Source organism: Sus scrofa, chromosome 16 (assembly GCF_000003025.6).
Source record: "Sus scrofa isolate TJ Tabasco breed Duroc chromosome 16, Sscrofa11.1, whole genome shotgun sequence".
Classification (NCBI taxonomy): domain Eukaryota; kingdom Metazoa; phylum Chordata; class Mammalia; order Artiodactyla; family Suidae; genus Sus; species Sus scrofa.
In genome coordinates, this window is record NC_010458.4 from 23829423 (window position 1) to 24328438 (window position 499016).

General features: G+C 40.0%; 3 protein-coding genes and 2 long non-coding RNA genes across 15 annotated transcripts; 1 reads left to right on the top strand and 4 right to left on the bottom strand.

Annotated features, from left to right (window-relative positions):
* Positions 7923–213496, bottom strand: LOC106506470. 3 transcript variants are annotated; one of them, XR_002339806.1, is made up of 6 exons: positions 211943–212045; positions 209764–209952; positions 208728–208794; positions 100552–100673; positions 16350–16664; positions 7923–8592 (listed from the first exon to the last, which is right to left on the bottom strand). It is a non-coding gene; the product is annotated as an uncharacterized LOC106506470 (long non-coding RNA). The 3 variants fall into 3 exon arrangements; XR_002339807.1 differs by lacking the exons at positions 7923–8592; positions 211943–212045 and adding an exon at positions 212751–213496 and having other exon boundaries at positions 16128–16664; XR_002339805.1 differs by lacking the exon at positions 7923–8592 and having other exon boundaries at positions 16128–16664.
* OSMR (oncostatin M receptor) lies at positions 211890–272420 on the top strand. Of its 5 annotated transcripts, none has more exons than XM_021077088.1 (18): positions 211890–212239; positions 229290–229375; positions 238174–238346; positions 244708–244879; positions 245967–246239; positions 247460–247589; positions 248381–248532; positions 251436–251578; positions 251938–252070; positions 254710–254786; positions 256940–257162; positions 260426–260605; positions 262269–262373; positions 264641–264820; positions 265418–265585; positions 268917–268998; positions 269787–269859; positions 270198–272223. In XM_021077088.1, the coding sequence occupies exons 2-18, from the start codon at positions 229303–229305 to the stop codon at positions 270771–270773; spliced, it is 2913 nt and encodes a 970-aa protein (XP_020932747.1). In that variant the 5' UTR covers positions 211890–212239; positions 229290–229302; the 3' UTR covers positions 270774–272223. The 5 variants fall into 5 exon arrangements, with proteins under 5 accessions (XP_020932747.1, XP_003133952.3, XP_013840202.2 ...); XM_003133904.5 differs by having other exon boundaries at positions 211891–212239; positions 251917–252070; positions 270198–272420; XM_013984748.2 differs by having other exon boundaries at positions 211923–212520; positions 251917–252070; positions 270198–272420.
* On the bottom strand, positions 264398–273432 carry LOC110257329. Its single transcript, XR_002339804.1, has 2 exons — positions 268162–273432; positions 264398–265726 (listed from the first exon to the last, which is right to left on the bottom strand). It is a non-coding gene; the product is annotated as an uncharacterized LOC110257329 (long non-coding RNA).
* RICTOR (RPTOR independent companion of MTOR complex 2) lies at positions 280512–420597 on the bottom strand. Of its 5 annotated transcripts, XM_005672429.3 has the most exons (39): positions 420489–420597; positions 420271–420318; positions 384278–384375; positions 364912–364976; positions 363688–363819; positions 356895–356958; positions 350042–350168; positions 346245–346414; positions 340232–340299; positions 339090–339157; positions 335696–335778; positions 334540–334627; positions 332242–332332; positions 332062–332128; positions 331834–331914; positions 329356–329456; positions 326507–326672; positions 326114–326215; positions 325954–326000; positions 323754–323889; positions 323151–323350; positions 322473–322599; positions 321340–321504; positions 321096–321172; positions 320569–320647; positions 318481–318590; positions 317662–317749; positions 316300–316392; positions 315610–315716; positions 314624–314853; positions 311780–312788; positions 311418–311489; positions 307861–308038; positions 307002–307086; positions 306010–306243; positions 287324–287479; positions 286733–286856; positions 285107–285245; positions 280512–284990 (listed from the first exon to the last, which is right to left on the bottom strand). In XM_005672429.3, the coding sequence occupies exons 1-39, from the start codon at positions 420535–420537 to the stop codon at positions 284916–284918; spliced, it is 5199 nt and encodes a 1732-aa protein (XP_005672486.2). In that variant the 5' UTR covers positions 420538–420597; the 3' UTR covers positions 280512–284915. The 5 variants fall into 5 exon arrangements, with proteins under 5 accessions (XP_005672486.2, XP_020932588.1, XP_020932586.1 ...); XM_021076929.1 differs by lacking the exon at positions 356895–356958 and having other exon boundaries at positions 420489–420559; XM_021076927.1 differs by lacking the exons at positions 420271–420318; positions 420489–420597 and adding an exon at positions 411819–411842.
* LOC110257248 (collagen alpha-2(I) chain-like) lies at positions 477414–481770 on the bottom strand. Its single transcript, XM_021076810.1, has 2 exons — positions 481662–481770; positions 477414–481490 (listed from the first exon to the last, which is right to left on the bottom strand). The coding sequence occupies exons 1-2, from the start codon at positions 481708–481710 to the stop codon at positions 481060–481062; spliced, it is 480 nt and encodes a 159-aa protein (XP_020932469.1). The 5' UTR covers positions 481711–481770; the 3' UTR covers positions 477414–481059.

Here is a 499016-nt window from a genome sequence, read left to right on the forward strand (position 1 = left end):
ACCCACATCCTCACAGTCACTATGTCAGGTTCTTAACCTGCTGAGCCATAAAGGGAGCTCTGTCTGTACTTCATTTTGGATCACTTCTCTTGCTCTGTCTTCATGTTTATTAATCTTTTCTTCTAAAATGTTCAAACATCTATTAATACAATCCAGTGCATTTTTCATCTCAGACATTGTGCTTTTCATCTTTAAAATTCCAATTTGGGCCTTTATTATATCTTCCACATCTCTAGTTAGCTTTTCAAACATATGAAATAGAGTTATATTAACTGTTTTAATGTCCCCTTGCTGACGATTCTAACACCTGTGTCAATTCTGGGTCAGTTTCAACTGGTTGCTTTTTCTCCTCATAGTTTGCTGCTTCTTGGTACTTCTTTACTAGATGCTACACGTTGTGACTTTTAACTTGTTGGATGTTGGATATTTTTGTATTTCTATAAACCTTTTTAGCTTGTTTAGGGACAGAGCTAAGGTACTTGGAAAGAGTTTGAGCCTTTTGGAGTGCTTTTCAGATTTGTTAGGTGGGGAGTTCCTGCTGTGGTTCAGTGGGTTAAGAATCTGACTGCAGCAGCTTGAATCACTGTGGGAGGTGCGGGTTCAATCACCAGTCTGGTGCACTGGGTTAAAGGATCAGGCATTGCTGCAGCTACAGCTCAGATTCACTCCCTGGCCCAGGAACTTCCATATGCTACAGGTGTGGCCATTAAAAAAAAAAAAAAAGATTTGTTAAGTGGGAATGGAAGTGTTCAGTGTTCAATAAATAAGGCTAACTACTGAGACAAGACCCCTCTGTGTACCCCATGCCATTCCCCATGAATCACGATGGTGTTCAGTCTATAACGTAAGAATAGGCATTATTGCTGGCTCTTATGGGAGCTGAACATTGTCATCCTTTACCCTTTTGGATGGTTCTCCTGGTCTCCAGTAGTTCCTCACATGCCTGAGCTTATCAGCTACACACTTATGCAAAGGAGCATCTTTCTCTGTGGATCTCTCTCTCCTTTCTCGTGTGCTGCCCTGAGAACTCCAGCTGCCATGGTTCCTCCATCTCACCACTATCTCCTCAACTCAGGATCTTCTCTGGGTTTCTCTTCCCTGCCCTGTGCCCTGTAAATGATCTCAAAGCAGTGAGTTGGAACAATTATAGGGATCACTTTGTTTTTTTCCTGTCTTGCATAGATCATTACCCTTTGTGGCCTGATAGTCAGTATCTTGAACACTATTGTTTCACAATCTTTTAAGGGTTTTGGTTGTTTCAAGAGAGAGAGTCATTTTGGTCACTGTTCCTCCATCTTGGCTGGAAGCAGAAGTCTGGCCTCCAGGCAAAATTCTTCGAGTGTTGCTGGTGTTCGAGGCATGCTGGTGTCTATCCTTTCATTCTTTATAATGGCTAGGGATAAAGGAGAAACCCTTGTGTGTATGGAGATAGGTGAGGGAGAAGGAAAGAGGATTAATGTCCCCCCCATATTTAGAAGCTGCTTTTCACCACCCCCACCCACATATCATTTCTATAAAACTTATCTTTCATGCTGTCATTGGATTTTTGTGTGTGTGTGTGTGTCTTTTTAGGGCTGCACTCAAGGCATATGGAGGTTCCCAGGGTAGGGGTCTAATCGGAGCTGTAGCTGCCGTCCTACACCACAGCCACAGCAACACCAGATCTGAGTCACATCTACAAACTACAGCACAGCTCACAGCAACGCCAGATCCTTAACTCACTGAGTGAGGCCAGGGTTTGAACCTGCATCCTCATGGATACTAGCCAGGTTCATTAACTGCTGAGCCAAGACACGAACTCCTGTCACTGCATTTTCATCATAGGTTATCCATCCATGGTTTTGAGGCCCACAGATGTTCAAACCTTTGGCCCACAACCTGGCACTATGTTAAGGCCAGACTCTGGCTAAAGATGTCTTAGAAGATAATCTTTCCTGGTTCATGTCCATGCAGCTAAATTAAGCAGCTGATTCATCTCTGGTAGTTACACCAAACCATTTGGTGCTGTTCACCACTGGCCATTAATATGTCAGCAGCATCTCTGTATAAATCCTATCTTCTGCCTGTGTAAAGAATACTGATTAGTTTGACTATACCAGAATCCAATTAGCATTCCCTCTTCTCATCTAATTTTTTAAATGTAATTTTGTTAATGTGAATTTTAACGGTGATTTATGGTAACTGCATCCCTTTACCTTCTCATGTAACTAGAACGAGATCCCTTCTTCTTTTTTTGAGGTCAAAGTCCAGCAAGAGCTGCCTTGCTCATAATTCTCATTCTTTTCCATTTCCGGCTATAATATTTTTGTGGTATTTTTAATCCTCTACTTTTAATCATTCTTCACTGCACCCCATCCTCAAGCTGACTTAGTCTGCTCTTAATGACAGACTTCGCAAAGCAATGTTTCCTGGAAAGGCTGCTCTTCATTAGCCGGGAAGGACAGGAAATATTCATGTCAATGCTCTGAGAACCATCGCCTCCTACGACCAGAGGAAGAGAGTTCGCACCAAGTTACGTAACCCAGAGGGTCTGGTGAATGCCCTTGTCAGGACAGGGGGACAGTATCAGCTTAAAAGCAGCTTGGACATTTCTGAAGGGGGAAAGAGAGCCTTGATAAGCCTATCTGATTAAATATTGTTTCTGCCCTGGAATTTGTTATGAATCTGACATTTGTCTCAGTAATACACTGACTTCCACAATCTGCAGAGATAAGTACCAAATAATTACCAGAAAAATCATGCTGCAGTGTGGGAAATGGCACCCTCCCAATCTGAAGGAGCCAATGTGCATTCCCAAGCTTTTACTGGAGAATCACCAAAGCACGTAGGAGAAACAGATGTGACAGCCTTGAGGCGAGAGGAAGCTTTTTGGAGCTCCAAAAATTTGAGGCAATCGAGATTGTTGTGGTTAAGAGCACAAGTTCTAGGGCATGACTCTCTGGTTCAAACCTCAAATCTACTACTTTATAGCCGTGTAAACTTGGGAACATCACACCGCATCTCTGCCCATCAATTTTGCCTCCTGTGAGATGGAGATGTAACGGTATCTGTGTCACAAAGTTGTCCGTGACAACTCAATTACAGTAAGTTCATACATGAAAACACTTAGACCAGTACCTGATATGCACCAGTGTTAGCCACTATTTTTCTTTTTTTAATTAATTGAAGTATGTTGATATATAACATTGTGTAAATTTAAAGTGTACAGCGTGTTGACTGATACATTTATATACTGTACAAGCAGACCTCAGAGATATTGCTGAGCTGGTTCCAGACCAAGGAGATAAAATGAGTCACAAGAATTTTGTGGTTTCCCAGTGCATTTCAAAGTTATCTTTACACAAAAAGTTTGCAATGGAATTATGTCTAAAAACAAAACTACATACGTTAATTAAAAAATACTTTGTTGCTAAAAAATGCTAACCATCATCTGAGCCTTCAATGAGCTGTCATTTTTTTTTTTTTGCTGGTGGGAGGATCATGCCTCAATGTTGATGGCTGCTGATTGATCAGGGCAGTGGTTGCTGAAGGTTGGCGTGGCTGTGGTGATTTCTTAAAATAAGACAAAAATGAAGTTTACTGCATTGATTGACTCTCTCTTTTTTTTTTTTTGGTCTTTTCTAGGGCTGCACCCACAGTATATGGAGGTTCCCAAGCTAGGGGTCTAATCGGAGCTGTAGCCACAAGCCTACGCCAGAGCCACAGCAATGTGGGATCTGAGCTGCGTCTGCGACCTACACCACAGCTCACGGCAGCACCGGATCGTTAACCCGCTGAGCAAGGGCAGGGATGGAACCCGAAACCTCATGGTTCCTAGTCGGATTCGTTAACCACCGAGCCATGATGGGAACTCCTGCATTGATTGACTCTTCATTTGACAAACGATTTCTTGGTAGCAAGGGCTGCTTGAAAGCATTTTACCTACAGTAGAACTTCTTTCAAATTAAAGCCAATCCTCTGAAACTCTGCTTTATCCACCAGGCTTGTGTAATATTCTAAATCCTCTGTTGCCATCTGCAACAATTTTCACAGCATCTTCATCGGGAGAAGATTCCATCTCAAAAACCCACTTGCTTTGTTCACCCAATGAAGCAATTCTTCATCCATTAGAGTTTCCTCGTGAGATGGTGGCAATGCAGCCACATCTTCAGGGTTCACTTCCAATTCCTGTTCTTTTGTTGCTTCCACCACGTCTGTAGTCACTTCCTCCACTGAAGTCTTGAACTCCTCAAAGTCATCTGTGAGGGGTGGAACCAACTTCTCCCAAACTCCTGTGACTGTTGATATTTTGATGTCTTGTCTCCCTTATTTGTATTTGTATGACTCATGAAGGTTCATGATGGCATCTAGAATGGTGACTCCTTCCAGAAGGTTTTCAATTTCCTTTACTCGGATCCATTAGAGGAATCACTCTCTATGGCAGCTATAGCCTCATGAACTGTATTTCTTTTTAAAAAAAAATTTGAAAATCAAAATTAATCCTTGATCCATGGGCTGCAGAATGTATGCTGTGTTAGCGGGCATGAAAACAACATGAACCTCCTTGTCCATCTCCAGCAGAGCTCCTGGGTCACCAGGTGCATTGTCAATAAGCAGTAATATTTTGAAAGGAATTTTTTTTTTCCCTGGGTAGTAGGTCTCAACAATGGGCTTAAAATATTCGGTAAACCATGTTGAAAACAAATGTGCTGTCATCCAGGCTTTGTGGTTCTGTTTATAGAACACAGGCAGGGTACATTTAGGATACTTCTTAAGGGCCCTAGGATTTTCAGAACGGTAAAAAAGTACTGGCATCACCTTCAAGTCACTGGCTGCATTAACCCCTAACAAGAGAGTCAGCCAGTCCTTTGAACCTTTGAAGCCAGGCCTTGATGTCTCCTCTCCAGCTATTTAAGTCCTAGAGGACTTCTTCCCCAATAGAAAGCTTTTAAAAAAATCTACATTGAATATCTGTTGTTTACTATAACCAACTTCATAAATGATCTTAGCTAGAGCTTCTGGATAACCTGCTGCAGCTTCTACATCAGCACAGCTTCACCTTGCACTTTGAAGTTATGGAGACGGTTTTTTCCTTCAACTTCATGAACCAGCCTCTGCTAGCTTCAAACTTTTCTTCTGCAGCTTCCTCACCTCTCTCAACCTTCACAGAACTGAAGAGAGTTAAGGCCTTTCTCGAGATTAGGTTTTGGCTCGAGGCTATGTTGTGGCTGGTTTGATCCTCTCTCCCGACCACTGAAACTTTCTCTGTATCAGCAATAAGGCTGTTTCACTTTCTCATTTGGGTGTTCACTGGAGTAGCACTTTTAATTTCCTTCAAGAACTTTGCCTTTGCCTTCAGAACTTGGCTACCTGTTTGGCCCAAAAGGTCTAGCTTTTGGCTTATCTCGGCTTTTGAGGTGCCTTCCTCACTAAGCCTAATCATTTCTTGCTTTTGGTTTAAAGTGAGAGCTGTGTGACCCTTTGCTTCATTTGAACACTTAGAGCCATTGTAGGGTTACTGACTGGCTTACTTTCAATATCATATCTCAGGAAATTGAGGGTGAAAGAGATGGGAGAATGGCTGGTTTGTGGAGGAGTCGGAACACACAACGTTTATTGTTTAAGTTCACCATCCTATTTGGGCAGAGTTTGCGCCCCCCTCCGCAAGAAATTACAATAGTGACATCAAAGACCACCGATCACAGACTACCATAACAAATATGATAATAATGAAATACTAAAAGAAATAGAATTACAATTGAAATATTGTCAGAATTACCAAAATGTGACAGAGAAATAAGTGAACAGATGTTGTTTGAAAAGTCATGCTGATAGACTTGCTTGATGTGAGGTTACCACAAATCTTCAACTATATACAAAAAAGCAAAAGCTTCAAGCACAGTAAAACGAAGCATAATAAAATGAGATATGCCTGTAACATGACAGCTGTTGTAGCAACACTCAGCACCCCATCTCATGGCGAAATTATCCTTTATTTTGTGTGGTGGGAATTGTTAAAAATCTAGTCTTTTAGCAAGTTTGATGACTCTAAGGCAATCTCGTTGTCTATATTTACTACACGCTGCATTAGATCTCCAGAACTTGTCTGTTCCTTAGAAGTTTGTACCCTTAAACATCTCTATTTCCTCACCCTCAGCCCCCGGTAACCACTATTTTACCCTGTTTTTATAAGTTTGATCTTTTGATATTTCGCATGTAAATGATATATAGTATTTGTCTTTCTGCGTCTGACTTCTCTCTCTTAGCATACTGTCCTCAAGGTCTTGTGGAGAGATTAACCTGGGGTTGGATCAGTGCAGTTCAATATGGAAGCCACACAGAACCACTAAGTGGTTCAAGTGGGCCTGATGTGACAGAATAACTGAATATCAAATTTCGTGTTTTTTTAACTGAAGTATGGTTGATTTACAATATTTGTGTTAGTTTCAAGCGTACAGCAAAGTGATTCAGTTATATAGAAAGAATACACTTTTTCAGATTCTTTTGCATTACAAGATACTGAATCTAGTTCCTTGTGCTATACAGTAAGTCCTTGTTGGTTATCTATTTTATACATAGTAGTGTGTATCTGTTAATCCCAAACTCCTAATTAACCCCTCCCCCCCCCCCCCTTTTTTTTTTGCTATTTCTTTGGGCCGCTCCCGCGGCATATGGAGGTTCCCAGGCTAGGGGTCGATCGGAGCTGTAGCCACCAGCCTACACCAGAGCCACAGCAACGCGGGATCCGAGCCACGTCTGCAACCTACACCGCAGCTCACGGCAACGCCGGATCGTTAACCCACTGAGCAAGGGCAGGGACTGAACCCGCAACCTCATGGTTCCTAGTCGGATTCGTTAACCACTGCGCCACGACGGGAACTCCCCCTTTCCCCTTTAGTAACCATAAGTTTGTTTTCCATGTCTGTGACTCTATTTCTGTTTTGTAAAGAAGTTCATTTGTGCCATTTTTTAAGATTTCACATAAAAGTGACATCATATAATATGTCTTTCTCTAAATTACTTCTCTCTGTATGATAATCTCTAGGTCTATCCATGTTGCTGCACATGGCATTATATCATTCCTTTTTATGGCTGAGTAGTATTCCATCTATATATGTATCACATCTTCTTTATCCATTCATCTGTCAATGGGCATTTTGGTTGCTTCCATGTCTTGGCTATTGGAAATAGTGCTGCTATGAACACTGAGGTGCATATATCTCTTTAAACTAGAATTTCACCTTTTCCAGAAATATGCCCTAAGCGGGATTGCTGGATCATATGGCAACTCTATTGTTAGTATTGTAAGGAACCTCTGTACTATTCTCTATAGTTGAAGTGCCAATTTACATTCCCACCAACAGTGTAGGAAGCTTCCCTTTTCTCCACACCCTCTCTAGGATTTATTATTTGTAAATTTTTGATGATGGCAGTTCTGATTGGTGTGAAGTGGTACCTCACTGTGGTTTTTATTTGCATTTCTCTAATAATTAGTGATGTTGAGCATGTTTTCAAATGCCTGTTGGCCATCTGTATGTCTTCTTGGAGAAATGTCTATTTAGGTCTTCTTCCTAAGTTTTGATTGGGTTGTTTGTTTTTGATATTGAGCTGTATTAATTGTTTGTATATTCTGGAAATTTTTTAAATTAATTTAATTTAAGCTAATATTTGATTCAGTTACTAGAATAATTTAAAATATTTTTAAAACAATTTGGGAGTTCCCGTCATGGTGCAGCAGAAACAAATCCGACTAGGAACCATGAGGTTGCGGGTTTGATCCCTGGCCTTACTCAGTGGTTAAGGATCTGGTGTTGCCATGAGCTGTGGTGTAGGTTGCAGATGCAGCTTGGATCTGGCATTGCCGTGGCTGTGGTGTAGGCCAGCAGCTGTAGCTCTAATTAGACTCCAGGCCTGGGAACCTCCATATGCCATGGGTGTGGCCCTAAAAAGAAAAAAAAAAAAAAAATTCAGGTATATGAATGTACCCTTTAAAGGGTAAATTTTATGAACTCTAAACACAAATAAAGTATTTCTGATAAAAATTTGATGTCCAGATTTTGAAGATAAGGTATAAGAAAAAAGATGGCAAAAATATTGATATTTTCAAAATAATGATTGCATATTAAAATGATAATGTTTGGATATATTGGGTTAAATAAAATACATTAAAATTATTTTCCCTTGTTTCTTTTTACTTTTTAAATATAGCTACTAGAACATTTAAAATTATATAAGTGGCTCACGTCATATTGAACAGGCTGGGCTAGATTATGATGGAGCTTATTTGCCCTGCTAAAATGTTTGGGTTTGTCCAAAAAGCAATCGGAAGAAACAGGATCAAATAAACAGATTCTATATTTACATATCAGAAAATTTACCCTGGCTGCTGTGTGGGGAATGGATTTGATGGAAATAAGTCCAGAGTTATGGAGATCACTTAGTTGAAGAAATGTAGGCAGGAGAGAATGGTGGCGTGAACCGGGCACGGCAATGTGGATGGAAGAAGCGGGCACGTTGACGAGGTCAATGTCCTCCGTAAGACTGAGTGAGGGGTGTCCAGGTTGACTCCAGGGTATGTGGGGTGGCCAACCACATGATTCTCTGGGGAAGAGCCTGGAGGATAAGGAATGGAACTTAAATTTAAGTGGCAGACTAAGTGCCTTTAACAAAACCACCCCTGATTCCTTCAGTTCATTTACTTAATCAGGTTGCACAGGCTCCCACAGCCAAAATATTGCTTTTAGGAACTACTGGCTCTCCTATTCTTTCCCATATGCTCCTAAAGCACAAAATTAAGTCCTAAAATGATCTCCCTCTATCTCTCCTTTAAAAACAACAACAACCAAATCAAGTATCTTCCGATATCATCACTGCCATTTAGTGAACATAGTGAGTGTTCCTCACTTTGTCCTCAAGGAGCTTCCAGATGCAAAGGGATTTTTTTTTTTTTTTTTTTTTTTTTTTTTTTTTTTTTGTCTTTTTGCGTTTTTCTTGAGCCACTCCCGCCGCATATGGAGGTTCCCAGGCTAGGAGTCAAATCGGAGCTGTAGCTGCCACCTACACCACAGCTACAGCCACGTGGGGTCCGAGCCGTGTCTGCGACCCACACCATAGCTCACGGCACATCGGATCCTTAACCCACTGAGCAAGGCCAGGGATCGAACCCGCAACCTCATGGTTCCTAGTCGGATTCGTTAACCACTGTGCAACGATGGAACTCCAAAGGGAATATATTTATTTATTTATTTATTTATTTTTTGTCTTTTTGCCATTTCTTGGGCCGCTCCTGCAGCATATGGAGGTTCCCAGGCTAGGGGTCCAATCGGAGCTGTAGCCACCAGCCTATGCCAGAGCCACAGCAACGCTGGATCCGAGCCGCGTCTGCAACCTACAACACAGTTCATGGCAACGCCGGATCCTTTAAACCATTGAACAAGGCCAGGGACCGAACCCGCAACCTCATGGTTCCTAGTCGGATTCGTTAACCACTGCGCCACGACGGGAACTCCGGGAATATTTTTACAATGAAGATGAAAGGGAAGGCCTTCTGGAGCCATTCCTTCCCCAGGGAAGAAACAGTTCCACGGAAAGAACAGAGGCTTGGGATCCAGACACACCTGCCCTTGGATCCTAGTCCTGCTCCTTTCTGATTCTATGCCCTGGCACATGAAAGACTCACAATCAATATTTGTTGAACAGATGAGCTTGACTTAACTCCTCTGAGCCTCAGTTTCCTGGTCTGTATAAATGGGGCAGTTATTTTTGCTCTGAAGAGTTGTTTTGCGCATGAGATCACCCTGTACATAAAGAGTCTGGCACTTAACACTCATCAAATGATAGCATTTTGGTTATATCTTGGAATAAAACTAAAAGAAGGCAAAACTCTTTGTGGCATATTTCAAATGCTGTACATGGTCCACTTTGCCTTCAGACTACCATTTTGTGTATTTCCAGGGCACTATGGACATGCTGGCACGTATCTCTTAAATCTTGAGATGATCCTCAACCCCAGAGTCTTGTGAGCAGCAACCTTCAGCCTTCTCTGCATCAGGTCTCCCGGCAGGGCTGTGGGACCACTGACTGCCATGGCTTTTGTGAATGGTCTTCTTTCCCTTATCTTTCTTCCCTACCTCCACGCCCCCTGGGGAAGAAATCTTAGAAAGTCAAAGTGCTGAAAAGAGGACAAGAGAGCTCTGAGCCAGAACATGAGTCACACCCCTCATGCTCCCCCCCCAACTGATTAACTAAAGTCAGCTTTTCCTGAAATGGCAGCGGACACTTGTGTATTAGCTGAAAGGCTCACCGTCCAGCAACCTGCCCTCCTTTCCCCACTGAGTGTGTAGCAGCCATTTCCAAGTCTTGCCTTTTATCACAGCTTAACAAATATTTATGCATAAAGTACAAAAAGCAGGCCCATCATTCTTCACTGTCATTTAAGAATAGTACCACCCTTCTTCTCCAACATTTTGCAAGGAAATAACCCACGCTCACCCGCTGGGCTGGAAAGGGGACACCTAAAAGCCATTAAGAAGTACTGAGGCAGGCTATGTGGCCAAGGAAATGGCCAAGAAATGGAAAACTTGTCCAGACATTGGCGTGATAAGGTTCCCAGAGAAACAGGGTCCTGAACCATTCATCCATCAAACCAGTGTTTGCAAAGTGGCTCCACTCTATCCTTCTATGTCTGACCCCACTGGAAGACAGGACCCTGGTCCTTGAGAATCTTATCATTTATTGAGGCCAACAAAACACACATTTGAAAGAAACATAATTTGCTGACTAAGCGCTTAATGGATGACATTGACTCCTAAGTGGAAGAAGAGTTTCCAGAAAAGGGAATCAATGCAGGCTGCGGATGCAGAAAAGGTCTATGTGAAGAAGACAGAGGTTAAGCTAGACTCTGAAGGGTGGGTAAGATTTCAGTAAACGAAGGAATGGAGGAAAGATGGTGGAAAGTTCTGATGTGCTGGGAGGGATGGGGAGGGAGAGGCAAAGGCAAGAGATGCTGGTAAGTACATGCTACCCACAAAATCCTCACCCCTACACTATATTCCACTCTATCCTCTCCTCAGTTTCCCTCCTTTCTTGAGCCTCACCTCACACTATTCTTTTTTTCATTTTAGGGCTGCACCTGCAGCACATACAAGTTCTCAGGCTAAGCATCAAATCTGAGCTGCAGGTGCCAGCCTATGCCACAGCCACAGCAACGTGGGATCTGAGCCAAGTCTGCAACCTACACCACAGCTCATGGCAACACCAGATCCTTAACTCACTGAGTGAGGCCAGGGGTTGAACCTGCATCTCGTGGATACCGGTAGGGTTCTTAATCGGCTGAGCCACCGCAGGAACACTTGCCTCACATATTTCTTTGGCCAACTTTGATTTCCCTCTTTTCTTTATCTGTCTCCACCACCCTTACTGATAAATGGACCTAAAATCCTTTCTAATGTTTTGCATATGGAATTCTTAGCTTCCAAACAAAAGCAAAGACTCCTATGAATTATTACCCAGGGGCTGAAATTGAAATTATTTCTCTCCACCTCAGGCCCCTGAGAAGACCAAAGAGTTCCATGACGGCTGTCCTGGCATTCTGAAGAGACAATGTGGGGGGACCAAAATGTTGCTAAAAACTGCAAAAGAATCCTTGGGGGAGACGAAAGCTCTGAAATTGTAGGGTCATTTGATAGCTAGCATGGAAAGCACTCATTTGCTCTGCCTCTCTCTGTTTCTCTTTCTTCCTTTTCTTCTATTTATTTTATTTTATTTTTTCCAGAGTTTTCCACAAGTGGGTTCATTCGCAAAGAGAAAGCCAGGTTTGGGCTACAACACCTTCACAAAACAGAAGCCTTTGAAAACGCGGGCCCAGATCAAGGCACAGACCCCTTCCCCTTTTCCTGACCCCATCCCTACATTCGTCCCTGTAATTTGTTCGGCTTGATGCTACCCTGAGTGTCCAGGCGGTTGGGACCCACAGCCCCTTTGGGATGAGAAGGGAAGGCATCCTTCCTCTCTCCTCCTCTCAGAGGCTCTGAGGTGGCTGGCCCTCTGCCTGGCTCTGCCAGAAAGTGGCATGACCACCAGGGCGACTGTGGTCAGCACAGGAAGAAAATCTCGGGTATTCACAGCTAAACGATGGTTTGAGCAATGCTGGCGACTGAGGGCTGGCTGGGCAAAGGAGCCAGAATAGCAGCAGAAATGCACTCTTTGACTCTGCTTCCCCCCTGAAACTGCCTCTAAAAGAACCAGAGAAAGAAACCTAACGTTCATGGCTGGGCTTGGCACCGTGGCAGCCCTGTGGTGAGTGCCAGGGCAGGCTCAGCAGGGGTTTCCTTTAGGGTCTAGAGTGTAACATGAGGATGCTCAAGGCCCTCTCCACAACATGGGAGGAGCCTTCTTTGACCCTAAGAAAGATCCCTGGAGCTCAAGATTTTCCAGTCCAGTTCAAAATCCCAGATGCCTTTTCCATCGGAGACACGGTTCCCATTATTTCTGAGCTCTGGTCATATCAGCTTGTGCTGCAGAGACCCTGAGATCTTCATTACCAAGCTGAGTAAGGAATCTGCCTGCATTCATTGGAGTTGTTTTTCCCCAATTGCTTCTTTTCACAGTGGAACAGAGGTAGGGCTTGTGTCTGCCATGGTACAGGTGTCTGGCCTCTGCATAACTAAACTTCTTCCATCCTAAATCACTGCCTTACATCGGCCCCAAAGATCTGGGAAATGGATGGGAAGTTCCCCCTTTCTGTTCCATCCTTTCTTTAAAACAAAGAGGCCCGGACATGGACATATCTGTAGCAGAAGCTTGCACACTGGGATAGGGTCATATTCTCCATGCTCCTAAGTTATTTTTATTCACTTAAGAGAATCAGAAAAAGCACAGGAGGCCCTCAGGACATGCAGATAAAACGTGACAGCTGAAACTGGCATCTTCGGGAGCAGCTCAAGGAGGCTGGCACCCGCTAGGCAGAGCATTTCAAAGGAGCTGGGAGGCTGCTGTCGCCAAACTGAGGACCATCTGGGGAGGGTGGTTTGAAAGAAACAAGCCCTCTCTCCTTAGAACCAAGTTTTGCACACTGTCCTCCAGCGGAAGAGAAGAAGCGGGAATTCACTTATTCAAAGGGCCTTCGGTGTGATGCTCATTTTGTTTTTTCTTCTGTAAAGACCAATGTTTAAAGAGAATCCTTTGGCAGGCTGATTGCAGTCTTGTTTGTACCAGAGCAAAAGAACTCTTGGTTATAAATATGCAAAGCATAATGAAAAGATTACGGCTCAGTGGCCGGGGTGCAAATTGGCCTGGGTTGTTTACTGCTTGAGGAATGCCTTCCCTCCCAGTGCAATCCCACACACAGAGGAGAATCCACGGAGACAAATAACTTTTTATGTCCCACGTCTCTGCCTCCCAGAGCTTGTGACACTGTGCCCTGACCACGTGGAAGTGAGGATGCACACCTGGGCAGGATGGGCATGGTGCCGGGGGGGCAGTGAAGGAAGTGGGCTCCCTGATCCAGGACCGGCCAGTCTGTTGGGGGCCTCGTCCAGTTCTGAGCAATTCTGGGTTATACCCAGACGGTTGGTATTGGACTAAGCATGAACGTCAGTCAGCTTCAGTGATCTCTGAGAGATAAGAGGAGGTCATGCTGAATCTTCCCAGGGTCCATGCCCACTGGATGTGCATCCTTAAGTCCAGGCTAAATCTCTCCTAGGAGAGGGTGATTAAGTCTTGGGTTAGGGGAGTTCCCCTTGTGGCTCAGCAGGTTTAAGAACCCAATTAGTATCCATGAGGATGTAGGTTCCACCCCTGTCCCCGCTCAGTGGGCTAAGGATCTGGTGTTTCCGTGGCTGTGGTGTAGGCCTCAGCTGCAGTTCCAATTTGACCCTGGCCCAGGAATTTCCATATGCAGCAGGTGCAGCCTTCAAAAAAGAAAAAGAAAAAAAAAAAAAATCCCAGGCTTGGAATCCTGGCTTTGCCATTTCTGAGCTCTGGGTCCTTGGGCAAGTGACTTAGCCTCTTTCCCCACACCAGCTTTCTCTGTCCTGTGATGCCGAAATGAGCCAAGGCACACAAAGCTTCATGCCTGGGCCATGGCAGGTGCTTAGTCCACGGAGGCCATTGCTAGAGAGATATGAATGGCTGTTCACTGCTCCATCTGTCGGTCCATGGCTTCCCAGGCACCTGAGTTAACTTAAAATCTCTTTCCTGCCTTTGCTCTGCCAAAGCCACTGGTTTCAATCTCTCATTGGCCTGGGCCTGCTATTACCTGCTGCCATTCTTATGCCAAATCTTAGTGTTCACCACCCTGTCTTCATGGGGAGCTTAGTATGTTAATCCTTCTCCTGCCTTGTCACTTTCAAGAAAATAACATCATATGCACTGAAATGAAGCAGAAGAGTTTCAATTCAGAGTTATGTTTTAAACCTTTGCACACCAGCTCCCAGGTGTTTCCTCATCCACATCAATGAAACAATTTGCACATGGATGCTTAGCTTGTTTCTATAAAAACCAGGTTGAGAATTGAGTCTCCTAACCAGGAAAGCGATAAAGTGAAAATCATTCTCTCAGGGCACTGGCAGTAAACAGTGGCACACCACTTGAGCTGAATAACACAAAGGCTTGATGGAGGAATTATTGACTACCAAGATCTGAGCAGAGTGTAGGGATCCTGCAAGGGATAATGTGATCCCCCAGAGCAAGGAACAGTGGGGATGGTTAGCACCCCTAAGCCAAATGGGGCCAGGAGAGGGCGCTGTTACTAGGATGTGGAGTCACAGAGCTATGCAGAGGGGGCTGTCGGACAGGAGCTGTGACCCCCCCCACACACTGAGGGATGCACCCAGCCTTGGCCGCCTCACCAGAAGCGAGAAGGCACAGCCGTGACCCGGGCTTCAGGCTCTGGTGGCTTCAAATTTCCTGCCCACGCACAGCTTACCTCTGGCTGACTCCACCCAGCAGCTGGAAGGAATGAGCCTCATGTGTAATTCCTGCTGGTCAGCTTCCCCCCCACCCTCCCCCCCTGCCCCCCAGGGGGCAGAGAGCAGGGTGGAGAAGAGTGCATTAGGCAAACAGAAGACAAGAACCTTGGCGAGGTGGGAGGAGTCAGAATACACAAAAGAATTGTACTGATCTCGGGAAGCATAAAAGCTGGATAACCTTATCCTCACCCTCTCCTGCTGCAGCTGCATTGTGCAGCTACCTACAAGCGACCAACTCCTACGAATTTCTTTTTCTCTCTCTCTCTAGCAAAACATCCAATTCCCATGGAACCATTTCTTTTTTTTAAAGAGGCTACAAGTTGTTTAGTAATATATTATGAAATGTACAATGATAAATAATTAACTAGAGTAATCACAACAAATGAAACATTGTATGGCAATCATAGCACTAAGATTTGCAGCAAGAGCCTTACTAGAATGTTTTTCCATGTTGTTCATCTCCCTCTAGAAAGCCAAGGCATGTAAAGTACTTCTCCCCCCACTGCCTTACTCTTCTCAGTGCCTAACCAGGAAGGAAGGAGACTCCATGCTTTCAGCCTCTTAGTGATTTCAGGACATCTCAGTTACTTTCTCCTTGTGGTCAGCATCAAAGTCAATCAGCCTCACTCTCACTGACACTGGCATTTTCCTCCTTCTTGCCCCCATTAAAACATTTGTCTTATGTCCCATGCCTTAAAGACCACCTTCTTCTTCTTCTTCTTTTTTTTTTTGTTGTTGTCTTTTTGCCTTTTCTAAGGCCGCTCCAGCGGTATAAGGAGGTTCCCAGGCTAGGGGTCTAATTGGAGCTGTAGCCGCTGGCCTACACCAGAGCCACAGCAACTCGGGATCCAAGCCTCGTCTGTGACCTACACCACAGCTCACGGCAACACCGGATCCTTAACCCACTGAGCAAGGCCAGGGATTGAACCTGCAACCTCATGGTTCCTAGTCGGATTCGTTAACCACTGAGCCACGACGGGAACTCCAAATAACACCTTCTTCTAGAAAACTACTAATCTAACTTGTACACAAGATTTTAGGTCCAACAGGGCTTTCTGTAATTTTTTTTTTTTTTTTTTTTTTTACAGCTGGCACTTGAGGTGTATGGAAATTCCTGGGCTACGGATTGAATTGGAGCTGCAGCTGCTGGCCAACACTGGATCAGAGCTGCACCTGTGAGCTAAACCGGCTTGGGGCAACGCCAGATCCTTAACCCACTAAGCCAGGCCAAGGATCGAACCTACATCCTTACAGAGGCAGTGCTGGTTCTTAACACCCTGAGCCACAAGAGGAACTCCTGCAATATCTTCTTTATTCAAACTTTCCCCCATCTTCCTACCTCAGAGCTTGTCATTTTTAGTTGTCTTGTCTCTGGGGTTAACATGAAGAGCAGGGACTTACCTCTGGTTTCATTTTTTCACTGTGTTGACTGAAGACTGAAATCCTTATATGGAAGATTTTCTTAGGTTTGGTTCCCTGGAGACAGATCCTGAGACAGAGTTGCATGCAGCAAGTTTATTGGGGAAGTGTCTTGGGAGATGCACCTATAAGGACCTGGGGAAGGCAGGAGTGGGGGAGGCAGTAGTTGGGCTATGATGCAGCTGCAGCAGAAGCTTCAGCCATTCCCTTGGAAGCTCTGGAGCTGGGACGGTCCTTGAGAGATGTCGGGACTACTTTGCATCCTTACATTGGCCCATCATTGGTTGCTAGCTGTCCCTGGGAGAGAAGATAACCTTAGCTGAAGTGGTTCTCTGTAGCCAAAGACAATTCCTTGGTGAGACATGAAGCTCTGACCCGTCAGCAGCTAACAGTCCTAACACCTGGGGCATGAGTACACCATTCCAGAAGACAGGACCTTAACAGAGCCCCTCAGCATCCTCTCTGGTTCGCTCAGATCCGCTGGGATCTAAGAGTCATTTTGTCTTATCTGGAAATAGCGTCTCCAGGGTTCTGGATGGTCTTATTTCTTGTGAAAGCTTAGAAGCACCAATGGGATGCATAATAGCCCGACAGTTGCAGTTGAACTTAAATGTTCATAATTGACACTTGTGGTCCTTATCCTCTACCACGCACCCTAGGTGTCTCTCACCCTCAGCCATCATGTATACTTGTCCAGGGAGATTACCTGGTGGGGATTTTAGACTCTCTTTGCTGAGCTACCAGTCCTTCCCAAGCTGTGGCTGCTATGCCTGTTTATAAACCACTAAATCCTGGCATGGTAGCACCAAAACCATCCATCCAGGGCCCTGCAGGCAAGAAAGGCAAACCTATACTTGGAATGTGTGTCCATTCTAGTCAAGATAAACTGCTCCTCCTTTTAGAGTGGAAAAGATTCAAAAGAATTGACTCGATACCAAACTACTGATTGGTCTACTCAAGGGAGGTTGCCATTTTGGAGACCCACCATTACTCTGCTACCCACAGGTTGGATGGACATTCAACAGCATCATTAGCTAAAACAGATTTTGGAAGCATGTTGTTGGGCCCATGCTTAAGCCTTTATCTCTGCCATCATGGTAGCTCTATTCACAAATCCACTGTATGGGCACTAGGTTGAAGAGAACAGACTATTACCTGAGTCACTTGGTTATTTAGTGCCTCTTCTGCAATATATGCTATCTGGTAGTGCCCACTACCACAGGCCCATCCAAGGGCCTTCTCCACAGACATCTTAGTCCTCAGTCTTTCCATACCAACCAGGCCATCTGCCACATGCTCTGCTTCCAAGGACCATTCTAGATACCAACTGTTTTAGGTGGGGTGCTCTGGAAACCAGACGCTGAGATTGACTGCAGAAGATTTATTTTGGGATGCACTCAGGAGATTTATCTTTAAAGACATGAGCATGCAGCACTGGGGAGATGGGCAAATTTAAGCAAGGGAGGCAGTAATTTTTATCCTCATACCAGTAAGTCATTGGCTATAGGCTGTCCCACTGAGGGAGTCATAGTCTTGGATGAGACATATCTTCAGCTGAGGGCAATTTCTAGTGAGGGGTATAACTATGTGTTGTTAAGACAGTATTTCCAGAAGCTGGGAGATGGTTATGTCAGTCCTGAAGGAGCAATCTAGTCAGTGAATCATAGTAGCCACTACAGTGTTAGACCATCTATTTGTCTAATTCAGGTTCAAGTTTTATCTATTTCTGGATAAGAAATTATCCAAAACTTAGTGGCTGAAAACAATGATAAACCTTTATTATCACAAAATTCTGTGGATCAGGAATTTAGGAGCAGTTTAATGGTTTGGTCCTGGATCAGGGTCTCTTGAAAAGGTGTAAAGATGTTGGCTGAGGCTGCGGTCATATGAAAGCTTGACTGGGGCTGGAGAATCCACTTTCAGGATGGGTCACTAATATTGCTAGTGCATTGGTGGTGGCTGTGGGCAAGAAGCCTCAATCCCTGGCCACATGAACCTTTCCATGAGCCGCTGATTGATCCTTGGGAAAATGATCCAAGAGAAAGCAAGGCAGAAGCTGTCTTTGATGACCCAAACTAGAAAGTGACATATTGTCACTTCTACAAATCCTTTTGGCAATGCACATTGTCCCTAGTGACTGCAGAAAGTGACTATACAAAGGCATGAATACCAGAAGGCGAAGACCATTGGGGTTATCTTGGAGACAAGTTACTACAATGAGGTTTCACAGATCTAGAAGACTTGAGCCAAAGCTCCTTCTATCAAATGCTCATGTCATTTTAATATTTAACTCAGTGTCTAAGGGGGTGGAGTGGGGTGGAGGACTAAGGGGCTATAAATATCCAGAACTTGAAAGCGCTTGGAATCCATCCTACTCGAGGATCAGCACTTCCCTCTCTGCTGCACTGTTTAATAACTATATTTCCAGAAAGCAATCTATCATTGCAATAATCTTCTCTTGCTGCAGATTATGCCAAAGATTAAAATACATTATTTATTGTTCTAGAAATACGTTGGAAAATCATGTCTTTGTGCTCAGAGAACGTGCTAAAAATTGCATCCATTCTGATTGGGGTCTTCTCATATTTTCCAGGATTCTGTAGAAAAGCCTATATATCATCATCCTGGAGATCTGAGTACTAAATGGTGGGTTTTTGACTATTTTACACTTTTATTCAAGACAAAGTATCTAAGTTGACAATCAGTGATTATACCCATATACAATTATCCAGGCCAGTTAGCCAGTGCTCTAAGGTAAACAGCTAAACTTGGCTTGAGGGATACTGCCACGAAAGAAAAATACATGGTTCCTCCTCTCAAAGACATGGGTATCATGTGAGAGAAACAGCACAAACCCATAATGAGCGCATGAGAACTAAACACACTGGAAACTTGCATGGGAATAAACCTTTGGCAGAGCTCTCTCTGGCCTCCCTCGATCAGCAAACACTTTGCTAACCTAGAAACGAACCCAATTTGAAAAGAGAATAGCAAATCCCTTTGCTAGATTTATATCAGGGATGGCATGGGATAGAGGAGAGGAAGGGTCAGTAGACTTTTCTGCCCAGAGGAGTCAACGCCAGCTATAAATGGAATGCTGCCTCCAAGACACCCTCTCTACCCACCCGATCACACCACATCCCCTTGACTGAGGGATGCCCTTTTACCCAAGGCTGTAATTCATTTCCATGACTACCAGGAAGACCAGAACAAACACCTTCCTTCCAACTGGAACTGCATTTATTTCGTAGGTATAAAATCAATATCTTTTACTTTGTGGAGATGTGTACAATCGGTTTAGAAGCATTATACGCAGGTCTGATGGAAAAGTCTGTTATCTGAACTGCGTTTACACGCTGGGCTTGGAATCAAAGGGACTGAGAGCCTTCATTTACTTACGCATCCATTCAACGAATGTATAGCTCATGCAGGTGCCATGCTAGGCAAGGAGCACAAGGAGCTTAGAAGAATAAATAAATAAAAGAATCCCTATTTTAAGATCCACAAACTCTAAAGGGAAAATAGACAACTATGATATAAATTGATAAACCCTATGCTAGAAATGGGCAATGAGCTTTGGGAGAAAAATCTTACAATTTGTTAGGTAAAGAGAGGGAAGAAAATGTGCTCTAAGGAAAGGAAGCCATATTTTCCAAGACTCAGAAACCAGAACGAACATGATTTGTGCAGTCAACTGCTAACTTTGGCTGGAGTTTAAAAAACTAGGGGGGAGCTGGTAAGAGATGAAGCTGAAGACCACAAGTCTGATCAGGACAGATTTGGTGAGCCCTATCTTGGAGCTAGGGTTTATTCTGAAGGTGGCTGAGAGCTTCTAAAAGACATTAAAGGGAGGAACATGATTATATGTGCTTAAAAAAGTCACTCTGGGAACAGCAAGGAAGAAGGATAAGAATGGATCAGAACAGATCCCCAGGGAACTCCCGCATTTACCAGGGAGAACAGAGCCAAGAGGAAAACTGCAAAGGAGTGGCCAAAGAATTAAGAGGAAACCCGGGAGAGAGCAGTTCTGTGGATTCGAAGAAGAGTGTCTCAAGACACAGGGAGAGGAGTTTCCATCTTGGCTCAGCGGTAACAACCCTGACTAGTATCTGTGAGGACGTGGGTTCAATCCCTGACCTCGCTCAGTGGGATAAGGATCGGTGTTGCTGTGAGGTGTGGTATAGGCTGCAGTCGTGGCCGCATCTGGCATTGTTGTGGCTGTGGTGTAGGCTGGCTGATGCAGCTCTGATTCCACCCCTGGCCTGGGAATTTCCATATGCCATGGGTGTGGCCCTAAAAAGCTACAAAAAAAAAAAAAAAAAAAAAAAAAAAAAAAAAAAAAGACCCAGGGAGAGACAAGAGCATCCAAAGCCACAGCGAGAACAAGGAAGGAGAGGATGGAAATGTCCATTAGAGCAGCACCCAGGGAGGCATCTGAGACTTTAGGGAGAGAGAGGGAGGTAGACTTTGGGTAAAGAGAAAAGGGGAGCGAGACCGAAGAGACAGGGAGGACCACCTTTTAAAAAATCCTGGCTCTGAAGGGATGAAGGTCCCTCATTAGAGGTAACTTATGCAATGAAGGGATTTTATTTTACTTTTTTTAAGATCCGGGAGACTTAAGCACATTCTTATGTTAGTGAAAGATGCAGGAAAGAGGGTGGGTGACTAAAGGGGCAAATTCCTGCAGGTGTGGGAGGGAGCAGGGCGTGTAGGACAAAGTTGGAGGGCTTTGCCCGAGAGGAAGACTCCTCTTCCACCTTCTCAGGAGAGCCAGAGGGAAAGAAGGCGATGCTGAAGTGGAGGCGTGTCCCTCTGATGCTTCTAGAGGGCAAAGTCTCTGCTGAGACTGCAGGGGCAGGTTTGGTGGCTTGGAGACTCGGAGGCAGGTAGAACAGCTGGAAAGAGGCCCTATGGAGAGAGGAGCAGAGGGAGCCTGTCCAGGGAGACTTGGAAGAATTCTTGTGTTAAGATGGGCTTTCTCTCCTGGTATGGGAGAAAAGAGAAAGTCTGATGCTGTGAGAGTCTGTGATGTGGGACAATTCAGGTCCTTCCCCAGGCTTCTTTCTTCCTTGTATGAATTCTCTCTGAGGTTTCTGCCATTTTAGCTTTCAATTCTGTTTCTTTTCTTACTCCTTAAAAAAAAAAAAAGGTAACTATACATCACTAACTGGCAGTGTGTCATAACTGAGGGGAGATGGCACTTCCTCTCTAGGTGCCTGAAAAAACAAAGTGATTCAGCTTCTGGTGTATTAATTAGAGTCTGGTTTACTTCCATGAAAATAGAATCTATTGTACCATCTTTATATATTTAAACCTCTAGTGACAACAACTGCTGGAATGCATCCAGAGCAAAGCCTTGGTGAGGCCCTTGATCTGCCACAATACTTGTTTCCTGAATGCGTTAGCTAGTCCCACTCAATTCAGTAAGCATTTATGAAGCACCATCTGTGCACCTACAACAATCTTGTAAAATCGCAATTAAAATTCTCCTGTTTTGTTTGGGGCACACATAACAAGTCTAGGTCATTGCGTATCTCATTTATGGAAAATTTTATAACCACAGTAATGAAATAACACTTAAAAGTTTATTTCCGACCATTTCTTCCTTCCCAAATTCTTCCATGATTTAAAAACGAAACAAGAACACGGCGCGTGCGCACACACACACACCACACACACACACACACACACACACACAATCCAAGCCCTCCTTTAGCTGATGACTGTTCAGACACCTCAAGGACTGAAATGAGGGGAGGGGCTTGAAGATGAGATCAGGGCAAAGGACTGGAGAAGACAATGATACACTCGAATTCCCCAATCAATTGTTTCTCAGAAACAAAACTCGTGTCTCTGCAGCCTTGCTTTTGAGTTGGGAAACTCAGAATCCCTAGGCAGGAACTGACTTCCTTTGACTTGAGGCTTGGGCCATTCCCACCGAGCGAGTGCTCAGGGAACCCCATCCCAGCCCCTCCTGGAGCGAAGTTATTACTCTTCAATTTGGAGAGCCTGCATGGTGGGAAGAGTTGTGACAGTCACTTGATTGTGCAGCCAGCACGCACTCACTTTGGTAAAATTAAGGGAAGAAGCATGCAGCTTGCAGCCCAAGGAGCAGCTGTGGTGCTGCTTTCAAATCAAGGGTTAGGGCTGGAGGATGGGCTCTTCTGCTTTTCTCTTTCTTTCTTTCTTTTTTTTTTTTTTTTTTTTTTTTTGTCTTTTTGCCATTTCTTGGGCCGCTCTTGCGGCATATGGAGGTTCCGGGGCTAGGGGTCGAATCAGAACTGTAGCTGCCAGCCTACGCCAGAGCCACAGCAATGCAGGATCCGAGCCGCGTCTGCGACCTACACCACAGCTCACGGCAACGCCGAAACCTTGACCCACTGAGCAAGGGCAGGGATCGAACCTGCAACCTCATGGTTCCTAGTCGGATTCGTTAACCACTGCGCCACGACGGGAACTCCTGCTTTTCTCTTTCTGATGACCCAGGTTCTGCTGTTCAAGGCCCTCATTCCTTCAAAACATTTTACATTAGCGCCCACACTCTGTATCATTCATCTGTCAGTGTCAGTCTTCTTATGAAACGTACACATGGAGAAGATGGAGTTGGGTCTTTCCTTTATTCCTATTTCCCCAGTACCTAGAACACTGCCCAGCAGAAGGAGGTGCTCACTATTTGTTGAATTAATTAAACAGAAATTAAACTTAAAGATCTCATATTGATTCTCTTTCCACCATCATATATTCCCAGAGATGGCCAGAAGGTGACAGGCGTGAGGACATTGATTCCTGAGCATCTGGAAACTGTGACGATCCCAGCTTGGATGGTGGCATAAAGTTTTCTCTCCCTTGAGACCCATGGCTAAGAGTAAGGAGCTTTGGTCTCACTCCTGCCTCTTCCAAATGAGGCAGAAGAGACCGGTGAGTGGTTGTCCCTGTCACTCACATGGATGAATAACTGGTGTTTTGGGTAAGGCCAGTAGCATCACAGAATCATATATTCTAGGGCTAAAATGATCATCTATTTTGGCCAATTTCTCTGATCATAGAGTTGCAGTTTAGAACAACCTTTTTTTTCCCCTTTCTTCCTCCCTTGAGCTAAATAATTCCAAGGCCTTTATATCAGCTTCCTTCTTACGTTATTTTTCCAATCTCTTAATCAGATTTCCTGGTCTCCTCTGTGCCTTTCCCAAGGTCCTCTGTGGGCCCACTTGCACCTGATGCCCAGAATGGAGCCTGGTAGTGCTGGAAGGATCTGGTTGAAGGGATTTCCAGCTGCATCGTAGCTGGGAAAACTATCTTGCAGCGAGAGTGCAACTTCTGCTACAGGCCAACATCCATCTCGGGACACTCCTTTAAGAACTTAAAGCCCATCAGGGCTACTTATCAGGCCTCTACCATGCTGTCACCGTCCAGACAGCACCCGCTTGCTCAGAAATAATCTTTTAGTAATGAGCTTCCACAAAGACCTTCAGCTTATCTTGTCTAAATATCAGATACGAACGACTTGGCTAAATTAGCGATTGTCGAGCAGTCTTTGACAGGCATTTTGCGCAGGAGAAAGTAGTTAGCAGGCAACTCGAATGCCACAAACAGTGCAGAGACTGTAGGAACTGCTTCATGCCACTGGAACTGTCAGCGCCCAGGAGGCTTGGCGGGATCAAACCACCGGTTGAATGCTTGCATTGTGTGGTCCTTGATTCTCACTTGGCTGACCCAGGCGCACAGACTCTGAGACTGACAGGGCCTGAAGGGCCCCTCTGGATGGGCTAACGCAACCCCCTCACCTCTGAATGACAGGACTAGACCTAGGCAGCATCTTCCTGTCAAGACAGGTCTTAAGAGACCATGGAACAATGTGTCTTTAAACATCGTTTGGGGTTTCAGCAAAGCCTATGCCTCTTTCATCTGATATGATTCCTTCCAAAAAGCAAGAACTGTTCCTATCTTCTGGATCTCTTTCGACACAATCACTTTAATAAGGCACTAAAGAAAAGTGAGTTTAACGTCTCTTTAAGCTGAAGTCGTCTTTAAGGAGGCAGATGAAGCAAGCACTCCGCATTTTTATTCAAGCTTCAACAAGCTGCTAAACACTGCATCTTACCTCCAGCTCCTTTTACAAAAGAGCTGGGTTCTGGAAAAGTCTGGGAAGTTGAACTATCTCCCAAGACCAAGGGGGGTTTGTTCTTGAAATGATCCCTGCAGAAATCTTTTTGCCAAAGAAAGAATTCCTCATTCCGCCCCCTTTTCTTCCTTTCTTTGATGTTTTGTTAATTATCTTTTCAGATATGGTGGTGCAAAGTGAAGGTTCTTCATACTGTGTCCAAGGCTGGAGTTTATACTAAAAAAGAACAGGTGTCTGGCGAGAGGATGTGGAAGCATTTCTTTCTTCTACACAGACTCTCCTTCTGAAGAGGTTTATCTTCTTCCCCGCCTGCCGCCCCCTCCCACACTCAGTTCAAATCCAAGCTTGACTTTCTCAGATGGCGAGATGATTATTCCAAAATCAGTGCAGTCATGACCATCGCCTTCCCTCTCGTTCTGAGCTTCCGTGAGCAAATGTTCTGAAAACGGGGCTTTGCTTGGTCAATCACACACACTGAAAGTACATTTTTGTCCTGTCATCAACCGATAGCTTATTCCTGACAACAAGAATGCCCCAGATCTTGTCAGAAATAGAAGCACAGAAATTGAAATCATGTGGCCTCCCCCTGCAGAGGTTTTAAATGGGGCCAAGAAGGAACAGGCTTCATACTTGAGGGGAGTGTCACCTCCAGGAACCCAGTCTTTCACTCAAAAATATCTGGTGTTCCTCTAGCAGAGAAGTAGCAAGGAAGCCCAGCAAATGACGTTGACTCTTCCGTTTACATTCTCAATGCTGTGTTCTGACAGACCTGGCCCAGGAAGTCTCCCCAAGCCTGGGTGAACCAGAGTCATGGGGATTTGTTTAAGCCTCTAAGCTAAAGTACATTGCTTCCCTCCCTATCTCCTTCCTTTTCTTCCTCCCTTTTTTTTCTCCCTCTCTTCCTTCCTTCTCTCCCTCCCTCCCTCCACTGCAGTGATGAAGAGTGAATAGGAGGGAACTACAGTCCCGGGAAAACCCTGTTAGTGATGTGGTAACAAGAGAATTTATCAAAGTCTCTGGCGGCCAGCTGATGCCAATGTTATGCATTGATTCCTTTTATTTTCTCTAGAAAAAAATGCCTGGAAGGCAGAGAACAGATCCTTTCTATATGAGATGAGATATTAGCAGACGGTGGGAGGTTGATAAACAAAGTCAGCGGAAGTTGTATAGCATTTGTTGGTAGCCTTCCAAGTTCCCATACACTAACTTGACCTTCCCAATTTCCATGTGGGGATTCATATCATCTCAGGAGGCTAATCTAGGCTAATCTGTGTATCCATACTCCTTTCTACGCAGGGGTGAGCATGCAGCTTAAGCTAGTCCAACAGATTCTTAGCACTTCTGTTGGGAACCCTGGGACTCAGATGCCCTCTCCTCTGCATGTGAATAAGGATGCACATATTATATACACCAGGAGCTGCGAGCTGCGGTCCTGAGATGAAAAGAATCACAGGGCAAAGTCAAGTTCATGGAAGGCAAAGCAGACAGAAAGGAATCAGGTCTGTTTTGACATCCTTAAACCACTGGGTTGAACCTTACTTGAAACCAAAACTAAATTTTTCAGTCATGTTGAGCCAATAAACCACTCTTTTTGTTTAAGCTGAGGTGAGTTGAAGTTTCTTAAATACACAACCCAAATATTAATAATTTAGAAAATCCACATCTTTGACTAAAGAAAACAATGTAGGGCAGTAGGCGTGCACATGCACACTCATACACACACACACACACACACACACACACAGCGAGCCCTTGGCCTCTGCACAATGCATTAGAATTCTTTAGAGGATACGCATTGTGTAAGACACATCCTTAATGTGGTAGTCTAAATGTAAAATAAAATCAATGCATATGTAAGTGTTAGAAAATAATATGTAAATGGCATGCGGTGGTGCAAAATGTCGTGGTTTCAGAGAAGCGAGACGGTCAAGGAAAGAGGACAGGGGCTGCATGGAGGAGGTGAGGTGGAGGCAAGAACATGCAGGAGGCAGTTGGATGAAAAAGAGATAAATGAAGGAAGAAGCTTGAGCTAAGAGACCCTGAGCTCCAAGGCATCTTTAAGGGACTGTGACCCTCAAAGCCACAACCTTCGCCAGTTTGCTTTATGTAGCAGTATTTAGCACAGCTTCTGGTGGGGCAATAATAACAAACTGAAACTGACCTTTACTAAGAAAACCAATCCAGGCTCTCTCTGGGCACACTCCGTCACTTACTTTCCCATTTGCAAAAGTCTGGGTGAAATTCAGCTGTCTAGTCTCTTCCTTTTTAGGTCCCTGCATAATTTCTGCCTCTGAGTTACAGGAAATTTCTTTCTGAAAAGCCATTTGGAGACAGATTGTAATATAATGCTCTGGAACATTCCACTCTAACAATCGATAAAGGCAGCACTCACTGCCGAAATCATCAAACACAGGATGGAATCTAATATGCACAGAGCTGATATTTTAACTAGACTCAAGAAGCTCACTTATTCTTTGCTCGAAGCTGTGGCTCGGTTTGTTTTCCTGCCTTTGTCTTATATTTTTATATACTCTTAAGGTCAAGCTTTTTGAAGTAGCTTATAGTTATTTTATTCTATTTTAGTTGTTCAAGGCTGCAACCGAGGTCAAATCTACATAAAAATAAGCAGGCTGGCAACCAGCAAAGAGTATGTTATTCTAGGAAGAAATAATGTGGCCATCATGACCCTGGATCTCCTTGCGCCCTCCTCACACTCTCCTTTTGACTCTTTAAGGAAGAGGCTGAATGTTCACGGTCAGTGTGTGCCAAGCAAACCAGAACTGCTTTCTTAGAGAAGATAAGCTTTTCTAGTAAAAAGACATCCTGTCCATAATGAATCACCATGGGGTGGGGGATGGGGATCAAATGGAGACATCATTTTCATTCTATTAACTGGAGTAGGAGCAAGATGGAAATGTAGCGTTTCTCAGGGAATTCCCTGGCAGCTCAGGGGGTTAAGGATCTGGCATTGTCACTGCTGTGGCTCTGGTTATAGCTGTGGTGCAGTTTTGACCCCGGCCAGGGAACTTCAGCCAGCAAAACAAACAAAAGCAAAAAACAAACAACCCCCCATCCCCGGTGTTTCTCGTTCTTCCTCTTGTCACCATGATTATGCTCACCTCCCCTTCCTTGAACTGTTCTCTGTGGTTGTGCGCCACGATCCTTGGACCAACCTTCTGAGCTTGTGCCTAAAAATCACTTTCGGAGGATGCTTAGTATGTCTTAAATGATAATGAGTCATAAACAATAACATCCTCTGCATAAAGTTTAAAAAAGTCATTCTCGCTACGATGATTGTTTTTAATCTTCAGAAAATATGAAGGAACTTACTGCAACTCAAAGAAATAGGGTCCTTCAAATAGTCCATGTAGCATTCAGAGCTTTGATAAAGGGCTTCGGGTGTTGCCTTTAAGTGAAAACTGGTGTCACTACGATGCAGCAAATGGATGTTACTCTTCCCACAATCCCACCCAAGCCCTCCCATGCCTGCGCCTACCATCGCCACCTACATACTCATAACTACAGAATTCGAGGAGGACAGTGACTTCAGATCCTTATGACAGAACCAGGACCAGGGATGTTCAAAAATGTGATGATAGAGGAGTTTCCGTCGTGGCTCAGTGGTTAACGAAGCCGACTAGGAACCACGAGGTTGTGGGTTCGATCCCTGGCCTTGCTCAGTGGGTTAAGGATCTGGCATTGTCATGACCTATGGTGTAGGTCGCAGATGCGGCTCGGATCCTGTGTTGCTGTGGCTGTGGTGTAGGCCGGCGGCTACAGCTCCGATTCGATCCCTAGCCTGGAACCTCCATATGCCGCGGGAGCAGCCCAAGAAATGGCAAAAAGACAAAAAAAAAAAAAAAAAAAAAGTGATGATGGAGCAAGGATTTATTCTCATGGGAGTAGGTATATTAAGAAAGTGTCATTGCCCCAGGCCATTGAAAGACCAGTATGTCTCCAAAAATACTGAGGACACTAAAGACCCAAGAGTGGTCCAGATAAGGGCACTCCCTCTAAATCCTTACCATCATTAATTAGGAATAGAATACAATGGGTTACTACTTAGAAATAAAAAAGGAATAAAGTAAATAAAATAAAAAGGAATGAGCTACTGATATGCAGTACAACATTGATGCATCTCAAAATGATTATGCTCAATGAAAGTAGCCAGGTTCCCTTTATACAAATTTCTGGGAAAATGTAAACTAATCAGATCTGTAGAGCAGATCAGTGGGTGTCTGCAGCAGGGAGGAAATGAAGTTGGGGCACCAGAAAACTTTTTAGGCTGGATCATAAAATCATTATATTCCTTGTGGTGGTGTTTTCACAAGTGTATTCATGCCTCAAAAATGCATCAAATTGTACACATAAAAAATGCACTTTATTGTTTGGTGCCTCAACACACCTGCTTTTAAAACCCAGTGATGGAACAACGGGGGAGTTGACAAAGAGAGAAAAAAAGTCAACTGAGGGACGATTTCTCCTAGGGCAGCCCAGACACTTTATTGAAGTGCACCTCCTTAGAGTTCCAACCTAGTGTCTCAAAAATGAGATCTTGTTCTGCTACTTTACTTTATATCTCTAGAAAAGAACCATACCTAAACCACGGTGCACAAGACAACCCTTCTTACTAACCTATTTCAACATCTAAGGAAATCCTCTCTTACTTTTTGGGTGGGTCCCATAGCCTACCAACCATGTACACATTAATAATATCTTTCTTCTGGTTACTTAATGCTCTTTACTGGTTGCTATATGAGTTTTGATAGGAGAGGTTTTACAACTCTCAGTCCTCAAATAACGCATGTGATTGTGGGAAGATAAGTGAGCATATGGACAACTGGTTTGGCTCTTTCCAAAAAATCTACGACAGGAAAGAAAAAGATAAAAACAAATGGAAGATGGAATTCCCATCATGGCGCAGTGGAAACAAATCCGACTAGGAGCCATGAGGTTGCAGGTTTGATCCCTTGCCTCTCTCAATGGGTTAAGGATCCAGTGTTGCCATGAGCTGTGGTGTAGGTCACAGACACAGCTTGGATCTGGCATTGCTGTGGCTGTGGCTGTGGCCGGCAGCTGTAGCTCCGATTAGATCCCTAGCCTGGGAGCCTCCATATGCCACAAATGCCGCCCTAAACAGCAAAAAAAAAAAAAAAAAAAAGAAAAAACACAAACAGATGGAAGATAATGTAACAAAGAAATGCAATGAGAGGCCCTTGGTGGGATCACTGATCAATCAAATCAATTGTAAATAGACTTCTTTAAGACAGCTGGGAGCTTTGAGGTATAAGTGGATGGAAAAAGACATCAAGGAATTTCTTGAGTGGGAAAATGGCATAGCTAGACATGAAAATATCTACAATGCTTGGAGATGTGTAAAGAAGTATGAGAGGGAGATATGATTGAGGCCTGGGATTTGTTTTAAAATTCTTAGCAGAGAAAAGGGGGGATGGCATGGAGCAACTGAGGCAAAACTCTTAATAATTGTTGAATCTGGGTGATGGCATTGGGGGATTCGGTAAACGATTTTCTTTACTTTTACATAAATTTAATTTTTCAAAGACTTTTAATTTTAAAGACTTTGTTAAAGTACTTGTCATACTTTAGAAAGCGGAGAAGGGTATGAATCATGGTGATGACCAAAGAAGAAAGGAAAGAACTGAGCTGCAAATGAGCAAATGGGTTGAGGGGGTGGGGCTGGGTGTGTGGATGAGGGTGGGGGTACGGAGCTGCCTCAGATCTATTTCTAGAATTGACTGAACTCGCCTGAGTGACCTTGGAACAGTTGGAGAAAGTGCCTGGCCTCCCAGGTGTGTGAGGATTAACAGCCCCAGTGGGGGCACTGAGCTATTCAACGGCCTCATTTTCCCGAGTGTCCTTATGACCTATGATGGTTCTACCCTTTCCAAACTGCTCCTGGATCAAATGACAGGTGGCCGGCCCCCATGTTCTGCTCCTGTCCCCAATGAGGTTGACTTTCCAGGAGCCACTTAATCTCAAAAACACGGCCATTTTCTTTTCATTCATTTGAACTTGGAAATCCAGCTCTCTGTGTTGGGGCTCTTTATTCCCTGCGCTCCCCCTATTAGTGGCACCACAGACAAGGACAAGGCGACAAGAAAGAGTGAAATGACCCCAAATAGGCTTTCCCTCTACATTTACAGGACAAACCATGACTTTTCTCAAGGCCCACAAATTATAGGGAGGGAAAGGGTGGAAAAATCCAGAAAAAAAAAAAAAAAATACCCAACTATACCACCCATAAAAACATGCCAGATGGGAGGGGAAGATGCCTATAATTCTGCTGGTTTTCAGATGTATTTATTTAGGTCAGTCATTTATGAAACAAAACCCAGAAATTCCAGGCATCTCTCCTAAACAAAAGAACCACTAATGTTTGCTTCTGGTCAGCATGTAAAACTTGGTTAAAACCCAAACGTTAGACATAGGTTCCTAAGGAAGGGCCCTTACAGGCAGACGCCAGATATGGAGGGCCTGCCACGTACTTTCTTATCTGGCTGGCAGGGTTCAACCCAGAGTCACCAACAAGAGGGAGAACATTCAGGAGACGGTCTTCCTACCTATGGCAAGGCGAAACGTCCTCCAGAACCATCTCCAAAAAAGAGGTAAAGGTAATTATTCAAACCACAGCACCGCTAAAGTTTTCTCACTGCCCAGAGCCCCCCAAAGAAATCTTGATTCCCACTATCTAGATTTTACAATGTTATCAGTCGTCAACAGATTTCAACCTTCCTTGAAAGTGCTTCCAATTGTTTCAGTGGCTAAAGCAACCTAAATCAACACTGGATATAGCAAAGGAAACAAACCACTTATAAACGTTCCCATACCTGCCAAAACTGGAAAGCTATAAATAGGGAGTGGCAAACATGGTTCAAAAATATTTCTCAGGGAGAAAACAGGCGGAAAAGAGTGAATAATTGTCAAAGAAGGTTTTTTTTTTTTAAGTTAGTTCACTTTTCAACTTGGAATTTCTGTGGCCAAAAGGAAGTGAGGAATACATAACTCAGCCATGATAATATGTTTCCTACACCCATCGGATGTTAAAATGCTGTCAGTTTGATTGAAGCAATTACACTGAATACAACATTGATAGAGTATTTCATTCAGTTTGTCATTTCTCCTATTGCTTCTGAGAGAAAGTAGGGTCTTCTCTATATAATTATTAGCCCTTTTGTACTTTTAAATACTTCTCCCCCAGAAAAAGCTTGGTTTGTCAAGGTCTTTTAAACCAGAACCAAAGTTCAAATCTATAGTGATTTCACATATTGAATTGCCCAGCTATGCCTTTAATCCTGCAATCTGTTGGAATTTGTTTTTCAAGCATTTAGCTGTTGTTAAGTGTTCACTATTATTGTTCTAAGGAAGAGCAATCTTTTGGAGTTTAATAGTTTTGAGGTAGAATCTTGCTTCTGCCATTACTAGCTATGTAACCCAAGGTGAGTTCTTAAAGCCTACCTGTTTTGGTTATTACAAAGGTGTCCCATGTGGTTTGCTTCTTAGAACATTGTGATCTGGCTACTGGTTCAATGAATGAAAAAATCTATTTAGGGAAAAAGGCTGAGGGGATAAAATCATGTCTTTTGTGTGCAGAATCCTACCACACACTGGCACCTAAAAATGGGCGCTTGCCATCTACCTCTACAAGGATTAACTCATGAGCTGCTGCAGCCACTGACCTTCAGCACCCCCTGGAAGGAGCTCAGGGTGGAGATCAGGAGCGAGGCACTCTGGGCTCTGGGAAAACTGACAAAACAGGCCTTCAGGGAGTTAGATATTTTCAGGAGAAGATTTTATGAGCTGAATTCTGGCATCCCCTCCTATCAAGAAAAGCACTAAAACCATGAACAGTGACACCTGCTCCTCCTGACTGTAGCAAGGCTCTGCCAAGTGGGTGCTTGACCTCATGTGTTTTGTCACTAAAATCACAGAGATATTGACCCTCCCCTCATCTTTCTGGAGTGGCTTCTCAGCTCTATTGGAAATGCTGTCTCCCAGACTATAGTCCACGTTTTGCCCCAAATAAAATTTAACTCACAACTCTCATGTTGTGCTTTTTTTTTTTTTTTTTTTTTTTTGGTCAACATCACTAATTCTCTCTTCTGTAAAGTGAAAATTAAGTGAAACAGTGTACGTGAAGTGCTTAACATAATGTGTGGCAATACAAGTATTCAATAAGTGCTGTAGTTTGTTTGTTTGTTTTTTGCTTTTTAGGGCTATACCTAGGGCATATGGAGATTTCCAGGCTAGGGGTTGAATCGGAGCTACAGCTGCCGGCCTATGCCACAGCCACAGCAACGCCAGGTCAGAGCCATGTCTGCGACCTACACCACAGCTCATGGCAACGCCAGATCCTTAACCCACTGAACAAGGCCAGGGATTGAACCCGCATCCTCATGGATACTAGTGGGGCTCATTACTGCTGAGCCACAAGAAGAACTTACTGTAGTTATTTTTAATAATAAATACTTTCTGATTAGAATTACAAATCTATTATTTTCTAGCTTAAAAGGACTTAATTTTTATGCATATATATTAATATAAAATGACAATAAATGTCATATACATGTAAATAAGACCATTTTTCCCCCAAGGGATGGTTTGATCCCAAAACACTGCTGAAGCCATGAACTTCAACTTCCTCTTCTATAGCACAGCCTTGGCAACCCCACTTTGTTCATTCTCTCACTAGTTTCCTCCCTTCTGTTTAGAATATGAGATATTCTCTTTTGGTTTCTAACCCTACAAAAGGGAAGAGCCGCAAGATCAAGAGTGTTCAGAGCGTGGGATGAAATGCTGAGGTGGCCCTGCCTTCATATGCAGAACTTTGTTAGAAACTGAAGGACTTGGCACTCTAGGAAATGTTTCTCAAGGTCAAGAAGAAATTCAGCAGGACTAAGGACTGTCCATGGGCCCCAGCATGTTGAGCTGTTTCATTCTTTTTGAGAGGCATTCTTAGGGCACACCATTTTTTTTTTTTCCTGTAGAACTTCTTGTCCTTTATTTTCTTTTTTCTTTTTTGTTATTATTATTTTTTAATAGTTATTTCCCCAATACAATTTTTTTCTACTGTACAGCATGGTGCCAGTTATACATACATGTACACATTCTATTTTTGCACATTATCATGCACCATCATAAGTGACTAGACAGAGTTCCCAGTGCTACACAGCAGGATCTCACTGCTAATCCATTCCAAAGGCAATAGTTTGTATCTATTAACCCCAAGCTCTCTAAGCACCCCACTCTCTCCTCTTCCCCCTTGGCAACCACAAGTCTATTCTCCAAGTCCATGATTTTCTTTTCTGTGGAAAGGTTCATTTGCGCTGTATATTAGATTCCAGATATAAGTGATATCATATGGTATGTGTCTTTATCTTTCTGACTTACTTCACTCAGTATGAGATTCTCTAGTTCCATCCATGTTGCTGCAAATGGCATTATTTTGTTCTTTTTTATGGCTGAGTAGTATTCCATTGTGTATATACCATATCTTCCTAATCCAATCTTCTGTCGATGGACATTTGGGTTGTTTCCATGTCATGGCTATTGTGAATAGAGCTGCAATGAACATGCGGGTGCATGTGAGGACACACCATTTTTATGTAAGAAATACTACTATATATGGTCCTCCTTTATACTTACACAGTTTTTAATGTTGCATGTGCAGTGTTTTGGTTTTTTTTTTCTGTCTTTTTAGGGCTGCACCTGCAGCATATGAAAGTTCCTGGGCTAGGGACTGAACCAGAGCTGCAGCTGCCAGCCTGCGCCACAGCCACGGCAATGCCGGATCTGAGCCGCATCTGTGACCTACATTGCAGCTCATAGCAATGCTGGACCCTTAACCCACTGAGTGGGGCCAGGGATCAAATCCGCATCTTCAAAGATCCTAGTCAGGTTTGTTAGCCACAGTGGGAACGCCAGCATGTGCAGTTTTTAATGTTGTTTTTCACCCTTCTTATCTCAAGATCTATATGTCCTAGAAAAGCATGATTGGAAGGCTTTGTTGTTACTGAGCATGCTGCTCTTCCAGAGAATCTGCATAAAAAGATCGTCTGGGTCTTCCAAGAAGCAGCGGCTAAGGGGCAGATTAAACATGCCAGGACTTAATAGGGGAATTGCCAGTGACAAGCCATGTGTAGGCAGCTGGCGTGGCTGGGAGTGTCAATGTGAGAGGGACCCCAAACAGAGCGAAGAGGAAAGAAGTTTGGGCAGATGTATCCTAGGGGGCCCTGCAGGATACAGAGCTTGACGCAGGTGGTCAGGGAGTCCTGGAGTGAAAGTCAGCTGTCAGAGGCGTTCTATGGCACCCAGGAGCAGGCCTGCCTTGGAGCTGCGGCTGTGGACAGTCAACGGTCAGGCCCAGCCTAAAGACCATGTGCACCAGGAGCCGGATCTCTGATCACAGCAGCTGGGGTAGTTTCGCTCCCTGTAGTTGGAGGTCTTTGAGGTGCATTTTCATGGGCACCCCAGGAGAAATGGTCACTAACTGCTGCAGGATCTCCTGCAGAGACCTCTGGCAGCTGGAGAGGGGAGAGAGGCTGCCTGTGGAAACCTGGGGCTGACCCCGCCCCAACAACTCCCTCAGATGTAAACATGCACTATGAACGCACATTTCCTGTGGGAGACCTATGGATTCTGAAAGGCACAAATAGATACTTCTCTGCAAAACAGTGCACATCAGAGAAAATCCCTCAAGTTCTGTGTGCTTGGGCTGCTGGCATGGGGCCCCCTCTGTCACGTTGACCTGGTTCCTCACAGCCAGCTCCTAAGCAGAGGGGATGGCTAGTAATTCCTTTGGAGAGGAAAAACGTCTTATAGGCAGGGGTGGTTGAAGAGTTGAGGAGGAGAAAGAAGAGGAAGGAAGAAAAGGCAAGAAGGGCAGAGAGAGAGAGAAAGTCAAGAGTTTCTGATTCACATTCAGTCCTCTGTTCTGTGCTCTTCCTAAAGCAGAGAAAAATCCAGGAGAGCCCAGTTAGCTCAGTCAAATTCCCCCAGAGGGAGGTGACATTGGCAGCTGGAGGCAGGAACCCTCCCCACGAGGTTAGAGTCAAGTAGAGGCAATGGCTCTGGCGAGGTCAGTGGGGGCTTCGCAGAGCAGCTGCAGAGACGGTCCTTCAGCACAGGAACCCACGCTCCATGGGAGGCGTAGAGCCGAGGGGAGGACGGGCCTTCCACAGGGTGGAAACTGGATAAGGCTGCGATGGAGGGGAAGAACCCAGAGCCAGAGCGGGAGCAGCTGCCCCCAGACAGTGCCCTGCTCAGTAGGGGCTCGGCGAGGACCTTGCAATTCATTCAACACAGAGTTATGGGCCCTCTGTTCATCCTTATGGCTGACACAGGGGACCCAATTCAGCGAGAGCAAAAATAGAAGTCCTTCTTGCCCATGTGGGGCTACGTTTTAGTTGGGGAGACACACGAATGAAATAATCCTCGAATAAGTGTCAGATAGTGACCATGGTAAGTGCTCTGAAGGGGGATGGGCATTGGTGCCATGGAAAAATACAACAGAGAGATTTGGTTTATTCCAGAAAGTCAGAAAATTTCCCCTGAGGAAGTGACTGCCAGCTGAGATCTGAAGCGTCAGACAGCCTTAAACTTGCACAAAGAAGGCAAAGTAGTGCAAGCAAAGAAAGCACATACCTACGCATTGGCCCTTTGCTGGGAGGAGAAACGGTGCCTGAGAGACTGAAATAGAGAGGGCAGCTGGGGTGGGAGGCACAGCCAGACCAGAGGGTGGAGGTGCAGCAAGGGCAAGGTTAAGGTCTAGCAGGTCATTTTAGGGTCTTCGTTTTTGTCCCAGGAACAGGAGGAAGCAATTGAAAGGCCTTAAAGTGGAGAAGTAATAGGATGAGATTGGCATTCTGAAAAAGAAAAAAATGCTAGTTGCAATGTGGAGCTGAAGTGGAGAAGGCGAGAGAAAATGCATGCAGAAGAACTGGTGCAAGAGATGCCTGTGACCCTGACGGGAGGGTAGTGAAGGGGATTCAAGAGATGATCAGAGGAAAACATCGCAATGAGTTGGCAATGACTTAGACATGGGCTGAGAGAACAGGAGTGGACCTGGGTTCCCTGCTTACACATGGAATGGGTGGGGAAGCCTTTGCTGAGAGGGGGGCACTGCAGAAGGCCCAGGCTTGGGATGGAGGTGGGAGATGTTCCTGTGAGACATCCAGGAAGAAATAGCAAGCAGGCAACTGCATCCACATCCCTCGTTTCTGACAAGTCAGCATGATGAGTTAGCTTCTGTTGCATTCTGTTGCACTAGCCTTGGGATGAGCTTATGGGGAGGGAGAGGCACTGGGGAAGGGAGTCAGTGGGGTGGGTGTGTGGGTGTTTGCAACTCCTTGCCCCTCCCTCCAGAGCAACAGGGGCAGCTCTTTACCCTGGGTACTTGAGCCAGGCTGTGGAAGAATTTCTGACACTACCTGAACAAGGCTTCAAAGAACCCATAGCAAAGGATCAGAGAAGACCCAGGAGGGGGCTCTTAAGTCTCCTACAGAAGGAAGTTCTGGGGCCTCATGTTTGTCCTTCATGCTCCGAATGTGAGCTACCCGTAGTCGAACAGCACTGTTGAACTTCGCTGGGATTTGGTTTCCTGGGAACCCAGAAAAGCACAGCATGTTCCTGTGCGTGGAAGCAGTGTTATCTTTGGCTTGGCCTGAGGTGGCCCCGGCGAGAAGAGTCCAGATGGTGCTCCTGCCACCTGGAGGACAAAAGCGGGGACGTAGCCTGGCCCTCCTGTTTTTTCCCCCACAGTCTGGGGATACAGATAGATGCTCCATGGGGGAAACAACGAACTGGCTTCCCCACGAAGTCATACCAATCAGTATCAACAGGTTCAACAAGCGTTTCCAGGAAGTTGGGCATGGGCACCAATGTATTCCTGAGAGCCTGGGGGAAACTGGACCCCCTTCTGCCATAAAACACCCCTGGTGCTACTATCAGAAAGGGAATAATGGGTGGGTGAGCCCAGGGTCTGTCTGATTGGTCGGTTTTTATACTTCCTTAGATGTTGTTGGAACTCTTCCCACCAGGCAACAGGGGCAGACTTAATCCCCTGAATTTGGTGGAAGGAATTAAGGATGATGCCTCAGCTCCTGCATCTCCTTTTCTGGGGTCCAGTTATTTGCATGAAGCATGAATTGAGCATCTGCTCAAGAGTTTAGCAGGAAAGACTCTGCCTCTGTGGGCAAGACTGCCTTGCCTCGGTGGGTTGGGTATTAAATTCTGCAGCAAAGGAGTTCTCCCTGTGGCACAGCAGAAGCGAATCCGACTAGGATCCATGAGGTTGAGGGTTCGATCCCTGGCCTCTCTCAGTTGGTTAAGGATCCAGCATTGCCATGAGCTGTGGTGTAGGTTGCAGATGAGGCTCAGATCTGGTGTTGCTGGCCTCTGGCATAGGCCGGCAGCTACAGCCCTGATTAGACCGCTAGCCTGGGAACCTCCATATGCCGCGGGTGTGGCCCTAAAAAGACAAAAAGTCAAAAAAAAAAAATTCTATAGCACAGTTTTAGGAAACCCATCTGGTCTTCCTACTACTAAACTTTGCTTTCTTTATCAGCTTTATCAATACTAAAGGTAACTTTAAGAAAATCTCCATCTGCCCACTTTTCATGTCTATGTTGAGCAAAGAACAGGGGTGTCACTACTGGGCCCCTTAAAACTCCAGCATATTCAGAAGACTCTTGAGAATATCAACCCTACGGGATCTTTCTAGGCTTAAAATGAAGCATCCTTCCAGCTTCACCCTCCTGAGAGACGTGAGTTTACCCTTCCAGCTGCTGTATCTACTATGAACTGGTACAAATATATAATGGATATCTTTTTTTCATCAATAAGTGTGAATTAGCTATATAGCTATCACAGTGCAGGGACAACTGAGGAAATAATGATTTTGTGCCCTTCCCTGCACTCACAGCCTGGCCAGACAGAGCTATTTTCCATTTGCTCCTCCAAATCCATTTCTCCCTTTCTTCATACTGCCAGACACCCACCGCAGGAGGCTGGCCCATAGGGATTGCATCCATGGACTCCAGTTGAGTTCAGTCAATGGAAGTCACTGGAAAGAGGTGAGAGGGTGACAAAGAGGTGAGAATATTTTTGACCTCAGTCTCTGCTGTTCTGGTCCTGTTCCCCTACTGATGGTCAGACCATCAGAGGGCTCCTCTCCCACGTTACAGCTCTCACTAACTTCCAGAAACTCCACGTCCTCTTCTGCCCCTTCAGGCTGAGGGGCAGTAATGACTGCTCACTATCCTTAGATCCTTGGTGCTTCACCATCCCTTCTTTTTTCTTCCTTCTAGAAAGCCTCAAACACCTCCCCCCACTCAATTCGGACATGAAAAAAAGCTATTCATGTGATTATAAATTTCACAATGTCTTATATGATTAGAAACTCTTTGCTGTATGCAAAATTAAATAAATTGCTGGGAGAGATATAAAAGTTACAAGTCTTAGTTCATGGGACACCCAATTTGTTTTCGTAATACTTGGCAAGTATCTCTACAGTGAGGCAGGAGCGAGAACTTAAGGATGATTGTCTTTATTGGATGGTTTTCTGCTGGTCCCCAAAGTGTAGGAGTTGGGTTTTACTGACTCTGAATAATAGAGATTAATGCACTTAACTAACATTTGTTGAGCATATATTATGAAGTAGACACTAAACCAGACTCTACATGTAAAAGCTCCCAATTTCCACAACAATGGTGCAAAAAGTTATTATCATTTCATTTTACAAAGGAAGAAAATGAGGTCCACAGAGGTGAAATGATTTTCCTAATGAGAAAGGGCTTAAGAGTCTTGTTCAGGATTTGGACCTGGGTTAAAAATTTCTAAAATACTTATTTCAGTCTGCCATTTTGGTTCCTTGTTTCTGGGCAAACATATATCGTTTGGACTTTGTCACTAACCAGTTATGTGATGTTGGACAATTCTCTTTACCTCTCTGGGTTTCAGTTTCCTTATCTAGAAAATGAAAAGGCAGAGCAAAAAGAAATTTAAGCTCCAAAATTACTTGATACTAATGTTTATGTAAACATATTCCCTAATAATGGGGTGTTTCCATCAGGATTCAGAAGTCCCTCTAATTATTTAAGTAGGAAGAAATTTAATCAGAAATTTAGGTGCTTACAAAGGTTTCTAGAGTAGCAGGAACTGGGGTGGTCTTCCAGGAGTGAAAAACCTGGGGTGGTCTCCCAGAAACACCCTGCTGATTAGCAGGTTAGGATGTGGGACCCTTAGACTAGAGGCAGGTGTTAAACCAAAATGATTATGGGCTTGACGTCAAATAGCTCAATTCCAGATTTCCCACTTATAAGTGGAGCAATGTATATAGCCTTTCTGAGCCCTAAGTTCTGCAACTATAAAATCAGATAACAAATGTGAAAATACCTAGCACACAGAAGGCAATCATTTAAGATGTGTCCTCTTCCTTCCTCCAGAGGTAGAAATATATTCATTTGGAAACAGGGGGAGATATGCAAACTTGAGCAATGGGAAATAATGATAAAGAGATAAGACGGAACCAGCGAATAGGTTTTCCTTAAAAAAAAAAAAAGGTAAACAAATTCTAATTCTTTTCTAATTATATAAGCAATAGGGGCTGATGGCAGTTTTAGACAAATGATTAGAGAAATCTGGTGCTTTAGCAAAATAAATATGACAGCCATATGCAAGAAGTAAGTTATTTTCTCACAATGGTTAATGAGAGATGCATTCCTTTGTCAGTCTCTTCAAAAGAATGTTCCTTCCAGTTTCATGGAAAATGCCCCTTGGGAAGCCACAGCATGGACTATAATCCTTATTTAGTAGGAAATATTTAATTGAAACAATGCCTCTCTTTGTTAACCATAGAAGGAGACTGTATCCTCCCAAATAGGTGTGGTACTGTGAGCCTGGGATTGATGCCCCTGAGTCCCAGGCAGAAGGGCTGAGAAACAGAGCCGTCACCGTAAGAAAAAGCAGACCTAACTCCAGTAACAATCATGTCCCCTAAAAGGCACACATGCGGAAGCCACAGAACAAGAAGACACATCAACAAGGAAGGCTAAATACACCACACCCCACAACTATGTGGGAATTGCACAGATGAGAAAACAGCAGAGATCCTCCAGTCTGTCCAGGCATGAATTTTCACCTCGTAGTAACACAGCATCTGTAAAATCACTTAGGATCTTGAATGATTACAACTCAAGAGATCTCAGGCTTAGAAAAAAGTTTGTAATTCCTTCCAATGTCAAGACATTTTAGAACTAAAATTTGCCTTGGAGTGTATCTACTAATTGCTTAAAGTAGATGTTTAATAAATTTTGAGTGAACAAATGATTTACCAAAAAACCCTTGTGATTCTCTTCAGTTCTATTGAGATATAACTGACCTAGAATATTGTATTAGTTCAAAGTATAAAACATAATGATTTGATATATGCATATATATTGATAAGTGGTCATCAATAGGTTTAGTTAATATTCATCACCTCATACAATTACATTTTTTTTTTCATTTGATGAGAACTTTAAAGATCTACTTTCTTAGCAACTTTCAAATAGGAGATACAGTATTGCTAAGTATAGTCACTGTGTTGGGCATTACACCCCCAGGACTTATTTATCCTATAACTGGAAGTTTGTACACATTGACCACTTTCACCCATTTCCCCTCACCTCACTCCTATTCTTGGCCTCTGGCAACCACCAATCTGTTCTCTATTTCTGTGAGTTTGGTTTTTATAAGTGTCATATATAATTGAAGTCATATAGTATTTGTCATTCTCTGCCTGACTTACATCGTTCATGAGCGTAACGCCTTCAAGGTCCATCCATATTGTAAATGGCAAGATTGCCTCTCTTTTTTTATGGCTGAGTAATATATATACTATATTTTCTTTATCCATTCATCCATTGATGGACACCCCAATTGTTTCCATGTCTTGGCTATTATAAATAATACTGCAGCAAACATAGGGATGAAGATAGCTTTTCAAGACAGTGATTTCATTTCCTTAGGATATATACCCAGAAGTGGAATTGCTGGAACCTATGGTAGTTCTATTTTTAACATTTTGAGGACTCTCTACTGTTTTCCATAGTGGCTGCACCAATGGACTTTACAACAACAGTACACAGAGATTCCTTTTTCTCCACATCCTCGCCAGCACTTGTTATCTTTTTGGTAATAGCTATTTAACGAGGGTGAGGTGATATCTTGTGTTGATTTGCATTTCCCTGATGATTAGTGATGTTGAACACCTTTTCATGTAACTGTTGGCCATTTGCACGTTTTCTTTGGGAAAATGTCTATTTAGTTCTTCCACCCATTTTTACTGAGTTTTTTTTGTTTTTGGGGGGTTTTGTTTGTTTTGCTATTGACTTATATAATTTCTTTATGTATTTTGGATATAAACCTTCTATATATACATGATTTGCAAATACTTTCCTCATTTGATAGGTTGCCTTTTGACTTTGTTGTTTTTTGTTGTTGTTGTGGAGAGGCTTTTTAATTTTAGTTCAATTTTTTTAATTTTTGCTTTTGTTACTTTTGCTTTTTGTGTCAAATTAAAAAAAATTTTTTTCCAAGACTGATATCAAGGAGATTACCACATTTGTTTTTTCCTATGAGTTTTACGCTTTTAGGTCTTACATTCAAATCTTAATCCAGTTTGAGTTTAATCCAGATTTTTTTTGTATGGTGTAAGATGGGTCCACTCTCAATTCTTTGTATACTGCTGGCTAGTTTTCTCAACACCATTTACTAAAGAGAATATCATTTCTTCATTGTATATACTTGGCTCCTTTGTTGTAAATTAATAGACCATATGGGCATGGGTTTATTTTGGGGGCTCTATATTCTATTTCATTGATCTATGTGCCTGTTTTTATGCCAATACCATACTGATTTGATTACTATAGGTTTATAATACAGTTTGAAATCAGGAAGCATGATTCTTCCAGCTTTGTTCCTCTTTCTCAAGAGTCTTTCATAGTTCCTTACAAGTTTTAGGGTTATTTTTTCTATTTTTCCAAAAAGATGCCATTGAAATTTTTGATAGGGATAGCACTGAATCTGTAGACCACTTTAGGTAGTAAAACATTTTAACAATTTTAATTCTTCCAATCCATGAGCACAGAATACTTTTCTATTTATTTGTGTCATCTTTAATTTCTTTCATCCGATTTCTTATAGTTTTTAATGTACAGATCTTTCACTTCCTTGGTCAAATTTATTCCTAGGTATTTTATTTTTTGATGCAATTATAAATGGGATTGATCTTTTTAATATTTTTAAATTTTTATTTATTTATTTATATTGACATATAGTTGACTTGCAAGTTTCAGGTGTATTGCACAGCAATACACACACACACACACACACACACACACACACACACACATATAGTCTTCAGTTATAGGGTATATATTCTCTTCCATTATAGGTTATTCCAAGTATAGTTCCCTGTGCTATACAGTAGGTCCTGTTGGTTATCTATTTTACATATAGTAGTGCATGTGTCATGAACTGTTTTTCTAAATTTATCTTTCTGATAGTTTGTATTAGTGAAACAAACAAATCAATGAAAGTGATTTTTGTATTTTAGGGTTTTATAAATATAATATCATGTGATCTGCACATAGAGACAGTTTTACTTCCTCTTTTTAAATAAGATAAAATAAGTTTGGAGGTATTCCCTCCTCTTCTGTTTTTTGGAATAGTTTGAGAAGGATTGGTATTAATTCCTCTTTAAATGTTTGGTAGAATTCACCAGTGAAGCCATCTGGTCCTGGACTTCTGTCTATTGAGAGATTTTTTTTTATTATTATATATGCATCCTCCTTACTAGTAATTGGTCTATTCATATTTTCTATTTCCTCAACACTCAAGGCTGGTAGGTTATGTGTCTAGAAATTTATACTAAGTTTTCCAGTAGACGAAGAAAGAGAACAAAAGAATTACAAAACAGCCAGAAAATAATTAATAAAATGGCAATAGTAAATCCATACCTATCAATAATTGCTTTAAATGTAAATGTAAATTTCTCCAAGCAAAAGACATAGAGGGACTAAATGGATTAAAAAAAAAAAAAAAAAAGACCCAACTATATGCTGTCTACAAGAGACCCACTTCAACTTTAAGGACACATATAGACTGAAATAAAGGGATGGAAAAAGGATATGTGCAAATGGAAGCAGGAAGGAAGGAAGGAAGGAAGGAACGAAGGAAGGAAGGAAGAGTGAGAAAGAACGAACTAAGATAGCTATACTTAGACAAAATAGACTTTAAAATAAAGTCTGTGATAAGAGAAAAGGAAGATCATTATATAATGATAAAGAGATCTATCCAACAAGAGGATATAACATTTGTAAATATTTACACATCCAACATAGGAACACTAAATATATAAAGAAATATTAACACACTTGAAGGAGAAATATATGGCAATACAATAATAGCAAGAGAATTTAATACCCTACTTTCAACAATGGGTAGATCATCTAGAAAGAAAAATCAGTAAAGAAAATCAATAAAGAAAAGACTTAAGGTACATGTTAGACCAGATGGACTTAACATTCATAGACTATTCCATCCCAAAGTAACAGAATACGCATTCTTCTCAATAACACACCAACATTCTCCAGGATAGATCATATGATCTGCCAGAACAGAAGTCTTTAACTTAACTTTACATCTCAAGGAACTAGAAAAAGAAGAACAAACTAAGCCCAAAGTTAGTAGAAAGAGGGAAATAACAAAGACCAGAACATAAATAAGTAAAACTGACTAAAAAGACTCACCAAGAGAAAGAGAGAGAAAACTCAAATAAAATTAGAAATGAAAGAGGAAACTACAACTCATACTATAGAAATACAAAGGATCATATGAGACTACTATGACCAATTATATGCCAACAAAAGCCCTCATTTTAAAAACGAAGTAACTAACACCTGAAGTGTTAAATAATTGGCCCAAGGTCACCAACTAGATAGTGGCAGAGCCAGGACTAAAACTCAAATCTCCTGACTTTCAATTGAATGTTTCCTCACTTCATGTTGCTTTAGCTCTTGTGACTGAGGGATTTGGAGGTATATACATGATGGTATTGCATATGAGAAATGTTTAGCTGATTTCTGTGTCTAGGATAAAAAAACAAAACAAACAAAAAAAAAAACAGATCAGTATAGCCATCTTCCTGGGCCTCTATGAGGTTCTTGTGACTCAGAGGTCTCCATGGAGGGGAAGCACCACTTCTACAATGCAGTCGAGAGCCATCCCAAGAATATGGCTTGTTCAGCCAAGTCAAAGGACAAGTTATGGGGCAGGAACTGCCTCAATATGCATGGATTTCTTCTGAATCCTCAACTTTTTACCAAAGTACTAAACTTCTCTGCCTTCCTTTGTTGAAAACATGAATATCACAGAGGCAAAGTGAGGTCTTGAAATATTATTGACAAATCTAACATGTATACAATGGAGGAAGAGAGATGAAAAAAAGAAAGGAAGGAAGGAAGGAAGGAAAGAGACAGAGACAGACATCGATGCAGACACAGACACTGAGAAACAGACAGAAAGAAGACAGAGAGAGTGAAAGAGCAAAATAAGGACTAGAGGAGGGAGACAGTAAATAGATGCATATGCCATGAAGCCATTTTTTCCTGGACCACACCCTCCATCAGAATTTGAAGACTGGGCTCTAATTCAGGATCTCTGAAGCTGTTTTGAGTTTCTTTCCATAGTTTCTAGGCGACTGATTTTTACCAAGGATCCCTATGGAGAAATTGTCATTTTCTCAACTAAGTGAGGGCTATTGACAAAGACTAACTCTCACTATGCTTCCCTGGAAGTAAAGAGTGATTTATGTGAGGCTGTGGGAGAATGTCCAACATCTCTGAGTTAAGACCCTCCAGCTTAATAATTTGTCACAGCTGCCACTCCTGCTAGTAGAAGCATCTTGCCAGTTGCCTCAGTGACAACAGATGCTTCACAGAGGGTGGCCCATGGCAATAGTAACAAGGAGCACTGGCTCTGCTCACAAATAGGAGCTCCTCGATTGAACCATGGAGATAACTGTCAGCATTTACTTATATCAGTGCCTTTTCCAGGGATGCTCAACTCTGAGGAAGGAGGAAGACTACATATCACTTTCTCAGTCCCACTTCTGTAGGTCTTTCTTTTTCCCGTTCCTCTTTTGTTCTCTTCTCTAGTGATTTGGTGACTATCTTTAGTGTTGTCTTTGGATTCATTTTTTTTCTTTTTGTGTGTGTGTACTATCATAGATTTGTTACTTGTGGTTACCATAAGGTTTTAATATGGTATATATGTAATATATATACACACACACACACATATATACACACACAGATTATTTTATGTTGCTTGTCTCTTAATTTTATTTAATTGATTGATTGATTGATTTGATTTTAGGGCTGCTCATTTAGCACATAGAAATTTCCAGGCTAGGGGTTGAATTGGAGCTGTAGTTGCTGGCCTATGCCACAGCCACAGCAACACAGGATGCAAGCCACATCTGTGACCTACACCACAGCTCATGGCAATACCAGATACTTACCCCACTGAGTGAGGCCAGGGATCAAACCCACATCCTCATGGGTACTAGTTGGATTCATTACCACTGAGCCACAATGGGACTTCCTTAATTTTAAATGCATTTCCAATATCCTGCATTTATACTCTCCTCACAATTTCTGGGTTTGATATCATATTTGTATACAGATAATTTCCTACCTTACTGTATATGTGCCTTTACTAGTGAGTTTTCCCATTCATAATTTCTTGTTTCTAGCTGTGGTCTTTTCTTTATCACCTAGAGAAGTTCTTTTAGCATTTGCTGTAAATCTGATTTGGTGGTGCTGAATTATCTTAGCTTTTTCTTGTCTATAAGACTTTCAATTTCTCTATTGAGTCTGAATGAGAGCCTTTCTATGCAGAGTATTTTTGGTTGTAGGTTTTTCCCTTTCATCACTTTAAATATATCCTGTCACTCCCTTCTGGCCTGCAGAGTTTCTGCTGAAAAATCAGCTGATAATCTTATGGGGATTTCCTTGAACATTATTTTTGCTTTTCCCTTGTTGCTTTGAATATTTTCTCTTTGTATTTAAGTTTTGCCAATTTGATTAATATGTGTATAGGACTCTACATGTATCCTGTATGGGACTCTCTATGTTTCCTGGACTTGAGTATTTCCTTTCCCATTTTAGGGAAAATTTCAGCTTTTATCTCTTCAAATATTTTTTCAGGCACTTTTTCTCTTCTCCCCATGGGGTACCTATAATGTGAATGTTGGTGTGTTTAATGTTGTCCCAGAGGCCTCTTAGACTGTCCTCATTTCTTTTCTTTCTTTCTTTCTTTTGTTCCACAGCAGTGATTTCCACTCATCTGTCTTTCAGCATATTTATTCATTCTTCTGACTCATGTATTCTGCTATTGATTCCTGTGAGTATTTTTCACTAGAGTTATTATACTATTCATCTCTGTTTGTTCTTTAACTCTTCTAGCTCTTTGTTAAACTTTATTTTTTGGCCACACCCACAGCATGTGGAAACTCCCAGGCCAGGGATAATATCTGAGCCACATTTGCAGCTTACACCACAGCTGCAGCAATGCCAGATCCTTAACCCACTACACTGGGCCAGGGATCAAACCTGTGCTTCAGCAGTGACCTGAGCCACTACAGAGACAACATTGGATCCTTAACCCACTGCATAACAGTAGGAACTCCTAAACATTTCTTGTATCTTATCTGTGCCTCCATTCTTTTTCCTAGATCTTGGATCATCTTAACATCATAACTTTGACTTCTTTTTCAGGTAGATTGCCTTTAACCACTTCACTTAGTTGTTCTTCTGGCATTTTATCTGTTTCTTCATCTGAAACACATTTCTCTGCTGTCTCGTTTTGTCTAACTTTCTATATTTGTGATCTCTCTTCCTCAGGCTGGAGAATTATACTCCCACTTACTTCTGTGGCTTCCCCAGGTGGATGAGATTGGTTCAGGGGCTTGTGCAGGCTTTCTGATGGGAGGGACTGGTGTCTGCCCACTGGTGGGGAGTTAGGTCTTGTCCCTCTGGGGGGCAGGGATCTGTGAAGGGGTGTGTTTCGAAGAGGCTCTGGGCTCAGGGCAACTTTAGGCAGCCTGTCCACTGATGGGTGGGGCTATGTTTCCACTTTGTTGGTTGTCTGACCTGAGGTGTCTCAGCACTGGAATCTGTAGGCTGTTGAGTGGGGCCAGGTTTCAGTGCCAAAATGGCAACCTCCAGCGGAGCTCATGCTGATGATTATTCCCTGGGGCCTCTATCACCAGTGTCCTTGCCCCCACAATAAGCCAAAGATAACCTGTGCCTCCAAAGAAGACCCTTTGAAACCCACAGGTAGGTCTGACCTAGGCTCCTATGCAGTCACTGCTTTGCCCTCGGTCCTAGTGCACATGAGACTTTGTGTGTGCCCTCCAAGAGTGGAGTCTGTTTCTTCCAGTCCTGTGGAGCTCCTGCACTCAAGCCCTGCTGGCCTTCAAAGCCAAATACCATGGGGACTCCTCCTCCTGATGTCAGACCCCAGACTGGAAGGCCTGATGGGAGGTTCAGAATTCTTACTTCTACGGGAGAAACTCTGCAATGTAGGTTTTTTCCAGTTTGTGGGTTGTATACCCAGTGGATATGCAATATAATTCTATCATGAAAGCACTCCTCCTACCATCTCACTGTGGCTTCTTCTTTTTTTAGGGGGGGGGGTCTTTTGTCCTTTTTAGGGCTGCATCCATGGCATGTGGAGGTTCCCAGGCTGGGGTCCAATCGGAGCTGTTGCTGCTGGCCTATGCCAGAGCCACAGCGACACCAGATCCAAGCCACATCTGCAACCTACACCACAGCTCCAGGCAATGCCGGATCCTTAACCCACTGAGCAAGAGCAGGGATCGAACCCACAACCTCATGGTTCCTAGTCAGATTCACTTCTGCTGTGCCATGATGGGAACTCAGGCTTTTTCTTTATCTTTGGGTATAGAATACCTTTTGGTAGTTTCAGTCATTCTACTAATATTTGTTCTACAGTTAATTGTAACTTTGGCATTTTTTGTGAGAGGAGGCAAGCTCAAGTCTTTTTACTCTCCCATCTTACTTTGGCAACCTCAGCCCCACCTCTGGAGGCTAACTCTCAGCAAGCTCCTGGTATCCTTTGGCCAACAATTCCAAATTTTTATGTATACCCTAGAAAAAAGTCTCATACATGTTCACAAGGAGACATGACAAAGTGATTCACTAAAGCATTCTTTGTAGTGAAAAAATCCTGGAAACTACTTAAACATTTATCTACAGAACATGATATAAATATATTACTGCTTTCATAGAATGGAATAGAGTAGATAAAATAAATGAAACAGAGCTAAATGTAGCAACCAGGATGAATTTCAAAAATAAAATAAAAAAGAAGAAAAACTATATGTAGCAAGATACCTTCTATATAAAGTTTGAAAACATGAAAAATCATGCTTCCTACTATATATCAAGGAAGTGAGCAGAAATATGAAGAAAGTGAGAAAAAAATCATGGCAATATTTGAGGGGAGAGGTTCGAGGTAGAGAAAAAAAGCAAGGGCCTAAGGTCTGAGGTAAAAATATGTTTGAGAGTTTGGATAAATGGTGTGGCTGGAACAGAATATTTAGGGAAAGGGAGAATATATGAAATAAGGCCAGAGAGGTAGCCAATTGTCAGGCCATGAAGGGCCCTGCAGTTTCCATTGGAAAGTTTTGGCCCAGAAACCTGTGGTGTAAGGCCTAAAATTAAGGTCCTTCCCTGACACGTAGGGGAAAGTAGGAAGGTCTCCAATGGCATACCCACAAGTGCATCTCCCCACTTTGCTTCTGCAGAAAAGATCCCCTGGCCAAACAACCCTCTTATCAAGTGGAGCAGGTAGATTTCCTGCTTACCCCCGAATAACTCAAAAAGCCAATCACATCCTCCTGTGAGAATCAGTAGACACCATACTCCCTTGATACTACAAAGCCTCCCTCCCACCACCCCTGGTAGTTCTGTTTCTGAGTGCAACCCTCATGAAGTCAGGTGTGGCATGCAGTGCACTCCTCCCCCAGACTGCGAGTGTGTGTGAGTATGCTATTGTCAGTCTCATCTGTCCAATGCCCAGGAAGATGGCTACGGTGGTCTGTTTGTTTTTTTTTTTGTTTTTTTTTTTTTTCTTTTTGCCATTTCTTGGGCTGCTCCCGCGGCATATGGAGGTTCCCAGGCTAGGGGTCCAATCGGAACTGTAGCCGCTGGCCTACACCAGAGCCACAGCAACAAGGGATCCCTGCCGCATCTGCAACCTACACCACAGCTCACGGCAACACCAGATCCATAACCCACTGAGCAAGGCCAGGGATCAAACCTGCAACCTCATGGTTCCTAGTCAGATTCGTTAACTGCTGAGCCACGACGGGAACTCCAACAGTGGTCTGTTTTTGATCCCAGACACTCACTGTGATCGTGTAGTGGTTAATACTCTGCATTGTGATCCCAGACACAGAATCCCTTCCTCACCGATGGGGTGAATGGGAGACAATGATAGTAGAGTCACATAATTTGACTTATGGTTTGAATGCATACTGGTTATGATTGAGAATGAACTATAAGGAGGTGAAAACAAAACCAAGAGCTTCATATACAGGGTGATGGCATCTTCCAGACATGACCCTCATCTCACATAGGGGTGAGTGGCAGTGGTGGTGGGGAGATGGGCTAGACTTGGGATGTACTATAAAGCGCCAGAATGATTTGCTCCAAAATCGAATGTGGGTGTGAAAGAAATAGAGGAATCAGTGCTTTATTCTAATAACGGCCTACTGTTTTTTTGTGTGTGAAAACTGGAAGAAGGGCTGTTATACAGTGAATCTCCCTGTTTTATACAAGGTGCCACACAAATCAGAAAAAAGGGAAAAAGTCAAACTCATTTGGTTTGAGTACCAAATACAGTACAAGGAAACAAAACTGTCTGCAGATCAGTTTCCCTTATGAACATGTACATGAAGATCCTAATTAAAACATCAACTGTCAGAATTTAATAATGAATTTAAAATAGAAAGCATGATCAAATTGGGCTCATTTAAGAAATATGGTTTAAGAAAATAAAATATAAAACTATTAAAAAAATTCATCACATTAATAGACTAAAGGAGCCAAATTATATGAGTATATCAACAAATGCAGAAAAAACATTGGGTGAAATTTAACATCTAGGTTTTTAATATAAACTTTTAGAAAACTAGGAATACAGGAGAAGCTTCTTTAGCCCAACAAAGGCATTCTTCCAATGATCCACTGCCATTGTCAAATTTAGAATTTTTTTTTTTGGTCTTTTCTAGGGCTGCACCCACAGCATATGGAGGTTCCCAGGCTAATCGGAGCTGTAGCCACCAGCCTACGCCAGAGCCACAGCAACACGGGATCCAAGCTGCATCTGCGACCTACATCATAGCCCCTGGCAATGCCGGATCCTTCACCCACTGAGCCAGGCCAGGGATCAAACCCACAGCCTCGTGGTTCCTAGTCAGATTCGTGAACCCTTGAGACACGATGGGAACACCTGTCAAATTTAATGTAAGAGTTTAGATGCAATTTCTTTGAGAGTTAAGAATAAGACATGAATGACTTGGTATCATCAACCCTCTTTAACAGAGTATAGGAAGTCCTGATCACTGCATTAAGACCAGAAGAAAGGAGACCAAACTGTTATTATTTCCAATTATAATATCATGATCAAATACACAGAAAACCTAAGAAATCAGTAAACTACTAAAATTAAAAGGGAGCTGAGCAAGTATTTTAGGTGTAAAAACAATGTATAAAACTCCAAAGTGTTCCTATGAATAAGCATTAACCCAATAGAAAATATAATAGAATATAAGATGCCATTAATAGTAGCAACAAAAACTATAAGTGTATAGACATCAACCAAAGAAACAATTTATGTTCTATACAAATAATAAATTTTAAAGTATTAAAGGTCAAACCAGAAGACCTAAACAAACGAAACATTAAACAATATAGATGAACACATTGCTCTAATATCACAGAGTACTAAGATTTCTTTGATTAATCTCTAATTCAATGTAATTACAGTAAAAGTCCCAGAGTGAAAATTTTTTAACAGAAAAAATAAATCCTAAAAGTTATGTAGAAAAATAAGAATTTTCAATGAATGAAGGCAAAATCAAAAAAGAAGATAAATCAGATACTGGAACATATGACAAACAAAGGAAACCTTTACTGATAAAGCCACCAGAAATGGCAGACTGGGAGGAAATATTGACAAGAGCTAACACCCACAAATAATTACATTTTAAAATATGTGGAGAGGAGTTCCCTTGTGGCTCAGCGGTAATGAACCCAACTAGGATCCAGGAGGACACAGGTTCGATCCCTGGCCTCTCTCAGTGAATTAAGTGTTTCCATGAGCTGTGGTGTAGGTCACAGATGTGGCTCAGATTTGGCATTGCTATGGCTGTGGCACAGGCTGGCAGCTACAGCTCCAAATTTGACCCCTAGCCTGGCAACCTCCATATGCTACAGACGCAGTCATAAAAAGACACACACACAAAAAATATGTGGAAAAAAATTTTAAATTTAGCTAAGTTATTATTGAAATTGAAATTCAAAACAGAGTGTGGGGAGAACAGCCTACCCTATCAGATAATATGACAAATTATAATCCACAATTATAAAAGCCAGCAAAGTTGGAAACACAGTAAGAGAAAAATGGGCAAAGTTATATAAATGGGCAAATCACACAAGGAAAACCTAAAAGGCTAATAATTAATGAAGAACATTCTACCTCGCCAGTTATCAGATGAATGTAAATTAAAACCACTTAATAGAGAATAGCACAAAGTAGAAAGCCAGAAAATAACAAGTGCTAGTGAGGGTATGGGGACAGTGTTATCCTCATACACCACTGGAGAAAGTACAGAGCAAGGCAGCCTTTCTAGAAAGCAACCTAGCAATGCTTAGTGGAATTAAGAATGCAAACATGCAATGACCAGAAAGTCTTACTCCTGAGTATATATTGCAAAGAAACTCTCCTCTAAGTGGGTACAAAGCCACATTACAGGATGTTTGTGACAGGTTGTGGAAGCAAGGCTATGGAGGAAAATGTCCACTGATAAGAGAGATCAATAAAGGAAATGTAGAATATGATGGAATCGAATGTGACTATCAGACATAGTGAACAAGATTTGCACACAGCAACATGGATGGATCTCAAAGCATTCAGTAAAAATGATAAAAAAAAAAAAGGGGAGTTCCCGTCGTGGCGCAGTGGTTAACGAATCCGACTAGGAACCATGAGGTTGCGGGTTCGGTCCCTGCCCTTGCTCAGTGGGTTAACGATCCGGCGTTGCCGTGAGCTGTGGTGTAGGTTGCAGACGCGGCTCGGATCCCAAGTTGCTGTGGCTCTGGCGTAGGCCGGTGGCTACAGCTCCGATTCAACCCCTAGCCTGGGAACCTCCATATGCCACGGGAGTGGCCCAAGAAATAGCAACAACAAAAGACAAAAAGACAAAAGACCAAAAAACAAAACAAAACAAAACAAAACAAAACAAAAAAAAAAGGTGAGATTTAAAGCTTGATGACATTTATGTAAAAAAATACTGATATAAAATGATTATTTTTCAGAAATATATTGTCTAAATAAAGAGAAGATAAATTCCAAAGACATAAAGTACATTATAGTAAACACACATAGGAGAAAAGGGGTGATATGGGGGACAATGGGGGAAAATATAAAAATAAAAAGAAGGGAGGCATATGGAATGATTGGCCAATGGGGACCTGCTGTATAGAACAGAGAAAATTAAGGTATTGACCTATATTAAACTTGAAAGTTTGTTTTCTCTTAGAGGAAAACATAGGCCAAACACTCTCTGACATAAACGACAGCAACATCTTCTCAGATCCACCTCCTAGAGTAATGACAATAAAAACAAAAATAAACAAATGGGACTTAATTCAACTTAAGAGTTTATGCACAGCAAAGGAAACCCTGAACAAAATGAAAAGACAACCCACAGAATGGGAGAAAATCTTTGCAAATGAAGTGACTGACAAGGGATCAATCTCCAAAATTTATAAACACCTTCTGCAGTTCAATACCAAAAAAAACAACCCCATCCAAGAAATGGGCAGAAAATCTAAACAGACAATTCTCCAAGGAAGACATACAGAATGCAAAAAACACATGAAAAGATGTTCAGCATCACTCATTATTAGAGAAATGCAAATCAAAACCATTACGAGGTATCACCTTACATTGGCCAGAATGGCTATCATCAAAAAATCTACAAACAATAAGCACTGGAGAGGGTGTGGAAAAAAGGAACCCTTATACACTGTTGGTAGGAATGTAAATTAGTGCAACCATTGTGGAAAACAATATGGAGATTCCTCAGAAAACTAAAAATAGAATTACCATTTGATCCAGCAATCCCACTCCTGGGCATCTATCCAGAGAAAACCATGACTCAAAAAGACACATGTATTCCAATGTTCACTGAAGCACTATATACAAGAGCCAAGACATGGAAACAACTTAAATGTCCATCAACAGAGGACAATGTATACATATGCATAATGGAATATTACCCAGCTATTAAAAGGAATGACATAACGGCATTTGCAGCAACATGGATGGACCTAGAAATTACCATGCTAAGTGAAGTCAGTCAGACAGCAAGATGCCAAAATCACATGCTATCACTTAGCTGTGGAATCTAAAAAAAAAAGGACACAATGAACTTCTTTGCAGAACAGATAGTGACTCACAGACTTTGAAAAACTTATGGATGGAAATGCTATAAAATTTGGTTGTGATGATCATTGTACAACTATAAATACAATAAAATTCACTAAGTAATGAAAAAAAGTTTGTTGTCAAAAAAAAAAAGAAGGGTCTTATATGGACTGATGTTGATAATGGGTCACAAAGAAAAGAGTTGTAATAACTCAGTTTTCTAGATAAAGAAGATGTGGTATGATATACAATGGAATGCTATTCAGCTATAAAAAAAGAAGGAAATAATGCCATTTGTAGCAATATGGATGGACCTAGAGATTATCATACCAAGTGATGTAAGTCAGAGAAAGACAAATATATGATATCACTAATATTTGAAATCTAATATATGATACTCCATATCTGTGAGTCTGTTTCTGTTGAACCTATTTACACAATAGAAACAGACTCACAGATATGGAAAACAAATAAATGGTTACCAGAGGGGAAAGAGAGTAGGGGAAGTATAAATTAGGAGTTTGGGATTAGCAGATACAAACTACTATATATAAATACATAAACAGGGGATTAAGATGGCCAAATAGAAGGACTGGAGCTCAACTTCTCTCATAAAAACAACAAAATTACAACCAAATGCTGAGCAACTTTCAACCAAATGGACTGGAAACTTTCAAAAAGATATCCTACTCCAGAAGACAGAGGAAGCCACATCAAGAGGTAGGAGGGGTGATTACGTGATATAAACAACCCCATACCTCCCGGGTGGGAAGCCCCACAGACTGGAAACTAACTGGTTCAGAGACTCACCTACAGGAGTGAGAGTTCTGAGCCCCACATCAAACCCCCACGCATGGGGATCTGGCACTGGGAGAAAGAGTCCCTAGAGCATCTGCCATTGAAGGCCAGTGGGGCTTGTGTGCGGGAGCTCCACAGGACTGGGGGAAACGGAGACCCCACTCTTGAAAGGTGCACACAGACTTTCACATGCATGGGGTCCCAGGACAAAGCAAAGTCTCCATAGAATCTGGGTCGGACCAGACTGCAGATCTGGAGATCTTGGAGGATCTCCTGGGAAAACAGGGAGTGACTGCGGCTTGTTTTGGGGGAAGGGCATTGGAGGCAAAGCTCTCAGGAATATTCAGCAGCTGCCTTTCTCTATAGGTGGCCATTTTAGGAAAATCTGGCCCCACCCATCAGTCAGGCTGAGAAGCCCCAGGGCAAACAACAACCCAGGTGGGATCACAGCCCCACCCATCAGTACAGAGGCTGCCTAAAGACCCCCCAGGCACACAGCCCCCTCTATTCTCAGCCAGAGACAAAGTCCCACCCACCAGAAGGATAGGAATCAGCCCCACCTACCAGTAGGCAGGCATCAGTCCCTCCCAAGGGGAAGCCTACAGTAAGCCCCAGTACCAATTTCAGCCACAAGGGGAGTAGACACCAGAAGTAAGAGAAGCTACAACTCTATTTTCTGCAAAAAGGACACCACACCAAAAACCTATAAAAATGAAAAGACAGAGAACTATGACTCAGATAAGGGAGGAAGAAAAAACCCCAGAAAAACAGCTAAGTGATCAGGAGATTATCAGCCTCCTGGAAAAGCCTTTAGATTGTTGATGCTGAAGATGATGCAAGACATTGGAAATAAACTGGAGGCAAAGATTGATAATTTACAGGAAACACTGAGCAAAGAAACGCAAGATATAAAACTTAAGCAAGCAAAGATGCAAAATACAATAACTGAAATAAACAACATGTACCTACTATATAGAACAGGGGGCTGTATTCAATATCCTTTAATGAACCATAATAGAAAATAAAATAAAGACTAAATAAACAAAAATAACTGAATTCTCTTCATCTGAGACCTATGAAAGGCAAAGAAAGGAAAAGAAATAAAAAGTGCTGAAAAACCCACTAGTTGATCTTTTTCTCTTAGTGTTTTAAACCATCTATCTCACTTTCTGAAGAGAAATGAATTAACCCATTACCTAGGACCCAGTCAAAGAAAAAATTTCTTCCCCAGGATAGTCACTTCACTTATTTTCTTTACCTACAAATAAGACTGTCCATCCACCAGCTTTGATGGGGAGATTAAAAGAGCTGACCCATGCACATCTCTGCACAGTGTCTAGTCCAGAGTAAGTGTTCAGTACCCAGTGGCCACTATAACTTGGAGACATAGGATATTAGACCTTGACACAATCTGAGAGATGAGGGAGTCAACTCATTCCACGAACATGGGACTGCACGACCAGAGGAATTACATGACTTTCCCACAGTCCAAAGATAAAAGGGAGAACAGAAATGAGAGGCCAGCTCAAATCATTCTTTCTACAGTGGTTTTGTTTGTTTGTTTGTTTTTAGGGATGCACCCAGAGCACATGGAAGTTCCCAGGCTAGGGGTTGAATCAGAGCTGTAGTTGCTGGCCTACGCCAGAGCCACAGCAACGGGGATCCCAGCCACATCTGCAACCTATGCAACAGCTCACAGCAACGCCAGATCCTTAACCCACTGAGCCAGGCCAAGGATTGAACTGGCATCCTCATGGATACTAGTCAGATTCGTTTTCAGTGAGTCACAATGGGGACTCCTATCCAGTTTTGCCCATTACCACTCACTGCCTCCTCAGGCTTCCTTGAGAAGATCTATGCAGACTCATTTTTTCCTGGCATGATGAGGAATTTTTATTCATGATATGTTTAAATCCATGTGGCTATCAATATTTCTGTGGCTATCAGTGGATTACTGTGAAAGGGATGAAAAATACAGAAAACAGAAAAGGCTATCTACCCACATCAACTCTTTTTTTTTTTTTTTTTTTTTTTTTGTCTTTTTGCTATTTCTTTGGGCCGCTCCTGCGGCATATGGAGGTTCCCAGGCTAGGGGTCGAATCGGAGCTGCAGCCACCGGCCTACACCAGAGCAACAGCAATGCGTGATCCGAGCCGCGTCTGCAACCTACACCACAGCTCACGGCAACGCCGGATCGTTAACCCACTGAGCAAGGGCAGGGACTGAACCCGAAACCTCATGGTTCCTAGTCGGATTCGTTAACCACTGCGCCACGATGGGAACTCCCATCAACTCTTTTTAAAAAAGACAAGCAGTTTCCAAATCATGCCAGTGATTGTCCAAAATCAGGAGGAAAAGTGCCTGTAGAATTAGGAGGAGGAAATTACAAAGCAGGTTATCAGGTATCAGGGGTACTAAGCCAGGTCAGCAGACCGTGGACAGTACCTTGAAGGCTATCATTTTGAGACCCTGCAAAGTAGAAAAGGGAGAGAAATTTAAAACCAGGGCTCTCCACCCAGGCTTCAGAACAATGCTTTAATTTCTATGTCTCCAAAATCAAATGTGGAGGCTAGCAAGCTGCTCCAACAGCAGGAAGCCTGCCATTTTGATGGAATGCTGCTATCCTGTGAAGGCATCACTATCATGCACTACTGTGAACACACCAGAAAAGCCACCAAGGCTGTACAAAATCTGGGGACTCAGCCAGGGTTAGAACATCAACTTCGGGAGTTCCCGTCGTGGCGCAGTGGTTAACGAATCCGACTAGGAACCATGCGGTTGCGGGTTCGATCCCTGCCCTTGCTCAGTGGGTTAACGATCTGGCGTTGCCGTGAGCTGTGGTGTAGGTTGCAGAGGCGGCTCGGATCCTGCGTTGCTGTGGCTCTGGCGTAGGCCGGCAGCTACAGCTCCGATTAGACCCTAGCCTGGAACCTCCATATGCCGCGGAGCAGCCCAAAGAAATAGAAAAAAGAAAAAAAAAAAAAAAGACAAAAAAAAAAAAAAAAGAACATCAACTTCGGCTACAATGTTAAATACAGTGAGAGTTGAAACGGAGGTTGGTGTCAAAACAGAATGGTTTCTAAGAACCCACTGCTTGAAAGCCCAAAGACAGAAGTTTGAGGATGTCCTGGTATAAATGGAATTATTATTTAACTAAATAGACCCCTGCCTCTCTTGCTTATTTTCCTCCTCCCTCTCTTCTCAGCTATTTTATTTTATTTTATTTTATTTTTGTCTTTTTGCCTTTTCTAGGGCTGCTCCCGCGACATATGGAGGTTCCCAGGCTAGGGGTCAAACTGGAGCTGTTGTTGCTGGCCTACACCACAGCCACAGCAATGTGGGATCCGAGCTGTGTCTGAGACCCACACCACAGCTCATGGCAACACCGGATCCTTAACCCACTGAGCAAGGCCAGGGATCGAACCTGCAACCTCATGGTTCCTAGTCGGATTCGTTAACCACTGCACCACAACAGGAACTCCTTCTCAGCTATTTTCTATTATTTTTTCATGCATAAAAAAATAGAGCTTTTTGTACTTGTTTTGTAATCTAGCACACCCATTCCTATCTCTAGGGGAAAACAATGTATGCTGTTTTTCCCCTACTGCATGCCAAAAGAAAATCAAATGTCTTCTATATGTTGTCCATTATAATGCCTTTCTATCAAATTTCTTCTTGTAAACTCTGACTTTCTGCTGGTAATCTATTTTCACCATTTTAATAGCAATGACATGTTCAATCTCTGAGGGGTAACAGAGAGAGATGATACACTCAAATGCCAAGTATGTTCTCCCTAAAATCACTCCTTGGGAAAAAAAAGAGGGAATCATTTTTTATTTAGAGTTTCTTACTATAGGGTGTTTTCACCATTATTTTATTTCTAATAGCACTGTTCTTTTCAGAGAAGACACATTATCGCTCATAATCAATGCAAGATTCTGATGTTTATTAGTGGAGTTAGTAAACTTTAATACATATTTAATTATTCTTTCACTTGGGTGAACGGCCTCATATCTGCAAGAGTGCACGTTGATGTGAATGAAACTTTTGATTATCACTTTTTAAAACATTACAGTAAGTGGTTACATAGTGGATATTGAAAATATGCAACTGCAGGATGAAAGAAAACAACTGTCATAGTGCTATGCCATGGCTCAGAACAAAATTGAAACATGACAGTGGACAAAAATGACTATAGTAACATTTCTTTATATGAAGTATAAAATAATATATAAAGTGATACATATCAGTTTTGTTAGAGTATAAAATGAGTATAAATATAATGGAACTAAATTAATAAAGCAAGTATTCATAAGGAGATGATTGGTGATTTTTGGCTAAATCTAAAAAACTTTTGGCAAGGGGAAACAGAGAACTTATGTGGAGAACTGAAGAGGGTCTCATATTTACAATGCCTTATACTAGGGCATATACGGTAGATATACAGCCAGTAGCTGAATCCAAACCCTGGTTCCTAAGGGAGAACCACCACCAACTTCACAGCAGGTTCTTTCCTTTCCTCAGTGTTATTGAGAAAGTGTGTTTGCCTAACAGTCTTTATCTCAGTTCCGGATCCTTAGTAAATGATGGCTCGTTTCTACGAATGACCACGGTAGTTTGTGAAAAAAAGCACTCTGGGTCTTATACAAGGACATGAGTGTTTGAAGTACAACTTCAAAAGTAGCCACTTTAGGAGGCTCTATACATTTCTTCAAAGAATGCCAGTCACAAGCCAGAGCTGCCTGGGAAGCCGTTTTGAGGATTGCCTTCAAAGAGTCAGTTCACAGGCCAGATGACAGCCAGGCCCTGCACTTTACAGACAGCCTTTTTATTTTATTTTTTAACCCCAAATGGTTACACTCACGCCATTTACCAGATTGGCCTCTGGATGACTTTCGGATCTTTCCAGAAATCATTAAATCCACTCCCTTCCACTGGCTCCCATCCCCCACTCCACCCCAAAGGAAGAAGACTTGGCACAGAGCAGGACTCTCAGAAAAATGCTTTGCAGGCTCTGGAGACAATTCCACGAGAGGAGTTCCAAATGTTTAGAGGAAAAACAACACAATTAGAGTAAGTATATGACCTCCCAATGAGGAGGAGCTGAAAAGAGACAACATTCCTTCGGATTCTGAGTACTGGGAGATTTGTTTTTAAAAATCATTTTATAGTCCTACCTTGTATTTGAAATTTACAAGCCTTGCCTTTCCTACCAGGTAGGCAGGTATAGCAAATACTTTTATCTGCTTGCTATTTAATCAAAACAGAACACCTTAAGCTTTTTTTTTTTTTAAGAGACTAAGCCTATAAAACTGAGGCACAATTTACACACCTGCTGTGCACTTTACCAAGAATCAGTGAAGTGAAATATTGAAACTTGAATTCTTGAGCAAAACAGTGAAACCATCATCCCAAGTAACGGTGCTAAACATGGAACTGTAGGCAAGCGTGAAGCAGCGTAAGAGTAATGAGTCATCGTCTTTGTTATTCACTTAGACAGGATCTGAAAGTTAAAGTTATATGGACTTGTCTCATTTGTGCAGGCCTGGTTAACACATCTTTCCTCTTGCATTTTGGCTCCACATATTACGTTCTCTTCATATATCATATTACGGTTTTATCTTTACCGGGCGGTTACTTTGTTATGAATCCATTACTGCTCGTTTTTCAACAGTCTCTCAGCACATAACCTATTCCCTGTTTTAGAAACTTATTTTTACTCTTTCAAGCCACTGGGGTATTTTTTTTAGTAAGTTCATTGAGGCAGTAATTTCCCAAGTAGGAGCAGCTGGCCCTTTAAATGTTGTCAAATAGCCAACTTATGAGTTGATAGGAAGATCCAATAAATGCAGACATAATGCAACCCAAACCAGTTAAGAAATACTACTTTGGGGATTTAAAAAGAGAAAATCAGTCCAGGGAAATTTGCTAAATTCTTTTGGAGAGGACTTTAGCATTAGAGAATGAAGGAAAACAAATTAGACTTTACATATTTGGATATCAGAAGAGCATTTGATTCAGAAAAGTAATTTTATGGTTAGATTAATTCAAGCTGAATAGACTATATGAAGACAAAGATGCATAAATCTAATATGGCACTGGTTAGACTCACATTTCTCATTACCTCTAGAGAGATCGTGGCGCCAAACACGGACCATTAAGATAAGTCCTTTCACTGTGCAAAAGTTTTAGGAAACTTTTTCCAGGAACTTAACCCGGAGGAAAACCCAACAGAAACAAAAATAATTTGCATTTGTCCATGCCATAGCATTTCTCTGCATTCTGCCACCCATCTTTTGGATCTTCTCAAATCAATTCCCCATTGGCATCTCCCTTCAACAATACCAGACATTGAGAGAGTGTTTGCAATTGTCAAATGCCTTCTTCATAAATGATCAGGTCAGATCCACACAAGCATTTTGTGGGTTTAGGTTTGTTTCTCCATTTGAATGTAAGCTGCAGGAGGGAGGAGTTTTGTCCTCCTCATCTAGTGTTATATCCCCAGAACCCAGAAAAGTGAGTGGTACACGGAAGGCAGCAGCAACCATTTGTTGAATTTTAGGGGTGAGGAGACTCAGGAACCTCCAGAGAAGTAATAATGACACATTTGTTAAGCTCCCCAAAGGTTCAGATAGCTGTTCTATCTACTCCATCTTTGCAGACACCCATATTTTATGAGAGCACTACCCCCTTTTTTGGTCATAATTACATGTTACACACACACACACACAACACAAACACACACACTCATACGTATATATTTGCTATTGTTTCTTGTTTTTCACTTAAGCCTCTTCCCGAGCAATTATTTCTAAGAAATCATGAGTTTGGTGTGTTAGCTATATAATAATTATTTTCTAGTTCACATAAAAATAAATACTAAGCTTTCAGTCTGCATATGTCTTTAGATCTGAAGTGAGTCTCTTGCAGGAGGCACTATATGGGCCTTGGTTTTTTAATACATTCAGCCACTCTATGTCTTTTGATTGGAACATCTAGTTCATTTACATTTCAAGTAATTATTGGTAGGTATGTACTTACTGCCATTTTGTTAATTGTTTTCTAATTGTTGTAATTCTTTTTTATTCCTTCCTTTTGTTCTCTTCCTTTGTGATTTGATGACTATCTTTAGTGTTTTGTTTGGATCTTTCTCTGTGTGTGTATCTACTATAGAATTATGGTTGTGGTTACTCTGAGGTTCATATGTAACTATATAAATTATACATATATATATGGTTAAGTTGATGACCTCTTAAATTCTTTCTTTTTTTGTGTGTGTTTTTGCTATTTCTTTGGGCCGCTCCCACGGCATATGGAGGTTCCCAGGCTAGGGGTCGAATCGGAGCTGTAGCCACCGGCCTACGCCAGAGCCACAGCAATGCGGGATCCGAGCCGTGTCTGCAACCTACACCACAGCTCATGGCAACGCCGGATCATTAACCCACTGAGCAAGGGCAGGGACTGAACCCGCAACCTCATGGTTCCTAGTCGGATTCGTTAACCACTGCGCCACGACGGGAACTCCGACCTCTTAAATTCTAATGCATTCTAACAGTCCTGCCATTTTACTCCCCTCCTCCTCCCACATTTAATGTTTTTGACATCATATTTTACAGCTTTTTGTTTCGTGTATCCTTTAACTATTTATTATGGATATAGATGATTTTACTACTTTGTCTTTTAACATTCCTACTAACTTTATAAGTGGTTGATCTACTACCTTTACTGTAGTTTGCCTTTACCAGTGAGATATTTCATAATTTTCATATTTCTAGTTGTGGTCTTTTCTTTTCCACTAAGAGAAGTCCTTTTAACACTTCTTGTAATGTCAGATTAATGGTAGTGAACTCTTTTAGCTTTATCTCTTACCAAATCTGAATGATAGCCTTACCAGACAGAGCATTCTTGTTTCTAGGTCTTTTCCTTTCATCACTTTGAGTATATCATGCCACTCCCTCTGGCCTGCAAACTTTTTGCTGAAAAAGTCAGCTGATGGTCCTATGGAATCTCCCTTGTACAAAACTTGCGGCTTATCTCTTGCTAATTTTAAGATTTCTTTCTTGACCTTCAACTTTTGTCATTTTAATTATGTGTCTTGGTGTAAACCTCTTTAGGTACATCTTGTTTGGGACTCTCTGTGCTTTCTGGACCTGAATGTCTGTTTCCTTCCTGAGGCTAGGGAAGTTTTCAGCTATTATTTATTCAAATAAGGTATCTGCTCCCTTATCCTTCTTAGACCCCTATAACATAAGTGTTATTAAGCTGATGTTTTCCCAGAGGTCTCTTAAACTAACCTCATTTTTACATTTTTTTTCTTCTTTCTTTTCTGCTTGAATGATTTCCACTATTCTGTCTTTCAGTTCACTAATTAATTCCTTTATACCATTTAATCTATTAAATCATTCTAACGTATTTTTTTTTTTTTATTTTTTGCTTTTTAGGGCCACATTCATGGCATATGGAGATTCCCAGGCTAGGGGTCTAAACAGACCTACAGCTACCAGCCTACATCGCAGCCACAGCAACACCAGATCCAAGCCATGTCTGCGACCTACACCACAGCTCACGGCAACGCTGGATCCTTAACCCACTGAGCGAGGCCAGGGATCAAACAAGCAACTTCATGGTTCCTAGTCGGATTTGTTTCCACTGTGCCATGACAGGAACTCCTGTTTTTTATTTTAGTAATTGCATTTCTCAGCTCTGTTTTTTTTTTTTTTTTTTTTTTATTTTCTAGCCATTTGTTAAACTGTGCTCATCTGTTCTTCTAAGTTCATTGAGCATCTTTATGATCATTACCTTGAACTCTTTGTTGGGTAGATTGCTTACCTCTACTTTGCTTAGTTCTTTTTCTGGGATCTTGACTTCTTCCTTTGTTTGTCTCCTTATTTTGCCTAATTCTTTCTGTTTATTTCTATGCATTAGGTAGGTTGGTTACATTTCCCAAACTTCAAGAAGTTGCCTTATATATGAGAAGTCCATTGGGATCTTTTGGGGCGAGTGTGAGCAGCACACTCCCTTCTGGCCACCAGATCTATATGTTTTAGGGGTGCCTTCTACAAACCACAAGATCCTACTGTACAATACAAGGAACCATATTCAATATCTTATAATAATCTATAATGGAAAATAATCTGAAAAATAATATACATATATATATAGTTTATAGTCTAGTATATACAATTTTAACTAAAATATATATATTATATATATATATCACTTTGCTGGACACCTGAAACTAACACAACATTGTAAATTAACTATACTTAAATTAAAAAAAAATGAAGCCCATTCAGTTCTACTTCCATACATGAAAATGAGGCCCTCATCATAACTATCTGGATAACCATAATTACTTACAAGGTTGCTTTTCCTGATTTCAGTCCCATCCCGGTTAATTCATTTCTCAGCTCTTACCCATTTTCCTCCTTAAGAGTCCACTACTCCCCAATTCTGATATGACCCTTAGTAGGAGAGGCATCCAGAAAGTTGGGACTGTTGTATTGCACATATAAATGGTGCAGAGGCAGAAAAATGGTTGAAAAACACTAGCCTATAAAATAAAACCAGGATTCAGGAGTTCCCATCATGGCATCGTTCCCATCTGACTAGGAACCATGAGGCTGAAGGTTCGATCCCTGGCCTCACTCAGTGGGTTAAGGATCTGGTATTGCCATGAGCTGTGGTGTAGGTTGCACATGCGGCTTGGATCTGGTGTTGCTGTGGCTGTGGCATAGGCCAGCAGCTATAGCTCTAATTTGACCCCTAGCCGGAGAACCTCCATATGCTGTGGGTGCAGCCCCAAAAAGCAAAAATAAATAAATAAATAAATAAATAAATAAACAAATAAATAAATAAAACAATTCCATGTGATTTAGTTTCTCTTCTAAATTCCAAACAGCTTTGGATCCTGTCATTCTAGACCTTCACTCCCTGGGCTCTCCAGCATTGGTTTTTGCTAAGAAGCCATACTATGAAGTCTTGAGTTTCTTTTAGACAACCTTCATCCTTCCAAGATCCATCTGAAATGCCACCGCCTTTGTGAAACCTTCCTTGACTCTGTGTCCTCCAGTATGTTATAAATCCAGTCACTGCCCCACTTAAGGTCTAAACTCCTAATTTAATGACTGCATTTTATATTTATGCCACTTGGCATCATGTAATAGGTCAGGAGTTGATATCACTCTCCCTCACTAGGGTATAAAATCCTTAATGAAGATGGAAGGTGTTTATTATACTCATTTTGTAACATCACCCCTGCCCTCTCCCTCCTCCAGCCCAGAGCACCCAGCACAGTTCTTGACTCAGTATTTGCAGATCTGACTTGCATTTTTCTTAGTGTCTCTTCTCCTACAGCCCAGTTACTGGAACTCAATAGTCCCTCCCTCTGTGAACACTAATTTCCAAAGTCTTGTTTTTTTCTCCCCACAGTGGGCCTTTGGCCTTATCTCACCTTGAATCGCCAAATTCTTCACATCTCCTTCTGCCAGAACTTTGCTGGGGAAAAACATTCTAATCTCTTTAAGAAATATTATCATTTTAGCATGCTCAAGATTTCTTTCATCTCATTCTCCTATATGCTCCAGACCCCACATCTGCTTCCTTTATGAGAACAATAATTCCCTGAATCCCCTGCTTTCATATTTTGAGCTGTTATGCTTCCCACCCCAATGGAACATTTTTATCATCTCTTTTTATATCCTGACTCTTTAAAATCTCTTATTCTCCATCCATTCCTATGTTATCGTCCCAACACAAGAATGTGAAACAGATTCCTCTTCCTTGATAAAAAAGAAACCTTGCTCAGATAAAGCCCAGGCTTCAGCATCCCAGGTCTTCCACCAGAGCTCAAGTGTCACTGCTGTCTTTAATCTCATTTATTTTATTGCGTTCATAAAGTAATAAAATATTTCAATCCACATGCTCTGCAAACAGCTGGCTGCAGACAGTTATAACTTAGGAAGAGAAAAACTCATGCCCAAGCTATTTCATGAGGTGGGTTTAGGTTGTAGAGGACAGTCCTCTTGTGTTTTGCTTTTCCTCTCCCCTTCTTCCTAAGGGTATCTCGGTTGTCTCTGCTTTTCCCAATTTGCTTTTGCATTGTGCCTTTTCTCCATATGGAGTCTAATTGGGCCTTCCTCTCCCTTTCATTCTCTTTGAATTGCTTCTGCCTTGCACACCTCAGTCTGCACTGATGTGATTTATTTATCTCATCTCTGCATATTCGCTGTAGACTGTAGACCGTGTGGTCCATTTCCTGCCATATGTCTGCAGAGGAAGTACAGCATGGAAATCAATGTCCTAGCCAGAGCATCAAACTGCATTTGCTCTGCTCAGCCCTCTTCTCGTTGTATAACCATGGGCAAATAGTTTAACATCTCTGAGCTCTGACTTCCTCCTCTGTGAAGCAGGGATAACAAGAGTCCTTGGCTCATGATGAAGATTAACATTAGCACTCCTCATCATTGGCTCTTTGGCTCCAACTAGATTATAGAACATGGGTCTTTCTTCCAGCATTTACATAACCATAAAGATTCTCATTTACCACCCCCACCATCTTTTTTTTTTTTTTTTTTTGTCTTTTTGCCTTTTCTAGGGCTGCTCCCATGGCATATGGAGGTTCCCAGGCTAGGGGTCAAATCAGAGCTGTAGCCGCTGGCCTACGCCAGAGCCACAGCAACATGGGATCCAAGCGGCGTCTGTGACCTCCACCACAGCTCATGGCAATGCCGGATCCTTAAACCACTGAGCAAGGCAGGGATGGAACCCGCAACCTCATGGTTCCAGTCGGATGCGTTAACCACTGAGCCACGACGGGACCTCCAGCCCACTATCATTTTTAAAACCAGTGTGTGTGTTCAGTAGGGGGATGTTTCTGCCAAAGAAAAGAGTAGACTGTACATCACCCCTGTCTTAAACCATCTGACCCAGGGAACTCAGGGGTCTGTGAGGTTTATGGGCCTACCCATAAGCTTTAAATCCACACAGGATGCCTTTGGAATGGGTGTCTGGTTTGCTAGAGAGATAGTGGGCCACCTTAGTACTCATGAGCAGCAGGACTTGGGGGTGCGTGTGGAAAGTTCCAGAACTCTTCTCCCTCTGTGAGGTGTCACCAGTCCTCCAGAAATAAACAGAGCTCTAACATCCAGGGGAACCCCATCATCCATTCAAGCTTTCAGATCTGGGTCCAAAATAAGCACAAAGCTGGGACAAGCACCCTCAGCCAGTTTCCCACGGACCAGAGCACTAAGTCTTCAATTCGGACAGGAAAAAAGAGCAATTCACAAGGTTGGCTGACCTGGGCATGTGATCTGTGTGACTCTAGGCAAGTTGATTGCCCTCTCTGGACCTTGGTTTCCTGATCTCTGGAAGAGAGGGCTGGATCTATGAGGAGTCAGAATTAGTTGATAAGATGGCTTCCATCATGAGCACTGATAATTCTACAAGGCAGCTCTTCCTCAGCCAGGCCGGTCAGGTGCCTGCATACACAGGCATCCATGCCCATCCTGGATTATCTGGTACAGCCAGGACTTCAAATATTTCCTCTAATTCTCAAAGCACGAGTACAGTTTTTACCTCTGAAAATACTGCCAATTTGAAAGTGGCTCCTGGAGTTTCCATTGTGGCACAGTGGAAACGAATCTGACTAGGAATCGTGAGGTTATGGGTTCAATCCCTGGCCTCGTTCAGTGGATTAAGGATCTGGTGTTGCCATGAGCTGTGGTGTAGGTCACAGATGCAACTCAGATCTGGCATTGCTGTGGCTGTGGCTGTGGCTTAGGCTGGCAGCTGTAGCTCCGATTAGACCCCTAGCCTGAGAACCTCCATATGTCACTGGTGTGGCCCTAAAAAGCAAAAAAAAAAAAAAAAAAAAAGAAGAAGAAAGTGGTGGCTCCTGCTCGTTGACAGTGTTGGCTGATTTGCTTGCATGTGTTCATGCTTGATAGAACATATGACCCCACTCATACCCTCATCCCCAGCAATTAGCCAAGCCCAGCTTGACAGCAAAGATTTTTTTTTTTTTTAACTTAACCAGCACTTCCCTGGCACCTACAGTATTCAAGGCACTGCTCCTAGACTATGATATCCACTCATTTAATGTTCATAACCGTATGAATTGAGAATTTTGATTATTCACATTTTGCCTCTGGGAAATGGAAGCACAGAGAGGTTAAATAAGTGGCCTAAGTCACACAGCCAGTGAGTAGCCAGGCCAGCTCTTGACCCTACATTAAGCTGCTGCTGTCAGCTCCAGGCACATGGAGCAGCGGGTATTGCTGGACCCTCCGTTCTGCCTCATGGTCTATGTCTCTTCCCGACTTTACTGTTTCCAATTTCCAAGGGCCGGTCACAGTGAAACTCTGAGCAGATCTTCAGGCTTTGAGCTCCAATTTGACTGTGGTGCAGTGGGAGATGCTCTAGTGTCACTGTCAAAACACATGGGGCACATCCCCACGCTACCTTTGACTGTAATTTCAGATGCCCATCGCCTGCCTCCAATAGCGCATTTGAAAATGAGGCTATTAGTATCTGCTCTTCATCAGAGGGGAAATCAACTGAGACCACATGTGGAAAGTACCTCAAAAGTCACAAAGTGAAATACAAATTGAGGGATAATTGTCAGCATCTGGCATCTTACAGGTAGTCATTTATTAACACTTGTTGAAGTGAACATAGACAAGAAGAAACACAAAAATTAGAGCACTGGGGGGTGGAGGGATGTGCTGGGGATTTGGGATGGAAATGCTATAAAATTGGGTTGTGATGATCATTGTACAACTCTAAATATAATAAAACTCATTAAAAAATAAAGCATTAAGTAAAACAAGTTTCTTTTTAGAATGAGGATTTTATTTAAGCTTTTCCTATCTATCTTCACTTGCGATGTGTGCCTATAACTTTCTTTTTGTATGTTTTATCATCAGATTTTAGGAAAGAGACCTTGCCTGCCTAATGGACATAAATGTACTCTTATCTTTTTTTGCACTCTAGATGTTTTATCCAACATCAAAATCACCCCTTTCTTGAAACTATGAAAATTGTTCTGGTGGAAACACTGGGACAAGCCGCATTTTTTTGGTTGTTATCAAATAATTTCCTCCTTGGTTATTATTATATTTAGATTTATATTTCTTGAGTTATTTTTAGTAATCTCCATCTTTCTAAAAATTATTCATTTTATTGAAGATTTCAGTTTATTAGCCTACAAACGTGCATAACATTCTCTTTGGATTTGGAGGGGAAAAAAAAAATCTATTTCCTGTATTTTGTCCTGTCTCCTTTCTCATTTCTAATTAAAAATACCCCCTTAAAAAAAATTAGGAGAGCATACTGATGCGGGAACACATCTAGCAGACAGTGGTAGCCCTAGCTAGGCTCACAATAGAGGGAACTCAAATCATTATTTACCCAAGCCCGTGTAAATAATGATCTACTCTAAACAAGCACATTTCCCTCAAGAAGCTCAGAAGCCAGAGGCGCTAGATCCCACATGTGTATCCTTCAAAGCCAGGTGATGCGCTGGGCCAAACCACAGGCCTGGGCTGGGGCAGAGGGGGTTGGGGTCGGTGGTGAAGGAAGCCGCCCAGGAAGGTCTGTGTCTACTGAGGTCTCCTGTTCCCTCAAGGTTGCCCCATGAACTTGATGACAAGAACCAAAATGGGTGCCAACCAGAGCCAAGTTTCAGCTAAATCTAAACAAGAGCCTAAAAATACCTACCTTTTCGATCCCTAAAAATAGAAGCTTGAAATCAGCAACCCCTGATTCCACCCTGAGTCTGAGGCGGGTCCTGCTGGTCCCAACTGATGACAATGGCGAACGCTCCAGCCGCAGCGGGCACTGGCCGGGCGCCTATGGCTTTAGACCCTTCACGTTTCAAGCCCTGCTCAAACTCTCCTGCCTGAAGGAATTAGGGAGGCCTCTGAATGTTGGCAGTGTCCCCTTTTCAATGAAAAAAAAAATTTTTTTTTTAATAATCAAATAAACAGGTCCTGCTGGCTTAGAGGAATCTCTGTGAGCTTCCAGGAAGCAACATTCCCACTCCAGCTCATTTTCAAGGGGGAGGCATAGCCTGCGGGCAGAGTGGTCACTTGTGAGACACCAACTGCTCTGTGTACAGTCAGAGGAGTGGGACCACTGGGGCAACCAGGACCACTGAGACACTGCTGTGCCCACTGCCACACATATATTCAGGGAAGAGAAAGTGTGGGCTTGAGGTAAGAAATGCAGAGTCAGCACCATTGAGTCCCCAAATATTTTTACAGGGGGGATTTGAAAGTTAAAAAAAATAAAAGAAATTACACAAAAGTCCCCGCAAGCCCAAACAAAGCCTCAGTGTGTTCCCATTTACGGCCAACCTGATAATCACACCCTTCGTGTCCTCTGCAGTTAGGCTGGGACTCAGCGAGTGGCAGGCGCTTCCTATAAACAAAGGCCAGCAGAGATCACCCTGTCTTCCTCCTGCGCCCTGGCCTCCTCCACTGTCCCCTCTGCAGAACAGGCAGGTCAAACAACGGCTTAACCTTTTGTGTTAATTAAAATTTTGGCTCCCTCTGACAAACTAAGAGCCAGAGACAAAGGAGAAACAAATTGGTGGTTGGAACTCATGAAGGAAGCTTGCATTGCAGGCTGCAGGCTGCTCTGGGCACACACACCCCCCCCCCGCCCCCAGCCCCAAACTGGATCTGTGCAAACTGAGCCTGGTCCGACATCCTCTCCAGGGCTGCAGGGCTGTGCTGCCGAGGACACAGCATCACTCTGCCCACCCGAGCCCCAAGCAGGAGCTGCAGTTCTCGGAAGATGGTTTTCAGTAGTAAGATGGTCTGGAACCTCAGAATTCTAATCCATAGCCAAACTGTGCTCGCCTGTTCCAGACCCTTGTCCCTCTCCTAGCCTTTGCTCCCTCAAAAGGAGACCGCTCACTCCCTTCTCCTGTTTTATTTTATGTACCTTCCTCTTAAGCCCCAAAGTTAAGCTCAGTTTCCCCAGCCTTCACCCACATTCTCACCATCCCTTCGAGCCCCTCGTGCTGAGCTTAGAATTCTGGGTGCTGTGACTCTTGTTTGACTTATAGATCACCACTTGGCTTCTCTGCTGTCTCCTCTGTTGTTTACATCTTCCTGTGTTCATCATGCTCTGCCCTCCTTCCCCTCAACAACGAGTGTGTTAAGGTCCATGAAGGCAGCAGCACAACAGAATGTCTGATTCATATGTCTGCTGCCACCTGTAAAATCTGGAGTTCCTGTTGTGGCTCAGCAGGTTAAGAACCTGACACAAGGTCTGTGAGGATGTGAGTTCAATCCCTGGCAGGCTCAGTGGGTAAGGATCCATTGTTGCTCTGAGCTGTGGTGCAGGTCAGATCTGGTGTTGCTGTGGCTGTGGCGGAGGACGGCAGGTGCAGCTCCGATTTGATCCTTAGCCTGGGAACTTCCATATGCTGCAGGAGTGGCCTTAAAAGGACCAAAAAGAAAAAAAAAGACACCAAAAATCTTTAAAAAACTGGAATACTTCTTTAGTCAAATGTTAGCTGTCCACAGCCTCTCCCTCACTCAAGCTCAAGCTTGGGTTCTGTTGCACCCATAAGTTTCCCTGCCACAATCCAACCCACCTCTCATTTCCTGTCTGCCTTATTCTTTGCCTCTTTGATGCATGTTGTCTCATAAGTTCTAGCAGGTTTAGGGCGCCTACAAGGTCTTCTGTCTGCCTTTGCAACAACCGTGGACTCTACAGAACCTGGTCTCTAGCTGCTGCTTTGCTATTTGCGACTCCAGAAGGCATGGGATTTTGTCGTGATAACTGCTTTCTGTTTTCCATACATAAATTTTACTTCTTTCAAAAGACTGTAGCAGAGGCTGTCAGTCTACAACACGTAGAAGTATCGCCTGGACACTTATTAAAACATAGAGTCCATCCTCCAGCCACAAAGAATTTTAGGAGATCATTGGTCTAGAGTCAGGCCTAGGAACCCATCCATGGGGTGGAACAGAGGAGAGTTTGGCCAAGGTTTGCTCCATGGATGGGGTCAATGAGGTAGAATTCTCATCTAAGCTGGTCTTCTGAGCCAGCCTATCCTCCACTGCGGGGTTAAAAACTTTCACCTAGGTCCTCCTCTCTCCCCCCAGATTAAATGACCTCCACAAAACACATCAGGAAAACCCCTCAAATTCCAAGCTAATTGACAGAGATTCCGGGGATAGTTAGCAAATACTTCTCCCTTCTCTATTGACAATCAGCAAGAACAATAGTTGGCCCTCAGCCCACCCGGCAAAGATCATTCCATCAGGGTTCCCTGCAGCTTTCGGTCTCTTATTATCACATCTATGAGAACAGAGTTTCTTTAAAATAAAATTCCAAGCCTAAAAGAGGAAATTTCCTAAAAGAGGAAATTTTATGATACCTGGAAGCAGACCATTCAGATGTTTTGAGTTAATTTGGCATGACTGAAAGAATTTTCACATTTGCAAAAATATCCAAGTTCATTTGGGGCCTCCAAAGAGCTGAAACATAGCTCTGTTTTCAAACTCTAATGAATTTGGCATGAACACTGCTTCTCAAAATCAGTGTGATTTTTGGAAGGCTAAAAAAAAAAAAAAAAAAAAAAAAGAGTAAAGTGTCAACTAATGAAATAACAGATTTCAGGAACACAGACGCTGGAGCTAAAACAATGCTAGACTTTACCAAGTCCAGACCCAATTTTTAGAGTTGAGGGAAAGCTCTGTCTTATATTCCTAAGGAACAAAACAACAATAAAAACCCCTGTTCTCAAAGGCTACTTTATCCCCAGTGGGGAGTTTGAGGAAAATAGAAAGGAGGAAAACTGAAAGTAGTTTTTAAGGAACAAGATGTTCTGTGAATGCAAGGTGTCCTTTGAGGCTGTGACACAGAGAAAGAACAACAGACCAGGAGACAGAAGACACAGGTTCAGTGCCCTATCTTGGCCACATAGAAACCTTAAGCCCCTGAACAAGTCATGACTGAGCTTGAGTGTCTTCATCTGTAAAATCAGGTGGTAACAGGATTATTTTATTGATGAAGTGAAGCGAAGTGTGTGAAAGTACATTGCAAACTTTCCAATTCTGTTATCTCAGCAATGCAACACACGTGGGGTTGCATCCAGGTGTCTGCCTAGCTTTCAGCCTCTGTGCCCCCTTACTTTCAATCCTTTAGCCTAACGCCAAAGTCTAAGTCCAGTTTTTGATCCTGTTTCTTTATGGCTTTTTTGCCTGCTCTGATCTCCCTCTGCCCCCCAAAAGGGCACCCCTTGGCTCAGGGATGCCTATTTCCAGTCTGCATCCAGCAGAGCAGAAGCACAGGCCAGTTTCTTTCATCTCTGTCTCCCAGGACTCATATAGCTGCCTGACCCACAACAGTTCCTCAGTGTTTAGCCACCTGTACACATTAGCAAAGGAACCAGAGGATCTCGAACAGAATGAGAAAGAGTGGAAGTGAATTCTTGGAAGGGAATTCAAGCCCATCCCTCTGCAAACTCTGGTGTCCCTTATAGAGAAGACCTAACTAAGAAGGTCTTATGAGATACAGACTTTCTAAGAGGGGAGTTCAACCTGTTGCAAGAAAGTTCTCACTTTTTTTTTTTTTTAAAGATTTTTTCTAAAAAAAACCCAAAACAACCTGTACTTTTCTTGGGTCTACCACTTTTCCCAGTAGAAAATGATCCTCTTTCTTCCAGGAGGAAGTGTATAGGTTTTCTGTGTGGGAGGATGGTGCTGATTTGCCACAAGACTTTATTTGCAAACTCTCATTATGGGCAAAATTATTATTATTTCTCCTTGGCAGCTCTGAGGTTTTTCTAAGAACGGTAATGAAGAGACTCCTAGAAAGGAAGACAGTAATTCGAGTCTCATTTTCCTGGTCTGCTTTTACGGTCCAGTCTAGAAACTGTTGCTCTTGCCACATTCCTATCTGTGGGTCCGGCTGACTCTCCCCGAAAGAAGGTCCTCACCAAAAGGGCACCTTGAAACAAGCATAACTCAGCAAAACCTCCAACAGGCGGTACAGGACACTGATTATGTCTGAATCAAAGATGTTACAAAATGTATAAATGCCACAAAGTTCTATCAGCTTTGGGGGTTAGACTGTGTTTATCACAGCAAGGGCCAAGTAGCAGGGGGGTGGTCTCTCTTTGAAGATCTCAAGTCTTGGCCTATGGGGTGAACTCCTCCACATTTTGGAATACACAGAATGTTCTGGAATGTCACGGGATGCCCTCCATGCTGGCAGTCCTCCTGGCTTCTTTGCGATGAAGGCTTCCTTCTGTCCCAAAGGTGCAGCCCCAGCACTTTCACCTAACCTCTCCCCTTCTCCACTCGCAAGAGAACATGGCCCCATTAGGAAAAGAAAACTAAGCCACAATCTGAAAACACATTAGCAAACAATTTAATTTTACCCAAGAGACAATCAGGAGTCACTAGAAGAGAGGAGAAAACACCTGAAGATGTTTGGGCTACTCTGTGTAATGACTGGAGCCATTATATGTCTAATGGTACTGGTCATTTGTACAGTTTACAAAATTTTTTTCACAGCCCTGATCTCACCTCATTGTGACATCCTGTGACATAAGGGCACTGCTGCCCTCATTTTGGAGATCAGGAAACCAAAGCTTAGAGGGTCTTCAGATCCAGTGCGCTTCACCCAGCCCCCAGCTGATACATCAGGTCAGCTGATTGGCTGTCTCTCAGCAACACTGTGAAGGCAGGAAACAAACCCTGAGCATGAGGCAGGAGCGATGTAGTTTCTCCATATTTTCTCACTGAATTCCCCCAACTCAGACTTCCTGGGTTCAAATCCCAGCTCCAACACTTGTTAGAAGTTGCCTTCTAGGCAAGTTGTATACTCAGGCCGTGCCTGGGTCTCCTCACATGTAACATGGAGATATGATATGCCTTCCTTACAATGTTGTTGTGGGGGTTAAATGAAGCAACCCGCTAAAACACAGAGCTCTGTGCTAAGAACTCATCACTTATTACCTATTACGACCATTGCTATTTCTTCTCTCTTTGTGCATGAAGGAAGTATGCTCATGAAGATTAAGTGGGAGAGTTGCTGAGATCGGAAACTAGTTTGACTCTTAAAGACCTTACCTTTTTTTTTTTTAACTGCCTTCTGCTACCCTCTACTTCCTCACTCTCTGCTGTTTTCTCCTTCAAGCCCCTTCCTCCTTGGCAAGCAGCCGGTTGCCCTTCCAATTGTTTCTGATCTTGGGCGGCCCGCATCAGAATGATCCGAGACCCTCCCCATAAGAACAGAACCAGAATTTCTGGAGCTGAGGCCCAGGAATCCGCTTTTTTCACAAGCAGCTCAGGTTATCCTCCTGCACCTTGACAGAGGTCAAGAGCCACTGACCCAGAGGGGCCACTGCAGGAGCTGTCGCTGCCCAGCCCTCCCACCTCCCCCTTCTCCCAGGAGGTACTCGAAGCTCTGCTGCTGTCTGCCTTTCCTGCCCTGCATGTCCCCTACCCCCTCTTTCATGAAGAGCAATGATCTGCTGTACAAGGCTGACACTGCTTGCTCTGTGGTGGCTGGTCACTCCAATCTACTTTGAATAATGGCTTATGGACATAATGCCTTATTTTGCCTCTTCATCAGAGCGGGTAGCAGGTAGAGAGTGGGGAGGAGAGGCAGGGGCTGAGCTACATCCTTCCGTGCGCAAGACCCACCATGCACAAAGATGCAACAACTACCCACCTAGGAAACCTCAGACTGTACTGAGGTCAAGCCTATAAAAATGAGATAACTTAGCAGAGCAAGCAAGTGCAAAAGAGGAGAAACTAAATCAATATTTGTATTAGAGCTTTATCTTATCTCACAAGTGCAGCAGATCCTTTCCAGAGAGGAGGCTGGGTGTCATTCACTATTTGCTTTCATTTATTCCAGTTGTGCAGATAATAGTCAACCGTCCCCACCCCCAATCCACAACTCCACTGAGAAGCTTTTATGAGATGCTCCTCTGCAGCTGCTAAGACTAAACCTCAGATTGGAACCCCAAGGCAAACAACCTTTCTGGTTTTCTTATCATGATGGGTTTTGTTTTTGTTTTTTCCGTTGCCCAAATTTCTTCTTAAAGTGGACTTAATCTCTGGTTATATAAACAGCTGAAGATATGCTAATTCCTGAGAGGATATTAGAGTGGGGCGAGGAGTTGAGGGAGTGGGGAAGAATGGAAGGAAAAAAATATTAATTATTAAACACTTACAAGATTTTAAAAATCACATAGCATCTGGCACTTTTTCTTTCCAAGTGCTCCATCGCCACTAAAGGCAAGGAAAGGCAGGCTTCTGACCATGGCGATTTGCCTAATTATGCTTTCTCTCCGCTAAAGTGGGAAAGGTTTCTACGGTCGGGTTGAAAAACACAGGTCCCACGAGGGGCCACCTTTGCTCCAAATGGAAATGCAGTTGCCCTCTCTGCCTTGATTTGATGCAGTCTCATTTTACAAACCAGGCTTGGAACCACTTAACAAAAGCAGTATGCAAATATATGTGAATAACATGCAAATCGGCTCCACAGCCCAGGAGCCTGGGTATGTTTCTACAACAGGAGAGAAACACTGTTCTCATTTTGCTTGCTGGAACTTGGGGCAGAGGAACTGGGTGTGGAAAGAACTTCAGGGTCTGGGTGTGGAAGGAGAGGTGGGTGATAGAAATAGTTGCTGATGCCTCAGCTTCTTTCGAGGGTACACCTGAATTTACCTACCCTATTTTCCATATATTTGGATTTCTGGAGCAGGTTTAATTTTACTATTACAACTTAGTGTCACCCAATAGTTTGGATAATGGGTGTTTGGAATTGGGGCTTAGAAATCCAATCATCATAACACAGGTGCTGTCCCCCCAGCCCTTGGGGACAGTCCGTGGGAGTCATGCCCCATGGACTCTCTTAGACCCTGGGGAGTCACCCAATGTCAGAGGCCGAATCATCCTCAGATAACATCTAGTCCACTCCCTCACGTTACAGATGGACAAACTGAGGCCCAATGGTCCAGTGTCACTATGATACACTGAGTTGGTGGCTATACTGAAGAAAGACTTCGGGCCTCATGAGCCTTGGTTCAGGAACTGCCTGGTTGCTCTCTCAGAGTTTACAAAGACTAGACAAGATATGAACACACTCTCTGAAATTTTCATCCATCTTAAAAAGGAGAGAGACAAATGGACAAAGGTAAAGAAGGAAGCTACATCTAATAGTGGGGTGGGGAGCAGAGTGGTCTGAGCTCAAGCATTGAAAGGAGATACAACGCGGACCAGCCACTTAGCTGATGTGTGGACTTAGAACTTGACCTAACTTTGCTGAGCCTTAGTCCTCATCTTTAAAACAGAAATAATAGTACCTACTTCCTGGGGTTGTCTAAGGATTAAAAGAGATAATGCACGGATCCTGGCACATACAAAATGCTTAATAAATACTGGCTCTTGTTATAACTCCAGTGCAGACATCCAAGGACTTGAATGGACTGCCAATGCATCAGTCCTGGGGGGCCTGTCCCTAAGCCAAACTTCCTCCCTGCCAGCTCCACTCTTCCGGCCTGGGATTCTAGCAGCCCAAACCCGCCCCTCCATCCCTCTCAACAAAGACAATCATGACAGTTTTAGTACTCAGATCCATGGATCTTTCCAGAAGGGTGGCAGGGCACTGACTAGAAATGAAGTTGCAAAAGGACCTGGGTTAAAGGATACTGGCGAGGAATTGAGAAGAAGAAGACAAGAAGAGCTACGAAGGGTGTTCCTTACATCTGTCATCCCAGTGCTGGATGATCTAAGAACGCCTTTATAAAGGATGGGGAACGTGAGATACAATCACCAGTCCTCCACAGAAGTTACATGGGTAGCAAAATACATACCCATCACTTTACTCCTACTTTGCATAAGTTGTAAACACCTGGGGATAGTACAAAAGGTTGTCCGCCCCTCCCCCAAGACCATTAAACCCCTATCCTGTAAAAGCTGGTTAAAGTAACATTTTACTCACGGACCACTCAGTCGCTATACTATGATGATTGATATTTATAAAGACCCTGATTCGACAAAGAAAGATAAAATAACACTCAGTATAGTTTGCATGAGAAATACCCTTGATCTCGTTCAGCGTCTGAAAATCAGCCACTCATCTTTCATGCCCTTTAAGCAGAGTACCCTGTTTTCGAGCTGTGTCAGAAAGTATAATCCACTCTCTTTCTTAAGTCCAGATCTACAGTTTTCCTCTCGAGTCCCCATTTATCTTCTTGCGAAACATATGCCCTAGAGAAACACAGGATAAAATTTTCTCAAGACTGTATTTGTTTTGCAGAGTGTGTCCCCGAGACTGGACACCACCCAGCTGTTGGAGATCCTGAGGCCGAGAGACGAGGTTCCGACGTTGCACATCAAACCCCAAAGCACAAAGCACAGTGGATCTCTCGCATTATCTTTTTTACCTTTTTTCTTTTTTTTTTTTTTTGGACACTGGACCTGACCCCCTAGAGATAAGACAAACAGAATGTCTTCCCCAAGACTGCTGCATCAGCATATATTTTCCACTTAAAGCTTTTAAGTATTTGACATATACATTTACGAACACCCCCAGTGGACTGTTAGGGTTTGGTTTAATCTCCAAGAAAACTGGCATTAAAATAGACCTTTTCCCAGCAATAATAATCTCATTTACGATAAATTATTCTATTCTCAGTAGCTTTGAGACACATGAGAGCTTTTATGTAATAAAGAAGCCATTTATTTCCGAATATGTTGGTGCATGTTTCCATATTTTTCTCATTTTTAATGCAAAGGCCGTTGACAGTATTGTAAGAGACAGTCTTTTAAAAGCAAATTTATGGCAAACGTTGCAGTGAAATGGATGGCAGCATGCATCAAGGCAGAGGTATACTGCTGAAAGGAGCAGGGCAGAGATGTTCTAATTCTCATTTATGTGCATAAAAGAGTAACCTCGACAGAGAAAGACAAGGTTACTGGGTAAACTGATAAGCTATGGGAGACCTCCCTTTAATTTAGGCACCATTCCTTGATTTGCCGTGTGTACTTAGCTCCTGCTCTGTCTCAGATGCCACCTCTGAGATACAGGGGAGAAGGACAGACGTTGGAGGAAGCCAAGATGACCACTGAGGAAAAAAGTCTGGGCTCTTATGAGTTAACTGGGAAGAGAAGCCGTTTTGAAAGGATAGAATACCCAGGAGCAGACAGCAAGAAGTCTCCTTCTTTGCTAGAAGTTTTGACTCTTTTGATTTTCCCTTTCAGAGCTGCTCATCTAGGTGTCACCTATCTGAAAAGCTGCCATGCTTGTGGTTCTTGATGGGGAAGGTGGGAACAGGGCCTGGAAGGGGAAATTGTGCCAGAATCAAAATATACATATTTGTGCGTCTGTGATTTTAATTTATGCTGGACTCTTGGGGGAGAAAAACCCTTTGAGAAATCTCCTCAGGTATATAATTCAGATACACATCCTAATTAAGAACCACTGCATTAGTGTAAGTATGAGATTTAACCTCAATCTTATGTACTGACAAGAAAATGCATTCTTGACATGAGCGATGCAGCACTTCTAGGATAAGAAGCCAACTTCCATGGATAGCTTATGATGTTCTTTTGGTAAAATGCTCAGTGCATTTTCTGGATGTTAATACTGTCCATCAGTAAGAGTAAGCCATTTTCTGTGGGTCAAGCTAATTCAAAGTCACTCTCTGGATAGAAGAGTTCTCTTCTGGGTCAAGAGTCTAATTTTAGTTCTGGCCATGTGAGCTATTTTGGTCTTGGGGTTGTTGCCTAATACCACTCTAAATATTGCATCTAGCTCTCAGTTCCCTTCCAAGCACCTTGAAAAATGAGAACAAATATAATAAAAGGGAATGGATAAGTCAGAGTGAGGGTGATTTAATAAAAGCAAAACTAGAAGGAAAGAGAAACGCCTGCACTGCCCACCTACTCTGTGCCAGGCACTGTGCTACATGCGCCCACTGTTAGAATGGAGATGTAGAATAGGAAATGTTTAAGGATTCTAGACCCAGGGGACTAATGGCTCAGGTCCTCTGTCTAATATGGTAGCCAGTAATCATGAGTAGCTATTGAGTAGCTGAAATGAGCCAGTGCAAGTTAAGATGTGCTGTAAGTGTCAACTACCTATCAGATTTTAAAGATTTGGTTCAAATAAAAGGAAGGTAAATTATCTCACTAATAATTTTTATATCGAATAAATGATGATCTGATAATATTGCGGATATTGGGTTAAATAAAAAGTATTATTAAAATTATTTCACCTCTTTTGTTTTACCGTGTTTAAATGTATGACTACTAGAAAACAAATGACATATGTGAGGCTTGTGTTAGTGGCTCTTGTTATACTTCTACGGGTAGCACTGGTGCAAGACTGTTCATGAAACTCAGTTCTGTCATCTAGAAGAGGAAATCTCTATGTAAGGTGATAACCCATTGTTATCCAGGGTCAAAGGTTCCAAATCCTTCATAAGGACTAAGCCTCTGAGCTGCTGAATGTAAGTGGAGGCACTTTGACTCCATTAGGGACACACTGATGGCACAGGCTTTGACTAGGGGCTGCAGGAAAGAGCTCAGACTCATTCCCAGATGGATAGAAAAGCTGAGTCGCTGTGGAACACAGAAAGTGGTGAGAGAAAAGTGTGAGCACTCAAAAGCCATGTGAAATGACTGGGGGTAAGGAGTGGTGCTGAAATGGGGAAAGGGTGAGAGGACTTGGAAAATCAGGAATCACAAGAAAATTCACTAGCTCTTTCCAAGGTCAAGATTTCAAAAAACTGATTAGGAATTTCACGAGCAGTAAAAACTGATATTCACTGCATCTCACAGAATGTCTGTTACTGTATTAAATGTTCTATGTATCAACTCCTCCAATCCTGTGAAAAACTCTATTAGGCAGGCATTACTATTATTTCATTGAAGTGACGCAGAAACCAAGGCTGGCAAGTTTAATAACTTGCTGTTTTCACATCTGCTAAGTGATGAAGCTGGGATTGAGGCTGAAGAGTCTAAGTCAAGCCATGGCTTAGCCATGAGCTCATGCTCTGCACCACTGCAGAGCTCAAAACCCACGTCCTCCCATCTCAGGAGGACGTAAGAGCCCTGGGGAAAAGACAAGGGGTGGGGATGGGTCCCAGTCAACTTTCTTTGAGTCATTTTCAGGACAGTCCTGGGAGCTGGGGCCACAAAGAAGGAAGACTAATATATAGCTGGGAGTTGAGAACCAGCATTTGGGTGATTGAGCAAGAAATCCTGGTAGCAGGAGGTATTTACTGAGGGTGTGGGCTCTAGGAGCCAGCTGCCTGGGTTTGAATCCCAGCTTGACCACTTTCTAACAGAATCCAAAGACACCATTTTCTTAGCTATAAAGGTGACTAATTCCTCAAAGAGTTGTAGAATTAAATAATATGCATGGAAAGGGCTTAGTAAGTACACATAGTAAGTCCAGCAATAAAATTGGCTGTTACGGCAGTAGAGAAGTTGTAAGATCAAGCTCTAAAATCTGGCTTCCCATCACCATCATCGCTGCTTCCCTCCCCACCCCCCAGATGAATCAGTATGTTTGGAGTCAATGAAATGTAGAAGTACCCGTGAGCAAGCCAGCTTTGCCTTAAGGCAGAGAAAAGAGGTGCAAAAGAAAAATGCTACAACTTTGGGTCTCCCTCCTCAGGAGATGAGAGGTGTTGAGATATTCAAGGAAAATCCTGGATGCTCATCAGTGCAAGAAGTTAGGGTTAGTTTGACCTCCCTTCACCCATAGTGAAGTCCTTTGCCTTGAATGGTGAAGCATCCCTCTAGGGAAGAGAACTCCCCTCCAGCCTCCTTAAGAGGCCCAGCAACAATGGACCAGCATAGCAGGCTAGACTAGAAGTGTCCCCAGGAACTGCCCATATCAGACAGCAGCCAGGTGGGCTGGGCCAGTACAAAGGGTTGAGGCAAGACTAGAGAATTTCTGCTCATAGTGGTCAAGGAGTGGAATGACCACAGCAGACTACAGAAAAGGAGGAACAAAACAAGCTTCTGGAGGCTTCTTGACAAGAAACTTCTATTTACAACTCATCCAACCCCACCTCCTTGTCTTTGGGAGAGATGCTTAGAAGCTGAATATACTTAAGTCTGCTAGACTTGGTGTGTCTCCTAGGAGGTGTTCCTCTGAAGCTCAGGCCAAGAGGACCACAGAGAAGGAAATTTTATTGTGGCCAGTGGAAACCAAGGGAGCATTTCAGAGTGAGGGCAATTGGCTCTTTCACTGCATTATGGAGGAGTCAGGTGGAAGTTAATCTTGGACTAGAACTAAGGGGAAAGGGTTTGGGGCCAGACCTTGAAGGGTAGGCTCACCTTCCTCTCCGTTTCTCTATCAAAGATTACATATTAACAGGCAACCTAGTCTCTGAGCACAAAAAAAGCAGGCCTCTGGATATTACTGGCAAAAATTATAACATCCCTTCGAGGAAGACATTCTCTATCACAACAGGGAGTCTCAAATCAGTCAAAGACTTGGAATGGTTTCTTGATAGATGAAATTAATCAATTACAGTGACTTCTTTGGGGGATATTACATGTCTTGTTCCTTTCTCTTTGTTTACTTTGGATTGCCACTGAGGTCAAGTGCACAGTTGTTGGGCTCAACCCAACAGCTCGGAATACTTGAGCACATCTGCAGCCCAGGACACAGCACTAAAACGACCAGATGTAAAATGTGGTGCTAAGTGGACCAGACAGTTGAGGAGACACAATCTGGCAACAATCTCCAGCCATTAGAAAGCTATATGTATATACATATATTTTTATAGTAACATTTTAAAAAGAGATAGGACAACAAAAAATGTTGTCATTGCTAGTGGGAATGTAAGTAAAATAAACACCTTAGAAAACTGGATTGCACATGTAAATATCTTATGCTCCAACAATTCCACTCCTATGAACATACCCAACAGAAATGTGTACATATGTGCACCGAGGCACATGAACAAGAATGCTCACAGCCATGCTATTCAAAATAGCCAGTATAGAGACACTTCTTTTGCACAACTTCAAAATCTCCTTGGCCCCATCTTTGCTGTTGTAATTGATCTCCTGCAAGCTTTGGCTTCTGCAGGTACAATCAGTAATGCTTTGCCTAGGGGTCTGCACCATATATACCTGATTTCCTGCAATGCAGCTTCTCTTACTTGGTATTCCCATGGAAAACTCATGCACGCATGACCTAGAAGAATAAGAGGATTTTTACTAGTGGGACCATCCTTGGACAATGGGAAACAGGAGCCAAAAGACACTGGATAAATGTTTCTACTTCCGTTCTTCCTGGTAAGCAGTTCTGAAACGCATTTCAAAAGGCCCCTTAGAAAACGCTGGGAGGATTGAACAGTAGCTAATTGTGGAAATAGTTAACTGAATAAAATATTCTTATATTGGTCTCCTCTCTTTTCTCATTTCACTCTCCCAGGGAGAACATTCCCAAATAAAGTGTTCACAGGCAAACCTCTGTCGTGGGGTCTCCTTTTGGGGGAATCCAGGCTAAGAGAGCTCAATTTGGAAACTGAGTAGTAGAGTGAATAAATAAATTGTGGGATATTCATAAAGAATAGTTGAAGTCCATTATAAAAAAATGAATGGAACTCACAACTATAGTAGCAAATCCAGAAGCTAGCTAGAAAAGAATATAAGCTCTAGATTTCACTTATATGAAGTTCAAAAGCAGGCAAAAGGAAATCATGGTGTTGGAAGTTGGGAAAATGGTTTACCTTTGACAAGGAGGAAGAGGCAGTAATTGGGAAAGGTTATGAGGGGCTTCTGGGTATACTGTCAACGTTCTCTTTCTCAACTGGATATTCTCATGTGGTGCTCACTTTATGAAACTTCTTGAGCTGAGACTTTAGATTTTGCACATTTGTGTTATAATATGTGAATAAACACTTTGTTAAAAGAGCTTAAAATCAAGAGATGGTGATGATTGACCCTTTGCTCAGCAATGTACAAACTGGTTTTAGGAATACCACCATTTATGTCCAGAGTCTACTGTAGGAGATGCCAATTCTGGTCGCTCCCCTAGCTTGGAGGGTAACATAAATAAGTGAAGACGGCCCAGTGGGACCATGATTTTCTGAACAGGGTGGGTTCTCTTTAGTTCCAGCCAGTGTTGTGGTAGGAAACTGGCAGTCCAAAAAGAAAAGAAAGGAAAAGAGAAAAGCACAAGTAATCGAGCAAGTGGTGTGGTGGAGATGGAAGGATCAAAAAGGGGGGAAGGAAGGAAGGGAAGGAGGAAGGAAGGGAGAAAGGGAAAAAAGGAGAGAAGGGCAGGGCAGGGAAGGGAAGGAGAAATAAAAGCCCTAATTTGTAGTTTGGCCAATGCCTGAGATATAAATCTCTCTATAGCTGAATTCAAGCTCCCAGCTATGGAACACTCGCGCACAACATTTCTGAGCACTTTATCATTGGCTCTTAGGAGCTGGTCTGAGCTCGCTCCAGCACACCATCAGCTCTAGCCATTAGTTACCATGTGTGAAAATGGTTCCAGTGTGTCCTGATTCTGAATTTTTTCAAAAGAAGTCAGAAATCTGGATTCGTGTGTGAAAAGTCTTGATTTTTAAATGATAGCAACTTGTTCACATTTCTCAAAAACACTTTAAAAACCAAGGAAAAAAACCACACCTGCAAATTAGATTTAGCCCTTAAAATGCCAGTTTTTGACCTCCAGTCTACAGACAAGACCTGTTTTTCTTTTGGCCGCCCTGTGGCATATGGAGTTCCTGCAGCTAAACTGGATCCCAGGGATTGAACCTGTGTCCTGGCACTGCAGAGATGCCGTGATCCCACTGCACCACAGCAGGAACTCCAGGCTAAACCCTTTAAGAGAAGCGCTCAGCCTCACTGACAATGTATAATCTTTAGGACACAAAGAATGGAGGACCAACTCTGAGCAACTGTACTGTGCTGTGAATAGACTCCCACCCGGGGATTGGAATATTGGGTTCTAGTCCCACTTTTACTATTGAAATTGCTTTGCTTACCAGGGCCTATTCCCCCATCTATATTAGGTCTTCTGAAGAAATTCTCTTCATATTAGAACTTCTAGATTTATGTAGCAAGCATCAAAGCATGTGAAGCTATCCTTTGGGACCAGCCAAACTTCACCACATGGTGAGGACAATTTAGGGGTGCCAGGCCATTGACAGACATTCCAGGTTGGAAGGTTGCTGCTTTCTCTCCTTCCACTCCTGTCACTCATCAATAGGAAGGTGAGATTTCCCCAGCCCAACAACATCCACTGGCCTGCTGGGGCAGCCCAACCCTGAGGCTCTGTTGTCCTTGGAGTTCTAGATTTCTGGGGAGAACAGACTCACTTTTTCGAAAGGAAACCAACTAGAGCAAGGAGACTTCACCTAGGCTTGTATTGTGGCTCTACCACTTGATGTTCAGGACTTCGACCTCACTTTGCTCCTCTGAGTTCCTACCTCACAGGATTGTGCCAAGGAGAGGCAGTTACTTAACGTGTCTATAGCACTGAGTCTTTAGAACAGGGTGTCAAGTAAGCGTTAATCACCATGATTGTCATTATGCTTTATCAAGACATCTCTTTAGAGGTGCTGAACAGCCAATAGCTCAGATCCTCATTAAAATTTAATCTTATGTCTCCTTGTGTTTCATTTGGTTCTTTACTCTGTTGTGTTAGAGATTCAGCCAGAGCTAATATTTCTGCAAGACCCAGACAGGTCTGGACATGGATATTCTGATCTAATCCAAATTTACAGGTTCAGGAATGCTCACAGAGAGATGCTGCTATGTCTTCTGCCAGAGAAAATTCACATGCCAGGAGGAAAAAAGCTTCAATATTTGAATATCTGAGAAGGCAATTAAGTAAACTGTATAAGTTCCCTAAAGACAGGATTGGTAACTATATCAGAGCTTGGGATAAAGGGAAAAATAGGTCATACTGATTCTGGTTTTATTTGAAATTGTGATATTTTGTTCAATGATTTTTGAAAATTAATTTTTATTTTTAAAATTTATATTAATTAAATATGATATGTATTTACTATTATGTAAAATTAAAATTTTAAATTGAAATGAACATTTAAAAATTTTCATTTTAAGGTGAAATTTAAAGGTGTTAATATTTGTTAAAATTAATAGAATATATTAATTTTTATTTTTTAATATTGCACTAAAGTCTTACATATCTTGATCACTGAATTTTTGGCACCCCTTTAAATTCTGCACTGGAGGCAACTGTGCTACACTTGCCCCACCCTAGTCCCAGCCTTGCTCAGAGTCCTGTTGGTGCCTGAGGCAGAGCCACTTAATGGAAGATTTGAATTCAATCAAAAATATGACTTAGTATCCTTCTATGATGCGGCAGATTTTCATGGAGAAAGTGCTGAACCAGGAGTCAGCAAGCTTAGTTCTAGTTTTAATCCGGGTGTACTAAATTGCTTGAGTACAATACTAGACTTCTCTGAAATTCTGTTTCTTTGACTTAAAAATAAATGTAAGCAAGGCATACTTTTTTTGCAAGGCTTAAATGCTTTAATGTATTTAAATGCTTAGAATATTAGGTTAAAATATTCATTTTGATTACTGAGCTTGGGGGCATCCCTTATATGTGCAGGGAGTATTGGTAAGAGTTCTTGATTGCAAACAACAGAATTCACTGCAACTACCTCAATCGTATTCATTGGACTATATTGGTTATTTCACCAAATATCACTGAGGGCTAGAGAATTAGACTTGGAGACTACTCGGCTATGACCAACACTCTAATTATTACTCCTGGAGAGACATGGGGGATTGCCACTGGGACCATCAATGACCTCTGCCTCTGCAGTCCAAATGTCTCTCTGCCACCCCCATCAGAAGTCTTCCACTCAGCCCTCCTGACTCGCCTCCAAGTCAGTCTTGTATGGGTGCATCTGAGGAGAATGGTCCCATGTCTCTATCTAGCTGCAAAAGAATTTGGGAAAATGAGTTTCTGGCTCCTTCCAGGGGAAGTGGGATCATAAATCTAGAACATTTCAAACCAAGATAGGGCACTGGGTAAGTTCTGGGCAGCCAGATGACATGATGGATTATCCATTGCAAAAAACTGGATTTTGCAGGCTTGGGCAGCGTTTGTGAGTGTATGGAACTAGATGTTCACATGGGAAATCAACCCCCTCTTCCCTGAAGTCACATTCACACTTGAAGCTACCCCCTCTTGCTGCCTCTCCTGGAAGCAAAAGTGTTTATGAGAATCAGGCTGAGACACTCACTCCTGGTGTCCCCACCATTCACTAAAACCCTTAGATCCCCCCATTTCCTTATCGTAATCTGGTAATAAGTGACTGACCTGCCCCACGGGATGTTCTCTGGACTCATTAAATCCGAAAATGTTTGGGAAATGCATCTGCTAAGGCCTACAGCCAACTGTCATCATGGTCAGTTCACAGACACTCTCTCAGGCAGCAAAATATTTTGAAGTTCTAAAATGCTGGCCCTAGTCCATCCCTTTATTTCCATCTTACCTAGTCTGGCTAGATGCTCTGTATAGGACACAAAAATTCAAAGTGAGTCCTGTCTATCTCCCCTTTTTGTAGATTTTCAGGGGCCCAGGGCTCCAACACCAGGAGATGTGCTCTGAAATGAAACAGTGAAGTTCCCCAGGAATGCCCCCTCCTCTGAGCTGATCTAACTTAAGCTCTCTGCAGCTTTTCTCTTCCTTCAGCTTCCGAGAATGGTGTGCTGGACTGGGAGGCAAGGACTTTTCATTGACCTAGCCATTTATCTTATTAATACAGACATCTTGTGTCCTGCTCCATTTGAAATTTGTGGCTACCTAAGTGTGTAGGGGGGTGCTTTGCTTCTTCTTTTATATTGTGAATTGATTGACAATAGGGAGCAAAACTCATCTCCACCTTCCCCTCAACAATGCCTCAAGGAAAAAACAAAAAGAATAAACAAAGACTGTTCATGAAAATTTTTTTGAAATAACTTCATTATTTTTTTTTTTTTTTGTCTTTTTGCCATTTCTTGGGCCATTCCCGCAGCATATGGAGGTTCCCAGACTAGGGGTCTAATCGGAGCTGTAGCTGCTGGCCTACACCACAGCCACAGCAATGCCAGATCCTTAACCCACTGAGCAAGGCCAGGGATGGAACCTGCAACCTCATGGTTCCCAGTCGGATTCGTTAACTACTGTGCCACGACAGGAACTCCCACTTCTATTTTTATGAAGTAAATTTCCTTTGCTCCTTTCTTCCTTTCAGCATAAATTAGTTGGTTTTTCCACAGAAGTCATATAATAAGTATGTTTACATCCTAAGAGTACCATCACAGATGCCTATTTAATCATTAATATTGTTGAAAATTTTTCTTACAAAGAAAGAAGAAAACTCCCCTTTTTCTATACTACTACTTAAAGCATAAAAACCATAACCCCAATTAAGAAATTATTTTGCAAAGATTCTATAACTTGAAGGGGGCTAGAACTCAAAGACTAGCAGGCTGCCTTGAGGAGAAGGAGGCAAAGGAAGCATCTATGGGAATGCTTACGGGACTCTGCAGACATGAAGTTCTGACAGACCAGAAGATGCCAACCCTGGTTCTCAGATCGATCTAACTTCACTCTCTATATAACTGTTCTTAGATTTATTAGGCTTAATACAGCTTGTCTTTTGGCTCGCAAATGGTACCAATAAAGAAGAAGATAGAACGTTTCAGTGTAATAGGCAAGAGTTGAACGAAAGTGGGAAGACGATGAAAGTGCATGTCTCACCACGTGTGAGAAAGAAATTCCCTGGCAAGGAATTAATGGAAGTGTGTGTGCTCTCCTCATAAAGGATGTAGGGGCCAGAGCATGGAAGGCCCTAGAGAATGTGGGGAATGGGAAGAGCACAGGTTGTGACAGGCTGTGATTTATATTCTTTAAGAGATCCTTCTTGTTGCTATGTTTGTTGGGGACCAAGAGAGGGAAGTGAGCAATGGACTGGGCAGTAGCAGGGAAGGTGGTGAGAAGTAGTCATGTTCCGGGGATATGTTGAAGGTAGAGTCATCAAGATCAGTGGAAGGTTGGGAGTGACTCCAGCCCAGTGGACTCGTTAACTACAGAGAATATTAGGTAAAGTAAGGAGGAAGCTCTTTGTCTGGGGTGTATGGAAAATGCAGAATTTCAAAGGTTGATTGTCCTATGTTGAGTCCTCATGGCACAGCTGCAGCAGCGTCAGGGGAGGGACCATGTGGGCTCTGGACCAGACTTATCCATTGGCATAATGGAAGAAAATGCTCATCACTCTAGTCTTTGATTCAACAAATATATTTATATATCTGAGTGGAGGTTGCGTGTGCCAGGGGCTTCCAACATGTGTGTTCTCCAGGAAGACTTTTCTACCACTACCCTCCAGCTTCAGAATTTGTTTCCCAAAGGGAACCCTTCTACACTGTTGGTGGGAATGTAAGCTGGTGCAATCACTATGGAAAATAGTATGGAGGTTCCTCAGAAAACTAAAAATAGAATTACCATATGATCCAGCAATCTCACTCCTGGGCATATATTTGGGAAAAAACTACAATTCAAAAAGATAGGGGGAGTTCCCTTCATGACTCAGTGGTTAACGAACCTGACTAGGCTCCATGAGGATGCAGGTTTGATCCCTAGCCTTGCTCAGTGGGTTAAGGATCTGGCATTGCCATGAGCTGTGGTGTAGGTCATAGACACAGCACAGATCCCATGTTGCTGTTGGCTGTGGCGTAGGCTGGCAGTTTTAGCTCCAATTTGACACCTAGCCTGGGAACTTCCATATGCTGCAAGTGCAGCCCTAAAAGAGAAAAAAAAAAAAGATACATACACCACTATGTTCATGGCAGCACTATTCACAATAGCCAAGACATGGAAACAACCTAAATGTCCATTGACAGATGAATGGATTAAGAAGATGTGGTATGTATATACAATGGAATACTACTCAGCCATAAAAAGCATGAAACAATGCCATTTGCAGCAACATGGATGCAACTAGAGATTATCATACTAAATGAAGTCAGAAAAAAAAATTATATGATATTGCCTATATGTGGAATCTAAAATATGACACAAATGAACCAATCTACAAAAAGAAACAGACTCACAGACAAAGAGAACAGGCTTGTGGTTGCCAAGGGGTTAGAGGTCAGGGGAGGGATGAGGTGGGAGGCTGGGGTTAGCAGATATAAGCTATTATATATAGAATGGATAAACAGCAAGATCCTACTGTAGAGCACAGGGAACTATTCAAAATCCTATGGCAAAGAGTGTATACATATGTATAACTATGTATATACATGTATATATGTATAACTGAATGACTCTGATGTACAGCAGAAATTAACACAACATTGTAAATCAACTATACTTCAATTAAAAAAAAAATCACTACAGGAGTTCCCATTGTGGCTCAGTAGGTTAAGAACCCAACACAGTGTCCATAAGGATGTGGGTTCAACCTGCCCCCCTGGCCTCACTCAGTGGGTTAAGGATCCAGTGTTGCCACAAGCTGTGGTGTAGACCACAACTTCAGCTCCAATTTGACTCCTGGCCTGGGACTTTCCACATGCTGTAGGTGTGGTCCTGAAAAGAAAAAAAGAACCCACTACAATGTGTACTGTAATTATCTTATAATTTTATATGTCAACTATACCTTAATAAAGCTGAAATTCTTAAAATTGAAAATAATAAACAAACGAACAAATAAATAAATAAATAAGGAGTCTATTTCTCCTGCTCTTGAATCTGGCTGAGGCTGTGATGCTTCGGCCAGTATGATGCAGCGAAGTGACCACTCTGAGCCTAAGCCTCAAGAGGCCTTGCACACTCCTGTGCATTAACTTGGAACATCTGCTCACACCAGCGGGCTGGAGGATGAGAGTCTTTTGACCCACCTCTCCAACCAGCATGCAGCCAAGCCCCAGAGGCAGAGCTACCCAGCTGGGTAGGAGCTAACACAGATGCTTAAAGGAAAACAGAACTGCCCAGTCTTAACCGCCAACGGCCAAAGCATGAGTTAAATAAATGGCTGTGATTCTAAGCCAAAAAAAAAAAAAAAAAAAAAAAAGTTTATGCCTCCCTCCTGTGTAATTTCACACAGATCTTTATTATTTTTTCTTAGACTATCAGTTACACACTCCTGTGTTTTAATGTTAATTGGGTCTATGCGATTTTTCCTCAAATTATTTTTTCTTAGACTATCAGTTACACTCTCCTGTGCTTTAATGTTAATTGGGTCTATGCGGTTTTTCCTCACCAGATGACACATTTCCCAAAACATGAAGGCTTCCGTCTTAGTCTGTTCAGGCTGCTGTGACAAAAATATCGTAAACTGGATGGCTTATAAATAACTGAAATGAATCTCTCACAGTTCTGGAGGCTCGAGAGCCCAAGATGATAATACTGGCAGATTCCGTTTCTGGAGAGTTAGCTTCCCCACTGGCCACTGTGTCCTCACACAGAGAAAGGGAGGAGAGAGCTCCTGGAGTCTCTTTTCCAAGGGCACTAATTCCATTTGTGAGGGCTCTGCCCTCATGATCTAATCATCTCCTAATAACCCCACCTCCCAGCACCATCACCTTGGGAGTTAAGTGTCAGTATATGAAGCTGGGAGGGTCACAAACACTCAGGCCACAGCAGCTTGGAATAGAGTCAAAGTCACAGAAAGTGCTCTATTATCATTGCTATTGTCTCGATTTATCTAAATCCCAGCAGTTCTGTGGATGCTCAATCTTGGCTTGTTGATTAATGAGTAGATTCTTAATGTTCTGTCTTTATAAACAGTAACTTCTTTACCCAACATACCCCCTGCACACGCTTGCCAATCCTCTCTCTTTCTCTAAGATTTCCCTCACATCATTCAGCCTATCGCTGGGTCTCAGATATATGTGAGAAAATAAAACAGAGCACCACTTGGCCGAAGAGTGAGGATATCTATTTTAATGAAATACGATGCTTAGTGTTCCCGAGGTAACCAAAAGTTATCAGGCGGTGTTGTCTCCTGGCAGTGACTGACCCAAAGTCTCTGGGGCTTGACTCGTTAGTAGGATTTGCACCCACAGAGTGAATGCTCCCTCTGCATTGGGGGGAATATAGCTGAAAACGAATGATGGGTTTGTTGAGAGCAACATCCACTCCCTTGTCCGATGCAAAATCTTGGCGTGGCTGCCAGGATTTCTCAAATGAGTTTATGCCTGAGTTGCAATAATATACTTTTTTTAAAAGCTGAGGTGCTGTAAATCCTGTATATTGAAAACTATATGAAAACTTTATTCTCCGAATGAAGTGCAATTATACTTGGCAGACCGCTTTTCTCTGACTTCATGTGTGGTGGCCTGAGACAGTCTTTCCCGCAGTGAGGCAGGCCCACAGGGCTTGGGAGAGCAGGAGTCAGCCCTCCTGTTGAGTAACTGGGTTTGATGCCAGGACCTTTGCACAGCTGCTCTTCCTACCGAAGCAGACTGTTGTTTTGTGCATTGAAGGGTGTTTTCTTTGTGTTAGAGGACACACCAAGCATCCCCGTGCAGCTGAATTGGGAGGCAAAGCCCAGACAATTTGATTACGATCTTCTCTGACCCAGGTGTCCGATTTGCTGGTGGACAAATTTCCTTCCAGCGAGACGTGGGCATCTGCTGCATTTGAGGGTCTCTTGACAGACAGCTCATTCCTCTGAATGAGGAGCAACAAGCCTAGGTCAAAGGTGCGTCCAGGGAGAGGGGCCGCTTACAAAGCAGTTTAGTCATAAAGAAAGAGACTGTCTGTCTCCACCGGCAGGCAGGGGTGAGGCCCAGCAGGCACATGGGATTCCCTGCCTCGCCCCTGCCCCTTGGCAGCGCCCCTGCTTCCCACGGCACAATGCAGACGCCTGAGAGGGAGTCAGCTGGCCTCGTCGCCTCTGCTTGTCTCCGCTGTATTTGGAGGCTCCTCCAGGGCCTCTGCGAGGAAGACACTCATCCCCTGGGCTGAAAGGAGCATGGCTCCATGGGAGCTCATGGGGTCAGGGCCAAGGATGCCAAGGAGGAGAGAAGACAGAGAAGGGCTCTGCCTTTGAGAAGTGTCTCCTGGCAACTCACCAGGATGTCCCTGCTCTGAGCCCTACCGTTGCTTTGAATTATTCATCAGCTTTTACAGAGGCACAACAGGCAGGGTCATGTCACCTCTCCAGAACTGACTGTCCTCAGGGAAACTTAAAATTCACCACGAGCATCCTGAACACTCCCGCGCACTTTGGGAAGGGACAGCAAAGCGCCCCATCACTGCCCACCTCTCCAGACTGGCTGAGTCCTGCTCAGTGGGTGCTCTGGCTGCTTGGTCCTTCCTGCTGCGCTTTGTTCCTCTGCTCACTGATCATTAGGACAGGCATGTATTCCAGGTCTCCTGCTGGATGGCACCGGGGTGGCACAGACACCCTGGCTCAACATTAGGACCACACTCAGCCTCCCCAGGCTTCCCTCCTGGTCCTGGACAGCCCTGCTTCATGTAAGAACAGAAGTGGGAGAAACAAAAGGGCCTTTATTGTCCCTCGCCAGGGATCCCAGCCCCTTCCCTTTCAACCCAAGTCTTTGATTCCTAGTTTACCAAGGACATACAATCTGCCAGGAAGAATCTGCATACCTCCCTCTGTCTCTAAACTTACTCAAAGAGGCACCACTGTCTTTACACCACTGTCTTCTCCCTTCCTGACTCCAAGGAATCTTTCCTCTTAAACATTATAGCCTCTTGCTGCGTGCTTTGCCTAGAAACTCTGCCCCTCTGCTATTAGCCAATGCACATATGTTCAGTCTCCTCTTACAGAGCGGCCGTGTGGCTCTCTCCAGGCGGATTAGGGAGCCACAGGCCTGGGGTGATCGCTGGGGCTGTCCTTACCAGCTAGGCAACTGGGGGCAGCTGCAGGCTTCCCCCAGCAATGGGGTAGTTCGGCAATTGCCAGGGTTCTGGCAGGTAACAGTAACCCCTGGTGATCAAAGGTAGAGCAGTCCCCAGCAAGCTCACTAACAGGCACATGTCACCGTGGTGGTGAATCTGAGATCAAACTCTGCAAAAAGTGCAAATAGCTATTGGCAAGCAGGCTCAAAACCAACATCCCAGTTCTGTTTTTGTACGCTTGATTTGGTCCTGCCCCACACTCAAGCACGCCAACAGGTACCTTGCAGAAAAGAGTTTCAGGGCATCGAAAGGGGAACCCACCTACTCTGCTGGTAAGAATGCACATTGGCATTTTGGTTGGTACAGCCACTACGGAGTACATTATGGAGGTCCCTTAAAAAACCAAAAATAAAGTTGCCATATGATCCAGAAATCCCACTCCTGGGCATATATATGAACAATACTATAATTCATACAGATACATGGACTGCAATGTTCACTGTGGCACTATTTACAGCAGCCAAGACATGGAAGCAACCTAAATGTCCATCAACATAGGAACAGATAAAGAAGATGTGGTACATATATACAATGGAATATTACTCAGCCATAAAAAGAATGAAATAATGCCATTTGTAGCAATATGGATGGACCTAGAGATTACCATACTAAGTGAAGTAAGTCAGAGACAAACACCATATATCTTTTATATGTGTAATCTAAAATATGATATAAATGAGCTTACAAAACAGAAACAGACTCAGATATAGAAAATAAACTTATGGTTATCAAAAGGGAAAGGAAATGGGAGAAGGATAAATTAGGAGTTTGGGATTAACATATATACACTACTATACATAAAACAGATAAACAATAAGCTCCCACTATAGCACAGGGAACTATATTCAACAACTTATAGTAAACCATAATGGAAAAGAATATATATGTATATAATATATACCTAATATATACATAGCTGAATCACTTTGCTGTATACCAGAAACTAACACAACATTGTAAAGCGACTATACATCAATAAGAAAAAAGAATCACTTCTAGTTAGACAGAACAATACTCTATAGCACGACCAGCCTGCAAAACTAGGAAGAGGGGGCAAGAATTCCTGGCTAGGAGATTCAGTTGCTACTTACCTACACCAAGCCTAAGGTTAAGTTATACATGCGAATATCATACTGAAGTTTATGTTGAGATATCTGTGTGTGTATGTACGTGAGTGTGGTGTGTGTGTGTGTGTGTGTGTCTTTTTAGGGCTGCACCCATGGCATATGGAGGTTCCCAGGCTAGGGGTCGAATCAGAGCTGTATCTGCCAGCCTCCACCACAGTCACAGAAATGTGGGATCTAAGATGCCTCTGTGATGTACACCACAGCTCATGGCAACACCAGACCCCTAACCCCCTGAGCGAGGCCAGGGATCAAACCTGCGTCCTCATGGATGCTAGTCAGATTTGTTAAGCACTGAGCCATGACAGGAACTCCTATGCTGAGCTATCTTAAATTACCACGCATGCAGTATAACAATAAATGACTTAACCTCCCTGTGCCTCAGTGTCCTCTCCTTGAAAATGGTGGTAATAATGATATCCACCGCACAGGGGTATTGAGCACCAAATGAGTTAGTTGAGACACAGAAAAACATTTAAGACAGAGCCTGGCACATAGTAAGCACTCAATAAATTTGGGTATTATTACTTTTCTCTAAACTCACTCATTCCATCCATCAGTAGTATTCTTCCTTACACCTTAACTTCCCATCCATTTATACCCACTTTGCTTTCAAACATCTTCAAGGACAAACCTTTATCTCTCCACTCAATCAGCTTGTCATCAGTTTTTCACCTAATTCTACCATTTCGTCACAGTTTCTTAGTCCTCAAACATTTGTTAATCTCCTAAAACATGCATTGAGTATCCTGTGCTAGGTGTGGGGAAGGATTTCAAGAGGTATATTTGACAAAACGTAACCTTTTAAGAAGCTCATGATAGAACTAGAGAAAAGAATGCACAATTCTAAATGCCTTGAAGGCCAGGGCCTCAGCCTAAAATGTGATTTTAAAGTAGAAGAGGGACTGTTCATATGGCATGTGTGGAAATGACTCGCTGCCCTCAGCAGAACACCCGTCAATGTCTTAATATTCCTAAGACTTGTGTGGTTCTAAAAATAGACGAGATCAAACAGTACAAGAGTCTCTCATTTCCAGGGTATTGACACAAATACTTTTAAGATGTCTGAAGATCTCCTCACCCAAAAGAGAAAAATCCAATCAAGTGACAAGTTTTAGTGGAAGTCGAAAGAGTTACTGTTTAACTTGAATGTAACATCCATGCCTGGGGACACCACTTTGAGTATTCTTGATGTCAGGGCAGCAGATAAGGGTTTGGCCAGTATCTGGAACAAAGTGGCTGATAAATGTGTGAGCTGAGAAAGCAATCCTCAAAACTCCTTAACAAGGTAACTCCTAGAATATGGCAGGGTGATCTAAATTATTCCCTAGCTTGTTTCAGAAAAAGTTAAAATTGGTATAAGAATATTAAAGAGTATCAAGCAATAGTATTAATATGTTGTGTCAGGAACGTGTACAATTTAGGTACCTTAGAAATATGAACACTGAGGATAAGTTGGCTTATTTGGGTTATAAATAGGTCAGTGTTGGAATTTCAATTTAAAATGTTGACTGTGTAATAATTTAGACTTTTGATTTTAAGTAGAAATTTCACTGTTCTCTATGCATTGAAACACTCAAGAAAACTTAACCTTCACCACATTTATAAGATTGTGACTTGACAATTCTTTGTGAGCTTATTTGGGTACTCAGGATGTTGTGTGAGGTCAGGCAACTGAATTACTTACTAAAAAGGAAATCAGATGTATTAAATTTGTACATGCAGCTGAAAATGTTCAAAGCAGTTCAACTGAATGTGTAAGTTTTACAACACATTTTTCAAATTTGGTGGATTGAAAAATGAATTTATTTATAAGCAGAATTTGAGAGAACTCGAGTTTTAAATGTGTAGTTTGATAAATTAAACCTTAAAGAAATAACAGACAAGAAACTAACCCCCGAATGATTTTTCTTCACATAAACTGCCCTCAAGTAATTAAAGTAATTGGACAGTTACTTTATGAACAAAGTAGCCTACATAGTTTTTGCCCTCGAAATCCTTATAATACTGTCTTGGGCATGTGTCTCAACTCTCCAACAAGCTCATTTGTGGCACAGGTGAAATCCCTCTATCCACTGTATCTCCCAGGGTCCAGGCACACAGAAGATTCTCAGAAAATTCATTCCTCCCCTAGCTGTGTGATTTTGACAAGTCACTTCACCTCTCTGAGCCTCTGGCATCTGAAAAGGAGAACCTGGACCATCCTGCTAGAGGGTGGTCTCCACGAGAGAAGGGCCCGTATCTGGCTGGTCCCTGCTATACCCCCAGAACCCACCTGTGTGAGCCACGTGGCAGGCAGTCAACAAACACCGTTGAGTGATGGGCAGATGCACTAGATAATTCTAAGGCTCTCACTGCTATGCCCTATGGTGTCTGAAAGGGCCTGGAGAACAGCACATTGACAGAAAGAAGATAACCTTAGTCACCACAGATTAGGATCACAGGGTTGGAATCCAAGGTATGAGACAAAATAGACCTTGGCTGTTTCCTTCCGGTCACCTTTCAGTCTAGACGGGTTCTGCTGCAGACCAGTCCACCCTGCTCCCTGCTCCAATCTCCCTGCTCTGTTCCAGACTGACTTACTCCTGGATGTGTGCAGAGAAACCTGACATCCTCCAGAAGGGAGCACAGATGAACCCTACGTTGCCGATTTTGTTAGCATCAGAGACTCCTCTAGTGTGGTTTTGTTGAGACCCTCTCCTCCCAAGGTGGTGGGGAGGGAGACAGGAGGCAAAAGGATGCCCCACATCCTTGGAGGGAGGTAAGTTTATGTGAGGCTCACTGCTGTGGCCAATAGCAACATAGTGACCTGGGCCCCGTGGTGTGTACAGAAGTCCCTTCCCAGCTCTGCCTCAAGTTCAGTGTCATCTTAAGCAGATGATCTCCTCTCTTTGGGAAACTTGTTCTCCAAACTACAAAACAAGTGCTGAGATAGATAATCTAAGAGGGCAATTCTTAAATTCATTCAGTCTCAGGACTTTTTAGCATTCTGTAAAATACCGGAAACTCCAAGGCTTTTGCGATACCTATTGGGTTACAGCTGTTGATATTGACTCCAGTAGAAACTAAAACTGGGAAACCTTTACACCGTGAGAACACAAAAGCACACACGCTATTTGTCATCAAAGCAAAGATGTTGTTGTATGTCACAGAGCCTCTGGAAAATTCCATGATACACCTGAAGGAAACCAGAGTGTGTTGCTCAAAATCTGCCTCTTTGACATAAAATTTATTTTGAGCTGAAGGCAATTAAGAAGCAGTAAAAATAAATCTTTCCACAGAAAAGAAACTTGTGGACTTGGAAAACAGACTTGTGGTCACCAAGGGAGTGGGATGGACTGGGAATTGGGGTTAATAGATGCAAACGATTGCCTTTGGAATGGATAAGCAATGAGATCCTGCTACATAGCACTGGGAACTATATCTAGTCACTTAGGATGGAGCATGGTGGAGGGTAATGTGAGAAAAAGAATGTATATATGTGTGTGTGTGTGTGTGTGTGTGTGTGACTGGGTCACTTTGCTGTGCAGTAGAAAACTGATAGAATACTGTAAAACGACTATAATAGAAAAAATCATTATAAAAATAAAATTTAAAAAAGAGGCAGTAAAAAATAAAAAAAAAAAAAGCTCTCCCTTATCTGCCTAAAGGCAGGAAATAATCTCTTCTTTTACTGGAGGTAAACTCTTATCAGTCCAGTGATGACACTGGAGGAATCTGCAAATAAACCTTATTAAACTATATCGCTTATTTTTCGAGTTATTTCTTTACCATTCCTATGTTTAGCCCAGACTTCTTTGCCTTGTCAGTCCTCCCCAGATTTATTGTTTCTTTGTCTTAAAGGTATAAAAGCTTCCTTCTGTGGGCACTTCTTCAGGTCTTCATCCTCTCGGGAAGGCTCTCGTGTACATGCAAACATTTAAGAAAACGTACATGCCTTTCTCCTATTAATCATTCTTGGTCAGCTTTTCAGACCCAGTCAGGGACCCTAAAAGGGTCGAGGAGAATGTTTTCCTCTCCTACATACTTATGAGAGAATGAACATTTAAACATTTTTTTTTCTTTTTTCTTTTCTTTTTTTTTTTTTTAGGGCTGCAAATGTGGCTTATGGAAGTTCCCAGGCTAGGGGTGGAATCAGAGCTGCAGCTGCCGGCCTGCACTACAGCCACAGCAATGCCTGCTATGCCATACCTCGTGGCACTGACTGAGGCCATGGATCAAACCCTTCACAGACACTACGTTGGGTTCTTAACCTGGTGAGCCACAACGGGAATTCCTTAAATAATCTTAATATCATTATGGGGATAGGTTTGACCTCATGGATGTCACAGTCCACCCTAAGGACCACTGATCTACAGGTCACTGGGCAGTGAGACCCTCCCATCATAAAAGTGACTTTGGGGTTTATTAAGGAAAGGGCATACTGGGAAGATTACTATTTTAACTTCAAACTGGAGATGCCACTTCATACCACCTGCTTTGTCTTTGGTCGTCAGAGCTGTGGGGACCACACAGCTGTGGTTACCTGAGGACCCCCTTTGTTTCCGAGTGTCTTATCTGTTGCTGCCAAGAGGGTGTCTCCGCTGGCCTCAGATCATCCCTCCCAGCTGCCCTGTTCCTGCCAGGCCAGCCCTGGGGCCACCATTCCCAGACACAGTCTGTCCTTGTGAGAAGTGGGCACCCCCTAGAAAGGCACTTCTGGAGATGATGGGAAACTGACTTCCCTGGACCCAGAGAACCCAGTGCACCTTCTGTCCAAACAGCACTTGCTGGCAAACGTCCTAAGCAGATGGTGAGACTCCAGGGAACCACAGGAGAGGAGGATGAAACACACCAGCAGAGGGTAATGAGGCCAGGAGGGGGTGAGCCATCACCACTGACAGGGCTGCTGAGGGACCATCTCTGCCTGAGCTTGGAGAAGCGTAGATCCTCCAGTCAGAGTCACCCAGGGCTCTTGGCATGAAGGCTGATAGGATAATCTGCGTTCTCCTACCCTTTCCATCTCGCTTTTTTTTTTTTTTTTTTTTAAATGCTTTTTTAGGGCCATACCAGCGGCATATGGAGGTTCCCAGTCTAGGGGTCTAATTGGAGCTGCAGCCTTCAGCCTATAGCACAGCCACAGCAACAGGGATCCGAGCCACACCTGTGACCTACACCACAGTTTCCGGAAACGCCAGATCCTTAGCCCGTGATTGAGGCCAGGGATCAAACCTGCATCGTCATTGACCAGTCAGATTCATTTCCTCGGCGCCACAACGGGAACTCTCCATCACGCATTTTTAACACCATTCTTTTCACTTAACCAGCAGCTCTACTAAGACGTTAGCATTCCAGGGAGTTTAATTCGCTCCCCCACTAGCACATCGCACTGCCATGCTCTTGTAGGACTGTGAGGGCTACAGGATGGGCTGCAAGGCAAACTCACGGGCAGCATCCACCGGTGGACTCCATCGTCATGCCTGTTCACGTCTGAGCTCTCTGGAGACAGCGGTGTTCTGACTCAGGTCGGTTTGCTTCACGTCCTCTCCGAAAGCCAGACAAGACATCCTGACAGCAAAGCAGAGGCAGCTCAGAAATGACATGGGGCACAAACCCACCTCGCAGCAAAATGGCAGCCGGGGCTGGCACTTTCCCTGCCACCCCCTTTCGTATTCACGTCCCACCTCTTAGGGCAGAGACCTATGGCATAGATTGTTCTGGGAACCCTTAACACTCTTGGAAAAACTATATATCCTCACACATTTCTAATTTTAACATATAAAAATTTTATTGCAAGTTTAAATAATTGAGAAATATATAACTTATGGCACATTGGCTTTTAAAAATATGAAATCACTCAATTAAATGTATAAAATACCTTACCTTCATCTATTCGAAAAATACATGAACAAGCTCTTTTTTTAACAGCCAGACACTTTCCATTATTTTTTATTCCTCCTTGCACTCATATTTCCATCTACGTTACCCACAGAATTTTATTTTAGTACAACATACTTTTAAACTTGAAAATCTTTGATTGATCACCATATCATAATTCTCGGCAACAAAATATTCACATAAGTTCAAGTTTTACATATTAAATTTTTCTAGATTTAATACTTACAATGATTATTATTACTTCAAAATTGAAAAAGTTGGAGTTCCCTTGTGGCAGAGCAGGTTAAGGATCCAGTGTTGTCACTGCAGTGACTTGGGTCACTATTGTGCTGTGGTTTCAGTCCCTGGCCTGGGAACTTTTACATGTTGCAGGAACAGCCAAAGAAAAAAAAATTGAAAAAGTTAAAATTTCCTGTCACTATAAGACTGCACTTGTTAACCAATCTTCTAGATGGATTTTTCATTATAATTTATATTGGTATACAATTGCGTGAAATAAAATAATTACAATATAAAATTTTAAAATAATCATTAAACATAAAAAGGAAACTAGCCTTTTTTTTTTTGGCTTTTTGTCTTTTCTAGGGCTGCTCCCGCGGCATATGGAGGTTCCCAGGCTAGGGGTTGAATCAGAGCTATAGCCGCTGGCCTATGCCAGAGCCACAGCAACGCGGGATCTGAGCCATGTCTGCGGCCTACACCACAGCTCACGGCAACGCCGGATCGTTAGCCCACTGAGCAAGGCCAGGGATCGAACCGGAAACCTCATGGTTCCTAGTCGGATTCGTTAACCACTGAGCCACGACAGGAACTCTGAAACTAGCCTTTTTAAAGGTCAATTTATGTATTATAAATATTGCTCACTGCTAGAATAAGACAATATTTTGCGGAAATTACAGGAAAAAAAAAGAACAGACGCTAATGGGTCAGTAAAGGTGAAAAAAAGTTGAAGCAAACAGAAAAATTGTACCCAAATTAAAAAACCAAATACAGATTTATGATACACAATATTTTGGCAAAAGCTAAAGGAAATTGTTCCCCCATGAGTTTGAGCAAATATTTAAGAAATTACCCCTTTAACTTACTTTAATTTGAAACTATAATCATAATCTTTCACCTCCTATTTGAAATCAATGCAAAATATGTACTTGAGACGCAGACACCCATGTTCTAAGTTAACTCTTCATTTGCCCCCCCCCCGGGGGGGGGGGATTTTCCTCTGTGGAGCAGTGCACTGTAGTAAGACACTGCCTGCAGGACAGGTGGAGCTTCCTTTGGCAAAGTGCCCCAGGGCCATTGTCAATGGTGAGGTAGGGAATAAGAACTACCAGGCCATCCAGGATCTGTCCTCCGGGGGATCAGTTTTGGAAAATAACACACAGGGACACAGGATTCTGGAAATTGATTCTCTTCAAATTTCCCATGTTTGTATACACTTTGATGGGACTTTGAGTGCCCCTAGTGGTGGGTTGTTCTGGAACATCCCTGTCCATCATTCACCCCCAGACTGCATCTAGCCCAACGTCTACTTCCTTCAAGCCAAAGTTCTCAAGCCCCCATTTCCACAGGCCAGCCAGAGCCAACTTCCTCCAAGTTCCAGCTGCTCATTTCCTTGTCTTCTTCCTCTCTCCCCACTCTCAGTCTTCCAGGTACGGTTCTCATTCCCAGGGACTTGCTTTCTGAGTGTCACATAGTAAGGCGCGTGTGCTGAAGAGCCGAGACAGATACATCAATTGTAAAAAGGTAGATCATTGCTGAAGGACTTGCTCTGGTTGGTGAAGTAGGTGTGGACGCTCCCGTCTTCTCACCTCCTGCCTTCTGTCTGCATTCTTTCCCACTCCCAGGGCCCCTTCAGCAACTCAGGGTTTCTAGACACTCTATGCTGCCAATGCCAGACTTGCCAACCAGAAGTGCCTCCTGAACCTGCTTGCTGGGCAGAGTTTCCCGTGCGCCCCCAGCTCAAAAGGCTCTTCAGGAGTTCCCGTCCTGGTGCAGCAGAAATGAATCCGACTAGGAACCATGAGGCTGCAGTTTCGATCCCTGGCCTGACTCGGTGGGTTACAGATCCGATGTTGCGGTGAGCTGTGGTGTAGGTTGCAGACTCGGCTTGGATCCTGCGTTGCTGTGGCTTTGGTATAGGCTAGGCGGGAAGCTGTAGCTCCGATTTGACCCCTAGCCTGGGAACCTCCATATGCCGCGGGTGTGGTCCTAAAAAGCCAAAAAAAAAGGCTATCCAGAGCCCAGCTTCTGGAGGGTGTGTCATAGGAAGGGGGGTGTCACTCAGTAAAACAAGTTTTCCTTGGCATCCTCTCACCTTCTCTCCCAAAAGCCTCCTGCACTGCTTCCTCCTCTCCCACACCCCAGCTCCCTCCCAGGGAGGTAGTTTTAGGTGGAGGGGCCTCCCTAACTGGCAAACAGAGAAGAGGACCACCGCCAAGCACCTGGATCCCCTGCTGTGTCTTTAACTCAGACATCTGGGGGTTCCTCCTCCTTCAAGCCTCAGCCAGACAACTCAAGAAGTGTCAAGAAGTTTCTGGAAGTGGAGCCATTAGATCTGGATGAGTGATCTGTTTTATAATTTTGCAGCTATAAAAGAATTAATTCATTTACAATTTTACTAAGTTGTAGTTTATAGCCTGCTTAGTAAGGCCATTAGTCATATGACAGCATATTACGCTGCACAAAATGTTTAACGACTTTTGTGGGGCAATGAGAGATTGAGTATGGACTGTGATGTCAGTATCATTATCCTCATTACGTGTAAGAAGTGTGTAGTTGGCCAAATTCACACAGTAAATATCTGATAAAGAGAAAATGTGAACTTGAGTGTTTCTTTTACCTGATTCCAGGACCATACTTGGCCATGGCTCCCCACTGCCTCTCAGCTTCCCAGCCTGGCATTTGGGGCCCTCGATCATCTGGCTCTCTCCTGCCTTTCACACCTGCTTTTCTTTATACCCCTTCCTATACCTGGGGTGTAGCTGGGGTAAGAGGCAAGATCCATAATCATCAATGTGGCAGGTATCGCCAAACAATAGACGCAGTTGCAAAGGCCCAAATTTCAGCCTTGCACTTGCCCATGCAAATGCCAGACCCTGACGATGTCTGCCAGCCTACCTGGATTCACACTGTCCTCTTGACTTTGACTTTCATCTCTACCTCCCTTCCTGTTCACTTTAAGTCAAGGGCTGTTTTGAGCCACTCTTATGTTGCCTGTTTGTGCTCAGTTAACACATAGCAAGGTTCTCTTTCTGCTAACTGGGTTTCTTCCACTCTCCAACAGCTAAAGGGACAGTTAAAGTGTTACATACTGACCTTTCTCTGTGTGTTTCTCATCTACAAAGCTAAAACTTCTTGACAGCCACATCCTGGTCTGATTCTTTTTGTGTTTTTCTTTTTACAGCTCTATCTGTGGCACTTGGAGGTTCCCAGGTGAGGGGTCAAATCGGAGCTGCAACTGCCAGCCTACGCCACAGCCACGGCAACACCAGATCCAAGCCTGCAGCTTGCAGCAACATCAGATCCTTAACCCACTGAGCAAGGCCAGGGATTGAACCTGCAACCTCATGGATACTAGTCACATTCTTAACCTGCTGAGCCACAGTGAGAACTCCCTCATGTGATTCATCTTGAATCTTCCAGAGTATCAGACCCAGCATTGTGACTGGTAGGTAGCAGGCACTCAATACATATGACCTGTTTGTGAATAAATGGGCAAATATTCCTTTTTTTTTATGAGACAGATTATTAACATCCTAATTATCAGGCAACATCCTCCAATTTGTCATATACTTAATGTACCCCTGATATACAGTTTCAAGCCACATGTACAATTTTGAGGAGTATTTTCTTTGATACTTCTGAGTTATCTATAAAGCAGATCTAAGGAAAGCAAAACAAAATGACAAAACAAAAAGATATTACTAAGTCCCAAATGTTCTTATCCCGGCTCCATACTGTCTGTTTATTGACGAGATAAGAACCTAAAAGCTGCTGGTGTAATATAACTCGATGTCTTCTTAAGCAAATCACATTCACTGGATTTTTGTAGCATTGGATTTTCCAAAACAGGGTATTTGGGTGTAGGCAGGGATTCCTGAATTGACGCAGGAGAATATGAAAGGGTGATGTCCTCGATGTAATGTATTCTGCCGCTTTCCATAGATTCGTAATCTCTCTGGGTCACCTACACATACGGGAATGAGAGCTTGACAAGACCTACCTCAGGCTCTAGGTTCAAATAAGCAGTAAGTGCTTGGGCTGGTAAGGGAAGGCTGCAGAAGGAGCTGAGGTCTGAGCTGGGTTCTTGGAAAATATTGAAGATCTGGGGAGGAGACAGAAGGTCTCTTAGAGCAGGCCAGGGGTTAAGCACCAGCAGGAGTGCAGGATCCGACAGAACCTGATTTCCACAGGCGAGGTTTTCCCACCAGCACACATCCGTCTCTGCCAGCCTGAGCCTTGGCGCTCTTCTGCTCACTCCCCATTGAATTGCACCATCCTTTCCTCCCACTGCCACTTCTTTCTCATCCCTAATGGGAGCTGGAACTTGGCTTTGTGGGGCAGAGACTGCTCGTCAAAGTGCTCTATGTCCTCCCTTTTTTTCTAGAAATAAAACTTAGTGCTGGCCAAGGGGATATAAACAGAAGTGGCCTGCACCTTCTGGAAAATGTCCTTAAAGGGAAAAGGCTTATCCCACCCCCACCCCCTCATCTCCTGCCTGCCAACTGGAGCGCAGAAGCTGTTGCTGAGGATAAAAGAGCAGGAACATTTACGGAGCCCGGGTCCCTGACAACTTGGAGCGCCTGGCAGCACTGGACTGTCCCCAGACTTCTTTTTATGTGAGAAAGAAAAAAGCCACAGTTAGACTTTTTTGGCCTTTGGATTTTCTTGTTTTGGTCATTTGCAGCTGAACCTAACGTTAATTTTATACTTATACTCTGCAAGTGGCACAGACTCCACACAAGAAAAATGACTCTGGGCAATTTAACAAAAGGAAAAAATCATTGCTCTACTTAGACATTAAAGAAACAGATATGAAAACCATGAGATGCCATTTTGTCTGTTACATTTTTGTTACATTTAAAAAAAAAAGAATAATGATGGAACTCAATGATGATAAATCTTCAGGGAACTAGGTAGGCTGATGACAGTGTTATAAATTGCTACAACTCTTCTAGAAAACCCTGGGCACTTGGCTCTCTTGCCTCAAGTATGTTTCTATGCGATTAACCAGTGACCCAGTTCTTAAAAGATTGGAAAATATATTAATCAACAAGCTCAAAAGTAAAAATGTATTGAGATGATGACAGCAGAGTTATTTTAATAGCAGAAAATCCAAACTGCCTAAATAAGGGACTGGGGCGGGGGGGGGGTGGTAGATGATGACATTAATTTGATGAGAACCATTTAAAACAATACATGACCAACACCATAAAATGACTTGTAAATGTATAGGTAAATAATGTTGAATTAAAAAAAAATACCTCAGGAAACGGAATATATCTTGGGACGGCAGCTGTCCAATTATGGCTGCTTGCCCAGTCCTGTGCTTTTAATTGGGTTCAACCCATCCATACAACATCCAGGAAGAACTCAGTGTCCAAGGTCTGGGCCTTGCAAATTCCCGCCCTCTCTCTATGTTGCTACCTTCCTGTTCTTACAGAAATGATTCCTTCCTCCTCTTCTTCTTCTCCTTCCTCCTACTTCTCCTTTTCCTCCTCCTCCTCTTCTTCTCCTTCTTCTCCTTCTTCTTTTGAAACTTACTTCGTCTTGAATCTGGGGTTTTGGGTTTTACAAGGGGGTTTCCAGGGGAACCTCTTAGGTAGACAAAAGAGCTTTGAAGAATCTTAAGGGTATTATTCCATGGCAGCCAAACATGTCCAAAGGCGAGAGACATGAGTCTCAAAAAGAATTACAGATGTGGTTTGGAGCATGTAGTAGACATGAGTGACAATAAGAGAACACCTAGGACATTTTAATGAGATTTGCATTAAAAACAACAACAACAGCAAAAAAAATCACAACAATTCTAGAAAAGGCAAAACTACGAAGACAGCAAAGAGAGTGGTTGCTAGGGTTTGGCAGGGATGAACAGGCAGAGCACAGAGGATTTTTAGAGCAGGGAAAATACTCTGTATGATGTTGGAATGAAGGATATGTATCATTATTAATTTGTCTAAAACTGTAGAGCCCAAACACCCTGAGTAAACCCTATGTAAACTATGGACTTTGGGTGATTACGATGTGACAGTGTAGGTTCATTGATAGTAACAAATGCACCACTCTGGTGGGAGATGATAATGGGGGCTATGCATGTGTGGGGGCAGGGGATAGATGGGAACTCTCTGACCCTCTCCCTCAATTTTGCAGTGAACTGAAAACTGCCTTAATAAGATAAACTCTTCATTAAAAACAAACAAACAAACAAACAAAAAAACCATAGCCAGCTTGGAATAAAAGAGTCTGAGATTTCACAAACGGCAAAATGGCCTTTGGACACCCCCTGCCCCCCCCCTTTTTGAGTAAGAAATAGGCTTGAAAGGAGATAACACAGGTTACTTCTATGGAAAAGAAAGTTGTCTCAGAAGGCAATGCCAAGAGCTGGACAGAGGCGCCAAGAGCAAAGGAGAACAATGGACTGGGAACAAAACTGGGTCCTGCTGCTGTCAGAACAGGGAACTTGGCAGCGTGTACCTGGCGAGATTCCAGAATTCTGGAGTCAGTGTCACTCTGTGTTTTCCTTTAATTCCCTTTTTGAATGGAAGTATTCACTGCAATTGTCCTGGCCCTGTCTTTCATGTTTGTTTTGTGTGTGCACAGCATATAATTTTGTCTCTTTCACTTACAGGTTTCTAGACCTAAAAAAGGCAGAGCCAAGAAATTGACTCATCCTCATTTGAACTTGATAGAAATCATAAGTTTCTAGACCCTGAGCCTAAGGCTACAGTTAAATGAGCTTCGTAGGGGGTCTCGGAGGAAGTGAGTACATTTTGCACATGAAACGTACATAAATAGTTAGAATTTGAGCAAAGGCTGTAGTCTACTTTTGCAGTACTGGGCACCGCACTGATTCGTGCGGGCAGGTGGCCCCTTCCCACACCGATTTGTGGCTTGGCCAAGTGACTTAACTTTGGTCAATGGGACATAGGCAAAGGCAGTGCAAACAGAGATGTGAATAAACCCTTGCTTATTGAGGTTTGTGCTCTCTTGCAGCTTCCAAAAGCCCTTCCATCACCATTTGAAGATGCCCAGGCTGACCAGCTAAAGGATGAGGAATCACTTGGAGAGAGGCCTCCAGCTGTCTCCGTCATCACAGCTGAGATCCCAAAGATGTGAGTCCCCACGTCCAGCCCAGCTGGTCCAGACTAGAGGAAACATCTAGTTATCCCACAGAATCATATTTGCTGGGTTGAGCCATACAGTTCTTTTTTCTTCTCTTTTCAGGGCCACACATTCGGCATATGGAAGTTCCAAGGCTAGGGATCTAATTAATTGGAGCCACAGCTGCCAGCCTATGCCACAGCTGCAGAAACATGGGGTCCAAGCCAGGTCTGTGACCAACACTGCAGCTCCTGGCAATGCCGGATCCTTAACCCACTGAGCGGGGCCAGGGATCAAACCCCCATCCTCATGGATACTACTTGGGTTCATCACCGCTGAGCCACAATAGGAACTCCAGGCCATGCAGTTTTATTGTCTTTTGTCTTTTTTGTTGTTGTTGTTGTTATTGTTGCTATTTCTTGGGCCGCTCCCGCAGCATATGCAGGTTCCCAGGCTAGGGGTCTAATCGGAGCTGTAGCCACCGGCTTACGCCAGAGCCACAGCAATGTGGGATCAGAGCCGTGCCTGCGACCTACACCACAGCTCACGGCAACGCCGGATCGTTAACCCACTGAGCAAGGGCAGGGACCGAACCCGCAACCTCATGGTTCCTAGTCGGATTTGTTAACCACTGCGCCACGACAGGAACTCCCGGCCATGCAGTTTTAAAGTGGCTTTTCAATTAACTAATACAGGGAGGCTCAAACTGGGATAACCCCAACATATGGAAGATGGAGGAGGAGAATGCGAATGGGAGAAATTCTGGGAAGAATGGAACTGGTGTGTGGGCAGTTTCCTAAAACAAGCTAAATAAAACAGGTTCATAAGGAAAATCATACTACACTGAATGAGGAGCCAGGAAGAAGAAAATGCCAGAAGTTAAGCCCAATGGGAAAGTGGAAGATGGAAAAGAAGATGAGCAATAAATGTGGATGTTTGCGGATTAAGAAGAGGCAAAATGGTGGGAAGAATGAATGAATCAGGACAAGTGGTTCAGAACTAAAGCTTTGAATGACAGTGAGCTGCAGGTCTTCCTTCTATGAAGTGGTTAGCAGGTAATTAGCATAGTGTGCAGTAGAAATACTGAATCAGAATCTATGAAGATGTGACCCTGGACTCTGCATGCTTAATATGCTCCCCAGGAATTTTTAATCTATAATTTCTTCTCAGTGACCCACCCTACATATCAAGGGATACTGGAAGGGGTAAACTTTGTCAAGTTCCTGGTATACCCTGTGCCCAAGACAATGGGTGCTTCATCCCCTCAAATATCACCAGGGAAGATCAGTGATTCTCCTTCAATCCTGGTGCACATTAGAATCATCTGGGAAACCTAAAAGTAAAATACATGTATGCTTAGCTCTACTGCTGAGGAATTTAATTCAAATCTCTGAGAGTAGTATCTAGGCATCAATATTTAAAAATCTTCCTATTTTGGGGAGACACCATCAAAATCCTAGAAGAGAACATAGGCAAAACACCTCTGACATAAACCCTACAAATGTTTTTTTAGGTCAGTCTCCCAAAGCAACAGAAATAAAAGCCAAAATAAACCAATGATACCTAATCAAACTGACAAGATTTTGCACAACAAAGGAAACCATTTAAAAAAAAAAAGACAACTTACAGAACGGGAGAAAATAGTTGCAAATGATGCAACTGACAAGGGTTTAATCTCTAAAATATACAAACAACTTATACAACTCAACAGCAAAAAAGGCAACAATCCAATGGAAAAATGGGCAAAAGACCTGAAAAGACATTTCTCCAAAAAAGATATACAGATAGCCAACAAGCACATGAAAAAATGTTCAACATCCCTGATTATTAGAGAAATGCAAATCAAACCTACTATGAGGTACCACCTCACACCAGTCAGAATGGCCATCATTAGTAAGTCCACAAATAACAAATGCTGGAGAGGGTGTGGAGAAAAGGGAACCTTCCTGCACTGTTGGAGGGAATGTAAACTGGTACAACCACTATGGAAAACAGTATGGAGGTACCTTAGAAAACTACATATAGAACTACCGTATGACCCAGCAATTCCACTTTTGGGCATATATGCAGACAAAACTTTCCTTGAAAAAGACACATGTACCTGGACATTCATTGCAGTGCTATTCACAATGGCCAAGACATGGAAACAACCTAAATGTCCATTGACAGATGAATGGATTAAGATGTGGTATATATATATACAATGGAATACTACTCAGCCATAAAAAAGAAAAAATAATGCCATTTGCAGCAACATGGATGGCACTAGAGACCTCATACTAAGTGAAGTAAGTCAGAAAGAGAAAGACAAATACCATATGATATCACTTATATCTGGAATCTAATATAAGGTACAAATGAAACTTTCCACAGAAAAGAAAATTATGGACTTGGAGAACAGACCTGTGGTTGCCAGGGTGGAAGGGGGAAGGAGTGGGATGGACTGGGAATTTGGGGTTAATTGATGCAAACTATTGCCTTTGAAATGGATAAGCAATGAGATCCTGCTGTATAGCACTGTGAACTATATCTAGTCACTTGGGATGGAGCATGATAATGCAGAAAAAAGAATGTATATATGTATGTGTGACTGGGTCACCTTGCTGTACAGTAGAAGATTGACAGAACACTGTAAACCAGCTATAATGGAAAAAAATAAAAATCATTTAAAAAGAAAGAAAGACAAAAAAAAAAGAAAGAAAAGAAAAATAAATAAATAAATAAATAAATAAATAAATAAATATCTCCCTATTTTGGGGAGTTCCTGTCATGGCTCAGTGGTAACAAACCCGACTAGTATCCATGAGGACTTGGGTTCAATCCCTGGTCCCTCACAGTGGGTTGGGATCCGGTGTTGCTGTCAGTTGTGGTATAGCCCAGCAGCTGCAGCTCTGATTTGACCCCTAGCCTGGGAACTTCCATATGTCAGGGGTTTGGCCCTAAAAAGACCAAAAAAAAAAAAAATTAAAATTTTTAAAAAAGCTTCCCAGGTGATTAGAGGAGGGGGTGGAGGAAGACTCTGGAAGAGATGATGTAATCCCTAAACCAAGAGCCCCTCAGGTTTCTGAGAAATGAGTAATAAGTGCAGAATCTCTCTGAATCTCATTTTCATACATTTTGTGATTGATCTAAAATCAAAGAGCAGTGTTGGGAATTTGGTGACTAATGGCTATTTCTGAGTCAAAAATGAAATGGCACTTATTTTCATGATGTAATAAAAGTCAAGTGAGCATTTACTCAGGCCCAATGAATCAGTAAATGTGATTATTTAAACAGAGAATAAAGTCAAGTTATCTAGGCAAACATATTTTGCTTAATTTGTTACACAAGATTTCAAGATTTGGGTAGAAATGTTTAATCTACTAAAAAAAAAACTTTGGTATTATAAATGAGTAAAGCTAGCTTGATATTGCAGACAACAAAGACTAGTTTGGAGCTGTGACAAATCCAATTTGTGGGGATGGGGAAACCTTTGTGCCAGCCAAACATAAAAGAGATTGAAGGTCAGTTAGCCTACAGGCTGCCAGTCTATGGACTTCTGAGTCATAACAGAAACTATTACAATATAGAAGTAAACATAAGTATGGAATTACAATAATTAAGGAGTCAGGAACTTTTTAAAGAAGGAGTAACCATGAAAACATTTTAAAGGATGAGTATTTTTTTTCATATTTTAAAATTTAATTTAAAAAAATGTTAAAACTTTTCATCTTGGCATGATTTCACTTGCAAGCACCTTCCAAACAGTACAAAGACTTTCTGTGTATTCTTTTCTGTGTGAGTCTTTTTGGGGGGGGCACCTGCAGCATATGTTGGTTACTAGGCAAGGGGTCAAATTGAGCAGTAGCCGCTGGCCTATGCCATAGCCACAGCAACAGCAATGCAGCATCTGAGCTGTGTCTGTGACATATACCACAGCTCAGGGCAACGCCAGATCCTTAACCCACTAAGTGAGGCCAGGGATTGAACCTGCGTCCTCATGCATGCTAGTCAGATTCGTTTCCGTTGAGCCACAACAGGTACTCCTTCCTGTGTATTCCTTACTCAGATTCTCTGAAAGTTGATATCTAACACAACCTCTGCACAAAGATCAAAATCAGGAAATTTTCTCTAACAGGATACTGTCATCTAATCTACTTACCTTATTCAAATATCACCAATTGTTCCACTAATGTCCTTTTTTTTTTTTTTTTTTTTTTTTTTGGTTCAAGACCTAATAGAGGATCACACTTTGTATTTGGTGGTTATGTCATCTTAGTTTCATATAATCTGGAATACATTTTCTTTGTCTTTCATTATATTTTTGAAGAGTGCTGGTCTGTTATTTTGTAGAATGGCCCTCAATTTGGGTTTGCCTGGTGTTTGCTCAAAATTTAAATTCAGGTCACACATTTTGGAATAAATGCTGCCCAATGACGCTGTATCCATCTGAGTGCATCATAAACGAAGTGCACCATAAACAAAGACATATGATGATGACTTGGAGCATTACAGTGATGAAAACTTTGCTCATTAAATTAAGGTGATGCCTGCCATCTTTCTCTATAATAATGTTACTATTTTCCCTTTGTGATTAATAAGAGACTTTGTGGGGGGGATACTTTGAGATTATGTAAATATCCTGTTTGTCTTGATCCTTTTATCCACTATTTTAACATTTATTGATGAATCTTGCCTGAAACCACTGTGGTGTTTGACAAATGTTTGATGTTGTTTCTTCTATATTTATTCATTGGAATTCTACTTTACTTTTTCTCTTCTCCCACTTATTTGTTTGTGTCAGTACAGTTTGTGGATTCTTTCTATTTTCCTTGTGACACTGTGGATTCTTTTTTTGTTTCTTGTGACATTTCCTTTTTTGTTGAATTTTTAAATTGTAGTTGATTTACAATGTGGTGCCAGTTTCTGCTGTACAGTAAAGTGACCCCATCATACATACATATACATTCCCTTCCTTATATCAACTTCCATCATGGTCTACATTTCTTTTTTAATACTTCTTTATTTCTATCATCACAAGACATTTCCTGCCCATTTTATACTTTCTCTGCCTAGAATCAGCCATTCTCCAAGGAACCATAGTAACTTTTATTGGAGACTAGTGTTCAGAAAGCAAGATCTGGACAGTTATTGTGTTCATTGTTACTAGCATTGCTTCTCGGCTCTCTCTGCAGATGGAGCTAGGAGATAAATGTGTAAACACACGGGCATATATTTATGTTCATTTCTCTATGCATCTACAAATTAAAAACCATGAGCCCTTGTTTTATAACTCCAATGTTAATCCAACACTTCATTCACTCTAGTCTTTCCTCTTTCCTTATTTACAACTCCTTTGCCCGACCGTTATAAATCTGGCTCCTACTTTCCATAATATATGAACTTACTTGCTCAATCCTAGGATACATATGAAGTGGTTTTAGACGGTCCACCCCTTTGACTATGCAACATCTACATACACCCATCTTCCCACATATGCATTTTTTAAATGTTCATTCTTACCTACATAAAGTAGCCTCATTCTGTCCCCCAAAACAGCATCATCTGAAGCATCATCCACTTGCCCCATTTAGTTTCAAGTCCAGACCTCCTGGCTGATAGAAAATCTTTTCCTTTCAGGCTGGGTTTAGCTTTTCATGCTTAGTTAAAGCAAATTTCTCAATGACCAACACATCCAATGTATGATAATAGAGAGAGAGTAGAGATCATTTCAGTCAAAGAAATCTCAATTATAAAAGAGGAGAACTGGGAACACACACACATGAACACAGACATACACTGGGAAATAATGCATAAAAGACATAATTCCCTCAGGGTGGGTATGTGACTTGCAGATGAGAACACCGCTTAACCAGCCTAATCAGGGAGAATCTGAGGACTCTGGCTTGGAAATGCTGGTACTAAGGATTTTCTTTTTCTTCTCAGTATCATGGGCTGATAATGCTTTATCAGTGGAGGAGTAGCTTAGTCAATCAATCTGGCAGCCTCTGTTTATCTTCTCTTGGAGGCTCTTCTTGGTTTATGGAGAAGCTTCCCTTTATAGGAGCTGCATGATTTTAGCATTCCCTATTCTGTGTGTGTGACTTCAAAGAGCCTGAGATTGCCATAGCGTTTGAGCAGTTATAGACTGGGGCTGTCCAGGATTAGGACCTCTTTGGTAATATACCTCCTTTATAGACTTACTTATCATCAAGATATTTGACTAGTTATTTCCAGAGCCAAAGAGCCTTTCTCTGGTCATTGCATTTGAGTCTAAGAATTGCTCTTGTCTAACAGCAGACCTCTGTTGTATCATCATTGCCTTAGATCCTAATGTAATGGCTGTAACTTTTATCTTGGCTTCTGCTTCTGGACGATAACTTGGACTGGAATAATTTGTTCCCTGCCCTGGGTTCCATCACAGCTGCTCTTGTTTGCTTTGTCAGGTGGGGACTGTTAAATAGGAAGTATTTAGGGGATAGGCTTGTCTTTTGCCCCAGTCTTAGCTCCTGTCTTTACTTGTATGAAGCTTAACTTGGAGTAGAGTATTTCGTCTTTGCAACACTGCTAGATTCCAGTAATTTTTATTGTAGTCCATACCCAGAGAGGGCTTTCTAAGGAAACCATACTTCCTTCTCTCTCTTTCAGATGGGTCACTTCATCGTAAGATTGTTTCTTTATTGTAGGACCTTCTTGTAGTCCCAAATCCTAGATTTCTCCTGCCGTTTTCCCTGTTGTGCCTTGTAGGAACAGGCCACTGCCTTCACCTCATCACCTCTGTTCAGACAAGTCCATATTTTAGCTTTATATTTTACCACACCCCACTCCTGGAACCAAATACTGTATCAGTTTTGAACTCTCTGGTCCAAGACACAGAAAAGCTGTTCAAATTAGCTAAAGCAATGCAGGAATTTATTCACTTTTATAACTTGAAGTTCAGAGGTAAGGCAAGCCTCAGAGTCAGCTTACTTCCGAGTGGGTCCTCCCCCTGCATCCTTCTCTTCTTGTCTTTCATCCTTAAGTTCTTTCCATTTCAGTGGCTCCAACAGTCCTTGTCTTTATATATTCATCCTCTGATTCTGGGCAGGAAAGGAGTAAAAACAATTCTGGTACCAGGATTGCATGTCAGAGTCCTAAGATTAACTCTGATTGGACAGTTTAGGTTATGAAGCTCCCCTAAACCAATGGGGAGTTGAACATATTTGCTGAAGTCAACCAGTACCCATCCCATGGATGGTGTGTGGCAAGAGTAGACATCAAATTGAAAAAGCATACCATTAGGAAGAGGAAGGTTGATTCTGGCTAGGCAACTGATAATAGTCTATTATCAACTCTCTGAAAATAAACTTGCTACCCTCTAATGGTGCAGTGGGTTAAGGATCTGGCATTGTCACTGCAGTGGCTTGGGTCACTGCTGTGGTGCAGGCTCAGTCCCTGGCCTGGGAACTTCCACATCCTGCGGGTGTGACCAAAAAGAAAAAGAAAAAAGAAAAAAAAAAAAACAACAAACAAACTTCAAGTTATCTTTTTTTTTAAGACAGCATTAATCTGTATTTGAAATTATCTTATTTATAATGTATCTCTCTCCGAAGAATCTCAGGCTCCATGAGAACAGTGACCTTATCGGTCTTACCAACTTCACTTATAATTCAATCCCTGGCATTCAATAAATATTTGCTTAATGAATGAATGAATGCATTGTGTTTATCTTGCATCTCTGAGACCTTGCAGCACAACGTCCCAAACCTCTAGGGCACGCATTCTTTATTTGAGATGCTTGGGCTTAAAGCTTCGCAGCTGGTAAGTGCATGGCCAGAACCTGAACTCGGGCTTGTTGACCCTGTATATCGTGCATTTCCCACTAGTCCAAGCCGCTGTCATGCACTAAAATAAACCCTCAGAATTTTAGCCCAGCTGTGTTCAGAATACATGTAGGAAATACATAAAGTACACTGACAGCTAGTGTCTAAATAATAATTGGGAAGATTAACGGGAGTCTAAAACTGGCATGAACTGATATTTGTTTTTCTGATCTGGAACAATCAACATGCTGAGTTAAAATCATATCCTGCCTCATGGTAAATGGAAGAATGGGATTGATTTGTTGCTAGTTCACGTTCTCATTTTCCTATGGCAATGATATAGGGCACATTATAATTTTGTTTACTGCATGTTACCTCTGTGGAAGATAAATCCTTTTATCTCTGATGGTGTTAGTAGAAGGCCTGATCAACAGAGGAAAGAACTAATATTAACTGATTGTTTACCATGAGCAGGGTACTTCATTCCTTCATTCATTCACTCATTCATTCATGTCTTTTCATTCTTATTCATTCATTAAGTATGTATTGAATGGTTTCCTTGTGAAAGCAGCATGCTAGGGGCCAGGGATACAATATTTAGCACAGTCTGAGGAAACATTATAGTGCATCCATTAAGGTAGGGAACTCTGGGAGTTCCTTTTGCGGCTTGGTAGTTAATGAACCCGACTAGTATCCATGAAGACACAGGTTCAATCCCTGGCCTCGTTCAGTGGGTTAAGGATCTGGTGTTGCCATGAGCTGTGGTGTAGGTCTCAGACATGGCTTGGATCTGGCATTGCTGTGGCTGTAGTGTAGGCCAGCAGCTACAGCTCCAATTCAACCCCTAGCCTGGGAACCTCCGTATGCCATGAGTGCGGCCCTAAAAAGACAAAAAGAAAAAGAAAAAAGGAACTCTGCAGCCAGAAAGATCTGAGTTCAACCCCTGGCTTCATTGTGGCCTGTGAGATCCTGAGCATATGATTAACTTATCTGTGTCTTAGATGCTTCATTTCATGAAATTGTTCTTTGACTCACATGGAGTTGTTTTGTGAAGCTTACATGAGATTATACGTATTGTATTTTCTGTGTCTGACACATAATAACTACTCAATTAAATGTTATTTTTATTACCAGATGATCCCTATCTTCAAGATGCATACAATGAATGGAGAAAACAGACATAAGTCTTTACACTTAATTTTTCCCCAAATGCTCTGACATAAGGGTTATCTTCCCACTGTGTAAGCAAGAAAATTGAGAATTTCAATAGTTCATTCAAGGCCCCAATTAATAAGTAAATGAAATTCAAAAATGTGTGAGTCTGCACTGAGGTATATGGAATGATCAGCCAATGGGGACCTGCTGTATAGCACAGAGAACTTGATAATCTCTATGGGAGAAGAACCTGAGAGAGAATGGATATGTGTGTATGTATGACTGGGTCAGTTTGCTGTACAGCAGAAATGATCACAACCTTGTAAATTAACTATACTTCAATAAAACTTAATAATAATAAAAAGACGTGTGAGTCTAAAGCCATGTTCTCTCTAGTTTCTGGATAGGATATTGAGAGAGATTTAAGTCCAGTGGTTCTCAACCCTAAAGAGCTTTTTTAAAGCATCACATAGCAGGACTCTGTTGCAATTCAATTAAATCAGAATATCAGGATCTAGGATGACTAGGCATTGAGTCTTTTTAACATCTCCTTGGGAGATTCTAATGGGCAGCCAGAGTTGAGACCCACTCAACTCTCCAATGACTCTTTCAGCCTTAACAGTCAGATCCTCCTATATATGGCAGCAATTGTCAGGATGACGTCAGCCTGGTAGAAGTAGGGACATTCCAGGATCTCCCTCCATGGGGGCTGCATGGTCACCACCATGTACTTTAAGTGGAAGGCCAGTGTCAGTAGACTTCCCTTTGCCCCAGGCTATTGCTCTGGGGTTATAAGACACAGCAGAGCATCTACATGGCATATCCCGCAGCCACCTGAGTGCTGGTGAAGGACAGTGCTGAGAACTCACTCTCCCTCTTCAATGTTGGGTTGACAGATCAACAGCATCCTTCACACATGGAGGAAGGAGCAGCCTGGGAAATGTCCCAAACAAATGCAGCTGTTCTTTGTTTCTGGAGAGGATTCCAATAACATTTTGTTCCTTGGGGTTCTCAAGAATAATAATGTGTGTATAACTATAACAACAAACAAACCCATAAGGATAATGATCACACTAACCAATATGTCATATAGACAATTATTTAAGTTAATGCATCAGAACAGGTATTTTGTCTATATTCTACCAAACTTTATATTGACATATTCAATGAAGGGAAGAAGAGTCTATTAACCATTGGGTGCCCTCTGGGATATTTTAGTCACTCAAAGTCAAAGCTTTTGCAGCTCCTTAAATTAGGTCATTTCAGGAACTCATCCCAGAGTCTTGTTCACGAAAATCTAACTGCCCCATTCTCTGATTTGTTCCTGATAGCAATTCTGTGGGATACCTGGTCAGATGTCACTAAAGTCATTTCACAGGGTTGGAAATTGACACTTTAAAAGGTTAAGTGACTCACTCAATGACTAGAAAACACACAGCCTCCATTCAAGCATACATCTCTGAATTCTCAATTCTCAAGTCATTCCGTGGAGTCAGAAGGAAATCACGCTACCCAGGCACGCCATAGATGAAAAGCCAACCAACCAAACATATGGAAGCAGAGACATTTCCATAAAGATACTGTTATTGGATTCTAATTATTTGTTACTGACATTTTAGGGCTTTAACTACTTCACTCCCTCTTGGGAACCAAGAAGAACAGGTATAAAGCTGGCAGGTAGGACCTAGACTCTGATTGGGTGGGATCTTCCTCCTCATTACCCCACCCCAGTTTCAGGTAGCAAGCAATGCTAAGCCTTCATGTGTTCAGTCTCTGGCACAGGACAACTGTACCAAAAACATTCAGTACGAAGTTCAATAAGAAAACTACCACCAAGAAGTAAGTCAGAAAGAGAAAGACAAATATCATATGATATCACTTATATCTGGAATCTAATATATGGCACAAATAAACCTTTCCACAGAAAAGAAACTCATGGACTTGGAGAACAGACTTGTGGTTGTCAAGGGGGAGGGGGAGTGGGATGGACTGGGAGTCTGGGGTTAAAAGCTGCAAACTATTACATTTGGAATGGATAAGAAATGAGATCTTGCTGTATAGCACAGGGAACTGTATCTAGTCACCTATGATGGAACATGATGGAGGATAATGTGAGAAAAAAAATGTATCACTTTGCTGTACAGTATAAATTGACAGAACACTGTAAACCAACTACAATGGAAAAAAACTAAAATCACTAAAAAAAAAATTATGACCATGAAAGAGAGATGAGAAAGAGCAATCATACCTAGAGATGGGTATGACCACTCAATAGGCCTACTCTGCCCAATAGAAATATAACACGAACCATGTGCATAATTTAAATTTTCTAGCAGCCATGTTAAAAAGAGTAAAAAGAAACAGATGAGGTTAATTTTGGTAATATATTTTACCTAACACAAAATATCCAAAATATTTCAACATGTGATTTACAAAAAAAAAAAAATTAGTAATGAAATGGCTCCCATTTCTTTTTTTTCCCTTTTTTTACACTAAATCTTTAGATTCTGATGCGCATTGTACATTGACAGCACATTTCAATTCACATCAGCTGCATTTCCTATGCTCAGTAGCCAGACGACGCTAGTGGCTTCTGTACTAAGAGTATACCCTCTTCACACAATTATTAGGCCTACTATATAAAATCTGCTTTCTGATGCTTTCTTATTACTTGGGGCTTAATTTGTATCAAGTTACAGTCTGATTTAACATGAAGGACAGGGTTTTGGTTGGTGAGTCAGTAGCATTCCATTGAGTACCATGATGCCAGATACTGTGTTTGACTCTTAGAGCACAGGAATGAGCAAAACCAGAGCCCTGGAACCCTTTGAGTGGAGGTACTTAAGAAAAAGATAACTATCCATCCATCTGAAATTCTGGGAATGCAGTTTTAATTCAAAGCCCACGGGAATTCAGGCAGAGATGCTGAATCAGAAAGATGATCTAAGATTAAAAAGTAAACAAGTATTTGAGCTCCTATTGTGAGCTCTGCAATTCCCAAGGGTCTGTGGGTGATATGAAAAACATGTAAGATAGCCTTTTTAAGCATTTAGAAGATTTACATATAAAAGAGCTGTCTTGGTTTTGGCTTTCCCAATGCCCCCCCCCCGTTAAGATAAGGATTTATGTTTAAGTCATTTATTTGGGAGGTGATCTTAGGCCACATGAGAGGGGAGTGGGGAAGCGAGAGAGAAGAGAGGCAAGACAATACAGGATGCCAGGGGTTACTGCCATGGACAAGTGGGACTTGATCGCACTGGGGATTCTCAGAGAGCTTGTGAGGAACATGTCTCAGAATCTACCCCCTGAGCTGCAAGGGAGCTGGGGTATTTAACCTCCAACCCCAGTGCTCATTGATTAAGAGTTCCTTCTGGGGTGTGAACTCCTGGCACTTCTGACCTGCCGTGCACTTGGGCTGAGCTCACTCCTGCTGCCAGAGGACATCCTCAGGAAGAGAAGGAGACAAGGACAGGAAGCTATGGGTGTGCATGAGAACTGTCACTGGCAAGTGCAGGGTAGCCAAGAAGATATGACTTGAGCTCCGACCAAGTCTGCAACTATGATTAGCATTTTGAGTTGCTTCCCATGGCACCAGACCCTGCTCTAAGCTCTTCACTCATATTAGTTCACTTAATCCTTAAAACTCCATGAAATAGGTGCCTATTACTATCTCCATTTGTAAAGGGAGAATATTAAAGAATAGAGAGGTTATATACTTTGCTCAAGGTCACACAATTAGGAAGAGACAGAGCCAGGCTCTGAGTTTAGTGTCTTAATGGATTGTGCTCTTAGTTATCAAATACTAGGATTCTACTAAAAGCTAGATCTTCCTTTCGGAGGAAGACTTCCCAGTCATGCTTTAAAAATACTATATCTTCTTTTTCAGCAGAAAATTTGGTTTTTGAGGTGTCAGTTTTATATTCTGGACAATCTAAACAGCTCTGAAGATGAAAATCTCTGTGGTGTATGTAGAGGAGAGAAGCTCTTCAAATCCAGAATTAGACTGGATCAGATTATCAAAGGTAACAGTCTGCCAAGGTGCGTGTTGAAGAAATGAAGGCAGTATTTTCATAAATCAAGTACGGAGACTGCACGTCTCCAAAGTATTCACAAATCAATGGTGTGCAAAGACACCTCTTTGTGGAATCCTTGCTCAGATAACTGAAATATTGAGGGGCTGGACCCTCATGGAACAAATTCGTTTTTCCCTCACCCACTGACATCCAACCTTCTCTGTTGGGTCTCTCTTCCTCACGCCTTGGTGGTAACTCAAGCTGACCCTCTATCTTTTCTAGTCAGTCAAGTTTCAAGGATGTCTTATCTGCAGGTAAAAAATCCAGTTCATCTAAACCCAAACTTCAATATCTCATGTATATCGAAGTTCCTCTCCTGCGCTATTACAGGCCTGACCTGGGGTCAACTACTTGCATTAAAGAAAGAAGGAGGGCATTGATCAGTTTCTTATTTGCCCTATAACACTCTCTCCCCAGCTTATTCTGCTGCTTCTAACCCTTCTAGAACCATGCTAAGGGGAGGGAGAAGAAGGAAAGTGGCCAAGCCTTATGGACCAGCACTGTAGCGATGTGGTTGTGTGTCTTCTACCTGGCAAGTCTTGGCTTTTCCTTTCATCCATCCTTTTTGTTGGTCCTTTGGAGACCTCCTTGCTGGGGATATCTTGCTGAGGAGATTAATATCTCCTGGCTGACCACTCATGACCTCCTCAGCCCCCACTTGACAGCTGACCCTTCAGTCTCCTTCTGCTGGGTTGTCATGCAGACCCTTTGAATGGGGTCCTTTCAAGGCACCAGAGCCTGGCTTTCACCTGAGGTGACCCCCTGTTCCACAGAGGACAGGATGGCATCTGCCTTGCCCACCACAGAAGGCGCTGTTATTAGCTGTCCCACCAGCCCTCTATCTTCACCCAACCACAGGGGACAATTCCATCCATAGTTCCCCTTCGGACTTTTGTAGGCCTTGTGATCTGCCAACTCTGGAGAATACTCATCAGACTTTCCTGAAAATTCTTTTTAAATCCATGGCAGCCTTGGATTTCTTTAGTGATGCAAACCTCTGGTTTGGGGGTAAATGGGCAAGATTTCCCATTGGTCCCCTCCCAGCCAACATCCAGTACCTCTACCCTTTCTCACTCATTGAATTTGAGTAGGGGGAGGAGAGGAAATATTCTGGGCCCAGAGAGAGCCTCTCTTACTAACCTTCTCTCAGCATCATTGTTGCCTTTTATACATGCAGGTGAAGGTGGGGATGTACTCGAGGTCGAAAAACTGTTTCCAACCTCTTAGCAACTCCTGCTGATGGTCTGGCACCCACTGCCCGCAGCACTGGAACCTGGGTAACAGGACCCATCCTATTTCACATCCTGCTAGAGAAGGGAGCACACTCGCCATGTCCCTAGGTTGTGCAAAGACAGTTTAGTCACACTGAGTGTAATCAAATTACCTCAAGAAGCCTTCCAACATTCAGGTTTCTTTCTTTCTTTCTTCCTTTCTTTCTTTCTTTCTTTCTTTCTTTCTTTCTTTCTTTCTTTCTTTCTTTCTTTCTTCTTCCTTCCTTCCTTCCTTCCTTCCTTCCTTTCTTTCTTTCTCTCTCTTTCTTTCTTTCTCTTTTTTTCTCTCTCTCTCTCTTTCTCGCTTTCTTTCTCTCTTTCTTTCTTTCTTTCTCTTTTTTTCTCTCTTTCTCGCTTTCTTTCTCTCTTTCTTTCTTTCTCTTTCTTTCTCTCTCTCTTTCTTTCTCTCTTTCTTTCTTTCTTTCTTTCTCTCTCTCTTTCTCTCTCTCTCTCTCTTTCTCTCTCTCTCTCTCTCTCTCTCTCTCTCTTTCTCTCTTTCTTTCTTTCTTGGCCACACCTGCGGCATATGGAGGTTCCTAGGCTAGGGGTCAAATTGGAGCTGTAGCTAGCAGCCTATGCCACAGCCACAGCAATGTCAGTTCCAAGCTGCATCTGCAACCTACACCACAACTCACAGCAACCCCGGATCCCTGACCCCACTAAGCAAGGCCAGAGATTGAACCCACATCCTCATGGATGCTAGTCAGATTTGTTTCTGCTGAGCCACAATAGGAACTCCCCAACATTCAGTTTTAATATTAATAATCTTCAGCTTTGCTTCCTGTTTTTTCTAACCATAGGACAACTCCTAAAATTGCCTGGCAAGTGGGGAAAATACTTTTTTTTTTCTTTGAGGCAGATGGAAAAATCAGCCAGGTGTAAGACAGAAAAGTAATTCAAGAACCCTTCATTCTACCAATATACCAATCATGTTACAATAAAGAGATCTTAACAAAAGCATAATCAGAATACAAGCTTTTGAAAGCAGCCCCACCCCCTCCACTGGTGCTTAGCCACAGAAGAGCTTGAATTAAGTGGAATGCCTAGAATAAATAAATTCCATGTCCACTCTTGGGATGGGAGAGAGAGAGGAAGAGAATGATCATGAGAATATATTATTAAATGCCTAGTGAAACTTGAAATTCAAAGAAATATAAATAAATATAAATCTCCCTCTATTACACATTATAGAGAGATTGATCGATAAAGTCTCTTCTGTTTGAACAGGTTGATCTATAAGCTCTTCCTTCCATGTCATTTTTTTTCTTCTTTCAGAGACTCTGTGAATCATCACAGCCATAAAACTAGATGACTGAACACTGATAGTTAGTGACTTTTTACTAGAAGAGAACAGTGGCTTTAGCTCCCTGATGGAGCCGCCTTACCCAGTCATAGATTTTCTGTCAACTGCGCAGCCAAGAGGTGTGCTTTGCTGGTCAGAGGGTCTGATTGTCTGTCTTTGTAAATGATTCAGGCTCGGTGACTAACGAGACTCGAGGGCAGCATCTGCAACCTTCTCAGAATCCTTGTCCCCAGCAGGTTTCTTCCCAACCAAGGGGAGCAGCCCTTTCCCAGAGCTGGCCACACCCCAGCCCCTACCCGCCTGCCAGCTCTGCCTCACAGGGCCAGATCCCTGGGCCTGAGCCTGGATGGTGGCAGGAAGCCAACGTGTATAAGGACAAACTTTCTCCCCTTGCACTCTCACATGACATCAGTCAGCACAAGAAGTGCCAAAGTATAGGAGACTGACTTAATAACTGATTTAGTCTCTTCCCTCGAGATAAAAATAATGTGCCTTGAAATGACAGCATGTTCCCTTCATAATATTGAATAGGATATTTGTGGAACATCAGTTCTAGCTGTGGTACCCAACTTAGTACTTTCCTTCCAAGTGCTCTCACAGGCCTATGCTTGTGGGGGACAGACGCCCTCAGGGGGAGATGGCACTAGAATTATGACCCCTCTCTGAAGCCATGGAAATGGATGGCTTCACTGGATGTGACTTGGCTCCAGTCAACAGCTAATTACTTTTAGGGTCACAACTAAAGCCAGGTTTCCTCATCCTCAGAGTTCTGAGGATCTAGTTGAGGAGAGGAATATTACATAGCATTTGTGTGTGTGTGTCTTTTTTAGGGCCGCACCCATGGCATATGGGGGTTCCCCGGCTAGGGGTCCATTTGGAGCTGTAGCCGCCAGCCTACACCACAGCTACAGCCACTCGGGATCTGAGCCATGTCTGCGACCTACACCACAGCTCACGGCAATACCAGATCCTTAACCCACTGTGCGAGGCCAGGGATCAAACCCACATCCTCATGGATGCTAGTCAGGTTTGTAAATTGCTGAGCCACAAGAGGAACTCCTTACATAGCATTTTTTGAAAGAATGTTTGATTTTTTTCTGATTGCAGAAGTAATATGTGGGAGTTACTGTAATAGCTCAGTGGTTAACAAACTCGACTAGTAACCATGAGGTTTCGGGTTTGATCCCTGGCCTCGCTCAGTGGGTTAAGGATCCAGCATTGCTGTGAGCTGGGGTGTAGGTCGCAGACGTGGCTCAGACCCCGCGTGGCTGTGGCTGTGGTATAGGCTGGTGGCTACAACTCCAATTAGATCCATAGCCTGGGAACCTCCATGTGCCATGGATGCGGCCCTAAAAAAGACAAAAAGACAAAGAAAAAAAAAAGAAGTAATTTGTATTCATTTAGAAAACTGGAAAAACGCTAGGAAGCACTAGGAAGCCAAGAAAAATCACCCATATCCCCATCATGTCTACGATGATTGCTATTAACATATGGATGTGTAATCTCACGTCTGTTTTCCTTTAAAAATGGTTTCTTACATACATTCCTGCAAGCTTCAAACCTGAGTACAGGTTTTTTAGAAAGATTCTTTTATTTTCTTTCCAGTTATCAAGGTAATACCCGCTGATCATAGAGAAACCAGAAATCACAGACAATCACATCAAAACCATCCCATAATCCCACCCACCTAGAAGTAACCATTAACAAGCAGTTTCACTGAACCGCGCATTTAGAAAGCCCACAAACTTGCTACATGTCCCTTAGGTAAGTGTAAGATATTTTAGGGGAAATTAAGAAACCAATACGCAGCCATTGTCTTTAATCTAAGCTGATTTGTCTAGAGTGAATGTCTCTTTATCTTAGCTTCCCTATTTATAAATATAGGCAAGAGTTCCCAGTGAGCTTACTAGAATATTTTCAGGATCAATAATAAAACACTGGTTGTGAATCCTGAATGTTCTGAAAGACGTGTGCACTCTCCAGGCCACGAACCACACTCGTTCAGTTGGAGTTCCTCCTCACCAGGCCAGGCCACACGGAATCGGAGCCGCATGGAAACAGTAGAAGGTGGGCTGGCTGGAGGTGTGCACTCTGGCTTTATCTGGGCCAAAGAATAGAAGCAGCTGACAGAGCAGAGGAGGAGGTGGAAGATCACCGTACAGTCAGAGCCATCTGAACCACATCCATGAGCAGGCGCTGAAGGCTTTGGGAAGTCGGCTCCCCTTGCCAGAGTGTGGATATTGATTTTCTCTGAAGCTTTTGCATTTTGTTGCTCTGTCTCTAAGTTGCCTTGAAAATAGTAGTCAGCATGGGGAAGGGTCCACCATCTGACTTCGTGACTATCTTAGCGACATGGCTGTACCTACAAATATTGAGTAGACCCGATGGCTTCACCATCCAAATGGCAGCACTAAGATGGGAAGATGAAAGGGTTCTGATGCTACTGAACAGAATATCTCAATGGTAACTTATAAGATAGGTGGAGTTTTTTAAATTCTGGCTGCATGGAGACCCCTAGAAGTAGGCCCTCAGGTCAGTGCTATCTTGCTTAAAAGAGGACAGAACCAACCAAACTGATGAAAACCTCCATCACACACCGATGTGTACCAGGCCACCCCTGCCTCCTGTTATCCTCATGCCACGTGCTTCCCAAGGCTGCCCCTCCTCCCGCACGTCCTGAATGTATATGCAAAAAATGGCTATCTACCCAGCCATCTAAAAAAAGCCACTATCTACCCAGTTGCCCGCAAGTCAAATTCCTCAGCATTGTTCTTGACTCCTCTCTCTGTCTCATTCCGCACACCTAATAAACGACCAAGTCTTGCTGATTCTGCTTCCTAAATATGTTTCAGTCTCTGCTTCTGTCCATCCCCACTTTGTCCAAACTTCTGTCACCTGTTACCTGGTCCCCTGCTATTGACCCCCTATTGGGGTCCTACTTCCATTCTTGCTGTCCCCCAACTCCAACATTGTAACTCTTTCACTGAAAACTCTCGAAAGATTTCCGATAGTTCTTATAATCAAAGAGTAATTTCCATGCAGTTAAAAAAATCACTCTTTTGAGTATACAATTATACAGATTTTCACCAACACTCGGGGGGAAAACCACCACGGCATTCTGAATGTAGAACAGTTCTTCTTGGTAATTAAAAATAAAGCTGTTAAAGGAATTCCCCTTGTGGCTCAGAGGGTTAAGAACCTGACTAGGAACCATGAGGATGCGGGTTCAATCCCTGGCCTCACTCAGTGGGTTAAGGATCCAGCGTTCCAGGAGCTGTGGTGCAGGTCACAGATGTGGCTCAGATCCCACATTGCTGTGGCTGTGGCGTAGGCCAGCAGCTGCAGCTCTGATTTGACCCCTAGCCTGGGAACCCCCATATGTCACTGGTGCGGCCCTAAAAAGACCAAAATAAATAAATAAATAAATAAATAACCTGTTATAGAAACTCACATAGACTTTTTCTTTCACTTGGGTAAATACCTAGGAGTGGTATTCCTGGATTACATGGTGAAAGTATATTTAACCTTATACATAACTGCCAAGCTGTTTTCCAAAGTGGCTGTAGCATTTTGCATCCCCAGGTTGGAAGGATAAAGTCTGGACTGTAGGTCTTCAGACCCCTCCACACCTGCCTCCTGCCTGTCCTTCCAGCCACAGCTCTCTCCACTGGCCCACTCTTTCCACACCTCATCATCCCATCACACTCACCTTCTTTCCCTTTGGTGACAAACTCTCACTCATCTCCAGCACATCTCGCAAGCGGCATCTTCTGCCAAACACTTGTGCTTCTCCCTTCTTTCTCAGAACAACTTATTTATCTGACCAACTTACTGGCTTAAACATCCCCTCTGCCAGGAAGCTTACCCTGAACCTCAGTTAGGATCCCCCACATATTCCCCTCATTCACTCAACAGAGGCTTGATGAATAACATCCACGGTCTAAACTCTGTTCCAGGCACGGCGGGGTGGATAGCAGTGAATGAAACAGAGAAAAGTCCAGACTCCCGTGGAGCTGACAGACGCTGAACAATAACAATAAAACAAATACATACTAGAACGCCAGGTGGTAGCCAGTGCTATAAAAAACGAGAGCAGAACACGTGGGACTGCTATTTTAGAGAGGACCTTGGGACACCTCTGAGTAGAGGACATCCCTCGGAAGAGAGGTGTGAGTGAAATAAGGGAGCAGCTCTGCACATGTCTGAGGGAAGATAAGTCCAGGCAGAGTGGATGGCGAGGACAGAGATACGGAGACAGAAAAGACACTAGCAGAAGAGGCTGGTGCAGCTTGAAGAGGCGGGAGCAGCTTGGAGACCTGTGGTGGCAATGCAAGAAGCCAGGGAAGAGGCGAGGAAGATAAAGCCAGATCTTGGGGTGCTTCCATAGCACCCCCCACCTCACCATAATGTTTGTCACAGGCTTTGTTATTGCTTCCGAAGTCACCTGTCTTTCCCTCTCAACTGTGCGCTCTTGGAGGCCCAGGACGTGTTTGATCTGCTTACTACAGGTTGCAAGCACATAGCTGCAAGGGAGGTTCTTATGAATATTCAAATGGATGAATGAGTGGCTGGATACCTCAAGATCACAAAGTTTCTGGATTAAATCACAAGTCCCTGAGGGGATGGCATGAGCCCCTATTACCAGCAGAGAAAAGAAGGCTCAGGCTGCTTAAAAGACTTTGCCAGAGGGTGAGGTCTGCAAGGAGGCTGGCTTTCAGCTTCCTCATGATCATAGCTCCCTCTCACAATATCTGCACTGTCTTTCCTGAACCAAGAAGTAACAGATTCTCAGATCTCAACATCATTCTCTACATCTGCTGACCTGGAATTTTAAAGAATATCTCTAGACCATCCTTAGGGCATAAGTTAAAAAAAAAAAAAAAAAAGAAAGAAAGAAAAACCAGCTCAGAAGTTCTGTGCGCAGCGGGTTAAGGATCTGGATTGTCACTGCAGTGCTTTTGGTTGCTGCTCGACACTGTTTCAATCCCTGGCCCAGAACTTCCACACGGCGTGAGCAGGCAAAAACAAACAAACAAACAGACCAAAAAAAAAAAAAAAAACAGCCCAGGAGCCTACAAATATATTTTTATTTGATCCTCAGAATGATTTTACAACACTGGGAAATATCATATTAAAAAAAAGAATTTTCAGAGTTCCTGTCATGGCACAATGGAACCAAATCCTATTAGGAACCATGAGGTTGCAGGTTTGATCCCTGGCCTCGCTCAGTGGGTTAAGGATCCAGCATTGCTGTGAGCTGGGGTGTAAGTCGCACATGTGGCTTGGATCTGGCATTGCTGTGGCTGTGCTTAGGCTGGCAGCTGTAGCTCCAATTGGACCCCTAGCCTGGGAACCTCCATATGCCATGGATATGGCCCTAAAGACCAAAAGAAAAAAAAAAAAAAAAGAATTTTCCAGCTTTTTTGGAAAAATTCTGAAGCTGTGGCAATGCTGCATTTGTAATCTTCATGGAAAAACCCACCAGACTGAGGAGAGACTGTCCTGTTATGCAGGACATGCCCTCTTCAATTTGCCACAGCCCTGGATACTCTCTGGTGCCTTGAACCTGGTCCACTTCTCCAGGTTAGGTTACTGGCCTGGCGGGTGATAAAGTTACCTGGCGGGTGTTTAATACCCCACAGCACATGCAGTTGGGGCCCGTGGTTTAGGGGGTTTGAGGACGAGGGCTAACCCCCTGGTTAGTCCATTTCTCTTTCCAGCCCGTGTACATGGTTGAATTCAGAATGGAAAGACCTTGTAGAACAGCCTGAAAATCAGGAAGTCGGGAAACAAAGGTGATGCCCCCAAAGAGCTGTGAGCAGCAGAGGAGATTCTAAGAGGAGTGCAGGGGAGGCTGCGTCCTTCTGCCCAGCTCAGGTGTTGGCCTTGGACTCTCACCTGCATGTGAGCCCCTGGGGTTTGCAATACCAGCTGACAGAAGCCCTGGTCCCTGGATTATTTAACTCAGCACTGCAGCTGCTGTACACTGTCTGGATTCTCTTGAAGACATTAATACATATCTGGCAGTACCGACTCAAGTCATATTCTGGCTTGGGAGGATTCTGGAAGAGCGCTAGAAGGAATTTTCCATGCCAAGTTATGTAATCCAGGGTCTACCACAAATCCTGGCCCACGATCGCTGAATAAATACTCGTTGAAGATGAATGAACCTTGTGCGAGTTACTTTTCCTCCTACTTCTATAAAGCGAGGGGTTTTCGCTGAGCTGCTCTTTAAGACCTCGTGCAGCTCAGACATTCTATAGTTCTATGGATTTCTAAGTATTTCCAGGCAAAGTCGAGGTCAGCAACCAGGGGTCTCATCCATTTCCTGGGCAGAGTAAAGCAGATTTTAATGATGTCAGAAAAAAGAAGCACGAAGGCTCTGATTTTCCACCGCTGAGCTGAGATAATGCCATTAGTCATAGCTGTGTTTCTCAGCATTGGTGTTGGAGCGGGTCGATCAAGAGCGTTTACATTTTGCATATGAGTGGAATTTATTTGCCAGAAATGAATTCATCAGCAATTTGCCTCCAGGACTCGAGAAACGTGGCTGTAATGGGTATGATATACAGGTGAGGCCAGCCTGCACAGGCCAGCCAGGTGGCTGGGGCTGCCCAGCTGCCATAAATGAAAGAGCACTCCCGGGCCCCTTGCCCGGTGACTTTCTCCTGTTAGCCTGCTTCACTGCCTAATATCCCCACGATTAGTCACACCTTTGAGTTAAGGCCTTGAGAGTTGGTCTCCAGATGCTCCAGCATGCGAAGAGGGATTTTAAATCAAAACATTTGTATTCATTACCATTGGAAGAGTCATTGTCTCAAACAATAATGCTGATATTTGCAAATCTACTATTGAGCACCCATCCTGTACCAAGCACCCTATACAGCACCAAATGCTTTTTCATTTCATCCATGCAACTCCCTCCGTGACAAGTAGTATATTTATCCCTGTTTATAGGCCTGGCAAGAGCCAGAGGTCATACAACTCAAAGTGGATTCCAACCCAGATTCTATATTTTCTCTCTCTCTCAGGTTACTACTCACAGTGCAGTGCACAATCAAATGCACAGCTGGATGGATATTTACATACATATCATTATCCAACCATCACTCAGACCAAGACAAAGAATACTGCCAGCACCCCAGGGGGCTCCCTGTGTCCGCTCCCAATTAGTCCCTCAGCACCCCTCCCCTACAAAGGGTACAGAGGCCTACTATCTACCTGTTAGGCCACTTGAAGGGAGGTGCTAGCCCAGGCAAGCTCAGGGGAAAAATGGTCCAAGAAAAAGAATATTAGTGAATGGATTAAGAAGATATGGTATATATACCCAACGGAATACTACTCAGCCAATAAAAAAGAACACAATAATGCCATTTGCAGCAATATTGATGGAACCAGAGACTCTCATACTAAGTGAAGTAAGTCAAAAAAAGAAAAACACCATATGATATCACTTACATCTGGAATCTAATATAGGGCACAAATGAAACTTTCCACAGAAAAGAAAATGATGGACTTGGAGAATAGACTCGTGGTTGCCAAGGGGGAGGGGGAGGGAGTGGGATGGACTGGGAGTCTGGGGTTAATAGATGCAAATTACTGCCTTTGGAGTGGATAAGCAATGAGATCCTGCTGTATAGCACAGGGAATTATATCTACTCACTTGTGACAGAACATGATAGAAGATAATGTGAGAGAAAGTACATATATATATATATATATGTACGTATATATGTATGACTGGGTCACTGCTGTACAGTAGAAATTGACAGAACACTGTAAACCAACTATATAATGGAAAAAATAAAAATCATTTAAAAAAAAAAGAACATTGGGAGAGGGCAGGGTAGGAAGACCACAGGACAGAGCTGTCTCTGGGGAGAGAAGAGGGCTTGTCTTTAGGCGGCAGTGGCCCCTGCAACATGCCCAGCTACTGCCCAGGTGGCTGGGACATCCCACAGCGTCTCCAAAGCATGAGGACCTAAGCGTGCAGAGATCATTGCAGGAGTGCAGGTCCTGCATATTAAGTGATGTTGGTCTCTTCCACTGCCGGGAACCCCAGTGGCTAACAAGAAACAGAATGCTGACAAATGAAAAGGAGATGTGTTTGCTGGCACATAGTCCATGGAGTGGGAAGACAGGCCAGCGCAGGGCTCCCACAGGAAGTTCCGAACCCACTTTCTAATTCTTAGTTTAGCTATCATCAACTCTTCCCAGATCCAAGGTTGTGTTTTCACTTTGCCGTGTTTAAATGGAGCTTCTCCTCTTGTCTTTTGTCTGCCCTACAGTTCACACTGCTCGTTTGGAATTTTATAACCTCCTCGGGTTCCTGCTCAGCATTAATTGCATTCTCTTTAAGAAAGCTCTTCTGCCAGCTGTCAAGTGTTGACTGGCAGCTTATATTTGATTATTTTTATCAGTTCTTCTTTGAGGATGCATCACCCTATCTCCAGATCTGAAGACCTAAATAGTTGGCAGGCATAGGAGACACACCTCAGGGGAACCCTGTGCCTAAACTGCAGGGCAACTGCAGGTAAAGATTAAGAGCTGCATGTGTAGGTTTTTGCTGATGGGGAAAGAGGAGTGAAGTGTCACAAAGGCAGGGAAGAAAGATGGAAGACAGATGGGGGAAAGGAGAATGAAGAATAGAAGGAGAGAAGGAGAAGGGAAAGGGGGAAGAAAAAAGAAATAAAAAAAGAAGAGTGGGAGAAGGATGAAGGAGATAGTGAGAAGACATGGAGGGAGGAGACAGGAAGGGAAATTTTGCAAATAAGTGGAGGATGGAGTGAGCAGATTAGTTCAGACTTTCAGAGGCGACTGGAACAAGAGAGGAGACTGGAACAAGCAAAATGGATTTTAGAGGCTTAATTATTTTTTCTAGTTGTCCACAATAACCAAATCGCTAAACACTGCCAGAGCTTTATGTCAATGGATGCCTATAGAAAACTGGACACCAGATCTTGCAAAAATTAAATATTCTGCCCTGTGATGTCCATAAATGCACTCACACTTAGCAGGTATGAGGTTACTAAATAGATAGAGCTGGAAATATGTTTGGCCCTTATCAGTCATGTCCCTCTTTACACAGCTGAGAAATTATAAAAGACAGGAGAGAGAAGGACTGGAGCTCAACTTCTCTCATAAAAACAACAAAATTCACAACTAAAGACTGAGCAATCTCCACCCAAATGGACTGGAAACCTTAAAAAAGATACCCTACTCCAGAAGAAAAAGAGGATGCCACATCAAGAGGTAGGAAACACTGACCAAAGAGATACAAGATATAAAACTTAAACAAGAAGAGATGCAAAATACAATAACCAAAATAAAAAATTCACTAGAAGCAGCTAACAGCAGAATACAGGAGGCAGAAGAACAAATAAGCGAGGTGGAGGACAGAGTAGTAGAAATTATGGATGCAGAACAGAAAAGAGAAAAAAGATTGAAAACAAATGAAGAGAGTCTCAGAGAACTCTGGGACAATGTTAAACGCACCAACATCCGTATTATAGGGGTGCCAGAAGGAGAAGAGAGAGAGAAGGGGACAGAAAAAATATTCCAAGAGATAATAGCCGAAAACTTCCCTCACATGGGAAGGAACCACTCACTCAAATCCAGGAAGCACAACGAGTATCATATAAAATAAACCTAAGGAGGAATACACCAAGACACATATTAATCAAACTAACCAAAATTAAAGACAAAGAGAAAATCTTGAAAGCAGCTAGGAAAAAGAAACAAATAACATACAAGGGAAACCCAATAAGGTTATAGGCAGATTTTTCAGCAGCAACTCTGCAGGCCAGAAAGGAGTGGCATGATATACATAACATGATGAAAGGAAAAAACCTCCAACCAAGATTACTCTACCCAGCAAGGCTCTCATTCAGATTTGAAGGAGAAATCAAAACCTTCACAGATAAGCAAAAGCTAAGAGAATTCAGCAACACTAAACCAGCCTTATGACAAATACTAAAGGAACTTCTCTAGGCAGAAAAGACAAGACAGCAACAGGAAACAAAAATTCCACAAATGACAGGCTCACCAGTAAAGGTATATATACAGTAAAGATACAAAATCATCCATGCACAATTATACCACCAAAATCAGAAATCATGAGAAGAGGTGGGTACAAATAGAGGACACTGGAGATGAACTTGCAATTAAGAGAACAACAACTTAAAACAATCTCATATACATATAGACTCTTACATCAAAACTTCAGAATAACTGCAAACCAAAAATCTACAGTTGATACCAAACGAGGAATCTCTGGAGAAGAAATATATCGCATAGTAAATAAGTGCATAATCCACCATGAAGGGGGTCATTTGACATCATTCTTGGAATGCTGATGTCTTCTTAGATCTGATTCTGATTTCCTCTCCATCAAAGAAATTATTGTAATTATAATTAAATAATGCAACTGTACAATTAAATAATACAGTTCTATGATTGTATTATTAATAACCATTTCTCTCCATGGTACAATGTAAGGTCTACAATGTCTTGTTTATCACATCACCTAGAATGGTGTAATCTCTATACTGAAGAATCAATAAGATGTAACAGAGGACATATTTATATACTTATGCTGTTTCTTAACCAATTTATGCATTTTATATTTTACTTATTTTCAGAGAGTGTATTATTTTTGTTATTCTTACCAGTTAAGTTTCTTATGCTGATTCTTAACCAATTTATGCATTTTATATTTTACTTATTTTCAGAGAGTGTATTATTTTTGTTATTCTTACCAGTTAAGTTTTTCTCTTTATTATGCTATCTAAAATATTTAATGGTATATAAGGCTTTCTTCTTTATAAATTTTAGTTGCACAATATACACAATTTTAATATAATGCTAATTTTTAAAGAAAAATTGAAATGTAATAGATAATACTAAATAGTAAAGATGAAAGCCATACAAAATGGGATAAAGTATAGAATAAATTTCCTATTTGTCTCAGCATATTTTCCATTCCACTTCTCCAGAGGGAGTCATTCTGTTTCTTAAGATCCATGATATAATAATCTGTGTGAATGTAATTGTGTTTAAATATATGTATTTTATTCTGTAAAAAAAATAAGATAAAATTTCAAAAAAAAAAAAAAAAAAAAGACAGGAGAAATAGGAGAAACAGAAAGAGTGGTGCTGCCCACTCTCTTCTTTACAGCTTCAACTGGAGAGCTGTCTTTAGCTGGGACCCAACCACGCTACAACGGGACACGCTGCATTTTCAGAAGATTCCATCCAAGAAGTCAAGGAAGCAAGTAATGCATCTTGAAAAATATTCTAACTAAACTGTTTTTAAAAATTGTGTGTCATGTCTGCAGGAGGTAAACCCTCAGTTAAAACTGAGCTCCCCAGCATGGGGAACCTGGGCCCCTTTTCCTGCAGGGGTTCTGGAAGGCCCAAGTTTTCCTGCATGTGTTTGTCATCAAAGTTAGTGAAGGCCTCAGAGATCTGCTAAATGGTGGGTTTGTTTGGTAAGATTTAGGGACCAATAAAACAATTCACTTTTTAGCTTTTATTTGCCACTTGATAACATTCCTGGTCAGTCGAAAGATTCCCGCAGTTCAAAAACTTAAAACCCTACTAGTAAAGATACTCATTTTGAAGCACATGAAAATAGCAGTTCAAATGTGTGATATTCTGTTTGCATGTGTCCTAAATTTATAAACCTAGTGGTGATAGTCATCACATAAAAGTAAAAATTCTGAATCTAGTAACCTAAGTTCAAATCTAAGAAAACATCTTTAAAGAAGCCATTTCAGGAGTTCCCGTCGTGGCGCAGTGGTTAACGAATCCGACTAGGAACCATGAGGTTGCGGGTTCGCTCCCTGCCCTTGCTCAGTGGGTTAACAATCCGGCGTTGCCGTGAGCTGTGGTGTAGGTTGCAGACATGGCTCAGATCCCGCATTGCTGTGGCTCTGGCATAGGCTGGTAGCTACAGCTCTGATTAGACCCCTAGCCTGGGAACCTCCATATGCTGCGGGAGCGGCCCAAGAAATGCCAAAAAGACAAAAAAAAAAAAAAAAAAAGGAGCCATTTCAGGAGTTCCCTTGTGGTGAAGTGGGTTAAGTAGCTGGCATTGTCACTGCTGTGGCACAGGTTTGATCCCTGGCCTGGGAACTTCCACATGCCGTGTGACCAAAAAAATTAAAAATAAATAAATAAATAAACGAGAAGGCATCTTAGTGAACTAGAAAAACTAGAAATTACATGACTTTAGTTTTAGTACTTTCTCATCCACTAAATGAGTAAGTTATTTATTAATGTATTCACTGACTCTAGAAATACCTGTTGAGCACTTAGTATATGCCAGAGTCTACTAATCTCTGAGGTAATGGAAAGGCAAGGCTCATTCCTGCCACCCTGTACTTCAGAATGTAACTAACTCGACCTAATTATTCCAAACTTACTTATATATCTGTCTCCTCACATTAGACCATTCACTTTACAAGAAAAGGGACTTTTTCTTTGTTCACCTCTCTATATCACTTAGCACATGATATTTACCCAGCAAATATTCATCAAACGAATGCGTTTATCATCAGTTAACATTTATATAGTGTTTGTATCCATTATCTCATTTAATCTTGACAACAACCCTATGAGGTGGGTTCTATCTCCCCATTTTACAGTTGGGAAAACTGAGAACGAGGGATGTGACGAAACTTCCCAAAGGTCACACAACATAACTGGAATTCACATCCAGCTGTCTGGTGCCAGAATCTGTTCTCACCACCATCCTCTACTGCCTATGAAGTGTCAATGAATAAATGCCTTAATGAATGAGTGAGTGAATGAATGAATGGATTTAAGTAGTTTATAGGCTCTGGGCTTTAGGATCATTAATTGCAATATGAGGATGTTGGACAGTGCTCCTAAACTTTTCCATCAAAGTTTAGCACACATTCTTTTAACAAATGACTTTACCAGATTATCGTCAAGTGCTCCCCATTTGTCATTTAAAATGTACAAATGTTTCAAAGTGCTGTCTGATGTCCAGGCATGGCTGAGACTAGTGGCCCTTATACTCTCACTATGCTCTTGCATTTCTGTTCCCTCCACTTGAATTGTATCATTCCCAAACCTGTTTGTGCCTTTTGTACTCATTCTAACAATGTTTAATTTAATTAAATAGCATTTAAATGCATAGAACATAATTGCAAAAAAGAAGTAAAGTTGTCGTTTCTACAAAAACTAGACTGATGAGGTGGTAGACATGCAAGGGTGAGTTCCTGTCTGTATGTTTGAAATCTTTTTTTTTTTTATTTTTTTTTTAATGGCTGCATCCATCCCATATGGAAGTTTCTGGGCCAGGGATTGAATCCAAGATCCTTTAACTTACTGGGGATGGAACCTGTGCTTCTGCAGTGAACTGGAGCTGCTGCGATTGGATTCTTCAGTGGGAACTCCTCGTTGAAAATCTTCTCAAATAAATAGTGAATGCTGAAAAGGTAATGTTTAAAAGCTTTGGACATTTTTTAATGCAAGCACTTGCACATGAAAGTTGCTTCCAAATAATGTGTGGAAGAGACAATGGTGAAAAAAATGGGAAAACATCTTGAAGGACTTTTCACTCAGATGCCTTTGCCTGTGGCTTTAAATTCTCACATAAAGCACTTAGAGATATGAGACAATAACGAATCCCAATCAAGAAACTCATGTCCATAGATATCCACTCAGACTGACATCAAAAGATAAGGGAATGAATATACATTTATATATTTTAAAATACAGTGAAGCACTTTAAAACAGTGCCCCCTAGGGTTAACAAGCTGGGACCTTAACAGAAGTCCTTGAGTGTGTTTTACAGAACAGCAGGTAGGAGAACAACTTATCAAAAACCTTTTGCTTGTAACCTGCCTTTACTAATCAAGCCTGCTTTAGCTGTTTTTCTTTTTCTTTTTCCTTTCTTTAATTGCACACCCCCCAAGCTTCACGCAGCCTAGGTAATATATCACCAGACTTCTTAACCACCCCTACAAATAATGTCTCTGACACAGGGTCTCTATAGTAAGGAGGGTGGGGGTGTGTAAGGGCTTAAGTTGTTTTCTAGGAACCTGAAGTCAGCTCCTGCCCAGTTCCAGCAGGCCAAGTCTGTTTGGGACCACTGACCCCAAAACGAGGCCTGTGCAGGTGTTTGAGGAGCAACGCCTTTGATATCATGGGGCCAAAAACTCCACCCTCAGACCATGGGAAGTGCCTCCATTTTTGAACATGTATCCCATGGATAACCATGTAACTCAGATCCTCCTGCCCAGAGCACTGACTACCTCACATTTTCCCCACCTCCAGTCCCCTTTCCTCATGTCAAAGACCACCTGACTTCTTTATTCCATAAGTATCTGAAACCTTTCACCTTCGGGGAGGCAGGTCTGAGACGTGTTCTCCTGTCTCCTTGTTTGGCTGCCTCATGAACAAACTCTTGGCTATAGACCAGAGGATCTCAGCATTTGGCTTGCTGTGCATCCAGCACACAAGCCTGGTTCAGTAACAACTTCAGGCAAGTATGTATCATTTCCCAGGATTCCTCTATTTAATCAGCATTTGAGCAGATGCACATGGATTGCAAGAAACTTCTTCCAGGTCTTGTGTTTCATCCTAAAGTCTTCATGAAATTTGCATCCCATTTTGCAGGTAGGTAATAATACGACTCACGAAGTATTTCTAGTTCTTCTTGGCACATACTAGGATTGCACTTCTCTGCCCCTCTCTGAAGATACGTGGGTCTTTATGACATGCTTTGGCCAATGAAGTATGTGTGGACCTGACAGGTACCACTTTGGATGGATGTATTAAGCTTCATGATGCACTGTGCAAAAGTTTTTAAGTTTAATTAGGTCCAATTTATTTTTATTTTTATTTTCATTACTCTAGGAGGTGGATCAAAAAAGATATTGCTACAGTATATGTCAAAGACTGTTCTGCCTAGGTTTTCCTCCAGCAGTTTTATAGTGTCTGGCCTTATGTTTAGGTCTTTAATCTATTTTGAGCTTGTTTTTGTGTGTGGTGTTAGAGAATTTTCTAATTTCATTTTTTTCCATGTAGTTGTACAGTTTTCCTAGCATCACTTATTGAAGATACTGTTTTTTCTCCATTGCATATTCTCGCCTCCTTTTGTCATAGATTAATTGACCATAGGTATGTGGGCTTATCTCTAGACTTTCTGGCCTGTTCCACTGACTTAAAGTTCTGTTTTTGTGCCACTACCATATTGTTTTGGTTAATGTAGCTTTGTACTACAGTCAGAAGTATGGGAGCTTGATTCCTCCAGTTCTGTTTTTCTTTTTCAAGACTGTTTTGACTATTGAGGTGTTTTGTGGTTCCATACAAACTTTAAAATATTTTGTTCTGGTTCTGTGAAAAATGCCATTGGTAATTTGATAAGGATGCACTGAATCTGTAGACTGGCTTGCATAGTACAGTCCTTTTGACAATATTGATTCTTCCAATCCAAGAGCATGGTATATCTTTCCATCTGTATGTATCATCTTTGATTTCTCTCATCAGCATCTTAGAGTTTTCAGAGAACAGGTCTTTTGCCTCTTTAGGTAGGTTTATTCCTAGGTATTTTATTCTTTTTGGTGTGATGGTAAAGGGATTGTTTCTTTAATTTCACTCTCTGCTTTTTCACAGTTAGTGTATTTTTAAAGAATGAAAAGACAACTCATAGAATGGGAAAAAAATCTTTGCAAACAAACAAGGGATTAATCTCCAAAATATACAAACATCTCACACAGCTTTATATCAAAAAACCAAACAGCCCAATCAAAAAATGGTCAGAAGATCTAAATATAATTTCTCCAAAGCAGACAGACAGATGGCCAAAAAGCACATGAAAAGATGCTTGACATCATTAATTATTAGAGAAATATGAATCAAAACTAAGGTGAGATATCACCTCACACCAGTCAGAAGGGCCATCGTCAAAAAGTCTATAAATAATAAATGCTCAGGAGGGTGTGAAGAAAAGGGAACCATTCTGTACTTTTGGTGGGAATGTAAGCTGGTGCAACCACTATGGAAAACAGTATGGAGGTTCCTTCAAAAACTAAATAGAGAACTACTGTATGATTCAGAAATCCCACTCCTGGGCATATATATAGACTATAATTCGAAAAGATACATGCATCCCAATGTTCACTGCAGCATTATTTACAACAGCCAAGACATGGCAACAACCTAAATGTCCACTGACAGAGGAATGGATAAAGAAAATGTGGTACATATATACAATGGAATATTACTCAGCCATAAAAGGGAATGAAATAACACTATTTACAGCAACAAGGATGGACATAGAGATTATGATAGTAAGTGAAGTAAGCCCGAGACAAATATCATATGATATCATTTGTATGTGGAATCTAATAAAAAGTAAAACAACTTATATACAAAACAGAAACAGGGAGTTCTCATCGTGGCTCAGTGGAAAAGAATCTGACTAGCATCCATGAGGATGCAGGTTCGATCCCTGGCCTTGCTCAGGGGGTTAAGGATCCAGCATTGCCATGAGCTGGGGGGTAGATCGCAGATGCAGCTCAGATCTGACATGGCTGTGGCTGTGACATAGGCCAGCAGCTACAGCTCCAATTCAGCCCCTGGCCTGGGAACCTCCATATGCCATGGGTGCAGCCATAAAAAGACAATAATAAAAAATAAATTTTAAAAAAAGAAGCAAATTTAAAGATTTTGAAATCAAACTTAGGGTACCAAAGGGGAAACCGTGGAGGGAAGGGATAAATTGGGAGGATTGGATTAACACATACAGACTACTATCTATAAAATAAACAACTAACAAGGGCCTACTGTATAGAACAAGGAGGTCTACTCAATATTCTGTAATAAGCTATATGGGGAAAAAAGAACAGGTATATGTATATGCATCACGGATTCACTTTGCTATAAACCTGAAGCTAATACAACATTATAAATCAACTCTGGCCCAGTAAAATTTTAATCCATAATTCACTCTAGTTTTCTTTTCCTCCACTAAGAAAATAGGCAAAGTTCTACCGAAAGGCTGCTCCTTCAATCTGGATCCTATGATGAGGACAATGAAACACAGGCCACAGCTGACCTTCTTGGTTGTGTGCAAGAGGGAAAAATATGTGTCTTTTTTTTTTTTTTTAAGTCACTGAGAGTGGGCTTTTTTTTGTCATCGGAGCATATTCTTTTTTTTTTTTTTTTTTTTTGTTGTTATTGTTACTATTCCTTGGGCCGCTCCGCGGCATATGGAGGTTCCCAGGCTAGGGGTTGAATCGGAGCTGCAGCCACCGGCCTACGCCAGAGCCACAGCAACGCGGGATCCGAGCCGCGTCTGCAGCCTACACCACAGCTCATGGCAACACCGGATTGTTAACCCACTGAGCAAGGGAAGGGATGGAACCCGCAACCTCATGGTTCCTAGTCGGATTCGTTAACCACTGCGCCACGACGGGAACTCCTCGGAGCATATTCTAATTGATCTTAACATATGTTCTGGGATGTATTCGTATTCCTTTAAATATGTAAATATATTCCCCTCCAAATGTGAAGAAACCTTTAGCACCTCAGAGACACCCCATAATGACCCCTTGACTTTGTGTGCTGCCTACACTTTTTTCCCATGTGAGAAGCACAGGATGAGAAGTCTTCAAATGCTAATATTAGGTCATGCTGTGTATGAGGAAAGAACAGGCACCCATGAAGATTGTGCCTATGTCACTTAACTAAACCCAATAAAATTAAATTAATTTGATTGGAGAGCTGTTATATCTGATTGTGGAGCAATTGATTAGATTTCCATAGAGTCAATCTGATTTCGTTGTTATTGTTTCAGTTGTCTTAATGAGGGAATTGGATTGCACAGTGATCCAACTGATTGTTTTGGCAATTGGCCTGCCAACTGTTGGCTGTTTAGCCAGCACCACAGTTTGACCCTAGGACAGGATGTGAAATTAACTCACTTGAATGTTGAATTCAAGCATTTTTTCCTACAAGCTGCTATGTGTCAAGTACTGTCATATAATGAAAAATATTTATCAGTTGTAAATATTTAAAATATATAATCTCCCCTGTATACATGCCACACCAAGAGATCTAAATATTTTATGATGCTATAAACTTTGACTGGGTCAAGTTTCAATTTTAAATTCTGTGCAGACCTCTACTTCCCTGTAGGGTTTCATTCCAACATTGCTTAGGATCAAAAAATTGATTGTCCCTGCCCCTTAAAAACAATTGATTCTGATTCCCTGGATTCGAAATGAAACTGCTTGTGCAATGCTGGAAGAACAGATTCTAGGCTCCAGGAGACCAGTGACTTGTCTATTCATTTCTGTGTGCACTCAAACAATGCCTGAGATTGTTGCAGGTACTGAAAGATATTGGATAAATAAATGAATAATTAACTAAGGATTGTGAAGCCCCCATATTCCTTTATTTCAGCTATTTTTCACAAGTGAAAGAAGTGTGCTTCTGAACATATAAAGCCATGTAACTTCACGGGTAAGGGCTTTGGCTTTGCAGTTTGTTGTGTCTGAATTTCATTTCTGATTTTGCCATTATTGTAAATTGCATTTTCCAGAGATGATCACAAGGACAGCTGCCATTCCCCACACTCTTTTGCAATGTGAACTTGCCACTCCCCCTCAATGAGGGAGCTAATTTCTCCACTCTATTGAATCTGGGTGAAGCTTATGACTGACTTGAGCAATATAATTTAGCAGAAGTGATGATGCACCAGTTACGGACAGAGCCCTTAACTGCCCTAGCAGTTTCTACTTCCTGCCTCTTGGACGCCAGCCACCAGGTAAAAAGCACAATCCTTAGAAACATTAAGGTTCTGATTGGACTCCTGCGTGGATGATGACAACACAGAAAAGGGACACATTTTGAGAGAAACCTGGATGGATTCATTAATGGGCATGTTGAATTTGCCTTGCTTTTGGGACATACACAATTTTTTTTTTTTTTTTTTTTTTTTTTTTTTTTTTTTTTTGTCTTTTGTCTTTTGTTGTTGTTGTTGTTGCTATTTCTTGGGCCGCTCCCGCGGCATATGGAGGTTCCCAGGCTAGGGGTTGAATCGGAGCTGTAGCCACCGGCCTACGCCAGAGCCACAGCAATGCGGGATCCAAGCCGCGTCTGCAGCCTACACCACAGCTCACGGCAACGCCGGATCGTTAACCCACTGAGCAAGGGCAGGGATGGAACCCGCAACCTCATGGTTCCTAGTCGGATTCGTTAACCACTGCGCCACGACGGGAACTCCTGGGACATACACAATTTTAGTAGGGAGTTGACTATACAAATTTGAAACTCAAAAGAGGGAGGTACATTGAAGATAAAAATTTGGGAGTCAACAGCAAATAGATGATAACTTTAAACATGGACACAAATCTTTTTTTGGGGGGGCCATGCCCGCAGCATATGGAGGTTCCCAGGCTAGGGGTCGAATCAGACCTGTAGTCGCCAGTCTACGCCACAGCCACAGCAACACAAGATCCAAGCCATGTCTGCAACCTGCACCACAGCTCATGGCAATGCGAGATCCTTAACCCACTGAGCAAGGCCAGGGATCAAACCCGTGTCCTTATAGACACTGGTCAGGTTTTTAACCACTGAGCCATGACGGGAACTCCAAACATAGGCCCAAACCTTAAAAGAAAAAAAAAAGCATATAGGATGAGAAAAGTAAGTGGGTCTGGGGCAAAAATATGAGGAACATCATTATTTAAGGAAAGGGCAGAAAAGGTACAACCGCAAAAGAGATTGAGAACCGAGGTCCACACGGGAAGATGGAAACCCAGGAGAGTTCTGAATCACAGACACAAAGGAAGAGGCTTCAAGAAAGAGAGTGTTGGAGTTCCCGCCACGATGCCGTGCCTTAAGAATCCGACTGCAACAGTTTGTGTTGCTGTGGAGGCGCAGGGTGGGTTTGATCCCTGGCCCAGAGCAGTGGGTTAAAGGATTGGGCATTGCTGCAGCTGTGGTGTAGGACGTAGCTGTGGCTTGGAGCCAAGCCCTGGCCCAGGGAATTTCCATATGCCGAGGATGTGGCCACAAAAATTAAATAAATAAAAATGAAATCTAAATTTAAAAATTTTTAAAAAGACATTGTCAATTGAGTCAAATGCTGCTGAGATGTCGAAAACTGCGGGAAGGTCAATTTGGAAAGGTTAAAAAGCTGAAGTCTCCATCTGCCAGCCGGCCTTGCAGCAAGGGTTTTAGCCCTGAATGAGGTTTCACCAGTGAGATGCACTTGGCTTGAGATTCAGACAGTGGAACGGAGCAATCTTTATGGAGCTTTTGGCTGTTTCCATGCCCGTTGATGATATATTCATGAAAACTGTAACTCAGGTCTGCCTCTAGAGAACATAACAGGCCAATAATATCCTGATTATCAAGGCCATCAAAGCCAAACCAAATTGGCTACAGTGCTTTTTAAAAGACAGTATGGCTTTAATGTAACAACAAATGCTGCCACATTGAAGGTCCACAGGGCGATCCTCCTTTGGGCTGTCAGATCTGGACATGCCATGTGAAGAGACCCTGGAGCATCATCAGAATTCAATTCAAATAACAAGACTCTGTTACGTTGTGAGACTTAGCCTGCTCTTTCTGCAAGGAGAGCTGATTACGGAGAAGCAAGGTGGGGAGAAGGGATGTTGAAAGGGTGGACATGCAGAAGCCCAGCTCCAGGGATGCATCAGGGCCTTGGGCGGTGACGATGCTAAAGCAGCAGACAGCAGACAGATTTGTGAGAGAACAGCAGACAGACTCAGGTTGGCTTCTGCTGTGCCTCAAAGAATTCCCACAGACATTGAGAAGGTACCAAGTTCAGCAGATGGTGGCCAGTGGTGGAGCTAAAGGATTATGCTTACTTCTAAGGGTATAAGTGACTTCTGACTAATACCAGACTTTTCAGCTGCGGAACCTGGCAATGATTCCCAAAAGAAATCTAGGATTTGCAGTCTTCCCCTTTACTCTTTCTCTTCTACAACTTTCTTCTGAGAGAGAGAGAAAGAGAGAGAAGAAAAGGAATTAATAATCTCATTTCTTCTTGGCCTAAATCATAGCAAGGCGAGGTTAAAGAATTTTCCAAGGTCCTTAGCAGAAGCAATCTGAAGACTTACATGAGTTGCTAAATACTTCTGCGGAGACCTCCCCAATACATGGTTGTTTTAAACAATGCTCTCATGTCATGCTCATCACAACTCTGTAGAAAACCAGGCAAGTCTTTGCTCTCCTTTCCGTTTTACAGAGGAGGAAACAGAGATCCTAGGGAGGTGGACTTGGCCAGCTCATATCACTAAAAGCAGCAGAGCAAAAGTAGAACCTTGGTTTTCCCTCTCCCAGTCTTTTGGTAAATTCTGTCACTTGAGATGACACATAATGCAACTTGATCTTTAAAGCTGGGGCTTGGGCAGTTACTGAGCCTCCACACTGTTCATGGAAAATAACCAAGAAACACATTCTGGGATAGCCTGGGACGTCAAGGTCAAGAGAAACATCCAGCGCTGGTCTAACCAATCTGTGTAAGTAACAGCTAATTTGACTTGCTGAGAAAACAGTAACATGCAAATATAAGACTGTGGTTAATGGTTCAGCATTAATTACCCAATGTCATCAAAACCACCAGGTTTGCCCAGTCGGGTGTGGGGATGGCCTGGAAGCTCAAGAGAGTCACAAGTGTTCGTAAGAAAATGGCCAATACCCTCATGTGTTTCCTCTCTGGGGTCCTGCCACCTCCTCCTTGAAACTGAAATATAGTGCAGCCCAGATACAAAGTCCAGGCGACCATTTTTCACAACTTTTTCTCTTTGCCTTTACCAGGGACAGAGTTTTGGCATCTTTATTATGTCATTAATTTTAGTTATGTTCTGAACATGGAGCAAGGAGGTCTTTGAGGCTACGGGTGACTGACAGTGTTTAGACAAGTCCAATTAAGTTTCTTCTGTTTGGAGAATCTTGGGAAGATAAATAAATCACTGAAACTTTCATCATGAAAATCACCATTGAGCCAAGGCAATGCTTCTCCTGGGAAAGCATGAAGATTCATGTCAGGAGGAAGGGGACAGCCAGCAGAGCAGCCGCTGCCAGGAACAGATCCCATCATGAACTGAACTGACCCAAGCATCCAGCTCAGCTCTGCGTATGCCCTGTACTCTGTCTCCTCAGAGCCCCTTTGCAAGATGCTTCCTTCACTCATGTCGCCGTAGAGGCTTGTGGTGGTGAGGAGACAGTGTCCAAAGGTGACTGATAATGCTTTGGCCAACAAACACATCCCAATCCTGCTATTTGAATCCCAGGGCCTCCCTCTACCCCGTGTCTGCCCTTAGAGCTCCTGTCTTCTCTCAGGACTCCCTTCTATACCGGGTAGAGCCCTAAGATGCATGAAAATGAAAGTGATGTCAAGTTCTTTAGGACTTCTCACCTACAGCGGCACCCCCCTCCCATGTCCCATGTTCCTGCTCCCTCCCTTCATCTCAAGGGCCCCTGCGAATGATGCCTGATGAAGATCTCAGATGCCACGGGGACGATTAAAGAAATTTGTCTACAAACGAATCATTAAATGGCACTGAAGAATTACTGTTAACTTGAAGTCTGTTCATGCCATGGTGGTTATATAATTTTTTTAGATGCTTATAAGTTGGATGTACATCCTGAAGCATTTACAGATGAAATGGCATAATGTCTGAATTTGCTTTTTTTCTTTCCTTTTTCCTTTTTTGGCTGCGAGGAAGTTCCCAGGCCAGGATCAAACCCTTACCACGGCAGCGGCAGCGACCCAAGCAGCTTCGGCGATAACAATGGGTCCTCACTCACTGAGCCACAGCAGCAACTCCTGAATTTGCTTTGAAAGTAAAGGCGGGGGAAGATGATGTCGGTTAGGCTCTTGTCAGGAGACAGAATCCACGCCACTTATTGTAACAGAGAATTTAACAGAAAGAACTATTAACCAGGACACTGAAAGCCGAAACGAGAAACGAAGGTACCTCAAAAGTAGCAACTGCGGGAAGTAGTTACTGCCCCAGGGTCGGGACATAAAGGGAAGAAGTTGGTTGCACTTATCAAAACCTTGGAGAAGGGGCCCCCCTCAGCCAGAACACAGACCGCTGAGGAGATGGCTAGTTCTCAGCTGGAGGAGGGGCGCTGAAGGCCCCCCGGAACTCAGGCAGTGCTCTAGCCAACTGGGGCTGGTGCCCTTGAGGAGGGCAATCAGGCTGGTTGTGTGAATGTTGGAGAAACTATTAGTCTGGAAAGCGACTGCTGCCTCAGGAAAGGGTGGTAACGTTAATAGGAAGCCAAGAGGAAGAGACAAGTCCTTCCTCCTGCAGCTCAGTCTCCCTCCAGCACCGCCACTGGCGGAGTCCAGCAGGGAGCCAGCTAGCAGCATAGAAATGAGGTTTGAAGAGCCCCAGTCCCCAGCATCTCAAGAGATACAGCAGGTGGGCCTGGAGCTGAGATATTAGCTTAACAGTTGGCCTGAGGGGGCTACACCAAAGACAGGCAAATAGAGATTAATTGGTGAAACTGAGTGGGGCATTCATGAGGGTTGACATACCATTCTCTCTATATTTGTATAAATCAAAATTTTTCTAAATAAAAGTTAAGATTAAAAAGGAGTTGACAGGTTCACTTGAAAGAACAAAAACTTTTAAAACAGACTCACAGACATAGAGAACACATTTGTGATTGCCAAGGGTGAGAGATGGATTGGGAGTTTGGGATTAACAGATGCAAGTTATTATATATATATATATATATATATATATATATATATATACACATATATATATATATATACACATAGTGATATACAATATTACATTATAATATATAATACGTTATAATGACATTACAATATATAACATGTAGTAGTGATATATATATATGTCTCATTTTTCTGCACACCAGAAACTAACACAACATTGTAAATCAACTATATTTCAAAAAAATTTTTTTTAAACTTCTCTTAAAGTATTGGTGTTATTATTACCAGTATATCAAAAATATAAAAATAATTTCAATGGAAATCAAAAAAAGTGTTTTGAAGATCTATCTACAATTATGCCGTTTGAAAAAAACCAAATCTGGGAGTTCCCTGGTGGCCTTGTAGTTAGAGATACAGTATTGTCACTGCTATGGTGCAGATTCTATCCCTGGCCTGGGAACTTCTGCATGCTATGGGTGTGGCAAAAAAAAAAAAAAATTCTTTTTTTTTTAAACAGCATTTCTTAATAAAGATTTGCTTTATTAAGAATCTCAGATCCCATGGGTAACTGGCCCACTCAGTACACTGAGATTGGTTTTAACCATCCCCACGCTTTCTCTATCTATAGTCACTTTTTGTTTCTTTTCTTTTCTTTTGTTTTGTCTTTTTGCCATTTCTTGGGCCTGGACTAGGGGTTGAATTGGAGCTGTAGCCACAGGCCTATGCCAGAGCCACAGCAACGCAGGATCCGAGCTGCATCTGCGACATACACCACAGCTCACGGCAACGCCGGATCCTCAACCCACTGAGCAAGGCCAGGAACCAAACCTGCAACCTCATGGTTCCTAGTCTGATTCGCTAACCACTGAGCCTCGATGGGAACTCCTGTAGTCACTTTTCTACTCTCAGCCTCCATCTCCATTTAAGGATATGACCTAAAGATAGACAGACAGACAGACAGACAGATAGATATAGAGATAGGTAGGTAGGTAGGTAGATAGATAGATAGATAGATAGATAGATAGATAGATAGATAGATAGAGATAATCCCTTTAATTTTTCTCAATATATCTTTTCTTTTCTTCCATTCCTCTTGTCACTCCTGCTGTCTTTTTGAGCTCCCTCCAGTTAGTCCATGGACACAGTGTAATCCACTGGGTTCAGTGGAATCATGAAGAAAGGCCATTACTAGACATGACCAGTTATCCCAGTGCTCCTGGCAGCTGGAGAAATGAGTGCCTTGATCCTGAAGGGGGTACCTGGGAGGCCCACCACACAACACCCAAGACACACGCTTCATGTACATGTCTGAAACTTGCTTTTATTGTTTTGTTTTGTTTTTTGCTTTTTAGGGCCACACCTGCAGCATACGCAGGTTCCAGGCTAGGGATCTAATCAGAGCTACAGCTGCTGGTCTACACCACAGCCACAGCAATGCCAGATCCAAGCTGCATCTAAACCACAGCTCACGGCAACGTCAGATCCTTAACCCACCGAGCGAGGCCAGGGGTCAAATCCACAACCTCACGGTTCCTAGTCGGATTCTTTCCCACTGCGCCACGACAAGAACTCCTGAAACTTGCTTTTAAACCTAAAAGTATTTCCTAGTGAGTTCACCTTTTTAGCAGTCAGGTTAATCTTACTCCTTTAATGGCTACATAGTGTTCCAGAGGATGATGTACCCTAGTCTCTTTAATCATTCTCTGTTGATGAGCATTCAAGTTGTTTTCACCTCTTAATTGTTAGAGAAAATCCTGCAGGTCCAGTGGATTTCCAGCTTCCAGTAGTGATGGAATAAGTCCTTCCAGAGGATGCCCTTCCCCTACTCGAAACAATGATAACACCTGGATGTAATACAAAAGCAACTACCTGAAGTCACTGGAGAGAGAAGGGAAGCAGAAATTCTCTTGTGGGGAGTGAACGCTTGAAGGAGAGGAGAGCTATGATGTAAGTTTCCCATTTCTGCAGCTTTGAGCCTGGGATTGATGTGATCCATTCAGCATTTGGCAACCTAGTGGGAAGGGCACTGATGGAAATACCCACAGGCTTTCTGGCTGGGAGAATCAGAAAAGTGAAGTTGGGAAATGTTTACCGAACTGAATGGAAGAATCTTGGAAAAGAAGAGAAAGGAGACCGAGAAAGCATCCCTAAATTCTGTCTCTCCACTTTTCAGGCTGACCTCTGACCCATGCAGACATGGGACAGAACAAAACAGCTCAGCTCTAGCAAGTGATCTGCATCAAAACCAGAGCTGCTGCCCAAAGAAACAGAATTTGGCATTCAAGCCTAACCAAGAAAATTGCTTGTAAAAAGCAAAGGCAAAAACACACATTAGAGGAAAACAACAAAAACTAGAAACTCCAAAACTTCACATTCATAATATATGTGATACACTCACAAATAAGTTGACATATAAAGAATCAAGAAAATGAAGTAGACTCTCAAGAGAGAGTGAATAACATCTGACCCTGAGATGAAGCAGATGATGAAACTAACAGATAAGAATGTTAAAGCAGCTATTTTAACTATTCTTGACAAAGTAAAGCAAAGCAAGCTCTTGATGAGTGAAAACATAGGAAAACTCAGCAGATACATAAAAAGTGAAAATTCTGGGACTAAAAAAAAATCTGAAATTTTAAAATTATTGAATGAACTTAATAACCAAATGGAGATGTAAAAAAAAAAAAAAAGACTAAGTGAACTTGGAAATAGTTCAATGAAATTATCTAAGTAGATGAACGGAAAGAAAAAAAAAAGTGAAAAAAATTAACAAGGGACGTCTCAGATAATACCAAATGGCTCAACCTAACAGGCAGTTTTCAGAAGAAAAGAGAAAGAATAGGGCAGGAAAAAATATTTGAAGTAACAAAGGCCAAAAATTTCCCAAGTTTGTTGAAAAACAAAATTTACAGATTTGAGAGGCTTTGTCAACACCAATTAAAACAGACATGAACACTGAAGTACATCATAGTTAAACTATTGAGCCCAAAATAAACAACAAACCTCAAAAGCAGAAAAAGAAAAATGATACATTACAATATAGGGGATCAGAATCCAATTAAGAAATGAATTCTCATCAGAAACCATGGAGGCCAGAAGAGAACAGAACTGCATCAAAGTGCTGAAAAGAAAAAAAAAAAAAAAAAGAAAAACCTATCAGAGCTCCTGTGCAAAGTAGAAAAGAATCCAACTAGGAACCATGAGGTTGCAGGTTTGATCCCTGGCCTTGCTCAGTGGGTTAAGAGTCTGGTTTTGCCGTGAGCTGTGATGTAGGTCGTAGATGTGGCTCAGATCCTGCACTGGTATAGACTGGCAGTTGTAGCTCTAATTAGACCTCTAGCCTAGGAACCTCTGTGTGCCGTGGGTGCAGCCCTAAAAAGCAAAAAACAAAACAAAACAAAACAAAACAAAAAAACCACAACACAACAAAACAAATGAAAAACCTATCAGTTCAGAATATCTTATCCAACAAAAATACCCTTCAAAGATAACGGCAAAATAAAAACTATTTCAGATAAATGAGAACTAAGAATTCATTGCTAGCAGATCCACAGCATAAGAATACTAAGGGGAAGTTCCTTAAGCTGATGGGAAAAGATTCTACATGGAAATCTGGATCCTCAGAAAAGGATGAAGAGCATCAGAAATGGTTGGAGGAAAAAAAGCTGGAGAAATGTAAGAGATTTTTTTTCCTTTTTTCTCTTAATTTTAAAAATAAATCTGTTTAAAAATAAATCTGCCTTGTGGGATTTATAATATAGGTATATGTAATGTATATAATGACTATAACAAAAAGGATAGAGCAGGAGTGGATATGGCTTTATATATTTGTAAGTTTTCAATATTTTATACAGGCTTTATATATTTGCAAGTTTTCAGCATTTTACACTGTAAAAAGTTAAGAATATATATTGCAGTCACTAGTCAACCATGAAGGGGAAAAAATGCAAAGTACAGCTAAAAAGCAAACAAGAAAATTTAAATGAAATGTAAAATATTCAAATAATTTTAAAGCAATAAATGAAAAGCATAGGCTAAAAAAAAATAGGTAAAAAACAAAAAATAAAATGGCTAACCTACCCAAACACATCAATAATCACGTTAAATATTAATGGATTTAATCAGATTAAAATAAAGTTAATCTGAGGTTGTAAGAAGGAATTTAAAAACTACTGTCTACAAGAGACACATCAAATTTGAAGAAACAAAGAGCTTAAAGTAAATGAATGGAAAAAATATATATATATATGACGCAAATAGAAAGCATAAGAAGGCTGCAGTGGTTATATGGTTATCAGACAAAAACAGATTCCAAGATGTTGTAGGTTGAATTGCGTTTTCCAAAAAGGATATGGTGAGGTCCTAATCCCTGATGAATATGATCTTATTTGGAACCAGGGTCTTTGTCAATGTAATCAGGTTTGAATGAGGTCAGTCATAATGGATTAGGGTGGACTCTTGTCCAATGACCAGTATCCTTTAAGAAGAGGGAAATTTGGATGCAGAGATATGGAGACACACAGGGTGAAGAAGGCTATGGGCTGATAGAGTCAGGGATTGGACTGACACATCTACAAGCCAAGGAACACCAAGGATTGTAGGCAACCACCAGCAGCTGGAAGAGGTAAGAGGGAGAATGGCCAGGCTGGTACCTTGATTTTGGAGTTCTAACATCCAGAACTGAGAAAGTATAATTTCCGTTGTTTAAAACCACCCAATTTGTGGTCCTTTTTTATGGTAACCCCAGGAAACTGACAAGACAAAAAGTATTATCATAGATGAAGAGGGATATTTCATTATAATAACAGGGTAAATTCAAGAGGAAGGCATTGGCCCCATAAATGTGTATATAACTGAAAAGAGAATTGCAAAATACATGAGGTAAAAGCAGAATTAAAGGGAGAAATTGAAAATTCCACAATCTTAGAGATTTTAGCAATCTTCTCTCAGCAAGTACTAGAATAACTAGACAAAAAAATCAGCACATAGAAGATCTGAAAAAACAGTACCAACCACATAAATATATAAAGGAAAGGAGACTTGTTAGCCTTGGAACATTCTTTCCTGCTTTCTGCAATTTTTCTGATGTCCTCAATTATAGTTTTGGTCTTTCTTCTGATATGCAACATATTTACCCTATTTCCCCCTTAAATTTGTGGTTGCAAATGTTTTTAATTTGCTTTTTTTAAAAAAAAAATCTTTCATCTCACATCATTTATGTAGCATTTCTTTTTACTCTTCCTTTTGGTCCATCATTTTAAAAGTGCTCTCATCAACATTTATCTTCCATACATTTCTCTGTTTTGTTCTGTTTTTGTTTTTTAGGGCTGCACCCATGGCATATGGAAGTTTCCAGGCTAGGGGTTGAATCTGAGCTACAGATGCCAGGGTATGTCACAGCCACAGCAATGCCAGATCTGAGCCGCATCTGCAACTTATACTACAGTTCATGGCAATACTGGATCCTTTAACCCACTGAGTGAGGCCAGGGATCAATCTCACATCCTCACAGATTCTAGTTGGGTTTGTTATCTCTGAGCCACAACGGGAACAACTCCTGTTCTGTTTTAAATTTAAACTTCCTTTTATAGATTTCGGGTTTCCTTAAAATAATAACTGCAAACACTTCCAAATGCTCTAGATATATTGTCTTTTAATCATTTACCCCACCCTTATGAAGTAAGTACTATTGTTATTACCATTTTATAGATGAGGACATTGGGGCACAGGGAAGTTAGGTAAGTTATCCCAGGTCACACAGCCAGTAAATGACAGAGCCAGATTCTAATCAGGCAGTTGAGTCCCAGCATCTGTGCTCTTAACTATTGGGCTATGAAGTCTGCTTCCCTAGATTGACAAATTAAATATTTTGGTTCCTATTTTATAATAACTTTTATTTCCTCTTTATCAAATTCCTCATTTTCAAAGGTTTTGCTCATTTTATGACATATTATTCTTCATCAAATTACTTCTTGTTAACTCTTTCACCATCATGAAAAAAATGTTCTTCCTAAGCCTCCTGCAGTAGACTGAAGAATGGCCCCTTAAAGACAGCCACATCCTGATACCTGGAGCTTGTGAATATTATTTTATATGATAAAGTCTTTGTAGATGTGATAAAGGATCTTCAGATGGAAGGTGATCCTTGATGATCTAAATGGGCCCTAAGTGTAATCACATGTATCCTGACAAGAGAAGCAGGGGCAGATCTGACACACACAGGGAGGGGGAAGCAATGTGAAGACAGAGCAGACGGAGATTTGGAGATGCTGGCCTTGAAGATGGCAGTGATGCAGCCACAAGCCAAAGAATATTGGCAACCACCAAAAGCTGAGAAAAGCAAGGAACAGATTCTTCTCTAGAGCTTCAAAAGGAAGCACAGCCCTGCTGATACCTTGACTTCTGCCTGTGATCCTGATTTCAGACTTCTAGGCTCCAGAATTGTGAGAAAATAAATTCCTGTAGTTTTTTGGTTTGTTTCTGGCTGTGCCTATGGCACATGGAACTTTCTGGGCCACTGCAGTGACAGCACTGGATTCTTAACCTGCTGCACCACAAGAGAATGCCTGCTGTTTTAAACCACCTAGTTTGCTACAGCAGCCACAAGAAACCAACACAACCTTTCTCTCGAATCCATTGTTAAAATCTTTTCCTTGCTGCCTCTTTAAGAGATAGGGAATTTTTTCTATCATTTTTTAAAATATTGAATATACACCAGCTATGTGCTAGGCTCTAGGAGTAAATACGTAAAAAAAGATTGTCTTTATTCTGAAAGTGTTGGGTAGGGTAATTTCAAACAAAATACAATAAAGTGTGTATTTTGAGACTGAGAAAGGCTATGAGATCACAGAGGAGCTGTATGAACTTGAGAAGTCCAAGGCCGGCTTCTTCAAGAAGGTGACATCTGGAGTTCCCATTGTGGCTCAGTGGTTAGCGAATCCGACTAAGAACCATGAGGTTGTGGGTTCGATCCCTGTCCTTGCTCATGGGGTTAAGGATCGGGCATTGCCGTGAGCTGTGGCGTAGGTTGCAGACGCAGCTCGGATCCTGTGTTGCTGTGGCTGTGGCGTAGGCTGGCGGCTACAGCTCCAAATGAATCCCTAGCCTGGGAACATCCATATGCCACAGGAGCAGCCCTAGAAAAGGCAAGAAGACCAAAAAAAAAAAAAAAAAAAAAAAAAAGAGGGTGACATCAAAGCTAAGTCTTGCACAGGAGGTAAGAGTGAGCCAGGCAAAGAGTGGTGTTCCAGGCAAAGGGAACAGTATGTGCAAAGACAATGGTTAGTTCACCTTTCAGGTCCTTTGCATCTGAAGACACTCTTTGCTCCCTTCTATTAACTCATGAGGCCCATAAAATGTTATCTCTTCTGTACCATGGGCTTGGAAGTGCTCTACACATGTTTACTGATAATTCAAAGGAGAAAGCATAATTTTAACGTAACCAATCTCTTTGATTTCTCTCCTCACAACTTTCCTCAGTTAAGTGTTGGAGATGGGAGTCCTAGTTCTCATTTCTGTTTCTCACATGCCCATTTTCATAAAATAGTGTCCCTCCAGTGCAAAAGACTCATGATAGAACGCACAGGACATACTAAACATGCGCATGTTTCCAGAAGTATAAAGTGTGGCCAAAACAGACGTCATTCTTACACTCAAAGTCTAAACATGCCTTCAGAAATTGGCTTTTAATTTGCAATATTCCCAAAGACCCAGGAAAGCCATGGGGTGATTTTTCTGCCTCTAATTAACCATCTCTAACATGGGCATGACCTCGCCATCCTGCTAGATCATTAACTCATTATGGGCACAAATTGATTCCCCCATCTCACTGCCATCTGCCCCCGGGTCTCTGGCCAGAAACTGCACGTAGAAAGTGAAGGAAAAAAAATGTGTATCAACAGCTGTGTTTTCTTTTTCTTTTTGTCTTGCATTTGTTGAGAGAGAGAGAGACTCATGTTCACATCCAGGTCTTGCATGGCTCTTAGCTCATGAGAGTCCTTTATTGATGTCCACTAAGTTATTTAAGGCATCTGGAGTTCCCACTGTGGCTCAGGGGTAATGAATCCAACTAGTATCCATGAGACTCAGGTCTGGTGTTGTAGGCCAGCAGCTGTGGCTCCAATTCGACCCCTGGCCTAAGAACGTCATAAGCCACAGGTATGCCCTAAAAATTAAAAAAAAAAAAAAAGAAAGAAAGGAAGAAATATTTAAGGCATTTGTTCACTGTCTTCATTCATATTGTTAAAATAATGTGATTTGTGTTGTATTTAAAATAGTAAGAATAATAAAAAAAAAATTGGACAATGTGCCTTGTGTGAGCTTTGAACTCACCAAATGACTGTGAAGGTCAGAGGAAGCAGGTTGATAATAATGAGATCAGGAATTAGAACATATTTTTAAACTTTCTTTCAGATTTGGCAGTCGGGGCAGGATACGGAAGTTCAGGAAATGGATGACTGTGCAGAGAAAATGGTGTCGTTTCAGAGTACAGCTGCATGTAGAGAGCTCACCCTCCTTTTCCTCCTCATTTTAACAAACATTTGGTTGGCTGAGTTCTCCAGCTTCCAGCTCTGCTTCAGAAGGTCTTTGTTGATCTTTGCAAGGACAATTAAGTGGCAGGAATGTGTAATATAGTGAAGCGCTGCCAAAACCAACAGCCCTCTTCAAACGTTATGTTGAAGTGGCCATTGTTGCTGGGGTTTCTGCAGGAGTCAGAAACCACTTGCTAATAGCTTAATTCCATTTCTCTGCAGACAAGATGATCCTATTGCAGAAGAGGGACCCTGTGGTCTGCTGGTTAGAGAAAAGTCCTGGGAGCCTGAACGGGCCCACAGTTTACAGCATAGCTGAGCAACTGACTCACTTTGGAGCCCAGGGTTCCATCCCTTAACCTCACGGGGCTTGTTGTCCATCCAGCTGGAAAATTCAGTAAGATGTGAGGCTGGACTGAAAATCATTTGTGGTGCAGCTGATTTGCTGGACCACAGGGCACAGTTTGAGACTGCTGGGCCTGAGTAACAGCCCTGTGAGCAGTGATTGGTAAAGGTATACCTCGCAAGAAGCAACCCAAGAGCAGACTGGTGAGAATATCCTATAAAAGAGAGTGAGGCCCTCTCTGCAGAATCAGAGGATGAATGTTTCTAGTCTCTGTCCCCATCTGGCCTCAGTCAATAATCAGATTTCTCTAAAATGGATTTTTTTTCTTGCTTTTTTTTTAGGGCCACACCTTTGGCATATGGGAGGCTCCCAGGCTAGAGGTCCAACCAGAGCTACAGCTGCCGGCCTACACCACAGCCACAGCAATGCAGGATCCAAGCCGCATCTGCGACCTACACCACAACAGCTCATGGCAACGCCAGACCCTTAACCCCCTGAGCAAGGCCAGGGATCGAACCCGCAACCTCATGGTTCCTAGTCAGATTTGTTTCCACTGAGCCACAACGGGAACTCCTAAAATGGATTTAAAAAGATCTTAGCTGTATCTAGATCCCCGACTCACTGGCACAGGGTGACTGTGCCTAGCAGGGCAAGCATTCTGTAAGGCCCCTTGTGTTCCCTGCTCCAGGGATCTGCAGAGTCTGTGGGGACTTAGATCAGCTATGCTGGATGGGAATGAACCGGAGGGAGCTGGGGAGCAAGCCCTTCCCCGGGTCTCCAAAGGAGAGAGAGTTTACATGAAATATATGCACTTGACTGGAAAGATAATTGATTGAAAATTGGCAAGTTAAGCTAACAGGGAAAACAATTGGAGGAAAGGAATGTTTATCTCAGGAAATTGACATTTGGTATTGCCTTTGGGTTTCTGAAAGGCATGAAACGTATCCCAGGAACGATGGCTTCGGATCTGAGAACTGACAAAATTTGGGGAGTGCAGGACTGGCCACACTCCCCAAATCAGGTGAGACTTCTGATAAAACCTACAAAAGTCTAGATTGGAAATAGGTAGTTTATGCTCAACCACAAGGGAGTTTCCAAACTGCCTGAGAACCTGATAAACTGTGCTTGAATTGACCCTTTTATTCCCAAGGCTCATAATAGTTGGTTTGTGTTGAAAACACCTTTTAGCTAGGCCAGTCCTAAGCAAGTCAAAGGTGAATTGCTTTGGCTAAACCATTAGGAGAGGAGCAGAAGTAACAAGACATACTTGGCGGTTGTCTGAACTCACTGTTCACACATCCACGTACAGCCGCTGATAGAGTTGAACAGATTTATCCCTTCATCCTATCGTGGATCAAAACTGTCTTCTCTACAAAAGTGGCTGAAAAGACACTGAGATCCCATGTAAAGTCTGTCCTCTGCTTTGTGATTCTGGATGTGACTTTCAGGGCTTGGCTCAATGCTTGAGGCCTGTGCTGTCCTGTACAGGAGAAGTACTTGGTTCTGCCATTAACTCCCAAAAAGAACCAAGAGGAAAACACTGTTCTCACTGTGGGGTGACTGAGAAGAAGATAAATTCAGAGGGCAGAAGTGCTGACTCATAGTGTTTGGAGCCTAACTCACCTGAGTAGAGAGATTGGGGTGACAGAGGACTTCCTACGAAACAAGAAATGAAGATGCCTTCAGAACACTTGAGACAGAAACAAAAGTACATGTGAACAAACAGAAGACACTTCTTGTTTCGGAGAGAACAATTCAGCCCATAAAAATGTTATTTTCCCCCAATGTGTAAATTAAATGCATTCCCAGCACCAATACCAAAGAGTTGTTTTCAAAAGGAGCTACGCAAGTTGATGGGAAAATGAGAGAAACACAAAATAAGAAAAGTTACAAGGGAGGATTAAGGATATAAAAACATTATATAAAACAGTAAGGTACTGGCGTTTGAATAGACAGACAAGAATAGGATTGAAAAAAACTAGACCCAAGCACCTGTGGAAAATTAGTGTCTGAAAGGGCAGTATTTCAAATCACTGAAACAAAGATAAGTGTTTTAAGAAAGGTGCTGAAACTAGTTGGATAGTCGTTTGGAAAAAGATAAAATTAGATTTATATCTCATACCACAGATAAGAATAACGGATCAGAGAGAAAAAGGTAAACAGTGAAATAATATAGATGCAATTAGTTTACACAGGTGAATTCCTCTATAACTTTGGTGTAAGGAAAGAATTTTGACTATAACTCAAAATTCAGAGGCAATAAAAGATTTAAAATTTTAACCATAATAAAAGATTGCATAGCCAAAAACACCATAAACAAAAATGACAAACTAGATGATTCTTGCAACACATACCATAGATAAAGGGCTAGTATCTCTACTACATTAATAATTTTTTTTTTTTTTGCTTTTTTTAGGGCTGCAAGTGGCATATGGAGGTTCCCAAGATAGGGGTCTAATCAGAACTACAGCTGCTGGCCTACCCCACAGCCACAGCAACACAGGATCTGAACCATGTCTGCCACCTACACCACAGCTCACAGCAACACCAGATCCGTAACCCACTGAGTGAGGCCAGGGATTGAACTGGCAACCTCATGGATGCTAGTTGGGTTCATTAACCACTGAGTCACAATGGAAATGCCAAGAATTCTTAATATATAAAAAATTCATTTAAAAGTCACAGAAAGAGACCTGACAGGCTTGATTAAAAGGTAAAAATAAAAGCTAGCTCCCCTAGAGCCTCCAAAAAAAGGAATGCAATTATGATAGCTTGATTTTAGCCCAGTGAGACTCTTGATATAATAAATGTATGTTGTTTTAAATAAAAAGAAAAGTAGCAAAGAACATGAACAGACCAAACACACACATACACAGGCACACACACACACCTTTGAACACCACTTAACATAAAAGAAATAAAGGTTCAGCTAATCTGAGGTACCATTTCTCAGCTATGTGACTGGCAAAAATGTTACAGTTTCATTTTTTGGTGAGGCTTTGTGGAAACAGGAGCCCTTTGACCTTGCTGGTGGAAATGAAAATTGGTATAATCTTGAAGTTGCTGTTGTGGCTCAGCAGGTTAAGAACCCAACTTGTATCCATGAGGAGGCAGGTTCAATCCCTGGCCTTACTCAGTGGGTTAAGGATCCAACATTGCTGTGAGCTATGGTGTAGGTCACTGATGTGGCTCAGATCTGGCACTGCTGTGGCTGTGGTGTAGGCTGGCAGCTACAGCTCTAATTCGACCCTCTGCCTGGGAACTACCATATGCTGCAGTTACAGCCCTAAAAAGAAAGAAAACATATACAACTTCTGAGGAGTTGAATTTGACAATTTTAACAAAACTACATATGTGTTTACCTTTTGACTTAGCAATCTCATGTCTAGGAACTTACTTTGAAGATACACCTCTAAAAGTATAAGAAATATATATATGCAAAAGGTTACTCAACACAGCATGGCTTGTGATTGTACACTTTGGAAATGTAAAAAGTCATTAAATAAAGTATTTTCTTTTCCATGTAATGGAGCACTACGCAGTCAGAAAAATATTTGATGCTTATGAACTACAGTTGTTAAAATGAAAAAAGCAAAGTACAAAAGAACTTGTGCTTGTAATGCAATACTACGCTGCCAATAAAGGGACGGATTGACATCACACACCTACTGATGTGATGAAGTAAGGAGGATGCCGTGTGATGTCTATATTGTGTCACCTTTTCTGTTAAAAAAAAAAGTGAAGAGAATAAAAAAAAAATCATGTATCTCCTTAATCTCACAAAAACAAAAAATACATCAGAAATATAAGAGAAGGTGAGAATGAGGTAGAAGGAACAAGAGGTGAGGGAGTGACCCATCTCTGAATATTTTTGAATAGTTTCAACTTTTGGAATTATGTTTATATACTTGAAACAATTATACAATAATAAAATTTATTTATTTATTTATTTATTTATTTATTTATCTATTTATTTATCTTTTCAGGGCCACATACAGAAGTCCCCAGGCTAGGGGTCAAATTGGAGCTGCAGCTGCTGGCCTACGCCACAGCCACAGCAACACAGGATCCGAGCTGCTTCTGTGACCTACACCACAGCTCACAGCAATACCAGATCCCAGCACATGGAGCAAGGCCAGGGATCAAACCCACGTCCTCATGGATACTAGTCAGGTTTGTTTCCACTGAGCCATGACAGGAACTCCTATAGATTACCTACTGAGTAAAACAGAAATCCATAAGTTCATAGTGATATGAATGAATGAATGAATGAAGTAACTGAAAGAGGAGGAAAAACGATTCCCTATTATATATTGCCACAAGATAAATATAGAAGGAATAAAAGAGGTTTCCTTCCTTTCTTCCTTTCTGTCTTTGTAGGGTGGCACCTACGGCATACGGAAGTTCCCAGGCTAGGGGTTGAATCAGAGCTATAGCCACTGGCGTATGCCACAGTCACAGCAACACAAGATCTGAGCCACATCTGTGACCTACACCACAGCCCGTGGCAACACCTGAGTGAGGCCAGGGATCAAACCTGCGGTGGTCTCATGGGTGCTAGTCAGATTTGTTTCCGCTGAGCCACAACGGGAACTCCTGTTTTTCTTTTTTCTTTCTTTATCAAACGCACCTGTGGCATATGGAAATTCCCAGGCCAGGGATGGAATCTGAGCCTCAGTGTGACCTGCACCACAGCTGCGGAAACACCTGATCCCAATGCACCACATTGGGAACTCCAAAAGAGTCTTAAAAATCATTTTGCAAACATCCTTACAAGAAGCAATTCAGCAAGAAATAGCAATAGATGCTAAAACTGGTAGGTAAAAGTTTGATAATGGTATATTTAGAATCTCAAATTATCTTACCACAAAATGGTTATCAATGACAAAGGGAAATGCTGATTTTATTTTATTTTATTTTTGTCTTTTTGCCTCTTCTTGAGCTGCTCCCACGGCATATGGAGGTTTCCAGGCCAAGGGTCTAATTGGAGCTGTACCCACCGGCCTACACCAGAGCCACAGCAACGTGGGATCCGAGTCGCATCTGCAACCCACACCCAGCTCACAGCTACGCCAGATCCTCAACCAACTGAGCAAGGCCAGGGATCGAACCCTCAACCTCATGGTTCCCATTCGGATTCGTTAACCACTGCGCCACGATGGGAACTGGGAAATGCTGATTTTAATGAGAACATGCCAAACACCTCCTGAACCTTGTAATCCAACTTAACATTGCCAGTAATGGGACAAACTGACATTATGCACCTACTGATGTGATGTGCTAAGAACACGAAGTGACATCTGCAGTGCTCCTGCTGAAAACACAGAATCTCACTGTTATCATGAGCAAACATTACGGACACCTTTTTCCAGTCAGATTTCCTCTTTGATATGCTTATTCTTTTCCATGAATACTTCTAGCATTGAATTGCCTTTATCACATGCACCGTAAATACACATTGATGAGTCTACTTCTCCTGGACTGTGATTCTTAGGGTTGGGGAAGGATATTATTTCCCTTTTTATACTTCTAAGAATAGTGCCTTCCATGCATAACTCCATCTTCATATATATTATACTGTATTTCAAATACTTCTTTTGTTTTTTGTGCTTTTTTTTTTTCTTGGTCTTTTTGCCATTTCTTGAGCAACTCCAGCGCATATGGAGGTTCCCAGGCTAGGGGTCTAATCAGAGCTCTAGTCGCCAGCCTACGCCAGAGCCACAGCAAAGGATCTGAGCCGTCTGCGACCTACACCACAGCTCACGGCAATGCCGGATCCTTAACCCACTGAGCAAGGCCAGGGATCGAACCCACAACCTCATGGTTCCTAGTTGGATTTGTTAACCACTGAGCCACGACAAGGACTTCTCAAATACTTCTTTGCATGGCTTTCTCCCTTGTTTTAGTTGGAAAACCCAACTAATAATGACTTAAGAAAGGCACTTGATTACTTTAGAGAAAATTAAGTCTAGACATACACAGTTCCAAAGTTGGATCAGGAGTCCAACGATGTTATGTCAGTGTGTTTGCACTATGTGCATCTCTCTGACGCAACTGGCATTTCCCTCAATTTCAAGATGGCCACTGCTCTACCCAGCATGATCTTATAAAACAGGACCTCAAGAACAAAGGAAGTAGGCAATTGACCCATGCCCTTTTCCAGGAAGAAAATTCTTCCCTAAGTCCCCAGTAGACCTCCCATTAAGTCTCATTCACATGTTCACTTCTAGACAAATTACACATCATCCCCTCTGGCCAGATATATGACTGTCTGAACAAAATTGGGGTCCTGTTAAGAAAAAAGAACAGGAGTTGTCTACTGAGTGGGCAGCATTAGTGCCTGTCATACTCCCCCACTAGGCTGTAAATTCCCTGATGGCAGACACTCCAGGGTACAGCATCGAATCTGACAACAGATGCTCAATAACATTTGTTGACTGAATGAAAGTGACTGAGCATTGGATAACATAAAAAATAAATAACAAGCATGGGAAATAACAAAGTTACAGAATTGTACAGACTCTTATCATCTTGGACCCTGGCCCTTAATTCTCAATTCCCTTCCTGGAAGGCACCTTGAAGAGAAAATGAGGCCGTAAAGGATTCTGTGTTTTAGAGGGGTTAATCTAGCATGAGTAAGATGGGAACTGGAAGACTTACAGGCAGAGAGGCTGGTGTATCTGTTGAGATGCTTTGAAATTTTAAAACTTAGACAACTGAAACTGTACATCCCTAGAAATGCCTAGGAATGGGTGCTGGAGATTCTGTTACCATATCCGGATGCTGCACATCCAAAAGAGACAAAGCAACTGACGCTTCTAATTTTAGGAAATCTTTCCTAAAAGGTGCATAGTAGATGTCCCCTCACACTTGGAACAGAATCAGGCCACACGCCCATTCTGGAGCCAGTCACCAGATAGTTGTTAAATAACCATCAGGGGTGGGGGGATGGGGGAAATGGATGTTGGTGAGAAAATCTGCATAGTGACTGGTCCAGCTTAGGAGTTAATGCCACACAGTAGGTGAACATGTTTCAGAAGCCTGAACTTATTTTATTTACTGCGGTAAAAATAATTATGCGAGTAGGGTGTAAGAAGATATTTTGAAGAGAGAACAGCCATTAGCTGAATGTGGGGGAGGGGGAAGCAAGTGAGAGGAAGGAATCAAAGAGGTTTTGAGGTTGGATTTCCCCTCGAAATTGATCTATAGCAACAACAGAGAGACAGGGAGCCACTTACTATTTCCAGAAACTTGGACCCGATTCCCAGACTTAAAGTTCAGTTGTGGTTAACAATGAACACACAAAACCCAAAGTGACTGGCTCAGGCAGGACTCACAGCAGTTTACGATGTGGCAAGACAGGGGTAAGGTCAGCTAAGAACAACAGAACGTAGAAAATTCTTGTGGCTTACAACCACTTCTTCCCCAGAAGGTTGAAAAAGTGATAAAGGAGAACCATTATTCTGTCCTGAATTTTGATCCGTTGGGAAAAACGAGTTACGATGAAAAGAGCAAGGAGGCGGAAAGGAGCAGCTTAAACTTTGGAGAAAATGCGGAGGAAGAGCAGCAGCTCAGTCAGACACGGACTTCAGCACTAGTGGAGTGGATTCCTAGAGATCAGAGAAAACACAGAAGGTGAGAGACTCCCAGGAAGCCAGTCTGACTACAGTTCCACTGACACGGATGGCACAGGAGTGAGAAGGGTGGCCGCAAGAAGTTACGTGGCTGCCCAAGGTCATCTCTGATGAGCTTGACTTTAAAAGAATATCCATTAAAAATGGAGTCATCAGCACAAAGTGGATAAACATTGGCTGTGCGGAAATGCATCTGACTGGCATCCCTGAGGACGCAGGTTCGATCCCTGGCCTTGCTCAGGGGGTTGAGGATCTGGCATTGCCGTGGGCTGCGGTGTAGGTCGTAGACCTGGCTCGGATCCCGCGTTGCTGTGGCTGTGGCTGGCATCTGCAGCTCTGATTGGACCCCCAGCCTGGGAACCTCCATATGCTGCTAATGCAGCCCTAAAAGACCAAAAAAAAAAAAAAAAAATGGCTATGGAATTTGATAGAACTGAAGGTGGGGAGGGAAATCCTGGCACTGACTGTTGGTAGCTGTGTGGCCTTAGACAAGTTGCATAACTGCTCTGTGCCTTCATTTCCTCATCTTTAAAACTGTAAGAAGTCCTCCCCTGCTTGGTGGTTGTAGGGCAAAGAAAATAATAAATGTAGATAGAGCACATGCCTTATCATGGCGTCGGACACAAAGTGCTCCATATATATATTTGTCACTGTTGTAAAAACAACCAAAAACGTGGTTATTTTACCTTTCAAATATTTTAATAAAAAGAGAGAAATTAGGAAGAAAACTGGAAACATGTTCTGTAATTTCATTTTCTAGATGAGTCTCCCTGGCATGCCCAGAGAATTCAGTCAGTGGAGAAAAACGTCAAAGGAAAAACGGCCCCCAACCAGCTTACCCCAGTTCTCCTCTCCAAGTGGAACCACTGTTAACAGTTTCTTTCTTCTTCTTCTTTTTTTCTTTTTTGATTTTTTAAAGTTTTATTGAAGGATAGGTGATTTACAATGTCATAATAATTTCTGCTGTACAACAAGGTGAGTTGTCATACATGTACACATATCCATTCTCTTTCAGATTTTTTTCCCTACACAGATTACCACAGAATATTGGGTAGAGTTTTCCGTGCTCTTTCTTAAGATCATCTCCAGAAAAACGGTCCCCTAAAAGTTTTATATTTATTTAAACGCTAAATAAGATGCACACAAAAAATTTAAAAGTGGTGCAAGTGTAAATTGATGACAGAACCAGAAGAGCCAACACTTAATTCTCCTCCTTTTCCTCCCTCCAACCCCTTTCTTTTCTTTCCTCCCTTCTTCTCATCTCTTTCTGACTTTCATGATCTTTATCCCACATCAAGTAGGAAGACTGGAGCTCACTGGCCTGAGAACCTAAGATCCAGCCAAGAGACGAGCTCATCTGAGCACCTGGCAGATCTAAATGAGATGGGCAGGTGGGTCGTGGTGAGATTTCTCTCAGGGACCTGGGAGGACCTAGGGATGGAATGATGGAAACACGGCTCATTGCATTTAAGGAACTTTGATGGTGGAAGGGGAACTGGACCCAGATTTCAAAAAGGGCATATGGATGCCCCCAAAGAATAGACTACCAACTTCAGTATGGGCCACCTTCTAGGATGGCTCTTAAAGGAGATGTGAGTGCCTGAAAAAAAAGATCTGAGGAGCCAAACTGTACTGAACCTGCCTCACTCTCTTCTCTGACAGGTTTACTAGACCAAGAGTCAATCAGGAATTTGAAGACATTGTGAATCTGGGTGTCATGAGGCAGCTGACAGTGTTAGGATATCCTTATGGAGAAATACAGGATGTGGTCTAGGAGCAAAGAGATTCATCTGGCATCCTAATTAGCCAGACAACCCGACGCGAAGGATGCTGGGGAATGGTCCATATAAACCACCTGGCTGGGGACCTGGAGGATGGAGTTCAAGGAAACATCATCCATATCATCCTGCTCTACAAGGACTTGGTCAGGGTATAGCCTTATCTGATATTTTTGATATTCTCTTTTTTAAAGGAGAATGTGGGTTTTTTTGTTTTTTTTGTTTTTGCCAAGCCTGCAGCATGCAGAAGTTCCAGGGGCCAGGGATCAAACCCACATCACAGCAGCGACCCCATGCTGCAGCAGTGACAACGTCAGATCCTCAACCTGCTGAGCCACCAGGGAGCTCTGAGAATGCGCTTTAATGTAACGTGTAAATAAAAGTTAACTTTTTAAAATTTTTATGGTTTCCATAGAATATTTTAATATAATTTATAATACAATGCAATTACTAAAAATAATGTAATTTTTTAAATGAAACCTTTTTTTTTTTTTTTGTCTTTTTTTAGGACCACACCTACAGCATGTGGAGGTTCCCAGACTAGGGGTTAAATCGGAGCTGTAGCCCCCGGCCTATACCAGAGCCATAGCAACATCAGATCCGAGCCACATCTGCGACATAACCACAGCTCACGGCAACGCTGGATCCTTAACCCACTGAGCAAGGCCAGGGATCGAACCCACAACCTCATGGTTCTTAGTTGGATTCATTTCCACTGCACCATGACGGGAACTCCAAAATGAAACATTTCTTAATAAATATCCTTTTGGTGTTTCCCCATCTTTGTCAAGAGAAATTCCAGTCATCTAAGCTCCTTGTGGTGGATTGACTTCAAAACTGGTTATTCACTGATTCCTATGTATATCTCCTTTGCCACAAGACCTTGCTGTACCTCCCATCAATAGATGTCCCTGTCCCTTGAGTGAAGTTGTCTCGTGACTTGTTGCGGCCAATAAAATGGGGCAGAAGTATTGGTATTCCAGGTCCACACCTAGGTTTTAAGTGGCCGTGAGTTTCCACTTTGTTTCTGCCACCCCTGTGTGAACAAGCCCAGGCTACAGCCGCTAAATGATGAGAAGCTTTTCACCTTGACACCCAGCTGACAGCCAGCAAACTGCCAGCATGTGAGTGAGGCCATCCAAAACCAGTCAGTCCCCATCTGCCACCTGACCGCTGACTCACGAGCAAGCCCAGTCGAGATCAGACGGGCCTGGGCCACTTGAGTAGAACTTGCCAGCTGATTTGTTGACTCGTGAGCAATAATAAAAGCTTACTGGCTTCAGTCACTACGTTTTTGAGGTGGTTGGTCACAGAGCAAGAGCCAACAGTTACAGCCCATACAGACCTTCCTCTTTTGCTACTCTGGTGCTCATATTTCTTTGTTTCAGCCACACTCTGTTCAAACCATTATGTTAACTTCCCCACAGCTTTGCAAATGCAAAACCCGTGCCTGGCTTACCCTGCTCCTACCTCACCCATCCTCCCCTGCCAGCAGACTCCTCTGGCTGTCCTCCTCCTCCTTGGAGACTCATCTCAGGCCCCACCTTCACCAGGGAGCATTCCCAGAACCCCTTTCTCCACCCCTCTTCCCACCTCCTGCTGAGAGCCTCTCCTCCTGCTTGCTGCTGACAGTCCTTATCTATCCCTTTGTCACAGCACTTATCCTAAGTTAAAATCATCTGTTTACCCAGCTATCCATTCTTGCTGCACTGTGAACTCTGTGGAAGTAGAAATCTTATCCTTTATCTGTTATTCCAGCAAATGGTACAATTCTTCCCCAGTAGCTGGTGTTCCCTAAATGTTTTTTATATGATATGAATTAAGTGTAAAAAGAGACGGGGGTTGGAATGTGTGTATTTAGCCTTGAAAAGAGAAGATACGAAGGGGCTGACAAATTTAATAAAGATGTTATTAACTTGGGAATAGCTGCAGGTTACCAGTTAGGTCTGCACTGGTCCAGACTAACCATTCGATAAATTTCAGCTCTTTAGCCATTCACCTCTAGCAGGTAACAGGTGTTCCTCAAAGCAGGAGATGTCACCTCTGATGAAAACTGTTTTCTCTGTAAAGCATGGCTGAAAAAACACGTGAAGTCTCTCTCTTAGGTGGGAACCAAATCATGACATCCAACATCCAGGAGGCCTATCTTCCATCCACAGTGAAGTCACTGATTCTGTCATTTTCAGGAATCAGAACAAAGCAATCCTAGACACAATGTAATGACTGCACAGACAGCATTTACTCATCACTCCAAGGAAAAGACTTCAAAGTGACATGATCAAGTCCTTCAAAGAGTTTCTTTAAAGGCTGGGATATGGAAAAGAAATTTGCTCTCTCTGGTTCCAAAAAGGTGAGCCAGGAGCAATGGAGGTTGAAGTCAGACCGATAATTAATAATTAGATTTGTTTAGAAAAAAATGGAAGGAACAACTGAGAAAGAGTGCCTTCTCTGGCCTTGGAGATGTTCAAAGAGAGAGAAGCCAGCAACATATCAGCAAAGTTGCAGAAAGTTTCATGCTATGAGAGCAGATGAAGTCCTCTCTCGTTAGCCATTCACCAAAAGACGGTTCTAGGTGGAAATTACCCCGTACCACTTCCCACAGGCTCTCAGCACCAAAGACAACTACCTGCCCAGGTGTTGTAAAGGCGTGTGAAGTTGTCTGCATCACTCCAAGGAGACTGCCTTTCATGCAAAAGCATCTCTGCCCCAATCATATTTGCTGGAAAATCCCATCCCCCGGCTGGAGTTGCCCAACCAGGAATGGATCCTTGACACCAGCCTGAATTTCAGAGATGGAAATTGTGGCACTGAGGGGTAACCGCCTCGGACCTTCTGACCACACCCTCAGAGGAACACAGGAAGCCGCCCTGCAGGGAAAAGCGGTAACATGTGCTGACAGACAACCGCTATATGCCAGGCACTGTTCAAGGCACAGGTAAGCCTGCAGGAAACAAACCAGACAAAATCCCTGCTTTCCTGAAATGCTTAGTAGAGGCCAGGAAACAAAGACGAGAGGCAGAGGGAGAGAAGAGAGCATGCCCTGAACTTCCTGACAGACCCCTGAGACTAGCCTGTGGGTGCTGTGAGAAACCTCAATGATTCTCCAATAAATGTCCAGCTCTGCTTCACCAACTGGATTTGGTTTCTGTGATCTGCAAACCTCAAGACTTCACATGAAATGCAATTGATTCTGTATCCTTTCTCTTCACAACCACGCTGGGGCAGGGGGAGGTGGGGAGCTTTTTAAAGATCGATAGGTCAGAAGCCAGTGGAAGAGAAGAGAACGTTTTCCTTGCCATCCTTCCATAGATTAGTTCTCAAATTTAGAGTCTCCGGGTTTCTCATTTCCAGAACAAGGAAGACGAAGAGAAGCTGCTTCCCCAGATATTCAGGATGGCAGAGCAAAGGTTATATGAGAGGCAAAGTATTATGATCTCTACTGCATCCAGGTATTATTATTATTATTTAAGATTTCTGCATAACTGTGAGATAAGCAAGGAAGTACATTCTCCACCCAGGCTTACAATAATAAATAAATTCATTCCATAACAGGGGAAAAAAAATCTCTTTTCCCCCCAAGAGCTTACAGGCGAGAGGCAAGTCAAACAACACAGGACAGAGATAATGGCCTGAGATGAGTCCAGGAAGTTTTCAATAGACCGTGTCACCCTGTAGCTGGGTTTCCAGGGGCTTTTGAGAGCACGAAGGGAAAGCTATCTGCATGGCCCTCGGGCTGGTGTCCTCAGCTGGGAGACAGGTCTTAGGACAGTGCATACCCCGCCCTCCAAGGAGCCTCTGTTCCTCAGGCTTTGTTTTTCAATCTTCAACTTATTAAGTAAGAAATAGAAGGGAGATTAAAAAAAAAAAAAAAAAGCTTGCCATTTTGCCAAATCTGCTTTTATTTTAATGACTCCTGCAGTGAGATGCAGATCTTCTTTCAATTTTCTACTTGCTGATTAATTTCCTGTTGACTCTGAAGGTAACTGAAAACCTTCTGGATGAAGCAGAAATAGCCATAATGCAAGTGATTCTTGGTAATGGGATGCAGTCACTGGGGGCCAGTCTTTAGGGGCATCCTCTGCTCTGAGGAGGTGGGTGGTTTGGGCACGTGTTAATTTGAAATGTGTTCACGGTCAACACAGAGTCATTCTTCTCCCTCTCCTAGTGTCCTGAGTTGTTGGCAGGGGCAGGGGAGGGGGGCACCCAAGTCGTGTTCAACTCTGGAGATCCAGTGCTGGTCTAAGTCGTGAGATCAGCTCTGTCTGCCCTCATCCTCCTACTCAGGTCCCTTTCTTTGACTTTTCTCATCAGTCTTGACTTTCCTCTCTCTTTCAGTTTTCAGGTCTCTAAGTTTTATGCATCCCACCCAGTTATAACCAGCTGGGAAGAAAATACTTTTATATTAGTCATGTACACTTGGATATGAATTTAAGCCCAAATACTTTCCCTGAGAGTACCACAGTAATGGACTGGTTGTTCAAAGACCCCACTCTCATCTTGGCACTATGCCAAGTGGCTGTGTTTCCTGGACCAGACACTTCATTTCTTTTTTTTTTTTTTTTTTTTTAAGGGCTGCACCCGAGGCATATGGAGGTTCCCAGGCTAGGGGTCTAATTGGATCTGTAGCCACCAGCCCACACCACAGCCACAGCAATGCCAGATCCGAGCCGCATCTGCAACCTACACCACAATTCACGGCAACGTCAGATCCTTGAACCACCAAGTGAGGTCAGGGATCGAACCTCCAACCTCATGGTTCCTAGTCAGATTCATTTCCACTGTGCTACAATAGGAATTCCTCAATTTTGATTTTTAAAAAAATTCCAGGGAGTTCCCATCATGGCACAGTGGAAATGAATCTGACTAGGAACCATGAGACTGTGGGTTCAATCCCTGGCCTCGCTTAGTGGGTTAAGGATCTGGCGTTGACACGAGCTGTGGTGAAGTCGAAGACACAGCTAGGATCCTGCATTGCTATGGCTCTGGTGTAGGCTGGCAGCTGTAGCTCTGATTTGCCCCCTAGCCTGGGAACCTCCATATGCCATGGGTGTGGCCCTAAAAAGCAAATCAATCAATCAATCCAAAATGTCAGAGGGTTAACCAAGTAATTTCTAAGTTTCCTTCCCATGAGTTTTAAAGCTGTGGATTTTTATTCCCAGTATCAGAAGGAGATATTTGAGGAGAGCTGGAGCCTCCCAGGTCTGTGAGCCAACCACACTGTGTTCTGCCACCTTGATCTGGATGCCAGGGGATCTGAGACACCTTCCAGCAACTGAGATCCTCTGTCTGCAGATTTTCTCTCTGAGAAAGCCCCTGCATGATTTTATGCACAGAAAGTCGCATTTGTCTTTCCGGGCATTTGCTCACACCTGAAGTTCTCCATATCAGCTTCCTAAAGCTCATCTCATCCAATGTGACCATCCAATGTGACGTTAAGCTTCAACCAAACCCCTCTCTTTAGGACTGCCGGTCCTCTCCTGTCCCAGGGGTACGCTGCCCACGTAGCTCTTCAGACAGGACCATGGCTGCAACCTGGGCTGCACATTAAATCCTTGGGGAGCTTTTAAAAGCCCTGTTCCCAGGTCACCTCCTACGTCATCCTTTCTCCCTGCAGTGGACCAGACAGCAATTTTCTGAAAACCTCCTAATTTCAATTTTCCTCAGAACTGAGGACAATTTTGAAGACATAAGCAGGACCCAAGGAACATCTGAGGTGGAGCTGTGTCTTCTAACCCCTACCTGGGTGAAGGAATTACTCTCCCTTACCTTGCTTCTTCTCAAAATCTTTGTAGTTTGAGTCGTCTTTTTTCTTACTCTGTGTTTCACTGGGGAAGTCACACTTTGTACTGCCTTTTATCTCCACCTCTTGTTTTACCTTGAACAACCTACATGTCAGCCTCCTGGGTACCCTAGTCCTTCAGACTGTAGCATCTTTTTGTTCTTCACTATGTGAAAGTTCTTTAAGCCTACTGATCACCTAATATATCTGAGCATTCCTAGGGGGCCCTAAGTTTCCACTGATCCCGCTTCTTGCTTCCCCTAAATGTTTCCTCTCTACTCTCTGTCCCATCTCCTGCTACCATCATCATCTTCCTCATTATCTTTCTCTGTGATGAGCACCAGCGCTCTTCCTTCATGCCCTCAAAGCACAACTAACAAAAGACTCTAAGTGTCACTTTATGAAGAGTTTGGTGCTAACGAAGGGCATTCCCATGCAGACCAGCAGGCTTTAGCTCAGAGAACATCCCACTGCACCATCATCAAAACCAGCAGCCATGGAAAATTCCAGCCACATAGACTTATTTTTTATTTTGGGGGCCACATCCACTCAAAAGCCCTTTCACCCTTTCTCTTATTGTTATTCTCCATTCCCCTAAATTACTTATAATTTTTTTTTTATGCAGGGAAATTTACCTCTCAACATCTTCAGCTAAACTAGCCTCTGTTGACTTGAGCACATCCCTATCCTCATTCGCTTGCTGAAAAAGAGGCCCAGGATGCAGACAGATGCACTGTGATTAACGTAAGATGATCCTTTCAGCCAGGTCACTTTTTTGAGAGACGGTCCACGTGTCTGCCCTCTTTGTTCTGCTGCCCCCATTCTGGTCTGAACTCACTTCTTTGATTTAATAATCGATCCATGGCTGGGGAGTGCCAGACCAACCACTACATGACATTTCTACCAGGTGCTGCTGGGGACAGCAGAACATCAGAGCTTGGGGGGACCTAAGGAGGGTCCAACCGCTCCACTTAAGGATGTGAGACCAGTCCTATAGTTAGCCCCATTCAACAGATGTAGAAACTAAGGGTTGGAGAGATGAAGTCATCTAAGCAAGGTAACACAGATGGACCTGGGACCCCGACCAGAGGCCTCGCAACCAGACCCTAATTCCACCTCCTTGCTCTGCCCCCCGAAACATCCTTTTTCAGAAATCCTTCTCTCACCTGCCACTCACAATCTGAGGGCAGAAACTCTCCCCCAACTTCTCATCACCCCTTCCACCTTCTCTAGCACCATGACCCAGACCCCAATGCCAGTCATTTTTGTAAAATATAGCTTTTTTGCCTCTGCTTCCATCCCCTGACCCTAAAAGAGATTGCCTGTCCCCTTTCTCTGTCACAAATATTGATACAGTCTTTTTTTTTGCTAATTCCCACTTTTAGTTTCCTTTCTGGCTCCAGCTGTTTTTGGACCTGAACCACTGAATTTCCAGCCTACTTTGTAGCCATCTGGACTCCTCCTACTCAAAAATATTTAGCATAGTATAAGGCAAACCTCTGTCCTTATCTGCTCTGTTCTCATCCCCAGTCTTCCAGAGTATAATCAATCATCTTATTATCTTGCTCAGAAAAGTCTTCATCAAAGGACTTTGCATGTTCTTTTCCTTCTTTAGACCAAACTCCATATATATATAACAACAAAGGATTTAGATTATTATAGAAGCTTAATGGGTAAAGCAGTAACAGAGTTTGAGAGGACTGACTCTGATTTGGAAAGAAGTTCTACTATGGGTGACATGCTATCAAACAGCATTGCACGCTACATATAAATCATTCATGAAAGACAGAGTCAATCAAGGTGGCAAACTAAATTGTCATCTATGTTAAGAAATTGCCAGAACTACCCCAACCTTCAGCAAACACCATCCTGATCAGTCAGTAGCCATCAACCCTGAGGCAAGATCCTCCACCAACCAAAAGACGACGACTTGCTGAAGGCTCAGATGATGGTGAGCATTTTTTAGCAATAAAGTACTTTTTAATTGTATGTATGTTGTGTTTTTAGGCGTAACCATATTGCACACTTCATAGACTAGAGTATAGTGTAAACATAACTTTTATATGCACTGGGGAACCAAAAAAATCCTTGTGACTCGCTCTGTTGCAATATTCACTTTACTGCTGTGGTCTGGAACTGAACCCGTAATATCTCTGAGGTCTGACTGTAGTACAATTTAGCAATGGAACCCAGGGCAAAAAGGGGCCAAATCCTCCCCTTATAATAAAAGGCCGGCAACACTACTTTGCATGAAATAGAGTCAAATGTTTGTGGAGAGGAAGAACACGCCTTTTTTTGTGCTAATCAAATATTTACACATGAAAGGAAGTTAACCCTCGTTAAAATGAAGTGGGTTTAATTTTGAACAAAGAGAAAGAGTAAGTCATAAGCCAGAGTGGAAGCCCTTTCTGTCTTTCCTGTTGGTCAAAGTTCACCTCTGTATACACCGACCACCCCCTTAGCCAGTCATCTCAGAGCTGAAATTGACCCGATTTGCTGCTGAACCAGCAAAAGTCAGACCAAAGAGAAAGGCCATTACAGAGAATGCAAAACACAAGAAAGTACCAAATGATATAAGACTTGTTATTTTTCTAGGGTTTTTATCTTGGCAAAAGGTTAGAAGCAGGGATATGAGAGTGTAAATCAGGATTAACTTCAGCTATACAAAACAGAAATTTCCCAAATAAGAATGACTTCAAGAAGAAAGAAGAATGTCTCTGTCATGATTAAGAAGTCTGGAGGTCACCAGAGACTGTTGGTAAGTAATCCATAGATGCAGGGAAGTGGATCCTTCTCCGTGCTACTCTGCCATGCGCAGTCTCCATTTCCAAAGCAGCATCCCCATCCGAGTGGTTGCTGGAGCCCCACTCATTGCATCTGTCTTCCAGTCAGTAGAAAGGAAAAAGGAGAGAAGAAAAGCACCCGCTCCTTCATTTAAGGGCACACTGTGGAAGCTGCACACACATACATCTGCTAATGTCCACTGGCCGAAAGAGAAACGTAGAGCCAAACCTGGCTGCCAGACAGTCTTTATTCTGGGCAGCTTAGTGTCCAGATAAAACCAGGCACTTAAAAGGGGACGGGGGTCCTACTGGTGGACAAGTAGCCTTTTGCACAGGTGCAGTGACCTGCCTGCCCCTTCAAGAGAGAACTCACTGCCCCAGCTCTTGGGAGTGCCATCAGCAGACACTTTCAGCTCAGCCCTGCAGGTCAGCCTGTACCCACATGGAGCTGCCTGGCCTAGGGGCTTACCCACGTTCAGTGACCGATTGAGATGGACACATGGAGGCTGGCCTTTCAGCCCAGTGTGGGACAACCCTGACAGGCTGTTTTCACTCCAGACCCCTCATGGAGTTGGCTAAGGCTGTTACTAGGGAACTTTGAAGTTCAATTTCTCCTTCATCCCCATCCCAGCCCGGCTCCTGCTCCTCTTCCACAGCTGTTAATCCTAAGCACACTGCCTAGTCAACATCCTGTGCTCCAAATCTGTTTCCCAGGGAGCCCGACTGCAATGACAGGGAGATGAGAACTTCAAGAGAAAAGAATACAGGAAGTAAAGAGAGGGAGTCAGGAGTTAGGGAAGTGCATGTGGGGCCCCACGAAGCAGCTGTCCTCTCCAGAGAAACCAAATCTACAGGGTGTGCGTGCGGGCGTGCATGCGTGCATGCATGTTAATATAAAGAGGCTTATTATAAGGAACTGACTCACACAATCTCCAGCGGCTGGTGAGACCTGAGTCTACACGATGGGCAGGCAGGCTTGAGACCCAGGGGAATCGATGGTACAGATGAGGTCCAGAGGCAATCTGTTGGAAAATTCCCTCTCGCTTGGGAAGGCTGGTCTTTGTGTTCTACTTAGGCCTTCAACTTATTGGATAAGACCCATCCATGTTATAGAGAGCAGTCTGCTTGCTCGAGTTTACAGATCTAAATGCTAGTCTCATCCAATATGCCCTCCAAGCCAACACATAAAATTAACCATCAGAGATGCCCTCTCAAGGCCCAGCAAGCTCCCTTCTGGAACCTCCATAGATCTCCTCCCTTCACCCCCCACCCCATCCCATACACACAAACACATAGATACAGACACACACATACACACATGTACTCACATACATGCATATACACAGGCCTAGCCAGTGGACCTTTGCACCTAAAAGAGGTACAAGTGAGCAAACGCCTGATTTCAGCATCCTCCCACAAGCCCTATAAAGTGATACAACTTACAGAATCTTGGGTAAATGATCATTCCAGGCATTAAATATGAACTTCAGGAAAGGTGAGGGAAGTTGGGACCCAAAAATACAAAAAGAAGAGTGTCTCCCTACATCGAGGACAGAGATGGCAGCAGCTGTTTAGTGGATTAGTAGGTCCTGGCCCATGCATGTGCAAACAATAGCCAAGCCAGAGAAGGTCTTTCTTCTCTGCTTTCCATTCTCAGGTGAGAACAGAGAAGAAAAGGCCATCCCTGGGGCTTTCGGAGGAAAGGGCTGAGCCACTGCCCAGCACAACGTCCTAGCTCAAGGCCAATCTAATTCCATCCATTCTTCAACTATCTTTACCCTTATTTGACCTCATATGACTTCCTTTTGTTCTGTATCTATCTAAGTTCAGTGCGTATTACAAGTTGTTTTTGTCTTCTCTGTTAGGTTACTGGCAACCCAACCAGGAAAGTTTAATATTTACCTAAGAGGGTCAAGGATGGGTTTACTTCTCACGTGCACCCAAAAAAATCAAGACCAAGATCCTATCATCGGAAATACAGATTATACCAGGAAGGATGTTGGTTATGTGTTACCATGACTTTCCTGTCCAAAATATGTATTTTTTTCCATAAATGATAGTGGGAGATTTAGAAAATATTAATTGCTGGTCCTCCATATTCTTGTTAGAATCTACCCCAGATGCAACAAAAGAAACTTGGAAGACTTGGAAGATAGTTTAGAACTGGGCAGCTTGAACTGATTAAAAAGACCAGTCCTCCTGGGAAACTGAGACTCAGAAAAATAACATGATTTATCCACAAACAACTAGTTAGTTGTGGAGCTGGGTTTTAAACACAAGTCTTGACCCATATGATACATCATAAACAGGACTCAGGTTTTCTTGGCTTCTTATTCCTATTCAGTAAACCTGCTGTTTTCACAAAATCAGTCTCACATGCAAGTGGGACTTTCCACTGTTTGCTAACAGATTGGCAGATGGTACTTAAACTCTCACTGAAACCCTTTTCTCCTCATGACATCCGTGATAGGAGGGTTGTCAGTGTCCTTGCCAGGCACAGAGCAGGACAGTACTCTGCTCATGTTTCCCGATTCCTTGGGGTCAGCCGAAATTGCACCAGCCTTTAGGCATTTGCAATACTTGACATGTTATCAGATTATATAACAGTCACCCCTCCCACCCCAGGCCCCCAGCAAACGTGCAATCAGATACATCAAATGACTTTTTAAAAATATCCCCTTGAAGCAATACAGCTACGTTTCTGGTGTTGCAAACCAACAAAGGCCCTCACAGCCCCCTCCCTCCAGGAAAATTAATAATACATAAGGGTTTTCAGGAATTGCTAGAAGTATGACACCCACCCTTTCTAGATTTCCCAGAAGAATCCTGATTTCTTTCTGACAAATAAGTTCATTAAGCATAAAATGAAATTTGCTTTGATTTTTAGCCCTTTGTAAATGTTGCGTGTCCATCAAACCATTCATCAGAAAAGGAAAAAAAAACCCTGAAAACCTGTGTTGGACCTTGCATCCTGATAGTCTGCTTGGAAACGTGGGGGCTGTAACTTCCCATTTTAGTGGGAAGAACGAACTAAAAGAGAAGAACCTGCAGACAGAGCACCTCCACCCAGTCCTGGTCCCTGGCTCCCTTCTACCTGAGCCCCAGGTCACTGACTGCGGGTGGTAAACACCAACACTGCACACACTCATGGGCAGTGCCCTGCTTTCTTCCCACAAAGCAAATTCCATTTTGCCTTTTGCAGAAGATGCATCTGACTCATTTTCCCCTCTGAGGGTCAAGTGATGACTGATTATGGGCCACAAATGCAACTGAGTCATGAGTGGAGAATCGCCAGTTGTGCCCATTCAATCATATTGAATTGCACCTTGAAAAAATAAGTTCTGTGAAACCCCAAACCCGCAAAAGCAACTTGACAGCAAGGCCCAGACCACAGCAGCCGTGGAGGGCATCTCATCCATCACTGTTCCCTGGGTCATTTTCCCTGAACCCCATCCAGCCCCTCTCGCTGCATCTCTCTCTCTTTTTTTTTTTTCCCAACTAAAAAAATAATAATAATATAGATATTTAATTTGGGGGGAGTTCTAAATACCATTTCTTTTTTATTATTATAGTTGATTTACAATATTGTATTGGTATCAGGTGTGTGGCATAGTGATTCAGCTTTTTTTTTTTTTTTTCAGATTCTATTTCATAGGTTCTTACAGGAAACTGGGTATAATTCCCTGTGCTACACAGTAAATCCTTGCTGCTTGTCTGTTTTATGTATAGTAGCTTCATTCCTCCCTTCTTTCTGTGCCTCCCTTTCCCTCTGCATCCCTGCGCCTCCAGTCTGGTCAGATTTGCGTGTAAATGTGCGAGCACAATTGGTTTCTCTCCTCCTCAAGGCTGCTGTCAGTTTCTGGCTGCATGAACAAGAATGTCACCAACAGCCCTGAGCCAGAGCGGCCTGTGCTCCCCACCCTTTCTTCCTGTCACCTTCCCGTTCACTTCCTGTGAGTTCTGACCCTTTCTTGGGAACATTAATTAACCATGATGCTTTTTTATCAGAATTCTAGGAAAGTGGATTTCCGTATGACTCACACTTCTGCAGCTTAAAGCGGTATTTACTACATTTAATTGAGGCAGATGAGTTTTTCCCTAGATGCTCACTGTGTGGATTTACAACCATCTGTAACCATTCTGGGAAAGAAAAAATAAAAATCAGCACCACTAGTTCTTCAGGAGGCTTTGCCATATCACTAAAACTCTGAGTGAAAACATATGGGATGCTTATTTTAAATGATCTCATAAATGTCTCTACCACAGAATACAACAGATTTCCTTTATAATGCTTGCTCGGTTTGAGAATAAAGATAACACCACCCCTAGAAATTGTATTCTCCCACTCTTTGCTTGATAAGAGAGTGCTTTTACAGCCTATATTGTTATAAACTCTAAGGGAGTTTACAATGTATACAATCATGAGCTTGTTAAATAAACTATGTAAATTTATGTGGAGCAGGGTCTGAATTAATTCAGGCCTAAATAAATCAAACTCTAGCGAGACCATGATTTAATTAAAAATTGACAATATGACTCATGGCACTTAAGTTTACTGATGTTTACTGCCAAAAGAAGCATCATTGTTATGACAGAGATAAATGCTAGAAGGGTTGATAGATTTCTCAAGGTTAAAACAGATAGAGGTATCAAGATGAATGTGGCATGGTTGAGAATTCCCGTAATTGCTCAAATAAATGTTGTTTGGGCAGTTTCAGACCAAGTAAAGTCACAAAGCAGTCATGAAAATCCATAAATGTGCATCTTTATTTTTCAGCTTTCCTCCCTCTAGTTTAGGTTTTTGGTTTCTCTTTACCTTCTTGTGAATATATCTCTATATAGGTATAGATATCTAAATATTTAGATATAGAGGTCTTGTGAATTTTTTTTTCAAAAAAATACATAATATATATTCAAAAATATATTATTTTTTCAAACTTAATTTTTGTTCCTGTTTTAACCGTATGTTTCTCTTTCTTTCTTTTTTCTTTTTTTGCAATATGTTCCCTGTTTAGTGCCATCCATATTTGTGTCTCAGCTACTTGTGCAAGTTTGTTTATGAGGCTTCTGACCTGGAACAAATGCAAATGATCTTTCAACTGGCTAAGGGCCCTCTTTGGCCTGCCGTCCCCGTCAAGGCCCCAGGACCACTGGCAGGTATTCCTGCTCGGGAAGCAGATTTCAGGAGAGGGCGGCGCCGGGAGGCGTGCAGGTGTGTTTCTGAGCACACATGCGCAGTATGCATGCACACGCTGGCGTACTTGTGCTTATGGAGATAGCGGGACAGTCTATGAAATCCAGGTTCTCCCAGAAAGCTAAGGGCACGCAGCCTCGGCCATCACAGATCTGTATCTGACTCCCAGCTCCAAACAACGCAGGTGGAAATGAGGCTGTGGTCCCACAAAGACACCGAGTAAGCAAGGTATGTTTCCACCCTGGCTCTCTCCTGTCTTTGCGCAGCCCACCCCTGCCCCACCCATGACCGGCTCCTCGCCAGCATTCTCTCTCAGCGGTGGTGCCCTCTTGCAATGGATTCCTTCACAACTTTTCTAATTAAAACCTTTCCACCACATTTGTGTTTTAAGGAGAGTCTTGAATGCCTTCAGGCAAAAGAGTCAGTAATTTAGGAGTTTCTGGCCTCTGGCAGCGTGGAAAGGAGATTATCCTTTAGAGTCAAAAGTTCCTTTGGTGTCCCCCACACCATCCAGGGTTTCTTGGACCTGTGCTCCCCACCTCCCTTGCAGCAGGGCCCGCTATTCCTCTGCAGCAAGCAGGCTCTGAGAGCTGCAGGGACGGAGAAGGGAGACTGGGAAACACTAGGGATCTTGGGAGGACAAGGATCAGGGTTTGCCTAAGCCTGACCTTGCTCTCGAGATGGGAGGAAGCTGGTGTAATTTTTGAATTATTGCCCTTCCTTTTATTTTTTTTTATTTATTTTTTTTTTTTATTTTTTTTGCCATTTCTTGGGCTGCTCCCACCGCATATGGAGGTTCCCAGGCTAGGGGTTGAATCGGAGCTGTAGCCACTGGCCTACGCCAGAGCCAGGGCAATGCCGGATCCTTCACCCACTGAGCAAGGCCAGGGATCGAACCCACAACCTCATGGTTCCTAGTCGGATTCATTAACCACTGAGCCACAATGGGAACTCCTCCTTCCTTTTATTCTTGAAGATGAGCATGGTCCTTCCTCTCTACATTCCGGAACACCTTTCAGGAGATTCAGATGGAGAGAAACACAATATTTAGCACCAAGATTAAGATCCTCCAGAATGTGCCTCAAGGATAGCCAAAACCCAGGGTCTAGAAGCTTCCTCACTGCCAGCTGTGGTCAACCAAGGAAGGTGAAGGGAGCGAAAAAAAAAAAAAATGAAACAGTTCATAAAATGACTGAGGCCAGAGTCCTGGAAAATAGATCGCGCCTCCTGTCAGTGGATCTGAGGATTCTGACTAACTGAAGGAGAATGACAGCTTCTCCCTTCTTTGGCTTCCTATCCTTCCACAGGAGGTGGCCACCGAGCAAGGCCGGTGCATTAGCCAATGGCGCCACCTAGCAAAGCTAGAGGGAACTCAAAAAACTCTGAGCTCGGAGGTTTTAGGGGTTTTTTTTGTTTGTTTGTTTTTCCACATCCAGAAAAGGGGGTTTCCATTTCATTCATGGAGTTCTGGGAAATGGAATTTGTATAAAACCTTTATTGCACATGATGGAAAACATTTATTAGCGTCTAATGAGAGAATCTGGCCTAAAAGCAATTGTAATAAAAGAAGAGGATAAGAATTTCGTTCTCTAAACTTGCCATTTTTTTTTCCTAATAACAGCTATGACTATGCAGCTTTTGCTTCAAGAAGAACTTGATTTTGCCTTAAGTTACAAATTCTGCCTTACATTATAGACTTGTTCAATGACCAACAGGCACTCGTTCTCCTGTTTTCTTTTCTTTTCCTTTTTTCTTTTCTCCCCCAGGACAGGTTTAGCTTTGGATAATGTCTAGAAGTCCTGAAGGGAACCAAAACGCATCAAAGACAGATTCTATGGGTAAATTTAGATACCCAGTCAAGGGACGTTCTGACAATTTATGATGTCGCTGTGGTTCACCATCCACCCCCCACACACGATGGGTTCGGGAAAGTAAGATGAGATGTCCCCTGCCCCAACAAACCCAGCCCGATGAAGACACACATGCTAGAACTGCAGCCTATCAAGAGAGCCAGGTATACCCTGGCTCCATAAACTACATGGCTCTGCCCAAGAAGTTGGAGCCTCCCTTCTCATCTGAGATGGATAAAGCACTGAGGAAAACAGACTCATGGTTGCCTCTAAAGCTTCCAGGCAAAAGTTGTTTTGGTGACCACACTGGGAAGAGACAGTCTTTGCCTTTAAAGACTCAGGAGAGCACGAATGTTGTAAACATGGTCTCTGGAGCCAAATGCCTCCTGCCTCAGTTCTCAATACAATGAGTATAATTCTAATATTGATTTCATAAGGTTTGGGTGAAGATTAAATGAGATAAACCATATAAGGGCTTCAGATAAGGCCTGACACATAGCAGGCACTTAATAAATATGAAGTAATGTTTAATTATCCTAGAATATAAAGGAACAACCTGAGTTTTCTTGCACTGAAGCAGTCTTTGTTTATTAGCATAGCAAATTGTGCCTGTGTAGAAAAGCTCAGTGACAATTTCTTTGGATATCCCCATATAGGCAGCAGAAACAGGAGGTATACAGACAGCTTTTCCAAACATTTTTTAGGAGAAAGTGTGCAAAAAAATTTGAAGACCACTGATCTATCTCAATAAATGTCCAATTAATGCTGTTAGCTGATTGACAATCAGGGTTTGGTCCAAACCACAGCGCCATCTCAGGTTGCTTCCAGTGAACTTTCTTGAACAGTCCTATGGCAGTATAAGGCTTCCTATCATGTCTCATTTATTAGTTTGTAAGTTTCTTGAGTGCAAGCATCCTGCGTGGCCACTCAATGCTCTCAAACAACTAGAAAGTGTTATGCTGGAATCCTTTGCAGCGCAGCAGGTTAAGGGTCTATGTTGTCACTGCAGCGGCTTGGATGGCTGCTGTGGCGAGGGTTCAATCCCTGGCCTGGGAACTTCCACCTGCCTCCAGCATGGCAGAAAGAAAGAGAGAGGGAGGGAGAGAGGGAAGAAGGGAGGGAGGAAGGAAGGAAGGGGGAAAGAGTTAAATCATTTTGGATTAAATACCTAGACAATTTGGAAAGCGGTGCTTTTTCTGAAGCATAATGCTATGCTTAAGGGTCAGATATTATTAGTCAACTAAGTTGACCCTATAGTCAAGTGAAAACAAGTCTTAACTTATGGCGCATATCTTAAGGGTCAGCCTCTATGTATTGTGATTGACTCTGAGCCATTATTGTCTTCCATCAATGCCTCACAAGGATCAAATTACAACACAACAGCCCATTTCTTAGGAAGTGGCAAACTGATGCCTTTTCCCGCAAAGTGTGCCTGAAGAATTTACCAGAAAGCCTGACATGGTGAGTTATGCCAGTGGAATAGCACTTTATCTTTAGGAGACATGGAATAAACATCAACATACAAGACTTTTAAAGATGAAGCCAAAGTGCAATGCTTTCCTGAGCTTCACTGACAGAGATAAATGAGGCTATGCTCAGGCCCTGGTGGTGGGAAAAATGGCTTGACAAATTTTGAATGTATTGTATCTCTTCATGTGGCTTTTTTATTTAGCCCTAATTAAACTGCAAAAAGAAAAATATGATGAATATGAAGTTGATCTAAAAGCAGAGTATCACACTCTTCCTGACTTTTAATGTTTATCCTGCAGCCATATTGCATAATCACAGACTCTGGATCAATAGTCCTCAATGACTATTCTACTTCTTACAAATTTTTATAGGTGGGAAGACACGGATAGATGTAAAAGGCTTTTCTGACTCCTCTATTCTATAGCATTTGCTTCCATCTAGCTGCAATGTTTTGTATCAGGCATACACGGAAATACCGTCTTCATTGTTTTATAGGGATGTATGCATGTAACAGCAATGGCAATCCATGAGATCTTCTGACTTAAGGAACAGCTCTTTTTAAGTGAAAACTCTATTTGTGGCAATTTGAACACAGGATCTTCTTCCACATTGTTACCACATAGTGATGTACTGGAAGCAGGGGGAAAAATGGCTTATTGTACCTCCATACTGAGCCAACCCCAGCCTGTGACATGCCCTAATGATCTAATAAAGTATAGTGCTCTACAAATGATCTATTTGGTGGCAAAAAGTGGTCAAGTACATATGAAGATATACGACTTTGTGAATTCAATATAATTCCCATCAAAATTCCCCTGGGCTTTAGAGAAAGTTGGCAAGCTGATTCCAAAATGTACATGAAAGAGCAAAGGATAAGAAGAGACAAGACACTCAAAAAGAAGGACCAGGAGTTCCCATTGCGGCTCAGCCATTGACGAACCTGACTAGTATCCATGAGGACATGGGTTCGATCCCTGCCTTGCTCAGTGGGTTAAGGATCCAGCATTGCCATGAGCTGTGGTTTAGGCCGCAGATCCTGCATTGGCTGTGGCTGCGGCATAGCCAGTGGCTACAGCTCTGATTAGACCCTAGCCTGGGAACCTCCACATGCCGCGGGTGCAGCCCTAAAAAAAGACAAAAAAAAATTTAAAAATAAAAAAAGAGAACCATATGAGAGAACTTGTCTTTCAGATATTAAAATCATTCCAGGGCTAAGGTGATAAGATAGTGTGGTATCGATGGGGAAAACATATAAATGGACCAGTACAGCGGTATATAGAACCCAGAATGAGACCAACACATGCATGGAGATCTGAGTGGTTTTTTTCTGGAAGTGACACTGCAGATACCTAGGGGAAATGTTAAATTTTTTCAAAATATGGGTATGGGAAAAACGAATTACTCATATATTTCAAAAACAAAATTGAACACTTCATATCATACATAAAAGCCAATTTCTGGTGTAGTAAAAACTCAAATGCAAAAGTAGAATTAGAAAATTTATTAAAGATTAATATAGGGGAATAATTTTATGACTTTTTTGTTTATAAATGTTTCTTTGAAAAAATATATGCTATAAAAATGTGTTAAATGAAATGATTCTTAAAATTAAATAAAATATATTAAGAGTTTATGTTCCTTAAAAGACACCATAATGAAAGTAAAAATTAAGTAAGAAGCTGGAAGAAGATATTCACAACTCAAAGGATTAATCTCCAGAATATATAAAGAGCTATCATAAACCAATACAAAATGACAACCCAATTGATGAGTAGGCAAAAGTGTTAAATGTGTATTTCACAGAGGAATATAAAGACACAGATAAAAATAAATTGAAAAGAGTAACTGTACTAGAAATTAGAAAAAAAGAAAACCCATAAATTAAAGCCACAATGATAAGATACCACTTTATAACCACATACAAGAAGTAAGAATCTTTTTTTATTATTATTATTATTTCTTTGTCTTTTTGTCTCTTCTAGGGCTGCACCTGCAGCATATGGAGGTTCCCAGGCTAAGGGTCTAATCGGAGCTGCAGCCGCTGCCCTACGCCACAGCCACAGCCACAGCACAGCGACAGCAATGCGGGATCTGAGCTGCGTCTTTGACCTACCCACAGCTCATGGTAACGCCGGATCCTTAACCCACTGAGTGAGGCCAGGGATCAAACCCACAACCTCATGATTCCTAGTCAGATTCGTTAACCACTGAGCCACGACGGGAATTCCCAGAAGTAAGAATCTTGACAACACTCATTATTACTGAAAACACATAGCAATAGTTACGCCAATTGGGAAAATAATTTGGCATCATCTAGTAAATCAGAAAAGTAACTGAACTCTCTCTGACTCAGTAATTCCACCCCAAGGTATAGTTCCTAGAGAAACGCTTGCACTGTGTACTAGGAGACATGCAGAAGAATGCTTATAGTAGCACTGTGAATTTGTCATTGGGGGAAAAAAAAAACCCGAAACCAGACCAAATGTTAATAAACAATAGAATAGATAAATAAACCATAGTGTTTTCACAATGAATACATCAATGAACAAATCAAAAAGCTACACTCGCCACTGATGGAATTCAGACAGGAAACACTGAATGAAAGCCCAAGTAGTAGTAAAACACATGCAGAATGATGTCATTCTCTTAACATTCACGAACGCACAAAACTAGACAACATATTCTTTGGGGATTTAAATACATGAAGTAAAACTATAAAAAGCAGAGGGATAATGAATGTAAAGATCCAGGCAGCAGTTATCTCTGATGAGGGGGACGAATGGAGGAGGAAGGGAAGGAGTCCAGAAGGAGCAGAAGGAGTGTTCTGAAGGCTTCCAAAAATAATGGCAATGCTCTCTTTCTTCAAGTGGGTGGTTGGTAATGGTTCTCTGCTGAGTTATTATTATTTAACCTGCCCCGCCACCCCCACCCCACCCCGATTTTTCTTTTGCTTTTTATAGTCACATAGAAACTTCAAAAAGAGCACAGAGAGTTCCTATGTAGCCTTCATCCAGCTTCCCCCAATGATATCATCTTACACAAGCGTAGTTCAATTATCAAAATCAGGAAGTCGACCTTGGTGCAACACTATAAATAAAACTGCAGAACTTACCTGATTTCACTAGTTTTCACACGTACTATTTGTATGTGCATGTGTATACTTCTATGAAGTTTTATTCCATATGCAGATTCATGTAATCACACCACAGTCAAGATACAGAACTGCTCCATCACCACAAAGAAACAGTCACAACCTCCCCCCAAATCTAACCCCTGGCAAGCCACTGTCTGCTTTTATCACTATAATGTTGCTACCCTAAACATTTTTTTAAATTTAATTTTATTGGAGTATAGTTGACTTACAACATTGTGTTAGTTGCAGGTGTACAGCAAAATGAATCAGTCACACATATAAAAATATCCATTCTTTGTTCCCATATAGGTTATTACAAACTATTGAGTAGATTTTCCTGTGCTATCCAGTAGGTTCTTGTTAATTATCTGTTTTATACAGTAGTGTGTATATTATTCCTACCCTCCCAATTCTTCCCTCCTCCCAAATGGTTTCACCTATAAGATTGGTTATAGATGGTTAAGATTGGTTTCAACCAGAAGACTGGTTTTGAAATTTGTGAGTTTGTTTCTGTCTCATAAATAAGTTCTTTTGTATCATTTTGATTAGGTTCCACGAATAAGTGATATCATGTGATATTTGTCTTTCTCTATTCTTTTGTATCTATTTAAAAATCTTTTAAAACTTAACTCAAAGGGGTGGGGGATGTGCTTGGGCTGCGGGATGGAAATCCTGTGAAATCAGATCGTTATGATCATTATACAACTACAGATGTGATAAATTCATTTGAGTAATTAAAAAAAAAAAAACTTAACTCAAGAGGGCAACTGTTTAGTACCTGGAAAGGTCATGCCCACCATCTATCTCTGGCCCACGTGGTGAAATTCCCCTGCACTTACTGAATTGTTCTCCCCAACTCATCTCCTCACCTCTGCCTAGGGGATCAAGGGGAAAGATATATACATTGTTTTCTGCTCTTTAAAGGGCCATCTTAGAATCAGAAGACCACTTTGTCTTCACCAACCTGCCCATCCCACCTGACCCCAGGCCACTGCAACAGGTGGCAACTTATGAAATTCTTTTTTTTTTTTTTTTTTTTTTTTTTGCCTTTTCTAGGGCCGCTCCACAGCATATGGAGGTTCCCAGGCTAGGGGTCTAATCAGAATTGTAGCCGCCGGCCCACGCCAGAGCCACAGCAACGCGGGATCCGAGCCACGTCTGCAACCTACACCCCAGCTCATGGCAATGCCGGATCCCCAACCCACTGAACAAGGTCAGGGATCGAACCTGCAATCTCATGGTTCCTAGTCAGATTCGTTAACCACTGAGCCACAACGGGAACTCCTTTTTTTTTTTTTTTTTTTTGAAATTCTTTTCAGAGGATGAAGTTAGCCCAGCATGTGAAACGTTACCAAAGAATAAACACACATGGAAAAATGACAGATACAGTGAGAGTCAATAGATCTTGACTGACAGCCTTAGGTGTTACTAAGTTATGCTTCCCAGTTTTCATCTCTTTCACCAGGCTGGCTGGCTCCCTTGGAAGCAGGAGTGCCTGGCTGATCTCAGGCTCCTGCTGCCTGGCTGCTACAGGCATGGCCAGTTTAGATTAAAACAAATGCTCTGATCCACCTGATCCCCAGTCCAGTCACCTGCCTCTCCTGGAGCCTACCCCCCACCTGTTCTTTAATGCATCTCCTTTTCCTCCACCCAGCCTGCTGGGGATAAAGCCATTCCCCCCCCCCCCACTCTACACCTTTTTATGTAAAAACAAACAAAACTGCTTTCCATCTGGGCCCTTGTAATTCCCCTGATGCTTACTGCATCTTGCAAACCTGGTTCAAAATAGCCTCCACCCCCGTCCCTTCTTTCTTTCCCTGGTTCTCTTTCTAGTGAGGCGTGCTTTGTTTCGTTTCCATTTTACAGCACTCAGCCAGGCATGCAGAGGCAGACCCAGGTTCAGGCCACAATCAGTCAGCCCACCTAAAGCGAATCATATTTCCTTCTAAGTACAATGCCGTCATTGGAGTTTGCATTCCTGAAGAAAGGCTAACCAACCACGGTTAAATGCATTTATTAAAGTGTATTCCTTAGGATATTATCATGTGACTGGATTGTTGTAGACAAATAACTCTGGGAAAGCCTGAAATTAACAAAGTTAATCCCCAGCCCCTGTCACTGCAAACGTGCTCGGATCTTCTTTTATGTGAGATCTTTTTTATAGATCTTTTCTGGGGAGAGAAAGGGGAGATTTCCATAGGCAGGCTACTGGAGTGTAGAACCACCACCAAATTAACCCAGATATAGGACAATAATGTATCATTTTTTTAAAAGCAAAGTTAAAAGAGTTGAAGATGCGGTTCTCCCACTTGTATAAAACGAGTATAAACATGCCGCGTGTATGCTTAGCTCCAGCTTGCCCTCCAGATCCACCCTCCACCTCGCCTGCTCCCCGTGGGCGCTGACCTATCAGAACGGGCTCCTTCGCTGCACACGCAGGCCTCTTTCACAAGTGCTGATTCCCAAGAGTACTTCCTAACAAAGGAGTTCCAGAGAACTCGACTTGCAGTAAGAGCCAAATTGCTCTGCTGATCAGAATTCTTACCAGAGGGACTGGCCTCCTCCCTTCCATCTCATTGCCATTTTCCCAGGGGCAATCTGTTTCCATTCCTTTCATATATTCTTTGCAAATCGCTGCGGAAAGTTGTTATCCATTAACTTTCCTCTGTGGAGACTGAAGATGTTGCCTCTATACACGCACACATACACACACACGGACACACACAACACGCAGAGTACATTTCCCATCCGCCTATGGTCCCTACAAAGTGAGAATCAGGAAATATATTATTACACCTATACATAAATAAATGATAGAGTCCAGCAATGTAATATATAATATGGGTAATTTTTTTCCACTCAGTTTTTCTGTCCCTAAAGCTTGTATGTTTTGCTTTTCCATTTGCTTACTTTTTTATGCATCTTTTACTAATTTATGTTCCAACATTTCTCCGGTAAATCTCCTCTCAATGTATTCAAACAAATTAAGTACTCCATCAGTTTCACCTTCTTGAAAAAGTCTCTTCTGGAGCCTTCTAGCCTGCAATTATCTGGGTGGACTAATTTCTAGGACTGCCTCCTAACTATTTTCTTGGAATCTCCCTTTCCTATCACTTTGGGAACTTCCTTTATATCTCTCTTAGGATTGGATCTCTTGTTTTCCTCTTTGTTGGTTTACTTTTTTGTTTGGGTGGCGCACACTCTTCACTACTCTAGAAACAGTTCCTGGGAGGTAATTTTTTTTGAGATCTTGCTTATCTGAAAAATATAAGAAAGATATATAAGAAAATGTTTATCTTGCATTTGGTTGACTTGGGAAGCTTTTGGATCTGAAGCCTCTTCCTGTTTGAAGCAGATAAATTTGGTAAACTCTTATCTCCCTTTTATTGTTTCTCTATCAGCTTAGGTATCCATGAAAAAAGAATCCTGAATAGAGATTTCAATTCAGAGGTTAAACATGTCCTCAGGATTAAATGTTTATTCACACACCCACAGCCAAGTAGCAGTTCATATAGCCAGTAACAATGAAGTTTAGATTGAGAAATTAATTCTTTTCATTTTTTATTTATTTTTCTTTGTTTTTTGTCTTTTTAGGGCCACTCCCTCAGCATATGGAGGTTCCCAGGCTAGGGGTCTAATTGGAGTTGTTGCTGCCGGCCTACACCACAGCCACAGCAACGCCAGATCTAAGTCACATCTGCGATCTACACCACAGCTCATGGCAATGCCGGATCCTTAACCCACTGAGGAAGGCCAGGAATCAAACCTGCAACCTCATGGTTCCTAGTCGGACTCATTTCCGCTGTGCCATGATGGGAACCCCTCAATTCTTTTCAAAGTCAAGTTTGTTTTTGCGTAATGGTTTAAGTTTAGATGTCTAGTTCCAAATATTTCCATTCCTCAAAAAAAAAAAAAAACTATTCCTTATTATTACAGATCTTAATAAAGAATTTCAAATTACCCCTGTATTTCAGGTCTTAGCAATCCTACAAAAAAAAAAAAAAAAGAAGAAGAAGAAGAAGCAGAAGCAGAGGCAGCAGCAGCAGCAGCATGAAAGGCTAAAGAAATGCCAAAGTAAAAGTTTTCATATTAGAATAAATACAGAGAAAAATAGTCTATTTTATGTCTTTCTGTGGGTGTGCACACACGTGTGTGTGGGTATGTTCGTGTTTGTGTCTGTGTTTATAGATGAAGAAACTGAGGGCTGGAAATACTGGGACATACTCAGTGATAAAGCTGGTTTGAAATCCAACAGAGTTTCCACTGCAGAGGCGTGAAAATTAAAGATACACTGGAGTACAGTCATGTGTCTGCTGGCAGGATGGTGTCACATATTCCTCGAAGGTGTGCACACAGTGGACAGATGCCAAGTGTGAGCACCCTGATGGAGTCCCCAGCCAGCCTGCTGTCTGAGAGCATTTCTAAAGTGGCTGCTGCCTGGCTTCGTGAGCAGCTGAGACTGCAGGTGTGCATACATATCATCTTGTAGGATGACGAGAGAATCCCAGTGCTTTGGGAAAGCACTTGAATGACGCCAAAGGTAACAGTCAAAGTGAACTTAGATGGGGTCAGATGTAAGCCCTGCCACAACTGCACCTGATATAGTCACTACACCCCCTCCTGCTGCCAATGCACATTTCTCTCTGCCTGCCTCTGCCTCTGCTCTATGCTTCAGGCATGAGACAGTGAAGTGGGTCCTGCCCTTCAAGCTTGCTCTCTCCTATTTACTCTTGCCCCAGTAGGGTTGGAAAGTGTGTGGTGGTCTCCAGTGGTCTCTGAGGAGGCCCTAGGAAGGTGATTCTAAACCTTGTTTCTTCTTCAAGGGACAGGCTACACTCAGGAAATAGCACTGGTTTACTGAGGTGGCGTGCCCTGGGGGACCAGAATCCTGGAGAGAAACTGACAGGTGTAGTCAAAAGCCTCATAGGACACTAGGATTGTGATGCTTCTCCCTCCACCCTCCTCTCACTCCCTCCTTCTTGCTCCATGGAATAGGGAAAGTGGACACCAGCAGGGAATTGGGGAATGGTAAGACTCTGTGGCTGAGAAGGATCTCAGAGCCCACACAGGGAAGTGTTCCTCAAAAGACTGTCCCAAAACACCAGTTGTGCACAATACAGTTTTGGGTGAGACAAGGATGAATGTCCTTAATTTTTAAGAATTCTGAAATGTTCACAAGCTTACAGAAAAGTTGCAGGTACAGAAGAAGAATATTTGTTATCTGAACCATTTCGGAGTCAGTGGGCAACCTGCAGCCCCATTACCCCAAATTCTTTGATATGTTTTCTATAAAGGGCATTTTCCTATGTAAATAAATACAACCACCAAAATCAGAATATTGACATTGGTTTGCTACTACCTTTCAATATTCAGACCCTATTCATGTTTCACCAATAGTCCCAATAAGGCCCATTATAGCAAAAGGACCCAGTGCAAAATCATGTGTTGCATTTGCCATGTCTTTTTAGTCTCTATTATATCTGTAATAATTCCTCAACCTTTGTTTGATTTTTATGATCTTGAAACTTTTGAAGACTACAAGCCAGTTATTTTCCAGAATAGCCTTTAGTTTGGGTTTTCCTGATGTCCTCTCACTTTTAGGTTCGTATTGTGCATCTTTGTCAGGACTATCACAGAAGTAATGCTTCTCATGGAATCCTATCAATGAGATAGACACATAATTTCCATTTTCCCTATTCCTAATACCTGCTGGGTTCCTCCACTGTACAGTGACAATTTTCTCATTTGTAATTAATAAGCATTTTTAGAAAGGTATTTTAAAAATACATAGATACATATTCCTTATGTATTTACATAAGAAATACAAAAATTCCTTATCAGATTTTTAATCTATTCATTTACTTATTTACACTCATGTTTTTTATATTATTCTCTGGTTTATAATTGACACCACCATTATTTATTTTGTTTCTCAAATTATACCTGATTTGGCCAGTGGGATCCTACTCAAGCCCAGATCTCTATCATTCTTTAAGTATTTTTAACTTTTTGGTACAACAAGACATCTCAGGTTTACCTTTTACTCTCCCTCAACCACCACGGAATTAGTTATTTCTTCAAAGAATCCTGGTTCTATGCAGTGGGAAATGGTATTTAGAAGCCAAGATCTAAGCATCATGTGTGCTCATTGCTATTGGGGTATCAATTACTCCTCGTCCCTCTGAGCGGTCAGAGCTAGGGAATATCTGTCTGTCTGTCTGTCTGTCTGCCTATCTATCTATCTATCTACCCACCTACCTACCCATCTTTCAAACACCTATTTATATAGAGATAAAAACCATGAATTCACACTGAAACATTCATTCCCAATCCAACATCACAGAGTTCATTCTAGTTTGCTCCCTTTCCAGATTTTTGATGGCTTCTCCAATAGTGAGAAACATAGCCTATCACCCTTTATCTCCGTATTTGATTGGTTATGTAACTAGTCGCCCATTTCCACTACCACTCCTCCCCTGACATGGATATTCTACTTGCCCTGCTCAGGTTCTAACACCCATGCTCTCCTCCTCCTCCCTACCCCAATCCCTCCATATGGACGCCCTCCTCCGGATGTTTAGTCTCTGACTCCCTACACAGGCAAATGTGGAACGAGGCAAAAGTCTCATTCCAAAGCCCTCCACATGCAGACACCTCCCTCACCCTGAGCAGACTCTGACTTTTCATGTAGGACTAAGGTCATGCCTTGGAAGACTCAGTTCACTCTGTTTGGGCTCTGACTCTCCCTACCAAACTAGCTTTAGCAAGAACTCTTTCCCCACCTGCTGGAGCTCTCACCCCCCACATCACCCTCCCTGGGGCTGCCCTCCTCACCCTTCTCTGGCTCTGACTCTCCCTCTCTAACCTCCATATGAACACCTTCTTCACCCTGCTTGAACTCTGACATCCCACCCCGGGCTATCAGGTCTCCCCTGGACCCCCCTAATCATGGGCTCTATCTTGCTCTATCTCATCTAATTACTTTACGACTGACTTGTTTAGGAAGGAAAGAGGAAGGGAAAGAAAAGATGGATATTTTTAAAATTTTTAGTTGGCATGTGTTTATGTCAATGTGTTTAAAATATGATGAGTACATCAAACCAGTGGTTTCATAGATATTCTTTCTTTAGACAAGACTAAAGGCAGTTTTTTTTAATCATTTAAAAATATTAATATTAACTCAGAATCCTCTATCTCTTCCAGAGCATAAAAACATGGCATTCTTATCATTCCTGGTATTTTACATCAAGGTGTTTTGTCCCCAGAAGTAATCTGTTGGGATGAAGGTATTTCCAAGACAAGCAACCTATTAAGTCACTGTCATCCACTAATACCACAGCACAACTGGAATATCAAGTGTTTAATTTTTGGAAAGCATGTTGGAAGGCTTTGAGGGAATAGGAATGCTATAGATTGAATGTTTGTATTCTTCCCACAATTCATTGTTGAAACCTAATTCCCAATGTGACAGGATTTGGAGGTGGGGCTTTTAGAAGACGACTAAGTTATGAGGGTGGAGTCCTATAAATAACACTAGTGCCCTTGTAAAAGAAGCCCCAAGGAGTTCCCTTGATCTTTCTGCCATATGTGGTTATAATGAGCAGACGGCTTACATAAGCCAGGAACCAACCCCCATCAGACACTGCATCTGCCAGCACCATGACCTTGGACTTCCCAGCCTCCATCACTATGAGAAATAAATTTCTGTTATTGAAAAGCCACCTATTCTACATTACTGCTATGCAGCCCAAACAGACTAAGACCAGGAATTAAGTACAGCAAAAGGCATGGTGTTAGACTGGACTCGCAAGGCAGAGATTCAGAAAGCAGCGCTAAGACATACGTCTTCGTCATAAAGGCACAGGTCAACTTCTTCCTATTTCTGAGAAGTTACTGCCATAAAGGTCAAATGATTTTAAAGAAAAACATGAAAGAGGTATCATGGCAATGGAAACTTGCAATGATGATTTTTTAAACTACCAGGCAAGCCATTGATGCTTAGGTCTCAAATGGAAGTGCTATTTATCACCATGAACCTTTCCAACTCTACACACACACCACCACCGCCACCACATCTTCAGTAAGCCACTTGGGAAATGCTGATGATAATAGCACTAAATGGCTTGGAATGTAGACATCTGAAACTTGTTGGAGTGGCAACAATAGAACACTACAGTGAGAGCCCTCAAAGTTTGATGACTGGCTGTGAAACCACCATAAAAATGCATCGTAACGTACAAGTAAGGACAATTAATTTGCAGCAAAATGCAGAGCTCAAAGGACATTTTAACTAAGAGGTTGGGGGAAATGTTAATTTTCTCAAGACGGATAATTCCCTAGAAAATTATTCAAGAGCAGTAATAGGAAGAATTTACCAAACTGGCAGCTGAGCAGGATGTGAAAATTTCTTGTTTGAATTTATTTAAAATAAACAGAATCAAACTGTTTCAATTACAGTAGCTGAAGAGATATGTTCAATGCCAAGTTTTATAGATTAATGCCTTTGTGGTTTACACATTCTGATACCCATAGAAAACGATTTGTTGTGGTTATTTGAAACAGTTGTAAATGGTATCTTATTAAAAAAATCAAATTTTCTCCTTAATAGCAATTTATACATTATGCTTTTTTATTTTTTATTTACTTTTTATTTTTGGCCATGGCCATGGTATACAGAAGTTCCTGGGCCAGGGGTCAAACCCGAACCATGGCAGTGATAATGCAGAATCCTTAAGTGCTAGGCCACCAGGGAAATCCAACATTATGCCAATTTAATATACAATATTGATCCTAACAATGATATTCTATTTTTTTAAAGGAATTCTTATCTTTTAGAGAGTATACTAAAACATTTATTGTTGAAATGACAGACTTTCAGATTTGCTTCAAAGTCATCCAGTGGAATGGAGGACAGTGACTAGACATGGAAATGGTATAAAATTGGCCAGGAGTAGATCATTGTTTAAACTAACTGATGAATACATGGGTTTTGTATACCATTTTTCTTTAATTCTGTATATGTTTTAAATTTTCCATAAAACAAAGTTTTTAGAAAGTAATATTCGAGCCCTTAGGTAAGAAGCTGGGGAGTTTTGGTGATTTTGATGGACACAGTTTCTAGAATATGGAATTAAATTCATCCCTCAGATGGATGGCACATCATGTCCCTTGAAAAGGTAAAGAAGCCAAACTTGGCCACGGGCTAAGGAGCCTTCATCCTAAAAATCATAACTCTTGGCTCACAGATAGCCCTGGGTCTGGGCTCCTCCAAGACTCTCAATTTTTGTAGGCGTGGGCTGCTCACCTGTGAATCAGGTGTTTTTCTGACTTAGCCTAAGTGGTAAGACCAATTTGGGAGAAGTCAATTGTGTAAAAAGGAATACATCACTTTTTTTTTTTTTTTAGGAAGAGCTTATTTCGGAATAAAGAAGATGTGGTAAATATATACAATGGAATACTACTCAGCCATAAAAAAGGAACAAAATAATGCCTTTTGCAGCAACATGGATGCAACTAGAGATTATCATACTAAGTGAAATAAGTCAGAAATAGAAAGACAAATACCATATGGTATCATTTATATGTGAATTATATTCAAGATCCTATGATAAACCATAGTGGAAAAGAATATTTTTAAAATGTATATGTATGTATAACTAAATCGATTTGCTATACAGCAGAAATTAACACTGTAAATCAACTATACTTCAATTTAAAAAAAATTTTTAAAGGTTCAAAAGGCTAGATTACCTAAGGTTTTTCTTATTTTTATTTTTTTTGATTACCTATTTTTTTAATTGTAATTGACATACAATGCTTCAAGTGTACAGCAAAATGATTCAATAATATACATACGTGTGTGTATACATGCATACATGTATATATTTTTCAGATTCTTTTTCATTATAGGTTATTACAAAATATTGAATATGGTTCCCTGTGCTATAAAGTCCCTGTTGCTTACCTCTTTTTAATATAGTGGTTCATATCTATTAATCCCAAACTCCTAATTTATCCCTCCCCTACCTGTTTCCCCTTTGGTAACCATAGGTTTGTTTTCTACGTCTGTGAGTCTGTTTCTGTTTTGTATCACCTAAGGCTTTAAATGATAAATTTTTATTGATATTTAAAGAAATCGTTAGTCATCCACACACATGGATGCCCAGCCCCTCTCTAGAATGTCCTTTCTCCGAAGAAACCAACTCAGTATCTTTAACCTTTCCTACTATATTTTGTGAAGTGGCAGTTATTAAACAATTGGAAGGCCATGGTCATCTTTTTTTTTTTTTTTTTTTTTTTTTTTTGTAGAGCTGCACCCATGGCATATGGAAGCATTCAATTGGAGCCACAGCTGCTGGTCTACACCATAGCCACAGCAAAGCAGGATCCAAGCTGTGTCTGAGACCTACACCACAGCTCATGGCAATACCGGATCTTTAACCCGCTAAGCGAGGTCGGGGATTGAACCCATGTCTTCACAGATAGTGCTCAGGTTTGTTACCAACTGAGCCACAACGGGAATTCCCTGTGGCCATCTTTGCAGGCAGTTTTGGAAGCAGCATCAGCACAGGAAAGATGTCCTACTGGCAGTATCTGGAGCCCAAGAGAAATATTCTAAGCTCCATATCTACCTTGGAAGGTGGGATAGATTTGATTAATTTTTAGAAAATATGAATTCCCTTTCTTCTCCCCCTGGGGGACAAGTATACCCCCATACTCTACAGACTCTGGGCTTGACCAGGTATCCCTCTTTGGCCAAAAAATATGAGCAGACATGATGAGAGCAGAAGCTTTCAATGTGATTACATGGTTTGGCTTCTCTCTCAGGTTTCCATGATCTGCCATGGGAACAACATGCCCTGAGTAACTGTCCATCAGGGAAAATGTAAAGACACATAGAGCAAATCTGAACCCAACAAGCCTGAAGCAGAGCTGTGAGAAAAACAAATGTAAAAGCTAGTGTTGCTTTTTCAGGGGTCTGTTACACAGTACTATTGCATCAGTGGCTAACATAGGAATCGTCTAGAAATTGAAAACTGAGAGCATTTTCTAGGAAGACTGTATAAAGCAGTGATGCTTAACCTACTTTACAGGGATGAACTTTCTTAAGAATTCCGTAAATACCTTGATCTGATTCTTCTCCGAGCTGCCTTGATTCCCTCTGTCTCTCCCCAGGTCTCCATGTGAGTCCACCTGACAGGCAAATCTAAAACACGTCTGAAATGAGCCTATCTATGAAACAGAAACAGAGTCACAGACATAGAGAGCAGACTTGTGGTTGCCGAGGGGTAGTGGGGAGGGAGTGGGGTGGACTGGGAGTTTGGGATTAGTAGATGCAAACGACTACATTTAGAAATCACAGACAACAAGGTCCTACTGTACCGCACAGGGAACTCTATCCAATCTCTTGTGACAGACCATATATATGACTGGCTCACTTTGCTGTACAGCAGAAATTGGCACAACATTGTAAATCAACTATATATTTTTTTTAATTTATGTATGTATTTGTTTATTTATTTTGCTTTTTAGGGCCACACCCATAGCATATGGAGGCTCCCAGGCCAGGGGTCAAATCGGAGCAAGAGCTGCCATCCACACCACAGCTCATGGCAATGCCGCATCCTTAACCCACTGAGTAAGGCCAGGATCAAACCCACGACCTCATGGTTCCTAGTTGGATTCGTTTCCACTGCGCCACAACGGGAACTCCTAAATCAACTATATTTTAATGTTAAAATATTTCTTTAAAAAACACGTCTGGACCACTAGCTGCAAGGGACTTTGGGACTATTTGGCTTTCTAGCCCTTCAAAGGTAGGAGGAGATTTCAGTGAGCCCGTCTACTTTTTCCAACATTCTGCCATGAGGAGGAGGGGTTTAGGGAGGGGAATGAGAAGATGAAACCAGGGAGAATTAGGAGGACCTGGCATCAGAAAAATTATGACAAGAGGCAGGATGAAGAAGTGAAGGGTTAACCACTTAGATGAAGTGATCCAGAGGAACAACATGTAAAGTGTAAAGAATCTATTAAATTGGGAGATGCTATCTCCGGAGACCAGAACAAGGGTGGAGAGATGAGAAGGTAGAGGTAATGGGTCCCAAAACCTAACTCTTTCCAGAACCTTGGTTGAGAAAGAAAGGGGGAAGGATGTGGTTACCATCCCTCTGTTCTTGTGAAATAGTGAATCATTCCTCACTGAGGGACTGGTAATGTCCATTTGCCATGGATTGACTAGAAATAGTCTCAATCTCTCTGTTCTTCTTCTTCTTCTTTTTTTTTTTCATTGTCTTCTCCTCATTCCCTGAACGAAGGGGACTTCTTCTTGGGTTTCCCAAGACTTCTTGTGAGTCACCAGAAGGGACTCTCAGATGCCCAGTGCATCTTCTTGTCAGATCATTAGTGCCCACAACTGTGGGAAAGTTCTGGAAACAACTGCCAATGCTGGGTCTATGCTCACTTCTCCTTGCCCATGCAGCCTGAATCTCATGACTACCTCCTGGCTAGGTCTGTCTTTCTTTATCTTGCTCATCTGCTTTGCCCTACAGTTCATATTCATTCTCACGTGGTGCTCATAGATCTCAGGCCTCCAAGTTTTCAAGTCAAACCATTCTTGGCCTCATGGCATTGGTAGACGCTGCTAATAACCTCCCAATCTCCATCTTCCCTTCTTCCTTTTAGCAAAAGAACCTCTGAGTCTTCTCTGAGCCTAGACAGAGACAATTACTCAGCTTCTCAAATAGCTAAATATGGCCACACGGTCACGTCTGAACCAAAGGGAGTTGGTTTCCCTTCTTTCTAGATGGAGAAAGGTGATGGCTGGAGCCTTGGAAGCCATGCGTTTAGCATGTCAGAGCTGCTCTCTCTACCAAGACCACTCACCTCTAGACTGTAAATAAGGAGGAGATAATGTTAGGTTTTAGGTAATCCACAGTGTTCTGTTTTAGATTGTACCTTAAATAATACAATGATCACAGGACGTATCACTCGTCTTGGTCACAATGTGACCAACTTGACAGTGTGGCCAGGCTGTCAACATCTAGGGCTGGCTTCACATGGCCACTCCATCTATGTGCTCTGATCTTTGGTCTGACAGTTTGTATTCTGCCTCTTATCAATCTCCTCTGACTATAACAACATCTAAATATGTGTCTTATTTGTTATGATATTTGGAGAACTGGAGGCAAGAATGAACAGTACCTCCTAGGATTCTCCCGGAAGCTTTATTTCTTTGGAAACAATGTATATATTCTCCATGACCCTCTGGCATTGGTATTAGTTTGCTTGCAACAAATCCAAGCTCCTCCACTTAATGGTAAGGCTTTTTAACCTTTCTGTGTCTTAGTTATAAAATAGGGATAAGAGTTTACAAATAATAAATCCTGGAGAGGGTGTGGAGAAAAGGGGACCCTCTTACACAGTTGGAGGGAATGTAAATTGGTAGAAACACTGAAAACAGTATGAAGCTTCCTCAAAAAAACTAAAAACAAAATTACTATATGATCCAGCAATCCCACTCCTGGGCATCTATGCAGAGAAAACCATGACTTGCTAAGATACATGTTCCCCAATGTTCATTGAAGCACTATATACAATAGCCAAGACATGGAAGCAATCTAAATGTCCATTGATAGAGGAATGGATAATGAAGATGTGGTACATATATACAATGGAGTACTACTCAACCATAAAAAAGAATGAAATAATTAGTGGCATTTGCAGCAACATGGATGGACCTAGAAATTATTATACTAGGTAATGTTAGACAGTGAGAGACAAACATCAGATGTTATCACTTATATGTGGAATCTAAAAAAAGGATACAAACAAACTTTTTGTAAAATGGAAACAGACTCATAGACTTTGAAAAACTTATGGTTACCAAAGGGGTCAGGTGTGGGGGAGGGAGGGATGGACTGGGGGCTTGGGATGGATATGTTCTAACATTAGGTTGTGATGATGGTTGTACAAGTATAAATATAATAAAATTCATTGAACTAAAAAAAAAAATAGGGATAACAATTGTGCTTGTCTCCGAAATTTGCTGTGAAGATAGTTCTACAGTACTTACAGTTCTTACTTTTGCGAATTTTAAGAAAAAATAGGACCACGTGAACCAGTGCTTGAACCCCTCCCTGGATCTTTGGGGATTATGCCAGATTCCTTGGCTATTTGCATTGGCACACTGATGGGAAAAAACTGGGGTTTGCAGCACCTGGGGAAAACCAAAGCCAAGCCCAAGGGGCTGTTCTTGGCCAGTACTAGAGTCTGGGGGTGGGGGATGGAAGGCCAAGTACCAGTGTCCTGAGATGTCAAACTTCTTTGGGCCCCTTACTGGGAAAACAGGAAACATTCCTTAAAGAGCCTCTACTCTACAAAGCAGCCACTAGAGGGCTCTTTAGGGTCTCTTTCTCTGCAGTTTGTCCAGCTGTGAACTGACAGGTTTGCTGAGCTGCCTTAAATCTGACCAGGATGGAGAAGGACAGTTATACCTCACAGGTTAGGTTAGGAAGGTGGACAGCAGGACAGCAGAGGCCTTGCATGTCCACACATGCTAGTTCTGCTGAGTGAGTTACCCTTAAACATTCGATTTCTCCATCAAAGGAAAGCCTACATTTAAAGTGTTGATAGTACAAAGGCTAATTTATACTCCCGCTAATAGCGTTTGAGAAATAATTGCAGAGCCACATGCTCATTAACATTGGACATGATCGATCTTGTAAATTTTTCTAACATGTTGGATTTAAAATATACAGCCAGCAATTTTTCTTGTTGTTAAATGAGTGTCTGTATTGTGTCTGTTTCTATCCTATCAATATTCTTCGCCCTCTATAGGTACTAAAAATGATATTTATTTTTTAATTATATGTATTTTTTAATCTGCAAAGTCTCCCTGCACAAAGGAAATGTGGTTTCCATCTAGTCCTGTCCTACTAGAATATGCAGCCGTCTGTGGGAGATTAAAACCTCCCAGAAGGCTGGCCTGGTTTGCTTTTTTGCCCTATTCAGCAAAACATATGCTAGTCTATAAACGTTGCAATTGACAAAGATAAGTTTCAGACTTGGCTCCTCCTTCCCAAAAGAATACGTTGAATACACAACTCTGACCACAATTAATGTGTAAAACAAGGAATTTGGCTAGCATCTACTCTGAGGGAAAATAAGCACTAAAGCAGAGAGCTGCCCTCTGCTGATTCAAAAAACAAAACAAAACAAAAAAAACAAAACAACTAGCATAACTTCAAATTCATAGTCTGCAGCAACTTCTAAAGGAATTTTAAGTGATGCTCTAGTTTCAGATGACATGAGGATTTTTTACTTTTAAAAAAACCTGTTTTTCAGATTATACATATTTCATTTCAAAGAAATGTTATCACTGAAGAAAATTAGTAATTTCTTCAGAAGATTAAAAAAAAAACCTTATAACCCTACCATTTAGAGATAACCACAAAGAAAAATTTTTTATTTCCTTTTAGTCAATATTTATATGTACACATATACACGTATAAATATTACATTTTTCCAAAATCAGAATCATAAAGATTCTGTATCTTGCTTTTTTACTTATCATGGGTATTTGTCATTAACACCCTTTGAAACCTGATTTTCAATGGCTGAATGATATTCCATCACAAAGGTATATCATAATTTATGAACAAACTTCCTTCTGTGCCCAGACAATGTATTCACACCTTCCTGCTCCTCTTTCCTCTTCCTGGGTTGCTTCCATTTCCCAGCCTCCTTTATAGTTTGGTTGGGGCCGTGTGACTGAGTTCCAGCCAATAGAATTTAGGTGAAAGGGACTGGTCCTTAAAACCAGCCCATGTCACGCTCTCTCCCTCTCCTTCGCTGCTGCAGGTAACTCTGGAAGCCAAGTGGTCCAGATGCATGGCTGAAGCAGCCTCCATCCCCGAAGAGGAAGAACAATCTGACTGGCATCAGCTATGACCTGCGTGAAAAACAAACTTCACTGTATCCCTGCACCTAGCCCAGTGATGCCTTAAGTAAGTGAATCTAAGACAGGCCAGCTGCTTCCATCTTTCCACTGTTGTAACTAAATAGCAGCATTTGGGTTATTGCCAATTATGTGGCTAAAATAAGTAAGTAGTATTAGGTTGATGTTTTTCCCTACTTTAAATAAACAAAATGATTTTCTTCCTCATAGTTTTCTATAATTTTATGGTTTTCTACAGAGAGGGTTTTTTTGGTTTGTTTGGTTTGGTTTTTTTGTTTTGTTTTGTTTTGTTTCTTAAATAAGAATGTATAGAAGGAGATAAACAGGATTATCTGGAGGGTGACCCCTGAAGTCCAGGTTTCCTGGCCATGGACTTCCTGAGATAAGGATCCCTCTTCCCCATGGGAGGTTTTGTGCCCCCAACCTAGTGCCCTGTGAGTTAGAACCTCTAGTTAGCCCAGTTCTAAAAAGTCAACATCTAAAACTGCTTCTAGGAGCCGGCATTCTCAGACAACTGCTATGCAGTCTGCATCTAAACTCAGACTACGCAGAACCTGGCTGTGTCTGTTCACACTGGGTGAAGCCCACCGGTTGACATGCTGGACTCACACATACAACACTTTGGATCGGTGCCTCGTTTTTCGTGGTTGTTAATCATCACTCGTTTTAATTCAATGAATTTTATTATATTTATATTTGTACAGCTATCATCACAACCTATTTTAGAACATTTCCATCCCCAACCTGTCCCTCCCCCCCACCAACCTGTCCTCTTTGGTAACCATAAGCTTTTCAAAGTCTTTGAGTAAGTACATTTATATCCTTTTTTTAGATTCTACATATAAGTGACAGCATATGATGTTTGTCTCTCACTGTCTGACTAACTTCACTTAGGATGATAATTTCTGGGTCCATTCGTGTTGCTGGAGATGCCATTATTTCATTTTTTTATGCCTGAGTTAATCATCACTTTTAAACATTTTTCATCTTTTGCTCAATGATGTATTTACATGGATAACAATTCAAAAGATACAAAAGGGTACAGTTAAAGTTCTCCTCTCTGTCCAGCTATCTTCCCCAGAGGCAATTAATTTTGTTTCTTTTATATCTTTAAAGAAATTATGATCAATTATAACTTGAACACAGCAACTGAAGTAAATAACAAGTGAATTTCCTTGAATTCTTTGATTTTTCTAAAAGTATTACTTAAAAAAAAGTTATCAAAACTAATCTGCACACAGGCCTCAAATGAAAAGCACACGCCTCCCTTACATACCACCCCCCCCCATTTTAGACCTTCTCCCCAAGAACAACCATAGTCACCAATTCCTTGTCATCCTCCTCAAAACAACAAATGCAATTTTTGGCTCTTACTTTTTTCACTTAATCATTTGTCTTAGACATATTTCTATAGTCGCATAGAGCACATAATATTCCTTCTCTTAAAAGGATAAATCATGAAGAATTTTCAGTCTACTATTAGAAGATGTTTAGGTGGTTACTAGTTTTTGCTATTACAAAGAGTTTTTTTTTTTTCTCCCAACTTCCCCACAATGTTTTTCTAATGAGTGTCTGTGTGTGCTGTAATTTTGCAACTATGAATGTTTGTAAGCCTAAATTTCCAGGTAGGTAAATATTCCTTTTTTTTCTAAAAGGAAGGGGTATTTTCAAAGGAAATTGTCTATTGTCATTCTTTTCCTTAACACTGATACCTTCATCTTTCGGCATCATGTTCCAGTAATTTCTAGGAAAACAAGTTCTTATGATAATTTTTGCTATAAAATCTAATAACATTAATTTAATAACAATTCTCTCCTTCTGGGGTTTTTCATCTTATTTTAGTTTAGCTTGATTATGTTGTGTTCATTTGAATGAACCTTTCTCCCCGGCCTGTTTCCCACAAAGTGCCCTTGGAATGTGGAAATTACCTGAGTATTATTCCAAACTAACTAAACATCACCTGATAATATTTGATAATGGACAAAATAATTGCTGTTGTGTTAGAATTAAATGAAAAGAGCTACTCTCAAGAAGCTGGCAAAGTTGAATATAGAAGGGAGTGCCTGTAGGAAGTTTTCATTTCAGTCTAGATGAAATTTATTTAAACAAAAATAGAATCACAAAGATTAAGATATAGCTTACTGTAACTCCCTCAAATAAATTTTTGGTTTTGGTATTTGAACAAAGTTCACAGAAAATTCCAGGACAAGTGCGACCAATCCTCTTTTTTTCCCTAAAACTCTTTCCTTAGTAATACAGTGTCGTTTTTACTCATAAATCTTCATCCTAATGTGCTGTTTAAGATAACAGATTAATCTTACCTGATTTCAGCAGTTTTTCATCAATTTCCAGATTGAAGTCTAAGGTAAATATATTTCAATCTTCTGAAAAACTGGATTGTTTTCAGAAGACTATTTTATTGGCGAGAAATCTAACCTAGCAAAGGAAAAAAGAGTTCCTACTATTTTCTCCCAATAAGCTAGTCACTTAGGACTTTAAAATTTAAATGTAGGGAGTGCCCTTCCAGTCTGAGCTGAGTAGCATCTATTAAACTGCCCCTCCTGCGTATGACAATATAAAACATTAGCAAAAATTGTTTAAAAAACACTTAAAAGTAATGGAGAATTGACAAAAGCAGGAAGATACTGGAGGGGAGTTAACACTTGGAAAAGAGAAAAGAGTATGGAGTGAGTTTCCCACATGTCATGGCCCTTAGCTTGAAACTACTCAAGTCTGTGCAGTGTGGGGGTAACTAAAACTCTGTTAGAAAGTACACAATATATCTGGCTTGAAGAGCCAGAGGTCGGAGTTTAAGGCAACCACATCTTTTGCAAAGTGAAGTAGGAAATAACAGAAAAGAGAGGGCAAGAAAAGAAATTTATGTTCTGTGTTTAACTCTACAAGGATGATCTCTGAACCATGATTGTGCAAGGCAGACTCAAAACAGCCCAGCTGAGGCCAAAAAACAAAGATAAAAACGAAGAACTAAACTTAGATTTGAGCTGCTACTACTGTAATCAACATCATGCTTTTTAAAAAATGCATATATTATATATTGTTATATATATTATTATTATATATTATATATTTACATAATACATATTATAAAATATATTATGTATATTTATACTGTATATATTTAGGGCCACACCTGTGGCATATGGACGTTCCCAGGTTAGGGGTAGAATCAGAACTGCACCTTCTGGCCTGCACCTCAGCCACTGGCAACAGCAGATTGGAGCTACATTTGTGACCTACGCCTCATCTTATGGCAATGTCAGATCATTTAACTCACTGAGCAAGGCCAGGGATCAAACCCACATCCTCATGGATATTAGTCAGATTCTTAACTCACTGAGCCACAATGGGAACTCCATTGACATCAGGCTGGCAGTTTGAGTCTAACTACTTTAAACAGACCATTTAAAAAGAAAATCAATCTTTACAAGAATATTACTGAATCCATTTTTTTTTTTTTTTTTTTGTCTTTTTGTCCTTTTAGGGCCCGCACCTATGGCATATGGAGGTTCCCAAGCTAAGGGTCCAATCAGAGCTGTAGCCACTTGTGTACGTCACAGTCACAGCAACGCAGGATCCAAGCCACACCTACAACCTACACAGGCAACACTGGATCCTTAAGCCACTGAGCAAGGCCAGGGATCGAACCCACGTCCTCATGGATGCGAGTCAGGTTTTAGTGAACCTGACTGAGCCATGATGGGAACTCCCTGAATCCAGTTTTCATAACATAATATTTACAATGTCTAAGCTGCAATCCAAAATTAATTGACAATCCAAAAACAAATAAACAAACCAGGAAAATGTGATTCATTCTCATAAAAGAAGCAACTAGTAGACCCTGACTCTAGGATGCCTACATGTTGGAATAACCAAGCAATGCTTTAAAAGCAGCAATTAGAAGTATGTTCAATGAGGTAAAGGAAAATATGCCCATTGTGATCTAAACAAATATCAGTGAAGACATGGATAATACATATCAGTGAAGGATAGTAAATATCAGTGAAGAAATGGATAATATCAATAGAAAAGAAAAATTTGAGAACTAAAATATATACTCCATATCATACAAAATTTAGTAGATGAATTTGATAGCAGAATGACGATGATAGGAGTCAGTAAACTTACATATAGTTTGATAGAAATTCAGTTTGAAAAAACACAAAGGAAAAAGACTGAAAAAGAATTAATAGAGCCATGTGGGTATTTGGGACTGTATGAAGGGACCAACATATGAGTAACTGAATTCTCAGAGAGAGAGAGGGGAGAAAAAAAGTGGGGCAAGAAAAACTTTTTGAAGAAATACTAGCTGAAAATTCCTCAAATTTGGTAAAAGACATCAATTTGGAAATTCGAGAAACTCGACAAAAGTCAGGCCCGATGAATAATAATAATAATAATTTTTAAATCTCTAGGCACAACAATGTCAAACTATTGACAAAGAAAAAAATAAAATACTGAACACAACCAAAGAAAAATGACACATTGTATATACAGGGGAACAATGACTCGGATAATTGATAATTTCTCATCAGAAACAACAGAGGTCAGAAAACCATGGAACAACATTTTGAAACCATTGAAAGGAAATGGCTGTCAACTGAGAATCCCTATATCCAGCAAAAATATCCTAAAGGATTAAATGAGTAAAGACATTTTAAAATAAAAGAAAAACAAAAGAATGTGTCTCCAATATGCCTGCACTAAAAAAGTGCTCAAGAGGAGCTTCCACCGTGGCACAATGGAATTGGCGGCCTCTTGGGAACACTGGGATGCAGGTTCAATCCCCGGCCAGGCTCTGTGGGTTGGGGATCCAGCGTTGCTGCAGCCACATGCAACTGTGGCTTAGATCTGATCCCTGGAGCTCCATATGCCATGGGGTGGCCAAAAAAAAAAAAAAAAAAAAAAAAAAAAAAGTGCTAAAGCCAGCTCCTCAGGCTTAGGGAAAAAGATCAGATGGACACTTAGATCTTCGGTAGGATTAAAGCACCCTAGGGTAAAAGTAAATATGTGACTAAGTATAAAAAAGACTATTTTTCCTCTGAATTTCTTTAAAATACATATCACGTGCCAGTTTTATCTGGTCATCAATGTAATACATTTTACAACTATAACATAAAGGATAGGAGCATGGTTAAATGGACCTGGTAGGTGATATGGTACAGTAAAAATCAAGGACACATGTTGCAATCCATAATCCACACACCAAAAAATTCTGGTAAGTGGTATAACAAAAACCCACAAGTCAAATTTAAAATAAAATTCTTAAAAAAATTCATGTAATGTAAAAGAAGGTAGAAAAGGAGAAACAGAAGAACAAAAGCAGAGGGAACAAAACAGAAACCAGGTTAAACCCCACCATATCAATAATTACCGTAATTCTAAGTGTGCTAAACACTTCCCATCAAATTAAAATGCAGAGAATGTCAGAATAAACTTTTTTTAAAAATCCCAAATACATGCTGTCTGTAAGAGAAGCCATTTAAATATATCACAACTACAGACTTATTTTAGGTCAAGCTTAGCCAATCATTTTCAAAAGTTCTCCAAGTTCCCACCTAACTTTCCCCCAAAGTACTTCTCTCCTAACAGGATCAATGTTCTGTCCTGTAGCATTCACTACTGCACTTGTTTGTTTGTTTGGTTGTTTGTTTTTTGTCTTTTTAGGGCCGCACCAAGGCACATGGAAGTTTCCAGGCTAGGGGCTGAATTGGAGTTGTAGCCGCTGACCTACACCACAGCTGCAGCAGCACCAGATCCAAGCTGCATCTGCAACCTACACCACAGCTCAAAGCAACGCTTGATCCTGAACCCACTGAGTGAGGCCAAGAATCAAACCTACAACCTCATGGATCTTAGTCAGATTTGTTTCTGCTGAGCCACGATGGGAACTCCTGCGCTCATTTTTATTAACCCCCATAACTGTAGGCCAAGAGAATCCAAGCGAACATATATTCAACATTACCCCTAAAGCCCATGGAACAAAAAAATAAAAAGATCTAAAATAGTTCTCCCCCGTTGTCTGGTTTCTGATGATTTCTGGAACAAGGTGTGAACACAATCAGAATATCCAGGAGAAGGTGGACGGTGCAGAACCAATTCATCTGTCAATGAATCTTCCAGTAAGAGCAAGCTCAAGGAAGAAACTCCTTTAGAGCTATTACGGATGATGTTATCCCTCACTTAAATTCACTAACAGATATTGAAGGAAAGCAGTTTATACACCAGTACTTACAGGGAATCCCCTGAAATGATCTAATGTGGATAGTCCATGCGCCCCTCTAACACTCAACATCTTAGTTTGCCATTGTTGGCTCCCTTTTTTTGTTGCTTTGGATTTTTTTTTTTTAATTTGGAAATGATAGCTGTCTTTTAACTAATCAAGCTTTATGATATATTTGAGATTAGAAACTTTTCAAAAGTCCTATTTAGTTTTTCACAAGAATACATTTACAAAATAACATTTTAATGTCCATTAAGTTTTCTTAGAAGTAATGCCAGAATCACCAATACTCATAACCACAGCAGCACACTTTCAGAACTAAAAGCGAATCCTGAAAATGTCAAATGTGATAAACATGCGCCCCCAATAGAGAATTCTCATCCAAGAAGGTAATTGTAAATCATCATCACTACTTACTGGATTAAGCCCCTTTCTTCAGAAAATTCCCAATTCCTTCAAATTCAGTCAGTTTGGTTACCAAAAACTGCCAAATAAAATCAGAAATATAATTCACAATGTACGTAGCTGATTTCATATGCCTGTATCTATATCCATAGCCATATCTACATACTGTTCCTGACCTTTATAGAACTATACTCCCCCTGAGAAGGAGGGTAATAAGGCAGGGCTGCCTTCCACTCATGCCTCTCCTGTAAGAGCCACACAGATGAGACTTTCTGGTGGAAGGTGGCAGATGATGAAGAACGGATCAGGGATCATTCCCAGGTGTTTTGACTTGGTATCTGAATTAAAGACTGGGTCATTCACTTAATATAAGAGAATCAAGGGGGAAAAGGGAAGCGTTTGAACTTGGACATATTGATTCTGATGGACAAATAAATGGGTCTGGAGTTCAGATGAAATGACCGCATTGAAAGGAAGATTCAAGGGTCATCAGAGCACATGGAAGTCAGTGACCATGGAAATCAGAAGCGTGGATGTGATCATTTGGGAGACTGTGTGGATTCAGAGAAGAATATCGAGGATGGAGCCTTGGGCACACGGGCATCTAGGGGACAAGTGGAGGACAAGAAGGGGACAGGGAACTGATCAAAGAAATCTTCCCATATTCAGGTATGGGGAAGTCATTCCGGTTTATATGTGAGTTAACCTGAATTTTATGCTAACTAAAACAAAACCTGTTCATGGCCTGTCAAACAAAACATTGCACATCTGCTTTAATTACAAAAGAAAAGGGAGCACTGACCAGAAGAATGCCCCTAAGAAAAATAAAGATTAAATGCTTCCTTTCCTGGAATGCCAATGCTGGCACTCCTTCAATAATAAGACTCCTTTCCCAGGTGCCAAGGCCATATTGACTCCCTGTGTACACGCCAATCTGTTTTATTTTGGTTTTGGTTTTATTTCCTTGAAGGAATGCATCCCTGAGTTGTTTAACGTTCTTTGTTCTAACAATATATGAACGTGTGCTGAGAGCTATGCTTCTCTGTACCTTTCTCCTGACATCAGCTGGTGGCCAGCCATCCTAGGCATTCCTTGGCTTGAGACAGAATAACTCCAATCTCTGCCTTGCTCATCACACGGCATTCCTCCTGGGTATCTGTGTCCAAATTTCCCTCTTCCTATAAGGACAGCAGTCATTGGATTAATCCAGTATGATGTCATCTTAACTTGATTAAATCTGAAAAAACAATATTTCAGAATAGGGTCAAATTCTGAAGTCAGAATGGACTTGAATTTTTGAAGGTCGCTATTCAATCTTGTACACCAACCTAATGCTATGATCACAGATTTGCAGGTGCTACACTAACTAGTCGCTAGAAAGAAGAATATATTCAAGAAACCAGAACTGTATACAAAATAAATGAATTCTACCTGGGTACCTGTTGCAGGATGTCATTGAGAGGATGTGACCTCCATTTGACCCTCAAACTGGACCCAGGCAATTAGAGGCTCCTTGTTCTTCTGTGCTCAGAATGTATTTCACTGTTCCTGTACCAGGAGCCAAGGTCAAAGATGCATTCTTGAGAGAGCAATGTGTTGTTGAGATCATCTTGTCTGTATACAAGCCTGAACCCCATCAAGGCTTCTATATAAACTTTTAAGATTCTGGCTAGCAGGTGAGGAAAGGTACTATGTTGATGCTGCAGGAGACAAGCCTCCTGTGTAAGATCCCTGTTTATTAAAACTGCCACCTACCAATCTGAACTGGTCTCTTTCTTCAGTCTCTCCTTGACCTCAGGGAAAGAGGGCCAGTTTCAAATTTCACCAAGGGAATTCCTGGAGGTCATGAACCAAAAGTACCTAATTTTTTGCAACTTAGTTTCTTTCAGCCATTGTAGGAACCCAAAGTAAGTTAAGACTCACTTTGTAGAAATCCTCATTACTCAATATTTCCTTATTCGGCATCTCACCTGCTATAAGAGACACCTCCTCTGAACTGTTTATGTAAAGAAGAAATTGGCATTTCCTCACTCAGTGAAACAGAGAATCAAAAGTCTTTGTAAGCCTTTGGGACCTGGTTGGGCAGAGCTTCCATAGCCATGCAGATGGCTAAACTAATGGACTCCTTAAAACTCTTCAAGTAATGAGAGGTGTGGCAAAGGACCTTTATGTATTTAGACAAAAGTACCTTTACTTCATTATCATCAAATATTTACTACATCCACCATGGTCTTCCTGGCGCCATTAGAGATTAAGTGTATTTAGCCCTGGAAAAGAATTCTTTCCCTGGGATGACACTGGGAAGAGAAAAAAAAAAAAAAAAAAAAAAAAAAAAAAAAAAAAAAAGTGGTTAAAAGTAACGTTTGGGCTGATTATTTTGAGCCATCCAGCCAAGAAGTGGTTCTAAGATGGGTGATCCTTCTTGATTGCTCTTGGTTCTCCCCAAACCCCAGTCCCGGCCATCTGTGGTACTGCAGGAGCCGCACTGGGCTGAGGTAACTGGGAGCCAGGCCCCATGCACAAGCCTTCAGAGCTGTGGGGTGTCCCTGCCCCCATCTCTCTTTGCCAGGCTCAGGGCTGCCACAGTAGCAGCCGTAGTAAGACGGTTTCCACACCAGCTCCAAAGCCGACATGCCTTTAAATAGTCCACCATCAACTATAAGGAGCAGGCAAATATGTATTTCAAAGACCCTGTATAAGAAATATGCATTTCAAAGATTGGACGGTATTTGGAAGAGGAAAAAGAAGACACGTTGTAGCTCACACGACTCTTGGTGAAATTACAGTCTTAGGACTGTTGCTACAGGGAAAAGTGACAGGGCATTTCTAGAGAGGAACGAGAACCAGGATCCTAGAACTCTACCAAACACATAAAACAGAGGGGTTTTTGTTTGTTTTTGTTTTTTGCTCTGAATGCCAGATGGAAACAGTCCGAGGTTAGTCTGGAGCACTTGCCTTTTGCCCAAAGATTTTCTGCCTGAGAACTCTGAGGGTCTCTCTCTACGTTGGGATAACAAGTGGCCCCGCAGGACCCCACCGGCCTTCGCCATCGCTCGGCTTTCGCTCTGCGTTCGCGTCCGCGGGGCGGCCGGCCAGCTGGGCCGCAGCGCAGCACGGGGGCGCGATGCCAGGCCCACCGGGTTTTTGGTTTCCACTTTTCCTTCCCAGGCCTCGCCCACTTCCTTTCCCACCGGTCCTGCCCGCCCGCCGAGTCCCGGGAGCCGCACCTCGGCAGGGTCCCGTCCGCTCCCCGCGCCCGGACCCAAAGGAGGCGAATTCCTGTGGGTCCCAGGAGTGCCAAGAGTGCAGCGAGACGGGAAATTGCAAAAGTCCTCAGCCCTCTGCCCTCCCCCGCGGCTTTCCCGTAACTCCCGCCCCTGGGCGCGCGCCCCGCAGCTGATTCATAGCCCGGCGAGGGGCCGGCCCAGCACGTCCACACCCGCGTCCGCAGCGGCCTCGCATCCGCGGCGGCCGCCCCGCCGACGACTCGGCTCGGCTCGGCTCGTGGAGCCCTCCGCCCCGGGGTGAGTACCCGGCCACCCGCCTCGATCCCCTCCGCGCGCCCTGCAGCCGGCCGCCACCTCCGCGCGCGCGGCCCGCCTCCCTCGGTGGCTTTTCCGACGGACGGACTCGGGCGGCGCGGGGGAAAAATCGGACACCTTTGCCGGCCCTTCCCGAGGGACCCGGAGCTCAGCCGCCTGCTCCACTCTTCGGCGCCGCCTCGGCCTGGCGTTTGCTTTGGCTCGGGGTTCGCTGTGCTCGGAGACGGTGCTTTGAGGGGACCTTGTCCGTGGACCCCTGCCTGGTGCGTATCACTGGAATGCTAATTCTCTCCAGAGCTCACACTGCTGGGGCCACCCCGGCGGCCCCTACTTTGCTTTCACGTTCTCCATCCCACCGCCTCTTAGGTAGTCCGGGAATGCTTGTAGAGTTAAAATCCCCATGTGATCCACTTCTGCGCTCTCCCAGCACCCCGAAGTTAATTGGGAATTAATTGCTGTCCCCCACGTTCCCTCGCGTCCCCTTAACTCCCACCTGAAGTCATTTCTCTCGCAGTAGGCTGGCTCCCTCCACCGGTCTCTATTTACACCTGGAAGTGGGAGGCGCTCGCACACAGGTGGAGCGGGAATCCGGAGATGCAGTGGCGTCTGGGGCAGGCGCGGAGCGAAAGGAGTTGGCTGGCTGGGCAGTGGGAGCCTTGCATTTGCAACCGCCCTCCCCTGATATTTTTATAGACAAACCTTTTCTAGGCAGAAAGCACGGAGGGGGTCGATAACTTATCCAAGACTGTAGAACTGACCGCGGTGGCGCTGATGTCGCGGAGCCGTGGACTTTGCCCTGACACCTACAGACAGCCTCCCCCGCCCCTTTTTTGGTCAGTCCTTGGCCCACCCACTCATCCATCCATCCTGCCTGCCTCTCCCATGGTGGGAGGCACAGTACTCTAGGTGCTATTGAGAACGGACTCTTGGTGACTGCCAAGCTTGAAGACTGAGCAAGCTTCTTCAAGAGGGATCCATGTAGGCAAAGGATAAGATAGAATTGAATGTGGTGTATTTAATTTGAGCTAGAGGGAAGCTTTGTGCCTTATTGCCGTCTAAACTAACCTTGAGGCTTGGGTCAGGTTACCTTAGGACCTCAGCCTCTGTTTCCTTCTCTGCAAAATAATAATGTTTCATACTTACTATGGACCAGGTAACTATTCTAAGTACTGTACATATGCTAGGTCATTTAAGTCTCACCAGCGAGGTAGGTAGTAGTTGTGTCATTCTCATTCTATCAGTGAGAAAACTGAGGCACGGAGAAGTTAAGTAACTTGTCTGTGGTCACACAGCTAGCAAGTGAGTCAGGATTTCGCTTTGGAATTTGCTTATAACGCTGTTGTGCCTCAAACTCTAGGACTCTTTTTAGAGCGTCCTTTGCCCCCTCCCCCAGGGTTTCTACATTATTGTCCTGCTTTGTCTAGCTCCTGGGCTGCTTTAAAATGCACTCAGATGGAGTTCCCCGTAGTGGCTCAGCGGTTAACGAACCCCACTAGCATCTGTGAGGACACCAGTTCTATCCCTGGCCTCCCTCAGCGGGCTAAGGATCCCACCTTGCTGTGGAGTAGGCTGGCTGCTATAGCTCTGATTGGACCCCTAGCCCGGGAACCTCCATATGCCGCCGGTGCGGCCCTAAAAGAGACAAAAAATAAAAATAAAATAAAAAATAAAATGCACTCAGATACCCTTGAGGCTGAAGGGTCCCAAATGGTCATAATGGCCAGGAGTTCTCAAATTTAGCTTTGCCTCAAAATCATTCTTGAAGCTTTTCAAAGCCCTGGAGTGCACTTTCCGTGGCCTATTCAGAATCTTCAGGGCATGCTCCGTTTGGCAGCTCCCCTGATAGCATTCAGTGCTGTTAGGATGCCTCCAGTGGCGGGGAGCTCACCACCTAACATTTCATTGCTGGATAGAGATAATTCTCAGCTGTAACTGAACCTCCTTGTGGTCCCAGTTATGCTTCCTGTTGTCCCAGCAGATGTGTCTTAAGTTTTGTGTATCAAAGACCACCTCGAGAGCAAAGAGCAGGCCTGGAGCCACACTGGGGAGAATCCTTCCTCACACACTGGGTTTCTTTCCTTCTACCCCTTTCTTTAACCTGAAAGACTGGGAATACCAACAGGGGTGCACAGAGGGATTCCAGAATCTCTCTTGTCTTTTGTAATCCTTTTGTCCTAAAAAAGGAACCAAGTCAGGAACACTATCATGGTTTTGAAAGAGGAATCAGTGGCACAGGGATTTGACAAGAGGAAGGAGTATGTTTTCCTTGTGGGAACTGGGCTGGAGCGTTGTTGGCTCTGATCGAAGGAAAACTGAGTGTCATCTTGCTCACTTACAGGAACAGTAAGCCCTGGCCCTCCTTTCCCTGGGGGAGGAAGTCCCCCCTGATTTGAAAAAAGATGTGATGGAGTTCCTGTCATTGCTCAGTGGAAACGAATCTGAAGCATTCAGGAGGACAGGAGCATCCAGGAGGTCTCGATCAGTGGGTTAAAGATCTGGTGTTGCCGTGAGCCATGGTGTGGGTCACCGATGCCTGGGAGCCCATGTTGCTGTGGCGTAGGCGAGCGGCTACAGCTCTGATTTGACCCCTAGCCTGGGAACTTCCATGTGCTGTGGGTCCAGGCCAAAAAAGACAAAAAGAAAAAAAGAAAAGAAAAAAACTGTGAAATGGGGAAATATACAACTAATAGAATATTGTGAGAAATATCCCTCCCTCCAAGCAGACATCCCTGTAGCTCCATAAAGTGCGAGTTTCTTTCGCAGCAACCCCGTCCTTGCTTTGAAAACGCTATTGGTTTTCAGCATTTATTTATTCCAGGTTGTCTGTGTTTTATTTTTATATTTAAAAAGTAATACAGGAGTTCCCTTGTAGCACAGCAGGTTAAGGATCTGGCGTTGTCACTGCAGCAGCTCCGGTCACTACTGTGGCATGGATTTAATCCCTGGCCCAGGAACTTTCACGTGCCTTGGGTATGGCAAAAAAAATTACAAATAATAGCTGAATACATATGCAGAAATATATGGAATGAAATATAGGAGTACCTTTATCACACCTACTCGCCATCAGAAGAGGGAAGGGTCAGGTTGGTACCCACCATTTTAAGACTTTCTTTTCTTTTCTATACATTTGCATATCATATACATATACTATATTTTAATGTGTATAAATGAGATGTTACTATCATTGCACAGCTTTCTTTTTCACTCCTGTCAGAGATCTTCCATGTCTGTATGTACTTCTCTTGTTAATAGCTCCATGTTATTCTTTTTTTTTTTTTAATGGCCATACCCATGGCATATGTAAGTTCCCAGGCCAGGGACTGAATCCGAGCTGTGGGGCTGGGCATGGAACCTGTGCCTACGCAGCAACCTGAGCCACTGCAGTAGGAGTCTTAACTACTGCACCACAGTGGGAACTCCCATGTTATTCAAAAGTAGAAATATTTATTGTTAAAAACAAACACAGAATAAATAAAAATGTATTCTTATTCATTATTCAAAGGAGAACAGTTTATTCGTTCTTTCCCTTCTTATAGGTGGACGTTTGGGTTGTCTAAAATCATGCAGCATTAGCAGCAGTGCTTCAGGGAAGATTGTGCATGTGTCTTTGTGCTTAAGGCTGAGTATTTCTGTGGAATAGAATCCTGGGAGAGATATTCCTGAATCAAAGGGTTTGTCCATTTTTCAGTTTGTCAGATAAACCCTGCAGATTTTACTACTGATCCACTCCAGGTGTTAATGTAAACTCAGGGCATGAGAATCTATTTCCCTTATCTTCATAACACCAGCGGTTATCTTTTTTTTAATTTAATTTTTTTTTGTCTTTTTAGGGTCACACCTGAGGCATATGGAGGTTCTCAGGCTAAAAGTCGAATTGGAGCTGTAGCTGCCCGCCTACACCACAGCCACAGCAACGCAGGATCCTTAACCCACTGAGCGAGATCAAACCTGCGTCCTCATGGATGCAAGTCAGATTCGTTTCCACTGAGCCACGAAGGGAACTCCCTAATTAAAATTTTCAAATCTGGTAAATGAGCGAAACCCAATAAGACATTTTAATTTGCATTTTGCTGATGACTACTGAAATTTAATGTCTTTACGTATTTATGGATCATGTGTGTCTCCTATGAATGACCTTTCATGTCCTTTGCTCACTTTTCTCCTGAGTCGCTTTATCTTATTTCTGTTTTCATCAGAAGCTCTTATAGGTTTTCTGTTTGTTAATCTTTTGTTTGCTATGAATGATGCAAATATTTCTTATAGTGTAATGCTCTTTTTTCCCAATCTTTTTCTTATTGGGGTAAAGTACATAATATAAATTTTACCATTTTAGCCATTTTTAAGCATATAGGTCTGTGTTATTAAGTACGTTCATGTTGTACAACCGCCATTACCATCCATCCCCAGAACGCTTCATCTTGCAAACTCTGTACCCATTAAAGAATAACTCCCCATCCCCATCCCCTGGCAACCATCATTCTACTTTGTGTCTCTGTGCATTTGAGTAGTCCAGGTACCTCATATAAGTAGAGGAATCATGTAGTATTTGTTTGCCTTTTTGTGATTGGCTTATTTCATTTAGCAAACTGTCCTCAAAGCGCATCCGTGGTGTGGCATACATCAGAATTTCCTTCCTTGGAGTTCCCGTCGTGGCGCAGTGGTTAACGAATCCGACTAGGAACCATGAGGTTGCGGGTTCAATCCCTGCCCTTGCTCAGTGGGTTAACGATCCGGCGTTGCCGTGAGCTGTGGTGTAGGTTGCAGACGCGGCTTGGATCCCGCGTTGCTGTGGCTCTGGCGTAGGCCGGTGGCTACAGCTCCGATTCGACCCCTAGCCTGGGAACCTCCATATGCTGCGGGAGCGGCCCAAGAAATAGCAACAACAGCAACAACAACAGACAAAAAGACAAAAAAAAAAAAAAAAAAAAAAAGAATTTCCTTCCTTTTTAACACTGAGTAATATCCTATTGTATTTCTATGCCACATTTTGCTTATCCATTCATAATGCTTTTATTATTAATCATCTTTTGCTGCACAGACATTTTAAATGTTTGTGTAATCAACTCTTCAATCATATGATTTCTGTACAATTCATAGTGTGGAATAAAAGCCTGCATGTAAACAAGATCCTCGGGTGATGCTGTGCAGTGATTGCAACTCTGCAATCATATGAGTTCATGTGATTTAGAATGGTCTTTTTCACCTAAAAATTATTTTCAAAATTATCTCATTTTTTCTAATACTTTTGCTATCTTGGTTTTTACATTTAGCTCTTCAAAATATCAGATTTGTATAGAATGAAAGGTAAAATGTAACAGCTCTTTTTTTTTAAGTTTTAAGCAGTTAATTCAATACTATTTGTTTAAACATCCATCTTTTTTCCAACTCATTTGAAATTCTGTTTTTATAGGAAAATATATCCATACCTCTGCAAGAATCTGTTTCAATACTTTTTTCTATTTCATTGATCTATTTTGTCTCTTCTGCCAGTACCATTCATGTTAAATGTGATAGCTTTATGGTATGTTTTTATATCTAGTAGGATAGATTTTTTTCCCCCCAGAACTTGAAAAAATATAATGTTCATACATTTGCCTTTTTTGTGTAAATATTTCAGATAGCTTGTCAAGTTTAATAAAATCTTGTTGGAATTTTTCTTAAAATTTTCTTGGATTTACAATTGTCAGTAATTTTTTATACCTTAATGTCCATTCTAGTATATGCTCCAGGCATGGAGGAAGCAGTGTGATGTGACTGGGTAGTGCCTCACCTGATTTCAAGCTCTGGGTTAACCATGTCAACCTGGACAGGTTACTTTTTAGCCTTTCTTAGCCTTAATTTTCTTACTTTTGTATGGAGATAAGAATCGAATCTTTTTCAGAGGCCCGTTGTGAGGATTCAGTTAGTAAATGTGTGTACATCATTTAGCAAAGCATCTTGCTGAGAGTAAGCTTCCAGTGGGATCATTTTCACATTTCACTTTCCGTCCTACCTGGGCTCTGCCATGCACCTTATCAGGGCAGGGAACCAGAGATCTTCTCCTTTATAAATCCACAGTGTCCTGGGAGACAAATATATGTAATAAATGTTTAACAGAGTGGTGCTTCTCAGACTTTCATGTTCCCCAGAGGGTCCTTCAGCATCACCTGAGGATCTTGTTTAAATGCAGGTTTTTATTCCATACTTTGAATATGTAGTCTCTCACTGGTATTTCAGATTACACTGCTAGCAATAGTATTTCCTTTTGAGATAAATGTGATTGACATGCCTTGTGAATTTCTTTCTTTTAATATGAAATTCTAAAAAACTGAATTATAGTTGTGCTGTCCCCTTCCTCCCTTCTTCCCACCCCTAAGGAAAAAGAGTTAGTGAGAGCACTAAATACAACAGATTGCAGTCATTGAGACAATTAAATGTGTGGATTATTTAAAACTGTTGACTTATGATGAAGACAGCCACATAAAACATAGCCAGTCTAAGTATGAAATGTTAGTCACCTGATAGAAAAGCCAGAATTATTAGTGTCTTAACAAAGAGAAAAACATAAGACATAAGGAATACTTGGAAAAACATAAGATAAAAGAACCCTCGGCAAGCATGGAGTGAGGTTCCACTGTGTGAGAATACACTGTGTATCTGTGTGTGACTGTGTAAACCACCAGCAGCTGTGCACTCCCTGTGAGTAAATTTCTCACACATCACATTATTTTTTTAGTCTCTTCTCTCTACTCCCAGTCTTCCTAACAGGAATCTTGTATACCCAGTGTGCCCATCTGTCCAAAGCCAAGGGCAGTATGTTTTTCTACTATGTTTAAAAATGCAGTAGTAAACTGCCTGTGTTTTCTCAGGACCCGAGAGATCACATTTTTCTTTTTTAAGGAGAAACACATGACACCTTCATAGGCTAATCCAGGACCTTAAAAATACCAACCTTTTTTCAGGTCTGTTTGACAGCTATGGGTTGGATTTGAGTCGCAAAATACTTTTGACTAGTTTAACCCTGTTGGGATACGGGGTTCAAATGTGGAAATAATAGAATCGCCACCGCTTGCACAAGACTAAACTCAATGTAAGTAAACCATGCACACACACACTGGCGCTTTAAAGAATGCTTTATGTTGCAGAATTACATAACTCGAGAGAGCTATCTGTAATTTCCCTCATCCTGCTCACCTTCCCTCCCTCGCCCACTCAAGCTCTAAGTTTAGCCAAGGACGGGGAGGCATTGATCAAAGGTTGTCTATTAGAGAAGCTCCATGTTGAGGGGAGAAGGCTGGCTTGATGCTTGGTTGAGAGTAACCTGAGCGGACTATAGGCTTGGGTGTGAATGCAGTGGCTCCAAAGGTGTGGCAGTTGTGACTGTCAGCCACCTATGCAGTAGACCATCTTAAAGGGAGCTCTGGGGTTTCCTGTTGTAGCACAGTGGAAAGGAATCTGACTAGGGACCATGAGGTTGCAGGTTCCATCTCTGGTGAGGATCTGGCGTTGCTGTGGCTGTGGTAGGTCAGCAGCTGTAGCTCCAATTTGACCCCTAGCCTGGGAGCCTCCACATGCCACAAGTGTGGCCCTAAACAGCCAAAATAAAAAAGGGAGGGGGGGGCTCCGAGCGGCACAGCTATACAGTTGTCATACTGTTCCTCCAGAGGTGGTATTCTGCACACACTCTTCAGAAACTTGTTTTTTCATTCAATATTTTTTGGACATTTTTCCATATCAGCACATGAGTCTATTTCATCCTTTTTTGTTAACAGCTTCCTAGTATTCCTTTGTAGATATGCTCAATAATTAAGTTTTTTTAAGTTTCTTTTGATGCATATTTAGGTTGTTTTAATTTTTTTCCTCATTAAAAATGAGGTTACAAGGAACAGAGGACAAAATTCCAGAAATAGTGTTTCTGCATTAAAGGTAATGCATACCAAAGTTTTAATAAATATTGCCCAGTTGACCTTGTTAAACTTGTGCTTTTTGAGCATCAGTGAGTATCTGTGCTACTTTCTCAAACTCTTACCAGCCTTTTTAAGCTTTGCCATTGGACACCATACAGACACACACAGAAATATGCACAACTATTGCTTTCATTTTCATACATTTAATTATTAGTGACAGTGTCCAGTTTATCGTTTTTCTCTTTTTGGTTATTGATATTTCTTTCTTTTTTTGAATTACATAATGATGTCATTTATCAGTTTTTCTACAGATTTTGGTCTTTTATTGATTTCTCAGAGCTCTTTATATATTAAGGATAGTAACTCTTTGACATAAATATTGAACCTATTGTTCCCAAACAACCTAAATGTCCATCAACAGATGAATGGATTAAGAAGTTGTGGTAAATATATACATATTTACTATTCAGCCATAAAAAAGAACAAAATAATGCCATTTGCAGCAACATGGATGGAACTAGAGACTCTCATACTAAGTGAAGAAAGTCAGAAAGAGAAAGACACACACCGTATGTCACTTATATCTGGAATATAATATACGGCACAAATGAACCTATCTACAGAAAAGGAAAAAACTCATGGACACAGAGAACAGATTTGCGGTTGCCAATGGGGAGGGAGTAGGATGGACTGGGAGTTTGGGGTTAGTAGATGCAAACTGTTGCATTTGGAGTAGATGAGCAATGAGATCCTGCTATATAGCACGGGGAACTATATCTAGTCACTTGTGTTGGAACATGATGGAGGATACTATGAGAAAAAGAGTATATATATGTATAACTTGGTCACTTTATAGCAGAAATTGACAGAACATTGTGAATCAACTATAATAAAATTTAAAAAAATAAACTATTGTTCCCAATTTGCTTTGGGGCCTATAACATCATTAAAATTTTTTAATGTTGATTTAATTAGCATGGCAGTCTACCTTTTTTGTTTCTGGTTTCATATCATGCTCAAGCAGATTATACAAATATTTCCCTGTGTTTTGTTAGTAGTTTTTTTCCTCCATTTTTACTGAGATATAGTTGACAAACAGCACTCTGTAAGTTTAGGCTATACGATATAGTGATTTACATATATCATGAAATGATTATCCCAATAAGCTTAGTGAACATCCATCATCTCATATAGATACAATATTAAAGAAATAGAAAAAAAGTTTTCCTTGTAATGAGAACTCTTAGGATTTATTTTCTTAACAATTCGCATCTACCTGCTGCTTCTGGTAGCCACAAATCTGATCTTTTTTTTCTAATAGTTTTTTTCTTTCTCTTTTTCAGGCCACATCTACGGCACATGGAAGTTCCCAGGCTAGGGGTCAAATCAGAGCTACAACTGCTGACCTATACCATAGCCACAGCAATGCAGGATCCGAGCAATGTCTGCGACCTACACCACAGCTCATAGCATCTCTAGATCCCCCACCCACTGAGCAAGGCCAGGGATCGAACCCGCATCCTCATGGATACTAGTTGGATTCGTTTTCACTGTGCCACAATGGAAGCTCATTAATAATGTGTTTTTGAAGTGTAATTGACCTGTAACACTATGTTAGGTCCTAGTACACAACATAGTGTTTCAATATTTTTATATATTTCAAAATGCTCACCATGCTAAATCTAGTTATCTGTCACCATACAAAGATATTACATAATTATCGACTATATGGCCCATACTCTATATTTCATACCCGTGACTCATGTACTTTATAACTGAAAGTTTCTATGTCTTAATCTCCCTCACCTATTTCTCTCCTCCCTTCCACTCCGGAAACCACCTGTTTGTCCTCTGCATTAATGACTTTGTTTGTTTAGTTATGCTTGTTTATTTTTTAGACTCTGCATGTAAGTGAAATCATATAGTATTGTCTTTCTCTTTCTGACTTGCTTTGCTTATCATAATAATCTCTAGGTCCATCTATGTTGTTGCAAAGATTTAATTCTTTTTTATCTCATTGTGTATATATACCACATCTTCTTGATCCATTTATCCGTTGATAGGCACTAAGGTTGCTTCCATATCTCGACAATTGTAAATAGTGCTACAGCAAACATAGAAGTGCATGCATCTTTTCAAATTGGTGATTTTGTTTTCTTCAGATGGATATCCAAAAGTAGAATTGCTGGATCATATGGTAGTTCTGTTTTTAGTTTTTTGAGGACCCGCCGTATTGTTTACCATAGTGGCTGCACCAACCTACATTCCCATCAGGCGATACAAGAGGGGTCCCTTTTTTCCACATCCTCTTCAACATTTGTTATTTGTTGTGTTTTGGAGGGTAGCTGTTCTGACAAGCGTGAGGTGATATCTCATTGTGGTTTTTATTTCCGTTTCCCTAATTGTTCACAACGTTGAACATCTTGTCCCATGCCCATTGGCCACTGGTGTGCCTTCTTTGCAAAAATATCGATGCCTATGCCCTCTGCCCATTTTTTCCCCCTTTTTTGGCTTCACCCACACCACATGGAAATTCCTGAGACAGGGATCAAATCCAAGCAGCAGCTGCAGCTTACAACACAGCTGTGGCCATGCCAGACCCTTAACCCGAGGTGCCACAGTGGGAAATCCTCTGTCCATTTTTTAATTGGGTTGTTTGTTTTTTTTTTTTTTTTTTGGTGATGAGTTATAGGAGTTCTCTGTTTGTTCTTGCAAATTTAATGGCTTTGCGTTTATATCTTTGTTCATCTGGATTTTATTTTGGTGAAGGAAATGAAACAATAGTGATAATGATCAAATTAGTGTTAACGGGATTTACTATGTGCGTGTTCTCATAATCTCATTTGATCCTGTTGGCAGTCCTATGAGATAGGTTATTTATTCCCGTTTTACAGAAAATAAAATCAAAGCCTATATGGTTGAAGTAACTTTTCCATCAACATAAAGTGATTAATTGCCAGAGGTGGGGGTTTGACCCTAAGTAGCCTATGTCAGAGCCGCTGTACTTAACTATTACAGCTTCCTTTCCCCACACATATCTGGGGAAACATTGTTCCAGTACTATTTTGGGGAATATGTATCTTTTCTCAACTGAAGTATCACTTTTAGCATTTACTAAATGCCAGCGTGTTCTTTGGGTCCAGATCATTCATTGAATCCAGGCTGTCCATTTCTTTCTTGACTACACATACCACTTAGAGACTCAGCTTTACTCTTAACTGGAGTAAAGATTCCAGGAATCTGTACCTAAATGTTGCTTTAAGAAAGAAAATCAGTTGTGCAGGAGCCAACTCAGGCTCCCAAGTCAGGCTTGACCTTACAGAACTTGTAGAATCACTTAACTGGGTAGGTTTAGAAAGGGGAGGAAGAAGTGCTTGAACCCTGGGCATTCCTCCTGGTGATGGATCCTTGAGGAGCAAGGGATGCTGGAATTGGAGTGAAATCTTGTGGGTTATCAATCCTGTGCTGTAATGGTGGGGAACCTTCCAAAGAGGCTCCCAAAGACAAATGGCGGGGCTCTTTGAAAGAAATCAGAAGAAACTTGGGCAATGTGGGGAATCCTACAAGAAGTGGCATGCAACTTTTTGTACTGCCACATAGAACTCTCTCACAGGGTGCACACACCCGAGCACACCCGTCCTGTTTGAACAGCTTCTTTCTTTAAAATAATATTTGCATATGACATCATCGGGGCACCAGCCAGCTTTAAAGAGTTTGGCAACACACTCATGTTCTTGGGAAGCAAGTGACGATTAAGCTGCTTCTCTTGGGGATTATGTGCTGTGGGGAAACTTCCCAGGAATAAATATTTCAGTAATGACAGAATAAGAAGTGCTGGTGAAGAAGGGCAGACTTTTCAAAAACTGTGTTTTTATTCCACATGTAGTTTTTATACTGAGGAATGTTCAGAGGCATCTTCTTTTTGCAAAGTGACAAGATTTGAGCGAGAAGTTCTACAAAAATGAATGGCTGGTTTTTCTTTTCTTTCTTCCCCTCTACCCCCAGAGAAGGAATGTCGATGAAAGACTGTGAATTGGGCAACCTTTGGCAATAGAAAATGTAGAAGGACCAAAAAAGGAATGTATTTTAATTAAAATTAAAAGCAAAGAAGAGAGAATGCAAGAAAGTCGGTATAAATTTGTATTCATTTACTAGAGATTGAGCCCCTGTGTTCTGGGACTGATGGACAGTGGGGAATATGATCCAGGCCTGTCCTCAAGCAGCTCATAGTCTGGACTGGGGTGATGGTGATCTGGGAAATAGAAATAAGGAAGGATTTTGTTTGTATCCATTAATCCCATAGTCCTAATAACAGATACGAACTACGATGCGTAAAACAGATAAACAACAAGGAATTACTATACAGAACAGGGATCCATAGGCAGTGTCTTAGAAATGATTCATATAACTGTATATATGTCTGTGTGTATCTGAATCGTTTTGCTGCGTATCTGAAACTAACACAATATTATAAATCAACTGTACTTTAGTTTTTTTAAAACCTGGGGAAATTTTTTTGAAAAGAAAGAGCATAGGTTTGGGGAAGAACAAGTCATGCAGATGAGGCAGGGAAGTATTTCTCCTTTCTGAATTCGGCTACTTCCTACTGCCCCACCCTTCTTTTCTTACTGGAAATTGGACATGGAAACGTGCCTCACTCATGGCTGTGGAGAGAAAGTCTGTTGAATGAATGGGAGGGTGGGGGAACCTGCCAAGCAGCTGACTGATGCTGAAGGCTCACCAGCCCTCATCCTTGAGGTGATGTAGGGAAGCCTGGCTTAATCCTGGATTCGTTCTGATCTGCATCAGGAGGTGTAGCGTAGGGCGTGCTGCTCTGTCTTTCTTTCTTCTGTCGGTACTCCTCTTGAAGACCATCTGGTCCTATGGCTTTAAATAGTGTACATACGCACAGAGGATGCCTGGATTTATACCCGGAGCCAGGACCCCTCCCACAAAATACACACTGTGTATCCAGCTGGCTCCTTGACATCTCCACTTGGGTATCAAGTAGGCATCTCAAATCTAAGATGTCCCAAGTTGGGTCCTGGATACATCCCGCTGAATCATTCTCCTGTTCTCCGCTAATGGTGATTCCCTTTTTCCAGAACCTCAGGCCAGAATTCTTGGGGCCTTCCATGAAGTCCCCCTTTGTCACCACCCCGCACATCCTGCCAGCTCTATCTTTAACCTCTCTCCCGAATTCCACTGCCATTCCCATCCACCTGGAATAAGCCAGTGTCAGCCTTCCCTGGCCCATCCCTGGGACCTCCACCTGTTCTGCCTCCTGTCACCTTGCCCCCTTCACTCTCTTCTCATTACAGGGTCCTTCCCGGGCAATAGAAGTTAGACCATGATGCTCCTCTGCTTAAACCTCCCAAGTGGCTCCCAGCTCACTCAGATAGAAGCCAGTGTTTCTAAAGTGTTTCCCCTGCTTCATCTCCCATCACTCACCTCTTCACTCACAGCAACACCCAGCAACACCCAGGTCATCCCTTGACTCTGCCCAGGGCTCCGCTACCTCGTGATCTTTCCGCAGTTCACGCCGTCCCCTCCAGGCTTTTCACTCTGTGACTGGGGGTCTCATGGAGGAGCTGCTGGCGCACCGGGAATAAAATAACTGGAGAAGAGTTGCTGTAGGAAGTGTGGAGGGGACCCCTGGGGACTGTGCCTCAGTTGCTGGACCTAAGAAGCAGGTGACTCAGAGCCCTTGGTGTCTGTGTTTTTCCAGCAGCATCAGGCTCTGTGCCTACAGGAAAACTGTTCATACAGCATTTCCCGAAGGGACTCCATGGGGATCTCTGGGAAAATCTCACATGGGCTGACTCTCATTCTGCAAGCGTTGATGACCTGATTTTTCCAAAGATCCTAAAATAATGGCTAGGACGCATGGTCCTTCTGCCAAAGGTCCTGAGGTGGTCTGGGACCTGAAGCATTGCGATGGTGGCTGCCTGGTCACTAGAAATAACTTTGCTCTGTGCAGGCTGTGAGCACTGTGTCACAGCTGTCACCTCTCCAGTGTGTGCAAAACCCTGCCCGTCAAAACTGATAAAAGTAAAGGCAGGAAATCTAGGCAGCTGCTGGAGCTCAGGACCTCTGCCTCACAATTTGCCGTGTATGATACAGTGGGGAAGGGCTGGGCTGCAGACTGGACTGTCCTGGTGCTTCTCCAAGACTATCCTGAGATACACAGATACCCAGGCTGTAGGAATACATTCCCTGTAAATACTCGTGTCTTTCCATTTTGTTATTCTTTAGTTTCTGGTTCGTTTAGTTTCACCTTAATTGGTAGGTGGTCTGTAACTTTGAGTTTTGAGGGTCTCTGCCCCATGACTAGTTTAATTTTTGTGACATGTAAAGTACTTGATTTACTAGAACTCCACATTTTTAGAATCGTCTTAAATCACCCATTCACAAGGGTGAAAGGCAGAAAACACAAGGCCCGGGACATCTCACCCCCTGAATCAACTGCTTTTGAATTGAGGCGTTGAGCTCCCCTTACGGTGGTGGCTCCTTTTGCTCCACCGGTGATGTGAATGCTCGGAGGATGGCCCCTCCTGGGCCTTTGGCTATGACCGGATGGACATTTTTTTTTTTTTTTCAGGGCCGCACCCGTGGCATACGGAAGTTCCCAGACTAGGGGTCAAATCAGAGGTGCAGGAGTTCCCATCATGGCTCAGTGGTTAACGAATCCGACTAGGAACCATGAGGTTGAGGGTTCGATTCCTGGCCTTGCTCAGTGGGTTAACGAGCTGTGGTGTAGGTTGCAGACGAGGCTCGGATCCTGAGTTGCTGTGGCTGTGGTGTAGGCCAGTGGCTACAGCTCTGATTCGACCCCTAGCCTGGGAACCTCCATGTGCCTCAGGAGCGGCCCAAGAAAATGGCAAAAAGACAAAAAAAAAAAAATCAGAGGTGTAGCTGCCAGCCTACACCACAGCCACAGCAATGTTGGATCCTTAACCCATATAGCAGAGCCAGGGATTGAACCCACATCCTCATGGATACTAGTCAGGTTTGTCACCACTGGGCCACAGCGGGAACTCCCAGATGGATATTTAAATGCCCAGCGAGCATCAGATACTTCACATGGGTATTTTCCTTTGCCGTCCTTTGGTTCTAAACAAAAACTGTTTTCTCTCTTTTTTTTTTTCATTTTTTTTATTACTCAAATGAATTTATCACATCTGTAGTTGTATAATGATCATAACAATCTGATTTCACAGGATTTCCATCCCACAGCCCAAGCACATCCCCCCACCCCCCAAACTGTCTCCTCCGGAGACCATAAGTTTTTCAATGTCTGTGAGTCAGCATCTGTTCTACAAAGAAGTTCAGTCTGTCCTTTTTTCAGATTCCACATGTCAGTGAAAGCATTTGATGTTGGTGTCTCATTGTATGGCTGACTTCACTTAGCATGATAGTTTCTAGGTCCATCCATGTTGCTAAAAATGCTGGTATTTTGTTCTTTTTGATGGCCGAGTAATATTCCATTGTGTATATGTACCACATCTTCTGGATCCACTCCTCTGTCGATGGACATTTAGGTTGAGAAACTGTTTTCTCTTGAAGCAGTTTTTCCCCCTGGCCTTGATACTTCGTTGTAACAGGGACCTCTCTAAAATTGTGGGTAGAGATTTTAGCACGGCAGGAATGACCTGTTGCCAAAAATGGAAGCAGCAGAAAATGGTACTTAAAGGAGCGGCCAGAAAAGCTGTGACTGCAGACTTCTGCTCCTCTGCAGGCAGGTTTGACCACCCCCAGAGTAATCGAGTGGCTTGGTTTACCCTCTTCCTGTCTTCCCCAATGTCTCCACCATTTCTTGGAAAATGCTGTTTTAAAGAAAATAAATGGAGAGTGGGGGGCAGTGAAAATGGATGATCTGCTTCATGGAATTTCTAGCCCTTGACAAAGCCCAGGTGACCAGACGGAGGCACAAGTTGACTTTGAATGTTCACGGCTTCTCTCCGCGATGAGTCAGAGTTTGCGGTAGAAAAGTGAAATGCAGTGCTTCCCCTGACTAATACGCTTATTATTACGTGAAGAACATATTAGCCTTCTTGAGGTCATCCAGGCTGATTCTTTGTGCCCTCAGATTGTCCGATGGTCTGAGGACCTGATGAATCAGTGAAGCTCTTTGACCTATAGTTCACAGCCCTCTTCTGAGACAGGGAAAATCGGAAATTATCCTGAACAATGAAATTCTCACCGTCTCCAGTGAAATGTGAAGGAGGGAGGCAGGGAAGAGTGGTGATGACTTCCCCAGAAGTGAATTCTAGTGCAGCTCTTCTGAGACTGGTTTTTTTTTGTTTTGTTTTGTTTTTTTCTTTTTGCTATTTCTTGGGCTGCGCCCAAGGCATGTGGAGATTCCCAGGCTAGGGGTCCAATCGGAGCTGTAGCCACCGGCCTGTGCCAGAGCCACAGCAATGCCACATCCGAGCCGCATCTGTAACCTACACCACAGCTCACGGCAACGCCGGATCGTTAACCCACTGAGCAAGGCCGGGACCGAACCCGCAACCTCATGGTTCCTAGTTGGATTCGTTAACCACTGCGCCACGACGGGAACTCCTGAGATTTTTTTTCAACATTTACCTTTTGTTTCTCTGCTTTATCTTCCTTTATGAACTTTTGCTTCATTCGAAGAAATCGGTGGATCCCTTATCTCTTGCCACACAGCCCCAGGGGCACATCTGGGAACAGCTGCTCTGAGCTGGTACGGGGCTGGCTGCTGGCCCATCTAGGTTGGCGCTAGCTGGAGCAGCTCAGGTGACTCAGATCTCCCTCCTGTGTTACTCATTCTCCTCTGGGGCCCACAGAATAGCCCAGAAACACTCTTTTCATGCCAAAGGTAGAAACACAAAAGAGCACGCAGAAATTCATAAGGTCTCATGAGGTCTAAGCTTTGAGCTGGCACATCACTTCTGCCTCATTTGTGGGCCAGAGCAAATCAAGTGGTGCAGGGAAGTAGACTCATTGGGGGCGACAGGAGGGGTGGGGTGGTCCAGATTCACATGACAAGGGGCATAGATGTAGGGAGGAAAGACGAATGGGAGCCCTTGATGGCATTGTCTTCCACAACTGGTTCAAAGACACCTGCTCACAGCTAAAATTAAGTAAAATTTTCCTTCTTTGTAATTTATCTTTTTCAGAAAACTGGAACCTATGGCTCTCTATACAGTCTTTCCGACAGTATTCCTCTTGGCATTGCTGTCCCTGAGCACTTACCAGAGTAAAGGTAAGAAGTGGAAAGAACAGTAAAGAAAGAAATCCCATAGGGGGTGGGGCGGGGGAGGACAACAAAAATGCATAAGGTAATTGGTGCACAGGTTTTGTTTCATTTTTGGAAATGACTTAGAATTGGTGAGTAGCAATGGTTGCCCTGGTCTTGATGGCTTATTTTGGGAAGCTACACCTTAACCCTGATTTCCTGGTCCATGCACTAAACATTAAGGCACTTGTTAGTGGACCTGATCACATAGAATTTCATGATCAATAGATGGTCCATGGCCATTGCCAGAGGAGTTCCCTCTTAGTTGCCGGGTAGAGATGGCCTGACCAGTGTTGGCCACTAGAACAAGTCAAGGTGTTTCACAGCTACGTTCATTGAGAGGCTGTTTGCTATGGTGAAATGCTGTTTATGGGTAAAGAGATAGTATTTGTCACTTAGCCACTCCCTCAGTGAGGGTATTTATTTTGTGATAAATGAGCTTCAAAGTTAGTAAGTTAATAAGACTCAAACACCACTAAAACGTTTGATTATTACTCTGAACCGATTTGAAGACAGACTCTGAGGCTCAAGTTTCTATTGGTTTATAAAATTTGTGTTGCTTTTACCTGTATTTTATAAAACTTTGCATTTTCTTCTTTCTGTGTTTATTCTTTGCTATAAACTCCTTTGTAACAGAGTATAGGCATCTCTTAGTTATTACTCACAGAACTCCTGCCCATGGATTCATGAAAATGATGTTTGCAAGAAATATCGATAGAGGTTTTTCTATTTCCCTTAAAACTCTTTGAAAAGCTATTTGGAAGTACAAGGGAGATTTTGTTCCGATTATAGCTCAGTTGTCTGTCTGATATTCTTTCAGTCTAGGTTTATTTTGTTTGGGTTTAGGGCACATGAAAAGATGCTACTTTTATGGCTTCTTAAAAATCACAGTTTGGTTGCTGGTCTCTTCCATAAGCAGGAGTTGAAAGGTGGGAATTAGGAGAACTTCTCTTTTGTAGTATTTCTACTCCTCACTCTATAGCTCTTACTTGTTAAAATCTAAGTGTGACACAGTGGAACTGAGTGGGTAGTCTGTGCCATAAGAAGGTTTAGGCTCCGTTAGAGCCCCTGAGTCCCAAGCAGACCCACGACCCCAATTCCAGACCATCCGGAGAAACTCAGGCTCTTGGCCGGGCTCACTTCCCTTGTGAAGTCTCCTTATCTTATCCAATCGCTGTTTGCTGTGAGCCTTCGACTTACAAGGGACTCTGCACTCAGAGCGAGCTCTGCTGCTCACCCTTTCAGCTTCCTAGCTTCCTTTGTTTAAATCAGACCTTGCATTTATCTGTTTTTCTGCCCACCAATCTTTGTTTCTGCTTCCAGCTTTCTCAGCTAAGCAGGCCTCCTTCGCCTAGTGACCCCGGCTTGTCCTCGCCTGAACTGCCTGGATTTCTCGGCTCGGTTTCCGAGACATCTGACCCAGTACCTACTAACCTTCCACTCAAACCAGTGGACCTCTCAGTTGATCACTCAGCCAGGCTCATGTCTGAGACTCTGGGGTTTTTTGTTTGTTTGGGGTTTTTGTTTTTGTTTTTGTTTTGCTTTTTTAGGGCTGTACCGATAGCGTATGGAGGTTCCCAGGCTAGGGGTTGAATGGGAGTTATAGCTGCTGGCCTACACCACAGCCACAGCAATGCCCTGATCTGAGCTGCATCTGTGACCAGCACTGCAGCTCACAGCAACACCTGGCAACACCTAAACGAGGCCAGGGATGGAACCCACATCCTCATGGATTCCAGTCGGTGAGGAAATCACCTTTGTTTCTGCTGAGCCACAAAGGGAACTACCCTGAGACTCTCTTTTTGATAACCTAGCTTCTCCTGACCAATGAGACCGAGCTGAGGCTCACTTCTGGTCAACCCTGGGCTTACTCTCCATCTTTCAGAGATCATGACCAGCGTTTGTATTTTCTTCCAGTTTCTTGTGTGTCTATGTGTACAGACAGAGATAGAGATGCCAATGTGTAGGTTTTTTTTAATAGACGTAAAATTATACTATATCTACTTGGAGTATTTATACCATATATATTTAATATATATAACTATATAAACTATATATACATAAGTATACTATATATAAGTATATATATGGGTTTATATACCATATATAACTATAAACTATATATAAGTATACTATGTATATAGGTATAATATATATAGTTTATATAGTATATAATGTTTATATAGTATATAATATATACTTATTAAAACTATAAACTATATATAAGTATAATATACATATAGTTTATATAGTATATATAGTTTATATACTATATAATTTTTATGTAGTATATAATGTATACTTATTAAATTATAATTAGTATAAACTATGTATACTTTTTACAGTATATATAGTAACAAGTGTATATATTATATTCAGTATAAGTATATATACTAGGAAATTATGCTATATATATTTATTGAAGTATATATAGGTGAATTATTAAAGTATATACAAGTAATATATATGCACTTTAATAAGTTTAATATATACTTATGAAAATAATACAATATATGATGAGTGAGAGTTTTTAACCTTGGACGTTAAATGTTCTTCTAGAAATAACACTGTATTTAATGGCTACATGGTAGCCTGTTTTATGAATGGACCAAGGTTTATTTTCGTAAGTAGTGTTGGCTCCAAAGAAACTGGGTAGGGAGAGTAGGAGGTGACAGTCTATAGTTAAATCTGGGTCTGTCGGATTCCAAGCCTACCCGTTCTGGCCACACTCCAGTACAGTGCTATAAATAGGGAGCTGGGCCAGCAGCCAAGAGCCTTGGGTTCTGGTCGGGTTGTATGGCCTTGAGAAAGTCACTCCCATTTTTTTAGCCTCAGTTTCCTCATCTGAAAAATACTGGGATTGAACTGAATAATCTCCAAAGTCCCTTTATCTCCAACTTTACCCTGGCATTTCCCACTATTTCCCCGGCATGTCCTAGATTGCTTTTGACCCAGTTATTTCTGACTGCTGTCTACCAAGTGCCTGAGTCACTCCCCACTCACCGAGACATTCGTCAATATAAAGAGCTCTCCTTTTGTCTAAAGCATCATATGGCAGCTTTCTAGAGCTTCTAGAAATAAAATTGATATGGCGGGGTGACTCACTCATTCAGCACCCAGTCACGGAGTGTCTGTGCTGTGACAGGTGTGTTATGGTCTTGGTTTCCCTGAGCTGAGTAAGACTTAGTCCCACCCTTTTTAGCCCACAGCCTGCGGGGAGACAAACAGAGCAGACCGTGACAGCAGTGCTGTGTTCTGGGCGCACACACAATGTGAGAAAAGCAGCCCTGGGCAGAAGAGAATGCCAGGAAGGATGAATTGTTAGCGAGGGGCTGTTGGCCAAGCACTTGAAATCGTGGTGATCCTGGATCTCTTTCATTTGAGATCAGTACCTGCTATAGGTAAGACATTGTGCCAAGTGCTGGGGACAAGAGTCCGTTCAGAGATGCCTCAGCCCTGCCTCTGTCCTCCAGGAGATTTGAACCTAGAGTGAGACTGACAGCCACACATGCCTATATAGGCAAGATGAAATGAGAGCTTGGAAAGGTGGGAAGAGTTTGCATGCATCCTGCTCTCTCTGATGCTATTGGCTCCGCAGTTGTTAAAACGATTTGTCCTCTATTCCATAAGGCATCTGCTCTTTCATCTCTCCAGATCTCCCTTTAGTTAATTAACTTCAATAAGCTTGGAAGACACAGGTTTAGGGAAAGAATGGCTAACAGCTGTTTCCTCTAAATAAAGAATTGAGGCATTTTATTCGCAAAGGAGATAAAATCTTTAACCAAATAACAGTAGGTGACCACCATGTTTGGACTTTGAGTATTGAAGGAGTCCAACTGAAGTCATTTACCTTTGAGTCAATGGGACCTGATAAATGATTCACTTTGCTCAAACTCATTAAGAATTCGAATGCCAGCGTTCCCTCATGGCTCAGCAGGTTAAAGATATGGCATTGTTACTGCTGTTGCTGTGGTTACAGCTGTGGTGTGAGTTTGCTCCCTGGCCCAGGAACTTCCACATGCTGTGGGCCAAAAGAAAAAAAAAAAAAGAATTAAAATGCCAACTTATTAATTTTCAGCAGGAAAGGAAACTGGAAAGGTAACTGGGGTCCAGCCTTTTGGTGCAAATTGACACAGAGGTCTGAATTATGCATTCTGAAGTGTCATTATAGGGAAATGAATTAGGTATCTTAGAGGAATATTTTTGTTCAAATCTAACATATTATATGGTTCTGAAAGTAATAAATGCTTTCTGAAGAACAACACAGAAAAGTATAAAAAAAGGAAATTAAAATCACTCAACTTCACCATCCAGAAACATTTTAGTTTTCCTTCTCTTTATAGCTTTTTAAAAATAGCGTAAGTAGGAGTTCCCGTCGTGGCGCAGTGGTTAACGAACCCGACTAGGAACCATGAGGTTGCGGGTTCGGTCCCTGGCCTTGCTCGGTGGGTTAACGATCCGGCATTGCCGTGAGCTGTGGTGTAGGTTGCAGACGCGGCTCGGATCCAGCGTTGCTGTGGCTCTGGTGTAGGCTGGTGGCTACAGCTCCGATTCGACCCCTAGCCTGGGAACCTCCATATGCCGCGAGAGCGGCCCAAGAAAATGGCAAAAAGACAAAAAAAAAAAAAAAAAAATAGCGTAAGTACTTTAAAAATATAAGACGGAGTACATAGTTCAATGTGATTTTTTTAAGTGTATGGAAAAAGGCAAGGAAAACATGATTTATGATGTAAACTCGGTGATGAAGTGAGAGTGGGCTTGGTAGAATAGTGGGGATTCAATTTATGTATTATTTGAACATTTTTATCATGAGCATGTATAATTTTAAAAATAATTTTTATTGAGGTGAAATTCACATAACGTAGTATTAATCACTTTATGATTAAAGTGATAAATCAGGGACACTTAGTACATTCAAAACATTGTGCAACCAGCACCTCAATATGTTTCCGAAACATTTTTCCTACCCCTAAAGGAAACCCTATAATCATCAGGCACTTATGTCCCATTCCTCTCTCCCCCAGCCCCTGGCAACCATCAGTCTACTTTATTTCTCTATATGTTTACCTATTCTGGATATTTCATATACATGGAATCATACTGTGTGAGACCTTTCATATCTGGCTTCTTCACGGTATAATGTTTTCAAAGTTCACCTAATTTGTAGCTTGTATCAGTATTTCATTCCTTTTTTATGGCTGAATGATATTCCATCATCCGAGTGTACCACAATTTGTTCACCCACTTCTCTGTTGTCAGACATTTGGGTTGTTCCCACTTTTGCCTATTGTAAATAGTTCTGCTACAAACACTTGTGTACAAGTATTTGAGTCTCTACTTTCAGTTCCTTGGGATATATACCTAGGAATGGAATTGCTAGGTCATATAGTAATTTTATTTTAACTTTTTGAGGAATTTCCAAAATACTGTCTACAGTGCTAAAGCCATTTTACATTCCCACCAGCAATGTACAAGGGCTCTAATTTCTCCACATCCTCACCAACAATTGTTATTTTCACTTTTAAAATTATAGTCATCCTCATGAATGTAAGATAGTATCTCATTATGATTTTGATTTGCATTTCCTTAATGACGAATGATGTTGAGCAGCTTTTCATGTGCTTTTTGGCCATTTGTAACTTTGGAGAAATGCCAGTTCAAGTTGTTTGCCCATTTTTTAAATTGATTTGTCTTTTTTGTTGTTGAGTTGTAAGAGTTCTTTACATATTCTGGATACTAGATAAGTGATTTGAAAATATTTTCTCCCATTCTGTAGATTTTTTTAACTTTCTTGACAACATTGTTTGATGTACAAATTTTTTAATTTTGATGAAGTTCAGTTTATCTATTTTCCTTTTTTGTTCATGTTTTTGGTATCATATCTAAGGACCCATTGCCAAAGCCAAGGTTGTGGGAGTCCATAGTGAGATTTTAATTGGTACCCTAGCCATCCCCAGCTTTGAACTTAAAAACATCACAAGAGATGGGTATCCTTGTAGGAAGATAGTTATTGATGGCTAATAACTTGGATTTTATGACACCCTTGTTAATCTCACTTCAATAAAATGAATTTTCTGAGATTTTCTTCTAAAATCTGAGGCTAATTCCTTACCTGGGTCTTGAAGCCGTCTGCCTTGCAGACCAGTCACATGAAGAGCTTTATTCTTGCATCCACCAGGGATACTTCTCAGCTTATCTGGCTGCGTCCAAAGCCCCATCCTTGTTATCCATATCCTGAACTTGGCAAGACATTGTGGGAGCCAGGCAGCATACTGCTCAGAGATTCCATTCCATGTGACCTTGGATTGGGCAAGATACTCTTGCATTAGCAGTTGGGGGACAGTGCAATAAAGGCGAACACAGGTTTTGGTATAAGAGCAATCTGTACTTAAACTTCATAGAGCTTTGTGTAGATTATTTACACTTACTGAACTTCAGCTTCCATATCTATAAACAATTACTGTCTCAGTTTCACAGTGGGCATTACATGAGACAACTTGTAATATTATGTGCTCAATTTTGTCATTGTTGTCATTTTAACCTCCCTATGAGAAAAATTGCACCTGTAGAATGGCAGTGTGGGAACATTTTTTTTCAGTATTGGAGATTCCTTCCATTTTATTCTCAAAAGAGGTACTCTCTTGGAGTTCCCATCGTAGCACAGTGGTTAACGAATCTGACTAGGAACCATGAGGTTGCAGGTTCGGTCCCTGCCCTTGCTCAGTGGGTTAACGATCTGGCGTTGCCTTGAGCTGTGGTGTAGGTCGCAGACGCGGCTCAGATCCTGCGTTGCTGTGGCTCTGGCGTAGGCTGGTGGCTACAGCTCCGATTCGACCCCTAGCCTGGGAACCTCCATATGCTGCGGGATCGGCCCAAGAAATAGCAAAAAGACAAAAAAAAAAAAAAAAAAAAAAAAAAGGTACTCTCTTGCATTTTAAACTAGATGCCAGAGGGTTTTCGATTACCAAGGGAAATCCCCAAAGAACTAGAAAAATCAGTGCTAAGAAGATGACTTCTCTTCTACCACAGACCGTCAGTAACCAGCTGATTTTGTCAATACAGTCTTGATCTTCTCAATACCTTTATATCATTCCCATTTTAGTTGCCCTCCAACCAACCAGTGAAACCAGGTGCTTCAGCAATACACAGTTCCTGTTGAATCTGTATGGTGTCTCCTCCGCTTGAGTAAAAAGTGGGGCTTTATTCTTCTCCAAGAACCAGCAGTGATCTCATTCACTCCAACAGGGCCCATCCTCTCTCTGGGCTGTTTCCCAGCTCACTGACCTCAGCAAATCTGTTTCATGCTTGAATCTCTCCTCTTTCGTAGACTCTGTCACACCACTATAAACACTCTAAACTTGCAGCCTCTCATTGTTTCATAGGAGTCTGTTGTGTCTCTCCAGCTAGTTTTCCTCCTTGACCTAAGAACCTTGTCACAATTATTTATTTTTATTTTATCTTTTTTTAATTTCCCCAATACATTATTTTTTTTTCTACTGTACAGCAAGGTGACCCAGTTACACATACATGTATACATTCTATTTTCTCACATTATCAGGCTCCATCATAAGCGACTAGACATAGTTCCCAGTGCTGCCCAGCAGGATCTCATTGCTAATCCATTCCAAAAGCAATAGTCTGCATCTCTTAACCCCAAGCTCCCCATCCATCCCACTCCCTCCCCCTCCCCCTTGGCAACCACAAGTCTATTCTCCAAGTCCATGAGTTTCTTTTTTGTGGAAAGGTTCATTTGGGCTGTATATTAGATTCCAGATATAAGTGACAGCATATGGTATTTGTCTTTCTGACTTACTTCACTCAGTATGAGAGTCTCAGAACTGTATGGAGGTACCTTAGAAAACTGTACCTAGAACTACCATCTCACCCAGAAATCCCACTCTTGAGCATATAACCAGACAAAACTTTCCTTTAAAAAAATATTTTATTTGACATTAAGTGCCTAGTATGTTGCTGGTCCCGCCTGAAGAGTCCAATGAATTCTTGTCAGCAGTGTTTTAAGTTCAGTGCATTGAGATGTAAGCAATGCTGTTTAGAGATAGGACTTGCTCTCACTTTGCTATTTTAATAAACTATGAAATATCGACTTTCAAAGAGAAAACGTTCATTTTAGATTTCTACAACTATGAAATTTATAGCAAAAAAAAAATCCTCTTTCTTTCTTCAGCCTAGTTATAAATTTCTAAACCAGTTAGACTGTTCAAAAAGTATTCTTGGAATTCCTGTCATGGCCCAGTGGTTAACGAATCTGACTAGGAACCATGAGGTTGCAGGTTCGATCCCTGGCCTCGCTCAGTGGGTTAAGGATCCTGCATTGCCATGAGCTGTGGTGTAGTTCGCAGACTCAGCTTGGATCTGGTGTTGCTGTGGCTCTGGTGTAGGCTGGTGGCTACATCCCCAATTAGACCCCTAGCCTGGGAACCTCCGCATGCCATGGATGTGGCCCTAGAAAAGACAGAAAGACAAAACAAAAACAAAAGTATTCTTTTGTCCTGTGTAACTGTTTATCAGTTTATTAATTTGCTGTGTATCTTTGAGCGAGTCATTTCATTCACCCAGGGCTTAATTTCTTCATCTGCCGAATGATTTCTAAATTCCTTCCAGCTTTTCAAGGTGTCTAATTCTAGGATGCACGTGAGCAATATTTTCTAAAAGCCAACAATGATGATATTGAACAGTTTAATTATCTGTGTCATTCAATTATTCTCCTATTAAATGTTATTTCTTATCTTGTTTTGGTCTTTCAGTCTTGTCCAAACCTTTGCCATTAACTCCTGAATCACTGAAAGTTTCCATCAATTCTGCACATCAGTGCTTGCATTTACAATGGATGGTCCACTCCCTTGCTTATCATCAGGAATTAAAAATGGTTTTCCAGATACAGATCAGTAGATTTACAACATCCAATGTCATCTGGACAGTAAGTATTTTTCTTTTTGGCTCTTTTTTTTTTTTTTTTTTTTTTTTTGCTATTTCTTTGGGCCGCTCCCGCGGCATATGGAGGTTCCCATGCTAGGGGTCAAATCAGAGCTGTAGCCACTGGCCTACACCAGAGCCACAGCAACGCGGGATCCGAGCCGCGTCTGCAACCTACACCACAGCTCACGGCAAAGCCAGATCGTTAACCCACTGAGCAAGGGCAGGGACCGAACCGGCAACCTCATGGTTCCTAGTCGGATTCATTAACCACTGCGCCACGACGGGAACTCCTTGGCTCTATTTTAAAAAATAATCTTACAGCACCATGATTTATCTTTTATAATATAAAAAAAAAAATCCCAATGTGGAAATATTTTAGCAACTCAGAACATTGGTCCTGAATAATTGCATTTCTGTGTTTTTGGTTAAGAGGATCTGGGGTGAGTAACATGGCAATTTGGGTTTGGGAGGCTGGATAGACTGTGCTAAGAAAATAGGTCATTTCTCAGTTCTGCTCTGTTTCGAAAGCTCTTGGGGTCTGTCCTTGTGAATCCCGGATTCCAAAAATCTATGATGATCAACCATCTTATTCCTCTTCCTTCTTTCTTCTCTGTCCATCAGAGATCTTCCTAAATCAGAAGTAATAATTTGGCAACATTTTTCCTGCCAGTCTGCCACAGTCTGTGGGCTAAACCAGGGTAGGACAAGGTCTTATTCATCTTGAAGAAACCAAGACCATAACACACCTGTCACAGTGTAGACGCTCCGTGACTGGGTGCTAAATTTCTAGAAGTACTTTCACACCTTCTAACCCCATGCCGAAATGCAAGGAGGAAAAAGTTCTAGCATTTTCTGTCCTGGCCAGCAAAGAGCTTCTCCATGGACCACGTTGGAAAGGAACTTACAGTGTCCTTTGTTGCCTCATGTGTGGCTTTTTCTAAAACAAATTAAATTAAGAAGCTCTTTTTTGCCTTTGAACTATTGGGGATTGATTTTTTTTCTCACTTGTCTTGGTTCAAATTGTGGTTGTGTCTGTTTTGCCTGGTACATCCCCATTTGTGCCCTGGGACCTACTGGTGGTTTCTTTCCATTACTATGTGTGGCCTGGGGGACCTGTGCACACATCAGGTTCATTTGTTACTGTGGATTGTGGAAGGGCAGTGAAATGTTTTCTCACTGAAGAGAAACAGAAGTTGCCTGGAAGGAAGGGGAGGCATAGGGAAGTGTCATTTCTGGGGACCCCCATTTGCTAGTGGACAGCCACTCTTCTCCCAGACGGTGGAGGTGAGGGAACAGGGGATCCAGATGGTAAGCTCCATTAGCAAACAGAAAGGCCACTAACTTTAAAGACTCCAGCTACTTTTTCTTTCTTTCTTTCTGTCTGTCTGTCTGTCTGTCTGTCTGTCTGTCTGTCTTTCTCTCTCTCTCTCTCTTTCTTTTGTCTTTTTAGGGCCGCGCCTACGGCATGTGGAGGTTCCCAGGCTAGGGGTCAAATCAGAGCTGTAGCTGCCAGCTTCCACCACAGCCACAGCAACACCAGATCTGAGCTGCGGTGTGGTGGATTAAAGGATCCAGCATTGCCACAGAGGTAGCGTTAAGTCACACCTGCAGCTCAGATTTAATCCCTGGCCCAGGAACTTCCATGTGCCATGGGTGTGGCCATAAAAAAATTTTAAAAATGAAGAAAAAGTTCTTTCTGTTATAGTAAATGATAACAACATATGAACAGAGAGTTCTGCGTATCTGTCTACACCTTTTTCGGAGCTGTAGCTGCTGGCCTACGCCAGAGCCACAGCAACACCTGATCCAAGCCGCGTCTGCAACCTACACCACAGCTCACGGCAGTACCGGATCCTTACCAACTGAGCGAGGCCAGGGGCCGAACCCGCAACCTCATGGTTCCTAGTTGGATTCGTTTCCGATGCACCGTGATGGGAACTCGTGTCTACACCTTTGATTTAGGTAGTCCATCTCTTTTTGAGGTAAAGCCGCTGGTGGAACTTACTTGTATGACCTACAGGCTGGAGAGGTCTGAGAGCAGAGTTTTGCCTTGTCTGTAGCATTGTCCTCATGATGTGCAGTGCAGCCTGATCCCAACAAGGGAGAAAACTAAGGTACAGGGAGGTTTGCGGTGCTGCTTTTTTGTTGTTGTTATTTACTCATTTGACAGACTGTAATCACACCTGCCTGTGCCAGATGCTAGGAATAGGAAAGGAAAGCCCATCTTTGACCTTGAGTCATTGACGGCACAGTGGAGAAGACAGTCCAGGACACACCCAGCCAGGCTAAGAGGATGATGTAAGAAAAACTGTGCTGCTTCACCCTGAGAGAGAACCCCCAGGACTCTCCCTGTGCTGGCTGGGGTTGGGTAGGCTAGGAGCTGCTACAGCTGGTGGGAGGAAGTGGCTCCTCTCATGGCAGCTCTGTCTCTGGCTGGAGCCCTGGGCCCCTAGAGGGGTGACAGGCACACAGAGTCACAGTGTAGCCGAGAAGAGACAATGCCACCAGGAGCTTTTTTTGTTTGTTTTTTTGTTTTTGCATTTTAGGGCCATACCCGCAGCATATGGAGGTTCCCAGAGTAGGGGTTGAATCAGAGCTACAGCGGCCAGCCGACACCACAGCCACAGCAATGCCAGATCCGAGCTGCATCTGCGGCCTACACCACAGCTCACAGCAACACTGGATCCTTGACCTGCTGAGCGAGGCCAGGGATTGAACCCACAACCTCATGGTTCCTAGTCAGATTTGTTTCCACTGCGCCACAATGGGAACTCTCATGAGGAGCTTTTATCTGAATCTCTCAGGCCTGAAACTGAGGACAGACATAAGGTCCCCCTCCAGTTAAGGAGCCAAAAGCCGGCCAAGAGGGGCTGCTTCTGTCTAAACCATCATCTCCTCTCCAATGGCAGTTCCCTGCGATGCACCCTTACTCGAGAGGCGAGAAGCAGCATCTTTCCAGACCCATGTCTCAGATTGCCATGACCCCACATAAGTCAAAGGAAAAACATCTTGACCCAGTTGCTCATGGCTGCACCGGGGCCTCCGAGAGGGCTCCCGGATGGCGTTAGCCCCCAGGATGCTCCATACAGGCTCACCCAGGACCGGGTTCCACCCTCAGCTTTTCACTTGCTTTCTGGTTCTGTCCATGGTGGGAGAAGGCAGAGTTAGAGTAACCGCTCCAGCTTGGAAGGAGGCCTGGAGCGTGAGTCAGAGAGGGCTAAGCTCAGGCCTCAGGAACGAATCCGGGACCTCAGCTGGACTTCTGTGCAAATGCCAGGTTTTTGTGAGTGACTCACGTCTGCCAGGGCCACATGGAACTTGCCACTTCAATGAATGAAAGCAGCCCAAAGACAAGTCATCGCTTTTGTGAAGATTGCTGAATCAATGCATTCAAGGCAAGTTTCCTCTCTTCCACCACAGGGCTTTAAAGACCACAAAGCTCAACTTGTGGTTACGCAGAATCCACACAGAGCGTCTGGGAAAAAAATAGAGCTCCCTGCATGTTAATGAAGCGAGGAAATGGTTTAGCACATAGTTTTCAACCGTGGGCTCAGGTCCAGGCATTGTTCGAGGCACGGGGCTCTTGGTGCTGCTAGAGCGAGGAACGGATCACACAGACCAGGGCATCCCAAACGTGAGCGGGGAGGGGTGTGGGGTGGGTCACAGACAAGGGGCTGTGGGGTCAGAGTCCACCTGACCTTCTCCAGCAACGTGGAGGAAGAGCCACTTGAGCCCAAATGGGAAAGAAGCTTAGAAGCTACTTTTACATGGAGACGAGACGAATGTTCCAGGAAGATCCAGCTGGTGTGAGCGGAGCCCTGAGTGAAAGGGGCTATGAGCTTTTAGGCCAAAAGGTGGGGAACACATGGGAAGGTGGACCCGGGAGCACACGGGACACTGGGAGTCCTGCTCAGGGGTTGTGTTTTATCCTGGGAGCAGTGAGAAGGGAAATGACAACATCTGATTGGGAGGTTTTTTTAAAAAAGCTCACTCTGGCTGCACAGTGGAGGGAAGTTGGGAGAAGTGGAGCCGGTGAAGTATGACCACTTGGAAGCCAGGATAGGGTTGGTTCGGAGGAGAGGGGCCCGGAGCGGGTGGTGACCGTGGGGACGATCAAGGGAAGTGGCTGAATCTCAGAGGGAGAGGTAGGAAATCCAGTAGAAATCTCGTCTGTAGCTTGTGGACATTTTGGCAGGATCACCATTGACAGAATTTCTTTTCTTTTTTCTTTTTTTGGGGGGATTGGCTCTCAAATAACATTTAAGAAAAATGTTACCCTAGATTGCCCATAGTAAATGGTAAAAGTTGCATGGATCAGGACCCAAAATGTGTAGTTAAAAAAATGTGTTCTGGAGTTCCCGTCATGGCTCAGAGGAAACGAATCTGACCAGTATCCAGGAGGATGCAGGTTCGATCCCTGGCCTTGTTCAGTGGGTTAAGGATCCGGCGTTGCCATGAACTGTGGTGTAGGTCACAGATGAGGCTCGGATCCTGCGTTGCTGTGGCTGTGGTGTGCGCCGGCAGCTGTAGCTCCATTTCGACCCCTAGCCTGGGAACCTCCATATGCCACGGGTGCGGCCATAAAAAGACCAAAAAAAAAAAAAAGTGTTTTGTCATGTAGGGATAAAGAAATGCAGTACCCTGAAATAAAATAAATACTTCACAAAGCAGAGTTTCGCATAGAATGAGAAAGGCATACATGATTAGGTGCCCTTCCTGTGGACTGAGTGGTTCTCCCTCCAGGACCGTGTTTGGTTCCCCAAGGGCACTAGAGAAGGTTGGCAGCCTGGGGGAAAGAAAGCACAGGTGCAGAGAAGGCCTCAGAGTTTGGCAGCTCCAAGTGGCATGTGACGTGTCTGTGGCCCCATCCTTTTCACTGGAAGACTTGCCATTGGCCCTTGAAAAAATGCATACAAATTCCACTTTCCCCAGGAAGAGCAAGGTGTTTTTGGTCCCCATTCCCCAGCTGTGGGGGCAGAAAGCAGGTGTCCCGAGGGGCCCACTGAGGCACATGAGTGCCTGGAGCTGCGAGCACATGAAGAAGAATGAAGCCCAGTCCCCACTTCCTTGGTGCCATGCTGGAGTCAGGGGCACAGCCCCAGATGAAGTGTGCCAGGGGCTTCTGGGAAGGTGCGGATGGGAGGAAGCCAGAGGAAAGAGCAAGAAAGGTTTGATGAAGGAGACAGGGTATAACAGAGCCTTGAAGCAGAGCGGGCACACTCACCAGGGACACAGAATAAACACTGAGGTATAAAAGCATAAAGCTCTTCCAGAAGTGAGGGCTAGACCACTGTGTCCAGAGAGAAGGGCCCTGCAAGGCAAAGGCAGCTGGGGGTCGGACTGGAAATGACCTTGGATGACAGGGCCAGGTGTGAAGGGAGCCACTGAGGTTGGTTGATTTCGAGAATGAAAATACTAGTGTCGTAGAGTGAGACTAAAAGCTGTGTGAGAAATACACATTTCAGTCCAACTTGGAAAAACTTCCCAAGAGCACACGGTATAGGACATTGCTGTGGGGCTGACATCTGGGGGGACCAAAGACTCTGACAGAGGGAGCTCAAGGGGAGGGGGCATGGGCCATGTGGCCGTTGTATCTGAAAAGACAAGGGAGTGACGGGGAGCCATCCATTGACTTCTGGGGGGATGGTGGAACCATGATGGACTGCCAGCTCTCCTGAGATTTGGCTAGCTTGGTTTGTTTTATATTAAAACATTCTCATCAATCTTGCTCCTTTTTTTTTTTTTCTTTGTCTTTTTAGAGCCACACCCGCAGCACATGGAGGTTTCCCAAGATAGGGTTCGTATCGGAGCTGTCACTGCCGGCCTATGCCACAGACACAGTAACGCAGGATCCGAGCCATGTCTGCAACCTACACCACAGCTCACGGCAACGCTGGATCCTTAGCCCACTGAGCGAAGTCAGGGATCAAACCTGCATCCTCATGAATGCTAGTCAGATTCGTTTCCACTGAGCCATGATGGGAACTCCAGTCTTGCTCATTTCTTAAAGGGTGCCTCAATTCATCCTCTAGTTTGCAAGAGTTTTCTTAGCAGGTTCTATGTGGCCAGCCTGTCTCTAATATTTTCCCCCAAGGCTCAAGTAGCTTCTGTTTTTGCTCCCCATGACCCACTGGAATTGGAAGCCCAGAGGGATTGGGAGCGAGTTTCTGGAAGGCAGGAGGCTGTGGCTGCCTTCTTGCTGGGCCCTCAGAGCACAGAAGCTGGCTGGCTGAGGACAGACTGTACTTGCTCATGGAGTTACAGTGGACATTTAAGTGTGTGCTTTAGGAAAAGCCCAGTCAAGCCTTTTTCCAGGATCACATGGCTGGCTATATGTTTCCAGGTTTTCGCTTTATTTCTAGGAGAGCTACAGCACCACTGTGAAGGGGAACCAAGTCCTGCGCTGGAGCTGGGAGTCCGAGCTCCCTCTGGAATGTGCAACACACTTTGTAAGAGTGAGGAGTATGGTGGATGATGCCAGGATCCCTGAGCCGAAGTTCTGGAGCAACTGGAGTCGCTGGGAGGAAGCGGATGGTAAGAAGTGAGGTGATGCAAGCGTGAAGGGATTTACTAACTCATATTTTCTGGGGGTCAATAGTCAAAGTCCCTTTTGAGGACCTCCAGGTAGACACCAGTGCTATTTTTCTTTGGCTCCTATTGGATCTAGAAAGCATGGGTGTGACACTTGCCACCGGGAGAGCGATGTCTGAGGATTTGCCTTCTGAATTTTTTCATTGAGATAATTATGCAAATGCACGCAATGTAGCATTCATTTTCCTGCATGTGACATGTGTATTGGCTACACGTCAAGTGTAGGGCAGGGCATGGTGACAGCTGAGCGTTGGGTACAGGCATTTCCTCCGGGAGGCTGGCTGGAGGGGAATGGGAGAGGGGGAAGGAAGCAGGGGGCCATCACGACGGACAGTGAGTTTGCCTAAAATGGGAGGGATTAGAGGACTCTTGGTGCCATGGACATACAGAAGGAAGATGGAAGCCAGAGGAGATATTGGGTGACTGGCATCTGAGAAGGTAGAAGAGGAGTGACCTACCTACAGACCAATTTGGAGAGTATGAGGGACACGTGGCGTGGGGACTGGGCAAACCTGGTGGGTGTGCATGTGACTTTGCCACTGGCCGGGTGAGCGAACTTGGCTTGGTCTCTGCCTGTCCTGTGCATCCGTTGTGGTCAGGTGGTAAGAGGACCAGAGAGGATATGCATAAGCACTTAACACCACCCCCACCCCCACGACACATGGCCAGGATCAGTAAAGAGCAGCCGCTGCCGCCCTGGTGAGCGATCGCCAGCGATAATCCGACCCTCCACAGGCCGCCAGTCCCAGCGCTGTCTCAGTTCTTAGAACAAGAGCAGCAGTGTTGTGGTAACCACAGGAGCCATGGTACCGAGAGTCGCTTTGCACACAGCAAAGTTTATAGACTTGTTATAAACTTTGCTATAAAATTTTTTCTATCGTTTATAGATGTTTAGATTCCTATGTGCTCCAAGGGGTCGAAACAGCTAAAGGTGTCTGTTGAGAGTGAGACAGGAGGGGGCTGGTTTCAGTGCTGCGTCCAAGTCTGACTGAGCGGACCTTTTTTTTCTTTTTTTTTTTTAACCTTGTAGCACAGAATTCCCTCGGACAGGATCTGTTGTTCCTCTTCCCTAAAGATAAGCTGGTGGAAGAAGGCTCCGATGTCACCATCTGCTACACTTCCAGGAACCCTCAACATAACATATCCTGTTATCTGGAAGGCGCACAGATCCACGGAAAACAACTTGATCCACGCGTATCCGCGTTCGAGTTGAAGAACGTGTCCTTCATTAGGAGAACAGGGACCAACATCTTCTGTGAGGACCCAGGAGTTGCCATGAAAGGCACTGTTCTCTTTGTCTCAAGTGAGTGTACACGTCTCGCCCCCCCCCCCCCCCCCCGGATCCTGTGGAATAGCTCGAATCTCTTTCCCAGAAGGCAAGGAACCATTTCCACCCATGGAATCAATTTTCTTTCGTTTCCCATGTCTTCTAGGAAACTCTGAAGCAATGCTTGGAGGATTTCCTGTTCTTTTCTTGAGCTTGCTGACATGTTTTTCCTAGAAACTGGGAGGGTGAAAGGGGAGAAAGTTCAGGTCTTGACCTGGACCACTGGGAAAATATCCTGCTTTGCATCAGTCGTGCTGGAAGGGCTGAGGGACGGCGGAGGGAGGAGAGGGGCTGCGGGCCGGACAGCCCTAGAGGGGCGGCCAGGGTTGTGGCCGGAAGACCTGGGTTTGAATCTTCTTCCCATGGCTGGTGAGACATCTTGAAAGTTTCCTTGCCGGTCCAAGTCTGTTTCCTCCCCTGTGAATGGTGGTTCTGAGGATGAATGAACACAGACAGGGCCCGGCCCCAGGACGAGAGTTACACGTAGTCAGCAAATGAGGCCACAACTGTCTCCACCTGGGGGCAAGACAAGTTAGGTGCCCCCATGGGGGGTGGCGGGGAGAGGAGGGAGCATTTTACTTTTCCTGTGGCTCTGTGTGTGCTCACAGTGGTCGCCTGTTTGTCGGGAGACCTCCCTGCCCCTGCGCAGTGGGGCAATGTCTACAGAGGCCATCTCCAGTCTCCTGGACGCTTGGTCCCCTGCGCCCCTTGCCGTGGCCTCTAAGGACGGCAGTGACCAGGGAACTTGGAGGTGCTGCTCATTCCTTGAATGCTCAGCTCCCAGCTGTGGAGTTTAGCAGGTCCCCCGGATCTGACTTCCCAACATCCCAAGCACAGCCCGGGCTCCCCGCAAGCCACAGCATCCACAGGACACCACCAGGCAACGCTGACTCCATTCAGTCAGCCTTTTGCTCACTCTGTGTGCCTTGAGCAGATACTAGCAGAGTGCAGACCACACCTGCCCATCCCTGGTGATAGTTCAGCAGAGCACCCGAGAATGAAGGAGAAAAGGCTGAGACGAGGCGCCCAGCATGTGCCTTTCTGGAGCTGCTGATGTGCAGGCCTCCACTGAAGTTGTCCTTTCATTGTTCAGAGCAACCTCAGTGGCCTCAGACCCCAAAGAGAACTTTCCATTTCACTTGTCTTTCAACCAAGGGCTTCAGCGAGGTCTCCATCTTTTTTCTTTGTGTGGACAGAAATACTCGAGGAGCCCAAGGACTTTTCTTGTGAAACCCAGGACTTCAAGAATTTGAACTGTACTTGGGATCCTGGAAGTGACACTGCGTTGCCTAAACAACCTTCCCAAAGCTACACTCTGTTTGAATCGTAAGTGCGCTCCGGTTACAGTAATAACAGTGTCGTCCTTGTTTAGGGTGTTTGTGACAACATAACAAAAGCCACATGTGTTTATTTATTTATGTATTTGGTTGATTGGTTGGTTGGTTGGGTTGTTTTTTTTTTCCTCTCCCTTTGGCATATGGAGTTCCTAGGGTAGGGATCAGATCCAAGCGGCCCCCAGCTGGGTCAACACTGGATCCTTTACGCACTGTGCCAGGCAGGGATCAAACCTGCGTCCCAGGGCTCCGGAGATGCCGCCGATGCCGTTGTGCCACAGTGGGAAGGAAACTCCAAAAGCCACATTGAGATGTTACAGGAAATTTGAACAAATATTTTCCAACCATCAGTGTGAAAAACAAATCTCAAGTGGTCACAAGTGTGTAGTACATTCTTCCTGAAAGTACAGTACTTTGTTAAAGAAAAATGTAGCCTGAAAATAATAAGAAAGGCAGAGAATGATGCCTGTTGATGGGGAAAAAAAAAAGCTCCCTATAGTGAACTAGGTCTACCTAATTTCTAATTTTTTAAGAATATCCAAAGTAAATGAAGGAGTTTTCACCACCCATGAGGGAAGGTCCACGATTCCTCATTCCACTTCTAACCACCTGGATTAAGTTTACTGAAACAATATTTTCATCATCGGTACCTGTTGGCGGTGGGTGGATGCTGTTGTGTGGAACATAGTTTGATAGCTACTGATCGTGCCCCCCAAGGGATTCAGGGGTACACATTTGCATTGCCAGAAGTGTAAACCCTGAAATTGTTGTTGTTGTTTTCAGATTTTCCGGGAAAAAGATACTTTGTGAACACAGGAACTTCTGTAATTGGCAAGTAGCTCAAGACTCACAAGAAATGTATAATTTCACCCTCGTGGCTGAAAACTACTTAAGAAAAAGAAGTGTCAATATTCTTTTTAACCTGACCCATCGAGGTGAGACTTGAGAGCAGCCCCCCTGTGGTCACTGGCATGTCTTTGTTTGATACACTGTGGAATCAAGCAAAAGTGCTATACAGCGTTTTGCCTCATTCCCATCTTAAGTCAAAGTTTTAGTTCATAGGATTTCCCGTCGTGGCTCAGTGGTTAACGAATCCGACTAGGAACCATGAGGTTGCGGGTTCGATCCCTGGCCTTGCTCAGTGGGTTAAGGATCCGGCGTTGCCGTGAGCTGTGGTGTAGGTTGCAGACGCGGCTCAGATTTGGTGTTGCTGTGGCTCTGGCGTAGGCCAACGGCTACAGCTCCGATTCGACCCCTAGCCTGGGAACCTCCATATGCTGTGGGAGCAGCCCTAGAAAAGGCAAAAAGACAAAACAACACCAACAAAATTCATAACTCTTGTTCATGTCACACTTCTCTTCATGGGTACATGCATGGCCCACCGTCCCCATTTGTTTTCATAATGTATGAAACATTGGTGAGCTTACTGCTCAAGTTCAAATGAGAAATCTGACAATAACTGATTTCATCTCCCATCCCCCAGCCCCCCCACCCTGCTCATTCTCCTAAGATGATGACAGAGTTAAATCATGTGTGTGCCTGTGCATATATTCTCATTTCTTATGTAATCCCCAAATACTGTTTTTATTTTGTCTTAATGTAGATTAAAAAACATCAAGCTATATGTAATAATCTAGTAATTATTCTTATATAATATTAAATTGCTAACATTTACCCATATTATTGAGTGTTGTGGTAGTCCATTTTCACGGCTGTAGATTATTTCATTATGTAAATACACAATTTCTGTGTGTCTTGTTAGGGCCACACCCATGGCATAAGGAAGTTCCCAGGTTAGGGATCGAGTCGGAGCCATAGCCGCCAGCTTACACTGCGGCCACAGCATTGCCAGATCTGAACCACATCCAGGACCTACACCACAACTCGTAGCAATGCCAGTTCCTTTAACGCACTGAGCAAGGATCAAACCTGCATCGTCATGGATACTAGTTGGGTTATTAACCCACTGAGCCACACGGGAACTCCTAAATATATTGGAGTATTTTATTCATGCATCTTCTTTGATAGATTTTCAGATTGTATCAAGGTTTATGCTCTTGGGTACAGTCTTAATAAGAGCATTTTTATGTATGTATCCAATACACACTTATAATTGTGGGTTTGTTTTTTTTTTTTTTTTTTTTTTTTTGAGTATGTGCCTAAGAGTGGAACTCATGAGGACTCAAAATGTGAATGTTCAACTCAAATATAAACTAGTGCCACCATATAGATTTCCAAAGTGGTTGGACCACTGTATCCTCTCCGAGTGGGTACTGTCACCCTTTTCATTTTTGTCAGTTGACTGGATAGAAAGTGCTATTTCATAAGAGTTTGGACCTACACATCCCTGAAGTGGAATATCTCGTCCTGTGTTTTGGCCCTACCCCCTCCAGTGTCGCAGGCCCTGGGGATCCGGCAATGAACAGAGGGAGAACTGCCCCTAGTGAGCGTACTTGCTTGTGTGTTGCCGGAAGGGTTCAGAATGGGGCATGGAGACACACAATACATATGTAAAGATATTAATAACATAACGTCAAGCATTGCAAAGTCCTATGAAGAAGATAGACTTCAGGGAAGGGGGTAGAGAATGCGAGGGTGTTATGTGAGTTAGAATGAGGGTGTTGGAGGAGGAGGCAGCAGTCATCTCGGGGAAGGACACTTGGGGCAAAAGGAGTAGGATTTGACAAGGTCTTGGGATGGGAACCTGCTCTGGGCATTTGGGGATGAAGAGAATGTCCTGTGTCTTTCCTGAGAGAGAAAGGAGATTGGACTGGCGGGCAGGGGCCAGGTCACGCAGCAACTGTGGAAGTGGGTAAGATGGAAGGTGTTTTATTTCAGATGTTCTATTTTTCAGTTCTGAAATTTCCATTTGATTCTCTCTTTTTCTAAAAAAGTAAGTTCCATTTCTCTCCTGAGAAGTGTTTTCCCTCTATTCATTTCAGATGCATTTACTTTTATCTCGTAGATCTGTTTTAAAGACTTTAATAATTGTGGCATTTCAAGGGAGTCTTTTTTCTTTTTTTTTTTTTTTTTGAGTGTTAAGCTTTATTTGGGGCAAAATTAGGACTTAAGCCTGGGAGACAGCATCTCAGGTCACCCTGAGAAACTGCTCAGAGGACATATAGGAATTTTTGCAACAAAGGGAAGTTAGTAGGAACAAAAGATTTACAGAAAACCAGTTTCTATGGGAAGATGTAAAGGTCTAGGCTTCCTGGAATCACTCTTGGATATGCACCTCAGTTGTGGGACAGTCTTTATTTGTGTTTGTTTGTTTTTTAGGTTCTTATTTTTTCTATTATTGTTGATTTACATTGTTCTGTCAATTTCTGCTGCACAGCAAAGTAACCCAGTTCATCTTGACACAAGTGTCATCTTGAGGTTGATGTCTGTTGATTGCCTTTTCCCTTGGAACTTGGTGACACTTTCTCTTTTAGTTTGTTTAGGGATGTGTGTGTGTGTGTAATAATTTTGGACCATATCCTCAACGTTGTTAATGTTGTTTTGTTTAGACTCTGGGTTCTGTTATATTCCCTTGGATGGGCCACTTCTTCAAGTATTGACTCCCCTCCACTTCCTTGCCTGTTTTTGTTTCGTTTTCAGCGTCCTCTGTTTCTCTTTATAGTTTGTAAAACAATCAGTGAGAGAAAGGCTCTGGATGGTTTACTCCGTCTTGGCTGTACGTCTGGTTTTGCTGGCCATTTCGCCACACACACACACACACACACACACACACACAAATGCTTATCAAATCAGTGAAGAAATGAACTGCCTGTTTATCAAAGTCCTTTTGGATCTGTGCTTGAATATTTTTATGGTTTTATTTTATTTTTTTTGGCAGTTCATCCAATGATTCCCTATAACCTATTCTTTAAAAATATCAGTGCCACAAATGCCACCGTGACCTGGAAGGTGCACTCCGCCGGGAATGACTCCACCCTTTTGTGTCAGCTTGAACTCTTTGGTGAAGGAAAAGTGATACAAGTAAGAGCACTGCTTAATTTTCTATTTTCAAAAATTTCTGTCTGCTCTGAACAGAGAGACTGCTGAATAAACTCTCTTGAATCTCTTATTTCTGTGTGGGTTCAAAGGGTGTGGGTCATCTGTTAAGAAGTTCCAGGAAATTAATCATAAACTTTTAGAGTTGGAAAGAGGGCCTCAGAGATTACTTTTTTTCTCAAAGAAGAACTAGGCTTCTTCCAAATCAGGATGTTCCATGTGTGGTTTGGCTTTGCAATGAAATATGCTCACCAAAACTTCTGTCTTCTTTTTCCTTTTCTTTCTTTCTTTTTTTTTTTTTTTTTTTTAATTTTTTATTCAAGCAACAAAATGTTTCCGTCAAGGTGAATGGTGAGTACCTCTTCAATGAACTGGAGCCCGACACAAAGTATGTGGCCCAAGTGCGCTGTGCTTACGCCGACCACTTCTGGAAATGGAGCGAACCAATTAGTCAAAAATTCAACACCCCTGAAGCCGGTATGTTTAGCTCCCTGACATCTAATTCAAGGATCTAAACTGACTGACGGGAGGTGGGTGGGCTTCCCTGAGGACTTTCAGTTGTACCAAAACTTAAAGGGAAAGTAGTATAAGAGAGGCTGTGTGCCATCTTTTAAAAAAAAAACTGAATTAAATGCCAAACAAGAGGTGGGTGGGAAGGCATCTGCCTCAGATATCTGCCATCTGACTTATTTCTACTGGACATTTTCTCTCTGGTCTTTAATTTTGCCAAAATGGTTTCTAAGCTGCCAGTATTGCCAGCTTCACAGTAGATCCGGGGCTATGTAAATTAGTATAGATTTTAATTCAGAACTGGGGGCAAAGAGTAGCATTCATGCTAGGGGAAGCATCGATCTCATATCAAACAGCCTTGGTCTATGTTTGGAAATGTAGTGATTTTTAGAAACTTAATCATTATTGTTAAGCAGTTCATTCCAGCGACAGTAAACCGGGAGCCTTCTCAACACACTCTCAGGGGCGGTTTCCTCAACAATGACTGAACAAAGAGGCCTCCCGAATAACTATGGCTTAGAGTGCAAATAGCCCTCAGGAGATTAGATGGCTCAGCCCCGCTTTCATTTCCTTCCAATCCAGGATAATAACGTATTACTGTTGCCAGTTTATACACTTGGGCCCATAGACTGGGAAGACTTGTCTGGTTGCAGTTAATGAAAGGCAGAGACGTAACAGTGGTACCAGCGCGGTGACTGCTTATTGTGTGTTTAACATGTGCTGGACACAGCTCCACGCCCGTGGTGGTTTCCTCTTAAACCCTCCCAACATGCAGTAGGGCCTGTTAGTATCCATACTTGATCGATGAGGCCCTGAAGGCACAGAAAGGATGAGGAGTTTAACTGGCCCCACCAGCGAGCGACTGAGCCGCCACTGCCACTCACCCCGCTGCCGACAAGCTCCAAAGCTTTACTCGCAACCAGACTGGAGTCTGTGTGTTCTGTCTCTTAGGGTGTGATCTTATTGAGTCAGGTCCTGGCTATTTTACTGCCAAAGGAAGGATTATTTGCATTTATTGTATTGCATCTTATTACCGGTGTTTGTAAGCAGGGCAGGGGGTGGGGGACCGTTTTAAAGCAGTGACTCTGACAGAGGTGCGGGTCCCCAGAGGGGCTCAGCAGGCTTCCTCTCCTTGCCTGAGGTTCCCACCCTCGCATACCAGCCATTTCTCCTAGGGCTATAGACCCCTCAAGAATCCTTGAGGCAGAGAACCTCCTTCCTGATGGTAATGTGGTTTATGCCTCAGTCGTGTTTCATTAAGTAATTTTTACTTTATTACTGCTGCTCTGCTTTGGGACATTTTTTTTGCAAATATATTCCAACATTATACCTAAAATTTAGCACAAAGGGAAAATAACAAAAAGCATTTTTAGTAGTTTCTTTTAGATTATTGTATAATAAACCTGAAAAATACTCAACTTTGCTTTTTATAATGACAAGAAAATGAGATGAATCTACTGATGGCGAATCTATCTATCTATCTATCTATCTATCTATCTACCTATCTATCTATCTATCTACCTATCTATCTATCTATCTATATATATATATTTTTTAACCTTTGGTAACACATTATGCTTGATGCTGGCGAAGTCAATGTTTATGTGGTTTTTTTTTTTTTTTTGCTTTGTTTTGTTTTGGGTTTTTTTGGGGTCTTTTTGTCTTTTTGCCTTTTCTAGGGCCGCTTCCTGCAGCATATGGAGTTCCCAAGCCAGGGGTCCAATTGGAGCTGTAGCCGTCAGCCTATACCACAGCCACAGCCACTCGGGATCTGAGCCGCCTCTGTGACCTACACCACACCCCACGGCAACGCCAGATTCTTAACCCACTGAGCAAGGCCAGGGATCGAACCCGCAACCTCATGATTCCTAGTCGGATTCCTTAACCACTGAGCCACGACAGGAACTCCCGCTTATGTGTATTTTAATTCTGCTTGAGCAGAATCATAGTGAGCAAAGTGATACCGAGGGAGATATCATGTTGACATAAACATGGAGCACCACCAACTGCCCTGTTACTCTGTTCTTGCAAGTGGTCTGTACAAACCAGCTGAAGGTTCTGCTTTGAGCCTGGCATCTCATATGGTGCCTATTTCAATACGTTTTTTGATTCAATAATGGCTTTTCCCTCTGATGGCTTATTTAGCAAATTGAAATCTGCCTCTAGTAGATTTTAAAAATATATGGTCATTTTTGGTTGAGTAGAAAGTATCAACAACTAAAATAGGACATACATATATTTCAATTATTGGCGACTGTAAATATTTTTACAAAACAGAGAGCTAGGAGTTCCCGTCATGGCTCAGTGGTTAACGAACCTGACTAGTATCCATGAGGACGAGGGTTCGATGCCTGGCCTCCCTCAGTGGATTAACGATCCAGCATTGTCATGAGGTGTGGTGTAGGTCACAGATGCAGCTTGGATCTGGCATTGCTGTGGCTGTGGCGTAGGCCAGCGGCTACAGCTCCGATTAGACCTCTAGCCTGGGAACTTCCATATGCCGAGGATGTCGTCCTAGAAAAGACAAAAGACAAAAAAAAAAAAAGTTGAATGCACTGTTGTACATGCATATTGTGACCCACGAGCTTTTCTTTGGTTAATTTCAGCTCCCTCAGAGGCTCTTGATGTCTGGAGAAACGTGAGGTTGGTGTCAGGACATCCTACTGTGAATCTCTTCTGGAAGGTAAGATGCATAGGTTTGGAGTTCCCATTTTGGCTCAGCAGGTTAAGAATCCAGCTAGTATCCCTAAGGCTATGGGTTCAATCCCTGGTCCTGCTCAGTGGGTTCAGGATCCAGCAATGCTGTAAGCTGTGGTGTAAGTCACAGTTGTGGCTTGGATCTGGTGTCACTGTGGTGGTGGCATAGGCTGGCAGCTACAGTTCCGATTGGACCCCCTAGCCTGGAAGCCTCCATGTGCCACAGGTGTGGCCCTTAAAAAAAAAAAAAAAAAAAAGATGTGTAGGTTCAAAGACACAGATGTTTGCTTGGCACTTAACTTTTTCCAAAATTAGACATCAGTGCATTCTTCCAGTTGGAAGGACTCTTCCATGACTCCAGGAGAATTCCTTTCCTGGTGGAAGAGTGCCTGCTCCACATCCACAGCCCTAGCACTGACTGCTCCTTCCAGAGCAGCCCACCGCCTGTGGGGCCAGTTCTGATTGTGAAGACTGTGCCTCCCCAGCTTGTCCTCAGGCCTGCCTCTGACATTTGCAGGACCCAGGGCAAGAGTGTAAGTGGAGAAGCACGTACCATATTTAAAAGTTCCCATTGTGGCTCAGCATTAACGAACTAGACCAGTATCCATGAAGATGCCAGTTCAATCCCTGGCCCTGCACAGTGAGTTAAGGATCTGGTGTTGCCATAAGCTGTGGCGTAGGATCCTCTCTTGCTGTGGCTGTGGTGTAGGCCGGCAGCCCCAGCTCCAATTCGACCTCTAGCCTGGGAACTTCCATATGACACAAGCGTGGCCCTAAAAAGAAAAAGGCAAAAAAGTTATGAATATTTAAATATCTAGGGTATTTTTAAATTTATTTTGCTTTTTAGGGCCACACCTGCAACATATGGAGGTTCCCAGGCTAGGGGTCCAATCGGAGCTAGATCCAAGCCGCATCTGCGACCTACACCACAGCTCACCGCAATGCCAGATCCTTAACCCGCGGAGCGAGGCCAGGGATCACACCCACAACCTAGTTGGATTTGTTTCTGCTGCACCACGACGGGAACTCCCCCAGGGTATTGATATTTAAAAGCTATGAGTTAAACTGAAAAACTCATATAAAATCAGTCTGGTCCTTCCACCTTGACTCATGCGCCTTCATGACAACCTGGAAGGCCTGGTTGGGGGTCAGAACTTTCGGATTCCTCCGTGTTTGGTGCTGACACCTGGCTATGCTGGGAGAGCTGGCCCCCGGCCACAGCCCTTCCCACTCTCCTTCCCGCCTCACTCTGGTCCTCCCTCAAGGGGCCCTGTGCACACATGCCAGTCTGTACATCCAGATTCTGTCTACACCCCAACCAACAGCTGTGATCAGGCTGGGGGTTCCCACGAGGGCACCATCTGTCCTTGGGAAAGTGAGACGGAGCTTCAGGCCCTGGATGTGGGCTTGAGATTGTGTGGACAGAGAATTCTCTGTAGCCTAGAGGATCACCCAGAAGAGGGACCAGGGGCTCTGGGTCTGGGGTCCCGGCCCCTCCTGTCTGGATCTGAGCCTGACCTTCCCCTTCACACTCACTGAGTGTGTTTTGTTTGCTTGTTCATTTGTTTGTTTTTTAGGGCCCCACCCAAGGCATATGGAGGTTCCCAGGCTAGGGGTCAAAATGGAGCTGCAGCTGTCGGTCTACACCACAGCCACAGCGATGCCAGATACGAGCCACGTCTGTGACCTACGCCACAGCTCATGCCAACACCAGATCCTTAATCCAATGAGCAAGGCCAGGGATCAAACCTGCATCCTCTTGGATACCAGTTGGTTTTGTAATCCCCTGAGCCGCAATGGGAACTCCACACTGAGTGTGTTTTAATCCAGGCTAAAGAGTCCCCTCTTCTCTCGTTTCCTGACTTGGTCGTTTTCTCTGGACACACTGTGCTCTTGAGCTCACCCTCCAATGATCCATTTCTCTACTCCGTTTTAGTTAGAATGGAGTGTCTGATTTCGGGTTTGGTTTAGAGGGTCATTTTTGCTTTAAAATTGTTTTAATTTGCCGTCTGTGGGGGGTGTGTGTGTGGGTGGGTGGGTGGGGGTGTGTGTATAAGGCAGCAGGAGGACAGGAAAGATGAACAAGTAATTGAACAAGTAACAAGCCCATTTTGAAGTGATTATCACTCTTTTGTCCAGCCCCTCTCAAAATCGCATGCCAATGGGAAGATCCTCTTCTATAAAGTATTCGTAGAAAATCTGGACAACCCATCTGGGTTAGAGGATCTGTCCATTCCTGCTCCGGCCAACAGCACAGAACTGCCCCTCGATCGGGGTTCTTACCAAATCCACGTCACAGCTCACAACAGCGTCGGTGCTTCTCCCGCTTCCGTGATTGTCATTTCTGGAGACTCTGAAAACCGTGAGTGTTTTAGGTTTTGTTTTTCTTCTCCAGGAAAATGCGGATGGCCTTATTAGGTGGAGACGGTTACGTTAGAAAGACAGTCACTCGGGAAGAAAAGAGACCTGGCCGCCGAGTACTGTTGGTTATCCTCTTTGAGGGCAGGCGTGTCACCGGGCTTCCTGTGACAGCTGTCCTCGGGAGATTATCTCAAATTTATTCAAATAAACACAACACCAAGAAACAGTTTTAACTGAGAGTTAGCATTGGTATGAACATGTTTGTGGCATATGACATACGAGTTGCATTTATCGTATATAAAATATTTTGTCAGTTTCGGCCACCTGTAATGAGCCCAGGAACATTTCCAGAAATCACAAGGAGAACTGGCGTCATCTTTTCTTCTCCTCCTCTTTGCCAGAGCTGTGGACTAAATGATGACAGTTGGCTAGACCCTTAGCCTGTGAAAGACCAAATAAGGTGGAAGTGACCTTCCATGTAAAATTAATAGTGGTATTAATTTCCTTCTTGGGAGAGCTGTGAAAAGAGGTTGGAGGCACGAACCTCGCCCCTAACGGTACACACTATAGACATTGCACACTTGGACACGGTAGAACGGTCATTCTCTTTGGGTCCAAGGTCATTCATCCTAAGGTCAATAATATCACCCTTCAACTACTGCCATAAAAATTTTCAGACCCTGCTTGCGGGCTTATGTAAGGTTGTATCCTACCTATCATTCAAATTAGGCTTAATGTGGAGTTGAGTGGGCTAGAGTAGAAGGTGTTATTATCTTGTTTCGTTTATATTGTTTAAGAACTATCCAGTGTGTGAAGAGTAAGAAAATTTGGATTGTGCCACAGAAGAAAAATCTAAGGAGTTACCTAACATAATCTTTGCTCGTCAAGAACTGCCTTAGAGAAGGAAATGAATAGTTATATTCTGTCTTTATTGGGACCAGGACAGGAAAGGCGGGCATTTCAATCGCCCCGAGGGAGCTGATAGCTAAAGCAACACTGCCTCCAGTGAGGCTCAGCTCATACAGCACAGCTAAGCACCATTATCTTTCTGGGGGTCAACCCTTTCTGCAGGTTCTTACCATACCTTCCTCAGGCCCTGTCCTTAGGCCCCCATCCTTCCCCCTTGAGACTCTATCCAGCCTTCCTAATGTGGTCCACACTCTTAAGTCCCTAGAGTGGATGAAAACACTGATGTGGCTGTGAAAGAGACCAAGGAGGTCCAGGCAATTCATACTAGAGTGTGAATGACTGAACGAAAGATTCCCTTTCTCCTTCCCTCTACCTCCCCTCCTCAAAACATATTTGCAATTTTAAAGAAGCAGCTCAGTAAGAGTTATGCTTCTAAGTTTGGGGTGAAATTTTAGTCTGAGTAAGTGAAGTGAAAAAATGTCTGTTTCAACCACCAAGAGATTTGTTTCTCTGATGAAGGGAGATAGAGAAGCTGTGTGGATGGGGTACCCCTCGCCTTATACTTGGGCCACACATTCCTCTAGGTGCTTCCAGCTGGATGATAATATGATGCCCTAGAAAATCTAATAGCACCCTGCTTCCACATCAACATTCAGCTATAATTAGAATTGTCCGTATCTTTATCTGTGAGTTCCTACAGCTTTTATCAGCTAAATCACCATATTGAGGACAACCCTATTTTGCCCATGTTCCCCTTACCCTGACAACTAAACCCTGATGGCAGGACTCCTATAAACCAAGACTAATGAAACAAAACAGTGGCAGAATTTCCACTGTATGCTAATTCTATTTCAGTGTTATGATTATTCACAGCTATTATGCTGCTGAGTAACGTTAGCCAAGCATTTAACTAAGATTGCTGTCTAAAAATTTGCTAAATGATCAGTTACACCTCAGTGAAGCTGAGGGAAAAGAACCAAAAAATAATTTCAAAACTTAAAAAAAGAGTGGCCAGAGAAGACACGAGATGCCCAGTCAAATTTGCATTGCAGAGAAACAAGTACATTTTGAGGGTTAAATCTGTCCCACTTCGTATTTGCTCCACACTGGTTGCCTCTCTGAACAGCTGCTGCTGAGACTCTACTTTCCCTGGGTGACCTCCAGGGACCACTGCCCTCTTAACTGTGGCCGACTATGGCATCAGCCTTGGCAGATAGGAGAAATGCTCACCCTTAAAAATCTAGGGTGACTCTGCTTGAAATCAGTAGCACCCATTGAGACCACATCGCCTTTTTTCTAATTGTCAGACCTTAGAAAAACCACGCCGGTGCATAAAACACACTGAGGCTGCATCCTAGGACATAAGTAGAGTGTACATCCTTGCATAATCTGACTCGGTGCACATCTGATTTTTTTTTCCTTTTTCTTCCAAGATCACCTCACTTTCTATCCCTAACACCTCAGGACCAGTAGTTAGGTGAGGGGCAGCCAGCATGGTGTGGGAGAATTAAGTTGAATTATTCTTTCATTCAACATGTAATTTTTGAAAGTAGATCAAATACCGGACAGAGTTCTGGTCAAGGGAAGGCAACTTTTTTGGTAAAGAGGCCAATAGTAAGTAGTGTAGGCTTTGAGGGCCAGTCTCCTATCTCTCTCTCTCTCTCTCTCTATATATATATATATATATATATTTTTTTTTTTTTTTTGCTTGTTTTTTAGGGCCACACTCGCGGCATATGGAAGTTCCCAGGCTAGGGGTTGAATTGGAGCTATAGCTGCCTGCCTACACCACAGCCACAGCAACGCCAGATCCGAGCAGCGTCTGGGACCCACACCACAGTTCACGGCAATGCCGGATCCTTAACCCACTGAGCGAGGCCAGAGACTGAACCCACAACCTCATGGTTCCTAGTCGGATTCGTTACCACTAAACCACGACAAGAATTCCTATCTTCTATATTCTTCCTGTGTTTGTTGTTTATAACTCTTTAAAAATCTTAAAACTATTCTTAGCTTAAGGGTCATATAAAAACAAGCTTTGGGGGCTGGATTTGTCCTGATGGCAACCTAAAATGGTTTGCTGATCCATTTTAGGGGCTGCCGTCCCTTTGAGTCTCAGAAGATCAGGACCAGGGCCATCTGAAGGGCAGGTGTGAACATCTGCTGGGACGTGAAAGGCAGGAAAATACCTATGAAAGCATCCCTCCACCCTCACCCAAGCCCCATAGTGACTGCGGTGGTGGGGCTCTTACCTGCTGGATACGCTGAATGTTCAAGTTTATTTTCTTCTTTAGCTACTTTTGCACAATGCACAGTTAACTAAATCTGAAGCATTACCGCCTTTGTAATGTACAGGAGAGGTTGAAGAAGGAAGAGTGAATGGCACAGAGGATGGATTTTCTATGTCTTGGAAGCCCCAAGCCAGAGATACTGTTGGCTACATTGTGGAGTGGTGTGACCGTCCCCAAGACCTGCCCTGTGATCCCCAGTGGAAAAACGTGGGCCCCAACACCACAAGCACAGTCATTAGCTCGGGTGAGAAAACCTTCTCTGCTATCTCCCTCCATCCACTTGGCAGCAAGCACAGCTCAGATTTCTGGACCATCCCAAAGATACTTTGTGCTCAGCCAATAATATTGACACCACAAATACTGTATGGGTTATAGGAGTTCAGGTGTTGCAATAATATAGCCTACGTTTTGACCTTTCATATCTGCTTTTACAGAGACTATCTGGACCTAAGGCTGGGATAGACGTTCATGAATTTATTCCTCTAACTCAGCCGTCTCTAATGAATGGCAGAGAGACATCACAACAGATGTCCTGAGAGCTTTTACAAAAGCAAAGAAGTGTGTGGCTTTGGGAGACATAGACATGGAGGTGATGGGAGTTAATCATCAGTTCCTTCAATTTCAGTGGAGCCTATAGAACTTGGTCTTTTACCTCCACTTTGGATTTGTCATTTCAAGATCGCCAGTGTAGCAGTTAAAGGAATCTAGGGTTGTGGCTTGAGCAGGAGTTGGTGGCGCCATCTGCTGGGCTCGGGGTGAAGATGTGGAAATTGCCTGGGTCAGAAGGTGATTGCTTAGGGCCCCTGCTGGGCAATCAGTGGCTGGTGAGGAGGGAGCAGTGTGAGGGGCCCGGCTGGTGCTGACGGTGGAGTGCAGAGGCGCAGGTGAGGGGAATATGAGCAGACCTTCCAGACGCCTGGCCTTCGTGGACAGAGAAGGCAAGTCACCAGCAGGGGATTTGGAGTCAAAGGAGAGTCTTACGAGATTTTCTGCATCTGGTCGAACATGTACCCAGTTTCGTGCACACAGATAAGGGCATGTTGGAGAGCTCTTGATGGAGAGGACAATGTGGAGGCCAGTCCTCCAGATTTCATCAGAAATGCTGGAGGATTCCAGAGGATTCCAAGTCTCAGAAGAAGGAAGGAGGGACGATGGTGGAGATGAAGGGCAGAAACCCCTAGGAGGAAGTTATTATATTAAGAGGACACAAAGTTGTTTTTCTTTTCTTTTTATTATTATTTTTATTTATTATTTTTATTTATTTATTTATTATTATTTTTATTTTTATTTTTTTTGTTTAGGGCTGCACCCAAGGCATATGGAAATTCACAGGCTAGGGGTCTAATCGGAGCTGTAGCCACTGGCCTACACCAGAGCCACAGCAACATGGGATCTGAGCCAGGTCTGTGACCTACATCACAGCTCATGGCAATGCTGGATCCTTAACCCACTGAGCAAAGCCAGAGATTGAACCCGAGTCCTCATGGATACTAGTTGGGCTCCTTTCCACTGAGCCACAACAGGAACTCCCTGTTTCATTTTATTTTTTATTGAAGCATAGCTGATTTACAATGTTGTGCTAATTTCTGTTGTACAGCAAAGTGGCTTGGTTATATACATCTGTGCATTCTTTTTTTTCATATTCCTTTCCCAGGAGATTAGACATAGTTCCCTATCCAGTACGCCCTCATTGCTTATCTATTCTAAATGTGCTAGTGTGCATGTACTAACCCCAAACTCCCAGTCCACTTCCTCCCATCTCCCTTTGGCATCCTCAGGTCTGTTCCCCTTGTCCGTGGGTCCATTTCTGTTTTATAGATACGAATTCATTCTTCATTCTTTTTGTTTGAGAAGTAAAGAGGATGTCATTCTATGTTATGGAAAATCTGTTCATTTTTCTTCTCTAGATACTTTTAGACCAGGGGTTCGATACAACTTCAGAATTTATGGAATTTCTACAGACTGGACGGCTCATTTATTAGAGAGAAAAACAGGATATGTAGAGGAACTGGGTAAGTTTAAAACACTTCACGTGTCCCTGGGCAGCCTGGTTCAGAACAATCCAGGCTTCACTTTGGGTTTAAGAAGATTACAGACCCTTTCCTTATTTTCAGTGTCCCATTTATTCTGGCAATTAGGTTTTTTTAAATTATTTTTTAATCATACAAATATAAAAAAATTTCATTAAAGGCTATTTCTAAAATGTTATGCAAAAAAAGACAAAAATCATTGCTAATTTTACCACCCAGAGGCAAATATCCAGAGTTAATATTTTATGTGTATCCTTCTTCTATAAAGATTGACGCTTTTAAATAAAAATGGGATCTTAGGCTATGCGGTTTGTGAAGTGCTGTTTGACTCATGCCACTAGGTATTATTTTTTATTTTTAATTTTTTTGTCCTTTTTTTTTTTGTCTTTTCTAGGGCCGCTCCCATGGCATATGGAGGTTCCCAGGCTAGGGGTCTAATTGGAGCTGTAGACGCCAGCCTACGCCAGAGCCACAGCAACTCGGGATCCGAGCTGAGTCTGCAACCTACACCACAGGTCAAGGCAACACTGGATCCTTAACCCATTGAGCAAGGCCAGGGATCGAACCCGCAACCTCATGGTTCCTAGTCGGATTCGTTAACCACTGCGCCACGACAGGAACGCCTAGGTATTATTTAACTATATCATTTTTCGTGATTGCAAAGTGCCTCACGGTTTGCATACGTCATTCAAATCACCCGTCCTTGGACATTTAGGATGATTACAATATTTTTCAATGAAAAACTATAAAATTCACCTTCAGTAATCTTGCAGTCTCAAATACTCAATCTCTCCTTTTTCTTGGCTGAATCTCTAATGCCCTATGTGACTCGCCATCATTTTAGCTGCATCTTTGTTCATTGCCACAGTAATGGTTTCTCAATGAAGTCTTAGAAGTAGAATACTTGGGCCAAAAGGTTTGAACTTTTTCAGTACCATTTTATCACTTTTAAGAGTTTGTTTGGTTTGGTTGGGGGGAGTTGGTCTTTTTTGAGGTTTTTTTGTTTTTTGGGTTTTCGGGTTGGTTTTTTGTTTTTGTTTTTTTTTTTTTTTTTTTTTTTTTTTTTTTTTTTTTTTTTTTTTTTTTTTTTTTTTTTTTTTTTTTTTTTTTTTTTTGGTTTTTTTTTTTTTTTTTTTTTGTTCTGTCACTTTTAAGATTTTTGATAGATACTGTGAAATCCCTCCCCAGGAATTGTACCACGATTCCACTGGCAGTATGGAGGAGTTTTGATCCCCCAGTGGGGTTGCTTATTCACCTTCTTGACACCCGGAGTCTCACACCCCCTAGAAATTGGTTGGCTGGGCCCTTCATCACATCAATTTGATTTGATTTTTTAATTAAAGTACAGGTGACTTACAATGTGCTAATTTCCATTGTAAGTCACCTGTACAGTGGCTCAGTTATATACGTCTATCCATTCTTTTTTAAATATCTGTTCCTTTCCATTATAGTTTATCCTAGGAGATTGTATGTCATTCCCTGTGCTATACCATCAGACTAGGGTTCTCCTTTTGGTGGGAGCTGCCCCAGACAGGCAGGAGGGGTGTGCTGGTGTGTGTGTGGGGTGGCAGGGTGCCAGGTGTGCTCGAACAGGCTCGGGGAGGCCTTCAGGATAAATGCTTCCGGTTCCTCAGGTGACACTTGGACACCTGTGCCTTGCCACAGCCTGGGAACCAGGGTTCTTCAAAGCCACCCTTATGTCCTCAAACATACCCCTTCCTCCTCCTCCCTTTCCCGCCACTTCAGTTCACTCCCCAAACACTGTTGAGAATTCCAGTAGAATGAAGTCTAGGAATACCTTTATTTTCTTTTTTCTTGTCTTTTTAGGGCTGTACCCATGGCACATGGAAGTTCCCAGACTAGGGGTCAAATCGGAGCTGTAGCCGCTGGCCTACACCAGAGCCACAGCAATGCTGGGTCCTCAACCCACTGGACAAGGCCAGGAGTGACTCACGGATACTAGTCGGATTCATTACCTCTGAGCCAGGACAGGAACGCCTATTTTCTTTTTTTTTTTGCTGTATGATCTTATTAAGTCTCTCTGGCATCCATTTCTACATCTGGGAGAGGCAAAGCTTGAACAGACGGTTGCTCAACTCCTTCCCAGCTGTCTCAGACCACGTCAGGGCATCCACCCTCTAGAGAACAGGATAAAGCACCTGAGGAGCTGGGTGTGGTTCCACTTTTAGTTTACACGGGAGACTATTTACAAATGGGGACTCTTACACTATCTCAACTTCCTTTTCTAGCTCCTTCAGACAACCCTCGAGTGGTCACGAGTAACTTGACCTCCCACTCCTTCACTCTGAGTTGGAAGGATTATTCCACTGAATCCCAGCCTGGTTTCATCCAAGGGTACTACCTCTACCTGAAATCCAAGGCGGGGGAGCAGTGCCTCCCAGGATTTAAAAAGACAGGTCTCCTCACAGGTAATTTTTATTTTTTAGCTTTTTTGTCACTTTACAGTTTCAAGATCTTACTGGAAATCATTGGAAAGGCTGCCTGCAGTCTCTGACCAGGCGAATTCTATGCTCGCATGCTTTTATGATCGAACAGTGTGCATTTAGTAGGACAGACAAGGCTGTAAGAGCCAGGATTTTGACTTCCTTAAAAACAATAAGGCCTGGTATTTTTAGAAGCATTTGAAGTACCCTCAGCTCCTTAAGAAAGCTACCACTTAGGGAGCTTTCTTGTTAGCCTCCTTCTCTTTTTTTCTTTGACTTTGTGAAGGTCAATGTATTTTAAGTAGCTCTCCCAGCCTCTTACTCTCTCTTGCAGACTTGAGGGCTTCCCCAGTGGGCCCCCAACATCTCAGCAGTGCTGGCTTTGCTGGCTGTTTCCTGAACCTTTTACCAGTGTCCCCAGTGGGATGAAAGTATGCTTTCATTTTTGGTTGCTTTAAAAATGTTGGCAGTGTAGCATCACCCAGAGTCTTGGTCCCTAACTCTCTCACAAGGCCTTTATCACACTCGTAATCATTTTTGCGTCTTAAAAAAAAAGAAACTTTTTTTTTTTTTAAACCACAGGTGATTCAGTATGTTGCAAACATAGAATCGACGACCCAGAACAAAAGACATTTGTCGTGGAAAACCTGCAGCCAGAATCCATCTATGAGTTTCTCGTCACTCCCTACACGAGCGCTGGCGAGGGCCCCCTGGGCGCCTTCACCAAAGTCACGACTCCGGATGAATACTGTGAGTTTTTCCAGATCAAAACTCTTTCCCAGTTTCCTGGGAAACTGACACATACATGGCCATGGGCTTTGTCTAGATCAGGAATCTTTAAAATCTTCCTTCTCTCTCCTTCAGTCTCTTTATCTCTTTTTCTGGATGAAACTGTTTCACAAAAGAAAAAAAAAAAAAAAAAGGTTGCATGGAATCCCACTATATCAGACAGATAAGAGTGAATCTAGTCCAACTGATGTGTGACCTGGAACCTTCCTCTCACCCCTCTCTGGCCCCTGAAGGACTTCTCTGGAACTCAGTCCCAGAATAGTTTGAAAATCACTGATACGGTCTTGGAAGAGCCTTATGAGTTCTATTTTTGCTTGTTTGTTTGTTTGTCTTTTTAGGGCCGCACCCATGGCACATGGAGGTTCCCAGGCAAGAGGCTGAATCAGAGCTGCAGATGCCAGCCTTCGCCACAGCCATAGCAACACAGGATCCAAGCCTCGTCTGTGACCTACACCACAGCTCACAGCACCGCCGGATCCTTAACCCACTGAGCGAGGCCAGGGATCGAACCCGAGTCCTCATAGATATTAGTCAGGTTTGTTACCACTGAGCCACAACGGGAACTCCTGGCTGGGCTGTTTTTCTCAGCAGAATCACTCTCTGCAGCCAGCCTTCTTTCTGGCTGCTTTGCCCCAGGGGCAAATCACCTGCTTCCTGACTTTGTCTCTTGGGGGCATTGGAAGGGGAGGTGGGGCAAGCAGTGTCGGTTCATGGTTCACACAGCTGAAGTTTGCAGATTTGGTGGGGCAAGGATGAGATAAAGATGAGCCACCCTTTCAACATGCATTTGGTTTGAAAGGTGGAGAAAGGAGAGGAAGGGCGAAGAATGGCAAGAGCTGGTTACTGGTGAATAAGACTTTCCTTGTAAACCCAGACCTCCAACCAACAGCAGGTGGCGGGAGAAAATAGATGTGGATGATCGAAGTAGGAGAAAGTAGGTAGCGGATAGGGAATCACAGCAAGTCTGTATGGGGGACCTTTCAAGATAATCCTCTGTGGGAAACAAAAGGGCTAAAATATCCGCCTGAGTTGATAACTGGCTAAAGGTGGGGCTGCTGGCCCCTGGTGCCCTGACTAGTGATGGGGACGCAGGGGACCACGGTGGCAGGTGATCCTGTGCACCACTAAACTGGAACATTGGCCCCAGGTCTCTCAGCCAAAGGCCAAAACTCCCAGAGTCGGTTTAAGATTTCACTCAACAATTCATATTCTTTGAGCATGCTTGCCATTTTAAAGTCAATGTAAAATTTATTTTCAGGCCATTTTTCCTTCCAGCTTTGGTATTTACTTGGCTGGGAGAGGCGTGTATGTATGTGTCTGTGTATGTGTAAGGCACACCCACACACACACATAATACATAGGATTATCTCGTGTATATTTTCTAGATTTCGCTTATCTCCCTTATTCATGATAAGCCCCCTTCGCCTTGGCTGAGACTCTTGATTCTATTGATGATTATGCAAAAGGAAAATAAATCGCTGTCTCCTGTCAGCAATGAGAATGATAGTGTAGTTACAAAAAGAGTAAGGAGGACTCACAGATGAAATGGCCACTGAGAGAAGCCAGGCCTCTTGCCACATGACCCCGTGTACAGAATACAGAAAGAGGCCAATGCTGCTTATGAGCTGAAAGACCAGCTAGTGGTTACCTTGGGAGGGGAAGGTGCCTGGGTGGGGACACTGTGGGGTCTCTCTAGGGAGTAGGTGACATTCTTTTTCTTGATGTGGGTGCTGGTTACCTGGGTATGTTCAGTCTGGAAATTCACTGGGCTGTCCACTTAGGAGCACTTTCTTGTATGCATGTATGTACTTCAATACAAAGTTTAGCTAAAGTTTGGAAACGACTATGGTTAGGTCCCCAGGCTTGTTCTCAGACACAGTATAAATTCATAATTTAACCAAATTTTAAAACCAATTGGAGAAGAGTTCCCGTCGTGGCTCAGCAGAAACAGGTCTCCCTAGCATCCCTGAGGATGCAGATTCGATCCCTGGCCTGGCTCAGTGGGTTGAGGATCCGGCGTTGCTGTGGCTGTGGTGGAGGCTGGCAGCTACAGCTCTGATTCAACCCCTGGCCCGGGAACCTGCATATGCCGTGGCTGTGGCCCTAAAAAGACAAAATAATAATAATAATAATAATAATAGTAGCAGTTAGAGTCATCAAAAGTCCTGCCCTTGAAAGCGAGGCGTTCTTCACCTCCCCTGGGGTCAGGGTCAATTTTAGGCCAGTTGCTGAGGTGCTTGCTTTGCCCCCCTCTTACCTTCCTGCGTCCTTTTCTCCAGAGCCCTGTGCTGCCTCCAAGCACAGGGGTCAGGCCTGCCCTCCCTGACACAACCCCAGCATTGTCCCCCCCCGCCCCCCTGCCCCAAATCAGGCCCCATTCCTGCCAGGACGGCCGCTCTTGGGGGTGGGGAGTGGGGGGAGGGCAGGGAGGCAAAGGGATCGAACCAAAATACATGTGTGTGTGAATGACTGCCAGCATCCAAACCCCCTTGTGCGGTTTGCTTTTGTAAAAGAGGCTGTCAGCCAACCCAGCTGACCTGTTCTATGGTAGGTTTGCCAGCAGAGCCAACAGGAAGACAGGCATTTGCAGAAATGAAGCACAGGTCGACGTGTCTGACAAATTAAAAAAATAGAATAATTATCCCAGGTTATGACTGAGGTAATTTTATCAGAGACCAGCTAGCAGAGGTGTATTCTTCAGTTTTTGAGATGTAATCAAATACCTCAAAATCTCAGCGGCCCAGAGAAAGAAATCTTTCTTTTGATGCACCTGGCTTGGCTATGGAGGCTGGGCCAGAAAGGACTCCAGGCTGCAGGCAGGTTTAGGTTGGTTCCTTGGAGCTTCACCCTGAGCCTCAGGCTGAAGGGGCAGTGGCTCTGAGGTTCCGGCTCTTCTCAGGGTGGGTCACAGGAGCGCAAGAGAGCAAGCTTTATATAAGCACATATAAAGCAGTTACCAGCATGCCAACTACTCACCTCCCATTGGCCAAACCGAATCACGTGGCTGAGCCCCACGTCAAGGGTGCAGAGAATGATTCTAATACAGGGAGGGAGTGAAGAATTGGGAGAAATGACCCATCTCTCAGGAGGGGTGATGAGTTTGCATCACAAGTGTTGAGGGAGGATGGTTCCCTTGGTTGGTTGGTTGGGGTCTCACCCCTCCCACCCTAGTCAGGCAGATCTCATATTGAATCCTGTACAAATAGAGTTTTGAGCAATGATGGACATGGAAACATCTTCCTTTGTGGGAAAAGCCGTCCTTAAAAACGTCCCTCTCTTTTTCCTTCTCTAGCCCATATACTGATACGCATCCTTCTCCCCATGATTTTCTGCGTTTTGCTCATCATGATCGTTTGCTACTTAAAAAGTCAGTGGTAAGTATGGTGGGAAGATTTCATCCAAGATGAAAGTCAAAGAAAAATCTATAAGGAGCTTAGTAAGATAGAAATCACTCTGGATAATATGAGAAAAAGCACTGAAAAAGGAAAGGACAAAGGAGGATTAGGTGAAAATTTGAAAACTTTAATCTTATCAACAGATAAGCAACAAGTCAATACATAAGGAAACCAACCATTAAAAAATATTACAAAGAGTTCCCATTGTGGCCCAGAGGGTCAAGAACCTGACATAGTGTCCTTGGGGAGGCAGGTTCAATCCCTGGCCTTGCTCAGTGGGTTAAGGATCTGGTGTTGCCACAAGCAGCTGTGTAGGTTGCAGAAACAACTTGGATCTGGCGTTGCTGTGGCTGTGGTGTAGGCCGGCAGCTGCAGCTCTGACTCGACCCCTAGCCTAGGCACTTCCATATGCTGCAGGTGTAGCCCTAAAAAAGAAAAAATAATACATAAATAATATAAAAATATTGCAAAATTTGTTTGATGGCAATAGCAAATATTTCTATTTCAGTTAACCATGTGCTTGGCAGTTTTCTAAGTGCTTTGTATATAAAAACTCATTTAATCCTCCCAAACCCACCATCAACTGCCATAATGATCTCCATTGAGCCGATGAGGAAATTAGAGCATAGACGGCTTAAAACGTTTGCTCAAGGTTACACTAATAATGAGTGACAGAGCAAGGATTAGAACCCAGGAATCTGACTCCAGAGTTTTCACTCTATTCCACCGTATTGCAAAATTCAGTCTAATTTTCACTGTTTTTCTAGGCTGAAGGAGAAGTGTTATCCTGATATTCCAGACCCTTACAAGAGCAGTGTCCTGTCAGTAATAAAGTCCAAGGTAAGTGCTGGGTCATTGTATACATACCATATACGTCTTAAAGATGGCAGGATTGGGGCTGTGATAACCATACACGCCTAGGCCACCTCAGGAAGATAGAACAAAGCACGGGCCACCTCTGCTCCCAAAGCCAGGAAATGGATGAATACAGCTTTGATTTCTTCTGTCAGAAGAAATGTACTGGTTTTCAACACCACCTGTGACCAGGATAAAACACACACACACACACACACACAAATGTGAGGCTCTAAATGCATTTCACATACTTTCTGTACTGTGATACACACACACACACACACATACGCATTATCTTTGCACATTTTCTGTTTCTGTTCCAGGAGAATCCTCACCTAACAATAATGAATGTCAACGACTGTGTCCCAGATGCTATTGAAGTCCTAAACAAGCCAGAAGGGAGTAAGAAACAGTTTGTAGACGCTAGGAAATCACTCACAGAAGCTGAATTTACTAAGCCTACCTACCTTTACCTCCTCCCGACGGAGAAGAACTACCCTGGCTCTGGACCTTGCATCTGTTTTGAGAACTTTACCTATAATCAGGCAGCTTCTGGTTCTGGTTCTTGTGGCCCTTTCCCAGTAACCCCTCAAGTCCCACCAGGTCAGCCAGGACCACTGACTTCACCTGGAAATTTACTAAAGGCACTAGAGAAAAACTACATGAGCTCCCTGGGAGAAATCCCAGCCGGAGAAGCCAGTTTGAATTATGTGTCCCAGCTGGCTTCACCCATGTCTGGAGACAAGGACAATCTGCCAACAAATCCACCAGAGCCAGCACTCTGTTCAGAGTATAAAATGCAAATGGCTATACCCCTGGGTCTTGCCTCCCCTCCTCCAAGTGAGAAGAGCAGGCTCTCCTCCCCTACGTTTTTAGATCAAGGTGAGCACCACCGCTAATCAGTATACTCACTTCATATCCTTATGCTACACAGACACTAGGAGAAGCATAGCCAGCACCCTTCTATCACCAGATACCTCAGAGCTTAATCCCAGTGAGCTATCTCCATTAGCAGGTCTGATTTATATAATCTTGCTACATTTTGAAGGTCAGAAGCTATGCAGCTTAACATTTGTGGTTGGAGCAGGCTTGCTGTAGAAATGGCAGGATCATGGGAATAGGCTACCTTGCTGGTGTGGGTTCCAGGTTCCCTTTATAACAGCAGACCTGGCACTTGACCTAGGGATAGACTCTGTCCACTCAGCACTGGACAGGGTGGCTATGGTCCTCAAAGTTCAGTTTTTAGGGAGACGGTATTTCCATTCATTTTACCCCACATTTAACATCTCAGGGGTAAAGAAACTAGATTTAAGGCTTCAATAGAGGCCACAGAAGATTCATTCCTATGGCGTCAATTGTCAATGTTAATTTATTCTAGGTGTGTTTAATAGAGAAGTCACAGATGTTTAAGACCAAAAGAGATTTTAGACTTGCCTTGGAGTGATGATAATTTGTAGTTCATTGATGTAGTAAAAGGAACTCTTCCTATTAGACCTTATCTAAGAGGTAAGATGTGTGAATGAGTTAATGAGATCCCACAGTTGTCCTTCTGTTCAGTTTACCACAGTTAAAGAGTGAGACTGGCACGGAACCCCTGCCTCAGCATCAGGATTATAACATGCCTCCTTAGTAGACACGTCTTCTCCCACAGGTTTTGATGACTACCTCAGAATAGAAAAAAAGGAAAATGTGTCATTAATTCCACTCACATTTTATGGTTCCTCTGTTTTTAAGAACTGTAATATATAAAAATCTATTTTCAGTTAGCATCCTTTGGCCTCTGCAGTAGGTTGTCTGGATCAAGAGAACACCCTGTCTCCTTAGATTGCTATTATGCTAATGTAATAAAATGAAACCTCATTGTTAGACATTGTTTAGACATAACTGTCAAAAGCTAAATGGAACAGGGGCTTCTGTAGTGGCCCAGCAGCAGCTTTGTATCAAGGTATGCGAAGCACCTACCTGGTGTATGTATAACAGGTATTCCATTATGCTAGAGTTCCTTTCTTTTCTTTCGGCCTGACAACCCTTAAAGTTTATTTATCACATTTCTAAATAAGCATGATTAGGGCTTCCTTTTCTTCGCTGTGATGGAGATGACACTGCCTGTTATCTCTGGCCCCAAACATCCTGTGCCATGCCATTCCATACTATGAAGAATGAGAGAAAAGGATCCACAGCTTAAAGGAAGGTGGTTGTCAGTGGACCTAAATATACACAAACCAGGAATTCTGTTCAGCTTTTCAATTTTTCCCTGCATATAACTAAGCCTTTGGCTGGACTAATTGGCTATATACTCCTAGCATAACATAAATGAGTATCTTGATTAGTCTAATAGTTTCAAGAAAACTTTGGGGCCAGTATTGTTATCACTTAGCCTCTTTGTGTTTGTTATGATGCAATTATAAAAGTACATAGAAACATCATGACAGTGATGACTGATTTGTACGTAGTATCTTTTGTAAAGATTTTCTTTAAAATAATCCATAAAACCTTGAAGTCACTTTTGTTGAAATAAGCTTTAATTAAAATATTTCACCATTGCATTTTGTGTTTCTTCTACTTCAATGAAATGAAAATCTAACAAGTAGTAGAGCTGATAAATCACCTAATGAGCTTACTAGAAATGTAAATTCTTGGATACTACCCTAAGTCTCCAAACCAGAGTCTCTATGGCACAGGCCTGGAATCTATATATTTTATTAGCTCCCAGGCATTTAGATGCACACTCAACTTTGAGGATCACTGGTCAAAGTCAAACCAATATGTCTTTCTGAAATACAGCAACATACCAATAGGAAATACTGGGCCACATAACTCTTTGCTTACAGTATCACTCTGACTATGGTTTTGCTATTAAACAGTCCTCTCCCATGTTCATAAATAACAAAATAACTTGGTATTTAAAATCTTTGTGCCATGTAACAGCATTATTTTAAGAAGTGTTATTCAGAAACTTTGAAATTTGTATTCATGCATCAGAATTATTATGGTTAAAAAAACTCATATAGGAGTTCCTGTTGTGGCTCAGTGGGTTACGAACCCAACTAGTATCCATGAGGATGCAGGTTCGATCCTTGGCCTTTCTCAGTGGGTTAAGGATCCAGCATTGACATAAACTGTGGTGTAGATCACAGATGTGGCTTGGATCCCATGTTGCTGTCACTGTGGCATAAGGCTGGTGGCTGCAGCTCCAATTCGACCCCTATCCTGGGAACTTCCATATGCTGCAGGTGTGGCCCTCCCCCCCAAAAAAATTATGAGAATTTCGAATATACATAAAAGTAGAAGTTTCACAAACGTGGAGTTCTGTGGTGCAGTAGGCTAGGGATCCATTGTTGTCACTACGGTGGCTTGGGTCACTGCAATGACGTGCTTCAATCCCTGCCCTAAGAACTTCCGCATGCTGTGGGTATAGCCAAAGTAAGTAGAGAAAAAGAGTTTCACAAACCCTTATGTACTATCATCAGCTCCAGTAGCCACTAAACCATAGTGGTTTCAGCCTATCCATACTTTTATTCATTCCTTTTTTTTTTTTTTTTTTTGTCTTTTTTCTTTTTAGGGTGCACCCACAGCATATGGAAGTTCCCAGACTAGGGGTTGAATCAGAGCTGTAGCTGCCAGCTTACATCACAGCCATAGCAAAACGGGGGATCTGAGCCGCATCTGCAACCTATACCACAGGTCACAGCAACACCGGATCCATAACCCACTGAGCAAGGCCAGGGCAACTGTGTCTTCATGGATACTAGTCAAATTTGTTTCCGTTGTGCCATGACAGGAACTCCCATCCTCCTTCTTGATACTGTTTTGAAGCAAATCACATTATTTCATCTGTAAAATTTACATTTTTCTAAATAGGCTTTGCTTTTAATATAGCCATAATATTTTTTTAAAAATTGCACCTAAAACCTAGTTCATAGTACTTCCTTAGAAATAACAGGATATTTTGATGGTGGGCAGGACTAGTATTAATAACATACAAATAGGCCAGAATTCCAAACAAGATGGTAGAGTAGGACTTGAGCTCACCTCCTCTCATGAAAATACCAAAATTACAACTAACTGCTGAACAATCCTCAGTAGGCTGGAAGCTACTATAAGATATCCTATAACTAAAGACAAAGAAGAAGCCACAACGAGGTGGTACGAGGGGTGCTTTTGCGATATAACAATCCCATACCTGCTGTGTGGACAACCCATAAACTGAATATAACTATATGACAGAAGCTCTCCCACAGGTGTGAGAGTTCCAAACCCCATGTAGGTTCCCCCCACGGTCTGGCATTCAGAAGAGGGGCCCCTGGAGCATTTGGCATTGAAAGCCAGCAGGCTCAAAGGCAGGAGCTCCACAGGATTGGGAAAAACAAGAGACTCCACTCTTGGGGGGCACAACAGGGTTTCACGTACACTGGGTCCCAGGGACAAGCAGGGACTCCATAAGAATCTGGTCGGACCTACCTGCAGGTCTTGGAAGTTCTCCTGGGAAGGCAGGGATCAGCTGTGGCTCACTGTGGAGGCAGAGCTCCCCTGGAGACTGCCATTTTGCAAAAAGCTGGCCCCTTGTTTGAAGGCATGAGGACTCAGAAGCCCCAGGCCAAACAGCAAGGAGGGTGGGAACACAGCCCCACCCATCAGCAAACAGGCTCCCTAAAGTCCTCCAAGGAACACAGCTGTCTATAATCCCACTCAGAGACACAGCCCCACCCACTAGAGGGATAAGACAGCTCCAACCACCAGTGGGCAGGCACCAGTGCCTCCTATCAGGAAGCCTGCCACAAGCCCCAGTATCAACTTCACCCACAAGGGTGGAACACCAGAAGCAAGAGAGGCTACAACCCTGTAGCCTGCAGAAAGGAATCCACACAGAAAGCTAGACAAATGAAATGGCAGAGAAATATGAGCCAGATGAAGGAAAAGACAAAAACCCCAGAAGAACAGCTAAATGAAGAGGAGATAAACAACCTACATGGAAAAAATTTATAGAGTAATGATAGTAAGGATGATCCAAGATCTCAGAAAAAAGCTGTAGGCAAAGATCAAGAAATTATAAGAATGTTTAATAAAGGAAAAAAAAGTTTAAAAAATAAACAGATGTAAAACACAATAACCAAAATGAAAAATCCACTAGAAGGAAACAATAGCAGAATACAGGAGGCAGAAGAATGAATAAGCAAGGTGGAAGACAGACTGGTACAAATCACGGATGTGGAACAGAATAAAGAAAAAGTATGAAGAGAAATGAGGACAATCTAAGAGAACCCTGGGACAACATTAAATGCACCAATATTCACATTATAGGGATGCCAGAAGGAGAAAAGAAAGAGAAAGTGTCTGGGAAAATATTTGAAGAGGTAATAGCCAAAAACTTCCCTAACATGAGAAAGGAATTACTCAAGTCCAGGAAGCACACAGAATAAATCCAAGGAGGAACACCCGGAGAAATATTAATCAAACTGACCAAAATTAAAGAAAAGAGAAAATATTGAAAGCAGCTAGGGAAAAGCAAGAAATAGCATACAGGGGAACCCTAGTAATGTTATCAGCTAGTTTTTCAGCAGAAACTCTGCAGGCCAGAAGGAAGTGGCACAATATACTTAAAGTGATGAAAAGGAAAAACAACCAAGAATACTCTACCCAGCAAGGCTCTCATTCAGATTTGACTGAGAAATCAAAAGCTTTGCAGACAAGCAAAAACCAAGAGAATTTAGCAGCACCAAACCAGCTTTACAACAAATACTAAAGGAATCTCTCCAGGCAGAAAAGAAAAGGCCACAACTAAAAACAAGAAAATTACAAATGCAAAGGCTCACCAGTAAAGGCAAACATGTAGTACTAGGTAGTAAATCATCCACACACAAATATGATATCAAACCCAGTAATTGTGAGGGGAGTACAAATGCAGGATACTGGAAATACATTTAAAATTAAGAGATCAGCAACTTAAAGCAATCTTGTATAGTCTCCTTTATCAAAACTTCATGGAATTGCAAACCAAAAATCTACAATAGATAACACACACAAAAGCAATCCAAACACAACACTAAAGATAGTCATCAAACCACAAGAGAAGAAAACAAAAGGAGGGAGGAAAAAAGATCAACAAAAACAAATCTAAAACAACAAAATGGCAATAAGAACATACATATCAATAATTACCTTAAATGTAAGTTGATTAAATGTTCCAACCAAAAGACATAGACTGGATGAATGCAAAAAAAAAAAAAAAAATACAGATGCAACCTGTAAGAGACCCATTCAGTTACAGAGACACATACAGACTAAAAGTGAGAGGATGGAAAAAGATATTCCATGCAAATGGGAATCAAAAGAAAGCTGGAGTAGAAATACACACATCAGACAAATAGACTTTAAAGACCGTTATAAGAGACAAAGAAGGACATTACATAATGATCAAAGGGATCAGGGAGTTCTTGTCATGGCTCAGCAGAAACGAATCCAACTAGTATCTCTGAGGATGCAGTTTTGATCCCTGGCCTCACTCAGTGGGTTGGGGATCCAGCATTGCTGTGAGCTGTGGTGTAGGTCACAGATGCTGCTCAGATATAGCATTGCTGTGGCTGTGGTGTAGGCCAGCAGCCACAGCTCTGATTTGACCCCTAGCCTGGGAACTTCCATATGCTACAGGTGCGGCCCTAAAAAGAAAAAAATCAACCCAAGAAGAAGATATAACAACTACAACTATATATGTACCCAACATAGGAGCACCTCAATATATAAGACAACTGCTAATAGCCATAAAGGGAATATTGACAATAACACAATAATAGTGGTGGACAGGTCATCCAGACAGAAAACCAACAGGGATATACAGGACTTAAATGATACATTAGACCAGATGAACTTAACTGATATTTACAGATTATTCCATCCAAAAGCAGAGCAATGCACATTCTTCTTAAGCACACATGGAAAATCTTAAAGATAAATCACATTCTGGGCCACAAGTCAAGCCTTAGTAAATTTAAGAAAATTGAAATCATATCAAGCATCTATTCTGACCACAATGTGATAAAACTAGAAATTAACTAAAAGGAAAAAAAAAAAAACTGCAAAAAACACAAACATGTGGAGACCAAACAATATGATGCTAAACACCAATGGATTACTGAAGAAATCGAAGTAGAAATCAAACAATATCTAGGGACAAATGAAAACAAAAACACAATGATCCAAAACCTCGGAGATGCAGCAATAGAAGTTAAAGAGGGAAGTTTACAGCAATACAAGCGTACCTCAGCAAAGAAGAAAAATCTCAAATAAGAAACCTAAAGCAACTAGAGAAAGAAAAACAACCTAAAGTTAGTAGAAGGAAAAAAAAAATCAGAGCAGAGGACTTCCTGTTGTGGTTCAGTGGATTAAGAACCCAACTAGTATCCATGAGGATGCAGGTTCCATCCTTGGCCTCACTCAGTAGGTTAAGGATCTGGCATTGCTCTCTCACATACACTCTCTGACATAAACCACTGCAACATCTTCTTAGATCCACTTCCTGGAGTAATGACAATAAAAACAAAAATAAACAAATGGAACATAATTAAACTTAAAAAGTTTCTGCACAGAAAAGGAAACTATAAACAAAACAAAAAGACAACCTACAGAATGGGAAAAAATCTTTGCAAATGAAGTGACTGACAAGGGATTAATCTCCAAAATATACAAACAACTCATGAAGCTCAGTATTAAAAAACAAAGAAAACAACCCAGTCAAAAATAGGCAGATCCAGAGTTCCCGTCGTGGCGCAGTGGTTAATGAATCCTACTAGGAACCATGAGGTTGCGGGTTCGGTCCCTGCCCTTGCTCAGTGGGTTAACGATCCGGCGTTGCCGTGAGCTGTGGTGTAGTTTGCAGACCAGACGAGGCTCGGATCCCGCGTTGCTGTGGCTCTGGCGTAGGCTGTGGCTACGGCTCTGATTCGACCCCTAGCCTGGGAACCTCCATGTGCCACAGGAGCGGCCCAAAGAAATAGCATAAAGACAAAAAAAAAAAAAAAAAAAAGGCAGATCTCAATAGACATTTCTCCAAAAACATACAGATGGCCAAAATACTCACATAAATATGCTAATTATTAGAGAAATGCAAATCAAAACTACTATGAGGTACTTACCTTATACCAGCCAGAATGGCCCACCATCAAATGTCAACAAACAGAAGTTCCTACTGTGGCACAACAGGATCGGCAGCATCTCTGCAGCACCAGGATGCAGGTACAATCCCCGGGCCAGCATAGTGGGTTAAAAGACCTGGCATTGCTGCAGCTGCAGCATAGGTCCCAACTGCAGCTTAGATCGGATCCCTGGCTAGGAACTCTGTATGCCACAGGGTAGTCAAAATAGAAGGAAAAAAAAAAAAGTCTACAAACAATAAATGGTGGGGAGAGTGCAGAGAAAAGAGAACTCTTACACTGTTAGTGGGTATGTAACCATTATGGAAAACAGTATGGAGTTTCCTCAAAAAGCTAAAAATAGAACTACCATATGATCGAGCAATCCCACTCCTGGGCATCTATCTGGAGATAACCATAATTCAAAAGGATACATGCACCCTAATGTTCACTGCAGCACCCCCTATTTATAGTAGCCAAGACATGGGAACAACCTAAATAGCCATCAACAGAAGAATGGATAAAGAAGATGTGATACATACACACAATGGAATACTACTCAGCCAGAAAAAATAACAAAATAATGCCATTGGTGGCAACATGGATAGACCTAGAGATTATCATACCAAATGAGGTAAGTCAGACAGTGAAAGACAAACATCATATGCTATCACTTATATGTGGAATCTTTAAAAAGGATACAAATTAACTTCTTTGCAAAACAGACATGCAGACTTTGAAGACAAACTTCTGGTTACCAAAGGGGACAGGTAGTGGGGGAGGCATGGACTGGAGATCTGGGATTGGCATATGTAACTGTGGTATATGGAATGACTGGTTGACAGGGACCTGCACAGGGATTTGTACCCAGTATTCTGTGATAATCTATATGGGGAAAGAATCTGAAAAAAAAAAATGGATATGTGTGTATATGTAATTGAATCACTTTCTTGTACAGCAGAAATTATCACAACATTGTAAATCAACTATACTTCCATAAAACTTAAAAAAAAAAAAAAAAAGACCTACAAATACCACCTTGGCCTGGTGACTGATCCTCAGCAGGAACCTGGTCACACAGCAGAGCCATGCCCCTGCTGAAAGTGCCTGCTGACACTTCAACACCTGACTCATACTTACTCTAGTGAAAGTGACTTTCCACTACAATGTTGTTAGAGAGGTTGAATTAGACAACATCTAATAGTTCTTCTAAAAGCTCTGTGGAAAGATTAGCTGGTTTTCATCTCAAAGAATTTACAAACCATACCAAACATACAGCATAAAGTAGGACTTTTAAAACTCTTGAAGAGATATAACAGAAGATAAAAAGCCTTCAGAATTCAGAATTAGCAGTTAAGAGACTCTCATACTAAGTGAAGTAAGTTAGAAAGAGAAAGACAAATGCCATATAATATCACTTATATCTGGAACCTAAGATATGGCACAAATGAAACTTTCCACAGAAAGAAAATCATGGACTTGGAGAATAGACTTGTGGTTGCCAAGGGGGAGGGGAAGGGAGTAGGAAAGATTGGGAATTTGGGGTTAATAGATGCAAACTATTGCCTTTGGAATGGATAAGCAATGAGATCCTGCTGTATAGCACTGGGAACTATAGTCACTTAGGATGGAGCATGATAATGTGAGAAAAAAAGAATGTATACATGTATGTATAACTGGGTCACCTTGCTGTACAGTAGAAAATTGACAGAACACTGGCTATAATGGAAAAAATAAAAATCATTATAAAAAAAGAATTAGTTAAAATAATACAACACAATCACTAAATATATTCAATTTAAAGGACTAAGCAAATGTAGTCATCTTCATCCTCTAAAATAGGTATTAATGAGTCAAAATAATAAAGCATTCTGAATTTAAAAAATCCAATACAAAATTAGTTGCTGTACTTTGAATGATCACCCCCCCCTCCAATTCCTCGGTTGAAAATAATACCCTAGGATGATGGGATTGGTAGTGGGGCCTTTGGGAAGTGATTAGGTCATGAGGCTAGCGCTTTCATGAATGGGATTAGTACTCTTATAAGAGACAGTACAGAAATGTAGTCCTTTTCGCCACCTAAGGACCCAAACACAAGAAGTCTGGGACCCAGAAAAGGGCCCTTGCCCAACCATGTTCACATTCTGCTTTCAGACTTTCAGCCTACAAAACTGTGAGAAACACCATCATATCATCATTGTTCATTTTGTATATTAACTGCTAAAAAAAGTCAGAACGGTTCTAAAGATAGATCCACATTTTCAAACACTTTACAATGATCTGAAGTTAAAAAAAAATTGTAAAGATGTTTGATTAGACTATGAAGAGTGTTTAGAGAGTAGAAATAAGCTATTTTGAAATATCTGGAACAAGTCACTATTTGTTATTGAACCAGAAGCTTTTCTGTGGTACCTAAAAGTCAATTTCACTAGAACTCATAAGTAGTAGCCTCAGTGGTACATAATTCAAATCAACACTGATGTTTTAAAATGTCAAATACGACAACACAAGTTTAAGAATTTTTAAGTACATTTTATTAAGAATGTATCCCTTTGATAAGGTTATGTTTCAGGAGGCTTTTAATGCCCTTGACATAAACTGTACACATTATACAAAAACAAGAAAACCACGAAAAAAAAAAAAAATCAAGGTGAGCAAAATCATTAGGGGACAAACCTTATTTAAATTATACACAACTCAATGAAATATTCTTACGGAAAATATATAAATACTTTTTCTTTCTATGTTACAGTTATACAATATAAATCAGATTTCAATGTCTGTTCAGTGACCTACAAACACCAGAACCTCCAAATACGTAGCAGCGTATTACTAAATAAAAAATAAGAAAATTATGTGGTTAGGGAGCATTAAGTCTGAGATTTTTTTCACAACCCCTTACCACTTTTTCAAAACTAATTTACACCATTTGTCTAACAATGCAGCTTTAGGGTTTCTGACAGGCCAATAATGGAACATTTTCCAACTATTATCTATGAAATTTTTTATCTCCCCCCTTCTGCCCCAAGACTTTGCATTTTGTGCTAAATCAACCTATTTAGTGGCAAAATTACAAGGTATACTTTTTTGGCATAAATTATATTTTTCAAATTAAATATTTTATAACGAAAGTCCAACAAAATGTGCAATTTGTGCATGCTGTGGCATAGCTATCCACCTACATTACAAAAATACTCTAAAGGAGAGAAAATCCACATTCTGTGTGAGTCATAACAAACCTACTATGAATGAAAACTACCCTGGGAACCTAGAACTGAAAGAAAAATACAAATGCTCCTAGAAAAATTCTCACAGATTTTGATATTGTCTGATTTTGTTTGACTGCTATTAATTTCACTGGTATGCTTTTAATGATTAAATTCTCACTGTAGTGATACTCTTGAAATGAAGCTGGTGATAATGTACTTCCTGAATGGGGACATAAGAGAGGCCTTTCCCAATTTACGCTTTGGAAAATCTAAAATGTTCTTTTATTCCAACAGCTCCTCTCATAAAACTCTTTCAATTAATTCTACTGTTTTTTCCCATGTTTAATGGATCGTGAATTTGAAACAAAACTGGAAGCACAGGACAAAAGGGGAAAATCTTACTTCCAAAGGACCTTTCCCAAGGTAGTTTACAAAGCTCATCTCACACAAAATTAGCACCTCGCTCTTACCATGCAAAAATAATTGCAGTTATAATTTGGATGACAATTTGATTGATTTTTATTGCTTAATGATCTGTGCTTTAATGTGGGGGATAAAAGGCATCCTCTGAATGGAATGAAAACAATTTTTACATAAATAGCAGTAGACAAATCTAAATAAGCATTCACACCTTACTGTTGAACACTCTGCCATTGTAATATGCCCTGAAAAACTCAGCTTTAATTGCCTCAAGCTCTGGATAAAAGAGCTGAAAACTATTAAAGCCATACCATTTCAAAAGGACTTGTACACATGATGTTAGAGTAACTAGTATAATAAAGTATATACCTCTAAAGACCTCTTTAATATCAATGTCCTACATAATGTCCTTATGCTACCAGTCTTTATTAGAAAATTTTTTATTAGGGAGAAAAGACTTCCCACCACCCCCCCTGCTCAAATCTACCTAAGCATAAGCAGGAGATAAAAGTATAAGAAATTTTAGACCGTATTTAATTATGAATACTAATGTCTAATTTCTTATTTATCAATATTTACTTAGTAGGTGAAGCTGACATCTGTTCTTGAAAAAAATTTCAATTAAAAATGACAATTCACTTTACAATTAGAAATTCACAGTTTACGATCAGCACAACTGCCCAAATTCCTCCAAATTATTCAATAATTACCAGTAGTACAAATTTATATGGACTAAGATTAATTCTAAAATCTTGAAAAACTATAGTATTGACATTATTTTGGTATTTTATAGTCTGGTAATATTATACATAGATGCTTTTCTCAATTATTTCTATTACCACTGACAAAATTCCTAACCTTTTCTGCTATAATTTAGTACTTTTAAACACCAAAGTAAATCACTTGGCACTGCATGTGAGCATTTTTCATCGTAAAAGTCTACTTTTATACAAATAAGTACTTAAAAAAAATATTAGACCTGTCAGTAAAACATGGATAAACCAAATAGCACTATACATTTAAGTATAGACATCTTTTTTCTTACATTACTGAGAACCTCAAAGCTCTGAGTATCTCCCCAAACTAAGTGCTATAGGCAAATATTATGATATATACACACATCTCTCAGAGTAATAAACAAAAAAACTGTTCAGGCTAATAGTAACGAAGACTTCATTTCATGATGGATGAATGAGGTGGGGTCCAGGGACAGGGATGGTTGTGTATGTGTGTGTAACAAAAAAGAATTACTGTTAATTTTTGAGGGATTAAACCACAGATTTTATACTCTATATTAACTGAGGTAGTGTTTAAAATGAATGTCTAAAATATGCTAATCCCATTATTAATAAGATTACTTCATTACCTCCTTTGGAGTTTTTAACCACTATTTGGTCTAGTATTTTTGACATTTGGTTCTCTGGAAGGCAGTTTCATCATCCAAGACCAAAGACCAAGGTGACAGGCAACGTTCTCAGAAGTACTGTTGACATTTAAATAAACACTTAGGTTCAGTGATAAATTAAAGTTAAAAAAAAAAAAGCATTTGTTTTATCTTCAATTGGATTTTATGAAAGAAAATCTGAAGAACCACTTTTTATCATAAGCAGCAGCTTACAGCCCTTATCTGCTTTGTTACAAGGCAAGTTGCTACACAGTGCACATAAGAACAATTCACTGAAGTGCAGTCAAAGAGGTGTTATGAAGTGAGACGAAATGCTTCATCCCAATTGGAACTTTCAGTGCCAGTAAATTAAAAAAAAAAAAAAAGTATCTCTGTGAGTTATGTTTTCTGGTTCACAGGGTTCTTTACAGAGATCTCAAAGAACAAGCCCATTATAAAAAGGATCTGTAATATGGGGAAATATTAATCCATGTACTATGACTGTGTCAAAGCTGATGCATAACTGTAAAAATGGTCTAGACAAATGAATTTAAGAAGGGTCCTAATCAGCCCAGCTGGATTTTTTTTTTCTATTTATAATAGACCTCAAAAAAAGATAATCCTTTCATTTACAAGCATTCTAATGAAGATGGCCATGCTTTTTTATATACAAATTTGCATATATGTTTAATTCCTGTCAAGATTTCCAAATATCTTTAGACATATACAAATTAAACACGCAAATAAACAAAACCTTGCCCTCATCAACTTAACAACTTCACAAATGTGATGAAGGCAGTTACTGTACTCAAAAACTCACCTATCACTGCATTTAGCTTGTGCAAAACAAGAACACTGATAAAAAAATTAAATTACTGCTGCTTTAAAATTTGGTACTTAAGGCTTTTCACTACAATTTTTAATCATAACAGTAAGTTTCATTAATGACTTTTAAAAAGAACTATGGCTCTTCTTTTCCCATGGAATGTGTAAATTGTAGGCAAACTTAGCTTTTCCTCAAGAGATCCAAGGTGTTATTTAATGCTTTCTTTTGCTCTAGATCTAAATTAATAGTGCTTATTCAAGTTCCTGGTTAAAATTATGATATGGGAAGCTGATGAAAATGGAAGTCCACTGAAAATAAATGCATTCTATAAATGGGAAATATTTTGAATTATAATTTTCCGATTTTAATCTGGAACTGTAGTGAAAAACCTTAATCAGTTCAAATAGCCTATAGTAACACATTGCAACAAAACTGAAGAGATGGAAAACAAGAAACTTTATGTGAGTCTAGAAACATAAAATAACTTGTAAGTCCTGGTTGTTGAGGCTCTTCTTTTGCTCTGAGGTCACAAGCCTCTGAAGTAGTGTTATAAACATTAAGGAAAAAGTGGAAGGGCCAAAGATCCCCCTCTAATACCAGCAGTTATAGCACACCCCATTGTGGTAACAGGATGTAGCCTCAGACATATAGATTCCCGATTTCCACAAATTATTTAACAAACAAGGCATCTTTATATTTACCCTAAAAAAAGAATTCGGAAATAACTGTGTAAAGGGTGCTTCTGCATTATCTTATTATTGTTCCGCTGTTATTATGCTCTTAAAATGAAAAAATAGAAAGTATTCAGTGCTTGGCTCTTGCATACAATGGTCACTAAAACTCTTAAAACTGTGGTAACGAACAAAGAGCCCCCCAAAGGGCTCCATGGGGGAGAGAAGTTGTTTTGGTTAGGGAAGTCCGCAGTTCCAACTGTTCATGTACCAGTAATTGCTGGAACAGTGGACAGAAGATACTCCTGTCTTTGCTGCTCAGTCAGTCGGCATTTTCTGAGGCTTTTATAAGTCCGCAAATATGAATATATATAGTATACATCTATATACAACATAAATATGAGGTCAGGATTCAGCAGTTGTGTCAACTATAGGTTGCTTTGGTGGTGTTGCCAAGACAGCCTCTGCTTCTTCATGCATCTAGGAAAGAAGTAATAAATTATTAATGACCTTCTAGTGTATCAATAGATATAAACTCCCTTTTGACTTAGAATTATTTTTTAAAGATAAATTTCCAAGGTATAAATCCTACTTACTTGTAAAAACTGTACATCTTGAAATAATTCTTGTATGAACCTTCGACATGGAAGTCTAAATGTGCAGTGTGACAGCAAATGGGAAACCTCAGAATAAAGGCATATGTCATCAAATGTTTGAGGATACTTCTCCTTAATTCTAAAATGAAAGAAAAGTCTGGGATGTGATAAAAACTGTAATAATGACTTGCCTATCTTTCCTTCAAAATATGGCTTTTTAAGTATCTTTTTCCTCCAGATATTAAGTGGCATATTTGGGGTGATGGCATAAAGAATACAAAATAGTAAATATTTCTAACTCGCACTTAAATTAGTTATTTTAAGTTTTGGGTTATCTCTTAAAATGATAAAAACTCAAATACCTCTTGGAGAGTAAGAAATATTCCTTTTCACTGCCGTGAAAAACTGCAAAATTTATCAGCCTGCAATACCTCAAATATTTTCAAAACTAAGTTTTAAAATAGGAGTAAGTTTTTAAAGTTAGACTGAGTTGTTAATATCCTTGACTGGGCTATCTCTGAGTATCTTTCAACCTTTAAATGGTGGCTTTTAGCTAGGACAGCATCTCAGAAGCAGTAGTGGGGCGAAGTAATACACAGGTTAAGGACTCACCACAGTTAGCTTCTGACCAGGAGGTCTGCAGTGGGACCTTGGCATCTATATTACTATTTTTTGTAAAGCCTCACAGGAGACCCTGAAGTGCATTTTTTAGGACCACTGCTTTAAACAGTGCAAATCAAAGATGTTGAAGACGGCCTGAATTTTCTTTTATTATGTTGCTATGATTTAGAAAAGCGATAAAATTTTTGCAACTTTTATTAAAAGAAAGGAGTAAAATTAGGGAAAAATTAAACCAGGAAGATATCACTTATTTTTATGTAGGCCGGCTTTTCTTACACTTTAAGGTCTCAGGATTCCCCTACTTTTCTTTTTATGGTCGTACCTGTGGCATATGGAAGTTCCTGGGCTAGTGGTCAAATTGGAGCTGCATCTGCAGGCCTACACCATAGTGACAGCCACACCAGATCTGAGCTGCTCCTGCAATCTACACCACAGGTGGCAGCAATGCCAGATCCTTAATCCACTGAGTGAGGCCAGGAATCAAACCCACAGGGATACTATGTCAGGTTCTTAACCCTCTGAGACACAATGGGAATTCCACTCCTTTCTCAAAAATTATTGAGAACCCCCCCAAATATTTTTGTGGGCCACAATCATCAATAATTAACATATAAGAAATTTAAATTGAGAAAATTTCAAAATACTAATTCATTTAAAAGAATAAACTCATAATATGTTAACATACATACATATACTTTAATGAAAAATAACTATTTTCCAAAACTAAAAAAGTGATAGGTGTAGCATTATCTTATATTTTTACAGATCTCTTTAAAGTCTCGTTTAATAGAAGATAGCTGGATTCACATACCTGCTTTTTCATTCAATTTGTTACCCTATGTTAGTTTGGTTGAAGTAGATGAAGAAACTTTAGCCTTACTCAGACAGGCCATGAAGTGAAGAACTACAGATGTAAGCTAATCAGTCTAACTTCTGAAGCATTTCAAGTATCTTTTTTTCCATAAAAAGCAGAACAAAGGATACTTACGCTCACAGCTTACTTACGTTAAAAGCCCAGTTTCGTGACATTTAGTTGAAACTGAACTACTCAAATTAACGACTAATCTCAGAACTTCTTTGCGAAGGAGTATACGGCACATTGGTGTATCATCTGGAATCGTTTTAACACCTGAAAAGGAAGATTAAAGTATTTTATCTCTATCACAATAGAAAATGATTATAACTCATGGAATTTCTTTTTAAACTTTACCTAAAGATATAAAACTGAGATAAATTTCACATAATCTGCCAATCATTTTGGAGGCAAAATTATTTCTAATGAAGGCAGATAGCTAATATACCAGCTCATATAGATGCAGTAGTTGGCTAAATATACTTCACTAAAACTGACTCATCATAGTTTGAAACAACTTTATTCATTCATTTTCTTTGTGGAAGTGCCCATGGCATGTGGATGTTACTGGGCCAGGGATTGAACCCATGCTACAGCACCAACCTGAGCTGCAGCAGTGATGTCAGATCCTTAACCCACTGAGCCACAAGGGTACTCCAAGACAACTTTAATTAGCATTATTTATCAGCAACAACAAAGTATAGTTTTATTAACAAGGCTTGGATTTGAATTTGAAAACTTACCTAGAAGCAATTCTGTGCTTTTGGTGCTGCTGGCTGAGCCTTCCTGAGATACTCCATCACTGCATCCCGAAATGCCCGAAAACTTAGAGGGAACTACTTCTAAGGGATTATGGATAGTCTGCTCACACCAATCAGAATATGGAATGTCTTGAAGGTCTGAAGAAAAAATTAATTCAATTAACATAGTATAATGGCTTAATTTCCTAGGCTTATACTATACAGGAGATGATTCCTTGTAATTTCTTTCCAGTTTTCAGTAACTATTTTCCATGATAAAGATTTTCAAAGTAAATCTAGACTGCTCAGATAATGAAATTTGTTGAATTCTAAAGATATTTATATATAAGATTTTATTTTTCTGTATTAACAAGTAATACATAAATAAATGTGTTTATTTAAAGAATTCAAATAAAGATGTATATAGAATAAAAAATGAAGGTACTTTATTAATCCCTCTCCCACCCCTAAACTAAATACCCTATCCTTTTCTTTATATATATAAAATTCAGATCTTTTGCTATTTAAAATTTTTGTCTCTTGAAATGCAAATCAAAACTACTATGAGGTACCACCTCACACCACTCAGAAAGGCCATCATTAATTAATAAGTCCACAAATAACAAATGCTGGAGAGGGTATGGAGAAAAGGGAACCCTCCTGCACTGTTGATGGGAATGTAAACTGGTACAACCCCTATGGAAAACAGTATGGAGGTACCTTAGAAAACTATACGTAGAACTATCATATGACCCAGCAATCCCACTCTTGGGCATACTGATATCAATATGCACCGGACAAAACTTTCCTTGAAAAAGACACATGTACCCGCATGTTCACTGCAGAACTGTTCACAACAGCCAAGACATGGAAACAACCTAAATGTCCATCAACAGATGATTGGATTAAGAAGATCTGGTATGCAGACACAATGGAATACTACTCAGCCATAAAAAGAACAAAATAATGCCATTTGCAGCAACATGGATGGAACTAGAGACTCTTATACTAAGTGAAGTACATCAGAAAGAGAAAGACAAATACCATATATCATTTATATCTGAAATCTAATATACAACACAAATGAACCTTTCCACAGAAAAGAAAACCATGGACTTGGAGAACAAACTTGTGGTTGCCAAGAGGGAGGGGGAGGGAGTAGGAGGGACTGTGAATTTGGGGTTAATAGATGCAAACTATTGCCTTTGGAATGGATAAGCAATGGGATCCTGCTGTATAGCATTGGGAACTATGGTCACTTGTGATGGAGCATGATAATGTGAGAAAAAAAGAATGTATACATGTATGCGAGACTGGGTCACCTTGCTGTGCAGCAGAAAACTGGCAGAACACTGTAAACCAGCTATAATGGAAAAAATAAAAATCATTATTAAGAGAAAAAAATAAAAATTTTCTCTCTTGCTCTTCAGGTGTATAAGTGGGATTATACTGTATGTATTATTCTAAGACTTGCTGTTCCCCTCATTTAATAATTACCAGTATAAGAATCATACACCCTGGGCTTACCAGTTCCTTTTGTAGAGTTAAATTTACTACCATGCATGTTGCTAAGGTATACCACTAGACTGGATTTTAAGGTGAACCAAACATCTTAGTGCTGCTAAAAGATATCAATATTTTTTATTTAAAAATTTCTGGAGAACCTAAAGCTAAATGATTAGAGAAAATGAAAATCAGAAAGTCTTTGGTTATCCTTTTAAAGGAGGTAACACTGGGCAACCCAGAAAATCATGCAACCTTAAAACACTAAGAAAAGAGATTCAGAAAGAGGAGGGACACACTCAGCTGGAAGGTAAGACCTTTTGATAGCTAGTCCAGTCCTCTTTCCTCTATAACACATGGTCAGAGTATGCTTTTTAAAAGCCCATGAAACTAGACTAATGTCAATACATACTACCTAAAGACTACTGACTGTTGTCACTACAACAATGTCGCTTTCCGTAGCACAGACATCACTATGTCATCTTATCTTTAAGCACTTCTAAAATTAATATTTACATAATATGAACAGAATATGCTTTGGTTCCTCAGAAAAGATCTATCAATTCAGCACAGTTTTAATATTTTGGTTATTAAGGAAATCATGCATCTGTCAGGTACTTAATAGATGCTACTTAAGTTACACACTGATTTTAAAAATAAAACTACTGCCAAAAGATTTAAAAACTAAAGATGTACTTCACAACTAGTAATGCTGAATAACTAGGTATGAGACGAATATGTTATTTTTGACTCTGTTGATGAGCTTCCCAGGAAGTAAAATGACAAAATATTCCAGCACAGGGAACAGTAAGGAAACTATACTTCTTTCAGTGATGATGTTTCTGAAAAGTTATAAACTAATTCATTTCAGCCTGACCTTTTACCAGTGATGATTCCTAATATTTCTAAACTGTTAGAATCACACTGTATTTCTAAAGACCTCATTCATTCTCATTAAAAACAAAACAAAACAAAACAAAAAAAAACAAAACACATTTCTTACTAAGCCAGGTTCCAAAAGAATTAGTTTGTCCCATCTGAAGATGTGAAACAGCATCCTAAGTATGATGATAACATAAGGCTTTTTAAAAATTTTTTTCAGGAGTTCCCGTCATGGTGCAGTGGTTAATGAATCCAACTAGGAACCATGAGGTTGCGGGTTCGGTCCCTGCCCTTGCTCAGTGGATTAAGGATCCGGTGTTGCCGTGAGCTGTGGTGTAGGTTGCAGATGCGGCTCGGATCCCGCGTTGCTATGGATCTGGCGTAGGCCGGTGGCTACAGCTGTGATTCGACCCCTAGCCTGGGAACCTCCATATGCCGTGGGAGCGGCCCAAGAAGTGGCAAAAAGACAAAAAAAAAAAAAAAAAAAAAATTTTTTTCATTGTTTTACATTTATTACATTTACAGTTGTACAATGATCATCACAATCCAGTTTTATAGTATTTCCATCCCACACTCCCAGTGCATCCCCAAAATAAGGCTCTTACTACATGGGGTATTTTTGTGTGTGTAACCATATGAATAAATTTTTAAGTGAAATAATTACATGCGCTAAATGGATACTTAAAAAAACATGTTGGTAGAATAATGGCATTATTTATAAGTGTGTATATTCTAGGAGAAGGAGAATCAAAAATTCCTGAAATTGGGAAAGGAACAGCTAGTTCCAACTTCTTCTGCATGGAATAAAATGTCTATGACTCTGGTGAAAGCAAAACCATGCATACTAGGTTGATGAAATTTACCTCTAGGGACCTTTTTTTCAATCTTCTCTTAAAAAGTAGTCAATGCAATGAACGTTTATTCAAGACATTTTATTTCAAGATTGCTTTTAATTTGAATGAAGCATTATGCCCATAAACGGAACCATTTTATCTGTGATTGACATTTATTTTTGTGTGTGTCTTTTTGCCTTTTCTAGGGCCACTCCTGCGGCATATGGAGGTTCCCAAGCCAGGGGTCAAATTGGAGCTGTAGCTGCCAGCCTACACCACAGCCACAGCAATGCTGGATCCTTAACCCACTGAGCAAGGCCAGGGATTGAACCCGCAACCCCAGGGTTCCTAGTTGGATTCGTTAACCACTGAGCCACGATGGGAATTCCTGATGTTTACTTTCTTAACCTTAGTTGTTTCCTTTTATTGTTTCCTCTCTTTTTAATTAACAATATTTGAGCTCAGCTTTATTTTATTGTTTAATAAAAAATGGAGACGATAAAAGCATAGGACCGACCAGACTCTAAGGGACTGGATAACTTCTTTACTCCCTGTATCTGAGCATGATACCAGCTCCAGCCACTATATGTTGAAAAGAATAAAAAGTTCTAAGCAAGCATATATATATATAGATAGATAGATATAGATATGTCTCCATATGGGTTAATTCAGAAACATCATAAGCCAAATTTTTCCTACCAGAAAGCAGTCAAGTCCCTATAAAGCTTATGGGAAATCCTGAAATAATTATTTATGAAAAAAATTAAGAATTCCTGTGAGGAGTGCTCTCTCTCTCTCTCTCTATACATATATATACACTCACTTGATAACCACTTCTCCTGGGCAGCAGGGATGTTAGATGAAATGAACAGGAGACTTTCCATAGGAGCACAGTAAGAGCATTCCATCAGAATTTATGAAAGAATATTATTTTTAACATAAAATAATTTAGTGTATGTACCATTTACAGAGAGCTTACTGAACACTAATCACACATGTCAGTAAATACCAAAACCACACCATAAGGTGGGTATAATTATTTCCATTTAGAGGTTTAAGAAAAAATTAAAAAGTAAAGCTCAGTGAAATTAAGTGGATTGCTGAGGATCAAAGAACTACTAAGACAGAACAGTCTGGCTTTGAGCCTAGGTCTTCTAGACACCAAACTCACTGCTTTCTTATGTTTACATTCGTGGTCTTCAGTGTTCCTTGGAATGCTAGCATTTCCTAGCCTCCTCTACCCCCAATTATATACCCAGGCAAGGACAGGTAGATGGAGTGCCCTTTCATGGTTTCCCCTACACCCTCATCTGCATACCACTGATCTTCTGTATAGTTTTCTACTGAAACATGGATTTTGGAGCTACGATAATTTTGAAAACCACCACTTTCTCTTTAGGGTCCTCCCCTCCCCAGTGTAGTTTCTATCCATTCCTTACATATTGTCAAATTTAATAACCCAGACATTGAGACTGATCTTGCCATTACCCTTGGCTGATTTTTTTCCCCCCAGTGGTCTCTTTTTCACAGATGTATTGGTCTAACACATTTAGGTTTCCCACTCTCAGTTCATTTAGCTACACTAGGGCAAATGTGGTGGTATATACAAAGCAGAGCCAAAAGAAACATGTAATTCTAAATTTTGAAAGGCCAACATTTTGCCTTCACACTAAAAGATACGATGCCTAGACAACTGTGAAGGTGGCAGACACAGAATAAATGAAATGTCTTAACAGCCTCTCCTCTGAGCTTTAACATTTTTTGAACTACCACTACCAACACTACCACCAGACTGAAAGTTTTTTTTTCCTTCTTTTTAGGGCTACACCTGAAGCATATGTAAGTTCCTAGGCTAGAGGTTGAATCAGAGCTGGAGCTGCTGGCCTATGCCACAGCCACAGCCACAGCAGATCCTTAAGATCCACTGAGCGGCGCCAGGGATTGAACCCAAATCCTCATGGATGCTAGTTGGGTTCACTACCACTGAGCCACAATGGGAACACCTGAAAGTTTTAAAGAATGAAAAGTGTTGTGTTCAAGTCATGTGTCCATTTAAAATGATCATTAAACAGAAAAGGGGATCAAGATGGTGGAGGAGTAAGAGGTCACACTCACCTTCTTCCACAAACACATCAAAAAAACACACCTACATGTAAAACAACTCGCACAGACATCAACTGAATGCTGGCAGAAGAACTTAAACCTCCAAAAAGGGCAAGAAACTCCTGACATAACTGGGTAGAACAAAAGAGAAAAAGAGAGAGAGAGAGAGAGAAGGAATCAGGATGGGAGTAGCATTCCTGAGAGGCATCTGTGAAATACAAAAGGAACCCACATCCTGGGAAGCCACCTAACCAAAAGGGAGATCATCCAAGACAGAGAGACCTCAAAGTTGCCAAGAAAAGCGCAGCAGCTGGACTGAGGAGGGCAAAGCAGAGTGAGAGCCACCCAGATCATTGGCACCACTGCCCTGGACACCACGGCCTGAGATGCATGAGTGGGGGCTGGGCACTGAGACTCAGGCTCCAGAGGTAAGTCCCAGGGAGATGACTAGGGTTGGCAGTGTGGGGACAGCCTGAGAGGCTAAGGAGCAGTGTGCTACAGGCTGGGGAGTAGAACGCAGAGGGAACTGGGAGGAGGTCTGGGCCAGCAGGAAAAGCAAGGCTCCAGTGTTGGGGAGGGCAAGAGGAGAAGGGGAAGACCACCGTAGGAATCTTCCTGTATGCGCACCTGCGCGGGCTCTCAGAGGGCGGGGCGCCTCTGGTACAGGCTCTGGGTGGTGAGAAGCCACATGCTCTGGCTATGGGAGACTGGGCGCTTCTTGTGCAGGTTATGAGTGGCCAGGCACCTCTTGTGTGGGCTAAGGGCAGCAGGGGGCTAAGTGCGACACGGTGCCTCTTGCGTGATCTACATGTGGCAGAGTTCAGAGAGAGGTGTGGCCTGCCACCACTGGGGGCCTGTAAGTGGGCTCCACCTGTGGCCTCAGTCACCTCAGGGGTTGGCAAAAAAACAAAGAGGGCAGTGCAACCAAGCACCACACGTTGTTGCTCTACTCTGGGAACACATCAGCCCTGCAGCTGCCACTGCCAAACGCTCTGGGCAGTGCCCAGACACTTGATCACTGTCCCTTCCCAGGATCCTGCAGCTAGGAGCAGCTGGCTCAGTACCTCCTGCATGGGCTAAGTAGGACAGGGTGTTTCTTGTGTGGTCTGCATGTAACAGTGGCAAACTATGACAGTCACCTCTGACTCCAGAGCGGGGGCGTGGCCCACTGCCACCAAAGATCCCTGAGCAAGAACCACCTGCAGCCCCAACCACCGCAGAGGGCATCAAAAAGGAGGACATTGCAACGGAACACCACCTGTTGTTGCTCTCACTCCTCTGAGAACACAACCACCCTGCAGCTGCCACTGCCAAATGCTCTGAGCAGTGCCCAGATGCTTGATCACTATCCCTTCCCAGGAACCCACAACTAGGAGTGGCTCCTGTGGGGGCTAAGCAGGATGAAGTGCTTTTTTGCAGGGTCTACAGGTGGCGGGGGCAAACTACCGCAGTTATTTCTGACTCCAGAGGTGGGCATGCCCTGCCACCACTTGGGGTCTGTGAACAGGCACCATTTGCAGCCCCAATCATCTCACCACAGAGGAGGGCCTTGTGACCGAACACCACATGTTGTTGCTCTTGCACCCCTTGGAGCACACTGGCTCTGCTGCTGCCACTGCCAAACGCTCCAGGCAGAGCTCACACACTTGATCTCTGTCACTTCCCAGGATCCTGCAACTAGGAGCAGCCTGTGCAGCACCTCTTGTGTGAGCTAAGTGAGACAGGGTGCTCTGCATGGTCTGCAGGTGGCCAGGGCAAACCACCACAGTTATCACTGACTCCAGAGGTGGGCATGCCCCGCAACCTCTAGGGGTCCCTGAACAGGTACCACTTGTGGTTCCAATCACCTCAGAGGAGGACAGTGCAATAGAACACTAGCTGTTGTTGCTCTCACTCCCTTGGGAACTCACACACCCTGCTGCTGCCACTACCAAATGCTCTGGGCACCTTGTAAATCTGCCACTTCCCAGGGCCCTGCAACTAGGAGTAGCCTGCGCCACCTTCCTGAAGGTCCTTGCTACTGTTAAGAATCCAGCAACCAGGCACTGACTACTAGTCCTATCCATTGCCTCCTTCTCCCTGGAAACATGCTCAGCACCCTGGGGATAAGGGCCTGCTCATGCCAAAGAAAGAGACAGCAAGTATTCAAACTCCCATGCCAAAAATAAATAGTAACCCCCCACAAAATACAAAGGAGTGCTCTTGCATAGAAGTAGCCCTCCAAAACTATAGGTTGGCTTCCCTAAACTCACAGAAAAAGAAAAGCATAAGCAAATGAAGAATCTCAAAAACCATTCCCAGTTAAAGGAACAGGAGAATTCACACGTAGCAGCAAACAATGACACAGACCTCTGCAGTCTGACAGACACTGAGTTCAAAAGAGAGATAAGGAAAATACTGAAGAAATTAAGGCTGAACATCAAGGAATTAAGAGCAGATATGAACAGTAGTAGCAGATTCCTTTAGAAAGGAACTAGACAATATAAGGAGGAACATAGAAAAATTAGAAAATTCACTTGTGGAGACACAAACTGAACTAAAGGCACTAAGGAGCAGAATGAATAATGCAGAGGAACAAATTAGTGACTTAGAAGACAGAATAATGAAAATCACCCAATCAGGACAGCAGACAGAAAACCAAATGAAAAAACATGAAAGCAATATAAGAGATCTATGGGATAATATAAAGCAGGCCAATCTATGCATAATAGGAATTTCCAGAAGGAGAAGAAAAAGAAAAGGGAATTGAAAATATATTTGAAGAAATTATGTATGAAAACTTTCCAAATCTAAAGGAAACTGATATCAACATACAGGAGGTAGAGAGGGCCCCAAACAAGTTGAACCAAAATAGGCCCACAGCAAGACATATTATAATAAAAACAGCAAAAGTTAAAGAGAGGATTCTAACGGCAGCAAGAGAAAAGCAAAGCTTTTAAGGGAACCCCCATAAGCCTATCAGCTAATTTATCTACAGAAACACTACAGACCAGAAGGGAGTGGCAAGATATATTTAAAGTTCTGAAAGGAAAAAATTTGAAGCCTAGAATACTCTATCTGGCAAGAGTATCATTTAAAATAGAAGGGGAAATAAAGTGATGATAAACACAAGGAACAGGAAAAAGGACAAACATGAAGATGTTAAAAAAGGACTTCAAAATCATACACTGTGGGGAAGGAAAGTAAGAAAATATAGACTTTTTTTTTTTTTTTTTAAATAATGTGTTTCAGCCTATATGACTACCAGGCTAAAGCAAGCAGATACTAGAAGGGGTTAATATACTTAAAAAACAGAGCAACCAAAAATCAAAACCAAACATTACATCCACAAAAACTAAAAAGAAAAGTACTCAAGCATAACATAAACAGAAACTACCCAACCAAAAAAAGAAAGGAAGAAAGGAGAAACAGAAACAACTTGAAAGAAAGGTTTAAAATGGCAATAAATACATATCTATCAATAATTACCTTAAATGTCAATGGAATGAATGCTCCAATCAAAAGACAGAGAGTGGCAGATTGAACAAAAAAGCAAAAACCTGCTGTCTACAAGAGACTCACCTTAGGGCAAAGGACACTACAGAGATTGAAAGTGAGGGGATGGGAAAAGATATTTTATGCCAATGGACAAGACAGGAAACAGGAGTTGCAATACTCATATCAGACAAAACAGACTTTAAAATGAAGGGGATAAAGAAAGACAAAGAAGAACACTATTTAATGGTAAAAGAATTCATTCAAGAAGAGGATACTGCAATAGTCAATATATATGCCCCTAATATCGGAGTACCCAGATACCTACTACAAATACTAACAGACATAAAAGGATAAATTGATGGGAATACAATAATAGAAGGGGACTTTAACACCCCACTCACATCAATGGCCAGATCCTCTAGACAGAAAATCAATTAAGGTAAGAGATCCTAAATGACATAATAGGAAAGGTAGACTTAATCGACATTTTTAGGACATTACATCCAAAAAAATCAGAGTATACATTCTTCTCAAGTGCACATGGAACATTCTCAAGGAATGATCACATACTGGGGCACAAAGCTAACCTCAACAAATTTAAGAGTATAGAAATTATTTCAAGTATCTTCTCTGACCATGATGGCATGAAAACAGAAATCAACCACAAGAAAAGACATGAGAAAAAACTAACTACATGGTACTAGACATGCTACTAAAAAACCAATGGGTCAATGAGGAAATCAAGAAGGAAATTAAAAAATACCTCAAGACAAGTGATAATGAAGACACAACCACTCAAAATCTATGGGATGCCACAAAAGCAGTGCTCAGAGGGAAATTCATAGCAATACAGCCTTCCTCAAAAAAAGAAGAAAAATCTCAAATGGACAACTTAACCCACCACCTAAATGACTTAGAAAAAGAAGAACAAACAAAACCTAGTCAGCAGAAGGAAGGAAATCATAAAGATCAAAGAGGAAATCAATAAAACAGAGATTCAAAAAACAATAGAAAAAACCAATAAAACCAAGAGCTGGTTCTTTGAAAAGGTAACAAAATTGACAAACCTCTGGCCAGACTCATCAAAAAGAGGAGAGAAAACACCCAAAAAAACAAAGTAAGAAATGAAAAAGGAGAAATCACAATGGATACTGCAGAAATACAAAAAGACATAAGAGAATACTATGAACAACTGTATGCCAACAAATTTGACAACCTAGAAGAAATGGACAACTTTCTAAAGACTTACAGCCTGCCAAAACTGAATCAAGAAGAAAGAGATCAAATGCACAGAACAATCACTAGAAATGAAATTGAATATGTAATAAAAACACTCCCTACAAACAAAAGTCCAGGACCAGATGGCTTCACAGGTGAATTCTACCAAATATACAAAGAGGAACTTATACCCATCCTCCTTAAACTTTTCCAAAAGGTTGAAGACGAAGGAACACTCCCAAACACATTCTATCACCCTAATACCAAAACCAGACAAAGATACCACCAAAAAAGAAAACCATATGCCAATATCTTTGATGAGTACAGATGCAAAAATTCTTAACAAAATTTTAGCCAACAGAATCCAACAACATATCAAAAAGATCATACATCACAACCAAGTGGGATTCATCCCAGGTTCACAAGGATGATTCAACATTCACAAATCAATCAACATCATACACCACATTAACAAAAGAAAAGTTAAAACCACATGATCATCTCAACAGATGCAGAAAAAGCACTTGACAAAGTCCAACATCCATTCATGATAAAAACTTTTACCCAAGCAGATAGAGAGGGAACATACTTTAACATAATAAAAGCCACTTACGACAAACCCACAGCAAATATAATACTCCATAGAGAAAAGCTGAAAGCCTTCCCACTAAAATCTGGAACAAGACAAGGATGCTCACTCTCACCACTGTTATTCAACATAGTATTGGAAGTCCTAGCCACAGCAACCAGATGCACAAAATAAATAAATTGGAAGAAAAGAGGTAAAACTGTGACTATGTGCAAATGACATGATACTATGTATAGAAAACCCTAAGGACTCAACCCCAAAATTGCTTGAACTGATCAACAAATTCAGCAAAGTAGCAGGATATAAGATTAATCAGTTCCATTTCTGTATACTAACAATGAAATATTAGAAAAGCAATACAAAAATACAATACCTTTTAAAATTGTACCCCCAAAAAATCAAATACCTGTGAATAAACCTGACCAAGGAAGTAAAGATTTATATGCTGAGAACTATATAACATTAATCAAGGAAATTAAAGAGGATTCAAAGAAATGGAAAGATATTCCATGCTCCTGGCTTGGAAAAATTAATATTGTAAAAATGGCCATATTACCCAAAGCAATCTACAGATTCAATGCAATCCCTATCAAATTACCCATGACATTTTTCACAGAACTAGAATAAACAATCCAAATATTTATATGGAACCACAAAAGACCCAGAATCGCCAAAGCAATCCTGAGAAACAAAAAACCAAGCAGGAGGCATAACTCTCCCAGACTTCAGGCAATATTACAAAGCCACAGTCATCAAGACAGTGTGGTACCGGTACCAAAACAGACATACAGACCAACAGAACAAAATAGAGAACCCAGAAATAAACCCAGACACAATTAATCTTCGACAAAGGAGGCAAGAATATAAAATGGGAAAAAGACAGTCTTTTCAGGAAGTGGTGCTGGGAAAACTGGATAGCTGCATGCAAAGCAATGAAACTGGAACATGCCCTAACACCATGCACCAAAATAACTTCAAAATGGATTAAACACTTAAACATAAGACAAAATATCATCAAACTCCTAGAGGAGAACATAGGCAAAACATTCTCTGACATCAACTGTACAAATGTCTCCCAAAGCAATAGAAATAAAAGCAAAAATAAACCAATGGAACCTAATCAAACTGACAAGCTTTTGCACAGCAAAGGAAATCATTAAAAAAAAAAAAAAAAAAAAAAAAAGACAACTTACACAATGGGAGAAAATAGTTTCAAGCAATGCAACTGACAAGGGCTTAATCTCTAAAATATACAAACTTATACTACTCAACAGCAAAAAAGCCAACAACCTAATTGAAAAATGAGCAAAAGACCTGAATAGACATTTCTCCCAAAAAGATATACAGATGGACAAAAAGCACATGAAAAAAGTTCAACATCCCTGATTATTAGAGAAATGCAAATCAAAACTACTATGAAGTACCACCTCACACCAGTCAGAATGGCCATCATTAGTAAGTTCACAAATAACAAATGCTGGAGAGGATGTGGAGAAAAGGGAATCCTCCTGCACTGCTGGTGGGATTGTAGTACAACCACTATGGAACTACCATATGACCCAGCAATCCCACTATTGGGCATATACCTGGACAAAACTTTCCTTGAAAAAGACACATGCAAAAGTTAGACTTAATTGATATCTTCAGGACACTACATCCAAAAAAAGCAGAATACACATTCTTCTCAAATGCTCATGGAACATTCTCAAGAATCAACCACATATTGGGACACAAAGCGAATCTCAATAAATTTAGGAGCATAGAAATTATCTCAAGTATCTTCTCTGACCACAATGCCATGAAATTAGAAATCAACCATGGGAAAAGCAAAGAGAAAAAACCTACTCCATGGAGACTAAACAACATGCTACTAAAAAACCAATGGGTCAATGAGGAAATCAAGAAGGAAATTAAAAACTACCTTGAAACAAATGATAATGAAGACACCACCTCTCAAAATCTATGGGATGCTGCGAAAGCAGTGCTCAGAGGGAAATTTATAGCAATACAGGCCTTTCTCAAAAAAGAAGAAAGATCCCAAATTGACAACTTAACCCTCCACCTAAATGAATTAGAAAAAGAAGAACAAAAAAGTCCTAAAGTCAGCAGAAGGAAGGAAATTATAAAGATCAAAGAAGAAATCAATAAAATAGAGACTCAAAAAACAATAGAGAAAATTAATAAAACCAAGAGCTGGTACTTTGAAAAGGTAAACAAAATTGACAAACCCCTGGCCAGACTCACTAAAAAGAGGAGAGAAAGAACCCAAATAACCAAAATTATAAATGAAAAGGGAGAAATCACAACGGATACAGCAGAAATACAAAAAACCATAAGAGAATACTATGAACAACTACACGGCAACAAGTTGACAATCTGGAAGAAATGGACAATTTTCTAGAATCTTACAGCTGCCAAAACTGAGTCAAGAAGAAACAGACCAACTGAACAGACCCATCACTAGAAATGAAATTGAAGAGGTCATAAAATCACTCCCTACAAATAAAAGTCCAGGACCAGATGGCTTCACAGGTGAATTCTATCAAACATATAAAGAGGAATTGGTGCCCATCCTCCTTAAACTCTTTCAAAAGGTTGAAAAAGAAGGAATACTCCCAAAGACATTCTATGACGCCACCATCACCCTCATTCCAAAACCAGACAGAGATACCACCAAAAAAGAAAACTATCGCCCAATATCATTGATGAATATAGATGCAAAAATTCTCAACAAAATCTTAGCCAACCGAATCCAACAACATACCAAAAAAATTATACACCATGACCAGGTTGGGTTCATCCCAGGTTCACAAGGATGGTTCAACGTATGCAAATCAATCAGCATCATACACCACATTAACAAAAAAAAAGTCAAAAATCATATGATCATCTCAATAGACGCAGAAAAAGCATTTGACAAAGTCCAACATCCATTCATGATCAAGACCCTCGCCAAAGTGGGTATAGAGGGAACATTCCTGAATATAATCAAAGCCATTTATGATAAACCCACAGCAAATATAATACTCAATGGGGAAAAACTGAAAACCTTCTCACTCAAATCTGGAACAAGACAGCGATGCCCACTCTCACCACTGCTCTTCAACATCGTTTTGGAAGTCCTAGCCACAGCAATTAGACAAACAAAAGAAATAAAAGGCATCCATATAGGAAGAGAAGAGATCAAACTGTCACTGTATGCAGATGACATGATACTATACATAGAAAACCCTAAGGACTCAACCCCAAAACGACTTGAACTGATTAATCAATTCAGCAAAGTAGCAGGATATAAGATTAACATTCAGAAGTCAGTTGCATTTCTGTATACCAGCAATGAAACATTAGAAAAGGAATACAAAAATACGATACCTTTTAAAATTGCACCTCACAAAATCAAATACCTCGGAATACACCTGACCAAGGAGGTAAAGGACCTATATGCCGAGAACTATAAAACTTTAATCAAAGAAATCAAAGAAGATGTAAAGAAATGGAAAGATATTCCATGTTCCTGGATTGGGAAAATCAATATTGTGAAAATGGCCATCCTACCCAAAGCAATCTACAGATTCAATGCAATCCCTATCAAATTACCCATGACATTTTTCACAGAACTAGAACAAACAATCCAAACATTTATATGGAACCACAAAAGACCCAGAATCGCCAAAGCAATCCTGAGAAACAAAAACCAAGCAGGAGGCATAACTCTCCCAGACTTCAAGAAATACTACAAAGCCACAGTCATCAAAACAGTGTGGTACTGGTATCAAAACAGACAGACAGACCAATGGAACAGAATAGAGAATCCGGAAATAAACCCTGACACCTATGGTCAATTAACCTTTGACAAGGGAGGCAAGAACATAAAATGGGAAAAAGAAAGTCTATTCAGCAAGCATTGCTGGGAAACCTGGACAGCTGCATGCAAAGCAATGAAACTAGAACACACCCTCACACCATGCACAAAAATAAACTCAAAATGGCTGAAAGACTTATATATGCGACAGGACACCATCAAACTCCTAGAAGAGAACATAGGCAAAACACTCTCTGACATCAACATCATGAATTTTCTCAGGTCAATCTCCCAAAGCAATAGAAATTAGAGCAAAAATAAACCCATGGGACCTCATCAAACTGACAAGCTTTTGCACAGCAAAGGAAACCAAAAAGAAAACAAAAAGACAACTTACAGAATGGGAGAAAACAGTTTCAAATGATGCAACTGACAAGGGCTTAATCTCTAGAATATATAAACAACTTATACAACCCAACAGCAAAAAAGCCAATCAATCAATGGAAAAATGGGCAAAAGACCTGAATAGACATTTCTCCAAGGAAGATATACAGATGGCCAGCAAACACATGAAAAGATGCTCAACATCACTGATTATAAGAGAAATGCAAATCAAAACTACCATGAGATATCACCTCACACCAGTCAGAATGGCCATCATTAATAAATCCACAAATAACAAGTGTTGGAGGGGCTGTGGAGAAAAGGGAACCCTCCTGCACTGTTGGTGGGAATGTAAACTGGTACAGCCACTATGGAGAACAGTTTGGAGATACCTTAGAAAACTATACATAGAACTTCCATATGACCCCGCAATCCCACTCTCGGGCATCTATCCGGACAAAACTCTACTTAAAAGAGACACGTGCACCTGCATGTTCATTGCAGCACTATTCACAGTAGCCAGGACATGGAAACAACCCACATGTCCATCGACAGATGATTGGATTCGGAAGAGGTGGTATATACACGCAATGGAATACTACTCAGCCATAGAAAGGAATGACATAATGCCATTTGCAGCAACATGGATGGAACTAGAGAATCTCATCCTGAGTGAAATGAGCCAGAAAGACAAAGACAAATACCATATGATATCACTTATAACTGGAATCTAATATCCAGTACAAATGAACATCTCCTCAGAAAAGAAAATCATGGACTTGGAAAAGAGACTTGTGGCTGCCTGATGGGAGGGGGAGGGAGTGGGAGGGATCGGGAGCTTGGGCTTATCAGACACAACTTAGAATATATTTACAAGAAGATCCTGCTGAATAGCATTGAGAACTTTGCCTAGATACTCATGTTGCAACAGAAGAAAGGGTGGGGGAAAAATGTAATTGTAATGTATACATGTAAGGATAACCTGACCTCCTTGCTGTACAGTGGGAAAATTTAAAAAATTATAAAAATAATAAATAATAAAATGATCATTAAATAGTAGATGGACTATTTTTAGTTATCTGCCATTAATAATAAAGATGTCTCATTTCTGACTCACAAAGTCCTTAATATGGCCAACAGCAGTGCTTCTCAAACATTAACATGTACGTGAATAAAATGCAGATTCTGATTCTCAGTGTGGGGCAGAGTTTGAGACTCTGCATCTCTAACAAACACTCAGGGATGCTGCTGCTACTGGTCCACTCTGTGTAGGAAATGATCTGCAGAACCTGGTCTCTACCTATCTTTCTAGGCTGATCCTCCATCTCCTTCTCCCTTTGCTTTCTGGGCTCCATTCAAATGGGTCATTTTAGTCCCTTCTACTTCCCATGTTTGCTCCCATCAAAGAAGACCTTTATCATGCTACTTCCTTTGTCTTAAAATTCTCTACACTCTAATCTTCACTTAGCTACTATTCATTCTTTTGACCACAGCTCAATAGTAATTCTTCAGAAGTTTCTCCTTTGATCTGCCTGCTTGGTTATATTCCTTTGCTAATACTACAAACACATTCTTGATGGCACTTGTTACAAATATATATATATTTTTGTATTTTTGTCTTTTTAGGGCAGTACCCATGGCACATGGAGGTTCCCAGCCTAGGGGTCTAATTGGAGCTAAGCTGCCAGCCTGCACCACAGCCACACCAATGCCAGATCTGAGCTGCATCTGTGACCTACACCACAGCTCATGGCAACAGCGGATCCTCAACCCACTGAGCAAGGCCAGGGATTGAACCTGCAACCTCATGGTTCCTAGTCGGATTAGTTTCTGCTGTGTCACTACAGGAACTCCAACAAATATAGTATTTTATTTGTGTATTGATTGATTAATCTAGTGATCAATCTATCCAGTTCCTTTCCTACTGCACTACAGCTCAAAGAGTGTAAGAATAGTGCCTTTTAAAATTTTTTTTCCTCTCACAATTGTTTCACTAGCATCTAGTTTAATGCCTAACCCACAGTAGTGGCATAATAGTACGTTGGATGCGTGAATGAGTAAAGGTACAGTGACTCTAACAATTAGCCTCCCTCCCTTCACACCTCTGAGAGGATCATCAGTGGTAAATTGTAATCATTTCCCAATTAAGAGTTATTCTCCCCCTTCTGCTCCCCAATCTAACACTTCACATTATGAGAATAACAAGCCAAGGGGCTCCAATGACTGTGCCAAGGTGAGAGTCTTGCTGACTGCAGCACATCTTCCTCCACTTACCAGCCCAGTTAGAGACCACAAGTGGATTAGAAGTAGCTGGGACTGTCTTGTGACTAGGGGGGTAACTAGGGGGCTGGTTTTCCTGTTTTTCGTTTGATAAATAAGAGAAAAGAGTATAACAAGATTTCCCATCGTGGCGCAGTGGAAATGAATCCAACTAGGAATCATGAGGTTGCATGTTTGATCCCTGGTCTCACTCAGTGGGTTAAGGATCTGGCATTGTCTTGAGCTGTGGTGTAGGTTGCAGATGCAGCTCAGATCTGGCGTTGCTATGGCTCTGGCATAGGCCAGCGGCAGCAGCTTTGATTAGACCCCTAGCCTGGGAACCTCCATATGCCATGGGTGCAGCCCTATGAAGACAAAAAGGACCAAAAATTTAAAAAAAGGGTATAGCAAAACTCCATATTAAGTGCTTCATAAGTATTTGCTGATGAGTAAATGAAGAAACAGAACTTGCAAGAACTAAAATATCACGATGTGTAGACAAATGATTTAAAACAGCATCTTCATCACTGTGTACAATACATCTGAATACTGCCCAAACCTTTCACTCCCAGAAAATGAAAATAATTACAGCATGCTAGGTTCCTGGACAGAACTACTCATGAAGAGAAAAGCCTAGTCCAAGGGTCTGTCAAACCCAAACCCAACCGGTGCATGAAGGCACTGAGGGGATTAATATCTCAGCACATCCATGTCCTACTTGTGGTTCATTGGTGTGCTGCCACCCATCAGCTGGGACGCTCTGAATCAGAATACCAAGGAGAAATCTGGATGAATAAGCCAGAGGACTTAGTATCATTAGGTTTTTCTGAGGGTGTCTAAATGATATTCACCAAGAAAAGTACTATAATAATACTTTAAACACACATATACTAATTTGAAATAGCTAATATATGTGCTTGCACCTGGATCTGATTTATTTACTCCCTCACCAAAAACATATCGAGTGCCTAGTGTATAAAGCAGTATGCAGCTAGGTTTGGAAAGATAAAAATGAAAAGATGCAAAAGACCATACCCTGAAGGAACTAAAAAATAACTAAGTAATATATTATCACAATAAATCTATGTACAAAGGGCAATGAAAATGAAGAAAAAGAAGTGTCAACATCTGACTAAGAGGATGAGAGAAAGCTTTGGAGATAAAATTGAGGATGAGATGGGCTTGCCAAATGGACTGTGTCTGTGTGTTAGCTTGCATGTGTGTGAGAAGGGAGGGTGTAAGAGGGAACAGCAGGGAAAACACATTTTTCATGCCTAGAATCATAAAAAAGAACACAGTCTGTTCAAAAACATTACGTCAGTAATGGTAAATCAATTATAAGACAGGAGAATGGTGCAAAAGACAACAGAAAGATCACATTTAGAGTCTTGTATGCTGGACATGAATAATCAGTAAAGAACTGGCAACAGATATCCCAGGCAATGTATAGGAGATGAATTGGAAGGGGCCAAAATTGAAGACTGAAACACTAACGCTCCAAAAGGGAGATGCTAAGTGATTGAACAAAGTGCGATGTAGTGAGAATGGAGTTGGGATGATTAACAGGGCTGAGAGAGGACTTGTGACTAGAGAAGATTCAAATTCAGTTGGATTCATCTAGAAGGACATAATCACTCACCTGAATGACTACAAATTGCACTCAGTTGGTTACTGGGCTGGAAACCCAGAATTTCAATACAGACACAATAAAGGCAGTTATCGTCTGTATGTTCCTGTAGTCCAGTGTCTTCTGTACTTTCTAAAAACAGAGAAGCATCTGAATGGATTGAATTCATTATTTCCGTGAGACTCATCTGCTGTCGTAGCAAGTGAAAAGAGTTTTTTACAAGACCTCCAGTTCCAGATGGAAGACCTGTGCATAAGTAAATATAAAACATAATCTGATGAAGAAAGTATCAATGACACATGGTTCAAGGTGCCTTAAACTACACGAAATTTTAAAGAAGGAAAAGTAGGAAAGAAAACCAGAACTCTTTCAAGGACTTCAAATCTAATCTTAACTGGGGAGAAAAAAAGGTAATTTGTTTTAAACAGCAGATATGTTTATATTAAGATGATGTTTTAAAAACAAAATAAAAAAGATTATACAATTAAGGCATCATTTCAATTACTCTCAATATTTGCATAAAGAAAAGTAGTAATTTGGAGTCTAAAGAGGTCCTTGTTAAGAAAAAAAAAAATCACGATTATAAAGCTTTAAGTCTGTGGCTGATATGCATGTATCAATGAAAATACTTATACAGTACAGGATCTCTCATAATAAAGAGAGATCCTATACTGTATAAGCACATTTTTCTTCGTTTTCCTCCAAACAGCTGTTTCTTAGACATATGAGGGTATTACAATTTTTTTATGTTATTATTTATTTGTTTAAAACAGAAGCACTTCATTTGGTTTTTGTCCTTTTGAGAAGCTAGGTACTTAGTTGTTTCCTAAGTTCTCCACACACGCAACAAAAATACTGTGGTTTAATGTTAAAGTACTCAAACAACTGTTTTGCTTATATTTTTTTAAAGCTGATCCAAAAGTAAGTATACCTGAATTTTGAGTGTCATCCTACTGAGAAGAATTTTCTTTTTAATATAGAGGAGAAAAAAAACCATATGTTACCTCCTGCATCATGGGCAAATACTCTTGCACCTCGATCATCATGTGGAGGTATGTTTTTTGTCTGAAAATAGGGAATATCCTTTACCTAAAATAGACATAAATCATGGTAAGTCCTATTATAAAAAGAAATTCACTTTATGAATGTTAGTACAATTAAATGAAATATAATTTAAACTGAATTACTATACCACATGAACTTGTAATCATAAGATTACTGAAGAGGGTTATTAAATCAAGTCAAAATTTGACAGAATAGCATAAAACCTTTAAAGTCTTATTTATTCTTGATGATTTAAGTGGATATTAAAACAATTATTTATCTGGAATGTCTTTAGACTTCTAAATAAATGTGTATTCTTCAGTACTATCTCTCATCTAGAGATTTCTGAGTTTTTTATGGGACTACCACAAGTGGCTGCCATGTATGGGATAAACGGAGTTAAGGATTACATAAAATAATGTGTACATCATACACTTCAAACTTACACAGTGTTATGTGTCAATTACATCTCAATTTAAAAAACCAACAAGTAATAACTCAAATATAACTAAAAAGCAAAACCAGGAACTAAAATTTGCTACAGAGAACAGACTGATAGAGAAACAAGATACTGTTTTGGTATGATAAGAGAAGAAAAGGATAGTGTTCTGAGGACCTAGAGATGCTAAATAAAAGAGAATAGAATAGTTGAGAAAAGTGAAATAATTTTCATCACAGAATTTCTTTAAATAAAACTACCTTAAAAAAAATCGCTTTCCCCCAAGTTATAATTTCACTCTAGATTATAATTCCTAGTAAGCAGTTATAGAATATGAAAAAACAGTAAACCAACTCACAAGAAAACAGAATTTATGATACCTGGAATATATCATTGATGTCTACTGGAAGGGCAAGACCAATGTAGTCATCTGAGCTACCGTAAGTCGCACTGGACACCATGGACCTCACGGAGGAAGATCGCTGCAGGGTATTTTGGTTAATAGGACTTAATAAATCTTCTTTATCTAACGAAGCATAACTTAAAGCTTTCATGAACCTATAATGCCATTAAAAAAACTGCATTAGTTTCTTGATTTGTAATATCAATCATATAAAGAAATTAGTTTATTTTCATACCTTCATAAAAAAGAGGAAGCCAGTCAAGTACTAAACACTGCCATCTTGTTTACTGAGAACATTATAAATAATTGGAAATATTTATCTCTTATAAATTGATATATAAAAAGCCATTATGTAATGTTGACTGTTGACCAAAAACAACTGTATGGTCTCCCAGGTGAAAGTGAAAAGGTGAGCAATTAAAGATAACTTTCAACATCCAGAAATAAAACAAAACAAAAAACTGACCTCAGAAGTCAGAGCGGTTATCTAAGGATGACCTTCACTGAGACTGCTAGATTTGCTATCATACAACTAAGGGCACATCAACTATCTCTATTTAACATTACTTTCATTAAAATAAGAATGATCACTTATTCTTTGTGTGGTAGGTACTGTAATGCTTTATCAGCATAAGATTTTGTAACACAAAGACACAAAACAATAAGAAAGGTATTATATAGAACTATTACAAGAGATAGATTTTATAAAGCAGAGATATTTTTCCTCAATGCATTCTCATCAGTGATTCTGCAATACGGAATACTGATATTTCCATAAGATACACTTTTCACATAAAGTCATATTCATGCAACAGACATGATAAAATATTTCTGTACACCTGCTTTGTATGTACAAAGCATTACACAAAGTTTCACAGTATATGTATGTTGCCAGTTGAAAACTCAAGTCATCTGAAATGTAATAATATAGCCTGAAATTAAAATGAAGGTCTTGAAAAACACATAAATACTTCATAAATAGAAAGCTACAAAAATTATCATAGCAAAAACCATTCCTACTTTCCACTAATTTTCACCTAAAAACCACACATAATTTAATTTTATAAATTTTATAAAATAGGTCAGTAGTTTTTAAATTTTACTGTCATACCTCTCTGATTCCATAAAACTCTGCAAAGACTACTGGAGTGAAAGGGAAATTATTGAATTAACTGCCTTCACAACACCCATTTCAACCTGAATAGCTCCATTTTTACATATTCCCACATATAAAAATATACATTTCCATATATATTTCATATATTCCCATATTCTCTACTTTTATTAAGAAGTAACATTTAAAAAGAGCTTAAAACCACTGATCTAGTCCAATCTCCACTAGACGAAGTAATTGAGGCCTACATGCTTCAAAATTCATGAATTTTACTATACAGATTTACAACAGAAGGAGTTCCCCTGTGGCACAGTGGGTTAAGGATCCAATGTTGTCACTGCAATGGCTTCGGTTTGACCTGGCTTTGTTCTAGATTTAATGAGATTTGCAAAACTTTTGAACTTCAAGTGGATGAGACATCATGGCAAAATTTATGGAACTTTTTCCAAGTTCCTTCACCCAATGCCAGGATTAGAACTCAAGATTAAGGATCCCTTCTTCAGTATTTTTTCTGCTATACAAGGAAATATCTCAGTAAGATATGGTTTTTAAGACTGCTGGATTCATGCTATTATAACACAGCTATGAGTATAACTACTCTTCTAATTTAATAAAGAAACAACAAAAACATCTTCTCAGCATAGATTTCAAACTATTGTTTTAAAATAAATTTGTATTTTTTCTGAACTAACCAAAGAAAGAAGTAGGAATACAAAAATTAATGTTCACGCAAGTTTTTCCTCCATGGAACTTGATTCACAATACTGATTCAAACTGTGATTCTTCACAGTTTGAAGAATAAGTGAAAGGTTAGATGAACGTGAGATTTTCATTAAGTCTTCATGCCTTTGTATAGCTATTCCTATTTCTCTTGACTGCTTTTTGTCTCTTCCCAAGAAATTAAAAACACCTACTAATCTTCTATGTTTTTACTCCAGGAGTAAAATTCCCAAATACCTTCTCTTGTTCTAACAGAGAAAACAGTAAATAATATGCTAAGAACCCAGACTGATTAGGGAATAGTTATTTGAGACAGCCATCTTTTCTAGTTTATTCTAATGAATATTTAAGCACTGAAACTTTTTATCTATGTTTTAATCAATTTAGATAAAAATGCCTGCTTCAATGAGACAAAATAACCCTAACTGGATGGTTCACAGTTAACAGCACTTGGTTATTATACTGAGCTATATATAAGATGGTATATCCTTACTGCTTATTTTGGTGTGCTATTTTTATTTACTGTCCCTGGTTGAATGCTACTAAGCTGTTGTAGTCTATGAGTTTTCAAATATTTTATTATAGTATTAAAGATTCCTTCTTTGCTACCAATTTTATCAGCTATCCTTTCCTGTCACAGTGTCCCTACTAGAAGCTTATAATTGTTGCTTCTATAGGCTTGAAAATCTGATATCTAAAATTGTTGGAATAAACATCAACAAATTTTAAAGTCAGTCAGACACCTCCTTTGAATAAAATTTGTGAACATCACCACAGAGATTTATACTAGTGAGCTGTTGAGAGGGATGAGGGTGTCAGATAATCTGTAAGACATTACTGCATAATTTATGAAATTCTTTATCTGCTACAAGGAGCCTCTTCTACTAAATGTGTTAGCATTATTGCAACAAAACTGCTTAATAACCTTTTAAGAATTTGGTTATGTAAGAGCCAAAAATTACATTAAAAAATAACTGTCGTGAGTTCCTTTGTGGCTCAGTGGTTAATGAACCCGACTAGGAGCCATGAGGATGTGGGTTCGATCCCTGGCCTCACTCTGGGTTAAGGATCCGGCATTGCTATGAGTGGTGGCGTAGGTGGCAGATGTGGTGGCAGACACAGCTTGGATCCTGCGTTGCCATGGCTGTGGCATAGGCTGGCGGTTATAGCTCCGAATTGACCCCTAGCCTGGGAACCTCCATATGCCATGTGTGCGGCCCTAAAAAGACAAAAATAATAATAACAGTATAGCAATAACAACAGTGGTGATGATGATAGCTTTTATTGAGTGCTTAATGTGTGCCAGGCACTAGTCTCAGTCCTTGACAAATATTAATCCATTAAAAAAAATGCAAATGAACAATCTAAAACTAGAGGAAATTTTTAGAAGTATTCAACCCAACAAAAATATTTAGAGCTTTTTTGCAACAAACTTAATACTGCATATTTTTTATAGGTAAAATGTAAATTGTTTACTTTGACCAGCTTGATACAATTTAGATATGGCATAGAAATCTCCCAAATATTCTTGAACACAGGCAAACTGCTACTGCTGAATCCTGGGGGCCAAGTAATTTATTTAATAATGTTCACTTGGTTCCTACTTAATAATTTCTACTTAAACTGAAAATAATTGTACCGAAATTTAAAAAAAAAAAAAAAAAAAAAAGGTCAACTCTTGGAGCCTTAAAGTGACCTACCTGAAAAGGTTGTTTGTTATTGTAGGTCTTAAGCTCCTGATTCCCCCGACATGCTTCTTTTTAAAATCGATCCTTGCAGAAGCGAGAAATAAATAAAAAAAAAAAACCTCGTGACTTGAGTGTCCTTGCAAAGCATATATGTTTATTTTCAGGGCCTAAAGGAGTTTCTCTTCCCCCCTCGCAGCTGCAAGAATCCATTTCAAATCATATCGGGTAACTAGGAGCTTATAGCCTACCACAGTAAACAATTACAACAGGTCAGTTTTGAGGCTTATGTAGATGTAAAACCTGGCTAATGCTTTACATTTAAGTCCGTTAAAATGCAACCATTATTGTTCATTTTTAAATGTATTATTTCTCACCTGCTTGGTGTTAACCTGGACTCAAAGCTGTTGGCCTTCATGGTGATGGTATCAGTAAATAGCACATCTTTTGCTGGAGATGCCAAAGCTTCAGAGTGAGATAAGGATGGATGCATTCTTTGTTGCTGTAATCTTTTCAGTGTAGCGTAGCCAAAGGCATCTCTAGAACTTGTGTAACTAAAGTTACAGTCCGCTAGACTTTTAATTGTAGCAATAGAGGGTGCTTTAAGGGACTGTGCTCTTCTAGGGAGTGTATGAGAAGAACCTGGAGGCACCAGGGACACTGAGTTCGATTTAGAGAGAGACAGATGGTTAGACTGTGGCGTCAAATAGTGGCTTGTCTTAACAGTTTTAGTACTTACCACAGTACTCATACTTCCACAGTCTGTGTCCACAGTTGTAGCATCTACACCTACTGTCTCTCGTGAAGGACTTGAGCTCATTGAACTTATGCCACTTGTTGTAGTGTCTGTATTAAAACTTTGGCTACGTATCTTCATATGTGAGCTCGCTGAACCTTCTACAACTAATCTCTCTCGGCTTGTGTTTTCTTTGTGATTCTCTGTACCGAGACTCTTGGTGAATTTTAAGTCATTCTCTCCAATACTTGGAGTACTACCAGTGTCTTCAATGTGCTTATTCCCAACAAATGAAGTTTCTAATTGTAGAGTTTTCTGTCCTGTGGACATGGGTGTGAAATCGTCACTATGATTAAAGTCAACACTGGGCTCCGTAAGTGTTCTGATCCGCCTATTGCTTGTCTTATTTTCAGATGACAGTTTCCCTCCTTTTGGATCACTGCTGCTACGATGTTTTTTATTAGGTAAAGTAAGCGAATTTAAGATACGATTCTTCACAAGTTTACTAGAAGCAAAGAAAGGGAATGAATTTTTATCCTTTATAGGTCCAGGTCGATCATAAAATGCTGGCTCTGTATCTTCATTGATGTCAAGGAAAAATGTACTAGTAGAGCTGCTGCCAAACCGGTCATCCTCCATTATGAACATACCTATGATCAAAGGACTAATTAATAAAAGCACATTGAAAAAGGACAAAAAATCACAGTAACTATTAGTTATATAATTCAGGAAATTTTTGTTTGAAAGTTACCTAGGGAAAGTTTTTTCAAGAATAAAGAGTTAAACTGCTAAGCTACATAAAAAGAGCTTCCTTAAAACCCAAAATTTATACTTGAATAAAATATAAAATTATATACTATGAGGATCTTCTGCTATTTCCAAAGAAAAACTACAGGATGGCATAGCTTATGTAAAGTTTCTTTTGATTATCCCAGAGTTTCCAAAACCTACAAATATTCAAGATAAAATGAAAGGCAAAAAGGACTTGACTATGGATGTTCACTCAACTGGTACAAATTCCTGGAGGTTTACTCAAATCACAATAAGTGAAATCAATCTTTTAAGAACTGAATATCCACTCTTAAACAAACTATACTTATAAAGCAGCAAGTCAAAGAGTTCCTGTTGTGCCTCACTGGTAAGGAACCTGACTAGTATCCATGAGGACATGGGTTCCATCCCTGATCCCTTTCAGTGGGTTAAAGATCCAGTGTTGCTATGAGCTATAGTGTAGGCCAGCAGCTGAAGTCTGATTTGACCCCTAGCCTGGGAACTTCCATATGTTGCATGCGCAGCCCTAAAAAGCAATAAAATAAACAAAGAACCAAGTCACAACTTTTTTTTTTTTTTTTTTTTCTTTTTAGAGTCACACCTGTGGCATATGGAGGTTCCCAGGCTAAGGGTTGCATCAGAGTTGCAGCTGCCACCCTACACCACAGCCACAGCAACACGGGACCTAAGCCATGTCTGTGATCCACAACACTGGATCCTTAACCCACTGAGCGGGGCCTAGAAGCGAACTCACATCTTCATGGATGCTAGTTGGATTCTTAACCCAATGAGCCACAATGGGAACTCCCCCAAATCACAACATTTTAAAGTTGTGTTTAAACGAATCATATTTATTTCTCATTTTGACTTAGGTACTAAGAAATGCATCTAAATTTAGTGCCTAGCTCCAATAAAAGATTCAAATGACATCTATGGGATTTTATTATATTTTTTATTAATTCTCTGTTGAAAAATTATTACTAGTTCAAATATATTTTGAAAGAAGGTAAAGTAAAACCTTAAACTTGTACCCTGCGTTGTACTTCCATATTTTGTCAATTCTAAGATATGCATTTTTTGTACTTAAAATCTCTAAAATCAGGACGCATTTGCCAATAGGCAGCATTTTTTAAGAAGTGGTGCATGTTATAATTTTTGGTGTCTCAGATCTGGTGAAATATGGTTTGATAAATTTTGTACCATCTCCTAAAAAAAAAAAAAATCATGTTTTAAAATTTCTGCATTAGTAGAATTTAGCAGAGGGCTTAAAACCACAAACCATTTTTCATTTAATTGATTTTTGATACTCTTATCTTTTAACAGATTTACTATTTAATTTTAAAATTTAGCTCTTATTTCAAAAATATGTGAATATAATGTCTTAACAAATATACTATAGCTCAACAACCCTGTAACTTAAAAAGATTTAAAGGAAAAAAATAAGTGAGTGAAAGGGGGACTGGTTCTTCTGGCACATGGCTTATTATTTAACTCTATAAGCTAAATTTTCCAAAGGGTTATTTGGAAGGGAGAGAACAATGTAGGTTGCTGGCTATAACCTCTGTTGTAAAAAGATACATATTCTCCCAGAGGCTATTACTGCTAATTTATCTCAGAAAAAGGTAAATTAAGAATGTAAAAGTCATTTAAACTGTGATGTTACAAACACAAGAGTTAGTTTTGGCTAACTATATGACCATGTTACAATACTCACTGGATGGTGCAGATTCACTTTCACTATTATGTCTAGAGCTGGTCGACTCTGAGTTCAAACTCAGGGTGCTTGGGATAGATGAGAGTTCATTACAAAGTTGTTCTACATCATCTGGAACCACTGGCCAAGGATGTTTGCGACTGTGCCTTACAGCATCCCAGTTGTGACATTTTAGAATATCACAGCCTTGTTTGGTCTTGGCTATGAGTCCAAGAACATATACACAAGTCCTGTAAGTAAAAGATGTAGTAATGACAGTTTATAATTCCAAAACTGAGATTTCTTAAAGCAACCAGAGAATATTAGTTTGCTATATATCCATTTGCATTTTCTTTAACAGCCATTAAAAACTATTTAGCTTGTGGAGAAACATATAAAAATGAATTAGGCAATAATTAACAATAAATAACATAAAAATCATCCAAATAAAAATACTAATTATGAGGAAATAACTTAAAAGAAAAATATAGGAGTTCCCATTGTGGCTCAGCAGAAACGAATCTGACTAGCATCCATGAGGACATTAGGTTTGGTCCCTGGCCTCGCTCAGTGGGTTAAGGATTTGGCATTGACATGAGAGCTCTGGTGTAGCTGGCAGACACAGCTTGGATCCCACATTGCTGTGGCTGTGGTGTAGGACAGCAACTACCGCTCTGATTCAACCCCCAGCCTGAGAACACATCCATATGCCACTGGTGTGGCCCTAAAAAAAAAGAAAGAAAAGTATATATTAGCTTTTCTGGGATAAATTTGGAATATGTGGGCTAATGGACTACTGGACTATTTGGACACACTATACTTTCACTGTTAACTTGCAAGGTAAATCTCAATATTATAATGACAAAAATAAAATATTATTAAACAAAGAGCACCTAAAAATGTTCAATTCAATGCACTGAGTAATCACAATCATAAAATATTCTTCTTCACACTCATTTGTGAACAAGAGTATATACTTAGAAAGATTTCTGAGTTAAATGACACACCCTCTGACAGAAAGAACTTCACATTGTTTTGCAAGTTTTAGTATATCTGGAATCACATTTTCTTCCTGTAGCAAATTGAGACCCCAATTCGATGAGCCAATATTTCCCTGAAAGAAAAGAAATCACATATCAGATATATTTACAACAGTAACTCAAATGGAGTTCCCGTCATGGCACAGCAGAAACGGATCCAACTAGGAACCATAAAATTGAGGGTTCAATCCCTGGCCTTGCTCAGTGGGTTAAGGATCTGGTGTTGTCACAAGCTGTAATGTAGGTTGCAGACACAGCTCGGATCCTGAATTGCTGTGGCTGTGGTGTAGGCTGGCAGCTGTGGCTCCGATTGGACCCCTGGGCTGGAACGTCCATATATGCCACAGGTGCAGACAAAAAAAAAAAAAAGGCAAAATAAAATAAAAAAATACAACAGTAACTCAAGAGCTACCCAATCTATGAGAGAAAGAAATGTGGGGAAAAAACCCTCACATAAGGAACTTAAGAATTAAAGTTCCATTTGTTTTAGCAAAAAAACTAATAGTTTATTATTTTCCAACATAAAATAATATTTAAATGAACAGGAACAATCTTGGCCTTAGAATTCTAAGTTCCAAATAAAATTATTTTACTTTTTAATATTAATGGGAAAAGTCTTAAAATTAAGAAGGTCTTATAGAAGTGTTTGTTACAAACCAAGGCCCAAAGAGATGCTTTCAGTTTTTTAATTTCTTCCCATTTATCCAAATCTGGTGTACGAACATTTTGACAGAGTTCTGTAATAATATTCTGGAAAAAGGAAAAAATACCGTAAGGTTAAAAATATGGTTTTACCGTATTTTCTCATTGCATCTTAAAATCTATTTAAGGTCTTTATTTAGTAATTTTTGCTTATTTAAATCACAAAATAATTTTATGTAAGATTTCTTAAGAAGCAGCATGAGGATATGGGCTCTAAGTTCATATACTAGAGTTAGCACCTATTAGTTAAGTGGCTTTGAACAAGTTACATAATCTCCCCATGCCTTGATTTCCTAACCTCTAAATTAGAGATAATGATAGCCTCTGTCTCATAAAGTTTAATGATTTAATGAATTATTACATATAAAGTGCTTAACAAAGTACTTAGGATCTAGTACTACAAAAAAATGTTAGTCATTAACTATCATTACTTCTTTCAATTAGAAAACAGTAAGTTAACAGCTAGATTTTATCATACCATGTAGACGACACTGAGAAAACCATTTAAATTTTCAGCGAATTAAGAAAATTGATATAAAGATACATACACTAATAGTCTTCACAGACAGTATAAAAATACAAGAAACTATAGAGTTTATTTATACAAAACTTTTGCTCCTGCGGTAAACACTGATATGGAAAAAAAGCTAAATTACTAGATTACTATTGCTCAAACTCACAAACACTTCTATAACTATTCTTAAAACAAAAAGGTTATACTTACTGAAAACACCTAGTAGCAAGACTACTCCCAGCCAAAATCAGTAGTACATACTATACTCAAAGAACAACTGCTTGCCTAAGCCCCTTGCATTATGTGAAGTACATGAGAATAGTGAGGCACCAACAAAGAGTGGCTGATACTTTTAGTCTGTTGCTCACCAAAGCTAACTGAATCTGTTTCAGGTTCAGTTTAATTTCCCAACAAGAGGAATGAAGAAACTCAATTTTTCAGTATGCTTTTACTAAAAGGGTGAACTTCCCCAACAAAATAGAAAGAAACAACTCAGATTTTCATTGGGATACTTACTTTATACATTATAAATTTGCTATGCAAAAGGTCATAGGTCAGAGAAATAAATGCACACAAGCCAGTAATATGTCTAAGGATTGCCAACAAAACAAATCAATTACAAGATGGATGGCTTTAAAAGCAATTATGCTACTGACCTTAAGGCTTTTTTGAGAAGTTTTTGCAAATATAATACAGTAGCCAATATTAATTTTTTCTATTATTGTAGCTATTTAAAATAAACAAATATACAACTATAAAATTAATTGAAAATAAAAAATAAAATAAGCAAATAATTTTTTTACCTGTACTTCCAACAAGTGACAGCCTGTTTTGTGGTGTACTAGTTGTCCATAAAGGTGTACGGGTAGGTAGACATGAGGACGCTGTAATCTAGTATAATAAAAGCGATTGATATACCTATTGGCTCATTTAAAATATTAAACAATAACATAATAAAATGCTAAACAGAATTAAACATAATCCCTCAATACAAATAAAAATATGGAAATGGAAAGGTATGAGAATTTCTCTAGAAAAGTAGTTTAGCTGGCCTCAGCAATAGTAAGAGAACTAAGACTATAAAGACAGACTAGGCAAAGAGCATGGAGTTATCTGAATGCTGTAGCATATTCAGCAAGTTATGAATGCCACTGGAATTTCTGAACATTCAATGCTATGCTTTCAAAAGATTTTTCCTATGTTAGTGTAAGAAATAGTTATATTGGAGTTCCCATCGTGGCACAGTGGTTGACGAATCTGACTGGGAACCATAAGGTTACAGGTTCGATCCTTGGCCTTGCTCAGTGGGTTAGGGACCCGGCGTTGCCGTGAGCTGTGGTGTAGGTTGCAGACGCGGCTCGGATCCCGTGTTGCTGTGACTCTGGCATAGGCCAGTGGCTACAGCTTCGATGAGACCCCTAGCCTGGAAACCTCCATATGCTATGGGAAGCGGCCCTAGAAAAGGCCAAAAAAAAGAGACAAAAAAAAAAAAAAAAAAAAAAGAAATAGGAATATTTACGTACTCAGAGAACTTTTTAAAATAATGATTTATAATAACCTGGTTTTAAATTTTACGTTTGAGGACCAGTGACAGATCATTCCATTAGCTGGACTATTATTACCTTTGGTTACTCCGACGAACATAGTTATCACCATCAATTGGCTTTCGATAAGTAGTAAGTGCTTCATTAAGTTGTTCTTCAATCAAGTCAACATACTTTGAATTATATTCCTAGAAGGCAATATTGTCTTAATTTTGTATCTATTATCACAACATTCACTAAATTTTTAATATGTTAGATAACCTAGCAAATCTTGAAAGCATAAATATGAGAAAAATAAACTGTTCAGGAAATTTAAGAAATTTTTGAAAAGAGTAGAACAAGGTATTATGAATGCAAATGTCCTATTAATCCTACCCATAAGCTTTCTGCTTAAACTTTTTTCATTTTCAATTAATATTTTAGGGTCCATATAAGTAAGCTAATAAGTTTGTTTTTCATCTTATGTGAATTCTTTTCCTCATTAAAAAGACAACTAGCTTTTTAATAGTAAATCCTGAAGACAGTCACTAGAAATTTTAAAAGGAAATTAACTGAATTCTATGATTTCAGCATCTGTAGGTACGAAATCTCTTTCCCCACTGATTTAAATCAGGTGAAATGTAGAAAATATTTCCAAAACTTGGAAAACGTCTAGTTAAATTCTTTAATATAACAGTCAATCCACTGCCATCTAAATTTACTGCAAAAGATCACCACTTTGAACAGTTTAGAAGTTACTGGTAGCACCTCTGAAAAGCAATTTGGCTGTATTTATCAACATTTTAAATTCACATACTTTTTGACTCAACAATCATATTTTTAGAAATTTATCCAACAGATATACTTGCACAAGAATACACACTGTTTATAAAACTAAAAAGTTGGAAACAATCTAAATGCCCAACAGTATGGGAGTGATTATAAAAATTATGGTACATTGATATAATTTATTATGCAGCCATTGAAGAGAATGAGCTCAATTCTGAAAAGATCTCTCAGATAACCAGTAAATATTTAGGAAATAAAACTATTACATCCTATTTCAGTTTTTCAATTCACCAATTATTGAAAGACTTCATGCCTCAAGTTGTATGCTTTGTAGCTATAGTATTTTTCCTTTTTTTCTCTTCCAGATTTATTGAGATATAAATGACATACAGCACTGTATAATTTTAAGGTGTACAGCATAAAGATTTGCATACATTCTGAAATGATTATCACAAGTTCAATGAACATTCATTTCATAAAAACAAATTTAAAGAAATAGAAAATAATTTTTTTCCTTGTAATGAGAACTCTTAGGATTTATTCTCTTGACAACTTGCATATATAACATACAGCAGTGCCAACATATTTATCATTTTATACATTATATCCCTAGAGTTTATTTACCTTATAATGAAGTTTGCATCTGACTGCCTTTATCCAATTCCTCTCCCCATCCCCTGATTCTGATAATTATAACCATAGTTGTCATAATATTTTTAAAAATGAGAATATCTTATAAAATATGGTTCAATATAGACAAAATAATGATCTGAAATAATGGAAAAATCTGAAAACCATTTACATCAGGATTATTTCATGGGTTTGACAATTCACAATGCTTCAAACAAAATGAAGCCACAGTGATGACCAACTAAAGAAAAGCTATAGGAAGTTAACTAATACCTTCAAATTACTCCCTTCTTCCTAGGTTTCCCTATTACACAAAAAACAGTAAGTTTGCTCTCAGATTTATGAAAAGTACACCCTAAAATAAAGTTTAATTAGATTATTATATCTGCTTGGTAGAACCACTTCATAATCTTCCTTCATTTAGGAGAATTGTTTTGGTTTCACTTAAAAGGGCTGTAAGAGGAACTCAAGAATAAAAGAAATGATGGTAAGGATGACAAATTATACCAGTAGACTGCATCAATTAAGCTGAAAGCAAAATTTCAACAGAATATACCCCAAATCAATAGTTCTCTGTAACTGTAGTTTAAAAAATGGATAAATCTGAATACAAATAATTATGGAGAAATTAAGATGACTTCAAATGAATCTTTAAATATTTAACTTATTTAGTTTCAAAATATTGATATTTAAAAAATTCTCTAAATTCACAAATCTATTTCCCAAGATAAAAACATACAAACTGAAACTTATTCAAAAGAAAGTTACCTTATGCCACTTTTCCAGTTGTTTTGCTACATAACCCCTTTCATTCAAATAGGAAAACCCTTTTGGAATGGAGAGAAATCTATAAATTAAAAGAAGAAACAGTTTAACATTGAGTCTCACAAAAAAATGTTTAAGGAGGTAAATTATCTCAAACAAAGTATGTTTAAGGAGCTAAAAAAACTTTAAGAATAACTCTGTCCTAAAACTAAATGGTCAATTATTAATCTGTAATTTCAAATACAAATTAATTTTCATAATCTTTGCAAAAGCACATGAATTCAACCACAGTAAAGAAAACATCATGAAAAAAAATGAGAAATACAAATGTAAAAGAAATATTAAGGAAAAAAATGAAAATATAGCTTCAGTTTAATGATGCCCAAGATTCTAAAAAAGTCTCTTTCACAAATTAACAGCGAAACTCTATAGAGTACTTCCTTTACAGATTTCAATCCAGCTTTAATACACACTGCGAGAGAGAACACAAAGGAAGACATAACTACAGGAAAAACGTTCTTAAAATTTACCTCAGAAGGAGAAGCAAACCTTTGTCCCCAAGGTGAGATAGAGCTGGCTTCATCTGAATAAGAGCATGAAGATTGGCCTAAAAGAAACAATCATTAGGCAAATTAACAACTGCACAAAGACTGTAAATACTCTATTTCCAAAATGCCTCTATTGTATATAATTTCATGTAATTTTCTATAAAAACTGAACATTTTAACAAAAATTCATGTCTAAGTATTTTATTATAAAATAATGAACCTTCACCTTGTCTTCACATGCTTCATCGAGAATATCAAGAGCTTCAGAAGAAATCGTTTTGTTTTTATCATGTAGCTGGGTCACCAGTAATTCAATTCCCCAATTATTGAAGAATTCAACATTAGCTCTCAGTAACACTCTTAAATGCTTTGTTGCATACAGCCTGCAGGCCTATAAAATTAATAAGAACATTAAAAATCAAAACAAAACCCCAAACTCCACTAGGACAGCCTACCTAACTTTGTTTTGGGATAGTTCTGTTGCCTGAAAAGGGCAAAAAGATTGGAATTGATGGTCTAGCCCTTGATATGAATATTTTCTTAGTGCTGCTAAAATTAAACACTTCCATTTCTATCCAGCTGCTTCTCACCCTTTATATAAAAATATGGGCACTGGGAGTTCCCGTCATGGCTCAGTGGTTAACAAATCCGACTAGGAACCATGAGGTTGTGAGTTCAATACCTGGCCTTGCTCAGTGGGTGAAGGATCCAGCATTGCTGTGAGCTGTGGTGTAAGTTGCAGATGCAGCTAGGATCCTGAACTGCTGTGGCTATGGTGTAGGCTGGCGGCTACAGCTATGACTGGACCCCTAGCCTGGGAATGTCCATATGCTGTGGGAGTGGCCCTAGAAAAGGCAAAAAGACAAAAAAAAAAAAAAATGTGTATATATATATATATATATATATATATAGGCACTGTATAAGAGTTCCTTGGAGGAACTAAAGTTTGTTTTTTTGTTTTGTTTTGTCTTTTTACCATTTCTTGGGCCGCACCCATGGCATATGGAGGTTCCCAGGCTAGGGGTCAAATCAGAGCTGTAGCCACCGGCCTACGCCAGAGCCACAGCAACACAGGATCTGAGCCACATCTGCAACCTACACCACAGCTCACGGCAACGCCGGATCCTTAACCCACTGAGCAAGGCCAGGGATCGAACCCGCAACCCCATGGGTCGTAGTCAGATTCGTTAACCACTGTGCCATGACGGGAACTCCTGGAGGAACTAAAGTTTTAAAATAAACTTTCAAGTTCAATCTCATAGTCTTAGAATTTATAATTTAATTTTTTAGACTAAAATTTATACAATATTGAATTAATTGGTTATAAAAATACAATTTTATTGCCTATGTTATACTCACATCAGTGGCTGCAGTTAAGATTTTGGAAAGGATGACTCTAGCCAATCCATCTCTGCTATAGTCCAGGCTAGAAACAGTCAGTTTCAGCAAGTGATCTTGGTTTTTCAAGGAGCAAAGGTTAAGTAGACTAAAAAAAAAAGAAAGAAAATAATGACGATTACTAGGAACTACTCTATTGATTCATTAATTCAACAAATATTTTAAACTCCTAATGAATAGCATTTCTAAGAGAAAGCATTTAACAACAAACATCACATAAAAAGTTTCAGAGCATCAGAACAACTGTAATAAAAGTTTTTTCCTATATTTTAATAAAACTTATCAAACACAGATACACAGACTAAAGAGCATACTCTTTTTGCTAACATTAAAAATAAAGTTTAGGGAGTTCCCGCCATGGCGAAGCAGAAATTAATCAGACTAGGAATCAGGAGGTGGGGGGTTCGATCCCTGGCCTCGCTCAACGGGTTAAGGATCCGGCATTGCCGTGAGCTGTGGTATAGGTCGCAGACGTGGCTCAGATCTGGCGTGGCTGTGGCGTAGGCTGGCAGCTGTAGCCCCAATTGGACCCCTAGCCTGGGAACCTCCTTATGCCGTGGGTGCGGCCCTTAAAAAAAAAAAGTTAAAAAAATAAATAAAGTTTAGGCATACACTGAAACAGAAGCTAGGAATGCTCACCATTGAAATACACTGCACTTTTCCAGCATTTTGACTCCGTGAGGGTGACAAGAAAGTGTTCCAATAAATAAAAAGTAGTGTTGACTAAGAGTAGTCAATAAACCATTATTTTGAAGACTTCTTTCAGGTTTCATTCCAGATGAGGCATTGAGCCACTGAACAATATCCTTTACTAGATCTTCTAAGTATCCTTGCCCATCCTAAAAGCAAATACGTTATGATATTGCTGGAAAACAGTGCCTACAATTAGAAAAATCAACTTTTATCAAGTCCAAGAAATAAAATGATAATGAAGTTACTAATAACACATCAATCACTGAGTACCTGTTCTTTGTAATCCCATTCAACACAGTGCTGTAGGAGATGGTATTGTTTTTCATTTTACAAGGAAAAAAAGTAAGGTCTTTTAAAAGGCAAATATTTGCCCAAAGTCACATAAATAGCTAATCTAGGTCCAGGCTCATTCCCTATGTTTCTAAATACAGGTTATGCATATTCAGAAATAAAAGGAAGGGGCAAATTCAGTTAAAAAAAAAAAAAAAAAAAAAAGAAAAGAAAAGAAAAGAAAAAATTGCTCTGGAAAATATCCAAAGTGCTTATTACCTCTTCAGACTCAAGAAGAAATTCTGTAAACTGGCAACCCACAACTGTGAGCTGCTTGGACTTGGCAAAGTCCAGATCCAAGTTCGCATATAATTTACTGCTGGGCTTGTAAAAATAAAGCAGTCTTCGTACAAACCTAAGATTAAAATAAAATCAGCAACAAAGTTATAAACCAAATAATTATTTTAGAATCTTAATCCTAGCTTATGATATAATAAGATTCTGAATATGTTTTGGATTTAAACCAGTGGGGTAAATGGAAAGAAATTTAATAAACATATTAGGTACATTCTACACACAAACAAAACAACCAAAAATAAAAAATCCCTTTACTGTAAAAAATATCTTCATGAAATAAGAATTGAATCATTAGATGCTTTAAAGAAATAATGGAGAAGATGCTAGCAGAAAAAAAAAATACAGATACTAACACAGCTAGAAGGTGGCATAAATGAGGACGCCACCTAGCTACAAATTTTCTTTTTTTTTTTTTTTTTTTGTCTTTTTGCTATTTCTTTGGGCCGCTTCCGTGGCATATGGAGGTTCCCAGGCTAGGGGTCAAATCGGAGCTATAGCCACCGGCCTACGCCAGAGCCACAGCAACGTGGGATCCGAGCCACCTCTGCAACCTACGCCACAGCTCACGGCAACGCGGGATCGTTAACCCACTGAGCAAGGGCAGGGACCAAACCCGCAACCTCATTGTTCCTAGTCGGATTCGTTAACCACTGCGCCACGACGGGAATCCCACTTCTTTTTTAATGTGCACACATTTTTTTTTGTTAGTTTTTTTTTGTTTTTTTTTTTACTCTCTTTTAATTCAGTTTATATACATCTTCTTCTATTGTACTTTTTGAAAGACTTTGTCCCATGGCTCTCTAAAATAATCTTGTACTAGGTAACTGTAATTAAATGCTGCTACACTATGATTTTGTCAGTTTTTCACAATTAGGGGAAAAGTCAAGCCTAAAAGCTCTAGGTAAAAGTTATGAAACTGACTTTAGGAAGCAATGGACATAATTTATGACATTTCAATGTCATGATTTTCAACATTATATTCTAAACTTCCATTTAATTTATTACCTCAATTTAATTTCATGCACTACAATCCAATCTAATAAAGGTGCCAGGTCCAGGAGTTGGAGAAACAGACTTCATCTCTGTTCTCAAGGGGTCTGAAAAGTTAGTGTTATGCTTCTTTATAGCAATGTAATTTATATGTTATATACAATTCTCAAAACTTAATTCAGATATTAAGTTAAATATCATTGAGTAGATGAGTACAATCAAAAAATAACGGAGTTCCCGTTGTGGCGCAGTGGTTAATGAATCCGACTAGGAACCATGAGGTTGCGGGTTCAATCCCTGCCCTTGCTCAGTGGGTTGACCATCTGGCATTGCCACGAGCTGTGGTGTAGGTCACAGACGCGGCTCAGATCCCGCATTGCTGTGGCTCTGGCGTAGGCTGGTGGCTACAGTTCCAATTTAGACCCCTAGCCTGGGAACCTCCATATTCCGCAGGAGCGGCCCAAGAAATGGCAAAAAGACAAAAAAATAAATAAATAAAATAATAATAATAATGTTAATGATATGAACCCCTCAAAAACATGAAGTAAAGGCCCTCTTATCCAATGAGATCAACACTGGCGGTGGGGTAGTCTAAACTTGGAAGACATAAAAATGCATGGGGTACTAAAAAACAGCACAATACCCTGAAGAGCTATGAACATTAGCATGTTTTATGGAAGGTGTGGAGAGCATCATCTTGGTTAAGGAGAGTGTAATGAGGAAAAAGAATGAATAATCCTCCAAGATGAAAATGAAAGTAGAATTGGAAGATTTAAAAAGGCCATCATTTTGAAAGGGAGACACTATGTCCTTACTATGCCATCTTCCTACATAAGGGCTAAGATTAGTACATGGTCAATATTCCTCAATTTGAGACACCTTTATCTCAAGTGCTTCATTTGTTTCAAAACTAAAACCAGAATGTAAATAACCAGAAAAAGAATTAGCTGATACTATCCGGTTATAAAATAGAACCATATACAAAAATGTACATATGTACCTAGTGAACACCAACTATTAAAATGTACATAGATGTTTTTAAAACATCAATTATTACTTTTAGTAGTTATCAAGCATAATATAATTCAAATCTAAGTTCTTTAAATTTAAATGCAAAACAGTTCTTACATACCTGTGCAACTGTTCATCTTTATAGTTTCTGAGATTTACATTTGGCCACTAGAAAAACATAATATATTACGTATTTATCACTTCCTAAACATATAATTTTAATGAATTATGATAAATAATAAAATGAAGATAAGCCATTTCCAAGAAGTAAGCTGTCATACCTTAAGAATGGTCCCTATAAGATTCCAATTCCATTCAAGATTCTCTTTATGTTGAAGGACTTGGCTATCTCTAAGATTCATTAAAAGAGCTTCTTCTGTATCCTAAAATCACCAGAAAATAATAAGAAAAATTAAGACAAACTGTCCTCACATTAAAAAAAAACTAAGTTCAAGTCTTAAAAAGAAAGATTTGGCATCTAAGGAGCATTATCAATGTTTTTAACTTTAAAAAGTTATAAAAACACAGCTCTTAACTGCCTAGTCATAAAACTTAGAAGGCTTTTGAAAATCCACATGCGTGAATAAAACTGTGAACTCAAGTAAGTGCATGCCTGCTAAAATCCAGTGCTTAAAAGAATTAGGAAATGAAAAATCGCAACTTCATGTCAGTACCTTAAGAACAAATATATCTTTCTGAACTCGGAGATATTGATCCCGTTTCTGGTGTGTTGCAATTGCTTTCTGAATAATGTGATCTAAATGAAGGCTATAAGGCTTAGGTCCTCGTTTCTTCATTTCATGGAAGCGTTTTAAACAGTTCAGGGCTGCACTAGCTCGCCTAATGAGAAAAAAAATGCAATTAATATTGTAGCAAGGCAAGTGTAATTTTAAACAAATCACTTTGGTAAAATTACTCCATTAAAACTTACATAAATTCAGGCTAGAGATTGTTACTAAAAAGTAAATTATTTAATCGAATTTGCAACTACAAAGCCAAAAAATAAATAAATAAACAAACCCAAGATTGCTGCTGATTTGTATGAAGAAACACTCATTATTTAGACTCAACTAAACATACTTAACTATTCTTTTCTTCTATGGTGGTGGGCACCTTTTGTCTGTTGATTTTAAGAACTGTTTTCTCAGAGTTTCCCACCGCGGCTCAGTGGCAATGAACCCAACAAGTATCCATGAAGACGCTGTTTTGACCCCTAGCCTCACTCACTGGGTTAAGGATGTGGCATTGCCACAAGCCGTGGTGCAAGTGGCAGAGGCTGCTCGGATCCTGCATTGCTGTGGCTGTGGTGTAGCCCTGTAGCTACAGCTCCAATTCAACCCCTTGCCTGGGAACTTATGTATGTCATGGGTAAGGCCCTTAAAAAAAAAAAAAAAAAAAACTACTTCCTCAAGGTCGGAACCTAGTTTTCTATATTTACTTTCTAAAGTTTTAAAATTTTGCTTTTCACATTGCAGTCTTTAATCCATAAGAAACTGATTTCTGTTTATGGTATGAGGTTGGATAACCAATGATTCCAGTATCATCTGAACCGTCTATTTTCCCCACTAATCTGCAACTGTAAATGGAGTTCTTTTAAAATTTATTTTTAATTCCCTTTTTGTGGTGCATAAAAAGTATAATTTTTAAGAATTTGGTAGCAATTAAGAGTCAACTTCACAAATTCTCATAAATACGAGATTTAAATCGGATTTAAAATATAAAAACCTTGAGATTTGCTCAGATTGGCAAGTACTTACCAGTAAAAACTTACTGAGCTTAAAAAAAATCATTTTAAGAATACTATTATTACTAGAATTTTGAAGGTAAATTCGAATTATGGATGAACCCTAAAGTTCATGGCCATAATCTAACCCAGATACTTTAGGTCTACCAGGCTTTGGGAAAATATATTTTTCCATCATCAAACTACTAAAATAAATGTGAAGTAAGTCATAATGAGAAAGACAAATACCATATGATATCACTTCATATGATATCACTTATATCTGGAATCTAAGATATGGCACGTATGAACCTTTGCACAGAAAAGAAAATCATTGACTTGGAGAACAGATTTCTGGTTGCCAAGGGGGAGGGGGAGAGAGTGGGATGGACTGGGAGTCTGCGGTTAATAGACGCAAACTATTGCCTTTGGAATGGATAAGCAATGAGATCCTGCTATATAGCACTGGGAACTATATTTAGTCACTTATGATGGAGCATGACAATGTGAGAAAAAAAGAATGTATACATGTATGTGTAACTGGGTCACCTTGCTGTACAGGAGAAAATCGACAGAACACTATAAACCAGTTATAATGGAAAAAATAAAAATTATTAAACAAAAAAGCTGAATGCCACCACTACTAATGTAATCCTAGAGTCAAAACCAATGGTCATTAATGCCCTCAGTTTATAACACAATTTCAGTCTGTTAAATTATAGTGTTTTTACTGACAGACTTAAAACGAATTTACAGAATATTATTTACTTAGAGTGAGGCCCTTATGTGTACTTTTGAATTAATAAACTACACTTGTGAGAAATGTAACTGTTAACAAATTCATAGTTCTGATAGCCACTGAACTATATTTCAAAATAGTACAAAAAAAATGAAGTCTAAATATGTAGATTTTTCTGATCATAACAGAAAAAAAGATAGCCCTCGACGAGACATAATCTTTACCAAATGAAAACAGATTCCTACTATCACTTTCCAATTAAATGCCTCCATTTTAAAATTCTAAATTATATTCTATTATTACCATTGGAATTACAGCAAAGCTACAGCTATTAATACCATACTTTAGTTTATAAATTTTATAACTGCAATATTTCCTTCAGTATTAAGAGTTTAGCTGACTCAATGCCTAGAGTATGGGTTACTAAATTCCAACATTTTTAACCACACATTTACATTGTTAGTCTTTGTGCTTTAATTCGAAATAATTCAGACATGGAAAAAGAATTACTACTCAAAACATAAGAGTCTAAAAAACTCTCAATTCCAGCATTTTTACTGATCTGATAGAAAGTTATGGCCTTGTCCAGAAACATGCTAGAAAAGGTTTTACTCAGCTAAAATGCTTTGTGGCTTAAAATACAAATTAAAAGAATGATTAATTTTCCTCTCATCTGAAGGCTTCCCTAAAGAATTCCCAGGCATGGGAGTTCCTGCTGTGGTGCAGCAGAAATGAATCCGACTAGTAACCATGAGGTTGCAGGTTCGATCCTTGGCTTCGCTCAGTGGATTAAGGATCTGGCATTGCTGTGAATTGTGGTGTAGGTTGCAGTTGTGGCTCAGATCTGGCGATGCTATGGCTGTGGTGTAGGCTGGCAGCTATAGCTCCAATTTGACCCCTGGCCTGGGAACTTCAATATGCTGTGGGTGCCGCCCTAAAAAGAAAAAAAAAAAAAGAATTCCTAGGCATAATCTATATATAGTTCTTTTTTAAAGGAGATAAGGTCATCTAAATGGGTATTAGGTACACCAGGCACAAGCTACTCTAGAACTGATACTTACAGTCTCTTTTCCTTGGGAATATCAAAGGATGCAGCCATATTCATCAGGGTTGGCAGGCAGTGCAAATGATGGCTATGTGAATGAGGAAGAATTGTGTTTGCCTGAAATGAAACATAACATTTTATAACAGTTGAAAAATGGAGTATTTTATGTTACAGATTATCCACAGAAATGTTAAATACTGAAGTTTTACCCATAAAGTTAATTACTTTCCAATACATACTTATTATTTTTATCTTGCTTTCAACAAAGATGAGATGTAACAAATATAAAATATAGAATATTGCATTAATAAAACTCTTAAATTTCATAGATCCTTTAATATTACATTAAATTATAATTTTTAAGTGATGCCTGACTAAATTCATTTCTTAAACTACCGAAAAGGACTATATAGGAATTCCTGCTGTGGTAGAGTGGGTTAAGAATCTGACTAGTGGCTCAGGTCGCTGTGGAGGTGCAGGTTCAACCCTCCACCTGGCACAGTGGGTAAAAGGATCTGGTGTTGCTGCAGCTGCATCTCAGAGTCAATCCCTGGCCGAGGAACTTGCATATGCCATGTGTACAGCCATTAAAGAAAAAAATTAAAAGAAAATAAAAATTTAAAAAAATAAAAGGACTATATGTCAAAACTTAGATCCAGTGCTATAATGGTATGTTAAAAACAGCATTTAAAATGCTAGATGACAATAACTGTAAGTTGACTTCTTCGGTTTAAAAACTACCTTCTCAAAACAAGTTTGTCACATATCCCATCTTTAAAATAAGAAACCTGTTTTCTGCTTTCCAAACAAAATCCTACCACTCATTCCTCTTCGTACCAATGTATCTAAATAAATTAAGTGTAGAAACCAGAAGATGTAAAAATAACACGCAATGAACTAACACCACTGTACTCAAAATGACCAGCTTTAATATTTCAAAGGAATCATAGAATTCTGGTATATGGGGGAAGGGAATAGAGGAAATTTATTAAGGAGAGTCCATTACATAAAAGCAAATAATTCGAGATATTGATCTCCTTACAGGAAATGGTATTTTAACTAAAAAATAATCACACCTGAGAACATGTAATATTACTTAATTTTTTCATTGATGGGCTGAAGGAAAATAGAGCAAGTGGTTAAGTAATTTATTGATATACAAAACAGTCATCATTAAACTTTGTAAGGTAAATTCTCTTTACCTCATTCACAAAGCCCAAATGCCATGTAGAAAAACAATCTGGTGACAGAGAAGACCAAAAAACTACAAAAACAAAAAAATACTCTGCCAATAATAACACAAAACATAATTTTAAAAGATTTTCCGTAGGGTTACTTCTTGCTTAAAAAAGCAAAAAGTGGTTCTTTTTATTTAGTATTTTATTAACTAGTAGGTAATAAGTGACTTATAAATACAAATTTCTATCTTGCAAATGATCAGAGTACCCTTATTGCTTGATCTGCTGGGAACAGAAAATGATCAGATCACTGTGCTAGCATCCTGTTTCCAGAAGTTGCTAATGTCATAAAATCGTGGCCAAAAAAAAAAAGATTCCCAGCCTCTGAACTCCAACCTACAAGTTTACAGAGAAGTATATATTCAAATAAGGCAGCGACATTTAGATTTTTTTTTTTTTACAAAGTTATCTAAAATTCAGACATTGACTGTCATATAGCAATTCTATTCCTAGTTGACTGAAGTAATATCTATAGTTTTGTAATTTCATGCTTTTCAGGTGGGAAGTCTAAGAGAAGGATTTATAGGGCTCAAAATGTCAACAACAAAAGTGAGCATAGGAGTTCCTGCTGTGGCATAAGGGGACAGGCAGTGTCTCTGGAGCATGGGACACAGGTTTGATCCCAGCCTAACATAGGGGGTTAAGGATCCAGCATTGCCACAGCTGTGGATCAGACCTGATCCTTGGCCAAGAAACTCCACATGCTGAGGGGTGGCCAAAAAGTAAAAATAAAAATAAATGAGTATAGGAAGTTCTCGTTGTGGCTCAGCGGTATAACGAACACAACTAGTATCCACAAGGACTTGCATTTGATCCCTGGCCTCGCTCAGTGGGTTGAGCGTTGCCATGAGCTGCGGCGTAGTGAGCTGCAGTGTAGATCACAGATGCGGCTTGGATCCTGCACTGCTGTAGCTGTGGCATAGGCCAGCAGCTGTAGCTCCCATTTGACTCCTAGCCTGGGAATTTCCATATGCTGCAGGTGTGGCCCTAAAAAAGCAAAAAATTTTTAAAAAATTAAGAAAATAAATGAGTGTAAAAAAGCAATATTTAGTACTCTATTTTTTTATATTTTTTCCTTTTATAAAACTAGCCTATATAAATTAAGATATAAGGTATCAAGGGCTCTCTGTAATGCAAAGATTAACATTCAAATAGTTGTGAATTTTTAAAAAATAAACGCAAGTTTGTTAAAACAGTATGTTTAATAAATCAAAACATTACTGCCATGAAACATAATCAGAAGTTATTAAACTTACCATATGTAAAAGCTCTCCTAAAAGGATGGTAGCTCTAACTGAGATATGGTCATCACTGTTTGTTATCACTTCAACCAAACCCTTTGAAAATAAAAAAGAAAATAATATAGTTGCAAAATAGTATATATGAGCACATTTATCCATCATATATGCCTGTTGCTCTGAAAGAATCCTGTTAGAGAAAATAAAATAAACAAAACAGAATAAAATAAGGTTTATAAGTCTTACCTCTAAAAGTCCATTACGAATAAATGCTGAGAGTATCAGTGCCAAATAATTATCCATGAGGTCTGGCCTGGAAATAAGAACAGCACAGAAGCAGTTCAATATTGTTCCATATATTATAATATTTAACATGAAAACAGTAATTATAAGATATCTGAACTATTTTCTGTATCTAAATTCTACCTGGATCTGGCACGATGAGGAAGAATAGTTTTTGCTTCAGCTGCTACAAAGCCATCCGAAAGCCTCCAACTGTCTTGGAATCTACCTGGATCTAAAATAGTTAAAAATAAGTAGGTAGAAGAAAATGAGGTATCAATGAAACACTTCAAATAACCATCATATATAACCAGGATATAAATAGTTTTCTTAAATACTGGCTAAAAAAAAAAAAAACTCAGAAAGGTATATAGAAAAAAACTTTATGTACATGAGCACAGATTTAACTTCCTTCACTGTGGGACGTAGAATAATTTGGCCAAAATAAAATAAGAATTAAATAATATAATTTGAGAATCACATAGGTTCCTTATTATCTCCTCTTCCTTTCTTGATCCATTCTTCTATTTTTTTTGGTCTTTTTTAAAATTTAGTTTTATTGGAGTAGAGTTGATTTAAAATGTTGTATTTGTTTCAGGTATACAGCAAAGTGAATCAGTCATACATATAAACATGTTGTTTCCTTTTTCCTATACAGGTTACTACAAACTATTGAGTAGATTTTCTTATGTGATACAGTAGGTTTTTATTAACCATCTAATATATAGCAGTGTATATGTTACTCCTACCCTTCTAGTTCTTTCCTTCCCTCAACAGTTTCACCTATGGTAACCATAAGATTGGTTTTTGAAATCTGTAAGTTTGTTTCATTTTTTAAATAAGTTCTTTTGTATCATTTTTTATTAGATTCCACATATAAATGTTATCATATGATATTTGTCTTTCTCTGACCTACTCCACTCAGTATGATAATCTCTACATCCATCCATATTGCTGCAACTGACATTATTTCATTATTTTTTATGGCTGAATAATATTCCATTGTATATATGTACTGCATCTTCTTTGTCTATTCCTCTGATGATGGACACTTAGGCTGCTTCAATGTCTTGACTATTTAAATAGTGCTGCAATTAACATTTAGGCTCTTGTGTCTTTTTGAATTATTTTTTTCTCTGAACATATGCCCAGGAGTGGGACTGCTGAAACATATGGTAGCTCTAATTTAGTTTTTAAGGAACCTCCATATACTCCTCCATAGTGTTTGCATTAATTTACATTCCCACCACCTGTATAGGAGGGTTCCCTTTTCTGCACACCCTCTCCAGCATTTATTGTTTGTAGACTTACTGATGATGGCCATTCTGACTGGTGTGAGGTAATACCTCATTGCAGGTTTGACTTGCATTTTTCTAATAATTAGTGAAGCTGAGCATTTTTTCATGTGATTTAGCTATCTTTATGTCTTTGAGAAATGTCTGTTTATATCTTCAGCCCATTTTTCGATTCAGTTTTTTGTTTTTTTGATATAAAGCTCCATGAGATGTTTATACATTTTAAAGATTAATCCTTGGTCACTTTATTTGCAAAGATTTTCTCCAATTCTGTAGGTTGTCTTTCTGTTTTATGGTTTCCTTTGCCTTACAAAAACTTTAAAGTTGAATCAGGTCCCATTTATTTTTATTTTTATTGTTATTATTCTAGGAGGTAGATCAGATAAGAAATTGCTGCAATTTTTGTCAAATAGCGTTCCACCTATGTTTTCGTCTAGGAGTTTTATAGTATCTGGTCTTATGTTTAGGTCTTTAATCCATTTTGAGTTTATTTTTGTGTGTGGTATTAGAAAATGTTCTAACTTCAAAAAATATGGAACACTTCACAAATTTGCATGTCATCCTTGCACAGGGGCCATGCTAATCTTCTATCATTCCAATTTTAGCATATGTGCTGCCAAAACAAGCACAGTCCATTCTTCTATTAATTTCACTGCTCATTTCAGGTGAAATTCAGCTGAGTAATGTAGAAGAAACTAAATTCCTTTTTACAAATTTATCTGAGATTTAGAAGTTCCCATCTTGATGCAGCAGAAAAATATCCAACTAGGAACCATGAGGTTGCGGGTTCAATCCCTGGCCTCACTCAGTGGGTTAAGGATCCAGCATTGCCGTGAGCTGTGGTGTAGGCCAGCAGTTACAGCCCCGACTGGACCCCTAGCCTGGGAACCTCCATATGCTGTGGGTTCAGCCCTAAAAAGACAAATAGACAAAAAATTGAAAAAAAAAAAACTGAAAAAAAATTTTAAAAAAGGAAATTTATCTGAAATTTTACCTTTATATTAGCTTCATGCCACAAATACGCAGTAAGTAAATGATATTCAATGTTTGGTTCAGTACTTTTCCTTTGAGGGACTCTGCCTTCTTAGATAAGCCATTTGAAGAATTGAAACATATGAATAGTGAGTGAATGCACTTCAATACCTACCTACACTGAGTAGTGCTTCTATAAACTCTTCAGTCACAACAGGTAGAGGAAGACGGAAAATATCATAAAGCACTTCAAGGAGACCTCGCTGCAAGTGCAAATAAAGACAGTTGATTTGTTTTTATGAAATAAATCTTCACTTAAAATTTTCTTAATGTCCCTATTCCCAGAATTAGAAGTTGATAAAAACACAACTACTGTATTTTAGAAAACCACCATATCGGGCCTATACTCGAGAAAACTACTGAATGCTTACTGCATACACATGATGTAATCTTTTCAATAAATCTTTTATTATCCCCATTGCACAGATGAAGAAAGATTTAAATGTTAAATGTAATTTGTCCAAAGTCATGAAGATAAAAATAAAACCAGGAGTCAAATCTCAGTCAGCCAGCCTCCGAAGAAGTCCAAGTTCTTTCCCCATCTGCTAAGTAAGAAGTCAATTGAACTGGAATCTCTGTTCTCTCCTTATAGATTTTTCCATCTATAATCACATCCTTCCGTTTCTATGGTCTAAATGCTCTTATTTTTAGTTCATATTTTAGGCATGGCACCTCTGGCTAATATATTTACTACTACTACTAAGAAACAAAGGTGCAAATTTTGTTCCTTTCAACAAAATTAAAACAAAAACATTGAAGGGGAAAAAAAGAATCACATGAAGTATTAATTTTTTTCCTCTAATTTCAATTTGTTTAACACAATTCCTATGCACTAATAATTTACAACTATATCTAATAAGTAAGCATATACACCATTCAATTTTAATCAAAACCACCGATCACTCATAACATAAAAACATAAGTTGGGAGGCATAAGTTGCATAAATACTGTATTTTTTAAGTACATTTTTCTGTATTGCTTGAACCTTTCACAATAAGAATGACCCTGTGTATTGTCTATACTTTTTAATGAATAAAGCACAATTAATTTCACATTTTTAATCTAATTTTAATACAGCCATAGTTCCTAATAACGGCATAGAACATCCTTAGGGTTCAACTAGTAGTAAATATTTATTCATGCATTTTTAAAATGCTCTGTGATACAGATAAGTGATCATAAGGGAAAAGTATCAACTGAAATAACTTATTTCAATTAATTTCCTCCACTAAAAGTCAGGAATGAAATAATCATAGCAACTTTTACCTACCCTTATTTCCATATTTGGAATGCAAAGTACTCCAATTAGAGACTGAATCCCAGAGTTTCCAGGTTTACATAAATTAATAATACCTTAAAACAATAGAGAGAAAAACAATCACTGATTTGAATTTCAAAAAAAAGTTTCTAGTGAGTTCTGTGGTGGCCAGGGGTTAATGATTTGATATCATCACTGCTGTGGCTCAGGTTCCATCCCTGGCCTGGGAACTTCTACGTGCCGTGAGTATGGCCAAAAAGAAAAAAAAAAAATTCTATAGTAATATATTTCTGTACTAATATATAGCATACAGTAATATATTTCTATAATAATATATAGTATATATTTCTACACTGATATACATAATCTGTGACATTTTTCCAAGCTAAATTACACTATAATATTATTTGATTATCATAAGTGATAGCATATTTCTAACATCCTCTGAATTTCCCAATGGATTAAAGAGTTTCAATTTTTCATTCAAATTACTTCTTTTAATTTGTTTCATACCAAAAAAGGTTCATGAATCTGACTAGTCCTACATGCTGATGAGTGATCGCCAGGAGTAAGAATACTGGAGAGAATAAGACAATGTCTCGCTTATTTAATGTTCTCTTAACCTAAAGGGAAAAACTTAGTTTAAATTTAAAATTTACTGAACACACAGAAGACTATAACTAACAGACTTCAAATAAATGATACGGATCAAAACATTAAGTGAGGGAATTAGGTCAAATAATATCAAACATATTAACACTACGTCACAAAGGAAGATATATAAAGAGCCAATAAACATATACTAAGTGTTCAATATCATCAGTCATGGGAGAACTGCAAATAACATTCACAGTGAGATACTGCCACACAGCCACTAGAGTGGCTAAAGTTAAATACTGACCACACCAGATGATGGTAAGGATGCTAAGCAACTGGAACTCCCATACACTGACAATGAAAGTATAAAGTAGTATACATATTTTGAGAAAAGTCTGGCAGTGTCTCATAAAACTAAATACATATTCACTCTGACTCAACAGTTCTATTTGGGTATTTACCCCCAAAAGTCGAAAGTTATGTCCAAAAAAAGACTTGTACAAGACTGCTCATAGTAGCTCTATTTAGAATAGTCAAAAGTGGAAACAGGTCAGCTGTTCACTAACAGGAGGAAGGCTAAAAACATAGCGATATATTCACCCAGTGGAATACTACCTTGCAAGAAAAAAGAACATATTATTGGTTTATACAACATGAATCAGTAGCATTATGTTGAATCAAATTGGAATCATTATGTTGAGTGAAAGAGCCTTACACAAAAGTATACAAACACTTCCACTTACATGAAGTTACAGAACAGGAAAAACAAAAGTATACAAACACTTCCACTTACATGAAGTTTCAGAACAAGAAAAACTAATCTATGATAAAAAATAAACCTAACGGTGGCTGCTGCTTATGGGAGTGAGGTCAGGGATTAACTAGAAAGGGACCTGAGATAACTTTCTGGGATGATGGCAATGTTCTATATCCTGAAAAGCATTTGGATGCACAGGTGTAAGTATTTGTCAAAACTCAAATGGCAGGTTTAAGATTTGTGCATTTCACCATAAGGGATAAATTTTACCTCAAAAAAACAAAAAATAAAAACAAAAAAACCCAGAAATAAAAATAACCAAATAAGGTCCCTAAACAAATATTGAATTCTAGGTGATAATGTGCACGCAGAAGTGTTTAGGAGTCAAAAGTACTTAATTCTGCAACTTTCTCTGAAACGTATTAGAGTAACATACAAGTTCCAGTGAATTTATAGAGAGACACAACACAAGCAGAGGGATAGATATATATATTAAAGTAAACAGAAAAATCTAAGTGGCAGGAGTATATGGGTGTCCTCTGTATAATTCTTCTGAAGTGCCCTGTTACCTCTAACATGTATTTTTATGAATAATACGCATTTTCTCTTTGAATTTAGATTCTTAATTCAAATTAAAACATAATAAATAGATGGACTTACTTAAAACATCAAAATGGTGTTTCTCAAACTCTGATGTCTGACAGTATGTTGAGAGATTACAGATTAAGATATGATAATCTGTAATCATAGTCTGCACTAACAGGGAAAATAGGCTACTGGAACTCATGAAGAAACTGTGATCTAAAAGTTCATTTATCAACCAGTTATATGGATTTTTACATACAGGATAGAAAAAAACATTACAAATATATAGAAGTTTACTTAACTCCCACAGAATTCCAAAGACCCTAATATTATTTAGGAAATTATTTGTGAGAAAATGTTTTCAGAGTTCTAAGTTGAAGAGTATTTGTCTTAATAGGAGGGAAAGAGACTCCTGACTTTTTACATTTCTAATGATGGGTTAGTGTATAAAGGACTCTGCGACAAACTGGAACACAGCAGAAAGAACACTTCAGAAAAACAGGAGACTGACAGAGACTAGAGGCACAGCAATGAGAGAGTAGAGACTGAAATAGGGAAAATGAGAAGATAGTAGTTCTGATGGTTAGAGGAGCACAGAATTCATTCTGGGGGAAAGCAAAAACCACTCTAACGGCAAGGAAGTTGATGAATTGTAAAGAATGGTGGCTTAGCTTCAGAAGACAAAGTCATTATACCTTCTGAGATCAGGGCAGTGACAGTTAACCTTGGCAGGAGGACGTGTTGGTTTCTATGTTGAAAGTCTGTGTGAAGGCTAGTAAAGTATAAACAAGGATATGTGATGGTTGAGCCCTCACAGAATCTTAGGTTGTCCAAGACTATAAGGGGAAATAGGCAGTCAAGAGGTATAGCAAGGTTAGGGTTTTTACTAAAATGTTAAGAGGCCAGAGGAAATCTTTATACATATATTGACTAAGGGCCAGGTCTATGGCTGGGATAGACATTTTTATGGAAAAAATATGTTAGGTTACCGAGGCATACAGCAATGTTCAGGTAAATTTTCTTGTTCTATTTACTTCAGCATTCCTTTGTATACCATCCCTTAAATTATTCTACAAATAAAATTCCCCCTAAAATTCCAAAACAAAAAAATAAACAAACAAAAAGAAATTTGGGGCTACTAATGGTCTAGCTTTGCTTATTTGGTAATTGACGACATTCTACAACATCATACTTTTAGGTGGCAAACTTTAGTTACACAGTCAACTTTCTTAAATATTTTTTGGTATAGATCATGTTTAACTTCTTTTAATTGCCCAGGTTATCATGAGTACTTTGACTTAAAAATGGTCAATTTTAATACTTGTATACAAACCTCTCAATTTTAATGATACCATACAAAGGAAGACTAGGTTAATATCTAAATTCGATGCTGCAATAATAATTTAACATTTGAAAACAGTCAAGTTTTTCTTATTGGATGTTACAAAGCAGCACAGAGTAACTTACCCGCCCATGATCGGAATGTTGCTATGATTCCCATTTTACTGGCTAGAAACCTTGCTTCTCTGTCTTCTCTGTTGGGTGGGGGAGGTGTCGGCAAAGAAATTAAATTTAAAGTAAGTGAGTTTTTCCTGCTACTGTATCAGAGTAAGAGCTATCATTACTTAACATTTAAATATTAACATAGGAAATTAAACAATATAAGAAAAATAAAGATAAGATCTACTTCATAGCAATTATCCGATTATATACCGATAAGCCCCCCTTCACATTTAAAATTTACAACATGGTTTAAAACAAATTATAAATTCCACTTTTCTACTGAGTTCTACTTTTCCTCTCTTTCTGAAACTATTCTTAACTTATTAGCACCTTTAATTAAGCGTTAGAGACAACACCAGCCTGCTTAATAAGCATCTCTCAAAATAAGTATGTCTACAATCCAACATTCCTACTATGCTATACCTGATGGTATATTTATGGAATTGTCATTGGCAAAATCTTCACAGATAACACATTATTTGAGCCCTAAATCAATTTGAATATAGTTATTCCAAAATACCAAGTAAACTTGTGCTTTCTTCTCCAAAGAGACTCTGAAAATTATCCTTATATATAGAAAATAATCTTTTTTTTTTGGCTTTTTAGGGCTGAACCCAGAGCACATGGAGGTTTCCTGACTAGGGGATCTAATCGGAACTACAGCTGCCAGCCTGCACCACAGCCACAGCAATGCAGGATCCAAACCATTAGAAAATAACCTTTATCTCATTTTCCTATTAACCTCAGTCTCAAAATTCTACACAGTAGTCTTTCTGCTTACTTAATTTGTTAAAGCAGCTCTTCATTCTATTCACTGTTATTTAATTCTTTTAGTGTCTCAATATAATTATGCTAAAAATATGTACAATAGAAAACCTATTAAAGATCTAGGTTTCTACTGCAGCCTATCTTACATTTTTTAAAATAAGAAACTAATTCCAAGTTTTTAAATTTACCAAAACTTAATTTTAATTTTTTAAACCATAGTTAATTATGAGAGAACTACAATATAACCCTATGAAACAGAAAAACTACTGATTTTGCTATGGCTCTACATATAATCAGGCAAAACTAAAGGTTTTAACAGCAACGCACAAGGTACTTACTTAAGCTGTCCTTCAGCTGTATCTGGACTATGTCTGTAGTGAAAATCAGTATAGGGTGCTAAAATTCGCTGATTAAAAAAAAGGCAAAAAAAGAAGAGGAAGAAAAAGAGTCCTTATTATAAAATGCATTCTTTTTGCAATAAGGGAAAATTCCACTTCACTATAATTCTAATTGGATACACTGCTTGGGAGACTTATTTCTTCGAAGTCATCATCAAGGAACATATTTGAATTATTTTTTAAATGTACAAATTGAATTTTTGAACTTTTAAATTGACATATTATATATGTATTAAATAGTGTACAAATCATGAAGATGAGGTTTGACAGATTTTCTCAAACCAAGCACACTCCCTGTAACTAGCATCTTCAAAGCCTTATTTCTCCTTTGTACTCACCCCAGAATTACTATCCTAACTTCTAACACTATCACTTAGTTTTGCCTATTTTTTTTTAAATGGGTGCACCCATGGCATAGAAGTTCCCAGGAAAGGGACTGAATCTGAGCTGCAGCTGGAGCAACGCTGGATCCTTTGATCCCTGTGATGGGCAGGGGATCAAACCCACCCATACACAGTGCCCTAAGCCACTGCAGTCGGATTCTTAACCCACTGTGCCACAGCAGGAACTCCTAGTTTTACCTATTTTTGAACAATTATTTAGATGGTTTATTTTATAAATTATATTTTCATTTTTGTTGCTAGTATCAAGTTTTTTTTATGTATTCTCATATTTAGTGACCCTAACCCTAACCACTGTTATCTCATTTACCAACCCCCCTGCCTTATCTATTACATTATTGTGGTCTGATTTTTAATTTTAAATATAATATAAAATACATAACACATGACAAAGATTGCTTCTGACAATGAGTAGTCTTTTATTTTATTTTTGCTTTTTTAGGGCTGTACCCACAAGCATTTGGAAGTTCCCAGGCTAGGGGATGAATCAGAGCTTCAGCTGCTGGCCTACGCCACAGCCACAGCCACACAGGATCCGAGCCATGTCTTCGACCTAAACCACAGCTCACAGCAATGCCAGATCCCAGACCCACTGAGAGAGGCCAGGGACTGAACCCGAGTCCTCATGGATACTAGTCGGATTCGTTTCCACTGTTCCACAACAGGAACTTGCAAGTGAGCAGCCTTTCATATTTAGTCATATGTATGTCTTTTTTGCCACCCTTCATTCTGTCCTGCATTCCTTTATTTGTCTCAGATCATTTTCCTTTTGTTTAATCTTCCTTTGTGTAGGTATGTCTCATATTATCAACAACAATACATATTTATTTTCTCACATGGTTTCTGTGAATTGGAATCTAGAAGAGCTTAGCTGCGCAATTAATGGCTCAGGGTCCCTCAAAAGACTGCAGTCAAAATATGGGTCAGGGCTGCAGTCATCTTTGACTAAAGCTGTAGGATCTGCTTAAAGATGGTTTGCTCACAACATGCTAATTGTTGGCAACAGGGCTCAGTTCCTCCCCATATGAGCCTCACTACAGGCTGCTTTAGTGTCTTCATGACATAGGGCAAGCAATCCAAAAAAGAACAATGTTTCTTTAAATTCCCTTGGATCTTTTTTAGTCTAAAAATTCTTAGACATTTTCTATGGGTTAGGTTGACATTATTTACTTTCGGCACTCTAAAGATGCCATTCTATGTCTTCGGGTTGTATTATTTCTAATGGGAAATCAGCTGTAAGATTTGTTCTTTTGAAAGTAATGTCTTTTTTCCTCAAGCTCATTTTAAGATTTTTATTTATCTTGATTTTCAACAATCTCATCATGATGTGCCTACATGCTTACATGCTGTTTTCTTCATGTTATTTTGAGTTTTCTGAGCTTTATGAAGTTTTAAAAACAAAAGTTTTGACCACTATTTCTTTGGATGTTTGCCTCTGCTCATTTTCTCTCTCTTCTCCAAAGACAACAATGATGTTTTGTTCCTTTTGTCCTGTTCTGTCCCTTTCCTTTCTATCTCTCCACCCCCACCATGCTTTACTTGATATTTTTATTGACTTTTCTTCCAGTTTAGCACTATCTGCTCATCTAAAAAGACTTTTTAATTGTGTCAAGTTCAGAATTTCACATATTATATTTTTCAGTACTAGTTCCATTTGATTCATTTTGCATCTTCCAATTATATGGTGAAATTCTCCATTATTTCATCTATTTTCTTCTTTTCCATTTTCCTTAACAAGTTAATCATGGTTGTTTTAAAGTCTTTTTGCTCTAGCTGAAATATCTGGCTCACCTGTGGGCGTGTTTCTATGGAACTTCTTTTGAGTTTTCAGTTACATAGTTATTTTTTTGGTGTGACATTCAATCAAATTTCTGAATGAAATTTTATGAAAAGTGATGTTATCTCCATCAGAGATAGTTTATCCTTTCCTTTGTTAGTCAGGTAGATTAAAGGGATTGATCAGTTTATCCTAATCACCAGTAAAGTTGAGAGTACCCTCAATTTTTAGTAAGATCTGAGAGTATCTTTGGATTTTCTGTGTTCCTAAAGTATGGATCTCCAATACTTTTCAATAGATATCTTAGCAAGCTCTTTTTTCTCCTCAACAGTGAGAGATTGGGTAATTTTTTCTACATATTTCATAAGTTTTGAACTTAGATCTTTAGCTATCCATCCAGAATTGCTTCAGAATTTGAAGATGTCAAGAATAGGAAATCAGCAATGAAATACCCATTTTGTCATTTGATTATCATCACACAACTGCCAAAAGCTGTTCTGGTTTTTCAGAGCTCAGGAAAAGCCAACTTGGATTTTCAGCTTCTAATTTTGTCCTGATTAGCAAGTGGCCCCAATCAGTAAGTGGCCCCAAGAAGAAAAAGCAACTGCATAAAATCAGTGTAAATTCAGAGTTCCCATTGTGGCTCAGTGGATTAAAGAACCTGACTTAGTATCTCTGAGGATGCAGGTTCGATCCCTGGACTTGCTCATTGGGTTAAGGATCCAGAATTGCCGAAAGCTACAGTGTAAGTCGAAGATGAGGCTCGGATCTGGTGTGGCTGTAGCAGAGGCCGGCAGCTCTGATTCGACCCCTAGTCTGGAAACTTGCATATGCCCCCCTCAAAAAAAGAAAAAAAAAAAAAAATCAGTGCAAATTCACTGCTTCTTATTAGAGGCCTTTCAACTTCTGCCCAAGGCTCCCCCTCCGAGGAGGCCATGCATCTTATATACTGGAGACATAGCTTTCTACTGTCCCTTCCTCAGATTTCGACATTTTAACTTCTGCTCTCCATGGATTTTTATTTCAGCAAACTTCTGGAGGGGCAAATCAAATTGATCTAGGGACTTTTCATATCTCTAGACTTGTCACTGCACACACATATGCCTGCCAAATACACTGGTCTTCTACTTAGGCCGAAATCATGTTCTTAATTAACCTCTAGCTTGTGGCCCACATCTGCAAGTGTTCCCAAGGGCATCTGTAGATCTTTAGAGCAACTCTCAATGAATTTTCTCTCTTTAGAATTTCACCCCTTCTGATCCTTATTGCTCTCAAAGCTCTATACTGTTTTAAATACATGATTTCCTTAATTATTCAACTTTTCTAGTTTTCCATAGCAGATGCTATAAATCACCCTATCCCACTCTGAAATTTAAAAAATGTTATTTTTAAAATCTAGTATAGGAGTTCCTGTCGTGGCTCAGTGGTTAACGAATCCAACTAGGAACCATGAGGTTGTGGGTTCGATCCCTGGCCTTGCTCAGTGGGTTAAGGATCCGGCGTTGCTGTGAGCTATGGTGTAAGTCGCAGACACGACTGGGATCTGGCGTGGCTGTGGCTGTGGCATAGACCAGCGGCTATAGCTCCGATTAGACCCCTAGCCTGGGAACCTCCATATGCCGCAGGTGCAGCCCTAGAAAAGACAAAAAGAAAACAAAAACAAACAAGCAAAAACAAATAAAATCTACTATAAAAAATTACAATTATAATTTTGAAGTCTTTATAGACCGACTATTCTAATAACATTATTATACTAAATCTACATTTTTTTCCTATGTGAGGTCAAATTATATTACATATAGCAGAAACAGAAGCCTGGGTAAATTTAAAATGAATTTTTTTTTTTTTAACAGAAGATTTGGGCCTAGTAACAGACAGTAGCCCTGAAAATAAGAGTCCTTTGCACATGGAAAAGAAGTGAAAGTTATGGAGTCAGAATGAAAATTGGTAAAATATAACTAGTAAAAAAGGAGGACAATATTCTCTTAGCTGACTCTAAAGTAGATAATGATGATAGTGATTAATATCCAAGGCAATCAATATTTATTGAATACTTATTCTGTGCCAGGCACACAAATAAAAAATTTATGTAGATTAGAACTAATATATGTAAAGCACCCAGAAATACTGCCTAACTCATTATAAGCTTTACATAAGTGTCTGTTGCTTCCATTACTATTACCATTATTATTGTAATACTTAAAAACCATGACTTTCATTTTACCTAGAAAAAAATGGGTCCAAGAGAGGCTAATAAATTGCCCCAAATCATAAAGCTAATATTAGGCTGCAGAACAAAAAAATCCAGATCAGATCTGAATAATCCAAAGTCAATGCTCTCAATCCCTATGCGATTCCTCGGGGTGGGGTGGGGGAATCTTGTTAAGGAAAAAAAGAACTAACATTTGTGGCTTTAAAGATATAAACAAAGATAGGAGTGTACTTAAATGTCTATCATATTCTCTGAGGTCTTTTCATTTACAAAAAAGCTTTGCTAATCTGCTCTACAATTATAAAGGAATAAAAAAATAGACCTGTACATATTATAATCTTCCTTTACTGTAATCATTTCTCCAATCCTAAAATCAGTTTTTACACTTGATAAAGAAAAAAAGTGAAATGCATTGTAAAATATCAAAAATGCCAGCTTATTCCCACTGGGCTATCATGAATAATGTATTTAAAATCACTTATTGAGGAGAATATTGTAATTAACATTGTTAATGATCCAGGTTAACGTCAATTTTATAATCTCAAAATATTTCTAATAGCCCTGATAAAACCACAACATTTAAGGCAGTTTCATCAAATAATTTAAGCAGGAAAATTAGGAAACAATAAATCTTTTATAATTTGCATAATTTCATAACCAAATACAAACAAAGGCCTGGTTTAAACCTGTTGTGAAAACTATCTGCAATGGACAACAATGTAATACATTTACAAAAGTGATCTTTAAGAGTATCATTTGGGATAATTCTGTTCCAATCTCTACTACATACTTTATTACAGAAAAGAATGTATGATAGCCTTATTGTTTTGAATTGTAAAAAAATGAATTAGTAAAAAATTTTAAATTGTGTAATATTTTAAAAAGAAAAATATGTATTCTGTTTCTTCAAGTACATATATGGTCATTAGTTGTCAAAGAGTACTTCCAAGTTCAGAGAATTTTAGCATGGTTTAATAAATAAGTAGTATATAATCAGCAGGAGCTATTCACACACAATTAAAACACTACACTCCTTAAAAAGAAATGGTCTTCTTAAACAAATGGGTAAATTTAAGTAGATAAATCTTACTTATGCTCTAATTTGCTTTGTCAAAAAATAAAGTTCATCTTCTATGTTGATGGAATACTCTTGAGAATTTTTTCAATTCAGTCCAAACTGAATGAGCTATAAAATATTGCTAGGAATAAGCCAGTCTTACTAGAAAATTTAGGTTTAATAATTTTATTTTTTTGTCTTTTTAGGTGCGCACCTATGGCTTATGGAAGTTCCCAGGCTAGGGGTCGAATCGGAGCTGTAGCTGCTGGCCTACACTACAGCCACAGCAACACCAGATCCTTAACCCAGTGAGCGAGGCCAGGGATTGAACCACTGAACTGCATCCTCATGGATACTAGCTGGGTTCGTTACTACTGAGCCACAAAGGGAAGGGAACCCCTAGGTTTAATATTTAATTCTGTGCTGCATTTATTAACTTTAAAATTTCAAAGAGTATGTATTTAAAGTCATATTTCAAAACTAGAAAAGAACATTAAAATTCCTACCTCTAATTCTACATCAGCTCGTACATATTGTCGGGTCTTTGGATGATTAAGGAGGTGCAAAATTGTAGTAATGAGAGCCTCATTTATTCGACTTAGTTGGCAATCGATCACATTTTTCAAGATGGTGTTTAGTCCACCTCGAAGGGCCACCACCTCTGGATTCTGAAGTGCTAAAAGTAAAAAGAAAAACTTAATATATTATATATGGGATAATTATCAGAAATCTGAGATTTTAAAACTTAATTTCCTTTTTCTGACTTGAAAAATTCTCTAATCAATGACAGGTGAAGGGGTACGAGGATAAAGTGTATCTAATTAAGAGTCACTGAACATACTTCCCAAAATCGTAATTTTTTGTTTCCTTAATGTCCCTGTATTGTTCTTCTTGTACCCTTTGCTCATGTTTTATTGAATGGTTCTTTTTTCCTGTGGACTTCAGTGCGTCAGAGTGGGAAAATCAGCTCTTTGTTTCACATTTTTTATCTGATTTATAATTTAACTTTAGATTTTAAGCTCTAAAACTTCTCCCCTACCTGAAAGACAAGGCATTTTCTTTGTAGGCACGCACACTAGTTAATCTGGGGTTTTTTTTTTTTGTCTTTTTTAGGGGCACACCCAACGGCATATGGAGGTTCCCAGGCTAGGGGTTGAATCGGAGCTGCAGCTGCCAGCCACAGTCACAGCAATGCAGGTTCCGAGCCATGGCTGTGACCTTCACCATAGCTCATGGCAATGCCAGATCCTTAACCCACTGAGTGAGGCCAGGGATTGGACCTGCATCCTCATGAATACTAGTCAGATTTGTTTCTGCTGAGCCACGATGGGAACTCCTCACACATGTGTTTTCTAAATGAGCTCATGATTAACATTTCGGTTTTTAACCTGTTAGGAAGTTGACTTCGGCTTAATATGGATAAACTCAATTTTTTTCAAATGTTTAATCACTTAATTCAGCATGCTTTCCAAACTGATTTTTATAATTTTAATATACTGAAAATTTTTAGATATGAGGGTCTGCAACTTTTGATTCTTTTTCATTTTTTTCTTTCTTAATAACCTAGCTTAAAAACATGAGAAAAAAGTCTTTCCCTTCCCCTCCATTTATTTTTTTCAAAAATGTTTTCATAATTGAATTTCTCCTGCTTATTCTAGCTAAATTTTAAATTTAAGGTCCCTCTCCATTTTTTTTTTCTACATTGAGGTATGATTACATACAGTAAAACAGACAGATTTTAATGAGTTCAATAAATCTGAACAGTGTCTATGCTCTTGCAACCACTACCTCAAATAAGGTATAGAATATTCATCATCCTAGAAAGTTCCTTCACACCACTTTTCGATTGGTCCCCAACCACAACCAAGGCAACCAATATTCTCATTTCTACCTAAAGATTAGTGTTCCTTCTTAAAAATCAATTAAACAAACTGAAAAGTACCCTGAAAAAACATACACGTCATTTACATTTCTTACTAAGTTTGCTATATAGAGTTTTCTTTTCTACTTTGGAAATTGTATCTTTTTTCTATTATATTTACTGATTGCTGCTGAAATACAAAATAATCTATCAAATCTATATTTTCAGGTTTCCACTGTACTGAATTACTTAAGTTGTTCTTCAATTGATTCAATTTTCCAGACGTATCATCTACAAAGTATAATTTCTCCTTTCCGATATGTAAACTTCATTTACTATTTTGTCTTGCTAACCTGGCTAAAAGTTTTAAAACAACACTAATTAAGAGTTTTTTAAAGGATGTAGTATTTGTATAGCTCCACCATTAAGAATAAAAGAATGGTGATTTGAGATAAGTATTTCCGAATGTTAACAAAGTACATTCTAATTATTTTATGTATGTGTGTAACTGTGTGTACATGTGTATCTGTGTGTATGTGTGTATAAAATGTTTCATTTAAGAAAACAAACACGTTTCCATGTTTTTAATGCTCTCAATTAGATTATATACGAATTATTTATTCGTTGAAACAATTTTTTTAAAGACAAAACCATCTGACTGAGTCTTTTTTTAGAGGCAAATAATTCATCAAGTACCTCTCTGGTTTTTGATCCATCATGCTTCCTACCCTTTTCTTCTCCCATTTGGCCATATCCATGACATATGGAAGTTGTAGGACAGGGACTGAACCCACGTCACAGAAGTGACCAGAGCTGCTAAAGTGACAATGCTCGATCCTTAACCTGCTGTACCACAAGGGAACTCCATCGTGTTTTCTACTTTTTGAATCAATTGGAAATTAAATTTTCTCTGAAAACCCATTTATTTCAGTAAAATTTTTAAGTATATTTTAAAAAATTATCTCATAATTTTAAAAACTCCTATTATATTCTCTTCCTCGTTCTATATTAACTTGTTTCTCTGACCTTTGCATTTTTCAGATAGTAGTGTACATTTGCATATCTATGTATTATTGTTTTCTTCTTCCAATCAATGTAAGTTAGCTAATAATCAATCTAAAGACTCAAAATCATCACTGCTTCCTCCTGCTTACCTTAAAATTGATTTTTTTCCTTCTTTTTCTATTTTTGGGGTTCATTACTTATTTTCATTACTTTTTGCTTAATTATAAAAGCATCTTTTGATGAGAAGTTAACTCTAAGTATACAGCTTTCCAAGCATTCCATACATTGACATGTGGTCAAATTTTTACTATTTTCAAAATTTCCTCAAATTTCTGACTTTGTCTCTAAATCAACAGGTATACTGGGTAGTATTTTAAAACTCTCAATGGTAAGGTTTGGCTCTTTCATTTCTTTAAATTTTTGTTATTAACTTATTGAGTATATCAAGAGTGAATGTAACCTATACCATTTCTACTTTTGGTGGGGAAAAATATCTTGTCATTTACAATTATATTTCCTTGGTTATAAGTGAGGCTGAACTTCTAAAATATTTTGATTAGTCATGCATTTCTTTGAGGATGACTTATTTTTCATACCAATCTGTATATAAATAAATAATTTACCTATCATGTTTGTTACATTTATTTCTTCTTTGTTTTGGCACTGAATGTTTTCTTATATTCTTATAATAAAATCTATAGCTGCTGAAATCCATTTGATTTCTTTTGAGAATTCAAAACTCCCTTTCTTTATAATGATAAGAGAAATAGTCATCCATTTTCCCCCCATGTTTTCCTTATTTAATTCTTTAATCCTGTGGCATTTATATTTATTTTTGTAATGTATGGTGAATTATTGTTTTTAACTCATATCAGAATACAGTGTAGTTAACTGTATGAGATCCAGACTTTAAGGGATTTTATTCTAACTAAAGGAATTTGGACAATTCCAATACATTAAATTTCTTTTTTACTTTTTGCTTTTTAGGGCCACATCCACTGTATATGGAGATTCCAAGGCTAGGGGTCTAATTGGAGCTACAGCTGCCAGCCTGCGCCACAGCTACAGCAAGGCTGGATCCGAGCTACGTCTGCGACCTACATCACAGTTCACAGCAACACCAGATCCTTAACCCACTGGGCAAGGCCAGGGACCAAACCCACAACCTCATGGTTCCTAGTCAGATTCGTTTCCACTGCACCATTGACGGGAACTCCCAATATATTAAATTTCATGATGAATAAAACTTTAAAATATATAGAATTTCAATGTCACTTCCAAATTATTTGTTTAAATAATAATCCTCTAGTTCTCTATCAGGAATGTCTGAATTTTTCATATATTTTTAATAACTAAATAATTCATGTATTAAAGGCATTAAAATGTTATATATTCTTTCTAAAATACTACATTTTTTATTACAGAGAAAATTCTGACCTAGTTCACAGATAATGGCAATGCATGCTCGAACCATTCTGTCTCTTTCTTGGAGTCCATCATTTCCAACTGCTATTAATGAGTTGGCCACAGAGCTAGGAAACAAGGAAGCATTCACAGTAATCATCTGTAACAGAGAGAAATCAGAAAAAGAAGTTATTTATTTCATAATACATTTTTAAAACCTATTTTGTTCAGCATGAGGTGTTTAACCCTATAGATAGAAGATTCAGGCATCAAATTTAATCTGCTTCATATGAACATGTCAAAGGACCAATAAAATAACTGATGCACTAAATGTTAATAATCACTACCATCAAAAAAGTTTTTTCTTTTCAGTAACTAGACAAAGTAAGTCAATGGTGACAACAGCTGCCAACATACTATTGTACTATTACATTCCTGACTCCTTCCCCATATATAACTACCACTAAGTCCTATCAATTTACCTCAATAACCCAACTCTCTCCATGATCAAAATCTGATTTGAGCCCTCATTCTTTCCTACTTTCAAAAAAATTTTTCATTTTTCTTACTTTGCTGCAACTAATGCCTAATAATCTTCCTATCTCTAGCTATCACATCTTATTATATCAAAAGGAAAAGTTAATAATCCATGATCTAGGAGTTTCCTGGTGGCCCAGCATTTAAGGATCTGGCATTATCACCTCTGTGACTCAGGCCACTGATGTGGTGTGGGTTTGATCCCTGGCCCAGGAAATTTCTTTATGCCACAGTCATGGCCAGAAAAAAAAGAAGAAAAGAAATAACCCATAACCTATTTTCTTCAAAAGTCCCTGTTTCCTTTTGGGTTGTTGAGAGATTGCTCTGACCTCTTAGAGGATGCCCTCAGGTCTTTGTCACAGGTAACTCACTCATGGTTATTTGCTACTTCAAGGTAGCCAGAAATCTCTCCATAAAAAATTTTTTTTTTTTTTTTTTGTCTTTTTGCCATTTCTTGGGCTGTTCCCATGCCATATGGAGGTTTCCAGGCCAGGGGTCTAATCGGAGCTGTAGCCACCGGCCTACGCCAGAGCCACAGCAATGCGGGATCCGAGCCGCCTCTGCAACCTACGCCACAGCTCATGGCAATGCTGGATCCTTAACCCACTGAGCAAGGCCAGGGATCAAACCCACAACCTCATGGTTCCTAGTCGGATTCGTTAACCACTGCGCCACAACAGGAACTCCCATAATCTATTTTTAACACTTCAAAAATTGTGATGTAAACATTTTGTTCCTGGTGATAAAACTTTTGATGAATCTCATTTTAAATGAAAAGTTTAATTGAAAATAACATATTTGGAATACTAAAAACAGATAATAGATATCTTCAATTTGGAAGATAGAAAGAAAAATTTTACAATTACTGTTTAATAAAGACTATTTGGTAGATAAGGTATTTCAAAATTAACAGGTCTTTGGAGTTCCTCCTGAGGCACAACAGGACTGGAGGCGTCTTGGGAGCGCTGGGACACAGGTTCGATCCCCAGCCTGGCACAGGGGGTTAAGGATCCAGTGTTGCCACAACTGTGGCTTAGGTCACACCTATGGCTTATTTAGATCTGGTCCCTGGCCCGGGAACTCTATATGCCACAGGGCAGCCAAAAGAGAAGGAAAAAAAAAGAAAACAAATTAACAAGTCTTAGCATGAGAGTAGAAGAAAACATTGGGGATAATTAATTTGTTCTGGAGGTTACTATATTTACAATCCTGTTGAAAAATAAGACTTGGGAGTTCCCATTGTGGTTCAGCAGGTTAAAAACCTGGCATAGTGTCCGTAAGGATGTGGGTTCAATCTCTGGCCTCGATCAGTGGGTTAAGGATCCGGTGTTGCCATGAGCTGTACTGTAGGGTCGCAGATACAGCTTGGATCAGGTGTTGCTGTGGCTGTGGCATAGGCCTGCAGCTATAGCTCTGATTCTACCCCTAGCCTGGGAAGTTTCATATGCTGCAGGTGCAGCCCGAAAAAAAAAAGAACACTTGTACTATGACATAATTAGAGGATACAATATAACTAAATTAATATCCAGTAAAGTCCAATAAAGGTTCAAAGTAGAGATCTATATTGGCAAGAGATCTCGTGTCATTCAGCAACATTATGTGATATAAGGTTCAAATGAAATTATACTGTTCCACAACCATAAAACAGATATCCAATAACTGTACAATCTACTAAAACAGATATCCAATAACTGTACAATCTACTAAAGTGTCTACATTTGCTTCTTAATCAGTATTCTCTATTAATCAAAAATGCTGGAGAAAAAAGAAGGAAAGGAAAGGGAAAAGACGTATGAGAAAATCATCTTCTGGAGTTCAGAAACAAATCTGACTAAGAACAGTGAGGTTGCGGTTCAATCTCTGGCCTTGTCCAGGAGGTTAAGGATCCAGCACTGCCACGGCCTGTAGCATAGGTCGCAGATGCAGCTTGGATCAGTGCGGCTGTGGCCATGACCAGCAGCTGTAGCTCCAATTAGACCCCTAGCCTGGGAACATCCACATGCTGTGGGGGTGTGTAGCCCTAAAAAAAGGCCAAAAAAAAAAAAAAAAAGAAAGAAAGAAAGAAAGAAACAGATCATCTTGGGTGAGAAAATCCTAACTTACAATATTAATTTATATGCTAATATTTACTGATACATTATTATGCTTATAAGGAGCTTATAAGAAAAATTCCTAAGACAGTAAAACATATGTAATGTACTCTAAAAAGAGCTGGCTAGAAGCCAGGCCAATTGGCTTTTAGGGCCAAATTGGCCATTAATAAACTGTTACCTTGGGGAGTTCCCGTAGTGACTCAGTGGTTAATGAACCTGACTAAGTATCCATGATGACTCGTATTTGATCCCTGGCCTTGCTCAGCAGGTTAGGGATCCGGCGTTGCCATGAGCTGTGGTGGAGAACTTCCACATGCCTTGGGTGCAGCCCTAAAAAGACAAAAGACAAAAAAAACAAAAACCTGTTACCTTGGCCAAATCAATTCTCTCTGTGTGCCTTAGTTTCCTCATTTGTAAATGAGGGTGTATTTGACTAGATGAAGAATCTCAAGTGTAGTTTTATGAAATGGATAACTGTAATTTAAATCTTTTTGTCTATTTTTTTTTTACGGCTGCACCTGTGGCTGTAATTTAAATTTTTTAATAAATGAAATTGTTCATCCTATTTTCCATGGAAAATTTATCCAAATAAACTCTTAAATTCTGTGTAAATCAGAGAATGCTTTTCTCCTAAATCAATGAGTAACCAATGAGAGAAAAGTCATAGAATTTAGTCTCTACTAAAATGAAAGTTTAATCATCTTTTTTTGACATGATAGAACAGACATATATAAAACAAACTAAAGACCGTAAGTGGGTAATAAATTTGCAGACCTGCTATAAAATAATTATAGAAATACTGAGTTCTCTAAGGGAAATATCTGAAATTCCAGCTGAGACTGCAAGATGAATACAATGTAGAAAGGGATTGAAATGAAATGAAAAGAGTAGGACAGAAATAATGATTGTAGTAGTGGTAAAGGGCAGCTTGTCTACACACATAATGGCATAATGAGACAGGTCATAACTGGCTGACCCCTAAGTGGGCTCTAAATGCCAAGATAAGCAGGTTGGCCTTAACACCAAAAGGACTCATAGGCCAGTGTAGGTTTGGAAATTTGCAGAACTGAGTTTTTCACTCTGGATTTGCTGATATCTAGCTCTATATCCCTTAAGTTAATCCCTTTCAAATATATAAAATCTATGCTACATTAATCTCTTATTACATGAATTAATAAATGACATAAGAAGAAAATAATGGCTTAAATGAGGCAGGCAATAAGAATTTAAATTAGATAAAGAGTAGCAAGAGCTGATCAATGGGAAAATAATACAGAAAATGAGAGGCACAAAAGCCAGGAAGCATTGTCTTTTCCGAGACACTGAAAAAGAAACAAGGGAACAACAAAATCTCTTAAAATGAAGGAAATAGGTGAAAGAGAAGAAAAAGTTAACTTGAGTATTCCTTAATTATTCAAAAAGCCAACTTATTACAAAGCAACAAATGTTTCTGCTTTTACTTTCAAATATAAAAGATTAATGCTTGGAATTCCCATCGTGGCTCAGAGGTTAACGAACCTGACTAGCATATGAGGATAAGGGTTCAATCCCTGGCCTCACTCAGTGGGTTAAGGATCTGGTGTTGCTGTGAGCTATGGTGTAGGCTGCAGACGTGGCTTGGATCCCGCATTACTATGGCCCCGGCATAGGCCTACGGCGACAGCTTCAATTGGACCCTTAGCTTGGGAACCTCCACATGCCATGGGTGTGGCCCTAAAAGACAAAAATTAATAAAAGATTAACACTTTCATAGAAAATGTAAAAACTGTTTTGAACACATATAAAAAACCCATAGTGACATAGCAATTATACTATTAACATTAATTTCTGCTAGCTCAGTTGCCAAGATGTTGCTGGAAAAAAAGAAACATGTGCTTTGATCATTACAAGTACTGCATTTGGAGTGGATAAGCAATGAGGTCCTGCTGTAGAGCACAGGGACTATATCCAATCACTTGTGATGGAACGTGATAGAAAATAATATGAGAAAAAGAATGTAGGTATACATATGACTGGGTCACTTTGCTGTGCAGCAGAAATTGACAGAACATTGTAAATTAACTGTAATTTAAGTTAAAAAAAATTTTAAGTATACAATTCAATGGCATTAGATGACTATCATTTTTGGTTTTTTTACTATTATAAATGCTACAATAAAAAAATAACAAATAAATAAAAATCCTCAAAAAAATAATAATAAAATAAAATCCTAAAAAAAAGTATTAGTGAAATTATAGTTCCTCTGGCTAAGAGAGGCTACAGTTCATTCAGCAAGTGTGCTTTCCCTTTAACACTAACCGCTTTTAGCTAAACCAAGGAGGAACCCTGTGACACAATTCTTCCTCTGAGCCTGATCCTTGGATCCACAAATGACATTTGCCTCAAATTACTCTGTTCTTCAAAAGATAACAAAATAAAATTATATTTTTGTTATGGCATTACTTATTTTTAAGGGTCTGTTTACTTCTTCTGGGCTCTTTTATAAATTATATTGTAACTTGCACAAAGCACTATATAGAACTGAAATAAAATATTTAGTGAATAATTCAAATAAGATGAATTTAATTTAATCCATTTGGAGTTGTTTTTTCTTCTGAATGAAGTTTTTAATGCAACAACTCTCAAAGTGTGGTTTAAGACACTGAGGGTCCTTAGGATATTTTCAGAGATTTTGCAAACTTAGAACTATTTTCATAGTAATACGAAGACATTATTTGTCTTTTTTACTCACATTCTCTCACAAGTATATATGGAAGTTATCCAGAGGCTCCACTGCATGTGAAATCATAACAGATTGAATGCAGAAGCAAATATGATAATCCAGCTATCTTCTATCAGAATAAATGCTAAAGAAATTTGCAAAAATCTAAAATCGTGCCACTCTACACACTAATTTTCTTTTTGGAAAATATAGTTATTTTTATACAAACATGGTATTCATTATGTTTACTTGTAATAAGTTTTTTATTTTTAATATAATCAATATATATCTTAATTTCTCACATTTAATTCCAAGTATGATAAACGCTGACACACATACACGCACACATACACAGGCACACACACCCACACACACACACATGACTCAAGTAACCAAAGAGTTATTCTAGGTTCTTCAGAAATAAACTTCGTTTTCTTATCTTGAATTCTCAAAATCATGGCAGTAGGGGAGACTGTACGAATAGGTAAAAACCAACCTAGCCTTTGAATTTAAATCTGAAGAGTCAAATCATGACACCAACATAACAATTTACCTATAACAAACATTTTTAATCTATCTCCAATGTCACTCTCACTAGAACTGTAAACTTTGAAGACAACTCACCCATTTACTTCTTACTACTACACTCACTTGTGAGTACTATTACTAACCACAAACTAGACACTGGAAGAAAAAGGAAAGAGAAGAGATCTAGTAAATGCACAAACTCAGCATTCTGCAATTCTGGAGCATGCACTGAATTTCAAGGTAGGGAAGGAAGAAAAGAACTAAAAAAGTTAACTATTAAATAATTTTAGATGTTTTTACATTAAAACAAACGTATACTACATAAGGCTCATGATAGAATATGATACTTTAGGATAAAACATGAAAAAATTCTCATACAAGCTATACCCTAACCAATTTAAGTCTCGGTTCCCTGCCATTAGGGCATGACATTACATTAAATAACAACGAAAAAGTACTGGAAGATCTCTTATTAGAATCATTATGGATTATTCTCAACACCCTCTCTTGTAGAGTTTAAATTTTTGGCCTTTTATCCTGTACAACAGCCTGAATTATTTATTGCAACTGCCTATTGATTGTATCCAAATTCATCTTCAGAACAACCAGTCTGTAACTATTTTTGACATTCACATAATAGTATTAACTCTAGCACACAATTAAGAAAAAATGAGGCTGGGGAGCAAGTAATCCTCTTTCTTCAATTTCATATCAAAGCAGTTATTTCATTAACATGTATACTAAAGGAAGAAATATTCTTTCCAATTTATATAATATTTAATTAAAAAAAATACTGTCTTAGCTATACCTAATCAAATAGAGTAATTACACAAAATAACTATGCTTACCTTGAGGTTTAATAGACCTATTTAACTCACATATAATTTTAACAAAATAAAAATGTTTAATGAGTATTCAGTCTTCAAATTTTAATAGAAAGATTTCACAAAACAGTCTAAATCTAAAAACGTAAAATGCTTAACATGAAAATCATAAATCTGCCTTTACTCTCAGACACAGAGCCTACCTTTCTGACTAATCGAAGTGCTTGTGTCCTCTCTACCTCGTTGCTCTGCTGTATGTCAATGCACCTAAATAATACACAAAATATTTAATTATTGATAAAAAAACTCATTAAACAATTTTTTGTATAATACCACTAGATCAGACCCATCTTCATGTCAATATAGCATTTTAAAAATTTAATACATGCAATTTTTAGGTACCAGCAGATACTTATTTAGTTAATTTAATACCTCTAATAATTATTACTTCTTATAACAAAACATTAAAAACTATTTCATTTAAAACTCCAGGAAAGTATATAGTAAATATTTTATAGAATAACATATGTCTATACTGAAATAATAAACATATCCATAAAGCAAAGTATCAGAAATCTACTGAAAAAAAATTTACCTATCTTAGATAAAGTTACAGACATTTTATGAAAATTGTGAAGAAAAAATATTTCAGGCCTACGTTTTAGTTGAATTGTGATTTTTAACCACAGCCTTAAGTTTTACATATTATGACTAAGTTAAACATCTTATATTAGCCACAATAATTCTATTTACCAAAATATAATCTGAAATCTGAATGTACTTCAAAAATTAAAGCCAAAATATCACTTAACTGACATTTCTGTAAAAGTTATTAAATCACTCAATTTCTAAAGAGTCTTTGGGAAGTTCCAGGTGGCGGAATGAGTTAAGGATCCAGTATTGCCACAGCTGTGGTGCAGGTCACAACTGCACCAAGGGTTCCCTCCCTGGCCCAGGAATGTCCATATGCCATGGGCACAGCCAAAAAATAATAATAGTAATCCTTTGGTTTATGTGGCAGAATAATTCAATTTTACTTATGTTTAATTCAGTTCACTATTCTAATCAATACTTTATATATCAATAGATAATCTGCTATTCAAAAAGAATTTTCTGTTATCTGAATACAATTACTCTGAAGCAATTTTATTAAAAAGTAAATAAACATAGAATCCATTTCTGGCCACAAGAGATCAGACCAATCCTTCTGCCAAAAATAACTATAAAGGTTAAATAAAGTACTTTATAAAGCAACTGTTTAAAGGGTAGTAGATAATAATCCCTGGAAAGAGAAGCACAAACTCCTCTTTGTCCCCAGGGACACCTGTCAATCCCCAGTTTGGGAATATAGTCCTAGAAGAAAGCAAAAATCTTGCTGTACTGGAGAGACAGAATGAACTTTACGGACAGCCAAAATGCCTGGAACTTGAAGGAAAAAAAAAAATCTCAGAGAAAAGAAAACAGTAAAGTAAGGAAGAATTTGCATGCAATCCCCTCCAAGGCAGGGTTAAAATCCCAGAAATCAAGCAAAAAGCTGCTGCTGAGAAGCCAAAGAACTGATTGGAAATTTCAGTCAGTATATAATATTCTACGAAAGATGTTAGGGCTCAAGGCTGGTCAGGATGAAAAGGGTGCCAAACATCTACACTTTCACTTGAGATTCCAAATAGCCTCCTAGAACAAAGGCAAAGGTAATAACCAAATTTTAATTGAATCAATGTGATGAGCCAGTATTTCAGAATAAAGCATAACTCTTTTAAGAGAAAAATAACATGATACAGCACCACAAACTTTTAATATACAATGTTCACATCCAATCACATAATAATATGAGGTATGCCTTAAAACAAAGAAAAAACGGGTCAAGTAACCAAAAACCAAGAAAAGAAAATGACAAGAGAAACAGAACACAGGTGATTCCACATACTGGAGTTGTCATAGGAGGGCTAGAAATAATTATTGTCCTCAAGAAAATCAATGAAGAAATAAAGCAGAGGTCTAGAATCTTTAACTGAGAGTAAAATATAAATTACAGGAATACAATAACAAATTAAAAATTCAAGAGACTGATTTACTAGCAGGATGGAGGACTATTAAAAAAAACAAACAAACAAACAAACAAAAAAAAACAGGTTAGAAACTAACCACACTGAAGCACAAAGAGTCAACAAAGACTGAAAATACAGTAAGGGCATCAGAGACACGTGGGATAGCAAAATAGAGTCAACATTTTATAGCTGGAGTACAGAGGATAGGAGATAGGAGAGAAAATAACAGAAAAAACCTAAAGTAACCAAAGGAGAAAAAGACACATCACTTACAAAGACGAAACAAGGAGGCTATTTATTGTTCAGAAGTTTTTTTTTTTTTAATCTAGAAGACAGTAACTTAAAGCACTGAAAAACAGTAACCAGTTAGAAAACCAGCCTTCAACTGAGAAGGCAAATAGAGGCATTTATGGGCAAATAAAAGATGAGAGAATTCAACTCCAGTAGACCTACACTACCAGAAAATAGCAAAGGAAATTCATTAAAACAGAGAGTGACCCAAGATGAAAGTGTGGAAATGCAAGGAATATTGAACAGATAAATAACATAGGTAAATGTAAATAGTTCCACTTTAATCCATAACAAGACTATTCTGTGGGGTTATAAATATACGTAGAAATAAAAATCAAAAGTCAGAGGGGAGATGACATGATTAAACTGTAAGAGGTTTCCTACATTGTTCTGGTTGTAAAAAAGTGGTTAACTTTAATATATCTAGGATAAATATAATCTCTAGGGCAACTGCTAGAGGAAGAAGACTTTATAACCAAAATATTAATAGAAGAGGAAAAAATTCTTGATTATTCCTAAAGAAACAGGAGGAGCAAGACAAGAACAAAGAATAGATGTGACAAATAGAATACCAATGGCAAAATAGCAAACAAAGTCAAATACACGAGAAAATGAATGGCTAAATGACAAACTCATATATATATATATAATTACTTTGGATAAAGTCCATAGACTCTGCATATAAAAAACCACCAGCCTTGGGAGTTGCCATTGTGGCTCAGCGAGTTGTGAACCTGACTAGTATCCACAAAGATGCAGGATCAATCCCTGATCTCACTCTGTGGGTGGGTTAAGATCAGGCTTTGCCGTGGGCTATGGTGTAGGTCACAGACTCGGCTTGGATTTGGTGTTGCGGTGGCTGTGGTGTAGGCCAGGAGCTGCAACTCCAATTCGCCCCTAGACTGGGAACTTTCATATGCCACAGGTGCGGCCCTAAGGGAAAAGAAAAGAAAAAAAAAAAACAAAACAAAAAAACCCTCTAGCCACTGTCTAAATACTCCAATTAAAAAACAGAGATGGTCAAACCAGATTAAAAAAAAAAACAAAAACTATGTAATGTTAACAGGAGAGAAACTTAAATATAAGAACAAAAAAGATAAAAAGTAAAAGGATGAAAAGGATATATTACACTAACCATAAATAAAAGAATGTTATTATAGCTATATTAATATTAGATAATATGAACACTCATAAAAGAAGTATTACTAGGAATAAAGAGGGACGTTTTATAACTATAAAAGGTTTAGCTCTAGTTCCTTCGTGGCCCAACAGGTTAAGGATCTGGCACTCTCACTTCAGCAGCTCCGTTTGCTGCAATGATGTGGGTTTGTTCCCTGGCCTGGGAATTACTATATGCCACAGGCATGGCAAAAAAAAAAAAAAAAAGATTAGTCCAATGCGAAGGTTTAACAATTCTAAATATGAACGCAATAAGAAAGCTTCAGCAGGAGTTCCCGTTCGTGGCGCAGTGGTTAACGAATCCGACTAGGAACCATGAGGTTGCGGGTTCGGTCCCTGCCCTTGCTCAGTGGGTTAACGATCTGGCGTTGGCGTGAGCTGTGGTGTAGGTTGCAGACGCGGCTCGGATCCTGCGTTGCTGTGGCTCTGGCGTAGGCCGGTGGCTACAGCTCCGATTCGACCCCTAGCCTGGGAACCTCCATATGCCGCGGGAGCGGCCCAAGAAATAGCAACAACAACAACAACAACAAAAGACAAAAAGGCAAAAAAATAAAAAATAAAAAAAAAAAAAAAAAAAAGAAAGCTTCAGCAAGAACTGATGAAGGAAGTAGAAAATCTGAATATACTGTGTCAGTTCAAAAAATTGAATCCATAATATTAAAACTTTCTAAAAAAGAAAACCGCAGGCTTAGACAAATTCATTGAATTCTACCAATTACGTATGGTAAAAAAAAAAAAAAGAAAGAAATACTCATCTTAAGTAAATTCTTCTAGAGAATATAAAAAGAGGGCAACATTTTCCTACTTGTTCTATAAACATACTTGATACCAAAACCAAACAAGGATATTAGAGTAATAGAAAAATAAAGGGCAATACCACTCATAAACATAGCTGCAAATTATCTTCCAGAAAACATTAGCAAACTAAATATAGTCATATTTAAAGTAAAAAGACTTCATGAACAGGAGGTGTTTATTTTAGGAATGTAAATAAGGAATACAAAGAAATTCACTAAAAGTCTATAGTAAGTATCATAAATAATGCCAAAAAAATGAACACGTTCAACTTGCATTCAGGAGCAAAATAAAGCTGTCCAATTACCATTTCTAGTCAATGTAATATTCTAACTAGCACAATAAGGCGAGGAAAAGAAAAATAGTAGGATTGGGAAGGGAGAAATAAAGTGGTCGTCAATTGTAATTAGTGCTCATGTATATATAAAAACTCTAAAATAAGCCTAAAAACTATTAGAATTAAAAAGTGAATTTAGCAAGAGCACCAAGATAAGAAGTTAATATACAAAACCAGAAAATAGAATCCTACAATTATTTTTCTAGATATTAATAGCAAAAATTATGAAAAAGGAAAAAAAATTACATTAATACTATCATTTAATAAATGACTTAGAGGGAGTGTCTGTTGTGGCTCAGCAGGTTACAAACCTGACTGGTATTCATGAGGATGCCGGTTAGACCCCTGGCCTTGCTCAGTAGATCCAATGTTGCCACAAGCTGTGGTGTATGTAGGTCGCACGTGCGGCTTGGATCTGGCGTTGCTATGGTTGTGGCGCAGGCTGGCAGCTGCAGCTCTTATTTGACCCCTAGCCTGGAAACTCCCATATGCCTCAGGTACGAGTCCTAGAAAGCAAAAAAAAAAAAACAAAAAGAAAGAAAAACCCTAATAAATATGTGTAAGACCTCAGCATAGAAAATTACAAAATGCTGAAAGAAATGAAAGTTTCAAATAAATAAAGGTTTGGAAGATTCTATAAGATGTTAAATCACTCCAGAGTTCCCGTTGTAGCACAGTGGTTAACGAATCTCACTAGGAACCATGAGGTTGCGGGTTGGATCCCTGGCCTTGTTCAGTGGGTTAAGGATCCGGCATTGCCGTGAGCTGCGGTGTAGGTCGCAGACACGACTCGGATCTCAAATCTGGTGTTGCTGTGGCTCTGGTGTAGGCTGGTGGCTACAGCTCCAATTCGACCCCTAGCCTGGGAACCTCCATATGCCATGGGAATGGCCCTAGAAAAGGCAAAAAGACAAAAAAAAAAAAAAAAAAAAAAAAGATGTTAAATCACTCCAAATTATTCAGAGCGTCAATCCAATAACTACTAAAACCTCACAAAGTTTTATGAATTGGACAAATTGACTCTAAAATTCACATGGAAATACAGAACCTAAAATAGCCAAGAGAGACTTGAAGAAGAAAAGCTAGAGGACTTAGCAGATATCAACACTTACTGTAAAGCTGCAATCATTAGACAACAGGCCAACTAAAGAGAATAGGAAATGTAAAAATAGATCAATACTTTTCAGTTACCTGATTTACAACAAAATAAAGCTAATTTAGACATGAAAGGAAAATATTTTCAAAAAATGTTACTAATACACATTGGATATCTAAAGAGAGAAAAATGAATCATGACCTGACACCTACTTCACCATGTAAGGAATAAAACCTTTAGAAGAAAACATAGGGTATTATCTTCCAAAGAGGCCAAAAGCATTAACTATCAAATAAAAGGCTGCTAAATTGGATTTTATTAATTAAAAAGAGTAAGAAGACAAAGTAGACTGGCTTGGAGAAGATATTCTCAATACATGTGCGCAAAAGGATTCATATCCAGAAGACATCAAGAACGCCTACATAGTAAGATAGACAATTCAATTTACGAATGAGCAAAGGACAAAGAGGCTATCCAAATACTTAACAAGCAAATGACAGAAATAAAATTAAAACCACAATGAAACTCACAATGAAAACCATGGTAGAAAGGTGTATAGTTATAAAAACTGAAAATAGCAAATGCTGATGATGATGTGGAGAGACTGAACTCTCAAACACTGCTAGTAAGTAAGAGTGTAAATCAGTACAACTGTTTTGGAAAATTATTTGGCAGTAACTACTCAAGTTAAATATACATAAAACTTATCACCCTGCAATTTCACTCCTACCTATATACCTAAGAGAACTGAGTATACATGTCCAACAGACTTGTACAAGAATGTTCAGGGTAGCTTTATTCAAAATAGCCAAATACTGAAAACAACTCTGGGAAAAAAAAGTCATCAACAGAATAAACAAATTATGCTCTATTCATAACATAAAATATTCCAAAGAAATTTTTTAAAAAAAATAAAAATTGATAAATCTCACAGATAACACTGAGGAAAGAAAAGAGTAAAGATGAATACTTCTAGTACATGATACTCAAGAATAGGAAAAACTAGTCTAAAATAAGAAATATCAAAGTAATGTTTACTACTGGTTGGAGACACAAGAGAACTTGATAGGGATGCTGAAAACATTTCCTATCTTATGTGGGATAACAGAGTACTTGGTTGCATCTATCTGTAAAAATTATCAGGCTTTATATATACTAAAAGTCTGTATACTTTCTTGTAGGTATGCTAATTAAATTAATACACAATTTTTAAAAATGTACAGAAATACAGAGAGCTCTAGGAAAATTACCTAGCTATTAAATAGTCCACTTTCAATTTTAGCACCTTCTGTAGAATACTGGAGTCTTGGATGAGATATCGAAGAGCCCGTAGCCCTGCTGCACGCACTTCTTTCGCTTCATTCAATAAAGCTAACCGCAAACTGTATGAAAACAAACAAAAAGTCTTGCTGATAAGTTTCAAATAAACAGAAAATTATGGTACCAAATCCTTCCTCAGTTGAAATAAGCAAAGGTACTAGTAACTTTACATATATAAAAATAATTTGCTGTAAGCCAAGGAATTTCGCTACTGTTATTTTTTAATTTGTGCCTCCTTGGTACATTCTTACCAGTCAAGAAAATGTTACTGGGTTTTGTACTACCTTCTGTGGTAAACTTTATTTTCTTTATCTTTATTCCTTTTTTTATGGCCACACGTGCAGCATATGGAAGTTCCCAGGCTAGGGTTCGAATCACAGCTGCAGCTGCCGGCCTATGTCAGAGCAACACAGGATGTGAGCCGTGTCTTCAACCTACACCACAGCTCAAGACAAAGCCAGATCCTTAACTCAATGAGCAAGGCCAGGGATTGAACCCACATCCTCATGGATACTAGTCGGGTTCATAATCCAGTGAGCCACAAGGGGAACTCCTGTAAGTTAATTTTATATAAACAATGGGAAATTAAATTTGCCTTTTTCGGGCGGTATTTTATATGCCCCTACAATCTATTCCCCTCTATCTACCCACTTGCTTCACTTCCCCCAGAGAATCACTGGTTTAAACTAATAAATAAAAATACAATGAGAGAAGAAACTATACCAATTTTAATTCCTAGACATACCGAAAAGACAGCTATGAAACTGTAACACTGCAGTTCTGCTGGTGAGCATGAACAAATCAAGTTTTGCCATAAGCACACTTTGTCTACCTGAGATCTAGAGATAATTGGACAGGTTCTTCATGCTCTTAGGAATGTGAGAACTTTTATTTTGTGAATTAATTTAGAAGTATAGACTGACGTCCAGGTACTTTTCAACATTAGCTTTGGGTCTTTATACTTAATAATTACAAAGTAACAGTAAGAACAACAGGGTAACAGTTAAAAATATTCCTAAATTATTATGACATTCAAATAGCTGTTTCTAAAAAATCAAAATGAGGTGTTATCCTATTTTTAGCTTAAAATTACCAAAGTTGAAATTACTACTAAAATTGACAAGGGATGAGAAAGGGAAGTGAATTATACTTACCAAATTATGATATCCTCATAGTTAAAACCCAGTTTTTCTTCACTATGGCCAATATCACAAAGCAGCTGTCAGAAAAACAAGCACACATATATATATTATTTATTTTTGTCTATTTTTACATGTTAACTTTTTAGACTGGAAAATAAGGCATTTTTAAGAAAAATTTTCAATAATATATGATTCTGTTGTCCAATTATGCAGACCTGACAGTTGTTTTAGGTTTCTTGCCTTTGTTTGAGTTAACCAAATTTTTTTTTTTTTTGGTCCTTTTATGGCCACAGGTACCGTATATGGAAGTTCCCAGGCTAGGAGTTGAATCAGAACTACAGCTGCCGGCCTAGGCCACAGCCATAGCAACTCAGGATCCAAGCCACGTCTGCAACCTACCCCACAGCTCACAGCAACATTGGATCCTTAACCCACTGAACAAGGCTAGGGATGGAACCCACATCCTCATGGATATTAGTCAGGTTCATTACCACAGAGCCTCAGTGGAAACTCCCCAATGTTTTTTACTTTTCTTTTCCTCCCAATTTTTTTTTTACTATTTTGAAAACTATTCTATTAGTGGTTACCATAGAGATTACAGCACTCATTGCTGACTTACTATAGTCTAACAAATTATTACTTTCCATGTCCTTGATAATGTGAGACTCCTTCAACACTTTAACTCCATTTACTCCTCTTACCTTTCACTTTGGTTTTTTTCTGCCTATCTTTTAAGGCCCCATAAGATGTCATTTTTCTGTTTAGTTAATATTTAGTCAATATCAATTTATATTTACTCTCAAATTCACAATTTCCTTTATTCATCACTTCAGTGTTCTCTTTATGGGATATTCTCCCTTCTGCTTAAAGAATCCTCCGTTCATTGTTGTTGATTTATTTTACTGGTGTCTTCATTTGTTTCATTTATAGTCAAGATCGCTGGTAACAGATTCTTTTCGTCTTTGTCCAAAAATGATTTTTTTTCACTTAGGTGTTTGAAGGACTAAGTGAGACTTGATGTATTTATAAAGATTTTTAGGTGGGATGAACTGGGAGTTTGGGGTTAATGGATACAAACTATTAAATTTAGAATGGACAGACAAGAAGATCTAGCCCAGGGAACTATATCCAATCTCCTGGGATAGAGCATGATGGAAAAAAATGTATAAAAAAACAAGGTATGTATATGTATGACTGAGTCACTTTGCTGAATAGCAGAAATTTGGAAAACACTGTATTGGGAGAAGTTTTCATTTAGCAATAATCATGCCTCAGATAAACCTCAATGGCTACAATACAACCACCTGCGCAAAGCTGGTAAAAAACTGTAAATCAATTATATTTTAACTTAAAATTTTTTTTGTCTTTGTAAGGCTGAACCCGTGGCACATGGAAGTTCCCAGCTTAGGGATCAGAATGGAGCTGTAGCTGCCAGCCACAACCACAGCCACAACCACATGAGATTCGAGTTGCATCTGCAACCTACACCACAGCTCACGGCAACACTGGATCCTTAACCCACTGAGCAAGGCTAGGGATCGAACCCAAGTCCTCATAGATACTAGTTGGGTTCGTTACCACTGAGCCACCACGGGAACTCCTAAAAATTCCTGAAAATTTCTTTAAAAATAAAGATTTTTAGGCTAGCTCTTAAAACAATTTCAGGATAGTTTCGATTGTCTATTGAGAAGCCTGATCTCAGTCTTACTATTGAATGTCATAGCCTTTTTTCCAGACTCAAGATTTTTTTTTTAATCTTTGATTTCAGCAATCTTTACTGTTCAAGTGTGGGGTTTTTTTTCTTTTTTCTTTTTACAGCCATACCTATGGCAAATAAAAGTTTCTAGGCTAGGGGTTGAATTACAGCTGCAGGCCTACACCACAGTCACAATGAATTCAAGCCCCATTCCAAACCTACACCATAGCTTGATCCTTTCTTAACCCACTGAGCAAGGCCAGGGATTGAACCTGCATCCTATGTTGGGTTCTCAACCCCCTCAGCCAAAACAGAAACTCTCCAAGTATGGTTTTATTTGTAACTATTCTGCTTAGGAAAAATACAAATTTCTGAATCTCTAGGTTGATGTAGCTTATAAATTTTAGAAAATTCTGTCTCACTTCAAAATTACTTTTGCCCAATTTCTCTCCATTTTCTCTGGTAATTCAAATGTTAGATCTTTTTGTACATGTCACAAATTTCTAAGTCTTCTTTTGAGTTTTCTCCTTTCCCTTTTATTTCTGTCCTTCAGTTGGGTATTTTCTATTTATTTGTCTTCTGAAATGTCTACTCACCTATGATACATTCCTAGTGTGGGTTTTTTTTTTTTTCCTGCACTTTTTAGGGCCACATCCACGGCAAGTGGAAGTTCCCAAGCTAGGGGTTGAATCGGAGCTGCAGCTGTTGGCCTATGCCACAGCAACACCAGATTTGAGCCACATCTGTGACCTACACCATGGCTCATGGCAAAGCCGGATCTTTAACCCACTGAGCAAGGCCAGGGATCAAACCCACATCCTCGTGGATCCTAGTCGCATTTGTTTCTACTGTGCCACATTAGGAACACCCCGGTGAATTTTTAATTATACATATTGTGATTCTATTTAACTTTGTATGCATCTAATATCAAAATGAAAAAAAATCTTCATTTTTCACCTACTTTCTCCATAGTACGCTCTATTTTCTTGATACATAACTATATTTTAAATATTTTAAAGTGCTTACCATCTAAATGGACATGAATGATGTAGATCATCTCTGAGTCTGTTTTTATTTTTTTTTTTTTTTTTTTGTTCTGGTCATGGAGTCCTGTTTTATGGTAGATCCTAAAATCTTTGTACATAAAAACTTGCAGAGGAGTTCCCATTGTGGCTTAGCAGAAACGAACCCAACTAGTATCCATGAGGATGTGGGTTCAATCCCTGGCCTCACTCAATGGGTTAAGGATCTGGCATTGCCGTGAACTTTGGCTTCAGTAGGTCACAAATGCAGCTCAGATCCCACACTGCTGTGGCTGTGGGGTAGGCTGGCAGCTGCAGCTCTGATGTGACCCCTATTCTGGGAATTTCCGTATGCCACAAGGGAGGCCCTAAAAAGACAAAAAAAAAAAAAAAAAAAAAAAAAAAAAAAAAATGCAGAGATTCCTGATGATGTTACCTTTCCCCACAAAGAGTTCATCTTTCTCCCCAGAAATAAACCCACACACATATGGTCAATTATCTAAAACAAAGGAAACAAGAATATACAATGGAGAAAAGACAGTCTCTTTAATAAATGGTGCTGGGAAAACTCGACAGCTACATGCAAAAGAATGAAAATTAGAACATTCTCTAACACACCATACACAAAAATAAACTCAAAATGGATTAAAGACCTAAATATAAGGCTGGACACTATAAAGCTCTTAGGGGAAAACATAGGCTAAACATTCTCTGACATAAATCACAGCAGTATCTTTTTGTGATACATTTCCTAGAATAAAGAAAATAAAAACAAAAATAAACAAAGGACACCTAATTAAACTTACAAGCTTTTGCACAGCAAAGGAAACCATTAAAAAACAAAGACAACCCACAGAATAGGAGAAAATCTTTACAAAGTGACCAACAAGGGATTCATCTCAAAAATATACAAACATCCCATGCAGCTTTATATCAAAAAACCCCAATAACCCAATCCAAGAATGGTCAGAAGATTTAAACAGACATTTCTCCAAAGAGACCGACAGAAGGCCAAAAAGCACATGAAAAGATGCTCAACATCATTTTAGATTTTAGAAAAATGCAAATCAAAACTACAATGATGGAGTTCCCTTCGTGGCTAAGCAGTTAATGAATGAGACTAGGATCCATGAGGATGTGGGTTTGATCCCTGACCTCGCTCAGTGGGTTAAGGATCCAGTGTTGTCATGAGCTGTGCTGTAGGTCACAGACACGGCTCAGATCCCGAGTTGCTGTGGCTGTGGCACAGGCCGGCAGCTGTAGCTCTGATTCGACCCCTAGCCTGGGAACGTCCACATGCCTTGGGTGCAGCCCTAAAACAACAACAACAACAACAACAAAACAAAACACCTACAATGCACTGTCACCCAGGCAAAATGGTCACCATCAAAAAGTCTATTAACACCCTCACACTGTGCACAAAAATAAACTCAAAATGGCTTAAAGACTTAAACGTAAGACAAGACACCATCAAACTCCTAGAAGAGAACATAGGTAAAACATTCTGGTATCAAGCTTTTAAATGTTTTCTCAGGTCATTCTCCCAAGGCAATAGAAATAAAAGCAAAAATAAACAAATGGGACTTAATCAAACAGACTAGCTTTTGCACAGCAAAGGAAACTACCAAAAAAAAAAAAGAGGGAGGGAGTGGGAGCTTGGGGTTATCAGACACAACTTAGAATAGATTTACAAGGAGATCCTGCTGAGTGGCATTGAAAACTATGTCTAGATACTCATGTTGCAACAGAACAAAGGGTGGGGGAAAAAATGTAATGTATATAACTTGATGCCCTTGCTGTACAGTGGAAAAAAATAAAAAATAAAAGACAACTTACAGAATGGGAGAAAACAGGGTTTAATCTCTAAAATATACAAACAACTTATAAAATTCAGTATCAGAAAAGGCAACACTCCAATGGAAAAATGGGCAAAAGACCCAATAGACATTCCTCCAAAGATATACAGATGGCCAACAAGCACATGAAAAAATGCTCAACATCACTGATTAGTGGAGAAATGCAAATCAAAACTACCATGAGATACCACCTCACACCAGTCAGAATGGCCATCATTAGTAAGTCCACAAATAACAAATGGGGGAGAGGGTGTGGAGAAAAGGGAAATTTCCTGCACTGTTGGTGGGAACAGAAACTGGTACAACCACTATGGAAAACAGTATGGAGGTACCTTAGAAAACTATATATAGAACAATCATATGAGCCAGCAATCCCATTCTTGGGCATATATCCAGACAAAACTTTCCTTAAAAAAGACACATGCACCCGTATGTTCATTGCAGCACTATTCACAATAGCCAAGACATGGAAACAACCTAAATGTCCATTGACAGATGAATGAATTAAGAAGATGTGGTATGTATACACATTGGAATACTATTCAGCCATAAAAAAGAACAAAATAATGCCATTTGAGCAACATGTATGGAACTAGACTCTCATACTAAGTGAAGTAAGTCAGAAAGAGAAAGACAAATACCATATGATATCACTTATATCTAGAATCTAATATATGGCACAAATGAACCTTTCCACAGAAAAGAAAATCATGGACATGGGGAACAGACTTGTGGTTGCCAAGGGGGAGGGGGATGGAGTGGGATGGACTGGGAATTTGGGTTAATAGATGCAAATTATTGCCTTTGGAACGGGTAAGCAATGAGGTCCTGCTATATAGAACTGGGAACTATGTGGAGTTCCTGTTACAGCTCAGTGGTCAACGAATCCGACTAGGAACCATGAGGTTGCAGGTTCGATCCCTGCCCCTGCTCAGTGGGTTAAGGATCCAGTATTGCCATGAGCTGCAGTGTAGGTTGCAGACAAGGCTTGGATCCCTCATTGCTGTGGCTCTGGTGTAGGCTGGCGGCTACAGCACCAATTCAACCCCTAGCCTGAGAACCTCCATATGCCACAAGAGCGGCCCAATAAATGGCAAAAAGACGAAGGAAAAAAAAAAAAAAAAAAAAAAAGAACTGGGAACTATGTCTGGTCACTTATGATGGAGCATGATAATGTGAGAAAAAAGAATGTATACATTTATGTGTGACTGGGTCACCTTGCTGTGCAGCATAAAACTGACAGAACACTGTAAACCAACTATAATGGAAAAAATAAAACTCATAAAAAAAAGTCTATGAACAATAAATGCTGGAGAGGGTGTGGAGAAAGGGGAACCCTCCTACGCTTCTGGTGGGAATGTAAATTGGTGCAATCACTATGGAGAACAGTATGGAAGGTCCTTAAAAAACTAAATATAAAACTCCCATATGATCCAGCAATCCCACTCCTGGGCATATATCCAGAGAAAACCATAATTAGAAAAGATACATGCACGTCAATGTTCACTGCAGCACTCTTTAGCCAAGACATGGAAGTAACCTAAATGTCCATCAACAGAAGGATGTACAAAGAAGATGTGGTACATAGATTCAACAGACTATCACTGGGCCATAAAAAACAATGGAATAATGCCATTTACAGCAACATGTATGTACCTAGAGACTATCATACTAAATGAAGTAAGTCAGAGAAAGACATATCATATGAGATCACTAGTATATGGAATGTAATAAAAAATGATTAAAAAAAGAACATATTCACAAAACAGACTCGAAGATTTCAAAACTAAACTTAAGGTTACCCAAGAGGAAATGCTAGGGGGAGGGATAATTTAGGAGGTTAGGATTAACATATACACACTATTATATATAAAACAGATAAGCAACAAGAACCTACTGTATAGCTCAGAGGAATTACTCAATACTCCATAATAACCTATATGGGAAAAGAATCTGAAAAGGAATGGGTGTTTGTATATGTGTAACTGATTCACTCTGCTGTATACCTGAGACTAAGTGTAAGCCAACTACACTCCAATAAAATTAAACAAAACAAGAGAAAAACAGTTCATCCTTCTCTGTGTTAGGCCAAAGGACAATGGCAAATCCAGATTAGATTGCTGCCCTGGTGAGACTCAGTCTACCTCTGGTTTTTCCTTTCCTTCCCTTCCCCTCAGGTCTCAAGTGAAACCTGTTGTTCAGGGAACAGTCTCAAGACGACGACATATTTCATTTTTGTTTTACAAAAACACTACGAGCTCCACCCTGATTTTCAAAGATTTTCTACTTAGATGTTTAAGTTCCCCATCCAAAAAAAACCCAAATGGTATACAAATTAACAATAATAGTAATCTGCCTCAGTAACAATATTTTTACACAAAGAAATGCTGCTTATATATAAGTATACCATAAAATTTGAATAAAATTATTTTTAAAATTAAGAAAATGAAATTAATACAATTATAAACCTTTATAATACTATTATGATATTGTACATTTTTTGTATCAAAAAATGCCAGCCTGCAGTACTAGCTATATTTTAATGAGTGGTCACTACTCTAAAGCTTACACTAATTGCTACCAACATACTGAATGACTGTTTTGTCTGGAAAAAGTGTGTTCATATATTAATATTGCAAATTTCTAGATGACAGAACTGTGTAAGATTTTCTATTTCCTGATTTTTCTACAAGGAACAGTTTAAAATATGATTTTAACACATTATAAAAAGTAAATTATCTTATCAAAAAAAAAATAAGTTCCCCATCCCAGGAATTCAACAAACGTAATGAAGGGAGAATATCCTTTTACTTGGTTTCCCCTGAGTGTCCACCACAAGCCCTGTGCTATTTTTTTCTATCCTTCAGCAATAGTAGTACTCCTGGGACTAAAGTCTGAATCTTTAGCTTCCTGTCCACTTTCCCTATTAGCCAATATCCCTCAAGTAAATGTTGCTAGAGAAGTTTGCTCACCTCCACAAGATTCTTCTCTGAAGCTTTGGTTTCTACACCATTTACGGCCTACTGCCTTCAAACAGGCTCTCTTTGTTTTGTTTTTTCCATTAAGAACACTGATCTAATAGTAGCTATTTGCATTCTACCTGGATGACAACACATCATTTTGATCTAGTCTGAGTTTCAAAAACTGATTTTTACATAAAAGTTTCTCAAGCTATTTTCTGAGCCTAACTGAAATGGATTAAAGGGAAAGTCGATCATTTAATTAATACAAAGAATAGGAGGGGTCTTCAAGTGCTATTACTCCTCCTCAGTACGAAGTTGTAAACATCTTAACCATACAGAATAAACCCACCAAAGTGACCAGCACATCTGCCTCTGTGAAATGTACAATAATGAAACAAACAAACAAAACAAAAAAACTCATGACATAAACTCACTACCCTATTGATAGGATCCTTATAAAATTTCCTATACAATATCTTCTTTAGATGTGAAAGAAAAGAGATGTTGCAAAGAGAACAGGGTAGGGCTTAGGAATACAGGAGCCCTCAGATACTGCTACATTTTCATAGCAGGGAGACTATTAAAATGATCAGTTTATGCAGTAAGAAAATGCTGCATAAATAGGTAAATAGGCAAAACAAGCTAAAAAGCTTTTCTTCACAGGTCTATACCCAAAATGATTGACCTATATTCCTACAAAATCCTTGAAATCTTGAAATTATGAAGTATGACAAACAAAGAAGCTTTAGACTTTTAAAGATTATGAGAAAAAAATTATTTGTTGTTTTTATTGTGCTTTGTTACACAATATTTTAAGTTCTTAAAATATGAGAAGGATGAGACTTTTTAGACATACACATAGATTTAAAATAAAAATGTTAAGATTTCCTAAGCTTTGGGACAAGAGAGAAAAATTTCTATACCTCAAAAAACAAAAAACCCAACTGTATACCTAAAATTAAAAGTTAAAAAACATACTAGTCAAAAAAAATTTTTGCAAAACCAATAGGTAAAAAGTTTGGGGCCTATATTAGTTTGCTAGGGTTTCTGCAACAAATACCACAAAAATTATACACAAACAATTTTTTTTCTCATGATTCTGGATGGTGGAAATCCAAGATCAAGGTGTCCTGACAGCATTTCTTTGTTCTGAAGGCCTTGGTCCTTGGCTTGAAGATGGTTATCATCTCTATGTGTCTTCACATGATCTTTCCTCAGTGTGTGTCTGTGTCTTTATCTTTTCCTAGTGATGTACTAGTCATACGGGATTAGGGACCACTCAAATGATTCCATTTTACCTTAATTACCTCTTTAACAGGCCTATCTCCAAATAGAGACACATCTGAAGTACTGGGAGTTAGAACTTCAACAAATTTTGCAAAGAGATAATTCAGCTCATAACACTCCAACCTCATAGCAAAGTAACAGAGGCAGGTCCTTATAAATGTGAAGGTCTAAACAAATTAGGGAAAGATTTCTCAGAAGAGATAAAGAAAATGTACAAAGAATTTGTTGAAGAAATAAAACTGATTAACATATCTCCTATTTCATAAAATCTGAATCAAATACATTAAAAAATGCCATCTAAATAAAGCTTACCAAACTAGCAAGAAACTATTTTTAACATGATTACATCAGATAAGAAAATACACTGCTGAGAGAATCATTAACTAAACACATATTGTAAAATTAATTGGAAAAATGCGCCAAAATCAGGATAGACTTCTGGTGATTTATATTATTAATAAAATAATTTATAATGTAAAGTAGGTTCAAGCACAAGAGCCTCATGACATCATTTACAACAGCAAGAAACTGGAAACAAAATGTTCACTAGGGAAGAACCTTATGTAGCCATTAATATTACAAAATACTAAAACATGAGGAAAAAACCTACATCATGTACTGGTAAGTTAGGGAAAATATTCTAAAAGATACACATTCCTAAGAAAAATATACATTTTTAAAAAGTATATATATGAACATTATAACATCAAAAAATGAAAGTACAATCATAGGGGATTTATTTTCCTTTTGCGGTTTTATTTTATAAGTGTTTACAATGAAGATCTATTACTCACATAATCTGGGAAGGGTTTTATATATAATACAATATTCATAAATAGTAACAAAAGTAGCATTTATTGACTATTCATCTTGTCAACACTAGAAAGTAATATTTTGGTAAATAAAGACAACTGAGACTAGAAACAGTAATAACGAATTCCCAAGGCCACAAACCTAGTTAAGCAGTAAAGTCAGAAATCAAACCAAACCAACCTGAGCTCAGAGGCCACTGAAATGTTACTATACTTCTGTATTAAAATTATTTACATAGAAAAAGAAAAAACAAAAACAAAAATTATTTACTTGAGGAGGGGGGTGGATTTTAAAAAAGAATAACTGAATACTTCCATCTTATTTCATTTCTCCAGCCTCAAAAATGGTATGAATCATGAATCTGGAGAACCACCCTCTGGCTATAAACATATAAAATGTGTAAGTGGATTTAACTATTATTTTTTCTAGAACAGATAACTAAAACCACATACACAAATATTGCTCATTTCAAGGTTGCTCATTTCAAGGGACTGAAATAGACAAAAAAGACACTTATCACTACTAAAAACAGTTTAGTATTCATCTGCAATTCCTCAGATACTTCAGATTACTAGCACTGTCACTTTGTAGTTACCAAATGTTACTGAAAAGAAAAATAAAAAGACTCCTTATCATGGTGTTTTGACTACTAAAGACCTGGGACATATGTTAATTCATAAACTTAACAGAAAAATGAAGCTTAAGAGTTCCCGTCAGGGCTCAGCAGTTAGAGAACCCGACTGGCATCCAAGGGGACAGGGGGGTTCGATCCCTGGCCTTGCTCAGTGGGTTAAGGATCCGGCGTTGCATTGAGAGCTGTGGTGTAGCTGGCAGACACAGCTAGGATGCCCCATTGCTATGGCTTTGGCATAGGCTTCAGCTCCGACTGGACCCTAGCCTGGGAACCTCCATATGCTACGGATTCAGCCCTAAAATGACAAAAAAAAAAAAAAAAAAAAAAAAATCAAAAAAGAAAAATGAAGCTTAGAATTTGTTGATTATCAACATATAAAATACTGTGTTTTTAAAATAGGAAAAATGTTACTTTCTTAAAACAATGATTTATACATATCAACTGCATTTCTAAAAAGGCAGTTGTTTCTTTGGCTTTTTTTTTTTTTAAGGGCCATACCTGTGGCATATTGAGGTTCCTAGGGGTCAAATCAGAGCTGCAGCTGCGGTCTACACCACAGCCATGGCAATGAGGGATCTGTGCTATGTCTGGGACCTACACGACAGCTCATGGCAACTTTGGATCCTTAACCCACTGAGCAAGGCCAGGTACTGAACCCACATCCTCATGGATCCTAGTCAGGCTCGTTATCACTGAGCCACAATGGGAACTCCATAAAAAGGCAGTGTTTCCATTCTTTCACTATAGTAGTAATGGATTTTAACAAAATGATTACTAATAAAATCAAACACTTTGAAAACTAAGAAATAAAGTACACAAAATCTCATCCCATCAGGGGTTAGCTTCTCCTCTAGATAAGGACTTGCTTCTCTTTTTCTGCATTTTCTTTTTCACACTTACTAAATATCCTTGTAGAAAACTGCAGATTCGGAGAAACATAATTTCCAAGTTATCCACCCTCTCAGACCACAAAATATATGACTGTTCACCATTTAACATGTTAGAATAAGCAGTTTTGATGAAAAGCTTAAAAAAAAAATACAAAGTTACTATCATGATCTCAAAAAGCACATACAACTTGGAAAGTATTTAGAAAGGAGTTTCATTTTCTGCTAATATAAATGTATTTCAACTATAAGAAATGTTTCTGAGAAAAATGTTCATTCAGTTGGAAACTGGAAGATCCACAAGTAACAACTACAAAACAATTTACAATGAAACATAGCATATTTGTCATAATCAGCTGCCTATTCTCCAGTGATAACAGATGTTAGGGCTATGCTTTCAGTGGTGGTTGAACTGTGCTTTCGTGTTGTTTCCAGAATTACAGAAGAGGGCCTTATTAGTCAGTTTTAAACGAAAATATTCCTCTTGGATTAATTTTCCCAAGCGGACACTAAACTTTCTATATGTAAATAAATCACATATATCAAGAATAAGAAATTAGAGAGGACACTGATAGGATTCTGAGTTTTTGATTATCAAAGAAACATTATCATTTCACTTTTCACTACCATGAGTTCATCTACTGTTAAGTTTCAAAATATCAGGAATAAGAATAAATTATTTTAATACAAAACTTTTGGAGTGACTACCTTACTAATCATCTCCTGATTTAAATAAACAAAACTCTACAAATGAAAGCCCTTAACTCTTAACTCTAGGAAAGAAGCAAGCAGAAATAGCAAGAAGAATATTGAACTGGTAAATTTAAACAAGGGGAAATCTCATCCTACCTCAACTACTGACTGAATTACTAATTAACCTTCAATCATTATGTAGCAATTTCTTCAATTCTGTCTTATCTGTTACTTGTAACTTCCTATCTCCTGTATGTTATTAAATGCAATAATGCCTGCCCTGCAACATAGGTTTGTTAATATTAAAATTACTATTTATGTTTAGAAATCATTAAAGACTTTTCAAAATTAAGAATGAGTGAGTCACTTATGATGGAGCATGACAATGTGAGAAAAAAATGTATACATGTATGTGTAACTGGGTCACCGTGCTATACAGTAGAAAAAAATAATTGTATTAGGGAAATAATAATTTTTAAAAAATTGTATTAAAGGACAAAAAAATTAAGAATGAGCATCCTAACAGTCACTTAAAATGTTTGTTTTGTTTTGTATTTTTGTCCTGTTAGGGCTGCACCCGAGGCATATGGAGGTTCCCAGACTAGGGGTCTAATTGAAACTGTAGCCACCAGCCTAGGCCAGAGTCACAGCAACGCCAGATCCAAGCCACGTCTGCAACCTACACCACAGCTCACCTCACGGCAACACCGGATCCTTAACCCACTGAATGAGGCCAGGGATCAAACCTGAGTCCTCATGGATACTGGTCAGATTCGTTACACTGAGCCATGACGGGAATTCCATAATATTTTATTTTTAAATGGGGTAAAGGTTTTATGTTATTGATATGTTTTGCCTGTTAAAATCCATGTCCAACATCAGTCAATCAATTTATTTGTTATCATTAATCCACAGAACTTTCTTATAAATACTAAGATACTCAAAGGGGGCTATCAACTATATTAATATTCTGACAAAGATAAAATGAAGTTGGAACCATCTCTAGGTAATAAAACTCTCTGAGATGCTTACTAAAAGTATTAACTTTTAAAATAAATAGTAAGTTTTTTGTCTTTTTTTTTTTTTTTTTTTTTTTTGCCTTTTAGGGCTGTACCCACTATATATGGAGGTTCTCAGGCTAGGGGTCAAATCAGGACTATGGCTGCCAGCCTACCCCACAGCCACATCTGCAACCTACACCACAACTCACAGCAACGCCAGATCCTTAACCCACTCAGTGAGGCCAGGGAAAGAACCCACAACTTCATGGTTACTAGTCAGATTCGCTTCCTCTGTGCCACAACGGGAACTCCAAAAAACACCTAAGTTAAAACTGGGCAGTTAAATGCTGTTCTTATTTTATTATATCGTTCTGAAGGTTACCTGAACAGTTCTCTTAAGAAAGCAATACACAAAATAACCCAAACTTTAATAAATCCAATCAAATTAGAATTCCACAGCATAGTCTTTTCAAAAGGCAATTTATAAGTAAGTTTTAAAATAAAAGGTACAAATGCTCATGGCTAAATAATCACACTTCTCAAATTCTGTTCTGCACAAAACAGTACACAAGTGTTACTAATGCATTATTTAAAATAGCAAAAAGAAGTGGCAAGAACTTGCATTTTCTAATGATGGAATGATTAAATAAATTATGGTATATGTATTACACATACCTATTTTTATTTGGACGCAAATACATGTACATACACATGGATGGATATGCACCCACTCATACATCTATCAACACACATACGCAGCTACAAAGCAGATCTACATTTATTAGATAAGGAAAAGACTCTATGATATATTGGAAAATACGTAAAGCAAAGTGCAAATCAATACATCTCAATCTCATTAAAAAAAACCTTTGTGCATACATATAATAAATGGTAAATAAAATGAGCATTAAACATTTCTTTTTGCTTAGCTTAATTAATTCTTACAATTCACTGAAATAAACACACACACACATACACACACATTTATAATTATACCAGAGGAGGAAAAACATCTTCTAGTGGTTTAGGGAATGGTATTTTTGTCAGAGTGAGGAGGTGACGGGAAGGATAAGTGAGAGAGGACTTTTACTTTTTACCATATATTACTTGGTGCCACTTTAATTTTTATATGTAGCATATATGATTTTGAAGTTTTTAAAACAGAACAAAATAAAGATTCCTCTGCAGCTTTTAATATATGGGATTAAACATAGGAAAAAACTTTAAAATGTAAAAGAACTAAAATATTTTCATTTTTAAAAACAGGTCTTTAGATTATGAGCATGTTGTCAGTTTTAAAAATAGAATACTAAGGTTATATTCATCCACAGTCTGTTATACACATTACTTTATCTAGTGAAATGATGTCAGAAAGCAAGCATGGGTGTGTGACACTCACATGGTTCTAGGATCACATCACTAGCACCTTCTCTTCATACCTTAAAAGGAGGTTTCATTCTTGAGATGAAGTCTACCCTCTCCAACATTTTAGCCCCACTGATCTACTAAATTAACTTAATCCTAACAGGCAGGCTATACTTAATAACAAAAGAAATGCTAGTACAACAAAATTTCATATTTAAACTCTAAAATCTCCTAATGCTATAGAATACCTTTAATTAAACACTTGTTATGTGCTAGGATTTGTGGTAGAAGGGGACATAAGAGTAAAAAGTAAATAAACACCACATATTTCTTGTGTTTAAGAAACTCAGTTTAATAAGAGAATAACCCATAACAAATAATAATTATGATAAAAGAATAGACGAAAATTAGTAGAAACATATATAACCTAATACAGGAACATGATAGAGAGTGACCAATTAACTCCTGTCTAACTAGTCTCTTGGAATCATGGTCCATTTTTCTTATTTTCTTATTCTATAGACCTATGCTTACAGGTTTCTAAAAATTTCTAAATTTTACTCTGTAAGTTAATGAATTTATAGATTTTAAAAGAATACCAGCTCTGTAAATATTTATTAATTTAGCTTGCCCCAAAAAAAGAGGGATTCAAAGGCACATTATATTTTAATTAAATTCTATAAGCATTTACTTTGTGCTAGGTATTTGGAGGAATTTTATAATAAAACCTACATACCTTTATTTACAGCAGTGGTGATTCTGTCCCCTAGGAAACATTTAGCAATGTTTGGAAACTTTTTTGCTTGTGATAACTGGTGGAGATGTGCTACTAGCATCTAGTAGGTAGGGGCCAGAGATGCTGCTAAACACTCTACAATGAATAAGACAGCTTCCCAAAACAAGTAATTACCTGGCCCAATATGCCTATGTTGCATAGGTTGAAAAACTCTGTTACAACAACAGTTTACCAATCTGCAACTCAAGCTATTAAGCAGACTCACCTTTTCAGTGAAGCAAAATACCAAATCTTAAAAAGTGGCAAAAAAAAAAAAAAAATGCAAAAGAAAACAAAAAACAAACCCTATGGTGCAAGGCCATTATGGAGTACATATTATGTGCCAGGAACTATACTGGGACTTTGCTTCTAATAGGTAAAGAAATCTGCCCAAGACTGTCTTGCTCATTAAGATCAGAGCTGGACTGTAAGACCCCATTTACTTGATCTGAAGTTCGTCCTTTTCCCACAGTATCCCCAAGCAGCCAAATCAGACTTTATCATGTCATCTTCATGGACTCTGAGGTCCCTCACATCCTGACCCAAGTCCCTCATACTATAAAGAAATTCTAATAAGTTTGGATATCTGATTTTTAAATGCATAAATAATCTAAAACAGCCAATAAAAGGGCTGCTACAAGCTGATACTAAAACCAAACAGAAATGTGAAAAGTGTAAACAAAAGATATGGCAAAACAAAAAAACACGAATACAAAAAGCTCAAAAGCTGGGACCTTCATTAAAAACATGCATTATTCTACACTCTACAGTGGTACAATAATGGAAGGGAAGGAGAAAGGAATAGGGAAGGAAGAGGGAAGGAGGGAGGAGAAGGGGGTAGAAAAGGATGAAGAGAAAGGAGATGAAGCAGGAAAGGAGACAAAGGAGAAGAAAAAAAAAATGCAGGGAGATAGAAACTGGAGAAGAGCCTGGGAGAGCATGAATCAAGAAGAGACCAAGTGGAGGGAACAACTTAGTAAAATCTATCAGAAAATTTCAAAAAGAAACAAAGAAATGGAAGAGTGAAAAAAGGAGAGAGGGTAACTGACCCCAACCCAAGAGAGACTGGAATCTAGATAAAAATAAATGGAGAACAGAGCAGAGAAAAAGAAAGATGTCCAACAAATTCCTAGAAATAGATGTTTAGACCTCTCTTATTTCAAAAACTTCTAGGAGTTCCCCGGTGGCCTAGTGGTTAAAAACTCAGTATTTCCACTGCCATGGCCCAGGTTGAATTCCTGGCCAGAACTTTCGCATGCTGCAGGCATGGCCAAAAACAAAACAAAACAAAACAAAATTCTAGGAGTTCCCATCATGGCTCAGTGGTTAAGGAATCCGACTAGGAATGATGAGGCTGTAGGTTTGATCCCTGGCCTTGCTCAGGGTTAATGATCCAGTGTTGCCATGAGCTGTGGTGTAGGTTGTAGACGCGACTTAGATCCCGCCTTGCTGTGGCTCTGGCATAGGTCGGCAGCTACAGCTCTGATTAGACCCCTAGCCTGGGAACCTCCATACGCCGAGGGAGCTGCCCTAGAAAAGGCAAAAAGACAAAAAGACCAAAAAAAAAAAAAAAAAAAAAAAAAGTTGTACATGGGCACTGTCCATTATGGTTGGTAGTTACTAGCCACACACAGGTGGCTACAAGCATGGAAATACGGCTTGTCTGAATTGAGAGTTACTATAAGAGATACATTTGATTTCAAAGATTGAGGATAAAAAATGTTAAATATCTCATTAATATTTTTATATTTTATGTAATAATTACAGAAAATGACAGTAACTTGGATATACAGGATTAAAGAAAATATATTATTAAAAATGATTTTACATGTTTCCTCTTACTTTAGTATGGCTACTAGAAAATTTAAAATTATATACATGGCTCACACTATATTTCTTTCTTTTTTTCTTTTTTTTTTTTTTTATGTCTTTTTGCTATTTCTTGGGCCGCTCCCGCGGCATATGGAGGTTCCCAGGCTAGGGGTCGAATCGGAGCTGTAGCCACCGGCCTACGCCAGAGCCACAGCAACGCAAGATCCGAGCCGCGTCTGCAACCTACACCACAGCTCACGGCAATGCCGGATCGTCAACCCACTGAGCAAGGGCAGGGATCGAACCCGCAACTTCATGGTTCCTAGTCGGATTCGTTAACCACTGCGCCATGACGGGAACTCCCGTCACACTATATTTCTAATGGACAGGGCTGCTCCAGATTTTTATAACTGCTTAGGACCCATTCTGGTGCCAAAGAGAAGTAACAGAAATCAATGCCGGAGTTCCCGTCGTGGCGCAGTGGTTAACGAATCCGACTGGGAACCATGAGGTTGAGGGTTCGGTCCCTGGCCTTGCTGCTCAGTGGGTTGACGATCCGGCGTTGCCGTGAGCTGTGGTGTAGGTTGCAGACACGGCTCGGATCCCGCGTTGCTGTGGCTCTGGCGTAGGCCAGTGGCTACAGCTCCGATTCAACCCCTAGCCTGGGAACCTCCATATGCCGCGGGAGCGGCCCAAAGAAATAGCAAAAAGACAAAAAAAAAAAAAGAAATCAATGCCATTCTTACATTCATTCCCAACTTTCTGAATACCAGTTGTTAAGAAATGTGCAACTACAAATCTAGGTGTCAACTTGCTTATGACAGGAACCATGAGTTCAAACAGGACATAAACCTCTCTTAATTGTTTTCAACAGTTAAATATAGGGAATTGGTAAGGCATTATCATTAGAGGTGAGTGAAGAAGAATGATATAAAATTAGAAATAAAGTGAAACCAGGAGACATAATTTGCAACTTGGAACAACTCCTCAGTCTGAAAAACTTGATGTCATCTGACTAGCACACTGAAGAAAGGTATTTGACCATATTTATTACATTCATAAAATACAGACACAGGTATATTTTTGAAAACCTCTTCTCAAGCAATGAATTTGAAAGTTTTTTAAAAATCACTGTCATCCCTCATACAAAATAATTTTCTCAAATGTTATATAAAAATAAATGCCAGGAGTTCTCGCCATGGCACAGTGGAAACAAATCTGACTAGGAACCATGGGGTTGTGGGTTCCATCTCTGGCCTCACTCAGTGGGTTAAGGATCTGGCGTTGCCATGAGCTGTGGTGTAGGTCACAGATGCGGCTCGGATCCAGCGTTGCTGTGGCTGTGGCATAGGCCAGCAGCTACGTCTCCAATTTAGACCCCTAGCCTGGAACCTCCATATGCCACAGGAGTGGCCCTAAAAGACAAAAAGACCAAAAAAAAAAAAAAGCAAAAGCCAGAATATTCAGTTTCACCAAGGAAAAATAAACGCATACGTATGTTTCCCTAACTATGAAAAAACTAATCTATTTTGTATTTATTATACACCATATTGAAAAAGCAATTTTGTTACACAGTGATTATATTTTCATCCTTTTTTATTTCTATGAAATAAAATCAAATCCAAGCCACGTTCTAATTACCAGATAGCAAAGGACTGAACATTTTGGAAGGATTAAAACAGTGCCATTCAAACTTTAATGGACACAAAAATTCACCTAGATCTTTACTAAAGTGCAGGTTCTGATTCAGCAGGTCTGGGGTGGGGCCAAAAATAGCATGTTTCAAATAAGCTCCAAGGTGACACCAATGTTGCTAGTATATGAATCACACTTTGAATAGCAAGGGGTTAAAATGTATAATTATTCCTACATTCAAAATGTAAAACAGTTTATATTTAGTTAACTAAAAAGGAAAAAAATTTTCCTCAAGTAGACATTCTGTTTTCTACTTATGCCATCACCTCAAATTATAGGTATTTTAGTGTTTCCAAGAGTTCACTATCCAGCACTACCAGATTCAATGACATTCCAATCCATCAATCAAACTTGGGAATTCTTGGCTGCTAACAGAGATCAAGTCAATATTTATTTGGGACAAGGGCCCCATGTTTATCTTGAGCTCTAACTGAGATCCAGATAATGGGAATAGAGTATCAAGGAAAGAAAGGGGAAGTTCTATTATTTCTCTAAAATTATGGTTATGCCTATGCAATGTAGCACCTATACTTATATATAAACATGTGCATCATATAATATTATGTAAAAATAAGTATAAAAAGGCAAAAGAAATACATCTTATGTAAATAACAGTGGAGACTGAATTATGAACTCTGATTTTTTTCTTTATTCTCTTCTGAACCTACCAAATTTTTTACAACAAGCATACCTTCCTTAATTCAAATATATTTTTGAATTTAAAAATATCTGAAAAAATCCATGAGAAGCAGCAGAGGAAAGCACTAATATAAAGTGAATACTCAAGAATTTCTTACTAATGATGGTTAAGTAGTATCCAATAAGCACAACAAGGAAAAAAGAATTTAAGAAAATAATATAAAGATTGGAGTTACTTACCTTAGTAAAGTTATTCAGATGGCCTAACTTTCTCATATTTGATACTCCTTGCAATTTGGCCACATTTTGGAGAATCTCCCTTAAGTTATCAGAAGGTTCTAGAACAGACAAAACAATTTAACATAATTTTAAAAGAGTGTTTTCGTTAAAAAAAAATACACAAAACATGAATTACTAAAATTTCACAGCTTTGGCTCTTGGATTTTTGAAGTCTTACACTGTTTCTCAAATCTACCTACTTGGAAGACGTCAAAGGCCATGTGGATGACTCATTTGATGACCTTCGCTCTACTATGTCCACTATGTCCAACTCTGTATATCATCACGTGGAATTATTCGACCACTAATTCTTAAATTTCAGCCCCCATCTCCAAGCATAACTTTTACCTCTGGCCACAATGTAGTAAAAGGGATCAAAAATTCTGTCCTATTTGAATCAAAAACTGAACAAAATGTATAAAACTAGAGTTCTCAAGACACTGGACATCAAGAAGTAAAGAAAAGTAATCCCTAAGAAATGAGAAATAAACAAGTATACCCTACAATGCCCCAGCTTACTGTCTTGAGAGTTTCTAGGCCTAGGTGCTGAGAGGAGAAACCCAGGTAAGGTGTTTTGGGTTGGAGAGAAAAATCTCAGAGACCAAGAAGATCAAAAGTATTAGAGATGAGAGCACTGTACAGAGAGAGAACACTAGACATCTGTGAAGGGACCCTCAGGTAATCAGTATAGCAATGATTGGTGCATGCATGTGAGGAAGTTATTACTCCAAAGAATTAAAGGGAAGAGTACCTTGCACTCCTCTCACATAAGACAGGGAGCAATGCTTGTTCCTAAGGGCCATACTGAAAACCTTAACAGTTCATTGGGCATTGGTTAGAGTATTCTGAAAAGTCTTGGTTCAGCAGTGGGGAACAAATACAGACTAAGCATTTCTTTGATCCCACCTAACAAATATTCAAAGCAAGACTTGAAAGAATTAAACTGTTTCCAAGTAACTAAAACATGTCTCAAGAAGAGTCATTAAAATAAAAAATAAAAAAAAAACAAGAAAGAAGCACCTAATCAGGCAAAATTTACAATGATTAGCATCCAAGTATCATTGGACATGCAAAGAAGCAGGAAAACATGACCCATAGTGAGCAGAAAAATCGATCAATTGCAAATGACCCAGAACTGACACGACATTAGAATCAGCAGAAAAAGACATTAAAACAATTTTTATAACCATAGTCTATATGTTCGAAAACTTATGGAGTGGCATGAAAAGTGTAAAAAGCCCTCAAACTGAGTTTCTGGAGAAGATAACTTCCATGTCTCAAACGAAAATATTGAATGAAAATAAAAAGTATGGAGTTCCCGTCGTGGCGCAGTGGTGAACGAATCCAAGAACCATGAGGTTGAGGGTTCAATCCCTGGCCTCGCTCAGTGGGTTAAGGATCCGGTGTTGCCATAAGCTGTGGTATAGGTAGGTTGCAGACACAGCTCAGATCCCGCCTTGCTGTGGCTCTGGCTACAGCTCCCAATCCCTAGCCTGGGAACCTCCATATGCTGTGAGTGTGGCCCTAGAAAAGACAAAAAGACCAAAAAATAAATAAATAAAAGTATAATAGCTTTTATAGAAAGTAAGAATTGTGAATTTGAAAACAAAGCAATAGAAACCATCCAAAAAGTAACACAAAGGGAAAAAAAATAAATGAAAAGACCATCTGTGAACTATGGGACTTAAAGCCACCTATTACAATATGAGTAAGTGGAACCCTCAAAGGAAAAAATTGGGGATAGAAAAATTTTTTGAAGAAATAACAAGTGAAAAAATTCCAAATTTAATAAAAATAAGCCAATAAATCCAAGAAGCTCAATCAACCCCAAGCACAAGAAACAGGAGGAAATATAGACCAAGGCACATGATAATCAAATTACTCAAAACCACTAGTAGAGAAAAACTTAAAAGGCAACCAGATTGAAAAAGACGAGTTACATACAGAGGAATAAAGAGAAGGATGACAAATTTCTTGTGGAAAACAAGGCAAAGGAGAAAACAGAGGAACATCATTTAAATACTGAAAGAAAGAAAAAAAAAAGCTTTTAAAATATAAAAACCATATTTAGCTCATTTGTTTTACAAAAACAGGCCAAAGTCAGATATGGCTCTGTGATTGGTAGTCTGCCAAGTCCTGGAATAGAGTGTCAATTTCCTCAGGTTTCTACAAGCTATTTTTCTATTAATATATTCAGCATCCTATTTGCTTTGAGCAAAAGCACAATCTAAAGGAGAAAAAAAATCAAACCAGTGTCACATTACTGGTATTTTAGTTTAAGAGCCATTATGACTTCCTTTGAGATTTTTATCTGTTCACACAAAACTAAGGAAGCATTTGGTTATTTTGTTTGTTTGTTTGTTTTTGGCCACACCCAAAGCATGTGGAAGTTCCCAGCCCAGGGACTAAACCCCAGTCTCCGGCACTATAGTCACAACAAAGCCCTGCTGCACCACAAGGGAACTTCCTGTAACTATTTGTTTTGAATTAGTGTTTTCTTCAGCTATGAAACTGGTTGCATTGTTCTATTTAGCTTGCATCTGCATACCTTCCCCCATTCTGTTATATTCAATGTTTGCCACAAATTGGTTAGTGTCAAACCACTAAACAGATTAAATATCCCAGTTTCCAATCACTTTGAAACTGCTACATAGTGAGATTATTCATTTGACCTTACAGCATTTCCTACAAATTTTGGATATTTTTTAAGACTCCAATGAAATTCAATCTAATTTTAAATGGTTCAGGGTATTTCTTTACAATTAATGACTATTTGAGGCTGTCTTACAAGTGGAATGAAAACAGCTCATCATTGGGTGGGATCAGAGTTCTTGAAAAAGAATTGCAAATGGACCATCAGTAGACCACTGTTGGTATTTAGTGGTATCTTTTTGTTATAAATGGTATCTGTTTGGATACTAGACAACTTAATACAATTTTTGTAACAAGCCTCAAAGTAATTTATAACCTACAGTAGTTTGCAAAGTCAGAGTCAAGTATCTTTAAAGCAGTGTGAAATTTGCCTAATGGAAAAATATAATCTAAATCATTTTTCATCAATTTATAATTTTTAATTTATCATTAAGTTGTCAGGCACCAAACAAAAAGTTTCACAGAAGTGAGGACACAGTTACTACTATGGATTGATGTGATAGGACTAACAGGATGATTATTAGTCTGAAGATTACATTCTTCACAAAGGCTTGCAGATTTCTAATTATTGACTATTTTCTAGGTACAAACTGATTGCAGACATTTTTGAAAAGCTGCAATTTTGTGACAAAAATAAAATCTCATGTCTGAGTTCATCCATTCAAAAAGTATTAAATGAATAACCTATTATGGTCAGGTATTGTTTTAGGTAATGGGAATATGTCAATGAGCAATCAGATCCTTCTTTACTGGACCTTATGTACAAGTGGAAAAAAACTGATAAGCACCACCACCACCACCATCTATGCCCACAATATGAAAATTGACAGGCCACGAGAAGCCAATATTGGGTCAAATGTTTGCCTAATGAATAACGACAGAAAATGAATCTAACACACTATAACGCAGGTTAGTTACTGCTGTCAATCCAAATCAGAATGAATCAGCCCTTATCCTGCTTTCTTCCTCATCTTTTTCTCTTTTATATAATTATCAGGAAGCACCAATCGGAATTGGAATATGGGAGAATTTCAACATTTCTTCATAATATATTTCCTGAAAGGCAGAACATGTTTCCTCCCAGTAACTATGTTACTTCCTAGACCAATTCAAAAATAGTATTAGAAAAAAATATAAAAATAAAATGGAGTTCCCACTGTAGCTCAGTGAGTTAAGAATCCAACATGTGGAGATCCCATCACAGCGCAGCAGAAACAAATCCGAATGGGAACCATGAGGTTGCGTGTTCAATCCCTGGCCTGGCTCATGGGTTGAGGATCCAGTGTTGTCATGAGCTATGGTATAGGTTGCAGACTCGGCCAGGATCTGGCGTTGCTGTGGCTGTGGTGTAGGCCGGTGGCTACAGCTCTGATTAGACCCCTAGCCTGGGAACTTCCATGTGCCGCGGGTGAGGCCCTAAAAGGACAAACACACACACACACAGACAAAAAGAATACAACATGTATCCATGAGGTTGCGGGTTTGAGCCCTGGCCTTTGCTCAGTGGGTTAAGGGATCTGGCATTGGTGCAAGCTACGCGGCAAATCACAGTTGCAGCTTGGATCCACGTTGCTGTTGCTGTGGTTGTGGCATAGGCTGGCAGCTGCAGCTCTGATTAGACCCCTAGCCCAGGAACTTCCATATGTGGCAGGTGCAGCCCTAAAAAGACAGAAAGACATAAATAAAATGAAAAAAAGGAGTTACCTAATGGCTTAGAGGATTAAGGATCTGGTGCTGTCACTGGTATAGCTTGGGTTACTGCTGTCACATGGGTTTTATCTTTTGCCTGGGAACCTCCTCATGTCACAGGCATAGTCACAAAAACAGAAATAGTATTAGGGCTTTTTTTTGGGGGGGGGGGTCTTTTTAGAGACCATGTTCCCAGGCTAGGGGTCGAATTGGAGATGTAGCCACCAGCCTACGCCACAGCCACAGCAATGCCAGGTCCGAGTCGAATCTGTGACCTACACCACAGCTCATGGCAACACTGGATCCTTAACCCACTGATCAAGGCCAGGGATCAAACCCGTGTCCTCATGGATACCAGATGGGTTAGTTAACTACTGAGCCACGACAGGAACTCTGTATTATGAACATTTTAGACATGAAATACTGTGTAATGCTCTTGTGTTACAAAGTTCCTATGGGGAACTCTAACTTGAAATATCAGGGTAAAGTTTCCCTGATAATGATTTGAGAAATCCCTGGTTTCTTCCTTACATGCTAGATTGGGAGCATGCAAACCTTTTACTAAAAAAGCCCAGATAGTAAGTATTTTAAATTTTGCAGGCCATAAAGTCTCTTCTTCTAGTATAACCTCAACTCTGGTGTTGTAACCAAGAAAGCAATACTAGAAAACACACAGGTAAATAATGTGGCTATGTTTCTATAAAATATCCTGTCTCATGAGCCAACTCCTATGCCAGACAGTCAGAACTTAAGACTACATGAGCAAGCTGAGATCAATGTGCTTTTTATGGGGAGTTGAGAGGAAGAAATTTAGGAAGAGGTTTATCTCCATTTCTTCCTGCTCTCAATGTTTCCAATTCAGCTTCTCCAAAACTGTCTGTTGATAATACTGCCATCTGAGAAGTATAAAGCACAAATGAGATAATCTACCAGGATATCTCCGAAGTCCAGCAGTTTAAGAAACCTACAGCTGCATTAAAGGAAAAAGAGAGGAAAAAAAAACTGTGGCTAGGAAAAAGAGAAAAAAAAAATTGTGGCTAGCAAATGATGACAGCCAACTATTCAAATGCAAGGAAGCAAAACACAAAAGAACTACTAGAACTACAGTGGCTCTTTTCCTCTTATTGTGTAAGTCCTATGTGCATTTCCAATGACTCTCTCAGGAGGTAATGAAATAACTGTGGTCAATATTCAGCAATGTGTAAGTCCTATGTGCATTTCCAATGACTCTCTCTGGAGGTAATGAAATAACTATAGTCAATATTCAGCAATTTAATAATATATAAGTACATATACATAGATACATACATACAGAAAACCACCAAAAGGAAATTACAGTAAATAAGCCTATCTTTATAAATCTACACACACACGTATATTTATTTTGTATGTATATATACACATACATATATTCCCTTCAGCTTACTTCTCCATGTTTGTGCATATGCACACACGCACACATGTCTATGTATACATGTGAGTGATATGCATTTATTTTTAAATATTTGCAATATATACTGCTTTGTAACATGCCACAAAAAAATATTAATGTGTTTACCTGTCAATAAGTATACAACATAAAATTGATTTTTAAATAAATTTAGGTTCAAGTACACATTGTAAATTAATGACCAAAAACTACTGGCATACATCTATTTGGAAGTAATGGAACAACTGTGAAATTAAAAAGAACTGGATTTGAATCTCATTCACCTATAAACCACAGAGTCTTGGTTAAGTCACTGAACCTCAAAGGCACCCTCTTCTCATATCTACAGTGAATATTCTAATTATCTAACCTTGAAGACAATGTTACAAGGTATGAGGTATGAGGTGCAACTTACTTATTAACATAGTACCTAGCCCATAAGAGATACTCAATAAATGTAGCAACTGTAATTACAATTATTTGCTTAGCAAAAATAATTTTTATGGATCAATCATGTGAAAGTTTTGTAATCAGCCCAAGCAAATGTTTAATTCACATGTGTGTCTAAATTAATGAATTTTGATTATGTTTAGTGTATTACTTTTATGATCCAAGATTTCCTCATTTTTAAAGTAATAACTTTTGGAGTTCCCATCATGGCCCATCAGAAGCAAATCCAACTAGGAACCATGAGGTTGTGGGTTCAATCCCTGGCCTCAGGGTAAGTATCCGGCATTCCCGTGAGAGCTGTGGTGTAGGTCGTAGACACGGCTCGGATCTGCGTTGCTATGGCTGTGGAGTAGGCAAGCGGCTACAGCTCCAACTGGACCCCTAGCCTGGGAACCTCCATATGCTGCAAGTGCAGTCCTAAAAAGACCAAAAAAAAAAAAAAAAAAAAGAAGAAGAAGAAGAAAGAAAGAAAGAAAGAACTTTAATCATCTTATTTGCCTTCTTGAAAATGTCAGAGGAATTAGAAGTGGAAGCAGCAGTGAATAATATTTTCTGTGATTTATTTGTGAATATACATGAACAAACACTAATAAGCAACCAGCCAGGAAAAGTTAGATGGCTGCAGATTAACAAAATGACCACACAAATCTCATATGTACTTAATTAAATCTTTAATATTATCTATAATTATTGTGAGCAGACATAGAGGATTAAAAGTATACGGCAATAACTACAATTGGTATTACCTTTGCAAAAGACTTCAGCAAATCTGTCTCCTCTACTAGCAAGGACACTGCAAGTACATCTTCTCAACTTTACCCACAGGTCCAAAAGTTGAGGAAGCACTCCTTCAAACTACCTAGCATTTCCTGAAATTCTAACAATTATTAATATCAAAGAGTTATATAATGTAGTAGAGAAAGCATCTATCCCAATGACAGCAGCCTGGGAAAAGGGCCTTCCTTTTACCTCTAATGCAGAGGAACTCAGAACTTCCTAGGACAGCCTACTGCATCTTTGATAAAGTAGTAGAATATTTTCTCTTGTAATGACACCAAAATCTGTCCCTTGGTAATTTTCATCCATTTGTTCTGGTGTAACAATCTGGAAAGCAGAACAAGTTTTATCTACCCTCCCATAGTGAAAATAATCATTTTTCCTCTCAAGCAACTGTAGCAGATAATCTTTTAATCATCAGTGTTGTTACATATAAATACTGTAGTAGAGATGGGCAAGTAAAACCTATTGATCAATTTTACTGCAAAAAAAATCGGTTTAGTTATAATCTTCTTAAATGTTAGGTTTATTATACTAAAAACTGAGCATTTCCATGAGGCCATTTTTTTTTTTTTTTTTTTAGGGCCACACCCATGGCATAAGGAAGTTCCCAGACTAGGGGTCGAATTGTAGCTGTTAGTTGCTGGCCTACACCACAGCCATAGCAATGCGGGATCCTTAACCCACTGAGCAAGGGCAAGGATCAAACCCACGTCCTCAGGGATACGGTCGGTTCATCACTGCTGAGCCATGATAGGAACTCTCTGGAGCTATTTTAGAAGAATGGTGGGCATGAAGCATCTCTTAAGAGGTAATGATTTAGACAGAAGCAAGACTACATAGACAGCAAGATGGCACTAGGTTTCTTCAGCCTGGCATGCCCTTTCTTTCTCTACCCAATTTGGAGAAAATCCTCATTTTTTAGAAGTCTTGCTCAGATATGAAACGTTTTCCTTAACCTACAAATTCTCTTCTTTATGTTCCCATGATACATTTTTCATACCGCTATCACAGCAGTTATGACAGAACATGTATCTGATCTGCCTGGGTTCTAATTTACACCTATTGTGTCAGTGTAACCTCCTTTCACTCCTCAAAGTACCCCAGGTTATATTATAAATGATACGACCACGATAAGCATACAAAGTTAAAATGCAACTAATGCAGTAAAATTTTTGAACTAGAACTTTTCTCTATATGCTTTTCTCAAAGACTGGAAGCGAACAGTTTTGTTGGGTTCCTGTTCCAGTGTCCTACTCTTACAATAAAGATTGCAGGAAAAGGTAAGGCAGCTTCTCCTGATCTACACAACATTTTAATATTGTCTTTCCAGTGTCCCAGGGGTTCAGATTTCTTTTCTTCCACTTCAGTTTTGAACTGTCAAATTGCCTCATTTTACGCATGCTTCTTATTTTTATTAAAAATATGTCTTGGAGTTCCTGTCATGGCATAGCGTAAATGAATCCTATTAAGAGTCATAAGGTTGCAGGTTTAATCGCTGGCCTCACTCAGTGGATTAAGGATCTGGAGTTGCTGCGAGCTGTGGTAAAGGTCGCAGACGCAGCCCCGATCTGGCATTGCTATGGCTGTGGCGTAGGCCAGTGGCTACAGCTCTAATCATAGACCCCTAGCCTGGGAATCTCCATATGCCACAGGTATGGCCCTAAAAAGGATGAAAGATTAAAAAAAAAAAAAGTCTTTTTTCTGTAACTCCAAAAAATTGCTCATTTTAAATGATTTCAAGGGAAAAAGGGAAACACTACTGAGGGACAAAAAGGTCCTTCTTGCAATTTTTCATTTTATACCTTTAACTGGCATCTATCAGTTCACAGATGTGATAGTTTTAAAATTCTATGAACAAAAATTATCTTTAACTGCTTTACTGCAAGCATGTCATTATATAATTGTAAAATATAGACCAGGATTGATCTAGGTATAAAACATAAAAAATAGTCATTTGGAAATAGTTAATAATTCATTTGAACAGAGCTTCTATTAAAAGTTATATGGATACATAACATTATTAAAATTATATTTTCTGTCATCTTTATTTCAAATCAGTATATTGAATGAATTGCAAAATAAACTAATTTAAATGACTTAAAATACTTTAAAATTAAGTTTCTTTTCTTTTTTTTTTTTTGGTTTTTAGGGCTACACCCACAGCACACGGAGGTTTCCAGGCTAGAGGCCAAATTAGCATTTCAGCTTTGAGCCTAAACCACAGCTACAGCAAAGTGGGATCTGAGCCACATAGGCGACCTACACCTCAGCTCATAGCAGGGATTGAAACTGCGTATTCATGGATACTAGTTGGGTTCACTAACCACTGAGCCACAATGGGAACTCCTTTTTTTTTTTTTTTTTTTTAATTAATTGTACTGATGTACAGTTGATTTACAATGTTGTGTTGGAAACTGATTCTTGACCATAAACAATAAGTCTTCTAGGCACATAAGATGGGAAAGAGCAAAATGTATACAAAATGGAAATATGGAAAAATATGGTATTTTTTTCAAGGACCTGAAAGTAATTATACATTCCCAGAAAACAAGATGACAGGGAATAATGGAAAGTGGAGCTGCATTCCAATGCCTTATAAGATATATTAAGAAATTTAGGCATCTTTGGACAATGGATAATCATTAAGGAACATATTTATGTAAGTAGATGGCGCAATCAGCTCTGTGTTTAGAAAGACTGGAGGGGAGAAGAAAGGTAGGTTTAAATTGAGCTTACAAAAACTTTCCATACAAGAAACTTAATCAATAACAGATTAGATGGAGTTCCTGTTGTGGCTCAGTAGTTACGAACCCCAACAGTATCCATGAGGATGCTGGTTTGATCCCTGGCCTCGCTCAGTGGGTGAAGGATCTGATGTTGCCATAAAATGTGGTGTAGGTTGCAGACTCGGCTCGGATCCCTTGTTGCTACTGCTCTGGTTTGTGGGGTAGGCCAGCAGTGGCTCCAATTTGACCCCTGGCGTGGAAACTTCGATATGCTGCCGGTTTGGCCCTAAAAAGACAGACAGAAAAACAGATTAGAGATGGGAAGAAATGTAAAGGAAAGAATCAAGGCCTTCTCAACTGGATAAATTAAGGTATGATACTACTTCCTAATAAGAATCCTAGCACAAGTAGAGATTTAGGGAAATTTTTCTACCATTGGTAGTAAGCACATGCACAAAAAACAAATAATAACAACAAAAAACACCTTGCATGTTATGTTAAAATGATGAGGCAAAATAATTGGCTACTTAGCCTTCATCACAAACAGACTTATAGAGCAGTGGTTTTCAAACTTGTGTTTCTAAGAAATAAATGAGTTATAAAAAATACTGATTCCAGAGTAAACATACAAATCAAAAGCCTATAATATATTGTGCTAATATTTTTACATGAATAATCTCTTTTAATCTCCATACCAACTACATAAAGTAGGAGCTACCATTATCTCCCCTATTTTAAGAAATGCGTCTTAGAGACATTAGTTCATTTAGCTAAAGTCACTTAAACATCAGATGTGGCAAGAGGACTTGAACCGAAGCAATCTGACTCTGAGCCTACCTTACTCTCCAATATACAATCACCCACAGTCTACCTCATTACACTGTCTTTCACAGAAGCGTGTGTGTACCCTCAGTGTACATACCAGTTTGTAATCATACATTTATTTGAGTGATTGTTTGACGTTTATCTCCCCATGAGTCAACTTTTGTTCGCCACTGTGATGTCATTCTAATACTGAGAACAATGTTTAACACGCAGTAACCAACCCCCCAAAACATTTTCTGAATAAATGAATATACTATTCAGAAATAAATACATAAAACTTTAAAATATATCAAGCTCTGTTTCTTGATCTAAGTGCTAGTTTCACAGGTGTGTCAATCTGAGAATTAACTGAGCAATAAATATACTTATAACATATTAACTTCTCTGTGGGTATAATTCAACAAACAGTTAAGAGAAAAAAGGAAAAAAATTTGGTTATATTATCAGATATCACAGACTACATTTTGTTCTCCTTTCACAGAGGAACTTGCTACTTTAACTTGACCTCACAATCTGGCATTCATAACAAATGAAGACCCCAGGTCACACTGTGAATATTAAAAATAAAGGAACTGACAATGGAAATACTACCTCATGATTAATTATAATAACAATAACTATAGTCAAGCTATATGCAAAATAGGTGCAAATAAGAAAGATCACACTGCTTTAACATATCTATTTATCAAATTCTGAGAACCAAAAACATTCACTACCCCCAACCTAACCATGTCTTTATATTGCTTGGAAAAGGAATCTCATGGAGTTCCCGTCGTGGCGCAGTAGTTAACGAATCCGACTAGGAACCATGAGGTTGCGGGTTCGGTCCCTGCCCTTGCTCAGTGGGTTAAGGATCCGGCGTTGCCGTGAGCTGTGGTGTAGGTTGCAGACGCGGCTCGGATCTTGCGTTGCTGTGGCTCTGGTGTAGGCCGGTGGCTACAGCTCCAATTCAACCCCTAGCCTGGGAACCTCTATATGCCGCGGGAGCAGCCCAAGAAATAGCAACAACAGCAGCAAAAAGACAAAAAAAAAAAAAAAAAAAAAAAAAAAAAGAAAAGGAATCTCACTTTCTAAGGTAAGAAAAAATCTAATATAATCAACTATGTAATCACCTTGACTTCAAATTTGTCAAATAGAAACATTTTAAATGACAATGTCTAGAAATACAAAAAGAGAGGAAAGGGTAGACATTTAATCCTGCCACCTATCTTTAGAAAATCACCTTCCAGACCCCTCTCTACACCCACCTCCTTCCAAGCATTATATTTACATTCATGGCTGTGCTAGTAATCATGTTCCCAAAGTGCATTAGTTGGATAAAGAACCAAAGCCTAACTAACTGCCTTTTCTAATAATCTTCTAATCATTCCATCATTATCTATTTTTACATGGTAAGTAATTTGTGAATTTTTAAAGATTTTCTGGTAAAGATAGCTCAGACATTTCTAGCAGAAAATGAAGAGCTGCTTGAAAGGAAAAAAAAAATGTATGAAATGCTTTCTTAGTGTTCATCTCTTTCCCTTTCTCACAATAAAATTGAGAGATCAGTAGATGGCTCTGGCTTATAAAATTCGTTGGAATTGTAGTAGAGAATTGCAAACAAATTCACAAAGCACTTTTACTTTGTATATGCGTAATATACTACATTATACAAAGAATATCTTCAAAGGCTATTTATTCTTCAAGCTACAGAAGTGTATGCCATTCAAAGAAATCTCTGTCATGTTTTTCTGCAGAAAAACCATATCAAAAGTACTGTCTGCAGTAAGAACATTTTCTAAAATAGTAAAAACAACTAAAAGCAATTACAATATAAAGATTACAATCACTGGATGCTCTGATAAAATTTCTATGTCTTAATCTATTACATCATTTTGTTTCCACAGTCCCCTAATTAGAAATCACTTATTATAAGAGAAAAACTGTTTCTCTCTGAAACAATTCACTATGTAAATGAACCCTGTAAAAGAACAGAACAGCTGTGCCTAAAAGCTGAGACAATTAATTATTATATATACACAGACTAGATTTATTTACAAAGTTAGTTGTACATTTTGCTTGTACAGCTACTTTCATGTTTCTGTTTTTCTCTACCAAACATGAATAGTTCAGATCACCTGTCTGACAGGTGGCCTCTATGAATGTAATTAAGGACTTCCCTCTTAGAAACTAATAAAGGAGCAAAGGGTACAAATACACTTTGGCCGCAAGACACTCAATTTGAGTATGGGTTAGAAATATGAAAAATGTTATTACAATGTTACTGTCTAGCCTTTCCATTTATATTCTTGCTTCTACATCTTATTTTCTAACTCTAATACTTCCATCTATTCACTATTTCTCAGTGACCTCAGTTTCTTTCACTAACTCTTGTACCTGTCTTTTAAAAAATGTGCTCTTGCCCACTATTTCCCATTTTTGAAATGACACTACATTTTTATTCTACCAAATCTCTCTGAGACCCAAGTTAATTCTTAGCTCATTTTCAAAACCCTACCAATCTGGTGTCTAAGCTACCATTCCACTAAAGTTGTTCTCTTCAAGTTTACTATTTGCCCAATTCAATGGCTTTTTCTTGGCTTTTCAAATGCCCTGCCTTTTCCATTATAGTGCTGGCAGACACTAACCAAATTCACTTTCTCTCCCTAGATTTCTATAATTACCTTTTCTTGGTCCTCTTCTACCTATTTCTCATTATCCCTGTGTACCTCCCTTAAGGGTTTACATCCCCTCCTCCTGTTTTATATACTTAAATATTAAATAAAATTGTATCATTTGCCCCTCTCAGGCCCTCTTTTCACTGTCTCCATAACCCTAACAAACTCAATTTTAACCTTTATATAAAAAATGCCTCAAAATTTCAATTATACACTTTATCTTCAATTAAAGAAACAAATCTATTTATATGTTTGGTGGTCTACCTCAAATTCAGTATGTCATAAAATCAAATTACTTCATCCTTTAAAAAAAAAAAAAAAAACTTTCCAAAATTTCCTCCTCAGACAATAGTAAAATTCTCTGAACTATAAAATTACATCCACGTAATCAACAAATATCATCGAGACATCTTAGTATATGTATCTTCAGCACCTCTTATATAGACTATACACAATATTATCTTGTTTTTATAACTACTAAGTTCCTAATGAGTGCCTTGTAGAAATTACCATATTTAGCATTCTATTTATGTTTTTACGGTTAAGTAAAACCATTTACATACATCAAAGAAGATACAACTCGAATAAAATCATCAAAATAAAAACATATTGGCTAATCTGTAGTCCCATTCATGAGGGAAATAACATGATAAATTAAGCTTTTTAATGAACCTTGGTCAAGGATGATCTTCATCAGGCAAAAATGCCACCATACAACTGGTTTGTGTAATACAAATGTAAACAAGTCCTCTAATTATAAATTTACCACTTATTCTTCCATACATTTCACTTGGACATGCATAAATAATTAACACTGACACCAATAATCAAAAGCAATCTAAAAGTAAATTTACAAATGCTGTTTGAATTTAACCTTTAAAAGCTTTGAACTATTGGAGTTCCCATCGTAGCTCAGTACTTAACAAATCCGACTAGGAACCATGAGGTTGCTGGTTCGATCCCTGGCCTTGCTCAGTGGGTTAAGGATCCAGCGTTGCCATGAGCTGTCGTGTAGGTCGCAGACGCAGCTCGGATCCCGAGTTGCTGTGGCTGTGGTGTAGGCCAGTGGCTACAGCTCCAATTCGACCCCTAGCCTGGGAACCTCCATATGCCACGGGAGTGGCCCAAGAAATGGCAAAAAAACCAGAAAAAAAAAAAAGCTTTGAACTATTATAAATAAAACAATATAATGAACGTTTTTTGGTTATATACTGCATGAACAGGAGTTTGAATATGATCCACATTGTCAATATTGTTATATATTTATTTATATATTTTGATAGTGCTTTTAAGACATAACTGTTTTCCGTATTTCTACTATAGGACCTTCAGATGATCCTTTATCTGAAATGTTAGGGTTAGATAGGTTTAGGAATCCAAAATTTATTTTAAATGTAATATATCATGGATTTACCAGTCCCAACTGTATGTATATTATGTATTCACATATAGTAATTTTTTTTAGGTGAAATATGTGAGGAGAAACATTGAACTAACACAAAGTCCGGTCAGGTTTTGCTGGCAAGTGGGTTTAGGTCAGGTTAGGTTTTGTCAGGTCACATTATTTATGTAAATAGCTTTCATTTTCAGGGTTTTCATTTTTTCAAAGTTGTGGATATGAGATTATGGGTCTGCACAATTAATATTACCAACATTCCAGATCCTGCACTCTTTTCTACAACAAAGTCATTGAAACTGTCACTTTTCCCATTCTCCCAATGAGACAAAACATGTACCAATACTGAAGTATAAATTAAGAAGATCTTATTCAGGTTGAATAAAGTTTAATAAGAAATAAACTATAAATGGGAGTTACCATTGTGGTGCAGAGGAAACAAATCCAAATAGTATCCATGAGGATGCAGGTTCGATCCCTGGCCTTAGTGGGTCAGGGATCCAGCGCTGCAGGAAGCTGTGGTGTGGGTTGCAGATGCAGCTCAGATCCTGAGTTGCTGTGGCTGTGGTTTAAGCCAAAAGCTGTAGCTCCAATCGACCCCTAGCCTGGGAATTTCCATATGCCTTGAGTGTGGCCATAAAAAAGCAAAAAAGAAATAAGAAAATAAACCATTAAAAAACTGTTCGTCAACCCAGAGAATTTAAACCCCAACAAAAAGCTTTTCTATCAATTCAGAATAAAACCTTACTGTTTAGGATAAAAATATTCTTGGAAAGAAGGATTTCTAGCCCTCAGAGCAAACCACCTGGCTACCAAAGTCTATCTGTGAACTTGTTACAAATGCAGAATCTTAGGTCCTCTCATACCTACCCAAAATGACTCTTCATTTAAACAACATCCCCAGGTGCTTCATTAGTACAGAAAAAGTTAACCTACTAGGCCTAAGTGCTTTCCCTTAAAAAGGTCTGCTTAACACGTTAGTCTTTGGCTGGCATCCAGAAACAAATCTGGGGAAGGTTTCTACCACCCTAACTGGTAAGAGTGGCTCACTGGGTCTAAACCACTTACGCAAACAATATGGTTTATGCTGAATATCTGCTTTCCTTCTGTGAGTCTGGAATTTTGTTACCTGCCAGGCAGAGGCTGCCTACCTCTCAAGTCTGCAATAAAAACCCTAGGGGCCAAGTCTCTAACAAACCTTCTGGTGGACTATATTTCATGTACTGTCACAATTCATTGCTGGCAGAATGAAGCATGTCCTGTGTGAATCCACAGGGAGAAGACAGTGGTTTGTGCCTGGTTTCTCCTAGATTTCACCCCAATGTAACTTTTCTCTTTGCTGATTTTGCTTTGTATCCTTTTGCCATGAGTCTTCCAAGCAAATTACTTAACCCCAGGAGAGGACTTCCAAAGCATTAAAGTTTGAGAAATACTGTTCTAGAGCTTAAGTACAAGACTTGAGGAGTGTGGCCTTACCCTTGGGCTAGAGCAAGACGAGGAGTCCATTAGGCAAAAAGTTAGACCTTAGGATACACTTAGAAGAACACTCATCCAACAGAGCCAGAGAGCAAAGAAAAATTTCTCTGGATAAAGCTGAAAACAAAAATAAAACAAATAAAAAGAGACTTCTCTGAGACTGTGAAGCCAAACACAGGCATCTTTGGAACCTAGACATATTCTTTTGGACAATCCAAAAAAATCCCAATGTAAGGAGTTTAATTTTTCCTTTTTTAAATTTTTTTGTTAAAGTACAGTTGATTTACAATGTTGTGCCAATTTCCACTGTACAGCAAAGTGATCCAGTCATACATATATACATCCCCTTTCTTATATTTATCTTCCATCACGGTCTATCCCAGGAGACTGGATGTGGTTCGTTGTGCTATATGGTAGGACCTTGGTGTTTATCCATTCTAAATGTCATAGATACATCCATCTATGACATTTAGATGTAATAGCCATTCTAAATGTAATCTACTAATCCCAAACTACCAGTCCATCCCACTCCCCCCTCTTCCCCCTTGGCAACTACAAGTCTGCTCACTATGTCTGTGAGTCTGTTTCAGTTTTGCAGATAGGTTCACTTGTGCCATATTTTAGATTCCACATGTAAGTGATACCATATGGTGTCTCTTTCTGACTTATTTCACTTAGTATGGTAATCTCTAGTTGCATCCATGTTGTTGCAAATGGCATTATTTCATTCTTTCTTAAGGCTGAGTAGCATTCCAGCGTATATATATGTACCACATCTTCTTAATCTGTTCATCTCTTGATGGACATTTAGCTTGTTTCCACGTCTTTGCTACTGTGAAAAGCGCTGCTGTGAACACAGGGTACGTGCATATGTATTTTTATTCTTTTAGGGCCACATCTGCAGCAAATGGAAGTTCCTGGGCTGGAGGTTGATTCAGAGCTGCAACTGCCAGCCTATGCCCCAGCCACAAAAACAAAGGATCCAAGATGCATCTGCAACCTATGCCCCGGCTTGCAGCAACACAGGATCCTTAACCCACCGAACAAGGTCAGGAATTGAACCTGCAACCTCATGGATACTAGTGGGTTCTTAACCTGCTGAGCCACAACAGGAACTCCTATGTTTGAATTATAGTTTTGTCCAGATGTATGCCTAGGAGGTAAGATTGCTAGATGGTGGTTCTACATTTAGTTTTCTGAGGAACCTCCATACTGTTTTCCAGAGGGGTTTTACCAATTTATATTTCCACCAATAGTGTAGGAAGCTTCCCTTTTCTCCATTTTCTTTAGCATTTATTTTTAGACTTATTAATGATGGCAATTCTGACCAGTGTGAGGTGGTACCTCATTGCAGTTTTTTGGTCTTGTTTTTTTGGGTTTTGTTTGCTTTTGCTTTTTAGGGCTGCACCCGAGGCACATGGAGGTTCCCAGGCTAGGGGTCTAATGGGAGCTATAGCTGCTGGCCCACACCACTGCCAGAGCAACGCCAGATCCTTAACCCACTGAGCGAGGCTAGGGATCAAACCAGCAAACTCAAGGCTCCTAGTCAGATTCATTCCCACTGAGCCACAACAGGAACTCCCTCATTGTAGTTTGGACTTGAATTTCTCTAATAATTAGTGATGCTGAGCATCATTTCATGTGCGTTTTGGCCATCCATATGTCTGCTTTGGAGAAATGTCTATTTAGGTCTTTTGCCCATTTTTCAAGTGGATTTTTTTGTTGTCATTGAGTTGTATGAGGTGTTTGTATATTTTGGATATTAAGGTGTTTATATAGTAAGGCCTTGTTGGCTCCATCATTTGCAACTATTTTCTCCCATTCCGTAAGTTTTCTTTTTGGGTTTTTTTTAATGTTTTCCTTTGCTGTGCAAAAGTCTATAAGTTTAGGTCCCATTTGTTTTTGTTTTTGTTTTTATTGCCTTGGGAGACTGACCTAAGAAAACATTTGGCACAGAATGTTTTGCTTAAGTTCTCTTTTAGGATTTTTATGGTGTAATGTCTTATGTTTAAGTCTTTAACCCACTGTGAGTTTACTTTTGCACCTGGTGTGAGGGTCTGTTTTATTTTCATTGATTTACATGAAGCTGTCCAATAATCCCAGCATCACTAGCTGAAGAGACTTTTTCCCATTTTATAGTCTGGCCCCCTTTGTCAAATATTAACTGACTGTAGTGTCTGGGTTTATTTCTGGGTCTCTATGCTGTTCCATTGATCCATATGTCTGTTTTGTACACTACCACACTGTCTTGATTACTGTAGCTGTGTAATATTGTCTGAAGTCTGGGAGAGGTATGCCTCCTGCTTGTCCCCCGCCCCCCCAAGATTGCTTTGACAATTCTGGGTCTTTTATGGGTCCATATAAATTTTGGGAATATTTGTTCTAGTTCTGTGAAAAATGTTATGGGTAGTTTGATAGGAATTGCATGAAATCTATAGATTTCTTTGGCTAGTACAACCATTTTAACAATATTAATTCTTTCAATCAAGGAACATGGAATATCTTTCCATTTCTTTGAATCCTCTTTAATATCCTTGATTAATGTTTTATAGTTCTCAGCATGTAAGTCTTTCACTTCCTTGGTCAGGTTTATTCCAAGGTATTTAATTTTGGGGGAGACAATGTGATTTTTGAAAGGTGTTTTTTAATATTCCTTTTCTAATTTTTCATTGTTAGGATTCAGAAATCCAACTTAGTTCTGAATGCTAATCTTGTACCCTGCCACTTTAATGAATTCATTGATCAGTTTGAATAGTTTTTGTGTGGAATCCTTAGAGTTTTCTATATATACTATCATGTGATCTGCAGAGAGTGACAATTTCACCGCTTTTCTTCCAATTTGGATACCTCTTCTTTTCTTTTTTCATCTGATTGCTGTGGCTAGAATTTCCAATACTATGTTGAATAAAAGTGGTGAGAGTGGGCATCCTTGTCTTGTTTCAGATTTTAGCAATAAGACTTTCAGCTTTTCTCCACTGAGTATTATACTGGCTGTGGGTTTGTCATAAATTGCTTTTACTATGTTAAGGTATGTTCCTTCAATACCCACTTTGGTAAAGAGTTTTTATAATGAATGGATGTTGGATTTTGTCAAATGCTTTTCCGGCATCAATTGAGATGATCATATGGTTTATGACTTTTCTTTTGTTAACCTGGTATATGACAATGATTAATTTGAGTATGGTGAATCATCTTTGTGAACTTGGGATGAATTCCACTTGATTGTGGTGTATGATCTTTTTTTAGGTGTTGCTGGATTTGGTTGGCTAAAATTTTCCTGAGAATTTTTTCATCTATATTCATCAAAGATATTGGCTTATAATTTTCTCTTTTGGTAGTAATCTTTGTCTGGTTTTGGAAGAAGGGTGATGGTGGCTTCAGAGAATGTCTTTGAGAGTTTTCCATCTTCTTCAATCTTTTGGAAAAGTTTAAGAAGGATGGGTATAAGTTCTTCTTTGTATGTTTAATAGAATTTGCCTGTAAAGCCATCTGGTTCACAGACTTTGAGGATTTTAATTTAAAGTAGCCCTTGGTCTACTATACTCCCAGGCAGCAAGAAGAAGCAAATTCAATCATCAACCACCATCCCAACCCACACATCTACCCAAATAGGTAACCACCCTCAGCCCTAACCTAAAAAATTTCAGTGCACAAGCAAAAATCATAAATATTGAAAGAAACATGAAAACAAGCCACTATCAAGAGAAACAATAAACAAAACAATCTAAAAAGACTAAATATTTGAATTACTATATAATACAAACAATAAAATAATTATGTTTTATACATCTAAAGAAGGGGAGGTTGGCAAACTTGTTCCATAAACATTCAAGCTGTAAATATTTAGGCTTTGAAGGCTTCATCGCAAATATTTAACTGAACAGTTACAGCATCAAAGCAGCCAGAGACAATACTTAAATGAGGATGGTTATCTACCAATAAAGCTATTTACAAATGCAGCATCTGTAAGTCTTATTTGCAAGATTTGCGAACCATAACTTGCAAACCCCTGGTTTAAAGGAAGAAAGGATAGGAAATACGAGACTCAAAATTTACAAACATCCAAACAGAACTTCTTGAAACAAAAATATCCTAATTGAAATGAAAAATTCAATGGGGGGATAAACAGAATAAGCACAGCTAAGGGGAGAACTAATCAACTGAAAGCTATTTCTGAAGATATTATACAGAACATGGACCCCAAGAAAAAAGGAAACAAAATACATGAAAGAGTTTAAAAAACAAGAAAGATAAGAGATTACTCTTTAACTTATGTTTAATAAGAATTCCTAAAAAAGATAAAATGTAGGAGATATAATACTTGAAAAGTCAAAGACTGAGAACTTTTCAAAATTATTCAAAAACATGACAAATACTTTGAATCAGGATGCCTAATACATCCCAAAGAGGACAAACAACCATCTAAACACATATTTCTCAAAATGTTTAAGAACAAAGCAAAAGAAATAATACAGACCGAAAAGATAGATTATGCAGACAGAAAAAACAATTTGATAGTTTACTTTTTACACATTTAAAAAAATTAAATCAAAAGTGTGCGAACCTTGTATGAACTATGACACAAAATGATATATGTAAGGCAATCAGGAAAATGTGAACATTAAAATATTAGAAATGAAGAAATTATTGTTAATTTACAAATGTTCACATGTTTACTGTCTGTGTTCTCCCCACTAAGACATAAACTCCTCAAAGGCAGAGACTCAATGTTTTTCATCACTAAACCACCAGCAAAGGAATAGTACCCAGCACATAAACATAAATAAGTATTTGTCAACTGTGACTGAGAGAGGCAGGAGTGAACAAATTATAAGAAAGGTAAAATATACTACAGATGCTCAAAGAAGGAAGATATTCAACCCTACTGAAGAAATTAACTGTAGAAAACTTGTTTCTAGAGTGAAGAGAGTAAACTGGGAAAAGATAGAACTAGAATAGGCATAGTAGTTATGAAGCCAATGCAATCACCCAAGAAAGGAACTGAGGCCTGAAAAGGCACGACAACAGAAATGGAAACAAACAAACAAACAAAAAAGAAAAAAAAAAGAAAAAACAGGAGTTCCAGTCATGGCTCAGCGTGACTATGATCCATGATGTTCCATCCCTGGCTGAGCTCAGTGGATTGGGGAATCTGGCATCGCTGTGAGCTGTGGTGTAGGTCAAAGACGCAGCTCAGATCTGGCATTGCAGTAGCTGTGACGTAGGCCAGCAGCTATAGCTCTGATTCTGACCCCTAGCCCGGGAACCTCCATATGTCGAGGGAGCGGCCCTAAAAAGCAAAAAAAAGAAAAAAAAATTATCAGTGTTTCAGAGATAAAATAATTATCATCTGGTTACAGATTTCATGTGTAGAATAAGGACAAAGAATGGGGCTAAAATGTCTCCTCGTGTCCCCTGGGTGGCCTGGCCCAATTAAAGTACTGCTCTTAAAACCTAGATGGAAAATACAGAAAGATTTTTAGAATAATAAAATAATTAGTGAGTGTGAAAGAAAGCTTGATATACATGACTACATGGTAAAGATGTTAAATAAGCAGTGGAAAAAACTGGTCTAGAGCCCTCAAACCAAACACAAATTTGATAGTCACTCATTCAGCCAATAAAGATTTACTTATAAAGCATATTTAATGTGCTGAGGCTGTTCTAGGCACTGAAGATAAAATGGTGAACAACAAAAAGTGCTTGTCTTCACATACACTCTAGGGAGACAAATAATACTGTAATTAGCAGTTATGACAGGGTTACAGAAGAAAACAACATAAAAAAACAGAAAATGACGGAGATGAGGGCTACTTCAGATAAGAATGATAAAAGAAGGCCTCAGTGCACCCATTTTAAAGAGAGTTAAGGAGTTCCCACTGTGGCGCGGGATCCAACCCGGGTCTGCAACCTACACCACAGCTCATGGCAATGCCGGATCCTTAACCCACTGAGCAAGGCCAGGGATCGAACCTGCAACTTCATGGTTCCTAGTCGGATTCGTTAACCACTGTGCCACAGTGGGAACTCCTTAACTCTCTTTAAAATGGGTGCACTGAGGCCTTCTTTTATCATTCTTATCTGAAGTGGCCCTCATCTCCATCATTTTCTGTTTTTTTATGTTGCTGTGGCTGTGGTGTAGGCCGGTGGCTACAGATCCAATTCGACCCCTAGCCTGGGAACCTCCATATGCTGTGGGAGCGGCCCTAGAAAAGACTAAATAAATAAATAAATAAATAAAGACAGTTAAATGAAGTGAGAGAGGAAGGCTACCAAGATTAGGGGAAGAATAACCCAGACAGGATGTTACAAAAGTACAAAGGCTCTGAAAAGAGAAAATGGATAGGAATGAACAGCAAGAGGCTGTTTTGCCAAATATAGTAAACAAAAGAAAAAGAGTTAGGGAGTTCCCATTGTGGCACAGCGGAAGAGAATCTGACTAGGAACCATGAGGTTACAGGTTTGATCCCTGGCCTTGCTCAGCAGGTTAAGGATGTAGTGTTGCCATGAGCTGTGGTGTAGGTCACAGACGCAGCTCGGATCTGGCATTGCTGTGGCTGTGGTATAGGCCAACAGCTGAGCTCTGATTTGACCCCTAACCTGGGAACCTCCCTATGCTTTGGTGCGGCCCTAAAAAGCAAAAAAAAAAGAAAAGAAAAGAAAAGAAAAAGAGTTAGGAAATAAGAATGCAGTAAGGAACCCAGGGACTAGATATAATGGCAGGCATCACATATATAGTGGCTGCCTATTTTTAAGAAAAATTAACTCATCAAACATATTCCAGTAGTTAATACAGTGCTAAAACATAGCAGGCACTCAAAAAATTCTTTTCAAATTAATGAGTGAATAAATCAATGAATTAATAAATTACCACTACATTTGAGCCCAATTTATGTTTAAACATTTCCTGAACTCCAATTCATCCCAGAGGACAAATCAAATTATCAATTTACAGATCTATAATATAAGCTTTAGTAATCTTCAGAAGCAGAATTTTTAATGTTTTGAACATCACAACCAGAACAAGTATATGCCTTTCCAAGAGGACTGCTTAGAAGGAAAACAAATCTACTTTAATGGAAAATATTTCTAGATTGTCTGCTAAAACACACCATTTGATAAATTCTTTATTATTTGTAATGTTCTGATAATCAAAATAGCATTTTTGACCAAAATATCATCTTAGACCAAGTTCTGATCATGACAGCCAACAGTTTACCACACTAATTCAGCTCTATGCTAGGAAAAATCATTTAAAACAGTTGGAAATAATATTATCTACCAGTATGTACAAGAGCAATAATTAACATAATCCTGAAAAACATGGTTAAAAATATAGATTTACTGCATTTTGCCATTCCTGACTGGTAGAATCAAACAAGCAATCACTCAAAATTCATCACTAAAAACAAGTATTCTTTTGGTAGCTAATAATCCACACACAGTTTAAATCTGTTCACTGAACTAAACAGTCTAGACTCAGAACCAGCCAGGATATCCCAAGGTTATTTAAATGTTCCCACTTTCAGGGAATTCCAAAGTCACTGGTTTTCATACTTCCAAAGAGTAAGATGCATAAAAATATTTTAAATGAAGTGAATACAAATATTCTTAAAATTACCAACATTTACAAAATACATTTCATCAAAACCTTTTCACCTTCAGATATTTTTGTTTCACTTTCACATTTACTCTTGCTTTTGCATACTGAAATGTGTTCTTTATTCTGCTAATCTAGTCTAAGCACACATTGCCAAGTTGCTTTCAAGTATTAAATCAATTTCCTAAGCATTACTCAATTATAATTTCTTAGGGATATGCACCAAGAGATGGGCAGTGAATCTTTTTTCTAACAAAGCATCACCAACTCATACAGCAAAAAATAATTCAATGAAGGATTAAGTAAAAAAATTTAAAAATTAAAATTTATTTTAAATCAAGGAATATAAAACACTATCAAGTACACAAAAAGAAAAATATGGTCCATTTCTAAAGCAAGTCTTATTACAGTAAAGAGTCACCAGAAGATCACAAATAGAAAAAGGAAATAAAAATCAATGAGAAAAATTCGGGGGAAAAAAAAAAAAACCCAAGGGAAAGACGGAGAAACAATCACACAGACACTTTATAACTATTAATGAGGTCTTTCACATGAGAATATTATTGATGTGGGAACCAAAGGAGGTTTATCATCCTCCTTTTTTCTCCATAGAAATACTAAGCTAATTTTGAATCATTTCACTTAGGTCAACACAAAACTTTTTTGTTTTTTTGGCTGCACTCAGGCCAGGGATAGAACCGTGCCACAGCAGCAACCTGAGCCACAGAGAGTAACAATGCTGCATCCTTAACTCACTGAGCCACAAGGAAACTCCAACACAAAACTTTTACTGGATTGGCATTCTAGTTTTTCTAACTTTATAACACATACCTTTGAACTCTTTACAGTGATCTGATTATCTACACTTTATACAGTCATTCATGAAAAAAATTAAAGAAAAAATTCACCTATCTAGATACTCTAATGGCTAAAACTTATTAAAAAGTCACGCTGAAGACGAAAAAGAGATATTGAGAAAGCAATTTTTTTTTTAATTTTAAGTTGAAATTAGCTTAATTGCTCCAGACTTGGACTAATATAAATCCACTGCCCATACAAATGGAAAATAAAAAATCCATACACATCATGACATACATGACACACATAAGCAGACCTGGGTATTAACTCTGGAGTTCCTGTTGTGGTACAGTGGAAACAAACCCGACCGGTATTCATAAGGATGCACATGGGTTCGATCCCCGGCCTCACTCATTAGGTTAAGGATCCAGCATTACTGTGAGCTGTAGTGTAGGTCACAGACCCGCCTGGATCCCACACTGCTGTGACTGTGGTGTAGGCTGGCAGCTGCCGCTCCTGATTCAACCCCTAGTTCCATATGCCTTGAGTGTGGGGGAGCCCCACACAACCCCCGAGCAAAACAAAACAAAACAAAAACAACAACAAAAAAAACCCTCTAGAAATTATAACCTATAGTAATAAAATAAAAACACACATAGATCATTATAAATAAACAAGGTAGGAAATAGCTATTTGAATTCAAATATCCCATAACCATGATTTTACACTAAGATTTTGTGTGACAGATGATTAAAATCTTATCTACAACTCATTTGCTAAATAAAACATTCCCACCATATCCCACTTGCCACCCCAAATATTGCTGTAGAGTTAAAGGTTAGAGCTACAGCTCACCTACCTCCAAACACTGGAGTCTTCTCACACTTTCTGCAATTTTATTCTCCTCAGTTTTTCTTTTCCTTGGGGGAGGGGACTGGTGGTGAAGGTGGTGTGGTCAAGGTTAGGGAGTGTATTACACAGAATTATGAGTGGGGAAAAAAGGGCAATTAAAAGTTTTAGTGTATGAGGGATGAACATTAAGCATGGAAATAATCATCAATATTTTAAGATGTGATTTTCTCAAAGGATGAAACTATTGATAAAAATATATATGTATAGACATGTAAAAATAGTTAAATACACTTTTATCTGGCAGGCTGTTTCTTCTTAGCACCTTAAATTACTTGGCAGAGAGCTTCTGTCTTTCTTTCCTATTTATTATAAGAAACAGATGAAATTACACTAAGTTCTGAATAAGATTACTAAAATCCCTGCAAGTGGTAGTTCAACTCTCATTTTACTCCTTTAATAGAGTGTTAATTTCCCCAAACACTGTTTATCTTTTACCCAAATAACTAGAGGGTAGGGTGTCTGGATTTGGTAATGAAACATTCCATATTTTTTGGAATAATCTTAAAATACTGTCAAACCTCATGTTTAAAATTTGAAATCAGGAAATATGGTCATTGTATTGTGAAAAATGACAAAAAACACTATCCATCCCACTCAGACTCTCTATTTCCAAACTGCACAGATCTAGAAATAAGTTTGACACAAATTTACAGAGCCCTTTGAACATGCACTATTAATGAAGGGGAGAGGAGACACATATACTGCAAAACAATGGAAGGAAAAAAATCATTTTCCCTTGGATTTGGAATGCAGCCAAGCATCTTTCTACTCATAGTCACAAGCACACAATTACTTCACAATATGCCTAAAATCTCAGTCTAGTCCAGCACTACCTTTAAAGGTCTGAAAAATCCCTATGAAATATAATCAATCATCTATAGTTAAGAGAGAGTTATATGCAGAACTCATCACCAACTTTTTCTCAACATTATCCTCAAATACTGAATAATACGCCAGGAATATGTTAGTTCACAAAATTAAGCACAATTTTTTAAAACACTGATTCAGAGTTTTAACTATTCAAATGCTCCTTTTATGCAAAGTTCTTACAGGTATCAACACTTAACATCAGATCTTTCCTCTAGGTCATTCCTTAACTATCTCCCATATTTTTCTGAATTCCTCTGGCTTTTGATTCCTTTATAAAAATAACTGGCAGGTGCTTTAAATACTGCTGTCTTATATGATGTAGATATAGCCCAACTATAACAGAAACTCCTTGAAGTCAAGGGTTATGCCTTCCTGATTCACATTAACACTTACTAACCTGATAATATGTTTATAAAAAATATGCTGACTGACAAACCAGTACGAATCCAAATTTTTCAGCATTTGGGATTAAAAACAAACAAAAAAAGGCAAAATAATTGAAGGAGCCAGATTTTTTAAAATCTAGGTAATTAAGGTTAAAACTCTTCTGTATTACTAAACTCAACTGACTCCTTGAACAGTTATGTTTGAAGCCTTGGCATAGTTTCAACTTTATTATATTTTATATAAATTCCATCATTACTAGGCACATTGCTCAGTTTATGCAATTTTTCTAGCTAAACAAATGTGTAAGAGGAATTTTAAAAATGTACTTAGGTTTGGGTTCTCTCTCAACCCTATGACTCTGAACATACGAATATTATATTCAGCTAGTTTTACACAATTATTTTCAATTTAGTTTGGCATCTTATAACTGTATAAGTAAATTCAAATGTAATTTTTAAGTAGCTATTAAGCTTTAACCTGGCCACACTAACAAAAATGCACAGATAATACAAAACAATGTATGATCCAAAAAGCATTAACAGTCAACTCTCAATTATTCATATGTGGATTATCTATGAATATTTTAGCCTGTTTAAGCCCACTATTCTAAGAGTATTTGCATAGAAAATAAAAACTGATGCTAATAATTCAAATAAAAGATACAGCAATCTATTGTAGGGGGGGAAAGAATATAAAATCTTCCCAAGTCACATATAAATAATGCTATTTAGACTGTATATTTAGCACTGTTCCACCATTATTCACCTTTTTATTAAGTGTAGGTAACTGAGAGTGGACTGTATTTAGCTTGGTGACAGAGGTACAGATACACAGGCATGCAAACCATTCACTCACCCCACTGTGCTTTTCACAGCCCTATTTTCAGTAGCCTGAGACCTGGGAGGGGGGAGGAGGCAGCAAGTCACTGCAGATGATCACTTAAAAGGAAACTGAGAGTTGACCATAATTTACATTTTAAAGAGCTATGAAATACCATACTCCTACATGTATTCATTGCTGCTTATGGGGATCTCTCTCATGGTAATTTAACAAGTGACTTAACAAGACTTTCTCTTTAACTTTCAATATACCAGAAGTATCATGATATCTGAGAGTCACAAAGAATGAAGACTTTGAAAGTGCTACACATATAAAGCAATATGCAGTTTAGAGATCAGGAAACTGAACCCCAGAGAGGTTAAAGAGCATGCCAAGCTCATCCTCAGATTAAGGAATAACTGAGTTCTCCATACTGCAGCTTTGGTGCTATAGTCTCAATCCCTTCAACCCCAAACTCTCCTCCTGGCTTCAAAGATCACAATCATGATAATTTTTAACTTTCCTCTCCTTCGTTGGTCCCTTTCTTCTTATTGATTCCCTTGCTCTGACATATATGCTAATCAGCTTATCCTCCAACAATCAAATCTTCAGCTCATTCTCTATTTACATTCTTTCCTCCTGGAGGTCCTAAGCAGAGAAGAATCAGATCACAAGTTTAGAACAACTACAAAAACATTCATTCATTCTAGCATTTGCTGCTACCTCTTGTACATCTCTGAGAGTCAATCACCTGAAACTCAAAATGCAAAGCTGAACTTATCTCTTCTAAAACAATTTCTCCATTTTTTTCACTTTTTTTTCATCACTTTTATTGTTCTTAAAGAGGTTAGTCTGCAAACCTAAAATACTCCTTTTGTTTTTATTTTTATGGCTGCACTTGAGGCATATGGAAGTTCCCAGGCCAGGGGTCAAACAGGAGCTGCAGCTGCAGTCTACACCACAGCCACGGCAACAGCAGATCTGAGCTGCATGCTTGTGCCAACACCAGATCCTAACTCACTGAGTGATGCCAGGGATCAAACCCGCATCCTCACAGAGACAATGTTGGGTTCTTAACCCACTGAGCACAAGGGGAACTCCTAAAATACTCCTTCGCTTCTTTTTTTTTCTTTTTTTTTTTTTGCCTTTTCTGGAGCTGCACTCTCAGCATATGGAGGATCCCAGGCTATGGGTCTAATCGGAGCTGTAGCTGCCAGCCTACGCCACAACCACAGCAACACGAGATCCGAGCCACGTCTGTGACCTACACCACAGCTAACAGCAACGCTGGATCCTTAACCCACTGAGCGAGGCCAGGGATCGAACCCGCAACCCCATGGTTCTCAGTCGGATTCGCTGACCACTGGGCCATGACGGGAACTCCTACTCTTTCACTGCTACTCTCTTTTAGTACTGTACTCCTTTTCCCATCTCTCTCTCCATTCTTCCTTACGATAAATATTTTGGTTATTATTATTCAATATATGCTGGGGAAGAAGTTTAAGATCTAATGACAGAAAAACTGAACATAAAACTTAAGTAAGGTAATGCTAAGTGATATTCAGAAAGAAATAAAGATGTAGAAAAGTAGAGGAGGAAGCAATGAATTCTCACTGGAATGATAAGGAAAGATTCTTCCCAGAAGTGGCATTTGACTTAGACCCCAAAGAATTATGATTTCTCTAAAGAGTGCTCCAAATGGAATTCTACAGAAAAAAACAACCTATACAAGGTCAAACAGAAAATGTATGCCATGTGCAAGGAATAACAGTCATCTTTTAGTCTTTCACTAAAGCAAGGATTCTCAGCTGGGGCATAACAATCTCCAAGGGGGAAAAAAAAAGAATGAAGAGGTAGGTACTTTAGGCTTAGCAAACTCTCCCCAGTGCCCTCTGAGAAACACTGTTTATAAAGAAGGGAGGGAGTGTGTTACACAAGCGAACGATGAAGAGAGGTAGATAGATTTCGAACAGCATGGTTAAGAGAGTACAGAAGTAAATAATTCTGGAATAAATCATAAAAGGCCATCAATGTCAAACTAAGAAATTTGGACTTTATTCTGTGAGCAAAATGAACATGTAAAGATCATATCTAGATTTCAAGGAAATAATCCTGGCAATCATATAGCACAGGGAGTTAAAAAAAAAAAAAAAAAGTGAGAGAAAAGAGTATTTTACTATCATCCAAATGAGAGAATGAGGATGTGAACTAGACCAATGACAATGAGAACAGGAGAGACTGCATTCAGTACACATTTCAGAGGTAAAGTGAAAAAAAAAAACATGGCAAATAAAGAGGATGAGCAATAGCTCTCTAGCTTGAATAACAGAGGATGATGGTGGTACCCAGAGATGAAAAGTGGGTGTGCCTTGGGGGTGCAAAATTTTACACATTACAAATCTGAATCTGAGATGATTACAGACATACTTGCTAATCTGTTTTGCAAACTTAAAAGAAAAAGTATTAATAAAAATATAACTATCATAACCATCTCAACTCATGGACTTTTGAAACCATAAGTGAAAACACTACTCAATAAGAGAGAGGAAAAGAAAATCAAGACCAGGAGTTCCTGCTGTGACACAACAGGATCAACATTCTTGGGAGCTCTGGGACACAGGTGTGGTCCCTGGCCCAGCACAGAGGGTTAAGGATCTGGCATTGCCAAAGTTGTGACTTAGGTCGCAACTGCAGCTTGGATCTGATCCCTGGCCCAGGAACTGTATATGTCACAGGGTGGACAATAAAAAAAAAAAAAAAAAATGAAATCAAGAATAGAATCTTAGGGCACACTTGCTTAAGGAGCTGAAGACCAGCCGGTAAACAAAAAGGGAGCAGCCTGAGACGTAGGAAAAGAACAGGAGTTGTAAGAATAGCAATAGTGTAGTGGCTACAAGTGCATGATCTGCAATTAGTCACTCACTAGCCTGTGACCCTGGCTTACCTTTCTGAATTTCAGGCTCTTAGAATCTTAAAGCCTATATCTTCAACTGTAAAACAAGGATAATAAGAGAACCTTAAAAATTTGTTGAAGATTAAGTAAAATAATATATTTCAGTGCCTGGAACAAAACTATTAATGCAGTAGTAGTACTAATAATAGAATGGGGAACCTAAAAATGCCAATGAATTTTGCATGAGGTTACCAGCATCCTTTAAGAAAATTTTATTTTTAGTACAAGGGGAAAGCTGTGCTTACAAGACTAAAGGGGTTAAGGAAGAAAGCTGTGGAATGAGGATAAACTACTCTGTGTGTAGGGCCTTCAAAAAAATAACTGTTTTGAAATCTTTGACTTATCATTTCCACATCTCTCACCGCCATCCCATGCCTAGCATAGTATCTGCTCCACATGAAGAATACAACAAATGTTTCCTGAATATGAGAAAACTGAGCCAAAGGAAGGAAGAAATGAAGAAGAAAGAAATCTGAGCTCTACCAAGAATCTTAGGGGAAAGAGTATCAGGAGCAAAAAATTCTTTCCCATTTTAGCCTTGGAAATGAACACGGATGCTTTATCCTCGTACTCAGGGAAAGAGAAGGTAAAGTAAAGGTGAAAATATAAAAGGGAGAAGACAAAAGGATTCACATTAGACAGCTTCTGTCTTCTTAATAAAGAAACAAAAGTTCTCTTCACAAAGTAGGAAGATTCCAAAGTCAGTTTAGAATCTGAAGAAAACAAATTAGTTGAAGGAGTTCCCATTGTGGTGCAGTGGAAACACATCCAACTAGCATCCACGAAGATGCGGGTTCTATCCCTGGCCTTGCCAGGAGCTGTGGTGTAGGTCTGTGGCATAGGTCACAGATGCGGCTCAGATCCCATGTTGCTGCAGCTGTGACACAGCCCAGTGGCCAAAGCTTCAATTCAACCCCTAGACTGGGAACTTCCATTTGCTTGTGGGTGTGGCCCTATAAAACAAAAACAAAACAATTGACTGTCTTAGGTGCTTTTTAAGAAGGTTATCTGAATGATGCAGATTTGCACACTTTTTTATTTTGTGATTTTCTGTAGTTAGGAGATTACTCACATTGTTCAACCAGTTAGGCAAAACAAACGTTTACTGCCTTTTATATATTAAATGCTATACTAAGTGCTGGAGAAGTTAAAAAGAGAAAGACGTTACTCCCTTCTCAGGATTTTACTGGAACAGACATAAAGAAGTGGCTGCAATATGGAACAATAAATTAAACACAAGAAAGAGAAGTAGCCCTGTAGCAGCATGTGGAGATTCCCAGGCTAGGGGTCGAATCAGAACTACAGCTGCTGGCCTACACCACAGCCATGGCAATGCAGATCTGAGCTGCATCTGAGACCTACACCACAGCTCACAGCAACGCCAGATCCCCAACCCACTGAGTGAGGCCAGGTATCGACCCCGCAACCTCATGGTTCCTAGTCAGATTCGTTTCCACTGCACCACAGCAGGAACTTCCAATTTTTTTTTTTTTTTGTCTTTTTTTTTTTTTTTTTGGTCTTTTTAGAGCTGTACCTGCGGCACCTGGAAGTTCCATGGCTAGAGGTCAAAAGTGAAGTTCCCAGGCTAGGACGTTGCTCTTGGCAACACTGGATACACTGGATCCTTAACCCATTGAGCAAGGCCAGGGATTGAACCTGCATCCTGATGGATGCGTCAGGTTGGTTACCACTGAGCCACAACAGGAACTCCAAGACAGTCAAATTTTTTATTCTTACTAATGGAAAAGTAAGAGGGTTGTATATCACAAAAATATAAAACTCAGTACTTAAATTATATTCTAATGGTTATATTTGAATATATGTGTTTCCATGTCCTGGAAATTCACCTTGAACACAGCAATGAAATTATAATAGGAAGGGCTAGGATGAATACTCCAAGTTATTCAGTACCAGGAAGAGATGTACTACTGGACTGATAAAAAAAAAACAGACCATCCTTGCAGTGGAAGTGGTTAAGGAAAATATTTTGATTTCAAAATAAATTTTGATGCGCAAAATAGAGAAAGTACTTAATAATATCAATAGTAAATATAAGGGACTTTCACAAAAAAGTGGAACAGCTGTCTGAACAAACTGAAAGGAACAATTACCAATAAATTGACTATAAGATCTAGTACAATTACCAATAAATTGACTATAAGATCTAGTACAATTTAATTGTATCATATTTGTACCATAACTGCAATTTATTATTGCTTAATCCATAAGCAATTTTTTACCGAAGCATATTTTATATATAAACCATAGCACTAACAGCAATATGAAAATCAAAGTACCTTAATACTCTCCTGGGCTTCAAGAAGTTTGCAAGGCTAAGAAATTTTCTGGAGTCAGGGAGAAAAATTCTATGGTTCTATCAAATAATATATCATATTTTATCTTAAATAAATGTAATAAATTTTTCTCCTCTTAGACCTAATAGAGGTAACCTCACAAACTACTTTTTACAATTGTTATATTCAAGAACCTATAGTGTTGTATGTCAATTACATCTTAATAAAATTGGAAGAAAAAAATGATCACAGTTGGGGTGGGGGCACAGAGAAAAACTGAGTGATCGGGGGACACAAAAGAGTTCCTTATATTTATAGACATATACTCACCTACACTTTATATATTGTGAAGCATTTAATAAATTTAAAATAAAAAAGAACTCTAGTTCAGACAGACTAAACCCAAGTAATTGTATATCTGCAAAAAACAAAAGCTTCAAAACCATAATTCCTTGTTAATGAGTTTATAATATTCAAATCAATCATTTGAAGCATTCTACCTGTGATATAAACAATTTTGATTTCATAGTGTGGGAAAGCAACTAACATTTAGTTAGCATTGCTCACAAAGTATCAGTGTAGTACTCGGAATATCTTTTCTTGTGTACTATAAACACTGGCTCATTTATTTCTCACATTCTTAACATTCAACAATAACTTCAAGTTAACCTCTCTCTTTTTTAAGCTGAAGAAAACCAGGAGTTAAGGTCAACTAACCTGCTCCAAATTAAGCAACCATTAAGTGTAACAGCTGAGATTACAACTCAGAGAACTACACAACTTTACAGTTTGCTCTCTTTTTCAGTACATTCGTGGCTCCTCTAGGAATTACAATGACCGTGACCTCTATTTTAAAATGAACTTTGTTAGACAGCTACATTGAATTTCTCAAAGGTTACATAAAAATAATGAAAATGAGAGCAAACACTGCTTTAGCATTAAAAAAAAAAAAAATTCAGTTAACCAAACTTTATCTAAATCATGCTGTAATCTAATCCACAAACAGCTGCCCTTCAGCTGTAACCCAGACTGCCCCACAGTTCTGAAACGGAATTAAACTAAAGTTTAATTCCTTATGAACTTTCTTCATGTTTGATCCACAAGCCTTCTTCTAACAATACAATGAATGTTGGTCAGAATAGTGATTTCTCAAACAACAAAGTCACTATACAATGAATCTAACTCAGATTATTTTTCTTATTAGAAACTTCCTTAAGATTTAGGAATACAGTTCTCTTTGCCTTCTTACTTAGTTGCACACAGCTTTTGCAATCAATTGGCAGTGTATATTTCATTCTAAATTGAAATACATTCTGTCAGGACAAGTAGAAATAGTACCTTCTGTACCTTTTATATTATCCTAAAAACATCTTGCACATAGGCGTTCACTAAAAAAGTAAATAGACAGTTATCTACGAACTTGAGTAAAATTGGAGTAAACCAAAGTATCAAATTCAGACATAGCTTTTATTACCTGAAATTCTGATATCAGAAAAACCACTATACATAGGAATTCAGCAAAGTCAATTTAAAGCACAACTATAACATTTCTAGCACAACATACAAACTGGTTTTTAATGCACAGACTCGAGATCTAATAAATGCTCTTTTCACTTCCATCTAATTCATATGTGTATATATAAATTAAATCACTATTTACATCTGTTACAAAACTCAAATGCTAAATTGAGGCCTGTGGGAATTTTGCTTATTTTGTTAGGAAACTTACTAGAGCTATCTTCTTGCACATATAGTTCAGACTTTTTGTATGTGTTATATATAGTCAAGTTTCCAAACTGTTACACAAAAGTCAAAAGTTTTACACCTCTCTACATTAATATTCAAACCGTCTGCTGAATAAAAAAAGTTCCAGTTAAGTGTATTAGTGATCTAATCAGTTGCCATTTCTATTACTTAAGCCCTATTTTATCTTAGAAACTCTTCTGCCTGTAAAAGGAACTAGTTCACACAAAAATAAGTCCCTGAATTTTCAGAATAAAATACTGTTAGAAAAATGTACTCTTGTAGCTAAATAAAAACTAGACTTTAGTTTACAAAACAGTAATCTTACTTTATGACATACAAAATAAAACGAATTAGAGAATGAGGTATGCTTTACGTATTAAATACAGAGATGAACCTCAACAGTGAGCCCACGTCTAACAAATACTGTAGATAAAATCATTATGCCAGGTAAAACGTAGATTAAAATTTTTAGTATTATGTATAATGTTAAAACAACTTTTTTTTAACCTCCTAAAGTGTGTTTAAGATCTCAAAAAGGAAACTGATTCTGTACAGCTGAACCAGATTACACTCTAAGTTACAGCCAGCCGGTGTGAAGTAGGACTTCTTCGGAATCAATAGACCAAATCTTGTTTACCATGGAAGAGAAAAGAAAAATCTTGTGTATAACCACTAAATCCTCAGCAAGATATTGTCGAATAAACACCAGTACGGTGACTAATAGATGATACACTGGCCCGTAGCCGGATTAGGTCCTTAAAAATATAACTGGGGGTTACCCAGTTCCAAAGGTATAAACAAACCCATCGCCACTGCAGAAGGTAAACAATGAACCTGCAGCGAGGGTGAGGGGGCGGTCTTTGCCAACTACAGTCCCAGCCGCCCGAGAAAGGGAAACAGGAGGCAAATACAGCGTAAACCAGACACTTAGCAGAAATCACGGGCTCCAGGTTTCGCTACCGAGTTATCAATGCTGCGGGTCCCCGCAGCAGGGCGGTGGGCAAAAAGAAAAGCAGTCACGCAGTCGGCGAAGACCAAGACAGTCCGGCTTCGGCTCTGGGGGACGAGGAGGGCAGGATGTGGTCGCTCTTCCCTCAGACATCCTCCGGCAACCTAAATAACAGTTTCTACCTCCCTCTGGCCGCCCCGGGATTCGGCTGCTCGAGCTCCGGGATAGGAGGACCACGCTGCCTCTGGGGTCGAGAGAACCCAGTGGGTCGCAGGCTCCGCCGAGTCCCGCTCGGTCCTCCCCGGCACCCGCAGCACCCAGAGGCCCGGAGAAGGGCTCGGGGCGAGGAAAGCGGGCACCGAGAAGGGGGATGGGTCCGGCGAGACTGCCCGGGGCTTGGTTCCCGCGGGCCGGCAGGCGGGGCTCGGGCTCTGCTTCCCGCACCCCCGCGGGTCCCGTGCCGGGCCCGCCCCTGCCCGCGGCCCCTAGCCCCCGACTCCTCCCCAGTAGAACACCGTCGCCGGCGCCCGCGGCGCCCCGCGTTACCTCGGGTCAGGTCCAGCGGGACGTTCTCCTCGCCGCTGTCATTCCGCCCTGCGCGAAATAGACACACAGCCCCAATTAGGATTCGCTCCCAGGCCAGTGGCGGCAGCCCTGGCTCCGGCCAGCGCCCGACTCGCCCCTCCGGTCCAGGGCCAGAGGGAGGCAAGTGCCAGGGGTGGCGGGCGCAGGGCGGTGAGGGGTGAAGGCTGCAGCAGACTTACCTCGTATTCGGAGGTTCTTCAGCGAGCGGCCGCGGCCGATCGCCGCCATATTGACGGGTTTCAGTCACAACACCGGAAACCTCGCCCAATCGCGCGAGAACCCCTTCCCCCTCCCCGCTCGCCGCGCCCGCCCCCCGCGGCATTTCCCCCGCCCTGCGCGGCAGCGGCGGCGGCGGCGGCGGGTGGCGGGTGGAGCCGGCTCCGCCTCGGGCGCGGAGGAACCGCGGTGACTACTTTGACTCTTGTTACAGTTCGTACGGAGCTCGTGCTCGTCTGTCCTAGAGCCAGCGGGTGCGGCGACACGCCCGGCCCTCTGGGAGTATGTCCGCCAGGAGGGGGCATTTCCCACGAGGGGAATCCCATTGATGCGAGTTTGCCGCGTGGAGGATGCTTCCTTCCAGCCGCCACGGAAACCGTAGTCAAAACCGACGCGAGGTGGGAGGAGGCCGGGATGCGCCGTGCTGGCCACCTGCTGAAACCATCCTGCAGGATTGTTTTCAAGCCCTGAGATAGCCCTTCTTCCTTACTCATCAGTTAAAAAACGTTTTTATTAAAGCAAAACAAACACTGCTCAGTTTGAACGTAACTAAATCCTGCCAGGAGTTGTTTTGCTCCAACCAAGTTAACACGTAACAAAGTTTGTTTTCCAACCTCGCTTTGACCGCTATGCTTGCACTTGCTCTTCGAAGCCACACTTGGCCAGGCTGGATTCTCTTAAGTGGAAGTGGTCGGGTGGAAGTTTTGTTTTCGACCGCCTGGCGCAGGACGCGAGAACTGTTTCAAGAAGTCTGGAGCGCAGGGTGGGGGTCCCTGGCAGTTGGTGGGATTTTTCCCGCGCACGCGCGGGCGCCAAGAGGCCAGGGGAGAGGGTTTCCTCCCTGCTTGGAACCAAGGAGAAGTGGCTGAGGGCTGAGTCCAGATTTTCCGTGTATGTGGCCAATGTAGATGTTGTGGCTTAATTTTTTTTATATAAATAACCTAACAGTTATTAAGTGTAGAAACTTTTGCATACATATGTATTATATAGACCTGGTCCCTGACCCAGCAACTTTCTCTTAATCTAAATAAACTTTTAAAGAAAGGGATGAGCGTTTTGTCGCCTCTTCTTCCTCTACACTTGTCCTTCTATTCTGTGAGACTGAAAGGTAGTTAGCAGGGGAGATACAGCCTTAACTACATCTCCTTTCTCAGCTTCCAGTTACTGCAGTGTCCAGCAAAATGTGTTCAATAAATAATGTAGCTGAGTAAATGCCCTAGTTTCTTTCTTTGTATCAATTCTTTTTGCTGATAAAAATTTTTTTGAAGATACAGTCGTTAATAAAAAAACAATTGGAAACACTTAAATGACCAAAGGTAAGGATTATGCAAATTATTGCAGCCATTAAAAATGATATGCAAGTCTACCTTATAGGAAATAATGTTCATGGTATTAAATCAAGCAAGGATCACAAAAGTCCCTTTTTTATAAACACTTAAAATACGTAAAAGTATACTTTATAAAAATATTCTACATATATTTGTATGGAGAAAAAGGTCTGAGATGTACATCAAAATGTTAACTATTTTTTTCCTTAAGTGGTAGAATTACACCATTTTGGTTTTTGTTTGTCTGTACTTTTTAAATGTCCTGTAATTAATACATATCAATTGTAATACAAGCACAAATTTTAACAGGAAAAAGCAGCATAGAGTAGCATCATCAGGTTAATAAAAGAGGAACACTGCCTCCGTAGGATACTATCCTCTGAATATTGCTGGTCCTTTCCTTATTAGATCTCCAATAAGGTATCTGCTGTTAATATTGCTCTTAGATTCAAGGATGTGGCACAATTATTTTTTAAAATGTCCTCTGACATTAATTACCAGCAGTAATTTTACTGACAACAAACTTGCTCCCTCTTAATGAAGTTTTTAAGTCTTGGTGAAAATTACATATTCTAATTAGAGCCCAAGGCAAAAATCACCAAACTTGAGGTCTGACTAAAACATTTAAAAATTTTGTATTTTATTTCTTCATGTATCACATTTCACCATTTTAGAAATGTGGAAATTTATCAATGAAAATTCTACCAGATTTCTTAGAATTGTCCCAATTTTCAACTAACCTTTTATCCTATTTTTATAATTCCTATTTATTTTAAATTAACTCTTTCCCAGAACAATTTAACTTCATTTTCTTTCTCAGTCTTCCATGAAAGTTGAGTAAACGGATCACTTTTAAATTATTTAGGTACAGGAATCCTGAATCTAATACCTTTCATCTTTTATATTATTCTTTTATCATATTGTTCCATTTTCAGCAAGAGATATCTTTCTCCACTTAGTTTCATCTTCATGAGTATTTTTTTCCCTTGTTACTATTCAGTCATTTATTGTCTGTTCTCACATCTGTTTTGTGAATGACTTTGAGAAAGAACACTAGTGCTTGCAATAAATTGACTGGCAGGAGTTTAGGTAATTTAGTAGGAATAATTTTCTGTTTATTTGCATTTTAAGCATTCCTACTTTTATCTTAGTTATTAATCTCACCTTAGGGTTCCCTTGCGGCGCAGCGAAAACGAATCCAACTGGTACCATGAGGTTGTAGGTTTGATCCCTGACCTCACTCAGTGGGTTACAGATCTGGTGTTGCTGTGGCTGTGGCATAGCCAGCAGCTGTAGCTCAGATCAGACCCCTAGCCTGGGAACCTGCATATGCTGTGGTCGCAACACCAAAAAGCCAAAAAAATTTTTTTAATAAAATAAAATCTATGTTATATCTAAACTTCTAGATCTAGCCTCTCCTCTTTTTGAAACTTGTTTTTTCTCTGTGTTTATTTTAGCCACCCCTCTGTCTACTCATTTTGTTTACTTCTTACTACTTCTCTAATTTTCCGGGTCATTTTGATTCTGATCTGGTCATTGAGAATGTGACTTCCTCTCTTAGTTTTCATTTTCCAACTAGGTTTCATTTACTATGTGAAAGGCTTTTTTCTTGTACTATTAGTCCTGATAAAAAATGTTATATAGATTAGGTCCAGACCAACCTCTGAAATATTACTGCTTGATTCAGAATACAGTGATTCCATTGATAGTCACTCTGGGTTCTTGTCCCTGTTCTACCATACACAGTTATAATTCTAGTTTATATACCAATTATATGTTTCAGATACTGTGGCAGCACTGGACAGAAACAAAGCCTTGCCAAAATCTTAGTTCCCCTTATCTATCTGCCTTATTACATAGCCATTCAAGATAAGCAAGTGAAAAACCACATTTGGTCAGTCTATTTTTTAGTAGTTTCTGTTCTTAGTTAAACCACTCATTTAACATCTAGATAAAGGCCATTAAAATGGCAGGCGATGGGCTAAATTAAAACAGGTCTTACAGACCTATAGAGGGTTAATTATGAAGAGTCAGGCTTGCACAGCAGGAACTAGTCCATAGTATTGTTCCTTTAAATTTGAATCTCTGGAGTTCCCTTGTGGCACAGTGGGTTAAGAATCTGGCATTGTCACTACAGCCTCTGGGGTCACTGCAGTGACATGGTTTGATCCTGTGCCTGAAAACTTCCGAATACCATGAGCACAGCCAAAAAAAAAATTGAAACTCTGTCGCAAAATCTCAAGTATATGTCATTTAAAAAAATTCTCTAAGGTATAAAATCCCCCAGTGAAAGCAGTTTACATGAAGTATAAGCCTATGTTTGTGAAAGATGCATAAATTCATGAAATCTGGGTGGTATGCATTAAAATTTTAAACAATAATTATTCTGGTTGGCAGAATTTTGAGTGATGTTATCTTTCATTTAATTGTTCTAAAACAATGTTTTTAAAGGAAAACTCTATTAGAGAATTTTATGGCTGTCCTAAGCCACATCATAAATATTTGATTATAATAATGTGTTAAGCAGTGGATTGATCAAAATTGTTACGTTATCTTGTCATCTAAAAGTCCATTTGTACACATACTCCAATATATGTGAATTAACTTTTTGTTAGCTAAAACATAAAAAATAAGATGAAATTAAAGTGATTCAATGTAATTTTTTGTGTTACTTCACTAATGGTACAAATAAAATCAATAGATCTGAGTATACTTCATTATTTTAAAGATCTTTGTTAAATTCTTTGTGGTACAGCAACTCAAAGCCCGGTTCAAGAAGAGTTTATTTGGATATTAACTCTTTGGATTTAATTGTTGGAATCGCAAAATACAAATAAAAAATGGAAGAACTACTCTACTGACTGCAGTTTTTAAATATCTATCATTTTCATCATCCATTCCATCCATACAATTTTTTTCATATTTAGTATATATTCATCTTCCTAATGTCATTATTTTATAGTAAACCGGAAGCATAAATTTAAAATGTTTAGCAAATGTTTCAAAATGTTTAAAACTTTCTCTAAGATTCTAAGATATTAGAAATCTTTTTCATATTTTTAAGTGTTAGATATAAATTTATGTAGGTGCATGCTTATATTTTTCCTTTTCAGAAAAAAAAAATCACAAACTGCAGAAAGTTTCCAAATGTCTATTATCTAATGCCTCCTCTTCCTAGCACAAATTTCTTCTGAAAAGTAATAACTTTCTTAGTTATTCTTACCATGTTTACCTTAAGGCAAAGATTAAACATTTTAAAATTTTTCTGATAACATGCTATGGAAACGTCAGTCATCATGAAAAAACAGTTTGGCACTAAATAAACATCAAACACTTGCATGATACAAAAGGTTGTCTAGTCACTCCTCATTTCAAAGTGTGTGAAAATTAAACTGTGTTGTAAAGGTCCTTACTATATAAATAGTACATGTGGTACTATTTTTATTCTTCTGTGAATCTCTTATATGTATCACTTATAGCCACAGCTTCATCGACTTTTTCGTAAAACATTGTTTTTTACTGACAGAATATACATTTTTGGTACATCTTTACTATGATGGTACAGAAAAAGAGTAGTTATGGTGTATTTTACCACTGAAGAGAATTTCCAAAAATCTGAACCCAGTGTAGAAAAAACATCTATGCTTCTATCCAGTTTATACCAAAAAACTTCCATAATGCCTTACTTGGTCAATACTCTCAATTTCAGTTTTTAAAATATCGGCTGAGATTGAGACATCTGATTACCTTATCATTGCTTTTTCTTTGTAATGATGTTGATAAAGTGCTTATATCAGGAGAATGAGTATCTATCTGATCTTCTGTATTTTATATTATTCATTTTATTTTTTGGCTGTGCTTACAGCATGCAAAAGTTCCAAGCCAGGGATCAAACCCACACCACAGCAGCAGCCTGAGCCACTGCAGTGACAACTCTGAATCCTTAACCTGCTGAACCACACGAGAGAGAACACTGATTTTCCATATTTTAAAATCTTGTGTTTGTGCTTTTATTATTTGTGTTACACACAGTTTCTTGCAAGATTCTTTTTAAGCCATGTATCCATTTTGTGAAGGATAGCTTTAAATATACTTCTTAAATCTACTTATCTGGGCATAGTATATGGACATATGCCCAAGAGAAAAGACTTCCTTGGAGACGGTTGTGAACGCCTCTTGAGTTGCAGAATCCCAGTCTTTCCTCAGGATACCTTACATGACCATGCTAATTTAACCTACTAACCAGGGTTAATTGTCTATTGTTAATCTGTAAAATAAATATAAGTAGTTTAATTTATTCTTTCTTTTATTTTCCTTTTTTATTTCAGCTAAAAAAAAAAAATAGACCCAAAACACTTCCACCAAGAAACAAAAATCTAACAGTGTACGAAAATTAGAGTAACAGTGAGTGAGTGGAAAACTGGAAAAGCCAAGCTATATAGAAGGCAAATGCCAATAGCATACCTGAGCTTTGAAAGCTAAGTCACTACCAGAAGGTGGAAAAGAAAAACATGACATTTCTGCATTGAGCCTAAGATTCTAGAAGTGGACCAAAGTGGACCAAGGTTGGTAATGCCCCCTAGCTTCCAGAAGTAGCAATAACAAATCCTTCTTAGAGAAAAATACAATTTAAGATCAAACAAATAAATGTTTCATGTTGAGGATTTCCCTTGTGGTGCAGAGGGGTAAGGATCGGACATTGTCACTGCAGCAGCTTGGGTTACTGCTGTGTGCAGGTTTAATCCCTGGCCCAGGAACTTCTATATGCTGCAAGTGCAGCCAAAAAAAAAGAAAGTTCAAGTCGAAAGATTACAAAACGCATGAGAAAAAGTTGATATGAGTAAGAATCAAAAAAAAAAAAAAATTGGCAGAATTGTATCCCAGAGAGTTCAGATACTGATAGAAAAAGTATATAAAGAATATAAAGAAGGCGTCTGGATAGACAATTTTTTTAAATAAAGAATTCTGATCCATCCATGATGGAGAATAGGTATTGGATCTACTTTCCCACCAAAAAATCCAAAAAAAACTATTAATCTAGACAAAAATGTATGAACAACTGTTTCTAGCTATTGGACAATAGATCGTGTGGCACTGTGACCTTGAGATGAAAGAAACAAATAGTGTGAAGTCAACATTCTCTCTGCCTTTTTGCCTGAGGACAGCTTTCTAAATAAAACATGAAGCTGTGGAAGTGAAATAAACAGCAGTCTCACTGGATGGAGGGAAGAAAGATTAAAGTTCAGAGATAATGAAGCAATTGAAATTTGAAGGACAGACTACTAGAGAGGAGGGAGCCACGGAGTAGGAGTTCCAGAAATCTGTACATGAATCCTCTTGATTATTTAGCTGAATTTAAAGCTGCGCAAGTACAGGTACTTTGTGAGGGCTGGCAGAGAACAACTCCTCGGGGATGTGAACTGAATGGAGAGCCAGAGTTTGCAGATTGCTGAAAGACATTAGAGTTCCAACCAGCGAGTGGAGACTTTGGTGAACACTGAGTATTCCGTTAAGACTCTCCAAAAGGCTACACTTTGGGAAAGGGTGAATGAAACCCCCAAAATTTAACTTAGGGAGAAAGCTGCACCAGTCCAAAATAAAGGCGACCACAGACACATCCAAACAAAAACCAAAACCAAGTCTCAACGGGATCGAGCTTTTTTTAAATTTCAAAGAATTTTCATGAATAGATGTGTTCTACAATAAATGTTAAAGGAAGTTTTGCAGACTTAAGAGAATAATACCAGATGGAAATTCAGCTCTACATGAAGGGACAAAGAGTGCAGACAACAATGGGTAATATATGATCTATTTATTTTTGCTTTTTTTAGGGCTGAACCTGTGGCACATGGATGTTCCCAGGCTAGGAATCAAATCCAAGCTGCAGCTGCTGGCCTGCATCCACAGCCACAGCTCTGTCTCTGACCTACACCAAAGCTCACCAAGCAAGGCTAGGAATAGACCCCACATCCTCATGGATACTAGTTGAGTTGGTAACCCACTGAGCCACAATAAGAACTCCCTAAATTATCTATTGCTCTTCTCCTACAATACCCTTTTTCCAGATATACCTTGGAAACTGAGTTAGTAACCAAAAGGTTACTTGGTCAATGTGGAATCACAGAAATTGTTGGATTTTTTGAAAAACATTTTGCTACTTTTTAGGTTTTCACAAATCCTAAATGTAGACTAATTGTGTCTAATATTCTGCATTAACTTTTCTGGCCTTTGTAAATTTCTAATTTGTGTTTTTACTTTTTCTTTCCCCACTCCCTCTTACCACCCCACTGCCACTGCCAGCCACATGATGTGGAAGTTCCTATGCCAGGTAATGAACCATCACCCCAGGCCACTGCTATGATCTGAGCCACAGTGACAATGCCAGATCCTTAACTCAGGAGCCACCAGTGGACTCCTTTACTTTTCTCTTATTTTTCCTATAGTATTCCTAAGAATGATCATTAATTCTTTACTTCCATAATTGAAAATTTTAAATTCTCAGGCTTCTCTTTTAATAATGTATTAATGCTATTGAATTATTTAATTTTTTTGTAAAAAGTGCTCAGAGTCTTGAAATTATTGGTCAAATGGCAAGCAATGCACAGCATGAATACAGTGGAAATAAAATGGTCGTGAAATCCTGGGATGAGTTCTACAACAAATTTGGAATTTATGGAGAGGGTTGAACCAGTCAATAAACGGTCTGGAGGAACCATTTACTGGGGTGGGGCTGGGGGTAGATCTACATTTCCAGGTGGGTTCAAAGAATTAAAAGCGGAAAGCAAAACTTTAAAACTTTTAGAAGAAAATGTAGAATATCTTCATGAGCTGGAAAAGGTTAAGAGTTTCTTAAATAAGACACAAAGCTGTTTGGCAGTATCTATTCATGTGAAGAATGCCCATCCTACCATTTAATGGTTCTACTCTTAGGTATAACGCCATAGAGACACCTCAGATGTGTGCCACAGAAACTCTGACCCGAATGTCTGCAGTAGAGTTTTTACTCTGGCTAAATCTGGGAATGATCCAATATGGACTTCTACAGAAAAATAGAAATATCTGTGATTGGTTCATTGAAAAAATATGTCTTTTCCAAGCATAATGAAGAGTGACAAAAGCAGGTTGCAGATAAGTAAATACAGTATGATACTAGTTATATCAAATTTCAACAAATAATTTGACACATTTTGAGAGTTATATGCATATAATATAAAGAAATGCATGGAATGATAAACACCAAAATCAGGCACTGATTTTTTCTGAGAAGGAGGGAAGGAAAGAATAAAATCTAATTTGGATTAAGCACACAGGGAGCTTTAAATGTATTTATAATTTATTTAATGATAAAATTCATTTTTAAAGTGAGGGAGAGATGGAAAACTATTACTATAAACTTAAATTTTAAATATTCAATCAATTTATCTTTAGATACTAAAAAAGTTAGAGGCAATTTATGATGAACAAGAAACTGTCATTGCCTTATAGTTACAGCTTAATTGTACAAAAAAACATTGCCTGGCTTTTGCTCACTTCATACTCTAATGGAGCTTAAGTGGTTTTAGCCTATTGGTAAAAATCAAATCTGCTTTCAAAGGATAAATATTTATTATCTTTTGATAACAGGTATATTAAATTTTTTTCCTGAGTTCTAAAAGGCAAATTTGAAGTGGAATTTCTCTTTTTTTCCCAATGATAAATCTTAATCTCCTAAAATAATTGAAACAGGTATAGCTTCCCTACAACTGATTATTTTGAAGGGATCAAATAGTACACCGAATGTGTAAATTCTAGTGTGTTTGTTAAAGGGTCATTCACTATATATTGCTATCATTTTTTTTTAACTAAAAAAATTTTTTTTGTTTTTTAGGGCTGCACCCGCAGCATATGGAGGTTCCCAGGCTAGGGGTCGAATTGGAACTGTAGCCACCAGCGTGGGATCCTTAACTCACTGAGCGAGGCCAGGGATCAAACCCGCAATCTCAAGATTCCTAGTCGGATTCGTTTCTGCTGCGCCACGACGGGAACTCCGTTATCTCTCTCTCTTTTTTTTTATTTTTTTTTTGAAGTTATCATAGACTTCACCGCTCATAGTCTCCAAATTTATCTAACATTAATTACATTTCAATCTTCTAAGTCTTTCTCTTGAAGCTGGACTCTGCTATATCCCTCACTAACTTTTCTGTTTGTCATCTGTATCATAATAAAAAAGAACTAACAATTTTCCTAATTTCTGGATTCTCTGTGGGTTTTTTTGTTTGTTTGTTTGTTTGTTTGTTTTTGTCTTTTCTGGGGCTGCACCCATGGCATATGGAGGTTCCCAGGCCAGGGGTCGAATAGGAGCTGAAGCCACCGGCCTATGCCAGAGCCACAGCAACTCTGGATCCAAGCTATGTCTTAGACCTACACCACAGCTCACTGCAATGCCAGATCCTTAACCCACTATCCAAGGCCAGGGATCGAACCCATAACCTCATCATTCCTAGTGGATTCGAGCTGTAGTGGCTGGCCTGTGCCACAGCCACAGCAATGCCAGATCAGAACCGCATCTGCAACCTATACCACAGCTCACAGCAATGCTGGATCCTTAACCCACTGAGCAAGGCCAGGGATCAAAACCACAACCTCAAGGTTCTTAGTTGGATTTGTTTCTGCTGAGCCATGATGAGAAATCCCCTTTCTTTCTCTTTCTTTTTTCCTTCCTTCCTCCCTTCTTTCTTTTTCAGGAAGCACAGGGAGAAGTGTGTATCAAATAGACATGGAAAGCAGGATATTACAGTAATAAGATCTTGGGTGTAAGACTTAGCCATGAAACTTGGACATATCATGTATCATCTCTAAACACTATTTATAGTAAAATGAGCCTGGCTTGATAAGATTGACGTCAGGCTTATATGGGACAAGGCTCATAGCACTCAGTACATGTCTAGCACACAGTAACCTTTCAATAATTTAGTTAATGGATGGCGAAGATGAGGATGACAATGCAGCATGTATACAAAGTTGACTTAAATACTGAGATTGAATTATCATTCGAACAAATGAGTAAAAGACACAGAGTAATTTTAAAGAGGCTTATAATGAACACTCACCTTTAACTGCCTCTCGGCTTACTTACCCAGTGCATATTTGGTGATAGAAAATATTAGCAGTTGAAATGACTCAGGATGCAGACAAGATCCTGGCAAGCCGGTACAACCCTTAATGATGTGAGGAGGGCCTGCTTAGGCGTTAGATCCATAAAATAGAAACTTTCAGAGTTCCTGTCGTGGCTCAGTGGTTAACCAACCTGACTAGTATCCATGAGGATACAGATTCAATCCTGGCCTCTCTCAGTGGGTTAAGGATGCAGCATTGCAGTGAGTTGTGGTGTAGGTCGCAGATGTGGCTCAGATCCACGCTGCTGTGGCTATGGCATAGGCTGGCAGCTACAGCTCTGATTTGACCCCTAGCCTGGAAACTTCCAAAAGACAAAAAAAAAAAAAAAAGACACTTTCCTATAACTTCCTACCTGATGAAAGGACCACTATTTCTGCAAAAAAGTGACTGCTGATCCATCCCTGGTAGTTTTACTGGCAGGTACACCCCGCTCAGCTGCCATCAGTTGCTGCTAAGCTCACAGCTGTACCTCACTCCAGGGAATTGCTCTCAGCCCAAAGGAGTTGTGTTGCCCAGAGGTGCCTTAGAGAATGAGACTGCGGGTTTTCTCCATGTTTTCTTTAGGATTTATTTTAGCTTATTAATGTGGCAATTCTGACAGTGTGAGTGGTCTCATTTGCAGTTTTTTGGTCTGTTTTTTTGGGTTTTGTTTGCTTTTTGTTTTTGGGTCTGCATAACCGAGGCACATGGAAGGTTCCAGGCTAGGGTCTAATGGGAGCTATAGTGTTGCCACACCATGCCAGAGTGCAAGCCAGATCTTTAACGCCACTGAGGCGAGGCTAGGGATCAAACCAGCAAATCAAGGCTCCTAGTCAGATTCAGTTCCCACTGAGCCACAACAGGACTCCCTCATTGTAGTGTGGATTGAATTTCTTTAATAATTTTGTTGATGTACCTGAGCATCAATTTCATGGCGTTTTGGCCTCTATGTTGCTTTGGAGAAATTCTATTTAGGGCTTTGCCATTTTTTCAAGTGGATTTTTTTTGTTGTAATTTGAGTTTGTATTTGAGTGTTTGTATTATTTTTGGATATTACGGTGTTTTATATAGTAAGGCTTGTTGGCTCATCTTTGCAATATTGGTTCTTCCATTCCCTAAGTTTTGCTTTTTGGCGGGTTTTTTTAATGTTTTTCTTTTGCTGTTTGCAAAGTTCTGTAAGTTTAGGTCCCATTTGTTTTTTGTTTTTTGTTTTTATTGCATTTGGGGAGAGTGTTGGTAAGAAAAATTTTGGCCAGGAATGTTTTGCTTATGTTCTCTGTTTAGGATTTTTATGGTGTTTATTGTCGTTTGGTTAAGTCTTTAACTACTGTGAGTTTACTTTTGTACCTGGTGTGAGGGTCTGTTTTTATTTTCATTGATTTACATTTGAGTCTGTCAATAATCAGCATCACTAGGTGAGAGACTTTTTTCCCATTTTATAGTCTGGCCCCCTTTGTCGAATATTAACTGACTGTAGTGTCTGGGTTTTTATTTCTGGGTCTCTATGTGTTTCCATTGTTCATTATGGTCGTGTTGTTGTACACTACCACACCTGTCGGTTGATATACTGTAAGCTGTGTTAATATGTTTTTTGAAGTCTGGTGGAGAGGTATGCCTCCTGCTTGTCCCCCGCCCCCCAGATTTGCTTTTGACTTGTCTGAGGTTTTTATGGTCCATATAAATTTTGGATATATTTTGTTCTAGTTTCTGTGAAAAATGTTTATGGGTGTTTGATTTTAGGAATTTGCATGAAATCTATAGATTTTTCTTTGCTAGATACAACCATTTTAACAATATTATATCTTCAATAAGGAAATGGAATATCTTTCATTTCTTTGAATCTCTTTTTAATATCCTTGATTAATGTTTTTATAGTTCTCAGATGTAAGTCTTTTCAACTTCTTGTTCAGGTTTATTTCAAGTATTGTGATTTTGGGGGGACAATGTGATTTTTGAAAGGTGTTTTTTATATTCTTTTCTAATTTTGATTGTTGGATTCAGAAATCCAACTTGTTCTGAATGCTTAATCTTGTACTTGCCACTTTAGGATGAAATTCAGTTGATTCAGTGTGTGTGTGTGTGTTTGTGTGGCAATCCTTTAGAGTTTTCTATTTATATATGTGATTGCAGAGAGTGACATTTCACCGGCTTTTTTTTTCCAATTTTGGACTACTCTTCTTTTCTTTTTTCATCTGATTGCTGTGGCTAGAATTTCCTAATACTTTTGTTTGAATAAAGTGGTGGAGATGGTGCCATCCTTGTTTGGTTTCAGATATTTAGCATAAGGACTTTCAGTTTTTTTCTCACTGTATATTACTGGCTGTAGGTTTTGTATAAATTTGCTTATTTACTTGATGTTAGTGTATGTTCCTTCATACCCACTTTGGTAAAGAGTTTTCTTTGGAGTTCCGTCGTTTGTGCGCAGTGGTTAAAATCCGACTAGGAACCTGAGTTGCGGGTTCGGTCCCTGCCCTTGCTCGTGGGGTTAACGATTCCCTCTGCGTTGCGTGAGCTGTGGTGTAGTGTTGCAGACGCGGCTCGGATCCGAGTTGATGATGGCTCTGGCTAGGCTGGCAGCTACAGATCTCCGTTAGCCCCATAGCCTGGGAAACCCATATGCGCGGAGCGGTGCCCAAAATAGCAAAAGAAAAAAAAAAAAAAAAAAAAAAAAAAAAAAAAAAAAAAAAAAATAGAGTTTTATAATGTGGATTGTTAAGATTTTGTCCCAAATGCTTTTCGCTATCAATTGAGATGTCAGATATTATAGAGTTATGCACTTTGCTTTTGTTTAACCTGGTATATGCAATGATTAATTTTGAGTTATGAGTTGATCATCTTTGTGAACTGTGGTGAATTCCACTTTGATTGTAGGGTGTATGATTTTTTTAGGTTGTTGCTGGATTTGGTGGCTAAAATTTTTCTTGAGATTTTTTCATCTATATTCATCAAGTTATTGTCTTATATTTTCTCTTTTGGTGTATCTTTTGTCTGGTTTTGGAAAGAAGGGTTATGTGGCTTCAGACATATCTTTGAGAGTTTTCCATCTATTTCTCATCTTTTGTGAAGTTTAAGAGGATGGAGTATAGTTTCTTCTTTTTGTATTGTTAGTAGAATTTGCCTGTAAAGCATTGGTTCACGACTTGGATCTTTAATTTTAAAGTGCCCTTGGTCTACTATACTCAGGCAGAAGGAAGCAAATTCAATCATAACCACACCCACCACCATTCTACCAAAGGTAACCACCTCAGCGCCTAACTAAAATTAGTGCACAAGCAAAATATAAAATATGTTGAAGAAACATGACAGCCACTATTCAAGATAAAAATAAACATCTAAAGACTAATTTTTTAGTGAATTTACTTGATATTACCAAAATAAATAATTATGTTTTACATCTGAAGGGGAGGTTGGGAAATTGTTCTAAACATTCGAGCTGTTAATTGATTTAGGCTTTGAGGCTTCTCGCAAGTTGGTAACTGAACGTTACAGCATCAAGCAGCAGAGACAATACTTAAATGAGGTGGTTATGTTTACCAATAAAGCGTTTACAAATGCCAGCATTGTAAGTGCTTATTTGCAAGATTTAGCGAACCATTAATTGGAAACCCTGGGATTTAAAGGAAGAAGGATTAGAAATCGGACTCAAATTTACAAAATCCAACAGAATTCATTTGAAAAAATCTAATTGAATGAAAATGCAATGTGGGATAAACCGGATAAGCAAGTCTAAGGCGGAGAGACTAAATCAACGTGAAGTATTTTTTTGAAGATATTATACAGAACATGGACCCCAGAAAAGGAACAAAATAATTGAAAGAGTTTTAAAAACAAGAAGGTAAGAGTTCTCTTTAACTTTTATGTTTAATAAGAATTCTAATAAGATTAAAATGTAGGAGAGTATAATACTTGAAGTCAAGACTGAGTTTTCCCAAAATTATTTCAAAAATTGAAAATACTTTGAATAGGATTGCTAATACATCCAAAGAGGACAAAACCTTAAAACAATATTTCTCAATGTATTAAGACAAAGCAAAAGAATAATACAGACCGGAGATGATTATTGCAGACAGAAAACAATTTGATAGTTTACTTTTTACACATTTTAAAAAATTCAAATAAATGTGTCGACCTTGTATGACTATGAGCACAAATGATATAGATGTTAAGGCATCGAGAAATTGTAACATTAAATATTAATGTGAAGAAATTATTGTTAATTTACAAATGTTATCATGTTTTACTTGTCTGTGCTTCTCATAGATAAATCCTCAAAAGGCGAGCTCAATGGTGTATTCATCAACTAAACCCAGCAAAGGAATAGTACCAGCAATAAAATAATAATATTTGTCAACTGTGACTGAGAGAGGCAGGAGTGACAATTATAGAAAGGTAAATATACTACAGGTCCAAGAGGAAGATATTCAACCCTTACTGAGAAATTAACTGTAGAAAATTGTTCTTAGAGTGAAGAGAGTAAATGGGAAAAGATAGAACTTAGAATAGGCATTAGCTGTTATGAAGATGCAATCACACAAGAAGGAACTGAGGCCTGAAAAGCATGACAACAGAAATGGAAAACAAAACAAACAACCAAAAAGAAAAAAAAAGAAAAACAGGGTTCCAATCTCATGGCTCACTTGCGTGGACTATGATCCATGATGTTCCATCCTGGCCGAGCTCAGTGGATTGGGAATCTGGCATCGCTTGAAGCTGTGTGTAGGTCAAAGAGCAGCTCAGATCTGGCATTGCAGTAGCTGTGACGTTTAGGCCAGAGCTATAGCTCTGATTTGACCCTAGCCTGGGGAAACTCCATATGTCGAGGAGCGCCCTAAAAGCAAAAAAAAGAAAAAAAATTATCAGTGTTTTACAGAGATAAATACATTATATCTGTTTGTTCAGGTTTCATGTGTAGAATAAGACAAGAATTGGGCTAAATGGTCTCATGTGTCCTGGGGGGCCTGGCCCAATTAAGTACTGTCTTAAACCCAGATGGAAAATACAGAAGATTTTTAGATAATAAAATAATTAGTGAGTGTTGGAAAGAAGACTGATATACATGACCATGGTAAAGATGTTAAAATACAGTGGAAAAAACTAGGTCTAGAGCCCTCACCAAAAACAAATTGATAGTCACTCATTCAGCAATAAGATTTACTTATAAGCATATTAATGTGCTGAGGGCTGTTTCTAGGCACTGAGATAAAATGTGTGACAACAAAAGTGCTTGTTTCTTTCATACACTCTAGGGGACAAATATACTGTAATTATTCGTTATGACGTGGGTTCAGAGAAAACAAATAAAAAACGAAATGACGGAGATAGGGTACTTCAGATAAGAATGATAAAGAAGGCCCAGTGCACCATTTTAATAGAAGTTAAGGAAGTTCACTGTGGCGGGATCCAACCGGGTCTGCAACCTCCAACAGCTCATGGCAATGCAGGATTCCTTAACACGAGAAGGCCAGGATCGAACCCCGCAACTTTCATTGGTTCCTAGTAGGATTTCGTTACACTGTGCCACAGTGCGGAACTCCTACCTCTTAAATGGGTGCACTGAGGGCCTTTCTTTTATCTTTAGCTGAAGTTGCCCTCATTCCATCATGTTTTTCTTACTGTTTTTTTTATGTTTGCTGATGGCTGTGGTGTAGGCGGTGGCTACAGGATCAATTCGACCCCTAGCCGGGAACCTCCATTATGCTGTGGGAGCGGCCCGAGAAAAGCTAAATAAATAAGAAAGACAGTTAAATGAATGTGAGAGGAGGGAAGGCTACCAAGATTAGGGGAAGAATAACCAACAGGATTGTATCAAAAGTAGTCAAAAGGTCTGAAAGAGAAAATGGATAGGAATGAACAGCAAGAGGCTGTTTTGCCAAATTAGTAACAAAAAGAAAAAAGGTTTAGGGAGTTCCATTGTGGCCAGCGGAAGAGAATCTGATAGGAACCATTTGAGGTTAGGATGTTTGATCTTGCTTGCTCAGGCAGGTTAAGATGTAGTGGCATGATGCTGTTGGTGTTTAGGTCACAGACGCAGCTCGGATCTGGCATTGCTTGTGGCTGTTGGTATAGGCAAAGTTGAGGCTTGATTTGACCCTACCTGGGAACCTCCCTATTGCTTTGTGGTGGGCCCTAAAGCAAAAAAAAAAAGAAAAGAAATAGAAAAGAGTTAGGGAGATAAGTAAGAACCCAGGACTTAAGTATAATGGCAGGCGCATCACATATATAGTTGGTTGCCTATGTTTTAGAAAATTAAACTCATCAAACATATCAGTAGTTATACAGTGCTAACATAGCAGGACACTCAAAAAAGTTCTTTCAATTATATGGTGTATAAATAATGAATTAATAATATACCACTACATTTGAGCCCAATTTATGTTTAAACATTTTCTGAACTCCAATTTCATCCCAGAGACAATCAATTATCAATTCCACAGATCATATAATATAAGCTTTTTAGTTTTTAAAATTTTTTTTTTTTTTTTCTTTTTTTTGTTTTTTTTTTCAAGGGAAAAGGGGCAGAATTTTTATTGTTTTGAACATCACACCAGACAAGTATTGCCTTTTCAAGAGGACTGCTTAGAAGGAAAAAAAATACTTTTAATGGAAATATTTCTAGATTGTTGCTAAACCACATTAATATCTTTTTTATTTTGTAATGTTCTGATAATGAAAATTAGCTTTTTTGACCAAATAGACTTGATAGACCAAGTTTGTTATAATGACAGCCAACAGTTTTACAACACTCTAATTTCAGCTCTATGCTAGGAAAATCATTTAAAACAGTTGGAAATAATATGTACAGTATATAACAAGAGCAAATATTAACATATCCCATGAAAAACACGGTTAAAATATGTAATTTGCTGGCATTTTGCCATCTGACTGGTGATCAACAAGCAATCACTCAAAAATTCATAACTAAAAAACAAGTATTCGTTTGTAGTAATAATCACACACAGTTTTAAATTGTTCACTGAACTAAACATCTAGACTCAGAACAGCCAGGATATCCCAGGTGTATTTAAATGTTCCCATTTCAGGAATTCCAAAGTCATGGTTTGTTCATTACTTCAGAGTAGTGCATAAAAATATTTTAAATGAAGTGATACAAAATATGCTTAAAATTATCAACATTTACACAATAATTTATCAAAACCTTTTCACCTTTCGAAATATATTTTTTGTTTCACTTTTCCATTTACTCTGTGCTTTTGCACACTGAAAATAAGTGTTCTTTATTTGGTTATTTAGTCTAGCACCACATTGCCAAGTTGCTTTCAAGTATTAATATTTCTAGCAATACTATTTATAATTTTCTTAGGGTATTGACAAGAGTATGGGAGTTGATTTTTTTTACAAAGCTTCATCACCCATCATACAGGCAAAAATTATTCATGAAGGATGTAGGAAAAAATTTTAAAATTAAATTTATTTTTAATTCAAGGAATATTAAACACTATCAATATACAAAAAGAAAATATGGTCAGTTTCTTAAGCAAGTCTTATTTACAGTAAAGAGTCACCGAAGTCACAATAGAAAAAGGGAATAAAGGAGTTCCAGTCGTGGCGCAGTGCTGTTTAAGAATCGATAGGACATGAGGTTGCGGGTTCCGGTCCTGCCCTTGCTCGTGAAGTTACGATTTGGCGTTGCCGTGAGTGTGAGATGTAGGTTGGCAGAGCGGCTGGATCGCCGCTCGTTGCTGGGCTCTGGGTTAGGCGGTCGGCTACAGCTTCGATTCACCCCTGCTGGGGGAACTCTTTGCAGTGGGAGCGGCCCAGGAATAGCAACAACAACACAACACAAAAGAGACAAAAGACAAAAAAAAAAAAAAAAAAAAAAAAAAAAGGAATAAGAAATAAAATCAATTGTGTGAGAAAAATTCGGGGGAAAAAAAAAAAACCCAAGGAAGTGTGAGAGAACATCACCAGTACTTTTTAACTATTATGAGTTCTTTCACATGGAATTGATGTGGGACAAGAGGTTTATCATTCTCCTTTTTTCCTCCATAGAATATAAGCTATTTTGAATCATTTCACTGTAGTTCAACAATAAAATTTTTTTGTTTTTTTGTGACTCAGGCCAGGGATAGAAACCGTGCACAAGCAGCAACCTGAGCCAAGAGAGTACATGCTTTGCATCCTTAATCACTGGAGCCACAAGGAAGCTGGAACTCCAACACAAAACTTTTACTGGATTGGCAGTTAGTTTTTATAACTTTATAACACTACCTTTTGAACTCTTTACAGTGATCTGATTATCTACAACTTTATACAGTCATTCATTGAAAAAATTAAAGAAAAAATTTCACCTATCTAGATTACTCTTATGGGTAAACTTGATTAAATCCGTGAAGGAAAGAGATATTGAAGAAGTAATTTTTTTTTAATTTTAAAAATGTTTGAATTTAGCGTTAATTGCTCAGATTGAACTAATATTAAATCCACTGCCTACAAATGGAATTAAAATCTCATGACATCATGGAATACATGACACACTAAGCAGACTGGGGTATTAACTTTGGGAGTTCTAGTTGTGGTACAGTGAAAAACGACCGGTATTCATAGGATGCCATGGGTTCGATCCGGCCTTGCACTATTAGGTTAAGGATCCGCATTACTGTTGAGCTGTATGTAGTCACAGACCCGGCCTGGATCCACATGCTGTGTAACTGTGGTGTAGGCTGGCAGTGCCGATCTGATTCAACCCTTAGTTCCTTATGCTTTGAGTGTGGGGAGTCCACACAACCGAGCCAACAACAAACCAAAAACCAACACCCCAAAAAAAACCTTCTAGAAAAGTATAACCTTTGTATAAATTAAAAACACATTAGATTTATAAATAACAAGGTAGGAAATAGCTATTTGATTCAATAATCCATACCATTGATTTGTACACTAGATTTTGTGTGACAGATGATTAAATCTGATTACAACTCATTTTTTAAATAACATTCCACCATATCCCACTTGCCACCCAATATTTGCGTAGAGTTGTAATAGGTTGAGCTACAGCTCACTTACCTCAAACATGGGTCTTTCTCAACTTTCTGTTTTTTTTTATGCAATTTTATTCTTCTCGTTTTTTTTTCCTTTGGGGAGGGGACGGTTGGTTGATGGTCGGTTGTGGTCAGGTTAGAGTGTATTACACAGAAATTATAGTTGGGGAAAGTAGGGAATTAAAAGTTTTAGTGTATGAGTATGGACATTAAGCATGGAAATATCATCATTATTTTAAGATGTTGATTTCAAAGGATGAACTATTGATAAAAAAATATATATGTTATGACTTGTAAAAATAGTTAAATCACTTTTTATTCTGCAGGTGTTTTCTTCTTAGCACTTAAAATTATTTGCGAGAGTTCTGTTCTTTCTTTCCTATTTTATTTAAGAAACAGATGAATTACACTAAGTTGTTGCTGAATAGATTTAAAAATCCTGTCAAGTTGGTAGGTTCAATCTCATTTTAATCCTTTATAGAAGGTGTTAATTTCCCCAACATGTTTTATTCTTTTATCAAATAACTAGAGGTAGGCGGTGTTGGATTTTGTAATTGAAACATTCCATGATTTTTCGGAATTAATCTTAAATACTGTCAACTTCATGTTTTAAATTTGAAAACCAGGAAAATATGGTCATTGTATTGTTTGAAAAATGACAAAAACATATCATCCCACCCAGACTTCTATTTCAACTGCAAGATCTAGAAATAGTCTTGACACCAAAATTTACAGAGCCTTTTTGAATGCACTATTAATGAGGGGAGAGGAGACACATATTACTGAAAACAATTGGAATGGAAAAAAAATCATATTTCCCTTGGATTGGAATGCAGCCAAGATCTTTCTACGATAGTCACAAGCACACAAATTACTTCAACAATATGCTTAAAATTCGTCTAGTCAGCATACCTTTAAAGGTCTGCAAAATCCCTACTGAATTAATTCAATCATTATAGTTAGAGAGGATTTATATGCAGAACTTATCACAACTTATTTCTCAACATTATTCAAAGTACTGATAATACGCCAGGAATATGTTAGTTTCACAAAGTTAAGTACATTTTTTTAAAACACTGATCGAGTTTTTAATATTCAAACTGCTTCCTTTTATGCAAAGTTACAGGTATCAACACTGTAACATACGATTTTCATTAGTCATTCCTTAACTAGTCCCATAGTTTTGAATTCTCTGGCGTTTTGATTCCTTTTATAAAAAACTGGCAGTGTGCTTTTAAATACTTGCTGTTTATATGATGTAGATTAGCCCAAACTATTACAGAAACTCATTTGAAGTAAGTGGTTATGCCTTGGTCCTGATTACCTATGAACGACTTTACTACTGATAATATGTTTATAAAAAATATGCTGACTGACAACACCAGTACGAATTCCAAATTTTTCAGCATTTGGGATTAAAGAACAAACAAAAAAGCAAAATTATTGAAGGAGCAGATTTTTTTAAATTTAGGTAATTTAAGGTTAAATTTTGTATTACTAAACTCAACTGATCCATTGAACTCAGTTATGTTTGAGTCCTTGGAATAGTTAACTTAGTATTTTATATAAATTCCATATTACTAGGCACATTGATCAGTTTTACTGCAATTATTTTCTAGGCTAAAACAAATGTGTAAGAGGATTTTAAAAAATGTACTTAGGTTTGGGTACTTCTCTCAACCCGTATGACTCTGAACATCACGAATATTATATTCAGCTAGTTTGTTACCAGTTATTTTCAATTTGTTTGGCATCTTATAATTGTATAGTAAATTCATAATGTAATTTTTAAGGAGCTATTAGCTTTTACCTGGCCACACTACAAAAATAGCACAGATAATACAAAACATGTATGTCAAAAGCATTTAACAGTAACTCTCGAATTATTGCATATGTGGATTATCTAATTGATATTTTAGCCTGTTTTAAGCCACTATTCTTAGTATTTTGCATAGAAAATAAAACTTAGGGCTAATAATTCAAATAAAAGATACAGCAATTATTGTCAGGGGGGTTAAAGAATAAAATTTTCCAAGAATATAAATATGTATTTAGATTGTATATTTAGCACTGTTCCACATTATTCACCTTTTTATTAAGTGTAGGTAACTGAGAGGGACTGTTATTTTAGTTGGTGCAGAGTAGGTACAGATACACAGTGTCATGCCAAAACATTTTCACTCACACTGTGTTTTTCACAGCTATTTCAGTAGCCTGAGACTGAGGGGGGAGGAGGCAGCAAGTTCATGCAGATGATCACTGTTAAAAGGAAATGAGATGTGGACCATAATTTACATTTTAAGAGCTATGAAATACCGATATCCTAAATGTATTCATGTGCTTATGGGATCATTATTATCACTTGGTAATTTACAAGTGATTAACAGACTTTCTCTTTAACTTTATATACCAGAGAGTTATCATTGATATTTGAGAAGTCACAAAGAAGGTTGAAGACTTTGAAAGTTGCTGACAATATAAGCAAGGATGCAGTTTAGAGATCAGGAACTGACCCCAGAGAGGTTAAAGAGCTTGCCAAGCTTCAATTCTCAGATTAAGGAATACTGGTTTCTCATATGCAGTTTGGTGCTATTAGTCTCAATCCTTCAACCAAAATTCTTCCTCGGCGTTCAAAGATCACAATCTTTGATATTTTTAACGGTTCCTTCTTGTTTTTTGTCCTGTCTTCTTATTGATTCATTGCTCTGACTATATGCTAATCAGCTATCCTCCAACATTACAATCTTCGCTCATTTCTTCTATTTACTTTCTTTCCTTTGGAGTTTCTAGCAGAGAAGAATCAGATCACAGTTTAGAACAACTAACAAAAAACATTTGCATTTAGCATTTGCTGCTACCTCTTGTAATCTTGAGATCATCACTGAACTCAAATGCAAAGTGAACTTATTTTCTAGAAAAACGAGTTTCTCCATTTTTATTCACTTTTTTTTCATTCCTTTATTTTTCTTAAAGAGTTATTTGCAAAACCTAAAATACTCCTTTTGTTTTAATTTTTATGGCTGCACTGAGCATATTGGATTTCCCAGGCCAGGGGTCAAACAGAGCTGCAAGCTGCAGTCTACCACAGCCACGGCAACAGCAGATCTTGAGCTGCATGTTTGTGCCACCAGATCCCTAACTCACGAGTTGAATGCCAGGATCAACCGCAATCTCAGAGAAGACATGTTGGGTTCTTACCAGCTTGAGCACAGGGAACTTCCATAAAATACTCTGTCGCTTCTTTTTTTTTCTTTTTTTTTTTTTTTGCCTTTTCTGGAGCTGCACTCTTCAGCATATGGAGGGATCCCAGGCTATGGGTTCTAATCGGAGCTGCTTAGCTGCAGCCTACGACAACCACAGCCACGACGATGGCGGCCACTGGTCCCCCGTGTGACCTACACACAGCTCACAGCAACGTGGTCCTTAACCCAATGAGCTGAGGCCAGGATCGAACCGCACCATGGTTTCCAAGTCGGATTTCGTTGACACTGGGCCATGCTGGGGAATCTACTCTTTCCTGTACTCTTTTTAAGTACTGTATCTTTTTCCATCTTCTTCTCTTCTTCCTTACGATAAATATTATTGGTTATTATTATTCAATATATGTGGAAGAAGTTTAGATCTAATGACGAAAAACTGAACAAAAACTTAAGTAGGTTAATGCTAAGTGATATTTCAGAAAGAAATAAAGATTGTAGCAAAGTAGAGGAGGAAGCAATGTTGCACTGGATGATAGGAAAGATTCTTCAGAGTTTGGCATTGTGACTTTAGACCAAAAGAAATTATGATTTCTTAAAGAGTGTCAATTGGAATTTACAGAAAAAAAACCTATACAAGGTCAAACAGAAATGTATGCATGTGCAGGAATAACAGTCATCTTTTAGTCTTTCACTAAAGCAGGTTCTCGGTGGGGCATAACATCTCCAAGGTGGAAAAAAAGAATGAACGAGGTAGGTACTTTAGTTAGAAATCTCCCAGTGCCCTTGAGGAAACACCTGTTTTATGGGAGTGTGTTTACACAATCGCGAACGTGAAGAGAGGTAGACTCAGTTTCGAACAGCAATGTTAAGAGAGTAGAAGTAATAATTCTGGAATAAATCATAAAGGCATCAATGTCAACTTAGAAATTTGGACTTTTATTCTGTGAGCAAATATGAACTTGTAAGATCATATATGATTTCAAGGAATATCTGGCAATTCATATGCACAGGGGTTAAAAAAAAAAGTGGAGAAAAGAGTATTTGACTATATCAAATTGAGACAATTTGGGATGTGAACTAGACCATTGACAATGAAACAGGAGAGATGCATGTTCAGTACACTTTCAGAAGGTAAAAGTGAGAAAAAAAAAAAAAACATGGGCAAGTAAAGAGGATGGAGCATAGCTCTCGGAGCTTGGAGATAAAGAGGATGATGGTGGTACCTAGAGATGAAGTGGGTGTGTGCCTTGGGGGTTGCAAAATTATACACATTACAAATCTGAATTGAGATGATTTACAGATACTTGCTAGTCTGTTTGCAAACTTAAAGAAAGTATTAATAAAGCATATACTATTCATAACCATTCTTCAACTATGGATTTGAACATAAGTTGAAAACATACTCAATAAGAGAGAGGGAAAGAAAATCAAGACGGAGTTTTCTGCTGTGACAAACAGGATCAACATTATGGGAGTTGGGACAAGGTGTGGTCCCTGGCAGCACGAGGGTTAGGATCGGGCATTAGCCAAAGTTTGTGACTTAGGTCGCAACTGCAGCTTGGATCTTGATCCTGGCCTAGAACTGTATAGGCACAGGTGGAAATAAAAAAAAAAGAATGAAATCAGAATAGATCTTAGGGGCCACACTTGCTTAAGAGCTGAGACAGCGGTAAACAAAAGGGAGCAGCCTGGAGTAGGATTAAGAAGGAGTTTGTTAAGAAGCATATGTAGTGGCTACAGTGCATGATCTTGCATTAGTCACTACTAGCCTGTGACCATGGCTTACTTTTCTTGATTTTCAGCGCTCTTAGAATTTAAAGCTAATACTTCAATGTAAACAGAGATATAAGATAGAACCTTAAAAATTGTTGAGATTAAGATAAAATAATATATTTCAGTTGGCCTGAACAAACTATTAATGCAGTGTTAGTACTAATAATAGAATGGGGGGGAACCTAAAAATGCAATGCAATTTTGCATGAGGTTACCAGCATCCTTTAAGAAAATTTTATTTTTAGTTACAGGGAAGCTTGCTTACAAGACTAAAGGGGTTAGGAAGAAGGCTTGTTGGAATGAGGATAAACTACTCTGTGTGTAGGGCCTTCAAAAAAATACTTGTTTTTGAAATCTTTGACTTATTCATTTCAAATACTCTCACGCATTCCCATTGTCTAGCATAGTTCTGCTCCACATGAGAATTCAACAATGTTTCTGATATTGAGAAAACTGAGCCAAAGAAGGAAGATTGAGAAGAAAGAATTTAGCTCTACCAGAATTTAGGGGAAAGAGTTCAGGGCAAAAAATTCTTTCCATTTTAGGCTTGGAATGAACACGGATGCTTTATATAGTATAGAGAGAGAAGGTTTAGTAAGGGAATTAACAGGGAGAAGCAAGGTATTCACATTTAGACAGCTTCTTGTTTCTTAATAAGAAACATAAGTTCTTCTTCAAAGTAGGAATTTCAAGTCAGTTATAGAATCTGAAGAAACAAATTAGTTGAAGGAGTTCCATTGTGGTGAAGTTTGGAAACAATACAACTAGCTTCACGAAGATGCGGGTTCTTCCTGGCTTGCCAGGAGCTGTGGTGTAGGTCTGTGGCATAGGTTCACAGATGCGGCTCAGATCCATGTTGCTTGCAGCTGTTTACACAGCCAGTGGCAGCTTCATCAACCCTAGACTGGGACTTCCATTTTGCTTTGTGGGTGTGGCCTATAAACAAAAAGAACAATTGACTGTCTTAGGGTTTTAAGAAGTTATCTGAATGATGCAGATTGGCACACTTTTTTATTTTCTGTGATTTTCTGTAGTTATGGAGATTATCCATTGTTTCAACAGGTTAGGCAAACAAACGTTTACGCCTTTATATTATTAATTTGCTTACTAAGTGCTGGAAAAGTTAAAAAGAGAAAGACCGTTACTCTTTCAGGATTTTAACTGGAACAGACTAAAGAAGTGGCTGCATTTGGAACAATAAATTAAACAGAAAGAGAAGTAGCCTGTAGCAGCATGTGGAGATTGCCAGGCAAGGGTCAGAATCACTAAGCTGCCGGGCTTACGCCACAGCCATGGCAATGCAGATCTGCTGATCTGAGACTACACACAGCTACAGCAACGCCAGATCCCACCACTGAGTGAGGCGGTATCGACCCCGCAACTCATTGGTTCTAGTCAGATTCGTTCCACTGCACCAGCAGGAACTTTCCAATTTTTTTTTTTTTTGTCTTGGTTTTTTTTTTTGTTTTTGGTCTTTTTAGAGCTGTTACCTGCGGCACCTGGAGGTGTTCCGATGGCTTAAGAGGTCAAAAGTGAAGTTCCCAGGCTAGGTACGTTGCTCTTGGCAAACTGGATACTGGATCCTTCATCATTGAGCTTAAGGCCAGGGATTGAACCTGCTCGCTGATGGATGGTCAGGTTGTTACCACTGAGCACAACAGGTAACTCCAGACAGTCAAATTTTTATTTTTCTTACTAATGGAAAAGTAAGAGTTGTATATCACAAAAATATGAAAACTCGCAGTACTTATTATATTCTAATGGTCTATATTTTGAATGAATATGTGTTTCCGATGTCTGAATTCACTTGAAGCACAGCTATGAAAATTATATTAGAGGGCTAGGATGATTACTCTCTTTAAGTTTATTCGTACAGGAAGAGATGTACTACTGGATGTAAAAAAACAGACCATCCTTGCAGTGGAAGTGGTTAAGGAAAGTATTTTGATTTCAAAATAATTATTGATGCGCAAAATAAGAGAAAGTACTTCTAATATCAATAGGTAAATATAAGGGACTTTCACAAAAAGATTACAAACAGCTGTCTGAACAAACTGAAGGAACAATTACCGAATAAATTGCACTATAAGATCTAGTACAATTTACCAATAAATTGACTATAAGATCTAGTACAATTTTAATTGTATATATTCGGTACCCTAAAAATAACTGCAATTTTATTATTGCTTATAATACATAAGCAATTTTTTTACCGAAGCATATTTTTATATAACATAGCACTAACAGCAATATGAAAAATCAAAGGACCTTAATAATCTCCTGGGCTTCAAGAAGTTTGGCAAGGCTAAGAATTTTCTGGAGGTCAGGGAGAAAAATTTATTGGTTTTCTTCAAATAATATATCATATTTTATCTTAAATAAATGTAATAATTTTTATCCTCTTAGGACCTAATAGAGGTAAACTCACAAACTACTTTTTACAATTGTGATATTCAAGGAACTATAGTGTTGTTATGTCAATTACATCTTAATAAATTGGAGAAAAATGATCACGTTTGGTGGGGGCACAGAGAAAAACTGAGTGATTTCGGGGAACAAAGATTCTTATTTTATAGACATATACTCAACCTACACTTTATATATTTGTGAAGCATTTTATAATTTTAAATAAAAAAGACTCTAGTTCAGCAGACTAAACCCAGTAATTGTATTTATCTGCCAAAAAACAAAAGCTTCAAAACCTAATTCCTTGTTAATGAGTTTTAATATTCAGAATCATCATTTGAGCATTTTCTACTGTAGATATAACAATTTTGATTTTCATTAGTGTGGGAAAGCAACTAACATTTAGTTGCATTGGTCAAGTATCAGTGTATACTCGAATATTTTTCTTGTGTTACGATTAAACACTGGCTCATTTATTTTCTCACATTCTTTAACAGTTCAACAATAACTTCAGTTAACTCTCTCTTTTTTAAGTGAAGAAAACCAGGAGTTAAGTCAACTAACATGCTCCAATTAAGCACCATTAAGGTTTGTAACAGCTGAGATTACAACCAGAGAAGACTAACAACTTATACAGTTTGCTCTTCTTTTTCAGTACATTCGTGGCTTCCTCTAGGAATACAATGACCATGACTTCTATTTTAAATGAACTTTGTTAGGACAGTTACATTGAATTTCTCAGGTTATACATAAAAATAATGAAAATGGAGCAAACACTGATTTTAGCATTAAAAAAAAAAAATTGTTAACCAAACTTTATCTAAATCATGCTGTAATCTTAATCCAAACGCTGCCTTCGCTTGTAACCCAGACTGCCCAATTCTGAACGGAATTAAATAAAGTTTAATTCCATTATTAACTTTCTTCATGTTTGATTCACAGCCTTTGTCTAACAATACATGATGTGGGTCAGATAGTGAATTTCTCAACCAAAGTCCTATACTACAATGAATCTATAATTATTTTTTATTAGAATTCCTTAAGATTTAGGAATACATTTCTCTTTGCCTTCTTATTATTGCATACAGGCTTTATGCATCAATTGCAGTGTATATTTATTCTAATTTGAATACTTCTGTCAGGACAAGTAGAATAGTACCTTCTGTTAACCTTTTAATTATCTAAAAACATTTGCACATAGGCGTTCTAAAAAAGTAAATATACAGTTATCTTGACTTTTGAGTAAATTGGAGTAAACAAAGTATCAAATTCAGACATAGCTTTTATTACTGAGATTCTGATATCAGAAAAACCATATACTAGAATTCAGCAAGTCAATTTTAAGCACAATATTAAACATTTCTAAGCACAAATACACAAAATTGGTTTTTTTATGCCAGACTCGAGATCTAAATTAAATTGCTCTTTTCATTCCATCTGAATCCATCATTGTATGTAAATATATAAATTAATTTTTCACTATTTACATCTGTTACAAAACTCAAATGTAAATTGAGGCCTGTGGATTTTGCTTATTTTGTTAGGAAATTATTAGAGTATCTTTTGCACATATACTTTCAGACTTTTTGTATGTGTTATATATATGTCAGTTTCCAAAAATGTTACACAAAAAGTCAAAGTTTTACCCTCTTAATTAATATTTCAAACGTCTGTGAATAAAAAGTTTAGTTAGTGTATTTAGTGATTTAATCAGTTTGCATTTCTATTATTTAGCCCTATTTTATTTTAGAAACTCTTTCTGCCTGTAAGGAACAGTTTTCACACAAAAATAGTCCTGAATTTTCAGAATAATTTACTGGTTTAGAAAAATGTTTGTGTAGCTAATAAAACTTAGACCTTTAGTTTACAAAACATTAATCTTTATTATATGACATACAAATAAACGATTAGAGAATGAGTATGCTTTAGTTATTAATTACGAGATGGACCTAACAGTGAGCCCCGTCTAAACAATACTGTAGATAAATCATTATGCCAGGTAAACGTAGATTAAAATTTTTAGTTTGATGTATAATGTTAAACACTTTTTTTTTTAACTCTTTTAAGTGTGTTTTAAGGATCTAAAAGGGGAACTGATTCTGTACAGGGCTGAACAGAATTACACTCTAAGTTACAGCAGCCGGTGTTGAAGTAGGATTCTTCGGATCAATAGACCAAATTCTTGTTTACATGAGGAAAAGAAAAATCTTGTGTATAACCACTGAATTCCTCAGCAAGATATTGTCGAATAACACCAGTACGGTGATAATGATTGATACACTGGCGTACCGGGATTGGTCCTTAAATATTAACTGGGGGTTACCAGTTCAAAGGTATAAACCAAACCCATAGACATGAGAAGGTAAAATGAAAGCCTGCAGCGAGGGTTGAGGGGGCGGTCTTTGCCAATTAAGTCCAGCCGCCGAGAAAGGGAACAGGAGGAAATTAACAGCGTAAACCAGACACTTAGCAGAAATCCGGGCTCGGGTTTCAGCTACGAGTTATCAATGCTGCGGGTCCCCGCAGCAGGGGGTGGGCAAAAGAAAGCAGTCACGCGTCGGCGAGGACAAGACAGTCCGGCTTTTCGGCTATGGGGACGAGCTGGAGAGGCAGGATTGGTCGCTTTCCCTCAGACAGTCCTCCGGAACCTAAATAACAGTTCTACCTCCCTCTGGCCGCCCGGGATTCGGCTTGCTACGAGCTCCGGAATAGGGGAACCCAAGGGGCTGGGGCCTCTGGGGGGTGAAGAAGAACCAGTGGGATCGCAGGCATGCCGGTTTCCCGCTCGGTTCTCCCGGCCCACCCGCAAGCACCCAGGGCCGGATGGAAGGGCTCGGGGCGAGGGAAAAGCGGCACCGAAGAAGGGGGATGGGTCCGGCGAGACTTTGCCCGGGGCTTGGTTCACGCGGGCCGGCAGGCGGGGTCGGGCTCTGTCTTCCGACCCCCGCGGGTTCCGTGCCGGGCCCGCCCTGGCCCGCGGCCCCTAGCCCCCCGACTCATCCAGTAGTTAGAACACCGTTCGACGGCCGCCCGCGGGGCCCCGCGTTACTCGTCAGGTTCCAGCGGGACGTTCTTCCTCGCCGCTGTTCATTCCGCCTGCGGCAGAAATAAGACACACAGGCCAATTAGGATTTCGCTTCCCAGGCCAAGTTGCGGCAGCCCTGGCTTCCGGGCCAGCGCCCGACTTCGCCCCTCAGCGTCCAGGGCCGAGGGAGGCAAGTGCAGGAGGGTGGCGGGCGCAGGCTTGTGAGGGGTGAAGGCTGCCAGCAGACTTACCTCGTTTCGGAGTTCGTTCAGGAGCGGCCGCGGCCGATCGCCGCATATTGACGGTTTCAGTCAACACCGGAAACCTCGCCCAATCGCGCTGAGAAACCCTTCCCCCTCCCCGCTCGCCGCCGCCCGCCCCCCGCGGCATTCCCCCCGCCCTGCGCGGGCAGCGGCGGCGCGGCGGGCGGCGGGTGGCGGCGTGGAGACCGGCTCGCTCGGCGCGGGATTGAACCGCGGGTGTGGACTATTTTGATCTTGTTACAGTTCGTACGGGAGCTTTGCTTTAGTCTGTCCTAGAGCCAGCGGGTTTGTGCGGACAACGCGGCCCTCTGGGGTTGTTTTTTTTTTTTTTTTCAGCAGGAGGGGGCAATTTTTCCCGAGGGGAATCCATTGATGCGAGGTTTTGCCGCGTGGAGGATTGCTGGCCTTCCGCCGCCACGGAAACCGTAGTCAAAACCGACGCGAGGTGGAGGAGGGCCGGGGATGCGCCTGCTGGCCACCTCTGGACCATTCCTGCCGGATTGTTTTTCCAAGCCCTGAGATGCCCTTCTTCCTTACTCCCCACATTCAGTTAAAAACGTTTTTATTAAGCAAACAACACTGCTCAGTTTGAACGTAACTAAATCCTGCCAGGAGTTGTTTTGGCACCAAGTTAAACGTAACAAGTTTGTTTTCCCAATTCCGCTTTGACCGCTATGCTTTGCAATGCTCTTCGAGCACACTTGGCCGGCTGATTCTTCTTAAGTGAAGTGGTCGGGTTTGGAAGTTTTGTTTTCGACCGCCTGGGCAGACGCTGAGAACTGTTTCAAGAAGTCTGGAGCGCAGGTGGGGTCCTGGCAGTTGGTGGATTTTTTCCCGCGCACGCGCGGGCGCCAAGGGCCAGGGGAGAGGGTTCCTCCCTGCTTTGGAACCAGAGAAGTGGTGAGGCTGGAGTCCAGATTTTCCGTGTATGTGGCAATGTAGATGTTTGTGCTTAATTTTTTTTATATAAATAACTACGTTATTAGTGTAGAAATTTTGCTTACAATGTATATATAGACCTGGTCCCTTGACCAGAACTTTCTTTATTAAATAAACTTTTAAAGAAAGGGATGAGCGTTTTGTCGCTTCTTCTTTCTATACACTTGTCTTCTATTTCTGTGAGACTGAAGTAGTTGCGGGGAATACAGCTTACTTACATCTCCTTTTCAGTTCAGTTACATGCAGTGTCCAGCAAAATTGTTCATTAATAATGTAGCTTGAGTAAATGCCCTAGTTTCTTTCTTTGTAGTCAATTCTTTTTGCTGATAAAAATTTTTTTGAGATACAAGTGTTTAATTAAAAAAAAATTGGAAACCACTTAAATAGACAAAAGGTAAGGCATTATGCAATTATTGCAGCCATTAAAAATATATGCAAGTTTACCTGTTATTAGGAATATGTTCATTGTTATTAAATCAAGGCAAGGGATCACAAAAGTCCCTTTTTTTATAAACACTTAAATAACGTAAAAGTATACTTTATTAAAATATTCTACTATATTTTGTAATGGAGAAAAGGTTTGAGATGTCATCAAAATGTTACTATTTTTTTCTTAAGTGGTAGATTACACCATTTAGGGTTTTTGTTTGTCTTACTTTTTTAAATGTCCTGTAATTTAATACAATATCATTGTAATCCCAAGCACAAATTTGTAACAGGAAAAAGCAGCATAGGTAGGCATTTTCATCAGGTTAATAAAAGGAACACGTGCTCCGTAGGATACTATCCTCTGAATTTGCTGGTTCCTTTCTTATTAGATTCCAAATAGGTATCTGCTGGATGTTAATAGTTGCTCTTAGATTCAAGGATGTGGCACAATTTATTTTTTAAAATGTCCTCTGAATTAATTACCAGCAGTAATTTTACTGACAACAAACTTGGCTCCTCTTATGAAAGTTTTTTAAGTCTTGGTGAAAATTACATTTCTAATTAGAGCCCAGGCAAAAATCACCATTTTGATGGTGCTGACTAAAAATTAAAATGTTTGGTTTTTATTTCTTCATGTTATCATTTCCCATTTAGGAAATGTGGAATTTATCAATTGAAAAATTTCGCCAGATTTCTTAGAATTGGTTACAATTTTAAATAACCTCTTTTATCCTATTTTATAATTCTATTTATTTTAAAATTAAATCTTTCAAGAACCAATTTAATTCATTTTCTTTTCGTTTCATTGAAGTGAGTCACTGATCCTTTTAATTATTTAGGATACAGGAGATCTGAATCTAATTAACTTCATTTCTTTTTATATATATATTGCTTATTTTAAAAATTTGGATTGAATTACTCATTCCTTTCAGGAGCAAGAGAGAGAAAAAAAAAATCATCTTTCTTCCCAGATTAGTTTCATCTTACAATTGAAAGTAGTTTTTTTTCCTTGTACTTATGTTCGTTCATTTAAATTGGCTCTGTTCTTCACATCTGTTCTTAAGGTAGATGATGACATTCTTGAGGAAAAGAACACTTAGTGCTTTGCAAATAACATTGAGCTAGGAGCAGGAGTTTAGGTAAGTTTTTAGTAAGGAATAAATTTTACATGTTGTATTTGCTTTTAGCCTAATCCTTACATTATTTGATCTTAGCTTATTAAAATCTCTACCTTTAGGAGTTCCCTTGCGGCGCGCGAAAACGAAATTCCAAACTGAGTAACCATGGTGTAGTGTTTGATCTGACCTCTCAGTGGGTTACAGATCTGTTTTGGCTGTGGTGTGGATAGGCAGCAGTGTAGCTCGATCAGACCCTGCCTGAACGTGCATATTGCTGTTTTGGTCGCAACACCAAAAAACCAAAAAAAAAATTTTTTTATAAAATAAATCTATGTTATCATCAACTTGCTAAGATCTGCCCTTCTTCCTCTTTTTTGGAAACTTGTTTTTTTTCTGTGTTTTATTTTAGCCCACCCCTCTGTCTTACTCATTTTGTTTATTGTTACTACTTCTTTCTAATTTTCGGGGTCATTTTTGATTTTATCTGGTCATTTTGGAATGGGACTTCTTTGCTTAGTTTCATTTTACAACTAGGTTTCAGTGTACTATGTGAAAGGTTTTTTCTTGTCTATTAGTCAATGTAAAAAATGTTATATATGAGATTTAGGTACAGGACCACACCTCTGAAATATTACTGCTTGATTCAGAAGATCAAGTGATTCATTTGATAGTCACTTGGGGTTCTTGTCCCTGTTTTTTACCATACACAGTTAATAATTCTTAGTTTACTATACCAAATTTATGTTTCAATTACTGTGGCGCACTGCGACAGAAACAAAGGCCCTTGCAAATCATGAGTTTCCCCTTATTATAGGCCTTATTACATAGGCCATATCAAGATAAGCAAGTGAAAAACAATTTGGTCAGTTCTATTTTTTTAGTAGTTTCTTTCTTAGTTAACCACTATTTAAAATCTAGATAAAGGCCATTAAATGGCAGGCGATGGGCTAATTAAAAAGGTCCTTACGGACTATTGGAGGGTTAAATTAGAAGTCAGGCTTGCACAGCAGGAATAGTCCCATAGTATTGTTCTTTAAAATTTTTGAATTGGAGTTTCCTTGTGGCACGTTGGGTTAAGAATCTGGCATTTGTGCATAAGCTCTGGGTCACTGCATGACATGGGTTTGATCTGTGCCTGAAAAATTCCGAATACCTGAGACAGCAAAAAAAAATTGAAACTCTGTCGGCAAAAATCAAAGATATATGTCATTTAAAAAATTCTCTAAGGTTTAAAATCCAGTGTGAAAGCAGTTTACAGAATATAGCCTATGTTTGTGAAAGATGCATAATTCATGAAACTGGGTGGGTTATGCATTAAAATTAAACAATAATTATCTCGTTATGGTTGGCAGAATTTGGGAGTGATTTGTGTATCTTTCATCTTTAATGTTCTAAACAATGTTTTAAAGGAAAACTTATTAGAGAATTTTATTGGCTGTCCTAAGCCACATTCATAAATATTTGATTTATAATAATGTGTTAAGCAGTTGGATGTGATCAAAATTGTTTTACGTTATTTGTCATCTTAAAAGTCCTTTGTACAAAACTCAATATAGTGAATTAACTTTTCTTTGTTAGCTAAACATAAAATAAAGATGAAATTAAAGTGATCAATGTAAATTTTTGTGTTTACTTCCACTAATGGTTAAAAATAAAATAATAATTGAGTATACTTCCATTATTTTTAAGATCTCTTTTGTTAAATTCGTTGTGGTTACAGCAACTCAAAAGCCCGGTTCTAAGAGTTATTTGGTATAACCTTTTGGATTTAATTGGTTTGGAATCGCACAAAATACAAATAAAAAATGGATAACTACTTACTATGCAGTTTTTAATCATCATACTCCATTTTTTTTTCAAATCATCCAAATTCCATCGATACAATTTTTTCATTTCATTTAGCTTAATAATATTCATTCTTCCCTAATGTCGATTTCATTTTCAGGTTAGTAAACGGAAGCATACGTTTAAAATGTTTAGCAAATAGTTTCAAAATAGTTTCAACTCTTCATTTGAAGTTATAAGCATAATTAGAACTCTTTTTCATGATTTTTAAGTTGGTAGATATAAAATTTTATGTAGGTGGCATGCTTTATTTTTCTTTTCAGAAATAAAAATCACCAAAATGCAGAAGTTTCCAAAGTTATTATCTAAATGCCTCCTCTTCCTAGCTACAAATTTTTCTGAAAGTAATATTTTAGGTATCTTTTACCATGTTTACTTGAAGGAAAAGATTAACATTTTAAAATTTTTTTGATACATGCTACTGGAAACGTAGTCATTCATGAAAAAACAGTTTGGCACTAAATAACTTCAACACTTGCATGATACAAAGGTTGTCTGTTCCTCATTTCAAAGTTGTGGTTGAAATTAACTGTGTGTTGTTAAAGGTCCTTAATATATAATGAGTACATTGTGGGTACTATTTTTATTCTTTCTGTGAATCTCTTATATGTATCACTTATAGCCACAGCTTCATCGACTTTTTTCGTAAAAACTTGTTTTTTATGACAAGAATATACATTTTGGTACTCTTTACTATGATTGGTTACAGAAAAGAGTAGTTACTTTGGTTGTATTTTGTAATCCATTGAAGCGAATTCCAAAAATGGAACCCAGTGTAAGAAACATCTATGTTATCCAGTATATACAAAAACTTCATAATGCTACTTGGTCAACTTTTCTCAAAATCTATAGTTGTTTGGTTGTTTTCTTTTTAATTTTGTTACCAGTGGGACTGCATAGTTTGTTCTATTTGTCAACACAATTGATTTGTTTGTGTGTTTTTTTTAATTGTCAGGAAATGCTTGCTAAATTCCCCACTGGGTATGTACCTCTTTGTTGCTTAAAAAAAAAAAAGAAAAAAAAAACAAAACGGCTTTTGCCAAGCAATGATTCAATACTATATGATTCTAACTTTATTTTGGAAAGAAACAGAAAAATTATTTTCTTATTCTGGTTTGCTTGTTTTTAAAGATATTTTGCCTTATAGATAGTTTGTACTGTCATTAGCTACATCTCAAGGACAGTATAACACTAGAATTAACGTAAAGGTTAAGGTGCATAAATTCATTATTTCTTGAAATCATCAATTTCAGTTTTTTTAAATAGTCGGGCTGAGATTGAGAACATCTGATTACCTTATCATTGCTTTTTTCTGTTGTAATTGATTGGATAAAGTGCTATATATCAGGAGGAATGAGTATTCTATTTGATCTTCTGTATTTTATTTATTCATTTTTATTTTTTTTGGCTGTGCTTACAGATGCAAAGTCCAAGCAGGGATCAAACCCAACACAGCAGCAGCGTGAGGCCACTGCCAGTGACAAACTTGATCTTAACCTGCTGAACACACAGAGAGAGAACATGATTTTCCATATTTATAAAATCTTGTGTTTGTGTTTTATTATTTGTGTTACAACACAGTTTCTTGCAAGATTCTTTTTAAATCCATGTATCCGATTTTGGGTGAAGGATAGCTTGAAATATACTTCTTAATCTACTTATTGGGCATAAGTATATGGAAATTATGCCAAGAGAAAGATTCCTTGGAGAGGTTTGTGAACGCCTCTTGAGTTGCAGAATCCCAGTCTTTCCTCGATACCTTACATGCCATGATAATTTAACCTATTAACCAGGGGTTAATTGTTTATTTGTTAGTCTGTAAATAAATATAAGTAGTTTAAGTTTATTCTTTCTTTTTTTTCTTTTTTATTTCAAGCTAAAAAAAAAAAATAGACCAAAACACTTCACAGAAACAAAACTACAGTTGTTACGAAAATTAGAAGTAACAGTGAGTGAGTGGGAAAACTGGAAAGCCAAGCTATATAGAAGGCAAATTTGCCATAGCATACCTTGTAGCTTTGAAAGCTAAGTATACCAGAAAGGTGGAAAAGAAAAACATGACATTTCTGCATGAGCTAGATTTCTAGAAGTGGACCAGTGGACAGTTGATGGTATGCCCTAGCTTCCAAAGTAGCAATAACAAATGCCTTCTTAGAGAAAAATTACAATTATAAGATCAAACAATATAAATGTTTTCATGTTGAGGATTTTCCCTTTGTGGTGCAGAGGGGGTAAGCGTTGGACATGGGCACTGCAGCAGGGCCTTGGGGTTAGCTTGCTGTTGTGCAGTTTAATCCCTGGCCAGGAACTTTATATGCTGCAAAGTGCGCCAAAAAAAGAAAGTTAAGTAGAAATATTTACCAAAACGCATGGGAGAAAAGTTTGATATGAGTAGAATCAAAAAAAAAAAAATTGCAGTGTATCCAGGAGTTCAGATACTTGATAGAAAAAGTATATAAGAATATTAAAGGAGGCGTTGGATAGACAATTTTTTTAAATAGAATCTGATCCCATCTGATGGAGATAGGTATTGGATCTACTTTCCACCAAAAATCCAAAAATATTAATTTAGACAAAAATGGTATGAAACAACTGTTTCTAGCTATTGGACAATAGATTCGTGTGGCACTGTGACCTTGAGATGAAGAAACAAATAGTGGTTGAAGTTCAACATTTCTTCTGCCCTTTTTGCCCTGAGGACAGGCTTTCTAAATAAACATGAAGTGTGGAAGTGAAATAACAGCAGTCTCAACTGGATTGTGAGGGAAGAAAGATTAAATTCAGAGATAATGAGCAATTGAATTTGAAGACAGAACTATAGAGAGGAGGGAGCAACGGGTGGAGTTTTCCAGAAATCTGTACTGAATTCCTCTTGATTATTTAGCTGAATTTTAAAGCTGCGCAAGTAACGGTACTTTCGTGAGTGCTGCAGGAACAACTCCTCGGGGATGTTGACTGAATGGAGAGCAGAGTTGCAGATTGTGGAAAGACATTTAGAGTTTCAGACCAGCGAGGGGGAGACTTTGGTGAACAATGAGTATTCCGTTGAAGAATCTCCAAAAAGGCTACCCATTTGGGAAAGGGGTGGTGAATGAAACCCCAAAAGATTTAACTTAGAGAAAGCTCACCAGTTCAAATTGAAAGGCGACCACGACACATCCAAAACAAAACCCAAACAAGTCTCAACGGGATCGAGCTGTTTTTTTTAATTTTTCAAGAATTTTTTCTATGAATAGATGGTTCTCAATAAAGTTAAAGGAAGTTTTGCAGATTAAGAGATAATACAGATTGGAATTCAGCTCTACATGAAGGGAACAAAGAGTGCAGCAACAATGGGTAATTATATGATTATTTATTTTTGCTTTTTTTAGGGCTGACCTGTGGCACATGGATTGTTCCAGGGGAATCAATCAAGCTGCAGCTGTGGCTGCATCACAGCCACAGCTCTGTCTCTGACCTACACAAGTTCACAAGCAGGATTAGGATAGACCCACATCTCATGGATACTAGTTGAGTTAGGTAACCCATGAGCCACAATAAGACAACTCCCTTCAATTATTCTATTTGCTCTTCTCCTACAATACCTTTTTCCAGATATTACCTTGGAAACTGATTAGTACCAAAAGGTTACTTGGTCAATGTGGAATCACAGAATTTGTTTGGATTGTTTTTGAAAATTTTGCTACTTTTTTAGGTTTTCACAAATCTAAATGTAGACTAATTGTGTCTAATATTTGCATTAACTTTCTGCCTTTGTAAATTGTTCTAATTTGTGTTTTTTACTTTTTTCTTTCCCCACTCCCTCTAACCACCCCAGCCTGCACTGCAGCATTGATGTGGAGTTTCGTATGCCATTGGTATAATGAACCATCACCATGGACTGCTATGATCTGGCCCACGATGTGACATGTGCAGATCCTTACTAGGCCCCAGTGGACTTCCTTACTTTTCTCGGTGATTTTTTCTATAGTATTCTAGAATGATCATTAATTCTTTACTTCCATATTGGAAAATTTTTTATTCTCAGGCTTCTCTTGTTAATAATGTATTATGCTATTGAATTATTTAATTTTTTTGTTAAAGTGCTCAGATTCTTGAATTATTTGTGTCAATGGCAAAGCAATGCACAGCTGCAATACAGTGGAAATAAATGATGGTCGTGAATCTGGGAAATGAGTCTCACAAAAACGATAAATGTTATCGTGGCATATGGATGGAGAGTTGTCTTGGACATTATGGAGGAGGGTTGAACCAGTCAATAAACGGTCTGGAGGACATTTACTGGGGTGGGGCTGGGGATAGATTACTTCAGGGTGGGTTCAAAGAATTAAAAGCGGAAGCAAAAACTTTTTAAAACTTTTAGAAGAAAATGCTAGAATATCTTCATGAGCTGGAAAAGGTTAAGACGTTTCTTAAAGAAGCACAAAGCTGTTGGCGAGTATCTATTCATGATGAAGGATGCCCATCCTACATCATTTTATGGTTCTACTCTTAAGTTAACGCCATAGAGACACCCTCGATGTGTTTTTTTGGGGGAGGGGGGGCCCCCCACCCAGGGGGGGGGAAAAAAAAACTTGAACCGAATGTTGCAGTAGAGTTTTTCTCTGGCTAAATCTGGGGAATGATGCCAATATGGACTTTCTAACAGAAAAATAGAAATATCTGTGATTTGGTTAGTTTGAAAAAATATCGTCTTTTCCAGATAATGAAGAGTGACAAAAGCAGGTTGCAGATAAGTAAAAATACAGTATGATACTAGGTTATATCAATTTCACAAATAATTACTTGACACAGTTTGAGATTAATACCAACATTCCATCCTGCACTCTTTTCTACAACAAAGTCATTGAAACTGTCACTTTTCCCATTCTCCCAATGACACAAACATGTACCAATACTGAAGTATAAATTAAGAAGATCTTATTCAGGTTGAATAAAGTTTAATAAGAAATAAACTATAAATGGGAGTTACCATTGTGGTGCAGAGGAAACAAATCCAAATAGTATCCATGAGGATGCAGGTTCGATCCCTGGCCTTAGTGGGTCAGGGATCCAGCGCTGCAGGAAGCTGTGGTGTGGGTTGCAGATGCAGCTCAGATCCTGAGTTGCTGTGGCTGTGGTTTAAGCCAAAAGCTGTAGCTCCAATCGACCCTAGCCTGGGAATTTCCATATGCCTTGAGTGTGGCCATAAAAAAGCAAAAAGAAATAAGAAAATAAACCATTAAAAAACTGTTCGTCAACCCAGAGAATTTAAACCCCAACAAAAAGCTTTTCTATCAATTCAGAATAAAACCTTACTGTTTAGGATAAAAATATTCTTGGAAAGAAGGATTTCTAGCCCTCAGAGCAAACCACCTGGCTACCAAAGTCTATCTGTGAACTTGTTAGAAATGCAGAATCTTAGGTCCTCTCATACCTACCCAAAATGACTCTTCATTTAAACAACATCCCCAGGTGCTTCATTAGTACAGAAAAAGTTAACCTACTAGGCCTAAGTGCTTTCCCTTAAAAAGGTCTGCTTAACACGTTAGTCTTTGGCTGGCATCCAGAAACAAATCTGGGGAAGGTTTCTACCACCCTAACTGGTAAGAGTGGCTCACTGGGTCTAAACCACTTACGCAAACAATATGGTTTATGCTGAATATCTGCTTTCCTTCTGTGAGTCTGGAATTTTGTTACCTGCCAGGCAGAGGCTGCCTACCTCTCAAGTCTGCAATAAAAACCCTAGGGCCAAGTCTCTAACAAACCTTCTGGTGGACTATATTTCATGTACTGTCACAATTCATTGCTGGCAGAATGAAGCATGTCCTGTGTGAATCCACAGGGAGAAGACAGTGGTTTGTGCCTGGTTTCTCCTACATTTCACCCCAATGTAACTTTTCTCTTTGCTGATTTTGCTTTGTATCCTTTTGCCATGAGTCTTCCAAGCAAATTATTTAACCCCAGGAGAGGACTTCCAAAGCATTAAAGTTTGAGAAATACTGTTCTAGAGCTTAAGTACAAGACTTGAGGAGTGTGGCCTTACCTTGGGCTAGAGCAAGACGAGGAGTCCATTAGGCAAAAAGTTAGACCTTAGGATACACTTAGAAGAACACTCATCAACAGAGCCAGAGAGCAAAGAAAAATTTCTCTGGATAAAGCTGAAAACAAAATAAAAAATAAAAAGAGACTTCTCTGAGATGTGAACCAAACACAGGCATCTTTTGGAACCTAGACATATTCTTTTGGACAATCCAAAAATTCCAATGTAGGAGTTTAATTTTTCCTTTTTTAAATTTTTTTGTTAAGTAAGTTGATTTACAATGTGTGCCAATTTCCACTGTACAGGCAAAGTGATCCAGTCATACATATATACATCCCCTTTCTTACATTTATCTTCCATCATGGTCTATCCAGGAGACTGGATGTGGTTCGTTGTGCTATATGGTAGGACCTTTGGTGTTTATCCATTCTAAATGTCATAGATACATCCATCTATGACATTTAGATGTAATAGCCATTCTAAATGAATCTACTAATCCCAAACTACCAGTCCATTCCACTCCCCCCTTTCCCCCTTGGCAACTACAAGTCTGCTCACTATGGTCTGTGAGTCTGTTTCAGTTTTGCAGATAGGTTCACTTGTGCCATATTTTAGATTCCACATGTAAGTGATACCATATGGTGTCTCTTTTGACTTTTTCACTTGTATGGTAATTTGTTGACCATGTTGTTGCAAATGCATTATTTCATTCTTTTTAAGGCTGATAGCATTCACGTATATATATGACACATCTTTTAATCTGTTCATCTCTTGATGGACATTTAGTTGTTCCATGTCTTTGCTATTTGTGAAAAGCGCTGCTGTGAACACAGGGTACGTGCATATGTATTTTTATTCTTTTAGGGCCACATCTGCAGCAAATGGAAGTTCCTGGGCTGGAGGTTGATTCAGAGCTGCAACTGCCAGCCTATGCCCCAGCCACAAAACAAAGGATCCAAGATGCATCTGCAACCTATGCCCGGCTTGCAGCAACACAGGATCCTTAACCCACCGAACAAGGTCAGGAATTGAACCTGCAACCTCATGGATACTAGTGGGTTTCTTAACCTGCTGAGCCACAACAGGAACTCCTATGTTTGAATTATAGTTTTGTCCAGATGTATGCTAGAAGTAAGATTGCTAGATGGTGGTTCTACATTTAGTTTCTGGAGGAACTCCATACTGTTTTCCAGAGGGTTTTACCAATTTATATTTCACCAATAGTGTAGGAAGCTTCCTTTTCTCCATTTTCTTTAGCATTTATTTTTAGACTTATTAATGATGGCAATTCTGACCAGTGTGAGGTGGTACCTCATTGCAGTTTTTTGGTCTTGTTTTTTTGGGTTTTGTTTGCTTTTGCTTTTTAGGGCTGCACCCAGGCACATGGAGGTTCCCAGGCTAGGGGTCTAATGGGAGCTATAGCTGCTGGCCCACACCACTGCCAGAGCAACGCCAGATCCTTAACCACTGAGCGAGGCTAGGGATCAAACCAGCAAACTCAAGGCTCCTAGTCAGATTCATTCCCACTGAGCCACAACAGGAACTCCCTCATTGTAGTTTGGACTTGAATTTCTCTAATAATTAGTGATGCTGAGCATCATTTCAATGTGCGTTTTGGCCATCCATATGTCTGCTTTGGAGAAATGTCTATTTAGGTCTTTTGCCCATTTTTCAAGTGGATTTTTTTGTTGTCATTGAGTTGTATGAGGTGTTTGTATATTTTGGATATTAAGGTGTTTATATAGTAAGGCCTTGTTGGCTCCATCATTTGCAACTATTTTCTCCATTCCCTAAGTTTTCTTTTGGGGTTTTTTTTAATGTTTTCCTTTGCTGTGCAAAGTCTGTAAGTTTAGGTCCCATTTGTTTTTGTTTTTTGTTTTTATTGCCTTGGGAGACTGACCTAAGAAAACATTTGGCACAGGAATGTTTTGCTTATGTTCTCTTTTAGGATTTTTATGGTGTTATGTCTTAATGTTTAAGTCTTTAACCTACTGTGAGTTTACTTTTGTACCTGGTGTGAGGGTCTGTTTTATTTTCATTGATTTACATGAAGCTGTCAATAATCCAGCATCACTAGCTGAAGAGACTTTTTCCCATTTTATAGTCTGGCCCCCTTTGTCAAATATTAACTGACTGTAGTGTCTGGGTTTATTTCTGGGTCTCTATGCTGTTCCATTGATCCATATGTCTGTTTTGTACACTACCACACTGTCTTGATACTGTAGCTGTGTAATATTGTCTGAAGTCTGGGAGAGGTATGCCTCCTGCTTGTCCCCCGCCCCCAAGATTGCTTTGACAATTCTGGGTCTTTTATGGTCCATATAAATTTTGGGAATATTTGTTCTAGTTCTGTGAAAAATGTTATGGGTAGTTTGATAGGAATTGCATGAAATCTATAGATTTCTTTGGCTAGTACAACCATTTTAACAATATTAATTCTTTCAATCAAGGAACATGGAATATCTTTCCATTTCTTTGAATCCTCTTTAATATCCTTGATTAATGTTTTTATAGTTCTCAGCATGTAAGTCTTTCACTTCCTTGGTCAGGTTTATTCCAAGGTATTTAATTTTGGGGGAGACAATGTGATTTTTGAAAGGTGTTTTTTATATTCCTTTTCTAATTTTTCATTGTTAGGATTCAGAAATCCAACTTAGTTCTGAATGCTAATCTTGTACCCTGCCACTTTAATGAATTCATTGATCAGTTTGAATAGTTTTTGTGTGGAATCCTTAGAGTTTTCTATATATACTATCATGTGATCTGCAGAGAGTGACAATTTCACCGCTTTTCTTCCAATTTGGATACCTCTTCTTTTCTTTTTTCATCTGATTGCTGTGGCTAGAATTTCCAATACTATGTTGAATAAAGTGGTGAGAGTGGGCATCCTTGTCTTGTTTCAGATTTTAGCAATAAGACTTTCAGCTTTTCTCCACTGAGTATTATACTGGCTGTAGGTTTGTCATAAATTGCTTTTACTATGTTAAGGTATGTTCCTTCAATACCCACTTTGGTAAAGAGTTTTTATAGGAGTTCCCGTCGTGGCGCAGTGGTTAACGAATCCGACTAGGAACATGAGGTTGCGGGTTCGGTCCCTGCCCTTGCTCAGTGGGGTTAACGATCCGGCGTTGCCGTGAGCTGTGGTGTAGGTTGCAGACGCGGCTCGGATCCCGAGTTGCTGTGGCTCTGGCTAGGCTGGCAGCTACAGCTCCGATTAGACCCTAGCCTGGGAAACTCCATATGCCGCGGGAGCGGCCCAGAAATAGCAAAAGACAAAAAAAAAAAAAAAAAAAAAAAAAAAAAAAAAAAAGAGTTTTTATAATGAATGGATGTTGGATTTTGTCAAATGCTTTTCCGGCATCAATTGAGATGATCATATGGTTTATGACTTTTCTTTTGTTAACCTGGTATATGACAATGATTAATTTGAGTATGGTGAATCATCTTTGTGAACTTGGGATGAATTCCACTTGATTGTGGTGTATGATCTTTTTTTAGGTGTTGCTGGATTTGGTTGGCTAAAATTTTCCTGAGAATTTTTTCATCTATATTCATCAAAGATATTGGCTTATAATTTTCTCTTTTGGTAGTAATCTTTGTCTGGTTTTGGAAGAAGGGTGATGGTGGCTTCAGAAAATATCTTTGAGAGTTTTCCATCTTCTTCAATCTTTTGGAAAAGTTTAAGAAGGATGGGTATAAGTTCTTCTTTGTATGTTTAGTAGAATTTGCCTGTAAAGCCATCTGGTTCACAGACTTTGAGGATTTTAATTTAAAGTAGCCCTTGGTCTACTATACTCCCAGGCAGCAAGAAGAAGCAAATTCAATCATCAACCACCACCCCAACCCACACATCTACCCAAATAGGTAACCACCCTCAGCCCTAACCTAAAAAATTTCAGTGCACAAGCAAAAATCATAAATATTGAAAGAAACATGAAAACAAGCCACTATCAAGAGAAACAATAAACAATCTAAAAAGACTAAATATTTGAATTACTATATAATACAAACAATAAAATAATTATGTTTTATACATCTAAAGAAGGGGAGGTTGGCAAACTTGTTCCATAAACATTCAAGCTGTAAATATTTAGGCTTTGAAGGCTTCATCGCAAATATTTAACTGAACAGTTACAGCATCAAAGCAGCCAGAGACAATACTTAAATGAGGATGGTTATCTACCAATAAAGCTATTTACAAATGCAGCATCTGTAAGTCTTATTTGCAAGATTTGCGAACCATAACTTGCAAACCCCTGGTTTAAAGGAAGAAAGGATAGAAAATACGAGACTCAAAATTTACAAACATCCAAACAGAACTTCTTGAAACAAAAATATCCTAATTGAAATGAAAAATTCAATGGGGGGATAAACAGAATAAGCACAGCTAAGGGGAGAACTAATCAACTGAAAGCTATTTCTGAAGATATTATACAGAACATGGACCCCAAGAAAAAAGGAAACAAAATACATGAAAGAGTTTAAAAAACAAGAAAGATAAGAGATTACTCTTTAACTTATGTTTAATAAGAATTCCTAAATAAGATAAAATGTAGGAGATATAATACTTGAAAAGTCAAAGACTGAGAACTTTTCAAAATTATTCAAAAACATGACAAATACTTTGAATCAGGATGCCTAATACATCCCAAAGAGGACAAACAACCATCTAAACACATATTTCTCAAAATGTTTAAGAACAAAGCAAAAGAAATAATACAGACCGAAAAGATAGATTATGCAGACAGAAAAAACAATTTGATAGTTTACTTTTTACACATTTAAAAAATTAAATCAAAAGTGTGCGAACCTTGTATGAACTATGACACAAAATGATATATGTAAGGCAATCAGGAAAATGTGAACATTAAAATATTAGAAATGAAGAAATTATTGTTAATTTACAAATGTTCACATGTTTACTGTCTGTGTTCTCCCCACTAAGACATAAACTCCTCAAAGGCAGAGACTCAATGTTTTTCATCACTAAACCACCAGCAAAGGAATAGTACCCAGCACATAAACATAAATAAGTATTTGTCAACTGTGACTGAGAGAGGCAGGAGTGAACAAATTATAAGAAAGGTAAAATATACTACAGATGCTCAAGAAGGAAGATATTCAACCCTACTGAAGAAATTAACTGTAGAAAACTTGTTTCTAGAGTGAAGAGAGTAAACTGGGAAAAGATAGAACTAGAATAGGCATAGTAGTTATGAAGCCAATGCAATCACCCAAGAAAGGAACTGAGGCCTGAAAAGGCATGACAACAGAAATGGAAACAAACAAACAAACAAAAAAGAAAAAAAAAAGAAAAAACAGGAGTTCCAGTCATGGCTCAGCGTGACTATGATCCATGATGTTCCATCCCTGGCCGAGCTCAGTGGATTGGGGAATCTGGCATCGCTGTGAGCTGTGGTGTAGGTCAAAGACGCAGCTCAGATCTGGCATTGCAGTAGCTGTGACGTAGGCCAGCAGCTATAGCTCTGATTCTGACCCCTAGCCCGGGAACCTCCATATGTCGAGGGAGCGGCCCTAAAAAGCAAAAAAAAGAAAAAAAAATTATCAGTGTTTCAGAGATAAAATAATTATCATCTGGTTACAGATTTCATGTGTAGAATAAGGACAAAGAATGGGGCTAAAATGTCTCCTCGTGTCCCCTGGGGGGCCTGGCCCAATTAAAGTACTGCTCTTAAAACCCAGATGGAAAATACAGAAAGATTTTTAGAATAATAAAATAATTAGTGAGTGTGAAAGAAAGCTTGATATACATGACTCCATGGTAAAGATGTTAAATAAGCAGTGGAAAAAACTGGTCTAGAGCCCTCAAACCAAACACAAATTTGATAGTCACTCATTCAGCCAATAAAGATTTACTTATAAAGCATATTTAATGTGCTGAGGCTGTTCTAGGCACTGAAGATAAAATGGTGAACAACAAAAAGTGCTTGTCTTCACATACACTCTAGGGAGACAAATAATACTGTAATTAGCAGTTATGACAGGGTTACAGAAGAAAACAACATAAAAAAACAGAAAATGACGGAGATGAGGGCTACTTCAGATAAGAATGATAAAAGAAGGCCTCAGTGCACCCATTTTAAAGAGAGTTAAGGAGTTCCCACTGTGGCGCGGGATCCAACCCGGGTCTGCAACCTACACCACAGCTCATGGCAATGCCGGATCCTTAACCCACTGAGCAAGGCCAGGGATCGAACCCGCAACTTCATGGTTCCTAGTCGGATTCGTTAACCACTGTGCCACAGTGGGAACTCCTTAACTCTCTTTAAAATGGGTGCACTGAGGCCTTCTTTTATCATTCTTATCTGAAGTGGCCCTCATCTCCATCATTTTCTGTTTTTTTTATGTTGCTGTGGCTGTGGTGTAGGCCGGTGGCTACAGATCCAATTCGACCCCTAGCCTGGGAACCTCCATATGCTGTGGGAGCGGCCCTAGAAAAGACTAAATAAATAAATAAAGACAGTTAAATGAAGTGAGAGAGGAAGGCTACCAAGATTAGGGGAAGAATAACCCAGACAGGATGTTACAAAAGTACAAAGGCTCTGAAAAGAGAAAATGGATAGGAATGAACAGCAAGAGGCTGTTTTGCCAAATATAGTAAACAAAAGAAAAAGAGTTAGGGAGTTCCCATTGTGGCACAGCGGAAGAGAATCTGACTAGGAACCATGAGGTTACAGGTTTGATCCCTGGCCTTGCTCAGCAGGTTAAGGATGTAGTGTTGCCATGAGCTGTGGTGTAGGTCACAGACGCAGCTCGGATCTGGCATTGCTGTGGCTGTGGTATAGGCCAACAGTTGAGCTCTGATTTGACCCCTAACCTGGGAACCTCCCTATGCTTTGGTGTGGCCCTAAAAAGCAAAAAAAAAAAGAAAAGAAAAGAAAAGAAAAAGAGTTAGGAAATAAGAATGCAGTAAGGAACCCAGGGACTAGATATAATGGCAGGCATCACATATATAGTGGTTGCCTATTTTTTAGAAAAATTAACTCATCAAACATATTCCAGTAGTTAATACAGTGCTAAAACATAGCAGGCACTCAAAAAATTCTTTTCAAATTAATGAGTGAATAAATCAATGAATTAATAAATTACCACTACATTTGAGCCCAATTTATGTTTAAACATTTCCTGAACTCCAATTCATCCCAGAGGACAAATCAAATTATCAATTCACAGATCTATAATATAAGCTTTAGTAATCTTCAGAAGCAGAATTTTTAATGTTTTGAACATCACAACCAGAACAAGTATATGCCTTTCCAAGAGGACTGCTTAGAAGGAAAACAAATCTACTTTAATGGAAAATATTTCTAGATTGTCTGCTAAAACACACCATTTGATAAATCCTTTATTATTTGTAATGTTCTGATAATCAAAATAGCATTTTTGACCAAAATATCATCTTAGACCAAGTTCTGATCATGACAGCCAACAGTTTACCACACTAATTCAGCTCTATGCTAGGAAAAATCATTTAAAACAGTTGGAAATAATATGTACCAGTATGTACAAGAGCAATAATTAACATAATCCTGAAAAACACGGTTAAAAATATAGATTTGCTGCATTTTGCCATTCCTGACTGGTAGAATCAAACAAGCAATCACTCAAAATTCATCACTAAAAACAAGTATTCTTTTGGTAGCTAATAATCCACACACAGTTTAAATCTGTTCACTGAACTAAACAGTCTAGACTCAGAACCAGCCAGGATATCCCAAGGTTATTTAAATGTTCCCACTTTCAGGGAATTCCAAAGTCACTGGTTTTCATACTTCCAAAGAGTAAGATGCATAAAAATATTTTAAATGAAGTGAATACAAATATTCTTAAAATTATCAACATTTACAAAATACATTTCATCAAAACCTTTTCACCTTCAGATATTTTTGTTTCACTTTCACATTTACTCTTGCTTTTGCACACTGAAATAAGTGTTCTTTATTCTGCTAATCTAGTCTAAGCACACATTGCCAAGTTGCTTTCAAGTATTAAATCAATTTCCTAAGCAATACTCAATTATAATTTCTTAGGGATATGCACCAAGAGATGGGCAGTGAATCTTTTTTCTAACAAAGCATCACCAACTCATACAGCAAAAAATAATTCAATGAAGGATTAAGTAAAAAAATTTAAAAATTAAAATTTATTTTAAATCAAGGAATATAAAACACTATCAAGTACACAAAAAGAAAAATATGGTCCATTTCTAAAGCAAGTCTTATTACAGTAAAGAGTCACCAGAAGATCACAAATAGAAAAAGGAAATAAAGGAGTTCCCGTCGTGGCGCAGTGGTTAACGAATCCGACTAGGAACCATGAGGTTGCGGGTTCGGTCCCTGCCCTTGCTCAGTGGGTTAACGATCTGGCGTTGCCGTGAGCTGTGGTGTAGGTTGCAGACGCGGCTCGGATCCCGCGTTGCTGTGGCTCTGGCGTAGGCCGGTGGCTACAGCTCCGATTCAACCCCTAGCCTGGGAACCTCCATATGCAGTGGGAGCGGCCCAAGAAATAGCAACAAACAACAACAACAACAAAAGAGACAAAAAGACAAAAAAAAAAAAAAAAAAAAAAAAAAAAAAAAAGGAAAAAAAAATCAATGAGAAAAATTCGGGGGAAAAAAAAAAAAAACCCAAGGGAAAGACGGAGAAACAATCACACAGACACTTTATAACTATTAATGAGGTCTTTCACATGAGAATATTATTGATGTGGGAACCAAAGGAGGTTTATCATCCTCCTTTTTTCTCCATAGAAATACTAAGCTAATTTTGAATCATTTCACTTAGGTCAACACAAAACTTTTTTGTTTTTTTGGCTGCACTCAGGCCAGGGATAGAACCGTGCCACAGCAGCAACCTGAGCCACAGAGAGTAACAATGCTGCATCCTTAACTCACTGAGCCACAAGGAAACTCCAACACAAAACTTTTACTGGATTGGCATTCTAGTTTTTCTAACTTTATAACACATACCTTTGAACTCTTTACAGTGATCTGATTATCTACACTTTATACAGTCATTCATGAAAAAATTAAAGAAAAAATTCACCTATCTAGATACTCTAATGGCTAAAACTTATTAAAAAGTCACGCTGAAGAGGAAAAAGAGATATTGAGAAAGTAATTTTTTTTTTAATTTTAAGTTGAAATTAGCTTAATTGCTCCAGACTTGAACTAATATAAATCCACTGCCCATACAAATGGAAAATAAAAAATCCATACACATCATGACATACATGACACACATAAGCAGACCTGGGTATTAACTCTGGAGTTCCTGTTGTGGTACAGTGGAAACAAACCCGACCGGTATTCATAAGGATGCACATGGGTTCGATCCCGGCCTCACTCATTAGGTTAAGGATCCAGCATTACTGTGAGCTGTAGTGTAGGTCACAGACCCGCCTGGATCCCACACTGCTGTGACTGTGGTGTAGGCTGGCAGCTGCCGCTCCTGATTCAACCCCTAGTTCCATATGCCTTGAGTGTGGGGGAGCCCCACACAACCCCCGAGCAAAACAAAACAAAACAAAAACAACAACAAAAAAAACCTCTAGAAATTATAACCTATAGTAATAAAATAAAAACACACATAGATCATTATAAATAAACAAGGTAGGAAATAGCTATTTGAATTCAAATATCCCATAACCATGATTTTACACTAAGATTTTGTGTGACAGATGATTAAAATCTTATCTACAACTCATTTTCTAAATAAAACATTCCCACCATATCCCACTTGCCAACCCAAATATTGCTGTAGAGTTAAAGGTTAGAGCTACAGCTCACCTACCTCCAAACACTGGAGTCTTCTCACACTTTCTGCAATTTTATTCTCCTCAGTTTTTCTTTTCCTTGGGGGAGGGGACTGGTGGTGATGGTGGTGTGGTCAAGGTTAGGGAGTGTATTACACAGAATTATGAGTGGGGAAAAAAGGGCAATTAAAAGTTTTAGTGTATGAGGGATGAACATTAAGCATGGAAATTATCATCAATATTTTAAGATGTGATTTTCTCAAAGGATGAAACTATTGATAAAAATATATATGTATAGACATGTAAAAATAGTTAAATACACTTTTATCTGGCAGGCTGTTTCTTCTTAGCACCTTAAATTACTTGGCAGAGAGCTTCTGTCTTTCTTTCCTATTTATTATAAGAAACAGATGAAATTACACTAAGTTCTGAATAAGATTACTAAAATCCCTGCAAGTGGTAGTTCAACTCTCATTTTACTCCTTTAATAGAGTGTTAATTTCCCCAAACACTGTTTATCTTTTATCCAAATAACTAGAGGGTAGGGTGTCTGGATTTGGTAATGAAACATTCCATATTTTTCGGAATAATCTTAAAATACTGTCAAACCTCATGTTTAAAATTTGAAACCAGGAAATATGGTCATTGTATTGTGAAAAATGACAAAAAACACTATCCATCCCACTCAGACTCTCTATTTCCAAACTGCACAGATCTAGAAATAAGTTTGACACAAATTTACAGAGCCCTTTGAACATGCACTATTAATGAAGGGGAGAGGAGACACATATACTGCAAAACAATGGAAGGAAAAAAATCATTTTCCCTTGGATTTGGAATGCAGCCAAGCATCTTTCTACTCATAGTCACAAGCACACAATTACTTCACAATATGCCTAAAATCTCAGTCTAGTCCAGCACTACCTTTAAAGGTCTGAAAAATCCCTATGAAATATAATCAATCATCTATAGTTAAGAGAGAGTTATATGCAGAACTCATCACCAACTTTTTCTCAACATTATCCTCAAATACTGAATAATACGCCAGGAATATGTTAGTTCACAAAATTAAGTACAATTTTTTAAAACACTGATTCAGAGTTTTAACTATTCAAATGCTCCTTTTATGCAAAGTTTTTACAGGTATCAACACTTAACATCAGATCTTTCCTCTAGGTCATTCCTTAACTATCTCCCATATTTTTCTGAATTCCTCTGGCTTTTGATTCCTTTATAAAAATAACTGGCAGGTGCTTTAAATACTGCTGTCTTATATGATGTAGATATAGCCCAACTATAACAGAAACTCCTTGAAGTCAAGGGTTATGCCTTCCTGATTCACATGAACACTTACTAACCTGATAATATGTTTATAAAAAATATGCTGACTGACAAACCAGTACGAATCCAAATTTTTCAGCATTTGGGATTAAAAACAAACAAAAAAAGGCAAAATAATTGAAGGAGCCAGATTTTTTAAAATCTAGGTAATTAAGGTTAAAACTCTTCTGTATTACTAAACTCAACTGACTCCTTGAACAGTTATGTTTGAAGCCTTGGCATAGTTTCAACTTTATTATATTTTATATAAATTCCATCATTACTAGGCACATTGCTCAGTTTATGCAATTTTTCTAGCTAAACAAATGTGTAAGAGGAATTTTAAAAATGTACTTAGGTTTGGGTACTCTCTCAACCCTATGACTCTGAACATACGAATATTATATTCAGCTAGTTTTACACAGTTATTTTCAATTTAGTTTGGCATCTTATAACTGTATAAGTAAATTCAAATGTAATTTTTAAGTAGCTATTAAGCTTTAACCTGGCCACACTAACAAAAATGCACAGATAATACAAAACAATGTATGATCCAAAAAGCATTAACAGTCAACTCTCAATTATTCATATGTGGATTATCTATGAATATTTTAGCCTGTTTAAGCCCACTATTCTAAGAGTATTTGCATAGAAAATAAAAACTGATGCTAATAATTCAAATAAAAGATACAGCAATCTATTGTAGGGGGGGAAAGAATATAAAATCTTCCCAAGCCACATATAAATAATGCTATTTAGATTGTATATTTAGCACTGTTCCACCATTATTCACCTTTTTATTAAGTGTAGGTAACTGAGAGTGGACTGTATTTAGCTTGGTGACAGAGGTACAGATACACAGGCATGCAAACCATTCACTCACCCCACTGTGCTTTTCACAGCCCTATTTTCAGTAGCCTGAGACCTGGGAGGGGGGAGGAGGCAGCAAGTCACTGCAGATGATCACTTAAAAGGAAACTGAGAGTTGACCATAATTTACATTTTAAAGAGCTATGAAATACCATACTCCTACATGTATTCATTGCTGCTTATGGGGATCTCTCTCATGGTAATTTAACAAGTGACTTAACAAGACTTTCTCTTTAACTTTCAATATACCAGAAGTATCATGATATCTGAGAGTCACAAAGAATGAAGACTTTGAAAGTGCTACACATATAAAGCAATATGCAGTTTAGAGATCAGGAAACTGAACCCCAGAGAGGTTAAAGAGCATGCCAAGCTCATCCTCAGATTAAGGAATAACTGAGTTCTCCATACTGCAGCTTTGGTGCTATAGTCTCAATCCCTTCAACCCCAAACTCTCCTCCGGGCTTCAAAGATCACAATCATGATAATTTTTAACTTTCCTCTCCTTCGTTGGTCCCTTTCTTCTTATTGATTCCCTTGCTCTGACATATATGCTAATCAGCTTATCCTCCAACAATCAAATCTTCAGCTCATTCTCTATTTACATTCTTTCCTCCTGGAGGTCCTAAGCAGAGAAGAATCAGATCACAAGTTTAGAACAACTACAAAAACATTCATTCATTCTAGCATTTGCTGCTACCTCTTGTACATCTCTGAGAGTCAATCACCTGAAACTCAAAATGCAAAGCTGAACTTATCTCTTCTAAAACGATTTCTCCATTTTTTTCACTTTTTTTTCATCACTTTTATTGTTCTTAAAGAGGTTAGTCTGCAAACCTAAAATACTCCTTTTGTTTTTATTTTTATGGCTGCACTTGAGGCATATGGAATTTCCCAGGCCAGGGGTCAAACAGGAGCTGCAGCTGCAGTCTACACCACAGCCACGGCAACAGCAGATCTGAGCTGCATGCTTGTGCCAACACCAGATCCTAACTCACTGAGTGATGCCAGGGATCAAACCCGCATCCTCAGAGAGACAATGTTGGGTTCTTAACCCACTGAGCACAAGGGGAACTCCTAAAATACTCCTTCGCTTCTTTTTTTTTCTTTTTTTTTTTTTTGCCTTTTCTGGAGCTGCACTCTCAGCATATGGAGGATCCCAGGCTATGGGTCTAATCGGAGCTGTAGCTGCCAGCCTACGCCACAACCACAGCAACACGAGATCCGAGCCACGTCTGTGACCTACACCACAGCTCACAGCAACGCTGGATCCTTAACCCACTGAGCGAGGCCAGGGATCGAACCCGCAACCCCATGGTTCTCAGTCGGATTCGCTGACCACTGGGCCATGACGGGAACTCCTACTCTTTCACTGCTACTCTCTTTTAGTACTGTACTCCTTTTCCCATCTCTCTCTCCATTCTTCCTTACGATAAATATTTTGGTTATTATTATTCAATATATGCTGGGGAAGAAGTTTAAGATCTAATGACAGAAAAACTGAACATAAAACTTAAGTAAGGTAATGCTAAGTGATATTCAGAAAGAAATAAAGATGTAGAAAAGTAGAGGAGGAAGCAATGAATTCTCACTGGAATGATAAGGAAAGATTCTTCCCAGAAGTGGCATTTGACTTAGACCCCAAAGAATTATGATTTCTCTAAAGAGTGCTCCAAATGGAATTCTACAGAAAAAAACAACCTATACAAGGTCAAACAGAAAATGTATGCCATGTGCAAGGAATAACAGTCATCTTTTAGTCTTTCACTAAAGCAAGGATTCTCAGCTGGGGCATAACAATCTCCAAGGGGGAAAAAAAAGAATGAAGAGGTAGGTACTTTAGGCTTAGCAAACTCTCCCCAGTGCCCTCTGAGAAACACTGTTTATAAAGAAGGGAGGGAGTGTGTTACACAAGCGAACGATGAAGAGAGGTAGATAGATTTCGAACAGCATGGTTAAGAGAGTACAGAAGTAAATAATTCTGGAATAAATCATAAAAGGCCATCAATGTCAAACTAAGAAATTTGGACTTTATTCTGTGAGCAAAATGAACATGTAAAGATCATATCTAGATTTCAAGGAAATAATCCTGGCAATCATATAGCACAGGGAGTTAAAAAAAAAAAAAAGTGAGAGAAAAGAGTATTTTACTATCATCCAAATGAGAGAATGAGGATGTGAACTAGACCAATGACAATGAGAACAGGAGAGACTGCATTCAGTACACATTTCAGAGGTAAAGTGAGAAAAAAAAAAAACATGGCAAATAAAGAGGATGAGCAATAGCTCTCTAGCTTGAATAACAGAGGATGATGGTGGTACCTAGAGATGAAAAGTGGGTGTGCCTTGGGGGTGCAAAATTTTACACATTACAAATCTGAATCTGAGATGATTACAGACATACTTGCTAATCTGTTTTGCAAACTTAAAAGAAAAAGTATTAATAAAAATATAACTATCATAACCATCTCAACTCATGGACTTTTGAAACCATAAGTGAAAACACTACTCAATAAGAGAGAGGAAAAGAAAATCAAGACCAGGAGTTCCTGCTGTGACACAACAGGATCAACATTCTTGGGAGCTCTGGGACACAGGTGTGGTCCCTGGCCCAGCACAGAGGGTTAAGGATCTGGCATTGCCAAAGTTGTGACTTAGGTCGCAACTGCAGCTTGGATCTGATCCCTGGCCCAGGAACTGTATATGTCACAGGGTGGACAATAAAAAAAAAAAAAAAAATGAAATCAAGAATAGAATCTTAGGGCACACTTGCTTAAGGAGCTGAAGACCAGCCGGTAAACAAAAAGGGAGCAGCCTGAGACGTAGGAAAAGAACAGGAGTTGTAAGAATAGCAATAGTGTAGTGGCTACAAGTGCATGATCTGCAATTAGTCACTCACTAGCCTGTGACCCTGGCTTACCTTTCTGAATTTCAGGCTCTTAGAATCTTAAAGCCTATATCTTCAACTGTAAAACAAGGATAATAAGAGAACCTTAAAAATTTGTTGAAGATTAAGTAAAATAATATATTTCAGTGCCTGGAACAAAACTATTAATGCAGTAGTAGTACTAATAATAGAATGGGGAACCTAAAAATGCCAATGAATTTTGCATGAGGTTACCAGCATCCTTTAAGAAAATTTTATTTTTAGTACAAGGGGAAAGCTGTGCTTACAAGACTAAAGGGGTTAAGGAAGAAAGCTGTGGAATGAGGATAAACTACTCTGTGTGTAGGGCCTTCAAAAAAATAACTGTTTTGAAATCTTTGACTTATCATTTCCACATCTCTCACCGCCATCCCATGCCTAGCATAGTATCTGCTCCACATGAAGAATACAACAAATGTTTCCTGAATATGAGAAAACTGAGCCAAAGGAAGGAAGAAATGAAGAAGAAAGAAATCTGAGCTCTACCAAGAATCTTAGGGGAAAGAGTATCAGGAGCAAAAAATTCTTTCCCATTTTAGCCTTGGAAATGAACACGGATGCTTTATCCTCGTACTCAGGGAAAGAGAAGGTAAAGTAAAGGTGAAAATATAAAAGGGAGAAGACAAAAGGATTCACATTAGACAGCTTCTGTCTTCTTAATAAAGAAACAAAAGTTCTCTTCACAAAGTAGGAAGATTCCAAAGTCAGTTTAGAATCTGAAGAAAACAAATTAGTTGAAGGAGTTCCCATTGTGGTGCAGTGGAAACACATCCAACTAGCATCCACGAAGATGCGGGTTCTATCCCTGGCCTTGCCAGGAGCTGTGGTGTAGGTCTGTGGCATAGGTCACAGATGCGGCTCAGATCCCATGTTGCTGCAGCTGTGACACAGCCCAGTGGCCAAAGCTTCAATTCAACCCCTAGACTGGGAACTTCCATTTGCTTGTGGGTGTGGCCCTATAAAACAAAAAGAAAACAATTGACTGTCTTAGGTGCTTTTTAAGAAGGTTATCTGAATGATGCAGATTTGCACACTTTTTTATTTTGTGATTTTCTGTAGTTAGGAGATTACTCACATTGTTCAACCAGTTAGGCAAAACAAACGTTTACTGCCTTTTATATATTAAATGCTATACTAAGTGCTGGAGAAGTTAAAAAGAGAAAGACGTTACTCCCTTCTCAGGATTTTACTGGAACAGACATAAAGAAGTGGCTGCAATATGGAACAATAAATTAAACACAAGAAAGAGAAGTAGCCCTGTAGCAGCATGTGGAGATTGCCAGGCTAGGGGTCGAATCAGAACTACAGCTGCCGGCCTACGCCACAGCCATGGCAATGCAGATCTAGCTGCATCTGAGACCTACACCACAGCTCACAGCAACGCCAGATCCCCAACCCACTGAGTGAGGCCAGGTATCGACCCCGCAACCTCATGGTTCCTAGTCAGATTCGTTTCCACTGCACCACAGCAGGAACTTCCAATTTTTTTTTTTTTTGTCTTTTTTTTTTTTTTTTTTTGGTCTTTTTAGAGCTGTACCTGCGGCACCTGGAAGTTCCATGGCTAGAGGTCAAAAGTGAAGTTCCCAGGCTAGGACGTTGCTCTTGGCAACACTGGATACATTGGATCCTTAATCCATTGAGCAAGGCCAGGGATTGAACCTGCATCCTGATGGATGCGTCAGGTTGGTTACCACTGAGCCACAACAGGAACTCCAAGACAGTCAAATTTTTTATTCTTACTAATGGAAAAGTAAGAGGGTTGTATATCACAAAAATATAAAACTCAGTACTTAAATTATATTCTAATGGTTATATTTGAATATATGTGTTTCCATGTCCTGGAAATTCACCTTGAACACAGCAATGAAATTATAATAGGAAGGGCTAGGATGAATACTCTCTTCAAGTTATTCAGTACCAGGAAGAGATGTACTACTGGACTGATAAAAAAAAAACAGACCATCCTTGCAGTGGAAGTGGTTAAGGAAAGTATTTTGATTTCAAAATAAATTTTGATGCGCAAAATAGAGAAAGTACTTAATAATATCAATAGTAAATATAAGGGACTTTCACAAAAAAGTAGAACAGCTGTCTGAACAAACTGAAAGGAACAATTACCAATAAATTGACTATAAGATCTAGTACAATTACCAATAAATTGACTATAAGATCTAGTACAATTTAATTGTATCATATTTGTACCATAAATAACTGCAATTTATTATTGCTTAATCCATAAGCAATTTTTTACCGAAGCATATTTTATATATAAACCATAGCACTAACAGCAATATGAAAATCAAAGTACCTTAATACTCTCCTGGGCTTCAAGAAGTTTGCAAGGCTAAGAAATTTTCTGGAGTCAGGGAGAAAAATTCTATGGTTCTATCAAATAATATATCATATTTTATCTTAAATAAATGTAATAAATTTTTCTCCTCTTAGACCTAATAGAGGTAACCTCACAAACTACTTTTTACAATTGTTATATTCAAGAACCTATAGTGTTGTATGTCAATTACATCTTAATAAAATTGGAAGAAAAAAATGATCACAGTTGGGGTGGGGGCACAGAGAAAAACTGAGTGATCGGGGGACACAAAAGAGTTCCTTATATTTATAGACATATACTCACCTACACTTTATATATTGTGAAGCATTTAATAAATTTAAAATAAAAAAGAACTCTAGTTCAGACAGACTAAACCCAAGTAATTGTATATCTGCAAAAAACAAAAGCTTCAAAACCATAATTCCTTGTTAATGAGTTTATAATATTCAAATCAATCATTTGAAGCATTCTACCTGTGATATAAACAATTTTGATTTCATAGTGTGGGAAAGCAACTAACATTTAGTTAGCATTGCTCACAAAGTATCAGTGTAGTACTCGGAATATCTTTTCTTGTGTACTATAAACACTGGCTCATTTATTTCTCACATTCTTAACATTCAACAATAACTTCAAGTTAACCTCTCTCTTTTTTAAGCTGAAGAAAACCAGGAGTTAAGGTCAACTAACCTGCTCCAAATTAAGCAACCATTAAGTGTAACAGCTGAGATTACAACTCAGAGAACTACACAACTTTACAGTTTGCTCTCTTTTTCAGTACATTCGTGGCTCCTCTAGGAATTACAATGACCATGACCTCTATTTTAAAATGAACTTTGTTAGACAGCTACATTGAATTTCTCAAAGGTTACATAAAAATAATGAAAATGAGAGCAAACACTGCTTTAGCATTAAAAAAAAAAAAAATTCAGTTAACCAAACTTTATCTAAATCATGCTGTAATCTAATCCACAAACAGCTGCCCTTCAGCTGTAACCCAGACTGCCCCACAGTTCTGAAACGGAATTAAACTAAAGTTTAATTCCTTATGAACTTTCTTCATGTTTGATCCACAAGCCTTCTTCTAACAATACAATGAATGTTGGTCAGAATAGTGATTTCTCAAACAACAAAGTCACTATACAATGAATCTAACTCAGATTATTTTTCTTATTAGAAACTTCCTTAAGATTTAGGAATACAGTTCTCTTTGCCTTCTTACTTAGTTGCATACAGCTTTTGCAATCAATTGGCAGTGTATATTTCATTCTAAATTGAAATACATTCTGTCAGGACAAGTAGAAATAGTACCTTCTGTACCTTTTATATTATCCTAAAAACATCTTGCACATAGGCGTTCACTAAAAAAGTAAATATACAGTTATCTATGAACTTGAGTAAAATTGGAGTAAACCAAAGTATCAAATTCAGACATAGCTTTTATTACCTGAAATTCTGATATCAGAAAAACCACTATACATAGGAATTCAGCAAAGTCAATTTAAAGCACAACTATAACATTTCTAGCACAACATACAAACTGGTTTTTAATGCACAGACTCGAGATCTAATAAATGCTCTTTTCACTTCCATCTAATCCATATGTGTATATATAAATTAAATCACTATTTACATCTGTTACAAAACTCAAATGCTAAATTGAGGCCTGTGGGAATTTTGCTTATTTTGTTAGGAAACTTACTAGAGCTATCTTCTTGCACATATACTTCAGACTTTTTGTATGTGTTATATATAGTCAAGTTTCCAAACTGTTACACAAAAGTCAAAAGTTTTACACCTCTCTACATTAATATTCAAACCGTCTGCTGAATAAAAAAAGTTCCAGTTAAGTGTATTAGTGATCTAATCAGTTGCCATTTCTATTACTTAAGCCCTATTTTATCTTAGAAACTCTTCTGCCTGTAAAAGGAACTAGTTCACACAAAAATAAGTCCCTGAATTTTCAGAATAAAATACTGTTAGAAAAATGTACTCTTGTAGCTAAATAAAAACTAGACTTTAGTTTACAAAACAGTAATCTTACTTTATGACATACAAAATAAAACGAATTAGAGAATGAGGTATGCTTTACGTATTAAATACAGAGATGAACCTCAACAGTGAGCCCACGTCTAACAAATACTGTAGATAAAATCATTATGCCAGGTAAAACGTAGATTAAAATTTTTAGTATTATGTATAATGTTAAAACAACTTTTTTTTTAACCTCCTAAAGTGTGTTTAAGATCTCAAAAAGGAAACTGATTCTGTACAGCTGAACCAGATTACACTCTAAGTTACAGCCAGCCGGTGTGAAGTAGGACTTCTTCGGAATCAATAGACCAAATCTTGTTTACCATGGAAGAGAAAAGAAAAATCTTGTGTATAACCACTGAATCCTCAGCAAGATATTGTCGAATAAACACCAGTACGGTGACTAATAGATGATACACTGGCCCGTAGCCGGATTAGGTCCTTAAAAATATAACTGGGGGTTACCCAGTTCCAAAGGTATAAACAAACCCATCGCCACTGCAGAAGGTAAACAATGAACCTGCAGCGAGGGTGAGGGGGCGGTCTTTGCCAACTACAGTCCCAGCCGCCCGAGAAAGGGAAACAGGAGGCAAATACAGCGTAAACCAGACACTTAGCAGAAATCACGGGCTCCAGGTTTCGCTACCGAGTTATCAATGCTGCGGGTCCCCGCAGCAGGGCGGTGGGCAAAAAGAAAAGCAGTCACGCAGTCGGCGAAGACCAAGACAGTCCGGCTTCGGCTATGGGGGACGAGGAGGGCAGGATGTGGTCGCTCTTCCCTCAGACATCCTCCGGCAACCTAAATAACAGTCTCTACCTCCCTCTGGCCGCCCCCGGGATTCGGCTGCTCGAGCTCCGGGATAGGAGGACCACGCTGCCTCTGGGGTCGAGAGAACCCAGTGGGTCGCAGGCTCCGCCGAGTCCCGCTCGGTCCTCCCCGGCACCCGCAGCACCCAGAGGCCCGGAGAAGGGCTCGGGGCGAGGAAAGCGGGCACCGAGAAGGGGGATGGGTCCGGCGAGACTGCCCGGGGCTTGGTTCCCGCGGGCCGGCAGGCGGGGCTCGGGCTCTGCTTCCCGCACCCCCGCGGGTCCCGTGCCGGGCCCGCCCCTGCCCGCGGCCCCTAGCCCCCGACTCCTCCCCAGTAGAACACCGTCGCCGGCGCCCGCGGCGCCCCGCGTTACCTCGGGTCAGGTCCAGCGGGACGTTCTCCTCGCCGCTGTCATTCCGCCCTGCGCGAAATAGACACACAGCCCCAATTAGGATTCGCTCCCAGGCCAGTGGCGGCAGCCCTGGCTCCGGCCAGCGCCCCGACTCGCCCCTCCGGTCCAGGGCCAGAGGGAGGCAAGTGCCAGGGGTGGCGGGCGCAGGGCGGTGAGGGGTGAAGGCTGCAGCAGACTTACCTCGTATTCGGAGGTTCTTCAGCGAGCGGCCGCGGCCGATCGCCGCCATATTGACGGGTTTCAGTCACAACACCGGAAACCTCGCCCAATCGCGCGAGAACCCCTTCCCCCTCCCCGCTCGCCGCGCCCGCCCCCCCGCGGCATTTCCCCCGCCCCTGCGCGGCAGCGGCGGCGGCGGCGGCGGGTGGCGGGTGGAGCCGGCTCCGCCTCGGGCGCGGAGGAACCGCGGTGACTACTTTGACTCTTGTTACAGTTCGTACGGAGCTCGTGCTCGTCTGTCCTAGAGCCAGCGGGTGCGGCGACACGCCCGGCCCTCTGGGAGTATGTCCGCCAGGAGGGGGCATTTCCCACGAGGGGAATCCCATTGATGCGAGTTTGCCGCGTGGAGGATGCTTCCTTCCAGCCGCCACGGAAACCGTAGTCAAAACCGACGCGAGGTGGGAGGAGGCCGGGATGCGCCGTGCTGGCCACCTGCTGAAACCATCCTGCAGGATTGTTTTCAAGCCCTGAGATAGCCCTTCTTCCTTACTCATCAGTTAAAAAACGTTTTTATTAAAGCAAAACAAACACTGCTCAGTTTGAACGTAACTAAATCCTGCCAGGAGTTGTTTTGCTCCAACCAAGTTAACACGTAACAAAGTTTGTTTTCCAACCTCGCTTTGACCGCTATGCTTGCACTTGCTCTTCGAAGCCACACTTGGCCAGGCTGGATTCTCTTAAGTGGAAGTGGTCGGGTGGAAGTTTTGTTTTCGACCGCCTGGCGCAGGACGCGAGAACTGTTTCAAGAAGTCTGGAGCGCAGGGTGGGGGTCCCTGGCAGTTGGTGGGATTTTTCCCGCGCACGCGCGGGCGCCAAGAGGCCAGGGGAGAGGGTTTCCTCCCTGCTTGGAACCAAGGAGAAGTGGCTGAGGGCTGAGTCCAGATTTTCCGTGTATGTGGCCAATGTAGATGTTGTGGCTTAATTTTTTTTATATAAATAACCTAACAGTTATTAAGTGTAGAAACTTTTGCATACATATGTATTATATAGACCTGGTCCCTGACCCAGCAACTTTCTCTTAATCTAAATAAACTTTTAAAGAAAGGGATGAGCGTTTTGTCGCCTCTTCTTCCTCTACACTTGTCCTTCTATTCTGTGAGACTGAAAGGTAGTTAGCAGGGGAGATACAGCCTTAACTACATCTCCTTTCTCAGCTTCCAGTTACTGCAGTGTCCAGCAAAAATGTGTTCAATAAATAATGTAGCTGAGTAAATGCCCTAGTTTCTTTCTTTGTATCAATTCTTTTTGCTGATAAAAATTTTTTTGAAGATACAGTCGTTAATAAAAAAACAATTGGAAACACTTAAATGACCAAAGGTAAGGATTATGCAAATTATTGCAGCCATTAAAAATGATATGCAAGTCTACCTTATAGGAAATAATGTTCATGGTATTAAATCAAGCAAGGATCACAAAAGTCCCTTTTTTATAAACACTTAAAATACGTAAAAGTATACTTTATAAAATATTCTACATATATTTGTATGGAGAAAAAGGTCTGAGATGTACATCAAAATGTTAACTATTTTTTTCCTTAAGTGGTAGAATTACACCATTTTGGTTTTTGTTTGTCTGTACTTTTTAAATGTCCTGTAATTAATACATATCAATTGTAATACAAGCACAAATTTTAACAGGAAAAAGCAGCATAGAGTAGCATCATCAGGTTAATAAAAGAGGAACACTGCCTCCGTAGGATACTATCCTCTGAATATTGCTGGTCCTTTCCTTATTAGATCTCCAATAAGGTATCTGCTGTTAATATTGCTCTTAGATTCAAGGATGTGGCACAATTATTTTTTAAAATGTCCTCTGACATTAATTACCAGCAGTAATTTTACTGACAACAAACTTGCTCCCTCTTAATGAAGTTTTTAAGTCTTGGTGAAAATTACATATTCTAATTAGAGCCCAAGGCAAAAATCACCAAACTTGAGGTCTGACTAAAACATTAAAAATTTTGTATTTTATTTCTTCATGTATCACATTTCACCATTTTAGAAATGTGGAAATTTATCAATGAAAATTCTACCAGATTTCTTAGAATTGTCCCAATTTTCAACTAACCTTTTATCCTATTTTTATAATTCCTATTTATTTTAAATTAACTCTTTCCCAGAACAATTTAACTTCATTTTCTTTCTCAGTCTTCCATGAAAGTTGAGTACAACGGATCCACTTTTAAATTATTTAGGATACAGGAGATCCTGAATCTAATAACCTTTCATCTTTATAATAATATATTGCTATTTAAAAATCATGATTGAATACTCCATCCCTTTCAGGAGCAAGAGAGAGAAAAAAAAAAATCATCTTTCTCCAAGACTTAAGTTTCATCTTACAATGAAAGTAGTCTTTTTTCCCTCTGTTACTATGTCAGTCATTTAATTGGCTCTGTTCTCCACATCTGTTCTTAAGGTGAATGACATTCTGAGAAAAAGAACACTTAGTGCTTGCAAATAACATTGAGCTAGGAAGCAGGAGTTTAGGTAAGTTTTAGTAAGGAATACATTTTACAATGTTGTATTTGCATTTTAAGCCATAATCCTACATTATTGATCTTAGCTTATTAAAATCTCTACCTTAGGAGTTCCCCTTGCGGCGCAGCGAAAACGAATCCAACTGGTAACCATGAGGTTGTAGGTTTGATCCCTGACCTCACTCAGTGGGTTACAGATCTGGTGTTGCTGTGGCTGTGGCATAGGCCAGCAGCTGTAGCTCAGATCAGACCCCTAGCCTGGGAACCTGCATATGCTGTGGTCGCAACACCAAAAAGCCAAAAAAAATTTTTTTAATAAAAATAAAATCTATGTTATCATCTAAACTTGCTAAGATCTAGCCTCTCCTCTTTTTGAAACTTGTTTTTTCTCTGTGTTTATTTTAGCCCACCCCTCTGTCTTACTCATTTTGTTTACTTCTTACTACTTCTCTAATTTTCCGGGTCATTTTGATTCTGATCTGGTCATTGAGAATGTGACTTCCTCTTCTTAGTTTTCATTTTCCAACTAGGTTTCATTTACTATGTGAAAGGCTTTTTTCTTGTACTATTAGTCACTGATAAAAAATGTTATATGAGATTAGGTCCAGGACCACACCTCTGAAATATTACTGCTTGATTCAGAAGATACAGTGATTCCATTGATAGTCACTCTGGGTTCTTGTCCCTGTTCTACCATACACAGTTAATAATTCTAGTTTATATACCAAATTATATGTTTCAGATACTGTGGCAGCACTGGACAGAAACAAAGCCTTGCCAAAATCTTAGTTCCCCTTATCTATCTGCCTTATTACATAGGCCATTCAAAGATAAGCAAGTGAAAAACCACATTTGGTCAGTCTATTTTTTAGTAGTTTCTGTTCTTAGTTAAACCACTCATTTAACATCTAGATAAAGGCCATTAAAATGGCAGGCGATGGGCTAAATTAAACAGGTCTTACAGACCTATAAGAGGGTTAATTATGAAGAGTCAGGCTTGCACAGCAGGAACTAGTCCCATAGTATTGTTCCTTTAAATTTGAATCTCTGGAGTTCCCTTGTGGCACAGTGGGTTAAGAATCTGGCATTGTCACTACAGCCTCTGGGGTCACTGCAGTGACATGGGTTTGATCCTGTGCCTGAAAACTTCCGAAATACCATGAGCACAGCCAAAAAAAAAATTGAAACTCTGTCGCAAAATCTCAAGTATATGTCATTTAAAAAAAATTCTCTAAGGTATAAAATCCCCCAGTGAAAGCAGTTTACATGAAGTATAAGCCTATGTTTGTGAAAGATGCATAAATTCATGAAATCTGGGTGGGTATGCATTAAAATTTAAACAATAATTATCTCTGGTTGGCAGAATTTTGAGTGATGTTATCTTTCATTTTAATTGTTCTAAAACAATGTTTTTAAAGGAAAACTCTATTAGAGAAATTTTATTGGCTGTCCTAAGCCACAATCATAAATATTTGATTATAATAATGTGTTAAGCAGTGGATTGATCAAAATTGTTACGTTATCTTGTCATCTAAAAAGTCCATTTGTACACATACTCCAATATATGTGAATTAACTTTTTTGTTAGCTAAAACATAAAAAATAAAGATGAAATTAAAGTGATTCAATGTAATTTTTTGTGTTACTTCACTAATGGTACAAATAAAATCAATAGATCTGAGTATACTTCATTATTTTAAAGATCTCTTGTTAAATTCTTTGTGGTACAGCAACTCAAAAGCCCGGTTCTAAGAAGAGTTTATTTGGATATTAACTCTTTGGATTTAATTGTTGGAATCGCACAAAATACAAAATAAAAAATGGAAGAACTACTCTACTGACTGCAGTTTTTAAATCATCATACTCATTTTTCAAATCCATCCAAATTCCATCCATACAAATTTTTTTCATTTCATTTAGCTAATAAATATTCATCTTCCCTAATGTCAATTCATTTTCATAGTAAACCGGAAGCCATAACATTTAAAAATGTTTAGCAAATAGTTTCAAAATAGTTTCAAAACTCTTCATCTGAAGATTCTAAGCATATTAGAAACTCTTTTTCCATGATTTTTAAGTGTGTAGATATAAAAATTTATGTAGGTGGCATGCTTATATTTTTCCTTTTCAGAAAAAAAAAAATCACAAAACTGCAGAAGTTTCCAAATGTCTATTATCTAAATGCCCTCCCTCTTCCTAGCACAAATTTCTTCTGAAAAGTAATACTTTCTTAGTTATTCTTACCATGTTTACCTTGAAGGCAAAGATTAAACATTTTAAAATTTTTCTGATAACATGCTACTGGAAACCGTCAGTCATCATGAAAAACAGTTTGGCACTAAATAAACATCAAACACTTGCATGATACAAAAGGTTGTCATAGTCACTCCTCATTTCAAAGTGTGTGAAAATTAAACTGTGTTGTAAAGGTCCTTACTATATAAATAGTACATGTGGTACTATTTTTATTCTTCTGTGAATCTCTTATATGTATCACTTATAGCCACAGCTTCATCGACTTTTTCGTAAAACATTGTTTTTACTGACAAGAATATACATTTTTGGTACATCTTTACTATGATGGTACAGAAAAAGAGTAGTTACTGGTGTATTTTACCACTGAAGAGAATTCCAAAAACTGAACCCAGTGTAGAAACATCTATGCTTCTATCCAGTTATACCAAAAAACTTCCATAATGCCTACTTGGTCAAACTTTTCCTTCAAATCTATAGTTTGTTTGTTTGTTTTCCTTTTTCTATTTTGGTTGACCAGTGGGACTGCATATTTTAGTTCTGTCAACAAATTGATTTGTTTGTGTGTTTTTTTAAACTATGTCAGGAAATGCTGCTAAATTCCCCACTGGTATGTACCTCTTTGTTGCTTAAAAAAAAAAAAGAAAAAAAAAAACAAAAACGGCTTTTTGCAAAGCAATGAATTCAATACTATATGACTTCTAACTTTACTGGAAAAAAACAGAAAATTATTTTCTTATTCTGAGTGCTTGTTTTAAAGTATTTTGCTAATAGATAGCTTTGTACTGTCATTAGCTAACATCTCAAGGAACAGTATACACTAGAATAACAGTAAAGGTTAAGGTGCATAAATTCATTATTTCATGAAATCTCAATTTCAGTTTTTAAAATATCGGCTGAGATTGAGACATCTGATTACCTTATCATTGCTTTTTCTTTGTAATGATGTTGATAAAGTGCTTATATCAGGAGAATGAGTATCTATCTGATCTTCTGTATTTTATATTATTCATTTTATTTTTTTTGGCTGTGCTTACAGCATGCAAAAGTTCCCAAGCCAGGGATCAAACCCACACCACAGCAGCAGCCTGAGCCACTGCAGTGACAACTCTGAATCCTTAACCTGCTGAACCACACGAGAGAGAACACTGATTTTCCATATTTTAAAATCTTGTGTTTGTGCTTTTATTATTTGTGTTACACACAGTTTCTTGCAAGATTCTTTTTAAGCCATGTATCCATTTTGTGAAGGATAGCTTTAAATATACTTCTTAAATCTACTTATCTGGGCATAGTATATGGACATATGCCCAAGAGAAAAGACTTCCTTGGAGACGGTTGTGAACGCCTCTTGAGTTGCAGAATCCCCAGTCTTTCCTCAGGATACCTTACATGACCATGCTAATTTAACCTACTAACCAGGGTTAATTGTCTATTGTTAATCTGTAAAATAAATATAAGTAGTTTAATTTATTCTTTCTTTTATTTTCCTTTTTTATTTCAGCTAAAAAAAAAAAAAATAGACCCAAAACACTTCCACCAAGAAACAAAAATCTAACAGTGTACGAAAATTAGAGTAACAGTGAGTGAGTGGAAAACTGGAAAAGCCAAGCTATATAGAAGGCAAATGCCAATAGCATACCTGAGCTTTGAAAGCTAAGTCACTACCAGAAGGTGGAAAAGAAAAACATGACATTTCTGCATTGAGCCTAAGATTCTAGAAGTGGACCAAAGTGGACCAAGGTTGGTAATGCCCCCTAGCTTCCAGAAGTAGCAATAACAAATCCTTCTTAGAGAAAAATACAATTTAAGATCAAACAAATAAATGTTTCATGTTGAGGATTTCCCTTGTGGTGCAGAGGGGTAAGGATCGGACATTGTCACTGCAGCAGCTTGGGTTACTGCTGTGTGCAGGTTTAATCCCTGGCCCAGGAACTTCTATATGCTGCAAGTGCAGCCAAAAAAAAAGAAAGTTCAAGTCGAAAGATTACAAAACGCATGAGAAAAAGTTGATATGAGTAAGAATCAAAAAAAAAAAAAATTGGCAGAATTGTATCCCAGAGAGTTCAGATACTGATAGAAAAAGTATATAAAGAATATAAAGGAGGCGTCTGGATAGACAATTTTTTTAAATAAAGAATTCTGATCCCATCCATGATGGAGAATAGGTATTGGATCTACTTTCCCACCAAAAAATCCAAAAAAACTATTAATCTAGACAAAAATGTATGAACAACTGTTTCTAGCTATTGGACAATAGATCGTGTGGCACTGTGACCTTGAGATGAAAGAAACAAATAGTGTGAAGTCAACATTCTCTCTGCCTTTTTGCCTGAGGACAGCTTTCTAAATAAAACATGAAGCTGTGGAAGTGAAATAAACAGCAGTCTCACTGGATGGAGGGAAGAAAGATTAAAGTTCAGAGATAATGAAGCAATTGAAATTTGAAGGACAGACTACTAGAGAGGAGGGAGCCACACGGAGTAGGAGTTCCAGAAATCTGTACATGAATCCTCTTGATTATTTAGCTGAATTTAAAGCTGCGCAAGTACAGGTACTTTGTGAGGGCTGGCAGAGAACAACTCCTCGGGGATGTGAACTGAATGGAGAGCCAGAGTTTGCAGATTGCTGAAAGACATTAGAGTTCCAACCAGCGAGTGGAGACTTTGGTGAACACTGAGTATTCCGTTAAGACTCTCCAAAAGGCTACACTTTGGGAAAGGGGTGAATGAAACCCCCAAAAGATTTAACTTAGGGAGAAAGCTGCACCAGTCCCAAAATAAAGGCGACCACAGACACATCCAAACAAAAACCAAAACCAAGTCTCAACGGGATCGAGCTGTTTTTTAAATTTCAAAGAATTTTTCATGAATAGATGTGTTCTACAATAAATGTTAAAGGAAGTTTTGCAGACTTAAGAGAATAATACCAGATGGAAATTCAGCTCTACATGAAGGGACAAAGAGTGCAGACAACAATGGGTAATATATGATCTATTTATTTTTGCTTTTTTTAGGGCTGAACCTGTGGCACATGGATGTTCCCAGGCTAGGAATCAAATCCAAGCTGCAGCTGCTGGCCTGCATCCACAGCCACAGCTCTGTCTCTGACCTACACCAAAGCTCACCAAGCAAGGCTAGGAATAGACCCCACATCCTCATGGATACTAGTTGAGTTGGTAACCCACTGAGCCACAATAAGAACTCCCTAAATTATCTATTGCTCTTCTCCTACAATACCCTTTTTCCAGATATACCTTGGAAACTGAGTTAGTAACCAAAAGGTTACTTGGTCAATGTGGAATCACAGAAATTGTTGGATTTTTTGAAAAACATTTTGCTACTTTTTAGGTTTTCACAAATCCTAAATGTAGACTAATTGTGTCTAATATTCTGCATTAACTTTTCTGGCCTTTGTAAATTTCTAATTTGTGTTTTTACTTTTTCTTTCCCCACTCCCTCTTACCACCCCACCTGCCACTGCCAGCCACATGATGTGGAAGTTCCTATGCCAGGTAATGAACCATCACCCCAGGCCACTGCTATGATCTGAGCCACAGTGACAATGCCAGATCCTTAACTCAGGAGCCACCAGTGGACTCCTTTACTTTTCTCTTATTTTTTCCTATAGTATTCCTAAGAATGATCATTAATTCCTTTACTTCCATAATTGAAAATTTTTAAATTCTCAGGCTTCTCTTTTAATAATGTATTAATGCTATTGAATTATTTAATTTTTTTGTAAAAAGTGCTCAGAGTCTTGAAATTATTGGTCAAATGGCAAGCAATGCACAGCATGAATACAGTGGAAATAAAATGGTCGTGAAATCCTGGGAATGAGTCTCACAACAAACATAAATGGTATCGTGGCATATGATGGAGAGTTGGTCTTGGACATTTATGGAGAGGGTTGAACCAGTCAATAAACGGTCTGGAGGAACCATTTACTGGGGTGGGGCTGGGGGTAGATCTACATTTCCAGGTGGGTTCAAAGAATTAAAAGCGGAAAGCAAAACTTTAAAACTTTTAGAAGAAAATGTAGAATATCTTCATGAGCTGGAAAAGGTTAAGAGTTTCTTAAATAAGACACAAAAGCTGTTTGGCAGTATCTATTCATGTGAAGAATGCCCCATCCTACCATTTAATGGTTCTACTCTTAGGTATAACGCCATAGAGACACCCTCAGATGTGTGCCCACAGAAACTCTGACCCGAATGTCTGCAGTAGAGTTTTTACTCTGGCTAAATCTGGGAATGATCCAATATGGACTTCTACAGAAAAATAGAAATATCTGTGATTGGTTCATTGAAAAAAATATGTCTTTTCCAAGCATAATGAAGAGTGACAAAAGCAGGTTGCAGATAAGTAAATACAGTATGATACTAGTTATATCAAATTTCAACAAATAATACTTGACACATTTTGAGAGTTATATGCATATAATATAAAGAAATGCATGGAATGATAAACACCAAAATCAGGCACTGATTTTTTCTGAGAAGGAGGGAAGGAAAGAATAAAATCTAATTTGGATTAAGCACACAGGGAGCTTTAAATGTATTTATAATTTATTTAATGATAAAATTCATTTTTAAAGTGAGGGAGAGATGGAAAACTATTACTATAAACTTAAATTTTAAATATTCAATCAATTTATCTTTAGATACTAAAAAAAGTTAGAGGCAATTTATGATGAACAAGAAACTGTCATTGCCTTATAGTTACAGCTTAATTGTACAAAAAAACATTGCCTGGCTTTTGCTCACTTCATACTCTAATGGAGCTTAAGTGGTTTTAGCCTATTGGTAAAAATCAAATCTGCTTTCAAAGGATAAATATTTATTATCTTTTGATAACAGGTATATTAAATTTTTTTTCCTGAGTTCTAAAAGGCAAATTTGAAGTGGAATTTCTCTTTTTTTCCCAATGATAAATCTTAATCTCCTAAAATAATTGAAACAGGTATAGCTTCCCTACAACTGATTATTTTGAAGGGATCAAATAGTACACCGAATGTGTAAATTCTAGTGTGTTTGTTAAAGGGTCATTCACTATATATTGCTATCATTTTTTTTTTAACTAAAAAAAATTTTTTTTGTTTTTTTAGGGCTGCACCCGCAGCATATGGAGGTTCCCAGGCTAGGGGTCGAATTGGAACTGTAGCCACCAGCGTGGGATCCTTAACTCACTGAGCGAGGCCAGGGATCAAACCCGCAATCTCAAGATTCCTAGTCGGATTCGTTTCTGCTGCGCCACGACGGGAACTCCGTTATCTCTCTCTCTTTTTTTTTATTTTTTTTTTTGAAGTTATCATAGACTTCACCGCTCATAGTCTCCAAATTTATCTAACATTAATTACATTTCAATCTTCTAAGTCTTTCTCTTGAAGCTGGACTCTGCTATATCCCTCACTAACTTTTCTGTTTGTCATCTGTATCATAATAAAAAAGAACTAACAATTTTCCTAATTTCTGGATTCTCTGTGGGTTTTTTTGTTTGTTTGTTTGTTTGTTTGTTTTTGTCTTTTCTGGGGCTGCACCCATGGCATATGGAGGTTCCCAGGCCAGGGGTCGAATAGGAGCTGAAGCCACCGGCCTATGCCAGAGCCACAGCAACTCTGGATCCAAGCTATGTCTTAGACCTACACCACAGCTCACTGCAATGCCAGATCCTTAACCCACTATCCAAGGCCAGGGATCGAACCCATAACCTCATCATTCCTAGTGGATTCGAGCTGTAGTGGCTGGCCTGTGCCACAGCCACAGCAATGCCAGATCAGAACCGCATCTGCAACCTATACCACAGCTCACAGCAATGCTGGATCCTTAACCCACTGAGCAAGGCCAGGGATCAAAACCACAACCTCAAGGTTCTTAGTTGGATTTGTTTCTGCTGAGCCATGATGAGAAATCCCCTTTCTTTCTCTTTCTTTCTTTTCCTTCCTTCCTCCCTTCTTTCTTTTTCAGGAAGCACAGGGAGAAGTGTGTATCAAATAGACATGGAAAGCAGGATATTACAGTAATAAGATCTTGGGTGTAAGACTTAGCCATGAAACTTGGACATATCATGTATCATCTCTAAACACTATTTATAGTAAAATGAGCCTGGCTTGATAAGATTGACGTCAGGCTTATATGGGACAAGGCTCATAGCACTCAGTACATGTCTAGCACACAGTAACCTTTCAATAATTTAGTTAATGGATGGCGAAGATGAGGATGACAATGCAGCATGTATACAAAGTTGACTTAAATACTGAGATTGAATTATCATTCGAACAAATGAGTAAAAGACACAGAGTAATTTTAAAGAGGCTTATAATGAACACTCACCTTTAACTGCCTCTCGGCTTACTTACCCAGTGCATATTTGGTGATAGAAAATATTAGCAGTTGAAATGACTCAGGATGCAGACAAGATCCTGGCAAGCCGGTACAACCCCTTAATGATGTGAGGAGGGCCTGCTTAGGCGTTAGATCCATAAAATAGAAACTTTCAGAGTTCCTGTCGTGGCTCAGTGGTTAACCAACCTGACTAGTATCCATGAGGATACAGATTCAATCCCTGGCCTCTCTCAGTGGGTTAAGGATGCAGCATTGCAGTGAGTTGTGGTGTAGGTCGCAGATGTGGCTCAGATCCCACGCTGCTGTGGCTATGGCATAGGCTGGCAGCTACAGCTCTGATTTGACCCCTAGCCTGGAAACTTCCAAAAAGACAAAAAAAAAAAAAAAAAGACACTTTCCTATAACTTCCTACCTGATGAAAGGACCACTATTTCTGCAAAAAAGTGACTGCTGATCCATCCCTGGTAGTTTTACTGGCAGGTACACCCCCGCTCAGCTGCCATCAGTTGCTGCTAAGCTCACAGCTGTACCTCACTCCAGGGAATTGCTCTCAGCCCAAAGGAGTTGTGTTGCCCAGAGGTGCCTTAGAGAATGAGACTGCGGGAGGAGGAAGCCTCTGGTAGCCAATGCTTGCTGAGAGGGAGATACAAGCCCTGATCCCTTGCCTTAGTGTGGCATGACTCAGGGGAGCCACTCCTGCTCCAGCGCTTCCTTCTGGAATCCGGCTGAGCCAGATCCATGTCTTTGCCTACTTTCTCTTCCTGCACCACACTTCTTCCACACGCCTTACGGGCTTCTCCTGGGAGGTTCCTCTCAGCAAATCCCTCACACAAGAATTCCTGTCTCAAGCCTTGTTTCCAGGGGACCTAACCTAAGGAAGCTTCCTAGGAAATCTACTTCTACAGCTGTTAGGAATAGAGATTTCGTGTTGTTCTTCTTTCAGACAAAGGCACAAAACCCTTCACATGTCCTTGAACACTTTGTGGGTTTTGGTTTTCTGTCCTGTATGTTTATTTAGATCTTGGAGGTTAGTAACCAGCATAGTTTTGTGCACCTCTTTTAGATCTATACATATTAAAGACGAGAAACCAAAAGAAAACTTTGGTCCCCTGAGATAAGTGGGTGGAACAGCATTTCGGGGCTTTTCTTAACACAGCTCCTACCATTCAGGGTGAAGCTCTGACAAGCATATATTAGTTAAAACACAATAACCTGAATTTCATCCTAACTTAAAAAACTTTTATTTTCCACAGTGCTGCTGGAGATAGGATGGTGAGTTAAGCTTCAGTAGCTGAAGACACGTGTTAGATCATGAATTTGAAAGGGGAGCGTTTATGTGCCTAAATACAACTCATTATTTAATAACTTTATAAATTTGGGGGAAAATATGCCAATATTTCAAAGATCTATTTCTAAGAAGTAAGATGAGAGGAATTGACATCAATGGTCATTTCTTTGCTCTCCTTAACTCATAAGAACATGGCTACAAACAAAATAGCTGGTATTAGCTATTGAAGATCGTTCTCAGTTGGGCAAGTTGTAAACCACAGTTTGACCCTGGATTTCTATTCAGTTCCAGACCATGGCTGCCGCGTCTAGTGCTGCAAGGCAACGGGAGACTCTGAAAGAAGGACGGCGCAGCACAACAAAGCACACGAGACTTTTTTCCATCTAGAAGATGAGGGACCAGGAGGCACTCTGTTCTGCAGAACAAAGGCGCCTAGGCTTTCGCCCTCATGACTTTTATTAGGGAAGGTAACGTAGGTTAATTAGCAAAATCAGGTGCAGGTAATGATAAAGCCTCTCTTAGGTTGTGCTTTTGCACGTGTGCCAAATTTGTTTACTGCAGAATTCGGCAGTTTCAGTGGTCTCCAACACATGGCATTTGAGTATATCAGATGCTAGGAGATTTGTGTGCTGCAGCATTAGTTTTATTTTTATTATTATTTTTTTTTATCTTTCGTCCTTTTAGGGCTGCACCTGCGACATATGGAGATTCCCAGGCTAGGGGTCTAATCGGAGCTGTCGCTGCCGGCCTATACCGCAGCCACAGCAATGCCAGATCTGAGTCGCGTCTGTGACCTACACCACAGCTCATGGCAATGCTGGATCCTTAATCCACTGAGTGAGGCCAGGGATCGAACCTGCAGCCTCATGGTTCCTAGTCAGATTCGTTTCCTCTGCACCACGACGGGAACTCCTAGTTTTTATTTTTAAAGATTGTATTCTCAATGGCATTTGGTGCTTTTTTTTTGTAGTAGAGAAGGGCATGCCCATGACATGCGGAAGTTCTCGGGCCAGGGATCAAACTTATGCCACAGCAGTGACCTGAGCCACCATGGCATTGACAGTACCAGATTCTTAGCCCACTGAACCACCAGGGAACTCCAGCATTTGGTGCTATTAACAGAAATGGAATCTGGCTGTCATAGACACTAAATACATTTTGTCTGTCACTCACGCACACAAAAATATTCCTCATTATTGGCAAGTTGGATAGCTCCAGAGTGGCCTGTGCCTCGTCTGATTTCCCATCATAAATGACTGACATTGTAGATGGAGGGCATGGGTTGAATCCGGCCTATGTGGATAATCTGTTCAGTCTGAAGAGTGCATTTTAAGAAATTTGGATCTACAGTAAAAAAAGAAAAGTAGAAATTATAAATATAAACCTTGCTATCGTTTCAATTGAAAATTGGAGACTCTATTAACGCCAGGCCCACAATCCATCAGACTTGAGTTATATATTAGCAGGGCCAGGTGGGAAACAAATGATAAACTCAAATTGTGAAATTTGAGGAAGGTCTAATAAAGAGACAGTTTACACATCTGTGGACAGTGTGTAGGGAAACCAGGAAGTAAAGAGCAATGCTCAGGAGCGAGGGAGTGATGGCTTTCTCAGTGGAAGGAGAAGCACGGGAACCAGAGAAGCCGCACAATGTGGAGAAAGCTGTCTGGCAGAGCTGTGACCTTGGGTGAAGGACACAGATAGCCTGTGATGATGCCTCAGGAAGGAAGCTGGGGGACTAAATATCCCAGCCTTACTCTGTTCCTCTGAGTGCCTGCCAGTGCTCCTCATTGGCTGCATGAACCTGGAAGCTGTAAATCACAGGAGACTCTTGAGGCAGTTGTGAGGGGCACAGAGCAGGGTGGGAAAGATTGGAGGGAGAATCTGGAAGGCCATTTCCAGATATAATTGTATCAGTATACAGATTACATAATTAAATCAGTGTAACTAGCAACTCCATCCTGCAGACAGAGCTTATATTCTACTGCCACAGACCCCACCATTCTCTATTGTCCCCACACCAAAGGTGAATATCAGTTGCCATTGATCATCATGTTGGCACTATGCTGTTTCTTATAGGACAGAACTCTTTCTCTATTTGTCTCCAACAAAGAGACCAAGGAAAGATTGAAGACCAAGATATGTATATATCTTACAGAAGAGAAATATTACTGCATGTTAATATGTAAACAAAATATACCTTTGTCTTTCAAATATATGTACATACATACATACATATCTTGTCTGCTTTACTCATGGGGGCAGGTTCCCTTTTCTTGGTAGGACTCTGATTTTTGTATTGAGAAATTATCTTTCCAATTCCATCTTTGCTTCAGAGGGTAATTCTAGGTGACTTTCTTTTACTGCAGAGCCAAAGCATCAGGATCCTCCCTGCCCCCACCACAGGCATAGGCCCAGGACTTAAGCACAGTCAATGAGATTCTCTCTCTAGCGACTTTGATTGTTAGTTACACAAACCTAATAGTTTTTGTTGCTTACAGCCAAGAACTCCGACTGAATTGTTATCTAAACTTGAGTAGGAAGACCATTTATAAGTTGGTGTTAAAACAGGCTTTTTGACATTTGGAAAACTCTTCTAATTCAATAGGCTGTGGAGACAATTTTAGAGGAATAGTTGCATGCAGATGAACCCTCAGAGATGAGAGGTGCCTGCTGCACATTCATTATTTTGCCAAATTTTCAGATAGAGTTGAGGATTGTGACTATGCTCCAGCCTACTCGAGAACATATATACAGCCTAATATTTTCCCTGATGAGAGTGAACACTGTCATTGATTAGAAAAATAGATGCTTGGGAGTTCCCCTTGTGGCCAGTGTTAACGAATCCACGAAGACCTGATTTGATCCCTGGCTTCGCTCAGTGGGTTAAGGATCCAGTGTTGCCATGAGCTGTGGCGTAGGTTGCAGACATGGCTCAGATCCCGCGTTGCTGTGGCTGTGGCTGTGGCCAGCAGCTGCAGCTCCGATTTGACCCCTAGCCTGGGAACCTCCATATGCGCGGGTGTGGCCCTAAAAAGCCAAAAAAAAAAAAGATGCTTGTATTATGAAAGCCAGGATGACTGTCTCCCTATAGTGTAGAGAGTTGTAGGAAATACCAAATAAAAAAATGTCTGCACTGTTACCTGAAACTTAGATGTAGGAACTGGACCTGTCCCAGACATTGGGTTATTTATAATTATTTTGTTTAATCTTGTGTTTCTATGTTACTTTCAAATATCAGCTGGTAAATAACTGGGAATCTGAGCAAGTTTGCCATTATTAACATAATGCTCATTCAATAGAATTTCATTCAGTTGACACATTGAAAACACATAATAGTGGAGTTCCTGTTGTGGCTCAAGGGGTCAAGAACCTGACACGGTGTCAATGAGGATACACGTTTGATCCCTGGCCTTGATCAGTGGGTTAAGGATCCAGCATTGCCACAATCTGTGACTGGGATTCGGTGTTGCCTTGGCCATGGTGAGGCCCCAACTATAGCTCTGATTCCACCCCAACCAGGGAAATTCCATATGCTATGGGTGCAGCTGTAAAAATAAACACAAACAATATACTAGCAAACTAGCAAGCAGGGCAATGATACTAATAAAAGTATGGTCGATGCTGTACTAAATGCTTAAGTACCTAGTTTCAATTGATTTTTCCTGTAAAGTAGGTACTTTCATATTTTATAAATGAAGAGCCTGAGTCTTAGCAAAATTTTGATTCTTATTCAAGGTTACATAACTAAGCTGGTAATCTCGAGCAAGAGGTAGAGAAACAAAAATGACATACAAAGTCACTAAAATAAACCTTCAGTATGTGGCATAATTGTGACAATGTAGGCTGCATCAGCAAATATTTGAGACAAGATCGGGCGCGTTTAGGGTGGTATTGCCATAGACAGCAAGTTTTTCAAATTTAGTCATAGTAATAATGTGTAATATTTGAGTCCTTATGATGTGTCCAGAAAATGCTTAGCATTTCACAGATGTAATAAGATATGATTTGCTACGGAAAAAAATTGTAACCTGCAGCCTATTTCTGTCCAAACCTCTTTTCTTTTTGAAGAAACTGAGCTTTCTGGGGGGCAGCTGCCCCATGGTATATGGAACTCCCCGGCCAGGGATCATGTCTGAACCGCAATTTTAACCTATGCTTGCTGTGGTCGCAGCACCAGATCCCTTTAACCCACTGTGCTAGTCCAGGGATGGAACCTGTGTCCACTGCAGAGACACTGCTGATCCCCATTGCACCACAGCTGGGACTCCAGAAACTGAGATATTTGATTATTTATTATCTTTCAACTGGATCCTTCCCATCAGTTTTTTTTTTTTTTTTTTTTTTTTTTTTTTTAGGGCTGCTCCCGCAGCATATGGAGGTTCCCAGGCTAGGGGTCAAATCAGAGCTACAGCCGCCAGCCTATGCCACAGCCACAGCAATCTGAGCCATGTATGCAAACTACACCACAGTTCACGGCAAACCCAGATCCTTAACCCACTGAGTGAGGCCAGGGATCGAACCCACAACCTCATAGTTACTAGTCGGATTTGTTTCCACTGCACCACAATGGGCACTCGCCCGCCCCATCAGCTTTTGAAGAAGCTCAAGTCTTTTCGGTCTTACAAACAAGCAATTCCCCAAAATAAAATCAAAAAGATCTTTGTTCACTTTATTTTTCCATTTGGCTATCACATAACTTTCCTGATTTTTACAGTAAAATTTCTGGAAAGAGGTGTCCATTATGTCTGTCTCAGTTTTCTAACCTTCTATTCACCTCTCCATCCATTTGTGGACGTAGGCTGCTTGGCCCCCTTCAAGGAAGGACTTGCTACCCAGCTGAGGGGAGTGTGGCCTGCAGTCTGCCTCAAACTGTTTGCTCCATCAGGGTCTGCTCAGCCCAAGACGTATGATGATGTGTGGGGTAGAGGTAAAAATGCTGGCCATTGTGGCC

What these genes read in the sequence shown, in the direction of transcription:
- OSMR (XM_003133904.5), top strand. Translation starts at nt 229,303, where the DNA reads ATGGCTCTCTATACAGTCTTTCCGACAGTATTCCTCTTGGCATTGCTG. An exon ending in CATCCAATGTCATCTGGACA is followed by an intron (nt 238,347 to 244,707) that starts GTAAGTATTTTT and finishes CTTTATTTCTAG; the next exon opens with GAGAGCTACAGCACCACTGT. An exon ending in AGGATATGTAGAGGAACTGG is followed by an intron (nt 262,374 to 264,640) that starts GTAAGTTTAAAA and finishes TTCCTTTTCTAG; the next exon opens with CTCCTTCAGACAACCCTCGA.
- LOC110257248 (XM_021076810.1), bottom strand. Translation starts at nt 481,710, where the DNA reads ATGGCGGCGATCGGCCGCGGCCGCTCGCTGAAGAACCTCCGAATACGA. An exon ending in GAAGAACCTCCGAATACGAG is followed by an intron (nt 481,491 to 481,661) that starts GTAAGTCTGCTG and finishes TATTTCGCGCAG; the next exon opens with GGCGGAATGACAGCGGCGAG.
- RICTOR (XM_005672429.3), bottom strand. Translation starts at nt 420,537, where the DNA reads ATGGCGGCGATCGGCCGCGGCCGCTCGCTGAAGAACCTCCGAATACGA. An exon ending in TTCCAAATATGGAAATAAGG is followed by an intron (nt 334,628 to 335,695) that starts GTAGGTAAAAGT and finishes TTGCACTTGCAG; the next exon opens with CGAGGTCTCCTTGAAGTGCT. An exon ending in ATGAAGCATGTGAAGACAAG is followed by an intron (nt 321,173 to 321,339) that starts GTGAAGGTTCAT and finishes TGTTTCTTTTAG; the next exon opens with GCCAATCTTCATGCTCTTAT.